Source organism: Pristiophorus japonicus, unplaced genomic scaffold, assembly GCF_044704955.1.
Source record: "Pristiophorus japonicus isolate sPriJap1 unplaced genomic scaffold, sPriJap1.hap1 HAP1_SCAFFOLD_231, whole genome shotgun sequence".
NCBI lineage: Eukaryota > Metazoa > Chordata > Chondrichthyes > Pristiophoridae > Pristiophorus > Pristiophorus japonicus.
The window spans coordinates 13,780-590,495 of record NW_027252026.1 but is presented as its reverse complement, the minus strand read 5'-3'; the positions used below and the strand labels follow the sequence as shown (position 1 = coordinate 590,495).

The 576,716-nt window shown below is 48.3% G+C and overlaps 1 protein-coding gene, 2 long non-coding RNA genes and 1 pseudogene across 7 annotated transcripts; 3 read left to right on the top strand and 1 right to left on the bottom strand.

Annotated features, from left to right (window-relative positions):
- The first annotated feature begins 123,651 nt into the window (after positions 1-123,651).
- Positions 123,652-291,596, top strand: LOC139245690 (uncharacterized). 4 transcript variants are annotated; one of them, XM_070871250.1, is made up of 10 exons: positions 123,652-123,715; positions 127,036-127,116; positions 130,808-130,961; positions 215,188-215,541; positions 243,511-243,855; positions 250,883-251,230; positions 252,931-253,075; positions 262,407-262,450; positions 282,515-282,558; positions 290,078-291,596. In XM_070871250.1, exons 3-10 carry the CDS (start codon positions 130,898-130,900, stop codon positions 290,192-290,194), a joined length of 1,461 nt encoding a protein of 486 aa, XP_070727351.1. In that variant the 5' UTR covers positions 123,652-123,715; positions 127,036-127,116; positions 130,808-130,897; the 3' UTR covers positions 290,195-291,596. The 4 variants fall into 4 exon arrangements, with proteins under 4 accessions (XP_070727351.1, XP_070727355.1, XP_070727354.1 ...); XM_070871254.1 differs by lacking the exons at positions 127,036-127,116; positions 130,808-130,961 and having other exon boundaries at positions 123,674-123,715; XM_070871253.1 differs by lacking the exons at positions 123,652-123,715; positions 127,036-127,116; positions 130,808-130,961 and adding an exon at positions 123,942-124,289.
- Positions 152,358-522,074, bottom strand: LOC139245695 (uncharacterized). The gene is made up of 3 exons (XR_011590067.1): positions 521,996-522,074; positions 509,073-509,147; positions 152,358-152,565 (listed from the first exon to the last, which is right to left on the bottom strand). It is a non-coding gene; the product is annotated as an uncharacterized lncRNA (long non-coding RNA).
- On the top strand, positions 368,788-511,321 carry LOC139245686 (cell adhesion molecule CEACAM2-like; annotated as a pseudogene).
- Positions 438,337-485,005, top strand: LOC139245693 (uncharacterized). 2 transcript variants are annotated; one of them, XR_011590064.1, is made up of 3 exons: positions 438,337-438,415; positions 451,271-451,345; positions 484,967-485,005. It is a non-coding gene; the product is annotated as an uncharacterized lncRNA (long non-coding RNA). The 2 variants fall into 2 exon arrangements; XR_011590063.1 differs by lacking the exon at positions 484,967-485,005 and adding an exon at positions 453,878-453,970.
- Positions 522,075-576,716: the final 54,642 nt, after the last annotated feature.

Below are 576,716 nucleotides of genomic sequence, written 5' to 3'. Positions count from 1 at the left end.
GGGAGGCAGTGACTGGTGGAGTGCCACAGGGCTCAGTGCTGGAACCCCAGCTCTTTACAATATACATCAATGATTTACATGAAGGAATTGAGTGTAAAATCTCTAAAGTTTGCAGATGACACTAAACTGGGTGGCGGTGTGAGCTGTGAGGGGGACTCTTAAGAGGCTGCAGGGTAACTTGGACAGGTTAGGTGAGTGGGCAAATGCATAGCAGATGCAGTATAATGTGGATAAATATGAGGTTATCTACTTTGGGGGCAAAAACGCGAAGACAGAATATTATCTGAATGGCGGCGGATTAGGAAAAGGGGAGGTACAACGAGACCTGGATGTCATGGTTCATCACTCAATGAAAGTTGGCATACAGGTATAGCAGGCAGTGAAGAAGGCAAATGGTATGTTGGCCTTCATTGCTGGGGGATTTGAGTATAGGAGCAGGGAGGTCTTTCTGCAGTTGTACAGGGCCTTGGTGAGGCCTCACCTGGAATATTGTGTTCAGTTTTGGTCTCCTAATCTGAAGAAGGACGTTCTTGCTATTGAGGGAGTGCAGCGAAGGTTCACCAGACTGATTCCAGGGATGGCTGGACTGACATATGAGGAGAGACTGGATCAATTGGGCCTTTATATACTGGAGTTTAGAAGGATGAGAGGGGATCTCATAGAAATGTATAAGATTCTGACAGGACGGGACAGGTTAGATGCGGGACGAATGTTCCCGATGTTGGGGAAGCCCAGAACCAGGGAACACAGTCTTAGGATAAGGGGTAGGCTATTTGGGACTGAGATGAGGAGAAACTTCTTCACTCAGAGAGTTGTTAACCTGTGGAATTCCCTGCCGCAGAGAGTTGTTGATGCCAGTTCATTGGATATATTCAAGAGGGAGTTAGATATGGCCCTTATGGCTAAGGGGATCAAGGGGTATGGAGAGAAAGCAGGAAAGGGGTACTGAGGGAATGATCAGCCATGATCTTATTGAATGGTGGTGCAGGCCCGAAGGGCCGAAAGGCCTACTCCTGCACCTATTTTCTATGTCTATGTTTCTATGCCTTAACTGTCCACCTGCCCAGTTTCACTGGGCGGGAAGGATTAAAATCAGCCTCAAAGCCTCATTCTTTGCTGTCAAATAATTCTATAACTATTGCTCTGTTTAGTATTCTGCTTGTGGGATTTTTCTTTTGTGAATAATTTTTAAATGTACAGAAATGTGATCAGTGGTTTAGCCTCTGCACGAGGCCTAGTGTGATATTTACACCCTAATGTAGTAGGCATCACGTGTTCTCCAGTAACCGACCGTGCTTGTGGTTAACTGGGCTGCCTGAGAGTAAGGGCTCAGGTCTCAGTTCGGAGGAGGGAGAGTCTGTTTAGACAAACCACTCCGAGCCTTTTACATTAAAAACCCACAACAACAGACACCCTCTCTCCCCAATCTACAGACGCATCAATAGAGTAAATATATCTGCAAAAGTGAGACTTCTGAGAAGTAAAATAATGAAGTGAAGAGACGTGACAATGTGACAGGAAACTGATAAAGTAGGGAACACGTTAAATCATCGAACCGTACGGCACAGAAGGAGGTCATTCGGCCCACCGTGCCTGTGCTGGCTCTTTGATAGAGCTATCCAATTAGTCCCCCTCTCCTGCTCTTTCCCCATAGCCCTGTATTTTCCCCATTAAGTATTTATCCAACTCCCTTCAGAAAGTTATTGAATCTGCTTCCACCTCCCTTTCAGGCCGTGCAGGTCAGGTCACAACTCCTGTGTAAAAATAATTCTCCTCATCTCACTTCTGGCTCTTTTACCAATTACTTCAAATCTATAATTCTAAATAGAATCCTGGAGTAGTACAGCCGAGAAAGAGGCCATTCGGGCTGTGCTGGTGCTTTCGAAGAGTAATCCAGTTAGTCCCACTCCCGCTCTTTCCCCATGTCCCTGAAATTTGTTCTCCAAGTATTTATCCAATTCCCTTTTGAAGGTTACTATTGAATCTGTATCCACCTCGCAATCAGTCTCCAAAGCCTTCACGTACTTCCTAAAGTCTGGTGCCCAGATTTGGACACAATACTCCAGCTGGGGCCGGACTAGTGATTTATATATGTTCAGCATAACTTCCTGGCTTTTGTACTCTATGCCTCTATTTATAAAGCCCAGGATCTCGTATGCTTTTTTAACCAAAGCAAAATATTGGATGCTGGAAATCTGAAATAAAACAGAAAACACTGGGAAATACTCAGCAGGTCGGGCAGGATCCGTGGAGAGAGAAACAGAGTTAATGTTTCAGCTTGTTGGCCTTTCATCTGAACTGGAAAAAGTTAGAGATGTAACAAGTTTTAGACAAGTCCAGAGGCAGGGAAAGAGGGAGTGGAGGAAAGAACAATAAGAAAGGTCTATGATAGGGTGGGAGGCAGGAGTGATTAAATGAAAAAAGGGATTATTTTTGTTCTGCGACGTGGGTGTCGCTGGCAAGGCCAGCATTTATTGCCCATCCCAAATTGCCCTGGAGATGGTGGTGGTGAGCTGCCTTCTTGCACCGCTGCAGTCCGTGTGGTGAAGGTTCTCCCACAGTGCTGTTCCCGAGGGAGTTCCAGGATTTTGACCCAGCGACGATGAAGGAACAGCGATATATTTCCAAGTCAGGATGGTGTGCAAATTGGAGGAGAACTTATCCTCCACACGAGCTGCATCGTAACCCCCTGACCCCATGTCAGTTTATCCTGAAGAGCGCAACTCCAAACCAACGTTGCTTCGTAGACTTGAGACCCTCCTTCCCACTCACATACACATTTCAGAATGTGTTTCTTCCCAAAGCTCCAGTGGCTCTTTGATGTGGCTTCACGTGAAAAGTGTCACACTTTGGATCCTTGCTCCATGTTGAATGAAGTGATCTCAGCCAGAGTACTTGTGGTAACTGCTTTAATTATCCTGGATTATCTTTAATTATCCTGTGCTATCCAGCGACACCTGCTGGAAAGTGCATGTTTGGTGAGGACAGAGGGACGTGTTCATGGAAAGTACTCAAGATAGTTTTCTAGATCAGTATGTCGAGGAACCAATGAGAGAACAGGCTATTTTAGATCTAGTACTGTGCAATGAGAGAGGGTTCATTAATAACCTTGTAGTAAAGGGGCCTTTTTCATCATAATGTCCATAGTGTCAGCTGTGGCTCAGTGGGTCAGAAAGTTCTGAGTTCAAGCCCTACTCCATGGCACTTGAGCACATAAATCTAGGCTGACACTCCAGTTCACTGCTGTCGGAGGTGCCATCTTTCGGATGAGACGTTAAACTGAGGCCCCATCTGCAATCAGGTGGATGTAAAAGATCCCATGGCACTATTTTGAAGAAGAGTAGGGAAGTTGTTCCTGGTGTCCTGCCCAATATTTATCCCTGAATCAACTGAACAAAAAACAGATTAGCTGGTCATTATCACATTGCTATTTGTGGGAGCTTGCTGTGTGCAAATTGGCTGCTGCATTTCCCACATTACAATAATGACTACACTTCAAAAAATACTTCATTGTCTGGTGGTCATGAAAGGCTATATAAATGCAAATCTTTATAGTATGACAGAATTTTATGTTAAGTTTGAGAGTGACTTAGTCACATCTAAAACCAGGATCTTCAATCTGAACAAAGCAAACTACGTGGGTATGAGAGGACCATTGGCTAAGGTAGGTTGGGAAACTGCATTAAAAGAAACTAGATTAAAAGATATCAATAGCTAAGCAACGGCAAACATTTAAAGAAAACTGTTATATTTCACAATAAATATACATTCGCTTAAGGAATAAAAACCCCACGGGAAAAATGATCCAATCGGTGCGAACAAAAGAAGATAAAGATAGTTGGGTGGCGGTGTGAGCTGCGAGAAGGATGCTATGAGGCTGCAGAGTGACTTGGATAGGTTAGGTGAGTGGGCAAATGCATGGCAGATGAAGTATAATGTGGATAAATGTGAGGTTATCCACTTTGGTGGTAAAAACAGAGAGACAGACTATTATCTGAATGGTGACAGATTAGGAAAAGGGAAGGTGCAACGAGACCTGGGTGTCATGGTACATCAGTCATTGAAGGTTGGCATGCAGGTACAGCAGGCGGTTAAGAAAGCAAATGGCATGTTGGCCTTCATAGCGAGGGGATTTGAGTACAAGGGCAGGGAGGTGTTGCTACAGTTGTACAGGGCCTTGGTGAGGCCACACCTGGAGTATTGTGTACAGTTTTGGTCTCCTAACTTGAGGAAGGACATTCTTGCTATTGAGGGAGTGCAGCGAAGATTCACCAGACTGATTCCCGGGATGGTGGGACTGACCTATCAAGAAAGAGTGGATCAACTGGGCTTGAATTCACTGGAGTTCAGAAGAATGAGAGGGGACTTCATAGAAACGTTTAAAATTCTGACGGGTTTAGACAGGTTAGATGCAGGAAGAATGTTCCCGATGTTGGGGAAGTCCAGAACCAGGGGTCACAGTCTAAGGATAAGGGGTAAGCCATTTAGGACTGAGATGAGGAGAGACTTCTTCACCCAGAGAGTGGTGAACCTGTGGAATTCTCTACCACAGAGAGTAGTTGAGGCCAATTCACTAAATATATTCAAAAGGGAGTTAGATGAAGTCCTTACTACTCGGGGGATCAAGGGGTATGGCGAGAAAGCAGGAATGGGGTACTGAAGTTTCATGTTCAGCCATGAACTCATTAAATGGCGGTGCAGGCTAGAAGGGCTGAATGGCCTGCTCTTGCACCTATTTTCTATGTTTCTATTTTCTATTAGGTTATTAGATTAAATGAAGAGGCTTATAATGTTGGCAAAAGGAGCAGTAAGACTGAGGATTGGGAAGATTTTAGAATTCAGCAAAGGATGACCAAGAAATTGATCAAGAGAGAGAAAAAGAATATGAGAGTAAAATAGCAAGAGATATAAAAACCGATTGTAAAAGTTTCTGTAGGATGTAAAAACCGATTGTAAAAGTTTCTGTAGGGATGTAAAAAGGAAGGGAGTAACAAAAGTAAACGTGGGTCCCTTAGAGGAGAACTTATAATGGGGAATAAGGACATGGCAGGGACATTAAACAAATACTTTGTCTCTGTCTTCACGGTAGAAGACACAAAAAACTTCTGGAAATATTGGGAAACCAAGGGGCCAAAATTTCCCTCCGCCCGAAACGGGTCACATGCACTGCATTTGAGTGTCCCTTACCTCGAAATGGATGGGGTGGTGTTAGGAGGGAAATTGGTCTTTTTCGGGCCCGAAACGGAGCGGAGTGGTAATGCCTGGTGGTAAGGGCTGCTTTCAGCGGTGTGGCAGCGGAGTGGTGTTTGGAGCACGACATTCCCCTCCCTGCCCTTTGATGCTAACCATAAAGGGCAGGTTTTGCAGCTGTGTCTTGAGTTCGTTCTGACTTACATCTGAGGCGATGGCTGCAAGGGGAGGTTTGAGGAGGGCCAGCCGCTTCAGCGACACAGAGCTGGAGACTCGAATGGAAGTTGTGGAGGGAAGGAGGCGGCTACTCTTCCCTGAAAGTGGTGGGAGACCAACTCGGAGCGTCTTCACCGAAGCCTGGAGGCAGATTGTGGAGGAGGTTTCAGGGACCTCCATTCACCAGCGGACCCCCAACCAATGCAGGAAAAGGCTAACCGACCTTACTCGAGTGATGAAATTGAGAACATGTTCCCCTAACTCCTCACATTACATCTGCCACACTCTCTTTCACCTTAACTTGTTTCTCACCAACACGATACAGGAGCTGAAGTGCCTGTTGATTGCTGGCCTGTATGTGTGCACACTCACAATGGATGATAGAAACACAGAAACATAGAAAATAAGTGCAGGAGTAGGCCATTCATCCCTTCGAGCCTGCACCGCCATTCAATATGATCATAGCTGAACATGCAACTTCAGTACCCCATTCCTGCTTTCTCTCCATACCCCTTGATCCCTTTAGCCGTAAGGGTCACATCTAACTCCCTTTTGAATATATTCAGTGAATTGGCCTCAACAACTTTCTGCGGTAGAGAATTTCACAGGTTCACCACTCTCTGGGTGAAGAAGTTTCTCCTCATCTCGGTCCTAAATGGCTTACCCCTTATCCTTAGACTCTGACCCCTGGTTCTGGACTTCCCCAACATCGGGAACATTCTTCCTGCATCTAACCTGTCCAGTCCTGTCAGAATTTTAAATGTTTTATGAGATCCCCTCTCATTCTTCTAAATTCCAGTGAATATAAGCCTAGTCGATTCAGTCTTTCATCATATGTCAGTCCTGCCATCCCGGGAATCAGTTTGGTGAACCTTTGCTGCACTCCCTCAATAGCAAGAATATCCTTCCTTAAATTAGGAGACCAAAACTGTACATAATACTCAAATCCTCTGGCTATGAAGGCCAACATGCCATTTGCCTTCTGTACCTGCATGCCAACTTTCAATGACTGATGTACCATGACACCCAGGTGTCGTTGCACCTCCCCTTTTCCTAATCTGTCACCATTCAGATAATATTCTGCTTTCCTGTTTTTGCCCCCAAAGTGGATAACCTCACATTTATCCACATTATACTGCATCTGCCATGTATTTGCCCACTCACCTAACCTGTCCATGTCACCCTGCAGCTTCTTAGAATCCTTCTCACAGCTCACACTGCCATCCAGCTTAGTGTCATCTGTAAATTTGGAGATATTACCTTCAATTCCTTCGTCTAAATCATTAATGTATATTGTAAATAGCTGGGGTCCCAGCACTGAACCCTGCAGTATCCCGCCTGCCATTCGGAAAAGGACCCGTTTATTCCTACTCTTTGCTTCCTGTCTGCCAACCAGTTCTCTATCCATGTCAATACATTACCCCCAATACCATGTGCTTTAATTTTGCGCACTAATCTCTTGTGTGGGACCTTGTCAAAGGCCTTTTGAAAGTCCAAATACACCACATCCACTGGTTTTCCTGTGTCCACTCTACTAGTTACATCCTCAAAAAATTCTAGAAGATTTGTCAAGCATGATTTCCCTTTCATAAATCCATGCTGAAATGGATCCTGTCACTGCTTTCCAGATGCGCTGCTATTCCATCTTTAATAATTAATTCCAACATTTTCCCCACTACTGATGTCAGGCTAACCGGTCTATAATTCCCTGTTTTCTCTCTCCCTCCTTTTTTAAAAAGTGGGGTTACATTAGCTACCCTCCAATCCATAGGAACTGATCCAGAGTCTATAGAATGTTGGAAAATGACCACCAATGCATCCACTATTTCTAGGGTCACTTCTTAAGTACTCTCGCATGCAGACTATCAGGCCCTAGGGATTTATCAGCCTTCAATCCCATCAATTTCCGTAACACAATTTCCTGACTAATAAAGATTTCCTTCAGTTCCTCCATCTCGCAAGACCCTCGGTCCCCCAGTATTTCCGGAAGGTTATTTGTATCTTCCTTAGTGAAGACAGAACCAAAGTATTTGTTCAATTGGTCTGCCATTTCTTTGTTCCCCATTATAAATTCACCTGATTCTGACTGCAAGGGATCTACATTTGTCTTCACTAATCTTTTTTTCTTCACCTATCTATAGAAGCGTTTGCTGTTATGTCTTGAATTAAGAGTCAGACTAGATACTGCAAACTCAAAGTAAGGTGTGACCATAGTCCTTTACTACAGATCTCAGAGTGCCTCTCCAGCCTGGGAGGTCTCCTTATATTGTGGGTTCCCTTGGAACTCCAGGGGATAAGCCCTCTGGTGGTTAGACATGGTATTTACAGTTTACATACATAGCAACACTCCGCCCCCACCCCCCGCCAAAGTCAATAGTGTAACTATTTACAATGTGAGTTGATCTGGGGCCCTCCTTTCCCTGGTTGATTGTTTCGGTGCAAATGCTGGTGTTGGTAGGTCATTTGCTGGGCCATCGCTGGGCTGTTGCACAGCTGGTCTTGCTGGGCCACTGGGGATGGTGAGTCCTGCTGGGCTACTGCGGGTGATGGGTTCTGGTTCGTGGTCAACCGCTGGGTTGGTTGCCACTTGTGTGTTGGAGAGGCGAAAAAAGTAGAGTCTATTGTGTGTTGTTCCGAATAGTCCGTAAATCTGAGTTTGGTTTGGTCCAAGTGTTTTCTGCAGGTGATTGCATTTGCGAGTTTGACCACAAACACCCTACTCCCCTCTTTAGCCAAAACAATGCCAGCAAGCCACTTGCGACCTTGTCCATAGTTCAACTCAAATACAGGATCATTTATTTCAATTTTGCGTGACACATTTGCGCGGTCATGATATGTATTCTGTTGAAGCCGCCTGCTCTCTACCTGTTTCTGCAGATCAGGGTGGACTAATGAGAGTCTTGTCTTAAGTGCCGTTTTCATGAGCAGTTCAGCGGGAGGAACCCCAGTGAGCAAATTGGGTCTTGTGCGGTAACTAAGCAGGACTCGGTCTGCAGTGAGCCTTCAGTTACCCTTTTCAAGCTCTGCTTGATTGTTTGAACTGCTCGTTCTGCCTGACCGTAGGACGCTGGTTTAAAGGGGAAGATGTGACATGTTTGATCCCATTGTGGGTCATGAACTCCTTGAATTCGGCACTTGTAAAGCATGGCCCATTGTCACACACAAGGACGTCAGGCAGGCCGGGCGTGGCAAACATGGCCCGTAGACTTTCAATGCTGGCAGCGGACGTGCTTGCCGACATTATCACACATTCAATCCATTTGGAGTATGCATCTGCAACCACTAAAAACATTCTCCCAAGGATGGGTCTCCCTAGCCGACATGGACCCTAGATCCTTGGAGGGCCAGGATCATAAACTTAGTGACGCCTCCCTGGATGCATTGCTTAACTGGGAACATGTATTACATTTGTGCACACAGGACTTTAAGTCTGCATCGATCCTGAGCCACCACACGTGGGATCTGGCTATCGCTTTCATCATTACGATGCCTGGGTGGGTGCTGTGGAGATCACTAATGAAAGTGTCCCTGCCCTTTTTTGGCACCATTACCCGATTACCCCATCGGAGGCAGTCTGCCTGTATATACATTTCATCTTTACACCGCTGGTACGGCTTTATTTCTTCCTGCATCTCTAACGGGACACTAGACCAACTCCCGTGGAGCACACAGTTTTTTACTAAGGACAGTAAGGGGTCCTGGCTCATCCAGGTTCTAATCTGTTGGGCGGTAACAGGTGATTGCTCACTCTCGAATGCTTCCATTACCATAACTAAATCTGCGGGCTGTGCCATCTCCATCCCTGTGGTGGGCAAAGGCAGCCTACTGAGAGCATCGGCACAGTTTTCTGTGCCTGGCCTGTGGTGGATGGCGTAGTTGTATGCGGACAACCTGTGAGTGCCCATCTCTGGATGCGGGCCGATGCATTCGTATTCATCCCTTTACTTTCAGAAAAGAGGGATATAAGCAGCTTATGGTCGTTTTCCATTTCGAATTTCAGCCCGAACAGATATTGATGCATTTTCTTTACCCCGTAAACACATGCTAACGCTTCTTTTTCGATCATACTGTAGGTCTCTCAGCCTTAGACAGACTTCAGGATGCATAAGCAACTGGTTGCAATTTCCCAAATTCATTTGCTTGTTGCAATACACACCCTACCCCGTACGACAACGCATCACATGCTAGTACAAACATGGATCGTACAACACAAGCAATTTGTTTGAACATAACAGCTTCCGAGCTTTCTCAAAGGCATTTTCTTGACTGTTACCCCATATCCATTCATCTCCTTTACGCAGTAACGAGTGCAGGGGTTCTAACAATGTGCTAAGGCCCGGTAAGAAGTTGCCAAATTAGTTCAGGAGTCCCGAAAACAACTGCAGCTCCGTCACGTTCTGTGGTCTTGTTGCGTTCTTGATTGCCTCCGTCTTCGAATCGGTGGGCCTGATGCCATCCGCCGCGATTCTTCTCTCCAGGAACTTCACTTCAGGCGCCAGGAAAACTCACTTTGAGCGTTTTAGCCTGAGTCCCACACAATTAAGCCAATTAACAACCTCCTCCAGGTTCTGCAGGTGCTCGATGGTGTCCCGACCTGCAACCAAGATGTCATCCTGGAAGACCACAGTGCATGGGACCGACTTCAGCAAGCTTTCCATGTTCCTCTGCAATATCGCTGCAGCTGATCGAATCCCAAACGGGCAACTGTTGTAAATAAGGAGACCTTTGTGGGTGTTGATACAGGTGAGGCCTTTCGATGATTCCTCCAGCTCCTGCATCATGTAGGCCGAGGTCAAGTCCAGCTTCATGAACGTTTTCCCACCCGCCAGCGTCGCAAATAGGTCGTCTGCCTTTGGTAGCGGGTATTGATCCTGCAGGGAGAAACAATTGATCGTTACTTTGTAATCACCACAGATTCTGACGGTGCTGTCTCCCTTGAGGACTGAAACAATCGGACTGGCCCACTCATTGAATTCGATCGGCGAAATGATGCCCTCTTGTTGCAGCCTGTCCAACTCGATCTCCACCTGCTCTCTCATCATGTAAGGTATCGCTCTCACCTTGTGATGGATGGGTCACGCCCCTGGAATCAAATGGATCTGCACTTTTGCTCCTTGGAACTTCCCGATGCCCGGTTCGAGCAGCGAGGGGAACTTGTTTAGGACCTGGGCACATGCGATGTCGTCGACGGACGAAAGTGCTTGGACGTCATCCCAGCGTATCTTACCCAGCCAGCTCCTGCCAAACAGCGTGGGGCCATCGCCCGGTACCACCCAGAGTGGTAACTCATGCACCGCTCCTTCATAGGAAACCTTTACGGTAGCACTGCCAATTACGGGAATCAGTTCCTTTGTGTACGTTCTCAGTTTAGTACGAATCAGGACTGGCCTTGAGGCCTTGCTGCACCACAATATATTGAAAGTCTTTTTGCTCATTATGGACTGGCTCGCGCCCGTGTCCAGCTCCATGGACACCGGGAGTCCATTTAATTCAACCTTCAGCATTATCGGGGGACACTTTGTGGTAAATGTGTGCACCCCATATACCTCTGCCTCCTCGGTCTGAGGCTCTGATTCGTCGTGATCCACCGTGGATCCGTCCTCCTCTGCTACATGGAGGTTTGCAGGATTAGCAGGGTTTGCAGCTCGCCTGCACATGCGTTGGAGGTGTCCCATTGTTCCACAGCCCTTGCAAACGTACCCTTTCAAGCGGCATGAATGGAAACGATGATCACCCCCGCAGCGCCAACAAGGTGTTAATAGCCTTGTATTCACCACCCTTGATGGTGGACTCTGAGTCATCTGTGGACGTGCAGCTGCAGGCGTGTAAGTCCTGCCCTGTACATTTCAATTGGAAAACAACGTTACTTTGTTCACATTACTTGCAGCAGCACTCGTGTGCTGAGAAATTTGTTTAGTATTGTCACTGGTGGCAATAAATGCCTGGGCTATCGCTATGGCTTTCTTCAAGCATGGCGTCTCTACAGTCAAAAATTTGCGAAGTATTACCTCATGGCCAATGCCAAATACAAAGAAGTCCCTGAGCATGTGCTCCAAGTGTCCTTCAAATTCGCAATGTCCTGCAAGACGTCTTAGCTCGGCGACATAGCTCGCCACTTCCTGGCCTTCAGACCTCTTGTACGTGTAGAACCGATACCTGGCCATCAGAATGCTTTCCTTCGGGTTTAGATGCTCCTGGACCAGTGTACACAACTCATCGTACGACTTGTCTGTGGGTTTCGCTGTAGCGAGCAGGTTTTTCATGAGGCCATACATTGATGCTCCCCAAACGGTGAGGAGGATCGTCCTTCTGTTTGGCAGCGTTCGCTTCTCCATCCAGCTCATTGCCACAAATTATTGGTCGAGTCGCTCCACGAAGGTTTCCCAATCATCTCCCTCCGAAAATTTCTCCAGGATGCCCACAGTTCTCTGCATTGTTGCAGTGGGGTTCGTCATCTGTATCTCGTCGCCAGTTGTTATGTGTTGAATAAAGAATCAGACTAGATACTGCAAGCTCAATGTAAGGTATGACCATAGTCCTTTATTACAGATCTCAAAGTGCCTCTCCAGACTGGGAGGCCTCCTTATATACAGCTGCTCCCAAGGGATTGTGGGATCCCTTGGAACTCCAGGGGATAACCCCTCTGGTGGTTAGACATGGTATTTACATTCATAACATTTGCAGTCAGTTTTTATGTTCCCTGCAAGTTTACTCTCATACTCTATTTTCCCCCTCCGAATTAAGCCCTTTGTCCTCCTCTGCTGAATTCTAAGTTTCTCCCAGTCCTCAGGTTTGCTGCTTTTTCTGGCCAATTTATATGCCTCTTCATTGGATTTAACACTATCCCTAATTTCCCTTGTTAGCCACGGTTGAGCCACCTTCCCCGTTTTATTTTTACCCCAGACAGAGATGTACAGTTGCTGAAGTTCATCAATGTGATCTTTAAATGTCTGCCATTGCCTATCCACCATCAACCCTTTCAGTATTATTCACCAGTCTGTCCTCGCTAATTCACGTCTCACACCATCAAAGTTACCTTTCTTTCATTTCAGGACCCTAGTCTCTGAATTAACTGTGTCACTCTCCACCTTGATGAAAAAATTGACCATATTATGGTCACTCTTCCCCAAGGGGCCTTGCACATCCCCAAGATGCCTTGCATCTAACAGTCACAGCTGCATGTAATGGACCCACACTTGCACTCATTGCTGAGGCCTCTGGAAACTTACCGACACTTCGTTGCTTTACAGGCCAAGGTGGTGCACAACCGTGCCGCCCAACAAGCCACTGGTGGGGGCGACTCGCAAAATGTGCAGCTCACAGATCCTGAGGAGAGGGTGCAAGGGCTAGTGGGTGCCTGGGTTTAAAGCAAAAGCTGCTGTACGGTATTGGACACCACCTTCCCGGTCCGTCTTCATACCGTTGGGCACTTGTGGTGACACAATATGTCCCACCGCCTACATATGCTGCCTGTGGAGGCATGTGGTTAGGGGCCATTACCTCCATTGTGCAATTGATGGGCTCTGCCCCAGCAGTGCTGAACCCACATTGTGGCCTTGCAAAAGCGTTCAAGTGCTGGGGGCACAGGATTACCTGTGTTCCCCTGCTCCGACAACCCGAGAGGTCTGTACCTGTCACAGTGTGCTCCCACATTGTGACATAAGGTGGGACCTCTTGGAATCGAACATGCACCCCTCCACGAATGACTCCCACATTCTCCACTCAGTACAGGGGTGCTGGTCGTGGGGACGCCCCCATCACGGGCATCCTGACCACCACACCCATGGTGGTATGGTTTGACTTTCCACAGTCCACCGGTACTGGGTAGGCTTCCGACGCTACACGAAGTTGGCAAGGACTCAAAACATTATCATAAGGGTGCAGTGCTGCTAAGTGCTGGTTGCTGATCCAGGAGGGGACCTGTCCCTGCCTCAGATCCTCGAGGTTACTCCGTCCCTCTCCCAGCAACCAGGCCCCATAGAGCACGCACACCTCATTTTGGGCGGCTTGATCGGAGGCGTTTCTATCCTCCCGAATCAAGGCGTTTACAGCCCTGGCCTGTGCCTCCAATTGAGAGATAATCTCCTTTAAGTGAACTGTCATTGCCACCTCTTCGTGGAGCGCGGATCCCACTACGGTATTCTCGTCCCCCAGGACTTTGCGCAGCTGATTCTTTAACCCATTTATCTGGAGGGCCAGCTGCACGTTATCCAAACTGTTTATGGCGGACGCCCCGATGTTAAACCCCGTGAAAATGTCATTTAAAGTGCTACACCTCTGCCTGCCCGGTTCGGCCTTATCCCACTGTTTATACAAGTCTGTCACTTTGACATCCCCGAAGCCCAGTTCATAGAACTTCTGGAACATCTCCCGCAGCAGAGCCTGGTATAACAGCTCGGTTTCCTGGGGACACCACGTAGGTAGACGGACTTCTGTCAGATTTAGCACCACTGATGTCACCGCGTAGTGTACCCCCTGATAAAGTAGTTTCTCGGTAGGGACCAACACTAAACCATTCCCCGGCCCCCTGGTTGTTGTCGGGCACCCGTATTATCATTATCCAGACGTTCCCAGTCCGAGTGTCGGTCTCCCATGTCCCTCTTGAGCTTTCTGAGCCACCACCACCGCCCCAGAGGTATGTCCCCTTGGCAAGTTTGGCATACCTTCCTGCCTTCTGTCACACTTACTCTGGAAGTGGCCACAGTGATCTCCGGGCAGGGGATGGAGGCCTCTCCGTAGGTAAAGTCCTTATGGTTGGAGTACTTGGTGGAGTTCGATCCCAACCACCCAGGCCATCTCCCCTCGTGGGAGTAGGTGACCCGGCCATCCGCCGCCGGAGTCCCTTCTCCTGTGGTCACTGTCGGCGCTCTGCCCCCGGAGCATCCGAAAACCAGGGAGTCCTCGGTGTCCCTTCGGTGCCCGGTGCAGATCCTTAGCGATACCAGCATCACTAACGTCCAGTAGGGAGGTGTTGACATCTGAAAGGCAAGAAGAACATGGCCTTGCCTTGAGAGACCTCTCCAGGCTCGGCCCACTTAACATGTTCCAAACACAAAAATGCTGTACCCAACCGTCACTGCCTTACCTAAACACATATACACACAACACAAAGTAACAAAACAGGAAGGGAAAATATACACACCGCCACCCGTCCCCGGGTGGCCAGGCTATATCCTGTCACTGTACAGGCGTCGTCGACCACTCGGCTGACCGTACCCTGGGGACCAGGATGTCCTCCGCTGAGGGGCTCGTATACTCCCCCTTAATGAGTCTTGTGCTGCCCTCCAAGGCCCTCCCGAGCCCCGGATAATCGGTGGGAGACCCTCGCTAGTGCAACAGAGCACCCTCCCTGTTGTCTTTCACCTTCTCGGTCTGGGGCGGGAGGCTAAGTAAACAGGGGACCACGGTGCCCTGGGCTGAGGCACTCTGTCACTCCTCCTTACTGTCGGTGCAGAGTCCCACGTTATGGGCTGCAATGCCATCTCCTCCACCTCTTGGGCTAGTCCCAGCTGATCCACCATGGGAGGTTCAGCTTCCCCTCTGACCTTGCTAATGGTAGAGCCTTTCTCCCTACTTCTGTTAGTGGGCTGGGAACCTCTACCCAGTGGTGGGATAGCCTTACTGGAGCAGTGAACCAGCCCCGGCTGTAGAGCTTCGGGGCCCGCTGCCTCCTCCGGAGCCTCCAAATCCACCGGGGCCTGTTCTTCCCCCAGTGCCTGATTCCCTTCCCTTGCTCGTCCCCTCTGTTTTTTACCTCTTTTGGGGTCAAACAATTGACACTGATTAATGTGATACCACTTCACCCGGCGAGGCAGTCGAACCACATAGACCACAGGGCTGGCCTTGTCGACGATGCTGTATGGTCCCATATACAGTGGTTCAAATACCCCGACCCGGGCGAAGCTGCTCACCATCACCTGGTCGCCCACCTCCCAATCATGGTGACTGCGGGGTTCCAGCAGCAGCCGATTGGCACGGTGCTGTTTACCCATGTTGTTGGCCGCCTGCCAGTGAATCTGGTGAAGCTGTTCGAACAGATTCCTGACGAAGCAGTCCCGGTTCACCTCTCGGAGCTGCCCTTCGGTGAGAACCGGCGCCAACACATGCACTGGGGTTCTCATGATCCGGCCCGTCATCAGCTCATGGGGTGAGTACCCTGTGCTCTTTGACTGACTGGCCCGGATTCCCATGAGGACCAACGGTAAGACCTCCACCCACTTGTTCGGTGAGTCTCCCGTCTCCTTGCGCAGCCTTTCCTTTAGGGTCCGGTTCAGGCGTTCTACGGGGCCTGAGGACTGAGGGTTGCAGGCGACATGACATTTGGCTCTTATCCCCAGCACCTTTAGGGTGGCCTGCATCACCTGGCCGGTGAAGTGGCTTCCCCGGACTGACTCCACGATTTGAGGTAGACCCCACCGAGGGAACACCTCCCTCACCAGGATTTTCGCAGTCCCCACCACGGTAGCTGTTCGGCAAGGGAAGGCTTCCACCCACTTGGAAAACACATCCACCAGGATGAGGCAGTATTTATAACCTCCCTGGGCGGCCGGTAGGGGTCCGATATAGTCGATCTGGATCGACTGCCATGGTCCCTCTACCCGCCTGACGTGTCCCATAGACACCTTCCTTTTCTGGGGGTCCGGGTTGTTTGAAGCACAAACCAGACAGCCCGCACAGAAGTCACGGACGTCTTCCCGGAGGTCTGGCCACCACCCTGCCTTTTCTACCCGTTGCCAGGTAGATTCCGGCCCAGGGTGTCCCGCACCTGAACCCTCATGGGCCAGCTGAAGGAATTCCCTCCGGTGTTGTGGCGGCACTACCCATTTGTCCCCTTTAAACAACATGCCTTCCCGCACAGCAATATGGGCCCTCAGCCTTTTCCCCCTTTCTGATAACAGCCAAGGCAGCCTTCAGGACCGGATCCTGCATCTGGACTACTTTAAGGTCCGGGGCCGCAGCCGCCCCTACGCCCCCTTGTGTCCCTGGCTTGCTTCTTGCTGCTGCTATCCTGCCTGCCTCGTATGGGTCCCATGGGCGACCTGTGCGAGTACCTTCCCTTGCCAGCAGGTCTGCCTGCTGGTTACCTTCCCCCCGTGGCTGTTTTGGAGTGGGCCTTTACCTTATGGATATATACATCCCCAGTTTCTCCCACTGCAGCCACGATCTTTTCTAGCAGGGGTTTGGTCACAAGGGGCTTCCCAGCCACAGAGGTGTACCCCCGGCGTGACCAAATCGCCAGATACTCTGTACACGAATTGCAAGTGAACATGCTGTCCGAGCAAATCGTGTATGGGGTAGGGAATTCCTCGGGGTGTGTGACCACATACATCACCGCCGAGAGTTCCGCCTGCTGGGCGCTCAGGGTGCATGGGAGTTTAAGAGCCAAGGCAATCCCTGCCTTGGGACCCCAAACTCCGCAGCCCGTGAGTCTTGTACCCACGGACACTGAACTGGAGCCATCAACGTAGATCTCGCGGCCTGTGGGGTGTATCCCTGCCCGAAATCCAAAGTTAATGTCCCATACCCCCTCTACAGAGCATCTATGCGGCTGCCCTGGATAGATTAAATTTGCTGCGAGCCTGGGCTCGCAGAGGCCCTTAACCTTTAAAGTCATTTGGGAGAGGAGGAGGGTCCAGCGAGTGATTCTAGCACTGCTCACTGTCCCGTCCTTAATCCTCCCGTCCAACAGCATCTGCGTCGGGGTATGATGGGTGAGGAGTGAAATGGGGGATATTCCGGTAAAGATCTGAGCTCTCTTTACTGCCCAGTGGGTGGCAAGCAAGTGCCTCTCACAATTGGAGTATCCCTTTTCTACCTCCGTGAGGACCCTGGAGGAGTACACCACTGGTCTCAACTGGCCGTTTCACTCCTGGAGCAACACTGCACTTAAGCTGTCACCACTGGCTGCCACCTCCTGGAAGAATTCCTCCCCCCCATCAATTGCCCCGAGGGCTGGTGCTACCTGCAGGTCTCTCTTAAGACGGACAAATGCTGCCTCACAGCCCCCTTGTCCCATTCCCACTCGACCCCCTTATGTAGGAGTCTGAGCAGAGGGGCGGCAGTGGTTGCATAGTCCTCGATGAAGTCCCGACAGTAGCCAGTGATTCCCAGGAAAGACCTTACCCCTGACACATCCCTAGGGACAGGGAGTTCCTGCACTGCCTTTCTTCTAGCCTCATCAATGGCCCTTTCTCCTGCCCTTATCGTCAGGCCCAGGAATTTTACTTCTCCTAGACCTATCTGGGCTTTCTTGGGGTTAACTTTAAAACCCCCTTCCTTCAGTAAAACCAGCAGTTCGGCCAGCAGTGGACCGTGTTCCTCACTGCTGTCTGTGAACAACAACAGGTCGTCCACATACTGGACCAGCTGGTGTGGCTGGCTGAAGCTTTTTAAGCAGTTCGCCATGCATTGGTGAAAGATGCTGGGACTATTATGAAAGCCCTGTGGGAGGCAGCTCCATGTACACTGCTGTTCCCGGAAGGTGAAGGCAAACTTGTACTGGTCTTCCCTCCGTACAGGGATAGACCAGAACCCGTTGGATATGTCCAACACTGTGAACATGGTTGCGGATGCAGGGATTTCCCCGATCAGATCCCTTTTCCCACCTGCTCCCAGTTCATCAGGACGCACTTCCATTGTGTTTGGAGTGCTCCTAAATGAACTGCGAGCGGGACTGAGAAAAACCCAGCCTTCTCATTACCTGTGAACCCAACTAGTTGATACGGCACCCCGTTTGATAGAGGTGAGGTTGCGGGGTCCTCCGAATGGACTATCGTGCTGGAAGTACCAGTGTCCAAAAGGTAAGTACCTAATAAACCCTCAACCTCCATCTTGACCCAGGGTCGTCCCCAGGGGTGTATTCTAGTGGGCACAGGTATACAGGCTGGGTCTGGGCTAGTCACGGCCTCTGTACTAGCAGAGTTGCTGGTGCTTCCCTGCCTGTTGCCGTGGCTACCTTCCCAGTCCCCTCCAGCACTGTCCTCACTGCAGCTACTATCTGGTCAAGGGATGGTGAGGAGCTCGCTCCACTTCCCCCACTCTGGGCGGCTCCTGAAGGACTTTTCCCCCCATATCTCTTTACTGGGCTCCTGCAATCCCTTTTAAAATGCCCAGCTTTCCCGCACCCGTAGCACACTCCCTCCTTATCAGACGAGCGGCCACCCTCCTGGTGCCATTCCCTTTTGGGAATCGAGTTGGGTTTTACTTCATTTACCCGACCTTTGGAGGTTTTCTCCTCCTCCCCTCCTCCATTCCGTTGGACCAGTGCCAGTTGCCTGACCACTGCTTCCTCGGTGAGGTTGGGGTCCCGGGAATCGAACCACAGTTCTGCCCTGGCCTTGAGCCGGGGCAAGCAGTTTGCCACCAACATCCTCAGCCAGAGGCCAGTCTGTACCGCGGAAAGATTCGCCCGGTCGAGGAGCTCCCCACAGGCTGCGTGGTATACCACCCACAGCCTGTCCGCAAACGCCTGCAGGGTTTCCCCTGCGAGCTGCCTTGTCCTTTCGACCCGTTCGAAAGGACTGCCGTCATCGAAGCCCATAGCCTCAAGGACGGCCCTCTGGACCTCAGTAAATGTACGCTGTCCCCTCCGGCATTCTGCCGGTAGGGCCTGGTACAATTTGCTGTCCAGAGAGAAGAGCAGCAGCTTGGCTGTCTCTTCCTCGTCACACCCATTAATTTTCCCTGCCTGCATCACCTCCATGAAGTGGATAGACGGGTCCCCGCTGCGAGTGAGTTTGGCCAAATGGGCCACCATGGCCCTGAGTGATTGAACTCCATGGGGAATAATAAAGTCGCTCTCCAGCGCTCCCTGACCTTGGCCACCTCCCTGTGGAGGACCGTATTTGCGCTGCCTGACCGGGCACATCCGCCCTGGTTCAGGATCTTTCTGCGCTGGTCCCTCTACCTCCGGCTGTCCCACCAAACCCGGTGCAGCAGACAGTGCCTGGTCGCCTGATCCAGCCTTTAACTGACCCTCGGCTGGAGCCTCACATCCCTGCTGCCGAGCGGGACTCATTGGTCCTGCCCCCAGCCCTGGGTATGCTACTACCTGCGTGCCCCGCCCCTCCTGGTACCCCACCGGACAAACCACCGGTGCCTCAGGAGGTGGTCGGGCGTCTCTTGCCTTTGCATTCTCCTCTACCCCCCAATACACTCCTTTCTCCCCTGTGGACCCTCCAGGTCCTATCAGGGCGACCATCCCCTTTGCCTGGGATAGAGCGTGGGTGAGAGTTTTAATCCTCTCCTGGCAGGGACCGTGATCTGCCTTTTGAAACTCACTGATACTGGCCACTTTATAAGCTGCCTGTACATTTTTTAATTTATTCTCCAGTTCCCTAATTTTCTGGGCGTACCGAGAGTTCTGTTCCCGGAGGGACCCCTCACTACCCTTGGCCTCAGTGACCTGACACTGAAGATAGTCCCGTTATTTCGGAAGGTCTCCTCCAACTGCCTCTTCCTTTACTGCTCCTCAGCTAATTCGGCCAGCAGGTTGTCCCCAACCACAGCCCGGATAGCAGATAGCTCCTCTGATTTCTGAAGACTCTGTTCCAAGTCCTTCACCCGCTGGTCGAGCTTTCGGACTTGGCGGGTGAAGCAGATAAGCCAGATGGCCTTTTCCACCCTGTGGTTGTGGTCCTTCCCTGCTGTCCACTGGGCAGCAGCATCCACTGGGCGCTCTGCCCGAGTGAGGGCTTGCACCCAAGGTTTGGTGAGGTTAACCTTGTCAAAAATGTATGAGGAAATTCTCTCCTCCATTTTAGTTTCCTCTCTTATCACCTCATCTGTTATATTAACATCTCCTGTTTGCTTATGTCCTGCCGCGGTCACCATGTTCTGTAAGGGGTTCTCGGGGAGTGTTGTTGTGCCTTGGGTGTCTCTCTCTGGCCTTCTGCCCTCACAGCTTATGCCTGGCCTGTGAGGTACCCTGAGTGCTGCAAGAGCACTCCCGGAGAGACTGTGTCCACAGCTTATGAAGGAGGTTTTGAGACTCGAGCGTCCCCACAGCTTATGACTAGCCTGTGAGGCACCTGTGAGTGTCAAACACTCCTAACCCCTTTCTTCCCTAGCCTGTGGCACAGAGTTGAGTGTTTTCGAGGCGCTCCTGTCTACCCTTACACTGTTCTGACACAAGACTCACAATCAGGAGATGTAATACAACAGAACTGAGACGAGGCGATTCCAAGAAGAACTTTAAGCTTCCAATTTATTTGACAAGGTGTATCTCAACAAACAGCAATACACCAACAAAACAATCCCCCTAAATCCCACTAAACGGACACAACGGAAATTTTTACACGAGTTTAACAGCAGTGCAATGCCCAACCTCCCACCTTCCTGACCTAACTGAGTTGGGAGTTCTGGGACCAGAGATTATACTCACCACAGCCTTTACAGTCTTTCCAGGTCAAAATGCGGTTTCGGGGTTCTCCTTTTGCTATCTTCAGGAGCTTGAAGTTACTTTTTCGGTTGTGATTTTCTTGGAAACTTGGTTGTTGTTGCGTCTTGTTGTTGCTGTGGATCTACCTGAGACCAGCTCGCAGAGGAAAATCCTTGTGGAAAAGAAAAGGTTCAGTCCCCAGTCGTGAAAGGAGGCTGAACTGATGCCGTCTCGGGATGGTGGTTTGCTTCTTCTGTCTTCAGTGTCTTCGGACACTGGTCTTCCTTCTGTGTCGAAAGGCTGCCTGCTTGCTGGAACACGAGAACGGAACAACTTGTCAGGGCAGAAACCCCTTCTTATGTCCAGACTTTCGTGCTGAAATAAATCCTTCCCATTGGTGGGCTTGTGATTTTTGAAAAATGCAGCAGTGTTGGATTTCTCGGGGGTTTTCCACTGGCCATCCCTGATGTTAACCTAATCAAGGGTTGAGTAGGTGTTAATTGGGTTGGCAGGGTGTGGGCCTCCTGTAGCCATTGTGTAGGCCCTCGGTTTGTTTTGGGTTCCCTAGTTTTCTTAAGGCCTGCATAATATCCCTGCATAGTGTAAACGTGGGGGAGACAATAGCCCGGTATCGGTGATGAGTCAGTCCCGAGTTTTCGAGCAAGGGCACTCCCATTGGCTTGGAGTCCCTTGCTTCGGGCTGACTCTGTCCCACCATTGGCCCTCCATTATCATCCCCCGTCCAATCACTGCCCTGCCAAGGCCAAACCGTATCGGTTTCAATCCACATCTGGTTCTGGGTTCCCTGTTCCTTCCAGGACACTGGCCTGCTGCAGCACAGACAGATCCCACAGCCCTTTTCCTTCTGGGTAAAATGAGGGGTTTTCATCCTCCCCTACAGTGTTAGGTATTGGGAGGTGGGGGGTGTATTATTCACTGTAACCCCTTTGAATGTGTGATGTACTGTTCTTTATTAGAGTAATTATAAGTTTGACATTGTATTTTCTTGTCTTTAATAAAATCAAAGTTATTTTGTACCAAGCCAGTTGTCTCTTGCACTTTATCACATTCCCCAAATAAATCCAGAGTCGAGAATCCAAGGGAGTGGGAGCGATTCGAAGCGCTCAGAAGGTCAGAGGTGAACCTGGCCCCCGAAACCAGCCCTTACAGTAATGAGTAGGGTGGATAAGGGGGAATCAGTGGATGTGGTGTATTTGGATTTCGGTAAAGTGCCACATAAAAGGTTACTGCACAAGATAAAAGTTCACGGGGTTGGGGGTAATATATTAGCATGGATAGATGAATGGCTAACTAACAGAAAACAAAGAGTCGCGATAGATGGGTCATTCTCTGGTTGGCAAATAGTGACTAGTGGGGTGCCGCAGGGATCGGTGCTGGGTCCTCAACTATTTACAATCTATATTAACGACTTGGATGAAGGGACCGAGTGTAATGTAGACAAGTTTGCTGATGATACAAAGATGGGTGGGAAAGCAAAGTGTGAGGAGGACAGAAAAAATCTGCAAAGGAATATAGACAGGCTAAGTGAGTGGACAAACATTTGGCAGATGGAGTATAATGTGAGAAACTGTGAGGTTATCCACTTTGGCAAAAAAAATAGAAAAGCAAATGATAATTTAAATGGAGAAGCATTGCAAAGTGCTGTAGTACAGAGGGACCTGGGGGTCCTTGTGCATGAAACACAAAAAGTTAGTATGTAGGTACAGCAAGTAATCAGGAAGGCAAATGGAACGTTGGCCTTTATTGCAAGGGGGATAGAGTATAAAAGCAGAGAAGTCCCGCTACAACTGTACAGGGTATTAGAGAGGCCACACCTGGAGTACTGCATGCAGTTTTGGTCTCCGTATTTAAGGAAGGATATACTTGCATTGGAGGCTGTTCAGAGAAGTTTCACTAGGTTGATTCCGGAGATGAAGGGGATTGACTTATGAGGCTAGGTTGAGTAGGTTGAGCCTATACACATTGGAGTTCAGAAGAATGAGAGGTGATCTTATTGAAACTTGGTGGATGCAGAGAGGATATTTACACTGATGGGGGAAACTAAAACTAGACGACATAATCTCAGAATAAGGGGCCGCCCATTTAAAACTGAAATGAGGAGTAATTTCTTCTCTCAGAGGGTTGTAAATCTGTGGAAATCTCTGCCACAGATTTTTGAGTGAATAAAGGTTTATGTGGAGGGGGCAGGGAATTGGAACTGATTCCATGATCATATCAGCATGATCTTATTAAATGGTGGAGCAGGCTCGAGGGTCCAGGTGGCCTACTCCTGCTCCGATTTATTATGTTCTTACATCACTGACAAGGTGTGCCAGTGCAGCCTCCTTTAGTTACCTGAGGAAGAGAGTGTTTGAAGACCATGACCTCAAACCCGGCACCAAGCGTATGGTCTACAGGGCTGTGGTGATACCCGCCCTCCTGTAGGGCTCAGAGACATGGACTATGTGCAGTAGGCACCTCAAAACACTGGAGAAGTACCACCAACGCTGCCTCCGCAAGATTCTGCAAATCCATTGGCAGGATAGACGCACCAATGTCAGTGTTCTCGCTCAGGCCAACATCCCAAGCATCGAAGCACTGACCACGCTCGATCAGCCCCATTGGGCGGGCCACATGGTCCGCATGCCCGACACGAGACTCCCAAAGCAAGCGCTCTATGCGGAGCTTCGACACGGCAAGCGAGCCTCAGGTGGGCAAAGGAAATACTTCAAGGACACCCTCAAAGCCTCCTTGATAAAGTGTAACATCCCCACCAACACCTGGGAATCCTTGGCCCAAGACTGCCCAAAGTGGAGGAAGAGCATCCGGGAAGGCACTCAGCACTTCGAATCTCTTCGCCGATATTATGTATGGATGTAAACCTTGTCAAAATGTAAGACTTGCCACTAGGGGGCACACCTGTGGGAGACCTAAGGATCACCTGTGCACCTGGGGCAAGCGGGTATAAAAGGTGACTCATCATGCTGCTTCCTCACTCTGGAGTCTGAATAAAGAAACCAAGGTCACAACAGTTTGCGCTTGCGATATAGTCCTGTGAATTTATTCTGAACATAACAAATTGGCGACGAGTAACGGATCACGAACTTTCACGCGGTAATGGCTGCCGTTGTTATTCTTGAGAGATTTGTTGAGGGTGATGATTGGGAAGCCTTCGTTGAGCACCTCGACCAGTACTTTGTGACCAACGAACTGGACAAGGCTGAGACAGCGACCAAGCTCAGGGCGATTCTCCTCACCATATGTGGGTCATCGGTATATCGCCTCCTCAAAGATTTGCTGGCACCGGTCAAACTAACGGACAAGACTTACACAGAGCTGTGTATGCTGGTTCAGGAACACCTCAAGCCAAAGGAGAGCATCCTGATGGCCAGGTACCGCTTTTACACGCACCGTCGCTCCGAGGGTCAGAATGTGGCGAGCTTTGTCGCTGACCTAAGACACCTTGTGGGGCAGTGAGACTTTGCAGGATCCTTGGGGGAAATGTTGCGGGACTTTTTTGTGCTTGGAATCGGCCACGAGGTGATTCTTCACAAACTGCTGTCTGCCGAATCCCGAGTTCTGAGCAAGGCCCTCACGATAGTCCAAGCTTTCATATCCACGAGCGATAACAGATAACACAAAACAGATATCTTCACAGAATCGAAACTCGCCGGCAAGCACTGTGCATAAAATAATGTTTTCAGCAGGCAGAGTGGCACAGGGCAGGGCCCACATGGTTGTAAAGGCCAGACCTAGGCCTCGAGTGAATCAGAGTCCGCCGTGGGGCGTGAATGTGTATCCATTAGCACCATGTTAGCGCTGCGGGGGTAGCCATTGAGCTCATCAATGTCGATTCAAGCCGTGTGTGTACAAGGGCTGTGGAACAATGGAGCACCTCCAGCGAATGTGTAAATGATCTCTGACTCACCACTTGGCAGAGTCAGGAGAGGACGACCGATCCAGCGAGGATCACACTGAACGAGCAGGAGAGGCAACTCAACCTGAGAATGAAGAGGAAGTATATGGGATACACACCTTCACCAGCAAAAGCCCTCCGATAATGTTAAAAGTTGAACTTAACGGCACTCCAGTCTCCATGGAACTAGACACGGGGGCGAGTCAATCAGTTATGAGCCAGAAGGCTTTCGAGAGGCTGTGGGGCGACAGAGCACAACGAGCCAAGCTGATCCTGGACCAACCAGGATCCCACGTTAATACCTGCCAAAGTTGTACTGCTAGACGGGATGTGGTAACCTATCTGTCGCAGACGAGAGACCCATCCCTACGTTGCAAAGTAAGGCAGGGCTGTAGGATTTCTGAATCTCTCTGGGCTTACATTTAACAGTGAGACGATTCTTTCAGAACAATTGGCACAGTTTATTGAAAACACACACATGCATTTAACAGCACTCGTCAAATGTCCTATAGATCTACCTTAGTTACAACAAAGATATAATGAGGTTATAATAAAAAGCGATATACGTTGCACCACTTTTGCTGGCTGGTTTGAACACATGGCATGCTGATTTGGTGGTCTTCAACAGGAGGTCTTTTGCCGTGTGTCCAGCAGGGAGAGAAGAGAAGAGAGAAAAGTTCCTGGCTTGCATTTTTATATTCCTCAAGGCCATTGTTCAGAAAATCTCCTGATTGGACGTTGGTTCCAGGGCAGCTTCTTATTGGCTCTCCTCACACATGTGGCTGTCTGGACTGACTCAGCCATCTCTGATTAGTTTAAATGGCTTTCCAATACACAAAACCCATGCGGCAGCTCTGGGGGCTTTCATTTTGTTTCGTACAAAACTTAGCCCACGATGGCAATCTGTGGGCTTCCATTTTATCTCAACACAAACAGGCCTTTCCGTTAATCTACACTTGTAACATTTATACATACATATAATCAATTTTAATCATTAGTAAAGACTTTTATTCTTACAAACTCCCCACCTTGAGGGGGAAATATCCTTATTGACCCCTTATATATCGTAAACATTGAGGGGGAGAGGAAGAAAAGTGGATGGCTTGTCTTGGTCCCCACCACGTAAGGTGTAGGGCATTTACTATAGTGCGATAACATCTCCAGCGGAGACTCTCCCCTTCCCGTACCTTCAGTGCTCCGTCGCTTCTCGAAGCACATCGATGATGTTCGTGAGTCATGCTGCAGCTCCCACTTCTCCATCTTCTCTCGGCTTCAGGCCTGACAATGGTGAGGATCCGTATCATGGTCCGTGGGAAACAAGATCAGTGCAGTAATTACTCTTTGGCAGCTTTTAACTGATTAATGTGAAACCACTTCTTGTACTTAACGCCCTTGCTCCCGGGTAACTGAATCAGATAAACCGCGGGGTTCGATCGGTCTATAATGTTATGTGGTCCCCACCACCTGGGCTCAAAGGCAGCTTCTTTTTCCCATCATTTGGAATCATTATTGAGTCTCCCACCTCGTAGTCAAAGGGACGTACTTTCTTGGCAAAGTACCTTTTAATTTGTCTTTTTCCCCAATTTGGTGGCCACAAATCGATCGATCTGATTGGTGTGATCTACCACTTGTTCCAGCCACTTGTAACTACATGTTTTCTTTGTCAGGGGACTCATCCCTGTTAGTGTTAGCTGGCCTGGTGTTCTCATGAGCCTCCCCATCATGGCCTGATATGGGAAGACCCCTGTTGTTCGATGAGATGTGGACCTCATTGCCATTAAGCACATTGACAGCATGTTAGCCCATTGAGTGGGGTGGTCCGTGCACAATGTTTTTAACATTAACTTGAGGGTCCTGTTCCCCCTTTCAACCCCTCTGGACGACTGGGGGTGGAGAGCAATATGTAATTTGTGTTTTGTACTGTATGTAGGCACCTTTAGTAATGACTCCACGAGGCAGGGTATGACACTTAAACTGTGTCGACCTGTAGTCCTTTATTTGCCCTGAGTGAGGGCAACAAGCTGTAAGTTCCTTTTCATACTGGGTTACCTGCAGTGTGCAGTGTGCAGGTAACCCTTAAGTCTCCAGCAGCAGCACCCTCTGGTGTACAGGTAAGGTGTGTACAGTATAAGGGTACATTCAGTGTGGCATAACAGTGTTACAGACATCACACAGTAAACAGGCATGCATACACAACAATACTCCCCCCTAAGCATTTTTCATATCCTTATTGTCATGACCAGGGGAGGTGATCAGCGGTGGGCTATGGGAGGTTGTGGTGAGGGTTGTGTGGTTACCAGGTGTGACCCCTGTGCTTGAGGCTGGCCTCGTACGTTTCCCCTCCCTCACACACAGACCAAGTGGGTGTCACTGTTGTGGGATCCCTCGGGGGGGTAGTCACGACAGCAGTGGGTGGTGTGTATACACTGTGATGTGGGTAGTTGTGGAGTGGTGGGCATGGCCACAAGACTGAGTAGGCTCCTTGTCCACCAATTGGGATGAGGGTCAGGTCATCCCAGGGTTTGCCAGGGAAGCTGGAGGGTTTTGGCCTCATGTCCTGGTGTTGGCCCTGGTGGCCAGGGGTTGTAGGGCTGGTCTGGTGCAGGTTGCCATTGGTGATGGCTGGGCTGCCCATTGACCACTGTCCCTGTAGTGGGTCTGCTCCCACTGACTGTGTGTGTGTCCTGCAAGGGGCATCACATTAATTCCAAAGGTCCAGGCTACATGGTCAGGTAGCCTGCTGGACCTGGGGGTCTCCCACAGGGGGATTCCATTGGCATCGGCATGGTCCCTGTAGGACCCAATGTCCTTTGGCAGTGTCCTACCGGTATACATGACACCTTGGCTCTGATCACACATAGTCGAGCCTGCATTATGCATTCTAACATTTGCATCACTTTTGGGAGTCCTGGTTTCAACAGACATGGTTACATTAGGCATTTCACATTCTCTATCATTATTGTTAAGCGTAATAAACTTGTTCTTAACCTTACTGACACCTGCATTCATCTCATTAGTCATATTAGTTAAACCAGCATCATAATTCATTGTTACATCACATACATTTTCATACTTGCACCCTTTAATCGCAACTTTAGCTTTAAAGTCCGTGTACTCAAATAGTTGAAACTTCCCCTTTAAATTTATTTGGTTACCGGTCTCCTTTAAGGGAGCCTTCAAATCCGATTGGCCGCTCGGTGTCACGTGATGCTCCTCCAATGCTCCTCGTGGCATGGCCGCGGCCATTTTGATGACAAGTTTTTCTCCTCGTGGTGCTGGTTTTGCAACCATTTCCTGGTTTTCCTGCAGGTGGGCTGTGGTGGTCTTTTCTTCCACAGGGCCACTTCGCCTGATGTGGACCGGTTCAACCAATTCCTGCCCAGCAGCATGGGACTATCGCCGGCTAAAATCCACAGGGGGAGTTTGTTCAACACGCCACCCTGGGAGACCTGGACGCTTACACTGCCAACGATTTGGATTTTACCTTTGGTATAAGTGAGCAGCTTCGCCTGGACAGGAGACAGTTTTGGTTGAGTGGTGGGATTCATCCAAATTTTTTCAAAGGTCATTTGGCTCATCACAGACTGGCTCGTCTCTGTGTTGATTTCGATGGAGACTGGGACCCCGTCGATGTCCACTTCCATTGTCCATGGAGAACTTTCAGTGGAGCAGGTAAAGATTCCATACTCTTCTTCCAGGGTTTGAGCAACTTCCTCTTCATCTGTGTTGGAGCCCGGTTGATCAACCAGCTCATCAGAGACGCGGTGAGTAAAGCCTTTTCTGCACATTCTCTGAAGATGCCCTTTCTCTTTGCATGCATAGTCTTTGTAGCGGCACTGGTGGGCCCTGTGGTTTCCACCACAACGCCAGCACGGGGCCATCTGGTTTGCCCCATGTGGTGGACTCAGGGTTGCGGGACTCAGGGCAGCATTTCTGCCTTTAGAAGTATCCATGTGGTGCACTGCACTCGTCGGTTTAGAGTCCTGGCTCAGTATTCGCCTGGAGTCGCTGGCCGAAACCATGTAGGCCTGGCTCACTTGGATTGCTTTCTGCAGGGTGACCGTGATGTCAGCCGAGAGCAATTTGTGTAGGAGGCCTTCGTGGCCGATTCCGATGACAAATATGTCCCTTAGTGCTTCTTTAAGGTGGTCGGCAAACTCACACGGTGCAGCTAGTCTCCTTAAGTGTGCAGCATATTTGGCAATTTCTTGGCCCTCAGGTCGCCGGTAAGTGTAGAACCGGTGCCTGGCTGTGAGGATGCTTTCTTTCGGTTTTAGTTGCTCCTGTATGATTGTTACAAGTTCCTCATAGCTCTTGGTGGTTGTCTTCTCCGGGGCTAGTAAGTCCCTGCTGAGACCGTAGATGGTGGGCCCACAATTGCTAAGCAGGATGGCCCTGCGTTTGTTCGGTAATGTAGTCGGTGTGTCCACGACCAGGTCGTTGGCTGTAAAGAAATGTTCCAAACTTTCTACAAAAGCATCCCAATCTTCCCCTCCGTAAATTGCTGGAAGTTGCTGAGGTTAGACATGTTGAGCGTGTAGTTCGTGATCCCGTATTCCCGTTGCCTGTTGTAGTGTATGTAGGCACCTTTAGTAATGACTCCACGAGGCAGGGTATGATACTTAAACTATGTAGACCTGTAGTCCTTTATTTGCAGCTCCTGAGTGAGGAAAACAAGCTGTGAGTTCCTTTTTATACTGGGTTACCTGCAGCGTGCAGGTAACCCTCAGGTCTCCAGCAGCAGCACCCTCTAGTGTACAGGTAAGGTGTGTACAGTATAAGGGTACATTCAGTGTGCCATAACAGTGTTACAGACATCACACAGTAAACAGGCATGCATACACAACATGTTTTATCCCCAACATTTCCTGCAGGTGGGTAAAGTGTGAACCTCGATCGCTGTCACTTGTACTGGTACTCCCCACCTACAAAACACATGATTCAATAGTGTTTAGGCTGCTGTGATTGTGGTGTTGGAGCAGCAGGGGAATGTTTTGATCTATTTAGTGAATTGATCCACCACCACTAGGGCATGCTGAAAATTGCCTTGTGCCTGTGGAAGTGGCCCAATGAAGTCTATCTGGAGGTGAGTCCATGGCCCTTGAGGTGGGGGTACACTTTGAAGCAAGGCTCAGTTAGTGTATGTGGGAGGATTGTGTTGTAGACACGGTAGGCATCATGCCACATATTGGTCGATTGTTTCCCTCATGGAAGGCCACCAAGCTGTGGGTGCTACCTCGTAGAAGGTTACCAGGGCCGAATAGTGCCCTGCTGTGGGGTGGGAGTGAAAGAGGGGGAGCAGTTCCTGACCCATCTCTGGTGGAACACACACCATGGGCAGGCGTTTGGCTTTCTTTGGAACATCAGCAACTGCTCATCTGAGTCAGGGGCAGTGGCTAGTCTGGTATTGGGGGCCCAGGCTGTTGGTTGAGGAAGGGGTCTGCCTTCCTCATGCCAAGTGTTACAACAGCATATGACCAGTATTGCTGCTGCAGGGATTTCAGATCTAGGTGATCTGTGGGGAGCCCTTGCTAACAGAATTGCAGGGCTCAATAATTATATCCTCTATCTCCCCATCAATCGCAGCGCCCTTGGGGGCTCTGTCTGCTCTGGAATTTGCCTCACTATGTAGACCCCATTTTCTATGGACTGCTACCTTTCCTATGAAGCAGGGCTGGGATCGCTGTTTAAGATATGACCAGAGCAGGCATAACCAGGGCCCATGGACCAGGACCTTACCGTCTATCGTACAATAGTCGTTTTTGTAGGAGAGGGGCAGGGAGAGCATGGTGTTTATAAATAGGCATATCAGACCAAATAGTCACGGGTCTATCTGTGGTTTCCTTCACAGCGGTTAGAAGTGCAGCGATTTCTGCATATTGTGAGGACTGTTTATTGCATCTTCGCTGGATGGTTCTTTCTGGCAATACCACAGCATACCCGGTGTGGGGGATCCTTCAATGTAATATGAGGACCCATCGATATAGACATCTGGGGCACCCTACATGGTCTCTTTCTGCACAGTATGTGATATGTCCTTACTATACAGTATAAATGCACACGAGGCCCATACTTGAGAGAAGGTCACTCTGTGACCAGTTACCTTTATTACCAAGACCTCGAGTGAGGAAGGTGGGTGGAGCTTCCCCTTTTATACCTGAAAGTCCAGGTTAGGAGTGTCTCCCATAAGTTCACCCCCTTGTGGCCAATGTTCTCAAGGTGTACAACTTAGGTCAACTTGTACATGGGTTACAATGATAGTTGAATACATGACATCACCTCCCCAGCAAAGTCTTATTGGGATCACAGGTTAAGTCTCTCTGGTGGTTTACATTCCCTTGTAGAGCGCCTGAGTTGGGGCTCCGGTTGTTGGGCGCTGGCTTGAGTGTCTGCTGTTTGTGGTGCCTCAGGCCTGTCCGGACTGCCCACAGTGACTGGGCTCTCCTCCACTTGGTTCCGGTGTTCGGTCACCTGTGGTGGAGTAAACTCTATGTCATGTAGAGCTCAGTAAGTTGATCAGGGAACACCTTAAACCGGCGAGCAGCATGCACATGGCGAGACACTGGTTTTACACACACCGGTGGCGAGAATGGCAAAACGTTCCAGACTTCGTGGCAGATCTCTGGCGACTGGCGAGCCTATGTAAGTTCCCAGATGTATGCAGAGCGGAGATGCTGCGAGACTTTTTTATTGAGGGCATCGGGCACGCTGGGATTTTCAGGAAACTGATTGACACCAAAGACTTGACCTTGGAAGCGGCAGCTCTGATAGCCCAGACAATTATCTCAGGGGAGGAAGAGACCAGAATGATTTATGGCAAAAATCTTGGCTCAATTGTGGCAAACGACCAGGGAGTCAACATTGTTAACGCGGCACACAGTTCTCCAGGCAGGCAGGGGCAATTGGACATGCCCCAGCATGTAGTCGAACTCAAAGGGGGAATTCAACAGAGACAATGACTAGCTGAACGGCGATTCCATCGCAATGGACAATGTGGCAGTAATGGGGCCATTAACACCTGTTAATGGTGCGCTTAAGGACATTTACAAAGACAGCCAGAGACGATCGACTGGTAATGGACCTTTTGTTTCCAACAACGGGGCCTCCAGCTCATGCTGGAGGTGTGGAGGCAAACACCCAGCCAGAGCTTGCAGGTATCAGCAATACACCTGCAGAAACTGCAACGTCAGCGGTCACTTGGTGCGTATGTGCAGGAAGCCTGCAGCCAGGTTGAAGTACGAGGAGGACGGGCCCGATGTAAGCCCTACGAGGCCAAATGAATACTGGGGTAAATCGCTGGAAGCTGAAGTACATGTGATGCCATTGAGGAGCACATATACAGTTCATATACCAGAATGCCATCGATAATGATGAAAGTGCTCCTCAATGGCATCCCATGTACTCTGTCCCATGAAACACTCCCAGGGCATGTACAGGGGTTTAGATACAGAGAAAAGCTACTTCGACACTGTCCCATCAAACAGACCCAGGGCAGGTACAGCACGGATTAGATACAGAGTAAAGCTCCCTCTACACTGTCCCATCAAACACTCCCAGGGCAGGTACAGCACGGGGTTAGATACAGAGTAAAGCTCCCTCTACACTGTCCCATCAAACACTCCCAGGGCAGGTACAGCACGGGTTAGATACAGAGTAAAGCTCCCTCTACACTGTCCCATTAAACACTCCCAGGGCAGGTACAGGGGGTTAGATACAGAGTAAAGCTCCCTCTACACTGTCCCATTAAACACTCCCAGGGCAGGTACAGGGGGTTAGATACAGAGTAAAGCTCCCTCTACACTGTCCCATCAAACACTCCCAGGGCAGGTACAGGGGGTTAGATACAGAGTAAAGCTCCCTCTACACTGTCCCATCAAACACTCCCAGGGCAGGTACAGCACAGGATTAGATACAGAGTAAAGCTCCCTCTACACTGTCCCATCAAACACTCCCAGGGCAGGTACCCCCGACTCAGACGTTATTAGATGGGAGGATAAAGGACGGCACGGTGAGCAGTGCTCACATTGCTCGCTGGATTTTATCGCTCTCACAAATGCATCTGAGAGTGTAAGGCCTGTGTGAGCCCAAGCTGGCAGCTAACATGATCGATGCAGGGGCGGCCCATAAGTGTATGGTAGAGGGAATATGGGACGTAGACATAGGATTTCAGGCCGGGTTACACCCCACGGGCCGTGAAATATATGTCGACAGATCCAGTTCGGTGGTAGCAGGGGAGTGTTTCACCGGGTGTGGGATTTATGACCTGACGGCAGGCATTGCAAGGGCCATTAAACTCCCGAGCACCCTGAGAGCCCAGCACGTCGAACTGTCGGCAGTGGTGTCTGTCGTTACCCACGCCGGCGAGTTCCCGACCCCATACACCATCTGCTCGGATTCCACGTTCACATGCAATTCGTGCACCGAACACTTGGCCATCTGGTCTCGTCGCGGTTTCACATCCGCAGACGGGAAGCTCTTAGCAACCAAACCACTGTTACAAAGGATCTTCGAGAACACTCATAAAGTAAAGGCCCATTCCAAGACAGAGCCCAGAGGGGAAGGCAAGCAAAAGGCTGACGGGTTAGCCAAGGAGGGAGCCAAAACAGGAGAGTTTTGGGACCCATATGGGTCCAGCCCAGTAGCAGCGATCCAGGACAAAGGGGGAACACAAGGGAGTGAAGGGGTAGCATTGGATCCGGACTTGAGGAAAGTCCAGACACAGGATCCCGTCCTCAAAGTTGTCCTGGAGCAGCTGGCTAGGGGAGAAAAGGTAGAAGGCCCGTTCGGGGTAGTGGCCATTACTTTAAAGGAGGGAATGCTTTTCAGGGGAGATCAGTGGGTGGTTCCAGAACAGCACCAGAGGGAATTCCTCCAGATAGCCCACGGGGGCCCAAGAGCGGGACACCCAGGGCTGGAGACTACCTGGCAGAGGGTAGAACAGGCAGGGTGGTGGCCACAACTGAGGGAGGATGTCAGCGATTTTTGCGCAGACTGGTGGTGTGCTCAGCAAACAACCTCGATCCCCAGAAAGGAAAGGTTCCCATGGGACACACGAGAAGGGCAGAGAGACCACGGCAGTCAGTACAGGTCGATTACATCGGACCATTGCCCACCACAAAGGGTGGTTACAAGTACTGTTTGGTCCTAGTGGAAGTTTTCTCGAAGTGGGTTGAAGTCTTCCCTAGCTGATCAGCCACGGCGTTGGCGCCGGCAAGGATCTTGGTGAGGGAAGTGTTCTCTAGGTGTGGACTGCCACAGATCGTGGAGTCCGACCAAGGGAGCCACTTCACAGGGCAGGTCATGCAGGCTATCTTGAAATGGCTCGGGATAGAAGGGAAATGGCATGTGGCTCACAACCCACAGTCATCGGGGGTTGTGGAGCGACTTAATCGGACCACCAAAGAAAGGCTGCAGAAGGAAACAGGACAGTCCCCGAAAAAGTGGTTTGAAGTCCTGCCGTTTGACCTGATGGGGGTCCGAGCCAGCCTCTCCAGAAGCACAGGGTATTCCCCATATGAGCTGATGACTGGTCGGGTCATGTGCCCCCCCACCCATGTTCTGGCGCTGGTTCTCACAGCGGGGCAGGTGAGAGAGCTAAACCGGGACAAGTTTGTCAAGGATCTGTTCGAACACTTGAAACAGATTCATTGTCAAGCTGCTAGCAACATGGGGAAGCAGCACTGGACAATCAGTTGGTGCTCGAGTCCCGGAGAACCCACGATGGAAGGTCGGGGATCAGGTCATGGTCCACAATTACGTTCAGGTGGACACGTGTGAGCCTTTGTACATGGGACCCTACAGCATCGTAGATAAGGCCAGTCCCATGGTGTACGCGGTTAAGCTTCCGAAGCGCACAAAGTGGTTCCATGTGAACCAGTGCAAGTTGTTTAACCCGGGGGAAAGAGCGAGAAACAGAAAGAAGCACCAAGGCGCTATAAACAGCATGGTGGACGCAGGCCTTCCTCCCATAGTTTGGGACAGTGAAGAGCCCGTGGTGGTGGTGGTTAGGAGGAATAGCAAGATCCCACGGCAGAGAACGCTGTGGTCGCCTCCTTACACACCACCAAGGAACCATAAAAGGCCCGGGTCGTAGAGACCTAGCGGGGCCACCCAGAGACGGGTGGCGGTGTATATAGTGTCCCTCTCAGTTTCCTGTTTTACAAAGTGTCTTTTGATGAAGCCAGACCTGTGGAGGTATACCCTCTCACAAAAAGGTTGTTGTTTCTTTGTATCTTCACAGGAAGCCGAGAGAAAGATGGAGACAACCCTGGTAATCGTTCTTTGGAGCTTGGCCGGAACAGGGTACAGCAGGAGGGGGGACACCGAGTTGTCCTTCCTCTACGGATGTACTGGGGGGAACAGACCCACCCTCACACAGGGGGGTCGGACAGGGGACACGGATGGGATGACAGCCTACTTCCACGAGGGAAGGAGGCCAGGGTGGCTGGGGTCGACTTCAACGAAATACTCTGATTCAAGGGGTGCCAGAGCAGGGGTGCACACGTCATATTGTGTCCCCAGCATTTGAACGCATTCGATCGGCCAGAGTGTGGGTTTGAATCCAAGAGGCACGAGCTCATCAATTGCCCCATGGAGGTGAGGGCCTAGAGCCACGTCCCACCTCAGGTAGCACATGTGGGCGACGGGACATACTGTGTAACCACGAGTGTGGACCGGTATCGAATGCACCGGGACACTTGGTGTCCGGCAATGACAGCACTTTCTGCTTCAAACCCCACGCCGAAGTTCAAGTGGCACAGGAAGGTATTATTCCGATCCCAGAACCATCCACGGTACACATTACGGTAAACAACACGATCCCGAACCTGCAACAGTACATTACCCAGTTCAGGTATCAGATTCCTTTTGAGCCGGGACACCTAACAACGTTATTAAAGGCCATCGAGCTAACCCCAAAAACATTATTTCACGCTGGAACAGACGAACCGGAACACAGGGGAAAGAATTAAAGGGATAAATGCCCCGTCCTGGTGGGACCTTGGTATAAGTGTGGAGGTTCCTCCGTGGATCCAGATATGCTCACATGCTCTCGTCATTGTACAGTGTTTGATTGTGATATACCTGTTGTGTATTTCTTGTAAAAAGAGAAGTCAGATGCTCCGGAGTCGATGGGAGGCTGCAGTTAACGAACCGTGAATGTAACGTTCTGTATCTCCATGGTAACAGTGCGATGCACGGTTGTATTTCAGGGATGTATATTCGGGGTGTTTTAAAAGTAAAAAGGGATAGGATTGGTTGGGAACCACGAGGCTTGGTCACCAGCGGACGTTGATATGTTCTCGAAGACTCTTGAAATATCATAGGGGAGACTGTAAGGACTGTAAGCAACGAATCCCCAAGGATCTGGACATTGCGTTTTAATCCCCAAGGATTTGCGTTTTAATGTTTTTCTCACCGCAGAAAAAGCTGGAAGGGGCCCAGGTGCGGCTATGATGGACTTAGAATGATGGGCAGGGGTTCTGGGAAGACAATGGCCACGCTAAGGCAATTTATTGCAGGTGATGAGCAAATGGACTGTGTTTTGTTCAGCAATGTGAACTGGTCAAGTGAACTGATCCGTGATGGAGCCATTACCTGGATGAGATACCAGAACAATAGAAAGCCATTAAGCCCCAGACTGCTCGGAAGCAAAACCCATCACTGGAAAAACAGGAAACCTCGAAACAAAGGGAGAAACTTTATTGAGCTAAAAGCAGAAGACACACCCACAGGAAGTCTTGCCTTGAAACAAACTTTATTCAGCCTGAAAGGACAGACAGTACTGGGATATAAAAGAGGCCGTGTGGTCACTCTCTCTCTCTCTTGCATCGCTGTTTCGCCTCGACAAGAATCCAACCCTCCATGTGGGATGGAGAGAAGAAACCAGAAGAGACACCTTTTCATCGGAAGAAGCAGTGAGGAAGCCAGCGAATCGGTGAGCATCATTTCTGCACACACATCTTTTAAGATCACAGTCACGGTGTGAGGGGGTATCGTGCGTTCTCCCAACCAATATCTTAGGGATTTTCAGGGGAGGTGTTTTAGACGTGGGTACTTCGCAGTAGGTTTAGACAGGCCAGACTGTGTGTTGTACTGCGTTTGTTTTTATTACACTACCAGGGTGTGTTTGTACTGGGTGCAAGTGTGTGTTTTAACTTTAATAAAAGCATTGCCAGTACTCGGACCAAGGTACCCATCCCTGACTCATCCATCTGTTCGGTACAGTAATAATTCCCAGCGTTAGAACTATTGTAAAGTGGGGATGCTTCGAAAACACCGAAGGGAAACCACTTCCAGCTGAGAGGGCAGGGGGTGTGGGAGACACTTACAGGGCTGTGGGAAGGGAACAAGGAGAGAATTAGATGTGTGCTGGGAGGGCAGCGGGTGGTTGGGAGCCATTTGTGGGACTGTGGGGAGGGAGCAGGGGAATGGGACTTTTGTGTGGCTCGTGCAAAGGTCCAGCATAGACATAATGGGCTGAATAGCCTCCTTCCGTGCTGTATGAGTCCATGGCTTGTCACAGAGTCATCACCCTCTGGAGCAAACGTGTGCAGCATGTGGTGAGTAACAGAGGGTGAGTGTTGGGGCACTACACTCATTTATTTTACAGGGGAAGTTGAAAAGTTTCTGAGCGGACACTGGCAGTTACGGGGAGTGAGAGGCCACTTTAGATTGTGATGTTACTGGAGCAGCAATGCTCTCCCTGGAGCCTCAGGGAGTTGTAGAGCAATTGCCCAGAGGTTTTTTTCCTGAATTGGCCACATTCCTTTGTTTGTTCCAAGAGATAGCGTTACTGGAGGTGGGACAGGAGCAGGCGAGGTTATGCTGTCTGAGAGTCTTTATCTACTGATGGTCCTTTTGTAGGTTTGTATGTGCAGACTGAGGATTGTCTCTGGGCCCTGCCTGGTGTGTGGCTCAGAGAGTTCACCCAGTCAGTAGCTCAGCCCAAGGACAATCCACAGTCTGCAAACTCCCCATCGAAGAACTCAACCCTCCCCCTTTGTTCCTTGCTATGATCTGTGCACAAAGGTGTAAAGAAAGGAAAGATAGATTACAAAAGTAAACTTGTGCAAAACATAAAAACAGATAGTAAAAGCTTTTACCGATATATAAAACGGAAAAGAGTGACTAAAGTAAATGTTAGTCCCTTAGAAGATGAGAAGGGGGATTTAATAATGGGAAATGTGGAAATGGCTGAGACCTTAAACAATTATTTTGCTTTGGTCTTCACAGTGGAAGACACAAAAACCATGCCAAAAATTGCTGGTCATGGGAATGTGGGAAGGGAGCACCTCGAGACAATCACTAACACTAGGGGTTAGTGCTGGACAGGCTAATGGGACTCAAGGTAGGCAAGTCCCCATGTCCTGATGAAATGCATCTCAGGGTATTAAAAGAGATGGCGGAAGTTATAGCAGATGCATTCGTTATAATCTCCCCAAATTCTCTGGACTCTGGGGAGGTACCAGCGGATTGGAGAGCAGCTAATGTAACGCCTCTTATTAAAAAAGGGGGCAGACAAAAGGCAGGTAACTATAGGCCAGTTAGTTTAACATCTGTAGTGGGGAAAATGCTTGAAGCTATCATTAAGAAAGAAATAGCGGGACATCTAGATAGAAATAGTGCAATCAAACAGACGCAACATGGATTCATGAAGGGGAAATCATGTTTAACTAATTTACTGGAATTCTTTGAGGATATAACGAGCATGGTGGATAAAGGTGTACCGATGGATGTGGTGTATTTAGATTTCCAAAAGGCATTTGATAAGTTGCCACACAAAAGCTTACTGGAGAAGATAAAGGTACGCGGAGTCAGAGGAAATGTATTAGCATGGAGAGAGAATTGGCTGGTTAACAGAAAGCAGAGAATCGGGATAAATGGGTCCTTTTTGGGTTGGAAATCGGTGGTTAGTGGTGTGCCACAGGGATCGGTGCTGGGACAACAACTGTTTACAATATACATAGATGACCTGGAAGAGGGGACAGAGTGCAGTGTAACAAAATTTGCAGATGACACAAAGATTAGTGGGAAAGTGGGTTGTGTAGAGGACACAGAGAGGCTGCAAAGAGATTTAGATAGGTTAAGCGAATGGGCTAAGGTTTGGCAGATGGAATACAATGTAGGAAAGTGTGAGGTCATCCACCTTGGAAAAAATTATTTGAATGGGGAGAAATTGCAACATGCTGCGGTGCAGAGGGACCTGGGGGTCCTTGTGCATGAATCCCAAAAAGTTAATTTGCAGGTGCAGCAGGTAATCAGGAAGGCGAATGGAATGTTGGCCTTCATTGCGAGAGGGATGGAGTACAAAAGCAGGGAGGTCCTGCTGCAACTCTATAGGGTATTGGTGAGGCCGCACCTGGAGTAATGTGTTCAGTTTTGGTCATCTTACTTAAGGAAGGATATACTAGCTTTGGAGTGGGTACAGAGACGATTCACTAGGCTGATTCCGGAGATGAGGGGGTTACCTTATGAAGATAGATTGAGTAGACTGGGTCTTTACTCGTTGGAGTTCAGAAGGACGAGGGGTGATCTTATGGAAACATTTAAAATAATGAAAGGGATAGATAAGATAGAGGCAGAGAGGTTGTTTCCACTGGTCGGGGAGACTAGAACTAGGGGGCACAGCCTCAAAATATTGGGGAGCCAATTTAAAACCGATTTGAGAAGGAATTTCTTCTCCCAGAGGGTTGTGAATCTTGGAATTCTCTGCCCAAGGAAGCAGTTGAGGCTAGCTCATTGAATGTATTCAAATCACAGAGAGATAGATTTTTAACCAATAAGGGAATTAAGGGTTACGGGGAGCGGGCGGGTAAGTGGAGCTGAGTCCACGGCCAGATCAGCCATGATCTTGTTGAATGGGGGAGCAGGCTCGAGGGGCTAGATGGCCTACTCCTGTTCCTAATTCTTATGTTCTTATGTTCTTATGTAAATCAGGAAACACAGAGTAAGTTCGTTAATCTTCATTGCACCTTTATTTCCCGATGTTAAACTTCTCACATTTTAGTTGTTGAAATAACGTGACTTGAAACATAAATGAGGACAGGAAAAGACCCGTTGCTCCATCCAGTCTGTCCCACACAACTGAGATGCTCTGTACCAGCAGACAACATTCGATGATGACTTGAAACCCGTCAGCGGCTTGTCCCGAGTTTTCACTTTGATGTCATTCCGGCTTGCACAAACACTGTCGCCAATCTGTTTTTGAAAGCGCTAACTGTGACCCCTTTCATTTGCCATTCCTTTGGGCCCTGCCATGCTCAGTGGATTGGAATTGAGTTACAGAGCCAGCAGCAATGAATGGATGAAACATCAGCTCCTAAACATTAATGGGCCAAATGGGAGGGTTCAAGGGGGGTGAGGCGGTTGGGGATGGGGACCTAATTATCGGGGTGCATCGGCACAATTTACGCGGCTCCCATGCTGTGTTAACTTTAGCACACTCCAGAACTCAGTTTGTTGACACCCAAAGACAACCCAGAATGAGGAGAATCCATTCACTTCCCTCCCCAAAAGACACAAGAGACAACCAGGTAGCTTGAAAATGCCGTCACTTGAAGAATGAAGAGGAGCTTACAAGGGAACAGCTTACAAAGGAGCTGATCTTCATTTGGGCATTCTCCACGCACTGCTGGCAACCATCCAAATAGACGAGGAGGATGAGAAAGGAGGCTTAAGTGACCAGACAGACGTGATAAAGTGATTATTACCCATGGGTACACCCTACTCTGATGGGCATGCCATCTCAACAGCCAGGCTACCAATCAGAAGCTGGCAAGATCCAAATCCAGATCCTGCTGATGCAGTTTGCTGTTTCGATCTGGCGCTGGTGTCCCTGAATAACACTGACTTTGATCAATTTGTCCTGGGAGTTGGAGAGTCTGTTCCCTTACAGGGCCCACCCTTCTCACCCTGACTACCAGTTGGTCAGTGTCCAACAGTATGTGGAGCATGTTGGAATGAAAAATAACGATTCCCTAAAAAAAAGTAGGCTTGTCTTTAATCTGTAAATGACTCCTGTGAGCTTCTGAAGTCAGACCGGCAATATTCAACACGCGGGTGTATGAGAAACACGGTTTGTGAGGCAAGGAAAGGGTTAACCAGAATCACCATCTGCTGCAATTTTCTGTAGCATCCTGGAGATCAGGCAACCCCTGAGCAACAGAATCTAGAAACTAAAGAACGAAAGACTGTCCAGCCTCCGCCTGACTGCCTGAGGTCCTCGAGCAGATTGCCGATTGTCCGGTGATACGAGCAAGTCCATCGATCTGGTAAGCCTCAAAGTGCTGAAGATATTCTGGACTATCTCAGTGTGGATCATCCACTTGTCAGGGTGAATCACAGAGCGGCTGACTGTGCTGACTGTAGTATTGTCGACCCCGACCGAAGGGACTCCAGGGCTGGAACTACCCAAAACTACTGCTCAATACACCCAGCTTGCGCTCGGGCCCCCAGTGGCATCCAGGCCTCTCCCCAGTGACGTCTGGGCCTGTCCCCGGTGGAGTCCGGGCATTCGGGCCCCCTTTGGGGACGACTGGGCCGCTACTTCCCCGCAGTACTCCGGGTGTGGTCTGCCCAGGGCTTTGTGCAGCTGCAGAGGGCTGGCAGTGCCCATGGAGCAGTGCCAAGGGAGTAACCTACTACTGACTTACATCTTAAACTTTTAAGAAGCTTTTAATAAACTTTTAAACTTTTAATCAACTTGAGAAACTTTTAAAACAATTTGGGAAAACTTTTAAACTTTTAAACAACTTGGAGAAATTAGTTTAAAACCTCTGGAGAAAGTGTTACATAATTTTGGAAAACTTATTTTTTAAACTTTGGAAGAAACTTTTTAAAACATCCCTCGGAACTCCAGCGGACAACTGACCTTCCTAATGCCTGCCCCAACCAAGCCTCGGGACACCTACAATCAAGGGCACTACTCAGCACCGAGCTTGCCGCCAACATCTCGCTGTCGGCAATTCGGCTCATACAGCAGTGCCTGGTCTCCAGTCGTCTTGGACCCCTTTGCCACTGGACCAAGACCTTGCTCAGCTAAGCCCGTGTGCAACGACCAACCCACATTAAAAGAACTCACACACAGCCATCTTTCACTTTGTTAACATGAAGTTCGGGACCTGAAACGTCAGGACCCTCATGGAGAACTCCAACAGCGACAGGCCAGAACGCCTCACCGCCATAGTCGCCCGGGAACTTAGGCGCTTTGACATCGACATAGCCATCCTAAGCGAGACCCGGCGGGCAGAGGAAGCCCAGCTCAAGGAACAAGGTGGAGGTTACACCTTTTTCTGGAACGGAAAGCCAGAGGAAGAACGCTGCCTTCACAGAGTCGGTTTCGCCATCAAAAGTGAGCTGGTCGGCCACCTCAAAGACTCCCCCTGTGGGGTTAACGGACGCCTCATGACTCTTCGACTCACCCTATCCCGGAACCGATGCACCACGGTCATCATTGCGCAGGCCCCTACACTCGATGCAACGGATGAGACCAAAGAGGGTTTTTATTCCAACCTCGAAACATCCCTGTCCCGTGTCCCCGCGGGCGACAAACTGATCCTCCGAGGTGACTTCACGCCAGGGTCAGCAAAGACACAGCCCTCTGGGATTGGCAGCGAGGGGATAGAGAAAGCCAGCGGTACCCTACTCCTGACAAAATGTCCAGAACATGAACTTCTCATCACCAACATCCTCTTCCGCCAGAGGGACAAATACAAGGTATCGTGGCAACACCCTCGCTCCAAACACTGGCACCTGCTCGACTGTCATCACCCGAGCCAGGGATTGCAAGTATGTGCACATCACCCGCGCCATGACAGGAGCTGACGACTGCTGGACGGACCAGCGCCTAATCCGATCCATCATCGACATTTAAAAGCCCCAAAGCGAAGGGGACAGCAGAAGCAGTGCCACAAAAAAGTCAATGCAGGGGCACTTGAAGACCCAGCAAAGATGGACCTATACAGCCAGCACCTCACAGCTAACCTGGCATGCCTTGATAACCCTGAGATACTGAATGCCCACAGTGCTTGGTCTGCCCTCCAGGCCTCCATAACCAGTGCCTGTGACCACTTGGTCACTCAACCAGAAAACACCAGGACTGGTTTGATGAGAATGATCAGGTGATCCAAGAACTAATAGATCGCAAGAGCAGAGCATTTCTGAGCCTCAAACAACAACCCAACATGGGAGCAGCAAAGTAACATTACAGACGGCTCAAGGCTGAGGTCCAACAAAAAACCCGGGACCTAACAAAAAGGTGGTGGATGGAGAAAGCACAGGAGATACAGCAGCTGGCCGATAGTCACGATATGCGAGGATTCTTCATCGCAGTCAAGACCAACTACATTCCAAACTTCCAAGGCCCCATAATCATCATCATAGGTAGTCCCTCGGAATCGAGGAAGACTTGCTTCCACGACTAAAGTGAGTTCTTTAGTGGCTGAACAGTCCAACACGAGAGCCACAGACCCTGTCACAGGTGGGACAGACATTCGTTGAGGGAAGGGGGGTGGCACTGATTTACCACACGCCCCTTCCGCTGCCTGCACCTGACCTCTTCACACTCGCAGCGTTGAGACTCGAAGAGCTCAACACCCACCCGAATGCACTTTCTCCACCTAAGGTGGCCTTCAGCCAGGATCTCCCAGGTGTCAGTGGTGATGTCACACTTCACCAGGGAGGCTTTGAGGGTGTCTTTGTAACGTTTCCGCTGCCCACCTTTGGCTCGTTTACCATGAAGGAGCGCCGCATAGAGCGCTTGCTTTGGGAGTCTCGTGTCTGCCATGCAAACTAAGTGGCCTGCCCAGCGAAGCTGATCGAGTGTGGTCAGTGCTTCAATGCTGGGGATGTTGGCCTGGGCAAGGACACTGATGTTGGTGCGTCTGTCCTCCCACGGGATATGAAGGATCTTGCGGAGACATTGTTGGTGATATATCTCCAGCGACTTGAGGTGTCTTCTGTACATCGTCCATGCCCCTGACCCATACAGGAGGGCGGGTATTACTACAGCCATGTAGACCATGAGCTTAGTGGTAGATTTCAAGGCCTGGACTTCGAACACTCTTTTCCTCAGGTGGCCGAAGGCTGCACTGGCGCACTGGAGGCGGTGTTGAATCTCCGCATCAACATCTGCTTTTGTTGATAAGAGGCTCCTGAGGTAAGGGAAATGGTCCAGGTTGTCGGGGGCCACGGCATGGAACTTGATGACTGGGGGACAGTGCTTTGCAGCAAGGACAGGCTGGTGGAGGACCTTTATCTACCACCAAGCTCATGCTCTATAGGGCTGTAGTGATACCCTCCTGTATGGCTCAGGGGCATGGACGATGTACAGAAAGCACTTCAATTCGCTGGAAATATAGCACCAACGATGTCTTCGCAAGATCCTACTAATCCCCTCGGAGGACAGGCGCACCAACATTAGCGACCACGTCCAGGCTATCATTCCCAGCACTGAAGCACTGACCACACTCGGTCAGCTTCGCTGGGCAGGCCACATAGTTCGTATGTCAGACACGAGATTCCTTCAGCAAGTGAACTATGCGGAGCTCCTTCACGACAAATGAGCCAAAGGTGAGCAGCGGAAACGGTGCAATGACACCCTCAAAGCCTCCCTGATAGAGTGCGACATCATCACTGACACCGAGAGTCCCTGGCCAAAGACCGCCCTAAGTGAAGAAAGTGCATCGGGAGGGTGATGAGCACCTCGAGTCTCAACGCCAAGAGCGTGCGGAAATCAAGCGCAGACAGCGGAAAGAGCATGTGGCAAACCAGTCCCACCCAGCCTTCCCCTCAACGACTATCTGTCCCACCTGTGACAGAGGCAGTGGCTCTCTTATTGGACTACTCAGCCAGCAAAGTACTCATTTCAGGAGTGGACGAACGTCTTCCTCTATTCCGAGGGACTGCCTATGATGATGATGTCCACCCTGGTCAAATGTGGCAGCAAGAGTGTCACCCCGTTGTTCAAGCACCAATGGGAAGTAACACGTCAACTTGACAGAGGGACCCAGGAGGGGGTCCCAGACTGTAGAAATACCGGACTACTGTCATACAGTCTGTCTGTAGACATGCTGACTTGCCCGGCACTGAGACTGAAAGTGTACACTGTCCTATTGGACCATTCACATCCCGAGGCTGCTGATCACTGTTTGGGGACGTGGAGCAGGAACGGGTTTCGAAGGTTACTGACCTGCATTCCAGGTCCTAATCGGGAATGATGGACTAGATGGTACAAAGGACATTACGGTCTGGATAAAGCATTGTAAAGTCTTATGGAGGTGAATGATTACATCGATTACAGCACAGAAACAGGCCATTCGGCTCAACCAGTCCATGCTAGCGTTTATGGTCCACTCGAGCCTCCCCCCTGTCTCCCCTCATTTAACTATCAGGATAACCCTCTGAGATAAGCATTTCAGGGAAAAGTGACCAATCAATCATCAGAGGCAGTCTCTCGGAATCGAGGAAGACTTGCTTCCACTACTAAAGTGAGTTCTTTAGTGGCTGAACAGTCCAACACGAGAACCACAGACCCTGTCACAGGTGGGACAGACATTCGTCGTGGAAAGGGTGGGGTGGCACTGATTTACCACACGTTCCTTCCGCTGCCTGCACCTGACCTCTTCACACTCGCAGCGTTGAGATTCGAAGAACTCAACACCCTCCCGAATGCACTTTCTCCACCTAAGGCGGTCTTCGGCCAGGGTCTCCCAGGTGTCGGTGGTGATGTCTCACTTCACCAGGGAGGCTTTGAGGGTGTCCTTGCAACGTCTCCACTGCCCACCTTTGGCTCGTTTGCCATGAAGGTGTGCTGCATAGAGCGCTTGCTTTGGGAGCATCGTGTCTGGCATGCGAACTAAGTGACCTGCCCAAGCTGGGGATGTTAGCCTAGGCAAGGACACTGATGTTGGTGCGTCTGTCCTTCCACGGGATACGAAGAATCTTGCGGAGACATCATTGATGATATATCTCCAGCGACTTGAGGTGTCTTCTCTACATCGTCGATGCCCCTGACCCATACAGGCGGGCGGGTATTACTACAGCCCTGTAGACCATGAGCTTAGTGGTAGATTTCAGGGCCTGGACTTCGAACACTCTTTTCCTCAGGTGGCCGAAGGCTGCACTGGCGCACTGGAGGCGGTGTTGAATCTCCGCATCAACATCTGCTTTTGTTGATAAGAGGCTCCTGAGGTAAGGGAAATGGTCCAGGTTGTCGGGGGCCACGCCATGGAACTTGATGACTGGGGGACAGTGCTTTGCGGCAAGGACAGGCTGGTGGAGGACCTTTATCTACCACCAAGCTCATGCTCTATAGGGCTGTAGTAATACCCTCCTGTATGGCTCAGGGGCATGGACGATGTACAGAAGACACCTCAATTCGCTGGAAATATAGCACCAACGATGTCTTCGCAAGATCCTACTAATCCCCTCGGAGGACAGGCGCACCAACATTAGCGACCACGTCCAGGCTATCATTCCCAGCACTGAAGCACTGACCACACACGGTCAGCTTCGCTGGGCAGGCCACATAGTTCGCATGTCAGACACGAGATTCCTACAGCAAGTGAACTATGCGGAGCTCCTTCACGGCAAATGAGCCAAAGGTGAGCAGCGGAAATGGTGCAATGACACCCTCAAAGCCTCCCTGATAGAGTGCGACACCATCACTGACACCGAGAGTCCCTGGCCAAAGACCGCCCTAAGTGAAGAAAGTGCATCGGGAGAGTGATGAGCACCTCGAGTCTCAACGCCAAGAGCGTGCGGAAATCAAGCGCAGACAGCAGAAAGAGCATGTGGCAAACCAGTCCCACCCAGCCTTCCCCTCAACGACTATCTGTCCCACCTGTGACAGAGTCAAAGGCTCTCTTATTGGACTACTCAGCCACCAAAGTACTCACTTCAGGAGTGGAAGCAAGTCTTCCTCTATTCCGAGGGACTGCCTATGATGATGATGTCCACCCCGGCCAAATGTGGCAGCAAGAATGTCACCCCGTCGTTCAAGCACCAATGGGAAGTAACACGTCAACTTGACAGAGGGACCCAGGAGGGGGTCCCAGACTGTAGAAATACCGGACCACTGTCATACAGTCTGTCTGTAGACATGCTGACTTGCCTGGCACTGAGACTGAAAGTCTACACTGTCCTATTGGACCATTCACATCCTGAGGCTGCTGATCACTGTTTGGGGACGTGGAGCTGGAACGGGTTTCGAAGGTTACTGCCCTGCATTCCAGGTCCTAATCGGGAATGATGGACTAGATGGTACAAAGGACGTTACGGTCTGGATAAAGCATTGTAAAGTCTTATGGAGGTGAATGATTACATCGATTACAGCACAGAAACAGGCCATTCGGCTCAACCAGTCCATGCTAGCGTTTATGGTCCACTCGAGCCTCCCCCCTGTCTCCCCTCATTTAACTATCAGGATAACTCTCTGGTCACTTCTCCCTGAAATGCTTATCTCAATCAATCATCAGAGGCAGTCTCTCGGAATCGAGGAAGACTTGCTTCCACTACTAAAGTGAGTTCTTTAGTGGCTGAACAGTCCAACACGAGAACCACAGACCCTGTCACAGGTGGGACAGACATTCGTCGTGGAAAGGGTGGGGTGGCACTGATTTACCACACGCCCCTTCCGCTGCCTGCACCTGACCTCTTCACACTCGCAGCGTTGAGATTCGAAGAACTCAACACCCTCCCGAATGCACTTTCTCCACCTAAGGCCGTCTTCGGCCAGGGTCTCCCAGGTGTCAGTGGTGATGATGTCACACTTCACCAGGGAGGCTTTGAGGGTGTCCTTGTAACGTCTCCACTGCCCACCTTTGGCTCGTTTGCCATGAAGGTGTGCCGCATAGAGCGCTTGCTTTGGGAGCATCGTGTCTGGCATGCGAACTAAGTGACCTGCCCAAGCTGGGGATGTTAGCCTAGGCAAGGACACTGATGTTGGTGCGTCTGTCCTCCCACAGGATATGAAGAATCTTGCGGAGACATCATTGATGATATATCTCCAGTGACTTGAGGTGTCTTCTCTACATCGTCGATGCCCCTGAGCCATACAGGAGGGCGGGTATTACTACAGCCATGTAGACCATGAGCTTAGTGGTAGATTTCAGGGCCTGGACTTCGAACACTCTTTTCCTCAGGTGGCCGAAGGCTGCACTGGCGCACTGGAGGCGGTGTTGAATCTCCGCATCAACGTCTGCTTTTGTTGATAAGAGGCTCCTGAGGTAAGGGAAATGGTCCAGGTTGTCGGGGGCCACGCCATGGAACTTGATGACTGGGGGACAGTGTTTTGCGGCAAGGACAGGCTGGTGGAGGACCTTTTTCTACCACCAAGCTCATGCTCTATAGGGCTGTAGTAATACCCTCCTGTATGGCTCAGGGGCATGGACGATGTACAGAAGGCACTTCAATTCGCTGGAAATATAGCACCAACGATGTCTTTGTAAGATCCTACAAATCCCCTCGGAGGACAGGCGCACCAACATTAGCGACCACGTCCAGGCTATCATTCCCAGCACTGAAGCACCGACCACACTCGGTCAGCTTCGCTGGGCAGGCCACATAGTTCGCATGTCAGACACGAGATTCCTTCAGCAAGTGAACTATGCGGAGCTCCTTCACGGCAAATGAGCCAAAGGTGAGCAGCGGAAACGGTGCAATGACACCCTCAAAGCCTCCCTGATAGAGTGCGACACCATCACTGACACCGAGAGTCCCTGGCCAAAGACCGCCCTAAGTGAAGAAAGTGCATCGGGAGGGTGATGAGCACCTCGAGTCTCAACGCCAAGAGCGTGCGGAAATCAAGCGCAGACAGCGGAAAGAGCATGTGGCAAACCAGTCCCACCCAGCCTTCCCCTCAACGACTATCTGTCCCACCTGTGACAGAGTCAAAGGCTCTCTTATTGGACTACTCAGCCACCAAAGTACTCACTTCAGGAGTGGAAGCAAGTCTTCCTCTATTCCGAGGGACTGCCTATGATGATGATGTCCACCCTGGCCAAATGTGGCAGCAAGAGTGTCACCCCGTTGTTCAAGCACCAATGGGAAGTAAGACGTCAACTTGACAGAGGGACCCAGAAGGGAGTCCCAGACTGTAGAAATACCAGACTATTGTCATACAGTCTGTCTGTAGACATGCTGACTTGCCCGGCACTGAGACTGAAAGTCTACACTGTCCTATTGGACCATTCACATCCCGAGGCTGCTGATCACTGTTTGGGGACGTGGAGCTGGAACGGGTTTCGAAGGTTACTGCCCTGCATTCCAGGTCCGAATCGGGAATGATGGACTAGATGGTACAAAGGACATTACGGTCTGGATAAAGCATTGTAAAGTCTTATGGAGGTGAATGATTACATCGATTACAGCACAGAAACAGGCCATTCGGCTCAACCAGTCCATGCTAGCGTTTATGGTCCACTCGAGCCTCCCCCCTGTCTCCCCTCATTTAACTATCAGGATAACCCTCTGAGATAAGCATTTCAGGGAAAAGTGACCAATCAATCATCAGAGGCAGTCTCTCGGAATCGAGGAAGACTTGCTTCCACTACTAAAGTGAGTTCTTTAGTGGCTGAACAGTCCAACACGAGAACCACAGACCCTGTCACAGGTGGGACAGACATTCGTCGTGGAAAGGGTGGGGTGGCACTGATTTACCACACGTTCCTTCCGCTGCCTGCACCTGACCTCTTCACACTCGCAGCGTTGAGATTCGAAGAACTCAACACCCTCCCGAATGCACTTTCTCCACCTAGGACGGTCTTCGGCCAGGGTCTCCCAGGTGTCGGTGATGATGTCACACTCACCAGGGAGGCTTTGAGGGTGTCCTTGTAACGTCTCCACTGCCCACCTTTGGCTCGTTTGCCATGAAGGTGTGCTGCATAGAGCGCTTGCTTTGGGAGCATCGTGTCTGGCATGCGAACTAAGTGACCTGCCCAAGCTGGGGATGTTAGCCTAGGCAAGGACACTGATGTTGGTGCGTCTGTCCTCCCACGGGATACGAAGAATCTTGCGGAGACATCATTGATGATATATCTCCAGCGACTTGAGGTGTCTTCTCTACATCGTCGATGCCCCTGACCCATACAGGAGGGCGGGTATTACTACAGCCCTGTAGACCATGAGCTTAGTGGTAGATTTCAAGGCCTGGACTTTGAACACTCTTTTCCTCAGGTGGCCGAAGGCTGCACTGGCGCACTGGAGGCGGTGTTGAATCTCCGCATCAACATCTGCTTTTGTTGATAAGAGGCTCCTGAGGTAAAGGAAATGGTCCAGGTTGTCGGGGGCCACGCCATGGAACTTGATGACTGGGGGACAGTGCTTTGCGGAAAGGACAGGCTTGTGGAGGACCTTTATCTACCACCAAGCTCATGCTCTATAGGGCTGTAGTAATACCCTCCTGTATGGCTCAGGGGCATGGACGATGTACAGAAGGCACTTCAATTCGCTGGAAATATAGCACCAACGATGTCTTTGTAAGATCCTACAAATCCCCTCGGAGGACAGGCGCACCAACATTAGCGACCACGTCCAGGCTATCATTCCCAGCACTGAAGCACTGACCACACTCGGTCAGCTTCGCTGGGCAGGCCACATAGTTCGCATGTCAGACACGAGATTCCTTCAGCAAGTGAACTATGCAGAGCTCCTTCACGGCAAATGAGCCAAAGGTGAGCAGCGGAAACAGTGCAATGACACCCTCAAAGCCTCCCTGATAGACTGCGACACCATCACTGACACCGAGAGTCCCTGGCCAAAGACCGCCCTAAGTGAAGAAAGTGCATCGGGAGAGTGATGAGCACCTCGAGTCTCAACGCCAAGAGCGTGCGGAAATCAAGCGCAGACAGCAGAAAGAGCATGTGGCAAACCAGTCCCACCCAGCCTTCCCCTCAACGACGATCTGTCCCACCTGTGACAGAGTCAAAGGCTCTCTTATTGGACTACTCAGCCACCAAAGTACTCATTTCAGGAGTGGAAGCAAGTCTTCCTCTATTCCGAGGGACTGCCTATGATGATGATGTCCAACCGGCCAAATGTGGCAGCAAGAATGTCACCCCGTCGTTCAAGCACCAATGGGAAGTAACACGTCAACTTGACAAAGGGACCCAGGAGGGGGTCCCAGACTGTAGAAATACCGGACTACTGTCATACAGTCTGTCCGCAGACATGCTGACTTGCCCGGCACTGAGACTGAAAGTCTACACTGTCCTATTGGACCATTCACATCCCGAGGCTGCTGATCACTGTTTGGGGACGTGGAGCTGGAACGGGTTTCGAAGGTTACTGCCCTGCATTCCAGGTCCGAATCGGGAATGATGGACTAGATGGTACAAAGGACATTACGGTCTGGATAAAGCATTGTAAAGTCTTATGGAGGTAAATGATTACATCGATTACAGCACAGAAACAGGCCATTCGGCTCAACCAGTCCATGCTAGCGTTTATGGTCCACTCGAGCCTCCCCACTGTCTCCCCTCATCTAACGATCAGGATAACTCTCTGTTCACTTCTCCCTGAAATGCTTATCTCAATCAATCATCAGAGGCAGTCTCTCGGAATTGAGGAAGACTTGCTTCCACTACTAAAGTGAGTTCTTTAGTGGCTGAACAGTCCAACACGAGAACCACAGACCCTGTCACAGGTGGGACAGACATTCGTCGTGGAAAGGGTGGGGTGGCACTGATTTACCACACGCCCCTTCCGCTGCCTGCACCTGACCTCTTCACACTCGCAGCGTTGAGATTCGAAGAACTCAACACCCTCCTGAATGCACTTTCGCCACCTAGGACGGTCTTCGGACAGGGTCTCCCAGGTGTCGGTGGTGATGTCACACTTCACCAGGGAGGCTTTGAGGGTGTCCTTGTAACGTCTCCACTGCCCACCTTTGGCTCGTTTGCCATGAAGGTGTGCCGCATAGAGCGCTTGCTTTGGGAGCATCGTGTCTGGCATGCGAACTAAGTGACCTGCCCAAGCTGGGGATGTTAACCTAGGCAAGGACACTGATGTTGGTGCGTCTGTCCTCCCACGGGATATGAAGGATCTTGCGGAGACATCATTGATGATATATCTCCAGCGAATTGAGGTCTCTTCTGTACATCGTCCATGCCCCTAAGCCATACAGGAGGGCGGGTATTACTACAGCCCTGTAGACCATGAGCTTACTGATAGATTTGAGGGCCTGGTCTTCAAACACTCTTTTCCTCAGGTGGCCGAAGGCTGCACTGGCGCATTGGAGGCGGTGTTGAATCTCCGCATCACTGTCTGCTTTTGTTGATAAGAGGTTCCTGAGGTAAGGGACATGGTCCACGTTGTTGAGGGCCGCGCCGTGGATCTTGATGACTCGGGGCAGTGCTTTGTGGCAAGGACAGGCTGGTGGAGGACCTTTGTCTTATGGATATTTAGCGTAGGGCCCATGCTTTCGTATGCCTCAGTAAATACATCGACTGTAACCTGAAGTTCAGCCTCAGAATGTGTGCAGATGCAGGCGGCATCCGCGTACTGTAGCTCAACGACAGAGGTTGGGTGAACTTGGTCCTGGCCTGGAGGCAGCGTGGGTTAAACAGCTTCCCACTGGTTCTGTAGTTTAGTTCCACTCCAGCGGGGAGCTTGTTGACTGTGAGGTGGAGCCTGGCCTCCTGTGTCTGCGCACATTCTGAGGCTGAACTCCAGAATAGAGTCGACGTATTTACTGAGGCATACGAAAGCATGGGCCTTACGCTAAACATCCGTAAGATAAAGTTCCTCCACCAGCCTGTCCTCACCGCACAGCACTGCCCCCCAGTCATCAAGATCCACAGCCCTCAACAACGTGCATCATTTCCCATACCTCGAGAGCCTCTTGTCAACAAAAGCAGACAGTGATGCAGAGATACAACACTCCCTCCAGTGAGCCAGTGCAACCCTCGGCTGCCTGAGAAAAAAACTGTTCAAAGACCAGGCCCTCAAATCTAGCACCAAGCTCAAGGTCTACAGGGCTGTAGTAATACCCAACCTCCTGTATGGCTTAGGGGCATGGACGATGTACAGAAGACACCTCAATTCGCTGGAGAAATATCACCAACGATGTCTCCGCAAGATCCTACAAATCCCCTCGGAGGACAGGCACACCAACATTAGCGTCCTCATCCAGGCTAACATCCCCAGCATTGAAGCACTGACCACACTCGGTCAGCTTGGCTGGGCAGGCCACAAAGTTCGCATGTCAGACACGAGACTCCCAAGGCAAGTGATCGATGCTGAGCTCCTTCACGGCAAATGAGCCAAAGGTGGGCAGCGGAACCATTGCAAGGACACCCTCATAGCCTCACTGATAAAGTGCGACATCATCACTGACACCTCGGAGTCCCTGGCCAAAGTCCGTCCTAAGTGGAGAAAGTGCATCGGGAGGGTGTTGAACACTTCGAGTCTCAACGCCGAGAGCGTGCGGAAATCAAGCACAGACGGCGGAAAGAGCATGCGGCAAACCAGTCCCACCCTCCCTTACCCTCAACGACTATCTGTCCCACCTGTGACAGAGTCTGTGGCTCTCGTATTGGACTATTCAGCCACCAAATAACTCACTTGAGGAGTGGAAGCAAGTCTTCCTCTATTCCGAGGGACTGCCTATGATGATGACCTCCACCCAGGACAAATGTGGCAGCAAGAGTGTCACCCCGTCATTCAAGCACCAATGGGAAGCAACACGTCAACTTGACAGAGGGACCCAGGAGTGGGTCCCAGATTGGAGAAATACCGGACTACTGTCATACAGTCTGAGTGTAGACATGCTGACTTGCCCCTCACCGAGTCTGAAAGTCTACAATGTCCTATTGTACCATTCACACCCGAGGCTGCTGATCACTGCTTGGGGAGGTGGAGCTGGAACGGGTATCCAAGGTTACCTCCCTGCATTCCAGGTCCTAATCTGGAATGATAGGCGATCATGGTGCAAAGGACATTGCGGTCCGGATAAAGCCTTGTAAAGGCTAATGGAGGTGAATGATTACATAGGAATACAGCACAGAAACAGGCCATTCGGCTAAACCAGTCCATGCTGGCGTTTATACTCCACTCGAGCCTCCCCCTGTCTCCACTCATCTAACTATCAGGATAACCCTCGATTCACTTCTCCCTTCTATACTTCTCAATCAATCATCATAGGCAGTCCCTCGAAATGAGGATGACTTGCTTCCATGCTAAAAAAGGATGAGTTCACAGGTGTTTCAATGAAGACCCCGAACTACATCCTCAAGGTTGGAAGATGCCTGTGCTTGGATGTTTTTAAAATCTGGTGGCCGTTGCACACCAGCCACCACATGGGCTTGACAGAGCGAGGTCTTGGTCCAATGGCAAGGGTTGACCAAGACGATTAGAAACCAGCTCTGCTGCATGGACCTAGTGTGTACACATATCTCATCTAGCCTCCCCTTAAACACATCGATACTATTTGCCTCAACTACTCCACATCTCACCATTCTCTGGGTAAAGAAGTTTCTTCTGAATTCCTAATTGATTTGTGGGTGACTATCTTATATTGATGTCCTCGAGTGAAAACATTCTCTCTGTAACTACTCGATCAAAACCTTTCATCATCTATTGGTTACCCCTCAGCCTTCTTTTATCAAGCAAAAAGAGACCCAGCCTGTTCATCACTTTCTGATAGGTTTACCCTCGCATTTCAATATCATCCTTGTAAGTCTTCTCTGCACCCGCTCCAGTGCCTCTATATCTTATCTGTAATATGGTGACCAGAATTGTACGCAGTGCTCCAAGTGTGGTCTAACCAAGGTTTGATACAAGTTTAGCATAGCTTCGCTACTTTTCAATTCTGTCCCTCTAGAAATAAACCCCAGTGCCTGGTTTGCTTATTTTATGGCCTTGTTAGTCTGTGTCACTACTTTCATCAATTGGTGTATTTGTACTCCGAGATCCCTTTGTTCCTCGACCCCACCCAGACTCGCACGATCCAAACAATAAGTGACCTCCTTATTCTTCCCACCTCACATTTTTCTGTTTGAAATTAATTTGCCAAGTAGATGCCCATTCTGCAAGTTTATTAATGTCCTCCTTTATAATTTGTTGCGGTCCTCCTCAGTATTGACTACCCTCCAATTTAGTGTCATCGGCAAATTTAGAAATTGTGTCTTTGATTCCAAAGTCTAAATCATTAATATAAATTGTGAACAACATTGGTCCCAGCACTGATCCTTGTAGAACACCACTCCCCACATTCTGCCACTGTCAATAGCTACCCTTTACCCCTCCTCTCTGCTTTCTGTCTTGAGGCCAGCTAGCTATCCATTCTGTTACTTGTCTCCTGACTCCACCTTCTCTGACCTTATATTTTAGTCTATTTTGTGGTACCTTATTGAAGGCTTTTTGAAAATCTAGATAAATGACATCGACTACATTGCCCTTATCTACTCTCTCTGTTACCTTTTCAATGAGGCTGGTCAAGCAAGACATTTCCTTTTGAAATCCAGGCTGCTATCCATTATTATATTTTTGGTTTCTAGATGTGCTTTTATTTTCTCCTTTAGTAGGGATTGCATTATTTTTCCTACGACCAATGTTAAGCTGACTGATCTATAGTTCCCTGGACATGTTTCATCTCCCTCCTTAAATATAAGAAAGGATTGGTGATGGTGAGTGGAAGGGGCCTATAGATGGGGTGGGCTACAACATCGAGAGGAGGAAGGTTTAGAAACAAGTATCTTTACATTTCCCGGGCTTACGTCACCCACATTCTGGCAGCTTCCATACAGCTGGAGCCATGCTCGGAGCACCACCTGGTGTGGGCAGAGCTCGCTCCGCTCCGTGAATGGGTGTGGGGTCTGCGCATTGGCATTTTTAAAACCTGCTGCTTGAGGGTGAGCAGTTTTGGGATTCGTTCCATCAATTCTGCGATTCATGCCATCAATTCTGGGAACGATGAAGGTTCTGCTGCAGCAGTCCACCCGAAGTGCCCTGGAAATTGGTCGGATGAATACAGCAACAGCCTGAGTAAACCCCAAGTAAAGACACAAACCCCCAAGTGAAGGGACTTCTGGAACCCACAGTTTCAGATTCGTCACCCTTGTGTTAAATACATGAAAAAGCCCAAAAGACTGGAGGTGCTGGTCCGACTCAGGCTCCCAGCTTGGCATCCGAAGGTGGGATGGCTCTGGGAAGCTGCCTCGGGCTGAAGAGACAGGGAAGGTTGATAGTGAGGCTCTGGGAACAGAGATGAGGGCCTCACGATCAGCCTTCCTGCCGGTTCAGCCCGAGGAAGCTACCTGGAGGCTTCCTGCCTTCGGAAGCGATTAGTTACAGGCTCATGAATACAAAGGCCGATTGAGTTAGACCCTGCAGACATGAGCCCCCGCCTCGTGGGGGAGGTACCACTGGGGCACACATATCCTCCCTTGGAGTGAGAGCCCTTGGAACCTCGATGCCCCATAGGAATTGGGAGAGATCCTGGTACCAGCAGTCACGGACTCCTCCGAGCCAGCTGGTGCCAGGGGAGGGCTCCCTCTGAATTCTGGGAAGTCTCGGGGCAACAACCAGAGCGTCCATGCTTGAGACTTTCCTGTTAAGTCCCGAGGTGGACCCCTGGATGGCACTGGTTGGAGATGATGGCACAGACTGGGCTTTACCCAGTGCCAGTGCAGTTCACCCCAAGCATTGCCGAACTGAGCCTGGAGTTGGAGCAGGGTTGGTGCTTGTTGCCGGTGCAGGGACATGAGGACTAGATGGGTCTCTGGGGAAGGGGGGATACTGGCCGTTAAATGAAACACAAATTGAAAGGTGTGGAGTTGGTACTGAGAAATGGATGGGACACAGAGGGAGGGCATCGGGATAATTTCAGTTACACCGCCCGCTCCTGTGGTTTCTCTGCTGGCATTGATTTGATTTCTGTCACGATGTGCTCTCTCTTGTGTGTCTGATCCACTTGTCTTTGTGGTTTTGTTACTCACAACTTTAGTCTGGAGGTACTTTGATGAAACCGCCCATTTTCTCTCTCTCATCCTGACGCCAACCGTGTACCTCTAGCAGAAGAACAAATGACAGATTTGTTTTTAAATCACTGGATCACAACAAGACAATGACAGGTACTTTAGAACGAGCATTGTACAGTAAACCATTGAAGCTGTAAATGTTTAATGCAGATTCTGGGGGCAAAACTATCAACGTGTTTCTTTCCATGTAATGTCACTGGCCACAGATTCTGCTGCCACCTGAGTATTAAAGGTTGTGGAGTTGGGGAATTTACACCTTCTTCAGAATCCGAGAGATGGTCCAGAATGGCGGCAATGCCATCAGGTGAACCAGGATCATTGGGACAAGGAACTTCTCTGACAATCGGAGGGCTATTGGTGGCAGTACCTGAGCCAACTGACCTGGGAGCAAGTCCTTGACAAGGACCCAGGGATTGACAAGGTCAGAGGGCACCAGTAACAGCTGGGACAAGAGTTTCCCATCGACTCCTTGTCCCACAGATTATCCCAGTTGATCAGAACAACGAGCGAGTACTGATCTGGTTTCAGTTCCCAGGGTTTGAACATTGATGTCTGCATGGTCACTGCAGTGGGTTATACTGTTACACACTCTGACTTTCACAGGGAATTATACAAGCTGGATTAAACAAACCTTCTACAGCAACACCCTTCTGACTGTCAGCTGGTTAGTGATGATTCCATTGTTCACACTCCCTTCACCAGGTCTTCTAGCCGGCCACATTCACTCCTAGAGAGATCAGCCAGTTAGTCACAGTCAGTACAGCTCCCTTTCCTTCACTGAAACTGCTTGTGCAACCTCTTCTGCCTCATGTTGCCCATGTTTACAAACCTATCGTGATGTCAGTGATCACGTGATGTACCGGGTAGAGTCAGGCTTGCCCTGTGATGTCACAGTTTGACCCGTCCAGTGAAAGGGCCTCACCTTGATGTAACTGTGTTTGGCCAGAATCCCCTGGGCTTTAGATTACAAGGACAAGATGCGCTAGAATGCAATAACAGCTTTACACTTGGTTATGTCCCAGAGAAGAGGGTGCTCGGGCGATGGACAATGATAAACTTGTTTGCCTTCTCCGTGCCCACATCTCTGGGTGGAGGATGACTCTAGCACTCCAATGTCCTTCTGAAACAGCTTTTGTGTTTCTTGGGTTTGGAGTGCTGGACGCTCAGATCAACGTTGGTGCAGCAGTCATAAGAACATAAGAAATAGGAGCAGGAGTAGGCCATTCGGCCCCTCGAGCCTGCTCCATTATTTAATATGATCATGGCTGATCCGATCATGGACTCAGGTCCACTTCCCTGCCCGCTCCCCATAACCCCTTAATCCCTTACCAGTTAAGAAATTCTCTATCTCTGCCTTAAATCCATTCAATGACCCAGTATCCAAAGCACTCTGAGGCAGTGAATTCCACAGGTTTACAACCCTCTGAGAGAAGAAATTCCTCCTCATCTCAGATTTAAATGGGCGGCCCCTTAATCTAAGATAATGCCTCCCAGTTCTAGCTGGAATAAACAAACCTTCTACAGCAACACCCTTCCGACTGTCAGCTGGTTAGTGATGATTCCATTGTTCACACTCCCTTCACCAGGTCTTCTAGCCGGCCACATTCACTCCTAGAGAGATCAGCCAGTTAGTCACAGTCAGTACAGCTCCCTTTCCTTCACTGAAACTGCTTGTGCAACCTCTTCTGCGTCATGTTGCTCCTGTTTACAAACCTATCGTGATGTCAGTGATCACGTGATGCACAGGGTAGGGTCAGGCTTGCCCTGTGATGTCACAGTTTGACCCATCCAGTCAAAGAACCTCACCTTGATGTAACTGCGTTTGGCCAGAATCCACTGGGCTTTAGATTACAAGGACTAGATGCGCTAGAATGCAATAACAGCTTTACACTTGGTTATGACCCGGAGAAGTGGGTGCTCGGGCGATGGACAATGATAAACTAGTTTGCCTTCTCCGTGCCCACATCTCTGGGTGGAGGATGACTCTAGCACTCCAATGTCCTTCTGAAACAGCTTTTGTGTTTCTTGGGTTTGGCGTGCTGGACGCTCAGATCAATGATGGTGCAGCAGTCATAAGAACATAAGAACATAGGAAATAGGAGCAGGAGTAGACCATTCAGCCCCTCGAGCCTGCTCTGCCATTTAATACGATCATGGACTCAGGTCCATTTCCCTGCCCGCTCCCCATAACCCCTTAATCCCTTATCAGTTAAGAAACAGTCTATCTCTGTCTTAAATCCATTCACTGTCCCAGCATCCAAAGCACTCTGAGTCTGTGAATTCCACAGATTTACAACCCTCTGAGAGAAGAAATTCCTTCTCATCTCAGTTTTAAGTGGGCGGCCCTTATTCTAAGATTATGCCTCCCAGTTCGAGCTGGAATAAACAAACCTTCCACAGCAACACCCTTCCGACTGTCAGCTGGTTAGTGATGATTCCATTGTTCACACTCCCTTCACCAGGTCTTCTAGCCGGCCACATTCACTCCTAGAGAAATCAGCCAGTTAGTCACAGTCAGTACAGCTCCCTTTCCTTCACTGAAACTGCTTGTGCAGCCTCTTCTGCCTCATGTTGCCCCTGTTTACAAACCTATCGTGATGTCAGTGATCACATGATGCACCGGGTAGAGTCAGGCTTGCCCTGTGATGTCACAGTTTGACCCGTCCAGTGAAAGGGCCTCACCTTGATGTAACTGCGTTTGGCCAGAATCCCCTGGGATTTAGATTACAAGGACAAGATGCGCTAGAATGCAATAACAGCTTTACACTTGGTTATGTCCCAGAGATAAGGGTGCTCGGGCGATGGACAATGATAAACTTGTTTGCCTTCTCCGTGCCCACATCTCTGGGTGGAGGATGACTCTAGCACTCCAATGTCCTTCTGAAACAGCGTTTGTGTTTCTTGGGTTTGGAGTGCTGGACGCTCAGATCAATGGTGGTGCAGCAGTCATAAGAACATAAGATCATAAGAACATAAGAAATAGGAGCAGGAGTAGGCCATTCGGCCCCTCGAGCCTGCTCCACTATTTAATACGATCATGGCTGATCCGATCATGGACTCAGGTCCACTTCCCTGCCCGCTCCCCATAACCCCTTAATCCCTTACCAGTTAAGAAATTCTCTATCTCTGCCTTAAATCCATTCAATGACCCAGCATCCAAAGCACTCTGAGGCAGTGAATTCCACAGGTTTACAACCCTCTGAGAGAAGAAATTCCTCCTCATCTCAGTTTTAAATGGGCGGCCCTTATTCTAAGATTATGCCTCCCAGTTCTAGCTGGAATAAACAAACCTTCCACAGCAACACCCTTCCGATTGTCAGCTGGTTAGTGATGATTCCATTGTTCACACTCCCTTCACCAGGTCTTCTAGCCGGCCACATTCACTCCTAGAGAGATCATCCAGTTAGTCACAGTCAGTACAGCTCCCTTTTCTTTCCTGAAACTGATTGTGCAGCCTCTTCTGCCGCATGTTGCCCCTGTTTACAAACCTATCGTGATGTCAGTGATCACGTGATGCACAGGGTAGGGTCAGGCTTGCCCTGTGATGTCACAGTTTGACCCGTCCAGTGAAAGGGCCTCACTTTGATACAACGGTGTTTGGCCAAAAAGCCTTGGGCCTTAGGTTGGATGTGCTGGAATACAATAACCGCTTTGCACTTGGTTATGACCCAGAGAGTCGGGTGTGCGGGCAATGGGCAGTGATGGGATTGTTTGCCTTCTCCGTGCCCCCTTCTCTCAGTGGGGCCCAGTTACATGTGTGACTGTTGCTCACCCTGCAGACCGTCCCGAGCAATGTCCCGGGAGGTCTACCAATGATAAGTAGTTGTCTACATTTACAGAACACGGAGTGAGCACCAAACGCAAGGGCTGGGAGGGGCTGGTCAGTGAGGGAGCTGAGAGTGGGACTCAGTAACCATCTGTGAGCAGGCTACAGGCCCCAGACTAACTATTAACAACCCCAAAGAAGATCGAATCACAACAAAATGAACTATTCCAACAAGCTACTGTGCACCAGTATTACTGTATCTATTAAACTCGTTATGTTGCTCATTCTGACTTTCACAAATGATAATACAAGATCAATAGGTTAATCCCAACCTTTCAAAGCTCACAACCTTCTCTCTAATCTGCTGGTTGATGATGTTTTCATCGTGTTCTCTTCATAAAATTAAAATGGTGAGATATTGTATCCGGCCACATTCACTGCTAGAGAGATCAGCCAGTTAGTCTCAGTCAGTGCTTTCCTTCACTGAAACTGCTTGTGTCTCAGGTAGCCCCAGGTGACAAACCTATTGTGATGCCTCATCTCACTGTGATGCACAGGGTAGGGTCAGGCTTGCCCTGTGATGTCACAGTTTGACCCGTCCAGTTACCTTGATGTAACTGTGTTGGTCAAAAACTCCTGGGCTTGAGATTAAAATGACTGGATGCACGAGAATTCAACAACAGCTTTACACCTGATTATGACCCAGCAAGCAAATGTATTGACGGAACTGTCGTCAGCATCCAAATGTATTGTATGGAATTGCTGACTGCATCCAAATGTACAGAAATGCCTTCCAATGTACCGTGCAAATTTTTATATGAATAAAGTATAGAAATATGAGGTTATCCACTTTGGTGGTAAAAACAGAGAGACAGACTATTATCTGAATGGTGACAGATTCGGAAAAGGGGAGGTGCAACGAGACCTGGGTGTCATGGTACATCAGTCATTGAAGGTTGGCATGCAGGTACAGCAGGCGGTTGAGAAAGCAAATGGCATGTTGGCCTTCATAGCGAGGGGATTTGAGTACATAAGAACATAAGAATTAGGAACAGGAGTAGGCCATCTAGCCCCTCGAGCCTGCTCCGCCATTAAACAAGATCATGGCTGATCTGGCCGTGGACTCAGCTCCACTTACCCGCCCGCTCCCCGTAACCCTTAATTCCCTTATTGGCTAAAAATCTATCTATCTGTGCTTTGAATACATTCAATGAGCTAGCCTCAATTGCTTCCTTGGGCAGAGAATTCCACAGATTCACAACCCTCTGGGAGAAGAAATTCCTTCTCAACTTGGTTTTAAATTGGCTCCCCTGTATTTTGAGGCTGTGCCCCCTAGTTCTAGTCTCCCCGACCAGTGGAAACAACCTCTCTGCCTCTATCTTGTCTATCCCTTTCATTATTTTAAATGTTTCCATAAGATCACCCCTCATCCTTCTGAACTCCAATGAGTAAAGACCCAGTTGACTCAATCTATCATCATCAGGTAACCCCCTCATCTCCGGAATCAGCCTAGTGAATCATCTCTGTACCCCCTCCAAAGCTAGTATATCCTTCCTTAAGTAAGGTGACCAAAACTGCACGCAGTACTCCAGGTGCGGCCTCACCAATACCCTGTACAGTTGCAGAAGGACCTCCCTGCTTTTGTACTCCATCCCTCTCGTGGCGCAATGGATAGCGCATTGGACTTCGAATCAGGATGTTTGTAAAACATTCAAAAGTTGAGAGTTCGAATGCCACCAAAGGCAGATTTAGGCCTACGACCACACTAGTCTGAAAATGCCTGCTCTCATCTGATCTTGAAAGCTAAGCAAAGTCAGGCCTTGTTAGTACTTGGATGGAAGACTGGAGGCTCTATCCCACCCCTGTATTCAGAGGGCACTTGAACTAATTGTTTACCCAAAGAGAGTTTCATGCACAAGGACCCTCAGGGTCCCTCTGCACCGCAGCATGTTGTAATTTCTCCCCATTCAAATAATATTCCCTTTTACTGTTTTTTATTCCAAGGTGGATGACCTCACATATTCCGACATTGTATTCCATCTGCCAAACCTTAGCCCATTCGCTTAACCTATCTAAATCTCTTTGCAGCCTCTCTGTGTCCTCTACACAACCCGCTTTCCCACTAGTCTTTGTGTCATCTGCAAATTTTGTTACACTACACTCTGTCCCCTCTTCTAGGTCATCTATGTATATTGTAAACAGTTGTGGTCCCAGCACCGATCCCTGTGGCACACCACTAACCACCGATTTCCAACCCGAAAAGGACCCATTTATCCCGACTCTCTGCTTTCTGTTAGCCAGCCAAATCTCTATCCATGCTAATACATTTCCTGTGACTCCGCGTACCTTTATCTTCTGCAGTAACCTTTTGTGTGGCACCTTATCGAATGCCATTTGGAAATCTAAATACACCACATCCATCGGTATACCTCTATCCACCATGCACGTTATATCCTCAAAGTACAGGGACAACGAGGTGTTACTACAGTTGTACAGGGCCTTGGTGAGGCCACACCTGGAGTATTGTGTATAGTTTTGGTCCCTAACTTGCGGAAGGACATTCCTGCTATTGAGGGAGTGCAGCGAAAGTTCACCAGACTGATTCCCGTGTTGGCGGGACTGACATTTCAAGAAAGACTGGATCAACTGGGCTTGTATTCACTGGAGTTCAGAAGAATGAGAGGGGTTCTCATCGAAACGTTTAAAATTCTGACGGATTTAGACAGGTTAGATGCAGGAAGAATGTTCCCAATGTTGGGGAAGTCCAGAACCAGGTGTCACAGTCTAAGGATAAGTGGTAAGCCATTTAGGACCGAGATGAGGAGAAACTTCTTCACTCAGAGAGTGGTGAACCTGTGGAATTCTCTATCACAGAAAGTTGTTGAGGCCAATTCACTAAATATTTTCAAAAAGGAGTTAGATGTAGTCCTTACTACTAGGGGGATCAAGGGGTATGGCAAGAAAGCAGGAATGGGGTACTGAAGTTGCATGTTCAGCCATGAACTCATTGAATGGCGGTGTAGGCTAGAAGGGCCGAATGGCCTACTCCTGCACCTATTTTCCATGTGTCTATGTTTCTATGTTTCTATTTTGAAATATTAAAAAAATGACCTCAAGAAGAGGGTGCTCGGGCGATAGGCAATGATAAACTAGTTTGCCTTCTCCGTGCCCACATCTCTGGGTGGAGGATGATTCTCGCACTCCTATGTCCTTCTGAAACAGCGTTTGTGTTTCTTGGAGTGCTGGACACTCAGATCAATGGTGGTGCAGCAGTCATAAGAACATAAGAACATAAGAAATAGGAGCAGGAGTAGGCCATTCGGCACCTCGAGCCTGCTCCGCTATTTAATACGATCATGGCTGATCCGATCAGGTCCACTTCCCTGCCCGCTCCCCATAACCCCTTATTCCCTTATCAGTTAAGAAACTCTCTATCTCTGCCTTAAATCCATCCAATGACCCAGCATCCAAAGCACTCTGAGTCTGTGAATTCCACAAGTTTACAACCCTCTGAAAGAAGAAATTCCTCCTCATCTCAGTTTTAAATGGGCGGCCCTTAATCTAAGATTATGCCTCCTAGTTCTAGCTGGAAGAAACAAACCTTCCACAGCAACACCCTTCCGATTGTCAGCTGGATAGCGATGATTCCTTTGTTCACACTCCCTTCACCAGGTCTTCTAGCCGGCCACATTCACTCCTAGAGAAATCAGCCAGTTAGTCACATTCAGTCCAGCTCCCTTTCCTTCACTGAAACTGCTTGTGCAGCCTCTCTGCCTCATGTTGCCCCTGTTTACAAACCTATTGTGATGTCAGTGATCACGTGATGCACAAGGTAGGGTCAGGCTTGCCCTGTGATGTCACAGTTTGACCCGTCCAGTGAAAGGTCTTCACCTTGATGTAACTGCGTTTGGCCAAAAAACCCTGGGCTTTAGATTACAAGGTCTAGATGCACTAGAATGCGATAATAGCTTTACACTTGGTTATGACCCAGAGATGTGGGTGCTCGGGCGATGGACAATGATAAACTTGTTTGCCTTCTCCGTGCCCACATCTCTGGGTGGAGGATGACTCTAGCACTCCAATGTCCTTCTGAAACAGCGTTTGTGTTTCTTGGGTTTGGAGTGCTGGACGCTCAGATCAATGGTGGTGCAGCAGTCATAAGAACATAAGAACATAAGAAATAGGAGCAGGAGCAGGCCATTCGGCCCCTCGAGCCTGCTCCACCATTTAATACGATCATGGACTCAGGTCCATTTCCCTGCCCGCTCCCCATAACCCCTTAACCCCTTATCAGTTAAGAAACAGTCGATCTCTGTCTTAAATCCATTCAATGGCCCAGCATCCAAAGCACTCTGAGTCTGTGAATTCTACAGGTTTACAACCCTTTGAGAGAAGTAATTCCTCCTCATCTCAGTTTTAAATGGGCGGCCCCTTATTCTAAGATTATGCCTCCTAGTTCGAGCTGGAATAAACAAACCTTCCATAGCAACACCCTTCCGACTGTCAGCTGGTTAGTGATGATTCCATTGTTCACGCTCCCTTCACCAGATCTTCTAGCCGGCCACATTCACTCCTCGAGAAATCAGCCAGTTAGTCAGTCAGTACAGCTCCCTTTCCTTCACTGAAACTGCTAGTGCAACCTCTTCTGCCTCATGTTGCCCCTGTTTACCTATCGTGATGTCAGTGATCACGTGATGCACAGGGTAGGGTCAGGCTTGCCCTGTGATGTCACAGTTTGACCCGTCCAGTGAAAGGGCCTCACTTTGATACAACGGTGTTTGGCCAAAAAGCCTTGGGCCTTAGGTTGGATGTGCTGGAATACAATAACCGCTTTGCACTTGGTTATGACCCAGAGAGTCGGGTGTGCGGGCAATGGGCAGTGATGGGATTGTTTGCCTTCTCCGTGCCCCCTTCTCTCAGTGGGGCCCAGTTACATGTGTGACTGTTGCTCACCCTGCAGACTGTCCCGAGCAATGCCCCAGGAGATCTATCAATGATAAGTAGTTGTCTACATTTACAGAACATGGAGTGAGCACCAAACGCAAGGGCTGGGAGAGTCTGGTTAGTGAGGGAGCTGAGAGTGGGACTCAGTAACCATCTGTGAGCAGGCAACAGGCTCCAGACTAACTATTAACAACCCCAAAGAAGATCGAATAACAACAAAATGTACTGTTCTAACAAGCTACTGTGCACCAGTATTACTGTATCTATTAAACTCGTTATGTTGCTCATTCTGACTTTCACAAATGATGATACAAGATCAATAGGTTAATCCCAACCTTTCAAAGCTCACAACCTTCTCTCTAATCTGCTGGTTGATGATGTTTTCATAGTGTTCTCTTCAAAAAGCAAAAATGGTGAGATATTGTATCCGGCCACATTCACTGCTAGAGATATCAGCCAGTTAGTCTCAGTCAGTGCTTTCCTTCACTGAAACTGCTTGTGTCTCAGGTAGCCCCAGGTTACAAACCTATTGTGATGCCTGATCTCACTGTGATGCACAGGGTAGGGTCAGGCTTGCCCTGTGATGTCACGGTTTGACCCGTCCAGTTACCTTGATGTAACTGTGTTGGTCAAAAACCCCTGGGCTTGAGATTAAAATGACTAGATGCACTAGAATACAATAACAGCTTTACACTTGGTTATAACCCAGCATCCAAATGTATTGTATGGAATTGCTGACCGCATCCAAATGTACTGCTCGGGCGATGGACAATGATAAACTTGTTTGCCTTCTCCATGCCCACATTTCTGGGTGGAGGATGACTCTAGCACTCCAATGTCCTTCTGAGACAGCTTTTGTGTTTCTTGGGTTTGGAGTGCTGGACGCTCAGAGCAACGGTGGTGCAGCAGTCATAAGAACATAAGAACATAAGAAATAGGAGCAGGAGTAGGCCATAAGCCCCCTCGAGTTGCTCCGCTATTTAATACGATCATGGCTGATCGGATCATGGACTCAGATCCACTTCCCTGCCCACTCCCCATAACCCCTTAACCCCTTATCAGTTAAAAACTGTCGCTTTCTGTCAAATCCATTAAATGATCCAGCATCCAAAAGCAGACTGAGGCAGTGAATTCCAAAGATTTACAACCCTCTGAGAGAAGAAATTCCTCCTCATCTCATTTTTAAATGGGCGGCCCCTTATTCTAAGATCATGCCCCCTAGTTCTAGTCTCCCCCATCAGCAGAAACATCCTCTCTGCATCCACCTTGTCAAGCCCCCTCATAATCTTAAACGCTTCGATAAGATCCCCTCTCATTCTTCTGAATTCCAATGAATAGAGGCCTAACCTCCTCAGCCTTTCCTCATAAGTCAGCCCCCTCATCTCCGGAATCAACCTAGTGATCCTTCTCTGAACTGCCTGCAAAGCAAGTACATCCTTTCGTAAATATGGAAAGCAAAACTGCACGCAGTACTCCAGGTGTGGCCTCACCAATACCCTGTATAACTGTAGCAAGACTTCCCTGCTTTTATACTCCATCCCCTTTGCAATAAAGGCCAAGATTCCATTGACCTTCCTGATCACTTGCTGTACCTGCATACTATCCTTTTGTATTTCATGCACCAGGACCCCCAGGTCTCACTGTACTGCGGCACTTTGCAATCTTTCTCCATTTAAATAATAACTTGCTCTTTGATTTTTTTTCTGCCAAAGTGCATGACCTCACACTTTCCAACATTATACTCCATCTGCCAAATGTTTGCCCACTCACTTAGCCTGTCTATGTCCTTTTGCAGATTTTTTTTGTCCTCCTCACTCATTGCTTTTCCTCCCATCTTTGTTTCGCTCGCAAACTTGGCTCCGTTACACTCGGTCCCTTCTTCCAATCATTAATATAGATTGTAAATAGGTGGGGTCCCAGCACTGATCCCTGCAGCACCCCACTAGTTACTGATTGCCAACCAGAGAATGAACCATTTATTCCGACTCTCTGTTTTCTGTTAGTTAGCCAATCCTCTATCCATGCTAATATATCACCCCCAACCCCGTTAACTTTTATCTTGTGCAGTAACCTTTTATGTGGCACCTTGTCAAATGTCTTCTCGAAATCCAAATACACCACATCCACAGGTTCCCCTTTATCCACCCTGTTCATTAGATCCTCAAAGAATTCCAGCAAATTTGTCAAACATGACTTCCCCTTCATAAATCCATGCTGACTCTGCCTGACTGCATTATGTTTTTCCAAATGTCCTGCTACTGATTCTTTAACAACATTTTCCCAACCCTTTAACCAATCCTCAATCCATGCTAGTATATTACCCCTAATCCCATCAACCCTCCTTTGTTTAATAATCTCTGGTGTGGCACCTTATCGAATGCCTTCTGAATATCCAAACTAGACCACATTCACTGATTCCCCCGATCTATTCTGCTAGTTACCACCTCAAAAAACTCAAAACAGATTTGTCAAACACGTTTTCCCTTTCATAAATCGATGTTGACTCTGCCCAATCCTATTATTATTTTCTCAGTGCCCTTAATAATAGATTCGAGCATTTTCCCTACGACTGATGTCAGGCAAACTGGTCTGTAGTTCCCCGTTTTCTCTCTCCTTCCTTTCGTAAATAGTGGCGTAACATTCGCAACATTCCAGTCCAAGGGAACCGTTCTAGAATCGATGGGACTAGACTTTCGGCACATCATCGCCCAATTTATCCCCCATTTATCGCCCACTTATAGCCCATTTACGCCTATCGATCGCCCATTTATCACCCATTTATCGCCCATTTATCACCCATTTATTGCCCATTTATCGCCCATTTATCGCCCATTTATCACCCATTTATCGCCCATTTATCACCCATTTATCGCCCATTTAATGCTGAGATACAGGCTATTGCCCATTTTTGCCAGAAAGTGGAAACTAGCACCCGATTATCGCCCATTTATCGCCGGCCAAACTTTTGGCACACATGAATGTGCTGCATCGCCCGGCTTAAGTTTAAAAAATATATGAAGTCATCTGCGTGCCAGGCCGAGAATAGTGCTGAAACTGGAAACTTGTGCCCGATTATCGCCCATTTATCGCCACCGCAACTTCCGGCATTTTGCCCACACTTCGCCGAAATGGTCGCTGGTCGAAAAAGTCGCTGAAAAAAAGCTGCACTCACCTGACCTTAAGTCGGTGCTACTCGGCAATACTCGGCAGTACTCGGCAATACTCGGCAATACTCGGCAGTACTCGGCAATACTCGGCAGTACTCGGAAATACTCGGCAGTACTCGGCAAGACTCGGCAGTACTCGGAAATACTCGGCAGTACTCGGCAGTACTCGGAAATACTCGGCAGTACTCGGCAGTAGTCGGCAGTACTCGGCAATACTCGGCAGTACTCGGCAATACTCGGCAGTACTCGGAAATACTCGGCAGTACTCGGCAATACTCGGCAGTACTCGGCAGTACTCGGCAGTACTCTGCAGTACTCGGCAATACTCGGCAATACTCGGCAGTACTCGGCAATACTCGGCAGTACTCGGAAATACTCGGCAGTACTCGGCAAGACTCGGCAGTACTCGGAAATACTCGGCAGTACTCGGCAGTACTCGGCAGTACTCGGAAATACTCGGCAGTACTCGGCAGTAGTCGGCAGTACTCGGCAATACTCGGCAGTACTCGGCAATACTCGGCAGTACTCGGAAATACTCGGCAGTACTCGGCAATACTCGGCAGTACTCGGCAGTACTCGGCAGTACTCTGCAGTACTCGGCAGTACTCGGCAATACTCGGCAGTACTCGGCAGTACTCTGCAATACTCGGCAGTACTCGGCAATACTCGGAAGTACTCGGCAGTACTCGGCAATACTCGGCAGTACTCTGCAATACTCGGCAGTACTCGGCAATACTCGGCAGTACTCGGCAATACTCGGCAGTACTCGGCAGTACTCGGCAATACTCGGCAGTACTCTGCAATACTCGGCAGTACTCGGCAATACTCGGCAGTACTCGGCAATACTCGGCAGTACTCGGCAGTACTCGGCAGTACTCGGCAATACTCGGCAATACTCGGCAGTACTCGGCAATACTCGGCAATACTCGGCAATACTCGGCAATACTCGGCAGTACTCGGCAATACTCGGCAATACTCGGCAGTACTCGGCAGTACTCGGCAATACTCGGCAGTACTCGGCAGTACTCGGCAGTACTCTGCAATACTCGGCAGTACTCGGCAATACTCGGCAGTACTCGGCAGTACTCTGCAATACTCGGCAGTACTCGGCAATACTCGGCAGTACTCGGCAGTACTCGGCAATACTCGGCAGTACTCGGCAATACTCGGCAGTACTCGGCAGTACTCGGCAATACTCGGCAGTACTCGGCAGTACTCGGCAATACTCGGCAGTACTCTGCAGTACTCGGCAGTACTCGGCAGTACTCGGCAGTACTCGGCAGTACTCGGCAATACTCGGCAGTACTCGGCAATACTCGGCAGTACTCGGCAATACTCGGCAATACTCGGCAGTACTCGGCAGTACTCGGCAATACTCGGCAATACTCGGCAGTACTCGGCAGTACTCGGCAATACTCGGCAATACTCGGCAATACTCGGCAATACTCGGCAATACTCGGCAGTACTCGGCAGTACTCTGCAGTACTCGGCAATACTCGGCAATACTCGGCAATACTCGGCAGTACTCGGCAGTACTCGGCAATACTCGGCAATACTCTGCAATACTCGGCAATACTCGGCAATACTCGGCAGTACTCGGCAGTACTCGGCAGTACTCGGCAATACTCGGCAGTACTCGGCAATACTCGGCAATACTCGGCAATACTCGGCAGTACTCGGCAGTACTCTGCAGTACTTGGCAATACTCGGCAGTACTCGGCAATACTCGGCAGTACTCGGCAATACTCGGCAGCACTCGGCAATACTCGGCAATACTCGGCAATACTCGGCAGTACTCGGCAGTACTCGGCAATACTCGGCAATACTCGGCAATACTCGGCAGTACTCGGAAATACTCGGCAATACTCGGCAATACTCGGCAATACTCGGCAATACTCGGCAGTACTCGGCAATACTCGGCAGTACTCGGCAATACTCGGCAATACTCGGCAATACTCGGCAGTACTCGGCAGTACTCGGCAATACTCGGCAATACTCGGCAGCACTCGGCAATACTCGGCAGTACTCGGCAATACTCGGCAGTACTCGGCAATACTCGGCAATACTCGGCAATACTCGGCAATACTCGGCAATACTCGGCAATACTCGGCAGTACTCGGCACTACCGACGCCTTTTCGACAGTCGGAGGATCTGTACTGAAAGGCTGCTTCAAGTGTTTGTGAGGAGAATCAATCTCTGAGTGATTTTAAGGGCCTTTTTGACCCTTGCCAATCATCTAATCACATTTGTATCTGTTGAGGACAAATGAAGGGCATTTCTAGTGATTGATAGTGATGGGCCTGTAATTTCTCAGCCAGTATTGGTCACTAATCACATGCTGCAGACTGACGATGGGAGAAGGTATATTGAAGAGCATTATGTGTCCAATCAAAGAGTTGGCAGACTGGTGCAGAGGAGGAGACCTTACATCCAACGCATTTACAGGGAAAAGTGATCATAGCTGAACGTGTCCGATAACATGTGCGTTAGGAGGCTGCGCTTCCGAAAGGAGGACATCAGTGAGATAGAAACATATAGAAACATAGAAACATAGAAAATAGGTGCAGGAGTAGGCCATTCGGCCCTTCTAGCCTGCACCGCCATTCAATGAGTTTATGGCTGAACATTCAACTTCAGTACCCACTTCCTGCTTTCTCGCCATACCCCTTGATCCCCCGAGTAGTAAGGACTTCATCTAACTCCTTTTTGAATATATTTAGTGAATTGGCCTCAACTACTTTCTGTGGTCGAGAATTCCACAGGTTCACCACTCTCTGGGTGAAGAAGTTCCTCCGCATCTCGGTCCTAAATGGCTTACCCCTTATCCTTAGACTGTGACCTCTGGTTCTGGACTTCCCCAACATTGGGAACATTCTTCCTGCATCTAACCTGTCTAACCCCGTCAGAATTTTAAATGTTTCTATGAGGTCCCCTCTCATTCTTCTGAACTCCAGTGAATACAAGCCCAGTTGATCCAGTCTTTCTTGATAGGTCAGTCCCGCCATCCCGGGAATCAGTCTGGTGAACCTCCGTAGCACTCCCTCAATAGCAAGAATGTCCTTCCTCAGGTTAGGAGACCAAAACTGTACACAATACTCCAGGTGTGGCCTCACCAATGCCCTGTACAACTGTAGCAACACCTCCCTGCCCCTGTACTCAAATCCCCTTGCTATGAAGGCCAACATGCCATTTGCTTTCTTAACCGCCTGCTGCACCTGCATGCCAACCTTCAATGACTGATGTACCATGACACCCAGGTCTCTTTGCACCTTCCCTTTTCCTAATCTGTCACCATTCAGATAATAGTCTGTCTCTCTGTTTTTACCACCAAAGTGGATAACCTCACATTTATCCACATTATACTTCATCTGCCATGCATTTGCCCACTCACCTAACCTATCCAAGTCACTCTGCAGCCTCACAGCATCCTCCTCGCAGCTCACACTGCCACCCAACTTATGCCAGCTCATCAAGGGAGATCTGCAGTCTACCAGCACCATCAGGACTGCACTGCCTGTTGAGGTTAAGGTTACTGCGGCACTTTCCTTCTACGCATCGGGCTCCTTTCAAACCTCAGCTGGCGACATTTGCGGAAGCTATCAGCACGCCCGACACACACTGCTCCATTCGACAGGTGACTGAAGCCCTTTACGCACTCAGGATGGACTTTATAAACTTCCCTATGGCCAGGAAGGCACAGATTGAGAGGGCTTTGGGTTTCTCGCAAATAGCAAACTTCCTCAAGGTGCAGGGAGCAATAGACTGTACGCACATCGCCCTGTGAGCACCTTTTCAGGATGTAGAGGTACTTTGGAAGCGAAAAGGATTCCACTCCCTGAACGTGCAGCTCGTTGTCAACCACAAGCAAATAATCCTGGCAATAAATGTAATTATCCAGGCAGCATCCATGATGCACACATCTTGCATGGGAGCACTGTCTCTGACCTGTTTAAGAGTCAGCCACAAGGTCACGGTTGGATGCTGGGGGATAAAGGATATGACCTTGCCAGCTGGCTCATGACCCCCCTGCGTAAGCCCCAGATGGAAGCCGAGAAGTGCTACAATGAAAGCCATATAGCGACATGCAATGTCGTTAGAAAGACAATTGGAGTGCTTAAACAGCGCTTCAGATGCCTGGACCACTCAGGAGGTAACCTACAATACCACCCTGAGCAGGTCGCGGAGCTTATTGTGGTGTGCTGCATGTTGTAGAACCTAGCTATCAGGAGAGGACAACAATTGCAGATGGGACCACCAAAACTATCCGCTCCATGCCCTCCGATATTCATGTGGACATTGCGGCAGTGTTTCCGGTCAACCCACCAATCGCCTGGAGCAGCTGTCGACCGATATGGACACTGTCCCTGGACAGTGTCACCAGGTCCTCAGTAGGATCTGCCTGTTGAGTGCATGCCTATCTCGCCGAATCAACCTCCGTGGGGTCAGCGTGGGCACTGTACACCTTGGAGTGGCCTGCTGCAAGCCGCTTGGCCCCGCTACTTCATCCACCCATGAAGACGTGGCCGCAGGTACAACAGATGACAATTGGTCATCTTCCTCCTCCTCAGTAGTCTCCTCTGGACCCGTGGTGATGACCACCTGCAATGGCACAGGCGTCCATGGAGGGGCCTCCCTTCGCACCTCGGGAGTCTCGGGACCTGCAAATCATCATTGAGGTTATTGGAACAGAAGGGTAGACAGGAGAATGCTTGCGCTGTACTGGCATATGTACGAGGAGCAACATTACTGCAATAAATGTGAACGAGAGACGTTACATATGATTACATCATTATGGTTGTACATCTATGCCCCAGAGAGCTGTGGAGGCTGGGTCATTGAATATATTTAAGGCAGAGATAGACAGACTTTTGAGCGATAAGGGAGTAAAGGTTTATGGGGAGCGAGAAGGGAAGTGGAGCTGAGTCCATGATCAGATCAGCCATGATCGTATTGAATGGCAGAGCAGGCTCGAGGGGCCGTATGGCCCACTCCTGCTCCTATTTCTTATGTTCTTATGTTCTTTAACTGAGAGTACTACAGAAGCTGCATGCACAACATGGCATTATTATTATATTATAATGAAATGCCATTAAATGACTTTAAATGACTCTGGTTTACCACTGCTTTACACATTAGTCACGCTGTACAACAACGGGACCTGCACCACCGCGGGTGGCAGAGCGACTGTGACTGCCCACTAGTGCTGCAGCACATTCTGCCAAGTCAGTCAGGGTCTGTATATCAGCAGGGCCTCCTCCGGTGTGCCTCTGGTCCGCCTGATTCGTGGATATCTTCCTCTGCATGGCATAAACTAATTGACTAGGTACTATTACGGAAAGACAACAAATTCTAATGTTACATGCTAATACGGTTTGTATCCACAATGGATGCATGGTTATAACATCTACGTTCAGAGAAAATATTTGGACTTGCAAAAGGCTTTTGACAAGGTCCCACACAAGAGATTGGTGTACAAAATTAAAGCACGTGGTATTGGGGGTAATGTATTGACGTGGATAGAGAACTGGTTGGCAGACAGGAAGCAGAGAGTCGGGATAAACGGGTGCTTTTTAGAATGGCAGGCAGTGACCAGTGGGGTGAAAGGTCAAAATTCACTGGAAACCGCCCCGCCCCACCACCCCCCCTCCCCCGACCCCCCCTCCCCCCAACTCCCCCCCCCTTCCCCCCCACCGGCCAGTGTTTGGGCTCATTGGAAAGGAAATTTAATTTGGGACTATCTACCGGAAAGTTGAAATCCTAAAGTGCTTATGGAAGAAACCACGAACTTTAATCGAATTTTGGACTTTTACAAGACAAATTCAAGTCTGTGGGCAGGCCTCAAAGAACTGAAGGAACCAACTTGATTATTGGAACTGTCTGGGTGTTGGGGCTAACGTAAAGTGTCTGGAGAAATAGATATTCGAAAACCCTTCTCCAGAAGAGAGATTAATATTACAACACTAACTCAGAGATGGCCAGCAATCCAACCGAATTGAGAAAAGCCATCTTCGGCACGCATAAAAACAAAAGGGCCCACTACAGCCTGTATGCAAAAACCAAGCACAAAAGGACATTTCGATTACCAAGCCAATATTTTCCATCAGGAAACAGATTTCGAACAGCAACCCACCCAAGACATGCAAACTTTTAACGAGCCCGCCAAAATATTACAAAGTAATGTCAAGCCTGCCAAATTCAAACAAAGAAATCTGAACTTATTTGGCATGAAGATTAGGACAGCTCAAACCATATAACTGGCCCCTGTTTTAACAGAGGCTAGGTTGCTACTACCTCAGGAGACACTGAGTATGCTATGCGTGTATACCATACTACGACTGTGCCATCAAGAAGGGAGAGAGAGCAACGCAACAGTTGAAAACTAACTTCTCCAGCCTCGAAGTCCTGAAGTCCAAAAGGGAAGGAAGAAGATCACCATCGTGGCAGCAACTGACCACAGCCAACGTGGTACCAATAAAAGCCACCGAGATCGACCAAACTCGAAACAAAACTCCAACGGAAAGAAACCGAAGAATCGAAAGTTTCCACTCTACAAGCTGTTCCTGAGCTACCAATGGATAAAACATTACCTAAAGTACTGTAAAAACCTACTTCTAATGATAGAAAATGGGTACTTACCCCACAAATCCAAAACGTGCCTTTCCACATCAGCGGACTCAGCCCAACTGAAGATTGTGCAGTAAGAAGTCCTCTCCGATGTTCGGGGTATGACAAGCAGAACCTACAGAACTCAACGAACACCAAAATCGTGAACTACCGCTAACTGACCAGAAAGGATTGGTAAGCATAGTCCCTGCCTGCCCTGGAGTCTAACCTAGCTAGGCTTAGGTACTAGGAGGTGGGAGGTGTAATTTTTACTGTAACCATCTTTGAATGGACATTCTGAAATGGGAGGGAGAACAGCCAGTTGTCGTGGTGCACATTGGTACCAACGACATAGGTAAAAAAAGGGATGAGGTCCTACGAAACGAATTTAAGGAGCTAGGAGCTAAATTAAAAAGTAGGACCTCAAAAGTAGTAATCTCGGGATTGCTACCAGTGCCACGTGCTAGTCAGAGTAGGAATCGCAGGATAGCGCCGATGAATACGTGGCTTGAGCAGTGGTGCAGCAGGGAGGGATTCAAATTCCTGGGGCATTAGAACCGGTTCTGGGGGAGGTGGGACCAGTACAAACCGGATGGTCTGCACCTGGGCAGGACCGGAACCAATGTCCTAGGGGGAGTGTTTGCTAGTGCTGTTGGAGAGGAGTTAAACTAATATGGCAGGGGGATGGGAACCAATGCAGGGAGACAGAGGGAGACAAAAAGGAGGCAAAAGCAAAAGACAGAAAGGAGATGAGGAAAAGTGGAGGGCAGAGAAACCCAAGGCAAAGAACAAAAAGGGCCACTGTACAGCAAAATTCTAAAAGGACAAAGGGTGTTAAAAAAACAAGCCTGAAGGCTTTGTGTCTTAATGCAAGGAGTATCCGCAATAAGTTGGATGAATTAACTGTGCAAATAGACGTTCACAAATATGATGTGATTGGGATTACGGAGACGTGGCTCCAGGATGATCAGGGCTGGGAACTCAACATCCAGGGGTATTCAACATTCAGGAAGGATAGAATAAAAGGAAAAGGAGGTGGGGTAGCATTGCTGGTTAAAGAGGAGATTAATGCAATAGTTAGGAAAGACATTAGCTTGGATGATGTGGAATCTATATGGGTAGAGCTGCAGAACACCAAAGGGCAAAAAACGTTAGTGGGAGCTGTGTACAGACCTCCAAACAGTAGTAGTGATGTTGGGGAGGGCATCAAACAGGAAATTAGGGGTGCGTGCAATAAAGGTGTAGCAGTTATAATAGTTGACTTTAATATGCACATAGATTGGGCGAGCCAAACTGGAAGCAATACGGTGGAGGAGGATTTCCTGGAGTGCATAAGGGATGGTTTTCTAGACCAATATGTCGAGGAACCAACTAGGGGAGAGGCCATCTTAGACTGGGTGTTGTGTAATGAGAGAGGATTAATTAGCAATCTCATTGTGCGAGGCCCCTTGGGGAAGAGTGACCATAATATGGTGGAATTCTGCATTAGGATGGAGAATGAAACAGTTAATTCAGAGACCATGGTCCAGAACTTAAAGAAGGGTAACTTTGAAGGTATGAGGCGTGAATTGGCTAGGATAGATTGGCGAATGATACTTAAGGGGTTGACTGTGGATGGGCAATGGCAGACATTTAGAGACCGCATGGATGAACTACAACAATTGTACATTCCTGTCTGGCGTAAAAATAAAAAAGGGAAGGTGGCTCAACCGTGGCTATCTAGGGAAATCAGGGATAGTATTAAAGCCAAGGAAGTGGCATACAAATTGGCCAGAAATAGCAGTGAACCCGGGGACTGGGAGAAATTTAGAACTCAGCAGAGGAGGACAAAGGGTTTGATTAGGGCAGGGAAAATTGAGTACGAGAAGAAACTTGCAGGGAACATTAAGGCGGATTGCAAAAGTTTCTATCGGTATGTAAAGAGAAAAGGTTAGTAAAGACAAACGTAGGTCCCCTGCAGTCAGAATCAGGGGAAGTCGGAACGGGGAACAAAGAAATGGCAGACCAATTGAACAAGTACTTTGGTTCGGTATTCACTAAGGAGGACACAAACAACCTTCCGGATATAAAAGGGATCAGAGGGTCTAGTAAGGAGGAGGACCTGAGGGAAATCTTTATTAGTCGGGAAATTGTGTTGGGGAAATTGATGGGATTGAAGGCCGATAAATCCCCAGGGCCTGATGGACTGCATCCCAGAGTACTTAAGGAGGTGGCCTTGGAAATAACGGATGCATTGACAGTCATTTTCCAACATTCCATTGACTCTGGATCAGTTCCTATCGAGTGGAGGGTAGCCAATGTAACCCCACCTTTTAAAAAAGGAGGGAGAGAGAAAACGGAATTATAGACCGGTCAGCCTGACCTCAGTAGTGGGTAAGATGATGGAATCAATTATTAAGGATGTCATAGCAGCGCATTTGGAAAATGGTGACATGATAGGTCCAAGTCAGCATGGATTTGTGAAAGGGAAATCATGCTTGACAAATCTTCTGGAATTTTTTGAGGATGTTTCCAGTAAAGTGGACAAAGGAGAACCAGTTGATGTGGTATATTTGGATTTTCAGAAGGCTTTCGACAAGGTCCCACACAAGAGATTAATGTGCAAAGTTAAAGCACATGGGATTGGGGGTAGTGTGCTGACATGGATTGAGAACTGGTTGTCAGACAGGAAGCAAAGAGTCGGAGTAAATGGGTATTTTTCAGAATGGCAGGCAGTGACTAGTGGGGTACCGCAAGATTCTGTGCTGGGGCCCCAGCTGTTTACATTGTACATTAATGATTTAGACGAGGGGATTAAATGTAGTATCTCCAAATTTGCGGATGACACTAAGTTGGGTGGCAGTGTGAGCTGCGAGGAGGATGCTATGAGGCTGCAGAGTGACTTGGATAGGTTAGGTGAGTGGGCAAATGCATGGCAGATGAAGTATAATGTGGATAAATGTGAGGTTATCCACTTTGGTGGTAAAAACAGAGAGACAGACTATTATCTGAATGGTGACAGATTAGGAAAAGGGAAGGTGCAACGAGACCTGGGTGTCATGGTACATCAGTCATTGAAGGTTAGCATGCAGGTACAGCAGGCGGTTAAGAAAGCAAATGGCATGTTGGCCTTCATAGCGAGGGGATTTGAGTACAGGGGCAGGGAGGTGTTGCTACAGTTGTACAGGGCCTTGGTGAGGCCACACCTGGAGTATTGTGTACAGTTTTGGTCTCCTAACTTGAGGAAGGACATTCTTGCTATTGAGGGAGTGCAGCGAAGATTCACCAGACTGATTCCCGGGATGGTGGGACTGACCTATCAAGAAAGACTGGATCAACTGGGCTTGTATTCACTGGAGTTCAGAAGAATGAGAGGGGACCTCATAGAAACGTTTAAAATTCTGACGGGTTTAGACAGGTTAGATGCAGGAAGAATGTTCCCAATGTTGGGGAAGTCCAGAACCAGGGGTCACAGTCTGAGGATAAGGGGTAAGCCATTTAGGACCGAGATGAGGAGAAACTTCTTCACCCAGAGAGTGGTGAACCTGTGGAATTCTCGACCACAGAAAGTAGTTGAGGCCAATTCACTAAATATATTCAAAAGGGAGTTAGATGAAGTCCTTACTACTTGGGGGATCAAGGGGTATGGCGAGAAAGCAGGAAGGGGGTACTGAAGTTTCATGTTCAGCCATGAACTCATTGAATGGCGGTGCAGGCTAGAAGGGCTGAATGGCCTGCTCCTGCACCTATTTTCTATGTTTCTATGTTTCTGAATGTGTAATATATTGTTCTTTATTACAGTGATTATAAGGCTGACCTTATACTTTCTTGTCTGTAATAAAGTCAAAGTTCTTTGCACCAAACCAGTTGTACTTTGCATTTTGTCACATTCCCCAAATAAACCCAGAGTGTAGAACCCAAGGGAGTGGGAGCCATTCGAACCACTCAAGTCGATCAGAGGTGAACCTGAAGCCCGGGACCACCCCTTACAAAATGGCGACCGCGGCAGGACTCTGGTACAAGGGCTGTGATGCGGAGAGTGCTGGTTTGGGGGAAAGAACCAAGATGGAAGAGAGGATTTCCTCCTATGTGTACAAGAAGGTGAATGTCACTAAGGAATGGGTGCTTGGTCTGTTGTGCGCTGAGCGTCCAGCCGACGCTGCAGCCCAGTGGACAGCAAGCAAGGATCACAAAGAATCAGTAGAGAAGGCAATCTGATTCGTCTGTCTGCAGCGACAGGTCCAACTCCTGGATAAAACCAATGAGACACTACAGGCAGAGTTATGGGAATGTGCAGAGAACTATCAGGAAAGGGCTATTGCAGAAGAACTCCGTAAGCTAAAACAGGAAAAGACCCAGCTAATGGAAAGGTTTAAGAACAGTCAGGACTATTTTCAATTTCAGGTTACCGAGGCCAAAAGTAATGAAAAGTCACTGAGGGAGGAAAGCACTCGCCTCACCCTACAAGTAAAAGAGCTCCAGGAAAATTTAAAAGATGTGCAAGCAGCGTATAAAGTAGCTAGCACTAATGGGTTTGAATCGGGAGACCACCGTCCCTGCCAGCAGCAAATCAAGAGTTTAACCCTTGCTCTGTCCAAAGCAAAAGGCACGGTATGTTTAATAAGCCCGGGTACGCCCCAGGTAAACCTGGAAGAGAAGGAAGAAACGACCTGGCCACTACCTGTAGCACCGGTGACTACACCGGTGAAGCAGCAGGAGGGGCGAACGAGTTGCAGGGTGAACAGGGATAGTGAACCACCAGCACCTGTGGCACCGAGTTTCAGCTCGGTCTGGCAGCAGGGAGGAGAGGGAGGCGAGCCAGAACAGGGAGAGCCAGAACCAGGGCCAATGTGCCTGGTCCGGCAACAGAGGTTTGGCCCGCCCACCCTTGCCGGGGGTCCAGGGCCCCTGGAAAGTCAGTTTGTGGTCCCCCACACTCCCCACCAGCTTAGGACTATGATAAGCCACCTGGGAAAGCTCACTCCAAAGGGAGACCCCTCAGTTCACTTTGTGGAGGTGGAACAGGCAGGGGATATTAATGGGTGCGATGAGGCCGAGATGGCAAAGATGCTTCTCCTATCTCTCGACAGCAAACTGTACCAGTCCCTCTCTACTGAGAGCAAAAGAGGACAGAAAACACTTGCTGCCATCCAGAAAGACATTTTAGAAGCTCTGGGCTGCATGAAGTGAGTCCCTTCTCCAGAGTAAACGGTGCAGCTCACAGGGGAAACCCCACAGGCTTTCGCAGACCGACTGTGGCCTGTGGAGGGGACCTCAACCCGGACAAGTTAGCCCACTGGCTCCGAAGCCTAGTATCTAACAGTTTACCCAGAATAAGAACCAAGGCTGAGGCCTGGTTCAACCCCAGAGACCCCCAAGCCACAGAATAGAGAGTGCTTAGGCAGCTGACCCTAGCTTACAGAAACGGCAGAGGGACAGAAGAGCCCCCACAAAAGGGAAAGGTTCACGAAATCTGACCTGACCAAGACAAGAGGGAATGGCACCACAAGGGGGCAACCCCTCCGATACAAAACGTACCTGCTTTGGGTGTGGAAAGAGTGGGCACTGGAGAAAGGATTGAAGAAATCCTTGGCAGAATAGCGCAGGAAAGAATTCTCCAGCCCCTGCCCAAAAGACCGGGACAGATAAGCCAGTCCCTCCCCACTCGTTTGAGACCTTTTTAACTGCGCTCCGAGCCATGTTAGATGGCCCTGGAAAGGAGCCACCGCCATTGGTACCGAAATCCCATCTGCCCCCTCCCAACCAAAACCCTGACTAGGACAGGCACAGCCTGTCCACCTGTGTGCCCTCGAGTATGATACGTGTGTTGATTTCTGGATTCTTTTCCCTCAATCTGGTTCAGTGAAATCACTGAGTCAAATACCGATTGTGCTTTAAACAGAGCAAGCTTTTATTTAAAAAGCAAATCCCGATCGGGGACCTTATCAGACAGAAGGAATGCAACTCTGATAGAACGCACTCACTTCCTACGGACAAAGTGACGTTACATTGTAAAGGGACGACGGTTATACATTTTCGGCAAAAGATAACAAGATAGGGCTAGAGTGACATCCTAGTTCAGCCTATCCCTTTTGATCCCTCTTTCCCTTTGTCCACTCATAAGCCGACCTAAGTATGGTCTGATTTTAAACAAAGACCTTCTGTTAATGTTTCAGGTTTCAGGTTAATAACATGATTTAATAAGACCTTGAGGTTTTTCTGCAAGCTGTGGGTTTTGTTTCAATATGTGTTAGTGTTGTAACATTTCGCAGTCTCGAGTCTGAGATGTCATGGCTATTCCTCCATGAATTCTTTGTTAGCTTATACTGTCCATATATAATTCCCACGTTATCAACTTCTCGACTTTATACATTTTTAAACATTCACATTTCCCCCTTTTATCATTCCATGCTAACACTTAGGATCATTCTAGGAGTATTGCATTCATCCGTTCACACTCTATTTCCTGAATCATATTGTTGTTAGTGTCGATTAGTTCTTTAGTTCGTTGGATCATAACTCGGGAGCCCTTGACCACAAGAGGGTTTACTAACCTTGCCATCATTACTTTACAACAAAGGTTAAGGCAACCAACAATCAAACAACAGGTAATTATTACTACGATGAGAATAATTGCCCCATGCATTAGATAGGATCTCCAAGATCCATCTGATAGCCCATCAAACCAGTTAGATCCTTCTGCTGGTGTGGATAACTTCTTCACCTCCCTTCTTATGTGATCAGCGAGATTGGTTATGTTTTCTGAACTATCGGGAATGTAAGTGCAACATTCAGATCCTATCAGGGCACACGTTCCCCCTTTCTCAGCTAACAGGTAATCGAGGGCCATTCGGTTTTGTAATGCTACGGTCCTTATTGCTACCATTTCAGCTATGATGCCCTCCAGAGCTTCAGCAGTATTGTTAGCTATCCGTTCCAATATCGTCTCTAGGTTCTGTACTTCATCCGTGAGACGTCCTATCCTGATTGGGAACATCATGACCCCAAAGAACTTGTCGACGGGGGTGATGGCTCGCTTGTATCGGCTGGAGGCATGTGCTTCCACCAGGGTACGTACTTGCCGCACAAATGGCACCACATATCCCAGATAACAGGACCCTGTCCATCGCCTGGGCAACCAAGGATATGCCTTATGACCGCACACGAAATACGTGCCGTTAAAAGCTGCTTTCTGATATATTGCTTCCGGGTCCCAGGACTGGGCCCACAAACCTCCACCTGTTTTACTCGGAAGGTGAGAGAGGATGGTGACTCGTGCACCTGTGGTGATGTTGAGATTGTGTGGGCATTTGCTGTACCCTATGATATGTCCCTTGTTACTGGTGTCATTTCGGGTTCGACATATGTCTCCGGTTGGCCTCCCAATCCCCGAGGTATTGGTCAGAGCTAAGAATGGGGGTTCCTTTCCACAGTCGTAGATTGGTTGGTACCATCCCTGGGACATCTGACTAATGGGGTCTCCAGCACTCTCCCACTTGGTGACCTCCCCGTGGTCGTTCATGTGGTAACGGTATAATACGCCTCCTGATCTCTGTGATCCCTCTTTTGACCCGCCTTTCCTCTCTCGTATTTGCATGGCCCCCCTCCGCTCATGCTAGTCTGGCTCAGAAGCCACTTGACAGTCTCAGTTAGGGTCAGTGGAACGGGGCGTAAAGTAATACCCCCTTTGGAATGTATAGGGATATGTGAGCACACCCAGCATCAAGAAAAGTTCCCATTTTGCGCATAAACATAAAACATGTACAAAAAGGTGTTTACATGGAGCTCTCTTCTCTGTCTCCCCTCCCATGCGCCGAAACTGTCATATTATACAGACTGTGGCATACAGACACAGTTTCATCTTATGGCTCAGGATTCAGATAAATAGTCCAATTATTTTGCTGATTAAAAGAGTTCGGTTCTCCCGTCTCTCTTCTTAGGTCACCGTCGGTGTAGCTGGCTGTCTATCACTACGGGTAAAAGTTCAAACTGGTCCACGTTACAATTAGGATGTCAACGGCCTTGTTCAGCTATGGAGAAGAGGAAGTCTGGAACAGAAACAGGAGTTAGAATAACCAGTAAAATAGGTTCGTTAGGGGGTGGTGAGCTTGCAGTGGTGCAGGTAAACCCAGGCACTTCTCCCCTCAACCTTGGCTGCAGTGGGGGTAGTGAATAACACCTGAAAAGGCCCCTCCCATTGTGGCTCCAATCCCTTCCGAATCCACCTCTTAATCAGGACATACTTCCCAGGTACCATGAGGGACGATTTGGGTAAAACTGGGAGATCGAGGTGAGCCTCTCGAACCTGGTTGTGAGCTAGTCGCAGAGCCTGAGTCAGAGAAAGAACATAGGTGGTCATCAGTCGAGCTGAGATACCATATCTAGGAACAATTTCCCTCATTAACACCTTAACAACAGTTTGAGCCTTATTGTCCAGGGTAGGGTAGGCTTCAATCCACCTGCTAAACACATCTACTATTACTAACACATATTTGTAACACTGAACTTTTTGCAACTCAATGTAGTCCAACTGAAATGTCTCAAAGGGACCTTCGGGTAGGGGCATTTTACCCCAATCACAGGGGACTCCCTTCCCTGGATTATGTTGCTGGCAAACCAGGCAACGACTACTGATGTTCTGGGCGAGCGCCTGGAGTCTAGGATGCCACCAAGTAGCCAAAAGTGTGTCACTCGTGGTCCTTGCTCCACAATGAGTAGCAAAAATGCATACATTCAATAACCCATAGAGCCAACTCATCAGACATGCAAGTCTGTTCCGCGGGAGTGGTCCAGAGTTTAGAAACATTGTCATAAGTACATCCATAATTTTTCCACAACAGTTTTTCTTTTTCAGGAGCGTCCTCCTGTGCTTTAATAACATCTTGGATGGTTGGCATTGGTTTTTCCGAGGCTAACTTATCCTTCGCAGGATTTTTTAGTCTGACTCATCATTTTGGACACTAGAGGCCTGTTTAGCTTCTTTGTCAGCACAGTGGTTCCCGATATCAACCGGGGATTTTCCGGTGGTGTGGGCGGTACATTTAACAACGGCAATGTGCTTGGTGAGCATGAGGGCTTGCAACAAATCAGATACTAGTTGCTTATGGAATATCTCATTCCCCTGTGAGGTTAGGAATCCCCTATTTTTCCATAATTGTCCGAAATCATGGGCCACCCCAAAGGCATACCTAGAGTCGGTATAGATATTGACTTTGAGGTCTTTGGCCAAGATACAGGCTCGGGTGAGGGTGAATAGTTCAGCTTGTTGGGCAGAATAGGCGGTTTCAAAGGCGGCAGATTCCAAGACCTGATTCTCCTGGTTTACTATGGCGTATCCTGAGATTCGTGTACCTTCTGGATTAATAGAAGAACTTCCGTCAACATACATAATACAGTCTGGATCTTCCATTGGTACATCAACTAAATCTCCCCTGACTGATGTGGCCTCTTGAATTAAAGATAAACAATCATGACTGGGTTCTTCCTCATCTTGGGGCGGCTCAGTAAGAAAACAGGCCGGATTAATTGCAGTACAGTGCCGAAAGGTCAGCTTGGGTTGTTTAGTAGGTAGATCTCATATCTGCTTTGCCTGGCCATGTTAAGGTGTTGAGTCTGCAGCTGGCCCAGGAGGGCAGCTACGGAGTGAGAGGTGTTAAGACAACGGTAGCACAGTCTTTCAGGATTGTACAATACAGTTGAAAGGTCATAGAGGGGCCAGACCAAAGCCGGAGCTTGCAGCAGGGCTGTCTTTAGTTCCTTAAAGGCTTGGACGTCTGCGGTTTCTATTTCAAAGCTGCCTTCCTTATTTGTATACGGGATGAGGTGCTTAGTCATCAGGGCAACATTAGGGATCCAGGATCTGCAGTAATTGATCATCCCCAACCACTGGCGCATTTGTTTAGCCGTGCTAGGGACTGGAAACTGGCAAATTGGTTCGACTCGGCTAGCCTCCAGAGCTCGGTGGATACTCGGTATTGCCTGTGATTTCAGTGGGTACTGTCGGATAGAGGGCCAGTCCACATTGCCCTGCACTGGGATCTCAATCGGATCAATGGGAGTATAACCCACTTGGGAGGGGTCCTCTGCCCACACATGAGGATCCACATAGTCAGGTATGTCAGAGCCAGTATGATGCTGCAGAGACGTTAAGACCTTCTCGGGGTCCCCGTGGAATTGGACTGTTTGGCCATGTTTTACAGTTTGCACATCCCGGCTGGTAGGGTCAGCCTCGTCTATAGCCTGGCGCACCATAACTCCCAAATCTTTCGCGTGGTGGGGAGGTAATACTTCACGAGTAATATGTGGTGCCACCGTTGGGGGCTGTCCATTTCCACAAAATCTGCCTTCCCTTCCGGTCCAGTCACTCTAGCCCTTAATAGAATTTCCTTCACTTCCCCTTCGTGATCCTGATAAAAGTTCTGCAGGTCCTGATTCTTTCCACTGGGATCGTATGCTAGGGTCACGTGATAGGGTGCCTGCGGCAGGTCCAGAGACCACCACTGAGGGGCTCTAGTGGTATAATACTGCCGCTTAAGGGTTCCTTGTTTTACAATAATCCCATCATCTCCACACTCCAAATGCAACTGGAATTTGCAGAGGAGGTCTCGAGCCATCAAGTTACAGTCCAGATTGGTTGTGATAACAAATCGATGTTCCACCGATTCTTCCTGGTAACCCATTTTAACCGGTTCTGACATCGGGAATGGAGAGACTTGTCCCAGGAATCCTGACAGTCCCTGTGTTTCAGTGAAGGCGGGGAGTTTCAGCTTTGATTGTACAGAAGAAATGAAGGCTCCCGTATCTATCAAGAAGGGTTGCCACTCATTCCGAATTTTTAACAATATCATCGGTTCATCATCCGGGGAGGGTCCCTGCACAACCAAGCTACGTAGTCAATACGAATAATCGGGGGATGGTTGGCCAAAGGGGTTGTTCTGGGAGAAGTTAGTGCAAGATCCCCGTCCTCTCCCCCCTTGCCCCACTCCTCTTCCTTTTTCGTGCTGACGGGAGGGACAATTTCTATTCCAATGTCCTTCTTGCCCACAAATAAAGCATCCATCTCCCAGCCCCAACCTCTTTCCATACCAGGCCCCGTAGGGCAGTCCGTAATTAGCAGGGCTCGGGCCATTTGGGTGTTTGATATAACCGTATCCCTGTTTATCCACCAACCCTGCACACAACACTGCGGTTCCATCTGGTATCCCCTTGGGTCGGGTTTTGGTCCTTCCACCCGAGGCGGCTCTTCCTTTCTAGTCACGTATTCAGTCTTGACCCGGGTTGGGGGCGCACCTCCCCCCTCTCCTTTCTTTTCCTGCCAATAATATTTAACCGCCCTCTCCATCTGGTCTTTACTGTTATCTGCCCAATTCATATTATTTGTCCGGAGAGCGTGAGCAACCGAATAGGGCAGGCACTGAAGTAGGATAGCGCAGAATTGAGGAGAATCCTCTCCTGCCCTGAAGTCATTATCTCCTGATTGACTTCCGTATATTTCAATAAATCTTTCCATGAATTCATCGGCAGTTTCTTCTCGTTTGGGTTTAGTTTCTAATACTGCGGCCATACTGATGGGCTTCTGAAGGGTCGTGGTGAGAGCATTAGTGTTTAGGCGATCCTGGACATCGTTAGGGTGAGCAACCAACAATGCATCATGAGTAGCACGTCCTCGGTGAGTTAGAAATCGGGCTTGCTCAGTTGGGCTCAGGGTTTGCTTTACCAGGGCCCACAGGTCCCTTGATTCTGCATTATATCCATGCATGTCGAGGTCACTCCGTGAAATCGGAGATCAGGGTTAAGTTGGGTTTGTGGATCCCTTTCAGCTTATTTATCTTAGCCTTTTAACTCTTCAATTTGTTTTGTTTGAGTATCTATTTCTTTATTGTATCAGGCAAGTATTATTACATAAGCTAGTTCTGTTTTTATTTTTATTCTGACTATTGCACCATTCCTCTGTTAGGTGAGTCTTTTTTCTATTCAGAAATCCAAATTGATAATGTTCAGTGTGAAACGGCTGTCAATGGAAAGGGTTAACTCCTTTACAGGTTTGTAAGAAGACCCGATGTCATTACGTGACTTCGCGTAACCATCTGAAAAAAAAATCTTTTCATCAGGAAAGGCAGCATTTGATTAAACTCCAATATTTTTTAACTTCTTATTCAAGTACTCACCAAAGATATTTTTAATTGATTTAAAACGAGACCACACATTTTTAATAGCTATTTGTTTACTGAAATTCAATTTCGTCATCAGCCTCAGTCAATGCAAAGCCAACCATTTTAACTACGTAGTCTATCGATACCTTTCTCAGAGGTCCCAGTGGAACTCTGAGTACATTTCTCGTGCGTGCACTCTATCTTTAAGACATCTACAGTTTTTAATATGTCCTCCTTCTGTCAATGAAAGCCCTAATTTAATGGAGTTTTTCTGCCAACTCGACAGGAGTGATGCATATTTTTTTAGACTGCAATGGAACTTTTCTCATAATTTAAAATCTCAGAACATTTTTTTTTTCAGCACCTATTTAGTACGTTACATCTTTTTTTTCGTCTTTTCCATAACTAGAGGGAAGTCTGGCACGTAGGCTGTGGACTGCTTTTCGTTATCTCAATTGTTCCAGCCTCAAGGTCGTGTTATACTATTTCTTCTAAACTGCAGATTTAATATAATATATTTTTTTTGAATCCTTTTGAATCCATCTCAGTTGTTTTGCTGTGCCTTCTCTGAATATCTCAAAATCCCGATTCAAAATTTGTAATGTAATCAATCATTGCATGTTTTCTTTCGACAAGTAAGTGAGCATGTCAAATCCTTTTTTAACCACCGGGACCATGTATTTTTTCTTTTTTTACTCAACAAACCTATCCTTTGTGCATTTCCTGGCTCTGTAACTTATCATCCGAATATACGTAATTCAATAAGGCTCACACTCTTAAACTTCCCACATACAGGACAACACTACGAAGGGTTAAACAACTTTCATTCTGTTTGAAAAAGTGGGTGGAGCTAAAACAAACCACAACTCCCCGGCTTTCTTTTCCACAGTAAAAATCACACAAGCATTTCTCATTTAAAACAGACGTTCACAAGAGTCTCTCTTCTTTCCTATTAATTGTTTTGGCCGGCTCTATTTTTGGATCCATGACCTTTCAGGGAATTCGTAGTTTTATCTAAATTACCCATTCTGGTCACCGCACGTTGGATCAGGGTCCTAATTAGTCCTGATTGTCTCCACGTCGCCCCGTGGTGGTTTCAGTTATCTTACCCAGAGTCTAGGTGGACCAAGTGATGTACAAGATTGACGCCGTACCTGGCGTAAGTACAATTTAAAATTTACACAGTCCCGCGCAGTCCCGCGGCTTAATTTTACGTAATTCCCTAACCTCCGCGTTTCCCTACGCGGTTCGCGCGATTCTCTCTCTCTCTCCGCGTTGCCGCGCGGTTTTACTTGGGCCTCGAACCCACACAGACACTGGGCCTCGAACCCAGGCAGGCTCTGAGCCTCGAACCCAGGCAGACTTACCTATTCTAACCTATCTTTCCGAGTCGCCGCTTGGTTTGCGTCACCGCGCAATTTCCCTATCTCTATCCCTATTCTAAGTTTGAAAGGTATTCACCAGATTGTCCTGGATCTCGTTCAGACACTACCTGAGAACCAGCGAGTGGCTAAACTTTCCTCAGACTTTTGAAACCGGGGGAAACTGGAGCAGTATTGAAAGTATACTTACTCCACTGGCCACTTTCCCCTCGTCTCGTCCAAGGCTAGTCTGGCTCTTAATTCGCAAGTTTTCAGCAGTCGTCCGTTGAGATCCCACTTCTGACACCAAATGTTGATTTTTGGATTCTTTTCCCTCAATCTGGTTCAGTGAAATCACTGAGTCGAATACCGATTGTGCTTTAAACAGAGCAAGCTTTTATTTAAAAAGCAAATCCCGATTGGGGACCTTATCAGACAGAAGGAATGCAACTCTGATAGAACGCACTCACTTCCTATGGACAAAGTGACGTTACATTGTAAAGGGACGACGGTTATACATTTTCGGTAAAAGATAACAAGATAGGGCTAGAGTGACATCCTAGTTCAGCCTATCCCTTTTGATCCCTCTTTCCCTTTGTCCACTCATAAGCCGACCTAAGTATGGTCTGATTTTAAACAAAGGCCTTCTGTAAATGTTTCAGGTTAATAACATGATTTAATAAGACCTTGAGGTTTTTCTGCAAGCTGTGGGTTTTGTTTCAATATGTGTTAGTGTTGTAACATTTCGCAGTCTCGAGTCTGAGATGTCATGGCTATTCCTCCATGAATTCTTTGTTAGCTTATACTGTCCATATATAATTCCCACGTTCTCAACTTCTCGACTTAAATGTCTGTATACATTTAATATCCATGTTCAGTATGCATTCTCACCACCACTCTGCTCATGTTGATTTGTGCAGTGAGAATCACCGAGGTGCTGGTATCTGCACTGGTGCCTGCAATGCATGTAACCTGTGATGGTACATCCTCCGCAGGTATAAAGTCCTCGAGGAATCTTCATCTTCCCTGGGCAGTGGCTCGGGTTCTTCATGTGATGGCACTGGGGCGAGAAGGAAGAGATAATATTTGGAGATGGTACTTTGTAATTGTTGATATGCCCATGAAGCACTTGATCAGGTGATGATGTTGTGAAGCCCACTGTGGGTGATGTTGCTTTGTGGGAGGTGCAGGTATGAAAGATTAAAGCAGTCGCCCTGCTCCGCCAACCTCTCCATCTCCAATGCTCACAGTGCTTGAGATGCCACGGATCACCAGCGCCTCCTCTTAACAATTTCCTGCAGCCCTCCTCTGGTCCTGGCCCTTTCCCTGGCATTCTGCGCTCTCTTCATCCTGCAGCCCTGTGAGTGGCATCCGATGGATGCACTGCATATGGTGAAGGTGAGAATCACGCAGATGCATAAGGAGTGGGAATGGCATGCCTTTGAGGAACATGGTCACGGTGCCACCTCAGGATGTGTAATGAGAGTGGGTGGAGGTGATTTAGGTCAGATGAGATGAGAATTGCGGTTACTGACAGTGGTGGAGTGAGGAAGAGGGTGATGAACTTGTGAAGGGAGTGAGGATGAGAGGAGGTGTGCGAGGGTGCATTGGAGGATTCGGGTGCAGATAGCCATCGACTGACCTTCCCTGACCTAGTCAAGTCATTGAACCGTTAACAGCACTGAATCCACAACCTCCTGGTCACACTCCTGCTCCTGACTTCTGCCGCCTCCACTCACACCTTGAGCTGTGACAGCAGCTTTCCTTTTCCTGCTGGTGGGAACTAGCCCATCCCTCCTGGCTCTGACAGCGCCCAGCAGAACATCAGGGGAAGCTTCTGTGAAACGGGGGCATAGCGGCAACCTTCCCACTTTCCGCAGCCTCTCACAGTTCCTCTTCTTCAGTCCTCTGTGTAGAAAGCGCGAACCTCTTCCTCCATTTCCGTGCTGAGCTGAACCTTGGAATTGGAGCCGGGAAATTGCATCACGCGGGTCTGCGTCACTTCCACCGATGCACAGAGAAGATGATGAACCCGAGAGCTATATTCAAATGAGGCCCGGCAGTTAAAATCAGCCAGATTTCCTGGTCTGGCGATGCTCCGGGACCGTCGCCCGTTATATCCCAGATACAAGCGTACTATGCTTCAACAAAGGGGACTACAGTGGGATGAGGGCAGAGTTGGCTAAAGTAGACTGGAAACACAGACTAAACGGTGGCACAATTGAGGAACAGTGGAGGACTTTTAAGGAGCTCTTTCATAGTGCGCAACAAAAATATATTCCAGTGAAAAAGAAGGGCGGTAAGAGAAGGGATAACAAGCCATGGATAACCGAAGAAATAAAGGAGAGTATCAAATCAAAGACCAATGCGTATAAGGTGGCCAAGGTTAGTGGGAAACTAGAAGATTGGGAAAATTTTTAACAACAGCAAAGCATGACTAAAAAACAATAAAGAAAGGAAAGATAGATTATGAAGGTAAACTTGTGCAAAACATAAAAACAGACAGTAAAAGCTTTTACAGATATATAAAACGGAAAAGAGTGACTAAAGTAAATGTTGGTCCCTTAGAAGATGAGAAGGGGGATTTAATAATGGGAAATGTGGAAATGGCTGAGACCTTAAACAATTATTTTGCTTCGGTCTTCACAGTGGAAGACACAAAAACAATGCCAAAAATTGCTGGTCACAGGAATGTGGGAAGGGAGGACCTTGAGACAATCATGATCACTAGGGGGGTAGTGCTGGACAGGCTAATGGGACTCAAGGTAGACAAGTCCCCTGGTCCTGATGAAATGCATCCCAGGGTATTAAAAGAGATGGCGGAATTATAGCAGATACATTCGTTATAATCTACCAAAATTCTCTGGACTCTGGGGAGGTACCAGCGAATTGGAAAGCAGCTAATGTAACGCCTCTGTTTAAAAAAGGGGGCAGACAAAAGGCAGGTAACTATAGGCCGGTTAGTTTAACATCTGTAGTGGGGAAAATGCTTGAAACTATCATTAAGGAAGAAATAGCGGGACATCTAGATAGGAATAGTGCAATCAAGCAGACACAACATGGATTCATGAAGGGGAAATCATGTTTAACTAATTTACTGGAATTCTTTGAGGATATAACGAGCATGTTGGATAGAGGTGTACCGATGGATGTGGTGTATTTAGATTTCCAAAAGGCATTCGATAAGGTGCCACACAAAAGGTTACTGCAGAAGATAGAGGAACGCGGAGTCAGAGGAAATGTATTAGCATGGATATAGAATTGGCTGGCTAACACAAAGCAGAGAGTCGGGATAAATGGGTCCTTTTTGGGTTGGAAATCGGTGGTTAGTGGTGTGCCACAGGGATCGGTGCTGGGACCACAACTGTTTACAATATACATAGATGACCTGGAAGAGGGGACAGAGTGTAGTGTAACAAAATTTGCAGATGACACAAAGATTAGTGGGAAAGTGGGTTGGGTGGAGGACACAGAGAGGCTGCAAAGAGATTTGGATAGGTTAAGCGAATGGGCGAAGGTTTGGCAGATGGAATACAATGTCGGAAAGTGTGAGGTCATCCACCTTGGGAAATAAAAACAGTAAAAGGGAATATTATTTGAATGGGGAGAAATTACAACACGCTGAGGTGCAGAGGGACCTGGGGGTCCTTGTGCATGAATCCCAAAAAGTTAGTTTGCATGTGCAGCAGGTAATCAGGAAGGTGAATGGAATGTTGGCCTTCATTGCGAGAGGGATGGAGTACAAAATCAGGGAGGTCCTGCTGCAACTGTATAGGGTATTGATAAGGCCACACCTGGAGTACTGCGTGCAGTTTTGGTCACTGGCTTTGGAGGGGGTACAGAGATGATTCACTTGGCTGATTTCGGAGATGAGGGAGTTACCTTATGATGATAGATTGAGTGGACTGGGTCTTTACTCCTTGGAGTTCAGAAGGATGATGGGTGATCTTATCGAAACATTTAAAATAATGAAAGGGATAGACAAGATAGAGGCAGAGAGGTTGTTTCCACTGGTGGGGGAGACTAGAACTAGGGGGCACAGCCTCAAAATACGGGGGAGCCAATTTAAAACCGAGTTGAGAAGGAATTTCTTCTCCCAGAGGGTTGTGAATCTGTGGAATTCTCTGCCCAAGGAAGCAGTTGAGGCTAGCTCACTGAATGTATTCAAGTCACAGATAGATAGATTTTTAACCAATAAGGGAATTAAGGGTTACGGGGAGCGGGCGGGTAAGTGGAGCTGAGTCCTGCTGCTATTCCTAATTCTTATGTTCTTATGTTCCCGCCCCACGCGCTCTGTTCCCGTCTCTGCGTTAATATCGGGGTCGGTGATTCAGGACATGACACAATCTGAAGCAATCAAATCACACCTCTTTTTAAAAATCCTTTCAGATACAACCAATCAGAACTTCATAACTACAGCACACAGGACACGAGATCCAGCAACAGAAAAGAACGGAAGGTCAACCAATCAAACCACTCAAAATACTTTTGCAAAACATGTTCCCCTGAGCCCTCTGGTTACACACAGGTAAACAACACAAGTTAAAACGTAACTGATAGAAAAATGCAGGAATATTTTAACCTCCCAATAAAATGGCCCACCCCCTGACTAAACTGCTCTGTGATGATTTTCTGCCTGGGGCTTTGTGGTCGGCCTCTAACTGGAGGAAGCTGCACTGCTCCTGGCCGAGCTCGCCCTGTCGCTCACGTGGAGCCCTGTTGATACCCACCCAACACCAGCACACCTTTTGCCCTTCAGGCCTGCCTCCAACCCAATGTTCCACCCCCTCGACCCCTCCCTGCTGTGTGTCAGCCATGGCTCAGGTCAAGTCCCTCTCCAGAGACTTGAGCACAAGAAGCTAGGCTGACACTGTTGGCAAGTACAGTGTGATGTTAAAGAGCTAAGCTCAGGATATGTTTAAAACAACTAGCTGAAATTCAGGGTCCGTATAAGGCCGGTTACCGCCGTTTTGCGACGGTCACATGGCGAAATCAAGTGGCCGCCATGTTGCAGTCCATTGGCCACCCCGACCCAAATTCAGCCACAAGCGCGTCATCAAAGCACGCACCGCCGCTATCCCGCACCTCCATTGCAATCTGCCCCAAAGTTACTTTAAAAAATCCACGAGCCGCTGCATGGTGCCCCCGACAGCTTTTTCTGTTGGTGCACCTTGTTCTGCCTGTGTGCAGCATGACAGCGTGGCGGCCCTTCAAGGGGAGGGCCCACTGCCGCGGCCACCATGTTTTTATTTTTGCCGGCCGACTTCCCGATCGGCCGGCCAATTATTGCCCCGGGTTCAGCCGGGCCGGCAACAGGGTCAGTGGCCTGGCCCCTCCCTGGTGGCCCAGTGGACCGATGTTTCTGAATGCTGAATGCTCTCACCTTAAGTGAAGGGTAGAGCGGGGTTACACACACGCGTCGTGACATCATCGCCACTTCCATTTCAAGTTATTACTTTTTGTTGTTCCTCATCAGTTCTGATCATCAGTTATTTACTATTCACAGGTCTAAAGACAAGTCCGGTTCTTATCCAGTCCCCAGAAGTTGTGACGGTGCCCGAGGGTGGGATGGTGAAGTTTCGGTGTACCCTGGAGAGCAGCAATGTGAATGTGGATAAATATACTGTACACTGGTACCTCTCACAGGATAGGAAACACAAAATATTTACTCATTATGTAGGTGGCAGGGTTGACCGATCACACAGTTTCTCTGAGCGGTTTCAGCTCTCCAGAGATGATGCCAGTAACAGCTACATTCTGACCATCAGAGGTATGCAGCGCAGAGACAGCGCGGTCTATATCTGTGGTATTTTGGGGAACAATCTATGGAAATGGAACCCGGCTGAAAGTAACCAGTAAGTGCCTTCTATGTTATATTGGTTTTATACCTAATAATGTTATGTACAAGCATCTTGTTTAAATGTTATACAAGCTGTTCCTTTTACAGTAACACTGAGTTTTAACTACAGAATGGAGGGTGAAATCTGGGCCAAACTCAATTTGTTTTTAACAGAACAAATAATTGTGAGCACATGGTGGGACAAAATCTCACACACAGGATTCAACGGTAAAATACATGTTGAGGGAAAAGTGCAGTAATAGGAATAATTTAGAGAGCTCTAAACCATGAAATCGACCCTGATATTAACCCCCTGCCACCCTCTGCCCCCCCATGCTGTGCGGGAGAGCATCGGAGGGGTGGGTGTTCGTGTTAATTATGGGAAAATTGTCCCCAACATGCCCAAGTCCTCCAGATAGCGCACTCTCTCCTTTCCCTTCCGCCTCCCCCAATCATGCCCTCTCTCTCCCTCCCCTCCCGCACCTCCCCCCACACGATCGTGGTCTCTCTCTCTCTCTCCCCCCTCCCCCTTGCCCAATCATGGCCTCTTTCTCTCCCTGCCCGATCGTAGCCTCTCTCTCTCCCTGCCCGATCATGGCCTCTCTCTCTCCCCTGCCCAATCGTGGCCTCTCTCTCTCTCCCCCTCGCCCGATCATGGCCTCTCTCTCTCTCTCCCCACCCAATCGAGCCCTCTCTCTCTCCCCACCTGTTCATGGTCTCTATCTCTCTCCCGCCCAATCATGGCCTTTCTCTCTCTCCCCCCCACCCGATCGTGGTCTCTCTCTCTCTTCCACCCAATCATGGCCTCTCTCTCTCCCTGCCCGATCGTGGCCTTTCTCTCTCACCTGCCCAATCGTGGCCTCTCTCTTTCTCCCCGCCTGTTCACTGTCTCTCTCTCTCTCTCTCTCCCCCTGCCCATTATACTGTTGTTTAAAAAATGAGAAAGGGATAGACCGAGAATTGCAGGCCTATCAGCCTAACGTCGGTGGTGGGAGGATTATGGGAAAACATTCTGAGGGACAGGATAAATCTTCATTTCGAAATACACAGATTAATCAAGGACAGTCAACATGGATTTTTTTAAGGGAAGATAGTGTCTGACTAACTTGACTGAATTTATGAGGAGGTAACAAGGAGGTTTGATGAGGGTAGTGCGTACGATGTAGTATATATGGGTTTTACCAAGGCTTTTGATAAGGTCCCACATGGTAGACTGGTCATGAAGGGTAAGCCCATGAGATACAGGGCAAAGTGACAAGTTGGATCCAAAATTGGCTTGGAGGAAGGAAGCAAAGGGTAATGGTCGATGGGTGCTTTTGTGTCTGCAAGGCTATTTCCAGTGGGGTTCCACAGGGCTCAGTACAAGTTCCCTTGCTTTTTGTGGTATATATCAATGATTTAGACTTGAATATAGGGGGTATGATTAAGAAGTTTGTCGATGATACTACCATTTTTTGTATGGTTGATAATGAAGAAGAAAGCTGTAGACTGTAGGAAAGATATCAATGTACTGGTCACGTGGGCAGAACAGTGGCAAATGGAATTCAATCCGGAGAAGTGTGAGGTAATGCATTTGGGAAGGGCTAACAAGGCAAGGGAATATACAATAAATGGTAGGACAATGAGAAGTGTAGAGGAACAGAGGGACCTTGGAGTGCAGGACAGAGTATAAATTAAGAAATAATGGGGCTTTTAAGAGAGGTACTGCAATAATCGTGGGCAATTTTAATCTTCATATAGATTCAACAAATCAAATTGGCAAAGGTAGCTGTGACAACTAGTTCATAGGGTGTATTCGTGACAGTTTCTTAGAACCATACATTGTAGAACCAACCAGGGTACAAGCTATTTTAGATCTGGTAAGGTGCAATGAGACAGGATTAATTGATTGCCTCATAGTAAAGGATCCTCTCGGGAAGAGTGAGCATAACATGATAAAATTTCACGTTCAGTTTGAGGGTGAGAAACCTGGATCTGAAACTATATCTTAAGCCTAAATAAAGGCAATTACAAAGTTATGAAGTCAGAATTGGTTAATGTGGAGTGAGAAATTAGATTAAAAGGTAAGACAATAGATAAGCAGTGGCACACATTTAAGGAGATATTTCATAATTCTCAACAAAGATATATTCCATTGAGAAAGACTCAAATTGAAAGAAAAGGCAGATATGTTGCAAAGATTAGTGGTAGGCTAGAAGATTGGCAAAATGTTAGAAACCACCAAAGGATAACTAAAAAATGAATAAAGAAGGAGAAAATAGATTATGAGAGTAAACTAGCAAATAATATAAAAACAGACGGTAAGAGCTTCTACAAGTATATCTCTCTTAGGCGGTCCCTCGTATCGAGGATGACCCACTTCCACACTAAAAAAGGATGAGTTCACAGGTGTTTCAATGAAAGACCTGATATTCCTGGTCCCGAACTACATGTTAAACGTAGAAACATAGAAACATAGAAATTAGGTGCAGGAGCAGGCCATTCGGCCCTTCGAGCCTGCACCGACATTCAACAAGATCATGGCTGATCATTCAACCTCAGTACCCCTTTCCTGCTTTCTCTCCACACCCCTTATTGACCTATGAGGAGAGACTGGATCAACTGCGCTTGTATCCATCGGAGTTTAGAAGAATGAGAGGGGATCTCATAGAAACATATAAAATTCTGACGGGATTGGACAGGTTAGAGGCAGAAAGAATGTTCCCATTGCTGGGGAGTTCCAGAACCAGTCACTCTCTAAGAATAAGGGGAAAGCCATTTCGGCCGTAAGGGCCATATCTAACTCCCTTTTGAATATATCTAATGAACTGGCCTCAACAGCTTTCTGCGGTCGAGGATTCCACAGGTTAACAATTCTCTGAGTGAAGAAGTTGCTGCTCCAGGGCCCTCGCCTCTGCTGGGCCCCGAACTCACGCCTCTCCTGGACCTCGATCACATCGCTCCACGATAACTCACCGCTCCTGTGTCCCAAACTCTCCGCTGCTGCTGTACCTGCCCACGTTCCAATCACCGACCTGGACCTTGGTGATGTCCAATCCAGTTGCCCGCTGCACTGCTGTTGCCCTCTTGCACCAGCTCGCACTGCTCCCTGAAGTGGCATGTCACCACGCTGCTCCCAGGGTCGCTCGCTGCTCGCCTTTTATGGCCCCGACCTGCTGCTGGTATTTCCTCGCTGGTCGGGGTCGCCACGCCACGTATATAAAAAGGAAGGGAGTAGCTAAAGTAAATATTGGTCCCTGAGAGGGTGAGACTGGGGAAATAATAATGGGAAACAAGGAAATGGCAGAGACTTTGAACAAATATTTGTATCTGTCTTTACGGTAGAAGACATGAAAAGCATCCTACTAATAGAAAATCAAGGGCAAAGGGTCGGGAGGAAATAAAAACAATTATCATCACTTCAGAAAAAGTAATCGGCAAACTAATGGGACTAAAGACTGACAAGTCCCCTGGACCTGATGGCCTGCATCCTTGGGTCTTAAAAGAAGTGGCTGCAGAGATAGTGGATGCATTGGTTGTAATGTTTCAAAATTCCCTAGATTCTGGAAAGGTCCCAAGGATTGGAAAACTGCAAATGGAACACCCCTCTTTAAGAAAGGAGGGAGACAGATAGCAGGAAATTATAGGTCAGTGAGCCTAACATCTGTCATTGAGAAAATGCTGGAATCTATTATTAAGGAAGTAGTAGCAGGACATTTAGAAAATTGTAATGACTCAAGTCTGTTTACTGTAAACTCACTCAGGTGCAACCTGATCCTTCTTTATTCCAGCCCAAGAGTGCCAGCGTGACAAAGATACCCAGCTTATATACAGGTGACCAAGCACACATGCCACATGTGTACAGCCCAATGACCTCTGACCGCGGCACCCTCTGGTGTCTGGTGACCCTCAAGTATTAATACATAACAACATTCCCCTTTTAAAATCTTAACGAGTTTTTTTTTTTACAAATTAAGATGGTCTGGGGCTTTCCTCTCACGAGTTGATCGTCTCAGTTCAACTTTGTCTCTGGGCGAGCGTTCTGAGTCCGTTGAGACTGAGGGCTGAGTAGCTGAGCTGATGGGAGTGGTCATGACCACATCAGAGACTGAAGGTCCAGAGTCAGTAATGTCAGCAGAGTCCTCTGATGGGTCAACAATGGCTGGTTGGTCACTGACTGCATCTTCCTCACTTGGTTCCAGTTCATCCGTGTGCCGCAGTTTAACCTGGTCAAGGTGTTTCCTGCATGTTTGCCCATTCTTGAGCATGACAATAAACACTCTGTTACCCTCCTTGGCTGTAACAGTGCCGGCGATCCACTTTGGACCTTGACCATAGTTCAGTACATAAACCGGATCGTTGACCGAGATGTCACGTGACATGGCAACACGATCATGACACCATTGCTGACTTTGACGTCTGTTTTCAACATGATCATTCAAATCAGGATGAAGAGAAAGCCTGGTCTTGAGATTTCTCTCCATCAGTAGTTCAGCAGGAGGAACCCCAGTAAGTGTATGTAGTCTTGACCTGTAACTGAGCAATATACATGGCAACCGTCTCTGCAGTGAGCCCTGAGTTACATGTTTCATACTTTGCTTGATCGTTTGAATGGCACGCTCTGCTAAACCATTAGAAGCAGGCTTGAAGGAGCTGATCTCACATGTCTGATGTCATTGAGTTTCATGAACTCCTGAAACTCAAGACTTGAGAAGCAAGATCCATTGTCGCTCACAACAATGTCAGGCAAACCATGAGTAGCAAACATGATACGAAGGCTCTCAATGTTAGCTGTAGACGTGCTGGATGACGAAATAACCACTTAGAATATGCATCTACTACGACAAAAAACATCTTTCCTAGGAACGGACTTCAGTAAACTCTCCACAGTCCTCTTAAATATGGCTGCAACTGAACAAATCCCAAAAGGACACCTGTTGTAGACGAACAGTCCTTTATGGGTGTTGATGCAGGTGAGTTTCTTCGAAGTTGTGACAAGTTCCTGGGTCATATAGGCCGACGTCAGATCCAGTTTCGTGAACGACTTTCCACCAGCTAGCATGGCGAACAGGTCATCGGCCCTCGGTAATGGATACTGATCCTGTTTTGAAAATCGGTTAATCATAACCTTGTTGTCTCCACAAATCCTGACAATGCCATCACTCTTCAACACAGGAACAATGGGACTGGCCCACTCATTAAACTTGACCGGTGATATGATCCCTTCATGCTGGAGTCTGTCAAGCTCGATTTCAACCTTGTCCTTCATCATGCACGGAACAGACCGAGCTTTGTGATAGGCAGGCCTTGCATTCGAGTCCAGGTGAATCTGCACCTTGGCTCCTGTAAAATTACCAATGCCCGGTTCAAACAAAGAAGGAAACTTTTTCAATACTTGAGCACACTAAGTATCATCTACCCAGGACAACATCTTGACATCATTCCAATTCAGCTTGATTTTCTCAAGTGAATTCCTGCCGAACAGCGTTGGATAATGACCTGGGATGATCCATAATGGTAGCTCGTGAACCACACCATCATATGACACCTCGATTGCTGCATTGCCGAGCACAGGTATGAGTTCCTTAGTGCAAGTACACAACCTGGCATTGACTGGACTCAGCTTTGGTTTCGCAGCCTTAGTGTCCCACAGCTTGTCGAATGTCCTTTGGCTCATTATCGACTGGCTCACATCCGTGTCCAGCTCCATTGATACACGCACGCCATGCAGCTTCACATTAACCACTATTCGGCTGGCTCTTGCTCAGGAACGAATACAGTCCATTCACTTCCTCCTCGGGTTGTGTATCCGGGCCATCACTGAACTGATCCTCATCCACCATGTGGTGAGCCGCACCATGCTTGCTCCGTTGTGGACACATCCTGTGAAGGTGCCCCACTTTTAAACATCCATTGCATAAACCGACACTGATGAGGCCGATAATTGTCCCCACATCACCAACAGGGTGAAATCTGGATCGAACCAGTTGGCGGACTCTGAGCAGCGGCAGGTTTCGCGGAAGCAATTCTGCCCGAAGACAACGCCATCTTGTGCACAGTACTTGCCATGGAACTCCAACTCGTCGATGATATCTGCCTCAAATTCTCATCTGTTGTCATGCATACCTGGGCAGTCGCGATGGCCTTTTTCAAATCCAGCGTATCTGCAGCCAACAGCTTCCTGAGCATCGCATCATGGCTGATGTCTATCACTGAGACATCACGCCGCATGTCTTAGAAACATAGAAAGTAGGTGCAGGAGTAGGCCATTCGGCCCTTCGAGCCTGCACCCCATTCAATATGATCATGGCTGATCATGCAACTTCAGTACCCCATTCCTGCTTTCTCTCCATACTCCTTGATTCCTTTAGTCGTAAGGGCCACATTTAACTCCCATTTGAATATATCTGACAAACTGGCCTCAACTACTACGGTAGAGAACTCCACAGGTTCACAATTCTCTGAGTGAAGAAGTTTCCTTCATGTTGGTCTTAAATGGCTTACCCCTCATCCTTAGACTGTGACCCTGGTTCTGGACTTCCCCAACATCGGGAACATTCTTCCAGCATCTAACCTGTCCAATCCCATCAGAGTTTTATCTGCTTCTCTGAGATCCCCACTCATTCTTCTAAATTCCAGTGAATATAAGCCTGGTTGATCCAGTCTTTCTTCATATGTCAGTCCTGCCATTCCGGGAATCAGTCTGGTGAACCTTCGCTGCATTCCCTCAGTGGCAAGGGTGTCCTTCCTCAGATTAGGAGACCAAAACTGCACACAATACTCAAGGTGTGGTCTGAAGTAAGACCTCCCTGCTCCTATACTCAAATACCCTCATTATGAAGGCCAGCATGCCATTTGATTTCTTTACTGCCTGCTGTACCTGCATGCCTACCTTCAATGACCGATGTACCACGACACCCAGGTCTCGATGCAACTCCCCTTTTACTAATCTGTCACCATTCAGATAATAATCTGCCTTCCTGTTTTTGCCACTAAAGTGGATAACCTCACACATATCCACATTATACTGCATTTGCCCATTCACCCAACCTGTCCAAGTCCCCCTGCGGCGTCTTAGCATCCTCCTCACAGCTCACACTGCCACCCAGCTTCCTGTCATCTGCAAACTTGGAGATATTACATTCAATTCCTTCGTCTAAATCATTAATGTATATTGAAAATAGCTGGGGCCATAGCACTGAACCCTGCGGCACCCACTAGTCACTACCTACCATTCTGAAAAGGACCCGTTTATTCCCACTCTTTGCTTCCTGTCTGCCAACCAGTTCGCTATCTATGTCAATACATTACCCCCGATAGCATGTGCCTCAATTTTGCACACTAATTTCGTGTCAAAAGCCTTTTGAAAATCCAAATACACCACATACACTGGTGTTCCCTTATCCAATCTACAAGTTACATCCTCAAAAAACTCTCAAAGATTTGTCAAGCTTGATTTCCCTTTCATAAATCCATGCTGACTTGGCCCGATCCTGTCACCTCTTTCCAAATGCGCTGCTATTTCATCTTTAATAATTGATTCCAGCATTTTCCCCACCACCAATGTCAGGCTAACCGGTCTATAATTCCCTGTTTTCTCTCTCCCTCCTTTTTTAAAAAGTGGCATTACATTCGCTACCCTCCAATCCATAGGAACTGAACCAGAGTGCAAGGAATGTTGGATAATGACCACCAATGCATCTACTATTTCTAGGGCCACTTCCTTAAGTACTCTGGGGTGCAGACTATCAGGCCCTTCAATTTCCCTAACACCATTTCCTGACTATTAAGGATTTCCCTCAGTTCCCCCTTCTCGCTAGACCCTCGGTCCCCTAGTATTTTCAGGAGGTTATTTGTGTCTTCCTTAGTGAAGACAGAACAAAAGTATTTGTTCAATTGGTCTGCCATTTCCTTGTTCCCCATTATGAATTCCCCTGATTCTGACTGCAAGGGAGCTACATTAGTCTTCATTAATATTTTTCTCTTCACATATCTGTAGAAGTTTTTGCAGGGTTTATGTTCCCTGCAAGCTTACTCTCATACTCTAGTTTCCCCCTCCTAATTAAACCCTTGGCCCTTCTCTGCTGAATTCTAAATTTCTCCCAGTCCTCAGGTTTGCTGCTTTTTCTGGCCAATTTATATAGCTCTTCCTTGAATTTAACATTTTCCCTAATTTCCCTTGTTAGCCACGGTTGAGCCACCTTCCCTTTTTTTATTATTACGCCACACAGGGATGTACAATTGTTGTAGTTCATCCATGTGATCTTTAAATGTATGCCATTGCCTATCCACCATCAACCCTTTAAGTATCAGTCGCCAGTCTATCCCAGCCAATTCACGTCTCATACCGTCGAAGTTTCCTTTCTTTAAGTTCAGAACCCTAGTCTCTGAATTAACTGTGTCACTCTCCATCTTAATGAAGAATTCTACCATATTATGGTCACTCTTCCCCAAGGGGCCTCACACGACTAGATTGCTAATTAATCCTCTCTCGTTACACAGTCTAGGATGGCCTGCTCTCTAGTTGGTTCCTCGACATATTGGTCTCGAAAACCATCCCTTATACACTCCAGGAAATCCTCCTCCACAGTATTGCTACCAGTTTGGTTAGCCCAATCAATATGCAGATTAAAGTCACCCATGATAACTGCTGTACCCTTATTGCACACATCCCTAATTTTCTGTTTGATGCCATCCCCAACCTTGTTACTACTGTTTGTTCCCGAACTTACACGGCTCAGCAAGACGTCACAGGTCGGCGACAAATCCCAACACGTCCTGGCTCTCAGCATGAACATGTGTGTAGAAACGGTAGTGTGATATGATGATCCCCTCTTTTGGTTTCAGATGGTTACCCACCAATGTACACAATTCCTCGTACCTTTTCCACCGGATGTACAGACGAGAGAAGATTCTTCATGAAGCCGTAAATTTTCAGACCACAAACGGTGAGGAGAACTGCCCTGCACTTAACTGCGTAGGCCTCTGCCTCCATGCCATTGGCCACAAAATATTGATCCAGGCGGTCGACAAAATCCACCCAATCCTCGCCCTCCACGAATCTCTCCAGGATTCCAACAGTGCTCATTGTGCATGCGAAGGTTCTTAAATTACCTCGTCGCCAATTGTAATGACGCAAGAGTCTGGTTACTGGAAACTCACTCAGGTGCAACTTGATCCATCTTTATTCCAGCCCAAGAGTGCCACCGTGACAAAGACACCCAGCTTATATACAGGTGACCAAGCACACATGCCACATGCATACAGCCTGATGACCTCCGACGTCTGGTGTCTAGTGACCCCCAAGAATTAATACAAAAGTAATAATACAATCAAGCAGATTCAACATGGTTTTATGAAAGGGAAATCATTTTTGACAAATTTATTATTGTTCTTTGAGGATGTAACAAGCAGGGTGCGTAATGGAGAACCAGTAGATATTGAGTACTTGGATTTCGAAAAGGCATTCGATAAGATGCGACATAAAAGGTTACTACACAAGATAAGAGCTCATGGTGTTGGGGGGTAATATATAAGCATGTAGAGGATTAGCTAACTAACAGAAAACAGAGAGTCGAGATAAATGGGCCATTTTCAGGTTGGCAAACTGTAACTAGTGGGGTGCCACAGCGATCAGTGCTGGGGCCTCAACTATTTACAATCTATTTTAATCTATCGTAGTGACTTGGGTGAAGGGACAGAGTATTACAGCCAAATTTGCCAACAATACAATGATAGGTGGGAAATCAAGTTGTGAGGAGGACTCAGAGTCTGCAAAGGGATATAGATAGGTTAACTGAGTGGGAAAACATTTGGCAGATGGAGTATAATGTGGGAAAATGTGAGGTTATCCAATTTGATAGGAAGAACAGAAAAGCAAAATATTATTTGAATGGAGAGAGACTACAGAATTCTGTGGTACGGGGGGATCTGGGGATCCTTGTACTTGTAACACAAAAAGTTAACATTCAAGTAGCAAGTAATTAGGAGGGCAAATGGAATGTTGGCCTTTATGGCAAAGGGGATGGAGTATAAATGTAGGGAAGTCTTGCAGCAACTGTATAGGGCATTGGTGAGACCAAACTTGGAGTACTGCATGCTATTTTGGTCTCCTTATTTAAGGAGGGATATAGTTGCATTGGAGGCAGTTCAGAGAAGGTTCACTTGGTTGATTACTGGGATGAAGGCATGTTATGAGGAAAGGTTGAGCAGGTTGGGCCTGTACTCTTTGGACTTTAGAAGAATGAGAGGTGATCTTATTGAAACATATAAGATTCTGAGGGGGCTTGACAGGGCAGATGCTGAGAGGATGTTTCTCCTCATGGGGGAATCTAGAACTAGGGCACATAGTTTCAGAATAAGGGATCGTCCATTTAAGACGGAGATGAGGAGTAATTTCTTCACTGAGGGTCATGAATCTTTGGAATTCTCTACCCCAGAGAGATGTGGAGGCTGTCAGTGAAGATATTCAAGGCTGAGATAGACAGATTCTTGAACTATAGGGGAGTCAAGGGTTATGGGGAACAGGAAGGAAAGTGGAGTGGAGGCCAAGATCAGATCAGCCATGATCTTATTGAATGGTGGAGCAGGCTCGAGGTGCCATATGGCCTACAACGGCTCAAATGTCTTATGTTCTTGTGTCTACAGATCCCTGAAGGTAGCAGGACAGGTAGATAAGGTGGATAAGAAGGCATACGGGATACTTGCCTTTATTAGCCAAGACATAGAATATAAGAGCCGGGAGGTTATGCTTGAATGGTATAAAACACTAGCTAAGCCACAGCTAGAGTACTGTCTGCAGTTCTGGTCACCACATTACAGGAAAAGATGTGATTGCACTAGAGAGGGTATAGAGGAGATTTACGAGGATTTTGCCTGGACTGGAGAATTTTAGCCATAATGAATGATTGGATAGGCTGGGGTTGTTTTCTTTGGAACATAGGAGGCTGAGGAGAGACCTAATTGAGGTGTATAAAATTATGTGGGGCTGAGATAGAGTGGATAGGAATGACCTATTTCCATCAGCAGAGGGGTCACCAACCAGGGGGCATAGATTTAAAGTAATTGGTACGAGGTTTAGAGGGGATTTGAGGAGAATTTCTTTCACCCAGAGAGTGGTGGGGGTCTATAAGAACATAAGAAATAGGAACAGGTGTAGGCCATATGGCCCCTCGAGCCTGCTCCGCCATTCAATAAGATCATGGCTGATCTGATTATGGACTCAGCTCCACTTCCCCACCCGCTCCCCATAACCCCTTATCCCCTCACTGCCTGACAGGGTGGTAGAGACAGAAACCTTCACCACATTTAAAAAGTACTTGGATATGCACTTGAAATGCCGTAACATACAAGGCTATGGACCAAGAGCTGGAAAGTGGGATTAGGCTGGATAGCTTTGTCGTCCGGCACGGACACGATGGGCCGAATAGGTCGCTTGTGTGCTGTAAACTTTCCAAGTCCTGTAAACCCATCTCCCCTGTGCTCGCTGACCTACATTGGCTCCCGGTTAAGCAACGCCTCGATTTTAAAAATGCTCATCCTGGTTTTCAAATCCCTCCATGGCCTCGACCTTCACACTCTCTGTAATCTCCTCCAGCCCCATGACCCCCTGCCAAAGAGATGTCTGCGCTCCACTAATTCTGGCCTGTTCAGCACCCCCGACTATAATTACTCAACCACTGGCGGCCGTGCCTCCAGCTCCCTATGCTCTGGAATTCCTTGCTAATCCTCTCGACTCTCTTTTCTCCTGTAAGACGCCCCTTAAAACCTACTTCTTTGACCATTTGTGTCATGTGTCTTGGTATCAAATTTTTTGTCTTATCTTCTCTTCGGCGGTCCCTTGTATCGAGTATGACTTGCTTCCACCAAAAAGGGATGAGTTCACATGTGTTTCAATGAAGGACTGGCTATTCCAAGTCCCGAACTGCAGATTGAAGGATGGATGATGCCAGAGTGTGGATTTTTTTAACGTGTGGTGACCGTTGCACACCAACCACCACACGGGCTTGACAGAGCTAGGTCTTGGTCCAGTGGCAAGGATTAACCTTGACGACTGGAAACCAGCTCTGCTGCACGGATCTACTGCACACACATATTGCAGTGTGGGCTGGCCCGTGTGCCCCTGGGCCCTCGCCTCTTCTGGTCCCCGAACTCATGCCTCTCCTGGGCCCCGATCACGTTGGTCTGCAATCCCTCGCCACTACTTCGCACCGACCTCATCGCTCCTGCTGTACCTGCCCACGCTCCAATCACCGACCTGCATTATGAGGATGTCCATTCCAGTCGCCCTCTTCACAGTCGTTGCCCTCCCTGACTGGCTCGCGCTGTACCTTGCAGTGGTATGCCGCCATGCTGCTCCTCCTTTTAAAGCCCCGACCTTCCGCTGATGGTTCCTCGCAGCTTGAAGGAACCATCTTTTGTCTAATAACACTCTTGTGAAGCACCTTGGGACCTTTTACTGCATTAAAGGCGCTATATCAATACCAGTTGTTGTTCCCTCCCCAGGTCTCCCTTTACCAGTTTCCATGATAGAATCAGACAGCACCGAAGGACACTGATTCGGCCCATTGTACCCGTGCCCACGCCAGCCGGTGAATGAAAAGAAAAAGAACCTTCTCTTCTATTGGTGAACTTGTTCAAATAAAAGACAGGGTTCACAACACAGGTTTTCCACATTTTGGATCGGAATCAGTAACTGACTAACCGCACTGCTCCAGGATTGCAATCTTTGATCTCCGTCTAACTTGTACTGCCTGGACTGGCCCTTTAAATACCGGGGACACTTTGTAACCTTCAGACCGGTTTTTAAGTGATTGATATTTTCCCATTAAAGGTGCAGTTGTCCCTGTCCTGACCCAGTCTCCGAGCCTGGAACGTGTCACAGAGGGTCACACGGCGCGGTTACAGTGCACCATGCGGAACGCCAGAGTGAGTGACACTGATGTCCACTGGTACCGGCAACTACCGGGGCAAGATACGGAGTGGGTTTTAACACATGAGGCAAGTGGCAGCACACGAGGGAGCCCAGGTTCCACTGACCGTCTCCAGCCTTCCAGAGACATCTCCAATAACAGCTTCATTCTGACAGTCACAGACGTGCAGCCCAGTGACACTGCCGCCTATTACTGTAAAGTGTGGGGCGATATCAGCGGGAGCGGAACCCAGCTCAATGTAACCAGTAAATACAGTTCACATTATATTAACCTGAATAGAAGGAATAACCTCTTACACATGGATTTATTGATCAGTATCTGATTAATATCACAAAAACCGCTGGTAAACTTAATGCAATAAGGTGGACGAATTAACTGCGCAGATAGATATTAATGGATATGATGTAATTGAGATTACGGAGACATACTCCAGGCTGACCAAGGCTGGGAACTCAATATCCAGGGGTATTCAATATTCAGGAAGGATAGACAGGAAGGAAAAGGAGGTGGGGTAGCGTTACTGGTTAAAGAGGAGATTAACGCAATCGTAAGGAAGAACATTAACGTGGATGATGTGGAATCTATATGGTAGAGCTGCGAAGAACCAAAGGGCAGAAAACGTTCGTGGGAGTTGTGTACAGGCCATCAAACAGTAGTATGGGGGTTGGGGATGGCATCAAACAGGAAATTAGGGACGCGTGCAATAAGGTTACAGCAGTTATCATGGGTGAATTTAATCTTCATATTGATTGGGCTAACCAAACTGGTAGCAATACTGTGGAGGAGGATTTCCTGGAGTGTATAAGGGATGGTTTTCGAGAACAATATGTCGAGGAACCAACGAGAGAGCAGGCCATCCTAGACTGGATTTTGTGTAATGAGAGAGGATTAATTAGCAATTTGGTCGTGCGAGGCCCCTTGGGGAAGAGTGACCATAATATGGTAGAATTCTTCATTAAGATGGAGAGTGACACAGTTAATTCAGAGACTAGGGTTCTTAACTTAAAGAAAGGAAACTTCGACGGTATGAGACGTGAATTGGCTGGGATAGACTGGCGACTGATACTTAAAGGGTTGACGGTGGATAGGCAATGGCAGACATTTAAAGATCACATGGATGAACTACAACAATTGTACATCCCAGTGTGGCGTAAAAATAAAGGGAAGGTGGCTCAGCCGTGGCTAACAAGGGAAATTAGTGAAAGTGTTAAATCCAAGGAAGAGGCATATAAATTGGCCAGAAAAAGCAGCAAACCTGAGGACTGGGAGAAATTTAATATTCAGCAGAGGAGGACTAAGGGTTTAATTAGGAGGGGGAAAATAGGGTATGAGAGTAAGCTTGCAGGGAACATAAAAACTGACTGCAAAAGCATCTACAGATACGTGAAGAGAAAAATATTAGTGAAGACTAATGTAGGTCTCTTGCAGTCAGAATCAGGGGAATCCATAATGGGGAACAAGGAAATGGCAGACCAATTGAAAAAATACTTTGTTTCTGTCTTCACTAAGGAAGACACAAATAACCTCCCGAAAATACTATGGGACCGAGGGTCAAGCGAGAAGGGGGAACTGAGGAAAATCCTTATTAGTCAGGAAATGGTGTTAGGGAAATTGAAGGGACTGAAGGCCAATAAATCCCCAGGTCCTGATAGTCTGCACTCCAGAGTACTTAAGGAAGTGGCTTTAGAAATAGAAGATGCATTGGTGGTCATTTTCCAACATTCCATGGACTCTGATTCAGTTGCTATGGATTGGAGGGTAGCTAATGTAACACCACTTTTTAAAGAAGGAGGGAGAGAAAACAGGGAATTTTTGACTAGTTAGCCTGACATCGGTGGTGGAGAAAATGTTGGAATCAATTATTAAAGATGAAATAGCAGCACATTTGGAAAGCAGTGACAGGATCGGTCTAAGTCAGCATGGATTTATGAACGGGAAATCAAGCTTGACAAATCTTCTAGAGCTTTTTGAGGATGTAACTAGTAGAGTGGATAAGGGAGAATAAGTGGATGTGATGTATTTGGACTTTCAAAAGGCTTTTGACAATGTCCCACACAATAGATTAGTGTGCAAAATTAAGGCACATGGTATTGGAGGTAATATATTGACGTGGATAGAGACGTTGACAGACAGGATGCAAAGAGTGGGAATAAACGGGTCCTTTTCAGAATGGCAGGCAGTGACTAGTGGGGTGCTGCAGGGTTCAATGCTGGGACCCCAGCTATTTACAATATACATTAATGATTTAGACGAAGGAATTGAATGTAATATCTCCAAGTTTGCAGATGACACTAAGATGGGTGGCAGAGCGAGCTGCGAAGAGGATGCTAAGAGGCTGCAGGGGACTTGGACAGGTTAGGTGAATGGGCAAATGCAGTATAATGTGGATAAATGTGAGGTTATCCACTTTGGTGGCAAAAACAGGAAGGTAGATTATTATCTGAATGGTGACAGATTAGTAAAAGAGGAGGTACAACGAGACCTGGGTCTCATGGTACATCAGTCTTTGAAGTTAGGCAAGCAGGTACAGCAGACAGCAAAGAAAGCAAATGGTATGCTGGCCTTCATAGCAAGGGGATTTGAGTATAGGAGCAGGGAGGTCTTGCTGCAGTTGTACAGGACCTTGGTGAGACCACACCTTGAGTATTGTGTGCTGTTTTGGTCTCCTAATTTAAGGAAGGACGTGCTTGCTATTGAGGGAGTGCAGCGAAGGGTCACCAGACTGATTCCCGGGATCCAGAAGAATGAAGGGAGAATCTCATAGAGACATATAAAATTCTGACGGGACTAGTCAGGTTAGATGCAGGAAGAATGTTCCCAATGTTGGGGAAGTCCAGAACCAGGGGTCACAGTCTAAGGATAAGGGGTAAGCCATTTAGGACCGAGATGAGGAGAAACTTCTTAACCTGTGGAATTCTCTACCAGAGAGAGTTGTTGATGCCAGTTTATTAGATATATTCAAGAGGGAGTTAGATATGGCCCTAACTGCTAAAGGGGTCAAGGAATATGGAGAGAAAGCAGGAAAGGGGCACTGAGGTGAATGATCAGCCAAGATCTTATTGAATGGTGGTGCAGGCTCGAAGGGCCGAATGGCCTACTCCTGCACCTGTTTTCTATGTTTCTATCATTGCTGTACCCTGTCAGGCAATGAAGGAATTGGATCAGTCCATATACAGTGAGCTTAAAGGTATGTTTCTCTCACACTTGGCAAGGGTAGAGACAATGCGTGTAATATCTGTCACTTTTTGTATAAATGGTGAAACTGTGGGAAACCTTCACCTAAAATGGATCCATAGCAGCAACACTGCCTGGAATAGACCGAGAGCAATGAGCCCAGTGTGGTAACGGGCCATCAGTAGCCCAGTACGGTGATGGATTGAATGTTGTGTGGTGATGAACAGCTTTTACTAAATCATTAACACCCACAGCCGCACACACACAAATCCTCTCCTTTGTTCACACTGAGTATTGTAACCAGGTTAAAAGTAGCCAGCACACTTCATTTTCTGATTCAACATTTTCCATTGGTTTCAAGGGTTAAGCAAATTATTGGCTCTGATGTTTTCCAACAAGAGCTATGTCACATTAATTCTGGGAAAACAGACCATAATAATCAAGGGAAAGCTACGTATAGAATCATAGAAATTTACAGCATGGAAGGAGGTTATTTTGGCCCATCGTGTCCGCACCGGCCGACCAAGAGCTATCCAGCCTAACCCCACTTTCCAGCTCTTGGAACGTAGCCCTGTAGGTTACGGCACTTTAAGTGCACATCCAAGTATTTTTAAATGTGGTGAGGGTTAATGCCTCTACCACCCTTTCAGGCAGAGAGTTTCAGATTCCCACTACCCTCTGGGTAAAGACATTTCCCCTAATATCTCCTCTAAACCTCCTCCCAATTACTTTAAATCTATGTCCCCTGGTTGTTAACCCCTCTGCAAAGGGAAACAGGTCCTTCCTATCTATTCTATCTCGGCCCCTCATAATTTTATACACCTCAATCAGGTCTCCCCTCAGCCTCCTCTGTTCCAAAGAAAACAGACCCAGCATCTCCAATTTTTCCTCAAAGCCAAAATTCTCCAGCCCAGGCAACATTCTTGTAAATCTTCTCTGCACCCTTTCCAGTGCAATCACATCTTTCATAGAAACATAGAAAATAGGTGCAGGAGTAGGCCACTTGGCCCTTCCAGCCTGCATCACCATTCAAAAAGATCATGGCTGATCATTCACCTCAGTACCCCTTTCCTGCTTTCTCTCCATATCCCTTGATCCCTTTAGCCGTAAGGGCCAACTCCCTCTTGAATATATCTAACGAACTGGCATCAACAATTCTGTGTGGTAGAGAATTCCACAGGTTAACAACTCTCTGAGTGAACAGATTTCTCCTCATCTCGGTCCGAAATGGCTTACCCCTTATCCTTACTGTGACCTCTGGTTCTGGACTCCCCCAGCATCGGGAACATTCTTCCTGCATCTAACCTGTCCAGTCCCGTCAGAATTTTATATGTTTCTATGAGATCTCCTCTCATCCTTCTAAACTCCAGTGAATAGAGGCCCAGTCGATCCAGTCTCTCCTCATGTCAGTCCTGCCATCCCAGGAATCAGTCTGGTGAACCTTCGCTGCACTCCCTCAATAGCAAGAACATCCTTCCTCAGATTAGGAGACCAAAACTGAACACAATATTCCAGGTGAGGCCTCACCAAGGCCCTGTACAACTGCAGTAAGACCTCCCTGCTCCTATACTCAAATCCCCTCGCTATGGAAGCCAACATGTCATTTGCCTTCTTCACCACCTGCTGTACCTGCATGCCAACTTTCAATGACTGATGTACCATGACACCCAAGTCTCGTTGCACCTTTTCCTAATCTGCCGCCATTCAGATAATATTCTGCCTTCATGTTTTTGCCACCAAAGTGGCTAACCTCACATTTATCCACATTATACTGCATCTACCATGCATTTTCCCACTCACCTAACCTGTCCAAGTCACCCTGCAGCCTCTTAGCATGCTCCTCACAGCTCACACCGCCACCCAGCTTAGTGTCATCTGCAAACTTGAAGATATTACTCTCAATTCCTTCATGTAAATCATTTATATATATTGTAAATAGCTGGGGTCCCAGCACTGAGCCCTGCGGCACCCCACTAGTCACTGCCTGCCATTCAGAAAAGGATCCGTTTAACCCGACTCTCTGCTTCATGTCTGCCAACCAGTTCTCTATCCACGTTAATACATTATCCCAATACCATTTGCTCTAATTTTGCACACCAATCTCTTGTATGGGACCTTGTCAAAAGCCTTTTGAAAGTCCAAATACACCACATCCACTGGTTCTCCCTTCTCCACTCTACTAGTTGCATCCTCAAAAAATTCCAGAAGATTTGTCAAGTATGATTTCCCTTTCATAAATCAATGCTGACTTGGCCCGATCCTGTCACTACTTTCCAAATGCGCTGCTATTTCATCTTTAATAATTGATTCAAAATTTTCCCCACTACTGATGTCAGGCTAACTGGTCTATAATTACCCGTTTTCTCTCTCTTTCTCCTTTTGTAAAAAGTGGTGTTACATTAGCTACCCTCCTTTCCTGTAATGGGGTGACAGAACTGCACACAGTACTCCAGCTGCGGCCTAACCAGTGCTTTTACAGTTCAAGCTTAACCTACTAGCTCTTGTATTCCATGCCTCGACTAACAAGGGCAAGTATTCTCTCTGCCTTCTTAACCACCTTATCTACCTGGCCTACTACCTTTAGGGATCTGTGGACCTGCATTCCAAGGTCCCTTTGTTCCTCTACACTTTTCAGTGTCGTACCAGTTACTGTGTGTTCCCTTGCCTTGTTAGACCTCCCCAAATGCATTACCTCACACTTATCCGGATTGAATCCATTTTCCACTGTTCCAACCGCCTGACCAGTACATTGATATCGCCTTGCAATCCGCAGCTTGCTTCTTCATTATCAACCACACAGCCTATTTTAGTGTCATCTACAAACCTCTTAATCATACCCCCAACATTCAAGACCAAGTCATTGATATATACCACAAAAAGCAAGGGATCCAGCACTGAGCCCTGCGGACCCCTACTGGATACAGCCTTCCAGGCACAAAAACACCCATCAACCATTACCCATTGCTTCCTGCCCATGAGCCAATTTTGGATCCAACTTGCCACTTTGCCCTGGATCCCATGGGCTTTTACTTTCGTGACCAGTCTGTCATGTGGGATCTTATCAAAAACTTTGCTAAAATCCATATACACTACATCATACACTCTGTCCTCTTTGACCCTCCTCGTTACCTCCTCAAAAAATTCAATCAAGTAAGTCAGACATGACCTTCCCTTAACCAATCCGTGCTGACTATCCTTGATTAATCCCTGTCTTTCCAAATGAAGATTTATCATGTCCCTCAGGATTTTTCCCAACACTGAGTTAAGACTGACTGGCCTGTAACTACTTGGTCTATCCATTTCTCCCTTTTTAAACAAAGGTACAACATCAGCAATCCTCCAGTCCTCTGGTACCACCTGTAGCCAGAGAGGATTGGAAAATGATGGTCAGAGCCTCTGCTATTTCTTCTTTTGCTTCTCTTAACAGGGATACATTTCATCCGGGCCTGGGGATTTATCCCCTTTCAAAGTTGTTAAGCCCCTTAATACTTCCTTTCTCACAATGTCTATCTCATCTAATATTTCACACTCCTCCTCCTTCATTGCAAAGTCTTCATCGCTCCTCTCTTTTGTGAAAACAGATGCAAAATATTCATTAAGAATCATACCCACATCTTCTGCCTCCACACACAGATTTACTTTATGGTATCTAATAGGCCCCACTCCTTTTCTAGTTATCCTCATGCTCTTAATGTATTTATAAAACATCTTTGGGTTGTCCCAATGAATGGCAGCAAAACATTCCTGGTTACAGGATTTTCAGACGAGATAGAGAGGGGGATAAAAAATGGAAGGGGTACTCGCAATATTGGAAACAATTACAGCTGTGAGGAGGGATAATACGTTAGAAAGATCATCAAATGAGGCCTTATGAGTTGAACTGAAGAACAAAAAAGGGGCAATCACACTGCTGGGAGTGTACTATAGACCCCCAAATCGTCAGAGGAAGATACAAGAGCAAATATAAGCACATTTCTGAGAAGTGCAAAAACAATAGGGGATTTCAACTACCCTAACATGAACTGAGATAGAATCAGTGTAAAACGTACAGAGGGTGCAGAATTCATAAAATGCATTCAGCAGAACGTTTTTAATCAGTCGTTGCAAGCCCAACAAGAGAGGGGCGGTTCTGGTCTTAGTTTTATGGAATGATGCTGGACAGATGGTAGGGGTATCAGTGGGAGAGCATTTTGGTGATAGTGATCATAATTCAGTTAGATTTAGTGTAGTTATGGAAAAGGGGAAAGTTAAACCAAGAGTAAAAGTTCTCAGTTGGGGAAAGGCCAATTTTACTAAGCCGAGATGTGACTTAGCAAAAGTGGACTTCAAACAGCAACGAAGGTAAATCAGTGTTGGAGCAGTGGTGGGACTCCCAAATCTAGAACTCCATGGATGTCAAGGGACATACAGTGGGATAAGGCAAAAAAGGGAAGTGTATGTTGGATACCAAGAGCTAAATACTGCAGAAAGCCTAGAGGAGTAAAGTGCAGGGGTAAAATTAAAAAATTAGGAATGCAAAGATATGAAAAAATATTGGCAAGTAAAATCAAGAATGTTTTATAACTATATAAAGAGCATGAGGATAACTAAAGAAAGAGTAGTCTGTGGGAGACCAAAAAAGGAAGATTGTGATGGAGGATATGGGTATGGTTCTTAATGAATACTTTGCATCTGTCTTCACAAAAAGGAGAGACAATGCAAACATTGTAGTTAAGGGGGAGGAGTGTGAAATATTAGATGAAATAACCGTAGTGAGAGAGGAAATATTAAGGGGTTTAATATCCTTGAAAGTAGATAAATCGCCAGACCCGGATGTAATGTATCCCAGACTGTTAGGAGAAGCAAGGAAGAAAATAGCAGAGGCTCTGACCATCATTTTCCAATCCTCTCAGGCTACAGGCTGGAGGACTGGAGGACTGCTAATGTTGTACTATTGTTTAAAAAAGGAGAAAGGGATAGAGCAAGTAATTACAGGCCAGTCAGCCTAACCTCGGTGGTGGGAAAATTGTTGGAAACATTTGTGAGACACAGTCTTAATCATCATTTAGAAAGGCTTGAATTAATCAAGGACAATCAGCATGGATTTGTTAAAGGAAGGTCATGTCTGACTAACTTGATTATTTTTTGAGGAGGTAACAAGGATGGTTGATGAGGGTAGTGCGTTTGTCTACATGGATTTTAACAAGGCATTTGACAAGGTCCAACATGGCAGACTGGTCAGGAAAGTAAAAGTCCATGTGATCCAAGGGGAAGTGGCAAGTTGGATCCAAAATTGGCTCAGTTGCAGGAAGCAAAAGGTAATGGTCGACGGGTGTTTTGGTGACTGGAAGGCTGTTTCCAATGGGGTTCCGCAGGGCTCAGTAGTAGGTCCCTTGCTTTTTGTGGTATGCGTCAATGATTTAGATTCCAATATAGGAGGTATGATTAAGAAGTTTGAAGATGATACAAAAATTGGCCATGTGGTTGGCACTGAGGCAGACTGCAGGAAGATGCCAATGGATTGGTCAAGTGGGCAGAAAGGTGGCAAATGGAATTCAATGAAGAAGTGTGAGATATTCCATTTGGGGAGGGTTAACAAGGCAAGGGAATACACAATAAATGGTAGGATACGGAGAAGTGTAGAGGAATAGAGGGTTCTTGAAATGCATGTCCACAGATCCCTGAAGGTAGCAGGACAGGAAGATACGGTGATTAAGAAGGCATGCGGGATACTTTCCTTTCTCAGCTGAGGCATAGAATAAACGAGCAGGGAGCTTATGCTAGAACTGCATTAAAACACTTGATAGGCCACAGCTAGAGCACAGCATACTGTTCTGGTCACCACATTACAGGAAAGATGTAATTGCACTAGAGATTGTGCAGAGGAAATTTACGAGAATTTTTCCATGACTGGTGAATTTTAGCTATGAAGAAAGATTGGATAGGCTGGTGTTGTTTTCTTTGGAACAGAGGTGGCTGAGGGGAGACTTATTGAGGTGTATAAAATGATGAGGGGCCAAGATAAGAGTGGATAGGAATGACCTACAGGCAACTCTCGATTATCCGTACACGGATCCAACGGGAAACCGTTGTATCGGGATTTAAAATTCTGTGGCTAACAAGTGAAAAGACAGCTCCAAATAATTTGGAAAAATCGCCTTCCAAACACTGTGCTCATTTATATTTGCTCATTCTCTCTCGCACACACAATCTCGCACAGTTTCTCTCTCACACACACTCTCTCACTCACCATAAAAATCACCCTCCTCTGCCTTTACTTTGCTGAGGTGTGTGCGCGCTGCTGCAGCCGCTGTCTCTCGCGGCCGCCGCTGACGTTGGGAACAGGGATGGTGCTGGCACCGGGTTCCAGGCACAGAACCTGTACATGCATGCTGGTAATGTCTATCTTTTGTTACTGTTTGTATTGATTCATTCAAGTTTTAACTTATAAATGTAAACTCGCCCTAACGGAAAAATCGTTTACCCGAAATAGCTCAATCCCCGTGGGACCCGGATAATCGAGAGTTGCCTGTATTTTCCTTAGCAGAGGGGTCAACAACCAGGGGGTATAGATTTAAGGTGATTGGTAGGACTAGAGGGGAGTTGAGAACTTTTTCCACTGAGAGAGCAGTGGGGCTCTGGAATTCACTGCCTAAAAGGCTGGGAGAGGCAAAAACCCTCATCACATTTAAAAAGTACTTGGATATGCACTTGAAGTGCCATACCCTACAAGGATACAGACCAAGAACTGGAAAGTGGGATTAGGCTGGATAGCTCTTAGTTCTCCGGCACAGACACGATGGGTTGAATTGCCTCCTGTGCCATGAATTTCCACGATTCTGATTCACACAATCCTAAGACCTACCAGTCTGTATGGCTCAGATATGCCCGGGATAAACTCAATGTCTGAATTGTCACATTTTACACGAGATTACTGCAGATAACTGTTTTTAATTTTGTTCAAAACAGGCAATATCATCATCATAGGCAGTCCCTCAAAATCGAGGAAGACTTGCTTCCACTCTAGAAGTGAGTTCTCAGGTGACTGAACAGTCCAATAGGGGAATTACAGTCTCTGTCACAGGTGGGGCAGACAGTCATTGAAGGAAAGAGTGGGTGGGACTGGTTTGCCGCACGCTCCTTCCGCTGCCTGCGCTTGTTTTCTGCATGCTCTCGGTGACGAGACTCGAGGTGCTCAACGCCCTTCCGGATGCTCTTCCCCCACTTAAGGCAATCTTTGCCCAGGGATTCCCAGGTGTCAGTGGGGATGTTGCACTTTATCAAGGAGGCTTTGAGGGTGCCCTTGAAATGTTTCCTCTGCCCACCTGGGGCTCGCTTGCTGTGTCGGAGTTCCGAGTACAGCGCTTGCTTTGGGAGTCTTGTGTCGGACATACGGACAATGTGGCCTGCCCAATGGAGCTGGTCGAATGTGGTCAGTGCTTCGAAGCTGGCCTGATTGACAACACTGATGTTGGTGCGTCTGTCCTCCCAGGGGTTGGAAGGATCTTGCGGAGACATCGTTGGTGGTATTTCTCCAGCGATTTGAGGTCTCTACTGTATATGGTCCACGTCTCCTGAGCATATAGGAGGGCGGGTATCACTACAGCCCTGTAGACCATTTGCCTTCCCAGAAGAAGGTGTAACCTCCACCTTGTTCTTTGATCTGGCCTTCCCCTACTCACCGGATCTGCTTCGGGCGGCACTGTCGATATCGAAGCCTCTAAGTTCCCGGGCATCGATGGCGGTGCGGCATTCCAGTCTGTCGCTGTTGGGGTTGTCCATGAGGGGCCGGACGTTCCAAGTCCCAAACTTCATTTGAAGGGTGGAAGATACATGTGCGTGAGTTTTTTTACGGTGGGGTGGCCACCGAACACCGGCTACCACACGGGCTTAGCAGAGCAAGGTCTTGGTCCAGTGGCAAGGTGGTCTGAGACGATTGGAGACCAGGCCTAATTGCCTATAGTGGGGTGTGAGCTGTAAGCTCGGCACTGAGCAGTGCCTTCAGGAGAGGTGGTGGGAGATCTGAGGTGTGATGAGGGAATGGGATGAAACACGCTGGGGCCCTGCTCCATTTTAGCTTCTCGAAGGATCGTGGGAGAAGTCAGAGTGGCCGCCACCATTACCCACGCCACATGCCGAACAGGTGCACCAGGCTTGCGCTGCCTCCGTTGTCCCGGAGACGCTGATGTTTAACTCTCCCTCAGCTGCTCCAGGCTCATGCTGCTGTCTTACGGAGCATCTTACTGCTGTAGTCTCTGGTGACATCGAGACTGTATCTGCTCTCATGCAGTCTCAGCTGGATGCCAAGCGAGATCTGACTGTTGCCATCGCGGCTGGGTCCACCACGGTCCACGGGGAACTTCCGGTGTCGTGCCACACCACTGACCTGTGCTCCAGCTGATTGGTGGGGGTGGTGAGGTGCTGCCCCGGGGGAGTGGAGCAGGCTCCTCGGACCAGGATTCTGATGTGCTTTCTCAGTAGTCCTGAGCTGAGACCTCTCAGTCCGCCATTGCCATCAAGCATGGAATCGCCCCAGCCAATCCCGACTGAATGCACCGAGGAGAGTGCGATGCAGTCTGCAGCTGGCACTTCCAGGGAAAGAGCTGGTCGAGGGCGTCCTAGAAGAACATCTGCAGCTTCTACACCTGAAACACAGCAGCCTTCCCAGACGCATGATGCAGCCACAGGCGAGACACTGGGGCATAGTTCAAGAATAGGTTTGCATAAGAATAAGCAAATGCACAAGGATGATAATTGATGGTGTATGGTTTTTTTGCACCATTCTTTCTTGTGCAATAAATCTTTATTTTGTGTTTCAATATCTGTGCAGGTGTCTCATTTCACTGTGGGCAATGATGTGTGAAAGGGCTCATTGGGTTGGCCATGGAGATGCACAGGTGAAGGGTGAAGTGCGCATGAACTCATCAGAAACGAGCAACAATGAGACGGTTTTGCACTTCTCTTGCAGGGTTTGAATGGCGACGCTGCCTCCAGCTTGGCCAGCGACCCACATCCTGGTCCTCCTCCTGCACCTCCTCCTCCTTCTGTGCATCGTGCTCCTGTGCCTCCTCCTCCTCCTGGTACTGGTCCTGGTCCTCCTCCTCCTCCTGCACCACCTCCTCCTCCTGGTACTGGTCCTGTGCCTCCTCCTCCTGGTCCTCCTCCTCAGCTGATACTGGTGCCTCGTCCTCCAATGGTTGTGCCCTCATGATTGCCAGGTTATGAAGCATGCATCAGACGACCACGAATAGGGAGACCCGCTCAGGCGAGTACTGGAAGAGTGATCCAGGCAATGGAACCTCTGTTTAAGGATTCTGATGCACTGCTCAATGAAGCAGCTGGTGGCTGAATGAGAGTCATTGCCGGCTTGCTGCGCAGCAGTCCTGGGGTTGTGAAGGGGAGTCAGCAGCCAAGTGCACAGTGGGTAGCCCTTGTCTCCAAGGACCCAGCCGCAACCTTGGTTTGGTCCAACAAACACATCAGGCGCACCGCTCTGGCGCTGGATGAAAGCAACGAGGCTGCTGCCAGGATACCAGGCATCAGCTGCCATGATTTTGTGGTGGGGTGTCACACACCAGCTGCACATTGAGGGAGTGGAATCCCTTGCAGTTTCTGAAGATCTCGGGATTGTTCTGTGGCGCCCTCATTGCGACGTGGGTGCAGTCAATGGCACCCTGAACCCTGGGGAAGCCCGCACACCTCCCGAATCTGGTCTCCACACCAACTGTTTGTCCCTGCTCATCGGGAAGGATAACTAGTCCCTCCTTCTCTTATAGAGAGCATCTGTCACTTAATGATGGAGCGACGCACGGTGAAATGTGAAATGTTCAAGATGTCTACTGTAGCAGCTTGGAATGATCAGTCGCATAGAAATGGAGTGCTATGGTCACCTTGGATGCAACGGTCAGCGCTGTCCTCAACTTTGTTCGAGGCTGGAGGTCTGGCTGCAGGAGATTGCACAGGAATCGAAGTCTCCGGAGACACTGGTCATCCGTCAGGTCCATGTATGAGAACTGCTGTCTGTACACCCTTGGACGATAGGGCCTTCTCCCCGCCATGTCTATGTTCACGTCTTCCGATGGCAGCTGCCTCATTGCCTTCTCCTTCATGCTCTTGCTGCTCCTCACCCTCTGCAGCCTGCTGCTGGCAAGCATCTGCCTCCTGTGCACCCTGCCTTCTCTCCATTTCGCCCAATATCTGGTGTGGGAGGGTCAGTGCAGAATGCTGCTACATGCAACACGCCTTTAAAGGCTGCTGGTGGTCTTGAGCTAGCACTGTGTACCGACCCAAAAAACTGTCGTTGGCATCGACAGGCGGCTGGAAGACTTTTTGAATGAATTTACCTTCCGGGGCGGGTCCGATGCGGTGCGCGCTCGGATGACATCGTTAACGACGCATCTGCTGGAGCGGGGCGGATCTTCACAATGCAGCAAAAACCTTTGAGGGCAATGCCACGAACATCGGCCAGTCCGCCGTGAGTCCGCGGCCATTCCGCGCCGCCCCATAGCTGTTGCTTTCAGGCAGCAAGAGGCTTTATCGGAAGGGGCAATTTCGGCCCCACCCAACGTTAATAAGTGACCTGTTTTAAAATGCCCATGTTCTGTCTCTTTCTACAATGAAGTAAGCTTCCTGTTGGTTACTGTGGCATCTCCCTGTACAATCTCTCAATGCTCAGCTCATGGATACTATTTAAAACTAGACTGAAATAAATGACCAGTAACCAGGGCATTTGCCATCTACATGGTCACCAGCTTGAAACTACCGTCAGTCGTAGGGAGAAGAGCCACTTTAAAATGAATCGCTATTTGAAGTTAACGAAAGGTTCATGTACATTGCTCCATAAAACAGAGCATTCTCTGACTTATTGTGAGTAACACAGGACATCCACTGGCAACCTATTAAAAATGGTGCACAGGATGCATTTCCTGTTTGCCTGTCACATTTCCTGTGTCACACTTTGGCTGTCACACCTTCTTATATGCAAATTTCTCCCAGCCGATAGGATTAAATTTCATATTCATATTCAACCACCAACAGATCACAACTGCACAGGTGGAGAACGTGAGAATCAGCAGGTAACAAGCAGGAATGAAAAACACCAAAACACGAAGCTCCAAAAACGACAAATTAAGATGTGCAATCAGCAGTAGCTATGATAGGCCCAGGCAAACCAATTCACATCTGGTTTCTTCATCTAACATCAACAGGTTAAAATATACATTGAATCAAATACGTAAGATTTTCAACTTGCGTAAAACTGCTGTTGTGAGCTGACACCCAGTGTAGAATCCACCCAATCCTCATTGCACAAGACAAGGTTCTTTTTTTAAAATTAGCCAATCTCCTGTGACGTTGTACATTGTAACCGTAATGTCTTTGTGTTGTTCTTCTTGACTTGTCTGCAGACTTTGACATGATTTACCAATCCATCCTCCAAACCCTCTCCACCGTTGACCAGCTGGGTGGGACTGCACTCACCTGGTTTCAGTCTTTTCTATCGAACCGTTGCCAGAGAATAGTTTCTCTTCCTACTCCTGCACCGTTAACTCTGGTTCCCCCCCACAAGGATCTATCCTTGGCCCCCTCCTATTTATCATCTACATTGGCAACATCATTCAAAAATACAGCGCCAGTTTCCACACATACGCTGACGACTCCCAGCTTCACCTCACTACCACTTCTCTCCACCCCGTCACGGTCTCTAAATTGTCAGACTGCCTATCCAACATATCGTACTGGATGAGCAGAAATGTTCTCCAATTAAATATTGGGACAACCAAAGCCATTGTTTTCAGTCCCCGTCACCAACTCCGTTCCCCAGCCACTTACTCCATCCCTGTCCTGTCTGAGGCTGAACCAAGCTGTTCACAACCTTGGTGCCATATTTGACCCAGAAATCAGCTTCCAACCATTTATCTGCAGCTTAACTAAGACCACCTAGTTCCAACTCTGTAACATCGATCGTCTCCGACCCTGCCTCAGCTCATCCGCTGCTGAAACCCTCATCCATGTCTTTTTACCTTTATTCTTGAATATTCAAACATTCTATCCTACACAAACTTGAGGTCATCCAAAACTCGGCAGCCCGTGTCCTAACTCGCACCAAGTCCCACTCACCCATCACCCCTGAGCTCACTGACCTACATTGGCTCCCAGTTAAGCAACGCCTCAATTTGAAAATTCTCATCCTTGTTTTCAAATCCCTCCACGGCCTCGCCCCTCCCTTTCTCTGTAATCTCCTCCAGCCCCACAACCCCTCGAGATGTCTGCGCTCCTCTAATTTTGCCCTCCTGAGCATCCCGGATTATAATCGCTCCACCATCGGTGGCCATGCCTTCTGTTGCCTGGCCCCAAGCTCTGGAACTCCCTGCCTAAACCTCTCCGCCTCTCTACCTCATTCCTCCTTCAAGATGCTCCTTAACAACAACAACTTGTATTTATATAGTGCCTTTAATGTAAAATGTCCCAAGGCGCTCCACAAGCTCGGTCAAAGAGGTAGGTTTTATGGAGAGTCTTAAAGGTGTAAAGAGTAGAGAGGTCCCCCGCAACTTTCCTTATATCTCGGTTCTTTTCTGCTGTTGTCTTTTTTTTGTCTGAACTTATTTTTTGTGCACATCAGCTCCCTGCAGAATCTATTCCCTCCTTCACCCTGTCTTGCACTCTTGCTCCTGTTCTGCCCCTCCTGAAAACATTGCAATCTGATGTGTTTATGTTGCACTCCTGCACAATTCCCAGCCAGGTTTGTCAGTGCTGTTAAATCCGTGCCACCATTGTTTCTCATTCCCTCAGTAAGCCCCACACTCCCAGCATTGACAGACTTTATCTTTTGGCCGTATTTAAAGCTGCTCCTTGCCCTTGTTTATCTGTCCAAGCTCACACTTCCTTTCAGGATTGTTGCTGCACACAACTCATTGATTTGATTTCCCGCTTCTATTCCTTCTCATGCTGTGATTGACCACAAATGGTTTGTTTGTATATTTGGGTCATCCGGTTCAAACTTCCCGCGCGCCCAACCGTCCCCGCCCCGCCCCGCGCGGGGGCCCCGCCCACCGGCCCCGCCCCGCCCCGCCCCGCCCCGCGCGGCGCTGGGGACCAATCAGAATGGCGAGTGGATGAGGCGGGAACAGCGGAGCGGCGCCGCGGTTGGAGGCGATGGCGGCCGGTGAGTGGAGGCTGAGCCCGGGCCCGGGCGGGCGGGGAGAGGCTGGGGGCCGGGGCCGGGGCCGGGGCCGGCCTGCAGTGAGCGGGGGGCGGACCCGGGCGGGGGATGGATGGATGGGGTTAGGGGGGAGTGGGCTCCAGGGGCCGAGGTGGTGCGGGGTGTGGCGGCAGTGGGCTGGAGGAGGCAGTGAGCGGGGCGGGGCGGGGATAAACTCCCTCCAACACTCCCCAGTCAGGGCAGTAACTGCGGCCAATGCCAATAGTTCCCGGGACAACTCCATCTTCCCTCCTGCAGCACACAGGCTCACAGTCCTGGCTGAGAACGTGGGGCCAATCCTTTCAACCCACATCCCAATATGATCGCTTGTATTCGAGCTGTGACAACAATGTGGGGAAGTGAAGTGACATTGAGCCACCTGTGGACCATGGACGGTAACAGGAGACAGCGCGTGTATACAACACATCATCACCATCACAGGCAGTCCCTCGGGATCGGGGGACACTTGCTTCCACTCTAACACTGAGTTGTCAGGTGACGGAACCGTCCAATTGGGGAATGACAGTCTGTGCCACAGGTGGGACACACAGTGGTTGGAGGAAAGGGTGGCTGGGACTGGTTTGCCGCACGCTCCTTCCGCTGCTTGCGCTTGGTTTCTGCACGCTCTCGGCGACGGGACTCGAGGTGCTCAGCGCCCTCCCGGATGCTCTTCCTCCACTTCGGCTGGTCTTTGGCCAGGGACTCCCAGGTGTCAGTGGGGATGGCGCACTTTATCAGGGAGGCTTTGAGGGTGTCCTGGAAACATTTCCTCTGCCCACCTGGGGCTCGCTTGCCGTGTAGGAATTCCGAGTAGAGCATTTGCTTTGGGAGTCTTGTGTCAGACGTGCGCACAGTGTGGCCCAGCCAACGGAGCTGGTCGAGTGTGGTCAGTGCTTCGATGTTGGCCTGATCGAGAACACTGACGGTGCCTCTGTCCTCCCAGGGGATTTGCAGGATCTTGCGGAGGCAGCACTGGTGGTATTTCTCCAGCGCTTTGAGGTGTCCGCTGTGTTATGTACGGCAAAAGAGTCAGACTGCGCTCAAAGTAAAGTGTGACTTTAATCTTTTATTGCCGGTTTCCAGAATGCCTCTCCAACTGTGAAGCCTCCTTAAATACCTGTGCTCCCAAGGGATTATGGGATCGCTTGGGACTCAAGGGGATGAGCCCTCTGGTGGCTGTACAGAGTAAATACAAGTCCACATATATAACAATATTCCACCCAAAGTCAATAGTGTAACTATTTACAATGCGAGTCGATCTGGGGCCCTTCTTGATCCCCTTGGCGTGAAAGCTGGTGTTGTTGAATCATTTGCTGGGCCCTCGCTGAGCTGCTGTGCAACTGGCCTTGCTGGACTGCCTGGTGTGTTGGGCCCTGCAGGGCTGCTGTGGATGATGGGTTCTGCTTCGTGGTCAACCGTGGTGTCGGTTGCCACTGGTGTGTATGTTGGGGGATCAAAAAAGGTAGGGTCCAAGGTGGGTTGTTCAAGGTATTCCGTGAATCTGAGTTTGATTTGGTCCAAGTGTTTCCGGTGAATGAGTCCATTTGAAAGTTTGACCTGAAACACCCTGCTCTCCTCTTTGGCCACGACAGTGCCGGGAAGCCACTTGGGACCTTGTCCATAATTTAATACAAATATAGGATCATTGATTTCAATCTAGCGCAAATGTGTAACGCTATCATGGTATGCACTTTGTTGAAGCCACCTGCTCTCTACCTGTTCATGTAGGTCAGGGTGAACTAACGAGAGACTTGTCTTAAGTGCTCTTTTCATGAGTAGTTCAGCAGGTGGGATCCCAGTGAGCGAGTAGGGTCTCGTGCGGTAGCTAAGCAGGATTCAGGATAGGCGAGTCTGCAGTGAGCCTTCAGTGACCCTCTTCAAATCCTGCTTGATGGTTTGCATTGCTTTCTCTGCCTGACCGTTGGACGCTGGTTTAAACGGGGCAGATGTGACATGTTTGATCCCGTTGCGGGTCATGAATTCTTTGAACTCAGCACTGGTAAAACATGGCCCGTTGTCGCTCATCAGGACATCGGGTAGGCCGTGTGTGGCAAACATGTTCCGCAAGCTTTCAGTAGTGGCAGCGAATGTGCTAGCCGACATTATCTCACATTCAATCCACTTGGAGTACGAGTCTACAACCACAAAGAACATTTTACTCGAATGGGCCTGCGTAGTCGACGTGTACCCTAGACCACGGTTTGGAGGGCCAAGACCATAAACTTAGCGGCCAATCCCAAGCTACATTGCTTAACTGCGAGAATGTATTACATCTGTGAACGCAGGACTCTTAAGTCCACATTGATACCGGGCCATCACACATGGGGTCTAGCTATCGCTTTCATCATTACGATGCCTGGGTGGGTACTGTGGAGTTCATTGATGAAGGTGTCTCTGTCCTTCTTGGGGACCACTACTCGATTGCCCCACAGAAAGCAGTCTGCTTGTATAGATATTCAAGGTTGGCGTCTCTACAGTCAAAAGTTTGCGAAGTATGGTTTCATGGCAATGCCAAGTACGAAAAAGTCTCGTGAGCATGTGCTCCAAATGTCCTTCAAATTCGCAATGTCCTGCAAGGCGTCTTAGCTCGGCAACATAACTCGCCACTTCCTGCCTTCAGACCTTCTGTCGGTGTAGAACCGGTACCTCGCCATCAGAACGCTTTCCTTCGGGTTCAAATGCTCTCGGACCAGTGTGCATAAATTGTCGTACGATTTCTCCGTGGGTTTTGCTGGAGTGAGCAGATTCTTCTTGTGGCCATGCGTTGGTGCCCCACAGACGGGGAGGAGGATCGCCCTTTGTTTGGCAGCATTCTCTTCCCCATCTAGCTCGTTGGCCACGAAGTATTGGTCGAGTCGCTCCACAAAAGTTTCCCAATCATCTCTCTCCGAGAATTTCTGCAGGATGCCCACTGTTCTCTGCATCTTTGGGTTCACTATCTGTATCTCGTCGCTAGTTGTTATGTATGGAGAAAGAGTCAGTCTGAACACTGAGCTCAAAGTAAAGTGTGACCTTAGTGTCTTATTGCAGGTCTCCAGAGTGCCTCTCCAACCTGTGAGGCCTCCTTAAATACCTGTGCTCCCAAGGGATTATGGGATCCTTGGGACTCCAGGCGATGAGCCCTCTGGTGGCTGTACAGAGTAAATACAAGTTTACATATATAACCAGCTGTATATGGTCCACGTCTCCGAGCCATGTAGGAGGGTGGGTATCACTACTACCCTATAGACCATAAGCTTGATAACAATTTTGAGGTCCTGGTCTTCAAACAATCTCTTCCGCAGACGACTGAAAGCTGCGCTCGTGCACTGGAGACGGAGCTGGACCTCGTCATCGATGTCTGCCCTTGCTGATAGGCTCCCGAGGTAAGGAAAATTGTCCACGTTATCCAAGGCTGCGCTGTGGATTTTGATGACCGGGGGGGGCAGTGCTATGTGACGGGGTCAGGTTGGTGGAGGACCTTTGTCTTACGGATGTTTAGTGTAAGGCCCATGCTGTCATACGCCTCTGTAAAGGTGTTGACCATGGCTTCGAGTTCAGCCTCTGACTGTGCACAGAAGCAAGTGCAGTACCGTATACTTCATGGTAGAAGACAAAAACAGCCCCTTGATTATCCACTGTTTTAAGTTCCTCCTGATATCCCAATAATCACTATCACTAACGAGGAAGTACTCAGTAAAATAATGGGACGAAAGGTGGACAAGTCCCCTGCACCCGATGACTTGCATCCTAGGGTCTCAAAATAAGTGACTGCAGAGATAGTGGATGCATTGGTTGTATTTTAACCAAAATTCCCTGGATTCTGGGGAGGTCCCAGAGGCTGGAAAACTGCAAATGTCACGCCCCTCTTTAAAAAAGGAGGCAGACAGAAAGCAGGAAACTATAGACCAGTTAGCCTAACATCTGTCGTTGGAAAAATGCTGTTGTCCATTCTTAAGGAAGCAGTAGCAGGACATTTTGAAAAGCATAATTCAATTAAGCAGAGTCAGTATGGTTTCATGAAAGGGAAATCATGTTTGACAAATTTGCTGGAGTTCTTTGAGGATGTAATGTGCAGGGTGGCTAAGGGGGAACCAGTGGATGTGGTGTATTTGGATTTCCAGAAGGCATTCGATAAGGTGCCACATAAAAGATTACTGCACAAGATAAAAGTTCACAGGGTTGGGGATAATATATTAGTATGGATAGAGAATTAGCTAACTAATAGAAAACAGAGAGTCGGGATTAATGGGTCATTTTCCGGTTGGTGAACAGTAACTAGTGGGGTGCCGCAGGGATTGATGCTGGGCCTCAACTATTTACAATCTATATTAATGATTTGGATGAAGGGACCAATCCAATGTAGCCAAGTTTGCTGATGATACAAAGATGGGTGGGAAAGCAAATTGTGAGGAGGACACAAAACATCTGCAAAGGGATGTAGACAGGCTGAGTGGGCAAAAATTTGGCAGATGGAGTATAATGTGGGAAAGTGTGAGGTTATTCACTTCGGCAGAATTTTTTTTTTAAAAAGCAAATTATAATTTAAATGGAGAAAAATTGGCAAGTGCTGCAGAAAGCAGATGGGCAATGGCAGACATTTAGAGACGGCATGGATGAATTGCAACAATTGTACATTCCTGACTGGCGTAAAAATAAAAAAGGGAAGGTGGCTCAACCGTGGCTATCAAGGGAAATCAAGGATAGTATTAAAGCCAAGGAAGTGGCATACAAATTGGCCAGAAATAGCAGTGAACCTGGGGACTGAGAGAAATTTAGAACTCAGCAGAGGAGGACAAAGGGTTTCATTGGGGCAGGGAAAATGGAGTACGAGAAGAAGCTTGCAGGGAACATTAAGACGGACTGCAAAAGTTTCAATAGATATGTAAAAAGAAAAAGGTTAGCAAAGACAAGCGTAGGTCTCCTGCAGTCAGAATCAGGGGAAGTCATGACGGGGAACAAAGAAATGGCAGACCAATTGAACAAGTACTTTGGTTCGGTATTCACTAAGGAGGACACAAACAACCTTCCGGATATAAAAGGGGTCAGAGGGTCTAGTAAGAAGGAGGAACTGAGGGAAATCCTTATTAGGTGGGAAATTGTGTTGGGGATATTGATGGGATTGAAGACCGATAAATCCCCAGGGCCTGATGGACTGCATCCCAGAGTACTAAAGGAGGTGGCCTCGGAAATAGCGGACGCATTGACAGTCATTTTCCAACATTCCATAGACTCTGGATCAGTTCCTATCGAGTGGAGGGTAGCCAATGTAACCCCACTTTTTAAAAAAGGAGGGAGAGAGAAAACAGGGAATTTTAGACCGGTCAGCCTGACTTCAGTAGTGGGTAAAATGATGGAATCAATTATTAAGGATGTCATAGCAGCGCATTTGGAAAGAGGTGACATGATAGGTCCAAGTCAGCATGGATTTGTGAAAGGGAAATCATGCTTGACAAATCTTCTGGAATTTTTTGAGGATGTTTCCAGTAGAGTGGACAAGGGAGAACCAGTTGATGTGGTATATTTGGACTTTCAGAAGGCTTTCGACAAGGTCCCACACAAGAGATTAATGTGCAAAGTTAAAGCACATGGGATTGGGGGTAGTGTGCTGACATGGATTGAGAACTGGTTGTCAGACAGGAAGCAAAGAGTAGGAGTAAATGGGGACTTTTCAGAATGGCAGGCAGTGACTAGTGGGGTACCGCAAGGTTCCGTGCTGGGGCCCCAGCTGTTTACATTGTACATTAATGATTTAGATGAGGGGATTAAATGTAGCATCTCCAAATTTGGGATGACACTAAGTTGGGTGGCAGTGTGAGCTGCGAGGAGGATGCTATGAGGCTGCAGAGTGACTTGGATAGGTTAGGTGAGTGGGCAAATGCATGGCAGATGAAGTATAATGTGGATAAATGTGAGGTTATCCACTTTGGTGGTAAAAACAGAGAGGCAGACTATTATCTGAATGGTGACAGATTAGGAAAAGGGGAGGTGCAACGAGACCTGGGTGTCATGGTACATCAGTCATTGAAGGTTGGCATGTAGGTACAGCAGGCGGTTAAGAAAGCAAATGGCATGTTGGCCTTCATAGCAAGAGGATTTTAGTCCAGGGGCAGGGAGGTGTTACTACAGTTGTACAGGGCCTTGGTGAGGCCACACCTGGAGTATTGTGTACAGTTTTGGTCTCCTAACTTGAAGGACATTCTTGCTATTGAGGGAGTGCAGCGAAGGTTCACCAGACTGATTCCCGGGATGGCGGGACTGACCTATCAAGAAAGACTGGATCAACTGGGCTTGTATTCACTGGAGTTCAGAAGAATGAGAGGGGATCTCATAGAAACGTTTAAAATCCTGATGGGTTTAGACAGGTTAGATGCAGGAAGAATGTTCCCAATGTTGGGGAAGTCCAGAACCAGGGGTCACAGTCTAAGGATAAGGGGTAAGCCATTTAGGACCGAGATGAGGAGAAACGTCTTCACCCAGAGAGTGGTGAACCTGTGGAATTGCCTTCCACAGAAAGTTGTTGAGGCCAATTTGCTGAATGTATTCAAAAAGGAGTTGGATGAAGTCCTTACTACTTGGGGGATCAAGGGGTATGGCGAGAAAGCAGGAAGGGGGTACTGAAGTTGCATGTTCAGCCATGAACTCATTGAATGGCGGTACAGGCTAGAAGGGCCGAATGGCCTTGTCCTGCACCTATTTTCTATGTTTTTTCTAGAACAGAGGGATAAAGACGGAGAAGATAGAATGAGAATAAACTAGCAAGAAATATAACCACATACTGTCAGAGTTTCTACAGTTATATCAAAAGGAAACGATTAGCTAAAGTAAATGTTGGTCCCTTAGAGAATGAGACTGGGGAATTAATAATGGGAAACGGAAATGGCAGAGTCTTTGGACAAATATTTTGTATCGGACTTCACGGTAGAGGACACTAAAAACATCCCAATAATTGATAATCGAGCTATTGTGGGGTGGGGGTGGGGTTGGGTGGGGGGAGACTTGTAATAATAACTATCACTCGACCATAAGCTTGGTGCCAGATTTGAGGGCCTGATCTTCGAACACTCTCTTCCGAAGGCTGCACTGGTGCACTGGAGGCGGTGTTGAACCTCCTCGTCGATATCTGCTGTTGCTGATAATAAGCTCCCGACGTATGGAAAGTGGTCCATGTTCTCCAGGGCTGCGCTGTGGATCTTGATGACTGGGGGCCAGTGCTGTGTGGCGGGGTCAGGTTGGTGGAAGACCTTTGTCTTACGGATGTTTAGTGTAAGGCCAATGCTTTTGTACTCCTTGTTGATGATGTTGACGATGACTTGGAGTTCAGCCTCTGAATGTGCACAGCACAAGCGTCATCCACGTACTGTAGTTCGACGACAAAGGATGCGATACCCACCCTCCTGTATGGCTCATATACCGTACACACCTCACTTTGCTGGAGAAATACCACCAGCGATGCCTCCGCAAGATCCTCAAATCTCCTGGGAGTACAGACGCACCAACATCAGTATCCTCAATCAGCCCAACATCCCCAGCATTGAAGCACTGACCACACTCGACCAACTCCGTTGGCCAGGCCACATTGTCCGCATGCCCGACAAAAGACTCTCAAATAGAGCGCTCTACTCTGAACTCCTACATGGCAAGCGAGCCCCAGGTGGGCAGAGCTTTCTCCTAGATCTTTCCTGGACACAGATGCATTTCTAAACAGCCAAACAAACCTGTTGACAAGCCATTGCTCTTTTACATAGAAACATAGAAATCTACAATGTAGAAGGAGGCCATTTCGACCTATCGTTCTCGTGCCGGCTGACAAGAGCTACATGGCCCTCGGTCAGCAGCCCTGAAGGTTCCAGATAAACCAATGAATATGGCGGAAAGGTAAAGAGCACCCAGCCCAACCAGTCCGCCCCCACACAATCGCAACACCCCTTGCACCAAAACATTCTACACACCACCCCAACCGGAGCCATGTGATCTCCTGGGAGAGGCAAAAACCAGATAACTCAGGCCAATTGGGGGAAAAAAATCTGGGAAAATTCCTCTCCGACCCATCTAGGCAATCAAAACTAGTCCAGGAGATCACCCTGGCCATATTCGATTCCCTGCAGCACTTGCCACCGTATCTGTTATCTCTTGAATAAAAAGTCAGACTAGATGCTGCAAGTTCAAAGTAAGTGTGACCGTAATCCTTTATTACAGATCTCGGAGTGCCTCTCCACCCTATGATGCCTCCTTATATACAGGTGCTCCCAAGGGATTGTGGTTATACAGTCCAGGCAACTCCTGTATCTCCTCTGAACCCTCTTTAGTGCAATCACACCTTCCCTGTAATATGGTGACCTGAACTGCATGCAGTACTCCAGCTATGGCCTAACTAGTGTTTTATATAGTTCAAGCATAGCCTCCCTGCTCTTATATTCTATGCCTTGGCTAATAAAGGCAAGTATTCCATGTGCCTTCATAACCACCTTATCCACCTGCCCTGCTACCTTCAGTGATCTGTGGACATGCATTCCAAGGCCCCTCTTCCTCGACACCTCTATGTCCTACCATTTATTGTGTATTCCATTGCCTTGTTAGCCATCCTCATGCATTACCTCACGCTTCTCCGGATTGAATTCCATTTGCCACTTTTCTGCCCACCTGACCAGTTAATTTATATCGTCCTGCAGTCTACAACTTTCTTCTTTATCAACCACAGTCAATTTTTGTATCATCTACAAACTTCTTAATCATACCCCCTACATTAAATTCCAAATCATTGACATATAGGCAAGGGACCTAGTACTGAGCCCTGCGCTGCTCCACTGGAAACAGCCTTCCCATCACAAAAACACCCATTGACCATTATTACACTTTGCTTCCTGCATCTGAGATTTTTTTGGATCCAATATTTCTTCCTTTTTCCTCAACCACAGATACCCCTCTACTATGGTTAACATGGCCCTCAGCTGTGTCCGGTCTATTTCCCTCATTTGTGCTCTCACCCCATCCCCACTCTCTCAGCCCAACCTGCTCAACCTTTCTTTATATGACAACTCCTTCATCTCAGGAATCAATCTCGTGAACCTTCTCTGAACTGCCTCCAATGCAAGTATATCCTTCCTTAAATAAGGAGAGCAAAACTGTAAGCAGTACTCCAGGTGTGGTTTTACCAACGCCTTGTACAGTTGTAGCAGGACTTCCTTACTGTTATAGTCCATTCCCTTTGCAATAAGGGCCAACATTCCATTTGCCTTCCTAATTATTTGCTGTACCTGCATGGTAACCTTTTGTGTTTCATGTACAAGGACCCGCAGATCCCTCTGTACCGCAGCATTTTGTAATCTCTCCCCATTTAAATAATTTAATATCCTTCAGGACTGGGACAGCTCGGTCAGTAGTGGTGCTACCGAGCCACTCTTGGTGATGGACATTGGAGTTCCCCACCCAGAGTACATTCTGTGCCCTTGCTGCTCTCAGTGCTTCTTCCAAATGGTGTTCAACATGGAGGAGTACTGATCATCAGCTGAGGGAGGGCAGTCGGTGATAATCAGCAGGAGGTTTCCTTGCCCATGCTTGACCTGAAGCCATGAGACTTCACGAGGTCCTTAGTTAATGTTGACGACTCCCAGGGCCACTCCCTCCCAACTGTATACCACTGTGCCATCACTTCAGGTGGGTCTATCCTGCCGGTGGGACACAGGACATACCCAGAGATGGTGATGGAGGAGTCTGGGACATTGGCTGGAAGATTTGATTCTGTAAGTAGGACTATGTGAGGTTGTTGCTTGACTAGTCTGTGGGACAGCTCTCCCAATTTTGGCACAAGTTCCCAGATGTTAGTGAGAGGGACTTTGCTGGTTGACTGGGCTGGGTAATCCTTTGTCGCGTCTGAAGCTGGTGCTGAGGTAGATGCTGCCGGTTTTATTATTATTATTGTTTTCTGAAGTGGTTTGTTACAACTGAGTGGCTTGCTGAGCCTTTTTTAAGAGGCCAGTTAAGAGTCAACCACATTGCTGTGGGACTGGAGTCACATATAGGCCAGACATATATAAGGGCGGCAGATTTCCTTCCCTAAAGGACATTAGTGAACCACATGGGTTTTTACGACAATCATGGAGTTTCATGGTGACCATTCCTGACATTAGCTTTTTATTCCAGATTTTATTTATTTATGTAATTACTGACCGAATGCGATCAAGCTTGACTCCTAAATAGGAGGGTTTTGGGCATGGTTTACTTCAGTGCCGCAAAATGAGACTTTCAAAGCTTGGTTTTCTTGATGGGTGTTGAGGTGGAATGTCGAGGTGTCAGTCTCTTGATTTGTCTGAAGTTGCCATCGGTGGAAGTAAGCCTCCATCCTCTGTAAATAACTGGTAAGGGTCACTTCGGTGATGGACAGCCTCTCCAGCACTTTATAACTAGTACAGAGGAAGGAGATCGGGCAGTAGCTGGAGGATTCACAAGTGTTCTTCCCCTGCTTCAGGAGGGCAATTAATTTAGTCTCCCTCCAAACTGGTGGAATTTTACCGGTTGCCAGTACCTCAGAGAAGGAGGTCAACTATATCTTTGCTTTGGGTCCCAGTGCTTTTAAGAATTTGGGGTAAACACCATTTGGACCAACAGCTTTTCCAGGTTTGATTGTTGACGGGGCTGTTTTGTGCACTGACTTAAGACTGGATCAAAATTCTGAAACAAAAGGTAGATGCAATCCATTAACATTTTATTCTGAAAGATTGTTTTGATTTGGCTTAACTCACTATATTGACATGAATTTCTATATTGGTATCAATCACTAACTTAGTTTGAATGACTATATTTGATAATATAGTTACCATGTATATCGAGTTGGAATCCGCTTGAAGATCACTTGATTTCTGTAATTTAAAACAAATGGTTGGAATCAGATGGAGGATGCAGACTGTATCCATTAAATATGAGTCCATGTAGCTTGTCGTAGAAACATGGAAAATAGATTTAGGAGTAGGCCATTCGGCCCTTCGAGCCTGCACCACCATTCAATATGATCATGGCTGATCATGCATTTCAGTACCCCATTCCTGCTTTCTCTCCATACCCCTTGATCCCTTTAGCCGAGAGGGCCACATCTAACTCCCTTTTGAATATATCTAACGAACTGGCCCCAACAACTTTCTGTGGCAGAGAATTCCACATGCCCACAACTCTCTGAGTGAAGAAGTTTCTCCTCATCTCGGTCCTAAATGGCTTACCCCTTATCTTTAGACTGTGTCCCCTGGTTCTGGACTTCCCTAACATCGAGAACATTCTTCTTGCATCTAACCTGTCCAATCCCGTCAGAATTTTATATGTTTCTAAGAGATCCCCTCTCATTCTTCTAAATTCCATTAATGAGATGTCTGTCTCATCGGAGAACTCTGCAATGGGTGGTGTGATCTAATCTGATACACATGCTTCTGAAATGAAGAGAGTAACTCTCTCTGATATTTGCCGTGCTACTTCTCCACATGGCTACAGATTGGTACAGGCAGCTTTCTCCGAGGGCCATAGGTGGGATGGCAATATCTGCTCCATCACTCCTCTGAAGCCTGAGGTGGCTCACATGCACCTGATCCTTGGATCTGAACGTCACTGCGAATATAGCAGATGCTGTAGAGCTTGGTGCCCGATGCAGGGTGTAATAAGCCTGCAGCTGAGCCCCAGTCTGTCAGGTGAGTGAGAGAGGCTTTTAAAATGGATCCTGCTTTTTCACCTACAAAACAAGTATATTCTGCTTGTTTCACTTAAAACAGCATGTGTTCTACCTGCTCAAAATAAACCCTGTCCAAGGGCAGTTGTGATAGCTGCTGATGTTGCCCCCATAAAGACATGACATAGGATTACATTGAATACATGGCACAGAAACAGACCATTTGGCCCAACCAGTCCATGCCAGCGTTTATGCTCCACTCGAGCTTCCTCCCGTCTTTCCTCATCTAAATTTATCAATATTACCCTCTATTCCCTTCTCCCTCATATGCTTGTCTCGCCTCCCCTTAAATGCATCGATACTATTCGTTTCAACCACTCCCTGTGGTAGCGAGTTCCACATTCTCACCATTCTCTCGGTAAAGAAGTTTCTTTTGAATTCCTTATTGGATTTCTTGATGACTATCTTATATTAATGGCCTCTAGTTATGTTCTTACCCACAAGTGGAAACATTTTCTATCCACTCTATCAAAACCGTTCATAAATTTAAAGCCCTCTATGAAACTACCCCTCAGCCGAAGTTTTTCAAGAGAAAAGAGACCCAGCCTGTTCATTCTTTCTTGATAGGTATACACTTGCATTTCTGGTATCATCCTTGTAAACCTTCTCTGCACCCCCTCCAGTGCTTCTTTATTTCCTTGTTATAATATGACGACCAGAACTGTATGCAATACCCTAAGGGCTGAAAATTCCATTTTTGGACATAGCGGTATTTTGTTTTAATGACTCCACTACTGCTACAAGGACAGTCATTTTCCAACATTCCATCGACTCTGGATCAGTTCCTATGGAGTGGAGGGTAGCCAATGTCACCCCACTTTTTAAAAAAGGAGGGAGAGAGAAAACAGCGAATTATAGACCGGTCAGCCTGACATCGGTAGTGGGTAAAATGATGGAATCCATTATTAAGGATGTCATAGCAGCACATTTGGAAAGAGGTGACATGATGGGTCCAAGTCAGCATGGATTTGTGAAAGGAAAATCATTCTTGACAAATCTTCTGGAATTTTTTGAGGATGTTTCCAGTAGAGTGGACAAGGGAGAACATAGAAACATAGAAAATAGGTGCAGGAGTAGGTCATTCAGCCCTTCTAGCCTGCCTACCTGTGTGAAAGTGATTCAGGCAGCTTCAGTCAGCTCAGCGGTGTGGCGTCGTTCCTGCGAATGGGAGGGAGGGAGGGTCAGTCGGGCAGTAAACAGGCAGCAAGCAGCCTTCCACTTGAGGTGGAAACCTTACAGTCAGCTCAGCGGTGTGGCGTCGTTCCCGCGAACGGGAGGCAGGGAGGAGGCAGCCGTTCCCGACGGCGGGCGGGAGGGAGGGAGTGAGGGCCCGACCGACCGACCGCAGCGGGGGCCGGAGGCAGCCGACGCCGGGCGGGGGGGGAAGGAGGCAGTGAGAAGGCTGCAGGAAGCCTTAGTGCTGATCATATAAGGGCGATGTGCTTTTATTAAAAAATGTTCAAAAATTAAACAGCTACAAAGAACTACAAAAATGGCCGAGTGCCAATGTTTCCTTCACACTGCGCGTGCGCGAACACTCCAATGCGCATGCGCAGGGTTGCCGGCGTGAAAAAAACTAATTTAAATGGTACCCGCCCCCTCCCACTTCAAAAATCGGCGCGAGTGGTAGGCTCCGCCCCCCTGGGCACCGCAACAAGCTGCCATGGCGCTGCAGGGCGCTCCAGAATCGCGCGTTTTTCTTCAGGCGCCATTTTTGGTGCAAAAAACGGGCGCCCAGCTCGGAGGGGGCGCCCGTTTTGTAGCGTGTGGAAACTTGGGGCCCTTATTACTAATCTCCTTATCCAATGTCATGTGCACCTGTTCCAGCTTCCTGGTAAATATTGAAGCAAAATAATGATTGAATATTTCTGCCATCTCTCTGTCATTACTGGTGGTATTATCTCATCCACCCCTTAATGGCTCTATTCCCATCCCAACCTTCCTTTTATTATTATATGTCAGATGCTGCCTGACCCGCTGAGATTTCCAGCATTTTCTGCTTTTATTCCAGATTCCAGCATCTGCAGTATTTTGCTTTTGTGTTTCCTTTTTTTGTTGATGTGCCTGTAAAATATTTTACTATGTTGTTTTATGTTCCTTGATCATTTAATTTCATAGTTCCTCTTTGCCTTTATTTGCCTTCTCACCTAATCTTTTCCTATTCTCCTTTATCATACACTCTCCTGCTGTCTATGTACTTAATGTACGCCTTTTTCTTTACCCTCAATTGTTACCTCATGGCTTTATTCATCCATGGAGTCCCATTAGTGTTTAGTTTGTTCTTTCCTTTTAGCGGAATATATTGTCCCTGCATTCTGTTGATCATTTTAAATGCTTCCCATTGTTTATCTACATCATTTTTTCCCCAATATTGTTGCCCATTTTATTCTCCCAAGTTCTATTCTCAGCCCTTCAAAATCAGCTTTTCTTCAGTCTATTACCCTGGTAGTCGTCATACTTATGTCCTTCTCAATTATCATAAAGCGTATTATATTATGGTCACTATTGCCTAGATGCTCCCTTACTTTTACTTCTCTTATCTGCTCTGGTTCATTACTAGATCCAATAGCGAATGCTCCCTTGTTGGGCTCTTTATATATTGGGTTAGAAAGGAGTCCTGTACACATTGTAGAAACTCCATTCCCTTATCCCCTTTACCTACCTCTTCTTAAACAGCGCCATTGCAGTCAATGGAGAAATACGCAGAAAACCATACTGTTGAGTCAAGGTCAAGGTCCACTACCTTCAGCTGCACGTGGCCACCTGGTTTTAATCTTTAATGCGGGCAGAAACGGACTTGCTAAAACTGTCCTGCTCTGTTTTAGCGACTGCCTTGAGCTTCCTGGCACTTTGATGAACAAAAGCTGTCAATGTTGCTGGTGACACGCCATCCTAACTTAAGTAGACTCTTGTGATAAATTCATTGGTGTAGTGTGCCTGTCTACCTGGTCTGAGGGGCCAGAGGCTTAGTTTTCTCACCTGCAGTGAATTTCTCTGCTGGGATCTGGATTTTATGCTTTAAGTCACACTAACTCCCAAGTGTAACTTGAATTGACTTAAACGTGGAAGTTTTCTGCCGGCTCCCATTTTATACCCATCACTGCCAAACATGCCCACCAGAGGTGTGGACACACACTATGTCCACCCATATCTGGGGCCATCTTATAATATGCAAATGACTCAATTACACCATCTGATCTATTTGTTTCTCACTTGCCCCATGGTGACACTAGGTGCCAGGGTTAACTACTTGCCCCGGTATGTGTAGGGTGGTGGAGAAGTCATTTCAATTACAAAAGCCCATCATTTGATTGTATTCGATTCTGTGCCTTGTTTTTAAAATGTACCTTTGTACAACTTTTAACAGGCAGCACAGAGGCTATTGATTGTGCGATGCTGGGCAGGTCCATCAGGAACTTCCACAGCCAATCTCTGCTCCTCCTCTGGGAGCACACACCTGGAAACTGCAAATAATCCTGTGACTAAAAAATGGGCGAGGGTCATGGGTGCCTTCTTGTCGTGGCACAGGTCCCGCTGTGCCGAAAACATGCCAACATTCCGCAAAAGTGGTGAATGGTTGTTTATCGGACTGGAGGAAGGTCTACGGTGGTGTTCCCCAGGGGTTGGTATTAGGACCACTGCTTTTCTTGATATATACTTATGACTTGGACTTGGGTGTACAAGGTACAATTTCACAATTTGCAGATGGCGTAAAACTAGGAAGTATAGTGAACTGCGAGGATGATAGAGATAGACTTCAAGAGGACATAGACAGGCTGGTGGAATGGGCGGACACGTGGCAAATGAAATTTAATGCAGAAAAGTGCAAAGTGATGCATTTTGGTAGGAAGAACGAGGAGAGGCGATATAAACTAAAGGGTACAATCCTAAAAGGAGTGTATGAACAAAGAGACCTGGAGGCATATGTGCACAAATTGTTGAAGGTGGTCGGGCAGGTTGACAAAGTGGTTAAAAGCATATGGCATCCTGGGCTTCATAAATAGAGGCATAGGGACTGAAATTGCCCCTTTAAGGCCCGTCACCACCGCAAATCGGTGGCCACGCTGCGGAGTGGAGTGGCCATTGACTTTTGGCAGCTAACCCAGTTGCCCTCCCAAGTTTTCCCGGTGGTGCCCCGATCCTGCCCTTACCGTTCCTCTGTTGCTGATCGGTGTTAAGCACATCATCACCGTGCGCACCGCCGATCTAACCCCACGACGGCGACATTCTCTTTGGCGCACCCGGCGGTGCCAAAACAACCTTTTTGCAGTGGTCCAGTGAGGCTGTGGCCTTCTGCAGTGCCGGTGTGGCTTCCCTTAAAGGGGAGGACGCACTGCCGCCATGTTTTTTTTTGTTGGCCGACCGCCAGGTTGACCCGACAATTATGCCCCTGGGTTCGGCCGGGCCGCCAACTCCCTCTTGGGTGGCAGGCCGCTGGCCTCGCCGAAACCCTCAACCAAAGTTTAAAAATGCAGAGGATCTCCCCTTTAAGTGAAGGGGAGAGCTGTGGTGATGTGGCGCTGCGATAACACCATCGCGGCGGTGAATACGCACCGCCCCCAACTTGCGCCCCTCAGTTGTTGTCACCGCCTCCATTATGTCTTTGCCCCTCAGGTGTAGTCACTGACCCCATTATGTCTTTGCCCCTCAGGTGTAGTCACTGACCCCATTATGTCTTTGCCCCTCAGGTGCAGTCACTGCCCCCATTATGTCTTTGCCCCTCAGGTGTAGTCACCGACCCCATTATGTCTTTATCCCTCAGGTGTTGTCACTGACCGCATTATGTCTTTGCCCCTCAGGTGTAGTCACTGACCCCATTATGTCTTTGCCCCTCAGGTGTAGTCACTGACCCCATTATGTCTTTGCCCCTCAGGTGTAGTCACTGACCCCATTATGTCTTTGCTCCTCAGGTGCAGTCACTGACCCCATTATGTCTTGACCCCATTATGTCTTTACCCCTCAGGTGTAGTCACTGACCCCATTATGTCTTTGCCCCTCAGGTGTAGTCACTGACCCCATTATGTCTTTGCCCCTCAGGTGTAGTCACTGACCCCATTATGTCTTTGCCCCTCAGGTGTAGTCACCGCCCCCATTATGTCTTTGCCCCTCAGTTGTTGTCACCGACCCCATTATGTCTTTGCCCCTCAGGTGTAGTCACCGCCCCCATTATGTCTTTATCCCTCAGGTGTAGTCACCGCCCCCATTATGGCCGACTTCTGGATGGAAACAAAAAAAAACTAAGAGCAGAATTTCCTGAACGAGTCGACCTCAACCGCAACTGCGGTAAAAAAACATCGAAACAGGCCAATTCTGGGCACCGCACTTTAGGAAGGATGTGAAGGCCTTAGAGAGGGTGCAGAAAAGATTTACCAGAAACATTCCAGGGATGAGAGACTTTAGTTACTTCGCTCGACTGGAGAAGCTGGGGTTGTTCTCCTTAGAGCAGAGAAGGTTGAGAGGACAGTTGATAGAGGTGTTCAAAATCATGGGGGTCCGGACAGAATAGATAGAGAGAAACTGTTCCCATTGGCGGGAGCGCTGAGAACCAGAGGACACAGATTTAAGGTGATTGGCAAAAGAACCAAAGGCGATATGAGGGAAAACTTTTTTACGCAGCGAGTGGTTGGGATATGGAATGCGCTGCCTGAAAGGGGGGTGGAGGCAGATTCAATTGTGGCTTTCAAAAGGGAATTGGATAAGTACCTGAAGGAAAATAAATTGCAGGGCTACAGGGAACGGGTGGCTGTGTGGGACGTGCTTAAGTGCTCTTCCAGAGAGCCAGCACAGGCTCAACAGGCCGAATGGCCTCCTTCTGCGCTTTAACCATTCTATGACTTTAATTGGAAAAACCCAGCGATTGAGTCTTCAACTAGCGTACTGTAGAAGGGCTTCATTGGGCCTCCTTTTAGGCTAAGGTGTTGATATTATGGTCCAAAGGGATGTGGACATGAGAAACCTCAAGCCAGCAGAAGTGTTCTATGCAGGATGAAGAGGAAGGGCTCTACTCAGGTCAGGATCTGCAGAGCTTGTATATTGAGATGTGGGCCACGTTCCCAACAAATGGTTCTGTGTATTTGGACCACTACAGTGGTGGGAATTGGGAGTTCTCTGTATGAAGGGAGTCCTATGTTACCGGCCTGATAGTTACCTTCTTGGAGAGATGAGGTTTAATCTGTCTTTGGTTTGCATAGAGTTCAGAACCAGTCGGTGCCAATAAAGTCTTGTTGCTGGTTGGTGGTGCTAAATTCTTAAAGGGTAAAAAGCGCCTCAGTGATGATTGGTGCTGGTGACCTCTTGGTGCCGACTGATGCTGGTGAGTCCATTGTGTTGGTTGAAGTTGCTGATCCTTCAGTTCTCGGCAATGCTGGTGTTTCTCAAGCACTTGTTCAGTCTTGCTTTGTCCTGAAATGAAGCGTCTAGTTTGGTATTTTCTGGAGGTACATGCTTCTCTGTTGGCAGATCTCAACTCCTTGGGCTTCTGGGAAAACTGAAAAAAGGAAAGCAAGAAATCCAGATAGGTCACTTTAGGCAACAGCATATTTGGTACTTTAGTGTCTCTCAACAATCTAAGGTGTCTCTGTCTTGGCTCAATTGGTAGCACTCTCATCTCTGAATCAGAAGGTTGTGTGTTCAACATAAGAACATAAGAATTAGGTACAGGAGTCGGCCATTTGGCCCCTCGAGCCTGCTCCGCCATTCAGTAAGATCATTGCTGATCTTGTACCTCGACTCCACTTTCCCGCACTATCCCCATATCCCTCGATTGCCTTAATATCCAAAAATCTATCGATCTCTGTCTTGAACATACTCAACGACTGAGCCTCCACATTCAAGTCTAGAGAACGATCTCTGTGCTGGAACGGACAGGCCCAAAGCTCACCCAATATCGGGCTTCTCATTTACACCAAACCGACGAGCTGCAGACACCTGCTCGGATCTCCCCAGGCAGCACGGCGTTGAAGAGTATTTGAATTTGTGGTTACTGCATCAGGTATAGGTCTCGGGAGAAGGGGATGTGCCCGGGAGAGGGGGGGAAATCTAGACAGGTGCGGGGGCACTCCTGCACCTGTCGGCTCCACATTCATGTAAGTATTTATTTTAAACTTCCCTTTTGCTGGTGGCCTCCAGCGGCTCCATTGAGGGGTGCTGGTTAGGCTGCAGGAAGACCTGGTTTTCTTGAATGCAGCCGGCCTGGTGCCAGCTGTGTTCAGGCAAACCAATTTGGTAAAGGAAGCATCAACCAGGCACTCGGCCCCTGATTTGCAAATGCAAAGGACTAATGGCTGTTTCAGACGTGGGCCTTGGACGCCTCTTTTGATGCCTATACCAATATGGCGGGTGGTGCACACCCAACATGCAATATACACGTGCTGCTTGACCACTGCACTGGACACTTAGGTGCCCGTTTTATGCCTGTAAAATGGACCCAACGTCATCGAATTTCTAGGCCATATTACTTTAAATACTCCAGGAACATTAACAAAAGACTGGCACTGGGCCAACCAACTCGACTCACTTGTGTGCGTCCGGGAAGAGAGATGTTTTCATAATTGGGTGCTGGCAATGTAGTGGCAGTGTGGACAGACGGGGCTGTAAAGGAAATCACAGAATGTCACCAACACCGAGTGTAGATAGGAACACGCAAACATGGAGGTTGGGGAAAGGCCATTGGGTGGTCCCAAAGTTCTCACAAACCCAAACTGTACTGTGTCGTCCGTAGCCCATAACACTTCTTTCACCAAAATAATCGACCCAACTCTCTCTTTAATTCGCTGACACTCTCGCCCTTCAATGACTCAAACAATAGAAAAATACTGCGGATACTGGAAATCTGAAATAAAAACAGAAAACGCTGGAAATACTCAGACAGCACCTATGAATGCCCATCTTTCCCTGGCTGTGTACTTGCTTAAAAGCTGTTCATCCCTAACCCCTTCCAGTTCTGACACAAGGTCATCACCCTGAAACGTTAACTCTGTTTCTCGCTCCACAGTTGCTGCCTGACCTGCTGAGTGTTTCCAGTATTTTCTGTTCTTATCCCTTCAATGACTATGGGCAGCTGATCCAGATGTGGTAGAGTTACCGTGAAATATTTATTTAAACATACAGGATTGCAGTCTCCCGAACCATGCCTGTCTGATACAGAAGACAAGAGCAGCTCCAGCAATGAGAGTAAGTCCCAGCACAGCCCCCATACCGATCCAGACAATCGTCAGGTCTTCATCCATTTGCACGTTAGGATCTGTGAAAGTGAGAGGGACATGTTAGGGACCGGACTTACAGAATAAGGTATTTGCCATCAAATATTGGACCTTTACCAGCCCTGAACCACAAGGTGATGTCAGACGCAGATATAATATTATTACAATGTGAACTGTACTTACTGGTTACATTGAGCTGGGTTCCGTTCCCGCTGATATCGCCCCACACTTTACAGTAATAGGCGGCAGTGTCACTGGGCTGCACGTCTGTGACTGTCAGAATGAAGCTGTTATTGGAGGTGTCTCTGGAAGGCTGGAGACGGTCAGTGGAACCTGGGCTCCCTCGTGTGCTGCCACTTGCCTCATGTGTTAAAACCCACTCCATATCTTGCCCCAGGAGTTGCCGGTACCAGTGGACATCGGTGTCGCTCACGCTGGTGTTCCACATGTTGCACTGTAACCGCGCCGTGTGACCCTCTGTGACACGTTCCAGGCTCGGAGACTGGGTCAGGACAGGGACAACTGCACCTTTAATGGGAAAAATATCAATCACTTAAAAACCGGTCTGAAGGTTACAAAATGTTCCCGATATTTAAAGGGACAGTCCAGGCAGTACAAGTTAGACAGAGATCAATCCTGGAGCAGTGCGGTTAGTCTGTTACTGATTCCGATCCAAATTGTGGAAAACCTGTGCTGTGAACCCTGCCTTTTATTTGAACAAGTTCACCAATAGAAGAGCAAGTTCTTTTTCTTTTCATCCACCGGCTGGCACGGTTACAATGGGCCGAATGGTGTCCTTCGGTGCTGTCTGATTCTACCATGGAAACTGGTAAAGGGAGACCTGGGGCGGGAACAACAACTGGTATTTATATAGCGCCTTTAATGCAGTAAAAGGTCCCAAGGCACTTCACAGGAATGTTATTAGACAAAAAAATTAACCGAGCCACAGAAGGAGAAACTAGGGCAGGTGGTTAAAGAGGTAGGTTTTAAGGAACATCTTAAAGGAAGAAGGAGAGGTGGAGAGGTTTAGGCAGGGAGTTCCAGAGCTTGGGGTCAGGCCACCAATGGTGGAGCGATTATAATCAGGGATGCTCAGGAGGACAGAATTAGAGGAGCGCAGACATCTCGAGGGTTTGTAGGGCTGGAGGAGATTACAGAGATAGAGAGGGCACGGCCATGGAGGGATTTGAAAACAAGGATGAGAATTGTAAAATCGAGGCGTTGCTTAACCGGGAGCCAATGTAGCTCAACGAGCACAGGGGTGATGGGTGGGTGGGACTTGGTGCGAGTTAGGACACCATCAGCCGAGTTTTGGATGACCTCAAGCTTACGAAGGACAGAATGTGTGAGGCGAGCCAGGAGATGGACATAGAAGGAAGGGCACTCATAGATCCAATATTTGAAAATGTTCCTTTAATACTTGCAATTTGAGTGAAATTTGCAAACCTGGAAACGTTCAGTTTGTGGTATTCCAGCAGTGCCAACACTGGGCCTGGAACTGGAGACCCCAACCCCCTCACATCACTCACCCTCCGGCTCGCTGTGGGAGGTGCTGTTGACTCGTGCTCGGTTGCACCGTAGCACCTCGCGGGTTTTAATGCTGCCAACTTTGTGGCTGTCTCGGCTGTTACTGTGACTGAGCTGTTGAGCCTGCCATCTTGGATTCGTTATTCTGAGTACAAACCGGTGAATCACTGCAAGTTGGGATAGCCTTCCTGGTGCTGGAGACTGTCAGGCTTGTGCTGAACTTGTAGGGGAGGGTTGTAATGCACTGTAAAAACATTGGGCTGGATTTTCGGCTTGTCGCCTCTGTTTTCGCCCTGGAGGTGCGGAATTGGTGACGGTAAGCTCTCCGGTTGGACAGCCAGGTTCCAGTGCCTCGCCGGGGGTTTCAGGGTGTGGAGCATTACCGCCTGGAAGAGGCGAGCCGGTGTGCAACGCCCCTGGTTGTTTATGGCTCCCGCCAGATCTGTAGCACTCCGGAGAGCGCCATGCTGGGACCGCCTGTGCAAGCGGGCAGTCCGACCTGTAGCGGCTGCAGTGAGGTAAGTCATGTCCACCTCGGGTAAGTGTGGTTGGTTTTTATTGAATTTGTTTTGTGATTTATGTTGTGGTGACGTGAGTTATTTATTGGCAATGTTTTGGTGGGGTTTTTTTCAGTATTTTTTCCCCCAGGCCTCTCTCACAGTGCTCCTAGGCCGGCTGTTCAGCTCGGGATTTTCGCATTCTCAGCCAGCCAAGTGCCCTACAAGAGGTGGGCAACGCCTCCATTAGCTCTCCGCCCCACACTCGGGGCCCAGCTGCTGAAATTTGCTGACTGAGATGCAAACTGTTCCTGGGCGCAAACTTTACTGCGCTGCTGCCAAGAGATGTACTTGTCCCTAAAGCGGGCTCCTGAGTTCACCAAGGGTTGGGTGGGTGTCGGCTTCACTAAAGATGGTGACCATCACTGTCTTATTTTGGAAATCACTTCAGTATAAATTCAGTGGAAGAGGTGTGGGTGGGAATTCCACAATAAATACCAGCGTAGGACAGAAATATAAACCGGTTCTGTTGCTCCTGCAGCCACACTGTGGATAATGGCTGGTCCAGTAGTGATCGTGGTCAGTAGTGAGCCCCGGGATGTTGATGGTGGGAGAATGAGGGATTTATTGGGAACAGGTTTTCACTACCAGGTTTTTTTTCTTTGTGTTTATTTTTAATATGATTTGAAATTCTCTCACTGCCAGGGTGAGATTTGAACCCACGTTCTCTGGATTATTAGTGCGGGACTCTCAATTACTCGTCTAGTAACATAACCACCACACTCCACTACTGTACCCGTATTGGGAGCAGAAAGAGGGCGCTGAGGGTTAGAGAGGGAGCGGAGGATAGAGTAGAGGAGGCAGTGCACAGAGAGAGTCGAGGAGACAGAGAGCAGAAAGGGAGGAGAGACTGAGAGTTGGGAGAGAGGGAGCGGGGGAGACGGTAAAGACCAGTGAGCCAGTAGAGGGTGGGTTTAAATAGGAGGCTGATCCACTCCCGTCTGATTTCCGCCCAGTCGGGAAACTTAAAATCTCCCTCCCCAAAAGTGTGACAAAAACATGAAAGTGAATTTGTGCAGCCAAGAAGTGCACACAGATTTATGATAGTTAATGGATTATGGATAGATGTTGTGAATAGTTGGGGTGGTTTTATCTCTCATTCACGTGTATTATAATATTACAGAAGGAATACAACAGGAGCAGCAGACAAAGGGTTAATTTGATGGAGAAAATCCTGAGAGTATTGTATGAAACATCTACATTTAGACGGTGCATTAACTGGAACTCTTTAATGACAACAAGTCCTGCTGCAGAAATATTGGTAAAGAAGGAAGTTCATTGAATATTTTGGCTTATTGATTTTAGTATAAAAATCACCCATTAATCCAATGAATCAATTTCTTAATGTGATGTTTGGAGTCTGAGCAACTGGATGACATCATTTCTGCAGCAACTAAAACTGGGAACTTGCTGTGCACAACTTGGCTGCTGTGTTTCCGACATTACAACAGTGACTACACGTCAAAAGTACTTCATTGGCTGTAAACCGCTTTGGGATATCCTGAGATCATGACAAGCACTATATAAATGCAAGCTGTTTACTTTATTTACTTGCTGGCCCTATGCCTAGATAGATTAGAGAGAGAGAGGCCACAATCTGGAGGGGTGGGGGAGAAAGTGACAGAGGGACAGGACACGATCGGCGGAGTGGGGGGGGTGGGGAGAAAGAGACAGAGGGACAGGACACGATTGGGGTGGGGGGGGTGGGGAGAAAGAGACAGAGGGACAGGATACGATCGGGCGGGGGGAGAGAGAGAGACCACGATCGGGGGGGTGCGGGGAAGAAAGAAACAGAGGGACAGGACACGATCGGGCGGGGGGAGAGAGAAAGGCCACGATCGGGGGGGTGGGGAGAAAGAGACAGAGGGACAGGATACGATCGGGCGGGGGGGGAGAAAGAGACAGAGGGACAGGATACGATCGGGCGGGGGGGGAGAAAGAGACAGAGGGACAGGATACGATCGGGCGGGGAGAGAGAGAAAGACCACAATCGGGGGGGTGCGGGGAAGAAAGAAACAGGGACAGGACACGATCGGGCGGCGGGGAGAGAGAGAGGCCACGATCGGACGGAGAGAGAGAGAGGGAGAGACCATGATCGGGCGGGGAGAGAGAGAGAGAGAGAGAGAGAGAGAGAGAGAGAGAAAGGCTACGATCGGGGGGGGGGGGGGGGGGGGGAGAGAGAGAGAGGCCATGATCGGGCGGGGAGAGAGAGAGAGAGAGAGGCCATGATCAGGCGGGGAGAGAGAGAGAGGCTACGATCGGGCGGGGAGAGAGAGAGAGAGAGAGGGGCCATGATCGGGCGGGGAGAGAGAGAGAGGCCATGATCGGGCGGGGAGAGAGGGAGAGAGGGAGAGAGAGAGAGAGAGAGGCCACGATCGGGTGGGGAGAGAGAAAGGCCACGATCGGGCGGGAAGAGAGAGAGAGGCCACGATCGGGTGGGGAGAGAGAGAGAGAGAGAGAGAGGGGCCAAGATCGGGCGGGGAGAGAGAGAGAGAGAGAGAGAGAGAGAGAGGCCATGATCAGGCGGGGAGAGAGAGAGAGAGAGGCCATGATCGGGCGGGGAGAGAGAGAGAGAGAGAGAGAGAGAGAGAGGCCACGATCGGGCGGGGAGAGAGAGATAGAGAGAGGCCATGATCAGGCGGAGAGAGAGAGAGGGGCCACGATCGGGTGGGGAGAGAGAAAGGCCACGATCGGCTGGGGAGAGAGAGAGAGAGAGAGAGAGAGAGAGAGACCACGATCGGGTGGGGAGAGAGAGAGAGAGACGGGCCATGATCGGGCGGGGAGAGAGAGAGAGGCCACGATCTGGCGGGGAGAGAGAGAGAGAGGCCACGATCGGGCGGGGAGAGAGAGAGAGAGGCCACGATCGGGCGGGGAGAGAGAGAGAGAGGCCACGATCAGGCGGGGAGAGAGAGAGAGGCCATGATCGGGCGGGGAGAGAGAGAGAAAGGCCACGATTGGGCGGGGAGAGAGAGAGAGAGAGAGGCCACGATCGGGCGGGGAGAGAGAGAGAGAGGCTACGATCGGGCAGGGAGAGAGAGAGAGAGAGACCACGATCGGGTGGGGAGAGAGAGAGAGAGAGAGAGAGAGAGAGAGAGAGAGAGAGGCCACGATCGGGTGGGGAGAGAGAGAGAGAGGCCACGATCGGGCGGGGAGAGAGAGAGAGGGGCCATGATCGGGCGGGGAGAGAGAGAGAGACCACGATCGGGCGGAGAGAGAGAGAGAGAGACCACGATCGGGCGGAGAGAGAGAGAGAGAGGCCACGATCGGGCGGGGAGAGAGAGAGAGAGAGAGAGAGAGAGAGGCCACGATCGGGTGGGGAGAGAGAGAGGGCCACGATCGGGTGGGGAGAGAGAGAGAGAGAGAGAGAGAGAGAGGGGCCATGATCGGGCGGGGAGAGAGAGAGAGGCCACGATCGGGCGGGGAGAGAGAGAGAGAGAGAGAGAGGCCACGATCGGGCGGGGAGAGAGAGAGAGGCCACGATCGGGCGGGGAGAGAGAGAGAGAGAGAGAGAGGCCACGATCGGGCGGGGAGAGAGAGAGAAAGAGAGAGGCCACAATCAGGCGGGGAGAGAGAGAGAGAGAGAGAGAGGCCACGATCGGGCGGGGAGAGAGAGAGAGAGAGAGAGAGAGAGGCCACGATCGGGCGGGGAGAGAGAGAGGCCACGATCTGGCGGGGAGAGAGAGAGAGAGAGAGAGAGAGAGGCCACGATCGGGCAGGGAGAGAGAGAGAGAGAGGCCACGATCGGGTGGGGAGAGAGAGAGAGAGAGGCCACGATCGGGCGGGGAGAGAGAGAGAGAGAGAGAGAGAGAGGCCACGATCAGGCGGGGAGAGAGAGAGAGAGAGAGGCCACGATCAGGCGGGGAGAGAGAGAGAGAGAGAGGCCACGATCAGGCGGGGAGAGCGAGAGAGAGAGAGAGAGAGAGGCCATGATCGGGGGGCGCGGGGGAGAAAGAGACAGAGGGACAGGCCATGATCGGGCGGGGGGAGAGAGAGAGAGAGGCCACGATCGGGCGGGGAGAGAGAGAGAGAGAGGCCACGATCGGGCGGGGAGAGAGAGAGAGACCACGATCGGGCGGGGAGAGAGAGAGAGACCACGATCGGGCGGGGAGAGAGAGAGAGAGAGAGAGAGAGACCACGATCGGGCAGGGAGAGAGAGAGAGAGGCCACGATCGGGCGGGGAGAGAGAGAGAGAGAGGCCACGATCGGGCGGGGAGAGAGAGAGGCCACGATCTGGCGGGGAGAGAGAGAGAGGCCACGATCGGGTGGGGAGAGAGAGAGAGAGAGGCCACGATTGGGCGGGGAGAGAGAGAGAGAGGCCACGATCTGGCGGGGAGAGAGAGAGAGAGAGGCCAAGATCGGGCGGGGAGAGAGAGAGAGAGAGAGGCCACGATCGGGCGGGGAGAGAGAGAGAGAGAGAGGCCAAGATCGGGCGGGGAGAGAGAGAGAGAGGCCACAATCGGGCGGGGAGAGAGAGAGAGGCCACAATCGGGCAGGGAGAGAGAGAGAGAGGCCACGATCGGGTGGGGAGAGAGAGAGAGAGAGGCCACGATTGGGCGGGGAGAGAGAGAGAGAGGCCACGATCTGGTGGGGAGAGAGAGAGAGAGAGGCCAAGATCGGGCGGGGAGAGAGAGAGAGAGAGAGAGAGAGAGACCACGATCGGGTGGGGAGAGAGAGAGAGAGACCACGATCGGGCGGGGAGAGAGAGAGAGAGGCCAAGATCGGGCGGGGAGAGAGAGAGAGAGGCCAAGATCGGGCGGGGAGAGAGAGAGAGAGAGAGGCCACGATCGGGCGGGGAGAGAGAGAGAGAGAGAGGCCACGATCGGGTGGGGAGAGAGAGAGAGAGAGACCACGATCGGGCGGGGAGAGAGAGAGAGAGGCCACGATCGGGTGGGGAGAGAGAGAGAGAGAGAGAGAGAGAGAGAGGCCACGATCGGGCGGGGAGAGAGAGAGAGAGAGAGGCCACGATCGGGCGGGGAGAGAGAGAGAGAGAGAGAGGCCACGATCGGGTGGGGAGAGAGAGAGAGAGAGACCACGATCGGGCGGGGAGAGAGAGAGAGGCCACGATCAGGCGGGGAGAGAGAGAGAGAGAGGCCACGATCGTGCGGGGAGAGAGAGAGAGGCCACGATCAGGCGGGGAGAGAGAGAGAGAGAGAGGCCACGATCTGGCAGGGAGAGAGAGAGAGAGAGAGAGAGAGAGGCCACGATCGGGCGGGGAGAGAGAGAGGCCACGATCGGGCGGGGAGAGAGAGAGGCCACGATCGGGCAGGGAGAGAGAAAGAGAGAGAGACCACGATCGGGCGGGGAGAGAGAGAGAGAGGGCCACGATCGGGCGGGGAGAGAGAGAGAGAGGCCACGATCGTGCGGGGAGAGAGAGAGAGAGAGAGAGAGAGGCCACGATCAGGCGGGGAGAGAGAGAGAGAGGCCACAATCTGGCAGGGAGAGGAAGAGAGAGAGGCCACGATCGGGCGGGGAGAGAGAGAGAGAGAGAGAGAGGCCACGATCGGGCGGGGAGAGAGAGAGAGAGGCCACGATCGGGCTGGGGAGAGAGAGAGAGAGAGAGAGGGCCACGATTGGGCAGGGGGAGAGAGAGGGACAGGCCACGATCGGGCGACGGAGGGAGAGAGAGAGGCCATGATCGGGTGGAGAGAGAGAGAGGCCATGATCGGACAGAGAGAGAGAGAGAGAGGGCCACGATTGGGCAGGGGGAGAGAGAGGGACAGGCCACGATCGGGCGGAGAGAGAGAGAGAGGGACAGGCCACGATCGGGCGACGGAGGGAGAGAGAGAGGCCATGATCGGGTGGAGAGAGAGAGAGGCCATGATCGGACAGAGAGAGAGAGAGAAGCCACAATCAGGTGGTGTGGTGGTGGGGGAAGAAGGAGAGAGGGGCACGATCAGGCAGGGGGGGAGAGAGAGGGACAGGCCACGATCGGGTGGGAGAGAGAGAGAGAGAGAGAGAGAGGTCACGATCGAGTGGGGGAGAGAGAGAGGTCACGATCGGGTGGGGGAGAGAGAGACAGAGAGGCCTGATTGGGTGAGGAAGGTGAGATAGGCCATGATCGGGAAGGGAAAGGAGAGCGTGCGCTATCTGGAGGACTTGGGCATGTTGGGGACAATTTTCCCATAATTAACACTAACACCCACCCCTCCGATGCTCTCCCGCACAGCGTGGGGGGGGCAGAGGGTGGCAGGGGGTTAATATCAGGGTCGATTTCATGGTTTAGAGGCTCTCTAAATTATTCCTATTACTGCACTTTTCCCTCAACATGTATTTTACCGTTGAATCCTGTGTGTGAGATTTTGTCCCACCATGTGCTCACAATTATTTGTTCTGTTAAAAACAAATTGAGTTTGACCCAGATTTCACCCTCCATTCTGTAGTTAAAACTCAGTGTTGTTACTGTAAAAGGAACAGTTTGTATAACATTTAAACAAGATATTTGTACGGTAACATTAGGTCGAAAAACAATATAATATAGAAAGTACTGACTGGTTACATTCAGCCGGGTTCCTTTTCCATAGCTTGTTCCTCAAATACCACAGATATAGACCGCGCTGTCTCTGCGCTCCACGCCTCTGATGGTCAGAATGTAGCTGTTACTGGCAACATCTCTGGAAAGCTGAAACCGCTCAGAGACACCGTTTGATCGGTCAACCCTGCCATCTACGTAATGAGTAAATATGTGTTTCCTATTTTGTGGGTGGTACCAATGTACAGTATATTTATCCACACGGTCATTCACATTGCTGCTCTCCAGGGAACACCGAAACTGCACCGTCCCACCCTCGGGCACCGTCACAACTTCTGGGGACTGGATAAGAACCGGACTTGCCTTTAGACCTGTGAATAATAAATAACTGATGATCAGAACTGATGAGGAACCACAAGATATAATCACTGTTATGTTCAGAATAAATCCAAGCTCAAACTGTTGTGACCTTGGTCTCTTGATTCAGACTCCAGAGTGGAGAAGCAGCATGGTGAGTCACCTTTTATACCTGCTTGCCCAGGGTGCACAGGTGACCCTTGGGTCTCCCACAGGTGTGCCCCCTAGTGGCAAGTGTTACATATCGGTGAGGTTTACATACATATATAACATCACTCCCCCGCCCCCCCCCCCCCGCCCCCTCCAAAGTCTTATGTACAAGTTGGGGCAATCTGGCGCCCTGCGTCCCCGGGTCGATTGCCTGAGTTGAAGTCCTGGCATGGTGGGTTCATTCTCGTGGTTGACGGTGAGGTCGATTGTGTTAGTGGATCGCTGGGGGCCAGGTCTTTCACAGTGGTTCCTGGTTATCTGTAGTTCGCAGTTTGGTCTGGTCCAAATGCTTTCTGCGTTTGCCCAGTACATGGTTTCACAATCAAATGCTCCATTTTCATCACACACACTCCATTCCCCTCTTTGGCTAATACAGTGCTAGCGGCCTATCTGGGGCTCTGAACATGGTCTACATCATTTATTCTGATCATGGTGCATTCTCTGCTGATACTATATGGAAGGCTCGGTTCTGAGTGCTTCTGTCTGGTGACTGCGTAGCACCCGGGATAGCCGGGTCTGTAGGGAGTCTACCGTGACACGTGTGGTGCTTGGCTTTGTGATTTGGGCTGCCTGCTCCGGACTATTTTCGCTGACCCTAAGGTCTGGCAAGCCCAGGATGGTCGATACGGACTTGAGACTTTCAGTAGTGGCGGGAGGCCGCGTGGTCCCTGTGGATCCTGGGCCATGATATGGAGGCCCCGGACCACCGACTGTGTGTAGCCTCCCTGCCTTTCTTTGCAATGTTGCAGGGTTGCCCCATAGGAGGCAATCTGATGGGATAAGCCTTTCGTCTTTGCGACGGATAAGCTGCAACATCCCATCTAGCGGTTCACCATTGGCGGGCGGTAATGTGGGATCCTGACTGGTCCAGGTCCTAAACTGGGTGGCCGTTACAGTTGACCCCTCACTTTCTAGCAATTCCACGACAATGAATGGGTCTGCAGACTGCGGTGTTTCCACTCCGATGTTGGGCAACTGTAGCTAACTGAGGGCATTGGCGCCGTTCTCAGTGCCTGGTCCGTGGCGGATCATGTTACAGTGTTAGACATTCTCGAAACAACACATCCTTAATGGTGCCTCTGCTCTCCCAAAACTGTGGGATAGGCAGCTTGTCTGACTCGAGCACATATTGGGACACTCTTTGGTACATCTCTTTTGTCCCGTGAGCCCAGGCTACAGCCTTGGTCAACTTATTGGATACATGTACAACAGGTTGGGGCTCGCCTGCTACTTTGGCTTGCTGCACCACACGCCCGACCCCGTGTGGTAACACCTCACTTGTTATAAATACTTTGTCAGATACATATATGACCGGTTGGTGTTCGCCCGCTACTTTGGCTTGTTGTAAAGTACCCCCGACCCCATATGATAGTACATCATTGGCCGCGAAAGAACGCTCACATGGGTTACACAGTGCAAACAACTTATTGGAGCATAGTGGGTTCCTGGCCTTCTCAGCAGCCACCCCTTTACCTTTGCCCCAAACCCAGTTGTCTTCCTTGCTGGGCAACACATGTCTCTGTTTCGTAGCGGCGACGTCCCGTGGTCTGGACGCTCTCCCGTCCCGTGGTCTGGACGCTCCCCCGTCCCGTGGTCTGGACATACTCTCGTCCGTGTCCGTGATGCCGACTGCCGTGATCTTCCTCCCCAGGGATTTTGCCTCTGGCGTCGGAAGGACGCTTTCGGATCGTTTCGGCCGGAGTCCCACTCTGCTGGTCGACCTGGAGCCTCTTCCATCGTCGCGAAAAGATCATCGGCTTCGGGTGGTGGGTATCGTGCCTGTACTGCTGCTCGGTTGATCTTCACCTCCTCATGGTCGTGATGAGCGTCCTGTGCCTCTGGGATCTGCAAATGGATCTGCACTTTGATGCCTGGTTCAGCTGAAGGTGGGGCTTTGGTCAGCCCTTGAGCAAGGGAGACATCGATCGCCGGAGAAAGTACGCAGAGGTCTTCCCAGTTCCATCGAATCTTCCCCATCCACCTACCAAGAGTTGGCCCATCACCTGGAACAATCCAAAGTGCTAAATCGTGCACCGCTCCCTCATGGGATAGTCTTATGTCCGCAATACCCATAACTGGTATCAGTTCCTTGGTGTAGGTGCACAGCTTTGCCTGAATCTGGATCAGCTTGGGTCGTTGTGTTTTGTTGCCCCAAGCCTCTCGAATGCTTTCTGGCTCGTAATTGATTGACTCGCCCCCCCATTCCATGGAGACTCGAGTGTCATTGAGTTCAACTTTTAACATTATCGGAGGGCTTTTGGTGTTGAAGGTGTGTATCCCGTATACTTCCTCTTCACCCTCAGGTTGCGTTTCCTCTCCTGCTCGTTCAGCGTGATCCTCACTGGATCGGTCGTCCTCTCCTGACTCTGCCACGTGGTGAGTCACAGGTCATTTGCACATTCACAGGAGATGCCCCGTTGTTCCACAGTCCTTGCACACATACGGCTTGAATTGCCATTGATGAGCTCTATGACTGCCCCCGCAGCGCCAACATGGTGTTAATGGATACACAGTAGAAGGGGGTGCCGTGGTCCAGGTGCCGAAGGAACTGGATCCGCGACCTCACTAACGTGCCTCGGGACCCGACGAGCTGCAGGTCCTTCAGCACGGCCTTCTTCACTTCGTACACCATCTGCAGGGTCGAGTCCTTGACAACTTGACCGAGACAGGACCCAGGTCGCGCACCTCCTTCTCCAGGTGCTCCATCCTGACCTCCTGCCTCTTGGTCGACTCCTTCGCGTACTCTTGACAGAAGAGACGGACGTCAGTCTTCTCCACGTCTCACCACAACCTCAAGAAGGGGAAGCCCCCCTGCTTCCTTCTCCTGTTGGACCAGAACCGACGGAACGAATCCTGGCACCGCTTGTCCTCCAGCAGCAGGTTGTTAAAATGCCAGTACGCGGACCCCACCCACGTGCAGAGCGAAGCAATCTCCACCCACACCAGGTGGTGGTCCGGGCACGGCACCGGCCGCATGGAAGCCGCTGGAACACAGGAAATGTACGCCTGGGAAATGTACAGAAGGTCGATTCTGGACCTTCCTCTTCCAGGCCTCACCCAAGTAAAGGCGCTGGAGTTGGGATGGAGATTTCGCCCGACGTTCACCAAGTCGAAGGACCCGATCAGGTCCCTCAACTTCTGCATCGCCGCCAAGCTCTGCAGGGCACCGGAGCGGTCCCTCACCTCGAGGATGCAATTAAAATCCTACCCGAGGACAATGCAGTCGGTGACGTCGATGGAGCCTAAAAGAGTCCACTTGCTGCACACCGGGCTGAGGGGAGTACACGTTCACTAAATGGAGCGGCACATCCCCCAGGCAAACAGTGACATGGAGCAAGCGGCCTGGCACAGGGTCCTTGACCCCCAAAATCTCCGGCTGAAAATGTGGAGCCAACAAGATAGCCACCCCACAAGAAGTGGCAGTGAGGTGGCTCATGTGGACCTCTCCTTGTCATTCCAGGAGTCACGTGGCTTCGTCTCCCGGAACGGTGTGGGTTTCTTGCAGGAAGCACACTGCATATTTCACCTCCTTTAGGAGCAAAAAGTTATGAACTCTGACGTGCCTCTCTGCTGCCGTTGATGTTGAGGCTGGCTGTGGTTATTTTAATGACAAGAATATAGTGCAACCTCTGCTTAACCTTCCTGTGGAGAGGGAGAGGAGTCATGTGTTGACCTCCACTCCCTCAGCAGTCCAATGAGGAACGTCTGAGACCGGCACAACTCCTCTCTGTCTATTTGGGTCGCGGCCTTGTCCACGGCAATGATTTTGATGGCGGCGCGGACGGACCTGATGAACAGCGCCGGCTCGGACCATTTGTCCACAGCCAGTTCGAACTTATTACAGTGACACTGGCATTCTGCCATAAAATCCTGGAGTTCCTCGACAGGAATGAGGGGGGACTCAGCGGAGGGCACAAGGACATCGAGCGCCTCACTGGCGATGGAATCGAAATCCTCTTCCGCGCCCACCAATGAGCACCCGTCCTCCTCCGGGAGGTCACCGCTAGCAGCCAGCCCGTCGACCACACGGTACGACGAATGGCCCGGCTGCACCAGCTGGCCCTCCCTTTGTCCCGATCCCACCCCCAGGATCGACGGAGGGAGGAGTCTTCCCGAGGCTCTTCTAGGGGTGCCAGGCCAGGAGGTGGATTGGGGTCCCCCTCCGCCCCAGGCACCGGGGTGTATGGGGAAACCGGGGAGAAAACCATCTCCAGTTTCTCCAACATCAGAGATGGAGATAGGGGGCCTTCCCCCTCCCCGCCACCAGCGGTCGGGGTTGCTTTATTAAAATTCTCTACCAGGTCGAGCAGATCCTGGGGGAGATTTGGCAGATGGAGTATGATGTTGGAAAGTGTGATGTTACATATGTTGGCAAAAAAAATTGAAGAGCAAGTTATTATTTAAATGGAGAAAAATTGCAAAGTACAGCGGGACCTGAGGGTCCTGGTGCATGAACCACAAAAGGTTAGTATGCTGGTACATCAAGTGATGAGGAAGGCCAATGGAATCTTGGCCTTTATTGTAAAGGGGATGGAGTATAAAAGCAGGGAAGTCGTGCTACAGTTATACAGGGTATTGGTGAGGCCACACCTAGAATACTGCGTGCAGTTTTGGTTTCCGTATTTAAGAAAGGATATACTTGCTTTGGAGGCAGTTTACACAAGGTTCACTTGGTTGATTCCGGAGATGAGGGGTATGACTTATGTCTAGACCAATATGTCGAGGAACCAACGAGAGAACAGGCCATCCTAGATTGGGTCTTGTGTAATGAGAGAGGATTAATTAGCACTCTTGTCATGTAAGGCCCCTTGGGGAAGAGTGACCATAATATGGTAGAATTATTCATTAAGATGGAGAGTTACAGAGTTAATTCAGAGACTCGAGTTCTGAAATTAAAGAAAGGTAACTTCGATGGTATGAGATGTGAATTGGCTAGGATAGACTGGCGAATGATACTTATAGGGTTGATGGTGGATAGGCAATGGCAAACAATTAAAGATCACATGGATGAACTACAACAATTGTACATCCCTGTGTGGCGTAAAAATAAAACGGGGAAGGTGGCTCAACCGTGGCTAATGAGGGAAATTAGAGATAGTGTTAAATCCAAGGAAGAGGCATATAAATTGGCCAGAAAAAGCAGCAAACCTGAGGACTGGGAGAAATTTAAAATTCAGCAGAGGAAGACTAAGGGTTTAATTAGGAGAGGGGAAAGAGAGTATAAGAGTAAGCTTGCAGGGAACATAAAAACTGACTGCAAAAGCTTCTATAGATATGTGAAGAGAAAAAGATTAGTGAAGACTAATGTACGTCCCTTGCATTCAGAATCAGGTGAATTCATAATAGGGAACAAGGAAATGGCAGACCAATTGAACAAAATACGTTGGTTCCGTCTTCACTAAGAAAGACACAAATAATCTCCCGAAAATACTAGGGGACCGAGGGTCTTGCGAGAAGGAGGAATTGGGGGAAATCTTTATTAGTCAGGAAATGGTATTGGGGAAATTGAAGGGACTAAAGGCTGATAAATCCCCAGGGCCTGATCGTCTTCATCCCAGAGTACTTAAGGAAGTGGCGCTAGAAATAGTAGATGCATTGGTGATCATTTTCCAACATTCCATGGACTCTGGATCAGTTCCTATGGATTGGAGCGTAGCTAATTTAACCCCACTTTTTAAGAAAAGAAATGAGGGAGAAAACAGGGAATTATAGACCAGTTAGCCTGACATCGGTAGTGGGGAAAATGCTGGAATCAATTATTAAAGATGTAATAGCAGCACATTTGGAAAGCAGTGACAGGATCGGTCCAAGTCAGCATGGATTTATGAAAGGGAAATCATGCTGAACAAATCTTTCTTCATTTTTTAAGGATGTAACTAGTAGAGTGGATAAGGGAGAACCAATGGATGTGGTGTATTTGGACTTTCAAAAGGCTTTTGACAAGGTCCCACACAAGAGATTAATGTGCAAAATTAAGGCACATGGGATTGGGGGTAATGTATTGATGTGGATAGAGAACTGGTTGGCAGACAGAAAGCAAAGAGAAGGAATAAACGGGTCCTTTTCAGAATGGCAGGCAGTAACTAGCGGGGTACCGCAAGGTTCTGTCCTGGGACACCGGCTATTTACAATATATATTAATAATTTAGATGATGGAATTGAATGTAATATCTCCACGTTTGCAGATGACACTAAGCTGGGTGGCAGTGTGAGCTGTGAGGAGGATGCTAAGAGGCTGCAGGGTGACTTGGATAGGTTAGTTGAGTGGGCAGATGCATGGCAGATGCAGTATAATGTGGATAAGTGTGAGGTTATCCACTTTGGTGGCAAAAACAGGAAGGCAGATTATTATCTGAATAGTGACCAATTAGTAAAATGGGAGATGCAACGAGATCTGGGTGTCATGGTACATCAGTCATTGAAAGTAGGCATGCACGTACAGCAGGCAGTTAAGAAAGCAAATGGCATGTTGGCCTCCATAGCGAGAGGATTTGATTATAGGGGCAGGGAGGTCTTGCTGCAGTTGTACAGGGCCTTGGTGAGACCACGCCTTGAGTATTGTGTGCAGATTTGGTCTCCTAATCTGAGGAAGGACATTCTTGCTATTGAGGGAGTGCAGCGAAGGTTCATCAGGCAGATCCCTGGGATGGCAGGACTGACATATGAAGAAAGACTGGATCGACAAGGCTTATATTCACTGGAATTTAGAAGAATGAAAGGGGATCTCATAGAAGCATATAAAATTCTGATGATGCAGGAAGAATGTTCCCGATGTTGGGGAAGTCCAGAACCAGGGCTCACAGTCGAAGGATAAGGGGTAAGCCATATAGGGCTGAGATGAGGAGAAACTTTTTCACCCAGAGAATTGTGAACCTATGGAATTCTCTACCACAGAAAGTTGTTGAGACCAGTTCATTAGATACATTCAAAAGGGAGTTAGATGTGGCCCTTATGGCTAAAGGGATTAGAGGTATGGAGAGAAAGCAGGATGTGGGTACTGAAGTTGCATGATCAGCTATGATCATATTGAATGGTGGTGCAGGCTCGAAGGGCCGAATGGCCTGCTCTTGCACCTATTATTTCTATGAAAGGTTGAGTAGATTGGGCCTCTACTCATTGTAATTCAGAAGAATGAGAGGTGATCTTATCGAAACATATAAGATTATGAGGCCCAGGTTTAAGCCCTTCCATATTTAAGAAAAGATATACTTGCTTTGCAGGCAGTTCACTAGGTTGATTCCGGAGATGAGCGGGTTGACTTATGAGGAAAGGTTGAGTAGATTGGGCCTCTACTCATTGGAATTCAGAAGAATGAGAGGTGATCTTATCGAAACGTGTAAGATTATGAGGGGGCTTGACAAGGTGGATGCAGAGAGGATGTTTCCACTGATAGGGGCGACTAGAACTAGGGGGTATAATCTTAGAATAAGGGGCCGCCCATGAGGAGGAATTTCTTCTCTGAGGGTAGTAAATCTGTGGAATTTGCTGCCTCAGAGAGCTGTGGGAGCTGATTAAATTTAAAACAGAGATAGACAGTTTCTTATGGGGAGTGGGCAGGGAAGTGGACCTGAGTCCATGATCGGATCAGCCATGATCGTATTAAATGGCAGAGCAGGCTCGAGGGGCCGTATGGCCTATTCCTGCTCCTATTTCTTATGTTCTTATGTTCTAACCTTCTGACTCAGGTGGGAGTGCTGCCCACTGAGCCACGACTGGCAGTCGATAAACCAAAAACAAAACACAATCTCAGCATTTGACGACATCTCCTGCATTTAATATAATTCTTTGCAAGAGAATTAATCATTCGATGTTTAATATTTAACTGCATGACCAAATAGTGCCGCACTGTAAATAGCCCATCCAAAGCAAATGCTTTCTCATCAAGAAGCACATTTCTCCCTTTCACACCCCCTGCATTGCTCAATAATCCCACAGTATAAAGTACTCAGTCTAAATGATGTCCTTCTCCGAGAGAACTCACTCTTGCTAAACGTCCAACCTCTCCTACTGCCTGATGTGAATTAATGACCAGCTTGCTTTTGCCCACCAGCTGCCTGGTTGCTCTGTATTTAATGACGTACACTGACAGTGTTGAACAGGAAAGGGGGAATTGTATGTGGGAGTGTTATAGCTGGAATATTCTGGCCGGTGATCTTGTACATTATTGCACGCTGGACAATTTTGCAGCTGCACATGCTGAGAATGCCATTGCCAGAATGTGGTTAGAAACTGTCGACCTGTTGGGGAGCAGCCCCAACTCTTGAGACAAGGCAAAGCTTTCAAGTATAGGCTTTAGGGAAGACAGTAAAAGACAATTCAATAGATACATTTAATCATGTTACTGTGAGAGGGTCTTCATATTTAGAATTTTATATTATGCTTTAAACTTTATTTCGGACATTCGAACTTTCAGTTACCGGGGAATGAGTTGCAATTATTATTGGTCAGTCAGTGGTCAGCGGAGAATGAACGGCGCTCACTGTTCATTACACTAACACTTTACACCACATTACACTTGGGGTGAAACAGTTGTTTGCTTAGCACCACCCGTTAGTGCCCAAGGGGGGGCGCTAGAATATAACATTAGGAGCAGGAGTAGGCCATTTGGCCCCTCGAGACTGCTCCATCAATTAATAAGATCATGGCTGATCTGATCTTGTGCTCAGCTCCACTTCTCCGCCCACTCCCCATAACCCGTATCATTGAAACATATACTTGCATTGGAGGTAGTTCAGAGAAGGTTCACTCGGTTGATTCCTGAGATGAAGGGGTTGATTTATAAGGAAAGGTTGAGTAGGTTGGGCCTATACACAGTGAAGTTCAGAAGAATGAGAGGGGATCTTATTGAGACATAGAAGATAATGAGTGGGCTCGACAAGGTAAATGCAGAGAGGATACTTCCACTTGTGAGGGAATCTAGAACTAGGGGGTATAGTTTTAGAATAAGGGATCGCCCATTCTAAACTGAGATGAGGAGGAATTTCTTCTCCCAGTTAGTTGTAAATCTGTGGAATTCTCTGCCCCAGAGAGCTGTGGAGACTGGGTCATTGAATATATTTAAGGCGGAGATCGACAGATTTTTCAGTGATAAGGGAGTAAAGGGGTTATGGGGAGCGGGCAGGAAAGTTGAGCTGAGCCAATAATCAGATCAGCCATGATCTTATTGAATGGCGGACCAGGCTCGAGGGGCCCTTTGGCCTACTCCTGCTCCTATTTCTTATGTTTCTTATGTTTACACAGTACCAGATCTAAGATAGCCTGCTCCCTGGTTGTTTCCACAATGTACTGTTCAAGGAAACCATTCCAGATACACTCGATGAATTCTTCCTCAAGACTATCTTGGCCAATTTGATTTGTCCAATCAATATATAGATTAAAATCGCCCATGATTATTGCCATAACTTTCTTACAAGATTCCAATACTGCTTGATTTATACTCTGTCCAACAGTGTAGCTTCTGTTAGGGGGTCTATAGACTATGCCCACCAGTGACTCTTCACATTATTTCTGATCTCCACCCAAACTGATTCCACATCTTGATCTTCTGAGCCAATATCATTTCTCATTACTGCACTGATCTCATCCTTTATTAACAGAGCTACCCCACCTCCTTTTCCATTCTGTCCATCCTTCCAAATTGTCAAAAATCCCTGAATTTTCAGTTCCCAGCCTTGGTCACCTTGCAACCATGGCTCTGTAATGGTTATCAGATCATACCCATTTCTATCTATTTGTGCCGTCAATTCATCTGTCTTGTTACAAATGCTGCGTGCATTCATATAAAGAGCTTTTGATTTTGTCTTTTACCATTTTCCCTGCTTTGACCTCACTTTCTGATACACTTATGTTTATAAATTCTGTCCCTTCCTGTCACACTCTGGTTATCATTTCCCCCATCGCTCCCCTGCTCTACTGCCTTCTAGCCGCTAAGCACTTGCTGCCCGAGTGCCGCGCTGTCGGTGCCTGCCGTGAACCTCAGTGGTGGTTTAGCAGCGGCGCTATCAGTTAACGCCGTGCACTCTAGCACCACCCACTTGGTGACGTCATGGGTGTACAACGCCACGTTAGTGCCGCGATCCTGAACTTCACTCCTTTCGCCTGCCGTAGCGCCTGGCACTGTCACCGACAGGGAGAGCGGGTGTTCCATGGAAGCTCCCGGGGCGATGTTATAGAGCAGGAGCCTGTGGCTGGTCAGTTGTAAAATCTTTTAACATTGCCGTGATTCTGTGAGGTCGCACATACTGCTGCCGATGTTTCCAACGCTCCCTTCACCTTTCTGTCATTTTTCAGGTTTCCGAGCACCAGACCTTCATTATCCATGCAGTGCTACCACCCCTAGAGCCCTAAAAGTAGCGTAGAACGCTTCCCTAAGTGCTCCGCTCCCCTGGGGCGCTACTAGTGAATATCCCGTTTGGACACGGTAAACATCGCCCGGCGCTAATATTAGAACAGATTTTTAGGCCTAAGACTCTCTATGGGCTTTTGCACTGTAACTTGCGATAATCAGAGAGTAAAAACAGCGCGGTGCCCTCGACAGGGGATCTAGGACCTGTTTGAACACACCGTGATTTCTCCCGCAAAATCTGCACCATTGTAAAAAAAAAAACTATTATGAGCAATTGGATTGGTTAACAAGCCATGACAGTGAAATGTTGGGTTTTTTCGACATAAAATGTTGACATGGGCCTTGAATTTTCTCGCAATCCTCAGCACTTGCACCATTATTGTGCTAAAAAAGAGCGAGGAAATTGGTTTTTTGACACATTTATGTACTGTGGGAAAACTCTCCATCCTCTCCAGAGGTTTTCGGGCCCGAGGACCATGGGAAGTGGATGGTGCCAATAAGTGTTCACCCATGTCCCTGATTACAGAAACAGGAAAGGGTTTATTTAAACTCAATATTGCAGATTTGTGACCAGTCTTGAGTTTCATCGAACAATAAAAGTGTGCCGGAGCTGAGCTACCTTCGGTGGACTGGATTGAATCGGTTTGGAGAATATAAAGGAGCAAAGCAAGTGCTGGTCATCCTGAGACAAGGGGCACTCCATCACACATGGTGCAGTGAGAGTTTCAGCCCCTATCGGCCACTGGAGAACCAGTTAAAATGGAAGAATAGAAATGTTGTCCTGAAGTGGTGAACTGGCTGTCAGAGTTACAGCAGCAGCAGTTATTTCTCCAGATGTTTGAACACTCAAAGGACTGACACCATCGACCACAACAGACCCAGAAGGTTTAGCAGGCTGCTCTAACACTATCCAGCAAGATGACCATTGAACACCACCTTCCTACAGTGCCTATACTTTATAAGCCGATTATAAAGTCCAGTCGTAGCCCGAGAATCACCTGCAACTGCTTCTCTTCCCTAACCACCGACTCCATCCCTCTCCTGGCAACTGTCTGAGGCTGGACCAGACCGCTCGCAACCTTGGTGTCGCACTTGACCCCGAGATGAGCTTCTGACCACATATCCGCACTATCACCAAGATCGTCAACTTCAACCTCTGTAACATGGTCAGACTCTGCCCCTGCCTCAGCTTATCTGTTGTTGAAACCTCCCATCCATGCCTTTGTTACCTCTAGACTTTACCCTTGTGCTCGTGACCTAAATTGGCTCCTGGTCTGTTAATGCCTCAAAAATTCTCATCCTTGTTTTCAAATCCCTCATCCCTCCCTGAATTCCACCAGCCCTACAACCCTCCGAGATCTCAGCGCTCCTCCAATTCTGGCCTCTTGTGCAACCTCGATTTCAATCGCTCCAACATTGGCGGCCATGCCTTCAGCTGCCTCGCCCCTAAGCACTAGAATTCCCTCCCTAAACCTCTCCGCCGCTCGACCTCTCTCTCCTCATTAAAACCTACTACTTTGACCAAGCGCAGTATCACATTTTGTTTGATAATGCTCCTGTGAAGTGTCTTGGGACGTTTTAGTATGTTACAGGTGCAAGTTGTTATTATGCATGTGATTGCTCTGAGGGCTACTGCCAGGAATAAAATCAGAAAATGCTGGAAACATTCAGCAGTTCAGAGCATCTACGGAGAGAGAAACAGAGTTAACGTTTCAGGTTGATGGTCCTTCGTCAGTTCTGACCTGCTGAGTATTTCCAGCATTTTCTGTTTTGATTTCAGATTTCCAGCATCCGCATTATTGTGCTTTTGAGTCGCTGACAGGGTTTTCTGTACATGTTGAACCTCCCTTATCCAGAACCCTGGAAACCTGGCCTGTTCTGCATAAGGGATTTTTCCGGATGAGGAGTGGTCATCTTAAATTGGATGGTACAGGTACTGAGCAAGGGGATATCAGGGCTGGCTGGCTTGGGGCTGGGAGTGCGGCAGAGAGATCATGGGGCGGGGGGGGGTGGATCGCGGGGTCAGGCCAACGATTGCTGGAGTCGGCAGCGAGGAAGGACTTCAATTTGTTCATGTAGGACTTCTGAGCATGTGCCACCGGTGGCCGGGAATGGTTCTGGACGAGGGGTGGCTCTGGATACGGGAGTTCTGGATAAGAACATAATAACATCATAAATAGGAGCAGGAGTAGGCCATACGGCACCTCAAGCCTGCTCTGCCATTTAATACGATCTTGGCTGATCCGATCATGGTCTCAGATCCACTTCCCTGCCCGTTCCCCATAACCCCTTATTCCCTTATCGGTTCAAAAACTATCTATCTCTATCGTAAATTTATTCAGTGTCCCAGCTTCAATAGCTCTCTGAGGCAGTGAATTCCACAGTTTTACAACCCTCTGAGAAAAGACATTTTTCCTCATCTCAGTTTTAAAACGGCCCCTTATTATCAGAGTATGCCCCCTAGTTCTAGTCTCCCCTATCAGTGGAAACATTCTCTCTGTATCCACCTTGTCAAGCCCCCTCATCATCTTATACATTTCGATAAGATCATCTCTCAATTCCAATGCTTAGAGACCCAACCTACTCAACCTTTCCACATAGGTTAACCCCCTCATCTCCGGAATCAACCTTGTGAACCTTCTCTGAACTGCCGCCAAAGCAAGTATATCCTTTCATAAATATTCGAGGTGTGGCCTCACCAATATCCTGTATAACTGTAGCAAGACTTCCCTACTTTTATACTCCATCCCCTTTGCAATAAAAACCAAGATTACATTGGCCTTCCTGATCACTTGCTGTACTGTAGCACTTTGCAATCTTTCTCCATTTAAATAATAACTTGCTCTTTGATTTTTTTCTGCCAAAGTACGTGACCTCACACTTTCCAACATTATACTCCATCTGCCAAATTTTTACCCACTCACTTAGCCTGTCTACGTTCTTTTGCAGATTTTTTGTGTCCTCCTCACCCATTGCTTTTCCTCCCATCTTTGTATCGTCAGCAAACTTGGCAATGTGACACTCAGTCCCTTCTTCCAAGTCGTTAATATAGATTGTAAATATTTGGGGTCCCGGCACTGATCCCTGTGGCACCCCACTAGTTACTGATTGCCAACCCGAGAATGAACCATTTATCCTGACTCTCTGTTTTCTGTTTGTTAGCCAATCCTCTACCCATGCTAATATATTACCCCCAAACCCGTAACTTTTATCTTGTGCAGTAACCTTTTATGTGGCACCTTGCCTTCTGGAAGTCCAAATACACCACATCCACTGGTTCCCCTTCATCCATCCTGTTCGCTGCATCCTCAAAGAATTCCAGCAAATTTGTCAAACATGACTTCCCCTTCATAAATCCATGCTGACTGCCTGACCGAATTATGCTTTTCCAAATGTCCGACTACTACTTCTTTAATAATGGACTCCAACATTTTCCCAACCACAGATGTTAGGCTAACTGGTCTCTCGTTTCCCGCTTTTTGTCTGCCTTTTTTTTTAAATAGGGGCGTTACATTTGCAGTTTTCCAATCTGCTGGGACCTCCCCAGAATCCAGGGAATGTTGCTATATTACAACCAGTGCATCTACTATCCCTGCCGCTACTTCTCTTAAGAGCTTAGGATGCAAGCCATCATGTCATGGGGATTTATCTGCCTTTAGACCCATTATCTTACTGAGTACCACCTCCATTGTGATTGTGTTAAGTTCTTCGCCCCCCCTCCATTGCCCCTTGACTATCCACTGTTGGGATATTGTTAGTGTCCTCTACTGTAAAGACTGATACAAAATATTTGTTCAGAGTTTCTGCCGTCTCCATGTTCCCCATTACTAATTCCCCGGTCGCGTCCTCTAAGGGACCAACATTTACTTTAGCCACTCTTCCTGTTTATATACCTATAGAAACTGTTGCTTTCTGTTTTTAAGGGAGGTTCAACCTGTACTTGAAATGAAGGCACAGGTTTCACCCACTCAGTGTTGAAGGGGAGAATGTGGGGCAGTAATAATGTCCAATGAAGCCTTTTTTCCACAGCCTCAGAGATGTGATCACACAGTCACGGCAATGTTTGCACCGCAAGTTTAACGTTGGTGCATAACTAAAGTTCCATTGCAAATCCAGTGTCAGGATTTAACTCCACTCTGGAGTGAGGTGCAGTGAGAGTCAAAGTCCGACATTAATCCAGAGCGCCATTTGGATATCCTGTTAAAGGTGCTATATAAATGCAAGTTATTTTTATGCAGACAGGTACAGTGCTCTTTCCTAAACAGGCAGCCAGGAGCCAAGTCATACTTAAAGCCAAACTCCAGCTCCCGTCTCACACCAGAAGTTGGTGTAAATGCACGCTGAATGGAATCTGCCAATATAATAATGCTGCTTCCTCTTCTGAGGCACACATGTTGAAATTGGATATTAATAAATTCAGCACATTGCTAGATCACTGCAGAATATGTATGTCTAACAGGACACGGTTTCGCAATCAGTAACAGAACCCATCAAAAGTCGAACATACTGAAGCAAACATTCACTACTTCCGAACCAAACTGGAACAAGTACCTACCCACAGAGTGAAAACCAGGAACATTTTACAGATCATTCCAACTGGAAAGCGTGCCCCTACAGCCACTAATCTATCAGACACTATAATCTATCAGATAAGCAGATGTTACTTGGTGACACCAGTTACTTGTGACAAATCATCAGGTGGTACGTAGAGGGAGGAGGGACAGATATCAAAGCAAACAGGCTGACAAGACTTCAGTGATACTAAATGAAAAGGATAATACAATAATTGGGTTGTGCGTAAGGCAGCTTGGAAGCAAATTCCGAATTCTGGTCTAACTCCTTAATTGCAGTTATTTTCCCAGCTCCTGCTCCCACCAGAGGAACTGAGTGTTTCTACCCATTGTCAACAGTACCTTTTACATCTTCCAATCTTCAAAATGTGGTTCCAGGGAAGCCAAGCTGATGAAAGAAAGTGATGCAAGGTTTACGAACCAATATAATGAATACAGGACAGCTACAAAAGGATAAATAAGAGAGTAACAGAGTTAACTAGCAATAAAAACATAAAGGAAATAAAAAGGCTTCTCCAAGCATATTGGGTAGTGAGCAGGTAGTCAGGGCTACTGAGAGATGGGGGAGACAAAGGTAGTCGTGGGAGGGTGGGAATGAAAGAGATATGACATAAGGCTTTTGTCTCAGCTTTCATAGAGGAGGTGGTTATTGAGATGTAGAACCAGCAGAGGTGGGGGTTATTATTCACACAGAGATTGGACACAACACACAACTTAAAATTAAGGTAGGTGGATGGTTTCCATCTCAGGATCTTGAGGGAAATGAGTGAAGAAATATTTCAAATGGGCACCCAGCACAAAGGGGCAGAAGGGGAAGCTCACATTAACGGTAACGATGGCACCTCTGCTTGGGCCCACATGCCACCTTTGCCCCTATGTCCAGCTGCCTCCATGTTGCATCCTCACTAATTCCATCCTGGCATCTTACCTGTCCGAGCATCAGCACTGAGACGCCCATTAGTGAGGCACTGGACAGTGAGAAGGGTTATCACCAGGCGAACCACTAGTGAGAATAAAGACCGAAGAGTGGAAGAGAGGATCAGTACCGTTCCACCATGGCAGGAGGAGAAACAACAGTCCTCCCAGGCCAATGATTTGGGAGCATCAGTCTCGTGAGCAGCTGGTGGAGACAGTTTCCACGCATGTGGTTGAGAGGATGGACAAGTGGGAGGAGTCCAGCACCAACATCTGCAACAATATTTATTCTTCCTGCACCTCCCAAAAGACTCCAAAAAGACTGATCAACCTACTCCTCCCCCTTAATACTTTTCTGCTAACTTGACTCCCCAGATTTCGAACCCCTCCCTCCCAAAATGGCGAGCTACCATATGATTAATTATAACGTGCCTTCAGCTTGGTGGTTCCATGCAAATGAGGCCTGACCCTGAAAATGAATCCGGCTTCTTACAGCCTACCTCAACAACAACAACAACTGGTATTTATATAGCACCTTTAACACAGTGAAACATCCCAAGGTGCTTCACAGGAGTATTATGAGACAATAAAAATTGACACCAAGCCACATAAGGAGAAATTAGCGCAGGTGATCAAAAGCTTGTTCAAAGAGGTAGGTTTTAAGGATTGTCTTGAAGGAGGAAAGAGAGGCAGAGAGGTTTAGACAGGGAGTTCTAGAGCTTAGGGCCCAGGCAACAGAAGGCATGGCCACCAATGGTTGAGTGATTATAATCGGGGATGCTCAAGAGGGCAGAATTAGAGGAACGCAGAGATCTCGAACAATGACCGACAGGAAAAGACCTACTGCTCCATCCAGCCTGTCCCACACAATTGTGATACCTTGTGTACCACAATATATACACTCCACCCCACTCAAAACCATGTGATTTCCTGGGAGAGATGAAAAAACAGAAAGAAACCCAGGCCAAATGAGGGAAAAATGCGGGAAATTCCTCTCCGCCCCCTGCCCCCAGGTGATCGGAACTAATCCGGGAGATCACGCTGGCCCTGATAATTTCTTGCAGTACCTACCTATTGTATGAGGTGATCTCCACCCCAACCAGAAACAGGTTCAGCGCTCGCTTGAAGAAATTCACTGAATCCGTGTCCATCGCATGAGCCAGCAGTCTGTTCCAGGGTAGAAACATAGAAAATAGGCGCAGGAGTAGGCCATTCGGCCCTTCGAGCCTGCATCACCATTCAATGGCTGATCATTCCCTCAGTACCCCTTTCCTGCTTTCTCTCCATATCCCTTGATCTTCTTAGCCATAAGGGCCATATCTAACTCCCTCTTGAATATATCCAATGAACGGGCATCAGTAACTCTCTACGGCAGGGAATTCCACAGGTTAACAATTCTGAGTGAAGAAGTTTCTCCTCATCTCAGTCCTAATTGGCCTACCCCTTATCCTAAAACTGTGTCCCCTGGTTCTGGACTTCTCCTACATCGGGAACATTCTACCTGCATCTAACCTGTCCCGTCCCGTCAGAATCTTGTCTGTTTCTATGAGATTCCCTCTCATCCTTCTAAACCCCAATGTATAAAGGCCCAGTTGATCCAGTCTTTTCTCATACGTCAGTCCTGCCATCCCATGAATTAGTCTGATGAACCTTCGCTAGACTCCCTAAATAGCAAGAACGCCCTTCCTCAGATTCGGAGACCAAAACTGAACACAATATTCCAGGTGAGGCCTCACCAAGGTCCTGTACAACTGCAGTAAGACCTCCCTGCTCAAATACTCAAATCCCCTAGCTATGAAGGCCAGGGTCCGCTGTTCCCTGGGCAAAGAACCACCTCCTAACATCTAACCTCGATCTGGCCTTACACAATTTCACATCGTGACCCCTGGTCCTCCCTAACCTTTGTAATTGGAACAAACTGTCAACTCGAACATAATCGCTTCCCTTCATTATCTTATAAACCTTGATTAGATCAGCCCTAAGTCTTCTCCAATGTGTAGAGTCCCAGCTCGTTTAGCCTACCTTGATAACTAGGAAACTTTAAACTGGGAACTAGTCAAGTGGCCCTCCTCTGCACCCTTTTCAAAGCCTCAAAATCACCCACCATGTGAGGAGACCAAAACTGGACACAGTGTTCCACGTGCAGCCTGAGGAAGGTCTCTTACAAGGGTAGAAAGTATACTCACTATTTTAGGATCTCTCCGCCCATCACCTGCCCGATGAATGCTCCACTTCAAGATTATCCCTGGGTCTCTAAGTGTAGTAGATCATTTACTATGAAGATAATTCTTCATGTGGGGAGAGGGGGTGAAAATGGGTATCTTTGAACTAGGCTGTGAGTGACAGTTTCATTCAATGGTCAGCGGCACCTTTATAATATTTGCTTAATATCAGTCTGGGCTTCAAAGCGAAGGATGGGTATAACTGTTCCTGAATTTGAAACTTTTGTTCATTGAAACTGATTATTTTTGTCAATTGCACCTCGCTCCTATTTTACTATCAGAATAACATGCCCATGGGAGACGTGCCAATCGCTGTCTCAGCCTTCACATTTTAACCTAATATGGTTTGCAGAATCAAACGTGGGCCTGAGTTGAGGAAATAGGCTGAGAAATGAGCAGGAGCCAAAGGAAACACTGTAAAGTCTGTGGTTTATGTGCTTAGCTCTCGAACTTGATCTTTATATCGTTGTGAACAAGTTTCTCACACATTATTCAGCAGAAGCTTTTTATTTTTCATTTCACTGATGCAAGTAAATGTCAGAAAAAATTTAACTTTACAGAAACCTCAATATTTGATGCAGCAAAACCACTTAATGTAAGTTAACAACAAGAACAACTGGTATCTATATAGCACCTTCAACAGGGTACAACGTTCCAAGATGTTTCACAGGAGCATTATAAAGCACAATTTCAACTGAACCACAGAAAAGCTTAGAAACAGAAATTTACAGCGCAGAAGGAGGACATTCCGTCCCATCGTGTCTGCAGCAGACGACAAAGAGCCGCACGGCCCTTCGTCAGCAGCCTAAAGGTTACATACAAACCCATGAACAATAACGGAAAGACAAAGAGCAACCAGTCCACCACACAGTACTGCAACACCCCTTATACTAAAAACATCGACACTCCACCCCAACTGGAGCCATGTGATCTCCTGGGAGAGGCAAAATCCAGATAAAAACCCAGGCCAATTAAGGGAGAAAAAATCTGGGAAAATTTCTCTCCGACCCATCCAGGCGATCGAAACTAGTCCAGGAGATCATCCTGGCCGTATTCTATTCCCTGTAGTACTGACCATTATATCTGTGCCGACCAACAAAAGGTCATCTAGTCTAATCCCAATTACCAGCTCTTGGTCCGTAACCCTGCAGGTTACAGCAATTTAAGTGCCCATCCAACCATCTCTTAAAAGTGGTGAGGGTTTCTGCATCCACCACTCTTCCAGGCATCGAGTTCCAGATCCCCACAACCCTCTGTGTAAAGAAGAACCCTCCCACAAATCCCCTCTAAATCTTCCACCAACCACCTTAAACCTCTGCCCCCTCGTATTAGCCCCCTCCATCAATGGAAATAGACCCTTACTATCCACTATCTCCAGCCCCTCAATATTTTGTACACCTCGATGAGGTCTCCCCTCAACCTCCTCTGTTCCAATTAGAACAAACCCAGCCTATCCAATCTGTTCTCATAACTGAGATTCTCCATTCCAGGCAGCATCCTAGTAAATCTCCTCTGCACCCTCTCGTACAATCACGTTCTTCTTATAATACGGCGACCAGAACTGCATGCAGTACTCCAGCTGTGGCCTAACCAAAGCATTATACAATTCAACATAACCTCCCTGCTCTTATATTCTATGCCTTGGCCAATAAAGGCAAGCATTCTGTATGCCTTCTTAACCACCTTATCCACCTGACCTACTTTCAGGGATCTGTGGACAAGCACTCCAAGATCCCTTTGCCCATCTACACTATTAAGTGGCCTACCGCTTAATGTGTATACCCTTTGCTTATTAGCCCTCCCAAAGTGCATCACCTCACACTTCTCTGAATTAAATTCCATTTGCCTACTGCTCTGCCTACCTGACCCGTAGATTGATATCCTCCTGCAGCCCATGACTTTCCTCTTCATCATCAACCACACAGCCAATTTTAGTGTTGTCTGCAAACTTCTTAATCATACTTCCAATATTCAGATCTAAATCGTTGATTTGTACCACAAAAAGCAAGGGACCCAGTACTGAGCCCTGCGGAACCCCACTACAAATATCCTTCCAGTCACAAGAACATCCATCAATCATTACCCTTTGCTTCCTACCTCCAAGCCAATTTTGGATCCAACTTGACACTTTGCCTTGGATCCCATGGCCTTTAACCTTCATGACCAGTCTACCATGCGGGACCTTATCAAAAGCCTTGCTAATCGTACGCACTACCCTCATCGACCCTCTTGGTTACCTCCTCAAAAAATTCAATCAGGTTAGTCAAACGCGATCTTCCCTTAACAAATCCGTGCTGACTGTCCCTAATTAATCCTTGCCTATCCAAATGCAGATTTATCCTGTCTTTCAGGATTTTTTCCAATCATTTTCCCACCACTGACGTTAGGCTGACTGGCCTGTAATTACTCGGCCTATCACTTTCTCCCTTCTTAAACAAGGGTACTACATTAGCAGTCCTCCAATCTTCTGGCCCATATCCAAAGAGGACTGGAAAATGATGGTCAAGGCCTCTGCTATTTCCTCTTTTACTTCACTCAACAACCTGAGATGCATTTCATTTGGGCCTGGGGACTTATCTACTTTCAAAGCTGCTAAACCCCTAAATACTTCCTCTTTCACTATATTCATCCAGAATATCACACTCCTCCTCGATAGCAGTATCTGCATTACCGCTTTCCTTTGAGGAAACAGATGGCAAGTATTCGTTAAGAACCCTACCAACATCTTCTGCCTCCTCACAGAGATTACCCTCATGGTCTCTAATACCCTTTCCTTAGTTACCCCTTACTCTTAATATATTTATAGAACATCTTAGGGTTTTCCTTAATTTTACTGGCCAAGAATTTCTCGTGCTCTCTCTTAGCATTCCTAATATCCTTTTTAATTTTACCTCTTATCTTTCTATATTCCTCTAAAGTATTTAGCCATTGATATGTGACATAAGTGTCCCTTTTTTTCTTAATCCTCCCCTGTAAGTCTCTAGACATCCAGGGGGCTCGAGAATTATTTTTCCCAGCATTTTCTTTAAGGGCACATGTTTAGCCTGAACCTTTCGGATCTCCTCCTTGAATGCCTCCCACTATTCCGGCACCGATTTACCCACAAGTAGCTGTTTCCAGTCCACTATAGACACATCACTCCTTAACTTAGCAAAATTAGCTTTTTCCCAATTAGTAACTTTTATTTCAGGCCTATTCTTGTCCTTATCCATAACCAACTTGAATCTGACTGAATTATGGTCACTAGCACTCAAATGCTCCCCCACTAATACCCCTTCATCTTGCCCAGCTTCATTCCCCAAAACCAAATCCAAGCCTGCCCCCTCTCGTGTTGGGCTTGTTACATACTGACTAAAACATTCTCTTCAATGCATTTCAAGAATTCCGCACCCTCTATACCCTTCACACTAAATTTGTCCCAATCATTATTTCCATCGTTAAAATCCCCTACTATTACTACCCTATGGTGTTTAGACTTCACAGCCTACATATTTGCTCCTCTATCTCCCCCCCACTGTTTGGAGGTCTATAATACACTCCCAGCTGTGTGATCGCCCCTTTTTTATTTTTCAATTCGACCCATATGGCCTCAGTTAATGATCACTCTAACATATCATTCCTCCTTACCGCTGTAATAGTTACTTTAATTTGTACTGCAACCCACCCCGCTCCCCCCCCCCCCTTTTTACCCCCCTCTCTATCTTGTCAAAATATCCTGTAGCCAGGATTATTAATCTTCCAAACCTGCCCCTCTTTCAGCAATGTTTCTGTAATGGCTATAATGTCATACTCCCAAGTGTCTATCTACGCTCTTATCTCATCCGCCTTATTCGCTATACTCCTTGCATTAAAGTATATACCATTCAGCACAGGAAGATCTCCTTGCTTACTACATACTAAGCCCTGTTTCCTCTGTTTTACAGATTCGCTTTGTAGGTTCTTGCTATCCAACTTCTGCTTTACTTCCTTCCCTATTGAATTTGTTCTCAGGTTCCCATCCCCCTGCCAAGCTAGTTTAAGCTCTCCCCAACTACACCAGCAAAACTCTCTGCGAGGTTATTGGTCCCGGCGCTGTTGAGGTGCAACCCGTCCGGTTTGTACAGGTCCCATCTCCCCAGAAGCAGTCCCAATGCCTCGACTTTAAAGCCCTCCCTCCTGCACCAATTTTCCAGCACGTGTTCATCCTCTCTATCCTTCTATTCTTGCACTCATTAGCACGTGGCACTGATAGTAACCCGGAGATAACTACCTTTGAGGCCCTACCCTTGACTCTGGCACCAGGGAGGCATAAAACCATTCGGGAGTCACGTGTACAGCCGCAGAAACGCCTGTCTGTTCCCCTAACTATAGAATACCCTATCACTAGGAGTTTTTTGTTCTTCGTCCCTCCCCCCTGTGCAGCTGAGCCAGCTTGGTGCCTTCGTCCTTACCGAAACTCAGAATTAAATATTGGTTTGAAAGTGAGATGGACTCACGGGGGGGACTCCTGCGCTACCTGCCTAGCACACTTACTACTTCTGGTGGTCACCCACTTCTCTGCCTGCACTCTTGGTCAAAGAGGTAGGATTTAAGGAGCGTTTTAAAGGAGGCAAGAGAGGCGGAGAGGCAGAGAGGTCGAGGGAGAGAATTCCAGAGCTTAGGGCCATGGAAGCTGAAGGCACGGCCGCCAGTGGTTCAGTAATTAAAATCAGGGAAGCTCAACAGGGCAGAATTAGAGGAGCGCAGACATCTCGGGTTGGGGGCGGGGCCGGGGGGAGGCTGCAGTGTGGGGGGGGGGCAGTTGTGAGGCTGAAGGAGATTACAGAGATAGGGAGGGACAAGGTCATGCAGGGATTTGATAAGAAGGATGAGAATTTTAAAATTGGGGTATTGCTTAAATGATAGCCAATATAGGTCAGAGAGCACAAGGGTGGTAGATTAACTAGATTGAGCGAGTTAGGACAGCAAAGTTTTGGATGACCTCAAATTCACATAGTGTTGAATATGGAAGGCCAGGCAGGAGTGCATTGGAATAGTCAAGTCTAGAGGTAACAAAGACATAGATGAGGGTTTCAGCAGCAAATGAGCTGAGTCTGGGGCAGAGACGGGCGATGTTACGATGTGGAAATAGGTGGTCTTAGTTTTGGCGCGGATATCTGGTCGGAAGCTCATTTCAGGGTCAAATACGACAGCAAGGTTGCGAACCGTCTGGTTCAACCTCAGACAGAGGTTGGGGAGAGGGATGGAGTTTGTGGCAGGGACCGAAGACAATGGCTTCGGGCTTCTCAATATTTAATTGGAGAAAATCTCTGTTCATCCAGTACAGGATCGGACAAGCAGTGTGATCATTTCGAGAGAGTGGAGGGGTCGAGATACATGTAGTGAGGTAGAGCTGGATGTTGTTAGCATACATGTGGAAACTGATGCTGTGTTTTCGCCAAAAGGCAGCATGTAGATGAAAAATAGAAGGGGGCCAAGGATAGATCATTAGGGGACACCAGAGGTAACATTGCAGGAGCAGGAAGAGAAGCCATTGCAGGTGATTCTCTGGCTACGATCAGATAGATAAGAATGGAACCAGGCGAGTGCAGTCCCACCCAGCTGGACGATGGTGGAGAGGCATTGGAGAAGGATGGAGTGGTGAACCATGTCAAAGGCTGCAGACAAGTCAAGGAGGACAAAGAGCGATAGGTTACCTTTGTCACAGTCACATAGGATTTCATTTGTGACTTTGATAGCCATTTTGGTTCTGTGGCAGGGGTGAAGACCTGATTGGAGGGATTCAGTATGGAGTTCCAGGAAAGATGGGCACTGATTTGGGAGGCGACAACATGTTCAAGGACTCTGGAGAGGAAATGGAGGTTGGAGATGGGCTGGCACTTTACAAGGACGGAGGGACAAGGATTTAATTTTTGAGAGGGGTGATGGTGACAGATTTGATGGAGAGGGTGACAGTACCCGAGGAGAGAGAACCATTAACAATGTTAGCTAACATGGGATCCAGAAAAGGAAGTTGTGTGGTCAGCAGTTTAGTGGGAATGGGTTTGATGGGGCAGCATGTGGCTTATGTGGACTAGATTGGGTCGGAGGGGGCACGAGGGAAGATCAGAGAACAATTAGAGGGCTGGGCCAGGGAGGATCCTGGTGGGCTAGGGGTAGGGAGGGAAGTGGCAGGGGCAGCTGAATGGATGGTCACAATCTTAGAGACAAAGACGTTCATGAGCTCCTCACACTTGTTGTTGAAGGTGAGGGTGGAGGAGACAGGAGAGAGGGGTTTAAGAAGACGGTTAACAGTAGAGAAAAGAAGCTGGAGGGTTTATCTTTACATTGCAAAATGATTCTGGAATAGTGAGTGATTTTGGCAGACCAGAGCAGGACCCGATAGTTCTTTATGTGGCCCAGCCAGATCTGGTGGTGAATGGTGAAACCAGTTGTCCGCTTTACCCGTTCAAGTCTGCGTACCTTGTACTTAAGGGAGTGAGGATGAGGGCTGTACCATGGGAACGGCCAGGGTGAGAGACAGTACTGGTTTTATTCGGGCCTCGGGTGCCAAAGGTTGTGGTGAGGTTGTTGTGGAGCAGATCGGTGACTGCAGGAATGTCGTGGTGAATGGAGGGCCAAAGGCTGGACTGTTGGGATTTTGGACTTGCAGTTGTGAAAGTTTTTTTTCTAAGGCAGACACAAAAGAAAGTAGGTTTGGGGGTGGGGAGGGAGCAGGATGTCGGGGGAGAGCGATGCAAAGAAGTGGTCAGAAATGGTCTTATCTGTGATTGAGACGATGGGAGTCGCAAGGCTACATGAGATGGCAAGGACACGTGTATTGCCTTGAAACTTCTTCAGCAGTCCCTCGGAGTCGAGAATGACTTGCTTCCACACTAATGAGTTCTCAAATGAATGATGAGTCCAATGCGGGTCCTACAGTCTCTGTCACAGGTGGGGCAGACGGTGGTTGGAGTGATGGCTGGGTACGGTGCTTGGATTGTCGTGCGCTCCTTCCGCTGTTTGCGCTTGGCTTCTGCGTGCTCCCGGCGAAGAGACTCGAGGTGTTCGGCACCTTCCCGGATGCTTCTCCATTTTGAGCTGTCTTGGGCCAGGGATTCCCAGGTGTCGGTGGGGATGTTGCACTTTTTCAAGGAGGCTTTGAGGGTGTCCTTGAAGAGTTTCCTCTGCCCATTTGGGACTCGCATGCCGTGTCGGAGCTCTGAGCAGAGCACTTGTTTTGAGAGTCTAGTGTCGGGCATGTGGACAATGTGGCCTGTCCATCGAAGCTGATCGAGTGTGGTCAATACTTCGATGCTGGGAATGTTGGCCTGAGCGAGAACACTGACGTTGGTGCACCTAGACTGCCAATGGATTTGCAGGATCTTGCGCAGGCAGTGTTGGTGTGGTACTTCTCCAGTGCTTTGAGGTGCCTGCTGTACATAGTCCATGTCTCTGAAGCATATAGGAGTGCGGGTAGACCACGAGCTTGGTGCCAGGTTTGAGGTCCTGGTCTTCAAACACTCTCTTCCTCAGGCGATCGAAGGCTGCACTGGCACACTGAAGGCGGTGTTGGACTTCATCATCGACGTCTGCCCTTGTTGACAGTGGCCTCCCGAGGTATGGAAAATGGTCCACGTTGTCCAAGGCCTTGTCATGGATCTTGATAATCGGGGGTTAGTACAGTGTGGCGGAGGCAGGTTGGTCGAGGACCTTTGTCTTACGGGTGTTTAGAGCAAGGCTCATACTCTCGTACACTTCGGTGAAGGTGTAGTCGATGGTTTGGATTTCGACCTCCGTGTATGCACAAATGCAAGCGTCGTCTACGTACTGTAATTCAATGACAGAGGTTGGATGAACATGGAGGTGACGGAGTTTGAACAGTTTCCCGTTTGTTCTGTAGATTAGTTTCACTCCAGCAGGGAGCTTATTGAGGGTGAGATGGAGCATTGCAGCAAGGAAGATGGAGAAGAGCGTTGGTGCAATGACACAGCCTTGCTTGACTCCGGTCCACACGTGCATTGGGTCTGTGGTGGATCCATTGGTCACGGCTTGCGTGTCATCGTGAAGCTGGCAGAGGATGGTGACAAACATTTGAGGGCTGACGAATTTGAGGAGGATACTCCATAATCTCTCACGGTTGACAGTGTTGAAGGCCTTTGTGAGGTCAAAGAAGGCCATGTACAGAGGTTGATGCTGCTCCCTGCATTTCTCTTGAACTTGACGCGTGGTGAAGATCATGTCTATGGTGCCCCTTAGTGGCCGGAATCGCATTGTGACTCTGGGAGAGGCTCTTCAGCCACTGGGAGAAAGCGATTGAAGAGGATACTTGCGATGACTTTCCCTGTGGCTCACAACAGGGAAACTCCTCTGTAATTACCACAATCGGACTTGTCACCTTTTTTGAAGATGGTCACGATTACAGCATCTGAGAGCCTCTGGCATGCTCTCCTCCTTCCAAATAAGAGAAATTAGTTCATGGATTCGTGCCAATAGTACTTTTCCACCATGCTTTAGTGCTTCAGCGGGGATTCCATCTGGTCCTGAGACCTTGTTGTTCTTCAGTTGTCGCATGGCCTTTTCAACCTCATGCCGGGCTGGGGTTGTGCTGAGGTGATGGTGGGTAGCATGCTGCAGAATGAAGTCGAGGACATTCATGTCAAAGACAGATTCTTGGTTAAGGAGATCTTCGAATTGTTCCTTCCAGCGGGCACTGACTGCCTCTCTGTCCTTAATGAATATGTCTCCGTTCTTGGCCCACAAGTGGGTTGTACCTTGGGTGCTTGGGCCATAGGTGGTCTTGACTGCGCTAAAGAATCCACGCATGTCGTGGTTGTGGGCTACTTGCTGGATCTCCTGCGCTTTTTCCACCCACCATTTGTTCATTCGGTCACGAGTTTTATTTTGGACATCAACCTTCAGACGTTGATAGAGCTGCTTTCTTGTTCTCGAGTTATGATGCTCTTTGCAGTTCAAGAATGCCTTGCGTTTGTGACTTATTAGCTCCTGGACCTCCTGGTCGTACTCATCGAACCAGTCTTGGTGTTTCCTGGTGGAGTGACCGAGTGTCTCTTCACAGGTGCTAATTATGGAGGCCTTGAGGCGGAGGGGTTTAGGGAGGATATTCCAGAGTTTAGGGCCTCGGCACACAGACTACAGTGGACACTGTGCGTCTCCGGTTCACTGGAAGCCGTCAGGTTGGTTGTGAGATGCTGGCTGAATGGAGCTTTCTTAGCAGGGTCTTTGAGTATTCCAGCATCAATTTCTGTTGCCACCATTGTTTTGGGGCTACATTGTCCATCCAGCAGTTGTCAGTCCTGTCACGGCGCGGGTGATGCACATGTCCTTGTGGTCCCTCACACAAACAATGATGTAGTCTCGCAGATACCAGTGCTTGGAGCCAGGGTGTTGCCATGAGGCCTTGTACTTTGGGTCGCTGGGTTCCCTGATGTAAGGAGAAAATCTATTAGTGGTGTTTGCAGGGCAGGCGTCCCCAGTGGCTGGCATCCTCACCTCATATTCCCTCTTTCTCCCCTGCTGTACCACCTGAAGCTTTTTTAAATCATTCTTTGCAATGTGTGTGTCGCGGCCAAGCCCTGCATTTACTGCCCATCCCCAGCTGCCCTTGAGAAGGTCGTGGTGGGCTGCCTTGTTGGACCGATGTAGTCTGTGTGCCTAGGCCCTAAACTCCGGAATATCCTCCCTAAACCCCTCCGCCTCACTATCTCTCTCTCCTCCTCTGAGACACTCATTGAAACCTACGTGTTTGACCAAGCTTTTGGTCACCTGTCCTAATATCTCCTTATATGGTTCGGTGTCAAATGTTGATAATGCTCCTGTGAAGCACCTTGGGACATTTTACTACATTAATGGTGCTATGTAAATGCAAGTTGTTGCTTTTCAAGGTACTCCCACCGTGCTTTTAGGGAGGGAGTTCCTGGATTGTGACCCAGCAACAATGAATATACATCGAAGTCAGGATGGTGTGTGACTGGAGAAATTGGAGGTGGTGGTGTTCCAATGTCCTTCTAGATGGTGGAGGTCGTGGGATTCGGAAATGCTGCCGAAGAAGCCTTGGTGAGTTGCTGCAGTCCTGCAGTAGTAAGTGTTCACTGCAGACACGGTGTGTCGGTGGTGGAGGGAGTCGTTGTTTAATCTGGGATAGTGAGTTAGTGCTCACTGCAGACACGGTGTGTCGGTGGTGGAGGGAGTCGTTGTTTAATCTGGGATAGTGAGTTAGTGCTCACTGCAGACACGGTGTGTCGGTGGTGGAGGGAGTCGTTGTTTAATCTGGGATAGTGAGTTAGTGCTCACTGCAGACACGGTGTGTCGGTGGTGGAGGGAGTCGTTGTTTAATCTGGGATAGTGAGTTAGTGCTCACTGCAGACACGGTGTGTCGGTGGTGGAGGGAGTCGTTGTTTAATCTGGGATAGTGAGTTAGTGCTCACTGCAGACACCGTGTGTCGGTGGTGGAGGGAGTCGTTGTTTAATCTGGGATAGTGAGTTAGTGCTCACTGCAGACACAGTGTGTCGGTGGTGGAGGGAGTCGTTGTTTAATCTGGGATAGTGAGTTAGTGCTCACTGCAGACACGGTGTGTCGGTGGTGGAGGGAGTCGTTGTTTAATCTGGGATAGTGAGTTAGTGCTCACTGCAGACACGGTGTGTCGGGGGTGGAGGGAGTCGTTGTTTAATCTGGGATAGTGAGTTAGTGCTCACTGCAGACACGGTGTGTCGGTGGTGGAGGGAGTCGTTGTTTAATCTGGGATAGTGAGTTAGTGCTCACTGCAGACACGGTGTGTCGGTGGTGGAGGGAGTCGTTGTTTAATCTGGGATAGTGAGTTAGTGCTCACTGCAGACACGGTGTGTCGGTGGTGGAGGGAGTCGTTGTTTAATCTGGGATAGTGAGTTAGTGCTCACTGCAGACACGGTGTGTCGGTGGTGGAGGGAGTCGTTGTTTAATCTGGGATAGTGAGTTAGTGCTCACTGCAGACACGGTGTGTCGGTGGTGGAGGGAGTCGTTGTTTAATCTGGGATAGTGAGTTAGTGCTCACTGCAGACACGGTGTGTCGGTGGTGGAGGGAGTCGTTGTTTAATCTGGGATAGTGAGTTAGTGCTCACTGCAGACACGGTGTGTCGGTGGTGGAGGGAGTCGTTGTTTAATCTGGGATAGTGAGTTAGTGCTCACTGCAGACACGGTGTGTCGGTGGTGGAGGGAGTCGTTGTTTAATCTGGGATAGTGAGTTAGTGCTCACTGCAGACACGGTGTGTCAGGGGTGGAGGGAGTCGTTGTTTAATCTGGGATAGTGAGTTAGTGCTCACTGCAGACACAGTGTGTCAGTGGTGGAGGGAGTCGTTGTTTAATCTGGGATAGTGAGTTAGTGCTCACTGCAGACACGGTGTGTCGGTGGTGGAGGGAGTCGTTGTTTAATCTGGGATAGTGAGTTAGTGCTCACTGCAGACACAGTGTGTCAGTGGTGGAGGGAGTCGTTGTTTAATCTGGGATAGTGAGTTAGTGCTCACTGCAGACACGGTGTGTCGGTGGTGGAGGGAGTCGTTGTTTAATCTGGGATAGTGAGTTAGTGCTCACTGCAGACACGGTGTGTCGGTGGTGGAGGGAGTCGTTGTTTAATCTGGGATAGTGAGTTAGTGCTCACTGCAGACACAGTGTGTCGGTGGTGGAGGGAGTCGTTGTTTAATCTGTGAAAGTGAGTTAGTGCTCACTGCAGACACGGTGTGTCAGGGGTGGAGGGAGTCGTTGTTTAATCTGGGATAGTGAGTTAGTGCTCACTGCAGACACGGTGTGTCGGTGGTGGAGGGAGTCGTTGTTTAATCTGGGATAGTGAGTTAGTGCTCACTGCAGACACGGTGTGTCGGGGGTGGAGGGAGTCGTTGTTTAATCTGGGATAGTGAGTTAGTGCTCACTGCAGACACGGTGTGTCGGTGGTGGAGGGAGTCGTTGTTTAATCTGGGATAGTGAGTTAGTGCTCACTGCAGACACAGTGTGTCGGTGGTGGAGGGAGTCGTTGTTTAATCTGGGATAGTGAGTTAGTGCTCACTGCAGACACGGTGTGTCGGTGGTGGAGGGAGTCGTTGTTTAATCTGGGATAGTGAGTTAGTGCTCACTGCAGACACGGTGTGTCGGTGGTGGAGGGAGTCGTTGTTTAATCTGGGATAGTGAGTTAGTGCTCACTGTAGACACGGTGTGTCGGTGGTGGAGGGAGTCGTTGTTTAATCTGGGATAGTGAGTTAGTGCTCACTGCAGACACAGTGTGTCGGTGGTGGAGGGAGTCGTTGTTTAATCTGGGATAGTGAGTTAGTGCTCACTGCAGACACGGTGTGTCGGTGGTGGAGGGAGTCGTTGTTTAATCTGGGATAGTGAGTTAGGGCTCACTGCAGACACGGTGTGTCGGTGGTGGAGGGAGTCGTTGTTTAATCTGGGATAGTGAGTTAGTGCTCACTGCAGACACGGTGTGTTGGTGGTGGAGGGAGTCGTTGTTTAATCTGGGATAGTGAGTTAGTGCTCACTGCAGACACGGTGTGTCGGTGGTGGAGGGAGTCGTTGTTTAATCTGGGATAGTGAGTTAGTGCTCACTGCAGACACGGTGTGTCGGAGGTGGAGGGAGTCGTTGTTTAATCTGGGATAGTGTCGAGCTTTGAGTGTTGTTGTAGCTGCACAACAGTGGAATTTTGAGTGATATGGCCGAGGCTGGTCCAGCCCATTCTTTATCTTTGTATCTGTCTCTCTCTCCCAAAAAATTGTGATTCTCTGTCAAAAATGTATATCTGGAATTTGGAAACTGAGATAACAACAACTTGCATTTATATCGCGCCTTCATGTAGAAAAATGTTCCAATGTGCTTCACAGGAGTGTAATCAGACAAGAGTTGACATCGAGCCACTAAAGAAGGCAGGTGATCAAACACTTGGTCAAAGAGGTCGGCTTTTAGCAGCATCTTGAGGAGAGAGAGGTGGAGAAGTGAAGAGATTTGGGAAGGAAAATTAGGGCCTAGACGGCTGAACCAATGTTTGGGGGAAGAGAATGAGGATGCACAAGAGGCCAAATTTGGAGGAACGTAGAGGCCTCGGAGGGTTATAGAGTTGTAGGAGGTTACAGAGGAAGGGATGGGCGAGGCCACGGAGAGATTTAAACACAAGGATGAGAATTTTAAATTTGAGGTGTTGGTGACTGGGAGCTAATGTTGGTCAGCGATGAATGGGACTAGTGCGAGTTTGGCTAAGGGCAGCAGAGTTTTGGATGAGTTCAAGTTTATGGAGGGTGGAAGATGTGAGGCAGGCCAGGAGAGTGTTGGAATAGTTGTGTCTGTAGGGAACAAGAGCATGGGTGAGGGTTTCAGTCGCAGATCGGCAGGGGCAGAGACGGGCGATATTACAGAAGTGAAAGAAGGCGGTCTAAGTGTTCCCAGATCACAAGCTCACAATTTCCTCTCCAGTAAAATTGTGAAAACACAGTAACAAGGAGGAACTCTCAAAATCATTTGTTCTTGTCCTCTCTTATTTGTGACATTTGTAACCAGACTGATTGTACTGGCTGCCTTAAATGTCACTGTGCACAGCCCAAGTGACCATCAGCAGGGGTGGGTGTTATCCCCAGTTTAAAGTGTATGTACACACGTCATCAAACCCACAAACAAAGCCGCTCTTTCAAAAATGGTCAATCCATAAATAATCTGCATCGGTTTTATTTACACTGCCTCCTTAATGACACTTCCGTAACAGGAATAGATTTTGGTCCTTCATACACGTGATTGGCATCCAAAACCGGGCCATGAACAACCTCTTCTGCTAAAACTGGTCGAATTATTTTTAGAAGCCGTACCACAACAGGAAAATGCCCAACCAGGGTATTTCCTGTAAATGCTGACCTGATCTCCTATAATAAGTGGTAATGTTAAGAATGTAGGAAGAATTAGGGATGAATTATACATAATCTACAACGCACACAGGCCCTGTGGCCCAATGGGTCCGCGCCGGTGTTGATACACCACACAAGCTCCTCCCACTCGAATTACCATCAGCCGTGGCTCAGTGGGTAGCACTCTCTCGGTGGGAGGGGCCAGGAGTGAGCAGGTACTGCTGGTTGTTTGATTAATGCTGGGGGTTGGAGTGAGTTTGTAAAAAGTTGCTGTTGAGTTTTGGGGATATTTTTTTCCGGTTTTGGGGCCTTTTTGGCCCATAAACAGCAGCCAGATGTGCTGGGCCCCTCAGAGAACAATGTTCCCAGGATGCATTTAATCAGGGGAGAAAATGTTGGGGGAAGGGAGAATAAAAGACCCAAAGATTTGGGCCGGAACCCCAGGAGATTTGGAAAAGAAAACACGGTGGTGGTTCAGTGCAAGGATAAGGAGATACGAGCTTGGGACATTATCCAGGCAGTACATGAGGACTGCGGTGAGAGAAGCTGCTTTGCCTGCTGACCAAAGCCCAATGTTGGGTTTGAGGTCTCGGTCAGTGGCTGAGAGGAGGTGGGAAGACTTTTACTGAGTTTGAAGGTTGGTGATAAGTTCTTGGATGTATCTCTGCTGTACTCTGAAGAGGTGATGGTCTCATTCTTAAACCTGACGGTTTATATTGCGGGCGATGTGCTAATAAAAAAGTTGGAGTCGTGGGACACTAAAATTTGCTCGGCAATAAAGAGGAGATACTCTCCAGGAACGCGGGAAGCAGGTGGAACCCGTTCTGTAAAGATGTGCTTCCCAGAGGGGATGATGTCATTACCCTGCAACATGAAATTTGAGACAATGGAAGGACTGCAGTACTTCCGGGTACTGCATGGTAACCAGGTGAAGATTTGCTATTATTGTCTCGGACACGACCAGCTTGGAAGAAGCTGTCCAGACCTGTACTGCTATAACTGCGGTGAATCTGGACACATTGCTTGGAGCTGCAAGCCAGAGAGCTGTGGGGTGTGTCACAAAGGCCCCACCCTCTGAATGTGAGGCAGAAGGAAGCCCCTTGAGTGACGAGGAGATGGGAGAATGAGCAGGAGGTGTGAGTGGAGTGGCTGGAGGAGCAGAGCAGGCGGAGGACACTGCCGGCGAACGGAATGAGAAAAGAGCACAAGAAGAGGCAGAAAATTGCGGAGCAGAGAACAGGACGGAGATGGTGGAAAACATACCAAGTGTGGTGGAAAAGGACAAAGACAGCGAGGGGCAGCATGGGTCAAGGGCAGAGTCGAGCCATAATACGGCTCAGCTCACCCTAAGGAATCGGGTGTCCGTGGGGGGAGCGGAGGTGGGAACGGGGTAAGTGTAAGTACTCCAAAGAAAGGCGGGGAGTCAGATATCCTGGGGAGCAGGAGGGGGCAAAACAAGGAGAGGGTGCAAGAGGCAGGAGTCTTAAAGGGGCAGCAGGACAACGAGTGGGGAGACAAAGAAGCCAAAAGGGAGCAAGATAGGTGAAGACGCACCATTGTCCCAGAGAGAGAAGAAACGGGGAGCAAGGGTCAGTGGTGGAGCTGAGGCCGAAGGGAGCGGCACTGTTGGAGAAACCACGATAGCAGGAAGACTGTCGAAGGGACATTATATAAGAACACAAGAAATAGGAGCAGGAGTCGGCCATACGGCCCCTCGAGCCTGCTCCGCCATTTAATACCATCATGGCTGAGATAAACCGAGACACTGTCTGCTCTCAGGTGGACGTAAAAGCTCCTCTGGCACCATTTCAAAGAAGAGCAGGGGAGTTATCCCCTGTCCTCGCCAATATTTATCCCTCAATCAACAACAAAAACAAATTATCTGGTCATTATTGGCTGCCCCGTTTCCCACATTACAACAGTGACTACACTCCAAAAGTACTACAGTGGTTGTAAAGCGCTTTGAGACGTCTGGTGCTCGTGAAAGGCGCTATATAAATGCAGGTCTTTCTTTGTGTGAATATGTTTTTTCCAGAGGACGGCCCACTTGCTCTTGTTATTCGTTCCTCTTTATGTGGTTTGTACTTGAGCTGTGAGAACCCTGTAAGGAAGTTCAGTGACAATCAGCTATCTCTGAAACATCGACGGTAGCATATTATACAGTGTGTGAATGAACAGGAATTTCATCTTTTAAAAATAATTAATTTGAAATGTTTGGCCCGAGGCTCACAGCCGTGACTCTGACCCTCTGTGTTGCAGTGGGTAAGTAAATGTCCAGAGTGGGGTCACCCAACCTGGGTTTGGTTTCATATGATCACATTTCTGAGTTTGATTTCGCGATTGTTGCCGGGTGGTGTGAGTCAGGTATTTTGCAGTCAGATATTTATGTTTAAGAATTGAGATATGTTGGGATTTCTCATGGTTCAGTGGACAAATACCCGGTAAGATGTGACACTGAGCCACACTGCCCAGTTATCCCACTCCTGGTCTGTGTGTGTGACTGCTGGGGTGTGGAGACCAATAGGATCAACTGCTCTTCCAGGCTGAGAAGCCATCCACGATGTATTGTTCAGATTCACTTGTGAAGAACAGGCGTTGGGTGAGCTATCAGTAGGCTGGCCCCTCCTGTGAGGTAAGAGACAGTATTATACTAAAAGCAAAGGCTGACACAAATGAAAAGCAATGTGGAAATAAAGCAACAAAGGGATACAAAGAAAGTAAGAGCTGCATAAAGGAATACAGAAAAAACTGGTGAAAATTATCAAAGCAAACAGCAGAAGTTATCAACAACAACAACTGGTATTTATATAGCACCTTTAATGTAGTGAAACTTCCCAAGGGGCTTCACAGGAGTATTATGAGAGATAAAATTTGACACCAAGCTGCATAAGCAGAAATTAGTGCAGGTGATCAAAAGCTTGGTCAAAGAGGTATGTTTTAAGGATTGTCTTGAAGGAGGAAAGAGAGGCGGAGAGGTTTAGGCAGGGAGTTCCAGAGCTTGGGGCCCAGGCAACAGAAGGCACGGCCACCAATGGTGGAGCGATTATAATCAGGGATGGGCAAGAGGGCAGAATTAGAGAAGCACAAACATCTCGGGGGACTGTATGGCAGGAGGAGATTACAGAGATAGGGAGGGGCGAGGCCATGGAAGGATTTGAAAACAAGGATGAGAACTTTGAAATCGAGGCATTGCTTCACCGGAAGCTAATGTAAGTCAGCGAGCTCAGGGGTGATGGGTGAGTGGGACTTGGTGCGAGTTAGGACACGGACAGCCGAGTTTTGGATCACCTCTAGTTTACGTAGGGCCGAATGTGGAGGCCGGCTAGGAGTGCTTTGGAATAGTCAAGTCACGAGGTGACAAAGGCACTGATGGGTGTTTCAGTTTATTTAGAGAAAGGGAGTGGTTGAAGGGGAATGTGGGCCCAATAAAGACAGATACAGGCGAGACTATAATAGATTATAAGGGCATGGCAGACTTGGGCAATGGAAACTGCATCCATTTAGAAGAATTTACTGGAGTTAATGCATGTAAAAAATGTCACTGTGTAAATATTGTGACTGAAGAGAGACAGATCTCCAGGACCTGCTGGTTACCACCCCGGATATTAAAAGAAACCAGTGAGGAAATTGTAGATGTGTTTGTCATTGTTTTCCAGAATCCTCTAGAATCAGGAATTATGTCCTTGGTCTGGAAAATTGCAAATGGTGCTCCATATTTGAAGAAGGGAGGAGGCAGAAAGCAAGTAACTACTGACCTGTCAGTTTAATGTCAGTTGTGGGGAAGTTGCTGGAATAGATCACCAGGGACAGAGTGACCGAGCACGTGGACAAGTCTGAGCTGATCAAAGAGAGCCAGCACGGATTGTGAAGACTAGGTCATGTCTGGTTCATCGAGCTGAATGTGTTTCGGAGCTCACTCACATGGTGGATAGGGGAGTGTCTACGGATGTGGCCTGCATGAACTTCCAGAAAGATCAGGTTCCTGACAGATTATCAAACATGAGAAGGCATGGAATTGAAGGGGACTCAGTGACATGTGTTGGTCATTGGTTGAGAGATAGGAGACAGTGACAGGTACTCTGATTAGCAGGATGTGACAAGTGGTGTTTCCCAGGGATCGGGACTGGGGCCTCAGCTCTTCACCATATTTATTAGTGATTTGGATGGAGGGACAGAGTTGTACATCCAAGATGGCACTGAGTTGGAGACACAGTAAGTTGTGCAGATGGGAACAGGAAGTTACAAAGGTACAGAGACAGACTCAGTGAGAGGGCAAAACTGGCAGGTGGGGTTTATTAGAGGGAAATGTGAGGTCATCCATTTTGGATCCAAGAAAGACAAATCGGAATATTTTTGAATGTGTTTTACTTGTATGGGGTGTTTGTGAACATCATTGAGTGGGATACACCTATTTATGTGTCTCTATCTATACAGCAATCTATATTAAAATTCAGGCACCAGTGGACTTTAAGCAGGAATTTTTAAAAGAACATAAACTGATTATATTATACAAATATATATTAATTAAGTGCCGTAGCAAATTAAGATCCTCTTTCTTAGCTGAAACCACCTTTAGTGTTTTGAACTTGCCTTGTAGTCAGCAAATACACGAGGATCGGTCACTGCTTTGAAATGTAAATCGCTGGTGAAACTAGTGAAAGTGGGTTACATAGAAACATAGAAAATATGTGCAGGATTAAGCCATACGGCCCTTCGAGCCTGCACCACCATTCAATAAGATCATGGCTGATCATTCACCCCAGTATCCCTTTCCTGATTTCTCTCCATACCACTTGATCCCTTTCGCCATAAGGGCCATATCCAACTCCCTCTTGAATATATCTAACGAACTGGTATCAACAACTCTCTGCAGAAGAGAATTCCACAGGTTAACAACTCTCTGAGAGAAGAAGTTTCTCCTCACCTCGGTTCTAAATGGCTTACCCCTTATCCTTAGACTATGACGCCTGGTTCTGGACTTTCCCAACATCGGGAACATTCTTCCTACATCTAACCTGTCCAGTCCCATCAGAATTTTATATGTTTCTATGAGATCCCCTCTCATTCTTCTAAACTCCAGTGAATACAGGTCCAGTTGATCCAGTCTCTCCTCATATGTCAGTCCTGCCATCCCGGGAATCAGTCTAGTGAACCTTCGCTGCACTCCCTCAATAGCAAGAATGTCCTTCCTCAGATTAGGAGACCAAAACTGAACACAATATTCCAGGTGAGGTCTCACCAAGGCCCTGCACAGCTGCAACAAGAACTCCCTGCTCCTATACTCAAATCCACTAGCTATGAAGGCCAACATACCATTTGTCCTCTTCACCACCTGCTGCACCTGCCGACTAACCTTCAATGACTGATGTACATGACACCCAGGTCTCGTTGCACCTCCCCTTTTCCTAATCTGCCGCCATTCAGATAATATTCTGCCTTCGTGTTTTTGGCACTAAAATGGACAACCCCACATTTATCCACATGATACTGCATCCATCATGTATTTGCCCACTCACCTAACCTGTCCAAATCACCCTGCAGCCTCTTAGCATCCTCCTCACAGCTCACACTGCCACCCAGCTTAGTGTCATCTGCAAACTTGGAGATATTACACTCAATTCCTTCATCTAAATCATTGATATATATATTGTAAATAGCTGGGGTCCCAGCACTGAGCCCTGCGGCACCCCACTAGTTACTGCCTGCCATTCTGAAAAGGACCCATTTATCCTGACTTTCTGCTTCCTGTCTGCCAACCAGTTCTCTATCCACATCAATACATTACCCCCAATACCATGTGCTTTAATTTTGCACACCAATCTCTTGTGTGGGACCTTGTCAAAAGCCTTTTGAAAGTCCAAATACACCACATCCACTGGTTCTCCCTTGTCCACTTTACTAGTTACACTTCTCAAAAAATTCTAAAAGATTTGTCAAGCATGATTTCCCTTTCATAAATCCATGCTGACTTGGACCAATCCTGTCACTGCTTTCCAAATGCACTGCTATTTGATCTTTAATAATTGATTCCAACATTTTCCCCATGACTGATGTCAGGCTAACTGGTCTATAATTACCTGTTTTCTCTCTCCCTCCTTTTTTAAAAAGTGGTGTTACATTAGCTACCCTCCAGTCCATAGGAATTGATCCAGAGTCGATAGACTGTTGGAAAATGATCACCAATGCATCCACTATTTCTAGGGCCACTTCCTTAAGTGCTCTGGGATGCAGGCCCCGGGTATTTATCGGCCTTCAATCCCATCAATTTCTAAAACACAATTTCCTGACTAATCAGGATTTCCTTCAGTTCCTCCTTCTCCCTAGACCCTCGGTCCCCTTGTATTTCCAGAAGGTTATTTGTGTCTTCCTTCGTGAAGACAGAACCAAAGTATTTGTTCAATTGGTCTGCCATTTCTGTGTTCCCCATTATAAATTCACCTGAATCCGACTGCAAGGGACCTACGTTTGTCTTCACAAACTTTTTTCTCTTCACTTGTCTATAGAAGCTTTTGCAGTCAATTTTTATGTGCCCAGCAAGCTTCCTCTCAATCTCTATTTTCCCCCTCCTTATTAAAACCTTTGTCCTTCTCTGCTGAATTCTAAATTTCTCCTGGTCCTCAGGTTTGCTGCTTTTTCTGGCCAATTTATATGCATCTTCCTTGGATTTAACACTGTCCTTAATTTCCCTTGTTAGCCACGGTTGAGCTCCCTTCCCCGTTTTATTTTTACCCCAGACAGGGATGTACAATTGTTGAAGTTCATCCATGTGATCTTTAAATGTTTGCCATTGCCTATCCACCATCAATCCTTTTAAGTATCATTCGCCAGTCTATTCTAGCCAATTCACGTCTCATACCATCGAAGTTACCTTTCCTTAAATTCAGAACCCTAGTCTCTGAATTAACTTTGTCACTTTCCATCTTAATAAAGAATTCAACATATTATGGCCACTCTTTCCCAAGGGGCCTCGAGCAACAAGATTGTTAATTAGTCCTTTCTCGTTACACATCACCCAGTCTAGGATGGCCAGCCCTCTAGTTGTTCTTCGACATATTGGTCTGGAAAACCATCCCTAATACACTCCAGGAAATCCTCCTCCACCGTACTGTACCTGTTTGGTTAGCCCAATCTATATGTAGATTAAAGTCGCCCATGATAACTGCTGAATCTTTATTGCATGCATCCCTAATTTCTTGTTGGTGTTGTCCCCAAACTCACTACTACTGTTTGGTGGTCTGTCCACAACTCCCACTAGCGTTTTCTGCCCTTTAGTATTCCGCAGCTCTACCCATACAGATTCCAGATCATCTAAGCCAATGTCCTTCCTTACTATTGCATTCACTCCTTCTCTAACCAGCAATGTTACCCTACCTCCTTTTCCTTTCTGTCTATCCTTCCTGAATGTTGAATACCCCTGAATGTTGAGTTCCCAGCCTTGGTCACTCTGGGGCCATGTCTCCATAATCCCAATTATATCATATTCGTTAATAGCTGCCTGAGCAGTTAATTCATCCACCTTATTACGAATACTCCTCGTATTGAGGCACAGAGCCTTCAGCCTTGTCTTTTTAACACTCTTTGTCCCTTTAGACTTTTGCTGTAATGTGGCCCTTTTTGATTTTTGCCTTTGGTTTCTCTGCCCTCCACTTTTATTTTTTCTTCTTTCTATTTTTTCCTTCTCCCACCATTTTATTTCCCTGTCTCCCTGCATAGGTTCCCATCCCCCTGCCATATTAGTTTAACCACTCCCAAACAGCACTAGCAAACACTCCCCCTCGGACATTGGTTCCTGTCCTGCCCAGGTGCAGACCGTCCGGTTTGTACTGGTCCCACCTCCCCCAGAACCGGTTCCAATGTCCCAGGAATTTGAATCCCTCCCTGCTGCACCACTCCTCAAGTCACGTATTCATCTGAGCTATCCTGTGATTACTACTCTGACTAGCATGTGGCACTGGTAGCAATCCTGAGATTACTACCTTTGAGGTCCTGCTTTTAATTTAACTCCTAGCTCCCTAAATTCAGCTTGTAGGACTTCATCCCATTTTTTACCTATATCGTTGGTAGCTATATGCACCACGACAACTGGCTGTTCACCCTCCCCCTCCAAAATGTCCTGCAGCCGCTCTGAGACATCCCTGACCCTTGCAAGGAGGCAACATACCATCCTGGAGTCTCGATTGCGGCCACAGAAACGTCTATCTATTCCCCTTACAATAGAATCCCCTACCACGATAGCTCCTGCACTCTTCTTCCTGCCCTCCTGTGCAGCAGAGCCATCCATCATGCCATGAACTTGACTGCTGCTGCCTTCCCCTGATGACTCATACCCCCCCAATAGTACCCAAAACGCTGTGTCTGTTTTGCAGGGAGATGACCACAGGGGAGCCCTGCACTATCTTCCTTCCACTGCTCTGCCTGATGGTCACCCATTCCTTATCTGCCTAAGTAACCTTTGCCTGCGCTGTGACCAACTCACTAAATATACTATTCATGACATCCTCAGCATCGCAGATGCTCCAGAGTGAATCCATGCGCAGCTCCAGTGCCGCAATGCGGTCTGTCAGGTGCTGCAGCAGGATATACTTCCTGCACATGTAGTCGTCAGGGACACTGGAAGCATCCCTGGCTTCCCACATAGCACAGGGGGAGCATGACATGTGTCTGAGCTTTCCTACCATGACTTAACCCTTAGATTAACTTAATTTGGCAACAATGTCAAAGGTAACCTACTGATAAGGAAATACAAGGAAGAAAAAAAGATTAAATACTCACCAATCCACCAGCCAATCACTTACCCGCTTGGCTGTGATGTCGCCCTTTGATTTCTTTCTACTTCTTTGTTTACCTTCTGCCTCTGCACCAGATAGTCTCCCGACTCACCGGTCCTCGAACTCCTGCTGCCTATCGAAATCTCGGGCCTTTTATAGGCCTCCCGACTCACCGCTCCTCGAACTCCTGCTGCCTATCGAAATCTCGGGCCTTTTATAGACCTCCCAACTCACCGCTCCTCGAAGTCTCGCTGTCTCTCGAACTCTCGGGCCTTTTATAGGCTCCTGACTCACCGCTCCTCGAACTCCCGCTGCCTCTCGAACTCTCGGGCCTTTTATAGGCTCCTGACTCACCGCTCCTCGAACTCCCGCTGCCTCTCGAACACTCGGGCCTTTTATAGGCCTCCCGACTCACCGCTCCTCGAACTCCCGTTGCCTGTTGAACTCTCGGGCCTTTTTCTAGTGTCGGGGGCAGGAAGCAGTGGCAGCAAAGGTAAGAAGGGATATTAGTTCACCAGTGCCAGCTGCTCCCTTCCTTTATTGATTTGTTGCTAGCCCATTCTCTCTCAATTCACCAATGTTGCTGTTAATCCATTCATCTGCTGATGTGCCTGCTGCTTCAGGAATTGATTTCCGTGTGTCCATGGCTCTGGAGTTGGTTCAGTTCTCACTGTCCCACTAACTTACTGATTTGTTGGTATTGCCACTGCTCCCATTTATTCACTGATGCTCACAACTCCATTCGTTTTCTAACCAGAATTTGGGGTTTGCAGTTCTCCGTGTGTTTAATCCGGTCCGCCAATACTTGGAGAAGCCGGGCTCCCCCTCGCTGTTTGCCGAGTGTGTTTGTGGCTGCCCAAATCCAATTGTGGGCTGCAGCCCGACCCATTCAATGAGAACAACTTGTATTTATAGTGCCTTTAACGTAATAAACCCTCACAAGGCGCTTCTCAGGAACGGTATCAGACACAATTTGACACCGAGCCACATAAACAGATATTAAGCCAGGTGAAGAGATCGGGTTTAAGGAGTGACCAAAAGGAAGTAGAGACGGAGAGGTTTAGGGAGGGAATGCCACAGCTTCGGGCCCAGACAGCTGAAGGCACGGCCACCAGAATGGTGGGGCGAAGGAAGTGGGGGATGCACAAGAGGCCAGAATTGGAGTGCAGAGTTCCCGGAGGGTTGAAGGGCTGGAGGAGGTTACAGAGATAGGGAAAGGGCAAGGCCGTGGAGAGATTGTAAACTCACTACCTGACTGATTTCATTTCCTCGAGTGGTTGAGTCTGAAGTGAGCACTCGTACCTACCCACCCAACACATTTACAATCACCCAATTGATATTTTTGGCCGAACCGACCCCCCAGACTCCTCGTTAGCTGTTGTTGGGCCTTGAGCCTACTTGAGGCTGATTGGCCTATGTTGCAATCCAGATGAACTCGAAGCACACCCCAGGACTCGCTTATCAGGCACTAAACGGCCACCTACGCTTATTTAACGGAACTGGCGCCAGCACCATTAGCATACTCGAGGGTCCTAGCGCCTGCTTTAGGCGGCCGTCCCGAATGCCTGAAAATCTTCTGGGGCCATTGGATGTTTTCAGGTGCTCTTGGGGTGAAGGGCAGACCCTGGGAAATTGGTCATTCTTGCTCCTGTTTTCCGTCTGGATAATGGGCGCAACGATGACCAATTTCTCACCCAATATTTCTCCAAAGCAAACAATCTCAGGCTGTTCAAACTCTCCTCATAGCCTCAGGTGCCTGAAGACAGAAACTTTTCTTTCACAGCCATAGTTCCCCAGCCTGTTTTGAAATAACGATGTTTTCAGTGATTGCCGTCCAAGATAACTATTAAGCAATTCATTAATAAGAGGAAGTTGAGTAACAGAAGCAAGGACATCCTTGGGGCTCAGTGCAATAAACCACATTGTGGAGTCTTGCTGGGACCCAAATTCCTCTTTATTTTTAAAGCTCAGATTTTAACCAACAGGCCATCTCTTGGAGCAGGGGGAGTCAGTTAGTAACTCTGCCCTCCCCATGTCTCCCAGGAGTTAATGCCCAGTTAATGGACATGTGAGAAACTGTGCAACACCACATATCCCATCCGGCATTGCAAACCCATTTAAAGTAGTTCCAAACTTCTGTGTTTTTAAAATATTTTTCTATTTGTGACATTCAGAGTGAAGCATTTTAGAGCCACCGGTTTCTTTCTCCTTTTCTCCCCCTTCACATTACTGTGGCCGCAACCGAGACTCCAGGATGGTATGTTGCCTCCCTGGTGCAAGGGTCAAGGATGTCTCGGAGCGGGTGCAGGACATTCTGAAAAGGGAGGGCGAACAGCCAGTTGTCGTGGTGCACATTGGTACCAACGATATAGGTAAAAAAAGGGATGAGGTCCTACAAGACGAATTTAAGGAGCTAGGAGCTAAATTAAATTAATAAAACGTAGGACCTCAAAAGTAGTAATCTCGGGATTGCTACCACTGCCATGTGCTAGTCAGAGTAGGAATCGCAGGATAGCTCAGATGAATACGTGGCTTGAGCAGTGGTGCAGCAGGGAGGGATTCAAATTCCTGGGGCATTGGAACCGGTTCTGGGGGAGGTGGGACCAGTACAAACCGGATGGTCTGCACCTGGGCAGGACCGGAACCAATGTCCTAGGGGGAGTGTTTGCTAGTGCTGTTGGGGAGGAGTTAAACTAATATGGCAGGGGGGTGGGAACCAATGCAGGGAGACAGAGGGAAACAAAATGGAGACAAAAGCAAAAGACAGAAAGGAGATGAGTAAAAGTGGAGGGCAGAGAAACCCAAGGCAAAAAACAAAAAGGGCCACTGTACAGCAAAATTCTAAAGGGTCAAAGTGTAATAAAAAGGCAAGCATGAAAGCTCGGTGCCTCAATGCAAGGAGTATTCGGGACCCAGGAGAGGGCTCTGAGCTAGTTAGAATGGGTGAGAGCTCAGATGAACAGGGCCCTAAGAAAGAATTCAAAAGGCAGGAGGCAACAGAGCAGAGTAGCACTGGGGTAAGTGTAAACCACAAGGTGATAGGAAGAGACAATATGTATGAATATAAAGGGGCTGCAGGAGGGGTCAAAACTACAAATCATGGTTTAAAAACTAGTATTAAAACACTCTACCTAAACGCACGCAGCATTCAAAATAAAGTAAATGAGTTGACGGCACAAATCATTACAAATGGGTATGATTTGGTGGCCATTACAGAAATGTAGTTGCAAGTTGGCCAAGACTGGGAATTAAACATACAGGGGTATCTAACAATTCGGAAAGATAGACAAGAAGGGAAAGGAGGTGGGGTAGCTCTGTTAATAAAGGATGATATCAGGGCAGTTGTGAGAGACGATATTGGCTCTAATAAACAAAATGTTGAATCATTGTGGGTGGAGATTAGAGATAGCAAGGGGAAAAAGTCACTGGTGGGGTTAGTTTATAGGCCCCCAAATAATAATTTCACGGTGGGGCGGGCAATAATCAAGGGAATAATGGAGGCATGTGAGAAAGGAACGGCAGTAATCATGGGGGATTTTAACCTACATATCGATTGGTCAAATCAAATCGCACGGGGTAGCCTTGAGGAGGAATTCATAGAATGCATACGGGATTGTTTCTTAGAACAGTATGTTACAGAACCTACAAGGGAGCAAGCGATCTTAGATCTGGTCCTGTGTAATGAGACAGGAATAATAAACGATCTCCTAGTAAAAGATCCTCTCGGAATGAGTGATCACAGTATGGTTGAATTTGTAATACAGATTGAGGATGAGGAAGTAGTGTCTCAAACGAGCGTACTATTCTTAAACAAAGGGGACTACAGTGGGATGAGGGCAGAGTTGGCTAAAGTAGACTGGAAACACAGACTAAACGGTGGCACAATTGAGGAACATTGAATGACTTTTAAGGAGCTCTTTCATAGTGCTCAACAAAAATATGTTCCAGTGAAAAAGAAGGGCGGTAAGAGAAGGGATAACCAGCCGTGGATAACCAAGGAAATAAAGGAGAGTATCAAATTAAAAACCAATGCATAGAAGGTGGCCAAGGTTAGTGGGAAACCAGAAGATTGGGAAAATTTTAAACGACAGCATAGAATGACTAAGAAAGCAATAAAGAAAGGAAAGATAGATTACGAAAGTAAACTTGCGCAAAACATAAAAACAGATAGTAAAAGCTTTTACCGATATATAAAAAGGAAAAGAGTGACTAAAGTAAATGTTGGTCCCTTAGAAGATGAGAAGGGGGATTTAATAATGGGAAATGTGGAAATGGCTGAGACCTTAAACAATTATTTTGCTTCGGTCTTCACAGTGGAAGACACAAAAACCATGCCAAAAATTGCTGGTCACGGGAATGTGGGAAGGGAGAACCTTGAGACAATCACTATCACTAGGGGAGTAGTGTTGGACAGGCTAATGGGACTCAAGGTAGACAACTTTGAAATGCATCCCAGGGTATTAAAAGAGATGGCGGAAGTTATAGCAGATGCATTCGTTATAGTCTACCAAAATTCTCTGGACTCTGGGGAGGTACCAGCGGATTGGAAAGCAGCTAATGTAACGCCTCTGTTTAAAAAGGGGGGCAGACAAAAGGCAGGTAACTATAGGCCGGTTAGTTTAACATCTGTAGTGGGGAAAATGCTTGAAGCTATCATTAAGGAAGAAATAGCAGGACATCTAGATAGGAATAGTGCAATCAAGCAGACGCAGCATGGATTCATGAAGGGGAAATCATGTTTAACTAATTTACTGGAATTCTTTGAGGAGATAACGAACATGGTGGATAGAGGTGTACTGATGTATGTGGTGTATTTAGATTTCCAAAAGGCATTCGATAAGGTGCCACACAAAAGGTTACTGCAGAAGATAAAGGTACGCGGAGTCAGAGAAATGTATTAGCATGGATAGAGAATTGGCTGGCTAACAGAAAGCAGAGAGTCGGGATAAATGGGTCCTTTTCGGGTTGGAAATCGGTGGTTAGTGGTGTGCCACAGGGATCTGTGCTGGGACCACAACTGTTTACAATATACATAGATGACCTGGAAGAGGGGACGGAGTGTAGTGTAACAAAATTTGCAGATGACACAAAGATTAATGAGAAAGCGGGTTGTGTAGAGGATACAGAGAGGCTGCAAAGAGATTCAGTTAGGTTAAGCGAATGGGCTAAGGTTTGGCAGATGGAATACAATGTCGGAAAATGTGAGGTCATCCACCTTGAAAAAAAACAGTAAAAGGGAATATTATTTGAATGAGGAGAAATTACAACATGCTGAGGTGCAGAGGGACCTGGGGGTCCTTGTGCATGAATCCCAAAAAGTTAGTTTGCAGGTGCAGCAGGTAATCAGGAAGGCGAATGGAATGTTGACCTTCATTGCGAGAGGGATGGAGTACAAAAGCAGGGAGGTCCTGCTGCAACTGTACAGGGTATTGGTGAGGCCGCACCTGGAGTACTGCGTGCAGTTTTGGTCACCTTACTTAAGGAAGGATATACTAGCTTTGGAGAGGGTACAGAGACGATTCACTAGACTGATTCCGGAGATGAGGGGGTTACCTTATGATGATAGATTGAGTAGACTGGGTCTTTAATCGTTGGAGTTCAGAAGGATGAGGGGTGATCTTACAGAAACATTTGAAATAATGAAAGGGATAGACAAGATAGAGGCAGAGAGGTTGGTTCCACTGGTCGGGGAGACTAGAACTAGGGGGCACAGCCTCAAAATACGGGGGAGCCAATTTAAAACCGAGTTGAGAAGGAATTTCTTCTCCCAGAGGGTTGTGAATCTGTGGAATTCTCTGCCCAAGGAAGCAGTTGAGGCTAGCTCATTGAATGTATTCAAATCACAGATAGATAGATTTTTAACCAATAAGGGAATTACGGGGAGTGGGCGGGTAAGTGGATCTGAGTCCACGGCCAGATCAGCCATGATCTTGTTGAATGGCGGAGCAGGCTCGAGGGGCTAGATGGCCGACTCCTGTTCCTAATTCTTATGATCTTATTATGATCTTATTTCCTCCCCAACCCCCTCCTTTCTAATGATGAAAGCAATGGCCAGATTGCACGTGTGGTGGCCCAGTATCGATGCGGACTTAGAGTCCTGTGTGCACAAATGTAATACATGTTCACAGTTAAGCAGTGCATCCAGGGAGGCGCCACTAAGTTTATGGTCCTGGCCCTCCAAACCGTAGTCTTGGGTCCACGTCGACTGTGCAGGACCATTCTTGGGAAAAATGTTTTTAGCGGTTGTAGATGCGTACTCCAAATGGATTGAATGTGTGATAATGTCGGCAAGCACGTCTGCAGCCAGCATTGAAAGCCTACGGGCAATGTTTGCCATGTACGGCCTGCCTGATGTCCTTGTAAGTGACAATGGGCCGTGCTTTACCAGTGCCGAATTCAAGGAATTCATGACCCGCAATGGGTTCAAACTGACAAGTCTGCCCCGTTTATGCCAGCGTCCAATGGTCAGGCAGAACGAGCAGTTCAAACAATCAAGCAGAGCTTGAAAAGGGTAACTGAAGGTTCACTGCAGACTCGTTTATCCCGAGTCCTGCTTAGTTAACACACAAGACCCCACTTGCTCACTAGGGTCCCTCCCACTGAACTGCTCACGAAAAGGGTCCTTAAGACAAGGCTCTCATTAGTCCACCCTGATCTACACGAACAGGTAGTGAGCAGGCGGCTTCAACAGAATACATATCATGATCGCGCAAATGTGTCATGCGACATTGAAGTAAATGACCCGGCATTTGTGTAACTATGGACAAGATCCCAAGTGGCTTGCTGGCACTGTTTTGGCCAAAGAGGGGAGTAGGGTGTTTGTGGTCAAACTTGCAAATGGAATCACCTGCAGAAAACACTTGGACCAAACCAAACTCAGATTTACGGTCTATCCAGAACAACCCAAAATAGACTCTACCTTTTTCGACCCTCCAACAAACACACAAGTGGCAACCGACCCAGCGGTTGACCACAAAGCAGAACCCATCACCCGCAGCAACCCAGCAAGGTTCACCACCCCCAGCAGCCCAGCAAGGCCAGCTGCGCAGCAACCCAGCGAGGGCCCAACAAACGACTCACCAAGACCAGCATTTACACCGAGACGATCAACCGGGGAAAGGAAGGCCCCAGATCGACTCACATTGTAAATAGTGACACTATTGACTTTTTGGTGTGGGGGGGGGGAAGTGTTGTTATGTATGTAAACCTGTAAATACCATGTCTAACCACCAGGGGGCTTATCCCCTGGAGTCCCAAGGGATCCCCTTGGGAGCACCTGTATATAAGGAGGTCTCACAGGCTGGAGAGGCACTCTGAGACCTGTAATAAAAGACTACAGTCACATTAACTTTGAGCTTGCAGTATCTAGTCTGACTCTTTATTCAAGACATAACAGATATAATTTCCAAACCTGCCACATTGCTGCCACAATTTCTGATCTATGAGGGGGACCCGCATGAATGTCCATTACCCCTGATTAACTTTGAGACCCATCCTGTGCAGAGAGAGCCCATACAGGGTGCGCCAGATGTCTACATCGATGGGGCCTCATATCACATTGAAGGATCCCCCACACCGGGTATGCTGTGGTATTGCCAGAAAGAACCATCCAGCGAAGATGCAACAGGCAATCCTCACAATATGCAGAAATCGCTGCACTTCTAATTGCTGTGAAGGAGACCTCAGATAGACCGGTGAATATTTGGTCTGATAATGCCTATGCATAAACACCATGTTCTCCTTGCCCCTATACCACAAAAATGACTATCGTACGATATATGGCAAGGCCCTGGTCCATGGGCCCTGGTTACGCCTGCTCTGGTCATACCTTGGATAGCGATCCCAGCCCTGCTTCATAGGAAAGGTAGCAGCCCATAGAAAAGGGGGTCCACATAGCGAGGCAAATTCCAGAGCAGACAGAGCCCCCAAGGATGCTGCAATTGATGGGGAGATAGAGGATATAGTTGTTGAGCCCTGCAATGCAGTTAGCAAGGGCTCCCCACAGATCACCTAGATTTAAAATCCCTGCAGCAGCAATACTGGTCATAAGCACCTGGCACGAGGAAGGCAGACCCCTTCCTCAACCAACAGCCTGGGCTCCCAATACCAGACTAGCCACTGACCCTGACTCAGATGAGAAGTTGCTGATGTTCCAAAGAAAGCCGAACGCCTGCCCATGGTGTGTGTTCCACCAGAGATGGGTCAGGAACTGCTCTCCCTCTTTCACTCCCACCCCACAGCAGAGCACTATTCGGCCCTGGTAACCTTCTATAAGGTAGCATCCAGAGCTTGGTGACCTTCCATGAGGGAAACAATCGACCAATATGTGGCACGATGCCTACCATGCCTGCAACACAATCTTCCCGCGTGTACTAACTGAACCTTGCTTCAAAGCGCGCCTCCACCTCAAGGGCCATGGACTCACCTCCAAGTAGACTTCATTGGGCCACTTGTACAGGTGCAAGGTAATTTCAGCATGCCCTAGTGGTGCTGGATCAATTCACTAAATGGATCGAAGCATTCCCCTGCCTCTCCAACACCACAATCACAGCAGCCAACACACGACTGAATCATGTGTTTTGTAGGTAGGGAGTACTGGTACAAGTGGACAGCGATCAAGGTTCACACTTTACCAGTAGGATTTTTACCCACCTGTTGGAAATGTTGGGGTAAAACACAAACTACATATTGCTCACCGCCCCCAGTCGCCCGGAGGGGTTAAAAGGGGGAACAGCGACAGTGCACTGGAAATACGGGAAGGGGAGGGTCTCTGCTGGAGATGTTATTGTACTGTAGTGAACCCCTGATGTGTGGCGTACACCTTACGAGGTGTACAATGTATCAGGCCCAGTATGTGTATACAAGTCATGGGGAACATTGTGTGACAACCAATGCCAAGACGACGAGGCATGGGACTTAGGAATAACCTATTAAGTCGTCCACCTTTTGTTTCACGCCAACCGCCCCAACTGTATTGGGTGACTATCGGCTGCTCCCGGTAAGCATTCATAACATCACCGACGTCAGGGTAGTGTTTCTAGAACAAGCAGAGGCCCCGAGAGTGGTGGATAACTTTGGCCGTCCACTTTCCCCTCTCTCTCTCCAAGCTTAAAATCCATTCTACAGCAGTCATCCACCTCACACAAACATTTAATACAATGAGACAGAACAATGCCATAAACAGCAGAGCTATACAAAAGCTAAGAGTCAGCCCATGGTGGAAAACAGTGTATGATGGAGGACAACACCCCTGGCTCACGACCCTCTCTCTCAATGTTTATGATATCATCATAAGGAAAATGAGGAAGAGGATGAGACAAATAAGGAGGATTTTAATTTGGAAATAAGACAATTTTTACGTGACATAATTGGTGACCATTAGGATCTGCTACGTGAGAAAACTCCTGAGAAAGCTGAACCACCATATGCGAGCCCTGTGGAGATAAACCAAATGAAGGGTCAATTAGGATATTTCTGCCTCGAGGCAGGACATTTGTAAGAATAAAGATATATATTAATGATAGAATTGATATGGAATGTATGTAATAACGGTGAATTGTGTGTGTGTGTATAACTGTCGAAAGTGCAGATTACAGACAGGTTGCAGTTCAAGAGACAAAATACATCCAGTTAAAGCCTCCTCTTCTGCGTGGAGCTTAAGGAACAAAAGGAATATGATTTTTGGGTGGGCAGGCCCATCAAAACTCACCAAACTAGAAAAGGTGTTAATGGGAAAACGATTAACCTAATCAAGGAGCAGTTCCAATTCCTGCAGACAGTCACATGGGTGAGGAGAGCCAATAAAGAACTGCCTTGGAACCAAGACCCAATTCTGGGGCTTTACCAACGAAACTCCAGTGAATACAGACCCAGTCGATCCAGTCTCTCCTCATATATCAGTCCCGCCATCCCGGGAATCAGTCTGGTGAACCTTCGCTGCACTCCCTCAATAGCAAGAACGTCCTTCCTCAGATTAGGAGACCAAAACTGAACACAATATTCCAGGTGGGGCCTCACCAAGGCCCTGTACAACTGCAGTAAGACTTCCCTGCTCCTATATTCAAATCCCCTAGCTATGAAGGCCAACATGCCATTTGCCTTCTTCACTGCCTGCTGTACCTGCATGCCAACCTTCAATGACTGATGTACCATGACACCCAAGTCTTGTTGCACCTCCCCTTTACCTAATCTGCCACAATTCAGATGATATTCTGCCTTCATATTTTTTCCACCAAAGTGGATAACTTCACATTTATCCACATTGTACTGCATCTGCCATGCATTTGCCCACTCACCTAACCTGTCCAAGTCACCCTGCAGCCTCTTAGCGTCCTCCTCACAGCTCACACCGCCACTCAGTTTAGTGTCATCTGCAAACTTGGAGTTATTACACTCAATTTCTTCATCTAAATCATTGGTGTATATTGTAAATATCTGGGGTCCCAGCACTGAGCCCTGCGCACCCCACTAGTCACTGCCTATCATTCTGAAAAGGACCCGTTTATCCCGACTCTCTGCTTCCTGTCTGCCAACTAGTTCTCTATCCATGTCAATACATTACCCCCAATACCATGTGCTTTAATTTTGCATACCAATCTCTTGTGTGGGACCTTGACAAAAGCCTTTTGAAGGTCCAAATACACCACATCCACTGGTTCTCCCTTGTCCACTCTACTAGTTACATCCCCAAAAATTTCTAGAAGATTTCTAAACTTGGTTGAAATACAGAAACTCCAACATGAAACATACCCAATCAAGGTTACCTTACAGAGAAATCTTCAACTGAAGAGGAGAGAGTAATAGAACATTGTACGAGGAACATGTGTTTGAAACACAGCTAATCTGTGTTTTCAGCATGAGTTGGCGGATCGTGTTTCGCAATGGTTGAGCGGTAAGTAGCTGAACCAGTGGTTCTGGGTCAGGTGACCACTCCCGGGGAGGTCAGGATAAACTCAGTCTGGATCGACAAGGTCCTGCAGCTGCCCTCAGTGTTCTGAGTTCGGTGAGAATGAGCAAGGCTCCCACTCCTTATCGTTATGTAGTGACCATACTAGAAATGCAAATGTGCAGCTAACGGAGAGGGCAGCTCTTTAACTCCTCCCACGGTCTAATCCTGCCAACACTCATCGTCAAGGCTCATGTGTGACTCATTTGGCCAAAACCCAACAGGCATCCGGCACTTGTGGAAGTGTATCCCACTCCTTTTATACTTCCCTCTGTGCTCTCTGGTCTCTCACTGTATCCCGCTCCTTTTGTACTTCACACTGTGCTCTGGTCTCTCACTGTATCCCGCTCCTTTTGTACTTCCCTCTGTGCTCTGGTCTCTCACTGTATCCCGCTCCTTTTGTACTTCCCTCTGTGCTCTCTGGTCTCTCACTGTATCTCGCTCCTTTTGTACTTCCCTCTGTGCTCTCTGGTCTCTCACTGCATCCCACTCCTTTTGTACTTCCCTCTGTGCTCTCTGGTCTCTCACTGTATCCCACTCCTTTTGTACTTCCCTCTGTGCTCTCTGGTCTCTCACTGTATCCCGCTCCTTTTGTACTTCCCTCTGTGCTCTCTGGTCTCTCACTGCATCCCACTCCTTTTGTACTTCTCTCTCTAATGTTGATATGTCCTTACTATTCAGTATAAATGCACACAAGGCCCATACTTGAGAGAAGGTCACTCTGTGACCAGTAATCTTTATTAGCCAGCACTCATGACGAAGGTGGGTGGAGCTTCCCTTTTTATTCCTGGAAGTCCAGGTTAGGAGTGTCTCCCACAAGTTCACCACCTAGTGGTCAGTGTTCACATGGTGTAGAACTTAGGTCAGTTTATACATGGGTTACAATGACAGTTGAATACATGACATCACCTCTCCCCCAAAGTCTTATTGGGATCACAGGTTAAGTCTCTCTGGTGGTTTATGCTCCCTTATAGAACGCCTGAGTTGGGGCTCCGGTTGTTGGGCGCTGGCCTGAGTGTCTGCTGTTTGCGGTGCCTCAGGCCTGTCCGGACTGCCCACAGTGACTGGGCTCTCCTCCACTTGGTTCCGATGTTCAGTCACCTGTGGTGGAGTGAACTCTACATCGTGTTCTTCCTCTGCTTCTTCTATGGGGTTGCTGAATCTCCTTTTTGTTTGATCCATGTGTTTGCAGCAGATTTGTCAATTGGTAAGTTTAACGAATAGAATCCTATTCCCCTCCTTGGCAACCACAGTGCCTGTTAGCCATTTAGGCCCTTCAGCGCAGTTGAGGACAAAGATAGTGTCATTGACATCAATACATCGTGCCCTCGCATTTCTGCCATGGTAGTCACATTGTGACTGGCGCCTGCTCTCACCAATTTCTTTCATGGTGGGGTGTATAAGGGATAACCTGGTTTTGAGCGTCCTTTTCATTAGCAGCTCTGTGGGTGGGACCCGTGTTAGTGAGTGTGTCGGGATCTATTGGCCAACAGGAGGCGTGATAAGCGGCTTTGTAGGGAACCCCCTTGCATTCTGAGCATCCCCTGTTTGATTATCTGCACTGCTCGTTCCGCCTGGCCATTTGAGGCCGGCTTGAACGGTGCCGTTCTGACATGGTTGATACCATTTCCTGCCATGAAGTCCTGGAATTCAATGCTTATAAAGCACGGGCCATTGTCGCTGACCAAGACGTCTGGTAGACCATGGGCGGCGAACATTGCCCGTAGACTTTCTACCGTGGCAGAGGATGTGCTTGAATTGAAAATGTCACACTCGATCCATTTGGAGTAGGCATCTACTACAACCAAAAACATTTTTCCCATGAAAGGACTTGCGTAGTCCACATGGATGCGTGACCTTGGCTTGGCGGGCCAGGGCCAGGAGCTAAGGGGGGCTTCCCTGGGTGCATTGCCCAGCTGGGCACACGTGTTGCACCTGCGAACACAAAGTTCCAGATCTGCATCTATCCCTGGCCACCAAACGTATGACCTGGCAATTGCCTTCATCATGACAATGCCCGGGTGCTCATTGTGGAGTTCTCTGATGAACATCTCTCTGCCCATCTGGGGCATGACTACTCGGTTACCCCATAGTAGGCAATCGGCCTGAATCGAGAGTTCATCCTTGCGCCTGTGAAATGGTTTGAATTCCTCAGGGCATGCCCCGTACATGGCTGCCCTGTCCCCATTCAGGACACATTTCTTAACTAAAGAAATGTAGCGGGTCTCTGTTTGTCCAGACTTTGATCTGACAGGCTGTCACGGGTGAGCCTTCGCTTTCGAAAGCTTCAACAGCCATGACCATCTCAGCAGCATGCTCGGTTTCCCCCTCAGTGGTGGCTAGTGGGAGCCTGCTGAGTGCACCGACGCAGTTTTCAGTGCCCGGTCTGTGCCGAATTGTGTAGTCATAGGCGGCTAACATGAGTGCCCACCTTCGTATGCAGGCCGACGCATTTGCATTTATGGCCTTGTTGTCAGCCAAAAGGGACATTGGGGTTTTGTGATCTGTTTCCAGCTCAAATTTCCTGCCAAACAAGTACTGGTGCATTTTTTTTACTGCATATACACATGCAAGGGCTTCCTTTTCTACCATCCCGTAGCCCCGTTCTGCCTGGGACAGACTTCTGGAGGTATAAGCTACCGGCTGTAACTGACCCTTGGCATTGACATGCTGCAACACACACCCGACCCCATAGGACGACGCATCACACGTTAAAACAAGTTTCTTACTTGGGTCATATAGCATGAGCACATTGTTGGAGCATAACAAATTGCGTGCTCTATCAAAAGCCCTTTCCTGGCTGTCCCCCCAGACCCATTCGCAACCTTTGCGTAGGAGCACATGTAGCGGCTCTAACAGCGTGCTCAATTTGTGAAGAAAGTTACCAAAATAGTTCAGGATCCCCAGGAACGAACGCAGCTCCATCGTGTTGCGCTGTCTAGGTGCTCTCTGGATCGCTTCCATTTTGGACGCAGTAGGTCTGATCCCGTCTGCTGCTACCCTCATCCCCAGGAATTCTACCTCTGGAGCTAGGAAGATGCACTTTGCCTTTTTCAGTCGCAGCCCTACCTGGTCCAGTCTGCATAGCATCTCCTCCAGGTTGTGGAGGTGCTCTTCAGTATCGTGACCCGTGATGAGGATGTCGTCTTGAAAAACCACCGTCCTTGGAATCGACTTGAGGAGGCTTTCCATATTCGGCGGCCGAGTGAATCCCGAACGGACATCTGTTGTACTCAAGCAATCCCTTGTGTGTCGTGATGGTGGTCAACTTCTTTGACTCACTTGCCAGCTCCTGGGTCATGTAAGATGAGGTCAGGTCCAATTTTGAAAAAAGTTTGCCACCTGATAGCGTCGCAAAGAGGTTCTCCGCTCTCGGTAGCGGGTACTGGTCTTGGAGTGACACCCGATTGATGGTGGCCTTGTAATCGCCACATATCCTGACCGACCCATCCGCCTTGAGCACTGGCATGATCGGGCTCGCCCAGTCACTGAATTCGACTGGCGAGATGATGCCTTCCCTCAGCAGGCGGTTCAATTCTCATTCTATCTTTTCCTGCATCACGTACGGCACCGCTTTGGACTTGTGGTGTACTGGCCTGGCGTCCGGATTTATGTGAATCACTACCTTGGCCCCCATGAAAGTGCCAATGCCGGGTTGAAATAATGAGTCAAATTTGTCCAGGACTTGTGAGCATGATACTCGCTCCACAGAAGAAATTGCATTGACATCGCCCCATTTCCAGTTCATGACAGCAAGCCAACTCCTCCCCAGTAGTGCTGGACCATCCCCCGGGACAATCCAGAGTGGCAATCTGTTCTCCGAATCTTTGTGGGTCACGACGACCGTGGCGCTGCCTAGCACCGGAATGATCTCCTTTGTATATGTCCGTAGCTGTGTGTCAATCGGCAATAATTTTGGCCTCCTGGCCTTCGACGCCCACAACTTGTTGAACTGTTTGATTCTCATCAGGGGCTGGCTGGCCCCCGTGCTTAGCTCCATTGATACTGGGATGTCATTGAGGAGCACTTTCATAATTATCGGTGGCGTCCTGGTGTATGAACTGTATATGTGCTCCACATGAACTCGCTGAACTTCAGCTTCCAGCGATTTCCCCCAGTGTTCATTTGGCCTCGTAGAGCTGACATCGGGCCCGTCCTTCTCGTACATCAACCTGGCTGCAGGCTTCCTGCACATACGTGCCAAGTGACCGCTCACGTTGCAATTTCTGCAGGTATATTGCTGATACCTGCAAGCTCTGGCTGGGTGTTTGCCTCCACACCTCCAACATGAGCTGTTGTTGGAAACAAAAGGTCCATTACCAGTCGATTGTCTCTGACTGTCTCTGTAACTGCTCTTAAGCGCACTATTGACAGGTGTTGATGGCCCCATTACTGGCCGCATTGTCCCTTGCGATGGCATGAATCGCCGTTCAGCTAGCCATTGTCTCTGTTGAATTCCCCCTTTGGGTTCGACTACCTGCTCGGGCATGTCCGATTGCCCCTGACTGCCTGGAGAACTGTGTGCCACGTTAACAATGTTGACTTCCTATCCATTTGCTGCATTTCAGCCAAGATTTTTCTAAATATCATTCTGATCTCTTCCTCTCCTGAGAGAAACGTCTGGGCCATCAAAGCCGCCTTTTCCAGGGTCAAGTCTTTGGTCTCAATCAGTTTCCTGAAAACCCCTGTGTGCCCAATGCCCTCAATAAAAAAGTCTCGCAGCATCTTTTGATGAAGAAGTAGTGTGAGGAAGTAGTGTCTCAAACGAGCGTACTATGCTTAAACAAAGGGGACGACAGTGGGATGAGGACAGAGTTGGCTAAAGTAGACTGGAAACACAGACTAAATGGTGGCACAATTGAGGAACAGTGGAGGACTTTTAAGGAGCTCTTTCATAGTGCTCAACAAAAATATATTCCAGTGAAAAAGAAGGATGATAAGAGAAGGGATAACCAGCCGTGGATAACCAAGGAAATAAAGGAGAGTATCAAATTAAAAACCAATGCGTATAAGGTGGCCAAGGTTAATGGGAAACTAGAAGATTGGGAACATTTTAAACGACAGCAAAGAATGACTAAGAAAGCAATAAAGAAAGGAAAGATAGATTACGAAAGTAAACTTGTGCAAAACATAAAAACAGATCGTAAAAGCTTTTACAGATATATAAAACGGAAAAGAGTGACTAAAGTAAATGTTGGTCCCTTAGAAGATGAGAAGGGGATTTAATAATGGGAAATGTGGAAATGGCTGAGACCTTAAACAATTATTTTGCTTCAGTCTTCACAGTGGAAGACACAAAAACCATGCCAAAAATTGCTGGTCATGGGAATGTGGGAAGGGAGGACCTTGAGACAATAACTGTCACTTGGGGGGTAGTGCTGAACAGGCTAATGGGACTCAAGGTAGACAAGTCCCCTGGTCCTGATGAAATGCATCCCAGGGTATTAAAAGAGATGGTGGAATTATAGCAGATGCATTCGTTATAATCTACCAAAATTCTCTGGACTCTGGGGAGGTACCAGCGGATTGGAAAGCAGCTAATGTAACGCCTCTGTTTAAAAAAGGGGGCAGACAAAAGGCAGGTAACTATAGGCCAGTTAGTTTAACATCTGTAGTGGAGAAAATGCTTGAAGCTATCATTAAAGAAGAAATAGCAGGACATCTAGATAGGAATAGTGCAATCAAGCAGACACAACATGGATTCATGAAGGGGAAATCATGTGTAACTAATTTACTAGAATTCTTTGAGGATGTAACGAGCATGGTGGATAGAGGTGTACCGATGGATGTGGTGTATTTAGATTTCCAAAAGGCATTCGATAAGGTGCCACACAAAAGGTTACTGCAGAAGATAAAGGTACGCGGAGTCAGAGGAAATGTATTAGCATGGATAGAGAATTGGCTGGCAAACAGAAAGCAGTGAGTTGGGATAAATGGGTCCTTTTTGGGTTGGAAATCGGTGGTTAGTGGTGTGCCACAGGGATCGGTGCTGGGACCACAACTGTTTATAATATACATAGATGACCTGGAAGAGGGGACAGAGTGTAGTGTAACAAAATTTGCAGATGACACAAAGATTAATGGGAAAGTGGGTTGTGTCGAGGATACAGAGAGGCTGCCAAGAGATTTAGATAAGTTAAGCGAATGGGCTAAAGTATGGCAGATGGAATACAATATCGGAAAATGTGAGGTCATCCACCTTGGGAAAAAAAACAGTAAAAGGGAATATTATTTGAATGGTGAGAAATTACAACATGCTGTGGTGCAGAGGGATCTGGGGGTCCTTGTGCAGGAATCCCAAAAAGTTAGTTTGCAGGTGCAGCAGGTAATCAGGAAGGCGAATGGAATGTTGGCCTTCATTGCGAGAGGGATGGAGTACAAAAGCAGGGAGGTCCTGCTGCAACTGTACAGGGTATTGGTAAGGCCGCACCTGGAGTACTGCGTGCAGTTTTGGTCACCTTACTTAAGGAAGGATATACTAGCTTTGGAAGGGGTACAGAGACGATTCACTAGACTGATTCCGGAGATGAGGGGGTTACCTTATGATAATAGATTGAGTAGACTGGGTCTTTACTCGTTGGAGCTCAGAAGGATGAGGGGTGATCTTTTCGAAACATTTAAAATAATGAAGCGGATAGACAGGATAGAGGCAGAGAGGTTGTTTCCACTGGTCGGGGAGACTAGAACTAGGAGGCACAGCCTCAAAATACGGGGTAGCCAATTTAAAACCGAGTTGAGAAGGAATTTCTTCTCCCAGAGGGTTGTGAATCTGTGGAATTCTCTGCCCAAGGAAGCAGTTGAGGCTAGCTCATTGAATGTATTCAAGTCACAGATAGATAGATTTTTAACCAATAAGGGAATTAAAGGTTATGGGGAGCGGGTGGATAAGTGGAGCTGAGTCCACGGCCAGATCAGCCATGATCTTGTTGGATGGCGGAGCAGGCTCGAGGGGCTAGATGGCCTACTCCTGTTCCTAATTCTTATGTTCTTATTAATATTGGGGAGGTCTGGAACCAGGGATCACAGTCTGGGGATAAGGGGTGGGCCATTTAGGACCGAGATGAGGAGAACCTTGTTCACCCGGAGAGTGGTGAACCTGTAGAATTCTCTACCACAGAGAGTTGTTGGGGCCAATTCACTGAATATATTCAAAAAGGAGTTAGATGTAGTCATTACTACTGGGGGGATCGGTGGATATGGGGAGAAAACAGGAATGGGGTACTGAAGTTGCATGTTCAGCCATGAACTCATTGAATGGCGGTGCAGGCTCGAAGGGTCGAATGGCCTACTCCTGCACCTATTTTCTATGTTTCTATGTTTCTATCTCCGCTCTGCATGCATTTGGGAACTTACTTCGGCTCGCCAGTCACCGGAGGTCTGCCACGAAGTCTGGAACACTATGCCCTTCTCGTTGCCGGTGCGTGTAAAACCGGTGTCTCGCCATGTGCATGCTGCTTGCCGACTTAAAGTGTTCCCTGATCAACTTACTGAGCTCTTGAAAAGTCTTGTCTGCCGGCTTCTCTGGCGCTAGGATGTACTTCATCAGGGAATACGTCCTGGATCCACAAACCGTCAGGAGATGAGCCCTGCGTTTGTCGGCCGACTCCTGTCCCAACCATTCCTTAGTGACGAAACTTTGCTGTAGTCTCTCAATAATGTCGTCCCAATCATCACCAACACAGTACCTCTCTTCTGTGCTGCTCGTGACCATGCTCGCGTGGTTTAAATCCCAGTTTCTCGTCGCCAATGATATGCCCTTATTATACAGTATAAATACACACGAGGCCCATACTTGAGAGAGGGTCACTCTGTGACCAGTAACCTTTATTAGCCAGCACTCAAGTGATGAAGGTGGGTGGAGTTTCCCCTTTTATACCTGGAAGTCCAGATTCGGAGTGTCTCCCACAAGTTCACCACCTAGTGGTCAATGTTCTCACGGTGTATACATGGGTTACAATGACAGTTGAACACATGACAAATGTAACGTGAAATTCTGTCGTATTATGATCACTCTGCCCCACAGGATCCTTTACGATGAGATTGCTAATTAACCCTGTCTCATTGCACAATACAAGATCTAAAGTAACCTGTTCCCTGGTTGGTTCCATGACGTATTGTTCTAGGAAAGTGTCCCGAATGCATTCCATGAACTCATCCTCCAGACTACCTTCACCAATTTGATTTATCCAGTCTATATGAAGATTAAAGTCCTCCACGATTATTGCATTACCTTTGTTACAAGTTCATACTATTCTTGATTAATATTCTGTCCAACAGTATAGCTAGTGTTAGGGGGCCTATATACTACTCCCACCAGTGTTTTCTGCCCCTTGTTATTCCTTACCTTCACCCAGACTGATTCTACTTCCTGATCGTCTGACCCAAAATCCTGTGGCATCGAAACTTCCCCTTCCCTTAAGGCCTGTTACCGCTGGAAATCAGCGGCCACACTGCGGTATCCCGGCGGTGACCCGCTCCCCACCCAGCGTTCTGCTGCTGCCGACCCGTCCTAAGCCCGATCTTCCCACCTCCCCGTGGGTGAAATTCAGCCGGAAATATCTTGCTCCCGCTGCGCGGTGCCAAAAGCTGCTTTTTTCTGCTGGTGCAGTGAGGCTGTAGTCCTTGTAAAATGGTGGTGTGTCTCCCATTAAAGGGGAGGACCCACTGCCGCTGCCACCATGCTTTTTTTCTGTCAGCCGACTGCCATGTCAGGCCGACAATTATGTCCCGGGTTCGGCCGGGCCACCAACAGGCAGCCTGGCACGCACTCCTTCTTGGGTGCCAGGCCGCTGGCCCGGCCGAAACCCTCCTGGTGGCCCAGTGGACTGAACTTAAAGAATCGCAGCGGCCCTCCCCTTTACCTGAAGGTGGGAGCCGAGGTGATGTGGCACCGTGATGACGTTATCTGCGTCACGCTGATGACTGACAGCGCCGGTTACTCTGCCCGCCCCCAACTTCCACTCCTCAAGTCCGAACTTCCGCTCATTGCCGCATAACCCTCATTATTACCGACTTCTTGTCCGCCGGAAAAACACAAAAACATTGAATTTTGCTCGAGGCCACCGCATTCACTTCGCCGGTAAATACAAGAGAAGCAGGGCAGGTGTGCCCCGTTTCCAGCAGTGGGTATTTTAGTCCCTTTCTCTCTTGTGTCCTTATATCATCCTTTATTATCAGGGTTACCCCCACTCCTTTACCATTCAGCCTGTCTTTTCAAAACGTCAAGTACCCTGGGTCATTTAGTTCCCAACCTCGGTCACCTTGCAACCATGTCTCTGTAATGGCTATTAGATCAAACCCATTTATCTCTATTTGTGCCACTCCTTCATTTATCTTATTATGAATGCTCCATGCATTCAGATAAAGAGCCTTTAATGTAATTTTTTACCGTTGTTCCCTGCTTTGACCTTATTCTCTGCTGCACTGCTACCATTCAACTCTGTCCTTTCCTGTCACACTCTGCTTATTTTTACCCAAATCGCTACACTGCTCTATTGCATCTTTCTCTTTAGATCTCTAAATTTCCCCTCACATGACTCCTGCCCCCACTCCCCGCCATTTTTTAGTTTAGTTTGAAGCCCTATTTACAGCCACTTGTGGAGGAAGTTAAAGCAAACCCGGAACAATAGTTTCAGATATAACCAGGGCAGGAGGGCACAGTCAGGATTGTAAAGGCCAAGTTCAGGACTCAGTTATTTGAAGACGGTGATCAAAAGCTGGAACAGGTTCCCAGGCGAGGCCAGAACACGGGACAGGTTTACAAACCGCTGGACGCTGCAATGGGACGATGGTAGTATTGGAATTCTGGAAGGATGAGATGAAGTGGACCGAGAGCCTTCTGTATCTGAACCTACATCAGAATCTTGTGTTGGGTATCGCACAATATTACTAAAACTGGCAGCTTTTTACCTGATTTTCTGATCCTTGTTGTACCAACCTCCGTGGTAAAGGCAGCAAAGAACATATCCACAGCAGGAGTTCTGAGTTCAGTTGCAGTGTGTGTGTTTTTGGGCTGCCTGTTCACAGTGGGATTGTTGGTCAGTACAGGGCAATGTGGGACAGCTAAGCTCAGGATATGTTTGAACAACTCGGCTACAAATTACTGATGATACACATTGGGGCAGATATCCCGGCCTCCCTGAGTCTGTACGGAGTGTGTACGGACCGGGGAAGGCATCACAAAAGCAGGTTTTCGGTGTGCAATGCGCATGTGCAGAAAACCAGCTTTGAAACATACAAAAACATGTAACAATAACATTTCAAAAGCACATTTTAATGTTAAAAACACTGTCCACTAAGGGAAGTTTATTTTAAACCATAATGAAAAATCTTTTAAAAAAAAGTTTGAAAAATAATATTTTTTTCGAAGACATTTATTAACTTTAATTTAAATTAATCTTAAATATGTGATGTGTTTTTTCTATTTTTTACTTGTGTTTGGATGTTGGGGGGGAGTGTTTCTCAATCATAATGAGAACTCCTACTGACCGAGTTCCCATTATTATGAATGAGAAAATACTTGACCTGGATTGGCTGCCCAGTGTCATGTCACTCCAGCTCCAACATACATCCGTCCTGACAGACACACGCTCCGATGTGCAGGGAGAGTAGGCCTCAGGACCGGGATCTCTGGTGGGCGCAGCAGGAAAAGGTCGGTGCACATCTTTTTTACCATTTTCTGTCGAGCGCCCGCAGGAAACAGAGGAGTGGGATTTCAGACCAATATCCATTCGCAAACACACAGGAGATTTTATAATCACTTCGGTTTCAACTTATTACTTCATGTTGTTCCTCATCTGTTCTGATCCTCAGTTATTTACTATTCACAGGTCGAAAGACAAGTCCGGTTCTTATCCAGTCCCCAGAAGTTGTGACAGTGCCCGAGGGTGGGACGGTGCAGTTTGGGTGTACCCTGGAGAGCAGCAATGTGAATGACCGTGTGGATAAATATGACGTACACTGGTACCTCTCACAGGATAGGAAACACAAAATATTTTCTCAGTATGTAGATGGCAGGATTTACCGATCACAAGGTGTCTCTGAGCGGTTTCAGCTTTCCAGAGATGATGCCAGTAACAGCTACATTCTGACCATCAGAGGCGTGGAGCGCAGAGACAGCGAGGTCTATATCTGTGGTATTTGGGGAAAAATCTATGGAAATGGAAACCGGCTGACTGTAACCAGTAAGTATATTCTACATTATATTGGTTTGATATCTAATAATGTTACAATACCAACATCTCATGTGTAAGTAAATGTTGTACAACGTTGTCACTTTTACAGTAACAACACTGAGTGGAAATTCTAAGTACAGAATGGAGGGTGAAATCTGGGACAAACTCCATTTGTTTTTAATTTGTTTAAGTGAGCACATGGTGGGACAAAACCTCACACACAGGATTCAACGGGAAAATACATGTTGAGGGAAAAGTGCAGTAATAGGAATAATGGTGACATACCTGGTTAAATCAGGATATTGACAGGGTATATATATAAAACAATGCATCTCTGAGTGACTAAATCTGCACTCATCAATGCAAACAAATGAGCCCTCGACCCTTTCCAAGCTGCAATAAACCATCCTTCAGCCTGTTAATGTAATTCAGGAATGTGCAATCCGCTTTCAGAATGGCTGGGCGGCAAAGTAATGCATCTCGTTTTGGAGTTGAAAGCCAGAAAATATTTAATAATAGAGTCCCATAGAAACATAGAAACATAGAAAATAGGTGCAGGAGCAGGCCATTCAGCCCTTCTAGCCTGCACCGCCATTCAATGAGTTCATGGCTGAACATGAAACTTCAGTACCCCCTTCCTGCTTTCTCGCCATAACCCTTGATCCCCCGAGTAGTAAGGACTTCATCTAACTCCCTTTTGAATATATTTAGTGAATTGGCCTCAACTACTTTCTGTGGTAGAGAATTCCACAGGTTCACCACTCTCTGGGTGAAGAAGTTTCTCCTCATCTCGGTCCTAAATGGCTTACCCCTTATCCTCAGACTGTGACCTCTGGTTCTGGACTTCCCCAACATTGGGAACATTCTTTCTGCATCTAACCTGTCTAAACCCGTCAGAATTTTAAACGTTTCTATGAGGTCCCCTCTCATTCTTCTGAACTCCAGTGAATACAATCCCAATTGATCCAATCTTTCTTGATAGGTCAGTCCCGCCATCCCGGGAATCAGTCTGGTGAACCTTCGCTGCACTCCCTCAATAGCAAGAATGTCCTTCCTCAAGTTAGGAGACCAAAACTGTACACAATACTCCAGGTGTGGCCTCACCAAGGCCCTGTACAACTGTAGCAACACCTCCCTGCCCCTGTATTCAAATCCCCTCGCTATGAAGGCCAACATGCCATTTGCTTTCTTAACCGCCTGCTGTACCTGCATGCCAACCTTCAATGACTGATGTACCATGACACCCAGGTCTCGTTGCACCTTCCCTTTTCCTAATCTGTCACCATTCAGATAATAGTCTGTCTCTCTGTTTTTACCACCAAAGTGGATAACCTCACATTTATCCACATTATACTTCATCTGCCATGCATTTGCCCACTCACCTAACCTATCCAAGTCACTCTGCAGCCTAATAGCATCCTCCTCGCAGCTCACACTGCCACCCAACTTAGTATCATCCGCAAATTTGGAGATACTGCATTTAACCCCCTCGTCTAAATCATTAATGTACAATGTAAACAGCTGGGGCCCCAGCACAGAACCTTGCGGCACTCCACTAGTCACTGCCTGCCATTCTGAAAAGTACCCGTTTACTCCTACTCTTTGCTTCCTGTCTGACAACCAGTTCTCAATCCACGTCAGCACACTACCCCCAATCCCATGTGCTTTAACTTTGCACATTAATCTCTTGTGTGGGACCTTGTCGAAAGCCTTCTGAAAGTCCAAATATACCACATCAACTGGTTCTCCCTTGTCCACTTTACTGGAAACATCCTCAAAAAATTCCAGAAGATTTGTCAAGCATGATTTCCCTTTCACAAATCCATGCTGACTTGGACCTATCATGTCACCATTTTCCAGATGCACTGCTATGACATCCTTAATAATTGATTCCATCACTTTACCCACTACTGAGGTCAGGCTGACCGGTCTATAATTCCCTGTTTTCTCTCTCCCTCCTTTTTTAAAAAGTGGGGTTACATTGGCTACCCTCCACTCCATAGGAACTGATCCAGAGTCAATGGAATGTTGGAAAATGACTGTCAATGCATCCGCTATTTCCAAGGCCACCTCCTTAAGTACTCTAGGATGCAGTCCATCAGGCCCTGGGGATTTATCGGCCTTCAATCCCATCAATTTCCCCAACACAATTTCCCGACTAATAAAGATTTCCCTCAGTTCCTCTTCCTTACTAGACCCTCTGACCCCTTTTATATCCGGAAGGTTGTTTGTATCCTCCTTAGTGAATACCGAACCAAAGTACTTGTTCAATTGATCCGCCATTTCTTTGCTCCCCGTTATGACTTCCCCTGATTCTGACTGCAGGGGACCTACGTTTGTCTTCACCAACCTTTTTCTCTTTACATACCTATAGAAACTTTTGCAATCCGCCTTAATGTTCCCTGCAAGCTTCTTCTCGTACTCCATTTTCCCTGTCCTAATCAAACCCTTTGTCCTCCTCTGCTGAGTTCTAAATTTCTCCCAGTCCCCAGGTTCGCTGCTATTTCTGGCCAATTTGTATGCCACTTCCTTGGCTTTAATACTATCCCTGATTTCCCTAGATAGCCACGGTTGAGCCACCTTCCCCTTTTTATTTTTACGCCAGACAGGAATGTACAATTGTTGTACTTCATCCATGCGGTCTCTAAATGTCTGCCATTGCCCATCCACAGTCAACCCCCTAAGTATCATTCGCCAATCTATCCTAGCCAATTCACGCCTCATACCTTCAAAGTTACCCTTCTTTAAGTTCTGGACCATGGTCTCTGAAATTACTGTTTCATTCTCCATCCTAATGCAGAATTCCACCATATTATGGTCACTCTTCCCCAAGGGGCCTCGCACAATGAGATTGCTAATTAATCCTCTCTCATTACACAACACCCAGTCTAAGATGGCCTCCCCCCTAGTTGGTTCCTCAACATATTGGTCTAGAAAACCATCCCTTATGCACTCCAGGAAATCCTCCTCCACCGTATTGCTTCCAGTTTGGCTAGCCCAATCTATGTGCATATTAAAGTCACCCATTATAACTGCTGCACCTTTATTGCATGCACCCCTAATTTCCTGTTTGATGCCCTCCCCAACATCCCTATTACTGTTTGGAGGTCTGTACACAACTCCTACTAACGTTTTTTGCCCTTTGGTGTTCTGCAGCTCTACCCATATAGATTCCACATCATCCAAGCTAATGTCTTTCCTAACTATTGCATTAATCTCCTCTTTAACCAGCAATGCTACCCCACCTCCTTTTCCTTTTATTCTATCCTTCCTGAATGTTGAATACCCCTGAATGTTGAGTTCCCAGCCCTGATCATCCTGGAGCCACGTCTCCGTAATCCCAATCACATCATATTTGTTAACATCTATTTGCACAATTAATTCATCCACCTTATTGCGGATACTCCTTGCATTAAGACACAAAGCCTTCAGGCTTGTTTTATTAACACCCTTTGTCCTTTTAGAATTTTGCTGTACAGTGGCCCTTTTTGTTCTTTGCCTTGGGTTTCTCTGCCCTCCACTTTTCCTCATCTCCTTTCTGTCTTTTGCTTTTGGCTCCTTTTTGTTTCCCTCTGTCTCCCTGCATTGGTTCCCATCCCCCTGCCATATTAGTTTAAATCCTCCCCAACAGCACTAGCAAACACTCCCCCTAGGACATTGGTTCCAGTCCTGCCCAGGTGCAGACCGTCCGGTTTGTACTGGTCCCACCTCCCCCAGAACCGGTCCCAATGCCCCAGGAATTTGAATCCCTCCCTGCTGCACCACTGCTCAAGCCACGTATTCATCTGCGCTATCCTGCGATTCCTACTCTGACTATCACGTGGCACTGGTAGCAATCCCGAGATTACTACTTTTGAGGTCCTACTTTTTAATTTAGCTCCTAGCTCCTTAAATTCGTTTCGTAGGACCTCATCCCTTTTTTTGCCTATGTCGTTGGTACCAATGTGCACCACGACAACTGGCTGTTCTCCCTCCCATTTCAGAATGTCCTGCACCCGCTCCGAGACATCCTTGACCCTTGCACCAGGGAGGCAACATACCATCCTGGAGTCTCGGTTGCGGCTGCAGAAACGCCTATCTATTCCCCTCACAATTGAATCCCCTATCACTATCGCTCTCCCACTCTTTTTCTTGCCCTCCTGTGCAGCAGAGCCAGCCACGGTGCCATGAACTTGGCTGCTGCTGCCCTCCCCTGATGAGTCATTCCCCTCAACAGTACCCAAAGCGGTGTATCTGTTTTGCAGGGGGATGACCGCAGGGGACCCCTGCACTACCTTCCTTGCTCTACTCTTCCTGCTGGTCTTCCATTCCCTATCTGGCTGTGGACCCTTTCCCTGCGGTAAGACCAACTCACTACACGTGATACTCACGTCATTCTCAGCATCGTGGATGCTCCAGAGTAAATCCACCCTCAGCTCCAATTCCGTAACGCGGACCGTCAGGAGCTGGAGGCGGATACACTTCCCGCACACGTAGTCGTCAGGGACACCGGAAGTGTCCCTGAGTTCCCACATGGTACAGGAGGAGCATAACACCCGACCGAGCTCTCCTGCCATGTCTTAACCCTTAGATACACTTAAACTGGTAATAACAATGTTAAAAGTTACTGACCAATATAAGAAGAAAAAGAAAAACTACTCACCAATCACCAGCCAATCACTTACCCCCTCGGCTGTGACGTCACCTTTGTTTTTTTTGCCTTCTCCCTGCAGCTGCCGTGAGAAACTCGTCCGTGGGCCCGGAATGTACCCAATACACACAGACTGTAGTGGGTCTGGAATGTGTCCAATACACACAGACTGTAGTGGGTCTGGAATGTACCCAATACACACAGACTGTAGTGGGTCTGGAATGTACCTAATACACACAGACTGTAGTGGGTCTGGAATGTACCCAATACACACAGACTGTAGTGGGTCTGGAATGTACAATATACACACAGACTGTAGTGGGTCTGGAATGTACCCAATACACACAGACTGTAGTGGGTCTGGAATGTACCCAATACACACAGACTGTAGTGGGTCTGGAATGTGTCCAATACACACAGACTGTAGTGGGTCTGGAATGTACCCAGTACACACCGACTGTAGTGGGTCTGGAATGTGTCCAACACACACAGACTGTAGTGGGTCTGCAATGAACCCAATACGCACAGACTGCAGTGGGTCTGGAATGTACCCAATACACACAGACTGTAGTGTGTCTGGAATGTACCCAATACACGCAGACTGTAGTGGGTCTGCAATGAACCCAATACGCACAGACTGCAGTGGGTCTGGAATGTACCCAATACACACAGACTGTAGTGTGTCTGGAATGTACCCAATAGACACAGACTGTAGTGGGTCTGGAATGTACCCAGTGCACACAGACTGTAGTGGGTCTGGAATGTACCCAATACACACAGACTGTTGTGGATCTGGAATGTACCCAATACACACAGACTGCAGTGGGTCTGGAATGTACCCAATACACACAGACTGTAGTGTGTCTGGAATGTGTCCAACACACACAGACTGTAGTGGGTCTGGAATGTACCCAATACACACAGACTGTTTTGGGTCTGGAATGTACCCAATACACACAGACTGCAGTGGGTCTGGAATGTACCCAATACAAACAGACTGTTGACGGTTTGGGAGGGTGTGACCCAGAGAGAGAACATGGCCAACCTGGTAGGAAGCCTGAGGTCTGTGAACTAACAATTTATGATTTAAACAAACACATCGATGTACGACTATAGTGTGACTGTAAAGGAGTAATGTTGGAAGCCTCGCCCACTGGGACAATATATGGAAGGTTCAGCAGATGCCGCCCACGATTTTCCGACTATCTGGCAGCGAGATTCCTGGCAGAGCTCTGGTCTCCTGAAATTATCTTTTTTGCCTTCTCAAAAAAGTCGATGCAAATAAATTGTTTCCTCGTGTCCAATGCCAGGTACCACTTCGAAAGGCAAGTGCACACTTTGTATAAGCACCACTTGGAGAAAGGACTGAGGGTAGCAAGGGCACAGAATGTACTCTGGCTAGGCAGCTTCAATGTCCATCACCAAGACTCGGGAGTACCAGCACTGACCGAGCTGGCCGAGTCCTGAGGGACATTGCTGCCAGACTGGGCTTGTGGCAACTGGTGAGAGGACCAACATGAGGGAATTACTGATCTGGCTCTGTCCTCCCCAAGCTACAACAACTTGTATTTATACAGCGCCTTTAACATAGTAAAATGTCTCAAGGAGCTTCACAGGAGCGTTATCAGACAACATTTGACACCGAGCCACATGAGGAGATATTAGGGCAGGTGACACATGTTGTAACTTCTATGTATATCAGAGCCATTGAAGATGTTGCTGGGGCCGAGGGGATTCGCCTATGAATCTAAAACTTTAGAAGCTGAAGGATCCAGAGCAAGAGACCCAAGAATATAACAGGTCCAACTGTGTCACAGACTTTCATGTGTGGCAGAAGGGGCAAATGCAGGTCTCCACGGACTTGGCCAACTAGGTGTGCCAGGGCCAATTCCAAGTGGCTGCCAGGCACCTGAGGTACAAGTCCATCACTCATTCTGCCCCCTCCCTGAACTCCTCTTCCACCTCCAAATCCACAGGAGCCACTGGCAAGGCCCAGTGAGCCTCCGTGCAGAGCAGTATGGTTAGAGAAGAGATTCACAGCTTGACAGCAACAATACAGTGGCAAAAAGGAAACATCAGAAAAGAACTATTGCACGGACAACGATGCAGAAACAGCGGTACAGGAGATGGAGGGGAAAAAAACAACTTTCCAAAATCGGTCCCTCTGTCCCAGCTTCGAGTGGACATTCTGCGGTGAGCAGCTGGGAAGACCACAAGTGTCCATTATAAACGGGCAAGCAAAAGGCACCAAGTGAGGACACGTGGGGATTCACCATGGGACTGAGTGACATCTATTTACATATTTCTCAGGGTATAATGAATCCACGCAGGCTTTCAACACAACCTGAAAATATTTCAGATGTCTTCTCCGGCTGCATCTGTTGCACCCAGACCGCCTGCCCCATCCCGCGCTGCTTGTGCACTTGCTGCGGAGCACCGCCCCTCCAGTCTGACATTGAGTCAGTGTGACAGTGATTTCAGTGGGAATTAGATCGACATAAAGGCAGCGCAGGTGGAAGACAACAAACACTTGCATTTACAAAGCTCCTTTCACATAATTGTCTCAAAGTGCTTCACAACAATGGAACTAGGGCGATAGGCACCAAGCCGTCAAGGAAGAAATTGGTACAAGTGTCGGAAATGCTGGTCAAAATGATGGGTTTTTGTAACGGTTTCTAAAGTTGGAGAGAGAAGTAGAGAGTTGGAGGGTTCATTGAGCAGTCTGCAATAGAAACATAGAAAATAGGTGCAGGAGTAGGCCATTCAGCCCTTCGAGCATGCACCGCCATTCAATGAGTTCATGGCTGAACATGCAACTTCAGTACCCCATTCCTGCTTTCTCGCCATACCCCTTGATCCCCCTAGTAGTAAGGACTACATCTAACTCCTTTTTGAATATATTCAGTGAATTGGCCTCAACAACTTCCTGTGGTAGAGAATTCCACAGGTTCACCACTCCCTGGGTGAAGAAGTTTCTCCTCATCTCGGTCCTAAATGGCTTACCCCTTATGCTTAGACTGTGACCCCTGGTTCTGGACTTCCCCAACATTCTTGGGAACATTCTTCCTGCATCTAACCTGTCTTAAACCCGTCAGAATTTTCAATATTTCTACGAGATCCTCTCTCATTATTCTGACCTCCAGTGAATACAAGCCCAGTTGATCCAGTCTTTCTTGATATGTCAGTCCCGCCATCCCAGGAATCAGTCTGGTGAATCTTCGCTGCACTCCCTCAATAGCAAGAATGTCCTTCCTCAAGTTAGGAGACCAAAACTGTGCACAATACTCCAGGTGTGGCCTCACCAAGGCCCTGTATAACTGTAGCAATACCTCCCTGCCCCTGTACTCAAATCCCCTCGCTATGAAGGCCAACATGCCATTTGCTTTCTTAACCGCCTGCTGTACCTGCATGCCAGCCTTTAATGACTGATGTACCATGACACCCAGGTCTCGTTGCACCTCCCCTTTTCCTAATCTGTCACCATTCAAATAATAGTCTGTCTCTCTGTTTTTACCACCAAAGTGGATAACCTCACATTTATCCACTTTATACTTCATCTGCCATGCATTTGCCCGCTTACCGAACCTATCCAAGTCACTCTGCAGTCTCATAGCATCCTCCTCGCAGCTCACACTGCCACCCAACTTAGTATCATCCGCAAATTTGGAGATACTACATTTAATCCCCTTGTCTAAATCATTAATGTACAATGTAAACAGCTGGGGCCCCAGCACAGAACCTTGCGGTACCCCACTAGTCACTGCCTGCCATTCTGAAAAGTACCCATTTACTCCTACTCTTTGCTTCCTGTCTGACAACCAGTTCTCAATCCATGTCAGCACACTACCCCCAATCCCATGTGCTTTAACTTTGCACACTAATCTCTTGTGTGGGACTTTCTCGAAAGCCTTCTGAAAGTCCAAATACACCACATTAACTAGTTGTCCACTCTACTGGAAACATCCTCAAAAAATTCCAGAAGATTTGTCAAGCATGATTTCCCTTTCACAAATCCATGCTGACTTGGACCTATCATGTCACCTCTTTCCAAATGCGCTGCTATGACATCCTTAATAATTGATTCCAACAAATTCCCCACTACCGATGTCAGGCTGACCAGTCTATAATTCCCTGTTTTCTCTCTTCCCTCCTTTTTTAAAAAGTGGGGTTACATTGGCTACCCTCCACTCCATAGGAACTGATCCAGAGTCTATAGAATGTTGGAAAATGACTGTCAATGCATTCACTATTTCCAAGGCCACCTCCTTAAGTATTCTGGGATGCAGATCATCAGACCCTGGGGATTTATCGGCCTTCAATCCCATCAGTTTCCCTAACACAATTTCCTGACTAATTAGGATTTCCCTCAGTTCCTCCTTCTTATGAGACTCTCTGACCTCTTTTATATCCGGAAGGTTGTTTGTGTCCTCCTTAGTGAATACCGAACCCAAGTACTTGTTCAATTGGTCCGCCATTTCTTTGTTCCCAGTTATGACTTCCCCTGATTCTGACTGCAGAGGACCTGCGTTTGTCTTTCCTAACCTTTTTCTCTTTACATATCTATAGAAGCTTTTGCAGTCCATTTTAATGTTCCCTGCAAGCTTCTTCTCGTACTCCATTTTCCCTGCCCTAATCAAACCCTTTGTCCTCCTCTGCTGAGTTCTAAATTTCTCCCAGTCCCCGGGGTCGCTGCTATTTCTGGTCAATTTGTATGCCACTTCCTTGGCTTTAATACTATCCCTGATTTCCCTTGATAGCCACGGTTGAGCCACCTTCCCTTTTTTATTTTTTCACCAGACAGGGATGTACAATTGTTGTAGTTCGTCCATGCGGTCTCTAAATGTCTGCCATTGCCCATCCACTGTCAACCCCTTCAGTATCATTCGCCAATCTATCCTAGCCAATTCACGCCTCATACCTTCAAAGTTACCCTTCTTTAAGTTCTGGACCATGGTCTCTGAATTAACTGTTTCATTCTCCATCCTAATGTAGAATTCCACCATGTTATGGTCACTCTTCCCCAAAGGGCCTCGCACAACGAGATTGATAATTAATCCTCTCTAATTACACAACACCCAGTCTAAGATGGCCTCCCCCCTAGTTGGTTCCTCGACATATTGGTCTAGAAAACCATTCCTTCTGCACTCCAGGAAATTCTCCTTCACTGTATTGTTTCCAGTTTGCTTAGCCCAATCTATATGCATATTGAAGTCACGCATGATAACTGCTGCACCTTTATTGCATGCACCCCTAATTTCCTGTTTGATGCCCTCCCCAACATCACTACTACTGTTTGGAGGTCTGTACACAACTCCCACTAGCGTTTTCTGCCCCTTGGTATTCCGTAGCTCCGCCCATACCGATTCCACATCATCCAAGCTAATGTCTTTCCTTACAATTGCAGTAATTTCCTCTTTAACCAGCAACGTTACCCCGCCTCCTTTTCCTTTCTGTCTATCCTTCCTAAATGTTGAATACCCTTGGATGTTGAGTTCCCAGCCTTGGTCATCCTGGAGCCAACCACATCGTATCCGTTAACTGCTATCTGCACAGTTAATTCGTCCACCTAATTCCGAATACTCCTCACATTGAGGCACAGATCCTTCAGGCTTGCCTTTTTAACCCACTTAGACTCTTTAGAATTTTGCTGTAAAGTGGTCCTTTTTGTTTTTTGCCTTGGGTTTCTCTGCCCTCCACTTTTACTCATCTCCTTTCTGTCTTTTGCTTCTGTCTCCATTTTGTTTCCCTTTGTCTCCCTGCATTGTTTCCCATCCCCCTGCCATATTAGTTTAACTCCTCCCCAACAGCACTCGCAAACACTCTTCCTGGGACATTGATTCCAGTCCTGCCTAGCTGCAGACCGTCCGGTTTGTACTGGTCCCACCTCCCCCAGAACCGGTTCCAATGCCCCAGGAATTTGAATCCCTCCCTGCTGCACCACTGCTCAAGCCACGTATTCATCTGAGCTATCCTGCGATTCCTACTCTGACTAGCACGTGGCACTGGTAGCAATCCCGCGATTACTACTTTTGAGGTCCTACTTTTTAATTTAGCTCCTAGCTCCTTAAATTCGTCTCGTCGGACCTCATCCCTATTTTTACCTATATCGTTGGTCCCAATGTGCACCACGACAACTGGCTGTTCGCCCTCCCTTTTCAGAATGTCCTGCACCCGCTCCGAGACATCCTTGACCCTTGCACCAGTGAGGCAACATATCATCCTGGAGTCTCGCTTGCAGCCGCAGAAACGCCTATCTATTCCCCTTACAATTGAATCCCCTATCACTATCGCTCTCCCAATCTTTTTCCTGCTCTTCTATGCAGCAGAGCCAGCCACGGTGCCATGAACTTGGCTGCTGCTGCCCTCCCCTGATAAGTCTTCCCCGTCAACAGTACTCAAAGCGATGTATCTGTTTTGCAGGGGGATGACCGCAGGGGATCCCTGCACTACCTTCCTTGCACTGCTCTTCCTGCTGGTCTTCCATTCCCTATATGTCTGTGGACCCTTTACCTGCGGTAAGACCAACTCACTAAATGTGCTATTCACGTCATTCTCAGCATCGTGGATGCTCCAGAGTGAATCCACCCTCAGCTCCAATTCTGCAACGCGGTCCGTCAGGAGCTGGAGGCGGATACACTTCCCGCACACGTAGTCGTCAGGGACACGGGAAGTGTTCCTGAGTTTCCACATAGTACAAGAGGAGCATATCACGTGTCCGAGCTCTCCTACCATGACTAAACCCTTAGATTAACTTAAATTGGCAACAACAATGCTAAAAGTTACTCACTGATCTCGAAGAGAAAAAAGAAAAACTACTTACCAGTCACCAGCCAATCACTTACCCCCTTGGCGGTGACGTCACCTTTCTATTTCTTACTTCTTTTTTGCTCTCTCCCTGTAGCTGCACAAGCCTCTCGCAGACACTGCCCGACTCCTTGTCTCATGGCCTTTTGTAGGTCTCTCCACATACCCCGGACTGTCTCCTCTCGCAGACACTGCCCGACTCCTTGTCTCGCGGCCTTTTGTAGGTCTCTCCACACACCCCGGACTGTCTCCTCTCGCAGACACTGTCTGACTCCTTGTCTCATGGCCTTTTGTAGGTCTCCACACACCCCGGACTGTCTCCTCTCGCAGACACTGCCCGACTCCTTGTCTCACAGCCTTTTGTAGGCCTCCACACACCTCGGACTGTCGCCTCTCGCAGACACTGTCCGACTCCTTGTCTCGCGGCCTTTTGTAGGTCTCTCCACACACCCCGGACTGTCTCCTCTCGCAGACACTGCCCGACTCCTTGTCTCATGGCCTTTTGTAGGCCTCCACACACCCCGGACTGTCTCCTCTCGCAGACACTGCCCGACTCCTTGTCTCATGGCCTTTTGTAGGTCTCTCCACACACCCCGGACTGTCTCCTCTCGCAGACACTGCCCGACTCCTTGTCTCATGGCCTTTTGTAGGCCTCCACACACCCCGGACTGTCTCCTCTCGCAGACACTGTCCGACTCCTTGTCTCATGGCCTTTTGTAGGTCTCTCCACACACCCCGGACTGTCTCCTCTCGCAGACTCAGTCCAACTCCTTGTCTCGCGGCCTTTTGTAGGCCTCCACACACCGCGGACTGTCTCCTCTCGCAGACACTGTCTGACTCCTTGTCTTGCGGCCTTTTGTAGGCCCCCACGCACCGCGGACTGTCTCCTCTCGCAGACACTGCCCGACTCCTTGTCTCATGGCCTTTTGTAGGCCTCCACGCACCCCGGACTGTCTCCTCTCGCAGACACTGTCTGACTCCTTGTCTTGCGGCCTTTTGTAGGTCTCTCCACACACCCCGGACTGTCGCCTCTCGCCGATGGAACCAATCAGGAGGCAGGCGATCTTAGATCTGGTCCTGTGTAATGAGACAGGATTAATAAACAATCTCCTAGTAAAGGATCCCCTTGGAATGAGTGATCATAACATGGTTGAATTTCAAATTCAGATGGAGGGTGAGAAAGTTGGATCTTAAACCAGCGTACTAAGCTTAATTAAAGGAGACGACAAAGGTATGAGGGCAGAGTTGGCTAAAGTGAATTGGGAAAATAGATTAAAGTGTAGAACGGTTGATGAACAGTGACGTACATTTAAGGAGATATTTCACAGCTCTCAAGAAAAATATATTCCAGTGAGGAGGAAAGGGTGTAAAAGAAAGGAAAAGCGTTTGATTAGGGCAGGGAAAATAGAGTACGAGAGGAAGCTTGCAGGGAACATTAAAATGGACTGCAAAAGCTTCTATAGATATGTAAAGAGAAAAAGGGTAGTAAAGACAAACTTAGGTCCCCTGCAGTCAGAATCAGGGGAAGTCATAACTGGGAACAAAGAAATGGCAGACCAATTGAACAAGTACTTTGGTTCGGTATTCACGAAGGAGGACACAAACAACCTTCCGGATATAAAAGGGGTCAGAGGGTCTAGTAAGAAGGAGGAACTGAGGAAAATCCTTATTAGTCGGGAAATTGTGTTAGGGAAATTGATGGGATTGAAGGCCAATAAATCCCCAGGGCCTGATGGTCTGCATTCCAGAGTACTTAAGGAGGTGGCCTTGGAAATAGCGGATGCATTGACAGTCATTTTCCAACATTCCATAGACTCTGGATCACTTCCTATGGAGTGGAGGGTAGCCAATGTAACCCCACTTTTTAAAAAAGGAGGGAGAGGGAAAACAGGGAATTATAGACCGGTCAGCCTGACATCGGTAGTGGGGAATTTGTTGGAATCAATTATTAAGGATGTCATAGCAGCGCATTTGGAAAGAGGTGACATGATAGGTCCAAGTCAGCATGGATTTGTGAAAGGGAAATCATGCTTGACAAATCTTCTAGAATTTTTTGAGGATGTTTCCAGTAGAGTGGACAAGGGAGAACCAGTTGATGTGGTGTGTTTGGACTTTCAGAAGGCTTTGGACAAGGTCCCACACAAGAGATTAATGTGCAAAGTTAAAGCACATGGAATTGGGGGTAGTGTGCTGACATGGATTGAGAACTGGTTGTCAGACAGGAAGCAAAGAGTAGGAGTAAATGGGTACTTTTCAGAATGGCAGGCAGTGACTAGTGGAGTACCGCAAGGTTCTGTGCTGGGGCCCCAGCTGTTTACACTGTACATTAATGATTTAGACGAGGTGATTAAATGTAGTATCTCCAAATTTGCGGATGACACTAAGTTGGGTGGCAGTGCGAGCTGCGAGGAGGATGCTGTGAGGCTGCAGAGCGACTTGGATAGGTTAGGTGAGTGGGCAAATGCATGGCAGATGAAGTATAATGTGGATAAATGTGAGGTTATCCACTTTGGTGGTAAAAACAGAGAGACAGACTATTATCTGAATGGTGACAGATTAGGAAAAGGGGAGGTGCAACGAGACCTGGGTGTCATGGTACATCAGTCATTGAAGGTTGGCATGCAGATACAGCAGGCGGTTAAGAAGGCAAATGGCATGTTGGCCTTCATAACGAGGGGATTTGAGTACAGGGGCAGGGAGGTGTTGCTACAGTTGTACGGGGCCTTGGTGAGGCCACACCTGGAGTATTGTGTACAGTTTTGATCTCCTAACTTGAGGAAGGACATTCTTGCTATTGAGGGAGTGCAGCGAAGATTCACCAGACTGATTCCCGGGATGGTGGGTCTGACCTATCAAGAAAGACTGGATCAACTGGTCTTGTATTCACTGGAGTTCAGAATAATGAGAGGGGACCTCATAGAAACGTTTAAAATTCTGACGGGTTTAGACAGGTTAGATGCAGGAAGAATGTTCCCAATGTTGGGGAAGTCCAGAACCAGGGGTCACAGTCTAAGGATAAGGGGTAAGCCATTTCGGACCGAGATGAGGAGAAACTTCTTCACCCAGAGAGTGGTGAACCTGTGGAATTCTCCACCACAGAAAGTTGTTGAGAGCAATTCATTAAATATATTCAAAAAGGAGTTAGATGAAGTCCTTACTACTTGGGGAATCAAGGGGTATGGCGAGAAAGCAGGAATGGGGTACTGAAGTTGCATGTTCAGCCATGAAATCATTGAATGGCGGTGCAGGCTCGAAGGGCCGAATGGCCTACTCCTGCACCTATTTTCTATGTTTCTATGTTTCTGCAGCCATCCGTGGCAAACTAAAAAAATAAAGGACGGTATCCAATTAAAAACAAGGGCATACAAAGTGGCCAAAACTAGTGTGAGGACAGATGATTGGGAAGCTTTTAAAAGCCAGCAAAGAATGACTAAAAAATGATTAAGAAAGGGAAGATAGACTATGAAAGTAAACAAGCACGAAATATAAAAACAGAAAACAAGAGTTTCTATAGGAATATAAAAAGGAAAAGAGTGGCTAAAGTAAATGTTGGTCCCTTAGAGGACGAGACCGGGGAATTAATAATGGGGAACATGGAGATGGCGAAAACTCTGAACAAATATTTTTAGTTAGTCTTTACGGTATTTTTATAGAACAAATATTTTTAGTCAGACTAACAATATCCCAATAGTGGATCGACAAGGGGCTATATGGGGAGAGAAACTTAACACAATCACAATCACGAAGGAGGTGGTACTCAGTAAGGTAATGGGACTAAAGGCAGATAAATCCCCTGGAACTGATGGCTTGCATCCTGGGGTCTTAAGAGAGGTAGCGCCAGGGATAGTGGATGCATTGGTTATAATTTACCAAAATTCCCTGGATTCTGGGGAGCTCCCAGCAGATTCGAAAACTGCAAATGTAATGCCCCCATTTAAAAAAGGAGGCAGACAAAAAGCAGGAAACTATAGACCAGTTATCCTAACATCTGTGGTTGGGAAAATGTTGGTGTCCATTATTAAAGAAGCAGTAGCAGGACATTTAGAAAAGCATAATTTGGTCAGGCAGAGTCAGCATGGATTTATGAAGGGCAAGTCATGTTTGACAAATTTGCTGGAATTCTTTGAGGATGCAACGAACAGGGTGGATAAAGGGGAACCAGTGGATGTGGTGTATTTGGACTTCCAGAAGGCATTTGACAAGGTGCCACGTAAAAGGATACTGTACAAGATCAAAGTTCACTGGGTTGGGGGTAATATATTAGCATGGATCGAGGATTGGCGAACTAACAGAAAACAGAGAGTCGGGATAAATGATTCATTCTCAGGTTGGCAATCAGTAACTAGTGGGGTTCCGCAGGGATCAGTGCTGGGACCCCAACTATTTATAATCTATATTAATGACTTGGAAGAAAGGACCGAGTGTAACGGAGCCAAGTTTGCTGATGATACAAAGATGGGAGGAAAAGCAATGTGTGAGGAGGACACAAAAATCTGCAAAAGGATGTCGACAGGCTAAGTGAGTGGGTAAAAATTTGGCAGATGGAGTATAATGTTAGAAAGCGTGAGGTCATGCACTTTGGCAGAAAGAAATCAAAGAGCAAGTTATTATTTAAATGGAGAAAAATTGCAAAGTGCTGCAGTACAGCGGGACCTGGGGGTACTTGTGCATGAAACACAAAAGGTAGAATGCAGGTACAGCAAGTGATCAGGAAGGCCAATGGAATCTTGGTCTTTATAGCAAAGGGGATGGAGTATAGAAGCAGGGACGTCTTGCTACAGTTATACAGGGTATTGCTGAAGCCACACCTGGAATACTGCGCACAGTTTTGGTTTCCATATTTACGAAAGGATATACTTGCTTTGGAGGCAGTTCAGAGAAGTTTCACTAGGTTGATTCCAGAGATGAGTAGGTTGACTTATGAGGAAAGGATGAGAAGGTTGGGTCGCTACTCATTGGAATTCAGAAGAATGAGAGGTGATCTTATCAAAACGTATAAGACTGTGAGAGGGCTTGACAAAGTGGATGCGGAGAGGATGTTTCCACTGATAAGTGAGAGTAGAACAAGGGGGCATAATCTTAGAATAAGGGGCCGCCATTTAAAACTGAGATGAGGAGGAATTTCTTTTCTCAGAGAGTTGTAAATCTGTGGAATTTGCTGCCTCAGAGAGCTGTGGAAGCCGGGACATTGAATAAATTTACGACAGAGATAGACAGTTTCTTTACCGATAAGGGAATAAGGGGTTATGGGGAGTGGACAGGGAAGTGGATCTGAGTCCATGATCGGATCAGTCATGATCGTATTAAATGGCGGAGCAGGCGCGAGGGGCCGTATGGCCTACTCCTGTTCCTATTTCTTATGTTGTTATGTAATGTATGAACCTGTGAGCAGGTTTGTATAGCTGTTGTCGATGGGTGCCGGAGGGACTGGAATGCATCATCACCCCCGGCAGCAAATTTTAATTTGATCTTAATGTCCAAAGTTTAATTTGTTTAAGTTTGTCGGTTTTAGTGCCCCCTCCCTTTTAGCCAGGGGGCAATTGTATAATTTGTGTTTTGGTGCCCTCAGGAAAAAAACCCACAGGGGGCACCATAAATGTTTTGGAGTGTTCCCCCCCCCCCTTTAATCAGGGGGCACTTGATTGTTTTCTATAAAATAGTTGCTAATATATTTAGCTGTTGTGGGAGTGTTTCAGCCACTTGTGAGTTGGGAGCCTGTGGAGAAGGAGCTGCTACAACTATCTGTCTGCCTGCCACCAGAGTCTCTCGGAGAGGAGGAAGAGGCCTGCTGGATTAACACCTTGAGAGGGAGGAGGACCAAGAGCTGCTAGCTTCAACACCCCTGCGACAGAGTTGGAGAGAGGGGAAGAGAACAAACTACAAACTGTCACACCATCATCTGTGTGAAAGGAGGCAGAGCCATTTACAACACCGACAGGTGGCTGCACTCTCCAAAAAATACTTTAGTTTGTAGGTGGGGGGAGGAGAGACCATTTAGGCCGGAACATTGTGGGGGTTTGTGTGTGTGTAAGGGTGTGGGGTTCTTGTGAATAACTAGGCCCCACACACCACTAAAACACCCCTCTCCCCATTGCCTGGCCCAGGACAGCTCGAGCTGCCTGGGTAATTAACTCCCTTAATTAACATCATTAAGACCTGGTGGAGGATGGTACCTGGGTAGTTCCAGCTATCCTGGGTGAAGACATCTTCCCCCACCTGAAGACCATCGATAAAGACTTTGTTTACCATCGAAGAGTGCACCCCTGCCAGCACCCACCCAACACTGAGGGGTGACCCTGCCCTCACAGCTTCCCTCTTTCCCACCCCTCACTCTCTCTCTCTCTCTCTCTCTCTCTCTCTCTCTCTCTCTCTCTCTCTCTCTCAGGCCCCTCTTTCCTACTCTCAATTGCAATTACTATTATTAATTAAAACTACCCAGCAGAGAGAAAGAGGCCCCTCCCCAATTGTTAAACACGCAGGGGAGAGGTGTGCCTAATTAAGAGCTCCCGCTGCTCAATTAAAGAGGCCCTGAAGGCCTGTGACATTGGGGTGGGTGTGGCCTTTAAAGGGACCCTGATATGGCGAGTCCACCTTCGCCGGGGGCGGGGCCAGCAAAAACATGCGCACGTGGTGGTCACTGCTGCCCTGCTGCCCTGCCACCTTTTACATTATTGACCAAAAAGAATGGGGTCAAGAGCTACACCCACCCCAACATGACGATTGTGGAGTGCGTGAGGGCAATGGCTGGGGTAGTCAGCCCCTTGGCCATTCTCGCCACCTCAAAAATGCACATGAAGGCTATGTTCTTCCTGGGGTCAGAGCAGGGAGTGTCCCTGGCCCTGAATAAGGGGCTCACGGTGGGTGGGACTCGAGACCACCGCACAGAGAATTGTCATCTCCAACGTTCCGCCCTATGTTCCCGGTGTGTTCCTCCTCCCCCACCTACGTCAACTGGTGGAGGTGAGGGCGGGGATAATGCCGATCCCGCTCGGATTCAGGGAGGCCAGCCTCCCTTGTGTTCTCCGTCCGGCGCCAGCTTTTTGTTCAGCTGGTCCGGGAGGAGGTAACAGAAGGTGCATTCAATGTGGTCCACGAGGGGACAGCCTACCGCTTCTTCTGGACAGCATGTGGTGCCATGCCTGTAGAGAGGTGGGGCATGTCCGCAGTGAACTGCCCCGCCTCCAAGGCCGCCAAAACACCTAAAGTGGCCTCGGCTGGTGCCGCCGCCAGTCCTCCCCCCGTTACCGTCCGCGTGTTAGGAACCAAAGATGCGCGGGCATCGTCGGGGGCCAATGCCATCTCGGCCTCTGGCAGGTTGGAGGGAGAGCGTCCGCGCGGAAGGAAGGCGCGGAAGAAAGACAAACACCTTCAGCCGAGTCCCCTCAGTGGGCTAAACAGCCCTATCACTGCGCTTAGCCCCAACTTACCACCGGCGAGCGTGGGGCATTCTGTGCCCAAGCCCTTGACCATACCCGCATCTGCGGAGAGTTTGCCACCTGCGGTCGGGCGCGGGCAAGAAACCCGGAAGGAAGGAGTGGGGGCAGAGGCCTCGGCAGATATGGAGGTCTCCCAGCTTCCGCGTCCCTCCAGACAGAAAAGGAGGCACCGCTCCACGGAAAGGGAGGAGGACCAAGATCCCTCCGTGGAGAAGTTGGTGCCTGGCGACGGTCCCGCGTCCCCCACCAGCGCTCCCAACGCGTGCCGAAGGCTGGGGGAGTCTGTCCCTCAGGGGGGTGAGACAGCCAAGGCTGTCTAGCCTGAGCCTCCTGGGGATGGGGAAGAAGACCTGTCTGTTGCGGAGGCCGCGGGGCAGCAAAAAGAAAGTATCGCCGCAGGATCGAGCGTCCTGGGGACTGAGGCGGGCAAGGCCGAAGAGTCCGAGCTCGCCCAGTCAAACATCAGCATCCCCCGGGATCTGCTCGACCCGGCAGAAGAGTATCACAAGAACCCCCGCCCGCTGGGTCAGAGGGTGGTGGTGGGGAGGGTGAGGAACACCAATCTCTGTCCTGATGTTGGAGCCGGGGTACTTGGAGAACCTGGAGCAGTTCTTCGGCCCGGTCTCTCCGTGCTCCCTGGTGCCTGGGGCGGAGGGGGACCCCCGTCCTCTGCCACTTCCCGACCCGGTATTCCAGGAAGAGCCCAGGGGGGACTGCTCTGCCAATGATCCTGGGGGTGGGATTGTGACAGAGGTAGGGCCGGATGGTGCGGCCGGGCCGTTCACCGTACCCTGTGCGGTCGACGGACTGGCCGCTGGTGGCAACCTCCCGGAGGAGGACGGGGACTCGGTGGTGGACGCGGGAGAGGATTTGGAGTCCATCGGCAGTGAGGCAATGGATCTCCTCGTGTAGCCGCTGAGTCCACCCTCATTCCTGCCAAGGAACTCCGGGATTTTTTGGTGCAATGCCAGGGTCACCGCAATAGAGCCCACCTGTCCCTGGACCAATGGTCCAAGTCGGTGCTGCTCATCAGGTCCGTCCGCCGTCAGAACCATGGGCGCGGACAGGACCTGACCAAAAAAAGTCATCTTCAGCTGCACCGGCTCAGAACGTTCCTCACTGGGTTGCTGAGGGAGTGGAGGTCATCTCATGACTCCGCTCCCTCCCCACAGTCGGTTATTTAGAGGTTGCACTATGCTCTTGGCTCTTGTCATGAAGATAACCGTAGCCAGCCTCAACATCAATGGCGGCAGAGAGGCACGCTGAGAATTTAATAATTTTTCGCTCCTTCGGGAGGGGAAATATCTGGTGTGCTTCCTGCAAGAAACCCACACCGTGCCGGGAGATGGGGCCACGTGACTCCTGGAATGGCAAGGAGAGGTTCGCATGAGCCACCTCACTGCCACTTCTTGTGGGGTGGCTATCTTGCTGGCCCCACATTTTCAGCCGGAGATCTTGTGGGTCGAGAAGCCTGTGCCAGGCCGCTTGCTCCATGTCACGGTTCGCCTGGGGGACGTGCCGCTCCATTTAGTGAGCAAGTGCGTTTGTTCGAAGAATTATCCACTCTTCTAGGCTCCGTCAACGTCGGCGACTGTATTGTCCTCGGGGCGGGATTTTAATTGCACCCTCGAGGCGAGGGACCACTCCGGTGCCTTGCAGAGCTTGGCGGTGATAGAAACGTTGAGGGATCTGGTCGGGGCCTTCGACTTGGTGGACGTCTGGCGAAATCTCCATCCCGACTCCAGCACCTTCACTTGGGTGAGGCCTGGAAGAGGAAGGTCCAGAATCGACTGCTTGTACATTTCCCGGGCGTACGTCTCCTGAGTTCCTTGTGGCCGGTGGCGTGCTCGGACCACCACCTGATGTGGGCGGAGCTTGCTTCGCTCCGTGTGCGGGTGGGGTCTGCGTACTGGCATTTTAACAACCTGCTGCTGGGGGACAAGCGGTTCCAGGATTTGTTCCGTCGGTTCTGGTCCGACTGGAGAAGGAAGCAGGGGGGCTTCCCCTCCTTGAGGTTATGGTGGGACGTGGGCAAGGCTCACTTCCGTCTCTTCTGTCAAGAGTACGCGAAGGGGTCGACCAAGAGACGGGAGGCCAGGGTGGGGCGCCTGGAGAAGGAGGTGCTCGACCTGGAGTCCCATCTCGGTCAAGTCGTGGAGGACCCGGCCCTGTGGACGGTGTACAAAGCGAAGAAGGCCACGCTGAAGGACCTGCAGCTCATCGGGTCCCGAGGCACATTCGTGAGGTCACGTATCTTGTTCCTCCGGGAGCTGGACCGCGGCTCCCCCTTCTACTCGCTGGAAAAAAGACGGGGTCCGTAAGCAGCTCTTCACGCTGCTGGCCGACGACGGATCTCTGGTCTCAGATCCGGAGGGCATCAGCCACAGGGCCTGAGACTATTACAGGGCTCTGTTCTCCCCGGATCCGTCCAGCGAAGAAGCGTGTAGAGTTTTGTGGGAGGACCTGCCGAAGGTCGGGCTGGATGGTGCCGAGAATCTGGATGATCTGCTGGGCCTGGCGGAGCTGACCGGTGCCCTCGACCAGCTCTTGAGGGGAAAGTCCCTGGGGCTGGATGGGCTGACCGTGGAATTCCACAGGGCATCCTTGGGGCCGACTACGTGCGGGTCCTGGGGGAAAGTCCGGCGACCGGGGAGATGCCCCTCTCTTGGCGCAGGGCAGTCATCGTCCTGCGGCCTATGAAGGGCGATCTCCGCCTACTTGAGAACTGGCGCCCGGTCTCCCTCCTCAGCACGGATTGCAAAATTTTTGCCAGGGCTGTGTCTGCTCGCCTTGGCGCCGTGCTAGACCACATGATCCACCCGACCAGTCCTACACGGTCCCGGGCCGGGCAATCCACGATAACATCTATCTGGTCCGGGACCTGGTCCACCATTCCCAGGAGGCTGGTCTGTCGATCGCCTTCCTTTCCCTCGACAGGAGAAGGCGTTCGACAGGATGGATCACGAGTATCTGTTCGGAACTATGCACACTGTCAGGTTCAGGACGCATTTCGTTGCCTGGATCTGACTTTTGTATGTGGCCGCGGAGTGTCTGATTAAGGTTAATGGATCTTTGACGGCACCCCTTCGCTTTGGGATAGGTGTGCGCCAGGGATGCCCCATGTCCAGCCAGTTATATGCCATATGAGTGGAGCCTTTCCTGCGCCTCTTGCGGAAGAGGTTGACGGGATTGGCTCTGCAAGGGTCGGACGTGGAGGTCGTCCTCTCGGCTTACGCCGATGATCTGCTCCTCATGGTCGAGGATCCCATTGAACTGCGGAGGATGCGTGAGTGCCAGGAGATTTACTCGGCCGCATCCTCCGCCAGGATCAACTGAGAGAAATGTTCCGGACTCCTGGTGGGTGAGTGGCAGGTGGACTCCCTGCCGGAGGAGCTCAGAGGAGCACGACCCATCTCCTCTATCTGGGAGTCTACCTTAGCCTTGCCGAGGAAGCCTGGCCGGCGAACTGGCAAGAGCTGGAGGCCAAATTGCCACTTGCCGAGGGCGCTGGACAGGACTGCTCCGAGTGCTGTCCTACAGGGGTCGAGCGCTAGTCATAAACCAGCTGGTGGCCGCTATGCTGTGGTACTGGCTGGTCACTTTGACCCCTCCCCCTGCATTTGTCACCAAGATGCAGAAAAAGCTGGTGGACTTCTTCTGGAACAACAGGAAGCACTGGTTCTCTGCTGCGGTTCTGAGTCTCCTGCTGAAGGAGGGCAGGCATTGGTGTGCATCAGCACCCAGCACGCGACTTTCCATCTTCAGACCCTGCAGAGATAGCTGTATGTTGAGCCCCCTCCTCGGTGGTGTGTGCTGGCGATGTATTTCTTCCGCCAGCAGTACAGCCTCAATTATGATACGCAGTTCCTGTTTGTGAGCCTGGGGGGTGTCAGGACCACCATGTGGGGGCTGCCCACCTTTTACCAGGAACTCATCAGGGTCTGGAACAGAGTCGCCACCAAGCGCAGCTCTCCCCCGTCTGGAGTGGCGGCTGTCCTTTGGGAGCCGCTGCTCAGGAATCTGTACCTCCACCACCGCGATTTTAGGTGGCAGGCGGACGAGAGGGTTGTGGCTGGCGAGGTGACCAGGGTCAGGGACCTGCTCGATGGCGAGGAGCGTGCTGGATGGTGCCTGAAGAGCTGGCATGGCACCTATCCTGGTCTGGCATGTGGCCAATGCCATCGAGTCGCTAAAAACAGCCCTGGGCCCTGACTCCGTTAGGTGTGTCGAGGATGCTCAAGCACGAGGGGCGATCCCGTCCAAACTGACCCCGTCCGGACGGAATTCCTCATCGGCACCAAGCCCCGAAACCTCTTTCAGGAGCCGGTGCCTCACAATTTGAGCCTCTTCCGGGAAATCCCCTCCGTGCCTTTCAGTTCTGCGCGGAGGGGTTTCCTGTACGGGCTGCTCCTGCACACTCTCTACCTTGCCATCCTCGTCTGCCGTCTGGACATGCAATGGTGCACCATCTTCCCGTCCGGATGAGGTGGGGGTCCCCAATGGAGTGCACTCTATGCAGGAGTCCTCCCTTTATTTATTGGGGATTTGGCCAGGAGGGTGTTGCACGGAGCAATCCCGTGCAATCGATTTTTAAGTCAGTTCACGGACTCCCAGGCCGCCTGTAATTTCTGCGGTCTGGAAGAGTCCGTGTTCCATATTTATATTGAGTGTGTGAGGTTGCAGGCCCTGTTCCAATATTTGAAGGGGCTGCTCCTCAAATTCTGGTTGCACTTCAGTCCTACACTCCTGATCTTTGGGCACCTTGTGCAGAGGGGAGCGGGCAGGTCGGAGGGCCTCCTCATAGGACTGCTCCTGGGCATGGCCAAGGAGTCCATCAGCATGTCCAGGCAGCGGGTGGTCGACGGGGTCGTTCAGCCTGACTGCCTGCCTCTCTTCCGCGGTTACATCCGAGCCAGGGTGTCCCTGGAGATGGAGCACGCAGTGTCCACCGGTACGCTCACGGCCTTCCACAAGAGGTGGACACCAGAGGAACTGGAGTGTATCATCACCCCGAGCAACCAAATTTTAATTTGATCATTAAAGTTTAAAAGTTAATTTGTTTAATTTGCCGCTTTTAGTATCCCCCGTTAACAAGGGTCACTTGATTTATAGGTTCACAAAAATAATTGTGGAGCTGTTCCAGGAACTTGATTTAAAGTTTCTACTTAAAATAGTGTAGAACTGTTGCATTGTGAGTGGCTTAGCCAGTCATGTGATGTTGACAAGACTCAATAAAACCCCAATCAGTTGGGCCCAGGTCATCCACGATGAGGTATGCAGTTGTGAGCCTCGTGGATGAACTGGTAATGTGTAGTGGGATTGTTAAACCTTTGTTAATAAACCAACTAGTTCTTGATAGCAATGTGTTGCTATGAATTCTTAAAGCAAAGAACCCAAGAAGTAAATGCATTACAGAGGGGTTTAGCGAGGGAGCTCGAGGGAGTCGGGCTGAGGCAATGAAAGGCTTTTCCACCAATGGGGGGAGGGGAAGGGGGAGTGAATGCACAGTTAAAGAAGCAAAGAGTGCCGGGGTTATCGGCCTGGAGGAGGTTACAGAAGGTTGGAGGTGGGACAAGGCCAGTCAGAGATTTGAAGCTGAGGACAAGAGTTTATATTTAGTGCATTGAGGGACAGGGAGCCTCTGTACGATGACAGTGAGGAGGATTTCCTGTGGGACAGGATATGAGCGACTGTATTTTGGACAAATCAGTCGAGTTCACTGAGGATGTGAGGCCAGCAATGAGAGCATTGGAGCCATCAAGGCCAGAGGTGACAGGAGCATGGATAAGGATGTCAGTGTTGTAGGGTATCAGGTGTGACCTTGGGCAGGGCCACTTCAATGCTGTGAGCTGGAATTGGACTGGACAGATTGGAACAGGCAGCATTGAGAGGGTTGGGCTTGGAGTTTAGGTGAAGATGGGTCAGCAGGCAGAGAGGACAGGCGGGTGGGTGGCTTGTTTGAGGAGGGGATTGATGACTGGTTTTGAATGTTTGAGGAAAGTCACTAGTAGTGTGAGCTACACAGTAAATGTTATGTCTTTTTCGATGCTCTGATAATGACTCCACGAGGCAGTGTGTTGTACTTGAACTGTAGTGACCTTAGTCCTTTATTGATAACTCCAGCGTGAGGATTACACCTGGTGGCCTGCCTTTTATACTGGGCCAGGCACACCTGTACAGGTAACCTACAAGTCTCCCACTGCAGTGCCCTCTGGTGGCACACCTTGTAATAGTGCAAGCAGTAACCATGTCGGGTACATGACATCGCTCTCCCCCAAGCCTTTAGTGCAAATCGCCTCTGCATTGACTGTGCTCTGGGCTTAGCTCTATCTGGTTGACCCTTGGCGGGTCGTTTCTATTTTGGGTGAGTGGTTGGTGTTTCGTTGGCAGTAGAGTGCTGGTGGTTACTGTTTGTGTGTGTGTCCATGACCACTCCATTCTCCCCCCCCCCCCACATATAGATTATGCCGGAGGTTCATTGCATTCATATACATTCAAGTCCAGAAAAACAAGTTTGCATTACATTTGAGGTGACACGCCATGGTGCACAACTCTGGCCCCAGGGACGCAGGCTACTACATTGGGTAGCTCACTGGACCTGTGTGCTCCCGATTGGTGTCTGCCCACTGCATTGGTTCAGTGCAGTTGAAATCCTACATCGCACAACGTTTCATTACTCATTATAAATAACTTGTAGCTCCGATCGTGATCACGCACCTTTTCTTTGTTTATTGCATGTACACAACGCTGATCATCAATTTCACATCTTACATCTGGCTCACCGTTGACTTTACATTGTTTGAAAATGTGGAACAGTCCCTTTAAGTGTGGTGGGTTGCAGGCCTCCTTTAAGAGAGCTTTGCCATCTTTACCCCAATCCTCTTCTCTGGTGCCACGTGTTGCTCCATCAGCGCAGCACCTCGTGGTCTGGCCGTCGCCATCTTTTTCTTCAGTGCATCACCTCGTGGTTTAGGCGCCATCTTCCCTCCATCCACGATGTCGACTGCGGTGATCCTCTTCTCCCCGGGATCTGCCACCGAAGCTGGGAAGTCGCCTTCGGATCCAATTTTCTTCCTCCGGAGTCCTGCCACTGGAGCCTGGAAGGTGTGTTCGGGTTGTCTCAGCTGGATCATCTCCACGTGCTGAGCGGTCTGTGCCTCGGGTGCTGTGCTGGTCTGCTTGCTGATGCCGGGTCCACCCTCAAGTGAGGGCTTGCTGTGCCTCCGAGCGCGGAGGATGTCGATTGCTGGAGGGATGGAGTCCTCCCACTTGCAATGGATCTTCTCCATCCACCTTCTTCCGAGTAGCATTGGTCCATCACCTGCAACAATCCACAGAGGTAACTTGTGCACTGCGCCATCATGGAGTACCTTTACATTCGCAGTACCAACAACTGGGATAAGTTCATCAGTGTAGGTGCACAGCTTTGCCTGAACCAGGACCAACTTGGTTCATTCAGCCTGATTGTCCCATAACCTCTCAAAGGTTTCTTGATTCATTACTGACTGGCTCGCCCCTGTGTCCACTTCCATGAAGACTGGAACACCATCTATCTCAACTTCCATCCTCAATGGGGAACCTTCGGTGATGTAGGTAAACGTGCTATACAGCTCATCATGGGGCTAAGCTGCCTCTCTGCCTATCGTTTCATAATCTACGCTGGATTCATGGCCATCTGCAGACTCTTCATCGACACAGTGAGTCATATTTCTCTTACACATTCGCTTGAGGTGGCCCTTTGTGCTGCAGCCTTTACACACAGTCTTTAAAACGGCACTGGTGAGCCCTGTGATTCCCTCCGCAATGCCAGAATGGAGCTACTCGGTTAGTGCCCCTCGGCGAACTCTGAGTTAAGGGCCTCAGGGGTCTGTTCTCTCTTCCCTGAGAAGGTTCACGTTCTACAGTCCAGCCTCTAAAAGACGCCACTCTGTGCATAGTACTTGCAGGGTTTGAGTCCTGAGGATGGGCCATCTGCCTAGAAACGCAGGTCGAGGTCATGAATGTCTGGCTCACAGAGATGGCCTTCTGCAGTGTGACTGTGGTATCCGCAGACAGTAGCTAATGAAGAAGGCTCTCATGGCCGATTCCAATGACAAAAATGTCTCGCAGCGCTTCAGTGATGTGGTCGCCAAAATCACACGGTGCCACCAGCCTCCTGAGGTCTGCAGCATATTTTGCAATTTCTTGGCCGTCGGTGGGTGCTGAACCAGTGTCTGGCTGTGAGGATGCTCTCCTTGGGCTTCAGTTGCTCTTGGATCAGCGTTACAAGCTCCTTGTACGTCTTGGTCGTTGTCTTCGCTGGTGCCAGCAAGTCCCTGACGAGGTCATAGATGATGGGCCCACAACTGGTTAGCAGGATAGCTCTGCACTTATCAGCCAGTGTGGCCGTGTTTTCTCCTGCCAGGCCTTTGCTGTGAAGAAATGATCGAGCCTCTCCACAAAGACATCCCAATCATCAGCATCGGCAAACTGCTGCAATGTACCAAGGGTAGCCATTTTCGCGTGAAGGTTCCTAATCTCGTCGCCAATTGTTGTCTTTAGATACGCTGACAATGATTGCATGAGGCAATGTGTTGTACTTGAACTGTAGTGACCTTAGACCTTTATTGGTAACTCCAGAGTGAGGATCACACCTGGTGATCTGCCTTTTATACTAGGTCAGGCACACCTGTACAGGGAACCTGCAAGTCTCCCACTGCGGTGACCTCTGGTGGCACACCTTGTAATAGTGTAAGCAGTAACATGTCAGACACATGACAGTAAGAGATAAAGAGGAGTCAGGAGGTGTATGGAGAAGAAATCACTTGGCCAGGGTGTGAGCATCATTTGGGAAATAAGTGAAGAGAAGGCATGGGAGGGAGATTGGGGAGAATCTGCAGTGATGGGGATCAGGGAGGAAGACTAGGGGAGGTTGGGGAGGAAGTGGCAGAGGCAGCTGTATGCATGAAGCAAAGAAATCCTGGAGCTTTTCATATCAGGCCATATAATGATCAGTTGTTTAGAATTTACTGAAACTCAGGTGAGCTGCCTGCAGTTTTCATTGAAACATTTCAGACATTTATCAACCTTCAGACCGGTTTTTAAGTGATTGATATTTTCCCATTAAAGGTGCAGTTGTCCCTGTCCTGACCCAGTCTCCGAGCCTGGAACGTGTCACAGAGGGTCACACGGCGAGGTTACAGTGCACCATGCGGAACGCCAGAGTGAGTGACACCGATGTCCACTGGTACCGGCAACTACCGGGGCAAGATACGGAGTGGGTTTTAACACATAAGGCAAGTGGCAGCACACGAGGGAGCCCAGGTTCCACTGACCGTCTCCAGCCTTCCAGAGACACCTCCAATAACAGCTTCATTCTGACAGTCACAGACGTGCAGCCCAGTGACACTGCCGCCTATTACTGTAAAGTGTGGGGCGATATCAGCGGGAGCGGAACCCAGCTCAATGTAACCAGTAAGTATAAGTTACATTTGGTTTTATTTATAATAGCATTACTACATAGAGGGTAATTTTACAACAATACACTCCCGGTCGAGAGGCACACACACACTGGGAGCATGGACTGGAGAATTGGGGCTGTGATGTTGTGGCCCTATATCTGACCCACATTCCATGGGACTGTGGCTTCTCACTGGGAGCACGGCATTGTGGGATCCCTCTTATACACACTTCACTTCTCAATAGAACACAGGAGCTTCCCAAACTTGATGCAAATATTTTGTTTCGCCTAAAGTGTGATTTCACTTACACTGACAGGGATTAGGAATTCTAAGGCGATTTGATTCTTTTAAAATTCAACATTACTAAACGTTAAAGTGCCAGTAATCCGTCACAGTGCAACTCAGCAGCAGATAGTTTTGCAATAATTTCTCACATTTATCTGCGCCTATTTTCTCCTCGCGATGGTCCAGTCCACAGGCCCTGACTCCTTGCCCAAGTTACCATTCACACCCACACATATCCCCATCAGTGTTACCCTGCATTTGCTTTTTGATGCGTGGTCCCTTTAACGGGCGGCGCGGCCCATTCAAAGTTTCACATCGGGAAAGCTGAACCCGGGCTGTGCTGATCTCCCCCTCCCCCACGTCCCCCACCCCCCCACTTCCCCTCCCCCCCCAAATCTCCCCTCCCCCTCCCCCACGCCCCCCCCACCCACAACACCCCTCCCCCTCCCCCACGCCCCACCCCACATCACCTCTCTCCCTCCCCCATGCCCCCCCACCACATCACCCCTCCCCCTCCCCCACGTCCCCCCCACCCGCATCACCCCTCCCCCACGTCCCCTCCCCCATCCAATCACCCCTCCCCCTCCCCCACGTCCCTTCCCCCTCCCCCACGTCCCCTCCCCACGTCCCCTCCCCCTCCCCCACGTCCCCTCCCCCTCCCTCACGTCCCCTCCCCCACCAACACCCCCTCTCCCCCACCCACATCCTGCTCCCCCACGTCCCCTCCCCAACCCACTTCCCCCCCTCCCCCACGTCCCCTCCCCCACCCACATCCCCCCTCCCCCACGTCTCCTCCCCCACCCACATCCCCCCTCCCCCACCCACATCCCCCTCCCCCACGTCTCCTCCCCCACCCACATCCCCCCTCCCCCACCCACATCCTCCTCCCTCACCCACATCGACCCTCTCCCACCCACATATCCCTCCCTTACCCTCGATTTAATTCCTAAGTTGATTTTTATGCTGCTCCTTTCCGCTCCCGACAGGATTTGTTCATTCTTTATAAATTCACCTGAAATAATGATTTGTGGTTTATTCTATAAAAATTGTTTGGCTGGATTTGCGATGTTCTGGGCAGAGGATGTGTTCCCCCTCGCACCAAGTGCAGTTATTGAAGTAGGGCAGGGATGACCATCACTGGTATAACATTGAGACAAACACCATGCGCTGTATATTTTAGGTACTTGCTGTCTCACAATACAAGCTGTTCTCGCTCCACAGTCCCATTGACCAGTTTTATGCTCCGACTTCCTTCTGTTTGAATCAAACTTTGATAAAGTTTACACTTGTATTATCCAAGCTTTTATATAATCTTACAGCACAGAAAGAGGCCATTCGGCCCATCATGCCCGTGCTGGCTCTTTGAAAGAACGATCCAATTATTCCCACTGCCCCTGCTCTTTCCCCACAGCCCTGCAATTTTATTCCTTTTCAAGTATTTATCCAATTCCATTTTGAAAGTTACCATTGAATCTTCCACCGCCCTTTCAGGCAGCGCATTCCAGATCACAGCAACTCGCTGCGTAAAAAGGAATTCTCATCTCTTTCCCCCCTCTCCCCCTGGTACTTTTGTTAATTATCTTCAATCTGTGTGCTCTGGTTACTGATCCTCCCCACACTGGAAACATTTCATCCTCATTTACTCCAGCGAAACCCCTCAGAATTTTAAACACCTCGATTAAATTCCCCTGTGACTTCACTGCTCTAAGGAGAACAATCCTAACTTCTTCAGTCTCTCCACATAACTGAAGTCCCTCATCTCTGGTCTCATTCTAGTAAATCTCCTCTGCACCCCTCCCCAAGGCCTTGACATCGTTCCTAAAGTGTGGTGCCCAGAATTGGACACAATAGTCCAGCTGAGGCCTAACCAGTGATGTATGGACGTTTAGCATCACTTCCTTGCTTTTGTACTCTACACCTCGATTTATAAACCCAGGGTTTTTTAGCTCTTTTAAAGCCTCATCAACTTGTCCTGCCACTATGAAGATTTGTGTATGTGAACCCCCAGGGCTCCCTGTTCCTGCACCCACTTTATAATTGCACCATTTAGTTCATATTACCATTCCTCATTTTTCCTTCCAAAATGCATCACTTCACACTTCTCTGCATTAAATTGCATCTGCCATGTATCTGCCCATTTCACCAGTCCTCCTGGAGGCTGCTGCTTTCCTCCTCATCTGCAAACTTTGAAATTATGCCCTCTATACCCCAGTCTATTTTCAGCATTTTAAAAACCTGCTTCATGTCCTCTCTCAATGAAATATCCCTGCTCCAGTGAGAACTAATCTAATTCTATCGTCACACTTCGACACAGGGTATGGTGAGGCCACACCTGGAGTACTGCGTGCAGTTTTAGTCTCCGTATTTACGGAAGGATAGACTTGCATTGGAGGCTGTTCAGAGAAGGTTCACCAGGTTGATTCCAGAGATGGGCAGAAAAGTGGAGCTGAGTCCATGATCAGATTAGCCATGATCTTATTGAATGACGGAGCAGGCTCGAGGAGCCAAATGGCCTACTCCTCCTCCTACATAAGAACAGAAGAACATAAGAATTAGGAACAGGAGTAGGCCATCTAGCCCCTTGAGCCTGCTCCGCCATTCAACAAGATCATGGCTGATCTGGCCGTGGACTCAGCTCCACTTACCCGCCCGCTCCCCATAACCCTTAATTCCCTTATTGGTTAAAAATCTATCCATCTGTGACTTGAATACATTCAATGAGCTAGCCTCAACTGCTTCCTTGGGCAGAGAATTCCACAGATTCACAACCCTCTTGGAGAAGAAATTCCTTCTCAACTCGGTTTTAAATTTGCTCCCCCATATTTTGAGGCTGTGCCCCCTAGTTCTAGTCTCCCCGAACCTCTCTGCCTCTATCTTGTCTATCCCTTTCATTATTTTAAATGTTTCTAATAAGATCACCCCTCATCCTTCTGAACTCCAACGAGTAAAGACCCACTCTACTCAATCTATCATCATCAGGTAACCCCCTCATCTCCGGAATCAGCCGAGTGAATCGTCTCTGTACCCGCTTCAAGCTAGTAAATCCTTCCTTTAGTAAGGTGACCAAAACTGCACGCAGTACTCCAGGTGCGGCCTCACCAATACCCTATACAGTTGCAAAAGGACCTCCCTGCTTTTGTACTCCATCCCTCTCGCAATGAAGGCCAACATTCCATTCGCCTTCCTGATTACCTGCTGCACCTGCAAACTAACTTTTTGGGATCCATGCACAAGGACCCCCAAGTCCCTCTGCCTAACAGCATGTTGTAATTTCTCCCCATTCAAATAATATTCCCTTTTACTGTTTTTGTTCCCAAGGTGGATGACCTCACACTTTCCGACATTGTATTCCATCTGCCAAAGCTTAGCCCATTTGCTTAACCTATCTAAATCTCTGCAGCCTCTCTGTGTCCTCGACACAACCCGCTTACCCACTAATCTTTGTGTCATCTGCAAATTTTGTTACACTACACTCTGTCCCCTCTTCCAGGTCATCTATATATATTGTAAACAGTTGTGGTCCCAGCACCGATCCCTGTGGCACACCACTAATACCGATTTCCAACCTGAAAAGGACCCATTTATCTCGACTCTCTGCTTTCTGTTAGCCAGCCAATTCTCGATCCATGCTCATACATTTCATCTCACTCCGCGTACTTTTATCTTCTACAGTAACCTTTTGTGTTGCACCTTATCGAATGCCTTTTGAAAATCTAAATACACCACATCCATCGGTGCACCTCTATCCACCATGCTCATTATATCCTCAAAGAATTCCAGTAAATTAGTTAAACATGATTTCCCCTTCATGAATCCATGCTGCATCTGCTTGATTGCACTATTCCTATCTAGATGTCCCGCTATTTCTTCCTGAATGATAGTTTCAAGCATTTTCCCACTACAGATGTTAAACTAACCAGCCTATAGTTACCTGCCTTTTGTCTGCCCCCTTTTTTAAACAGAGGCGTTACATTAGCTGCTTTCTAATCCGCTGGTACCTCCCCAGAGTCCAGAGAATTTTGGTAGATTATAACGAATGCATCTGCTATAACTTCCGACATCTCTTTTAATACCCTGGGATGCATTTCATCAGGACCAGGGGACTTGTTTACCTTGAGTCCCATTAGCCTGTCCAGCACTACCCCCCTAGTGATAGTGATTGTCTCAAGGCCTCCCTTCCCACATTCCCGTGACCAGCAATTTTTGGCATGGTTTTTGTGTCTTCCACTGTGAAGACCGAAGCAAAATAATTATTTAAAGTCTCAGCCATTTCCACATTTCCCATTATTAAATCCCCCTTCTCATCTTCTAAGGCACCAGCATTTACTTTTGTCACTCTTTTCCATTTTATATATCTGTAAAAGCTTTTACTATCCGTTTTTATGTTTTGCGCAAGTTTACCTTCGTAATCTATCTTTCCTTTCTTTATTGCTTTCTTAGTCATTCTTTGCTGTCGTTTAAAATTTTCCCAATCTTCTAGTTTCCCACTAACCTTGGCCACCTTATACGCATTGGTTTTTAATTTGATACTCTCCTTTATTTCCTTGGTTATCCACGGCTGGTTATCCCTTCTCTTACCGCCCTTCTTTTTCACTGGAATATATTTTTGTTGAGCACTATGAAAGAGCTCCTTAAAAGTCCTCCACTGTTCCTCAATTGTGCCACCATTTAGTCTGTGTTTCCAGTCTACTTTAGCCAACTCTGCCCTCATCCCACTGTAGTCCCCTTTGTTTAAGCATAGTACGCTCGTTTGAGACACTACTTCCTCACCCTCAATCTGTATTACAAATTCAATCATACTGTGATCACTCGTTCCGCGAGGATCTTTTATGAGGAGATCATTTATTATTCCTGTCTCATTACACAGGACCAGATCTAAGATAGCTTGCTCCCTTGTAGGTTCTGTATCATACTGTTCTCAGAAACAATCCCATATGCATTCTATGAATTCCTCCTCCAGGCTACCCCGTGCGATTTGATTTGACCAATCGATCAGTAGGTTAAAATCCCCCATGATTACTGCCATTCCTTTTTCACATGCCTCCATTATTCCCTTGATTATTGCCCGCCCCACCGTGAAGTTATTATTTGGGGGCCTATAAGTGACTTTTTCCCCTTACTATCTCTAATCTCCACCCACAATGATTCAACATTTTGTTCATTAGAGCCAATATCGTCTCTCACAACTGCCCTGATATCATCTTTTATTAACAGAGCTACCCCACCTCCTTTCCCTTCTTGTCTATCTTTCCGAATCGTCAGATACCCCTGTATGTTTAATTCCCAGTCTTGGTCTTGCAACCACATTTCTGTATTGGCCACCAAATCATACCCATTTGTAATGCTTTGTGCCGTCAACTCATTTACTTTATTTCGAATGCTGCGTGCTTTTAGGTAGACTGTTTTAAGACTAGTTTTTAAACCATGATTTTTAGTTTTGACCCTTCCTCCAGCCCCTTTATATTCAGTGGCCCTTTTTGTTTTTTGCCTTGGATTTCTCTGCCCTCCACTTTTACTCATCTCCTTTCTGTCTTTTGCTTTTGTCTCCTTTTTGTTTCCCTCTGTCTCCCTGCATTGGTTCCCATCCCCCGCCATATTAGTTTAACTCCTCCCCAACAGCAAGAGCAAACACTCCCCCCAGGACATTGGTTCCGGTCCTGCCTATGTGCAGACCGCCTGGTTTGTACTGGTCCCACCTCCCCCAGAACCTGTTCCAATGTCCCTAACTTCTTATGTTCTTATCCACAGCTCTCGGCCACTCTGCTGCTATAACTCTGCCTGGAGTGCATGGGAGGGCTGCAAATTATTCCTGGACCCGGATATGCCTGGTCCCAGCCTTCCATTGGCCTTTTGGAGGCACCAGGGATAGACACTAAGAGAAAGAACCTGCACTTCTATAGCGCCTTTCAGTCTCGGGATGTCCCAAAGCACTTTACATAAGCCAATGAAGTACATGTGAAGTGTAGTCTCTGTTGTAATTTAGGAAACACACAAGGTCCCACAAACAGCGATTAAATAAATAGCCAGATCATGTGTTTTAGGTATAAATGTTGGCCTGGACACTGGGCGAACTCCCCTGCTAATCTTCGAATAATGCCGTGAGATCTTTTACATCCAACTGAGATGCCAATCTTGGTTTGACATCTCATTTCAATAACAGCACCTCCGACAGTGCAGCACACCCTCCGTACTGCACTGGAGTGTCTAGATATGTGCTGGGATCTCTGGAGTGGGACTTGAACCCACGAATTTTGACTCTGAGAAAGAAAGATTTGAATTTCTACAGTGCTTTTCATGACCTCATGATGTCCCAAAGCACTTTACAGCCAATGAAGTACTTGTTGAAATGTAGACACTGTTGTAATGTAGGAAACACGGCAGCTACTTTGCACACAGCAAGCTCCCATAAACAGCAATGTGATAATGGCCAGGGCACTGGGGATAACTTCCCTGCTCTTCTTCAAAATAGTGCCGTGGGATCTTTTACATCCACTTGAGAGAGCAGACGGGGCCTCGGTTTAACAACTCATTCAAAAGCTGGCACCTCGGACAGTGCAGCACTCCCTCAGCACTGCACTGGGAGTGTCAGCCTACTGCACTCCATACTGCACTGGAATGTCTAGATATGTGCTGAAGTCTCTGGAGTGGGACATGAACCCATAACCTTCTAACTCCAAATGTTATAAATTGTTAAACTTTGAACGCTGGAGAAATATATTTCTTTGTGTCAGACTCCATATATTTCCCACGTACAGATCCATTGGCTGATCCGGTCCTTGTTCAGCATCCAACAGTCAGCAAGGTCCCAGAGGGTGAAACCGTGCAGTTACAATGTGCCATGTACAATGCCAGTGTGAGTGACGCTGATGTCCACTGGCACTGCCAGCGACCCGGGAACAACAGCGAGTGGGTGATGAGCCAGTTTGTGAATGGCACCATTACCAAGTCCTGGGGTTTCCACGACCGTTTTCTGCCTTCCAGGAACATCATCAGTAACAGTTACATTCTGACCATCGTGAATGTGTCCCTCAGTGATACTGCTGCCTACAGCTGCAGTGTGTGGAGCTACATCTATGGAGCAGGGACCCAGCTCAATGTAACCGGTAAGTCAATGTTAACTCACACTGGCAGGGTCACAGTAACAGCTCCTTACTGGGAACATGTGTAACCTTCACACAGTGGGGTGGACCAGTGGAAATATACCGTCAGACACAGTGGTTACTGTCGTGCTGTGGAACAGAGAGTGGGAATGTTGTTAGTGATGTGCGAAATGCCAGAGTTGAATAGTGGCGATGTAAGAATGGATCAAAACTCTGGAACAACAACAGAAAATACGGAATGTCTCGGCCAGTCTGTTTTTTGTGGAGAAAACGGAGGAGTTGACATTTTGGGTGTGGGCCACTCAGAACAAAAGAGAAGGGAGAGGGGAAAACAGACATGGGAAAAGAAATGGGCACACTTATTTGTACTGCAAAAATGGCCGCCATGCTCCACCCTTTGTCAATGATTGGTCCTTGCGGAGGATAAGCCACACCCTGAAGTTTCACTGGAATGTGTAACTGGAACCGCCCATCCCAAGGTCTCACTGACTTTGCAAATTGTAATTCGATCCACTTTGACTTCCTGAAGCGACAGAGGACAGAGCTCCCCAGAAGACAGCAAGGGCCTTACCCCAGTCCAGGTACATCCCTCCCCCAGCCAAAGTACCTTACCCCAGTCCAAGTATATCCCTCCCCCAGTCAAAGTACCTTACCCCAGACCAAGTATATCCCTCCCCCAGTCAAAGTACCTTACCCCAGACCAAGTATATCCCTCCCCCAGCCAAAGTACCTTACCCCAGTCCAGGTATATCCCTCCCCCAGCCAAAGTACCTTACCCCAGTCCAAGTATATCCCTCCCCCAGTCAAAGTACCTTACCCCAGACCAAGTACATCCCTCCCCCAGCCAAAGTACCTTACCCCAGTCCAAGTGCATAGCTAGAGGATTTGAGTATAGGAGCAGGGAGGTCTTACTGCAGTTGTACAAGGCCTTGGTGAGGCATCACCTGGAATATTGTGTTCAGTTTTGGTCTCCTAATCTGAGGAAGGACATTCTTGCTATTGAGGGAGTGCAGCGAAGGTTCACCAGACTGATTCCAGGGATGGCTGGACTGACATATGAGGAGAGACTGGATCAACTGGACCTTAATTCACTGGAGTTTAGAAGGATGAGAGGGGATCTCATAGAGACGTATAAGATTCTGACGGGACTGGACAGGTTAGATGTGGGAAGAATGTTCTCGATGTTGGGGAAGTCCAGAACCAGGGGACATAATCTTAGGATAAGGGGTAGGCCATTTAGGACTGAGATGAAGAGAAACTTCTTCACTCAGAGAGTAGTTAACCTGTGGAATTCCATGCCAAAGAGAGTTGTTGATGCCAGTTCATTGGATATATTCAAGAGGGAGTTAGATATGGCCTTTACGGCTAAAGAGATCAAGGGGTATGGAGAGAAAGCAGGAAAAGGTTACTGAGGGAACTTAACGGTTGTGCTTATATTAAACCTGGTTTTAATGTTATACCGAGGGGGAGCTGCCTGTCTCGGTTGTGCTTATATTAAACCTGGTTTTAATGTTATACCGAGGGGGAGTTGTCTGTCTCGGTTGTGCTTATATTAAACCTGGTTTTAATGTTATACCGAGGGAGAGTTGTCTGTCTCGGTTGTGCTTATATTAAACCTGGTTTTCTGAAGGACAGGAATCCGAGTCTTTACTCGATTCACCTTACTGCTATTGAACTATACGTCACCTTTTGATATTTTACAGAGTTATCTGAAAAGTGGTCTCAGAATATCATCATCAGCATTGCAGCCTGTGCCCTGGTATTGGCCGCCTTACTCTGCATCTTCATAGCCGCAGTATTCTACGTGAAAAAATGGGCATGTTTTCAAAGCAGATTAAAAGCGGAAGGGTAAATACAGTTTCATTTCCTGTCTCATTTCAGTCTGATATTGATTGGTGCAGGGGATGGAATCAGCCCAAGAATGGGGGCAGACCAGCTGGGGACTGAGGGTTTTCTCTTGCTGTACGGATAAATAAATGCAAACATAAACAGCATTAAATCACCCAGTTATAAAATACACTGCAACTTCTCAGGTGATTAAAGGAGTTTTGTGTATTACACCCTCTCTTTCAGTGTTTCTCTCCTTCTCCTTCTGCCTCTCTCTGTCCATCTGTATCGCCCGCTCTCCCTCTCTCTCTCTCTCTCTCGCTGCCACACACTCTCATTGTCCCACCTGTTTTCTCCATGTGACTGTATCTCAACCTTTGCCTCCCTTTCTCTTATTGTCCTTCTGTATCTCTGTCCCGTGCTCTTGTTGTGTTTTCTCTCTCTGCCCTTCCCTCCTTCTGCACCTTTGAAATTTTACGGCTGGAATTTTCCAGGGTGGGAGCGCTGCTTCAGGCTGTGCGCTCAGCCGGGGGTCCATGTGCTCACGGCCTTGTCTCTTCCATATAACTGCCAATGTAAAGCTTCTGTCTGTCTGTAACTCATCTACTCCTTTTATCACTTTGAACATCTCGATCAAATCCTCCCTCAATCTTCCTGTTTGAAGAAAATTCCATCCCAGTCGCTCTAGCCTATCCTTGTAACACAGACCCCCTCACAGAAACATAGAAACATAGAAAATAGGTGCAGGAGTAGGCCATTCGGCCCTTCTAGCCTGCACCGCCATTCAATGAGTTCATGGCTGAACATTCAACTTCAGTACCCCATTCCTGCTTTCTCGCCATACCCCTTGATCCCCCTAGTAGTAAGGACCTCATCTAACTCCTTTTTGAATATATTTAGTGAATTGGCCTCAACAACTTTCTGTGGTAGAGAATTCCACAGGTTCACCACTCTCTGGGTGAAGAAGTTCCTCCGCATCTCGGTCCTAAATGGCTTACCCCTTATCCTTAGACTGTGACCTCTGGTTCTGGACTTCCCCAACATTGGGAACATTCTTCCTGCATCTAACCTGTCTAACCCCGTCAGAATTTTATATGTTTCTATGAGGTCCCCTCTCATTCTTCTGAACTCCAGTGAATACAAGCCCAGTTGATCCAGTCTTTCTTGATAGGTCAGTCCCGCCATCCCGGGAATCAGTCTGGTGAACCTTCGCTGCACTCCCTCAATAGTATTAAAGCCAAGGAAGTGGCATACAAATTGGCCAGAAATAGCAGTGAACCTGGGGACTGGGAGAAATTTAGAACTCAGCAGAGGAGGACAAAGGGTTTGATTAGGGCAGGGAAAATGGAGTATGAGAAGAAGCTTGCAGGGAACATTAAGACGGATTGCAAAAGTTTCTATAGATATGTAAAGAGAAAAAGGTTAGTAAAGACAAACGTAGGTCCTCTGCAGTCAGAATCAGGGGAAGTCATAACGGGGAACAAAGAATTTTATATGTTTCTATGAGGTCCCCTCCTCAGGTTAGGAGACCAAAACTGTACACAATACTCCAGGTGTGGCCTCACCAATGCCCTGTACAACTGTAGCAACACCTCCCTGCCCCTGTACTCAAATCCCCTTGCTATGAAGGCCAACATGCCATTTGCTTTCTTAACCGCCTGCTGCACCTGCATGCCAACCTTCAATGACTGATGTACCATGACACCCAGGTCTCTTTGCACCTCCCCTTTTCCTAATCTGTCACCATTCAGATAATAGTCTGTCTCTCTGTTTTTACCACCAAAGTGGATAACCTCACATTTATCCACATTATACTTCATCTGCCATGCATTTGCCCACTCACCTAACCTATCCAAGTCGCTCTGCAGCCTCACAGCATCCTCCTCACAGCTCACACTGCCACCCAACTTAGTGTCATCCGCAAATTTGGAGATACTACATTTAATCCCCTCATCTAAATCATTAATGTACAGTGTAAACAGCTGGGGCCCCAGCACAGAACCTTGCGGTACCCCACTAGTCACTACCTGCCATTCTGAAAAGTACCCATTTACTCCTACTCTTTGCTTCCTGTCTGACAACCAGTTCTCAATCCATGTCAGTACACTACCCCCAATCCCATGTGCTCTAACTTTGCACATCAATCTCTTGTGTGGGACCTTGTCGAACGCCTTCTGAAAGTCCAAATATACCACATCAACTGGTTCTCCCTTATCCACTCTACTGGAAACATCCTCAAAAAATTCCAGAAGATTTGTCAAGCATGATTTCCCTTTCACAAATCCATGCTGACTTGGACCTATCATGTCACCTCTTTCCAAATGCACTGCTATGACATCCTTAATAATTGATTCCATCATTTTACCCACTACCGATGTCAGGCTGACCGGTGTATAATTCCCTGTTTTCTCTCTCCCTCCTTTTTTAAAAAGTGGGGTTACATTGGCTACCCTCCACTCCATAGGAACTGATCCAGAGTCAATGGAATGTTGGAAAATGACTGTCAACGCATCCACTATTTCCAAGGCCACCTCCTTAAGTACTCTGGGATGCAGTCCATCAGGCCCTGGGGATTTATCGGCCTTCAATCCCATCAATTTCCCCAACACAATTTCCCGGCTAATAAGGATTTCCCTCAGTTCCTCCTCCTTACTAGACCCCCCGACCCCTTTTATAACCGGAAGGTTGTTCGTGTCCTCCTTCGTGAATACCGAACCAAAGTACTTGTTCAATTGGTCCGCCATTTCTTTGTTCCCCGTTATGACTTCCCCTGATTCTGACTGCAGAGGACCTACGTTTGTCTTTACTAACCTTTTTCTCTTTACATATCTATAGAAACTTTTGCAATCCGTCTTAATGTTCCCTGCAAGCTTCTTCTCATACTCCATTTTCCCTGCCCTAATCAAACCCTTTGTCCTCCTCTGCTGAGTTCTAAATTTCTCCCAGTCCCCAGGTTCACTGCTATTTCTGGCCAATTTGTATGCCACTTCCTTGGCTTTAATACTATCCCTGATTTCCCTTGATAGCCACGGTTGAGCCACCTTCCCTTTTTTATTTTTATGCCAGACAGGAATGTACAATTGTTGTAGTTCATCCATGCGGTCTCTAAATGTCTGCCATTGCCCATCCACAGTCAACCCCTTAAGTATCATTCGCCAATCCATCCCAGCCAATTCACGCCTCATACCTTCAAAGTTAGCCTTCTTTAAGTTCTGGACCATGGTCTCTGAATTAACTGTTTCATTCTCCATCCCAATGCAGAATTCCACCATATTATGGTCACTCTTCCCCTGGTAAATCTGGGAATATCTGGTGCCATACTTCCCAGTCAGTGGGTCATAACGGAATGGCACCTGGGCCAGGAAATAGTGCGGGGAATCCTGTTAGACCGCTCTAACGCACGTGTAGAAAATGTGCAGGAGCCCATTTTACATCTTGTATTCTGTGGAAATGAATGCTAATGGTGGCTAGCAGCATTCCCCAGTTTTCCCAGGAGCAATGTCCATTGTGCTCTGTTCACCCACATAAAGTGAGCCAGTGCTTTCAGCAGGTCGGTACACAAAGGGCTTCTGGCTTTTCCACAGCAGCGTTTTTGATGATGGACGTGGGATTTGAGAGCTGCGGCTGGTGATTGTATTTTTTAAAGTGCAGTTTTGTTTTATTAGTTGTGATGCACTGCATTGGAATTATTCCACATCACAGGATTCGCCAAAGTCCAAGGCATTGTTGTTGGTATCCGTGCCCACCTTGGACCCTACACATTACACCACGGTCTTCCTGAACTCCGGGGGTTTCTAACCCCCTCAATGTGCAGTTCAGTGACCAGCTCATCATGCGGTGAATGTTCTGATCCCTCCATTTTAAGACCATCCACTGTGCCTAAACTCTTTCAAGGAGAAGGCAGACTGGGATCATGGCTCCTGAGAGACAAAGGCTATCCTCTGAGCTCTGGTTCCTGACATCATTGTGACAAGCGGGATCAAAGACACAACATGATGCACGCAGTCACCGGGATCATTCATCTCCAAGATGCACCAATGCTTTTCTAGTCCTGACCCCATCTACAAAATACACTGGCCCAATACACCCTTACCAACATAGACCTCTGCACTAACTCAACTACCACAGCGGCCCAGCCTATTGCCTGCTAATACCTAATTCTGCACTGTCAGATGGAAACTGTCTGCATCACAGGTTGGGCCTCTACTCATTGGCATTCAGAAGAATGAGAGGTGATCGTTTCGATACGTATAAGATTCTGAGATCCGTGACCGTCTCATCAGAGTCCCACTTCCCGGTTCCTTTGGACGTCCCCATGACCACATCCATTTTCCCTTCCATTCCAAAGCCCCAAAACTGAAATGAGAGACAACAGCAAAGATTAAAAATTCCAATCCAAATTTATATCAGAACAACATAATATATTTACTAATCACCCTTGTGCATTTCCTTCTATCCCCTTTTTGCTTTAACTAGTCTAGCGTTCCTCCGCTGAGGCACGGCTGGTGGAAGACTGCTGCGTGTCAGGGCCAGATACTACAGAAGGCCTTGCAGGACACCCTCGACCAGCTCTGGGCCTGGAAGGCTTGGCTGTAGACTCCACCACCTCAGGCTGGGCAGCAGCAGTCTGGGCTGGCTGGATGACGGCCAGCGACAAGTGCAATGGCGGAGTGGCAGTGGTGGGATCAGGATAGCTGTCATACTGAGAAAGGACAACAGGTTCCTGCTCCACTGACCCAGTGCCACTCCCCCGGGGCAGCACCTCAACATCCCCAACAATTTGCTGGAGCACAGTTTGGTGGGCTGCTGCGAACTTGGATAGGTTCGGTAAGTGGGCAAATGCATGGCAGATGAAATATAATGTGGATAAATGTGAGGTTATCCACTTTGGTGGTAAAAACAGAGAGACAGACTATTATCTGAATGGTGACAGATTAGGAAAAGGGGAGGTGCAACGAGACCTGGGTGTCGTGGGACATCGGTCACTGGGGGTTGGCATGCAGGTACGGCAGGCGGTTGGGAGGGCGGGTGGCGTGTTGGCCTTCATGGCGGGGGGATTTGAGTGCAGGGGTGGGGAGGTGTTACTGCGGTTGTGCAGGGCCCTGGTGAGGCTGTGCCTGGAGTGTTGTGTGCAGTTTTGGTCTCCTGACTTGAGGGGGGACACTCTTGCTGTTGAGAGGGTACAGCGAGGGTTCACCGGATTGATTCCCGGGATGGTGGGACTGACGTGTCTGGGTGAGGGGGGGGAGCTGGATCGACTGGGCTTGTATTCGCTGGAGTTCGGAGGAGTGAGAGGGGATCTCATGGAAATGTTTCGGGTTCTGGCGGGTTTGGACAGGTTGGATGCGGGAGGGATGTTCCTGGTGTTAGGGGGGTCCGGGACCGGTGGTCACGGTCTAGGGATGGGGGTGGGCCATTTGGGGCCGAGATGGGGGGGAAACTTCTTCGCCCGGGGGGTGGTGGACCTGTGGAATTCTCTACCACGGAAAGTTGTTGAGGCCAATTTACTAAATGTGTTCGGGAAGGAGTTAGATGTGGTCCTCGCTATTGGGGGGTGTGGCGGGGGAGCGGGAGTGGGGTGCTGGAGTTGCATGTTCGGCCATGAACTCGTTGAATGGTGGTGCAGGCTCGAAGGGCCGAATGGTCTACTCCTGCACCTATTTTCTATGTTTCTATGTTTCAATGGTAGCTGTGGATGTACTGGATGACATGATTATACACCATATCCACTTGGAATATGCATCCACCACAACTAAAAACATCTTTCCCAGGAAGAGACCTGCAAAGTCAATGTGGATCCTGGACCATGGTTTAGATGGCCACAACCACAGACTCAGCGGCGATTTCGCTGATGCTTTAATTAGCTGCATACAAGTGTTGCACTGATGCACACATGATTCCAGATCAGAGTCAATTCCAGGTCATCATACATGAGACCTGGCAATGGCTTTCATCATGACAATACCAGGATGAGTGCTATGTAGATCATGTACAAATTTCTCTCTGCCTTTCTTAGGCATAGTCTAAGGATAAGGGGTAAGCCACAGTCTAAGGATAAGGGGTAAGCCATTTAGGACCGAGATGAGGAGAAGTTTCTTCACCCAGAGAGTGGTGAACCTGTGGAATTCTCTACCACAGAAAGTTGTTGAGGCCAATTCACTAAATATATTCAAAAAGGAGTTAGATGTAGTCCTTCCTACTAGGGGGATCAAGGGGTATGGCGAGAAAGCAGGAATGGGGTACTGAAGTTGCATGTTCAGCCATGAACTCATTGAATGGTGGTGCAGGCTCGAAGGGCCGAATGGCCTACTCTTGCACCTATTTTCTATGTTTCTATGTTTTTCTATGACAAGGTGGATGCAGAGAGGATGTTTCCACTGATACGGGAGACGAGAACTAGAAGGCATAATCTTAGTATAAGGGACCGCCCATTTAAAACTGAGATGAGGAGGAATTTCTTCCCTCAGAGGGTTGTAAATCTGTGGACTTCGCTGCCTCAGAGAGCTGTGGAAGCTGGGGCATTGAATATATTTAAGACAGATATAGACAGTTTCTTAACTGATAAGGGCATAAGGGGTTATGGGGAACGGGCAGGGAAGTGGACCTGAGTCCATGATCGGATCAGCCATGATCATATTAAATGGCGGAGCAGGCTCGAGGGGTTGTATGGCCTACTCCTGCTCCTATTTCTTATGTTCTTATGTTCATTGTTTTCGGTCCCTGCCACAAACTCCGTTCCCGAGCCACTGACTCCATCCCTCTCTCCAACTTCTGCCTGAGGTTGAACCATACTGTTCGCAATCTTGGTGTCATATTTGACCCTGAAATGAGCTTTCGATCACATAGCCACAGCATAACTACAACCGCCTATTTCCACCTCCGTAACATCACCCATCTCCGCCCTTGCCTCAGCTCATCCGCTGCTGAAACCCTCATCCATGCCTTTGTTACCTCTAGACTTGACTATTCCAAAGCACTCTTGGCTGACCTCCCATATTATACCCTACGTAAACTAGAGGTGATCCAAAACTCGGCAGCCCGTGTCCGAACTCGCACCAAGTCCTGCTCACTCATCACCCCTGTGCTCGCTGACCTTCTGTTGCCTGGGCCCCAAGCTCTGGAACACCCTGCCTAGACCTCTCCGCCTCTCTTACCTCTCCTTCCTCCTTCAAGACGCTCCTTAAAACCTAACTCTTTGAACAAGCTTTTGGTCACCTGCATCAATTTCTACTTATGTGGCTCAGTGTCAAATTCTTTATCTCAAATAATACTCCTGTGAAGCACCTTGGGACATTCACTACGTTAAAGGCACTATATAATACAAGTTGTTGTTGTTATGTATAGGAGACAAACATAACCCACTTCAATCAGGAGTCGATCGAACATCAACCAAACGGTCATGACTTGTGCAGAATTTCATTTTAAGAGAGAGACGTTCTTTGAAGCTTCTGTGCTCTTTCCTGCTCACAGCAGTGCCAGTGTGAAGTTGTACAGAAACATTCACTGATATTTATGCTCACAGCAGTGCCAGTGTGAAGTTGTACAGAAACATTCACTGATATTTATGCTCACAGCAGTGCCAGTGTGAAGTTGATCTACAGAAACATTCACTGATATTTATGCTCACAGCAGTGCCAGTGTGAAGTTGTACAGAGACATTCACTGATATTTATGCTCACAGCAGTGCCAGTGTGAAGTTGTACAGAGACATTCACTGATATTTATGCTCACAGCAGTGCCAGTGTGAAGTTGTTGTACAGAAACATTCACTGATATTTATGCTCACAGCAGTCCCAGTGTGAAGTTGTACAGAAACATTCACTGATATTTATGCTCACAGCAGTGCCAGTGTGAAGTTGTACAGAAACATTCACTGATATTTATGCTCACAGCAGTGCCAGTGTGAAGTTGTACAGAAACATTCACTGATATTTATGCTCACAGCAGTGCCAGTGTGAAGTTGTACAGAGACATTCACTGATATTTATGCTCCCAGCAGTGCCAGTGTGAAGTTGTACAGAGACATTCACTGATATTTATGCTCACAGCAGTGCCAGTGTGAAGTTGTACAGAGACATTCACTGATATTTATGCTCACAGCAGTGCCAGTGTGAAGTTGTACAGAGACATTCACTGATATTTATGCTCACAGCAATGCCAGTGTGAAGTTGTACAGAGACATTCACTGATATTTATGCTCACAGCAGTGCCAGTGTGAAGTTGTTGTACAGAAACATTCACTGATATTTATGCTCACAGCAGTGTCAGTGTGAAGTTGTACAGAGACATTCACTGATATTTATGCTCACAGCAGTGCCAGTGTGAAGTTGTACAGAAACATTCACTGATATTTATGCTCACAGCAGTGCCAGTGTGAAGTTGTTGTACAGAAACATTCACTGATATTTATGCTCACAGCAGTGCCAGTGTGAAGTTGTACAGAGACATTCACTGATATTTATGCTCACAGCAGTGCCAGTGTGAAGTTGTTGTACAGAAACATTCACTGATATTTATGCTCACAGCAGTCCCAGTGTGAAGTTGTACAGAAACATTCACTGATATTTATGCTCACAGCAGTGCCAGTGTGAAGTTGTACAGAAACATTCACTGATATTTATGCTCACAGCAGTGCCAGTGTGAAGTTGTACAGAAACATTCACTGATATTTATGCTCACAGCAGTGCCAGTGTGAAGTTGTACAGAGACATTCACTGATATTTATGCTCACAGCAGTGCCAGTGTGAAGTTGTACAGAGACATTCACTGATATTTATGCTCACAGCAGTGCCAGTGTGAAGTTGTACAGAGACATTCACTGATATTTATGCTCACAGCAGTGCCAGTGTGAAGTTGTACAGAGACATTCACTGATATTTATGCTCACAGCAATGCCAGTGTGAAGTTGTACAGAGACATTCACTGATATTTATGCTCACAGCAGTGCCAGTGTGAAGTTGTTGTACAGAAACATTCACTGATATTTATGCTCACAGCAGTGTCAGTGTGAAGTTGTACAGAGACATTCACTGATATTTATGCTCACAGCAGTGCCAGTGTGAAGTTGTACAGAAACATTCACTGATATTTATGCTCACAGCAGTGCCAGTGTGAAGTTGTTGTACAGAAACATTCACTGATATTTATGCTCACAGCAGTGCCAGTGTGAAGTTGTACAGAGACATTCACTGATATTTATGCTCACAGCAGTGCCAGTGTGAAGTTGTTGTACAGAAACATTCACTGATATTTATGCTCACAGCAGTGCCAGTGTGAAGTTGTACAGAAACATTCACTGATATTTATGCTGTAAATGAATCATTGACTTTCTGTTTCTGCACCATCTCCCTAGGCCCCCCGCTGGAGAGTTTAACACGGTGTATGCAACAGTCAGTGGTAAGAAACCCAATTCATTACTCATTCCGCTGATTAGTCCGAATAATATTTATTGTTTTGTGATGTTTCTAAAAATCAATCGGATGAATCTTCTACTTATTGTTATCTCTGAAAAATGGAACACTTTCCCATTTCAAGCACTCAATAGCTGCATCAAGCTGGTGAAGATATAGGAGAGTCAGCTGTGGAGTAAAGCTCCCTCTGTCGGGCATCACTAATGTGCCTCACCCTCAGACTTGGAACAGAGCTCACCACTGGAACAATTTCTACTTCAATTCTTGCCACCTCTCTCAGCAATGTTGATGTTTAGTGTCCAGTGAGGGATGTGTTGTACTGAGATTTATACCACACAAACCGGACTCATGATGTAGTACACGTGGGGAGCGACGCAGTGTGTGTGGGGAGTGTGTGTGTGGGGGGTGACACAGTGTGTATGGGGAACGACACAGTGTGTGTGGGTGTGTGTGTGTGTGTGTGGGGGGAGGGGGGGAGTGTATGTTTGGGGAGTGTGCACGCGAGTGGGGAGTGTGTGTGTGTGGAGAGTGTGTGTGTGTGTATGGGGTGTGTGTGTGTATGGGGTGTGTGTGTGCGGGGAGTGTGTGTGTGTGCGGGGAGTGTGTGTGTGTGTGCGGGGAGTGTGAGTGTGTGTGTGGGGGGGGAATGTATGTTTGGGGAGTGTGCACGCGCGTGGGGAGTGTGTGTGTGTGGGGAGTGTGTGTATGTGTATGGGGTGTGTGTGTGTGGGGAGTGTGTGTGTGTGGGGAGTGTGTGTGTGTGGGGAGTGTGTGTGTGTGGGGAGTGTGTGTGTGTGGGGAGTGTGTGTGTGTGGGGAGTGTGTGTGTGTGGGGAGTGTGTGTGTGTGGGGAGTGTGTGTGTGTGGGGAGTGACGCAGTGTATGTGGGGAGTGACGCAGTGTAGGATAGGCAAGCAGAGTTATGGATGAGCTAAAGTTTATGTTGGATGGAGGATGTGAGGCCAACCAGGAAAGCACTGCAATAGTCGAGTCTTGAAGTGATAAAGTCAGGGTGAGAGTGTCTGCAGCAGGTGGCCAGAGATGGCCGATGGTTTTTTAATCATTCACAAAGAGCATTTATTGCCCTTGGGAAGGTGCAGCCCGTGAGGTGATGCTACTCCCACAGTGAGTATATTTCTTGGTCGCAGTTTGTTACAACTGTGTGTCTTGCTCGGTCATGTCAGAGGGCAGTTAGAACTCAACCACATTGCTGTGGTCTGGAGTCACATATTGGCCAGATTTCATTCCCTAAAGGACATTGGGGAACCAGAATCTGGTAGTTTCATGGTCACCATTACTGATACTAGATTTTTATTGCAGATTTATTTAATTAGAACCATAGAATAGAATCCTAGAATGGTTACAGCACAGAGGGAGGCCATTCGGCCCATCGAGCCCGTGCTGGCTCTCTGTAAGAGCACTTCAGTGAGTCCCTCTCTCCCGCCCTCTCCCCGTAGCCCTGTAAACCTGTTCCCTTCGGGGACTGACCTATTCCCTTCTGAAAGCTACGATTGAATCTGCCTCCACCAAGCTTTCAGGCACTGCATTCCAGATCATAACCACTCGCTGCGTCAATAGGTTTTACCTCATTGGTTCTTCTGACAATCATCTTAAATCTGTGACCTCTGGTTCCCGACCCTTCCACCAATGGGAACAGTTTCTCTCTATCTACTCTGTCTGGACCCCTCATGATTTTGATCACCTCTCTCAGATCTCCTCTCAATCCTCTCTGCTCCAAGGAGAACAACCCCAGTTTCTCCAGTCTGTCCATGTAACTGAAGTCCCTCATCCCTGGAACATTCTTGTAAATATTTTCTGCACCCTCTCGAAGGCCTTCACATCCTTCCTAAAGTGTGGTGCCCAGAATTGGACACAATACTCCAGTTGAGGCCGAACCAGTGTTTTATAAAGGTTCACCATAACTTCCCTGCTTTTGTACTCTATGCCTCTATTTATGAAGCCCAGGATGCCAAATACTTTTTTAACCACTTTCTCATCCTGCCACCTTCAACGATTTGTGCTCATGTACCCCCAGGTCTCTCTGTTCATGCACCCACTTCAGGATTGTACCCTTTAGTTTATATTTCCTCTCCTCATTCTTCTGATCAAAATGTATCACTTCACACTTTTCTGTGTTAATCAGCGACCTGTCCGCCCATTTCACCAGCCTGTCTATGTCTTCCTGGTCTGTCACTATCCTCCTCACTGTTCACTGTACTTCCAGATATTGTGTCATCTGTACATTTTGAAATTGTGCCCTGTGCACCCACGTCCAAGTCATTCTGTTTGTAGCCACCAGATGGCGTCATTGTTGGAGACCACTGAGCAGCACGCTCATGGTGCTGCTCAGGTATAAAAGGCCAGCCATTTTGAGAGTCAGGCACTTTGAGCCTAAATAAGACAGAGCCAAGGTTGTACCTTGCTTAGTTAAACAGTACTCAGCTTGAACCTTTATTCCATACATTACATTTGGCGACAAGAATACAAGAACCTTTGTTTGCAAAATGAACACGATTGGATTTTTAGAGCAAGTCGTGGAGGGAGAAGATTGGGCAGACTTTGTGAGCCATTTGAACCAGTACTTCATGGCCAACAAAATGAAGTGGGTCAACGATGCAGATCGGCGCCTAGCTGTGTTCCTCACTGTGTACGGTTCAAAGATCTGTGGTCTGATAAAGAATCTACTCATGCCTAGTGATCCAACAGAGAAAACGTACGAGTAGTTGCGTACATTGGTACGGGAGCACCTCAAGCCAGACGACAGCATCATCATCTCGAGATACAGGTTTTATACACACGTTCGATCGGAGGGCCAGAGCACGGCGGAATTCGTTGCTGACCTGAGACGTCTAGCGGGACCGTGTAAGTTCAGGAAGGTGTTGGCAGACATGCTGCGGGACTTCTTTGTTCTCAGTATCAACCACGAGGTGATCCTGCACAAACTTCTGGCAGTGGAGGAGTTGGATTTAAAAAGGGCCATCCAGATCGCTCAATCATGTATCATAGAAACATAGAAACATAGAAACATAGAAAATAGGTGCAGGAGTAGGCCATTTGGCCCTTCTAGCCTGCACCGCCATTCAATGAGTTCATGGCTGAACATGCAACTTCAGTACCCCATTCCTGCTTTCTCACCATACCCCTTGATTCCCCTAGTAGTAAGGATTTCATCTAACTCCTTTTTGAATATATTTAGTGAATTGGCCTCAACAACTTTCTGTGGTAGAGAATTCCACAGGTTCACCACTCTCTGGGTGAAGAAATTCCTCCTCATCTCGGTCCTAAATGGCTTCCCTCTTATCCTTAGACTGTGTCCCCTGGTTCTGGACTTCCCCAACATTGGGAACATTCTTCCTGCATCTAACCTGTCTAACCCCGTCAGAATTTTAAACGTTTCTATGAGGTCCCCTCTCATTCTTCTGAACTCCAGTGATTACAAGCTCAGTTGATACAGTCTTTCTTGATAGGTCAGTCCCGCCATCCCGGGAATCAGTCTGGTGAACCTTCGCTGCACTCCATAGCAAGAATGTCCTTCCTCAGGTTAGGAGACCAAAACTGTACACAATACTCCAGGTGTGGCCTCACCAAGGCCCTGTACAATTGTAGCAACACCTCCCTGCCCTTGTACTCAAATCCCCTCGCTATGAAGGCCAACATGCCATTTGCTTTCTTAACCGCCTGCTGTACCTGCATGCCAACCTTCCATGACTGATGTACCATGACACCCAGGTCTCTTTGCACCTCCCCTTTTCCTAATCTGTCACCATTCAGATAATAGTCTGTCTCTCTGTTTTTACCACCAAAGTGGATAACCTCACATTTATCCACATTATACTTCATCTGCCATGCATTTGCCCACTCACCTAACCTATCCAAGTCGCTCTGCAGCCTCATAGAATCCTCCTTGCAGCTCACACTGCCACCCAACTTAGTGTCATCTGCAAATTTGGAGATACTACATTTAATCCCCTCGTCTAAATCATTAATATACAGTGTAAACAGCTGGGGCCCCAGCACAGAACCTTGCGGTACCCCACTAGTCACTGCCTGCCATTCTGAAAAGTACCCATTTACTCCTACTCTTTGCTTCCTGTCTGACAACCAGTTCTCAATCCATGTCAGCACACTACCCCCAATCCCATGTTCTTTAACGTTGCACATTAATCTCTTGTGTGGGACCTTGTCGAAAGCCTTCTGAAAGTCCAAATATACCACATCAACTGGTTCTCCCTTGTCCACTCTACTGGAAACATCCTCAAAAAATTCCAGAAGATTTGTCAAGCATGATTTCCCTTTCCAAATCCATGCTGACTTGGACCTATCATATTACCTCTTTCCAAATGCACTGCTATGACATCCTTAATAATTGATTCCATCATTTTACCCACTACCGATGTCAGGCTGACCGGTCTGTAATTCCCTGTTTTCTCTTTCCCTCCTTTTTTAAAAAGTGGGGTTACATTGGCTACCCTCCACTCCATAGGAACTGATCCAGAGTCAATGGAATGTTGGAAAATGACTGTCAATGCATCCACTATTTCCAAGGCCACCTCCTTAAGTACTCTGGGATGCAGTCCATCAGGCACTGGGGATTTAATCCCATCAATTTCCCCAACACAATTTCCCGACTAATAAGGATTTCCCTCAGTTCCTCCTCCTTACTAGACCCTCCGACCCCTTTTATATCCGGAAGGTTGTTTGTGTCCTCCTCAGTGAATACCGAACCAAAGTACTTGTTCAATTGGTCCGCCATTTCTTTGTTCCCCGTATGACTTCCCCTGATTCTGACTGCAGGGGACCTACGTTTGTCTTTACTAACCTTTTTCTCTTTACATATCTATAGAAACTTTTGCAATCCGTCTTAATGTTCCCTGCAAGCTTCTTCTCGTACTCCATTTTCCCTGCCCTAATCAAACCCTTTGTCCTCCTCTGCTGAGTTCTAAATTTCTCCCAGTCCCCGGGTTCGCTGCTATTTCTGGCCAATTTGTATGCCACTTCCTTGGCTTTAATGCTATCCCTGATTTCCCTTGATAGCCACGGTTGAGCCACCTTCCCTTTTTTATTTTTACGACAGACAGGAATGTACAATTGTTGTAGTTCATCCATGCGGTCTCTAAATGTCTGCCATTGCCCATCCACAGTCAACCCCTTCAGTATCATTCGCCAATCTATCCTTGCCAATTCACGCCTCATACCTTCAAAGTTACCCTTCTTTAAGTTCTGGACCATGGTCTCTGAATTAACTGTTTCATTCTCCATCCTAATGCAGAATTCCACCATATTATGGTCACTCTTCCCCAAGGGGCCTCGCACAACGAGATTGCTAATTAATCCTCTCTCATTACACAACACCCAGTCTAAGATGGCCTCCCCCCTAGTTGGTTCCTCGACATATTGGTCTAAAAAACCATCCCTTATGCACTCCAGGAAATCCTCCTCTACCGTATTGCTTCCAGTTTGGTTAACCCAATCTATGTGCATATTAAAGTCACCCATTATAACTGCTGCACCTTTATTGCACGCACCCCTAATTTCATGTTTGATGCCCTCCCCAACATCACTACTACTGTTTGGAGGTCTGTACACAACTCCCACTAACGTTTTTTGTCCTTTGGTATTCTGCAGCTCTACCCATATAGATTCCACATCATCCAAGCTAATGTCCTTCCGAACTATTGCCTTAATTTGCTCCTTAACCAGCAATGCTACCCCACCTCCTTTTCCTTTTATTCTATCTTTCCTGAATGTTGAATACCCCTGGATGTTGAGTTCCCAGCCCTGATCATCCTGGAGCCACGTCTCCGTAATCCCAATCACATCATTTTTGTTAACATCTATTTGCACAGTTAATTCATCCACTTTATTGCGGATACTCCTTGCATTAAGACACAAAGCCTTCAGGCTTGTTCTTTTAACACCCTATGTCCTTTTAGAATTTTGCTGTACAGTGGCCCTTTTTGTTCTTTGCCTTGGGTTTCTCTGCCCTCCACTTTTCCTCATCTCCTTTCTGTCTTTTGCTGTTGCCTCCTTTTTGTTTCCCTCTGTCTCCCTGCATTGGTTCCCATCCTCCTGCCATATCAGTTTAAATCCTCCCCAACAGCACTAGCAAACACTCCCCCTAGGACATTGGTTCCGGTCCTGCCCAGGTGCAGACTGTCCGGTTTGTACTGGTCCCACCTCCACCAGAACCGGTTCCAATGCCCCAGGAATTTGAATCCCTCCCTGCTGCACCACTGCTCAAGCCACGTATTCATCTGCGCTATCCTGCGATTCCTACTCTGACTATCACGTGGCACTGGTAGCAATCCCGAGATTACTACTTTTGAGGTCCTACTTTTTAATTTAGCTCCTAGCTCCTTAAATTCGTTTCGTAGGACCTCATCCCTTTTTTTTACCTATGTCGTTGGTACCAATGTGCACCACGACAACTGGCTGTTCTCCCTCCCTTTTTAGAATGTCCTGCACCCGCTCCGAGACATCCTTGACCCTTGCACCAGGGAGGCAACATACCATCCTGAAGTCTCGGTTGCGGCCGCAGAAACGCCTATCTATTCCCCTCACCATTGAATCCCCAATCACTATAGCTCTCCCACTCTTTTTCCTGCCCTCCTGTGCAGCAGAGCCAGCCATGGTGCCATGAACTTGGCTGCTGCTGCCCTCCCCTGATGAGTCATCCCCCTCAACAGTACCCAAAGCAGTGTATCTGTTTTGCAGGGGGATGACCACAGGGGACTCCTGCACTACCTTCCTTGCACTGCTCTTCCTGTTGGTCTTCCATTCCCTATCTGGCTGTGGACCCTTTCCCTGCGGTACGACCAACTCGCTACACGTGATACTCACGTCAATCTCAGCATCGTGGATGCTCCAGAGTGAATCCACCCTCAGCTCCAACTCCGCAACGCGGACCGTCAGGAGCTTGAGGTGGACACACTTCCTGCACATATAGTCGTCAGGGACACTGGTGTCGTCCCTGAGTTCCCACATGGTACAGGAGGAGCATAACACCCGACCGAGCTCTCCTGCCATGACTTAACCCTTAGATACACTTAAATTGGCAACAACAATGTTAAAAGTTACTCACTGATATAGAAGAGAAAAAAGAAAAACTACTCACCAATCACCAGCCAATCACTTACCCTCTTGGCTGTGACGTCACCTTTTGATTTCTTTCTACTACTTTTTTGCCTTCACCCTGTAGCTGCACAAGTCCCGCCTTTTTTCGGCCTCTCCACGCACCTCCTCGACGCTGGGCCCCGGACTCCCTGCTGTGCCTTTTATAGGCCTCTCCATGCATCTCCTCGACGCTGGGCCCCGGACTCCCTGCTGTGCCTTTTATAGGCCTCTCCACGCACCTCCTCGACGCTGGGCCCCGGACTCCCTGCTGTGCCTTTTATAGGCCACTCCACGCACCTCCTCGACGCTGGGCCCCGGACTCCCTGCTGTGCCTTTTATAGGCCACTCCACGCACCTCCTCGACGCTGGGCCCCGGACTCCCTGCTGTGCCTTTTATAGGCCTCTCCACGCACCTCCTCGACGCTGGGCCCCGGACTCCCTGCTGTGCCTTTTATAGGCCTCTCCACGCACCTCCTCGACACTGGGCCCCGGACTCCCTGCTGTGCCTTTTATAGGCCTCTCCACGCACCTCCTCGACGCTGGCCCCGGACTCCCTGCTGTGCCTTTTATAGGCCTCTCCACACACCTCCTCGACGCTGGGCCCCGGACTCCCTGCTGTGCCTTTTATAGGCCTCTCCACGCACCTCCTCGACGCTGGCCCCGGACTCCCTGCTGTGCCTTTTATATCCTCTCCACGCACCTCCTCGACGCTGGGCCCCGGACTCCCTGCTGTGCCTTTTATAGGCCTCTCCACGCACCTCCTCGACACTGGGCCCCGGACTCCCTGCTGTGCCTTTTATAGGTCTCTCCACGCACCTCCTCGACGCTGGCCCCGGACTCCCTGCTGTGCCTTTTATAGGCCTCTCCACACACCTCCTCGACGCTGGGCCCCGGACTCCCTGCTGTGCCTTTTATAGGCCTCTCCACGCACCTCCTCGACGCTGGGCCCCGGACTCCCTGCTGTGCCTTTTATAGGCCTCTCCACGCACCTCCTCGACGCTGGGCCCCGGACTCCCTGCTGTGCCTTTTATAGGCCTCTCCACGCACCTCCGACGCAGTCGATGATGGACAGGAGTCTAAAGCAAATATCGGTGAAGAACGAAACCTCCTCAGGTACTGTAAATGCGATTGATTCGGTGTTCGGCAGAGCGGCACATGGCAGGGCCTATCTGGCTGCGTTCACGAAACCTGTGGCTGCCCAAAGTCCGCCAGCGGGAATTTATCCGACTTCTCCGTGTTAGCGTTGTGGGGGAAATCATCGGCACCAGCAGTGCCGATTTAAGCAATATAGTTGCAAAGGTTGTCTGAGAGTGGGGCATCTCCAGCGCAAGTGTCCGCAGATGAGCAAGTGAGCTGCGACACACCATGTGGAGGATGAGAGTCAGACTAGCGCTGATCCGGATACACAATCCAAGATGCCAGAGGAGGAAGTGTATGGACTGTACTCTTTCATAACCAAGAGTAAACCAATGTTGATTAATCTGAAGTTTAATGGGATACCGGTATCGATGGAACTGGACACGGGGGCGAGTCAATCGATCATGAACGAGAGGGCATGTAATAAGCTGTGAGATACTAAGACTGTGAGGCCCAAGCTGAGCCCTGTTAACACCAAGCTGCACACGTACACCAAAGAACTGATAAAGGTGATTGGCAATGCTCAAATTAATGTGTCATATAACGGTGCGGTTCACGAGATACCGCTGTGGATTGTTCCAGGCAATGGCCCAACGCTGCTCGGCAGGAGCTGGTTGGAGAAAATCAGATGCGACTGGAACGACATAAAGGCGTTGTCATCGGAGGAAGATACATGTGACCAAGTATTGAGCTAGTTCCCCTCGCTGTTTGAACCGGGTATCGGTAACTTCACAGGAGCCAAGGTGCAGATCCACCTGGACTCAGATGCAATACCTGTCCATCATAAAGCTCGGGCAGTGCCGTATCTGATGAGGGAGAAGGTCGAAATTGAACTGGACAGACTCCGGCGTGAAGGGATCATATCACCGGTCAAATTTAATGAATGAGCCAGCCCCATTGTTCCTGTGCTGAAAAGTGATGGCACAGTCAGAATCTGTGGAGACTACAAGGCTGCGATCAACAGGGTTTTGAAACAAGATCAGTACCCGTTACCAAAGGCTGATGACTTGTTTGCGATGCTAGCTGGAGGGAAGTCGTTCACAAAACTGGACTTGACGTCGGCCGATATGATGCAGGAGTTGGTCGAGACACCGAAGAGACTGATGTGCATTAACACGCACAAAGGACTGTTTATTTACCACAGGTGCCCGTTTGGAATTCACTCGGCTGCAGCAATATTCTAGAGGAATATGGAAAGTCTACTGAAGTCCGTTCCCAGAACCGTCGTGTTTCAAGATGACATCCTGATCACCGGTCGTGACTCCAAGGAACATCTGAACAACCTGGAAGAGGTTCTATTGCATTTGGATAGAGTGGTACTCAGACTGAAATGCTCGAAGTGCGTCTTCATGACACCGGAGGTCGAATTCCTCGGGAGGAAAATCGCTGTTGATGGCATCAGACCTACTGACGTGAAAACCAAGGCCATCAAGAATGTACCCAAGTCGCAGAATGTGATGGAGCTGCATTTGTTCCTGGGCCTACTCAACTACTTTGGTAACTTCCCACCTAAATTGAGCACAGTACTGGAACCACTGCACATGCTATTGAGAAAAGGCAACAACTGGGTGTGGGGCACATCGCAAGACAGAGCTTGTGAGAAAGCCACCAATCTGCTTTGCTCGAACAAGCTGCTGGTACATTATGACCCATGTAAGCGTTTAGTTTTGGCCTGTGACGCATCGTCATATGGAATTGGTTGCGTACTCCAACAAGCCAATGAGTCGGGGAAACTTCAACCTGTCGCATATGCATCCAAAAGTTTGTCCAAAGCAAAAAGAGCCTACGGCATGGGCGAAAAAGAAGCTTTAGCGTGTTGTACGGTGTTAAAAAGATGCATCAATACCTGTTTGGTCTGAGGTTCGAATTAGAGATCGATCACAAGCCGCCCATTTTGTTGTTTTCCGAGAGCAAAGGTATCAATGCTTCATCCTGCATCCAAAGGTGGGCGCTGACATTATCTGCCTATGATTAAATCATTCGCCCCAGACCTGGCACAGAGAATTGTGCCGATGCTTTGAGCCGGTTGCCGTTGCCCACACCGGAGGTGGAAACGCCACAACCAGCGGATTTAATGTTAATCATGGATGCTTTTGAGAGTGAAGGAACCCCTGTCACGGCTCAACAAGTTAAGACCTGGAACAGCCAGGACCTGATTTTATTGGTGGTAAAGGGTTGCATCCTCAAAGGGGATTGGTCTGCCATACCTAAGCAAATGTGCGAGGAGGCCAAACCGTACATTCATCGCAAGGACGAACTGTCTATTCAAGCAGATTGCATATTGTGAGGCAATCGCATTGTAATGCCCAAAAAAGGGAGCGAGAAGTTTGTGCGTGAGTTACACAGCACACATCCTGGTAGAGTGATGATGAAGGCCATCGCCAGGTCCCACGTATAGTGGCCAGGAATTGATTCTGAGCTGGAAGCATGCATGCATCAGTGCAACATCTGCATGCAGCTCAGCAAAGCACCAGCGGAATCGCCGCTGAGTCTGTGGTCATGGCCATCCAAACCTTGGTCCAGGATCCATGTAGATCTTGTAGGTCCCTTTGGGCAAGATGTTTTTAGTGGTGTTGGACACTTATTCGAAGTGGATAGAATGCATAATCATGTCATCCAGCACGTCCACGGAAACCATAGAGAATCTCAATGTCATGTTCGTGACACGTGGTCTGCCTGACATAGTGATGAGCGACAATGGGTCGTGTTTCACCAGTCAGGAGTTTCAGGAGTTTGTGAAACTTAACAGCATAAAACATGTAAAGTCAGCACCGTTCAAGCTTGTGTCCAACGGGCAAGCTGAACATGGAGTACAAATTATCAAGCAAAGCATGAGGAGAGTAACCTAAGGGTCACTGCAGACCCACTTGTCCTGCATACTGCTGGTTACAGGACAAGACCCCACACACTCACAGGGGTCTCGCCTGCTGAACTCATGATGAAAAGAGATCTTAAGACCAAGCTATCTCTGGTACACCTGGATTTAAATAATCATGTTGAATACAGAAGACAAAGTCAACAAGGTTACCACGATCGCGCAACTGTGTCACGCGAGATTTCTGTTAATGATCCTGTATATGTGTTGAACTATGGTCAGGGTCCCAAATGGATCGCTGGCACGCTCATGGCCAAGGAGGGCAACAGAGTATTTGTTATTAAGCTCAAGAATGGGCAAACTTGCAGGAACCACATGGATCAGACAAAGCTGAGGCACACAGACGAGCCAGAGCAGTCGGACGAAGAAACCATCGACGACCAACCAACCTACCAGCAGTCTTCAGTGGGTTCAAGGGTCATCAGTGAACCTGGAATTTCCATCACAGACATGTTCAATAAAAATGGACTTGCAATTCCTGACATGGCCACTGCCACCCCCAACAAGTCAGTCATCCAGCCATCAGCCACAACAGACCCCGCACACTCACCCAAGGCTGGAATTGAACTGAGACGGTCAACCTGGAAGCACAAAGCATCGGACCGTCTCAACCTGTGAAAGTCTGTGATAAGATCTCAGAGGTGGGTATTGTCATGTATGTACATTCTATTGTCACTATTGGAGGACACAGAGCAGCACGCTCATGGTGCTGCTCAGGTATAAAAGGCCAGCCATTTTGCGAGTCAGGCACTTTGGGCCTAAATAAAGCAGAGCCAAGGTTGGACCTTGCTTTGTTAAACAATACTCAGCTTGAACCTTTATTGCATACATAACAGGTCTGGAACTCACTGCCTGAAAGGGCGGGCGATGCAGAAACCCTCACCACATTTAAAAAGTACTTGGATGTACACTTGAAGTGCTGTAACCTACAGGGCTACGGACCTAGAGCTGGAAAGTGGGATTAGGCCGATAGCTCTTTGTCGGCCATCGCCAACACGATGGGCCGAATGGCCTCCTTCTGTGCTGTAAATTTTGATGATTCTATGGGGCTGAAATTCGCCCCTCTCCTGAAGGCCTGTTACCACCGTAAATCAGCGGCCCCACTGCGGAGTGGAGTGGCCGGGGACTTTTGCTGGAATGGCTGCTGCTAGCCCAATTGCTCTCCCGAGTTTTCCCGGCGGTGCCCCGATCCCACCCTTACCACCCCTCTGCTGCCGATCGGTGTTAAACACATCATCACCGTGCACACTGCCGATCCAACCCCCCGATAGCGACATTCCCCTGGGAAAATCTTCGGCCCACTCGGCGGTGCCAAAACAACCTTTTCCCGGTGGCCCGGTGAGGCTGTGGCCTTTTGCAGCGGCCGTGCAGCTTCCCTTAAAGGGGAGGACCCACTGCCGCTGCCGCCATGTTTTTCTTGTCGGCCGACTGCCAGGTCAGCCCGACAATTATACCGCGGGTTCGGCCGGGCCACCAACAGGCAGCATGGGGGCCGCTGGCCCGGTCGAGACCCTCCCTGGTGCCCCTGTGGACTGAAGTTGAAGGGGACAGTTGTGGTGACACGTGACATACCGATGGTAAAAAACGGGGTGCGTGCGGGGGGCATTGTGTACCCCTATGACTCTCTGATGCGCTCTTTTTCCTGTCACTTAACCAATTTCATATCCATGCAACCACGGGACGTTTGACAGATAGAGGGAGAGATGAGGCTATGGAGGGATTTGAAAATAAGGATTAGAATTTTGAAATCGGGGCCATGATTAACCAGAAGCCAATGTAGGTCAGTGAGCACAGGGGTGAGGGGAAGAGTGTGTGTGTGTGTGTGTGTGTGTGAGGGGGAGAGTGTGTGTGTGTGTGTGTGTGTGTGTGTGAGGGGGAGAGTGTGTGTGTGTGTGTGTGTGTGTGTGTGTGTGTGTGAGGGGGAGAGTGTGTGTGTGTGTGTGTGTGTGTGTGTGTGTGTGTGTGTGTGTGTGAGGGGGAGAGTGTGTGTGTGTGTGTGTGTGTGTGTGTGTGTGTGTGAGGGGGAGAGTGTGTGTGTGTGTGTGTGTGTGTGTGTGTGTGTGTGTGTGAGGGGGAGAGTGTGTGTGTGTGTGTGTGTGTGTGTGTGTGTGTGTGTGTGTGTGAGGGGGAGAGTGTGTGTGTGTGTGTGTGTGTGTGTGAGGGGGAGAGTGTGTGTGTGTGTGTGTGTGTGTGAGGGGGAGAGTGTGTGTGTGTGTGTGTGTGTGAGGGGGAGAGTGTGTGTGTGTGTGTGTGTGTGTGTGAGGGGGAGAGTGTGTGTGTGTGTGTGTGTGTGTGTGTGTGTGGGGGGAGAGTGTGTGTGTGTGTGTGTGTGTGTGTGTGAGGGGGAGAGTGTGTGTGTGTGTGTGTGTGTGTGTGTGGGGGGAGAGTGTGTGAGGGACTTGGTGCGAGTTAGGACACGGGCAGTCGAGTTTTGGATCACCTCTCGTTTACGTATGGTAGAATGTGGGAGGCCAGCCAGGAGTGCGTTGGAATAGTCAATCCTAGAGGTAACAAAGGCATGGATGAGGGCTTCAGCAGCAGATAAGCTGAGGCAAGAGTGGAGACGACCGATGTTACGGAGATGGAAATAGGCGGTGTTAGTTATCCTGTGGATATGTGGTCGAAAGCTCATTTCAGGGCCAAATATGACACCAAGGTTGCGAACAGTCTGTGATATGTCCTTACTATACAGTATAACTGCACACGAGGCCCATACTTGAGAGAAGGTCACTCTGTGACCAGTTACCTTTATTACCAAGCCTCAAGTGATGAAGGTGGGCGGAGCTTCCCCTTTTATACCTGAAAGTCCAGGTTAGGAACGACTCCCGTAATTTCACCCCCTTGTGGTCAATGTTCTCAAGGTGTACAACTTAGGTCAGCTTATACATGGGTTACAATGATAGTTGAATACATGACATCACCACCCCCTCACAGTCTTGTTGGGATCACAGATTAAGTCTCTCTGGTGGTTAACGCTCCCTTGTAGAGCACCTGAGTTGGGGCTCCGGTTGTTGGGCGCTGGCCTGAGTGTCTGCTGTTTGCGGTGCCTCAGGCCTGTCCGGACTGCCCACAGTGACTGGGCTCTCCTCCACTTGGTTCCGGTGTTCGGTCACCTGTGGTGGAGTAAACTCTACGTCATGTTCTTCCTCTGCTTCTTCTATGAGGTTGCTGAACCTCCTTTTAGTTTGATGCACGTGTTTGCGGCAGATTTGTCCATTGGTAAGTTTAACTACCAAAACCCTAATCCCCTCTTGGGCAATCACAGTGCCTGCAAGCCATTTGGGCCCTGCACCGTAATCAAGGACAAAAACAGGGTCATTGACATCAATACATCGCGCCCTCGCATTCCTGTCATGGTAGTCACATTGTAACTGACGCCTGCTCTCAACAATTTCTTTCATGGTGGGGTGTATAAGGGATAACCTGGTTTTGAGCGTCCTTTTCATTAGCAGCTCTGCGGGTGGAATCCCTGTGAGCGAGTGTGGTCGGGATCTATTGGCCAACAGGAGGCATGATAAGCGGCTTTGGAGGGAACCCCCTTGGATTCTGAGCATCCCCTGTTTGATTATCTGCACTGCTCGTTCCGCCTGGCTGTTTGAGGCCGGCTTGAATAGTGCCGTTCTGACATGGTTAATTCCATTGCCTGCCATGAAGTCCTGGAATTCAGTGCTTGTGAAGCACGGGCCATTGTCGCTGACCAAGACATCCGGTAGACCATGGGCGGCGAACATTGCCCGTAGACTTTCTACCGTGGCAGAGGATGTGCTTGAATTTAAAATGGCACACTCAATCCATTTGGAGTAGGCGTCAACGACAACCAAAAACATTTTTCCCATGAAAGGACCTGCGTAGTCCACATGGATGCATGACAATGGCTTGGTGGGCCAGGACCAGGGGCCAAGGGGGGCTTCCCTGGGTGCATTGCCCAGCTGAGCACACCTGTTTCACTTGCGAACACAAAGTTCCAGGTCTGCATCGATCCCTGGCCACCAAACGTGTGACCTGGCAATTGCCTTCATCATGACAATGCCCGGGTGCTCATTGTGAAGTTCTCTGATAAACACCTCTCTGCCCTTCTGGGGCATGACTACTCGGTTTCCCCACAGTAGGCAATCAGCCTGAATCGAGAGTTCATCCTTGCGCCTATCAAACGGTTTAAATTCCTCAGGGCATGCCCCGTACGTGGCTGCCCAGTCCCCATTCAGGACACATTTCTTAACTAAGGACAGTAGCGGGTCTTTATTTGTCCAGACTTTGATCGGACGGGCTGTCACAGGTGAGCCTTCGCTTTCGAAAGCTTCAACAGCCATGACCATCTCAGCATCATGCTCAGTTGTCCCCTCAGTGGTGGCTAGTGGGAGCCTGCTCAGTGTACCGGCGCAGTTTTCAGTGCCCGGTCTGTGCCGAATTGTGTAGTCATAGGTGACTAACGTGAGTGCCCACCTCTGCATGCGGGCCGATGCATTCGCATTTATGGCCTTGTTGTCGACCAAAAGGGACGTTGGTGGTTTGTGATCTGTCTCCAGCTCAAATTTGCTGCCAAACAGGTACTGGTGCATTTTTTTTACTGCATATACACATGCTAGCGCTTCCTTTTCTACCATCCCGTAGCCTCTTTCTGCCTGGGACAGACTTCTGGAGGCATAAGCTACCGGCTGTAACTGCCCATTGGCATTCACATGCTGCAACACACACCCGACACCATAGGACGACGCATCGCACGTTAAAACAAGTTTCTTACACGGGTCATATAACGTTAACAGTTTGTTAGAGCACGCAATTTGTTATGCTCCATCAAAAGCCCTTTCCTGGCTGTCCCCCCAGACCCAATCGCGACCTTTGCGTAGGAGCACATGTAGCGGCTCTAACAGCGTGCTCAATTTGGGAAGAAATTTACCAAAATAGTTCAGGAGCCCCAGGAACGAACGCAGCTCCGTCGTGTTACGGGGTCTGGGTGCTCTCTGGATTGCTTCTGTTTTGGACGCAGTAGGTCTGATCCCGTCTGCTGCTACCCTCATCCCCGGGAATTCTACTTCTGGAGCTAAGAAGGCGCACTTCGCCTTTTTCAGTCGCAGCCCTACCCGGTCCAGTCTGCGTAGCACCTCCTCCAGGTTGTGGAGGTGTTCTTCTGTATCGCGACCCGTGATGAGGATGTTGTCTTGAAAAACCACCATCCTTGGAATCGACTTGAGGAGACTTTCCATATTTCGCTGAAAGATCGCGGCGGCCGAATGAATCCCGAACGGACATCTGTTATGCTCAAACAACCCCTTGTGTGTCGTGATGGTGGTCAGCTTCTTCAACTCACTCGCCAGCTCCTGGGTCATGTAAGCTGAGGTTAGATCCAATTTTGAAAAAAGTTTGCCACCGGATAGCGTCGCAAAGAGGTCCTCCGCTCTCGGTAGCGGGTATTGGTCTTGGAGTGACACCCGATTGATGGTGGCCTTGTAATCGCCACATATCCTGACCGACTCATCCGCCTTGAGCACCGGCACGATCGGGCTCGCCCAGTCACTGAATTCAACTGGCGAGATGATGCCTTCCCTCAGCAGGCGGTCCAATTCGCATTCTATCTTTTCCCGCATCACGTACGGCACCGCTCTGGCCTTGTGGTGTACTGGCCTGGCATCCGGGTTTATGTGAATCACTACATTGGCCCCCATGAAAGTGTCGATTCCGGGTTGAAATAATGAGTCAAATTTGTCCAGGACCTGTGAGCATGATACTCGCTCCACAGAAGATATTGCATTGACATCGCCCCATTTCAAGTTCATGACAGCAAGCCAACTCCTCCCCAGCAGTGCGGGACCGTCCCCCGGGACAATCCAGAGTGGCAACCTGTTCTCCAAATCTTTGTGGGTCACAACTACCGTGGCGCTGCCTAGCACCAGAATGATCTCCTTTGTATATGTCCGTAGCTGTGCGTCAATCGGCAATAATTTTGGCCTCCTGCCCTTGGACACCCACAACCTTTCGAACTGTTTGATACTCATCAGGGATTGGCTGGCCCCCATGTCTAGCTCCATTAATACTGGGATGCCATTGAGGAGCACTTTCATCATTATTGGTGGCGTCCTGGTATATGAACTGTATATGTGCTCCACATAAACTCGCTGAACTTCAGCTTCCAGCGATTTACCCCAGTATTCATTTGGCCTCGTAGGGCTTACATCGGGCCCGTCCTCCTCGTACATCAACCTGGCTGCAGGCTTCCTGCACACATGCGCCAAGTGACCGCTGACGTTGCAGTTTCTGCAGGTATATTGCTGATACCTGCAAGCTCTGGCTGGGTGTTTGCCTCCACACCTCCAACATGAGCTGGAGACCCTGTTGTTGAAAACAAAAGGTCCATTACCAGTCGATCGTCTCTGACTGTCTCTGCAACTGTCCTTAAGCGTACCATTAACAGGTGTTAATGGTCCCATTACTGCCACATTGTCCATTGCGATGGAATCGCCGTTCAGCTAGCCATTGTCTCTGTTGAATGCCCCCTTTGGGTTCGACTACATGCTCGGGCATGTCCGATTGCTCCTGTCTGCCTGGAGAACTGTGTGCCGCGTTAACAATGTTGATTCCCTGGTCGTTTGCCGCATTTGAGCCAAGATTTTTGTCATACATCATTCCTGTCTCTTCCTCCCCTGAGATAAATGTCTGGGCTATCAGAGCCGCCGCTTCCAAGGTCAAGTCTTTGGTCTCAATCAGTTTCCTGAAAACCCCAGTGTGACCGATGCCCTCAATAAAAAAGTCTCGCAGCATCTCCGCTCTGCATGCATCTGGGAACTTACATAGGTTCGCCAGTCGCCGGAGGTCTGCCACGAAGTCTGGAACGCTTTGCCCTTCTCACCGCCGGTGCATGTAAAACCGGTGTCTCGCCATGTGCATGCTGCTCGCCGGTTTAAGGTGTTCCCCGATCAACTTACTGAGCTCTTCGAACGTCTTGTCCATCGGCTTCTCTGGTGCTAGAAGGTCCTTCATCAGGGAGTACGTTCTGGATCCACAAAGCGTCAGGAGATGAGCCCTGCGTTTGTCGACCGAATCCTGTCCCAGCCATTCCTTAGTGACAAAACTTTGCTGTAGTCTCTCAATAAAGTTGTCCCAATCATCACCAACACAGTACCTCTCTTCTGTGCTGCTAGTGGCCATGCTCGCGTGGTTTCAATCCCAGTTTCTCGTCGCCAATGATATATCTTTACTATACAGTATAAATGCACATAATTGAGAGAAGGTCATTCTGTGACCAGTTACCTTTATTACCAAGACCTCAAGTGATGAAGGTGGGTGGAGCTTCCCCTTTTATACCTGAAAGTCCAGGTTAGGAGTGTCTCCCACAAGTTCACCCCTTTGTGGTCAATGTTCTCAAGGTGTACAACTTAGGTCAGCTTATATATGGGTTACAATGATAGTTGAATACATGACAGTCTGGTTCAGCCTCAGACAGGAATTGTGGAGAGGGATGGAGGGGGGAAGAGGAGGGGGAGTGCGGGAGGGAGGAGAGGGATGGGGGAAGGGGAGCGAGAGAGGGGGGAGGGAGGGGGAGAGGGGGCAGGAAGGGGGTGAGAGGAGGGAGGGAGAGGAGGGGGAGAGGAGAGGGGGGAACGGAGTTTGTGGCGGGGACCGAAAACAATATTCAATTGGATAACATTTCTGCTCATCCAGAGCTGGATGTGGGACAAGCAGTCTGACAATTTAGAGACCAAGGAGGGCTCGAGCGAAGTGGTAGTGAGGTACAATGTCTGGGTAATGTTGCCGAGGAGTAACATGTAGATGTGAGAAAGGAGGGGGCCAAGGATCCAGCTTTGGGGGAGGTTTGAGAAGAGAAGCCATTGATGCAGATAAGTGGAAGCACTGAGCTGGAGGAGAGATGTTGGACGATGATTGTGTGGGTCGACTGTGTCAAAGGCTGCATAGAGGCCGAGGAGGGAGAATGCAGCATGGACACAGTCACACAGAATGCTGGTGATGACGTTGGCTCGGGCCATTTTGGTGATAAACATGGACGTTGCATTGGGTCTGTCAGCGGCTGGCCTGGAGATCGAGGAGGTGGAGGGTGTCACAGAGAGGAAAAGCACAGATGTGCTTATATCTCGAGTCTGGCACCCACTCTGACTCTGCCCAGCTACTACACTTTCACACCTACTTGGCCATACCTGAGGAGACCCGTCTTTTCTGTCTCCACTCACGAAGCAGTCTGTGACAGAGTTATGCCACGTACTGAAGCCAGGAATCCAGAGTGGGCCGAGCACAGGGACAGACATGGCCATTGTGGGTGAACATCACAACATTGAGCTTTTGTTCAATCAGATCCTTTCAAGCCACCACTGGAGACATTTGTAACATTAGTATTACTTCAGTCCGCTGATGCCGCAAGCAGGCCCCGGGAGCCGAGGTTTACAGGGGAAACATGTTCGTCACTTTGTCCATTGAAAGGAGGCAACAGCTCGAGTGGGCACAGCACTTTTACCTGTTGCAGCTTCTGTAAAGTGCAGGGTCTCATCGATGGCACATACACAGCCAACAAGACCCATAATGACTATCCCAAGGTGGGCATCTATAGCAAAGGCTTCTATCCATCATTGTACAGGTGGTGTCAGACCACAAGTACAGAATCATTCAGGGGAATGTGCACCAGTCCAGCCTGGAGTGACAGCCTGGATTATGGGCTCAAGTCCCTGGAGTGGGGCTTGAACCCACCATCTTCTGACCCCGAGGTGAGAGTGCTACCCACTGAGCCACACCTGACTCCCGTGGTGTACAGTGTAGAGCACTGACAGAGTGTGTGGCTTATCACCACATGTATGCTGCATGGTTTGCTGCAGGTTGCTGAGTGGGATACAGTCGAAGAGTATTTGACCACACTGGTTTCACTGTGATTATCAGTCATACATGTGGCAGCTATAATAAACTCACACAGGTTCTTATATTTCAGCTGCAACCCAGACTAATAAACAGGCAGCCGCAACCTCGACTGTGGTGAGTACTGAGCAACAGCTTTTATACCGATATCCTGCTGTTAAATACACCTCATCACTTCCTCTCCAGCCCTGGACGTTATAGAGTGTTTCTTTTACTTATGACCAATGTTCTTCTGAAGGAGCTGACTCTTGCTGGGAAACAGTTTACAAATGGCAACAGCCCCTCCCGATATCACACCAAGCAACTGTTTATCATGTGTAGCTTGGACAGTACCAGTAACCATGGCAGTGAGTGAGGGAACATAGGAACAGGAGCAGGCCATTCAGCCCCTCGAACTGTTCCGCCATTCAATTAGACCAGGGCTGATCTGTATCTCAACTCCAGCTACCCGCCTTGGTTCCGTAACCCTTAATACCCTTGCCCAACGAAAATCTATCCATCTCAGTTTTGAAATGTTTAATTGACCCCCCCAACCTCAGCTTTTTTGGGTAAGTTCCAGATTCCCACTGCCCTCTGTGTGAAGAAGTGTTTCCTGATTTCACCCTGAACGGCCGAGCTCTAATGTTAAGGTCATGTCCGGACTCCACCATCCAGAGGAAATAGTTTCCCACAGTACCTTCCCTATCAATTCCTCGGATCATCTTAAACACCTGAATTCCATCACCCCTTAATCTTCTATACTCGGGAATACAAGCCTGGTCAGTGCAACCTGTCCTCATAATCTAACCCTTTTAGTCCCCGAATCATTCTGGTGAATCTCCACTGCACCCCTCCGAGGCCAATATCCTTCCTGGGCTGCGGTGCCTAGAACTGAATGCAGTGCCCCTGATGTGTTGTATCCAAGTGTAGAATAACTTCCGCCCTTTGTATTCCAGCTCCCCTGAGATAAAGGCCAACATTCCATCAGCCTTTGTAATTATTGTTTGTACCAGTCCCCTGGGTTTTATGATTTCTGTGCATGGACCCTTAAATCTCTCGCTCCTCCACAGTTCCTAGCTTCTCGCCATTTAAAGATATTCTGATCTATCTCAGGTGGAGCTCGGGTGGAGCTGAGTAACACGTGGTGCATCCCTTTAAAGCCATAAGGTCGAATTGCCATACCTTGTTCACGGAAACAGAAATTCATCAGTGTGATCGTGTGACTCTGAACAAGCATTGAATTCGTTGTCATTTACAAAAACTAATATTGAACTTCCTGCTGTAACAAAGCCTGTCATCTGGGTCACTAGCCGACTCTGATAATGTCACTGACCAGCTCCAGCCGTTCGAAGGTGGAAGCTTTTTCAATGCCTGGGTCCATATAAACAACATCTACAGACTCTCCCTTATCTAGCACCTTAGTTACCTCCTCAAAAAATTCAACCAAGTTCGTTAGACATGAGTTCTGCTTTACAAATTCATGCTGGCTCTCTCTGACCAGCTCGTATTGTCCAAGTGCTCAGCGACCCTCCCTAATAATAGGCCCAGCCTGATCCTGAGCTCACGTGACTTTCACAGGTTGGGGTCTAGTTTGACTTCCATGCCGGGAGAGCGATGGTCAGGTGACTGACTGGGGGAGTGATGGTCAGGTGACTGACTGGGGGAGTGATGGTCAGGTGACTGACTGAGAGAGTGATGGTCAGGTGACCGTTCCAGTGGTGCCGAGCTCCCCCTCCTCCCTGCGATTGTGAGCCACCGGCCTCATTTAAATCTGTCGTTCCATGGCCCGTGGGTCGGGTCGGGTCGGTGTGAGCACAGCCCAGGCTCCTGCCCGCTCCCACCCGAAATGGCAATCGGGGTCCCAATGACATTGTGACTATTACTGCGGTGGGAATACTCTGAGCCCGCTGGGTGTGACTGGACCCTGGGTGATGGTGGGTCAGGATGTCAGTAGGGAGAGAAGGGATAACGTAAGGTGCTCCTGTCCCTGAGTGAGGGCGAAGCCTCCGGCTTCAGCCTGTCCCAATCCCTCTGCTCCCAGGCACAATCATTTCCAAGCGGCTCCCCTCCAAAGGCTCTCGGGGTTGTGTCTGTGGGCCCTCCTGTCCCGGCCTCCTCTCTCCTGTTAAGTCGCACCTTATTGTGCAGGCAGAGGGACGGTGAGCTGCTGGAAGGGTCAGGAGCAGGTGCCGCAGATTATCGGTGTGTGTGGGCACCCGACACGAGGCTGGGTTTTGTTCAAAGGGATTGTCTCTGTGAAACCCTTTGTGTGTTTCCCAATCTACTAGTTTCCCACTAACCTTGGCCACCAATGCGTATAAGGTGGCCAAGGTTAGTGGGAAACTAGAAGATTGGGAAAATATTAAACGACAGCAAAGAATAACGAAGAAAGCAATAAAGAAAGGAAAGATAGATTACGAAGGTAAACTTGTGCAAAACATAAAAACAGACAGTAAAAGCTTTGACAGATATATAAAACGGAAAAGAGTGACTAAAGTAAATGTTGGTCCCTTAGAAGATGAGAAGGGGGATTTAATAATGGGAAATGTGGAAATGGCTGAGACCTTAAACAATTATTTTGTTTCGGTCTTCACAGTGGAAGACACAAAAACTATGCCAAAAATTGCTGGTCACGGGAATGTGGGAAGGGAGGACCTTGAGACAATCACTATCACTAGGGGGGTAGTGCTGGACAGGCTAATGGGACTCAAGGTAGACAAGTCCCCTGGTCCTGATGAAATGCATCCCAGGGTATTAAAAGAGATGGCGGAAGTTAAAGCAGATGCATTCGTTATAATCTACCAAAATTCTCTGGACTCTGGGGAGGTACCAGCGGATTGGAAAGCAGCTAATGTAACGCCTCTGTTTAAAAAAGGGGGCAGACAAAAGACAGGTAACTATAGGCCGATTAGTTTAACATCTGTAGTGGGGAAAATGCTTGAAACTATCATTAAGGAAGAAACAGCGGGACATCTAGATAGGAATAGTGCAATCAAGCAGACGCAGCATGGATTCATGAAGGGGAAATCATGTTTAACTAATTTACTGGAATTCTTTGAGGATATAACGAGCATGGTGGATAGAGGTGTACCGATGGATGTGGTGTATTTAGATTTCCAAAAGGCATTCGATAAGGTGCCACACAAAAGGTGACTGCAGAAGATAAAGGTACGCGGAGTCAGAGGAAATGTATTAGCATGGAGATAGAACTGGCTCGATCTGGCTCAGCCATGATCTTGTTGAATGGCGGAGCAGGCTCGAGGGGCTAGATGGCCTACTCCTGTTCCTAATTCTTATGTTCTTATGTTCTTATGTGTGTGCGTGTGTGTGGGGAATGTGTGTGTGTGGGGGGAGTGTGTGTGTGTATGTGTGGGGGGGGGAGTGTGCGTGTGTGTGTGGGTGGGGAGTGTGTGTGTGGGTGGGGAAGGTGAGTGTGTGTGTGTGTGGGGAGTGTGTGTGTGTGTGTGTGGGTGGGGAGGGTGTTTGTGTGTGTGTGGGTGGGGAGTGTGTGTGTGTGTCGGTGGGGAGTGTGTGTGGGGAGTGTGTGTGTGTGTGTGTGGGTGGGGAGTGTGTGTGTGTGGGTGGGGAGTGTGTGTGTGTGTGTGTGTGTGTGTGTGGGTGGGGAGTGTGTGTGTGTGTGTGTGTGTGTGTGGGGAGTGTGTGTGTGGGTGGGGAGTGTGTGTGTGGGTGGGGAGTGTGTGTGTGGGTGGGGAGTGTGTGTGTGTATGTGGGTGGGGAGTGTGTGGGTGGGGAGTGTGTGTGTGTGTGTGTGTGGGGGGAGTGTGTGTGTGGGTGGGTGGGGGGGTGTATGTGTATGTGTTTGTGGAGAGTGTTTGTGTGTGTCTCAGTGCCAGTGACAGTCAGCAGCCAGAGTCTGTGCGTGTTGCAGTGAGGCCTCGGACAGGAAGCTTTAAAAGAGCAGGAACCGGTCTGAGTGCTTTGTCACAGTGCAATTATGAGGATATGTTGCATGAACTTGGCTTGTATTGTCTGGGGTTTCGAAGGTTGGGGGATGATTTAATCAAGGGTTTAAAGTGAGAAAGGGACTTGCTGGAAATTTGTCTTGTGGGGCCGGAGGAACAGGAAGTTCCCTCACCAGTAATCCCGCTCCCTCCCTCCCTCCCTCCGCCAGTAATCCCCCTCCGCCAGTAATCCCCTTCCCACCCTCTCTCCGCCAGTAATCCCCCTCCCCCTCCTTCCGCCAGTAATCCCCCTCTCTCCCTCCCTCCGCCAGTAATCCCCCTCCCTCCCTCCCTCCGCCAGTAATCCCCCTCTCTCCCTCCCTCCGCCAGTAATCCCCCTCTCTCCCTCCCTCCGCCAGTAATCCCCCTCCCTCCCTCCCTCCGCCAGTAATCCCCCTCTCTCCCTCCCTCCGCCAGTAATCCCCCTCTCTCCCTCCCTCTGCCAGTAATCCCCCTCCCTCCCTCCTTCCGCCAGTAATCCCCCTCCCTCCCTCCTTCCGCCAGTAATCCCCCTCTCTCCCTCCCTCCGCCAGTAATCCCCCTCCCTCCCGCCCTCCGCCAGTAATCCCCCTCTCTCCCTCCCTCCGCCAGTAATCCCCCTCTCTCCCTCCCTCCGCCAGTAATCCCCCTCCCTCCCTCCTTCCGCCAGTAATCCCCCTCTCTCCCTCCCTCCGCCAGTAATCCCCCTCCCCCTCCTTCCGCCAGTAATCCCCCTCTCTCCCTCCCTCCGCCAATAATCCCCCTCCCTCCGCCAGTAATCTCCCTCCCTCCCTCCCTCCGCCAGTAATCCCCCTCCCCCTCCTTCCGCCAGTAATCCCCCTCCCTCCCTCCCTCCGCCAGTAATCCCCCTCCCTCCCTCCTTCCGCCAGTAATCCCCCTCCCTCCCTCCACCAGTAATCTCCCTCCCCGCTCCCTCCCTCCGCCAGTAATCTCCCTACCTCCCTCCCTCCGCCAGTAATCCCCCCTCCCTCCCTCCCTCCCTCCATATACCCCCTCCCTCCCTCCCTCCATAAACCCCCTCCCTCCCTCCCTCCGTAAACCCCCTCCCTCCCTCTCTCCGCCAGTAATCCCCCTCCCTCCCTTCCTCCTGCAAGTATTCTCCCTCCCTCTGCCAGTAATCTCCCTCCCTCCCTCTGCCAGTAATCCCCCTCCCCTCCTCCCTCCACCAGTAATCCCCCTCCCTTCCTCTGCCAGTAAACCCACTCCCTCCATCCCTCCGCCAGTAATCCCCAACCCTCCCTCTGCCAGTAATCCCCCTCCCCCGCTCCGGCAGTAATCCCCCTCCCCTCCTCCCTCCACCAGTAATCCCCCTCCCTCCCTCCGCCAGTCATCCCCCTCCCTCCCTCCTTCCCTCCACCAGTAATCCCTCTCCCTCCCTCCCTCCGCCAATAATCCACCTCCCTCCCTCCCTCCACCAGTAATCTCCCTCCCCGCTCCCTCCCTCCGCCAGTAATCTCCCTACCTCCCTCCCTCCGCCAGTAATCCCCCCTCCCTCCCTCCCTCCCTCCCTCCGTATTCCCCTCCCTCCCTCCCTCCGTAAACCCCCTCCCTCCCTCCCTCCGTAAACCCCCTCTCTCCCTCTCTCCGCCAGTAATCCGACTCCCTCCCTTCCTCCTGCCAGTATTCTCCCTCCCTCCGCCAGTAATCACCCTCCCTCCCTCCCTCTGCCAGTAATCCCCCTCCCTCCCTCCCTCCGCCAGTAATCCCGCTCCCTCCCTCCTTCCCTCTTCCAGTAATCCCCCTCCCTCCCCTCCCTCTGTCAGTATTCCCCCTCCCTCCCTCCGCCAGTAATCCCCCTCCCCCCTCCCTCCCTCCGCCAGTAATCCCACTCCCTTCCTCCCTCCTGCCAGTAATCCCCCTCTCTCCCTCCCTCCCTCTGTCAGTAATTTCCCTCCCTCCCTCTGCCAGTAATCCCCCTCCCCCCTCCCTCCCTCCGCCAGTAATCCCCCTCCCCCCTTCCTCCCTCCGCCAGTAATCCCGCCCTCTCCCTCACTCCCTCCTGCCAGTAATCACCCTCCCTCCATCCCTCCGCCAGTAATCCCCCTCCCCCTCCCTCCCTCCACCAGTAATCACCCTCCCCCTCCCTCCGCCAATAATCCCCCTCCCCCTCCCTCCGCCAGTAATCCCCCTCCCTCCGCCAGTAATCTCCCTCCCTCCCTCCCTCTCTCCGCCAATAATCCCCCCCCTCCCTCCCTCTGCCAATAATCCCTCTCCTTCCCTCCACCAATAATCCCCCTCCCTCCCTCCACCAGTAATCCCGCTCCCTCCCTCTCTCCCTCCGCCAGTAATCCCCCTCCCTCCCTCTGCCAGTATTCCCCCTCCCTCCTCCCTCTGCCAGTAATCCCCCTCCCCCCCTCCCTCCCTCCGCCACTAATCCCGCTCCCTCCCTTGCACCGCCAGTAATCTCACTCCCTCCCTCCGCCAGTAATCCCACTCCCTCCCTCCCTCCCTCCTGTCAGTAATCACCCTCCCTCCATCCCTCCGCCAGTAATCCCGCTCCCCCCTCCCTCCCTCCGCCAGTAATCCCCCTCCCCCCTCCCTCCCTCCGCCAGTAATCCCCCTCCCCCTCCCTCCGCCAATAATCTCCCTCCCCCTCCCTCCCTCCGCCAGTAATCCCCCTGCCTACCTCCCTCCACCAGTAATCCCCCTCCCCCTCCCTCCGCCAGTAATCCCTCTCCCTCCTTCCGCCAGTAATCTCCCTCCCTCCCTCCGCCAGTGATTCCCCTCCCTCCCTCCACCAATAATCCCCCTCCCCCCTCCCTCCGCCAGTAATCCCATGCCTACCTCCCTCCACCAGTAATCCCCCTCCCCCTCCCTCCGCCAGTAATTCCTCTCCCTCCTTCCGCCAGTAATCTCCCTCCCTCCCTCCCTCCGCCAATAATCTACCTCCCTCCCTCCCTCCGCCAATAATCCCCCTCCCCCCTCCCTCCCTCCGCCAGTAATCCCCCTTCCTCCATCCCTCCACCAGTAATCCCTCTCCCTCCCTCCCTCCGCCAATAATCCCCCTCCCTCCCTCCCGCCAGTAATCCCGCTCCCTCCCTCCACTCCCGCCAGTAATCCACTTCCCTCCCTTCCTCCGCCAGTAATCCCCCTCCCCCCCTTTCCCCCCCCCACCCTCCGCCAGTAATCCCCCTCCCGCCAGTAATCCCCCTCCCCCCCCCACCTCCCGCCAGTAATTCCCCCCCCCTCCCCTCCCTCCCGCCAGTAATCCCCCTCCCCCCCCCACCTCCCGCCAGTAATTCCCCCCCCCTCCCCTCCCTCCCACCAGTAATCCCCTCCCCCCCTCCCGCCTGCCAGCTCACCCTCCTGCCGTGTTTGGGCAGGACAGCGATGGGGCCTGTGCAGAGCAGGCCTGAGAGTTAGAATCTCCCGGGCCTCACGGTGTGAAGGGCCTGATGGTCTGCCGTACGGCCCAGCCCCCAGCTCTCACTACTCCCGCCTCGAGTTAATGTCGAGGGTCAGACGTGAGCAAAGGCCACTGAGACCAGGTACCAGAGGCCCCAGGAACGTTACTGAGGGCCAGTGCCTTTAGCAGGACACTGACGGAACCTCAGCTTATGTATAAATGAGAGGGGATCCCGGCTCTGCCTCTGATGTGGGTTGATGGGTTTGTGCTTTAAGTAAGTGCGTGGGTTGGGGGAGAGGCCTGTTTCCGTGTGGTAATCTGTGTATTTATGTATGTCACTGTGTTTCAGTCGGAGGAAGGAGAGCTGTATTACGCCGATACTCAGTTCCTGCGACAGAAAACCGTGGGCCCGACATTAATAATCAGTGAGGAGACAACCGAATATGCTGCCATCAAACGCCCATAGTGACTGGGAATACATTCTTTAGCACCTACAAGTGGTTTGGTGAAGGACAGTGTTTGTGGCCGGTACCTCCGATCCCACAGGACCTCAACAACAACAACAGCTTTTATTTATATAGCACCTTTAACGTAGTAAAACGTCCCAGGCACTTCCCAGCGCGTGATAAGACAAAACAGATAAATTTGACACTGAGCCACATTCGAAGAAATTGCGGCAGATGACCAAAAGCTTGGTTAAAGAGGTAGGTTTTAAGGAGCGTCTTAAAGGAGGAAAGAGAGGTAGAGAGGTGTTCACTGGGGTTTATTGGTATTTCTGCTCAATAATTATTGTCGAATTTCCTCACCCAAAGGTGCAGAGCCCTGTCGGACTGAAGTCCCATAGGTCCCGGGGCCCATCCCTCCCTCGCCCCAAGTGACCATTCTTCACACGTGAGCCTTTGGGGCATCATTCTATCCTCACTCACTGCCCACACTTTCTGTCAGGGGTCACTAGGTTGTGGTTAGAAACAGGAATCCTCACCCGCTCCCTGACTCAGCTACACTGAGGTAAATGTATGTGTTTCCACTGGGACCCTGTCTCAGGATAGATAGTGAGACCCACATACACCACTGGGACCCTGTCTCAGGATAGATAGTGAGACCCTCATACACCACAGGGACCCTGTCTCAGGATAGATAGTGAGACCCACACACACCACTGGGACCCTGTCTCAGGATAGATAGAGAGACCCACACACACCACTGGGACCCTGTCTCAGGATAGATAGTGAGACCCACACACACCACTGGGACCCTGTCTCAGGATAGATAGTGGGACCCACACACACTCACTGGGACCCTGTCTCAGGATAGATAGTGGGACACACATACACCACTGGGACCCTGTCTCAGGATAGATAGTGAGACCCACATACACCACTGGGACCCTGTCTCAGGATAGATAGTGAGACCCACACACACCACTGGGACCCTGTCTCAGGATAGATAGTGGGACCCACACACACCACTGGGACCCTGTTTCAGGATAGATAGTGAGACCCACACACACTACTGGGACCCTGTCTCAGGATAGATAGTGAGACCCTGTCTCAGGATAGATAGTGAGACCCACACACACCACTGGGACCCTGTCTCAGGATAGAGAGACCCACACACACCACTGGGACCCTGTCTCAGGATAGATAGTGAGACCCACACACACCACTGGGACCCTGTCTCAGGATAGAGAGACCCACACACACCACTGGGACCCTGTCTCAGGATAGATAGTGAGACCCACATACACCACTGGGATCTCCCTGGTCTGTTTGCCTCAGTACCACACAGTGCACTTTCCCACCAAACCATCAGGGGTGATTCTCTGTTACTAAAATTGAATAAATAAAATTGAATGTTCTCTAACTGTGCCAGTGAGCAATAACATGCTTCTTGACTAGAATCTTGGAGCACGAGTCTGATTGTGATTCAATTGGCTTTACGGTAATGAATTGCTATATCCACATCGCCCAGGTCTTGTGTTAACGGAGAGAGAAATGACCTGAGTTTTGCCAAATAGCGATATCTGGTCACTTCAATGGGCTGATGTTTAGTGTCCGGAATAAATAAAACATTAATTTGATGCAGGATTTGAGCCAATCAGAGACTGGTTTAAAGCATCTGGGAGAAAGGTTATTTAAATTTACAATAAAAAGCTTAAAGCGATGCATTTATCAAATGGCAAATAAAAGTTAAAATAATGAGTGTAAGGATAGCTCAGCTCATCGGCTTCCAACGAGCGACCTCAAATCAGACACATTTCCAGTGTCAGCCGTGGATCAATGGGCAGCTCTCTCGCCTCTGTGTCAGCAGGTTGTGGGTTCAAGCCCCACTCCAGAGACTTGAGCACATAATGGAGGCTGGCACTCCCAGTACTGTGGGAGTGCTGCACTGTCAGAGGTGCTGTCTTTTGGATGAGATGTTAAACAGAGTCTGTCCTCTTAAGAACATAAGAAATAGGAGCAGGAGTAGGCCCCTCGAGCCTGCTCCGCCATTGAATAAGATCATGGCTGATCTGATCATGGACTCAGCTCCACTTCCCCGCCCGCTTCCCATAACCCCTTCTTCCCTTATCGGTGAAGAAACTGTCGATCTCTGTCTTAAATATATTCAATGACCCAACTTCCACACTCTCCAGCCACGGGAAACAACCTCTCAGCATCTGCCCTGTTAATCCCCTTCAAAGTCTTTTATGTTTCAATGAGATCATTTCTCATTGTTCTAAACTCCAGAGAGTATCGGCCCATTCTACACAATCTCTCACCATAAGGCCGTTGTATGTAAACAATCCCATGGCACTATTTCGAAGAGCAGGAGAGTTATCCACGGTATCCTGGCCAATATTTATCCCTCAACCAACATCACGAAAAAGATTATCTGGTCATTATCATATTATTGTGTGTGGGAGCTTCCTGTGTGTAAATTGGCTGCTATGTTTCCTACATTACAACAGTGACTACACTTCAAAACTACTTCATTGGCTGTAAAGCAGTTTGGAACATCCTGAGGCCATTAGAGGAGCTGTATAAACACCGGAACAACACTTTCAGATACAGCAGGAAAAGAGGGTAACCTTAGGACAGACATTGGGATCGGCTTCTTCACACAGAAGGTGATCTTCTCTCAGAGGGTTATAAATCTGTGGAATTCTCTGCCCCAGAGAGCTGTGGAGGCTGGGTTATTGAATATATTTAAGGTGGAGATAGACAGATTTTTGAGCGATAAAGGAATATAAAGGGTTATGGGGAACGGGCGGGGAAGTGGAGCTGAGCCCATGATCAGATCAGCCATGACATTAAATGGCGGAGCAGGCTCGAGGGGCCGAATGGCCGACTCCTGTACTATTTCTAATGTTCTTATGTAACAGCTGGAATGTTTTCCCAGGCCACTGGATTCATTTAAGGAACAGCTGGATGGGGCATGAGGGCTGGTGTTCCGGAGGGATGAGTCCAAGTGGGCCAAAGAGTTGTCTTCATCCAAACCCAATAAGCCTTTCTTTTCTTTCTTGTCCTGTTTTCAATGTGTTCTGGCTGCCCCAATGGACGGGGCGGGTAAACCGGAGAAATTCAGCACTTGGTGCCGTCTTTTGGAGTGGGGCTCAAGTGGCCTCATCATCGGGGCACAGTGGGCATCACTAGCGGGGTGGAGTGGGGGCAGGGTGGAGTGACCATCACTAGCGGGGCGGAGTGGGGGCAGGGAGGAGTGACCATCACTGGAGGGGCAGAGTGGGGGCAGGGGGGAGTGACCATCACTGGAGGGGTGGAGTGGGGGCAGGGAGGAGTGACCATCACTAGCGGGGCGGAGTGGGGGCAGGGAGGAGTGACCATCACTGGAGGGGCAGAGTGGGGGCAGGGGGGAGTGACCATCACTGGAGGGGTGGAGTGGGGGCAGGGAGGAGTGACCATCACTGGAGGGGCAGAGTGGGGGCAGGGGGGAGTGACCATCACTGGAGGGGTGGAGTGGGGGCAGGGAGGAGTGACCATCACTAGCGGGGCGGAGTGGGGGCAGGGAGGAGTGACCATCACTGGAGGGGTGGAGTGGGGGCAGGGAGGAGTGACCATCACTAGCGGGGCGGAGTGGGGGCAGGGAGGAGTGACCATCACTGGAGGGGCAGAGTGGGGGCAGGGGGGAGTGACCATCACTGGAGGGGTGGAGTGGGGGCAGGGAGGAGTGACCATCACTAGCGGGGCGGAGTGGGGGCAGGGGGGAGTGACCATCACTGGAGGGGCAGAGTGGGGGCAGGGAGGAATGACCATCACTGGAGGGGTGGAGTGGGGGCAGGGGGGAGTGACCATCACTGGAGGGGTGGAGTGGGGGCTGGGAGGAGTGACCATCATTGGAGGGGTGGAGTGGGGACGGGGAGGAGTGACCATCACTGGAAGGGCGGGGAGGAGTGACCATCACTGGAGGTTGGGAGTGGGGGCGGGGAGGAGGGACCATCACTAGCGGGGCGGAGTGGGGGCAGGGAAGAGTGACCATCACTGGAGGGGCGGAGTGGGGGCAGGGAGGAGTGACCATCACTAGCGGGGCGGAGTGGGGGCAGGGAAGAGTGACCATCACTGGAGGGGCGGAGTGGGGGCAGGGGAGAGTGACCATCACTGGAGGGGCGGGGAGGAGTGACCATCACTAGCGGGGCGGAGTGGGGGCAGGGAAGAGTGACCATCACTGGAGGGGCGGAGTGGGGGCAGGGAGGAGTGACCATCACTGGAGGGGTGGAGTGGGGGCAGGGAGGAGTGACCATCACTGGAGGGGTGGAGTGGGGACGGGGAGGAGTGACCATCACTGGAGGGGCGGGGAGGAGTGACCATCACTGGAGGGTGGGAGTGGGGGCGGGGAGGAGTGACCATCACTAGCGGGGCGGAGTGGGGGCAGGGAAGAGTGACCATCACTGGAGGGGCGGAGTGGGGGCAGGGAGGAGTGACCATCACTAGCGGGGCGGAGTGGGGGCAGGGAGGAGTGACCATCACTGGAGGGGCGGAGTGGGGGCAGGGAGGAGTGACCATCACTAGCGGGGTGGAGTGGGGGCAGGGAGGAGTGACCATCACTGAAGGGGCGGAATGGGGGCAGGGAGGAGTGACCATCACTAGCGGGGCGGAGTGGGGGCAGGGAGGAGTGACCATCACTAGAGGGATGGAGTGGGGGCAGGGAGGAGTGACCGTCATTGGAGGGGCTGAGTGGGGGCAGGGAGGAGTGACCATCACTGGAGGGGCTGAGTGGGGGCAGGGAGGAGTGACCATCACTGGAGGGGCTGAGTGGGGGCAGGGAGGAGTGACCATCACTGGAGGGGCGGAGTGGGGGCAGGGAGGAGTGACCATCACGAGCGGGGCGGAGTGGGGGCAGGGAACATAAGAAATAGGAGCAGGAGTTGGCCATACGGCCCCTCGAGCCTGCTCTGCCATTTAATACGATCATGGCTGATCCGATCATGGTCTTAAATTTATTCAATGTCCCAGCTTCCACAGCTCTCTGAGGCAGTGAATTCCACAGATTCACAACCCTCAGAGAAGAAATTTCTCATCTCAGTTTTAAATGCGCGGCCCCTTATTCTACTATCATGCCCTCTAGTTCTAGTCTCCCCTATCAGTAGAAACATCCACACTTTGTCAAGCCCCCTCATAATTTTATACGTTTCGATAAGATCGCCTCTGAATTCCAATGAGTAGAGGCCCAACCTACTCAACCTTTGCTCATAAGTCAACCCCCTCACCTCCGGAATCAACCGAGTGAACCTTCTCTAAATTTCCTCCAAAGCAAGTATAACCGTTCGTAAATATGGAAACCAAAACTGCACGCAGTATTCCAGGTGTGGCCTCACCAATACTCTGTATAACTGTTGCAAGACTTCCCTGCTTTTATGCTCCATCCCTTTTGCAATAAAGGCCAAGATTACATTGGAGTTCCTGATCACTTGCTGTACCTACATACTATCCTTTTGTATTTCATGCACAAGTTCCCCCAGGTCCCGCTGTACTGCAGCACTTCGCAATCTTACTCCATTTAAATAAGAACTTGCTCTTTGATTTTTTTTCTGCCAAAGTGCATGACCTCACACTTTCCAACATTATAATCCATCTGCCAAATGTTTGCCCACTCACTTAGCCTGTCTATGTCCTTTTGCAGATTTTTTGTGTCCTCCTCACACATTGCTTTTCCTCCCATCTTTGTATCATCAGCAAACTTGGCTACGTTACACTCAGTCCCTTCTTCCAAGTCGTTAAACTAGATTGTAAATAGTTGGGGTCCCAGCACTGAACCCGACAGCACCCCATTAATTACTGATTGCCAACCCGAGACTGAACCATTTATCCCAACTCTCTGTTTTCTGTTCATTAGCCAATCCTCTATCCATACTAATATATTACCCCCAAGGTAGGAGTGACCATCACTGGTGGGGAGGAGTGACCATCACTGGCGGGGAGGAGTGACCATCACTGGTGGAGAGGAGTGACCATCACTGGTGGGGCGGAGTGACCATCACTGGCGGGGAGGAGTGACCATCACTGGCGGGGAGGAGTGACCATCACTGGCAGGGCGGAGTGACCATCACTGGCGGGGAGGAGTGACCATCACTGGCGGGGAGGAGTGACCATCACTGGTGGGGAGGAGTGACCATCACTGGCGGGGCGGAGTGGGGGCAGGGCGGAGTGACCATCACTGGCGGGGAGCAGTGACCATCACTGGCGGGGCGGAGTGGGGGCAGGGCGGAGTGACCATCACTGGCGGGGAGGAGTGACCATCATTGGCGGGGAGGAGTGACCATCACTGGCGGGGAGGAGTGACCATCACTGGCGGGGAGGAGTGACCATCACTGGCAGGGCGGAGTGACCATCACTGGCGGGGAGGAGTGACCATCACTGGCGGGGAGGAGTGACCATCACTGGCGGGGCGGAGTGGGGGCAGGGCGGAGTGACCATCACTGGCGGGGAGCAGTGACCATCACTGGCGGGGCGGAGTGGGGGCAGGGCGGAGTGACCATCACTGGCGGGGAGGAGTGACCATCACTGGCGGGGAGGAGTGACCATCACTGGCGGGGAGGAGTGACCATCACTGGCGGGGAGGAGTGACCATCACTGGTGGGGTGGAGTGGGGGCGGAGCGAAGTGACCATCACTGGTGGGGCGGAGTGACCATCACTGGCGGGGAGGAGTGACCATCACTGGCGGGGCGGAGTGGGGGCAGGGCAGAGTGACAATCACTGGTGGGGCGGAGTGGGGGCAGGGAGGAGTGACCATCACTGGCGGGGAGGAGTGACCATCACTGGTGGGGAGGAGTGACCATCACTGGCGGGGTGGAGTGACCATCACTGGAGGGGGTGGAATGGGGGTGGGGCAGAGTGACCGACGCTACAAGCCTTCAGCGCCGTGCTGATGATGTCATCGCGCTGGCGTGTCACAATGTCCCTCCCCCATCAGTTAAAGGGGAGGGCCCGCGAACTCTGCAGCCACTTTAGTGCAAACACTGGGCCACCAGGGAGGGTTTCGGCCGGGCCAGCGGCTTGACACCCAATTGCCGGGTCGGGCTGACAAAAAAATAAGATTGCATCGCGGGCAGTGCCACCTCCCCTTTAAGGGCAGCTGTGTGGCCAAGTCACAGAGAATGTACCGACAGCAAAAGCTGTTGGGGCACCGATCGGCGGTGGGGCTGCTCCCGAGGGGTAATTCCGGGAAGGGGTCACTGCCGGTCGGTAAGGGGTCAGCGGGTGCACGCCGCGGCAGGAAAACAGGCGGAACCGTCCCCTACACCGCTCCAAACTCGAGGAAGAACAATTTTTAAAATGGTGGCCCCTCTGCAGAGACTCGGTGCCATTCCGCACCGACCCGTGGCCGACACTTTCACATGGCCAGAAGCCTTATAGAAAGGGCCAATTTCAGCCCCTTAGTGTTGTAGATAGTGTGGTCCACACCACAATGGGTGAGACCCCCTCACATCACTCACTGTGAAGCAGTGCCACAGTCTGCACCCTGACAATTGTGCTCGTCGCTGTTTGTATTCTGCTTTCCTCATTGTTTGTATTTTGTGTTAAAAATGCAAAATACTGATTGGCTGTGAATCTCTGCACCACATAAAGAGCACTGTCGAATTATTTTAGCAAAACACCTGAACATGCTGTAAGTGATTTCTGTAAATGCAATAAAATCGATGTGGCCTGACCAATGACATCAGCAACCCCAGGAACAGCTTCAGAAAAACAAGTGGCAGGGAAGGGCTGTCAGTGAAGCCCAGCAGCAGCAGGGAGTAGATACTGAGACAGGACAAGCAATGTCTTATTGATCAGGCTTTGGGGAAACGATTTCAACATCCAGCCCAATTAGCATGTTAGTCACTTTCCATCTCAGTCCATCGTTAACCGTCTGTCAACACACTTCATTTTTGTAAAATTCTAATATTTTAATGTAACTTTTCCAAATCCTCACTGTGGAAAAATGGCCAGTGTTACACTCATAATAAATGGTCAGACTGAGTACTGAGTGTAATGAGCAAGTGTGACCTTCGCTCCTTTATTAAGATTCCAGAGTACAGGTACCTCGTGGGAGGCCTGCTTATATACTGTGATCCCAAGGGATGCTGGGATCCCTTGGGACTCCAACAGGTGGGCCTCTGGTGGTCAGGTGTGATGCAGATTACAAAGGGTTAAATACATAACATCACTCCCCCATGAAGTCAACACTACACTTATTTACAAGGTGAGATTATCTGGGGCTTTACGCTCCCTTGTCGATCGTCTCGGTACCAATGCTGGTGTGGGTGGGTTGGTCAGTTCATCACTGGGCTGTTGGGCAGCCGGCCTTGCCGGGCGGCTGGGGATGATGAGTTCGGTTTTGTGGTCAACTGTGATGTCAGTTGCCACTTGTGTGTGTGTGTGTTGGAGGGTCACAGTTGGTGGTGTCCTCTTCAGGTTGTACGTAGCTGTTGGTGAACCGCAATTTGATTTGGTCCAAGTGTTTTCTGTGTGTTTGTCCATTGGTCAGTTTGACCTGAAACACCCTACTCCCCTCTTTGGCTGTGACCGTGCCAGTGAGCCATTTGGATGATCAGGGTGGACAAGAGAGAGGCTTATTTTAAGCACCCTTTTCATGAGCAGCTCAGCTGGGGGAATTCCGGTGAGTGAGTGGGGTCTGGTGCCATAGCTGAGCAGTACTCGGGATAACCGGGTCTGCAGGGAGCCTTCTGACACGTGTTTCAAGCTTTGCTTGATGGTCTGAACTGCCCGTTCTGCCTGGCCATTGGATGTGGGCGAGAACGGGGCAGGTGTGACATGTTTGATCCCATTACGGGTCATGAATTCCTTGAATTCAGCACTGGTGAAGCACGGCCCATTGTCGCTGACTAGGACATCAGGCAGGCCGTGCGTGGCAAACATAGCTCGTAGGCTTTCAATGGTGGCCGTGGATGTGCTTACAGACATTATTGCACAATCCATTTTGAGTAAGCGTCTACGACAACCAAAAACATTTTGCCTAGGAATGGGCCCGCATAGTCTACATGGATCCTCGACCACGGTTTGGAGGGCCATGACCACAAACTTAGCGGTGCCTCTCTGGGTGCATTGCTCAGCTGAGAGCAAGTGTTCCACTGGCGCACGCATACTCTAAATCTGAGTCGATACCGGGCCACCACACGTGGGATCTGTCTATGGCTTTCATCATTACGATGCCTGGGTGGGTGTTTAGCAGTTCGCAAATAAATGTGTCTCTGCCTTTCTTGGGCAAGACTACACAATTGCCCCTCAAAAGGCAGTCCGCCTACTGGACCAGCTCCCATGGAGGACACAGTTTTTTACCAAGGACAGTAAAGTATCCTGGATGTTCCAGGTCCTGATCTGGGGCGCCATAACGGGGGACTTCTCGTCATGACCATGAGCAAATCCGCTGGCTGTGCCATTTCCACCCCGGTGGTGGGCAATGGTAGCCGACTGAGAGCATCTGCGCAGTTCTCTGTGCCCGGTCTGTGGCAGATTACATAGTTGTATGCCGACAGCGTGAGCGCCCATCTTTGGATGCGGGCAGAGGCATTGATATTAATCCCTTTGCTGTCCGAGAATAGCGATATGAGCAGCTTGTGGTCAGTTTCAAGCTCGAACTTGAGGCCAATAAGTACTGGTGCATTTTTTTTTACCCCTTAAATGCACGCCAGAGCCGCTTTTTCAACCATGCTGTAGGCCCTTTCGGCCTTGGACAAACTCCTCGATGCATACGCAAATGGTTGCAAAATTCCCGATTCATGAGCTTGTTGTAACACACACCTGACCCTGTATGATGACACATCGCAAGCTAACACCAATCATTTACATGAGTTATACAGGACAAGCAGTTTGTTAGAACACAATAAGTTTCTGGCTTTCTTAAAGGCAGCCTCTTGTGAATTCCCCCATACCCAGTCGTCTCCCTTGCGCAGTAGCACATGTAGGAGGTATAAACCTGTAAATACCATGTCTAACCACCAGAGGGCTTATCCCCTGGTGTCCTAAGGGATCCCACAATCCCTTGGGAGCACCTGTATACAGATTGGAGAGGCACTCTGAGATCTGTAACAAAGGACTATGGTCACACCTTACTTTGAGCTTGCAGTATCGAGTCTGACTCTTTATTCAAGACGTAACAACTGGCGATGAGATACAAACGGCGAACCCCACCGCAACAATGCAGAGAACCGAGGGCATCCTGGAGAAATTTTCGGAGGGAGATGATTGGGAAATCTTCGTGGAGCGACTCGACCAATACTTCGTGGCCAACGAGCTGGAAGGAGAAGCGAACACTACCAAACGAAGGGCGATCCTCCTCACCGTTTGCGGGGCACCAACGTATGGCCTCATGAAAAATCTGCTCGCTCCAGCGAAACCCACAGAGAAGTCGTACGATGAGTTGTGCACACTGGTCCAGGAGCTTCTAAACCGGTAGGAAAGCGTTCTGATGGCGAGGTATCGGTTCTACACGTACAAGAGGTCTGAAGGCCAGGAAGTGGCGAGCTAAGTCGCCGAGCTAAGGCGCCTTGCAGGACATTCCAAATTTGAAGGACACTTGGAGCACATGTTCAGGGACTTCTTTGTACTTGGCATTGGCCATGAAGTAATACTTCACAAACTTTTAACTGTAGAGACCCCAACCTTGAGTAAAGCCATCGTGATAGCCCAGGCATTTATCGCCACCAGTGACAATACCAAACACATTTCTCAGCACACGAGTGCTGCTGCAAGTACTGTGAACAAGGTAACATCGAAATGTACAGGGCTGGACTTACGCGCCTGCAACTGCATGACCGCAGATGACTGAGTCCACCATCAAGGGTGATGAATGCAAGGCCATTAACACCTTGTTGGCGCTGCGAGGGTGATCATCGTTTCCATTCATGCTGCTTCAAAGGGTACGTTTCCAAGGGATGTGGAACAATGGGTACCTCCAACGCATGTGCAGGCAAGCTGCAAACCCTGCTAATCCTGCAAGCCACCATGTTGCAGAGGATGACAGATCCACGGTGGACCACGATGAACCAGAGCCTCAGAACGAGGAGGCAGAGGTATATGGGGTGTATACATTTACCATAAAGTGTCCCCCGATAATGCTGAAGGTTGAATTAAATGGACTCCCGGTGTCCATGGAACAAGCCAGTCCATAATGAGCAAAAAGACTTTCGATAAGTTGTGGTGCAGCAAGGCCTCAAGGCACTGATTCCTGTAATCGGCAGTGCTACCGGAAAGGTTTCCTACGATGGAGCGCTGCACGAGTTATCATTCTGGGTGGTACCGGGCGATGGCCCCACACTGTTCGGCAGGAGCTGGCTGGGGAAGATACGCTGGAACTGGGACGACGTCCGAGCGCTTTCATCCTTCGAGGACATCTCATGTGCCCAGGTCCTAAATAAGTTCCCCTCGCTGTTCGAACCAGGCATAGGGAAGTTCCAAGGAACAAAAGTGCAGATCCATTTGATTCCGGGGCACGACCCATCCATCACAAGGCGAGAGCGGTACCTTACGTGATAAGAGAGAGGTTGGAGATCGAACTGGACAGGCTGCAATGAGAGGGCATCATCTCGCCGATCGAATTCAATGAGTGGGCCAGTCCGAGTGTTCCTGTCCTCAAGGGAGATGGCACCGTCAGAATCTGTGGTGATTACAAAGTAACTATCAATCGTTTCTCACTGCAGGATCAATACTCACTACTGAAGGCAGACGACCAATTTGCGACGCTGGCGGGAGGAAAAACGTTCACGAAGCTGGACTTGACCTCGGCCTACATGATGCAGGAGCTGGAGGAAGCATCGAAAGGCCTCACCTGCATCAACACGCACAAAGGTCTCTTTAGTTACAACAGATGCTCATTTTGGATTCGATCGGCCGTGGCGATATTCCAGAGGAACATGGAAAGCTTGCTGAAGTCAGTCCTGCGCACCGTGGTCTTCCAGGACGACATCTTGGTTACAGGTCGGGACACCGTCGAGCACCTGCAGAACCTGGAGGAGGTTCTTAGTCGGCTTAATCGTGTGGGGCTCAGGCTAAAACGCTCGAAGTGCGTTTTCCTGGCGCCTGAAGTAGAGATCCTGAGGAGAAGAATCACGGCGGATGGCATCAGGCCCACCGATTCGAAGACGGAGGCAATCGAGAACGCAACAAGACCACAGAACGTGACGAAGCTGCGGTCATTTCTGGGACTCCTGAACTATTTTGGTAACTTCTTACTGGGTCTTTGCACATTGTTAGAACCCCTGCACTCTTTACTGCGTAAAGGAGATGAATGGGCATGGGGTAAAAGCCAAGAAAATGCCTTTTGATAAAGCTAGGAAGCTGTTATGTTCAAACAAATTGCTTGTGTTGTACGATCCATGTAAGCGTTTGGTACTAGCATGTGATGCGTCGTCGTACGGGGTAGGGTGTGTATTGCAACAAGCTAATGAATTTGGGAAATTGCAACCGGTTGCTTATGCATCCAGGAGTCTGTCGAAGGCCGAGAGGGCCTATAGTTTGATCGAAAAAGAAACGTTAGCGTGTGTTTAAGGGGTAAAGAAAATGCATCAATATCTGTTCGGGCTCAAATTTGAATCTGACACCGACCATAAGCTGCTTATATCCCTCTTTTCTAAAAGCAAGGGGATAAACACGAATGCATCGGCCCGCATCCAGAGATGGGCGCTCACGTTGTCCGCATACAACTACACCATCCGCCACAGGCCAGGCACAGAAAACTGTGCCGATGCTCTCAGTAGGCTGCCATTGCCCACCACAGGGGTGGAGATGGCACAGCCCGCAGATTTAGTCATGGTAATGGAAGCATTCGAGAGTGAGCAATCACTTGTTACCGCCCGACAGGTTAGAATCTCGATGAGCCAGGACCCCTTACTGTCCTTAGTAAAAAACTGTGTGCTCCACGAGAGTTGGTCTAGTGTCCCGTTAGAGATGCAGGAAGAAATAAAGCCGTACCAGCGGCGCAAAGATAAAATGTCTACACAGGCAGACTGCCTCCGATGGGGTAATCGGGTAGTGGTGACAAAAAAGGGCAGGGACACTTTCATTAGTGATCTCCACAGCACCCACCCAGGCATCGTAATGATGAAAGCGATAGCCAGATCCCACGTGTGGTGGCCTGGTATCGATGCGGACTTAGAGTCCTGTGTGCACAAATGTAATACATGTTCCCAGTTAAGCAATGCACCCAGGGAGGCGTCACTAAGTTTATGGTCCTGACCCTCCAAACCGTGGTCCAGAGTCCATGTCGACTATGCAGGCCCATTCTTGGGAAAAATGTTCTTAGTGGTTGTCAATGTGTACTCCAAATGGATTGAATGTGTGATAATGTCGGCAAGCACATCTGCTGCCACCATTGAAAGCCTATGGGCCATGTTTTCCACACACGGCCTGCCTGATGTCCTTGTAAGTGACAATGGGCCATGCTTTCCCAGTGCCGAGTTCAAGGAGTTCATGACCCGCAATGGGCTCAAACATGTCACATCTGCCCCGTTTAAACCAGCGTCCAACGGTCAGGCAGAACGAGCAGTTCAAACAATCAAGCTGAGCTTGAAAAGGGTAACTGGAGGCTCACTGCAGACTCGCTTATCCCGAGTCCTGCTGAGTTACCGCACAAGACCCCACTCACTCACTGGGTTCCCTCCCGCTGAACTGCTCATGAAAAGGGCACTTAAGACAAGGTTCTTGTTAGTACACCCTGATCTACATGAACAGGTAGAGAGCAGGCAGCTTCAACAGAATACATATCATGATCGCACAAATGTCTCCTGTGAAATTGAGATAAATGATCCTGTATTTGTGTTGAACTATGGACAAGGTCCCAAGTGGCTCCCTGGCATTGTTTTGGCCAAAGAGGGGAGTAGGGTGTTTGTGGTCAAACTCTCAAATGGACTCACCTGCAGGAAACACTTGGACCAAACCAAACTCAGATTCACGGACTATCCAGAACAACCCACAATAGACTCCACCTTTTTCGACCCTCCAACACACACACAAGTAGCAACCGACACAGCGGGTGACCACGATGCAGAACCCATCACCAGCAGCAGCCCAGCAGGACTCACCACCTCCAGCAGCCCAGCAAGGCCAGCGAGGGCCCAACAAAAGACTCACCAAAACCAGCATTTGCACCAAGACGATCAACCAGGGAAAGGAAGGCCCCAGATCGACTCAGATTGTAAATAGTTGCACGATTAACTTTTGGTGGGCGGGGGGGGGGGGGGCGGGCAGGGGGAGTGTTGTTATGTATGTAAACCTGTAAATACTATGTCTAACCACCAGAGGGCTTATCCCCTGGAGTCCCAAGGGATCCCACAATCCCTTGGGAGCAGCTGTATATAAGGGGGCCTCACAGGCTGGAGAGGCACTCTGAGACCTGTAATAAAGGACTATGGTCACACCTTACTTTTAGCTTGCTGTATCTAGTCTGGTGGAGGACCTTTGTCTTACGGATGTTTAGCGTAAGGCCCATGCTTTTGTACGCCTCAGTAAATACGTCGACTATGTTCTGGATTTCAGCCTCTGTATGTGCGCAGACGCAGGCGTCGGCCGCATACTGTAGCTCGACGACAGAGGTTGGGATGATCTTGGACCTGGCCTGGAGACAGCGAAAGTTGAACAGGTTCCCACTGGTTCTGTAGTTTAGTTCCACTCAGCGGGGAGCTTGTTGACTGTGAGGTGGAGCATGGCAGCGAGGAAGATTGAGAAAAGGGTTGGGGCGATGACGCAGCCCTGTTTGACCCCGGTCCGGACATGGATTGGGTCTGTAATGGATCCATTGGTAAGGATCACAGCCTGCATGTCTTTGTGGAGCCGGCGGAGGATGTTGATGAATTTTTGGGGGCATCTGAAACGGAGGAGGATGCTCCATAGACCCTCACGGCTGACAGTGCGAAAGGCCTTTGTAAGATTGAAGAAGGTCATGTATAAGGGCTGCTGCTGTTCCCTGCAACTGTCACACTGCAAAAATCATGTCCGTTGTGCCCCGCAGGTGAGGAAATCCGAACTGTGACTGCGGGAAGAGTTCTTCGACCACAGGGAGAAAGCGATTGAGGAGGACTCCAGTGACGACTTTCCCAGTGGCTGATAGCAGAGAGATTCCTCTGGTTGCCGCAGTCGGACTTGTCCTCTTTTTTAAAGATGGTCATGATCACTGCATCTCTGAGATCTCCCGGCATGTTCTCCTCCCTCCAGATGAGAGAGATGATGTCATGTATTCGCGCCGTTAGTACCTCTCCGCTATACTTCAGTGCTTCAGCAGGGATTCCATCCGATCCCGATGGTTTGAAGTGTGAATCGGCTAGAATAGACTGGCGAAGGATACTTAAAGGATTGACGGTGGATAGGCAATGGCAAACATTTAAAGATCACATGGATGAACTTCACCAATTGTACATCCCTGTCTGGAGTAAAAATAAAATGGGGAAGGTAGCTCAACCGTGGCTAACAAGGGAAATTAAGGATCGTGTTAAATCCAAGGAAGAGGCATATAAACTGGCCAGAAAAAGCAGCAAACCTGAGGACTGGGAGAAATTTAGAATTCAGCAGCGGAGGACAAAGGGTTTAAGTAAGAGGGGGAAAATAGAGTACGAGAGGAAGCTTGCCGGGAAGATAAAAACTGACTGCAAAAGCTTCTATAGATATGTGAAGAGAAAAAGATTAGTGAAGACAAACGTAGGTCCCTTGCAGTCGGATTCGAGTGAATTTATAATGGGGAACAAAGAAATGGCAGACCAATGAACAAATACTTTGGTTCTGTCTTCACGAAGGAAGACACAAATAACCTTCCAGAAGTACTCGGGGACCGAGGGTCTAGTGAGAAGGAGGAACTGAAGGATATCCTTATTAGGCTGGAAATTGTGTTAGGGAAATTGATGGGATTGAAGGCCGATAAATCCCCGGAGCCTGATAGTCTGCATCCCAGAGTACTTAAGGAAGTGGCCCTAGAAATAGTGGATGCATTGGTGATCATTTTCCAACAGTCTATCGACTCTGGATCAGTTCCTATGGACTGGAGGGTAGCAAATGTAACACCACTTTTTAAAAAGGGAGGGAGAGAGAAATGGGTAATTATAGACCGTTTAGCCTGACATCAGTAGTGGAATCAATTATTAAGGATGAAATAGCAACGCATTTGGAAAGCAGTGACAGGATCGGTCCAAGTCAGCATGGATTTATGAAGGGGAAATCTTGCTTGACAAATCTTCTGGAATTTTTTGAGGATGTAACTGGTAGAGTGGACAAGGGAGAACCAGTGGATGTGGTGTATTTGGACTTTCAAAAGGCTCTTGACAAGGTCCCACACAAGACATTGGTGTGCAAAATCAAAGATCATGGTACTGAGGGTAATATACTGACGTGGATAGAGACCTGGTTGGCAGACAGAAAGCAGAGAGTCGGGATAAATGGGTCCTTCTCAGAATGGGAGGCAGTGACTGGTGGAGTGCCACAGGGCTCAGTGCTGGAACCCCAGCTCTTTACAATATACATCAATGATTTACATGAAGGAATTGAGAGTAAAATCTCTAAGTTTGCAGATGACACTAAACTGGGTGGCGGTGTGAGCTGTGAGGGGGACTCTTAAGAGGCTGCAGGGTAACTTGGACAGGTTAGGTGAGTGGGCAAATGCATAGCAGATGCAGTATAATGTGGATAAATATGAGGTTATCTACTTTGGGGGCAAAAACGCGAAGACAGAATATTATCTGAATGGCGGCGGATTAGGAAAAGGGGAGGTACAACGAGACCTGGATGTCATGGTTCATCAATCAATGAAAGTTGGCATACAGGTATAGCAGGCAGTGAAGAAGGCAAATGGTATGTTGGCCTTCATTGCTGGGGGATTTGAGTATAGGAGCAGGGAGGTCTTTCTGCAGTTGTACAGGGCCTTGGTGAGGCCTCACCTGGAATATTGTGTTCAGTTTTGGTCTCCTAATCTGAAGAAGGACGTTCTTGCTATTGAGGGAGTGCAGCGAAGGTTCACCAGACTGATTCCAGGGATGGCTGGACTGACATATGAGGAGAGACTGGATCAACTGGGCCTTTATATACTGGAGTTTAGAAGGATGAGAGGGGATCTCATAGAAATGTATAAGATTCTGACAGGACGGGACAGGTTAGATGCGGGACGAATGTTCCCGATGTTGGGGAAGCCCAGAACCAGGGAACACAGTCTTAGGATAAGGGGTAGGCTATTTGGGACTGAGATGAGGAGAAACTTCTGCACTCAGAGAGTTGTTAACCTGTGGAATTCCCTGCCGCAGAGAGTTGTTGATGCCAGTTCATTGGATATATTCAAGAGGGAGTTAGATATGGCCTTACGGCTAAGGGGATCAAGGGGTATGGAGAGAAAGCAGGAAATGGGTACTGAGGGAATGATCAGCCATGATCTGATTGAATGGTGGTGCAGGCCCGAAGGGCCGAAAGGCCTACTCCTGCACCTATTTTTTATGTCTATGTTTCTATGCCTTAACTGTCCACCTGCCCAGTTTCACTGGGCGGGAAGGATTAAAATCAGCCTCAAAGCCTCATTCTTTGCTGTCAAATAATTCTATAACTATTGCTCTGTTTAGTATTCTGCTTGTGGGATTTTGCTTTTGTGAATAATTTTTAAATGTACAGAAATGTGATCAGTGGTTTAGCCTCTGCACGAGGCCTAGTGTGATATTTACACCCTAATGTAGTAGGCATCACGTGTTCTCCAGTAACCGACCGTGCTTGTGGTTAACTGGGCTGCCTGAGAGTAAGGGCTCAGGTCTCAGTTCAGAGGAGGGAGAGTCTGTTTAGACAAACCACTCCGAGCCTTTTACATTAAAAACCCACAACAACAGACACCCTCTCTCCCCAATCTACAGACGCATCAATAGAGTAAATATATCTGCAAAAGTGAGACTTCTGAGAAGTAAAATAATGAAGTGAAGAGACGTGACAATGTGACAGGAAACTGATAAAGTAGGGAACACGTTAAATCATCGAACCGTACGGCACAGAAGGAGGTCATTCAGCCCACCGTGCCTGTGCTGGCTCTTTGATAGAGCTATCCAATTAGTCCCCCTCTCCTGCTCTTTCCCCATAGCCCTGTATTTTCCCCATTAAGTATTTATCCAACTCCCTTCAGAAAGTTATTGAATCTGCTTCCACCTCCCTTTCAGGCCGTGCAGGTCAGGTCACAACTCCTGTGTAAAAATAATTCTCCTCATCTCACTTCTGGCTCTTTTACCAATTACTTCAAATCTATAATTCTAAATAGAATCCTGGAGTAGTACAGCCGAGAAAGAGGCCATTCGGGCTGTGCTGGTGCTTTCGAAGAGTAATCCAGTTAGTCCCACTCCCGCTCTTTCCCCATGTCCCTGAAATTTGTTCTCCAAGTATTTATCCAATTCCCTTTTGAAGGTTACTATTGAATCTGTATCCACCTTGCAATCAGTCTCCAAAGCCTTCACGTCCTTCCTAAAGTCTGGTGCCCAGATTTGGACACAGTACTCCAGCTGGGGCCGGACTAGTGATTTATATATGTTCAGCATAACTTCCTGGCTTTTGTACTCTCTGCCTCTATTTATAAAGCCCAGGATCTCGTATGCTTTTTTAACCAAAGCAAAATATTGGATGCTGGAAATCTGAAATAAAACAGAAAACACTGGGAAATACTCAGCAGGTCGGGCAGGATCCGTGGAGAGAGAAACAGAGTTAATGTTTCAGCTTGTTGGCCTTTCATCTGAACTGGAAAAAGTTAGAGATGTAACAAGTTTTAGACAAGTCCAGAGGCAGGGAAAGAGGGAGTGGAGGAAAGAACAAAAGGAGAGGTCTATGATAGGGTGGGAGGCAGGAGTGATTAAATGAAAAAAGGGATTATTTTTGTTCTGCGACGTGGGTGTCGCTGGCAAGGCCAGCATTTATTGCCCATCCCAAATTGCCCTGGAGATGGTGGTGGTGAGCTGCCTTCTTGCACCGCTGCAGTCCGTGTGGTGAAGGTTCTCCCACAGTGCTGTTCCCGAGGGAGTTCCAGGATTTTGACCCAGCGACGATGAAGGAACAGCGATATATTTCCAAGTCAGGATGGTGTGCAAATTGGAGGAGAACTTATCCTCCACACGAGCTGCATCGTAACCCCCTGACCCCATGTCAGTTTATCCTGAAGAGCGCAACTCCAAACCAACGTTGCTTCGTAGACTTGAGACCCTCCTTCCCACTCACATACACATTTCAGAATGTGTTTCTTCCCAAAGCTCCAGTGGCTCTTTGATGTGGCTTCACGTGAAAAGGGTCTCACTTTGGATCCTTGCTCCATGTTGAATGAAGTGATCTCAGCCAGAGTACTTGTGGTAACTGCTTTAATTATCCTGGATTATCTTTAATTATCCTGTGCTAACCAGCGACACCTGCTGGAAAGTGCATGTTTGGTGAGGACAGAGGTACGTGTTCATGGAAAGTACTCAAGATAGTTTTCTAGATCAGTATGTCGAGGAACCAATGAGAGAACAGGCTATTTTAGATCTAGTACTGTGCAATGAGAGAGGGTTCATTAATAACCTTGTAGTAAAGGGGCCTTTTTCATCATAATGTCCATAGTGTCAGCTGTGGCTCAGTGGGTCAGAAAGTTCTGAGTTCAAGCCCTACTCCATGGCACTTGAGCACATAAATCTAGGCTGACACTCCAGTTCACTGCTGTCGGAGGTGCCATCTTTCGGATGAGACGTTAAACTGAGGCCCCATCTGCAATCAGGTGGATGTAAAAGATCCCATGGCACTATTTTGAAGAAGAGTAGGGAAGTTGTTCCTGGTGTCCTGCCCAATATTTATCCCTGAATCAACTGAACAAAAAACAGATTAGCTGGTCATTATCACATTGCTATTTGTGGGAGCTTGCTGTGTGCAAATTGGCTGCTGCATTTCCCACATTACAATAATGACTACACTTCAAAAAATACTTCATTGTCTGGTGGTCATGAAAGGCTATATAAATGCAAATCTTTATAGTATGACAGAATTTTATGTTAAGTTTGAGAGTGACTTAGTCACATCTAAAACCAGGATCTTCAATCTGAACAAAGCAAACTACGTGGGTATGAGAGGACCATTGGCTAAGGTAGGTTGGGAAACTGCATTAAAAGAAACTAGATTAAAAGATATCAATAGCTAAGCAACGGCAAACATTTAAAGAAAACTGTTATATTTCACAATAAATATACATTCGCTTAAGGAATAAAAACCCCACGGGAAAAATGATCCAATCGGTGCGAACAAAAGAAGATAAAGATAGTTGGGTGGCGGTGTGAGCTGCGAGAAGGATGCTATGAGGCTGCAGAGTGACTTGGATAGGTTAGGTGAGTGGGCAAATGCATGGCAGATGAAGTATAATGTGGATAAATGTGAGGTTATCCACTTTGGTGGTAAAAACAGAGAGACAGACTATTATCTGAATGGTGACAGATTAGGAAAAGGGAAGGTGCAACGAGACCTGGGTGTCATGGTACATCAGTCATTGAAGGTTGGCATGCAGGTACAGCAGGCGGTTAAGAAAGCAAATGGCATGTTGGCCTTCATAGCGAGGGAATTTGAGTACAGGGGCAGGGAGGTGTTGCTGCAGTTGTACAGGGCCTTGGTGAGGCCACACCTGGAGTATTGTGTACAGTTTTGGTCTCCTAACTTGAGGAAGGACATTCTTGCTATTGAGGGAGTGCAGCGAAGATTCACCAGACTGATTCCCGGGATGGCAGGACTGACCTATCAAGAAAGACTGGATCAACTGGGCTTGTATTCACTGGAGTTCAGAAGAATGAGAGGGGACTTCATAGAAACGTTTAAAATTCTGACGGGTTTAGACAGGTTAGATGCAGGAAGAATGTTCCCGATGTTGGGGAAGTCCAGAACCAGGGGTCACAGTCTAAGGATAAGTGGTAAGCCATTTAGGACTGAGATGAGGAGAGACTTCTTCACCCAGAGAGTGGTGAACCTGTGGAATTCTCTACCACAGAGAGTAGTTGAGGCCAATTCACTAAATATATTCAAAAGGGAGTTAGATGAAGTCCTTACTACTCGGGGGATCAAGGGGTATGGCGAGAAAGCAGGAATGGGGTACTGAAGTTTCATGTTCAGCCATGAACTCATTAAATGGCGGTGCAGGCTAGAAGGGCTGAATGGCCTGCTCTTGCACCTATTTTCTATGTTTCTATTTTCTATTAGGTTATTAGATTAAATGAAGAGGCTTATAATGTTGGCAAAAGGAGCAGTAAGACTGAGGATTGGGAAGATTTTAGAATTCAGCAAAGGATGACCAAGAAATTGATCAAGAGAGAGAAAAAGAATATGAGAGTAAAATAGCAAGAGACATAAAAACCGATTGTAAAAGTTTCTGTAGGATGTAAAAACCGATTGTAAAAGTTTCTGTAGGGATGTAAAAAGGAAGGAGTAACAAAAGTAAACGTGGGTCCCTTAGAGGAGAACTTATAATGGGGAATAAGGACATGGCAGGGACATTAAACAAATACTTTGTCTCTGTCTTTACGGTAGAAGACACAAAAAACTTCTGGAAATATTGGGAAACCAAGGGGCCAAAATTTCCCTCCGCCCGAAACGGGTCACATGCACTGCATTTGAGTGTCCCTTACCTCGAGATGGATGGGGTGGTGTTAGCTGGGAAATTGGTCTTTTTCGGGCCCGAAACTGAGCGGAGTGGTAATGCCTGGTGGTAAGGGCTGCTTTCAGCGGTGTGGCAGCGGAGTGGTGTTTGGAGCGCGACATTCCCCTCCCTGCCCTTTGATGCTAACCATAAAGGGCAGGTTTTGCAGCTGTGTCTTGAGTTCGTTCTGACTTACATCTGAGGCGATGGCTGCAAGGGGAGGTTTGAGGAGGGCCAGCCGCTTCAGCGACACAGAGCTGGAGATTCGAATGGAAGTTGTGGAGGGAAGGAGGCGGCTACTCTTCCCTGAAACTGGTGGGAGAGCAACTCGGAGCGTCTTCACCGAAGCCTGGAGGGAGATTGTGGAGGAGGTTTCAGGGACCTCCCTTCACCAGCGGACCCCCAACCAATGAAGGAAAAGGCTAACCGACCTTACTCGAGTGATGAAATTGAGAACATGTTCTCCTAACTCCTCACATTACATCTGCCACACTCTCTTTCACCTTAACTTGTTTCTCACCAACACGATACAGGAGCTGAAGTGCCTGTTGATTGCTGGCCTGTATGTGTGCACCCTCACAATGGATGATAGAAACATAGAAACATAGAAAATAAGTGCAGGAGTAGGCCATTCACCCCTTCGAGCCTGCACCGCCATTCAATATGATCATAGCTGAACATGCAACTTCAGTACCCCATTCCTGCTTTCTCTCCATACCCCTTGATCCCTTTAGCCGTAAGGGTCACATCTAACTCCCTTTTGACTATATTCAGTGAATTGGCCTCAACAACTTTCTGTGGTAGAGAATTCCACAGGTTCACCACTCTCTGGGTGAAGAAGTTTCTCCTCATCTCGGTCCTAAATGGCTTACCCCTTATCCTTAGACTGTGACCCCTGGTTCTGGACTTTCCCAACATCGGGAACATTCTTCCTGCATCTAACCTGTCCAGTCCTGTCAGAATTTTAAATGTTTTATGAGATCCCCTCTCATTCTTCTAAATTCCAGTGAATATAAGCCTAGTCGATTCAGTCTTTCATCATATGTCAGTCCTGCCATCCCAGGAATCAGTTTGGTGAACCTTTGCTGCACTCCCTCAATAGCAAGAATATCCTTCCTTAAATTAGGAGACCAAAACTGTACATAATACTCAAATCCTCTGGCTATGAAGGCCAACATGCCATTTGCCTTCTGTACCTGCATGCCAACTTTCAATGACTGATGTACCATGACACCCAGGTGTCGTTGCACCTCCCCTTTTCCTAATCTGTCACCATTCAGATAATATTCTGCTTTCCTGTTTTTGCCCCCAAAGTGGATAACCTCACATTTATCCACATTATACTGCATCTGCCATGTATTTGCCCACTCACCTAACCTGTCCATGTCACCCTGCAGCTTCTTAGAATCCTTCTCACAGCTCACACTGCCATCCAGCTTAGTGTCATCTGTAAATTTGGAGATATTACCTTCAATTCCTTCGTCTAAATCATTAATGTATATTGTAAATAGCTGGGGTCCCAGCACTGAACCCTGCAGTATCCCGCCTGCCATTCGGAAAAGGACCCGTTTATTCCTACTCTTTGCTTCCTGTCTGCCAACCAGTTCTCTATCCACATCAATACATTACCCCCAATACCATGTGCTTTAATTTTGCGCACTAATCTCTTGTGTGGGACCTTGTCAAAGGCCTTTTGAAAGTCCAAATACACCACATCCACTGGTTTTCCTGTGTCCACTCTACTAGTTACATCCTCAAAAAATTCTAGAAGATTTGTCAAGCATGATTTCCCTTTCATAAATCCATGCTGAAATGGATCCTGTCACTGCTTTCCAGATGCGCTGCTATTCCATCTTTAATAATTAATTCCAACATTTTCCCCACTACTGATGTCAGGCTAACCGGTCTATAATTCCCTGTTTTCTCTCTCCCTCCTTTTTTAAAAAGTGGGGTTACATTAGTTACCCTCCAATCCATAGGAACTGATCCAGAGTCTATAGAATGTTGGAAAATGACCACCAATGCATCCACTATTTCTAGGGTCACTTCTTAAGTACTCTCGCATGCAGACTATCAGGCCCTAGGGATTTATCGGCCTGCAATCCCATCAATTTCCGTAACACAATTTCCTGACTAATAAAGATTTCCTTCAGTTCCTCCATCTCGCAAGACCCTCGGTCCCCCAGTATTTCCGGAAGGTTATTTGTATCTTCCTTAGTGAAGACAGAACCAAAGTATTTGTTCAATTGGTCTGCCATTTCTTTGTTCCCCATTATAAATTCACCTGATTCTGACTGCAAGGGATCCACATTTGTCTTCACTAATCTTTTTCTCTTCACCTATCTATAGAAGCGTTTGCTGTTATGTCTTGAATTAAGAGTCAGACTAGATACTGCAAACTCAAAGTAAGGTGTGACCATAGTCCTTTATTACAGATCTCAGAGTGCCTCTCCAGCCTGGGAGGTCTCCTTATATTGTGGGTTCCCTTGGGACTCCAGGGGATAAGCCCTCTGGTGGTTAGACATGGTATTTACAGTTTACATACATAGCAACACTCCCCCCCCCCCCCCCCGCCAAAGTCAATAGTGTAACTATTTACAATGTGAGTTGATCTGGGGCCCTCCTTTCCCTGGTTGATTGTTTCGGTGCAAATGCTGGTGTTGGTAGGTCATTTGCTGGGCCATCGCTGGGCTGTTGCACAGCTGGTCTTGCTGGGCCACTGAGGATGGTGAGTCCTGCTGGGCTACTGCGGGTGATGGTATCTGCTTCGTGGTCAACCGCTGGGTTGGTTGCCACTTGTGTGTTGGAGAGGCGAAAAAAGTAGAGTCTATTGTGTGTTGTTCCGAATAGTCCGTAAATCTGAGTTTGGTTTGGTCCAAGTGTTTTCTGCAGGTGATTGCATTTGCGAGTTTGACCACAAACACCCTACTCCCCTCTTTAGCCAAAACAATGCCAGCAAGCCACTTGCGACCTTGTCCATAGTTCAACTCAAATACAGGATCATTTATTTCAATTTTGCGTGACACATTTGCGCGATCATGATATGTATTCTGTTGAAGCCGCCTGCTCTCTACCTGTTTCTGCAGATCAGGGTGGACTAATGAGAGTCTTGTCTTAAGTGCCCTTTTCATGAGCAGTTCAGCGGGAGGAACCCCAGTGAGCAAATTGGGTCTTGTGCGGTAACTAAGCAGGACTCGGTCTGCAGTGAGCCTTCAGTTACCCTTTTCAAGCTCTGCTTGATTGTTTAAACTGCTCGTTCTGCCTGACCGTAGGACGCTGGTTTAAAGGGGAAGATGTGACATGTTTGATCCCATTGTGGGTCATGAACTCCTTGAATTCGGCACTGGTAAAGCATGGCCCATTGTCACACACAAGGACGTCAGGCAGGCCGGGCGTGGCAAACATGGCCCGTAGACTTTCAATGCTGGCAGCGGACGTGCTTGCCGACATTATCACACATTCAATCCATTTGGAGTATGCATCTGCAACCACTAAAAACATTCTCCCAAGGATGGGTCTCCCTAGCCGACATGGACCCTAGATCCTTGGAGGGCCAGGATCATAAACTTAGTGACGCCTCCCTGGATGCATTGCTTAACTGGGAACATGTATTACATTTGTGCACACAGGACTTTAAGTCTGCATCGATCCTGGGCCACCACACGTGGGATCTGGCTATCACTTTCATCATTACGATGCCTGGGTGGGTGCTGTGGAGATCACTAATGAAAGTGTCCCTGCCCTTTTTTGGCACCATTACCCGATTACCCCATAGGAGGCAGTCTGCCTGTATATACATTTCATCTCTGCACCGCTGGTACGGCTTTATTTCTTCCTGCATCTCTAACGGGACACTAGACCAACTCCCGTGGAGCACACAGTTTTTTACTAAGGACAGTAAGGGGTCCTGGCTCATCCAGGTTCTAATCTGTTGGGCGGTAACAGGTGATTGCTCACTCTCGAATGCTTCCATTACCATAACTAAATCTGCGGGCTGTGCCATCTCCATCCCTGTGGTGGACAATGGCAGCCTACTGAGAGCATCGGCACAGTTTTCTGTGCCTGGCCTGTGGTGGATGGCGTACTTGTATGCGAACAACCTGAGCGCCCATCTCTGGATGCGGGACGATGCATTCGTATTTATCCCTTTACTTTCAGAAAAGAGGTATATAAGCAGCTTATGGTCGTTTTCCATTTCGAATTTCAGCCCGAACAGATATTGATGCATTTTCTTTACCCCGTAAACACATGCTAACGCTTCTTTTTCGATCATACTGTAGGTCTCTCAGCCTTAGACAGACTTCAGAATGCATAAGCAACTGGTTGCAATTTCCCAAATTCATTAGCTTGTTGCAATACACACCCTACCCCGTACGGCGACGCATCACATGCTAGTAACAAACGCTAACATGGATCATACAACACAAGCAATTTGTTTGAACATAACAGCTTCCGAGCTTTCTCAAAGGCATTTTCTTGACTGTTACGCCATATCCATTCATCTTCTTTACACAGTAATGAGTGCAGGGGTTCTAACAATGTGCTAAGGCCCGGTAAGAAGTTACCAAATTAGTTCAGGAGTCCCGAAAACAACTGCAGCTCCGTCACGTTCTGTGGTCTTGTTGCGTTCTTGATTGCCTCCGTCTTCGAATCGGTGGGCCTGATGCCATCCGCCGCGATTCTTCTCCCCAGGAACTTCACTTCAGGCGCCAGGAAAACTCACTTTGAGCGTTTTAGCCTGAGTCCCACACAATTAAGCCGATTAACAACCTCCTCCAGGTTCTGCAGGTGCTCGACGGTGTCCCGACCTGTAACCAAGATGTCATCCTGGAAGACCACGGTGCATGGGACCGACTTCAGCAAGCTTTCCATGTTCCTCCGCAATATCGCTGCAGCTGATCGAATCCGAAACGGGCAACTGTTGTAAATAAGGAGACCTTTGTGGGTGTTGATACAGGTGAGGCCTTTCGATGATTCCTCCAGCTCCTGCATCATGTAGGCCGAGGTCAAGTCCAGCTTCATGAACGTTTTCCCACCCGCCAGCGTCGCAAATAGGTCATCTGCCTTTGGTAGCGGGTATTGATCCTGCAGGGAGAAACAATTGATCGTTACTTAGTAATCACCACAGATTCTGATGGTGCCGTCTCCCTTGAGGACTGGAACAATCGGACTGGCCCACTCATTGAATTCAATCGGCGAAATGATGCCCTCTTGTTGCAGCCTGTCCAACTCGATCTCCACCTGCTCTCTCATCATGTAAGGTATCGCTCTCACCTTGTGATGGATGGGTCACGCCCCTGGAATCAAATGGATCTGCACTTTTGCTCCTTGGAACTTCCCGATGCCCGGTTCGAGCAGCGAGGGGAACTTGTTTAGGACCTGGGCACATGCGATGTCGTCGACGGACGAAAGTGCTTGGACGTCATCCCAGTGTATCTTACCCAGCCAGCTCCTGCCAAACAGTGTGGGGCCATCGCCCGGTACCACCCAGAGTGGTAACTCATGCACCGCTCCTTCATAGGAAACCTTTACGGTAGCACTGCCAATTACGGGAATCAGTTCCTTTGTGTACGTTCTCAGTTTAGTACGAATGGGAGTCAGGACTGGCCTTGAGGCCTTGCTGCACCACAATATATCGAAAGTCTTTTTGCTCATTATGGACTGGCTCGCGCCCGTGTCCAGCTCCATTTAATTCAACCTTCAGCATTATCGGGTGATGCTTTGTGGTAAATGTGTGCACCCCATATACCTCTGCCTCCTCGGTCTGAGGCTCTGATTCATCGTGATCCACCGTGGATCCGTCCTCCTCTGCTACATGGAGGTTTGCAGGATTAGCAGGGTTTGCAGCTCGCCTGCACATGCGTTGGAGGTGTCCCATTGTTCCACAGCCCTTGCAAACGTACCCTTTCAAGCGGCATGAATGGAAACGATGATCACCCCCGCAGCGCCAACAAGGTGTTAATAGCCTTGTATTCACCACCCTTGATGGTGGACTCTGAGTCATCTGTGGACGTGCAGTTGCAGGCGTGTAAGTCCTGCCCTGTACATTTCGATTGGAAAACAACGTTACTTTGTTCACATTACTTGCAGCAGCACTCGTGTGCTGAGAAATTTGTTTAGTATTGTCACTGGTGGCGATAAATGCCTGGGCTATCGCTATGGCTTTCTTCAAGCATGGCGTCTCTACAGTCAAAAATTTGCGAAGTATTACCTCATGGCCAATGCCAAGTACAAAGAAGTCCCTGAGCATGTGCTCCAAGTGTCCTTCAAATTCGCAATGTCCTGCAAGGCGTCTTAGCTCGGCGACATAGCTCGCCACTTCCTGGCCTTCAGACCTCTTGTACGTGTAGAACCGATACCTGGCCATCAGAACGCTTTCCTTCGGGTTTAGATGCTCCCGGACCAGTGTGCACAACTCATCGTACGACTTGTCTGTGGGTTTCGCTGTAGCGAGCAGGTTTTTCATGAGGCCATACATTGATGCTCCCCAAACGGTGAGGAGGATCGTCCTTCTGTTTGGCAGCGTTCGCTTCTCCATCCAGCTCATTGCCACAAATTATTGGTTGAGTCGCTCCACGAAGGTTTCCCAATCATCTCCCTCCGAAAATTTCTCCAGGATGCCCACAGTTCTCTGCATTGTTGCAGTGGGGTTCGTCATCTGTATCTCGTCGCCAGTTGTTATGTGTTGAATAAAGAATCAGACTAGATACTGCAAGCTCAATGTAAGGTATGACCATAGTCCTTTATTACAGATCTCAAAGTGCCTCTCCAGACTGGGAGGCCTCCTTATATACAGCTGCTCCCAAGGGATTGTGGTATCCCTTGGAACTCCAGGGGATAAAGCCTCTGGTGGTTAGACATGGTATTTACATTCATAACATTTGCAGTCAGTTTTTATGTTCCCTGCAAGCTTACTCTCATACTCTATTTTCCCCCTCCGAATTAAGCCCTTTGTCCTCCTCTGCTGAATTCTAAATTTCTCCCAGTCCTCAGGTTTGCTGCTTTTTCTGGCCAATTTATATGCCTCTTCATTGGATTTAACACTATCCCTAATTTCCCTTGTTAGCCACCGTTGAGCCACCTTCCCCGTTTTATTTTTACCCCAGACAGAGATGTACAGTTGCTGAAGTTCATCAATGTGATCTTTAAATGTCTGCCATTGCCTATCCACCATCAACCCTTTAAGTATTATTTACCAGTCTGTCCTCGCTAATTCACGTCTCATACCATCAAAGTTACCTTTCTTTCATTTCAGGACCCTAGTCTCTGAATTAACTGTGTGACTCTCCACCTTAATGAAAAAATTGACCATATTATGGTCACTCTTCCCCAAGGGGCCTTGCACATCCCCAAGATGCCTTGCATCTAACAGTCACAGCTGCATGTAATGGACCCACACTTGGACTCATTGCCGAGGCCTCTGGAAACTTACCGACCCTTCGTTGCTTTACAGGCCAAGGTGTTCATACCGTTGGGCACTTGTGGTGACACAATATGTCCCACCGCCTACATATGCTACCTGTGGAGGCATGTGGTTAGGGGCCATTACCTCCATTGTGCAATTGATAGGCTCTGCCCCAGCAGTGCTGAACCCACATTGTGGCCTTGCAAAAGCGTTCAAGTGCTGGGGGCACAGGATTACCTGTGTTCCCCTGCTCCGACAACCCGAGAGGTCTGTACCTGTCACAGTGTGCTCCCACATTGTGACATAAGGTGGGACCTCTTGGAATCGAACATGCACCCCTCCACGAATGACTCCCACATTCTCCACTCGGTACAGGGGTGCTGGTCGTGGGGACGCCCCCCATCACGGGCATCCTGACCACCACACCCATGGTGGTATGGTTTGACTTTCCACAGTCCACCGGTATCGGGTAGGCTTCCGACGCTACACGAAGTTGGCAAGGACTCAAAACATTATCATAAGAGTGCAGTGCTGCTAAGTGCTGGTTGCTGATCCAGGAGGGGACCTATCCCTGTCTCAGATCCTCGAGGTTACTCCGTCCCTCTCCCAGCAACCAGGCCCCATAGAGCACGCACACCTCATTTTGGGCGGCTTGATCGGAGGCGTTTCTATCCTCCCGAATCAAGGCGTTTACAGCCCTGGCCTGTGCCTCCAATTGAGAGATAATCTCCTTTAAGTGAACTGTCATTGCCACCTCTTCGTGGAGCGCGGATCCCACGACGGTATTCTCGTCCCCCAGGACTTTGCGTAGCTGATTCTTTAACCCATTTGTCTGGAGGGCCAGCTGCATGTTATCCAAACTGTTTATGGCGGACGCCCCGATGTTAAACCCTGTGAAAATGTCATTTAAAGTGCCACGCTTCTGCCTGCCCGGTTCGGCCCTATCCCACTGTTTATACAAGTCTGTCACACTGACATTCCCGAAGCCCAGTTCATAGAACTTCTGGAACATCTCCCGCAGCAGAGCCTGGTATAACAGCTCGGTTTCCTGGGGACACCACGTAGGTAGACGGACTTCTGTCAGATTTAGCACCACTGATGCCACCGCGTAGTGTACCCCCTGATAAAGTAGTTTCTCGGTAGGGACCAACACTAACCATTCCCCGGCCCCCTGGTTGTTGTCGGTAACCCGTGTGGGACGGTGGGCTTGGCCGTGGGTGGGGGTTTCCTTTCCCGAACTACAAGTTCGGTGGCGTTTACTGGTACCTGGGGATTGGGGGTCACACACGCCTCCCCACTGCGATCCCATACCACCCCATCCCCGACATCCTGGCCCCACCTATAGAAAGCAATGGAGACCCCCTCTGAACACACGCGAGTGGATCCACACATACACAAATAAATTCCTTGGTCGTACGCCCACCATTTCTCCCAGCACACCGTGACCCCGCCAGATGACCCCATGATGGTTCGGTAGGTATCATTATCCAGACGTTCCCAGTCCGAGTGTCGGTCTCCCATGTCCCTCTTGAGCTTTCTGAGCCACCACCATCGCCCCAGAGGTATGTCCCCTTGGCAAGTTAGGCATACCTTCCTGCCTTCTGTCACTCTCACTCTGGAAGTGGCCACAGTGATCTCCGGGCAGGGGATGGAGGCCTCTCCGTAGGTAAAGTCCTTATGGTTGGAGTACTTGGTGGAGTTCGATCCCAACCACCCAGGCCATCTCCCCTCGTGGGAGTAGGTGACCCGGCCATCCGCCGCCGGAGTCCCTTCTCCTGTGGTCACTGTCGGCGCTCTGCCCCCGGAGCATCCGAAAACCAGGGAGTCCTCGGTGTCCCCTCGGTGCCCGGTGCAGATCCTTAGCGATACCAGCATCACTAACGTCCAGTAGGGAGATGTTGACATCTGAAAGGCAAGAAGAACATGGCCTTGCCTTGAGAGACCTCTCCAGGCTCGGCCCACTTAACATGTTCCAAACATAAAATGCTGTACCCAACCGTCACTGCCTTACCGAAACACATATACTCACAACACAAAGTAACAAAACAGGAAGGGAAAATATATACACCGCCACCCGTCCCAGGGTGGCCAGGCTACATCCTGTCACTGTACAGGCGTCGTCGACCACTCGGCTGACCGTACCCTGGGGACCAGGATGCCCTCCGCTGAGGGGCTCGTATACTCCCCCTTAATGAGTCTTGTGCTGCCCTCCAAGGCCCTCCCGAGCCCCGGATAATCGGTGGGAGACCCTTGCTAATGCAACAGAGCACCCTCCCTGTTATCTTTCGCCTTCTCGGTCTGGGGCGGGAGGCTAAGTAAACAGGGGACCACGGTGCCCTGGGCTGAGGCACTCTGTCACTCCTCCTTACTGTCGGTGCAGAGTCCCACGTTATGGGCTGCAATGCCATCTCCTCCACCTCTTGGGCTAGCCCCAGCTGATCCACCATGGGAGGTTCAGCTTCCCCTCTGACCTTGCTAATGGTAGAGCCTTTCTCCCTACTTCTGTTAGTGGGCTGGGAACCTCTACCCAGTGGTGGGATAGCCTTACTGGAGCAGTGAACCAGCCCCGGCTGTAGAGCTTCGGGGCCCGCTGCCTCCTCCGGAGCCTCCAAATCCACCGGGGCCTGTTCTTCCCCCAGTGCCTGATTCCCTTCCCTTGCTCGTCCCCTCTGTTTTTTACCTCTTTTGGGGTCAAACAATTGACACTGATTAATGTGATACCACTTCACCCGGCGAGGCATTCGAACCACATAGACCACAGGGCTGGCCTTGTCGACGATGCTGTATGGTCCCATATACAGTGGTTCAAATACCCCGACCCGGGCGAAGCTGCTCACCATCACCTGGTCGCCCACCTCCCAATCATGGTGACTGCGGGGTTCCAGCAGCAGCCGATTGGCACGGTGCTGTTTACCCATGTTGTTGGCCGCCTGCCAGTGAATCTGGTGAAGCTGTTCGAACAGATTCCTGACGAAGCGGTCCCGGTTCACCTCTCGGAGCTGCCCTTCGGTGAGAACCGGCGCCAACACATGCACTGGGGTTCTCATGATCCGGCCCGTCATCAGCTCATGGGGTGAGTACCCTGTGCTCTTTGACTGACTGGCCCGGATTCCCATGAGGACCAACGGTAAGACCTCCACCCACGTGTTCGGTGAGTCTCCCGTCTCCTTGCGCAGCCTTTCCTTTAGGGTCCGGTTCAGGCGTTCTACGGGGCCTGAGGACTGAGGGTTGTAGGCGACATGACATTTGGCTCTTATCTCCAGCACCTTTAGGGTGGCCTGCATCACCTGGCCGGTGAAGTGGCTTCCTCGGTCGGACTCCACGATTTGAGGTAGACCCCACCGAGAGAACACCTCCCTCACCAGGATTTTCGCAGTCCCCACCGCGGTAGCTGTTCGGCAAGGGAAGGCTTCCACCCACTTGGAAAACAAATCCACCAGGACGAGGCAGTATTTATAACCTCCCTGGGCGGCCGGTAGGGTTCCGATATAGTCGATCTGGATCGACTGCCATGGTCCCTCTACCTGCCTGACGTGTCCCATAGACACCTTCCTTTTCTGGGGGTCCGGGTTGTTTGCAGCACAAACCAGACAGCCCGCACAGAAGTCACGGACGTCTTCCCGGAGGTCTGGCCACCACCCTGCCTTTTCTACCCGTTGCCAGGTAGATTCCGGCCCAGGGTGTCCCGCACCTGGACCCTCATGGGCCAGCTGAAGGAATTCCCTCCGGTGTTGTGGCGGCACTACCCATTTGTCCCCTTTAAACAACATGCCTTCCCGCACAGCAATAACTACAGCACTGTATGGGCCCTCAGCCTTTTCCCCCTTTCTGATAGCAGCCAAGGCAGCCTTCAGGACCGGATCCAGCATCTGGACTACTTTAAGGTCCGGGGCCGCAGCCGCCCCTACGCCCCCTTGTGTCCCTGGCTTGCTTCTTGCTGCTGCTATCCTGCCTGCCTCGTATGGGTCCCATGGACGACCTGTGCGAGCACCTTCCCTTGCCAGCAGGTCTGCCTGCTGGTTACCTTCCCCCCGTGGCTCAGTTTTGGAGTGGGCCTTTACCTTATGAATATATACATCCCCGGTTTCTCCCACTGCAGCCACGATCTTTTCCAGCAGGGGTTTGGTCACAAGGGGCTTCCCAGCCACAGAGGTGTACCCCCGGCGTGACCAAATCGCCAGATACTCTGTACACGAATTGCAAGTGAACATGCTGTCCGAGCAAATCGTGTATGGGGTAGGGAATTCCTCGGGGTGTGTGACCACATACATCACCGCCGAGAGTTCCGCCTGCTGGGCGCTCAGGGTGCATGGGAGTTTAAGAGCCAAGGCAATCCCTGCCTTGGGACCCCAAACTCCGCAGCCCGTGAGTCTTGTACCCGCGGACACTGAACTGGAGCCATCAACGTAGATCTCGCGGCCTGTGGGGTGTATCCCTGCCCGAAATCCAAAGTTAATGTCCCATACTCCCTCCACAGAGCATCTATGCGGCTGCCCTGGATAGATTAAATTTGCTGCGAGCCTGGGCTCGCAGAGGCCCTTGACCTTTAAAGTCATTTGGGAGAGGAGGAGGGTCCAGCGAGTGATTCTAGCACTGCTCACTGTCCCGTCCAACAGCATCTGCGTCGGGGTATGATGGGTGAGGAGTGTAATGGGGGATATTCCGGTAAAGATCTGAGCTCTCTTTACTGCCCAGTGGGTGGCAAGCAAGTGCCTCTCACAATTGGAGTATCCCTTTTCTACCTCCGTGAGGACCCTGGAGGAGTACACCACTGGTCTCAGCTGACCGTTTCACTCCTGGAGCAACACTGCACTTAAGCTGTCACCACTGGCTGCCACCTCCAGGAAGAATTCCTCCCCCCCATCAATTGCCCCGAGGGCTGGTGCTACCTGCAGGTCTCTCTTAAGACGGACAAATGCTGCCTCACAGCCCTTGTCCCATTCCCACTCGACCCCCTTGTGTAGGAGTCTGAGCAGAGTGGCGGCAGTGGCTGCATAGTCCTCGATGAAGTCCCTACAGTAGCCAGTGATTCCCAGGAAAGACCTTACCCCCGACACATCCCTAGGGACAGGGAGTTCCTGCACTGCCTTTCTTCTAGCCTCATCAATGGCCCTTTCTCCTGCCCTTATCGTCAGGCCCAGGAATTTTACTTCTCCTAGACCTATCTGGGCTTTCTTGGGGTTAACTTTAAAACCCCCTTCCTTCAGTAAGACCAGCAGTTCGGCCAGCAGTGGACCGTGTTCCTCACTGCTGTCTGTGAACAACAACAGGTCGTCCACATACTGGACCAGCTGGTGTGGCTGGCTGAAGCCTTTTAAGCAGTTCGCCATGCATTGGTGAAAGATGCTGGGACTATTATGAAAGCCCTGTGGGAGGCAGCTCCATGTATACTGCTGTTCCCGGAAGGTGAAGGCAAACTTGTACTGGTCTTCCCTCCGTACAGGGATAGACCAGAACCCGTTGGATATGTACAACACTGTGAACGTGGTTGCGGATGCAGGGATTTCCCCGATCAGATCCCTTTTCCCACCTGCTCCCAGTTCATCAGGACGCACTTCCATTGTGTTTGGAGTGCTCCTAAATGAACTGCGAGTGGGACTGAGAAAAACCCAGCCTTCTCATTACCTGTGAACCCAACTAGTTGATACGGCACCCCGTTTGATAGAGGTGAGGTTGCGGGGTCCTCCGAATGGACTATCGTGCTGGAAGTACCAGTGTCCAAAAGGTAAGTACCTAATACACCCTCAACCTCCATCTTGACCCAGGGTCGTCCCCAGGAGTGTATTCTAGTGGGCACAGGTATACAGGCTGGGTCTGGGCTAGTCACGGCCTCTGTACTGGCAGAGTTGCTGGTGCTTCCCTGCCTGTTGCCGCGGCTACCTTCCCAGTCCCCTCCAGCGCTGTCCTCACTGCAGCTACTATCTGGTCAAGGGATGGTGAGGAGCTCGCTCCACTTCCCCCACTCTGGGCGGCTCCTGAAGGACTTCTCCCCCCATATCTCTTTACTGGGCTCCTGCAATCCCTTTTAAAATGCCCAGCTTTCCCGCACCCGTAGCACACTCCCTCCGTATCAGACGAGCGGCCACCCTCCTGGTCCCATTCCCTTTTGGGAATCGAGTTGGGTTTTACTTCATTTACCCGACCTTTGGAGGTTTTCTCCTCCTCCCCTCCTCCATTCCGTTGGACCAGTGCCAGTTGCCTGACCACTGCTTCCTCGGTGAGGTTGGGGTCCCGGGAATCGAACCACAGTTCTGCCCTGGCCTTGAGCCGGGGCAAGCAGTTTGCCACCAACATCCTCAGCCAGAGGCCAGTCTGTACCGCGGAAAGATTCGCCCGGTCGAGGAGCTCCCCACAGGCTGCGTGGTATACCACCCACAGCCTGTCCGCAAACGCCTGCGGGGTTTCCCCTGCGAGCTGCCTTGTCCTTTCGACCCATTCGAAAGGACTGCCGTCATCGAAGCCCATAGCCTCAAGGACGGCCCTCTGGACCTCAGTAAATGTACGCTGTCCCCTCCGGCATTCTGCCGGTAGGGCCTGGTATAATTTGCTGTCCAGAGAGAAGAGCAGCAGCTTGGCTGTCTCTCCCTCGTCACACCCATTAATTTCCCCTGCCTGCATCACCTCCATGAAGTGGATAGACGGGTCCCCGCTGCGAGTGAGTTTGGCCAAATGGGCCACCATGGCCCTGAGTGATTGAACTCCATGGGGAATAATAAAGTCGCTCTCCAGCGCTCCCTGACCTTGGCCACCTCCCTGTGGAGGACCGTACTTGCGCTGCCTGACCGGGCACATCTGCCCTGGTTCAGGATCTTTCTGCGCTGGTCCCTCTACCTCCGGCTGTCCCACCAAACCCGGTGCAGCAGACAGTGCCTGGTCGCCTGATCCAGCCCTTAACTGACCCTCGGCTGGAGCCTCATATCCCTGCTGCCGAGCGGGACACATTGGTCCTGCCCCCAGCCCTGGTTATGCTACTACCTGCGTGCCCCGCCCCTCCTGGTACCCCACCGGACAAACCACCGGTGCCTCAGGAGGTGGTCGGGCGTCTCTTGCCTTTGCATTCTCCTCTACCCCCCAATACTCTCCTTTGTCCCCTGTGGACCCTCCGGGTCCTATCAGGGCGACCATCCCCTTTGCCTGGGATAGAGCGTGGGTGAGAGTTTTAATCCTCTCCTGGCAGGGACCGTGATCTGCCTTTTGAAACTCACTGCTACTGGCCACTTTATAAGCTGCCTGTACATCTTTTAATTTATTCTCTAGTTCCCAAATTTTCTGGCTGTACCGAGAGTTCTGTTCCCGGAGGGACCCCTCACTACCCGTGGCCTCAGTGACCTGACACTGAAGATAGTCCCGTTATTTCGGAAGGTCTCCTCCAACTGCCTCTTCCTCTGCTGCTCCTCAGCTAATTCGGCCAGCAGGTTGTCCCCAACCACAGCCCGGATAGCAGATAGCTCCTCTGATTTCTGAAGACTCTGTTCCAAGTCCTTCACCCGCTGGTCGAGCTTTCGAACTTGGCGGGTGAAGCAGATAAGCCAGATGGCCTTTTCCACCCTGTGGTTTTGGTCCTTCCCTGCTGTCCACTGGGCAGCAGCATCCACTGGGCGCTCTGCCCGAGTGAGGGCTTGCACCCAAGGTTTGGTGAGGTTCACCTTGCCAAAAATGTATGAGGAAATTCTCTCCTCCATTTTAGTTTCCTCTCTTATCACCTCATCTGTTATATTAACATCTCCTGTTTGCGTGTGTCCTGCCGCGGTCACCATGTTCTGTAAGGGGTTCTCGGGGAGTGTTGTTGTGCCTTGGGTGTCTCTCTCTGGCCTTCTGTCCTCACAGCTTATGCCTGGCCTGTGAGGTACCCTGGGTGCTGCAAGAGCACCCCCGGAGAGACTGTGTCCACAGCTTATGAAGGGGGTTTTGAGACCCGAGCGTCCCCACAGCTTATGACTAGCCTGTGAGGCACCTGTGAGTGTCAAACACTCCTAACCCCTTTCTTCCCTAGCCTGTGGCAGAGAGTTGAGTGTTTTCGAGGCGCTCCTGTCTACCCTTACACTGTTCTGACACAAGACTGATGATCAGGAGATGTAATACAACAGAACTGAGACGAGGCGATTCCAAGAGGAACTTCAAGCTTCCAATTTATTTGACAAGGTGTATCTCAACAAACAGCAATACACCAACAAAACAATCCCCCTAAATCCCACTAAACGGACACAACGAAAATTTTTACACGAATTTAACAGCAGTGCAATGCCCAACCTCCCACCTTCCTGACCTAACTGAGTTGGGAGTTCTGGGACCAGAGATTATACTCACCACAGCCTTTACAGTCTTTCCAGGTCAAAACGCGGTTTCGGGGTTCTCCTTTTGCTATCTTCAGGAGCTTGAAGTTACTTTTTCGGTTGTGATTTTCTTGGAAACTTGGTTGTTGTTGCGTCTTGTTGTTGCTGTGGATCTACCTGAGACCAGCTCTCAGGGGAAAATCCTTGTGGAAAAGAAAAGGTTCAGTCTCCAGTAGCGAAAGGAGGCTGAACTGATGCCGTCTCGGGATGGTGGTTTGCTTCTTCTGTCTTCAGTGTCTTCGGACACTGGTCTTCCTTCTGTGTCGAAAGGCTGACTGCTTGCTGGAACACGAGAACGGAACAACTTGTCAGGGCAGAAACCCCTTCTTATGTCCAGACTTTCGTGCTGAAATAAATCCTTCCCATTGGTGGGCTTGTGATTTTTGAAAAATGCAGCAGTGTTGGATTTCTCGGGGGTTTTCCACTGGCCATCCCTGATGTTAACCTAATCAAGGGTTGAGTAGGTGTTAATTGGGTTGGCAGGGTGTGGGCCTCCTGTAGCCATTGTGTCGGCCCTCGGTTTGTTTTGGGTTCCCTAGTGTTCTTAAGGCCTGCATAATATCCCTGCATAGTGTAAACGTGGGGGAGACAATAGCCCGGTATCGGTGATGAGTCAGTCCTGAGTTTTCGAGCAAGGGCACTCCCATTGGCTTGGAGTCCCTTGCTTCGGGCTGACTCTGTCCCACCATTGGCCCTCCATTATCATCCCCCGTCCAATCACTGCCCTGCCAAGGCCAAACCGTATCGGTTTCAATCCACATCTGGTTCTGGGTTCCCTGTTCCTTCCAGGACACTGGCCTGCTGCAGCACAGACAGATCCCATAGCCCTTTTCCTTCTGGGTAAAATGAGGGGTTTTCATCCTCCCCTACAGTGTTAGGTATTGGGAGGTGGGAGGTGTATTATTCATTGTAACCCCTTTGAATGTGTGATGTACTGTTCTTTATTAGAGTAATTATAAGTTTGACATTGTATTTTCTTGTCTTTAATAAAATCAAAGTTATTTTGCACCAAGCCAGTTGTCTCTTGCACTTTATCATATTCCCCAAATAAATCCAGAGTCGAGAACCCAAGGGAGTGGGAGCGATTCGAAGCGCTCAGAAGGTCAGAGGTGAACCTGGCCCCCGAGACCAGCCCTTACAGTAATGAATAGGGTGGATAAGGGGGAATCAGTGGATGTGGTGTATTTTATAATGTGAGAAACTGTGAGGTTATCCACTTTGGCAAAAAAAATAGAAAAGCAAATTATAATTTAGATGGAGAAGCATTGCAAAGTGCTGTAGTACAGAGGGACCTGGGGGTCCTTGTGCATGAAACACAAAAAGTTAGTATGCAGGTACAGCAAGTAATCAGGAAGGCAAATGGAATGTTGGCCTTTATTGCAAGGGAGATAGAGTATAAAAGCAGAGAAGTCCTGCTACAACTGTACAGGATATTAGAGAGGCCACACCTGGAGTACTGCGTGCAGTTTTGGTCTCCGTATTTAAGGAAGGATATACTTGCATTGGAGGCTGTTCAGAGAAGTTTCACTAGGTTGATTCCGGAGATGAAGGGGATTGACTTATGAGGCTAGGTTGAGTAGGTTGAGCCTATACACATTGGAGTTCAGAAGAATGAGAGGTGATCTTATTGAAACTTATAAGATAATGAGGGGGTTTGACAAGGTGGATGCAGAGAGGATATTTACACTGATGGGGGAAACTAAAACTAGGGGACATAATCTCAGAATTAGGGGCCACCCATTTAAAACTGAAATGAGGAGTAATTTCTTCTCTCAGAGGGTTGTAAATCTGTGGAAATCTCTGCCACAGATTTTTGAGCGAATAAAGGTTTATGTGGAGGGGGCAGGGAAGTGGAACTGATTCCATGATCATATCAGCATGATCTTATTAAATGGCGGAGCAGGCTCGAGGGTCCAGGTGGCCTACTCCTGCTCTGATTTATTATGTTCTTACATCACTGACAAGGTGTGCCAGTGCAGCCTCCTTTAGTTACCTGAGGAAGAGAGTGTTTGAAGACCATGACCTCAAACCCGGCACCAAGCGTATGGTCTACAGGGCAGTGGTGATACCCGCCCTCCTGTAGGGCTCAGAGACATGGACTATGTGCAGCAGGCACCTCAAAACACTGGAGAAGTACCACCAACGCTGCCTCCGCAAGATTCTGCAAATCCATTGGCAGGATAGACGCACCAATGTCAGTGTTCTCGCTCAGGCCAACATCCCAAGCATCGAAGCACTGACCACGCTCGATCAGCCCCATTGGGCGGGCCACATGGTCCGCATGCCCGACACGAGACTCCCAAAGCAAGCGCTCTATGTGGAGCTTCGACACGGCAAGCGAGCCCCAGGTGGGCAAAGGAAATACTTCAAGGACACCCTCAAAGCCTCCTTGATAAAGTGTAACATCCCCACCAACACCTGGGAATCCTTGGCCCAAGACTGCCCAAAGTGGAGGAAGAGCATCCGGGAAGGCACTCAGCACTTCGAATCTCTTCGCCGATATTATGTATGGATGTAAACCTTGTCAAAATGTAAGACTTGCCACTAGGGGGCACACCTGTGGGAGACCTAAGGATCACCTGTGCACCTGGGGCAAGCGGGTATAAAAGGTGACTCACTATGCTGCTTCCTCACTCTGGAGTCTGAATAAAGAGACCAAGGTCACAACAGTTTGCGCTTGCGATATAGTCCTGTGAATTTATTCTGAACATAACAAATTGGCGACGACTAACGGATCACGAACTTTCACGCGGTAATGACAGAAGTTAGGTGTCCCATCACCACACCAGGCCCAGGGAATGGTTTAGTTTTAGTCCTGACCAGAAAGGTTTTATTCCAGGGGCCGCATTACACAGTGGCATCGGTCATGTTAAACCTAACCGCGGTACATCTGCCTGAGTGGTGTCTAAAAGAAACTGAGCAGCTGTATGAGGTGCTCATTGGAGAAATGTTCCGCCAGTTCTTTGAACTCAGTTACGGGGATGTGAGTCGGGATAGATTGTACGCTATGGGAGTGAGGGATAACGTTAGTCCGGGGAGGCAGAGGCGAGGGGTGCTCAATGAGGTCACTACTGCGTTTAGCGCGGGTACATCTCTGGTCAACAGCATGGACACCGTGCAGCTGCAGATCAGTGGTTTCAAGGACCAGCTGTGGAAAATCCTGGGGAAGGGAACGCGGTGGGAGGGTCAGAGTTAGAGGAGGACCAGGCAATGACTGTCCATTTAAAGGTTATCGCAGAGCTGGAGACACATGCAAAGACTGTAAATGTATTAATACTGGAGGACAGGAATACCTCGGTGCAGGCAGCACGAAACGAAGTGTGCATGTTGTACGGTGCCTGGTTGCTGAGCGAGGGGTGCAGTAATTTAGAGGACCTCCAGCAAGGTCACGTCCCGCCATGGATCAGCAACCAGCACCTCGCAGCACTCAGCCCGTACAGTAATTCGATGAGCCCGTGTCAGCTGTGTCTAGCCTCTGAAGCCTATCAGTCCCAGTGGATTGTGGTCGGTCCAACCACTCAATCATGGGGATAGTGTTGTGTACGCTGGTAATGGGTGGGACATCACAACCAGCGCCGGTATACAGGGTGGAGTACATTGGGGGCGTACGGGATGGGGTGCACGTGCGGTATCATGCGGTCCCACCATTTGTTATAAAGTGGGAGCACGCCATGACTGACACTGACCACAAGGGGTGCCAGAGCAGGGGTGCACACGTCATATTGTGTCCCCAGCATTTGAACGCATTCGATCGGCCAGAGTGTGGGTTTGAATCCAAGAGGCACGAGCTCATCAATTGCCCCATGGAGGTGAGGCCCTAGAGCCACGTCCCACCTCAGGTAGCACATGTGGGCGACGGGACATACTGTGTAACCACGAGTGTGGACCGGTATCGAATGCACCGGGACACTTGGTGTCCGGCAATGACAGCACTTTCTGCTTCAAACCCCACACCGAAGTTCAAGTGTCACAGGAAGGTATTATTCCGATCCCAGAACCATCCACGGTACACATTACGGTAAACAACACGATCCCGAACCTGCAACAGTACATTACCCAGTTCAGGTATCAGATTCCTTTTGAGCCGGGACACCTAACAACGTTATTAAAGGTCATCGAGCTAACCCCAAAAACATTATTTCACGCTGGAACCGACGAACCGGGACACAGGGGAAAGAATTAAAGGGATAAATGCCCCGTCCTGGTGGGACCTTGGTATAAGTGTGGAGGTTCCTCCGTGGATCCAGATATGCTCACATGCTCTCGTCATTGTACAGTGTTTGATTGTGATATACCTGTTGTGTATTTCTTGTAAAAAGAGAAGTCAGATGCTCCGGAGTCGATGGGAGGCTGCAGTTAACAAACCTTGAATGTAACGTTCTGTATCTCCATGGTAACAGTGCGATGCACGGTTGTATTTCAGGGATGTATATTCGGGGTGTTTTAAAAGTAAAAAGGGATAGGATTGGTTGGGAACCACGAGGCTTGCTCACCAGCGGACGTTGATATGTTCTCGAAGACTCTTGAAATATCATAGGGGAGACTGTAAGGACTGTAAGCAACGAATCCCCAAGGATCTGGACATTGCGTTTTAATCCCCAAGGATTTGCGTTTTAATGTTTTTCTCACCGCAGAAAAAGCTGGAAGGGGCCCAGGTGCGGCTATGATGGACTTAGAATGATGGGCAGGGGTTCTGGGAAGACAATGGCCACGCTAAGGCAATTTATTGCAGATGATGAGCAAATGGACTGTGTTTTGTTCAGCAATGTGAACTGGTCAAGTGAACTGATCAGTGATGGAGCCATTACCTGGATGAGAGACCAGAACAATAGAAAGCCATTAAGCCCCACACTGCTCGGAAGCAAAACCCATCACTGGAAAAACAGGAAACCTCGAAACAAAGGGAGAAACTTTATTGAGCTAAAAGCAGAAGACACACCCACAGGAAGTCTTGCCTCGAAACAAACTTTATTCAGCCTGAAAGGACAGACAGTACTGGGATATAAAAGAGGCCGTGTGGTCACTCTCTCTCTCTTGCATCGCTGTTTCGCCTCGACAAGAATCCAACCCTCCATGTGGGATGGAGAGAAGAAACCAGAAGAGACACCTTTTCATCGGAAGAAGCAGTGAGTAAGCCAGCGAATCGGTGAGCATCATTTCTGCACACACATCTTTTAAGATCACAGTCACGGTGTGAGGGGGTATCGTGCGTTCTCCCAACCAATATCTTAGGGATTTTCAGGGGAGGTGTTTTAGACGTGGGTACTTCGCAGTAGGTTTAGACAGGCCAGACTGTGTGTTGTACTGCGTTTGTTTTTATTACACTACCAGGGTGTGTTTGTACTGGGTACAAGTGTGTGTTTTAACTTTAATAAAAGCATTGCCAGTACTCGGACCAAGGTACCCATCCCTGACTCATCCATCTGTTCGGTACAGTAATAATTCCCAGCGTTAGAACTATTGTAAGGTGGGGATGCTTCGAAAACACCGAAGGGAAACCACTTCCAGCTGAGAGGGCAGGGGGTGTGGGAGACACTTACAGGGCTGTGGGAAGGGAACAAGGAGAGAATTAGATGTGTGCTGGGAGGGCAGCGGGTGGTTAGGAGCCATTTGTGGGACTGTGGGGAGGGAGCAGGGGAATGGGACTTTTGTGTGGCTCGTGCAAAGGTCCAGCATAGACATAATGGGCTGAATGGCCTCCTTCCGTGCTGTATGAGTCCATGGCTTGTCACAGAGTCATCACCCTCTGGAGCAAACGTGTGCAACATGTGGTGAGTAACAGAGGGTGAGTGTTGGGGCACTACACTCATTTATTTTACAGGGGAAGTTGAAAAGTTTCTGAGCGGACATTGGCAGTTACGGGGAGTGAGAGGCCACTTTAGATTGTGATGTTATGGAGCAGCAATGCTCTCCCTGGAGCCTCAGGGAGTTGTAGAGCAATTGCCCAGAGGTTTTTTTCCTGAATTGGCTACATTCCTTTGTTTGTTCCAAGAGATAGCGTTACTGGAGGTGGGACAGGAGCAAGGCGAGGTTATGCTGTCTGAGAGTCTTTATCTACTGATGGTCCTTTTGTAGGTTTGTATGTGCAGACTGAGGATTGTCTCTGGGCCCTGCCTGGTGTGTGGCTCAGAGAGTTCACCCAGTCAGTAGCTCAGCCCAAGGACAATCCACAGTCTGCAAAAACTCCCCATCGAAGAACTCAACCCTCCCCCTTTGTTCCTTGCTATGATCTGTGCACAAAGGTGTAAAGAAAGGAAAGATAGATTACGAAAGTAAACTTGCGCAAAACATAAAAACAGATAGTAAAAGCTTTTACCGATATATAAAACGGAAAAGAGTGACTAAAGTAAATGTTGGTCCCTTAGAAGATGAGAAGGGGGATTTAATAATGGGAAATGTGGAAATGGCTGAGACCTTAAACAATTATTTTGCTTCGGTCTTCACAGCGGAAGACACAAAAACCATGCCAAAAATTGCTGGTCATGGGAATGTGGGAAGGGAGCACCTCGCGACAATCACTAACACTAGGGGGTTAGTGCTGGACAGGCTAATGGGACTCAAGGTAGACAAGTCCCCATGTCCTGATGAAATGCATCTCAGGGTATTAAAAGAGATGGCGGAAGTTATAGCAGATGCATTCGTTATAATCTCCCCAAATTCTCTGGACTCTGGGGAGGTACCAGCGGATTGGAGAGCAGCTAATGTAACGCCTCTTATTAAAAAAGGGGGCAGACAAAAGGCAGGTAACTATAGGCCAGCTAGTTTAACATCTGTAGTGGGGAAAATGGTTGAAGCTATCATTAAGAAAGAAATAGCGGGAAATCTAGATAGGAATAGTGCAATCAAGCAGACGCAGCATGGATTCATGAAGGGGAAATCATGTTTAACTAATTTACTGGAATTCTTTGAGGATATAACGAGCATGGTGGATAAAGGTGTACTGATGGATGTGGTGTATTTAGATTTCCAAAAGGCATTTGATAAGTTGCCACACAAAAGCTTACTGCAGAAGATAAAGGTACGCGGAGTCAGAGGAAATGTATTAGCATGGAGAGAGAATTGGCTGGTTAACAGAAAGCAGAGAATCGGGATAAATGGGTCCATTTTGGGTTGGAAATCGGTGGTTAGTGGTGTGCCACAGGGATCGGTGCTGGGACCACAACTGTTTACAATATACACAGATGACCTGGAAGAGGGGACAGAGTGCAGTGTAACAAAATTTGCAGATGACACAAAGATTAGTGGGAAAGTGGGTTGTGTAGAGGACACAGAGAGGCTGCAAAGAGATTTAGATAGGTTAAGCGAATGGGCTAAGGTTTGGCAGATGGAATACAATGTAGGAAAGTGTGAGGTCATCCACCTTGGAAAAAATTATTTGAATGGGGAGAAATTGCAACATGCTGCAGTGCAGAGGGACCTGGGGGTCCTTGTGCATGAAACTCTTTTGAGTTCACCTGTGAAAACATAAAAACAATAAACGGTGCCACCCGACCTGGGTGACACTCCAGACATTTTCAAGGCCCTTTTTTTCCCCCCTTTTTTTTTTTTTTTTGGTTTTTTTTTTGTGTTTTTCTTTTTTTTTTTGGTTTTTTTTTGGGCACTAAAATCACAATTTTCCCCAGTGCCCCCTATAAAAGGGAAGGGGGACACTAAAAGCACCGGCAATTAAAACAAATTAAACTTTAAAACGTAAAATCAAATTAAAATTTGGTTGCCGGGCGTGATGATGCACTCCAGTCCCTCCGGTGCCCACCTCTCGCGGAAGGCCGCGAGCGTACCGGTGGACACCGCGTGCTCCATCTCCAAGGACACCCTGGACCGGATGTAAGAGCGGAAGAGAGGCAGGCAGTCAGGTTGAACGACCCCCTCGACCGCCCGCTGCCTGGACCGGCTGATGGCACCCTTGGCCGTGCCCAGGAGCAGTCCTACGAGGAGGCCTTCGGACCTACCCGCTCCCCTCCGCACAGGGTGCCCAAAGATCAGGAGAGTGGGACTGAAGTGCAGCCAGAATTTCAGGAGCAGCCCCTTCAAATAGTGGAACAGGGGCTGCAACCTCGTGCATTCAATAAAAACATGGAACACGGACTCCTCCAGACCGCAGAAATTGCAGGCGGCCTGGGAGTCCGTGAACCGGCTTAAAAATTTATTGCACGGCACTGCTCCGTGCACCACCCTCCAGGCCAAGTCCCCGATGAATAGTGGGAGGACCCCTGCGTAGAGTGCCCTCCATCGGGGACCCCCGCCTCCTCCGGACGGCAAGATGGTACGCCATGGCGTGTCTGGACGGCAGGCGAGGATGGCAAAGTTGAGGGTGTGCAGGAGCAGCCCGTACAGGAAACCCCTCCGCGCGGAACTGAAAGGCACGGAGGGGATTTCCCCGAGGCGGCTCAAGTTGTGAGGCGCCGGCCCCCGAGGGAGGTTCCGGGGTTTGGCGCCGATGAGGAATTCCGTCCGGACGGGGGTCAGTTCGGACGGGATCTCCCCACGTGCTTGAGCCTCCTCGATACACCTAACGGAGTCAGGGCCCAGAGCTGTTTTTAGCGACTTCCTTGTGCATGAATCCCAAAAAGTTAGTTTGCAGGTGCAGCAGGTAATCAGGAAGGCGAATGGAATGTTGGCCTTCATTGCGAGAGGGATGGAGTACAAAAGCAGGGAGGTCCTGCTGCAACTCTATAGGGTATTGGTGAGGCCGCACCTGGAGTAATGTGTGCAGTTTTGGTCATCTTACTTGAGGAAGGATATACTAGCTTTGGAGTGGGTACAGAGCCGATTCACTAGGCTGATTCCGGAGATGAGGGGGTTACCTTATGAAGATAGATTGAGTAGACTGGGTCTTTACTCGTTGGAGTTCAGAAGGACGAGGGGTGATCTTATGGAAACATTTAAAATAATGAAAGGGATAGATAAAATAGAGGCAGAGAGATTGTTTCCACTGGTCGGGGAGACTAGAACTAGGGGGCACAGCCTCAAAATATGGGGGAGCCAATTTAAAACCGATTTGCGAGGGAATTTCTTCTCCCAGAGGGTTGTGAATCTTGGAATTCTCTGCCCAAGGAAGCAGTTGAGGCTAGCTCATTGAATGTATTCAAATCACAGATAGATAGATTTTTAACCAATAAGGGAATTAAGGGTTACGGGGAGCGGGCGGGTAAGTGGAGCTGAGTCCACGGCCAGATCAGTCATGATCTTGTTGAATGGCGGAGCAGGCTCGAGGGCCTACTCCTGTTCCTAATTCTTATGTTCTTATGTTCTTATGTAAATCAGGAAACACAGAGTAAGTTCGTTAATCTTCATTGCACCTTTATTTCCAGATGTTAAACTTCTCACATTTAAGTTGTTGAAATAACGTGACTTGAAACATAAATGAGGACAGGAAATGACCCGCTGCTCCATCCAGCCTGTCCCACACAACTGAGATGCTCTGTACCAGCAGACAACATTCGATGATGACTTGAAACCCGTCAGCGGCTTGTCCCGAGCTTTCACTTTTATGTCATTCCGGCTTGCACAAACACTGTCGCCAATCTGTTTTTGAAAGCGCTAACTGTGACCCCTTTCATTTGCCATTCCTTTGGGCCCTGCGATGCTCAGTGGATTGGAATTGAGTTACAGAGCCAGCAGCAATGAATGGATGAAACATCAGCTCCTAAACATTAATGGGCCAAATGGGAGGGTTCAAGGGGGGTGAGGCGGTTGGGGATGGGGACCTAATTATCGGGGTGCATCGGCACAATTTACGCGGCTCCCATGCTGTGTTAACTTTTAGCACACTCCAGAACTCAGTTTGTTGACACCCAAAGACAACCCAGAATGAGGAGAATCCATTCACTTCCCTCCCCAAAAGACACAAGAGACAACCAGATAGCTTGAAAATGCCGTCACTTGAAGAATGAAGAGGAGCTTACAAGGGAACAGCTTACAAAGGAGCTGATCTTCATTTGGGCATTCTCGACGCACTGCTGGCAACCATCCAAGTAGACGAGGAGGATGAGAAAGGAGGCTTAAGTGACCAGACAGACGTGATAAAGTGATTATTACCCATGTGTACACCCTACTCTAATGGGCATGCCATCTCAACAGCCAGGCTACCAATCAGAAGCTGGCAAGATCCAAATCCAGATCCTGCTGATGCAGTTTGCTGTTTCGATCTGGCACTGGTGTCCGTGAATAACACTGACTTTGATCAATTTGTCCTGGGAGTTGGAGAGTCTGTTCCCTTGCAGGGCCCACCCTTCTCACCCTGATTACCAGTTGGTCAGTGTCCAACAGTATGTGGAGCATGTTGGAATGAACAATAACGATTCCCTAAAAAAAAGTAGGCTTGTCTTTAATCTGGAAATGACTCCTGTGAGCTTCTGAAGTCAGACCGGCAATATTCAACACGCGGGTGTATGAGAAACACGGTTTGTGAGGCAAGGAAAGGGTTAACTAGAACCACCATCTGCTGCAATTTTCTGTAGCATCCTGGAGATCAGGCAACCCATGAGCAACAGAATCTAAAAACTAAAGAACGAAAGACTGTCCAGCCTCCGCCTGACTGCCTGAGGTCCTCGAGCAGATTGGCGATTGTCCGGTGATACGAGCAAGTCCATCGATCTGGTAAGCCTCAAAGTGCTGAAGATATTCTGGACGATCTCAGTGTGGATCATCCACTTGTCAGGGTGAACCACAGAGCGGCTGACTGTGCTGACTGTAGTATTGTCCACCCCGACCGAAGGGACTCCAGGGCCGGAACTACCCAAAACTACTGCTCAATACACCCAGCTTGCGCTCGGGCCCCCAGTGGCATCCAGGCCTCTCCCCAGTGACGTCTGGGCCTCTCCCCGGCGGAGTCCGGGCATTCGGGCCCCCTTTGGGGATGACTGGGCTGCTACTTCCCCGCAGTACTCCGGGTGTGGTCTGCCCAGGGCTTTGTGCAGCTGCAGAGGGCTGGCACTGCCCATGGAGCAGTGCCAAGGGAGTAACCTACTACTGACTTACATCTTAAACTTTTAAGAAGCTTTTAATAAACTTTTAAACTTTTAATCAACTTGAGAAACTTTTAAAACAATTTGGGAAAACTTTTAAACTTTTAAACAACTTAGAGAAATTAGTTTAAAACCTCTGGAGAAAGTTTTACATAATTTTGGAAAACTTATTTTTTAAACTTTGGAAGAAACTTTTTAAAACATCCCTCGGAACTCCAGCGGACAACTGACCTTCCTAATGCCTGCCCCCAACCAAGCCTCGGGACACCTACAATCAAGGGCACTACTCAGCACCGAGCTTGCCGCCAACATCTCGCTGTAGGCAATTCGGCTCATACAGCAGTGCCTGGTCTCCAGTCGTCTTGGACCTCTTTGCCACTGGACCAAGACCTTGCTCAGCTAAGCCCGTGTGCAGCGGCCACCCCACATTAAAAGAACTCACACACAGGCATCTTTCACTTTGTTAACATGAAGTTCGGGACCTGAAACGTCAGGACCCTCATGGAGAACTCCAACAGCGACAGGCCAGAACGCCTCACCGCCATAGTCGCCCGGGAACTTAGGCGCTTTGACATCGACATAGCCATCCTAAGTGAGACCCGGCGGGCAGAGGAAGCCCAGCTCAAGGAACAAGGTGGAGGTTACACCTTTTTCTGGAATGGAAAACCAGAGGAAGAACGCTGCCTTCACAGAGTCGGTTTCGCCATCAAAAGTGAGCTGGTCGGCCGCCTCAAAGACTCCCCCTGTGGGGTTAATGAACGCCTCATGACTCTTCGACTCACCCTATCCCGGAACCGATACACCACGGTCATCATTGCATAGGCCCCTACACTCGATGCAACGGATGAGACCAAAGAGGGTTTTTATTCCAACCTCGAAATATTCCTGTCCCGTGTCCCCACGGGCGACAAACTGATCCTCCGAGGTGACTTCACGCCAGGGTCAGCAAAGACACAGCCCTCTGGGATTGGCAGCGAGGGGATAGAGAAAGCCAGCGATACCCTACTCCTGACAAAATGTCCAGAACATGAACTTCTCATCATCAACATCCTGTTCCGCCAGAGGGACAAATACAAGGCATCGTGGCAACACCCTCGCTCCAAACACTGGCACCTTCTCGACTGTCATCATCCGAGCCAGGGATTGCAAGTATGTGCACATCACCCGCGCCATGACAGGAGCTGACGACTGCTGGACGGACCAGCGCCTAATCCGATCCATCATTGACATTTAAAAGCCCCAAAGCGAAGGAGACAGCAGAAGCAGTGCCACAAAAAAGTCAATGCAGGGGCACTTAAAGACCCAGCAAAGATGGACCTATACAGCCAACACCTCACAGCTAACCTGGCATGCCTTGATAACCCTGAGATACTGAATGCCCACAGCACTTGGTCTGCCCTCCAGGCCTCCATAACCAGTGCCTGTGAAGAGACACTTGGTCACTCAACTAGAAAACACCAGGACTGGTTTGATGAGAATGATCAGGTGATCCAAGAACTAATGGATCGCAAGAGCAGAGCATTTCTGAACCTCAAACAACAACCCAACATGGGAGCAGCAAAGTAACATTACAGACGGCTCAAGGCTGAGGTCCAACAAAAAACCCGGGACCTAACAAAAAGGTGGTGGATGGAGAAAGCACAGGAGATACAGCAGCTGGCCGATAGTCACGATATGCGAGGATTCTTCATCGCAGTCAAGACCAACTACGGTCCAAACTTCCAAGGCCCCATAATCATCATCATAGGTAGTCCCTCGGAATCGAGGAAGACTTGCTTCCACTACTAAAGTGAGTTCTTTAGTGGCTGAACAGTCCAACACGAGAGCCACAGACCCTGTCACAGGTGGGACAGACATTCGTCGTGGAAAGGGTGGGGTGGCACTGATTTACCACACGCCCCTTCCGCTGCCTGCACCTGACCTCTTCACACTCGCAGCGTTGAGATTCGAAGAACTCAACACCCACCCGAATGCACTTTCTCCACCTAAGGTGGCCTTCAGCCAGGATCTCCCAGGTGTCAGTGGTGATGTCACACTTCACCAGGGCGGCTTTGAGGGTGTCTTTGTACATTTCCGCTGCCCACCTTTGGCTCGTTTACCATGAAGTAGCGCCGCATAGAGCGCTTGCTTTGGGAGTCTCGTGTCTGCCATGCAAACTAAGTGGCCTGCCCAGCGAAGCTGATCGAGTGTGGTCAGTGCTTCAATGCTGGGGATGTTGGCCTGGGCAAGGACACTGATGTTGGTGCGTCTGTCCTCCCACGGGATATGAATGATCTTGCGGTGACATTGTTGGTGATATATCTCCAGCGACTTGAGGTGTCTTCTGTACATCGTCCATGCCCCTGACCCATACAGGAGGGCAGGTATTACTACAGCCATGTAGACCATGAGCTTAGTGGTAGATTTCAGGGCCTGGACTTCGAACACTCTTTTCCTCAGGTGGCCGAAGGCTGCACTGGCGCACTGGAGGCGGTGTTGAATCTCCGCATCAACATCTGCTTTTGTTGATAAGAGGCTCCTGAGGTAAGGGAAATGGTCCAGGTTGTCGGGGGCCACGCCATGGAACTTGATTACTGGGGGACAGTGCTTTGTGGCAAGGACAGGCTGGTGGAGGACCTTTATCTACCACCAAGCTCATGCTCTATAGGGCTGTAGTAATACCCTCCTGTATGGCTCAGGGGCATGGACGATGTACAGAAGGCACTTCAATTCGCTGGAAATATAGCACCAACGATGTCTTCGCAAGATCCTACTAATCCCCTCGGAGGACAGGCGCACCAACATAAGCGACCACGTCCAGGCTATCATTCCCAGCACTGAAGCACTGACCACACTCGGTCAGCTTCGCTGGGCAGGCCACATAGTTCGCATGTCAGACACGAGATTCCTGAAGCAAGTGAACTATGCGGAGCTCCTTCACGGCAAATGAGCCAAAGGTGAGCAGCGGAAATGGTGCAATGACACCCTCAAAGCCTCCCTGATAGAGAGCGACACCATCACTGACACCGAGAGTCCCTGGCCAAAGACCGCCTAAGTGAAGAAAGTGCATCGGGAGGGTGATGAGCACCTCGAGTCTCAACGCCAAGAGCGTGCGGAAATCAAGCACAGGCAGCGGAAAGAGCATGTGGCAAACCAGTCCCACCCTCCCTTACCCTCAACGACTATCTGTCCCACCTGTGACAGAGTCTGTGGCTCTCGTATTGGACTATTCAGCCACCAAATAACTCACTTGAGGAGTGGAAGCAAGTCTTCCTCTATTCCGAGGGACTGCCTATGATGATGACCTCCACCTAGGACAAATGTGGCAGCAAGAGTGTCATCCCGTCATTCAAGCACCAATGGGAAGCAACACGTCAACTTGACAGAGGGACCCAGGAGGGGGTCCCAGACTGTAGAAATACCAGACCACTGTCATACAGTCTGTATGTAGACATGCTGACTTGCCCGGCACTGAGACTGAAAGTGTACACTGTCCTATTGGACCATTCACATCCCGAGGCTGCTGATCACTGTTTGGGGACGTGGAGCTGGAACGGGTTTCGAAGGTTACTGCCCTGCATTCCAGGTCCTAATCGGGAATGATGGACTAGATGGTACAAAGGACATTACGGTCTGGATAAAGCATTGTAAAGTCTTATGGAGGTGAATGATTACATCGATTACAGCACAGAAACAGGCCATTCGGCTCAACCAGTCCATGCTAGCGTTTATGGTCCAGTCGAGCCTCCCCCCTGTCTCCCCTCATTTAACTATCAGGATAACTCTCTGAGATAAGCATTTCAGGGAAAAGTGACCAATCAATCATCATAGGCAGTCTCTCGGAATCGAGGAAGACTTGCTTCCACTACTAAAGTGAGTTCTTTAGTGGCTGAACAGTCCAACACGAGAACCACAGACCCTGTCACAGGTGGGACAGACATTCGTCGTGGAAAGGGTGGGGTGGCACTGATTTACCACACGCCCCTTCCGCTGCCTGCACCTGACCTCTTCACACTCGCAGCGTTGAGATTCGAATAACTCAACACCCTCCCGAATGCACTTTCTCCACCTAGGACGGTCTTCAGCCAGGGTCTCCCAGGTGTCGGTGGTGATGTCACACTTCACCAGGGAGGCTTTGAGGGTGTCCTTGTAACGTCTCCACTGCCCACCTTTGGCTCGTTTGCCATGAAGGTGCGCCACATAGAGCGCTTGCTTTGGGAGCATCGTGTCTGGCATGCGAACTAAGTGACCTGCCCAAGCTGGGGATGTTGGCCTGGGCAAGGACACTGATGTTGGTGCATCTGTCCTTCCACGGGATATGAAGGATCTTGCGGAGACATCATTGATGATATATCTCCAGTGACTTGAGGTGTCTTCTGTACATCGTCCATGCCCCTGAGCCATACAGGAGGGCGGGTATTACTACAGCCCTGTAGACCATGAGCTCAGTGGTAGATTTCAGGGCCTGGACTTCGAACACTCTTTTCCTCAGGTGGCCGAAGGCTGCACTGGCGCACTGGAGGCGGTGTTGAATCTCCGGATCAACATCTGCTTTTGTTGATAAGAGGCTCCTGAGGTAAGGGAAATGGTCCAGGTTGTCGGGGGCCACGCCATGGAACTTGATGACTGGGGGACAGTGCTTTGCGGCAAGGACAGGCTGGTGGAGGACCTTTATCTACCACCAAGCTCATGCTCTATAGGGCTGTAGTAATACCCTCCTGTATGGCTCAGGGGCATGGACGATGGACAGAAGACACCTCAATTCGCTTGAGATATAGCACCAACGATGTCTTTGTAAGATCCTACAAATCCCCTCGGAGGACAGACGCACCAACATTAGCGTCCACGTCCAGGCTATCATTTCCAGCACTGAAGCACTGACCACACTCGGTCAGCTTCGCTGGGCAGGCCACATAGTTCGCATGTCAGACACGAGATTCCTTCAGCAAGTGAACTATGCACAGCTCCTTCACGGCAAATGAGCCAAAGGTGAGCAGCGGAAATGGTGCAATGACACCCTCAAAGCCTCCCTGATAGAGTGCGACATCATCACTGACACCGAGAGTCCCTGGCCAAAGACCGCCCTAAGTGAAGAAAGTGCATCGGGAGGGTGATGAGCACCTCGAGTCTCAACGCCAAGAGCGTGCGGAAATCAAGCGCAGACAGCGGAAAGAGCATGTGGCAAACCAGTCCCACCCAGCCTTCCCCTCAACGACTATCTGTCCCACCTGTGACAGAGGCAGTGGCTCTCTTATTGGACTACTCAGCCACAAAAGTACTCATTTCAGGAGTGGAAGCAAGTCTTCCTCTATTCCGAGGGACTGCCTATGATGATGATGTCCACCCCGGCCAAATGTGGTAGCAAGAGTGTCACCCCGTCGTTCAAGCACCAATGGGAAGTAACACGTCAACTTGACAGAGGGACCCAGGAGGGGTTCCCAGACTGTAGAAATACCGGACCACTGTTATACTGTCTGTCTGCAGACATGCTGACTTGCCCGGCACTGAGACTGAAAGTGTACACTGTCCTATTGGACCATTCACATCCTGAGGCTGCTGATCACTGTTTGGGGACGTGGAGCTGGAACGGGTTTCGAAGGTTACTGCCCTGCATTCCAGGTCCTAATCGGGAATGATGGATTAGATGGTACAAAGGACATTACGGTCTGGATAAAGCATTGTAAAGTCTTATGGAGGTGAATGATTACATCGATTACAGCACAGAAACAGGCCATTCGGCTCAACCAGTCCATGCTAGCGTTTATGGTCCACTCGAGCCTCCCCCCTGTCTCCCCTCATCTAACTATCAGGATAACTCTCTGGTCACTTCTCCCTGAAATGCTTATCTCAATCAATCATCAGAGGCAGTCTCTCGGAATCGAGGAAGACTTGCTTCCACTACTAAAGTGAGTTCTTTAGTGGCTGAACAGTCCAATACGAGAACCACAGACCCTGTCACAGGTGGGACAGACATTCGTCGTGGAAAGGGTGGGGTGGCACTGATTTACCACACGCCCCTTCCGCTGCCTGCACCTGACCTCTTCACACTCGCAGTGTTGAGATTCGAAGAACTCAACACCCTCCCGAATGCACTTTCTCCACCTAAGGCGGTCTTCAGCCAGGGTCTCCCAGGTGTCGGTGATGATGTCACACTTCACCAGGGAGGCTTTGAGGGTGGCCTTGTAACGTCTCCACTGCCCACCTTTGGCTCGTTGCCATGAAGGTGCGCCGCATAGAGCGCTTGCTTTGGGAGCATCGTGTCTGGCATGCGAACTAAGTGACCTGCTCAAGCTGGGGATGTTAGCCTAGGCAAGGACACTGATGTTGGTGCGTCTGTCCTCCCACGGGATATGAAGGATCTTGCAGAGACATCATTAATGATATATCTCCAGTGACTTGAGGTATTTTCTGTACATCGTCCATGCCCCTGAGCCATACAGGAGGGCGGGTATTACTACAGCCATGTAGACCATGAGCTTAGTGGTAAATTTCAGGGCCTGGACTTCGAACACTCTTTTCCTCAGGTGGCCGAAGGCTGCACTGGCGCACTGGAGGCGGTGTTGAATCTCCGCATCAACATCTGCTTTTGTTGATAAGAGGCTCCTGAGGTAAGGGAAATGGTCCAGGTTGTCGGGGGCCACGCCATGGAACTTGATGACTGGGGGACAGTGCTTTGCGGCAAGGACAGGCTGGTGGAGGACCTTTATCTACCACCAAGCTCATGCTCTATAGGGCTGTAGTAATACCCTCCTGTATGGCTCAGGGGCATGGACGATGGACAGAAGACACCTCAATTCGCTTGAGATATAGCACCAACGATGTCTTTGTAAGATCCTACAAATCCCCTCGGAGGACAGACGCACCAACATTAGCGACCACGTCCAGGCTATCATTTCCAGCACTGAAGCACTGACCACACTCGGTCAGCTTCGCTGGGCAGGCCACATAGTTCGCATGTCAGACACGAGATTCCTTCAGCAAGTGAACTATGCGGAGCTCCTTCACTGCAAATGAGCCAAAGGTGAGCAGCGGAAACGGTGCAATGACACCCTCAAAGCCTCCCTGATAGAGTGCGACATCATCACTGACACCGAGAGTCCCTGGCCAAAGACCACCCTAAGTGAGGAAAGTGCATCGGGAGGGTGATGAGCACCTCGAGTCTCAACGCCAAGAGCGTGCGGAAATCAAGCGCAGACAGCGGAAAGAGCATGTGGCAAACCAGTCCCACCCAGCCTTCTCCTCAACGACTATCTGTCCCACCTGTGACAGAGTCAAAGGCTCTCTTATTGGACTACTCAGCCACCAAAGTACTCACTTCAGGAGTGGAAGCAAGTCTTCCTCTATTCCGAGGGACTGCCTATGATGATGATGTCCACCCTGGCCAAATGTGGCAGCAAGAGTGTCACCCCGTCGTTCAAGCACCAATGGGAAGTAACACGTCAACTTGACAGAGGGACCCAGGAGGGGGTCCCAGACTGTAGAAATACCGGACCACTGTCATACTGTCTGTCTGCAGACATGCTGACTTGCCCGGCACTGAGACTGAAAGTGTACACTGTCCTATTGGACCATTCACATCCCGAGGCTGCTGATCACTGTTTGGGGACGTGGAGCTGGAACGGGTTTCGAAGGTTACTGCCCTGCATTCCAGGTCCTAATCGGGAATGATGGATTAGATGGTACAAAGGACATTACGGTCTGGATAAAGCATTGTAAAGTCTTATGGAGGTGAATGATTACATCGATTACAGCACAGAAACAGGCCATTCGGCTCAACCAGTCCATGCTAGCGTTTATGCTCCACTCGAGCCTCCCCACTGTCTCCCCTCATCTAACTATCAGGATAATCCTCTATTTACTTCTCCCTGAAATGCTTATCTCAATCAATCATCAGAGGCAGTCTCTCGGAATCGAGGAAGACTTGCTTCCACTACTAAAGTGAGTTCTTTAGTGGCTGAACAGTCCAACACGAGAACCACAGACCCTGTCACAGGTGGGACAGACATTCGTCGTGGAAAGGGTGGGGTGGCACTGATTTACCACACGCCCCTTCCGCTGCCTGCACCTGACCTCTTCACACTCGCAGCGTTGAGATTCGAAGAACTCAACACCCTCCCGAATGCACTTTCTCCACCTAGGACGGTCTTCGGACAGGGTCTCCCAGGTGTCGGTGATGATGTCTCACTTCACCAGGGAGGCTTTGAGGGTGTCCTTGTAACGTCTCCACTGCCCACCTTTGGCTCGTTTGCCATGAAGGTGCGCCGCATAGAGCGCTTGCTTTGGGAGCATCGTGTCTGGCATGCGAACTAAGTGACCTGCCCAAGCTGGGGATGTTAGCCTAGGCAAGGACACTAATGTTGGTGCGTCTGTCCTCCCACGGGATATGAAGAATCTTGCGGAGACATCATTGATGATATATCTCCAGCGACTTGAGGTGTCTTCTCTACATCGTCCATGCCCCTGACCCATACAGGAGGACGGGTATCACTACAGCCCTGTGGACCATGAGCTTAGTGGTAGATTTCAGAGCCTGGACTTCGAACACTCTTTTCCTCAGGTGGCCAAAGGCTGCACTGGCGCACTGGAGGCGGTGTTGAATCTCCGCATCAACATCTGCTTTTGTTGATAAGAGGCTCCTGAGGTAAGGGAAATGGTCCAGGTTGTCGGGGGCCACGCCATGGAACTTGATGACTGGGGGACAGTGCTTTGCGGCAAGGACAGGCTGGTGGAGGACCTTTATCTACCACCAAGCTCATGCTCTATAGGGCTGTAGTAATACCCTCCTGTATGGCTCAGGGGCATGGACGATGTACAGAAGACACCTCAATTCGCTGGAGATATAGCACCAACGATGTCTTCGCAAGATCCTACAAATCCCCTCGGAGGACAGACGCACCAACATTTGCGACCACGCCCAGGCTATCATTTCCAGCACTGAAGCACCGACCACACTCGGTCAGCTTCGCTGGGCAGGCCACATAGTTCGCATGTCAGACACGAGATTCCTTCAGCAAGTGAACTATGCACAGCTCCTTCACGGCAAATGAGCCAAAGGTGAGCAGCGGAAATGGTGCAATGACACCCTCAAAGCCTCCCTGATAGAGTGCGACACCATCACTGACACCGAGAGTCCCTGGCCAAAGACCGCCCTAAGTGAAGAAAGTGCATCGGGAGGGTGATGAGCACCTCGAGTCTCAACGCCAAGAGCGTGCGGAAATCAAGCGCAGACAGCGGAAAGAGCATGTGGCAAACCAGTCCCACCCAGCCTTCCCCTCAACGACTATCTGTCCCACCTGTGACAGAGGCAGTGGCTCTCTTATTGGACTACTCAGCCACAAAAGTACTCATTTCAGGAGTGGAAGCAAGTCTTCCTCTATTCCGAGGGACTGCCTATGATGATGATGTCCACCCCGGCCAAATGTGGTAGCAAGAGTGTCACCCCGTCGTTCAAGCACCAATGGGAAGTAACACGTCAACTTGACAGAGGGACCCAGGAGGGGGTCCCACACTGTAGAAATACCAGACTACTGTCATACAGTCTGTCTGTAGACATGCTGACTTGCCCGGCACTGAGACTGAAAGTGTACACTGTCCTATTGGACCATTCACATCCTGAGGCTGCTGATCACTGTTTGGGGACGTGGAGCTGGAACGGGTTTCGAAGGTTACTGCCCTGCATTCCAGGTCCTAATCGGGAATGATGGACTAGATGGTACAAAGGACATTACGGTCTGGATAAAGCATTGTAAAGTCTAATGGAGGTGAATGATTACATCGATTACAGCACAGAAACAGGCCATTCGGCTCAACCAGTCCATGCTAGCGTTTATGGTCCACTCGAGCCTCCCCCCTGTCTCCCCTCATTTAACTATCAGGATAACTCTCTGGTCACTTCTCCCTGAAATGCTTATCTCAATCAATCATCAGAGGCAGTCTCTCGGAATCGAGGAAGACTTGCTTCCACTACTAAAGTGAGTTCTTTAGTGGCTGAACAGTCCAACACGAGAACCACAGACCCTGTCACAGGTGGGACAGACATTCGTCGTGGAAAGGGTGGGGTGGCACTGATTTACCACACGCCCCTTCCGCTGCCTGCACCTGACCTCTTCACACTCGCAGCGTTGAGATTCGAAGAACTCAACACCCTCCCGAATGCACTTTCTCCACCTAGGACGGTCTTCGGCCAGGGTCTCCCAGGTGTCGGTGGTGATGTCACACTTCACCAGGGAGGCTTTGAGGGTGTCCTTGTAACGTTTCCACTGCCCACCTTTGGCTCGTTGCCATGAAGGTGCGCCACATAGAGCGCTTGCTTTGGGAGCATCCTGTCTGGCATGCGAACTAAGTGACCTGCCCAAGCTGGGGATGTTAACCTAGGCAAGGACACTGATGTTGGTGCGTCTGTCCTCCCACGGGATATGAAGGATCTTGCGGAGACATCATTGATGATATATCTCCAGCGAATTGAGGTCTCTTCTGTACATCGTCGATGCCCCTAAGCCATACAGGAGGGCGGGTATTACTACAGCCCTGTAGACCATGAGCTTAGTGGTAGATTTGAGGGCCTGGTCTTCAAACACTCTTTTCCTCAGGTGGCCGAAGGCTGCACTGGCGCACTGGAGGCGGTGTTGAATCTCCGCATCACTGTCTGCTTTTGTTGATAAGAGGTTCCTGAGGTAAGGGACATGGTCCACGTTGTTGAGGGCCGCGCCGTGGATCTTGATGACTCGGGGCAGTGCTTTGTGGCAAGGACAGGCTGGTGGAGGACCTTTGTCTTATGGATATTTAGCGTAGGGCCCATGCTTTCGTATGCCTCAGTAAATACGTCGACTGTAACCTGAAGTTCAGCCTCAGAATGTGTGCAGATGCAGGCGGCATCCGCGTACTGTAGCTCAGCGACAGAGGTTGGGGTGATCTTGGTCCTGGCCTGGAGGCAGCGTGGGTTAAACAGCTTCCCACTGGTTCTGTAGTTTAGTTCCACTCCAGCGGGGAGCTTGTTGACTGTGAGGTGGAGCCTGGCCTCCTGTGTCTGCGCACATTCTGAGGCTGAACTCCAGAATAGAGTCGACGTATTTACTGAGGCATACGAAAGCATGGGCCTTACGCTAAACATCCGTAAGATAAAGTTCCTCCACCAGCCTGTCCTCACCGCACAGCACTGCCCCCAGTCATCAAGATCCACGGCCCTCAACAACGTGCATCATTTCCCATACCTCGAGAGCCTCTTGTCAACAAAAGCAGACAGTGATGCAGAGATACAACACTCCCTCCAGTGAGCCAGTGCAACCCTCGGCTGCCTGAGAAAAAAACTGTTCAAAGACCAGGCCCTCAAATCTAGCACCAAGCTCAAGGTCTACAGGGCTGTAGTAATACCCAACCTCCTGTATGGCTTAGGGGCATGGACGATGTACAGAAGACACCTCAATTCGCTGGAGATATATCACCAACGATGTCTCCGCAAGATCCTACAAATCCCCTCGGAGGACAGGCACACCAACATTAGCGTCCTCATCCAGGCTAACATCCCCCCAGCATTGAAGCACTGACCACACTCGGTCAGCTTGGCTGGGCAGGCCACAAAGTTCGCATGTCAGACACGAGACTCCCAAGGCAAGTGATCGATGCTGAGCTCCTTCACGGCAAATGAGCCAAAGGTGGGCAGCGGAACCATTGCAAGGACACCCTCATAGCCTCACTGATAAAGTGCGACATCATCACTGACACCTCGGAGTCCCTGGCCAAAGTCCGTCCTAAGTGGAGAAAGTGCATCGGGAGGGTGTTGAACACTTCGAGTCTCAACGCCGAGAGCGTGCGGAAATCAAGCACAGACGGCGGAAAGAGCATGCGGCAAACCAGTCCCACACTCCCTTACCCTCAACGACTATCTGTCCCACCTGTGACAGAGTCTGTGGCTCTCGTATTGGACTATTCAGCCACCAAATAACTCACTTGAGGAGTGGAAGCAAGTCTTCCTCTATTCCGAGGGACTGCCTATGATGATGACCTCCACCCAGGACAAATGTGGCAGCAAGAGTGTCACCCCGTCATTCAAGCACCAATGGGAAGCAACACGTCAACTTGACAGAGGGACCCAGGAGTGGGTCCCAGACTGTAGAAATACCGGACTACTGTCATACAGTCTGAGTGTAGACATGCTGACTTGCCCCTCACCGAGTCTGAAAGTCTACAATGTCCTATTGTACCATTCACACCCGAGGCTGCTGATCACTGCTTGGGGAGGTGGAGCTGGAACGGGTATCGAAGGTTACCTCCCTGCATTCCAGGTCCTAATCTGGAATGATAGGCGATCATGGTGCAAAGGACATTGCGGTCCGGATAAAGCCTTGTAAAGGCTAATGGAGGTGAATGATTACATAGGAATACAGCACAGAAACAGGCCATTCGGCTAAACCAGTCCATGCTGGCGTTTATACTCCACTCGAGCCTCCCCCTGTCTCCACTCATCTAACTATCAGGATAACCCTCGATTCACTTCTCCCTTCTATACTTCTCAATCAATCATCATAGGCAGTCCCTCGAAATGAGGATGACTTGCTTCCACGCCAAAAAAGGATGAGTTCACAGGTGTTTCAATGAAGACCCCGAACTACATCCTCAAGGTTGGAAGATGCCTGTGCTTGGATGTTTTTAAAATCTGGTGGCCGTTGCACACCAGCCACCACATGGGCTTGACAGAGCGAGGTCTTGGTCCAATGGCAAGGGTTGACCAAGACGATTAGAAACCAGCTCTGCTGCACGGACCTAGTGTGTACACATATCTCATCTAGCCTCCCCTTAAATACATCGATACTATTTGCCTCAACTACTCCACATCTCACTATTCTCTGGGTAAAGAAGTTTCTTCTGAATTCCTAATTGATTTGTGGGTGACTATCTTATATTGATGTCCTCGAGTGAAAACATTCTCTCTGTAACTACTCGATCAAAACCTTTCATCATTTTAAAGATCTCTATTGGTTACCCCTCAGCCTTCTTTTATCAAGCAAAAAGAGACCCAGCCTGTTCATCACTTTCTGATAGGTTTACCCTCGCATTTCAATATCATCCTTGTAAGTCTTCTCTGCACCCGCTCCAGTGCCTCTATATCCTATCTGTAATATGGTGACCAGAATTGTACGCAGTGCTCCAAGTGTGGTCTAACCAAGGTTTGATACAAGTTTAGCATAGCTTCGCTACTTTTCAATTCTGTCCCTCTAGAAATAAACCCCAGTGCCTGGTTTGCTTATTTTATGGCCTTGTTAGTCTGTGTCACAACTTTCATCAATTGGTGTATTTGTACTCCGAGATCCCTTTGTTCCTCGACCCCACCCAGACTCGCACGATCCAAACAATAAGTGACCTCCTTATTCTTCCCACCAAAATGTAACACCTCACATTTTTCTGTTTGAAATTAATTTGCCAAGTAGATGCCCATTCTGCAAGTTTATTAATGTCCTCCTTTATAATTTGTTGCGGTCCTCCTCAGTATTGACTACCCTCCAATTTAGTGTCATCGGCAAATTTAGAAATTGTGTCTTTGATTCCAAAGTCTAAATCGTTAATATAAATTGTGAACAACATTGGTCCCAGCACTGATCCTTGTAGAACACCACTCCCCACATTCTGCCACTGTCAATAGCTACCCTTTACCCCTCCTCTCTGCTTTCTGTCTTGAGGCCAGCTAGCTATCCATTCTGTTACTTGTCTCCTGACTCCACCTTCTCTGACCTTATATTTTAGTCTATTTTGTGGTACCTTATTGAAGGCTTTTTGAAAATCTAGATAAATGACATCTACTGCATTGCCCTTATCTACTCTCTCTGTTACCTTTTCAATGAGGCTGGTCAAGCAAGACATTTCCTTTTGAAATCCAGGCTGCTATCCATTATTATATTTTTGGTTTCTAGATGTGCTTCTATTTTCTCCTTTAGTAGGGATTGCATTATTTTTCCTACGACTAATGTTAAGCTGACTGATCTATAGTTCCCTGGACATGTTTCATCTCCCTCCTTAAATATAAGAAAGGATTGGTGATGGTGAGTGGAAGGGGCCTATAGATGGGGTGGGCTACAACATCGAGAGGAGGAAGGTTTAGAAACAAGTATCTTTACATTTCCCGGGCTTACGTCACCCACATTCTGGCGGCTTCCATACAGCTGGAGCCATGCTCGGAGCACCACCTGGTGTGGGCAGAGCTCGCTCCGCTCCGTGAATGGGTGTGGGGTCTGCGCATTGGCATTTTTAAAACCTGCTGCTTGAGGGTGAGCGGTTTTGGGATTCGTTCCATCAATTCTGCGATTCATGCCATCAATTCTGGGAACGATGAAGGTTCTGCTACAGCAGTCCACCCGAAGTGCCCTGGAAATTGGTCGGATGAATACAGAAACAGCCTGAGTAAACCCCAAGTAAAGACACAAACCCCCAAGTGAAGGGACTTCTGGAACCCACAGTTTCAGATTCGTCACCCTTGTGTTAAATATATGAAAAAGCCCAAAAGACTGGAGGTGCTGGTCCGACTCAGGCTCCCAGCTTGGCATCCGAAGGTGGGATGGCTCTGGGAAGCTGCCTCGGGCTGAAGAGACAGGGAAGGTTGATAGTGAGGCTCTGGGAACAGAGATGAGGGCCTCACGATCAGCCTTCCTGCCGGTTCAGCCCGAGAAAGCTACCTGGAGGCTTCCTGCCTTCGGAAGCGATTAGTTACAGGCTCATGAATACAAAGGCCGATTGAGTTAGACCCTGCAGACATGAGCCCCCGCCTCGTGGGGGAGGTACCACTGAGGCACACATATCCTCCCTTGGAGTGAGAGCCCTTGGAACCTCGATGCCCCATAGGAATTGGGAGAGATCCTGGTACCAGCAGTCACGGACTCCTCCGAGCCAGCTGGTGCCAGGGGAGGGCTCCCTCTGAATTCTGGGAAGTCTCGGGGCAACAACCAGAGCGTCCATGCTTGAGACTTTCCTGTTAAGTCCCGAGGTGGACCCCTGGATGGCACTGGTTGGAGATGATGGCACAGACTGGGCTTTACCCAGTGCCAGTGCAGTTCACCCCAAGCATTGCCAAACTGAGCCTGGAGTTGGAGCAGGGTTGGTGCTTGTTGCCGGTGCAGGGACATGAGGACTAGATGGGTCTCTGGGGAAGGGGGGATACTGGCCGTTAAATGAAACACAAATTGAAAGGTGTGGAGTTGGTACTGAGAAATGGATGGGACACAGAGGGAGGGCATCGGGATAATTTCAGTTACACCGCCCGCTCCTGTGGTTTCTCTGCTGGCATTGATTTGATTTCTGTCACGATGTGCTCTCTCTTGTGTGTCTGATCCACTTGTCTTTGTGGTTTTGTTACTCACAACTTTAGTCTGGAGGTACTTTGATGAAACCGCCCATTTTCTCTCTCTCATCCTGACGCCAACCGTGTACCTCTAGCAGAAGAACAAATGACAGATTTGTTTTTAAATCACTGGATCACAACAAGACAACGACAGGTACTTTAGAACGAGCATTGTACAGTAAACCATTGAAGCTGTAAATGTTTAATGCAGATTCTGGGGGCAAAACTATCAACGTGTTTCTTTCCATGTAATGTCACTGGCCACAGATTCTGCTGCCACCTGAGTATTAAAGGTTGTGGAGTTGGGGAATTTACACCTTCTTCAGAATCCGAGAGATGGTCCAGAATGGCGGCAATGCCATCAGGTGAACCAGGATCATTGGGACAAGGAATTTCTCTGACAATCGGAGGGCTATTGGTGGCAGTACCTGAGCCAGCTGACCTGGGAGCAAGTCCTTGACAAGGACCCAGGGATTGACAAGGTCAGAGGGCACCAGTAACAGCTGGGACAAGAGTTTCCCATCGACTCCTTGTCCCACAGATTATCCCAGTTGATCAGAACAACGAGCGAGTACTGATCTGGTTTCAGTTCCCAGGGTTTGAACATTGATGTCTGCATGGTCACTGCAGTGGGTTATATTGTTACACACTCTGACTTTCACAGGGAATTATACAAGCTGGATTAAACAAACCTTCTACAGCAACACCCTTCTGACTGTCAGCTGGTTAGTGATGATTCCATTGTTCACGCTCCCTTCACCAGGTCTTCTAGCCGGCCACATTCACTCCTAGAGAGATCAGCCAGTTAGTCACAGTCAGTACAGCTCCCTTTCCTTCACTGAAACTGCTTGTGCAGCCTCTTCTGCCTCATGTTGCCCCTGTTTACAAACCTATCGTGATGTCAGTGATCACGTGATGCATCGGGTAGAGTCAGGCTTGCCCTGTGATGTCACAGTTTGACCCGTCCAGTGAAAGGGCCTCACCTTGATGTAACTGTGTTTGGCCAGAATCCCCTGGGCTTTAGATTACAAGGACAAGATGCGCTAGAATGCAATAACAGCTTTACACTTGGTTATGTCCCAGAGAAGAGGGTGCTCGGGCGATGGACAATGATAAACTTGTTTGCCTTCTCCGTGCCCACATCTCTGGGTGGAGGATGACTCTAGCACTCCAATGTCCTTCTGAAACAGCGTTTGTGTATCTTGGGTTTGGAGTGCTGGACGCTCAGATCAATGGTGGTGCAGCAGTCATAAGAACATAAGAAATAGGAGCAGGAGTAGGCCATTCGGCCCCTCGAGCCTGCTCCACTATTTAATATGATCATGGACTCAGGTCCATTTCCCTGCCCGCTCCCCATAACCCCTTAATCCCTTATCAGTTAAGAAACAGTCTATCTCTGTCTTAAATCCATTCAATGTCCCAGCATCCAAAGCACTCTGAGTCTGTGAATTCCACAGATTTACAACCCTCTGAGAGAAGAAATTCCTTCTCATCTCAGTTTTAAGTGGGCGGCCCTTATTCTAAGATTATGCCTCCCAGTTCTAGCTGGAATAAACAAACCTTCCACAGCAACACCCTTCCGACTGTCAGCTGGTTAGTGATGATTCCATTGTTCACACTCCCTTCACCAGGTCTTCTAGCCGGCCACATTCACTCCTAGAGAAATCAGCCAGTTAGTCACAGTCAGTACAGCTCCCTTTCCTTCACTGAAACTGCTTGTGCAGCCTCTTCTGCCTCATGTTGCCCCAGTTTACAAACCTATCGTGATGTCAGTGATCACGTGATGCACAGGGTAGGGTCAGGCTTGCCCTGTGATGTCACAGTTTGACCCGTCCAGTGAAAGGGCCTCACCTTGATGTAACTGTGTTTGGCCAGAATCCCCTGGGCTTCAGATTACAAGGACAAGATGCGCTAGAATGCAATAACAGCTTTACACTTGGTTATGTCCCAGAGATAAGGGTGCTCGGGCGATGGACAATGATAAACTTGTTTGCCTTCTCCGTGCCCACATCTCTGGGTGGAGGATGACTCTCGCACTCCAATGTCCTTCTGAAACAGCGTTTGTGTTTCTTGGGTTTGGAGTGCTGGACGCTCAGATCAATGGTGGTGCAGCAGTCATAAGAACATAAGAACATAAGAACATAAGAAATAGGAGCAGGAGTAGGCCATTCGGCCCCTCGAGCCTGCTCCACTATTTAATATGATCATGGCTGATCCGATCATGGACTCAGGTCCATTTCCCTGCCCGCTCCCCATAACCCCTTAATCCCTTATCAGTTAAGAAATTCTCTATCTCTGCCTTAAATCCATTCAATGACCCAGCATCCAAAGCAATCTGAGGCAGTGAATTCCACAGATTTACAACCCTCTGAGAGAAGAAATTCCTCCTCATCTCAGTTTTAAATGGGCGGCCCTTATTCTAAGATTATGCCTCCCAGTTCTAGCTGGAATAAACAAACCTTCCACAGCAACACCCTTCCGACTGTCAGCTGGTTAGTGATGATTCCATTGTTCACGCTCCCTTCACCAGGTCTTCTAGCCGGCCACATTCACTCCTAGAGAGATCATCCAGTTAGTCACAGTCAGTACAGCTCCCTTTCCTTCACTGAAACTGCTTGTGCAGCCTCTTCTGCCGCATGTTGCCCCTGTTTACAAACCTATCATGATGTCAGTGATCACGTGATGCACAGGGTAGGGTCAAGCTTGCCCTGTGATGTCACAGTTTGACCCGTCCAGTGAAAGGGCCTCACTTTGATGCAACGGTGTTTGGCCAAAAAGCCTTGAGCCTTAGGTTGGATGTGCTGGAATACAATAACCGCTTTGCACTTGGTTATGACCCAGAGAGTCGGGTGTGCGGGCAATGGGCAATGATGGGATTGTTTGCCTTCTCCGTGCCCCCTTCTCTCAGTGGGGCCCAGTTACATGTGTGACTGTTGCTCACCCTGCAGACTGTCCTGAGCAATGCGTCGGGAGGTCTATCAATGATAAGTAGTTGTCTACATTTACAGAACATGGAGTGAGCACCAAACGCAAGGGCTGGGAGAGTCTGGTTAGTGAGGGAGCTGAGAGTGGGACTCAGTAACCATCTGTGAGCAGGCAACAGGCTCCAGACTAACTATTAACAACCCCAAAGAAGATCAAATAACAACAAAATGAACTGTTCCAACAAGCTACTGTGCACCAGTATTACTGTATCTATTAAACTCGTTATGTTGCTCATTCTGACTTTCACAAATGATAATACAAGATCAATAGGTTAATCCCAACCTTTCAAAGCTCACAACCTTCTCTCTAATCTGCTGGTTGATGATGTTTTCATCGTGTTCTCTTCATAAAATTAAAATGGTGAGATATTGTATCCGGCCACATTCACTGCTAGAGAGATCAGCCAGTTAGTCTCAGTCAGTGCTTTCCTTCACTGAAACTGCTTGTGTCTCAGGTAGCCCCAGGTTACAAACCTATTGTGATGCCTGATCTCACTGTGATGCATAGGGTAGGGTCAGGCTTGCCCTGTGATGTCACAGTTTGACCCGTCCAGTTACCTTGATGTAACTGTGTTGGTCAAAAACCCCTGGGCTTGAGATTAAAATGACTGGATGCACTAGAATTCAACAACAGCTTTACACCTGATTATGACCCAGCAAGCAAATGTATTGACGGAACTGTCGTCAGCATCCAAATGTATTGTATGGAATTGCTGACTGCATCCAAATGTACAGAAATGCCTTCCAATGTACCGTGCAAATTGTTATATGAATAAAGTATAGAAATATGAGGTTATCCACTTTGGTGGTAAAAACAGAGAGACAGACTATTATCTGAATGGTGACAGATTCGGAAAAGGGGAGGTGCAACGAGACCTGGGTGTCATGGTACATCAGTCATTGAAGATTGGCATGCAGGTACAGCAGGCGGTTGAGAAAGCAAATGGCATGTTGGCCTTCATAGCGAGGGGATTTGAGTACATAAGAACATAAGAATTAGGAACAGGAGTAGGCCATCTAGCCCCTCGAGCCTGCTCCGCCGTTAAACAAGATCATGGCTGATCTGGCCGTGGACTCAGCTCCACTTACCCGCCCGCTCCCCGTAACCCTTAATTCCCTTATTGGCTAAAAATCTATCTATCTGTGATTTGAATACATTCAATGAGCTAGCCTCAATTGCTTCCTTGGGCAGAGAATTCCACAGATTCACAACCCTCTGGGAGAAGAAATTCCTTCTCAACTCGGTTTTAAATTGGCTCCCCTGTATTTTGAGGCTGTGCCCCCTAGTTCTAGTCTCCCCGACCAGTGGAAACAACCTCTCTGCCTCTATCTTGTCTATCCCTTTCATTATTTTAAATGTTTCCATAAGATCACCCCTCATCCTTCTGAACTCCAATGAGTAAAGACCCAGTTGACTCAATCTATCATCATCAGGTAACCCCCTCATCTCCGGAATCAGCCTAGTGAATCATCTCTGTACCCCCTCCAAAGCTAGTATATCCTTCCTTAAGTAAGGTGACCAAAACTGCACGCAGTACTCCAGGTGCGGCCTCACCAATACCCTGTACAGTTGCAGAAGGACCTCCCTGCTTTTGTACTCCATCCCTCTCGTGGCGCAATGGATAGCGCATTGGACTTCGAATCAGGATGTTTGTAAAGCATTCAAAAGTTGAGAGTTCGAGTGCCACCAAAGGCAGATTTAGGCCTACGACCACACTAGTCTGAAAATGCCTGCTCTCATCTGATCTTGAAAGCTAAGCAAAGTCAGGCCTTGTTAGTACTTGGATGGAAGACTGGAGGCTCTATCCCACCCCTGTATTCAGGGGGCACTTGAACTAATTGTTTACCCAAAGAGAGTTTCATGCACAAGGACCCTCAGGGTCCCTCTGCACCGCAGCATGTTGTAATTTCTCCCCATTCAAATAATATTCCCTTTTACTGTTTTTTATTCCAAGGTGGATGACCTCACATATTCCGACATTGTATTCCATCTGCCAAACCTTAGCCCATTCGCTTAACCTATCTAAATCTCTTTGCAGCCTCTCTGTGTCCTCTACACAACCCGCTTTCCCACTAGTCTTTGTGTCATCTGCAAATTTTGTTACACTACACTCTGTCCCCTCTTCTAGGTCATCTATGTATATTGTAAACAGTTGTGGTCCCAGCACCGATCCCTGTGGCACACCACTAACCACCGATTTCCAACCCGAAAAGGACCCATTTATCCCGACTCTCTGCTTTCTGTTAGCCAGCCAAATCTCTATCCATGCTAATACATTTCCTGTGACTCCGCGTACCTTTATCTTCTGCAGTAACCTTTTGTGTGGCACCTTATCGAATGCCATTTGGAAATCTAAATACACCACATCCATCGGTATACCTCTATCCACCATGCACGTTATATCCTCAAAGTACAGGGACAACGAGGTGTTACTACAGTTGTACAGGGCCTTGGTGAGGCCACATCTGGAGTATTGTGTATAGTTTTGGTCCCTAACTTGCGGAAGGACATTCCTGCTATTGAGGGAGTGCAGCGAAAGTTCACCAGACTGATTCCCGTGTTGGCGGGACTGACATTTCAAGAAAGACTGGATCAACTGGGCTTGTATTCACTGGAGTTCAGAAGAATGAGAGGGGTTCTCATCGAAACGTTTAAAATTCTGACGGATTTAGACAGGTTAGATGCAGGAAGAATGTTCCCAATGTTGGGGAAGTCCAGAACCAGGTGTCACAGTCTAAGGATAAGTGGTAAGCCATTTAGGACCGAGATGAGGAGAAACTTCTTCACTCAGAGAGTGGTGAACCTGTGGAATTCTCTATCACAGAAAGTTGTTGAGGCCAATTCACTAAATATTTTCAAAAAGGAGTTAGATGTAGTCCTTACTACTCGGGGGATCAAGGGGTATGGCAAGAAAGCAGGAATGGGGCACTGAAGTTGCATGTTCAGCCATGAACTCATTGAATGGCGGTGTAGGCTAGAAGGGCCGAATGGCCTACTCCTGCACCTATTTTCATGTGTCTATATTTCTATGTTTCTATTTTGAAATATTAAAAAAATTACCTCAAGAAGAGGGTGCTCGGGCGATGGGCAATGATAAACTAGTTTGCCTTCTCCGTGCCCACATCTCTGGGTGGAGGATGATTCTCGCACTCCTATGTCCTTCTGAAACAGCGTTTGTGTTTCTTGGAGTGCTGGACACTCAGATCAATGGTGGTGCAGCAGTCATAAGAACATAAGAACATAAGAAATAGGAGCAGGAGTAGGCCATTCGGCACCTCGAGCCTGCTCCGCTATTTAATACGATCATGGCTGATCCGATCAGGTCCACTTCCCTGCCCGCTCCCCATAACCCCTTATTCCCTTATCAGTTAAGAAACTCTCTATCTCTGCCTTAAATCCATCCAATGACCCAGCATCCAAAGCACTCTGAGTCTGTGAATTCCACAGGTTTACAACCCTCTGAAAGAAGAAATTCCTCCTCATCTCAGTTTTAAATGGGCGGCCCTTAATCTAAGATTATGCCTCCTAGTTCTAGCTGGAAGAAACAAACCTTCCACAGCAACACCCTTCCGATTGTCAGCTGGTTAGCGATGATTCCATTATTCACACTCCCTTCACCAGGTCTTCTAGCCGGCCACATTCACTCCTAGAGAGATCAGCCAGTTAGTCACATTCAGTACAGCTCCCTTTCCTTCACTGAAACTGCTTGTGCAGCCTCTCTGCCTCATGTTGCCCCTGTTTACAAACCTATTGTGATGTCAGTGATCACGTGATGCACAGGGTAGGGTCAGGCTTGCCCTGTGATGTCACAGTTTGACCCGTCCAGTGAAAGGTCTTCACCTTGATGTAACTGCGTTTGGCTAAAAAACCCTGGGCTTTAGATTACAAGGTCTAGATGCACTAGAATGCGATAATAGCTTTACACTTGGTTATGACCCAGAGATGTGGGTGCTCGGGCGATGGACAATGATAAACTTGTTTGCCTTCTCCGTGCCCACATCTCTGGGTGGAGGATGACTCTAGCACTCCAATGTCCTTCTGAAACAGCGTTTGTGTTTCTTGGGTTTGGAGTGCTGGACGCTCAGATCAATGGTGGTGCAGCAGTCATAAGAACATAAGAACATAAGAAATAGGAGCAGGAGCAGGCCATTCGGCCCCTCGAGCCTGCTCCACCATTTAATACGATCATGGACTCAGGTCCATTTCCCTGCCCGCTCCCCATAACCCCTTAACCCCTTATCATTTAAGAAACAGTCGATCTCTGTCTTAAATCCATTCAATGGCCCAGCATCCAAAGCACTCTGAGTCTGTGAATTCTACAGGTTTACAACCCTCTGAGAGAAGTAATTCCTCCTCATCTCAGTTTTAAATGGGCGGCCCCTTATTCTAAGATTATGCCTCCTAGTTCGAGCTGGAATAAACAAACCTTCCATAGCAACACCCTTCCGACTGTCAGCTGGTTAGTGATGATTCCATTGTTCACGCTCCCTTCACCAGATCTTCTAGCCGGCCACATTCACTCCTAGAGAAATCAGCCAGTTAGTCAGTCAAAACAGCTCCCTTTCCTTCACTGAAACTGCTAGTGCAACCTCTTCTGCCTCATGTTGCCCCTGTTTACAAACCTATCGTGATGTCAGTGATCACGTGATGCACAGGGTAGGGTCAGGCTTGCCCTGTGATGTCACAGTTTGACCCGTCCAGTGAAAGGGCCTCACTTTGATACAACGGTGTTTGGCCAAAAAGCCTTGGGCCTTAGGTTGGATGTGCTGGAATACAATAACCGCTTTGCACTTGGTTATGACCCAGAGAGTCGGGTGTGCGGGCAATGGGCAGTGATGGGATTGTTTGCCTTCTCCGTGCCCCCTTCTCTCAGTGAGGCCCAGTTACATGTGTGACTGTTGCTCACCCTGCAGACTGTCCCGAGCAATGCCCCAGGAGATCTATCAATGATAAGTAGTTGTCTACATTTACAGAACATGGAGTGAGCACCAAACGCAAGGGCTGGGAGAGTCTGGTTAGTGAGGGAGCTGAGAGTGGGACTCAGTAACCATCTGTGAGCAGGCAACAGGCTCCAGACTAACTATTAACAACCCCAAAGAAGATCGAATAACAACAAAATGTACTGTTCTAACAAGCTACTGTGCACCAGTATTACTGTATCTATTAAACTCGTTATGTTGCTCATTCTGACTTTCACAAATGATACAAGATCAATAGGTTAATCCCAACCTTTCAAAGCTCACAACCTTCTCTCTAATCTGCTGGTTGATGATGTTTTCATAGTGTTCTCTTCAAAAAGCAAAAATGGTGAGATATTGTATCCGGCCACATTCACTGCTAGAGATATCAGCCAGTTAGTCTCAGTCTGTGCTTTCCTTCACTGAAGCTGCTTGTGTCTCAGGTAGCCCCAGGTTACAAACCTATTGTGATGCTTGATCTCACTGTGATGCACAGGGTAGGGTCAGGCTTGCCCTGTGATGTCACGGTTTGACCCGTCGAGTTACCTTGATGTAACTGTGTTGGTCAAAAACCCCTGGGCTTGAGATTAAAATGACTAGATGCACTAGAATACAATAACAGCTTTACACTTGGTTATAACCCAGCATCCAAATGTATTGTATGGAATTGCTGACCGCATCCAAATGTACTGCTCGGGCGATGGACAATGATAAACTTGTTTGCCTTCTCCATGCCCACATTTCTGGGTGGAGGATGACTCTAGCACTCCAATGTCCTTCTGAGACAGCTTTTGTGTTTCTTGGGTTTGGAGTGCTGGACGCTCAGAGCAACGGTGGTGCAGCAGTCATAAGAACATAAGAACATAAGAACATAAGAAATAGGAGCAGGAGTAGGCCATAAGGCCCCTCGAGTTGCTCCGCTATTTAATACGATCATGGCTGTTCGGATCATGGACTCAGATCCACTTCCCTGCCCACTCCCCATAACCCCTTAACCCCTTATCAGTTAAAAACTGTCTCTTTCTGTCAAATCCATTAAATGATCCAGCATCCAAAAGCAGACTGAGGCAGTGAATTCCAAAGATTTACAACCCTCTGAGAGAAGAAATTCCTCCTCATCTCATTTTTAAATGGGCGGCCCCTTATTCTAAGATCATGCCCCCTAGTTCTAGTCTCCCCCATCAGCAGAAACATCCTCTCTGCATCCACCTTGTCAAGCCCCCTCATAATCTTAAACGCTTCGATAAGATCCCCTCTCATTCTTCTGAATTCCAATGAATAGAGGCCTAACCTCCTCAGCCTTTCCTCATAAGTCAGCCCCCTCATCTCCGGAATCAACCTAGTGATCCTTCTCTGAACTGCCTCCAAAGCAAGTACATCCTTTCGTAAATATGGAAAGCAAAACTGCACGCAGTATTCCAGGTGTGGCCTCACCAATACCCTGTATAACTGTAGCAAGACTTCCCTGCTTTTATACTCCATCCCCTTTGCAATAAAGGCCAAGATTCCATTGACCTTCCTGATCACTTGCTGTACCTGCATACTATCCTTTTGTATTTCATGCACCAGGACCCCCAGATCTCACTGTACTGCGGCACTTTGCAATCTTTCTCCATTTAAATAATAACTTGCTCTTTGATTTTTTTTCTGCCAAAGTGCATGACCTCACACTTTCCAACATTATACTCCATCTGCCAAATGTTTGCCCACTCACTTAGCCTGTCTATGTCCTTTTGCAGATTTTTTTTGTCCTCCTCACTCATTGCTTTTCCTCCCATCTTTGTTTCGCTCGCAAACTTGGCTCCGTTACACTCGGTCTCTTCTTCCAATCATTAATATAGATTGTAAATAGGTGGGGTCCCAGCACTGATCCCTGCAGCACCCCACTAGTTACTGATTGCCAACCAGAGAATGAACCATTTATTCCGACTCTCTGTTTTCTGTTAGTTAGCCAATCCTCTATCCATGCTAATATATCACCCCCAACCCCGTTAACTTTTATCTTGTGCAGTAACCTTTTATGTGGCACCTTGTCAAATGTCTTCTGGAAATCCAAATACACCACATCCACAGGTTCCCCTTTATCCACCCTGTTCATTAGATCCTCAAAGAATTCCAGCAAGTTTGTCAAACATGACTTCCCCTTCATAAATCCATGCTGACTCTGCCTGACTGCATTATGTTTTTCCAAATGTCCTGCTACTGATTCTTTAACAACATTTTCCCAACCCTTTAACCAATCCTCAATCCATGCTAGTATATTACCCCTAATCCCATCAACCCTCCTTTGTTTAATAATCTCTGGTGTGGCACCTTATCGAATGCCTTCTGAATATCCAAACTAGACCACATTCACTGATTCCCCCGATCTATTCTTCTAGTTACCACCTCAAAAAACTCAAAACAGATTTGTCAAACACGTTTTCCCTTTCATAAATCGATGTTGACTCTGCCCAATCCTATTATTATTTTCTCAGTGCCCTTAATAATAGATTCGAGCATTTTCCCTATTACTGATGTCAGGCAAACTGGTCTGTAGTTCCCCGTTTTCTCTCTCCCTCCTTTCGTAAATAGTGGCGTAACATTAGCAACATTCCAGTCCAAGGGAACCATTCTAGAATCTATGGGACTAGACTTTCGGCACATCATCGCTCAATTTATCCCCCATTTATCGCCCACTTATAGCCCATTTACGCCTATTGATCGCCCATTTATCACCCATTTATCGCCCATTTATCACCCATTTATTGCCCATTTATCGCCCACTTATCGCCCATTTATCACCCATTTATCGCCCATTTATCACCCATTTATCGCCCATTTAATGCTGAGATACAGGCTATTGCCCATTTTTGCCAGAAAGTGGAAACTAGCACCCGGCCAAACTTTTGGCACACATCAATGTGCTGCATCGCCCGGCTTAAGTTTAAAAAATATATGACGTCATCTGCGTGCCAGGCCGAGAATAGTGCTGAAACTGGAAACTTGTGCCCGATTATCGCCCATTTATCGCCACCGCAACTTCCGGCATTTTGCCCACACTTCGCCGAAATGGTCGCTGGTCGAAAAAGTCGCTGAAAAAAAGCTGCACTCACCTGACCTTAAGTCGGTGCTACTCGGCAGTACTCGGCAGTACTCGGCAGTACTCGCCAGTACTCGGCAGTACTCGGCAATACTCGGCAGTACTCGGCAGTACTCGGCAATACTCGGCAGTACTCGGCAATACTCGGCAGTACTCGCCAATACTCGGCAGTACTCGGAAATACTCGGCAGTACTCGGCAGTACTCGGCAATACTCGGCAGTACTCGGCAATACTCGGCAATACTCGGCAGTACTCGGCAATACTCGGCAGTACTCGGCAATACTCGGCAATACTCGGCAGTACTCGGCAATACTCGGCAGTACTCGGCAGTACTCGGCAATACTCGGCAGTACTCGGCAATACTCGGCAGTACTCGGAAATACTCGGCAGTACTCGGCAAGACTCGGCAGTACTCGGAAATACTCGGCAGTACTCGGCAGTACTCGGCAATACTCGGCAGTACTCGGCAGTACTCGGAAATACTCGGCAATACTCGGCAGTACTCGGCAGTACTCGGCAGTAGTCGGCAGTACTCGGCAATACTCGGCAGTACTCGGCAATACTCGGCAGTACTCGGAAATACTCGGCAGTACTCGGCAGTACTCGGCAATACTCGGCAGTACTCGGCAATACTCGGCAGTACTCGGCAATACTCGGCAGTACTCGGAAATACTCGGCAATACTCGGCAGTAGTCGGCAGTACTCGGCAATACTCGGCAGTCATCGGCAGTACTTGGCAATACTCGGCAGTACTCGGCAATACTCGGCAGTACTCTGCAATACTCGGCAGTACTCGGCAATACTCGGCAGTACTCGGCAATACTCGGCAATACTCTGCAATACTCGGCAGTACTCGGCAATACTCGGCAGTACTCTGCAATACTCGGCAGTACTCTGCAATACTCGGCAGTACTCGGCAATACTCGGCAATACTCGGCAGTACTCAGCAATACTCGGCAGTACTCGGCAATACTCAGCAGTACTCGGCAATACTCGGCAATACTCGGCAGTACTCGGCAGTACTCGGCAGTACTCGGAAATACTCGGCAGTACTCGGCAGTACTCGGAAATACTCGGCAGTACTCGGAAATACTCGGCAGTACTCGGAAATACTCGGCAATACTCGGCAGGACTCAGCAATACTCGGCAATACTCGGCAGTACTCGGCAGTACTCGGCAATACTCGGCAATACTCGGCAGTACTCGGCAATACTCGGAAATACTCGGAAATACTCGGCAGTACTCGGCAGTACTCGGCAATACTCGGCAGTACTCGGCAGTACTCGGCAATACTCGGCAGTACTCGGCAATACTCGGCAGTACTCGGCAGTACTCGGCAATACTCGGCAGTACTCGGAAATACTCGGCAATACTCGGCAGTAGTCGGCAGTACTCGGCAATACTTGGCAGTACTCGGCAGTACTCGACAATACTCGGCAGTACTCGGAAATACTCGGCAGTACTCGGCAGTACTCGGCAATACTCGGCAGTACTCGGCAGTACTCGGCAATACTCGGCAGTACTCGGCAGTACTCGGCAATACTCGGCAGTACTCGGAAATACTCGGCAGTACTCGGCAGTACTCGGCAATACTCGGCAGTACTCGGCAGTAGTCGGCAGTACTCGGCAATACTCGGCAGTACTTGGCAGTACTTGGCAGTACTCGGCAGGACTCGGCAGGACTCAGCAGTAGTCGGCAGTACTCGGCAGTACTCGGCAGTACTCTGCAATACTCTGCAATACTCGGCAATACTCGGCAGTACTCGGCAGTACTCGGTAATACTCGGCAGTACTCTGCAATACTCGGCAATACTCGGCAGTACTCGGTAATACTCGGCAGTACTCTGCAATACTCGGCAGCACTCGGCAATACTCGGCAGAACTCTGCAATACTCGGCAATACTCGGCAATACTCGGCAGTACTCTGCAATACTCGGCAATACTCGGCAGTACTCGGTAATACTCGGCAGTACTCTGCAATACTCGGCAGCACTCGGCAATACTCGGCAGCACTCGGCAATACTCGGCAGCACTCGGCAATACTCGGCAATACTCGGCACTACCGACGCCTTTTCGACAGTCGGAGGATCTGTACTGAAAAGCTGCTTCAAGTGTTTGTGAGGAGAATCAATCTCTGAGTGAGTTTAAGGGCCTTTTTGACCCTTGCCAATCATCTAATCACATTTGTATCTGTTGAGGACAAATGAAGGGCATTTCTAGTGATTGATAGTGATGGGCCTGTAATTTCTCAGCCAGTATTGGTCACTAATCACATGCTGCAGACTGACGATGGGAGAAGGTATATTGAAGAGCATTATGTGTCCAATCAAATAGTTGGCAGAATGGTGCAGAGGAGGAGACCTTACACCCAACGCATTTACAGGGAAAAGTGATCATAGCTGAACTTGTCCGATAACATGTGCGTTAGGAGGCTGCGCTTCCGAAAGGAGGACATCAGTGAGATAGAAACATATAGAAACATAGAAACATAGAAAATAGGTGCAGGAGTAGGCCATTCGGCCCTTCTAGCCTGCACCGCCATTCAATGAGTTTATGGCTGAACATTCAACTTCAGTACCCCATTCCTGCTTTCTCGCCATACCCCTTGATTCCCCTAGTAGTAAGGACTTCATCTAACTCCTTTTTGAATATATTTAGTGAATTGGCCTCAACTACTTTCTGTGGTAGAGAATTCCACAGGTTCACCACTCTCTGGGTGAAGAAGTTCCTCCGCATCTCGGTCCTAAATGGCTTACCCCTTATCCTTAGACTGTGACCTCTGGTTCTGGACTTCCCCAACATTGGGAACATTCTTCCTGCATCTAACCTGTCTAACCCCGTCAGAATTTTAAATGTTTCTATGAGGTCCCCTCTCATTCTTCTGAACTCCAGTGAATACAAGCCCAGTTGATCCAGTCTTTCTTGATAGGTCAGTCCCGCCATCCCGGGAATCAGTCTGGTGAACCTCCGCTGCACTCCCTCAATAGCAAGAATGTCCTTCCTCAGGTTAGGAGACCAAAACTGTACACAATACTCCAGGTGTGGCCTCACCAATGCCCTGTACAACTGTAGCAACACCTCCCTGCCCCTGTACTCAAATCCCCTTGCTATGAAGGCCAACATGCCATTTGCTTTCTTAACCGCCTGCTGCACCTGCATGCCAACCTTCAATGACTGATGTACCATGACACCCAGGTCTCTTTGCACCTCCCCTTTTCCTAATCTGTCACCATTCAGATAATAGTCTGTCTCTCTGTTTTTACCACCAAAGTGGATAACCTCACATTTATCCACATTATACTTCATCTGCCATGCATTTGCCCACTCACCTAACCTATCCAAGTCGCTCTGCAGCCTCACAGCATCCTCCTCGCAGCTCACACTGCCACCCAACTTATGCCAGCTCATCAAGGGAGATCTGCAGTCTACCAGCACCATCAGGACTGCACTGCCTGTTGAGGTTAAGGTTACTGCGGCACTTTCCTTCTACGCATCGGGCTCCTTTCAAACCTCAGCTGGCGACATTTGCGGAAGCTATCAGCACGCCCGACACACACTGCTCCATTCGACAGGTGACTGAAGCCCTTTACGCACTCAGGATGGACTTTATAAACTTCCCTATGACCAGGAAGGCACAGATTGAGAGGGCTTTGGGTTTCTCGCAAATAGCAAACTTCCTCAAGGTGCAGGGAGCAATAGACTGTACGCACATCGCCCTGTGAGCACCTTTTCAGGATGTAGAGATACTTTGGAAGCGAAAAGGATTCCACTCCCTGAACGTGCAGCTCGTTGTCAACCACAAGCAAATAATCCTGGCAATAAATGCAATTATCCAGGCAGCATCCATGATGCACACATCTTGCATGGGATCACTGTCTCTGACCTGTTTAAGAGTCAGCCACAAGGTCACGGTTGGATGCTGGGGGATAAAGGATATGACCTTGCCAGCTGGCTCATGACCCCCCTGCGTAAGGCCCAGATGGAAGCCGAGAAGTGCTACAATGAAAGCCATATAGCGACATGCAATGTCGTTAGAAAGTCAATTGGAGTGCTTAAACAGCGCTTCAGATGCCTGGACCACTCAGGAGGTAACCTGCAATACCACCCTGAGCAGGTCGCGGAGCTTATTGTGGTGTGCTGCATGTTGTAGAACCTAGCTATCAGGAGAGGACAACAATTGCAGATGGGACCACCAAAACTATCCGCTCCATGCCCTCCGATATTCATGTGGACATTGCGGCAGTGTTTCCGGTCAACCCACCAATCGCCTGGAGCAGCTGTCGACCGATATGGACACTGTCCCTGGACAGTGCCACCAGGTCCTCAGTAGGATCTGCCTGTCGCAGTGCATGCCTATCTCGCCGAATCAACCTCCGTGGGGTCAGCGTGGGCACTGTGCACCTTGGAGTGGCCTGCTGCAAGCCGCTTGGCCCCGCTACTTCATCCGCCCATGAAGACGTGGCCGCAGGTACAACAGATGACAATTGGTCATCTTCCTCCTCCTCAGTAGTCTCCTCTGGACCCGTGGTGATGACCACCTGCAATGGCACAGGCGTCCGTGGAGGGGCCTCCCTTCGCACCTCGAGAGTCTCGGGACCTGCAAATCATCATTGAGGTTATTGGAACAGAAGGGTAGACAGGAGAATGCTTGCGCTGTGCTGGCATATGTACGAGGAGCAACATTACTGCAATAAATGTGAACAAGAGACGTTACATATGATTACATCATTATGGTTGTACATCTATGCCCCAGAGAGCTGTGGAGGCTGGGTCATTGAATATATTTAAGGCAGAGATAGACAGACTTTTGAGCGATAAGGGAGTAAAGGTTTATGGGGAGCGAGAAGGGAAGTGGAGCTGAGTCCATGATCAGATCAGCCATGATCGTATTGAATGGCAGAGCAGGCTCGAGGGGCCGTATGGCCCACTCCTGCTCCTATTTCTTATGTTCTTATGTTCTTTAACTGAGAGTACTACAGAAGCTGCATGCACAACATGGCATTATTATTATATTATAATGAAATGCCATTAAATGACTTTAAATGACTCTGGTTTACCACTGCTTTACACATTAGTCACGCTGCACAACAACGGGACCTGCACCACCGCGGGTGGCAGAGCGACTGTGACTGCCCACTAGTGCTGCAGCACATTCTGCCAAGTCAGTCAGGGTCTGTATATCAGCAGGGCCTCCTCCGGTGTGCCTCTGGTCCGCCTGATTCGTGGATATCTTCCTCTGCATGGCATAAACTAATTGACTAGGTACTATTACGGAAAGACAATAAATTCTAATGTTACATGCTAATACGGTTTGTATCCACAATGGATGCATGGTTATAACATCTACGTTCAGAGAAAATATTTGGACTTGCAAAAGGCTTTTGACAAGGTCCCACACAAGAGATTGGTGTACAAAATTAAAGCACGTGGTATTGGGGGTAATGTATTGACGTGGATAGAGAACTGGTTGGCAGACAGGAAGCAGAGAGTCGGGATAAACGGGTCCTTTTTAGAATGGCAGGCAGTGACCAGTGGGGTGAAAGGTCAAAATTCACTGGAAACCGCCCCCCCCTCCCCCGCCCCACCACCCCCCCTCCCCCGGCCAGTGTTTGGGCTCACTGGAAAGGAAATTTAATTTGGGACTATCTACCAGAAAGTTGAAATCCTAAAGTGCTTATGGAAGAAACCACGAACTTTAATCGAATTTTGGACTTTTACAAGACAAATTCAAGTCTGTGGGCAGGCCTCAAAGAACTGAAGGAGCCAACTTGATTATTGGAACTGTCTGGGTGTTGGGGCTAACGTAAAGTGTCTGGAGAAATAGATATTCGAAAACCCTTCTCCAGAAGAGACATTAATATTACAACACTAACTCAGAGATGGCCAGCAATCCAACCGCATTGAGAAAAGCCATCTTCGGCACGCATAAAAACAAAAGGGCCCACTACAGCCTGTATGCAAAAACCAAGCACAAAAGGACATTTCGATTACCAAGCCAATATTTTCCATCAGGAAACAGATTTCGAAGAGCAACCCACCCAAGACATGCAAACTTTTAACGAGCCCGCCAAAATATTACAAAGTAATGTCAAGCCTGCCAAATTCAAACAAAGCATTCTGGACTTATTTGGCATGCAGATTAGGACAGCTCAAACCATATAACTGGCCCCTGTTTTAACAGAGGCTAGGTTGCTACTACCTCAGGAGACACTGAGTATGCTATGCGTGTATACCATACTACGACTGTGCCATCAAGAAGGGAGAGAAAGCAACGCAACAGTTGAAAACTAACTTCTCCAGCCTCGAAGTCCTGAAGTCCAAAAGGGAAGGAAGAAGATCACCATCGTGGCAGCAACTGACCACAGCCAACGTGGTACCAATAAAAGCCACCGAGATCGAACAAACTCGAAACAAAACTCCAACGGAAAGAAACCGAAGAATCGAAAGTTTCCACTCTACAAGCTGTTCCTGAGCTACCAATGGATAAAACATTACCTAAAGTACTGTAAAAACCTACTTCTAATGATAGAAAATGGGTACTTACCCCACAAATCCAAAACGTGCCTTTCCACATCAGCGGACTCAGCCCAACTGAAGATTGTGCAGTAAGAAGTCCTCTCCGATGTTCGGGGTATGACAAGCAGAACCTACAGAACTCAACGAACACCAAAATCGTGAACTACCGCTAACTGACCAGAAAGGATTGGTAAGCATAGTCCCTGCCTGCCCTGGAGTCTAACCTAGCTAGGCTTAGGTACTAGGAGGTGGGAGGTGTAATTTTTACTGTAACCATCTTTGAATGGAGATTCTGAAATGGGAGGGAGAACAGCCAGTTGTCGTGGTGCACATTGGTACCAACGACATAGGTAAAAAAAGGGATGAGGTCCTACGAAACGAATTTAAGGAGCTAGGAGCTAAATTAAAAAGTAGGACCTCAAAAGTAGTAATCTCGGGATTGCTACCAGTGCCACGTGCTAGTCAGAGTAGGAATCGCAGGATAGCGCAGATGAATACGTGGCTTGAGCAGTGGTGCAGCAGGGAGGGATTCAAATTCCTGGGGCATTAGAACCGGTTCTGGGGGAGGTGGGACCAGTACAAACCGGATGGTCTGCACCTGGGCAGGACCGGAACCAATGTCCTAGGGGGAGTGTTTGCTAGTGCTGTTGGAGAGGAGTTAAACTAATATGGCAGGGGGATGGGAACCAATGCAGAGAGACAGAGGGAGACAAAAAGGAGGCAAAAGCAAAAGACAGAAAGGAGATGAGGAAAAGTGGAGGGCAGAGAAACCCAAGGCAAAGAACAAAAAGGGCCACTGTACAGCAAAATTCTAAAAGGACAAAGGGTGTTAAAAAAACAAGCCTGAAGGCTTTGTGTCTTAATGCAAGGAGTATCCGCAATAAATTGGATGAATTAACTGTGCAAATAGACGTTCACAAATATGATGTGATTGGGATTACGGAGACGTGGCTCCAGGATGATCAGGGCTGGGAACTCAACATCCAGGGGTATTCAACATTCAGGAAGGATAGAATAAAAGGAAAAGGAGGTGGGGTAGCATTGCTGGTTAAAGAGGAGATTAATGCAATAGTTAGGAAAGACATTAGCTTGGATGATGTGGAATCTTTATGGGTAGAGCTGCAGAACACCAAAGGGCAAAAAACGTTAGTGGGAGTTGTGTACAGACCTCCAAACAGTAGTAGTGATGTTGGGGAGGGCATCAAACAGGAAATTAGGGGTGCGTGCAATAAAGGTGTAGCAGTTATAATAGTTGACTTTAATATGCACATAGATTGGGCGAGCCAAACTGGAAGCAATACGGTGGAGGAGGATTTCCTGGAGTGCATAAGGGATGGTTTTTTAGACCAATATGTCGAGGAACCAACTAGGGGGGAGGCCATCTTAGACTGGGTGTTATGTAATGAGAAAGGATTAATTAGCAATCTCGTTGTGCGAGGCCCCTTGGGGAAGAGTGACCATAATATGGTGGAATTCTGCATTAGGATGGAGAATGAAACAGTTAATTCAGAGACCATGGTCCAGAACTTAAAGAAGGCTAACTTTGAAGGTATGAGGCGTGAATTGGCTGAGATGGATTGGCGAATGATACTTAAGGGGTTGACTGTGGATGGGCAATGGCAGACATTTAGAGACCGCATGGATGAACTACAACAATTGTACATTCCTGTCTGGCATAGAAATAAAAAAGGGAAGGTGGCTCAACCGTGGCTATCAAGGGAAATCAGGGATAGTATTAAAGCCAAGGAAGTGGCATACAAATTGGCCAGAAATAGCAGCGAACCTGGGGACTGGGAGAAATTTAGAACTCAGCAGAGGAGGACAAAGGGTTTGATTAGGGCAGGGAAAATGGAATATGAGAAGAAGCTTGCAGGGAACATTAAGACGGATTGCAAAAGTTTCTATAGATATGTAAAGAGAAAAAGGTTAGTAAAGACAAATGTAGGTCCCCTGCAGTCAGAATCAGGGGAAGTCATAACGGGGAACAAAGAAATGGCGGACCAATTGAACAAGTACTTTGGTTCGGTATTCACGAAGGAGGACACGAACAACCTTCCGGTTATAAAAGGGGTCGGGGGGTCTAGTAAGGAGGAGGAACTGAGGGAAATCCTTATTAGCCGGGAAATTGTGTTGGGGAAATTGATGGGATTGAAGGCCGATAAATCCCCAGGGCCTGATGGACTGCATCCCAGAGTACTTAAGGAGGTGGCCTTGGAAATAGTGGATGCGTTGACAGTCATTTTCCAACATTCCATTGACTCTGGATCAGTTCCTATGGAGTGGAGGGTAGCCAATGTAACCCCACTTTTTAAAAAAGGAGGGAGAGAGAAAACAGGGAATTATAGACCGGTCAGCCTGACATCGGTAGTGGGTAAAATGATGGAATCAATTATTAAGGATGTCATAGCAGTGCATTTGGAAAGAGGTGACATGATAGGTCCAAGTCAGCATGGATTTGTGAAAGGGAAATCATGCTTGACAAATCTTCTGGAATTTTTTGAGGATGTTTCCAGTAGAGTGGATAAGGGAGAACCAGTTGATGTGGTATATTTGGACTTTCAGAAGGCGTTCGACAAGGTCCCACACAAGAGATTGATGTGCAAAGTTAGAGCACATGGGATTGGGGGTAGTGTACTGACATGGATTGAGAACTGGTTGTCAGACAGGAAGCAAAGAGTAGGAGTAAATGGGTACTTTTCAGAATGGCAGGCAGTGACTAGTGGGGTACCGCAAGGTTCTGTGCTGGGGCCCCAGCTGTTTACACTGTACATTAATGATTTAGATGAGGGGATTAAATGTAGTATCTCCAAATTTGCGGATGACACTAAGTTGGGTGGCAGTGTGAGCTGCGAGGAGGATGCTGTGAGGCTGCAGAGCGACTTGGATAGGTTAGGTGAGTGGGCAAATGCATGGCAGATGAAGTATAATGTGGATAAATGTGAGGTTATCCACTTTGGTGGTAAAAACAGAGAGACAGACTATTATCTGAATGGTGACAGATTAGGAAAAGGGGAGGTGCAAAGAGACCTGGGTGTCATGGTACATCAGTCATTGAAGGTTGGCATGCAGGTGCAGCAGGCGGTTAAGAAAGCAAATGGCATGTTGGCCTTCATAGCAAGGGGATTTGAGTACAGGGGCAGGGAGGTGTTGCTACAGTTGTACAGGGCATTGGTGAGGCCACACCTGGAGTATTGTGTACAGTTTTGGTCTCCTAACCTGAGGAAGGACATTCTTGCTATTGAGGGAGTGCAGCGAAGGTTCACCAGACTGATTCCCGGGATGGCGGGACTGACCTATCAAGAAAGACTGGATCAACTGGGCTTGTATTCACTGGAGTTCAGAAGAATGAGAGGGGACCTCATAGAAACATATAAAATTCTGACGGGGTTAGACAGGTTAGATGCAGGAAGAATGTTCCCAATGTTGGGGAAGTCCAGAACCAGGGGTCACAGTCTAAGGATAAGGGGTAAGCCATTTAGGACCGAGATGCGGAGGAACTTCTTCACCCAGAGAGTGGTGAACCTGTGGAATTCTCTACCACAGAAAGTTGTTGAGGCCAATTCACTAAATATATTCAAAAAGGAGTTCGATGAGGTCCTTACTGCTAGGGGGATCAAGGGGTATGGCGAGAAAGCAGGAATGGGGTACTGAAGTTGAATGTTCAGCCATGAACTCATTGAATGGCGGTGCAGGCTAGAAGGGCCGAATGGCCTACTCCTGCACCTATTTTCAATGTTTCTGTGTTTCTATGTTTCTATGAACTCATTGAATGGCGGTGCAGGCTAGAAGGGCTGAATGGCCTGCCCCTGCACCTATTTTCTATGTTTCTATGTTTCTATGAATGTGTAATATATTGTTCTTTATTACAGTGATTATAAGGCTGACCTTGTACTTTCTTGTCTGTAATAAAGTCAAAGTTCTTTGCACCAAACCAGTTGTACTTTGCATTTTGTCACATTCCCCAAATAAACCCAGAGTGTAGAACCCAAGGGAGTGGGAGCCATTCGAACCACTCAAGTCGGTCAGAGGTGAACCTGAAGCCCGGGACCACCCCTTACAAAATGGCGACCGCGGCAGGACTCTGGTACAAGGGCTGTGATGCGGAGCGTGCTGGTTTGGGGGAAAGAACCAAGATGGAAGAGAGGATTTCCTCCTATGTGTACAAGAAAGTGAATGTCACTAAGGAATGGGTGCTTGGTCTGTTGTGCGCTGAGCGTCCAGCCGACGCTGCAGCCCAGTGGACAGCAAGCAAGGATCACAAAGAATCAGTAGAGAAGGCAATCTGATTGGTCTGTCTGCAGCGACAGGTCCAACTCCTGGATAAAACCAATGAGACACTACAGGCAGAGTTATGGGAATGTGCAGAGAACTATCAGGAAAGGGCTATTGCAGAAGAACTCCGTAAGCTAAAACAGGAAAAGACCCAGCTAATGGAAAGGTTGAAGAACAGTCAGGACTATTTTCAATTTCAGGTTACCGAGGCCAAAAGTAATGAAAAGTCACTGAGGGAGGAAAGCACTCGCCTCACCCTACAAGTAAAAGAGCTCCAGGAAAATTTAAAAGATGTGCAAGCAGCGTATAAAGTAGCTAGCACTAATGGGTTTGAATCGGGAGACCACGGTCCCTGCCAGCAGCAAATCAAGAGTTTAACCCTTGCTCTGTCCAAAGCAAAAGGCATGGTATGTTTAATAAGCCCGGGTACGCCCCAGGTAAACCTGGAAGAGAAGGAAGAAACGACCTGGCCACTACCTGTAGCACCGGTGACTACACCGGTGAAGCAGCAGGAGGGGCGAACGAGTTGCAGGGTGAACAGGGATAGTGAACCACCAGCACCTGTGGCACCGAGTTTCAGCTCGGTCTGGCAGCAGGGAGGAGAGGGAGGCGAGCCAGAACAGGAAGAGCCAGAACCAGGGCCAATGTGCCCGGTCCGGCAACAGAGGTTTGGCCCGCCCACCCTTGCCGGGGGTCCAGGACCGTGGAAAGTCAGTTTGTGGTCCCCCACACAGCCCACCAGCTTAGGGCTATGATAAGCCACCTGGGAAAGCTCACTCCAAAGGGAGACCCCTCAGTTCACTTTGTGGAGGTGGAACAGGCAGGGGATATTAATGGGTGCAATGAGGCCGAGATGGCAAAGATGCTTCTCCTATCTCTCGACAGCAAACTGTACCAGTCCCTCTCTACTGAGAGCAAAAGAGGACAGAAAACACTTGCTGCCATCCAGAAAGACATTTTAGAAGCTCTGGGCTGCATGAAGTGAGTCCCTTCTCCAGAGTAAACGGTGCAGCTCACAGGGGAAACCCCACAGGCTTTCGCAGACCGACTGTGGCCTGTGGAGGAGACCTCAACCCGGACAAGTTAGCCCACTGGCTCCGAAGCCTAGTATCTAACAGTTTACCCAGAATAAGAACCAAGGCTGAGGCCTGGTTCGACCCCAGAGACCCCCAAGCCACAGAATAGAGAGTGCTTAGGCAGCTGACCCTAGCTTACAGAAACGGCAGAGGGACAGAAGAGCCCCCACAAAAGGGAAAGGTTCACGAAATCTGACCTAACCAAGACAAGAGGGAATGGCACCACAAGGGGGCAACCCCTCCGATACAAAACGTACCTGCTTTGGGTGTGGAAAGAGTGGGCACTGGAGAAAGGATTGAAGAAATCCTTGGAAGAATAGCGCAGGAAAGAATTCTCCAGCCCCTGCCCAAAAGACCGGGACAGATAAGCCAGTCCCTCCCCACTCGTTTGAGACCTTTTTAACTGCGCTCCGAGCCATGTTAGATGGCCCTGGAAAGGAGCCACCGCCATTGGTACCGAAATCCCATCTGCCCCCTCCCAACCAAAACCGTGACTAGGACAGGCACAGCCTGTCCACCTGTGTGCCCTCGAGTATGATACGTGTGTTGATTTCTGGATTCTTTTCCCTCAATCTGGTTCAGTGAAATCACTGAGTCAAATACCGATTGTGCTTTAAACAGAGCAAGCTTTTATTTAAAAAGCAAATCCCGATCGGGGACCTTATCAGACAGAAGGAATGCAACTCTGATAGAACGCACTCACTTCCTACGGACAAAGTGACGTTACATTGTAAAGGGACGACGGTTATACATTTTCGGCAAAAGATAACAAGATAGGGCTAGAGTGACATCCTAGTTCAGCCTATCCCTTTTGATCCCTCTTTCCCTTTGTCCACTCATAAGCCGACCTAAGTATGGTCTGATTTTAAACAAAGACCTTCTGTTAATGTTTCAGGTTTCAGGTTAATAACATGATTTAATAAGACCTTGAGGTTTTTCTGCAAGCTGTGGGTTTTGTTTCAATATGTGTTAGTGTTGTAACATTTCGCAGTCTCGAGTCTGAGATGTCATGGCTATTCCTCCATGAATTCTTTGTTAGCTTATACTGTCCATATATAATTCCCACTTTCTCAACTTCTCGACTTTATACATTTTTAAACATTCACATTTCCCCCTTTTATCATTCCATGCTAACACTTAGGATCATTCTAGGAGTATTGCATTCATCCGTTCACACTCTATTTCCTGAATCATATTGTTGTTAGTGTCGATTAGTTCTTTAGTTCGTTGGATCATAACTCGGGAGCCCTTGACCACAAGAGGATTTGCTAACCTTGCCATCATTACTTTACAACAAAGGTTAAGGCAACCAACAATCAAACAACAGGCAATTATTACTACGATGAGAATAATTGCCCCATGCATTAGATAGGATCTCCAAGATCCATCTGATAGCCCATCAAACCAGTTAGATCCTTCTGCTGGTGTGGATAACTTCTTCACCTCCCTTCTTATGTGACCAGCGAGATTGGTTATGTTTTCTGAACTATCGGGAATGTAAGTGCAACATTCAGATCCTATCAGGGCACACGTTCCCCCTTTCTCAGCTAACAGGTAATCGAGGGCCATTCGGTTTTGTAATGCTACGGTCCTTATTGCTACCATTTCAGCTATGATGCCCTCCAGAGCTTCAGCAGTATTGTTAGCTATCTGTTCCAATATCGTCTCTAGGTTCTGTACTTCATCCGTGAGACGTCTTATCCTGATTGGGAACATCATGACCCCAAAGAACTTGTCGACGGGGGTGATGGCTCGCTTGTATCGGCTGGAGGCATGTGCTTCCGCCAGGGTACGTACTTGCCGCACAAATGGCACCACATATCCCAGATAACAGGACCCTGTCCATCGCCTGGGCAACCAAGGATATGCCTTATGACCGTACACGAAATACGTGCCGTTAAAAGCTGCTTTCTGATATATTGCTTCCGGGTCCCAGGACTGGGCCCACAAACCTCCACCTGTTTTACTCGGAAGGTGAGAGAGGATGGTGACTCGTGCACCTGTGGTGATGTTGAGATTGTGTGGGCATTTGCTGTACCCTATGATATGTCCCTTGTTACTGGTGTCATTTCGGGTTCGACATATGTCCCCGGTTGGCCTCCCAATCCCCGAGGTATTGGTCAGAGCTAAGAATGGGGGTTCCTTTCCACAGTCGTAGATTGGTTGGTACCATCCCTGGGACATCTGACTAATGGGGTCTCCAGCACTCTCCCACTTGGTGACCTCCCCGTGGTCATTCATGTGGTAACGGTATAATACGCCTCCTGATCTCTGTGACCCCTCTTTTGACCCGCCTTTCCTCTCTCGTATTTGCATTGGCCCCCCTCCGCTCATGCTAGTCTGGCTCAGAAGCCACTTGACAGTCTCAGTTAGGGTCAGTGGAACGGGGCGTAAAGGAATACCCCCTTTGGAATGTATAGGGATATGTGAGCACACCCAGCATCAAGAAAAGTTCCCATATTGCGCATAAACATAAGACATGTACAAAAAGGTGTTTACATGGAGCTCTCTTCTCTGTCTCCCCTCCCATGCGCCGAAACTGTCATATTATACAGACTGTGGCATACAGACACAGTTTCATCTTATGGCTCAGGATTCAGATAAATAGTCCAATTATTTTGCTGATTAAAAGAGTTCGGTTCTCCCGTCTCTCTTCTTAGGTCACCGTCGGTGTAGCTGGCTGTCTATCACTACGGGTAAAAGTTCAAACTGGTCCACGTTACAATTAGGATGTCAACGGCCTTGTTCAGCTATGGAGAAGAGGAAGTCTGGAACAGAAACAGGAGTTAGAATAACCAGTAAAATAGGTTTGTTAGGGGGTGGTGAGCTTGCAGTGGTGCAGGTGAACCCAGGCACTTCTCCCCTCAACCTTGGCTGCAGTGGGGGTAGTGAATAACACCTGAAAAGGACCCTCCCATTGTGGCTCCAATCCCTTCCGAATCCACCTCTTAATCAGGACATACTTCCCAGGTACCATGAGGGACGATTTGGGTAAAACTGGGAGATCGAGGTGAGCCTCTCGAACCTGGTTGTGAGCTAGTCGCAGAGCCTGAGTCAGAGAAAGAACATAGGTGGTCATCAGTCGAGCTGAGATACCATATCTAGGAACAATTTCCCTCATTAACACCTTAACAACAGTTTGAGCCTTATTGTCCAGGGTAGGGTAGGCTTCAATCCACCTGCTAAACACATCTACTATTACTAACACATATTTGTAACACTGAACTTTTTGCAACTCAATGTAGTCCAACTGAAATGTCTCAAAGGGACCTTCGGGTAGGGGCATTTTACCCCAATCACAGGGGACTTCCTTCCCTGGATTATGTTGCTGGCAAACCAGGCAACGACTACTGATGTTCTGGGCGAGCGCCTGGAGTCTAGGATGCCACCAAGTAGCCAAAAGTGTGTCACTCGTGGTCCTTGCTCCACAATGAGTAGCAAAAATGCATACATTCAATAACCCATAGAGCCAACTCATCAGACATGCAAGTCTGTTCCGCGGGAGTGGTCCAGAGTTTAGAAACATTGTCATAAGTACATCCATAATTTTTCCACAACAGTTTTTCTTTTTCAGGAGCGTCCTCCTGTGCTTTAATAACATCTTGGATGGTTGGCATTGGTTTTTCCGAGGCTAACTTATCCTTCGCAGGATTTTTTAGTCTGACTCATCATTTTGGACACTACCATCTGTTGGTCACGAGAGGCCTGTTTAGCTTCTTTGTCAGCACAGTGGTTCCCGATATCAACCGGGGATTTTCCGGTGGTGTGGGCGGTACATTTAACAACGGCAATGTGCTTGGGGAGCATGAGGGCTTGCAACAAATCAGATACTAGTTGCTTATGGAATATCTCATTCCCCTGTGAGGTTAGGAATCCCCTATTTTTCCATAATTGTCCGAAATCATGGGCCACCCCAAAGGCATACCTAGAGTCGGTATAGATATTGACTTTGAGGTCTTTGGCCAAGAGACAGGCTCGGGTGAGGGTGAATAGTTCAGCTTGTTGGGCAGAATAGGCGGTTTCAAAGGCGGCAGATTTCAAGACCTGATTCTCCTGGTTTACTATGGCGTATCCTGAGATTCGTGTACCTTCTGGATTAATAGAAGAACTTCCGTCAACATACATAATACAGTCTGGATCTTCCATTGGTACATCAACTAAATCTCCCCTGACTGATGTGGCCTCTTGAATTAAAGATAAACAGTCATGACTGGGTTCTTCCTCATCTTGGGGCGGCTCAGTAAGAAAACAGGCCGGATTAATTGCAGTACAGTGCCGAAAGGTCAGCTAAGGATTGTTTAGTAGGTAGATCTCATATCTGCTTTGCCTGGCCATGGTAAGGTGTTGAGTCTGCAGCTGGCCCAGGAGGGCAGCTACGGAGTGAGAGGTGTTAAGACAACGGTAGCACAGTCTTTCAGGATTGTACAATACAGTTGAAAGGTCATAGAGGGGCCGGACCAAAGCTGGAGCTTGCAGCAGGGCTGTCTTTAGTTCCTTAAAGGCTTGGACGTCTGCGGTTTCTATTTCAAAGCTGCCTTCCTTATTTGTATACGGGGTGAGGTGCTTAGTCATCAGGGCAACATTAGGGATCCAGGATCTGCAGTAATTGATCATCCCCAACCACTGGCGCATTTGTTTAGCCATGCTAGGGACTGGAAACTGGCAAATTGGTTCAACTCGGCTAGCCTCCAGAGCTCGGTGAATACTCGGTATTGCCTGTGTTTTCAGTGGGTACTGTCGGATAGAGGGCCAGTCCACATTGCCCTGCACTGGGATCTCAATCGGATCAATGGGAGTATAACCCACTTGGGAGGGGTCCTCTTCCCACAATGAGGATCCACATAGTCAGGTATGTCAGAGCCAGTATGATGCTGCAGAGTCGTTAAGACCATCTCGGGGTCCCCGTGGAATTGGACTGTTCGGCCATGTTTTACAATTTGCACATCCCGGCTGGTAGGGTCAGCCTCGTCTATAGCCTAGCGCACCATAACTCCCAAATCTTTAGCGTGGTGGGGAGGTAATACTTCACGAGTAATATGTGGTGCCACCGTTGGGGGCTGTCCATTTCCACAAAATCTGCCTTCCCTTCCGGTCCAGTCACTCTAGCCCTTAATAGAATTTCCTTCACTTCCCCTTCGTGATCCTGATAAAAGTTCTGCAGGTCCTGATTCTTTCCACTGGGATCGTGTGCTAGGGTCACGTGATAGGGTGCCTGCGGCAGGTCCAGAGACCACCACTGAGGGGTTCTAGTGGTATAATACTGCCGCTTAAGGGTTCCTTGTTTTACAATAATCCCATCATCTCCACACTCCAAATGCAACTGGAATTTGCAGAGGAGGTCTCTAGCCATCAAGTTACAGTCCAGATTGGTTGTGATAACAAATCGATGTTCCACCGATTCTTCCTGGTAACCCATTTTAACCGGTTCTGACATCGGGAATGGAGAGACTTGTCCCAGGAATCCTGACAGTCCCTGTGTTTCAGTGAAGGCGGGGAGTTTCAGCTTTGATTGTACAGAAGAAATGAAGGCTCCCGTATCTATCAAGAAGGGTTGCCACTCATTCTGAATTTTTAACAATATCATCGGTTCATCATCCGGGGAGGGTCCCTGCACAACCAAGCTACATAGTCAATACGAATAATCGGGGGACGGTTGGCCAAAGGGGTTGTTCTGGGAGAAGTTAGTGCAAGATCCCCGTCCTCTCCCCCCTTGCCCCCCTCCTCTTCCTCCTCTTCCTTTTTCGTGCTGACGGGAGGGACAATTTCTATTCCAATGTCCTTCTTGCCCACAAATAAAGCATCCATCTCCCAGCCCCAACCTCTTTCCATACCAGGCCCCGTAGGGCAGTCCGTAATTAGCAGGGCTCGGGCCATTTGGGTGTTTGATATAACCGTATCCCTGTTTATCCACCAACCCTGCACACAACACTGCGGTTCCATCTGGTATCCCCTTGGGTCGGGTTTTGGTCCTTCCACCCGAGGCGGCTCTTCCTTTCTCGTCACGTATTCAGTCTTGACCCGGGTTGGGGGCGCACCTCCCCCCTCTCCTTTCTTTTCCTGCCAATAATATTTAACCGCCCTCTCCATCTGGTCTTTACTGTTATCTGCCCAATTCATATTATTTGTCCGGAGAGCGTGAGCAACCGAATAGGGCAGGCACTGAAGTAGGATAGCGCAGAATTGAGGAGAATCCTCTCCTGCCCTGAAGGCATTATCTCCTGATTGACTTCCGTATATTTCAATAAAACTTTCCATGAATTCATCGGCAGTTTCTTCTCGTTTGGGTTTAGTTTCTAATACTGCGGCCATACTGATGGGCTTCTGAAGGGTCGTGGTGAGAGCATTAGTGTTTAGGCGATCCTGGACATCGTTAGGGTGAGCAACCAACAATGCATCATGAGTAGCACATCCTAGGTGAGTTAGAAATCGGGCTTGCTCAGTTGGGCTCAGGGTTTGCTTTACCAGGGCCCACAGGTCCCTTGATTCTGCATTATATCCATGCATGTCGAGGTCACTCCGTGAAATCGGAGGTCAGGGTTAAGTTGGGTTTGTGGATCCCTTTCAGCTTATTTATCTTAGCCTTTTAACTCTTCAATTTGTTTTGTTTGAGTATCTATTTCTTTATTGTATCAGGCAAGTATTATTACATAAGCTAGTTCTGTTTTTATTTTTATTCTGACTATCGCACCATTCCTCTGTTAGGTGAGTCTTTTTTCTATTAAGAAATCCAAATTGATAATGTTCAGTATGAAACAGCTGTCAATGGAAAGGGTTAACTCCTTTACAGGTTTGTAAGAAGACCTGATGTCATTACGTGACTTCGCGTAACCATCTGAAAAAAAAATCTTTTCATCAGGAAAGGCAGCATTTGATTAAACTCCAATATTTTTTAACTTCTTATTCAAGTACTCACCAAAGATATTTTTTTAATTGATTTAAAACGAGACCACACATTTTTAATAACTATTTGTTTACTGAAATTCAATTTCGTCATCAGCCTCAGTGAATGCAAAGCCAACCATTTTAACTACGTAGTCTATCGATACCTTTCTCAGAGGTCCCAGTGGAATTCTGAGTGCATTTCTTGTGCGTGCACTCTTTCTTTAAGACGTCGACAGTTTTTAATATGTCCTCCTTCTGTCAATGAAAGCCCTAATTTAATGGAGTTTTTCTGCCAACTCGACAGGAGTGATGCATTTTTTTTTAGACTGCAATGGAACTTTTCTCATAATTTAAAATCTCAGAACATTTTTTTTTCAGCACCTATTTAGTACATTACGTCTTTTTTTTCATCTTTTCCATAACTAGAGGGAAGTCTGGCACGTAGGCTGTGGACTGCTTTTCGTTATCTCAATTGTTCCAGCCTCAAGGTCGTGTTATACTATTTCTTCTAAACTGCAGATTTAATATCATATATTTTTTTTGAATCCTTTTGAATCCATCTCAGTTGTTTTGCTGTGCCTTCTCTGAATATCTCAAAATCCCGATTCAAACTTTGTAATGTAATCAATCATTGCATGTTTTCTTTCGACAAGTAAGTGAGCATGTCAAATCCTTTTTTAACCACCGGGACCATGTATTTTTTCTTTTTTTACTCAACAAACCTATCCTTTGTGCATTTCCTGGCTTCATAACTTATCATCCGAATATACGTAATTCAATAAGGCTCACACTCTTAAACTTCCCACATACAGGACAACACTACGAAGGGTTAAAAAAACTTTCATTCTGTTTGAAAAAGTGGGTGGAGCTAAAACAAACCACAACTCCCCGGCTTTCTTTTCCACAGTAAAAATCACACAAGCATTTCTCATTTAAAACAGACGTTCACAAGAGTCTTTCTTCTTTCCTATTAATTGTTTTGGCCGGCTCTATTTTTGGATCCATGACCTTTCAGGGAATTCGTAGTTTTATCTAAATTACCCATCCTGGTCACCGCACGTTGGATCAGGGTCCTAATTAGTCCTGATTGTCTCCACGTCGCCCCGTGGTGGTTTCAGTTATCTTACCCAGAGTCTAGGTGGACCAAGTGATGTACAAGATTGACGCCGTACCTGGCGTAAATACAATTTAAAATTTACACAGTCCCGCGCAGTCCCGCGGCTTAATTTTACGTAATTCCCTAACCTCCGCGTTTCCCTACGCGGTTCGCGCGATTCTCTCTCTCTCTCCGCGTTGCCGCGCGGTTTTACTTGGGCCTCGAACCCACACAGACACTGGGCCTCGAACCCAGGCAGGCTCTGGGCCTTGAACCCAGGCAGACTTACCTCTTCTAACCTATCTTTCCGAGTCGCCGCTTGGTTTGCGTCACCGCGCAATTTCCCTATCTCTATCCCTATTCTAAGTTTGAAAGGTATTCACCAGATTGTCCTGGATCTCGTTCAGACACTACCTGAGAACCAGCGAGTGGCTAAACTTTCCTCAGACTTTTGAAACCGGGGGAAACTGGAGCAGTATTGAAAGTATACTTACTCCAGTGGCCACTTTCCCCTCGTCTCGTCCAAGGCTAGTCTGGCTCTTAATTCGCAAGTTTTCAGCAGTCGTCCATTGAGATCCCACTTCTGACACCAAATGTTGATTTTTGGATTATTTTCCCTCAATCTGGTTCAATGAAATCACTGAGTCGAATACCGATTGTGCTTTAAACAAAGCAAGCTTTTATTTAAAAAGCAAATCCCGATCAGGGACCTTATCAGACAGAAGGAATGCAACTCTGATAGAACGCACTCACTTCCTACGGACAAAGTGACGTGACATTGTAAAGGGACAACGGTTATACATTTTCGGTAAAAGATAACAAGATAGGGCTAGAGTGACATCCTAGTTCAGCCTATCCCTTTTGATCCCTCTTTCCCTTTGTCCACTCATAAGCCGACCTAAGTATGGTCTGATTTTAAACAAAGACCTTCTGTTAATGTTTCAGGTTAATAACATGATTTAATAAGACCTTGAGGTTTTTCTGCAAGCTGTGTGTTTTGTTTCAATATGTGTTAGTGTTGTAACATTTCGCAGTCTCGAGTCTGAGATGTCATGGCTATTCCTCCATGAATTCTTTGTTAGCTTATACTGTCCATATATAATTCCCACGTTCTCAACTTCTCGACTTAAATGTCTGTATACATTTAATATCCATGTTCAGTATGCATTCTCACCACCACTCTGCTCATGTTGATTTGTGCAGTGAGAATCACCGAGGTGCTGGTATCTGCACTGGTGCCTGCAATGCATGTAACCTGTGATGGTACATCCTCCGCAGGTATAAAGTCCTCGAGGAATCTTCATCCTCCCTGGGCAGTGGCTCGGGTTCTTCATGTGATGGCACTGGGGCGAGAAGGAAGAGATAATATTTGGAGATGGTACTTTGTAATTGTTGATATGCCCATGAAGCACTTGATCAGGTGATGATGTTGTGAAGCCCACTGTGGGTGATGTTGCTTTGTGGGAGGTGCAGGTATGAAAGATTAAAGCAGTCGCCCTGCTCCGCCAACCTCTCCATCTCCAATGCTCACAGTGCTTGAGATGCCACGGATCACCAGCGCCTCCTCTTAACAATTTCCTGCAGCCCTCCTCTGGTCCTGGCCCTTTCCCTGGCATTCTGCGCTCTCTTCATCCTGCAGCCCTGTGAGTGGCATCCGATGGATGCACTGCATATGGTGAAGGTGAGAATCACGCAGATGCATAAGGAGTGGGAATGGCATGCCTTTGAGGAACATGGTCACGGTGCCACCTCAGGATGTGTAATGAGAGTGGGTGGAGGTGATTTAGGTCAGATGAGATGAGAATTGCGGTTACTGACAGTGGTGGAGTGAGGAAGAGGGTGATGAACTTGTGAAGGGAGTGAGGATGAGAGGAGGTGTGCGAGGGTGCATTGGAGGATTCGGGTGCAGATAGCCATCGACTGACCTTCCCTGACCTAGTCAAGTCATTGAACCGTTAACAGCACTGAATCCACAACCTCCTGGTCACACTCCTGCTCCTGACTTCTGCTGCCTCCACTCACACCTTGAGCTGTGACAGCAGCTTTCCTTTTCCTGCTGGTGGGAACTAGCCCGTCCCTCCTGGCTCTGACAGCGCCCAGCAGAACATCAGGGGAAGCTTCTGTGAAATGGGGGCATAGCGGCAACCTTCCCACTTTCCGCAGCCTCTCACAGTTCCTCTTCTTCAGTCCTCTGTGTAGAAAGCGCGAACCTCTTCCTCCATTTCCGTGCTGAGCTGAACCTTGGAATTGGCGCCGGGAAATTGCATCACGCGGGTCTGTGTCACTTCCACCGATGCACAGAGAAGATGATGAACCCGGGAGCTATATTCAAATGAGGCCCGGCAGTTAAAATCAGCCAGATTTCCTGGTCTGGCGATGCTGCGGGACAGTCGCTCGTTATATCCCAGATACAAGCGTACTATGCTTCAACAAAGGGGACTACAGTGGGATGAGGGCAGAGTTGGCTAAAGTAGACTGGAAACACAGACTAAACGGTGGCACAATTGAGGAACAGTGGAGGACTTTTAAGGAGCTCTTTCATAGTGCTCAACAAAAATATATTCCAGTGAAAAAGAAGGGCGGTAAGAGAAGGGATAACAAGCCATGGATAACCGAAGAAATAAAGGAGAGTATCAAATCAAAGACCAATGCGTATAAGGTGGCCAAGGTTAGTGGGAAACTAGAAGATTGGGAAAATTTTTAACAACAGCAAAGCATGACTAAAAAACAATAAAGAAAGTAAAGATAGATTATGAAGGTAAACTTGTGCAAAACATAAAAACAGACAGTAAAAGCTTTTACAGATATATAAAACGGAAAAGAGTGACTAAAGTAAATGTTGGTCCCTTAGAAGATGAGAAGGGGGATTTAATAATGGGAAATGTGGAAATGGCTGAGACCTTAAACAATTATTTTGCTTCGGTCTTCACAGTGGAAGACACAAAAACAATGCCAAAAATTGCTGGTCACGGGAATGTGGGAAGGGAGGACCTTGAGACAATCATGATCACTAGGGGGTTAGTGCTGGACAGGCTAATGGGACTCAAGGTAGACAAGTCCCCTGGTCCTGATGAAATGCATCCCAGGGTATTAAAAGAGATGGCGGAATTATAGCAGATACATTCGTTATAATCTACCAAAATTCTCTGGACTCTGGGGAGGTACCAGCGAATTGGAAAGCAGCTAATGTAACGCCTCTGTTTAAAAAAGGGGGCAGACAAAAGCCAGGTAACTATAGGCCGGTTAGTTTAACATCTGTAGTGGGGAAAATGCTTGAAACTATCATTAAGGAAGAAATAGCGGGACATCTAGATAGGAATAGTGCAATCAAGCAGACACAACATGGATTCATGAAGGGGAAATCATGTTTAACTAATTTACTGGAATTCTTTGAGGATATAACGAGCATGTTGGATAGAGGTGTACCGATGGATGTGGTGTATTTAGATTTCCAAAAGGCATTCGATAAGGTGCCACACAAAAGGTTACTGCAGAAGATAGAGGGACGCGGAGTCAGAGGAAATGTATGAGCATGGATATAGAATTGGCTGGCTAACACAAAGCAGAGAGTCGGGATAAATGGGTCTTTTGGGGTTGGAAATCGGTGGTTAGTGGTGTGCCACAGGGATCGGTGCTGGGACCACAACTGTTTACAATATACATAGATGACCTGGAAGAGGGGACAGAGTGTAGTGTAACAAAATTTGCAGATGACACAAAGATTAGTGGGAAAGTGGGTTGGGTGGAGGACACAGAGAGGCTGCAAAGAGATTTGGATAGGTTAAGCGAATGGGCTAAGGTTTGGCAGATGGAATACAATGTCGGAAAGTGTGAGGTCATCCACCTTGGGAAAAAAAAACAGTAAAAGGGAGTATTATTTGAATGGGGAGAAATTACAACATGCTGAGGTGCAGAGGGACCTGGGGGTCCTTGTGCATGAATCCCAAAAAGTTAGTTTGCAGGTGCAGCAGGTAATCAGGAAGGTGAATGGAATGTTGGCCTTCATTGCGAGAGGGATGGAGTACAAAATCAGGGAGGTCCTGCTGCAACTGTATAGGGTATTGGTAAGGCCACACCTGGAGTACTGCGTGCAGTTTTGGGCACTGGCTTTGGAGGGGGTACAGAGATGATTCACTTGGCTGATTCCGGAGATGAGAGAGTTACCTTATGATGATAGATTGAGTAGACTGGGTCTTTACTCCTTGGAGTTCAGAAGGATGATGGGTGATCTTATCGAAACATTTAAAATAATGAAAGGGATAGACAAGATAGAGGCAGAGCGGTTGTTTCCACTGGTGGGGGAGACTAGAACTAGGGGGCACAGCCTCAAAATACGGGGGAGCCAATTTAAAACTGAGTTGAGAAGGAATTTCTTCTCCCAGAGGGTTGTGAATCTGTGGAATTCTCTGCCCAAGGAAGCAGTTGAGGCTAGCTCACTGAATGTATTCAAGTCACAGATAGATAGATTTTTAACCAATAAGGGAATTAAGGGTTACGGGGAGCGGGCGGGTAAGTGGAGCTGAGTCCACGGCCAGATCAGCCATGATCTTATTGAATGGCGGAGCAGGCTCAAGGGGCTAGATGGCCTACTGCTATTCCTAATTCTTATGTTCTTATGTTCTTATGTTCCCGCCCCACGCGCTCTGTTCCCGTCTCTGCGTTAATATCGGGGTCGGTGATTCAGGACATGACACAATCTGAAGCAATCAAATCACAACTCTTTTTAAAAATCCTTTCAGATACAACCAATCAGAACTTCATAACTACAGCACACAGGACACTAGATCCAGCAACAGAAAAGAACGGTAGGTGAACCAATCAAACCACTCAAAATACTTTTGCAAAACATGTTCCCCTGAGCCCTCTGGTTACACACAGGTAAACAACACAAGTTAAAACGTAACTGATAGAAAAATGCAGGAATATTTTAACCTCCCAATAAAATGGCCCACCCCCTGACTAAACTGCTCTGTGATGATTTTCTGCCTGGGGCTTTGTGGTCGGCCTCTAACTGGAGGAAGCTGCACTGCTCCTGGCCGAGCTCGCCCTGTCGCTCACGTGGAGCCCTGTTGATACCCACCCAACACCAGCACACCTTTTGCCCTTCAGGCCTGCCTCCAACCCAATGTTCCACCCCCTCGACCCCTCCCTGCTGTGTGTCAGCCATGGCTCAGGTCAAGTCCCTCTCCAGAGACTTGAGCACAAGAAGCTAGGCTGACACTGTTGGCCAGTACAGTGTGATGTTAAAGAGCTAAGCTCAGGTTATGTTTAAAACAACGAGCTGAAATTCAGGGTCCGTATAAGGCCAGTTACCGCCGTTTTGCGACGGCCACGTGGTGAAATCGAGTGGCCGCCATGTTGCAGTCCATTGGCCACCCCGACCCAAATTCAGCCACAAGCGCGTCATCAAAGCACGCACCGCAGCTATCCCGCACCTCCATTGCAATCTGCCCCAAAGTTACTTTAAAAAATCCACGAGCCGCTGCATGGTGCCCCCGACAGCTTTTTCTGTTGGTGCACCTTGTTCTGCCTGTGTGCAGCACGACAGCGTGGCGGCCCTTCAAGGGGAGGGCCCACTGCCGCGGCCACCATGTTTTTATTTTTGCCGGCCGACTTCCCGATCGGCCGGCCAATTATTGCCCCGGGTTCAGCCGGGCCGGCAACAGGGTCAGTGGCCTGGCCCCTCCCTGGTGGCCCAGTGGACCGATGTTTCTGAATGCTGAATACTCTCACCTTAAGTGAAGGGTAGAGCGGGGTTACACACACGCGTCGTGACCTCATCGCCACTTCCATTTCAAGTTATTACTTTTTGTTGTTCCTCATCTGTTCTGATCATCAGTTATTTACTATTCACAGGTCTAAAGACAAGTCCGGTTCTTATCCAGTCCCCAGAAGTTGTGACGGTGCCCGAGGGTGGGATGGTGAAGTTTCGGTGTACCCTGGAGAGCAGCAATGTGAATGTGGATAAATATACTGTACACTGGTACCTCTCACAGGATAGGAAACACAAAATATTTACTCATTGTGCAGATGGCAGGGTTGACCAATCACACGGTTTCTCTGAGCGGTTCCAGCTCTCCAGAGATGATGCCAGTAACAGCTACATTCTGACCATCAGAGGTATGCAGCGCAGAGACAGCGCTGTCTATATCTGTGGTATTTTGGGGAACAATCTATGGAAATGGAACCCGGCTGAAAGTAACCAGTAAGTACCTTCTATGTTATATTGGTTTTATACCTAATAATGTTATGTACAAGCATCTTGTTTAAATGTTATACAAGCTGTTCCTTTTACAGTAACACTGAGTTTTAACTACAGAATGGAGGGTGAAATCTGGGCCAAACTCAATTTGTTTTTAACAGAACAAATAATTGTGAGCACATGGTGGGACAAAATCTCACACACAGGATTCAACGGTAAAATACATGTTGAGGGAAAAGTGCAGTAATAGGAATAATTTAGAGAGCTCTAAACCATGAAATCGACCCTGATATTAACCCCCTGCCACCCTCTGCCCCCCCCACGCTGTGCGGGAGAGCATCGGAGGGGTGGGTGTTAGTGTTAATTATGGGAAAATTGTCCCCAACATGCCCAAGTCCTCCAGATAGCGCACTCTCTCCTTTCCCTTCCCCCTCCCCCAATCATGCCCTCTCTCTCCCTCCCCTCCCGCACCTCCCCCCACCCGATCATGGTCTCTCTCTCTCTCTCTCCCCCCTCTCCCTCGCCCAATCATGGCCTCTTTCTCTCCCTGCCCGATCGTAGCCTCTCTCTCTCCCCCACCCGATCGTGGCCTCTCTCTCTCCCTGCCCGATCGTAGCCTCTCTCTCTCCCCTGCCCGATTGTAGCCTCTCTCTCTCCCTGCCCGATCGTAGCCTCTCTCTCTCCCTGCCCAATCGTGGCCTCTCTCTCTCCCCTGCCCGATTGTAGCCTCTCTCTCTCCCTGCCCGATCGTAGCCTCTCTCTCTCCCTGCCCAATCGAGGCCTCTCTCTCTCTCCCTGCCCGATTGTAGCCTCTCTCTCTCCCTGCCCGATCGTGGCCTCTCTCTCTCCCCTGCCCAATCGTGGCCTCTCTCTCTCTCCCCCTCGCCCGATCGTGGCCTCTCTCTCTCCCCTGCCCAATCGTGGCCTCTCTCTCTCTCCCCCTCGCCCGATCATGGCCTCTCTCTCTCTCTCCCCACCCAATCGAGCCCTCTCTCTCTCCCCACCTGTTCATGGTCTCTATCTCTCTCCCGCCCAATCATGGCCTTTCTCTCTCTCCCCCCCACCCGATCGTGGTCTCTCTCTCTCTTCCACCCAATCATGGCCTCTCTCTCTCCCTGCCCGATCATGGCCTTTCTCTCTCACCTGCCCAATCGTGGCCTCTCTCTTTCTCCCCGCCTGTTCACTGTCTCTCTCTCTCTCTCTCTCTCCCCCTGCCCATTATACTGTTGTTTAAAAAATGAGAAAGGGATAGACCGAGAATTGCAGGCCTATCAGCCTAAAGTCGGTGGTGGGAGAATTATGGGAAAACATTCTGAGGGCTAGGATAAATCTTCATTTCGAAATTCACAGATTAATCAAGGACAGTCAACATGGATTTTTTGAGGGAAGATAGTGTCTGACTAACTTGACTGAATTTATGTGGAGGTAACAAGGAGGTTTGATGAGGGTAGTGCGTACGATGTAGTATATATGGGTTTTACCAAGGCTTTTGATAAGGTCCCACATGGTAGACTGGTCATGAAGGGTAAAGCCCATGAGATACAGGGCAAAGTGACAAGTTGGATCCAAAATTGGCTTGGAGGAAGGAAGCAAAGGGTAATGGTCGATGGGTGCTTTTGTGTCTGCAAGGCTATTTCCAGTGGGGTTCCACAGGGCTCAGTACAAGTTCCCTTGCTTTTTGTGGTATATATCAATGATTTAGACTTGAATATAGAGGGTATGATTAAGAAGTTTGTAGATGATACTACCATTTTTTGTAAGGTTGATAATGAAGAAGAAAGCTGTAGACTGTAGGAAAGATATCAATGTACTGGTCGCGTGGGCAGAACAGTGGCAAATGGAATTCAATCCGGAGAAGTGTGAGGTAATGCATTTGGGAAGGGCTAACAAGGCAAGGGAATATACAATAAATGGTAGGACAATGAGAAGTGTAGAGGAACAGAGGGACCTTGGAGTGCAGGACAGAGTATAAATTAAGAAATAATGGGGCTTTTAAGAGAGGTACTGCAATAATCGTGGGCAATTTTAATCTTCATATAGATTCAACAAATCAAATTGGCAAAGGTAGCTGTGACAACTAGTTCATAGGGTGTATTCGTGACAGTTTCTTAGAACCATACATTGTAGAACCAACCAGGGAACAAGCTATTTTAGATCTGGTAAGGTGCAATGAGACAGGATTAATTGATTGCCTCACAGTAAAGGATCCTCTCGGGAAGAGTGAGCATAACATGATAAAATTTCACATTCAGTTTGAAACTTGGATCTGAAACTATATCTTAAGCCTAAATAAAGGCAATTACAAAGGTATGAAGTCAGAATTGGTTAATGTGGAGTGGGAAATTAGATTAAAAGGTATGACAGTAGATAAGCAGTGGCACACATTTAAGGAGATATTTCATAATTCTCGACAAAGATATATTCCATTGAGAAAGACTCAATGAGAAGGATGAACCATCCGTGGCTAACTAAGGAAGTTAAGGATGGTTTCAATTTGAAAGAAAAGGCAAATATGTTGCAAAGATTAGTGGTAGGCTAGAAGATTGGCAAAATGTTAGAAACCACCAAAGGATAACTAAAAAATGAATAAAGAAGGAGAAAATAGATTATGAGAGTAAACTAGCAAATAATATAAAAACAGACGGTAAGAGCTTCTACAAGTATATCTCTCTTAGGCGGTCCCTCGTATCGAGGATGACCCACTTCCACACTAAAAAAGGATGAGTTCACAGGTGTTTCAATGAAAGACCTGATATTCCTGGTCCCGAACTACATGTTAAACGTAGAAACATAGAAACATAGAAATTAGGTGCAGGAGCAGGCCATTCGGCCCTTCGAGCCTGCACCGACATTCAACAAGATCATGGCTGATCATTCAACCTCAGTACCCCTTTCCTGCTTTCTCTCCATACCCCTTATTGACCTATGAGGAGAGACTGGATCAACTGGGCTTGTATCCACTGGAGTTTAGAAGAATGAGAGGGGATCTCATAGAAACATATAAAATTCTGACGGGATTGGACAGGTTAGAGGCAGAAAGAATGTTCCCATTGCTGGGGAGTTCCAGAACCAGTCACTCTCTAAGAAGAAGGGGAAAGCCATTTCGGCCGTAAGGGCCATATCTAACTCCCTTTTGAATATATCTAATGAACTGGCCTCAACAGCTTTCTGCGGTCGAGGATTCCACAGGTTAACAATTCTCTGAGTGAAGAAGTTGCTGCCCCAGGGCCCTCGCCTCTGCTGGGCCCCGAACTCATGCCTCTCCTGGGCCTCGATCACATCGCTCCACGATAACTCACCGCTCCTGTGTCCCAAACTCGCCGCTGCTGCTGTACCTGCCCACGTTCCAATCACCGACCTGGACCTTGGTGATGTCCAATCCAGTTGCCCGCTGCACTGCTGTTGCCCTCTTGCACCAGCTCGCACTGCTCCCTGAAGTGGCATGTCACCACGCTGCTCCCAGGGTCGCTCGCTGCTCGCCTTTTATGGCCCCGACCTGCTGCTGGTATTTCCTCGCTGGTCGGGGTCACCACGCCACGTATATAAAAAGGAAGGGAGTAGCTGAAGTAAATATTGGTCCCTTAGAGGGTGATACTGGGGAAATAATAATGGGAAACAAGGAAATGGCAGAGACTTTGAACAAATATTTGTATCTGTCTTTACGGTAGAAGACATGAAAAGCATCCTACTAATAGAAAATCAAGGGCAAAGGGTCGGGAGGAAATAAAAACAATTATCATCACTACAGAAAAAGTAATAGGCAAACTAATGGGACTAAAGACTGACAAGTCCCCTGGACCTGATAGCCTGCATCCTTGGGTCTTAAAAGAAGTGGCTGCAGAGATAGTGGATGCATTGGTTGTAATGTTTCAAAATTCCCTAGATTCTGGAAAGGTCCCAAGGATTGGAAAACTGCAAATGGAACACCCCTCTTCAAGAAAGGAGGGAGACAGATAGCAGGAAATTATAGGTCAGTAAGCCTAACATCTGTCATTGAGAAAATGCTGGAATCTATTATTAAGGAAGTAGTAGCAGGACATTTAGAAAATTGTAATGACTCAAGTCTGTTTACTGTAAACTCACTCAGGTGCAACCTGATCCTTCTTTATTCCAGCCCAAGAGTGCCAGCGTGACAAAGACACCCAGCTTATATACAGGTGACCAAGCACACATGCCACATGTGTACAGCCCAATGACCTCTGACCGCGGCGCCCTCTGGTGTCTGGTGACCCTCAAGTATTAATACATAACAACATTTCCCTTTTAAAATCTTAACAAGTTTTTTTTTTACAAATTAAGATGGTCTGGGGCTTTCCTCTCAAGAGTTGATCGTCTCAGTTCAACTTTGTCTCTGGGCGAGTGTTCTGAGTCCGTTGAGACTGAGGGCTAAGTAGCCGAGCTGATGGGAGTGGTCATGACCACATCAGAGACTGAAGGTTCAGAGTCAGTAATGTCAGCAGAGTCCTCTGATGAGTGAACAATGGTTGGTTGGTCACTGACTGCATCTTCCTCACTCGCTTCCAGTTCATAGCAACATAGAAACATAGAAAATAAGTGCAGGAGTAGGCCATTCGGCCCTTCAAGCCTGCACCGCCATTCAATGAGTTCATGGCTGAACATGAAACTTCAGTACCCCATTCCTGCTTTCTCACCATACCCCTTGATTCCCCTAGTAGTAAGGACTTCATCTAACTCCTTTTTGAATATATTTAGTGAATTGGCCTCAACAACTTTCTGTGGTAGAGAATTCCACAGGTTCACCACTCTCTGGGAGAAGAAATTCCTCCTCGTCTCGGTCCTAAATGGCTTCCCCCTTATCCTTAGACTGTGTCCCCTGGTTCTGGACTTCCCCAACATTGGGAACATTCTTCCTGCATCTAACCTGTCTAACCCCGTCAGAATTTTAAACGTTTCTATGAGGTCCCCTCTCATTCTTCTGAACTCCAGTGAATACAAGCCCAGTTGATCCAGTCTTTCTTGATAGGTCAGTCCCGCCATCCCGGGAATCAGTCTGGTGAACCTTCGCTGCACTCCCTCAATAGCAAGAATGTTCTTCCTCAGGTTAGGAGACCAAAACTGTACACAATACTCCAGGTGTGGCCTCACCAAGGCCCTGTACAATTGTAGCAACACCTCCCTGCCCCTGTACTCAAATCCCCTCGCTATGAAGGCCAACATGCCATTTGCTTTCTTAACAGCCTGCTGTACCTGCATGCCAACCTTCAATGACTGATGTACCATGACACCCAGGTCTCTTTGCACCTCCCCTTTTCCTAATCTGTCACCATTCAGATAATAGTCTGTCTCTCTGTTTTTACCACCAAAGTGGATAACCTCACATTTATCAACATCATATTTCATCTGCCATGCATTTGCCCACTCACCTAACCTATCCAAGTCGCTCTGCAGCCTCATAGCATCCTCCTCGCAGCTCACACTGCCACCCAACTTAGTGTCATCCGCAAATTTGGAGATACTACATTTAATCCCCTCGTCTAAATCATTAATGTACAATGTAAACAGCTGGGGCCCAAGCACAGAACCTTGTGGTACCTCACTAGTCACTGCCTGCCATTCTGAACAGTCCCCATTTACTCCTACTCTTTGCTTCCTGTCTGACAACCAGTTCTCAATCCATGTCAGCACACTACCCCGAATCCCATGTGCTTTAACTTTGCACATTAATCTCTTGTGTGGGACCTTGTCGAACGCCTTCTGAAAGTCCAAATATACCACATCAACTGGTTCTCCCTTGTCCACTCTACTGGAAACATCCTCAAAAAATTCCAGAAGATTTGTCAAGCATGATTTCCCTTTCACAAATCCATGCTGACTTGGACCTATCATATTACCTCTTTCCAAATGCACTGCTATGACATCCTTAATAATTGATTCCATCATTTTACCCACTACCGATGTCAGGCTGACCGGTCTATAATTCTCTGTTTTCTCTCTCCCTCCTTTTTTAAAAAGTGGGGTGACATTGGCTACCCTCCACTCCATAGTAACTGATCCAGAGTCAATGGAATGTTGGAAAATGACTGTCAATGCATCCACTATTTCCAAGGCCACCTCCTTAAGTACTCTGGGATGCAGTCCATCAGGCCCTGGGGATTTATCGGCCTTCAATCCCATCAATATCCCCAACACAGTTTCCCGACTAATAAGGATTTCCATCAGTTCTTCCTCCTTACTAGACCCTCCGACCCCTTTTATATCCGGAAGGTTGTTTGTGTCCTCCTCAGTGAATACCGAACCAAAGTACTTGTTCAATTGGTCCGCCATTTCTTTGTTCCCCGTTATGACTTCCCCTGATTCTGACTGCAGGGGACCTACGTTTGTCTTTACTAACCTTTTTCTCTTTGCATATCTATAGAAACTTTTGCAATCCGTCTTAATGTTCCCTGCAAGCTTCTTCTCGTACTCCATTTTCCCTGCCCTAATCAAACCCTTTGTCCTCCTCTGCTGAGTTCTAAATTTCTCCCAGTCCCCGGGTTCAGTGCTATTTCTGGCCAATTTGTATGCCACTTCCTTGGCTTTAATGCTATCCCTGATTTCCCTTGATAGCCACGGTTGAGCCACCTTCCCTTTTTTATTTTTACGCCAGACAGGAATGTACAATTGTTGTAGTTCATCCATGCGGTCTCTAAATGTCTGCCATTGCCCATCCACAGTCAACCCCTTCAGTATCATTCGCCAATCTATCCTAGCCAACTCACGCCTCATACCTTCAAAGTTACCCTTCTTTAAGTTCTGGACCATGGTCTCTGAATTAACTCTTTCATTCGCCATCCTAATGCAGAATACCACCATATTATGGTCACTCTTCCCCAAGGGGCCTCGCACAACGAGATTGCTAATTAATCCTCTCTCATTACACAACACCCAGTCTAAGATGGCCTCCCCCCTAGTTGGTTCCTCGACATATTGGTCTAGAAAACCATCCCTTATGCACTCCAGGAAATCCTCCTCCACCGTATTGCTTCCAGTTTGGTTAGCCCAATCTATGTGCATATTACAGTCACCCATTATAACTGCTGCACCTTTATTGCACGCACCCCTAATTTCATGTTTGATGCCCTCCCCAACATCACTACTACTGTTTGGAGGTCTGTACACAACTCCCACTAACGTTTTTTGCCCTTTGGTATTCTGCAGCTCTACCCATATAGATTCCACATCATCCAAGCTAATGTCCTTCCGAACTATTGCCTTAATTTGCTCCTTAACCATCAATGCTACCCCACCTCCTTTTCCTTTTATTCTATCTTTCCTGAATGTTGAATACCCCTGGATGTTGAGTTCCCAGCCCTGATCATCCTGGAGCCACGTCTCCGTAATCCCAATCACATCATATTTGTTAACATCTATTTGCACAGTTAATTCATCCACCTTATTGCGGATACTCCTTGCATTAAGACACAAAGCCTTCAGGCTTGTTTTTTTTAACACCCTTTGTCCTTTTAGAATTTTGCTGTACAGTGGCCCTTTTTGTTCTTTGCCTTGGGTTTCTCTGCCCTCCACTTTTCCTTTCTGTCTTTTGCTTTTGCCTCCTTTTTGTTTCCCTCTGTCTCCCTGCATTGGTTCCCATCCCCCTGCCATATTAGTTTAAATCCTCCCCAACAGCACTAGCAAACACTCCCCCTAGGACATTGGTTCCGGTCCTGCCCAGGTGCAGACCGTCCGGTTTGTACTGGTCCCACCTCCCCCAGAACCGGTTCCAATGCCCCAGGAATTTGAATCCCTCCCTGCTGCACCACTGCTCAAGCCACGTATTCATCTGCGCTATCCTGCGATTCCTACTCTGACTATCACGTGGCACTGGTAGCAATCCCGAGATTACTACTTTTGAGGTCCTACTTTTTAATTTAGCTCCGAGCTCCTTAACTTCGTTTCGTAGGACCTCATCCGTGTGCCGCAGTTTAACCTGGTCAAGGTGTTTCCTGCATGTTTGCCCATTCTTGAGCATGACAATAAACACTCTGTTATCCTCCTTGGCTGTAACAGTGCTGGCGATCCACTTTGGACCTTGACCATAGTTCAGTACATAAACCGGATCGTTGACCGAGATGTCACGTGACATGGCAACACGATCATGACACCATTGCTGACTTTGACGTCTGTTTTCAACATGATCATTCAAATCAGGATGAAGAAAAAGCCTGGTCTTGAGATTTCTCTTCATCAGTAGTTCAGCAGGAGGAACCCCAGTAAGTGTATGAAGTCTTGACCTGTAACTGAGCAATATACATGGCAACCATCTCTGCAGTGAGCCCTGAGTTACATGTTTCATACTTTGCTTGATCATTTGAATGGCACGCTCTGCTTGACCATTAGAAGCAGGCTTGAAGGAGCTGATCTCACATGTCTGATGTCATTGAGTTTCATGAACTCCTGGAACTCAAGACTTGAGAAGCAAGATCCATTGTCGCTCACAACAATGTCAGGCAAACCATGAGTAGCAAACATGATACGAAGGCTCTCAATGTTAGCTGTAGACGTGCTGGAAGACGAAATAACAACTTAGAATATGCATCTACTACGACAAGAAATATCTTTCCTAGGAACGGACTTCAGTAAACTCTCCACAGTCCTCTGAAATATGGCTGCAACTGAACAAATCCCAAAAGGACACCTGTTGTAGACGAACAGTCCTTTATGGGTGTTGATGCAGGTGAGTTTCTTCGAAGTGGTGACAAGTTCCTGGGTCATATAGGCCGATGTCAGATCCAGTTTCGTGGACGACTTTCCACCAGCTAGCATGGCGAACAGGTCATCAGCCCTCGGTAATGGATACTGATCCTGTTTTGAAAATCGGTTAATCGTAACCTTGTTGTCTCCACAAATCCTGACAATGCCATCACTCTTCAACACAGGAACAATGGGACTGGCCCACTCGTTAAACTTGACCGGTGATATGATCCCTTCATGCTGGAGTCTGTCAAGCTCGATTTCAACCTTCTCCCTCATCATGTACGGAACAGACCGAGCTTTGTGATAGGCAGGCCTTGCATTCGAGTCCAGGTGAATCTGTAAAATTACCAATGCCCGGTTCAAACAAAGAAGGAAACTTTTTCAATTCTTGAGCACACTAAGTATCATCTACCCAGGACAACATCTTGACATCATTCCAATTCAGCTTGATTTTCTCGAGTGAATTCCTGCCGAACAGCGTTGGATAATGACCTGGGATGATCCATAATGGTAGCTCGTGAACCACACCATCATATGACACCTCGATTGCTGCATTGCCGAGCACAGGTATGAGTTCCTTAGTGCAAGTACACAACCTGGCATTGACTGGACTCAGCTTTGGTTTCGCAGCCTTAGTGTCCCACAGCTTGTCGAATGTCCTTTGGCTCATTATCGACTGGCTCACACCCGTGTCCAGCTCCATTGATACACGCACGCCATGCAGCTTCACATTAACCACTATTCGGCTGGCTCTTGCTCAGGAACGAATACAGTCCATTCACTTCCTCCTCGGGTTGTGTATCCGGGCCATCACTGAACTGATCCTCATCCACCACGTGGTGAGCCGCACCATGCTTGCTCCGTTGTGGACACATCCTGTGAAGGTGCCCCACTTTTAAACATCCATTGCATAAACCGACACTGATGAGGCCGATAATTGTCCCCACATCACCAACAGGGTGAAATCTGGATCGAACCAGTTGGCGGACTCTGAGCAGCGGCAGGTTTCGGGGAAGCAATTCTGCCTGAAGACAACGCCCTCTTGTGTACAGTACTTGCCATGGAACTCCAACTCGTCGATATCTGCCTCAAATTCTCATCTGTTGTCATGCATACCTGGGCAGTCGCGATGGCCTTTTTCAAATCCAGCGTATCTGCAGGCAACAGCTTCCTGAGCATCGCATCATGGCTGATGCCTATCACTGAGACATCACGCCGCATGTCTTAGAAACATAGAAAGTAGGTGCAGGAGTAGGCCATTCGGCCCTTCGAGCCTGCACCCCCATTCAATATGATCATGGCTGATCATGCAACTTCAGTACCCCATTCCTGCTTTCTCTCCATACTCCTTGATTCCTTTAGTCGTAAGGGCCACATTTAACTCCCATTTGAATATATCTGACGAACTGGCCTCAACTACTGCGGTAGAGAATTCCACAGGTTCACAATTCTCTGAGTGAAGAAGTTTCCTTCATGTTCGTCCAAAATGGCTTACCCCTCATCCTTAGACTGTGACCCTGGTTCTGGACTTCCCCAACATCGGGAACATTCTTCCAGCATCTAACCTGTCCAATCCCATCAGAGTTTTATCTGCTTCTCTGAGATCCCCACTCATTCTTCTAAATTCCAGTGAATATAAGCCTAGTTGATCCAGTCTTTCTTCATATGTCAGTCCTGCCATTCCGGGAATCAGTCTGGTGAACCTTCGCTGCATTCCCTCAGTGGCAAGGGTGCCCTTCCTCATATTAGGAGACCAAAACTGCACACAATACTCAAGGTGTGGTCTGAAGTAAGACTTCCCTGCTCCTATACTCAAATACCCTCATTATGAAGGCCAGCATGCCATTTGATTTCTTTACTGCCTGCTGTACCTGCATGCCTACCTTCAATGACTGATGTACCACGACACCCAGGTCTCGATGCAACTCCCCTTTTACTAATCTGTCACCATTCAGATAATAATCTACCTTCCTGTTTTTGCCACTAAAGTGGATAACCTCACACATATCCACATTATACTGCATTTGCCCATTCACCCAACCTGTCCAAGTCCCCCTGCAGCGTCTTAGCATCCTCCTCGCAGCTCGCACTGCCACCCAGCTTCCTGTCATCTGCAAACTTGGAGATATTACATTCAATTCCTTTGTCTAAATCATTAATGTATATTGAAAATAGCTGGGGCCATAGCACTGAACCCTGCGGCACCCACTAGTCACTAACGACCATTCTGAAAAGGACCCATTTATTCCCACTCTTTGCTTCCTGTCTGCCAACCAGTTCGCTATCTATGTCAATACATTACCCCCGATAGCATGTGCCTTAATTTTGCACACTAATTTCGTGTCAAAAGCCTTTTGAAAATCCAAATACACCACATACACTGGTGTTCCCTTATCCAATCTACAAGTTACATCCTCAAAAAACTCTCAAAGATTTGTCAAGCTTGATTTCCCTTTCATAAATCCATGCTGACTTGGACCGATCCTGTCACCTCTTTCCAAATGCGCTGCTATTTCATCTTTAATAATTGATTCCAGCATTTTCCCCACTACCGATGTCAGGCTAACCGGTCTATAATTCCCTGTTTTCTCTCTCCCTCCTTTTTAAAAAAGTGGCATTACATTCGCTACCCTCCAATCCATAGGAACTGAACCAGAGTGCAAGGAATGTTGGATAATGACCACCAATGCATCTACTATTTCTAGGGCCACTTCCTTAAGTACTCTGGGGTGCAGACTATCAGGCCCTTCAATTTCCCTAACACCATTTCCTGACTATTAAGGATTTCCCTCAGTTCCCCTTCTCGCTAGACCCTCGGTCCCCTAGTATTTTCGGGAGGTTATTTGTGTCTTCCTCAGTGAAGACAGAACCAAAGTATTTTTTCAATTGGTCTGCCATTTCCTTGTTCCCCATTATGAATTCCCCTGATTCTGACTGCAAGGGAGCTACATTAGTCTGCATTAATATTTTTCTCTTCACATATCTGTAGAAGTTTTTGCAGGGTTTATGTTCCCTGCAAGCTTACTCTCATACTCTAGTTTCCCCCTCCTAATTAAACCCTTGGCCCTTCTCTGCTGAATTCTAAATTTCTCCCAGTCCTCAGGTTTGCTGCTTTTTCTGGCCAATTTATATAGCTCTTCCTTGAATTTAACATTTTCCCTAATTTCCCTTGTTAGCCACGGTTGAGCCACCTTCCCTTTTTTTATTATTATGCCACACAGGGATGTACAATTGTTGTAGTTCATCCATGTGATCTTTAAATGTATGCCATTGCCTATCCACCATCAACCCTTTAAGTATCAGTCGCCAGTCTATCCCAGCCAATTCACGTCTCATACCGTCGAAGTTTCCTTTCTTTAAGTTCAGGACCCTAGTCTCTGAATTAACTGTGTCACTCTCCATCTTAATGAAAAATTCTACCATATTATGGTCACTCTTCCCCAAGGGGCCTCACACGACTAGATTGCTAATTAATCCTCTCTCGTTACACAGTCTAGGATGGCCTGCTCTCTAGTTGGTTCCTCGATATATTGGTCTAGAAAACCATCCCTTATACACTCCAGGAAATCCTCCTCCACAGTATTGCTACCAGTTTGGTTCGCCCAATCAATATGCAGATTAAAGTCACCCATGATAACTGCTGTACCCTTATTGCACGTGTCTCTAATTTTCTGTTTGATGCCATCCCCAACCTTGTTACTACTGTTTGTTCCTGAACTTACACGGCTCAGCAAGACGTCGCAGGTCAGCGACAAATCCCAACACGTCCTGGCTCTCAGCATGAACATGTGTGTAGAAACGGTAGTGTGATATGATGATCCCCTCTTTTGGTTTCAGATGGTTACCCACCAATGTACACAATTCCGCGTACCTTTTCCACCGGATGTACAGACGAGAGAAGATTCTTCATGAAGCCGTAAATTTTCAGACCACAAACGGTGAGGAGAACTGCCCTGCACTTAACTGCGTAGGCCTCTGCCTCCATGCCATTGGCCACAAAATATTGATCCAGGCGGTCGACAAAATCCACCCAATCCTCGCCCTCCACAGATCTCTCAAACAGTGCTCATTGTGCATGCGAAGGTTCTTAAATTACCTCGTCGCCAATTGTAATGACGCAAGAGTCTGGTTACTGGAAACTCACTCAGGTGCAACTTGATCCATCTTTATTCCAGCCCAAGACTGTCACCGTGACAAAGACACCCAGCTTATATACAGGTGACCAAGCACACATGCCACATGCATACAGCCTGATGACCTCCGACGACGGTGCCCTCTGGTGTCTAGTGACCCCAAAGAATTAATACAAAAGTAATAATACAATCAAGCAGATTCAACATGGTTTTATGAAAGGGAAATCATTTTTGGCAAATTTATTATTGTTCTTTGAGGATGTAACAAGCAGGGTGCGTAATGGAGAACCAGTAGATATTGTGTACTTTGATTTCGAAAAGGCATTCGATAAGATGCGTCATAAAAGGTTACTACACAAGATAAGAGCTCATGGTGTTGGGGGGTAATATATAAGCATGTAGAGGATTAGCTAACTAACAGAAAACAGAGAGTCGAGATAAATGGGCCATTTTCAGGTTGGCAAACTGTAACTAGTGGGGTGCCACAGCGATCAGTGCTGGAGCCTCACCTATTTACAATCTATTTTAATCAATAGGAGTGACTTGGGTGAAGGGACAGAGTATTACAGCCAAATTTGCCGACAATACAATGATAGGTGGGAAATCAAGTTGTGAGGAGGACTCAGAGTCTGCAAAGGGATATAGATAGGTTAACTGAGTGGGAAAACATTTGGCAGATGGAGTATAATGTGGGAAAATGCGAGGTTATCCAATTTGATAGGAAGAACAGAAAAGCAAAATATTATTTGAATGGAGAGAGACTACAGAATTCTGTGGTACGGGGGGATCTGGGGGTCCTTGTACTAGTAACACAAAAAGTTAACATTCAAGTAGCAAGTAATTAAGAGGGCAAATAGAATGTTGGCCTTTATGGCAAGGGGGATGGAGTATAAATGTAGGGAAGTCTTGCAGCAACTGTACAGGGCATTGGTGAGACCAAACTTGGAGTACTGCGTGCTATTTTGGTCTCCTTATTTAAGGAGGGATATAGTTGCATTGGAGGCTGTTCAGAGAAGGCTCACTTGGTTGATTACTGGGATGAAGGCATGTTATGAGGAAAGGTTGAGCAGGTTGGGCCTGTACTCTTTGGACTTTAGAAGAATGAGAGGTGATCTTATTGAAACATATAAGATTCTGAGGGGGCTTGACAGGGCAGATGCTGAGAGGATGTTTCTCCTTATGGGGGAATCTAGAACTAGGGCACATAGTTTCAGAATAAGGGATCGTCCATTTAAGACGGAGATGAGGAGTAATTTCTTCACTGAGGGTCATGAATCTTTGGAATTCTCTACCCCAGAGAGATGTGGAGGCTGTCATTGAAGATATTCAAGGCTGAGATAGACATATTCTTGAACTATATGGGAGTCAAGGGTTATGGGGAACAGGAAGGAAAGTGGAGTGGAGGCCAAGATCAGATCAGCCATGATCTTATTGAATGGTGGAGCAGGCTCGAGGTGCCATATGGCCTACAACGGCTCAAATGTCTTATGTTCTTGTGTCTACAGATCCCTGAAGGTAGCAGGACAGGTAGATAAGGTGGATAAGAAAGCATACGGGATACTTGCCTTTATTAGCCAAGGCATAGAATATAAGAGCCGGGAGGTTATGCTTGAATGGTATAAAACACTAGCTAAGCCACAGCTAGAGTACTGTCTACAGTTCTGGTCACCACATTACAGGAAAAGATGTGATTGCACTAGAGAGGGTATAGAGGAGATTTACGAGGATTTTGCCTGGACTGGAGAATTTTAGCCATAATGAATGATTGGATAGGCTGGGGTTTTCTTTGGAACATAGGAGGCTGAGGAGAGACCTAATTGAGGTGTATAAAATTATGTGGGGCCTAGATAGAGTGGAGGAATGACCTATTTCCATCAGCAGAGGGGTCACCAAAGTAATTGGTACGAGGTTTAGAGGGGATTTGAGGAGAATTCTTTTCACCCAGAGGGTGGTGGGGGTCTATAAGAACATAAGAAATAGGAACAGGTGTAGGCCATATGGCCCCTCGAGCCTGCTCCGCCATTCAATAAGATCATGGCTGATCTGATTATGGACTCAGCTCCACTTCCCCACCCGCTCCCCATAACCCCTTATCCCCTCACTGCCTGACAGGGTGGTAGAGACAGAAACCTTCACCACATTTAAAAAGTACTTGGATATGCACTTGAAATGCCGTAACATACAAGGCTATGGACCAAGAGCTGGAAAGTGGGATTAGGCTGGATAGCTTTGTCGTCCGGCACGGACACGATGGACCGAATAGGTCGCTTGTGTGCTGTAAACTTTCCAAGTCCTGTAAACCCATCTCCCCTGTGATCGCTGACCTACATTGGCTCCCGGTTAAGCAACGCCTCGATTTTAAAAATGCTCATCCTGGTTTTCAAATCCCTCCATGGCCTCGACCTTCACACTCTCTGTAATCTCCTCCAGCCCCATGACCCCCCGCCAAAGAGATGTCTGCGCTCCACTAATTCTGGCCTGTTCAGCACCCCCGACTATAATTACTCAACCATTGGCGGCCGTGCCTCCAGCTCCCTATGCTCTGGAATTCCTTGCTAATCCTCTCGACCCTCTTTTCTCCTGTAAGACGCCCCTTAAAACCTACTTCTTTGACCATTTGTGTCATGTGTCTTGGTATCAAATTTTTTGTCTTATCTTCTCTTCGGCGGTCCCTTGTATCGAGTATGACTTGCTTCCACCAAAAAGGGATGAGTTCACATGTGTTTCAATGAAGGACTGGCTATTCCAAGTCCCGAACTGCAGATTGAAGGATGGATGATGCCAGAGTGTGGATTTTTTTAACGTGTGGTGACCGTTGCACACCAACCACCACACGGGCTTGACAGAGCTAGGTCTTGGTCCAGTGGCAAGGATTAACCTTGACGACTGGAAACCAGCTCTGCTGCACGGATCTACTGCACACACATATTGCAGTGTGGGCTGGCCCGTGTGCCCCTGGGCCCTCGCCTCTTCTGGTCCCCGAACTCATGCCTCTCCTGGGCCCCGATCACGTTGGTCTGCAATCCCTCGCCACTACTTCGCACCGACCTCATCGCTCCTGCTGTACCTGCCCACGCTCCAATCACCGACCTGCATTATGAGGATGTCCATTCCAGTCGCCCTCTTCACAGTCGTTGCCCTCCCTGACTGGCTCGCGCTGTACCTTGCAGTGGTATGCCGCCATGCTGCTCCTCCTTTTAAAGCCCCGACCTTCCGCTGATGGTTCCTCGCAGCTTGAAGGAACCATCTTTTGTCTAATAACACTCTTGTGAAGCACCTTGGGACCTTTTACTGCATTAAAGGCGCTATATCAATACCAGTTGTTGTTCCCTCCCCAGGTCTCCCTTTACCAGTTTCCATGATAGAATCAGACAGCACCGAAGGACACTGATTCGGCCCATTGTACCCGTGCCAACGCCAGCTGGTGAATGAAAAGAAAAAGAACCTTCTCTTCTATTGGTGAACTTGTTCAAATAAAAGACAGGGTTCACAACACAGGTTTTCCACATTTTGGATCGGAATCAGTAACTGACTAACCGCACTGCTCCAGGATTGCAATCTTTGATCTTCGTCTAACTTGTACTGCCTGGACTGTCCCTTTAAATACCGGGGACACTTTGTAACCTTCAGACCAGTTTTTAAGCTATTGATATGTTCCCATTAAAGGTGCAGTTGTCCCTGTCCTGACCCAGTCTCCGAGCCTGGAACGTGTCACAGAGGGTCACACGGCACGGTTACAGTGCACCATGCGGAACGCCAGAGTGAGTGACACCGATGTCCACTGGTACCGGCAACTACCGGGGCCAGATACGGAGTGGGTTTTAACACGAGGCAAGTGGCAGCACACGAGGGAGCCAGGTTCCACTGACCATCTCCAGCCTTCCAGACTCACCTCCAATAACAGCTTCATTCTGACAGTCACAGACGTGCAGCCCAGTGACACTGCCACCTATTACTGTAAAGTGTGGGGCGATATCAGCGGGAGCGGAACCCAGCTCAATGTAACCAGTAAATACAGTTTACATTATATTAACCTGAATAGAAGGAATAACCTCTTACACATAGATTTATTGATCAGTATCTGATTAATATCACAAAAACCGCTGGTAAACTTAATGCAATAAGGTGGACGAATTAACTGCGCAGATAGATGTTAATGGATATGATGTAATTGGGATTACGGAGACATACTCCAGGCTGACCAAGGCTGGGAACTCAATATCCAGGGGTATTCAATATTCAGGAAGGATAGACAGGAAGGAAAAGGAGGTGGGGTAGCGTTACTGGTTAAAGAGGAGATTAACGCAATCGTAAGGAAGGACATTAACGTGGATGATGTGGAATCTATATGGTAGAGCTGCGAAGAACCAAAGGGCAGAAAACTTTCGTGGAAGTTGTGTACAGACCATCAAACAGTAAAATGGGGGTTGGGGATGGCATCAAACAGGAAATTAGAGATGCGTGCAATAAGGGTACAGCAGTTATCATGGGTGAATTTAATCTACATATTGATTGAGCTAACCAAACTGGTAGCAATACTGTGGAGGAGGATTTCCTGGAGTGTACAAGGGACGGTTTTCGAGAACAATATGTCAAGGAACCAACGAGAGAGCAGGCCATCCTAGACTGGGTTTTGTGTAATGAGAGAGGATTAATTAGCAATCTGGTCGTGCGAGGCCCCTTGGGGAAGAGTGACCATAATATGGTAGAATTCTTCATTAAGATGGAGAGTGACACAGTTAATTCAGAGACTAGGGTTCTGAACTTAAAGAAAGGAAACTTCGACGGTATGAGACATGAATTGACTAGGATAGACTGGCGACTGATACTTAAAGGGTTGACGGTGGATAGGCAATGGCAGACATTTAAAGATCACATGGATGAACTACAACAATTGTACATCCCAGTGTGGCGTAAAAATAAAGGGAAGGTGGCTCAGCCGTGGCTAACAAGGGAAATTAGGGAAAGTGTTAAATCCAAGGAAGAGGCATATAAATTGGCCAGAAAAAGCAGCAAACCTGAGGACTGGGAGAAATTTAGTATTCAGCAGAGGAGGACTAAGGGTTTAATTAGGAGAGGAGAAAATAGGATATGAGAGTAAGCTTGCAGGGAACATAAAAACTGACTGCAAAAGCATCTACAGATATGTGAAGAGAAACATATTAGTGAAGACTAATGTAGGTCTCTTGCAGTCAGAATCAGGGGAATCCATAATGGGGAACAAGGAAATGGCAGACCAATTGAAAAAATACTTTGGTTCTGTCTTCACTGAGGAAGACACAAATAACCTCCCGAAAATACTATGGGACCGAGGGTCTAGCGAGAAGGGGGAACTGAGGGAAATCCTTATTAGTCAGGAAATGGTGTTAGGGAAATTGAAGGGACTGAAGGCCGATAAATCCCCGGGGCCTGATAGCTGCACTCCAGAGTACTTAAGGAAGTGGTGTAAATGTGGATTCTTTTCCCTCAATCTGGTTCAGCGAATTCACTGAGTCGAACACCGTTGCCGCTTATAACAAAGCAGACTTTCTTTTGTTTAGCGGCCGGGACTTATCAGAAAGAAGGAATGCTCTCCCTATAGAGTGCACCCACTTCCTACGGACAAGTGCCGTTACAATGTAAGGGCGCAACGGTTATACATTTTCAGTACAAGATACAATTAGAGTGACATACAGTTCAGCCTATTCCCTTTGATCCCTCCTTCCCTTTGTCCACTCATGAGCAGACATCTGTATGGGCTGTTTTTACACAAAGGAGCCTTTCAGAGTCTTTCTCACCCTTTATTGTTTCAAGTTTACTGGTGTGACTTAGCAAGACCTTGGAGCCAGTCTGTTATTTGTGTCAATGTTGTAACATTTGCAGCCTGACATTCTTAAGGCTATTCATCCATGAATCCTTTGTTCAATTTCACTGTCTCTATACATTTTCCCACATTCTCAACTTCAATGTCTCATTCCCCCCTTTTATCATTCCATGATAACCCTTAGGATTATTCTAGGAGTATCGCATTCAGCCGTTCACACTCTCTTTCCTGATCCTCCTTGTCGAGTAGGTCTTTAGCTTGCTGGATCATAATCCGGGAGCCCGTGACCACAAGAGGGTTTGCTAACCTTGCCATCATGACTTTACAACAAAGGTTAAAGCAACCAACAATCAAGCAACAGGTAATTATTACTCCGATGAGAATAATTGCCCCATGCATTAGATAGGATCCCCAGGATCCACCTAATAGCCAATCAAACCAGCTAGATCCTCCTGCTGGCATGGATAACTTTGTTACCTCCCTTCTTATGTGATCCGCGAGATTGGTTATGTTTTCTGAACTATCGGGAATGTAAGTACAACATTCAGATCCTATCAGGGCACACGTTCCCCCTTTCTCAGCTAACAGATAATCGAGGGCCATTCGGTTTTGTAACGCTACGGTCCGCATTGCTACCACTTCGGCCGTGATGTCCTCCAGAGCTTCAGCAGTATAGTTAGCTATCTGTTCCAATACCCTCTCTAGGTTCTGTACTTCATCCATGGTGCGTCCTATCCCGAATGGGAACATCATGACCCCAAAGAACCTTTCGGCGGGGGTGAGGGCTCACCTGTGTCGGCTGGAGGCATGTGCTTCCGCCAGGGTACGTGTTTGCCGCACAAATGGCACCACATATCCCAGATAGCAGGACCCTGTCCATCGCCTAGGCAACCAGGGATATGCCCTATGCCCGCACACAAAATACGTGCCATTATACGCTGCCTTCTGATATATTGTGTCGGGGTCCCAAGACTGGGCCCACAGACCTCCACCTGTTTTATTCGGAAGGTGAGAGAGGATAGTGACTCGTGCATCTGTTGTGATGTTGAGACTGTGTGGGCAATCGCTGTACCCTATGATATGTCCCTTGCTACTGGTGTCATTTCGGGTTAAACATATGTTCCCGGTTGACCTCCCAATCCCCGAGGTATTGGTCAGAGCTAAGAATGGGGGTTCCTTTCCACAGTCGTAGGTTGGTTGGTACCATCCCTGGGACATCTGACTAATGGGGTCTCCAGCACTCTCCCACTTGGTGACCTCCCCGTGGTCGTTCATGTGGTAACGGTATAATACGCCTCCTGATCTCTGTGATCCCTCTTTTGACCCGCCTTTCCTCTCTCGTATTTGCATTGGCCCCCCTCCGCTCATGCTAGTCTGGCTCAGAAGCCACTTGACAGTCTCAGTTAGGGTCAGTGGAACGGGGCGCAAAGGAATTCCCCCTTTGGAATGTATAGGGATATGTGAGCACACCCAGCATCTAGAAAAGTTCCCATTTCGCGCATAAACATAAGACATGTACAAAAAGGTGTTTGCATGGAGCTCTCGCTTCAGTCTCCCCTCCCATGTGCCGCACCTGACGTACACAAACGCTACTATACAGACTGTGGCACACAGACACAGTTTCATCTTATCGCTCTAGGTTAACAATTACTCGGGAACAAAATGTTTCTTGTAGCGTCTCTATGGACAAGGATAAATAGTCCGAATATTTTGCTGATTCAAAGAGTTCGGTTTTCTCGCCTCTCTTCTCAGGTCACCGTCGGTGTAGCTGGTTGTCTATCACTACGAGTAGGAGTTCAAACTGCTCTCCTCGGAGAATCACTCGGTTAGTCAGGACGCTCCTAGGAAGGATCTTGTTCAGCTATGGAGAAGAGGAAGTCTGGAACAGAAACAGGAGTTAGAATAACCAGTAAAATAGGTTCGTTAGAGGGTGATGAGCTTGCAATGGTGCAGGTGAACCCAGGCACTTCTCCCCTCAACCTTAGCTGCAGTGGGGGTAGTAAGTAACACCTGAAAAGGCTCCTCCCCATCGTGGTTCTAATCCCTTCCGAATCCATTTCTTAATCAGGACATACTTCCCTGGTGCCACGAGGGACAATTCGGGTAAAACTGGGAGGTCGAGGTGAGCATCTCAAACCTGATTGTGGGCTATTCGCAGAGCCTGAGTCAGAGAAAGAACATAGGTGGTCAGTTCCTCAGTCATGTGGTGGAATTGGACAGTGGAGGGGACATTCTGATTCCAGGGAGTCCTAAGGGGCCTACCATAAATGATCTCAGCGGGGGTCACTCTAGCCTTACCGGTGGGAGTAGTTCGGATCTGGAATAGGGCTATGGGAAGGAGTTTGAGCCAATTGAATCCGGTTGATGCTACCAGTTTTGCAAGCTTGGTTTTAAGAGTTTGATTAGCACGTTCAACTAATCCCGCAGCTTGGGGTCGGTAGGCACAATGCAGCTGCTGGTTAATGCGCATCTGGGAACAGAATTCTTTGTTAACTTGGCCAATAAAGTGAGGGCCATTATCGGAACTCAGTCGAGCTGGGATACCATATCTAGGAACAATTTCCTCATTAACACTTTAACAACAGTTTGAGCCTTATTGTCCAGGGTAGGGTAGGCTTCGATCCATTTGCTAAACACATCTACTATTACTAACACATATTTGTAACACTGAACTCTTTGCAACTCAATGTAGTCCAACTGCAATGTCTCAAAGGGACCTTCAGGTAGGGGCGTCTTACCCCAATCACAGGGGACTCCCTTCCCCAGATTATACTGTTGGCAAACAAGGCAGCGACTACTGAAGTTCTGGGCCAGCTCCTGGAGTCTAGGGTGCCACCAAGTGGCCAAAAGTGTGTCACTTGTTGTCCTTGCTCCACAATGAGTAGCAAAATGCATACATTCAGTAACCCATAGGGTCCAACTCGTCAGACATGCAAGTCTGTTCCGTGGGAGTGGTCCAGAGTTTAGAAACATTGTCATAAGTACATCCATCATTTTTCCACAACAGTTTATCTTTTTCAGGAGCGTCCTCCTGTGCTTTAATGACATCTTAGGTGGTTGGCATTGGTTTTTCCGAGGCTAACTTATCCTTTGCAGGATTTTTAGCCTGACTCATCTTTTATCCATGCATTTCGAGGTCACTCCGTGAAATCGGAGATCAGGGTTAGGTTGTGTTTGTGGATTCCCCACCGTGGGGTACATTGGCTCTTTTGCCACAGGTGATGGTGCTATGGCTGTGCACTGCACTATCTATATCTGTCTGGTCCCGTTTTTTAAATCTCTTTCAGCTTATTTATCTTAGCCTTTTAACTCTTCAATTTGTTTTGTTTGAGTATCTATTTCTTTGTTGTATCAGGCAAGTATTATTACATAAGCTAGTTCTGTTTTTATTTTCATTCTGACTATCGCACCATTTCCTCTGTTAGGTGAGTCTTTTTTCTATTTAGAAATCCAAATTAATAATGTTTAGTATAAAACGGCTGTCAATGGAAAGGGTTAACTCCTTTACAGGTTTGTAAGAAGACCTCATGTCATTACGTAACTTCACGTAATCATCTGAAAAAAAAGTCTTTGTGCCTTCAAAACTTGCTTAGAAATTAGGAATCCGTTAAACAGCAGAAATCATTAGTAAAGCCGTCATAATAAAAGTATTCTCATCAGGAAAGGCAGCATTTAGATTAAACTCCAATTTTTTTTAACTTCTAATTCAAGTACTTGCCAAAGATTTTTTTTTAAATGATTTAAAATGAGACCACACAGTTTTAATAGCTATTTGTTTACTGAAATTCAATTTTGCCATCAGCCTCGGTCAATGCAAAGCCAACCATTTGACTATGTAGTCTATTGATACCTTTCTCAGAAGTCCCAGTGGAACTCTTAGTACGTTTCTCGTGCGCGCACTCTTTCTTTAAGACGTCTACGGTTTTAACATGTCCTCCTTCCATTAATGAGAGTCCTAATTTAGTGGCGTTCTGCCAACTCGACAGAATTGACGCATCTTTTCAAACTGCAGTGGAACTTTCTCATAATTTAAAATCTCAGAACATTTTTTTTTTCCTTTCAGCACCTATTTAGTATGTTACGTCTTTTTTAAGATCTCCTTTCTTCAAATTAGGTTTTGTATTTTACACAGAGGGCTCGGGTCTCGGTAAATTTGTTAATTTAAAATCTCAGGCAATCGAAGACACTTTTTCTTTCAAATTCGTTCAATTTGTTTTCTTTTAAGGTTGCATCTTTCTTTTCCCGTCTTTTACATAGAAACATAGAAACATAGAAAATAGGTGCAGGAGTAGGCCATTTGGCCCTTCTAGCCTGCACCGCCATTCAATGAGTTCATGGCTGAACATTCAACTTCAGTACCCCATTCCTGCTTTCTCGCCATACCCCTTGATCCCCCTAGTAGTAAGGACCTCATCTAACTCCTTTTTGAATATATTTAGTGAATTGGCCTCAACAACTTTCTGTGGTAGAGAATTCCACAGGTTCACCACTCTCTGGGTGAAGAAGTTCCTCCGCATCTCGGTCCTAAATGGCTTACCCCTTATCCTTAGACTGTGACCTCTGGTTCTGGACTTCCCCAACATTGGGAACATTCTTCCTGCATCTAACCTGTCTAACCCCGTCAAAATTTTAAATGTTTCTATGAGGACCCCTCTCATTCTTCTGAACTCCAGTGACTACAAGCCCAGTTGATCCAGTCTTTCTTGATAGGTCAGTCCCGCCATCCCGGGAATCAGTCTGGTGAACCTTCGCTGCACTCCCTCAATAGCAAGAATGTCCTTCCTCAGGTTAGGAGACCAAAACTGTACACAATACTCCAGGTGTGGCCTCACCAATGCCCTGTACAACTGTAGCAACACCTCCCTGCCCCTGTACTCAAATCCCCTTGCTATGAAGGCCAACATGCCATTTGCTTTCTTAACCGCCTGCTGTACCTGCATGCCAACCTTCAATGACTGATGTACCATGACACCCAGGTCTCTTTGCACCTCCCCTTTTCCTAATCTGTCACCATTCAGATAATAGTCTGTCTCTCTGTTTTTACCACCAAAGTAGATAACCTCACATTTATCCACATTATACTTCATCTGCCATGCATTTGCCCACTCACCTAACCTATCCAAGTCGTCTGCAGCCTCACAGCATCCTCCTCGCAGCTCACACTGCCACCCAACTTAGTGTCATCCGCAAATTTGGAGATACTACATTTAATCCCCTCATCTAAATCATTAATGTACAGTGTAAACAGCTGGGGCCCCAGCACAGAACCTTGCGGTACCCCACTAGTCACTGCCTGCCATTCTGAAAAGTACCCATTTACTCCTACTCTTTGCTTCCTGTCTGACAACCAGTTCTCAATCCATGTCAGTACACTACCCCCAATCCCATGTGCTCTAACTTTGCGCATCAATCTCTTGTGTGGGACCTTGTCGAACGCCTTCTGAAAGTCCAAATATACCACATCAACTGGTTCTCCCTTGTCCACTCTACTGGAAACATCCTCAAAAAATTCCAGAAGATTTGTCAAGCATGATTTCCCTTTCACAAATCCATGCTGACTTGGACCTATCATGTCACCTCTTTCCAAATGCACTGCTATGACATCCTTAATAATTGATTCCATCATTTTACCCACTACCGATGTCAGGCTGACCGGTCTATAATTCCCTGTTTTCTCTCTCCCTCCTTTTTTAAAAAGTGGGGTTACATTGGCTACCCTCCACTCCATAGGAACTGATCCAGAGTCAATGGAATGTTGGAAAATGACTGTCAACGCATCCACTATTTCCAAGGCCACCTCCTTAAGTACTCTGGGATGCAGTCCATCAGGCCCTGGGGATTTATCGGCCTTCAATCCCATCAATTTCCCCAACACAATTTCCCAGCTAATAAGGATTTCCCTCAGTTCCTCCTCCTTACTAGACCCCCCGACCCCTTTTATAACCGGAAGGTTGTTCGTGTCCTCCTTCGTGAATACCGAACCAAAGTACTTGTTCAATTGGTCCGCCATTTCTTTGTTCCCCGTTATGACTTCCCCTGATTCTGACTGCAGGGGGCCTACGTTTGTCTTTACTAACCTTTTTCTCTTTACATATCTATAGAAACTTTTGCAATCCGTCTTAATGTTCCCTGCAAGCTTCTTCTCATACTCCATTTTCCCTGCCCTAATCAAACCCTTTGTCCTCCTCTGCTGAGTTCTAAATTTCTCCCAGTCCCCAGATTCGCTGCTATTTCTGGCCAATTTGTATGCCACTTCCTTGGCTTTAATACTATCCCTGATTTCCCTTGATAGCCACGGTTGAGCCACCTTCCCTTTTTTATTTTTATGCCAGACAGGAATGTACAATTGTTGTAGTTCATCCATGCGGTCTCGAAATGTCTGCCATTGCCCATCCACAGTCAACCCCTTAAGTATCATTTGCCAATCCATCCCAGCCAATTCACGCCTCATACCTTCAAAGTTTTCCATAACTAGAGGGGAGCCGAGCACGTAGGCTGAGGGCTGCTTTTCATTATCTCAATTGTTCCAACCTCAAGGTTGTGTTATACTGTCTCTTCTAAACTGCAGATTTAATATAATAATAATTTTTTTTGAATCCACCTCAGTATTTTGCTGTGCCTTCTCTGAATATCTCAAAATCCCAATTCAAACTTTGTAATTTCAATCTTTATTTAAAACTTTTTTTGAGCTTAGAAGCCTTTTTTTAAAAGGCATTCTTTATCTCATTCCGAGACTAAATTTATGTCTTTCAACCCAATGTAATCAATCATTGCATGTTTTCTTTCGACAAGTAAGTGAGCGTGTCAAATAAATTATTTTTTTTAACCACCGGAACCATGTATTTTTTATCTTTTCCTCAACAAACCTATCTTTTGTGCATTTCCTAGCTCCGTAACTTATCATCCGAATATATGTAATTCAATAAGGATCACACTCTTAAACTTCCCACATACAGGACAACACTACGAAGAGTTATAAAAACTTTCACTCTGTTTGAAAAAGTGGGTGGAGCTAAAACAAACCACAACTCCCCGGTTTCCCAAACAGGGTTTCTTATCCACAGTCAAAATCACACAAGCACTTCTCATTTAAAACAGACGTTTACAAAAGTCTCTCTTCTTTCCTATTAATTGTTTTGGCCGGCTCTATTTTTGGATCCATGACCTTTCAGGGAATTCGTAGTTTTATCTAAATTACTCATCCTCGCGTCGCCCCGCATAGGATCAGGGTCCTAATTAGTCCCGATTGTCCCCGCGTCGCCCCGCGGTGGTTTAAGTTATCTTATCCAGAGCCTCGGCGGACCAAGTGATATACAAGATCGACGCCGTACCTGAAATAAGTACGATTTAAAATTTACACAGTCCCGCATCGCCCCGCGGCTTAATTTTACGTAATTCCCTAACATCCGCGTCCCCCACGCGGTTCGCGCGATTGTCTATCCCTCCGCGTCACCCCGCGGTTTTCCTGTCCGTGTCGCCGCGCGATAAGCCTTACTTAATTTGTTCTAGGTTCCAGATTTACCTATTCTTACCTATCCTTCTGAGTCGCCGCCCGGTTTGCGTTGCCGCGCGAATTCCCTATCCTTCCCTATTCTAAGTTTAGAAGGTATTCGCCAGATTGTCCTGGATCTCGTTCAGACGCTACCTGAGAACCAGCGAGTGGCAAAACTTTCCTCAGACTTTTGAAACCAAAGGAAACTGGAGCGGTATTTAAATTATACTCACTCCAGTGGCCACTTTCCTCCCGTCTCGTCCAAGGCTAGTCTGGCTCTTAATTCGCAAGTTTTCGGCAGTCGTTTGTTGAGATCCCACTTCTGACACCAAATGTAAATGTGGATTCTTTTCCCTCAATCTGGTTCAGCGAATTCACTGAGTCGAACACCGTTGCTAATAACAAAGCAGACTTTCTTCTTTTGTTTCACCGGCCGGGACTTATCAGAAAGAAGGAATGCTCTCCCTATAGAGTGCACCCACTTCCTACGGACAAGTGCCGTTACAATGTAAGGGCGCAACGGTTATACATTTTCAGTACAAGATACAATTAGAGTGACATTCAGTTCAGCCTATCCCCTTTGATCCCTCCTTCCCTTTGTCCACTCATGAGCAGACATCTGTATGTGCTCTTTTCACACAAAGGAGCCTTTCAGAGTCTTTCTCACCCTATATTGTTTCAAGTTTACTGGTGTGACGTAGCAAGATCTTGGAGCCAGTCTGTTATTTGTGTCAATGTTGTAACATTTGCAGCCTGACATTCTTAAGGCTATTCATCCATGAATCCTTTGTTCAATTTCACTGTCTCTATACATTTTTCCCACATTCTCAATTTCACTGTCTCTGTACATTTTTCCCACATTCTCAACTTCAATGTCAATATACATTTTCCCACATTCTCAACTTCAATGTCTCGATACATTTTTCCCACATTCTCAACTTCAATGTCTGTATACATTTTCCCACATTCTCAACTTCAATGTCTCTATACATTCTCAGTGGCTCTAGAAATAGAAGATGCATTGGTGGTCATTTTCCAACATTCCATGGACTCTGATTCAGTTCCTATGGATTGGAGGGTAGCTAATGTAACACCACTTTTTAAAGAAGGAGGGAGAGAAAACAGGGAATTATAGACTGGTTAGCCTGACATCGGTGGTGGGGAAAATGCTGGAATCAATTATTAAAGATGAAGTAGTAGCGCATTTGGAAAGCAGTGACAGGATCGAACCAAGTCAGCATGAACAGGAAATCAAGCTTGACAAATCTTCTAGAGCTTCTTGAGGATGTAACTAGTAGAGTGGATAAGGGAGAATAAGTGGATGTGATGTATTTGGACTTTCAAAAGGCTTTTGACAATGTCCCACACAATAAATTAGTGTACAAAATTAAGGCACATGGTATTGGGGGTAATGTATTGACGTGGATAGAGAAATGGTTGGCAGACAGGATGCAAAGAGTGGGAATAAACGGGTCCTTTTCAGAATGGCAGGCAGTGACTAGTGGGTGCCGCAGGGTTCAATGCTGGGACCCCAGCTATTTACAATATACATTAATGATTTAGACGAAGGAATTGAATGTAATATCTCCAAGTTTGCAGATGACACTAAGATGGGTGACAGAGCGAGCTGCGAGGAGGATGCTAAGAGGCTGCAGGGGGACTTGGACAGGTTAGGTGAATGGGCAAATGCAGTATAATGTGGATAAATGTGAGGTGATCCACTTTGGTGGCAAAAACAGGAAGGTAGATTATTATCTGAGTGGTGACAGATTAGTAAAAGGGGAGGTACAACGAGACCTGGGTATTATGGTACATCAGTCTTTGAAGTTAGGCATGCAGGTACAGCAGACAGCAAAGAAAGCAAATGGCATGCTGGCCTTCATAGCAAGGGGATCTGAGTATAGGAGCAGGGAGATCTTGCTGCAGTTCTACAGGACCTTGGTGAGACCACACCTTGAGTATTGTGTGCAGTTTTGGTCTCCTAATTTGAGGAAGGACGTGCTTGTTATTGAGGGAGTGCAGCAAAGGGTCACCAGACTGATTCTCGGGATCCAGAAGAATGAAGGGAGAATCTCATAGAGACATATAAAATTCTGACTGGAATGTGAATGTTTAAAAATGTATAGAGACATTGAAGTTGAGAAGAGGGAACGAGGGATCAAAAGGGATAGGCTGAACTAGGATGTCACTCTAGCCCTATCTTGTTATCTTTTGCCGAAAATGTATAACCGTCGTCCCTTTACAATGTAACGTCACTTTGTCCGTAGGAAGTGAGTGCGTTCTATCAGAGTTGCATTCCTTCTGTCTGATAAGGTTCCCGATCGGCATTTGCATTTTAAATAAAAGCTTGCTTTGTTTAAAGCACAAACGGTATTCGTTTCAGTAATTTCACTGAACCAGATTGAGGTAAAAGAATCCACATTTACATTTGGTGTCAGAAGTGGGATCTCAACGGACGACTGCCGAAAACTTGCGAATTAAGAGCCAGACTAGCCTTGGACTAGACGAGGGGAAAGTGGCCACTGGAGTAAGTATACTTTCAATACTGCTCCAGTTTCCCCCGGTTTCAAAAGTCTGAGGAAAGTTTAGCCACTCGCTGGTTCTCAGGTAGTGTCTGAACGAGATCCAGGACAATCTGGTGAATACCTTTCAAACTTAGAATAGGGATAGAGATAGGGAAATTGCGTGGTGACGCAAACCAAGCGGCGACTTGGAAAGATAGGTAAGTCTGCCTGGGTTCGAGGCCCAGAGCCTGCCTGGGTTCGAGGCCCAGGTTCTGTGTGGGTTCGAGGCCCAAGTAGATCCGTGCGGCGACACGGAAAGTAGGGATAGTTAGAGCTAGATAGGGATAGATGATCAATCATGGATCCAAAAATTAATAGGAAAGAAGAGAGACTCTTGTGAACGTCTGTTTTAAATGAGAAATGCTTGTGTGATTTTTACTGTAAAAAAAAAGCCGGGGAGTTGTGGTTTGTTTTAGCTCCACCCACTTTTTCAAACAGATGAAAGTTTTTTTAACCCTTCGTAGTGTTGTCCTGTATGTGGGCAGTTTAAGAGTGTGAACCTTATTGAATTACGTATATTCGGATGATAAGTTACAGAGCCAGGAAATGCACAAAGGATAGGTTTGTTGAGTAAAAAAAAAAGAAAAAAATACATGGTCCCGGTGGTTAAAAAAGGATTTGACATGCTCACTTACTTGTCGAAAGAAAATATTCAGAGAAGGCACAGCAAAACAACTGAGATGGATTCAAAAGGATTCAAAAAAAATATTAGATTAAATAACACGACCTTGAGGCTGGAACAATTGAGATAACGAAAAGCAGTCCACAGCCTACGTGCCAGACTTCCCTCTAGTTATGGAAAAGACAAAAAAAAGACGTAACGTACTAAATAGGTGCTGAAAGATAAAAAAATGTTCTGAGATTTTAAATTATGAGAAAAATTCTGCAGTCTAAAAAAAATCACTCCTGTCGAGTTGGCAGAAAAACTCCATTAAATTAGGGCTTTCATTGACAGAAGGAGGACATATTAAAAACCGTGGACATCTTAAAGAAAGAGTGCATGCACGAGAAATGTACTCAGAGTTCCACTGGGACCTCTGAGAAAGGTATCGATAGACTACGTAGTTAAAATGGTTGGCTTTGCATTGACTGAGGCTGATGACGAAATTGAATTTCAGTAAACAAATAGTTATTAAAAATGTGTGGTCTCGTTTTAAATCAATTAAAAAAATATCTTTGGCAAGTACTTGAATAAGAAGTTAAAAAATATTGGAGTTTAATCAAATGCTGCCTTTCCTGATGAAAAGATTTTTTTTTCAGATGGTTACGTGAAGTCACGTAATGACATCAGCTCTTCTTACAAACCTGTAAAGGAGTTAACCCTTTCCATTGACAGCCGTTTCATACTGAACATTATCAATTTGGATTTCTTAATAGAAAAAAGACTCACCTAACAGAGGAATGGTGCGATAGTCAGAATAAAAATAAAAACAGAACTAGCTTATGTAATAATACTTGCCTGATACAATAAAGAAATAGATACTCAAACAAAACAAATTGAAGAGTTAAAAGGCTAAGATAAATAAGCTGAAAGGGATCCACAAACCCAACTTAACCCTGACCTCCGATTTCACGGAGTGACCTGACATGCATGGATATAATGCAGAATCAAGGGACCTGTGGCCCTGGTAAAGCAAACCCTGAGCCCAACTGAGCAAGCCCGATTTCTAACTCACCGAGGACGTGCTACTCATGATGCATTGTTGGTTGCTCACCCTAACGATGTCCAGGATCGCCTAAACACTAATGCTCTCACCACGACCCTTCAGAAGCCCATCAGTATGGCCGCAGTATTAGAAACTAAACCCAAACGAGAAGAAACTGCCGATGAATTCATGGAAAGATTTATTGAAATATACGGAAGTCAATCAGGAGATAATGCCTTCAGGGCAGGAGAGGATTCTCCTCAATTCTGCGCTATCCTACTTCAGTGCCTACCCTATTCGATTGCTCACGCTATCCGGACAAATAATATGAATTGGGCAGATAACAGTAAAGCCCAGATGGAAAGGGCGGTTAAATATTATTGGTAAGAAAAGAAAGGAGAGGGGGGAGGTGCGCCCCCAACCTGGGTCAAGACTGAATACGTGACTAGAAAGGAAGAGCCGCCTCGGGTGGAAGGACCAAAACCCGACCCAAGGGGATACCAGATGGAACCGCAGTGTTGCGTGCAGGGTTGGTGGATAAACAGGGATACGGTTATATCAAACACCCAAATGGCCCGGGCCCTGCTAATTACGGACCGCCCTACTGTCCCCGGCCTGGTATGGGAAGAGGTTGGGCTGGGAAAGACGAGATGGATGCTTTAATTGTGGGCAAGAAGGACATTGGAGTAGAGAGTGTCCCTCCCGTGTCGGCACAAAGGAGGAAGAGGAGGGGGGCAAGGGGGGAGAGGACGGGGATCTTACACTAACTTCTCCCAGAACAACCCCTTTGGCCAACCGTCCCCCGATTATTCGTATTGACTACGTAGCTTGATTGTGCAGGGACCCTCCCCGGATGACGAACCGATGATATTGTTAAAAATTCGGAATGAGTGGCAACCCTTCTTGATAGATACGGGAGCCTTCATGTCTTCTGTACAATCAAAGCTGAAACTCCCCGCCTTCACTGAAACACAGGGACTGTCAGGATTCCTGGGACAAGTCTCTACATTCCTGGTGTCAGAACCGGTTAAAATGGGTTACCAGGAAGAATCGGTGGAACATCGATTTGTTATCACAACCAATCTGGACTGTAACTTGATGGCTAGAGACCTCCTCTGCAAATTCCAGTTGCATTTGGAGTGTGGAGATGATGGGATTATTGTAAAACAAGAAACCCTTAAGCGGCAGTATTATACCACTAGAACCCCTCAGTGGTGGTCTCTGGACCTGCCGCAGGCACCCTATCACGTGACCCTAGCATACGATCTCAGTGGAAAGAATCAGGACCTGCAGAACTTTTATCAGGATCACGAAGGGGAAGTGAAGGAAATTCTATTAAGGGCTAGAGTGACTGGACCGGAAGGGAAGGCAGATTTTGTGGAAATGGACAGCCCCCAACGGTGGCACCACATATTACTCGTGAAGTATTACCTCCCCACCACGCTAAAGATTTGGGAGTTATGGTGTGCCAGGCTATAGACGAGGCTGACCCTACCAGCCGGGATGTGCAAATTGTAAAACATGGCCGAACAGTCCAATTCCACGGGGACCCCGAGAAGGTCTTAACGACTCTGCAGCATCATACTGGCTCTGACATACCTGACTATGTGGATTCTCATGTGTGGGAAGAGGACCCCTCCCAAGTGGGTTATACTCCCATTGATCCAATTGAGATCCCAGTGCAGGGCAATGTGGACTGGCCCTCTATCCGACAGTACCCACTGAAATCACAGGCAATCCTAAACTGACCTTTCGGCACTGTACTGCAATTAATCCGGCCTGTTTTCTTACTGAGCCACCCCAAGATGAGGAATGATTGTTTATCTTTAATTCAAGAGGCCACATCAGTCAGGGAAGATTTAGTTGATGTACCAATTTAAGATCCAGACTGTATTATGTATGTTGACGGAAGTTCTTCTATTAATCCAGAAGGTACACGAATCTCAGGATACGCTATAGTAAACCAGGAGAATCAGGTCTTGGAATCTGCCGTTTTTGAAACCGCCTATTCTGCCCAACAAGCTGAACTATTCACCCTCACCCGAGCCTGTATCTTGGCCAAAGACCTCGAAGTCAATATCTATACCGATTCTAGGTATGCCTTTGGGGTGGCCCATGATTTCGGACAATTATGGAAAAATAAGCAACTAGTATCTGATTTGTTGCAAGCCCTCATGCTCCCCAAGCACATTGCCATTGTCAAATGTACCGCCCACACCACCGGAAAATCCCCGGTTGATATAGGGAACCACTGTGCTGACAAAGAGGCTAAACAGGCCTCTCGTGACCAACAGATGGTAGTGCCCAGAATGATGAGTCAGACTAAAAATCCTGCGAAGGATAAGTTAGCCTCGGAAAAATCAATGCCAACCATCCAAGATGTTATAAAAGCACAGGAGGACGCTCCTGAAAAAGATAAACTGTTGTGGAAATATTATGCATGTACTTATGACAATGTTTCTAAACTCTGGACCACTCCCGCGGAACAGACTTGCATGTCTGACGAGTTGGCTCTATGGGTTATTGAATGTATGCATTTTGCTACTCATTGTGGAGCAAGGACCACGAGTGATACACTTTTGGCTACTTGGTGGCACCCTAGACTCCAGGCGCTCACCCAGAACATCAGTAGTCATTGCCTGGTTTGCCAGCATCATAATCCAGGGAAGGGAGTTCCCTGTGATTGGGGTAAAACGCCCCTACCCGAAGGTCCCTTTGAGACATTTCAGTTGGACTACATTGAGTTGCAAAAAGTTCAGTGTTACAAATATGTGTTAGTAATAGTAGATGTGTTTAGCAGATGGATTGAAGCCTACCCTACCCTGGACAATAAGACTCAAACTGTTGTTAAGGTGTTAATGAGGGAAATTGTTCCTATATATGGTATCTCAGCTCAACTGATGACCACCTATGTTCTTTCTCTGACTCAGGCTCTGCGACTAGCTCACAACCAGGTTCAAGATGCTCACCTCGACCTCCCAGTTTTACCCGAATTGTCCCTCGTGGCACCAGGGAAGTATGGATTCGGAAGGGATTAGAGCCACAATGGGAGGGGCCTTTTCAGGTGTTACTCACTACCCCCACTGCAGCCAAGGTTGAGGGAAAAAGTGCCTGGGTTCACCTGCACCACTGCAAGCTCACCACCCTCTAACGAACCTATTTTACTGGTTATTCTAACTCCTGTTTCTGTTCCAGACTTACTCTTCTCCATAGCTGAACAAGGCCATTGGCATCCTAATTGGAACGTGGACCAGTTTGAACTTTTACCCACAGTGATAGACAGCCAGCTACACCGACGGTGACCTAAGAAGAGAGACGGGAGAACCAAACTCTTTTAATTAGCAAAATAATTGGACTATTTATCTGAATCCTGAGCCATAAGATGAAACTGTATCTCTTTGCCACAGTCTGCATAATAGTGTTGATATATGACAGTTTCGGCGCATGGGAGGGGAGACAGAGACGAGAGCTCCATGTAGACACCTTTTTGTACATGTCTTATGTTTATGCGCAAAATGGGAACTTTTCTAGATGTTGGGTGTGTTCACATATCCCTATACATTCCAAAGGGGGAATTCCTTTGCACCCCGTTCCACTGACCCTAACTGAGACTGTCAGATGGATTCAGAGCCAGACTATCACGAGAGGAGGGGGGCCAATACAATACTGCTGAAGCTCTGGAGGGCATCACAGCTGAAATGGTAGCAATAAGGACCGTAGCATTACAAAACCGAATGGCCCTCGATTACCTGTTAGCTGAGAAAGGGGGAACGTGTGCCCTGATAGGGTCTGAATGTTGCATTTACATTCTTGATAGTTCAGAAAACATAACCAATCTCGCTGATCACATAAGAAGGAAGGTGAAGAAGTTATCCACACCAGCAGAAGGATCTAGCTGGTTTGATTGGCTATCAGATGGATCTTGGAGATCCTATCTAATTGTTGGTTGCCTTAACCTTTATTGTAAAGTAATGATGGCAAGGTTAGCAAACCCTCTTGTGGTCAAGGGCTCCCGAGTTATGATCCAACGAAGTAAAGAACTACTCGACAATAACAACAATATGGATCAGGAAAGAGAGTGCGAACGGCTGAATGCGATACTCCTTGAATAGTCACCAGGGTTATCATGGAATGATAAAAGGGGGAATGTGAATGTTTAAAAATGTATAGAGACATTGAAGTTGAGAACGTGGGAATTGTATAGGGACAGTATAAGCTAACAAAGAATTCATGGAGGAATAGCCATGACATCTCAGACTCGAGACTGCGAAATGTTACAACACTAACACATACTGAAACAAAACCCACAGCTTGCAGAAAAACCTCAAGGTCTTATTAAATCATGTTATTAACCTGAAACATTAACAGAAGGTCTTTGTTTAAAATCAGACCATACTTAGGTCGGCTTATGAGTGGACAAAGGGAAAGAGGGATCAAAAGGGATAGGCTGAACTAGGATGTCACTCTAGCCCTATCTTGTTATCTTTTGCCGAAAATGTATAACCGTCGTCCCTTTACAATGTCACGTCACTTTGTCCGTAGGAAGTGAGTGCGTTCTATCAGAGTTGCAATCCTTCTGTCTGATAAGGTCCCCGATCGGGATTTGCTTTTTAAATAAAAGCTTGCTTTGTTTAAAGCACAAACAGTATTCGTTTCAGTAATTTTGCTGAACCAGATTGAGGGAAAAGAATCCACATTTACAGGACTAGTCAGGTTAGATGCAGGAAGAATGTTCCCAATGTTGGGGAAGTCCAGAACCAGGGGTCACAGTCTAAGGATAAGGGGTAAGCCATTTAGGACCGAGATGAGGAGAAACTTCTTCACTCAGAAAGTTGTTAACCTGTGGAATTCTCTACCACACAGAGTTGTTGATGCCAGTTCGTTAGATATATTCAGAAGGGAGTTAGATATGGCCCTAACTGCTAAAGGGGTCAAGGGATATGGAGAGAAAGCAGGAAAGGGGCACTGAGGTGAATGATCAGCCAAGATCTTATTGAATGGCGGTGCAGGCTCGAAGGGCCGAATGGCCTACTCCTGCACCTGTTTTCTATGTTTCTATCATTGCTCTGTTCCCTGTTAGGCATTGAAGGAATCGGATCAGTCCATATACAGTGAGCTTAAAGGTATGTTTCTCTCACACTTGGCAAGGGTAGAGGCAAAGCGTGTGATATCTGTCACTTTTTGTATAAATGGTGAAACTGTGGGAAACCTTCACCTAAAATGGATCCATAGCAGCAACACTGCCTGGAATAGACTGAGAGCAATGGGCCCAGTGTGGTAACGGGCCATCAGTAGCCCAGTACGGTGATGGATTGAATGTTGTGTGGTGATGAACAGCTTTTACTAAATCATCAACACCCACAGCCGCACACACACAAATCCTCTCCTTTGTTCACACTGAGTATTGTAACCAGGTTCAAAGTAGCCAGCACACTTCATTTTCTAATTCAACATTTTCCATTGGTTTCAAGGGTTAAGCAAATTATTGGCTCTGATGTTTTCCAACAAGAGCTATGTCACATTAATTCTGGGAAAACAGACCATAATAATCAAGGGAAAGCTACGTATAGCATCATAGAAATTTACAGCACGGAAGGAGGTTATTTTTCTCCATATCGCTTGATCCCTTAAGGGCCAACTCCCTCTTGAATATATCTAACAAACTGGCATCAATAACTCTGTGTGGTAGAGAATTCCACAGGTTAACAACTCTCTGAGTGAAGAGATTTCTCCTCATCTCGGTCCTAAATGGCTTACCCCTTATCCTTACTGTGACCCCTGGTTCTGGACTCCCCCAGCATCAGGAACATTCTTCCTGCATCTAACCTGTCCAGTCTCATCAGAATTTTAGATGTTTCTCTGAGATCTCCTCTCATCCTTCTAAACTCCAGTGAATATAGGCCCAGTCGATCCAGTCTCTCCTCATGTCAGTCCTGCCATCCCAGGAATCAGTCTGGTGAACCTTCGCTCCACTCCCTCAATAGCAAGAACATCCTTCCTCAGATTAGGAGACCAAAACTGAACACAATATTCCAGGTGAGGCCTCACCAAGGCCCTGCACAGCTGCAGCAATTACCTCCCTGCTCCTATACTCAAATCCCCTAGCTATGAAGGCCAACATGCCATTTGCCTTCTTCACCACCTGCTGTACCTGCATGCCAACTTTCAATGACTGATGTACCATGACACCCAAGTCTCGTTGCACCTTTTCCTAATCTGCCGCCATTCAGATAATATTCTGCTTTCATGTTTTTGCCACCAAAGTGGCTAACCTCACATTTATCCACATTATACTGCATCTGCCATGCATTTGCCCACTCACCTAACCTGTTCAAGTTACCCTGCAGCCTCTTAGCATCCTCCTCACAGCTCACACCGCCACCCAGCTTAGTGTCATCTGCAAACTTGAAGATATTACTCTCAATTCCTTCATTTAAATCATTTATGTATATTGTAAATAGCTGGGGTCCCAGCACTGAGCCCTGCGGCACTCCACTAGTCACTGCCTGCCATTCAGAAAAGGATCCGTTTATCCCGACTCTCTGCTTCCTGTCTGCCAACCAGTTCTCTATCCACGTTAATACATTACCCCAATACCATTTGCTCTAATTTTGCACACCAATCTCTTGTGTGGGACCTTGTCAAAAGCCTTTTGAAAGTCCAAATACACCACATCCACTGGTTCTCCCTTCTCCACTCTATTAGTTACATTCTCAAAAAATTCCAGAAGATTTGTCAAGCATGATTTCTCTTTCATAAATCCATGCTGACTTGGCCCGATCCTGTCACTGCTTTCCAAATGCGCTGCTATTTCATCTTTAATAATTGATTCCAACATTTTCCCCACTACTGATGTCAGGCTAACCGGTCTATAATTACCCGTTTTCTCTCTCTCTCTCCTTTTTTAAAAAGTGGTGTAACATTAGCTACCCTCCTTTCCTGTAATGGGGTGACAGAACTACACACAGTACTCCAGCTGCGGCCTAACCTGTGCTTTTACAGTTCAAGCTTAACCTCCTAGCTCTTGTATTCCATGCCTCGACTAACAAAGGCAAGTATTCTCTCTGCCTTCTTAACCACCTTATCTACCTGGCCTACTACCTTTAGGGATCTGTGGACCTGCATTCCAAGGTCCCTTTGTTCCTCTACACTTTTCAGTGTCGTACCAGTTACTGTGTATTCCCTTGCCTTGTTAGACCTCCCCAAATGCATTACCTCACACTTATCCGGATTGAATCCATTTTCCACTGTTCCAACCGCCTGACCAGTACACTGATATCGCCTTGCAATCCGCAGCTTGCTTCTTCATTATCAACCACACAGCCTATTTTAGTGTCATCTACAAACCTCTTAATCATACCCCCAACATTCAAGACCAAGTCATTGATATATACCACAAAAAGCAAGGGACCCAGCACTGAGCCCTGCGGACCCCTACTGGAAACAGCCTTCCAGGCACAAAAACACCCATCAACCATTACCCATTGCTTCCTGCCCATGAGCCAATTTTGGATCCAACTTGCCACTTTGCCCTGGATCCCATGGGCTTTTACTTTCGTGACCAGTCTGTCATGTGGGATCTTATCAAAAACTTTGCTAAAATCCATATACACTACATCATACACTCTGTCCTCTTTGACCCTCCTCGTTACCTCCTCAAAAAATTCAATCAAGTTAGTCAGACAGGACCTTTCCTTCACCAATCTGTGCTGACTATCCTTGATTAATCCATGTCTTTCCAAATGAAGATTTATCCTGTCCCTCAGGATTTTTCCCACCACTGAGGTAAGACTGACTGGCCTGTAATTATTTGGTCTATCCATTTCTCCCTTTTTAAACAAAGGTACAACATCAGCAATCCTCCAGTCCTCTGGTACCACACCTGTAGCCAGAGAGGATTGGAAAATGATGGTCAGAGCCTCTGCTATTTCTTCTTTTGCTTCTCTTAATAGGGATACATTTCTTCCGGGCCTGGGGATTTATCCCCTTTCAAAGTTGTTAAGCCCCTTAATACTTCCTTTCTCACTATGTTTATCTCATAGAATATTTCACATTCCTCCTCCCTCATTGCAAAGTCTTCATCGCTCCTCTCTTTTGTCAAAACAGATGCAAAATGTTCATTAAGAATCATACCCACATCTTCTGCCTCCACACACAGATTTACTTTATGGTATCTAATAGGCCCCACTCCTTTTCTAGTTATCCTCATGCTCTTAATGTATTTATAAAACATCTTTGGGTTGTCCCTGATTCTACTTGCCACGAATGGCAGCAAAACATTCCTGGTTACAGGGTTTTCAGACGAGATAGAAGGGAGGATAAAAAATGGAAGGGGCAGTCGCAATATTGGAAACAATTACAGCTGTGAGGAGGATAATACATTAGAAAGATCATCAAATGAGGCCTTATGGGTTGAACTGAAGAACAAAAAAGGGGCAATCACACTGCTGGGAGTGTACTATAGACCCCCAAATCGTCAGAGGAAGATAGAAGAGCAAATATAAGCACATTTCTGAGAAGTGCAAAAACAATAGGGCGGTAATAGTAGGGGATTTCAACTACCCTAACATTAACTGGGATAGAATCAGTGTAAAACGTACAAAGGGTACAGAATTCATAAAATGCATTCAGCAGAATGTTTTTAATCAGTCGTAGCAAGCCCAACAAGAGAGGGGCGGTTCTGGACTTAGTTTTATGGAATGATGCTGGACAGATGGTAGGGGTATCAGTGGGAGAGCATTTTGGTGTTAGTGATCATAATTCAGTTAGATTTAGTGTAGTTATGGAAAGGGGGAAAGTTAAACCAAGAGTAAAAGTTCTCAGTTGGGGAAAGGCCAATTTTACTAACTCGAGATGTGACTTAGCAAAAGTGGACTTCAAACAGCAACGAAGGTAAATCAGTGTTGGAGCAGTGGTGGGACTCCCAAATCTAGAACTCCATGGATGTCCAAGGGACATACAGTGGGATAAGGCAAAAAAGGGAAGTGTATGTTGGATACCAAGAGCTAAATACTGCAGAAAGCCTAGAGGAGGAGAGAAAGTGCAGAGGTAAAATTAAAAAATTAGGAATGCAAAGATGTGAAAAATTATTGGCAAGTAAAATCAAGAATGTTTTATAACTACATAAAGAGCATGAGGATAACTAAAGAAAGAGTAGAGTCTGTGGGAGACCAAAAAGGAAGATTGTGATGGAGGATATGGGTATGGTTCTTAATGAATACTTTGCATCTGTCTTCACAAGGAGAGACAAAGCAAACATTGTAGTTAAAGGGGAGGAGTGTGAAATATTAGATGAAATAACCGTAGTGAGAGAGGAAATATTAAGGGGTTTAACATCCTTGAAAGTAGATAAATCGCCAGACCCGGATGTAATGTATCCCAGACTGTTAGGAGAAGCAAGGAAGAAAATAGCAGAGGCTCTGACCATCATTTTCCAATCCTCTCAGGCTACAGGCGTGATGCTGGAGGACTGGAGGACTGCTAATGTTGTACTATTGTTTAAAAAAGGAGAACGGGATAGAGCAAGTAATTACAGGCCAGTCAGCCTAACCTCGGTGGTGGGAAAATTGTTGGAAACATTTGTGAGACACAGTCTTAATCATCATTTAGAAAGGCATGAATTAATCGAGGACAATCAGCATGGATTTGTTAAAGGAAGGTCATGTCTGACTAACTTGATTATTTTTTGAGGAGGTAACAAGGATGGTTGATGAGGGTAGTGCGTTTGTCTACATGGATTTTAACAAGGCATTTGACAAGGTTCAACATGGCAGACTGGTCAGGAAAGTAAAAGTCCATGTGATCCAAGGGGAAGTGGCAAGTTGGATCCAAAATTGTCTCAGTTGCAGGAAGCAAAAGGTAATGGTCGACGGGTGTTTTGGTGACTGGAAGGCTGTTTCCAATGGGGTTCCGCAGGGCTCAGTAGTAGGTCCCTTGCTTTTTGTGGTATGCGTCAATGATTTAGATTCCAATATAGGAGGTATGATTAAGAAGTTTGAAGATGATACAAAAATTGGCCGTGTGGTTGGCACTGAGGCAGACTGCAGGAAGATGCCAATGGACTGGTCAAGTGGGCAGAAAGGTGGCAAATGGAATTCAATCCGAAGAAGTGTGAGGTATTCCATTTGGGGAGGGTTAACAAGGCAAGGGAATACACAATAAATGGTAGGATACGGAGAAGCGTAGAGGAATAGAGGGTTCTTGGAGTGCATGTGCACAGATCCCTGAAGGTAACAGGACAGGCAGATACGGTGATTAAGAAGGCATACGGGATACTTTCCTTTCTCAGCTGAGGCATAGAGCAGGGAGCTTATGCTAGAACTGCATTAAAACACTTGATAGGCCACAGCTAGAGCACAGCATACAGCTCTGGTCACCACATTACAGGAAAGATGTAATTGCACTTGAGAGTGTAAAGAGGAAATTTACGAGAATTTTTCCATGGCTGGTGAATTTTAGCTATGAAGAAAGATTGGATAGGCTGGTGTTGTTTTCTTTGGAACAGAGGTGGCTGAGGGGAGACTTATTGAGGTGTATAAAATTATGAGGGGCCAAGATAAGAGTGGATAGGAATGACCTACAGGCAACTCTCGATTATCCGTACACGGATCCAATGGGAAACCGTTGTATCGGGATTTAAAATTCTGTTGCTAACAAGTGAAAAGACAGCTCCAAATAATTTGGAAAAATCGCCTTCCAAACACTGTGCTCATTTATATTTGCTCATTCTCTCTCGCACACACAATCTCGCACAGTTTCTCTCTCACACACACTCTCTCACTCACCATAAAAATCACCCTCCTCTGCCTTTACTTTGCTGAGGTGTGTGCGCGCTGCTGCAGCCGCTGTCTCTCGCGGCCGCCGCTGACGTTGGGAACAGGGATGGTGCTGGCACCGGGTTCCAGGCACAGAACCTGTACATGCACGCTGGTAATGTCTATCTTTTGTTACTGTTTGTATTGATTCATTCAAGTTTTAACTTATAAATGTAAACTCGCCCTAACGGAAAAATCGTTTACCCGAAATAGCTCAATCCCCGTGGGACCCGGATAATCGAGAGTTGCCTGTATTTTCCTTAGCAGAGGGGTCAACAACCAGGGGGTATAGATTTAAGGTGATTGGTAGGACTAGAGGGGAGTTGAGAACTTTTTCCACTGAGAGAGCAGTGGGGCTCTGGAATCCACTGCCTAAAAGGCTGGGAGAGGCAAAAACCCTCATCACATTTAAAAAGTACTTGGATATGCACTTGAAGTGCCATACCCTACAAGGACACAGACCAAGAACTGGAAAGTGGGATTAGGCTGGATAGCTCTTAGTCCTCCGGTACAGACACGATGGGTCGAATAGCCTCCTGTGCCATGAATTTCCACGATTCTGATTCACACAATCCTGAGACCTACCAGTCTGTATGGCTCAGATATGCCCGGGATAAACTCAATGTCTGAATTGTCACATTTTACACGAGATTACTGCAGATAACTGTTTTTAATTTTGTTCAAAACAGGCAATATCATCATCATAGGCAGTCCCTCAAAATCGAGGAAGACTTGCTTCCACTCTAGAAGTGAGTTCTCAGGTGACTGAACAGTCCAATAGGGGAATTACAGTCTCTGTCACAGGTGGGACAGACAGACATTGAAGGAAAGGGTGGGTGGGACTGGTTTGCCGCACGCTCCTTCCGCTGCCTGCGCTTGTTTTCTGCATGCTCTCGGTGACGAGACTCGAGGTGCTCAGCGCCCTTCCGGATGCTCTTCCTCCACTTAAGGCAATCTTTGCCCAGGGATTCCCAGGTGTCAGTGGGGATGTTGCACTTTATCAAGGAGGCTTTGAGGGTGCCCTTGAAATGTTTCCTCTGTCCACCTGGGGCTCGCTTGCTGTGTCGGAGTTCCGAGTACAGCGCTTGCTTTGGGAGTCTTGTGTCGGACATACGGACAATGTGGCCTGCCCAATGGAGCTGGTCGAATGTGGTCAGTGCTTCGAAGCTGGCCTGATTGACAACACTGATGTTGGTGCGTCTGTCCTCCCAGGGGATTTGCAGGATCTTGCGGAGACATCGTTGGTGGTATTTCTCCAGCGATTTGAGGTCTCTACTGTATATGGTCCACGTCTCCTGAGCATATAGGAGGGCGGGTATCACTACAGCCCTGTACCATTTGCCTTCCCAGAAGAAGGTGTAACCTCCACCTTGTTCTTTGATCTGGCCTTCCCCTACTCACTGGATCTGCTTCGGGCGGCACTGTCGATATCGAAGCCTCTAAGTTCCCGGGCATCGATGGCGGTGCGGCATTCCAGTCTGTCGCTGTTGGGGTTGTCCATGAGGGGCCGGACGTTCCAAGTCCCAAACTTCATTTTGAAGGGTGGAAGATACATGTGCGTGAGTTTTTTTACGGTGGGGTGGCCACCGAACACCGGCTACCACACGGGCTTAGCAGAGCAAGGTCTTGGTCCAGTGGCAAGGTGGTCTGAGACGATTGGAGACCAGGCACTACTGTATGGGCCTAATTGCCTATAGTGGGGTGTGAGCTGTAAGCTCGGCACTGAGCAGTGCCTTCAGGAGAGGTGGTGGGAGATCTGAGGTGTGATGAGGGAATGGGATGAAACACGCTGGGGTCCTGCTCCATTTTAGCTTCTCAAAGGATCGTGGGAGAAGTCAGAGTGGCCGCCACCATTACCCACGCCACATGCCGAACAGGTGCACCAGGCTCGCGCTGCCTCCGTTGTCCCGGAGACGCTGATGTTTAAATCTCCCTCAGCTGCTCCAGGCTCATGCTGCTGTCTTACGGAGCATCTTACTGCTGTAGTCTCTGGTGGCATCGAGACTGTATCTGCTCTCATGCAGTCTCAGCTGGATGCCAAGCGAGATCTGACTGTTGCCATCGCGGCTGGGTCCACCACGGTCCACGGGGAACTTCCGGTGTCGTGCCACACCACTGACCTGTGCTCCAGCTGATTGGTGGGGGTGGTGAGGTGCTGCCCCGGGGGAGTGGAGCAGGCTCCTCGGACCAGGATTCTGATGTGCTTTCTCAGTAGTCCTGAGCTGAGACCTCTCAGTCCGCCATTGCCATCAAGCATGGAATCGCCCCAGCCAATCCTGACTGAATGCACCGAGGAGGATGCGGTGCAGTCTGCAGCTGGCACTTCCAGGGAAAGAGCTGGTCGAGGGCGTCCTAGAAGGACATCTGCAGCTTCTACACCTGAAACACAGCAGCCTTCCCAGACGCATGATGCAGCCACAGGCGAGACACTGGGGCATAGTTCAAGAATAGGTTTGTGTAAGAATAAGCAAATGCACAAGGATGATAATTGATGGTGTATGTTTTTTTGCACCATTCTTTCTTGTGTAATAAATCTTTATTTTGTGTTTCAATATCTGTGCAGGTGTCTCATTTCACTGTGGGCAATGATGTGTGAAAGGGCTCATTGGGTTGGCCATGGAGATGCACAGGTGAAGGGTGAAGTGCGCATGAACTCATCAGAAACGAGCAACAATGAGATGGTTTTGCACTTCCCTTGCAGGGTTTGGATGGCGACGCTGCCTCCAGCTTGGCCAGCGACCCGCATCCTGGTCCTCCTCCTGCGCCTCCTCCTCCTTCTGTGCATCGTGCTCCTGTGCCTCCTCCTCACCCTGGACCTCCTACTCCTCCTGGTACTGGTCCTGTGCCTCCTCCTCCTGGTCCTCCTCCTCCTGGTCCTCCTCCTCAGCTGATACTGGTGCCTCGTCCTCCAATGGTTGTGCCCTCATGATTGCCATGTTATGAAGCATGCATCAGACGACCACGAATAGGGAGACCCGCTCAGGCGAGTACTGGAAGAGTGATCCAGGCAACGGAACCTCTGTTTAAGGATTCTGATGCACTGCTCAATGAAGCAGCTGGTGGCTGAATGAGAGTCATTGCCGGCTTGCTGCACAGCAGTCCTGGGGTTGTGAAGGGGAGTCAGCAGCCAAGTGCACAGTGGGTAGCCCTTGTCTCCAAGGACCCAGCCGCAACCTTGGCTTGGTCCAACAAACACGTCAGGCGCACCGCTCTGGCGCTGGATGAAAGCAACGAGGCTGCTGCCAGGATACCGGGCATCAGCTGCCATGATTTTGTGGTGGGGTGTCACACACCAGCTGCACATTGAGGGAGTGGAATCCCTTGCAGTTTCTGAAGATCTCGGGATTGTTCTGTGTCGCCCTCATTGCGACGTGGGTGCAGTCAATGTCACCCTGAACCCTGGGGAAGCCCACACACCTCCCGAATCCGGTCTCCACACCAACTGTTTGTCCCTGCTCATCGGGAAGGATAACTAGTCCCTCCTTCTCTTATAGAGAGCATCTGTCACTTAATGATGGAGCCACGCGCGGTGAAATGTGAAATGTTCGAGATGTCTACTGTAGCAGCTTGGAATGATCAAGTCGCATAGAAATGGAGTGCTATGGTCACCTTGGATGCAACGGTCAGCACTGTCCTCAACTTTGTTCGAGGCTGGAGGTCTGGCTGCAGGAGATTGCACAGGAATCGAAGTCTCCGGAGACACTGGTCATCCGTCAGGTCCATGTATGAGAACTGCTGTCTGTACACCCTTGGACGATAGGGCCTTCTCCCCGCCATGTCTATGTTCACGTCTTCCGATGGCAGCTGCCTCATTGCCTTCTCCTTCATGCTCTTGCTGCTCCTCACCCTCTGCAGCCTGCTGCTGGCAAGCATCTGCCTCCTGTGCACCCTGCCTTCTCTCCATTTCGCCCAATATCTGGAGTGGGAGGGTCAGTGCAGAATGCTGCTACATGCAACACGCTTTTAAAGGCTGCTGGTGGTCTTGAGCTAGCACTGTGTACCGACCCAAAAAACTGTCGTTGGCATCGACAGGCGGCTGGAAGACTTTTTGAATGAATTTACCTTCCGGGGCGGGTCCGATGCGGTGCGCGCTCGGATGACATCGTTAACGACGCATCTGCTGGAGCGGGGCGGATCTTCACAATGCAGCAAAAACCTTTGAGGGCAATGCCACGAACATCGGCCAGTCCGCCGTGAGTCCCCGGCCATTCCGCGCCGCCCCATAGCCGCTGCTTTCAGGCAGCAAGAGGCTTTATCGGAAGGGGCAATTTCGGCCCCACCCAACGTTAATAAGTGACCTGTTTTAAAATGCCCATGTTCTGTCTCTTTCTACAATGAAGTAAGCTTCCTGTTGGTTACTGTGGCACCTCCCTGTACAATCTCTCAATGCTCAGCTCATGGATACTATTTAAAACTAGACTGAAATAAATGACCAGTAACCAGCTTGAAACTACCGTCAGTCGTAGGGAGAAAAGCCACTTTAAAATGAATCGCTATTTGAAGTTAACGAAAGGTTCATGTATATTGCTCCATAAAACAGAGCATTCTCTGACTTATTGTGAGTAACACAGGACATCCACTGGCAACCTATTAAAAATGGTGCACAGGATGCATTTCCTGTTTGACTGTCACATTTCCTGTGTCACACTTTGGCTGTCACACCTTCTCATATGCAAAGTTCTCCCAGCCAATAGGATTAAATTTCATATTCATCAACCACCAACAGATCACAACTGCACAGGTGGAGAACGTGAGAATCAGCAGGTAACAAGCAGGAATGAAAAACACCAAAACACGAAGCTCCAAAAACTACAAATTAAGATGTGCAATCAGCAGTCGCTATGATAGGCCCAGGCAAACCAATTCACATCTGGTTTCTTCATCTAACATCAACAGGTTAAAATATACATTGAATCAAATACGTAAGATTTTCAACTTGTGTAAAACTGCTGTTGTGAGCTGACACCCAGTGTACAATCCGCCCAATCCTCATTGCACAAGACAAGGTTCTTTTTAAAAATTAGCCAATCTCCTGTGACGTTGTACATTGTAACCGTAATGTCTTTATGTTGTTCTTCTTGACTTGTCTGCAGACTTTGACATGATTTACCAATCCATCCTCCAAACCCTCTCCACCGTTGACCAGCTGGGTGGGACTGCATTCACCTGGTTTCAATCTTATCTATCTAACCGTTGCCAGAGAATAGTTTCTCTTCCTACTCCTGCATGTTAACTCTGGTTCCCCCCCCAAGAATCTATCCTTGGCCCCCTCCTATTTATCATCTATATTGGCAACGTAAACTTGAGGTCAACCAAAACTCAGCAGCCCGTGTCCTAACTCGCACCAAGTCCCACTCACCCATCACTCCTGTGCTCGCTGACCTACATTGGCTCCCAGTTGAGCAATGCCTCAATTTCAAACTTCTCATCCTTGTTTTCAAATCTCTCCATGGCCTCGCCCCTCCCTATCTCTGTAATCTCCTCCAGCCCCACAACCCCTCGAGATGTCTGCGCTCCTCTAATTCTGCCCTCCTGAGCATCCCGGATTATAATCGCTCCACCATTGGTGGCCGTGCCTTCTGTTGCCTGGCCCCAAGCTCTGGAACTCCCTGCCTAAACCTCTCCGCCTCTCTACCTCGTTCCTCCTTCAAGATGCTCCTTAACAACAACAACTTGTATTTATATAGTGCCTTTAATGTAAAACGTCCCAAGGCGCTCCACAAGCTCGGTCAAAGAGGTAGATTTTAGGGAGAGCCTAAAAGGTGTAAAGAGTAGAGAGGTCCCCCGCAACTTTCCTTGTATCTCGGTTCTTTTCTGCTGTTGTCTTTTTTTGTCTGAACTTATTTTTTGTGCACATCAGCTCCCTGCAGAATCTATTCCCTCCTTCACCCTGTCTTGCACTCTTGCTCCTGTTCTGCCCCTCCTGAAAACATTGCAATCTGATGTGTTTATGTTGCACTCCTGCACAATTCCCAGCCAGGTTTGTCAGTGCTGTTAAATCCGTGCCACCATTGTTTCTCATTCCCTCAGTAAGCCCCACACTCCCAGCATTGACAGACTTTATCTTTTGGCCGTATTTAAAGCTGCTCCTTGCCCTTGTTTATCTGTCCAAGCTCACACTTCCTTTCAGGATTGTTGCTGCACACAACTCATTGATTTGATTTCCCGCTTCTATTCCTTCTCATGCTGTGATTGACCACAAATGGTTTGTTTGTATATTTGGGTCATCCGGTTCAAACTTCCCGCGCGCCCAACCGTCCCCGCCCCGCGCGGGGGCCCCGCCCACCGGCCCCGCCCCGCCCCGCCCCGCGCGGCGCTGGGGACCAATCAGAATGGCGAGTGGATGAGGCGGGAACAGCGGAGCGGCGCCGCGGTTGGAGGCGATGGCGGCCGGTGAGCGGAGGCTGAGCCCGGGCCCGGGCGGGCGGGGAGAGGCTGGGGGCCGGGGCCGGGGCCGGGGCCGGCCTCGGCCTGCAGTGAGCGGGGGGCGGACCCGGGCGGGGGATGGATGGATGGGGTTAGGGGGGAGTGGGCTCCAGGGGCCGAGGTGGTGCGGGGTGTGGCGGCAGTGGGCTGGAGGAGGCAGTGAGCGGGGCGGGGCGGGGCGGGGCGGGGATAAACTCCCTCCAACACTCCCCAGTCAGGGCAGTAACTGCGGCCAATGCCAATAGTTCCCGGGACAACTCCATCTTCCCTCCTGCAGCACACAGGCTCACAGTCCTGGCTGAGAACGTGGGGCCAATCCTTTCAACCCACATCCCAATATGATCGCTTGTATTCGAGCTGTGACAACAATGTGGGGAAGTGAAGTGACATTGAGCCACCTGTGGACCATGGACGGTAACAGGAGACAGCGCGTGTATACAACACATCATCACCATCACAGGCAGTCCCTCGGGATCGGGGGACACTTGCTTCCACTCTAACACTGAGTTGTCAGGTGACGGAACCGTCCAATTGGGGAATGACAGTCTGTGCCACAGGTGGGACACACAGTGGTTGGAGGAAAGGGTGGCTGGGACTGGTTTGCCGCACGCTCCTTCCGCTGCTTGCGCTTGGTTTCTGCACGCTCTCGGCGACGGGACTCGAGGTGCTCAGCGCCCTCCCGGATGCTCTTCCTCCACTTCGGCTGGTCTTTGGCCAGGGACTCCCAGGTGTCAGTGGGGATGTCGCACTTTATCAGGGAGGCTTTGAGGGTGTCCTGGAAACATTTCCTCTGCCCACCTGGGGCTCGCTTCCCGTGTACGACTTCCGAGTAGAGCGCTTGCTTTGGGAATCTTGTGTCAGACGTGCGGACAGTGTGGCCCGCCCAACGGAGCTGGTCGAGTGTGGTCAGTGCTTCGATGTTGGCCTGATCGAGAACACTGACGGTGCCTCTGTCCTCCCAGGGGATTTGCAGGATCTTGCGGAGATATCGTTGGTGGTATTTCTCCAGCGCTTTGCGGTGTTTACTGTACATAGCCCACGTCTCTGAGCCATACAGGAAGGCGGGTATCGCTACCTCACTGTAGACTATAAGCTTGGTGCCAGATTTGAGGTCCTGGTCTTCAAACAATTTCTTCTTCAGATGACTGAAGGCTGCACTGGAGGCGGTGTTGAACCTCGTCGTCGATGTCTGCCCTTGCTGATAATAGGCTCCCGAGGTATGGAAAATGGTCCACGTTGTCCAGGGCCGTGCCGTGGACTTTGATGACCGGGACACAGTGCTATGTGGCGGGGTCAGGTTGGTGGAGGACCTTTGTCTTACGGATGTTTAGTGCAAGGCTATGCTTTCGTAGCCTCAATGATGGTGTTGACCATGGCTTGTAGTTCGGCCTCTGAGTGTGCGCAGAAGCAAGCGCAGTACAGTATACTTCATGGTAGAAGACAAAAACATCCCAATAATGGATAATCAAGGGGCTATCAGGAGGAACTGAAAACAATCACTGCCACTAAAGAAGAAGTACTCAGTAAAATAATGGGACTAAAGGTGGATAAGTTCCCTGGACCTGATGACTTGCATCCTAGGGTCTTAAAAAAAGTGACTGCAGAGATAGTGGATGCATTGGTTGTAATTTAACCAAAATTCCCTGGATTGTGGGAAGGTCCCAGAGGCTGGAAAACTGCAAATGTAATGCCCCTATCTAAAAAAGGAGGCAGACAGAAAGCAGGAAATTATAGACCAGTTAGCCTTACATCTGTCGTTGGCCAAATGCTGGAATCCATTATTAAGTAAGCAGTAGCAGGACATTTGGAAAAGCATAATTCAATTAAGCAGAGTTAGCATGGTTTCATGAAAGGAAAAACATGTTTGACAAATTTGCTGGAATTCTTTGAGGATGTAACGTGCAGGGTGGTTAAGGGGGAACCAGTGGATGTGTATTTGGATTTCCAGAAGGCATTCGATAAGATGCCACATAAAAGATTACTGCACAAGATAAAAGTTCATGGGGTTGGGGATAATATATTAGCACGGATAGAGAATTAGCTAACTAACAGAAAACAGAGAGATGGGATAAATGGGTCATTTTCCATTTGGTAAACAATAACTAGTGGGGTGCTGCAGGGATCGGTGCTGGGGCCTCAACTATTTACAATCTATAATAATGATTTGGATGAAGGGATTGAGTGCAATTAAGCCAAGTTTGCTGATGATACAAAGATGGGTGGGAAAGCAAGTTGTGAGGAGGGCACAAAACATCTGCAAAGGGATATAGACAGGCTGAGTGGGCAAAAATTTGTCAGGTGGAGTATAATGTGGGAAAGTGTGAGGTTATCCACTGGCAGAATTTTTTTTTAAAAGCAAATTATAATTTAAATGGAGAAAAATTGCAAAGTGTTGCAGGGATAAAGATGGAGAAGGTAGAATATGAGAATAAATTAGCAAGAAATATAACAACATACAGTAAGAGCTTCTACAGGTATGTCAAAAGGAAACGAGTAGCTAAAGTAAACGTTGGTCCCTTAGAGGATGAGACTCGGGAATTAATAATGGAAAAACAGGAAAATGGCAGAGACTTTGAACAAATATTTTGTATCGGACTTTACAGTAGAGGACACTAAAAACATCCCAATAATTGATAATTGAGCTATTGTGGGGTGGGAGGCGGGGGTAGACTTGAAACAATCACTATCACTAGACCATAAGTTTGGTGCCAGATTTGAGGGCCTAATCTTCGAACACTCTCTTCCTCAGGCGGCCGACGGTTGCACTGGAGGCGGTGTTGAACCTCGTCGTCGATGTCTGCCCTTGCTGATAATAGGCTCCCGAGGTATGGAAAGTGATCCACGTTGTCCAGGGCCGGGCCGTGGATCTTGATAACTGGGGGGCAGTGCTGTGTTGCGGGGTCAGGTTGGTGTAAGGCCAATGCTTTTCGGTGAAGATGTCGACGATGACTTGGAGTTCAGCCTCTGAATGTGCGCAGACACAAGCGTTGTCCACGTACTGTAGTTTGATGAGAGGGTGCGAGACCCGCCCTCCTGTATGGTTCATATACAGTACACACCTCACATCGCTGGAGAAGTAACTCCAGCGATGCCTCTGCAAGATCCTGCAAATCCCCTGAGAGGACAGACGCACCAATGTCAGTGTTCTCGATCAGGCCAACATCCCCAGCATCAAAGCACTGACCACACTCGACCAGCTCCGTTGGCCGGGCCACATTGTTCGCATACCCGACACAAGACTCCCAAATCAAACGCTCTACTTGGAACTCCTACACGGCAAGCGAGCCCCAGGTGGGCAGAGCTTTCTCCTAGAGCTTTACTGGACACTGATGCATTTCTAAACAGCCAAACAAACCTGTTGACAAGCCATTGCTCTTTTACATAGAAACATAGAAACCTACAGCACAGAAGGAGGCCATTCCGACCCATCGTGTCCGTGCCGGCCGACAAAGATCCACACGGCCCTCGGTCAGCAGCCCTGAAGGTTACAGATAAACCTATGAACAATGTGGAAAATCTAAAAAGCCTAACCAGTCCACCCCCACACAACCGCAACACCCCTTTCACCGAAACATTCTATATCCCACCCCAACCGGAGACAGGTGATCTCCTGAGCGAGGCAAAAACCAGATTTTAAAATCCAGGCCAATTGTGGAAAAACAAATCTGGGAAAATTCTTCTCCGACCCATCCAGGCGATCGAAACTTGTCCCGGAGATCACCCTGGCCATATTCGATTCCCTGCAGTACTTGCCATCTTATCTGCGCCATCCAACAAGAGGTTATCCAGTCTAATCCCACTTAGCAGCTGTAGTTCCGTAACCCTGCAGATTACGGCACTTTTAAGTGCCCATCCAAGCACCTTTTAAATGTGGTGAAGGTTTCTGTATCTGTTACGCTCATAAGAAAGTGATACAATTGAGTACTGTATGCAATGAGTAAGTGTGACCCTAGCTCCTTTAATTAAACTCCAGAGTGTCGGTACAGCATGGGAGGCCTGCTTATATACAGTGCTCCCAAGGGATGCTGGGATTCCTTGGGACTCCGAACAGGTAGGCCCTCTGCTGGTGGTATGATACAGGTTGCCAAGAGTTACATACATAACAGTATCCACCACCCTTCGGGCATTGGGTTCCAGACCCCCATAACCCTCTGAGTGAAGAAGCCTCCCCTCAAATCCCCTCAGAACCTTCCACCAACCACCTTAAAACTATGCCCGCTCGTAATTGACTCCTCAACAAAGGGAAATAGTTCCTTGGTCTCCACTATATCCAGGCCCCTCAAAATGTTATACAACTCAATGAGGTCTCCTCTCGACCTCCTCTGTTCCAAATGAGAACAAAGCTAGCCTATCCAATCATTTCTCATAGCTAAAATTCTCCAGTCCAGGCAACATCCTCATAAATCTCCTCTGAAGCCTCTAGTGCAATCATATCTTTCCTGTAATGTGGTGACCAGAACTGCACGCAGTACTCCAGCTGTGGCCTAACTAGTGTTTTATACAGTTCAAGCATAGCCTTCCTGCTCTTGTATTCTATGCCTCGGCTAACAAAGGCAAGTATTCCGTGTGCCTTCTTAACCACCTTGCCTGCTATCTTCAGTGATCTGTGGACATGCACTCCTAGGTCCCTCTGTTCCTCTACACCTTTGTGTCCTACCATTTATTGTGTATTCCCTTGCCTTGTTGGCCATCCTCAAATGCATTACTTCACACTTCTCCGGAATGAATTCCATTTGCCACTTTTCTGCCCACCTGACCAGTTTATTGATATCTTCCTGAAGTCTACAACTTCCTTCTTCATTATCAACTATGTTATATATGTAAACTTGTATTTACTCTACAGCCACCAGAGGGCTTATCCCCTGGAGTCCCAAGGGATCCCTTAATCCCTTCGGAGCACAGGTATTTAAGGAGGCCTCACAGGTTGGAGAGGCACTCGGGAGACTTGCAATAAAAGACTAAGGTCACACTTTACTTTGAGCTCACAGTGTTCAATCTGACTCTTTCTCCATACATAACTACTGGCGACGAGATACAGATAGCGAACCCAAAGATGCAGAGAACTGGGCATCCTGGAGAAATTCTCGGAGGGAGATGATTGGGAAACTTTTGTGGAGTGACTCGACAAATACTTCGTGGCCAACGAGCTAGATGGGGAAGAGAACGCTGCCAAATGAAGGGCAATCCTCCTCACCGTCTGGGGCACCAACGTATGACCTCGTGAAGAATCTGCTCACCCCAGCGAAACCCACGGAGAAATCATACGATGATTTGTGCACACTGGTCCGAGAGCATTTGAACCCGAAGGAAGACGTTCCGATGGCGAGGTACCGGTTCTACAGCGACAAAAGGTCTGAAGGCCAGGAAGTGGCAAAATATGTCTCCGAGCTAAGACGCCTTGCAGGACATTGCGAATTTGAAGGACATTTGGAGCACATGCTCTGAGACTTTTTCATATTTGGCATTGGCCACGAAAACCATACTTCGCAAACTTTTGACTGTAGAGACCCCAACCTTGAGTAAGGCCATAGCGATAGCCCAGGAGTTCATTGCCACCAGTGACAATATGAAGCAAATCTCTCAGCACACAAGTGCTGCTACAAGTACAAGCAAATCTCTCAGCACACAAGTGCTGCTACAAGTACTGTAAACAAAGCAATGTTGTTTCTGAATCGTAATGTACAGGGCAGGTCACACACACCTGCACGTCCACAGATGTCTGAATCCACCATCGAGGGTGATGAATGCAAGGCCATTAACACCTTGTTGGCACTGCGGGGGTAATCATCTTTTCCATTCATGCCGATTCAAAAAGTACGTTTGCAAGGGCTGTGGAACATTGGGACACCTCCAACGAGTGTGCAGGTGAGCTGCAAATCCTGTCAAACTACCATGTTGCAGAGGAGGACGGATCAACGGAGGATCACGACGAACCAGAGTCTCAGACCGAAGACTCAGAGGTATATGGGGTGCACACATTTACCATGAAGTGTCCCCCGATAATGCTGAATGTTGAACTAAATGAACTCCCGGTGTCAATGGAGCTGGACACGGGCGTGAGCCAGTCCATCATGGGCAAAAAGACTTTCGAAAGATTGTGGTGCAACAAGGCCTCATGGCCAGTTTTAACTCAAGTTTGCATGAAACTAAGAACTTAAACAAAATAACTTATTCCTGTAATCGGCAGTGCTACCGTAAAGGTCTCCTATGATGGAGCAGTGCGCAAGCTACCACTCTGGGTGGTACCAGGCAATGGTCCCACCCTGCTTAGCAGAAGCTGGCTGGGAACGACATGCTGGAACTTGGACAACGTCCGAGCGCTATCGCCTGCTGACGACACTTCGTGTGCCCAGGTATTAAACAAGTTTCCTTTGCTGTTCGAACCAGGCATCGGGAAATTCCAAGGAGCAAAAGTGCAGATCCACCTAATTCCGGGGGCTCAACCCATCCATCACAAGGCGAGAGCAGTACCGTACATGATGAGAGAAAGGGTAGAGATCGAGCTAGACCAGCTGCAAAGAGAGGGCATCATTTCACCGATCGACTTCAACGAGAGGGCCACTCCTATCGTCCCAGTCCTCAAAGGAGACAGCACCGTCAGAATCTGGCAATTACAAAGTAACTATCAATCGTTGATCCCTGCAGGACCAATACCCACTACCAACGGCCGACGACCTCTTTGCAATGCTGGCGAGAGGAAAGACGTTCACGAAGCTGGATCTGATTTCAGCCTACATGACGTCTGATCTGGAGGAATCATCGAAGGCCCTCACCTGCATCAACACGCACATGGGTCTTTTTGTTTATAACACATGCCCGTTTGGAATCCGATCAGCGGTGCCGATATTCCAGAGAAACATGGAAAGCTTACTGAAGTCGGTCCCACACACTGTGGTCTTCCAAGATGACATCTTGGTCACAGGTCGGAACACAGACGAGCATCTGTAGAACCTGGAGGAGGTTCTTAGTCGACTCAACCGCGTGGGGCTCAGGTTAAAATGCTTGAAGTGCATTTTCCTGGTGCCTGAAGTGGAGTTCTTGGGAAGGAGAATCACGGCAGGCGGCATCAGGCCCACCAACGCGAAGACGGAGGCAATCGAGAACGCACCGAAGCTACAGAACGTGACGGAGCTGCGGTCGTTTCTGGGACTCCTGAACTACTTTGGTAACTTCTTACCGGGTCTCAGCACACTGTTCGAACCATTGCATGTCTTACTACGAAAAGGGGACGAATGTGTTTGGGGCAAAAGCCAAGAAAATGCTTTTGTATAAGCGAGAAAATTGTTATGCTCAAACAAATTGCTTGTGTTGTATGATCCATGTAAGCGTTTGGTACTGGCATGTGATGCGTCGCCATATGGCGTCGGTTGGGTACTGCAGAAGCCAATGATTTCGGGAAACTGCAACCGGTTGCTTATGCATCCAGGAGTCTGTCTAAGGCTGAGAGAGCAGACAGCATGATTGAAAAAGAAGCGTTGCGTGTGTCTATGGGGTAAAGAAAATGCATCAATACCTGTTTGGGCTAAAATTCTAATTGGAAACTGACCATAAGCCACTTACATCCCTGTATTCCGAGAGTAAAGGGATAAATACCAACGCATCGGCCCGCATCCAGAGATGGACTATCACGTTGTCCGCATACAACTACGCCATCCGCCACAAGCCAGGCACAGAAACTGCGCCGATGCTCTCAGTAGGCTGTCATTGCCCACCACGGGGGTGGAAATGGCGCAGCCCACAGATCTAGCCGTGGTTATGGAAGCATTTGAGAGTGAGCAATCACCTGTCACTGCCCGGCAGATCAAAACCTGGACAAGCCAGGACTCCTTATTATCTCGAGTCAAAAGCTGTGTGCTTCATGGGAGCTGGTCCAGTGTCCCAGTGGAAATGCAGGAAATGATTAAGCCATGGCAGAGGCGCAAGGATGAAATGTCTATACAGGCAGACTGCTTTCTGTGGGGCAATCGAGTAGTGGTCCCCAAGAAGGGCAGAGACCTCCACTGACCTCCACAGTACCCACCCAGGCATCGTAATGATGAAAGCGATAGCCAGATCCCACGTGTGGTGGCCCGGTATTGATGCGGACTTAGAGTTCTGAATTCACAGATTCAATATATGCTCGCAGTTAAGCAATGTACCCAGGGAGGCGCCGCTAAGTTTATGATCTTGACCCTCCAAACTGTGGTCTAGGGTACACGTCAACTATGCAGGTCCATTCTTGGGTAAAATGTTCCTTCTGGTTGTAGACGCGGATTCCAAGTGGATTGAATGTGAGATAATATCGGCGAGCATGTCTGCTGCCACCACTGAAAGTCTGCGGGCCATGTTTGCCACTCACGGCTTACCCGATGTCCTGGTGAGCAACAATGGTACCCATGTTTTACCAGTGCTGAGTTCAAAGAATTCATGACCCGTAACGGGATCAAACATGTCACATCTGCCCCGTTTAAACCAGCATCCAATGGTCAGGCAGAGAGAGCAGTGCAAACCATCAAGCAAGGCTTGAAGAGGGTAACTGCAGACTTGCCTACCCTGCGTCCTGCTTAGCTACCGCACGAGATCCCACTCGCTCACTGGGATCCTACCTGCTGAACTGCTCATGAAAAGAGCACTTAAGACAAGGCTCTCATTAGTTCACCCTGATCTACATGAACAGGTAGAGAGCAGGCGGCTTCAACAAAGTGCATACCATGATAGGGCAAATGTGTCATGCGAGATTGAAATCAATGATCCTGTTTTTGTATTGAATTATGGACAAGGTCCCAAGTGGCTTCCCGGAACTGTCGTGGCCAAAGAGGGGAGTAGGGTGTTTCGGGTCAAACTTTCAAATGAATTCATTCACCGGAAACGCTTGGACCAAATCAAACTCAGATTCACGGACTATCCAGAGCAACCCACCTTGGACCCTACCTTTTTTGACCCCCCAGCATACACATCAGTGGCAACCGGCACCACGGTTGAGCACGATGCAGAACCCAACACATCAGGCAGCTCAGCAAGGCCAGCTGCACAGCAGCCCTGCGAGGGCCCAACAAATGATTTAACAATATCAGCTTTTACACCGAGACGATCAACCAGGGCAAGAAGGGCCCCAGATCGACTCACGTCGTGAATAGTTACACTATTGACTTTGGGAAGGAGTGTTATTTTTGTAAACTTGTAATTACTCTGTACAGCCACCAGCGGGCTCATCCCCTGGAGTCCCAAGGGATCCCATAAACCCTTGGGAGCACAGGTATTTAAGGAGGCCTCACGGGTTGGAGAGGTACTCTGGAGACCTGCAATAAAAGACTACGGGTCACACTTTACTTTGAGCTCACAGTGATCAGCCTGACTCTTTCTCCATACATAACAAACCACACTGCCAATTTTTGTATCATCTGCAAACTTCTTAATCATACCCCCTACATTAAAGTCCAAATCATTGACATATACCACAAAAAGCAAGGGACTGAGTACTGAGCCTTGCGGTGCTCCACTGGAAACAGCCTTCCAGTCACAAAAACACCCATTGGTCATTAATACACTTTGCTTCCTACATCTGAGATTTCTTGGATCCTTTATTTCTTCCTTTTTCCTCAACCATGGATGCCCCTCTATCATGGTTAACATGGCCCTCAACTGTGTCCATTCTATTTCCCTCATTATTCCCCAACCTGCTCGACCTTTCTTCATGTGACAATCCCTTCATCTCAGGAATCAACCTCGTGAACCTTCTTTGAACTGCCTCCAATGCAAGTATGTCCTTTCTTAAATAAGGAGAGCAAATCTGTACGCAGTACTCCAGGCGTGGTCTTACCAACACCCTGTACAGTTGTAGCAGGACTTCCTTACTGTTATAGTCCATCCATTTTGCAATAAAGGCCAACATTCCATTTGCCTTCTTAATTATTTGCTGTATCTGCATGCTATAACCTTTTGTGTTTCATGTACAAGGACCCACAGATCCCTCTGTACCGCAGCATTTTGTAATCTCTCCCCATTTAAATAATAATTTAATATCCTTCAGGACTGGGGCAGCTTGGTCAGTAGTGGTGCTACCGAGCCACTCTTGGTGATGGACATTGGAGTTCCCCACCCAGAGTACATTCTCTGCCCTTGCTGCTCTCAGTGCTTATTCCAAATGGTGTTCAATATTCAAGAGTACTGATTCATCAGCTGAGGGAGGGCAGTCGGTGGTAATCAGCAGGAGGTTTCCTTGCCCATGCTTGACCTGAAACCATGAGACTTCATGAGGTCCTTAGTCAATGTTGAGGACTCCCAGGGCCACTCCCTCCCAACTGTATACCACTATGCCATCACCACAAGTGGTTCTATCCTGCCGGTGGGACAAGACATACCCAGAGGTGGTGATGGAGGAGCCTGGGACATTGGCTGATAGATTTGATTCCGTGAGTATAACTGTCAGGTTGTTGCTTGACTAGTATGTGGGACAGCTCTCCCAATTTTGGCACAAGTTCCCAGATGTTAGTGAGAAGGACTTTGCAGAGTTGGCTGGGCTGGGTATTCCTTTGTCGTGTCTGAAGCTGGTGCTGAGGTAGATGCTGGGTGGTCTGTCCGGTTTTATTATTATTACTGTTTTTAGAGCCTAGTTAAGAGTTAACCATATTGCTGTGGGACTGGAGTCACATATAGGCTAGACCGGGTAAGGGCGGCAGATTTCCTTCCCGAAAGGACATTAGTTTAGGTTTTTACGACAATCATGGAGTTTCATGGTGACCATTACTGACATTAGCTTTTTATTCCAGATTTTATTTATTTATGTAATTACTGACCGAATGCGATCAAGCTTGACTCCTAAATAGGAGGGTTTTGGGCATGGTTTACCTCAGTGCTGCAAAAGGAGACTTGATGGGTGTTGAGGTGGAATGTCGAGATGTCAGTCTCTTGATTTGTCCGAAGTTGCCATCGGTGGAAGTAAGCCTCCATTCTCTGTAAACAACTGGTAAGGGTCACTTCGGTGATAGACAGCCTCTCCAGCACTTTATAACTAGTACAGAGGAAGGAGATTGGGCAGTAGCTGGAGGCTTCACAAGTGTTCTTCCCCTGCTTCAGGAGGGCAATTAATTTAGTCTCCCTCCAAACCGGTGGAATTTTACCGGTTGCCAGTATCTCAGAGAAGAAGGAGATCAACCATCTCTTCGCTTTGGGTCCCAGTGCTTTTAAGAATTCGGGATAAACACCATCTGGACCAACAGCTTTTCCAGGTTTGATTGTCGACGGGGTTATTTTTGTACTGACTTAAGACTGGATCAAAATTCTGAAACAAAAGGTAGATGCAATCCATTAACATTTTATTCTGAAGGGTTGGTTTGATTTGGCTTAACTCATTATATTGACATGAATTGCTATATTGGCATCAATCACTAACTTAGTTTGAATTACTATATTTGATATAGTTACCATGTATGTCGAGTTGGAATCCGCTTGAAGATCACTTGATTTCTGTAATTTAAAACAAATGTTTGGAATCAGACTGAATCCATTAACTGAGTCCATGTAGCTTGTCTGTCTCATCTGAGAACTCTGCAATGGGTGGTGTGATCTAATCTGTGAGACAGGCTTCTGAAATGAAGAGAGTAACTCTCTCTGATATTTGCCGTGCTACTTCTCCACATGGCTACAGATTGGTACAGGCAGCTTTCTCCGAGGGCCATAGGTGGGATGGCAATATCTGCTCCATCACTCCTCTGAAGCCTGAGGTGGCTCACATGCACCTGATCCTTGGACCTGAACGTCACTGCGAATATAGCAGATGCTGTAGAGCTTGGTGCCCGATGCAGGGTGTAATAAGCCTGCAGCTGAGCCCCAGTCTGTCAGGTGAGTGAGAGAGGCTTTTAAAATGGATTCTGCTTTTTCACCTACAAAGCACATATATTCTGCTTGTTTCACTTAAAACAGCATGTGTTCTACCTGTTCAAAATAAACCCTGTCCAAGGGCAGTTGTGATAGCTGCTGATGTTGCCCCCATAAAGACATGACATAGGATTACATCGGATATATGGCACAGAAACAGGCCATTTGGCCCAACCAGTCCATGCCAGCGTTTATGCTCCACTCGAGCTTCCTCCCATCCTTCCTCATCTAAATTTATCAATATTACCCTCTATTCCCTTCTCCCTCATATGATTGTCTGGCCTCCCCTTAAATGCATCTATACTATTCGTTTCAACCACTCCCTGTGGTAGCGAGTTCCACATTCTCACCATTCTCTCGGTAAATAAATTTCTTTTGAATTCCCTATTGGATTTCTTGATGGCTATCTTATAATGATGGCCTCTAGTTATGCTCTTGCCCACAAGTGGAAACATTCTCTATCCACTCTGTCAAAACCGTTCATAAATTTAAAGCCCTCTGAGACTACCCCTCAGCCGAAGTTTTTCAAGAGAAAAGAGACCTAATCTGTTCATTCATTCTTGATAGGTATACCTTGCATTTCTGGTATCATCCTTGTAAATCTTCTCTGCACCCTCTCCAGTGCCTCTTTATTTCCTTGTTATGATATGACGACCAGAACTGTACGCAATACTCTAAGGGTTAGAAATTCAATTTTGTTTTAATACCGCTATGACTCTGCTACTGCTACGAGGCCTAACATTCAGGATAAAATGCGCCCAGGGGTAAAAATCGGCGTTGCACAAGGATTCGTGGCGCAAATCGCAAATTTGCTGCAACTTTTCTCCGAGGCCGATACCGCTACGAGTTGGGCCTAGGGAGGGTGGAAAACACCCCCAAAAATTGCAAAAGAATAAAAAAAATCACAAGACACTTAGCTATCGAAAATAATTTAAAAATAAAAACTGTAACTTACCTTTTTTGCAGGTCTTCATACCTACCGCTGTTCCAAGGGCTGCAACGCAGACGGGAGCGCTGAGAATCAGAGGACACAGATTTAAGGTGATTGGCAAAAGAACCAAAGGCAACATGAGGGAAAGCTTTTTTACGCAGCGAGTGGTTGGGATATGGAATGCGCTGCCTGAAAGGGGGGTGGAGGCAGATTCAGTTATGGCTTTCAAAAGGGAATTGGATAAGGACCTGAAGGAAAAAAAAATTGCAGGGCTACAGGGAACGGGCGGCTGTGTGGGATGAGCTTAAGTGCTCTTCCAGAGAGCCAGCACAGGCTCAATGGGCCGAATGGCCTCCTGCGCTTTAACTATTCTATGACTCAAATTGGAAAAACTCAGTGTTTCAACTAGTGTACTGTATAAGGGCTTCATTGGGCTTCCTTTTAAGGTAAGATGTTGACACTATGGTCTAAAGGGATGTGGGCATGAAAAACCTCAAACCAGCAGAAGTGTTGTATGCAGGATGCAGAGTAAGGGCTCTACTCTGGTCAGGATCTGCAGAGCTTGTATATTGAGACCACGTTCCCAACAAATAGTTCTGTGTATTTGGACCAATGCAGTGGTGGGAATTGGGAGTTCTCTGTATGAAGGGAGTCCTATGTTACCGGCCTGATAGTTACCTCCTTGGAGAGATGAGGTTTAATCTGTCTTTGGTTTGCATAGAGTTCAGAACGAGTCGGTGCCAATAAAGTCTTGTTGCTGGTTGGTGGTGCTAAATTCTTAAAGGGTAAAAAGCGCCTCAGTGATGATTGGTGCTGGTGACCTCTTGGTGCCGACTGATGCTGGTGAGTCCATTGTGTTGGTTGAAGTTGCTGATCCTTCAGTTCTCGGCAATGCTGGTGTTTCTCTAGCACTTGTTCAGTCTTGCTTTGTCCTGAAATGAAGCGTCTAGTTTGGTATTTTCTGGAGGTACATGCTTCTCTGTTGGCAGATCTCAACTCCTTGGGCTTCTGGGAAAACTGAAAAAAGGAAAGCAAGAAATCCAGATAGGTCACTTTAGGCAACAGCATATTTGGTACTTTAGTATCTCTCAACAATCTAAGGTGTCTGTCTTGGCTCAGTTGGTAGCACTCTCATCTCTGAATCAGAAGGTCGTGTGTTCAACATAAGAACATAAGAATTAGGTACAGGAGTTGGCCATTTGACCCCTCGAGCCTGCTCCGCCATTCAGTAAGATCATTGCTGATCTTCGACCTCGACTCCACTTTCCCGCACTATCCCCATATCCCTCGATTGCCTTAATATCCAAAAATCTATCGATCTCTGTCTTGAACATACTCAACGACTGAGCCTCCACATTCAAGTCTAGAGAACGATCTCTGTGCTGGAACGGACAGGCCCAAAGCTCACCCAATATCGGGCTTCTCATTTACACCAAACCGACGAGCTGCAGACACCTGCTCGGATCTCCCCAGGCAGCACGGCGTTGAAGAGTATTTGAATTTGTGGTTACTGCATCAGGTATAGGTCTCGGGAGAAGGGAATGTGCCCGGGAGAGGGGGGAATCTGGACAGGTGGGTGGGGGGGCACTCCTGCACCTGTCGGCTCCACATTCATGTAAGTATTTATTTTAAACTTGCCCTTTTGCTGGTGGCCTCCAGCGGCTCCATTGAGGGGCGCTGGTTAGGCTGCAGGAAGACCTGGTTTTCTTGAATGCAGCCGGCCTGGTGCCAGCTGTGTTCAGGCAAACCAGTTTGGTAAAGGAAGCATCAACCAGGCACTCGACCCCTGATTTGCAAATGCAAAGGACTAATGGCTGTTTCAGACGTGGGCCTTGGATGCCTCTTTTGATGCCTATACCAATATGGTGGGCGGCGCACACCCAACGTGGAATGTACACGTGCTGCTTGACCACTACACTGGACATTTTGGCGCCCGTTTTATGCCTGTAAAATGGATTCAAAGTCATCGAATTTCTAGGCCCTAATGCTTTAAATACTCCAGAACATTAACAAAAGGCTGGCACTGGGCCAACCAACTCGACTCACTTGTGAGCGTCCGGGAAGAGAGGTATTTTTATAATCGCGTGCTGGCAATGTAGTAGCAGTGTGGACAGACGGGGCTGTAAAGGAAATCACAGAATGTCACCAACACCGAGTGTAGATAGGAACACGCAAACATGGAGGTTGGGGAAAGGCCATTGCAGTCCATTGGGTGGTCCCAAAGTTCACAAAAACCCAAACTGTACTGTCGTCCATAGCCCAAAACACTTCTTTCACCAAAAGAATCTACTCAGCTCCCTCTTGAATTCACTAATACTCTCACCTTTCAATGACTCAAACAATAGAAAAATACTAAGCATGCTGGAAATCTGAAATAAAAACAGAAAACGCTGGAAATACTCACAGCACCTATGAATGCCCATCTTTCCCTGGCTGTGTATTTGCTTAAAAACTGTCCATCTCTAACCCCTTCCAGTTCTGACAAAAGGTCATCATCCTGAAACGTTAACTCTGTTTCTCGCTGCACAGTTGCTGCTGATCTGCAGAGTATTTCCAGTATTTTCTGTTCTTATCCCTTCAATGACTATGGGCAGCTGATCCAGATGTGGTAGTTACCGTGAAATATTTATTTAAACGTACAGGATTGCAGTTTCCCGAACCATGCCTGTCTGATACAGAAGACAAGAGCAACTCCAGCAATGAGAGTAAGTGCCAGCACAGCCCCCACACTGATCCAGACAATCCTCAGGTCTTCATCCATTTGCACGTTAGGATCTGTGAAAGTGAGAGGGACATGTAAGGGACTGGACTAACAGAATAAGGTATTTGCCATCAAATATTGGACCTTTACCAGCCCTGATCCACAAGGTGATGTCAGACGCAGATATAATATTATTACAATGTGAACTGTACTTACTGGTTACATTGAGCTGCTCCCACTGATATCTCCCCACACTTTACAGTAATAGGCGGCAGTGTCACTGGGCTGCACATTTGTGACTGTCAGAATGAAGCTGTTATTGGAGGTGTCTCTGGAAGGCTGGAGACGGTCAGTGGAACCTGGGCTCCCTCGTGTGCTGCCACTTGCCTCATGTGTTAAAACCCACTCCATATCTTGCCCCGGTAGTTGCCGGTACCAGTGGACTTCGGTGTCACTCACTCTGGAGTGCCGCATGGTGCACTGTAACCGCGCCGTGTGACCCTCTGTGACACGTTCCAGGCCCGGAGACTGGATAACTACTCCTTTAAGGGGAAATGAAAGATAGAAATAGCTTGAAGACCATCGACAGATGGGGAGGTGTCCTTCGTGCTTAAATGCAAAGCACAATATTGCATTGTTCAGCAAAATCAATTCCAATAATTAACTCGTAGAGTTAGTTAATTACTAATTCATGAGAAGAGAAACCTTTTAATGCAGAGCTTGTATTGAACTGTTGGCACCATTGGGAGATTTGAACTCATGACGGGTTGCTAGTCCAGTCCCATAACCATTAGCCTAGCGGTTACTGTACTGGACAGTCTCCTTCCAATCAGTAGTGATAGAAGGATTCATCTGTAGTGCCATCAAGCGACACCTACTCATTAATAGCCACCTCTCTTTCCGTTGAGTTTCCACTTCAGCCATTCAGCTCCAGATGTCATAACAGCCTTGATGCAAACATGGACACAAGGCAGCTTTCCAATCTGTATGGCACCAAAGAGCCTCAACAAAATTAGGTAAATGGCCTGTAGCTGAGGCCATACCTAACACACAGGAAGATGTTTTGGTTGTCAGAGGACAATCATTTCAGCCCTGGGACATTATGCTTCGTTCCTTTGTCCCAACCATCTGCAGCTGCTTCATCAATGAATTTCCCTCCATCATAATGTCAGAAGTGGGGCTGTTCACTTGTGATTTCCACAGCAGACCCTGGACTACATCTAGGCTTGGGTTGACATTTGGCAGGTAACATTTGTGGCCTATCAATTGGCGCATTGAATTTACAATCCTCTTCCTCGCTGGAAGAGGAACCAGTGCTGTGGTGTAGGATTTAAATTCACATCATGTGGGGGGGCGGGCAATGAAAGAACAAGATAAGGAAACAGAAAGGAAAAAAAATGGACAAGGAATGTAGGAATAAGGAGTGGCCGTAGGTTCTATTAAGTCGGCCTGAGATGGCAGGCGGGGCCTCAGTTTAATGTTCATCTGAAAGACGGCACCTCCGACAGTGCAGCACTCCTTCAGTACTGCCCCTCCAACAGTGCCATACTCCCTCAGTACTGCCCCTCCGACATTGCAGCACTCGCTCAGTACTGCCCCTCTGACAGTGCCATACTCCCTCAGTATTGCCCCTCCGACAGTGCAGCGCTCCCTCAGTACTGCACCTCCGACTATGCAGCACTCTCTCAGTACTGCCCATCCGACAGTGTAGCACTCCCTCAGTGCTGCCCTTCCAACAGTACAGTGCTCCCTCAGTACTGCCCCTCCGACAGTGCCATACTCCCTCAGTAGCTCCCCTCTGAGAGTGCAGCGTTCCCTCAGTATTTCCCCTCTGACAGTGCCATACTCCCTCAGTACTGCCCTCCCAACAGTGCAGCGCTCCCTCACTACTGCCCCTCCGACAGTGTAGCGCTCCCACAGTACTGCCCTTCCAACAATGCAGCGTCCCTCAGTACTGACCCTCGGACAGTGCCTTTCTCCCTCAGCTGCTCCCCCGACAGTGCCGTACTCCCTCAGAACTGCCCCTCCGACAGTGCAGCGCTCCCTCGGTATTGCCCCTCTGACAGTGCGGTGCTCCCTCGGTACTGCCCCTCCGACAGTGCAGCATTCCCTCAATACTGCCCCTCCGATAATGCGGCGCTCCCTCAGTGCTGCCCCTCCGACAGTGCGGCGCTCACACAGTGCTGCCCCTCCGACAGTGCAGCGCTCCCTCAGTACTGTCCCTCCGACAGTGCAGCACTCCCTCAGTACTGCCCCTCCGACAGTATAGCGCTCCCTCAGTACTGCCCCTCTGATAGTGCAGCACTCCCTCAGGAAGGAAGGATGTAATCGGAGATTGATAGTGGGGGAGAGAGAGAGGGAAGCCACGATTGTGTGGCTGGGGGAGAGAGAGAGGCCACGATTGTGTGGGTGGGGGAGAGAGAGGCCATGATTGGGCAGGTGGGGGAGAGAGGGAGGCCATGAATGGGCGGGTGGGGGAGAGAGAGGCCATGATTGGGCGGGTGGGGGAAGAGAGAGGGAGGCTATGATTGGGCAGCTGCGGGAGAGAGAGGGAGGCCACGATTGGGCGGCTGGGGGAGAGAGAGGGAGGCCATAATTGGGAGGGTGGGGGGGAGAGAGAGAGAGAGACCAAGATTGGGTAGGTGGACGGGGAGAGAGGGCACGATTGGTCGGGCAGGAGAGAGTGAGAGAGAGAGAGAGAGAGGCTACGATTGGGCGGGTGGGGGAGAGAGCGGCCATGACTGGGCGGGCGGCGGGGAGAGAGAGAGAGAGAGAGAGGCCATGATTGGGCGGGTGTGGGGTGTTATATTTGTAACCTTGTATATATCTTGTACCGCCACCAGAGGGCTCATTCCCTGGAGTCCCAAGGGATCCCACAATCCCTTGGGAGCACAGGTACTTAAGGAGGCCTCCCAGGCTGGAGAGGCACTCTGGAGACCTGCAATAAAAGACTAAAGTCACACTTTACTTTTAGCTCACAGTATCCAGTCAGACTCTTTATTCATACATAACAACTGGCGACGAGATGCAGATGACAAACCCAACGATGCAGAGAACAGTGGCAATCCTGGAGAAATTTTTGGAGGGAAATGATTGGGAAGTCTTCCAGGAGCGACTCGACCAATACTTCGTGGCCAACGAGCTGGAAGGATAAGCGAACACTGCCAAACGAAGGGCAATTCTCCTCACCGTCTGCGGGGCACCAACATATGGCCTCATGAAAAATCTGCTTGCTCCAGCGAAACCCAGAGAGAAATCGTACAATGATTTATGCACACTTGGCTGGGAGCATCTGAACCCAAAGGAAAGCGTTTTGATGGCGAGGTACCGGTTCTACACCTACAAAAGTTCTGAAGGCAGGAAGTGGTGAGTTATATCGCTGAGCTAAGACGCCCTTGCAGGACATTGCGAATTTGAAGGACATTTGGAGCACATGCTCAGAGACTTTTTCGTACTTGGCATTGGCCATGAAATGATACTTCACAAACTTTTGACTGTGTAGACCCCAACCTTGAGTAAGGCCATAGCAATAGCCCCGGCGTTCATTGCCACCAGTGACAATACTGAGCAAATCTCTCAGCACACAAGTGCTGCTACAAGTACTGTGAACAAAGTGATGTTGTTTTCACATCGCAACGTACAGGGCAGGCTCCACACGCCTGCAGCTGCACGTCCGCAGATGTCTCAGAGTCCACCATCAAGGGTGATGAATGTAAGGCCATTAACACCTTGTTGGCGCTGCATCATTTCCATTCATGCTGCTTCAAAGGGTACGTTTGCAAGGGCTGTGGAACAATGGGACACCTCCAATGTATGTGCAGGCGAGTTGCAAATCCTGTTAATCCTGCAAACCACCATGTAGCAGAGGATGAACAGATCCACGGCAAATCATCACGAACCAGAGCCTCAGACTGAGGAGGCAGAGGTATATGGGGTGAACACATTTAGCACAAAGTGTCCCCCGATAATGCTGAAGGTTGAACTAAATGAACTCCCGGTGTCAATGGAGCTGGACACGGGTGCGAGCCAGCCCATTATGAGCAAAAACACTTTTGATAAATTATGGTGCAGCAAGGCCTCAAGGCCAGTCTTGACTCCAATCCTCACAAAACTGAGACCTTACACAAAGGAAATGATTCCCATAGTCGGCAGTGTTACTGTAAAAGTCTCCTACGATGGAGCGGTGCACAAGCTACTACTCTGGGTGGTACCGGGCGATGGTCCCACGCTGCTTGGCAGGAGCTGGCTGGGAAAGATACGCTGGAACTGGGACGACGTCCGCGTGCTCTTGCCCGCTGACGACACTTCGTGTGTCCAGGTCTTAAACAAGTTCCCTTCACTGTTCAAACCAAGCATCGGGAAGTTCCAAGGAGCAGAAATGCAGATCCATCTAATTCCAGGGGTGTGACCCATCCATTACAAGGGAAGAGCAGTACCGTACATGATGAGAAAAAGGGTAGAGATCGAGCTAGGCCAGCAGCATCATATCGCTGATCGAATTCAATGAGTGGGCCAGTCCGATCGTTCCAATCCTCAAGTGAGATGGCACAGTCAGAATCTGTGGTGATTACAAAGTAACTATCAATCGTTTCTCCCTGCAGAATCAATACCCACTACCAAAGTCCGACGGCTTTTTGCCACGCAGGTGGGAGGAAAGATGTTCACGAATCTGGACTTGACCTTGGCCTACATGACGCAGGAGCTGGAGGAATCATCGAAGGGCCTCACCTGCATTAACACACACAAAGGTCTCTTCATTTATAACAGATGCCATCCGCCACAGACCAGGCACAGAAAACTCTGCCCATGCTCTCAGTAGGCTGCCATTGCCCACCACGGGGGTGGAAATGGCACAACCCGCAGATTTAGTCATCGTAATGGAAGCATTTGAGAGTGAGCAATCACCTGTCACAGCCCAACAGATTAGAACTTGGACAAGCCAGGAACCCTTACTTGCCCTAGTTAAAAACTGTGTGCTGCACGGGAGCTGGTCCAGTATCCCAGTGGAAATGCAGGAACAGATAAAGCTGTACCAGTAGCACAAATATGAAATGTCTATACAGGCAGGCTGCCTTCTGTGGGGCAATCGAGTAGTGGTCCCCAAGAAGGGCAGAGATACCTTCATTAGTGACCTCCACAGCATCCACCCAGGCATCGCAATGATGAAAGTGATATCCAGATCCCACGTGTGGTGGCCCGGTATCGATGCGGACTTAGAGTCCTGCATGCACAGATGTAACACATGCTTGCAGTTGAACAATGCACCCAGGGAGGCGTCACTAAGTTTATGGTCTTAGCCCTCCAAACCGTGGTCTAGGATCTATGTCAACTATGCAGGCCCGTTCTTGGGTAAAATGTTTCTTGTGGTTGCAGATGCGTTCTCCAAATGGATTGAATGTGAGATAATGTTGGCAAGCACGTCCGCTGCCACCACTGAAAGCCTGCGGGCCATGTTTGCCACGCACGGACTACCCAATGTCCGTGTGAGCGACAATGGGCCATGTTTTACCAGTGCCGAATTCAAAGAATTCATGACCCGCAACGGGATCAAACATGTCACATCTGCCCCGTTCAAATTAGCATCCAATGGTCAGGCAGAAAGAGCAGTGCAAACTATCAATCAGGGCTTGAAGAGGGTAACTGAAGGCTCACTGCAGACTCGCCTATCCTGAGTCCTGCTTAGCTACCGCCCGAGACCCCACTCGCTCACTGGGATTCCACCTGCTGAACTGCTCATGAAAAGGGCACTTAAGACAAGGCTCTTGTTAGTTCACCCTGATTTACATGAAGCCGCCTGCTCTCTTCCTGTTCAACAAAGCACATATTATGATAGCTCAAATGTGTCACGCGAAATTGAAATCAATGATCCTACATTTGTATTAAATTATGGACAAGGTCCCAAGTAGATTCCTGGCACTGTTGTGGCCAAAGAGAGCAGGGTGTTTCGGGTCAAACTTTCAAATGGACTCATTCACTGGAAACACTTGGACCAAATCAAACTCAGATTCACTGAGCAACCCACTTTGTACCCTACTTTCTTTGACCCCCCCCCCCCCCAACATACACACCAGTGCCAACCGACACCGCGGTTGGCCACGAAGCAGAACCCATCATCCACAGCAGCCCAGCAGGACTCACCATACTAGGCAGCTCAGCAAGGCCAGCTGCACAGTAGCCCAGTGACGGCCCAACAGATAATTCACCAATACCAGCGTCATTTGTACCGAGACGATCAATCACGGCAAGAAGGCCCCCAGATCGACTCACCTTGTAAATAGTTACACTGTTGACTTTGTGGGGAGTGTTGTTATATATGTAACCTTGTATATACCTTGTACAGCCACCATATGGCTCATCCTCTGGAGTCTCAAGGGATCCCACAATCCCTTGGGAGCACAGGTACTTAAGGAGGCCTCCCAGGCTGGAGAGGCACTCTGGACACCTGCAATAAAAGTCTAAGGTCACACTTTACTTTGAGTTCACAGTATCCAGTCAGACTCTTTATTCATTCATAACAGGGGGAGAGAGAGTGAGAGAGAGACCACGATTGGACGGGTGGGGGAGAGAGAGGCCATGATTGGGCGGGCGTGTGAGAGAGAGAGAGAGAGAGAGAGAGAGAGGCCACGATTGGGCGGGTGGGGAGAGAGAGAGAGAGAGAGAGAGAGAGGGGCCATGATTGGGCGGTGTGAGAGAGAGAGAGAGGGGCCACGAGTGGGGGAGAGAGAGAGGCCATGATCGGGCAGTGGTGGGGAAGTGAGAGAAGCCACGATTGGGTGGGGGAGAGAGAGAGAGGCCGCGATCGATGGGGGGATAAGAGAGAGAGGCCACGATTGGGTGGGGGGGGGAGAGTGAAAGAGAGAGAGGGAGGCCACGATCGGGTGGGGGGCAGAAAGAGAGAGGCCACCATTGGGCGGGGGATGGGGGGGAGAGAGGACACGATTGGGCGGGGGTGGAGAGGCTACAATCGATGTAGGTGATGGCGGGGGGTGCAGTCCTGCCCCTCTTGCCCCAGAAGCAGTGCTGGAACATGCACTTACCTTGTGGATTGGGCCGCTCCCGCCTCCCTTTCACTGCCGGATTACCCGACTCCCGGGAAACCTGCGCAGGAGCTGCCTTGCTTCATTTTCAGTTCTGATCCTGAGCGCCGCACTTTCCAGAACCTCTCCCCGTTATTCACCTAATCCCAGACACTGGGTGTTGTCAGGCTCTTGACTCTATAGGCCTTGTCGCCAAGCCTGATCCTGGTCCTCTGCCAGTGTCCACACACACACACACTTTCCGGCAGGGACCATGGGTTAGTCATTTAGTGTGGGAACCATGGCTGCCTTGTCCTTCCCCACTGCAGAGTTGCTAAAGTCAACGTTAACGTGCCAACTGCTGGCCTCATTAGCAGATCCTCAGGACAGCCCAACCCTGGCATTTCCCCTTGTGATGAACACATGATTCACATTTGGAGCCACTGCTGGCTCCTATTTAAATGCCACATTAACACACACACCCTTTCAGTTGGGTCGCTTTTGAATTCAGGCAGGAGCTGACTTTGGCTGTCTTTGGAATTTTAATTTCTTATGTTATATATGTAAACCTGTAAATACCTTGTTTAATTATTAGAGGGCCCATCCCCTGGAGTCCCAAGGGATCCCACAAGCCCTTGGGAGCAGCTGTACTTAAGGAGGCCTCACAGGCTGGGGAGGCACTCTGGAGGCCTGTAATAAAAGACTACGGTCACACTTTACTTTGAGCTCTCAGTATCTGGTCAGACTCTTTATTCATACACAACATTATTGTTCTATTAAACCAACAACTTCTTTGTGAAAGTAAAACCCTTCCCATCTTGGACAATCCATCCTTTCCCCCTGCCCTGCTGTGGGTCGGATACAGGTCCCAGTGCGGTCTGTTCCTGTGAACCTGCGAGTGATAGCTAACATTTACATACCGATGACATTCAGCTGGGTTCCTGCTCCATCGATACGGCTCCACACACTGCAGATATAGGCAGCGGTGTTTCTGTGCTGCACGCCTGTGATGGTCAGAATGAAGCTAATACTGGTGACATCCCTGGAAGACTGAAAATGGTCAGCAAAACCCCGCTACTTTTTTAATGTATTATTTGTGTAATGAAGTATCATCTCCTTGTGTGTACCAGGGAGCTGTTGGGACCAGTGAACATCCACTTGCCTGACGTTGTCTTTCTTCATGGTGCAGCGTAAGCTCACAGTCTGACGCTCTCTCACGCTATAGACTGTCGGAGACTGAACCAGTACTAGTTCCGCCACTGCACCTGGGAATGTGATTGGTAAGTAAATAAATATAACTTAACGTAAGAATGACTTGCATTTCTATAGTGCCTTTCACAACCTCAGGACGTCCCAAAACGCTTTTCAGCCTGGTGTGTAGTCACTGTTGTAATGTAGGAAAGGCGGCAGCCAATTGCAAGCTCCCACAAACGGCTTTGTGATAAAGACCAGATAATCTGTTTTACAACAACAACTTGTATCTATATAGCGCCTTTTAATGTAGTAAAATGTCCCAAGGCACTTCACAGGAGTGTTATAAGACAAAAATGTGACATCGAGCCACGTAAGATGGGGCAGATGACCAAAAACTTGGCCAAAGAGGTAGGTTTTAAGGAGCATCTCAAAGGAGGAAAGAGAAGCAGAGAGGTTTAGGGAGAAATTCCAGAGCTTAGGGCCGAGGCAGCTGAAGGCATGGCCACTGATGGTTGAACGATTATAATCAGGGATGCTCAAGAGGGCAGAATATGAGGAGCACAGACATTCTCGAGGGGGGGGGGGGCGGTTGTGGCATTGGAGGAGATTACAGAGATAGGGAGAGGCGAGGCTATGGAGGAATTTGTAAACAAGGATGAGAATTTTGAAATCGAGGCAAATGTTGATTGAGGAATAAATATCGGCCCAGGACACGGGCGCTAACCCTTCTTCTTCGAACTCTTCTACGAAATAGTGCCAAGGGATCTTTTACATCCATCTGCGAGAGCAGACGGGACCTCGGATTAATGTCTCCCCCGAAAGACGGCACTTCCGACACTGCAGCACTCCCTCAGCACTGCAATGGAGTGCCAGCCTAGATTTATGAGCTCAAGTCTCTGGAGTGGGACTTGAACCCACAGCCCAACAGTACAATATATCCCAACAGTGGATAGTCAAGGGGCTATAATGGAGGAGGAACACAATCACAATCACTAATGAGGTGGTACTCATTAAATAATGGGACAAAAGGTGTAGAAATCCCCTGGACCTGATGGCTTGCATCCTAGGGTCTGATTAGTGGATTAGTGGATGCATTGGTTGTAATTTACCAAAATTCCTTGGATTCTAGGGAGGTCCCAGCAGATTGAAAAACTGCAATTGTAACACCCCTATTTAAAAAAGGAGGCAGAAAAAAAGCAGGAAACTATAGACTAGTTAGCCTGACATCTGTGGTTGGGAAAATGTTGGATTCCATTATTAAAGAAGCAGTAGCAGAACATTTAAAAAAGCAGAATTCAGTCAGGCAGAGTCAGCATGGATTTATGAAAGGAAAGTTGTTATATATGTGGACTTGTATTTACTCTGTACAGCCACCAGAGGGCTCATCCCCGGGAGTCCCAAGGGATTGCATAATCCCTTGGGAGGACAGGTATTTAAGGAGGTTTCACAGGTTGGAGAGGCACTCTGGAGACCTGCAATAAAAGACTAAGGTTACACTTTACTTTGAGCTCACAGTGTTCAGTCTGACTCTTTCTCCATACACAATAACTGGCAACGAGATACAGATAACAAATCCAAAGATGCAGAGAACAGTGGGCATCCTGAAGACATTTTCGGAGGGAGATGATTGGGAAACTTTTGTGGAGCAACTCGACCAATACTTCGTGGCTAACGAGCTGGATGGGAAAGAGAGCACTGCCAAATGAAGGGCAATCCTCCTCACCGTCTGTGGGGCACCAACGTATAGCCTCATGAAGAATCTGCTCACTCCAGCGAAACCCACGGAGAAATTGTACGACGATTTGTGCACACTGGTCCGAGAGCATTTTAACCTGATGGAAGGCATTCTGATGGCGAGGTACCGGTTCTACACCTACAAAAGGTCTGAAGGCCAGGAAATGGCAAGTTATGTCGCCGAGCTAAGTGCATTGCAAATTTGAAGGACATTTGGAGCACATACTCCGAGACTTTTTCGTACTTGGCATTGTCCACAAAACCATACTTCTCAAATTTTTGACTGTAGAGACACCAACCTTGACCAAGGCCATAGCGATAACCCAGGCATTCATTGCCACAAGTGACGATACGATGCAAATCTCTCAGCACACAAGTGCTGCTACAATTACTGTGAACAAAGTGATTGGCTAACTAACAGAGAACACAGAGTCGGGATAAATGGTTCATTCTCAAGTTGGCAATCAATAACTAGTGGGGTGCTGTGGGGATTAGTGCTGGAACCTAACTATTTACAATCTACATTAACGACTTGGATGAAGGGACCGAGTGTAACGTAGCCAAGTTTGCTGATGATACAAAGATGGGAGGAAAAGCAACGTGTGAGGAGGGACAAAAAACTTGCAAAAGGACATAGATAGGCTAAGTGAGTGGGCAAAGATTTGACAGATGGAGTATAAAATGTAAGGTTATGCACGTTGGCAGAAAAAATCGAAGAGCAAGTTATTATTTAAATGGAGAAAAATTACAAAGTGCTGCAGTACAGCGAGACCTGGGGGTCTTGGTGCATGAAACACAAAAGGTTAGTATGCAGATACAGCAAGTGATCAGGAAGGCCAATGGAATTTTAGCCTTTATTGCAAAGGGGATGGAGTATAAAAGCAGGGAAGTCTTGCTACAGTTATGCAGGGTATTGGTGAGGCCACATCTAGAATATTGTGTAAAATGTTGGTTTCCATATTTAAGAAAGGATATACTTGCTTTGGAGGTAGTTCAGAGAAGGTTCACTAGGTTGATTCCAGAGATGAGGGAGTTAACTTATGACGAAAGGTTGGGTAGTTTGGGTCTCTACTCATTGGAATTCAGAAGAATGAGAGGTGATCTTATCGAAACGTATAAGATTATGAGGGGGCTTGACAATGTGGATACAGAGAGGATGTTTCCACTAATAGGTGAGACTAGAACTAGGGGGCATAATCTTAGAATAAGGGGCCGTCAATTTAAAACTGAGATGAGGAGGAATTTCTTTTCTCAGAGGGTTGTAAATTTGTGGAAATCGCTGCCTCAGAGAGCTGTGGAAGCTGGGACATTGAATAAATTTAAAACAGAGACAGTTTCTCAACCGATAAGGGAATAAAGGGTTATGGAGAGCGGGCAGGTAAGTGGACCCGAGTCCATGATTGGATCAGCCATGATCATATTAAATGGCGGAGCAGGCTCGAGGGGCCGTATGGCATGCTCCTGCTCCTATTTCTTGTTATGTTCTAGCCTTCCGACTCAGGTGGGAGTGCTGCCCACTTCTCCGAGAGAACTCACTCTTGCTGAACTTACAACCAGGGTCCTGAACTTAAGGAAAGGTAACTTCGATGGTTTGAAGCATGAATTGGCTAGAGTAGACTTGCAAATGATATTTAAAGGGTTGACAGTGGATATGCAATGGCAAACATTTAAAGATCACATGGATGAACTTCAGCAATTGTACATCCCTGTCTGGAGTAAGAATAAAATGGGGAAGGTGGCTCAACCCTGGCTAACAAGGGAAATTAAGGATAGTGTTAAATCCAAGGAAGAGGCATATAAATTGGCCAGAAAAAGCAGCAAACCTGAGGACTGGGAGAAATTTAGAATTTAGCAGAGGAGGACAAAGGGTTTAATTAAGAGGGAGAAAATAGAGTATGAGAAGAAGCTTGCCGGGAACATAAAAACTGACTGCAAAAGCTTCTATAAATATGTGAAGTGAAAAAGATTAGTGAAGACAAACGTAGCTCCCTTGCAGTCGGATTCAGGTGAATTTATAATGGGGAACAAACAAATGGCAGACCAATTGAACAAATACTTTGGTTCAGTCTTCACGAAGGAAGATACAAATAACCTTCCAAAAGTACTAGGGGACCGAGGGTCAAGTGAGAGGAGGAACTGAAGGATATCCTTATTAGGTGGGAAATTGTGTTAGGGAAATTGATGGGATTGAAGGCCGATAAATCCCCGGGGCCAGATAGTCTGCATCCCAGAGTACTTAAGGAAGTGGCCCTAGAAATAGTGGATGCATTGGTAATCATTTTCCAACAGTCTATCAACTCTGGATAAGTTCCTGTGGACTGGAGGGTAGCTAATGTAACACCACTTTTTAAAAATGGAGGGCGAGAGAAAATGGGTAATTATAGACCGGTTAGCCTGACATCAGTCGTGGGGAAAATGTTGGAATCAATTATTAAGGATGAAATAGCAGCACATTTGGAAAGCAGTGACAGGATCGGTCCAAGTCAGCTTGGATTTATGAAGGGGAAATCATGCTTGACAAATCTTCTGGAATTTTTTGAGGATGTAGTTAGTAGAGTGGACAAGGGAGAATCAGTGGATGTGGTGTATTTGGATTTTCAAAAGGCTTTTGACAAGGTCCCACACAAGAGATTGGTATGTAAAATCAAAGCACATGGTATTGGGGGTAATATACTGATGTGGATCGAGAACTGGTTGGCAGACAGGAAGCAGAGAGTTGGGATAAATGGGTCCTTTTCAGAATGGCAGGCAGTGACTCGTGGAGTGCCGCAGGGCTCAGTGCTGGGACCCCAGCTCGTTACAATATACAACAATGATTTGGATGAAGGAATTGAGTGTAATATCTCCAAATTTGCAGATGACACTAAACTGGGTGGCGGTGTGAGCTGTGAGGGGTCGCTAAGAGGCTGCAGGGTGACTTGGACAGGTTAGGTGAGTGAGCAGATGCATGGCAGATGCAGTACAATGTGGATAAATGTGAGGTTATCCACTTTGGGGGCAAAAACGCAAAGACAGAATATTATCTGAATGGTGGCAGATTAGGAAAAGAGGAGGTGCAACGAGACCTGGGTGTCATGGTTCATCAGTCATTGAAAGCTGGCCAGGTGCAGCAGGTGGTAAAGAAGGCAAATGGTATGTTGGCCTTCATAGCAATGGAATTTGAGTATAGGAACAGGGAGGTCTTACTGCAGTTGTACAGCACCTTGGTGAGGCCTCACTTGGAATATTGTGTTCAATTTTGGTCTCTTAATCTGAGGAAGGACGTTCTTGCTATTGAGGAAGTGCAGCAAAGGTTCACCAGACTGATTCCCGGGATGGTCGGACTGACATATGAGGAGAGACTGGATCAGCTGGGCCTTTATACATTGGAGTTTAGAAGGATGAGAGGGGATCTCATAGAAACATACAAAATTCTGACGGGACGGGACAGGTTAGATGCGGGTAGATTGTTCCCAATATTGGGGAAGTCCAGAACCAGGGAACACAGTCTTAGGATAAGGGGTAGGCCTATTAGGACTGAGATGAGGACAAACTTCTTCACTCAGAGTTGTTAACCTGTGGAATTCCCTGCCGCAGAGAGTTGTTGATGCCAGTTCATTGGATATATTCAAGAGGGAGTTAGATATGGCCTTTACGGCTAAAGGGATTAAGGGGTATGGAGAGAAAGCAGGAAAGGGGTACTGAGGGAATGATCAGCCATGACCTTATTGAATGGTGGTGCAGGCTCGAAGGGCCGAATGGCCTACTCCTGCACCTATTTTCTATGTTTCTGTGTCTCTACTGCCTGATGTGAATTACTGACCGGCTTGCTTTTTGCCCACCAGATGCCAGGTTGCTCTGTATTTAATGACGTACACTAACAGTGTTGAACAGGAAGGGAGGAATTGTATGTGGGAGTGTTATAGCTGGAATATTCTGGCCGGTGATCTTGTACATTATTGCACGCTGCACATGCTGAGAATGCCATTGCCAGAATGTGGTTTGAAACTGTAGACCTGTTGGAGAGAAGCCCCAACTCTTGAGACAAGGCGAGGCTTTCAAGTATAGGCTTTAGGGAAGACAGTAAAAGACAATTCAATAGATACATTTAATCATGTTATTGTGAGAGGGTCTTCATATTTAGAATTTTATATTATGTTTAAACTTTATTTCTGACATTAGAAAATTAATTTATGGCGAATAAATTGCAATTATTATTGGTCAGTCAGTGGTCAGCGGAAAATGAACGGCGCTCACCGTTCATTACACTTAAGGTTAAACATTTGTTTGCTTAGCACCACCCGTTAGTGCCCAAGAGGCAGGGGGTGGGGGGGCACTAGAACATAAGAATATAGAAATAGAAGCAGGAGTCGGCCATTTGTCCCCGCAAGCCTGCTCCGCCATTTAATCAGATCATGGCTGATTTGATCTTGGGCTCAGCTACACTTCTCCGCCCACTCCCCATAATCCTTATCATTGAAACATATACTTGCATTGGAGGTAGTTCAGAGAAGATTCACTCATTTGATTCCTGAGGTGAAGGGATTGACTTATGAAGAAAGGTTGAGCAGGTTGGGCCTATACACGTTGAAGTTCAGAAGAATGAGAGATGATCTTATTAAGACATATAAAATAATGAGGGGGCTGGACAAGGTAAATGCAGAGAGGATGTTTCCACTCATGGAGTTATCTAGAACTAGGGTACATAGTTTTCGAATAAGGGGTCGCCCATTTAAAACTGAGATGAGGAGGAATTTCTTCTCTCGGTTGTACATCTGTGGAATTCTCTGTGCCAGAGAGCTGAGGAGGCTGGGTCATTGAATATATTTAAAGCGGAGATAGCAGAATTTTGAGCGATAAGGGAGTAAATGCATATGGGGAGCGGGCTGAAAAGTTGAGCTGAGCCAATAATCAGATCAGCCATGATCTTATTGAATGGCGGACCAGGTTCGAGAGGCCCTTTGGCCTACTCCTGTTCCTATTTCCTATGTCTCTTATATTTACACAGTACCAGATCTAAGATAGCCTGCTCCCTGGTTGTTTCCACAATGTACTGTCCAAGGAAACCATCCCAGATACACTCTATGAATTCTTCCTCAAGGCTATCGTGCCCAATTTGATTTGTCCAATCAATATATAGAGTAAAATCACCCATGATTATTGCCGGAACTTTCTTACAAGATTCCAATACTGCTTTATTTATGCTCTGCCCAACAGTGTAGTTTCTGTTAGGGGGCCTATAGACTATGCCCACCAATAACTTCTTCCCCTTATTGTTTCTTATCTCCACCCAAATTGATTCTACATCTTGATCTTCTGAGCCAATATCATTTCTCATTACTGCACTGATCCCATCCTTTATTAACAGAGCTACCCCACCTCCTTTTCCATTCTGTCCATCCTTCCGAATTGTCAAAAATCCCTGAATTTTCAGTTCCCAGCCTTGGTCACCTTGCAACCATGGCTCTGTAATGGTTATCAGATCGTACCCATTTATATCTATTTGTGCCGTCAATTCATCTGTCTTGTTACAAATGCTGCGTGCATTCATATAAAGTGCTTTTGATTTTGTCTTTTACCATTTTCCCTGCTTTGACCTCACTTTCTGATACATTTATGTTTATAAATTCTGTCCCTTCCTGTCACACTCTGGTTATCATTTCCCCCATCGCTCCCCTGCTCTACTGCCTTCTAGCCGCTAAGCACTTGCTGCCCGAGTGCCGCGCTGTCGGTGCCTGCCGTGAACCTCAGTGGTGGTTTAGCAGCGGCGCTATCAGTTAACGCCGTGCACTCTAGCACCACCCACTTGGTGACGTCATGGGTGTACAACGCCACGTTAGTGCCGCGATCCTGAACTTCACTCCTTTCGCCTGCCGTAGCGCCTGGCACTGTCACCGACAGGGAGAGCGGGTGTTCCATGGAAGCTCCTGGGGCGATGTTATAGAGCAGGAGCCTGTGGCTGGTCAGTTGTAAAATCTTTTAACATTGCCGTGATTCTGTGAGGTCGCACATACTGCTGCCGATGTTTCCAACGCTCCCTTCACCTTTCTGTCATTTTTCAGGTTTCCGAGCACCAGACCTTCATTATCCATGCAGTGCTACCACCCCTAGAGCCCTCAAAGTAGCGTAGAACGCTTCCCTAAGTGCTCCGCTCCCCTCTTGGGGCGCTACTAGTGAATATCCCGTTTGGACATGGTAAACATCGCCCGGCACTAATATTAGAACAGATTTTTAGGCCCAAGACTCTCTGTGGGCTTTTGCACTGTAACTTGCGGTAATCAGAGAGTAAAAACAGCGCGGTGCCCTCGACAGGGGATCTAGGACCTGTTTGAACACACCGTGATTCCTCCCGCAAAATCTGCACCATTATAAAAAAAAGTATTATGAGTAATTGGATTGGTTAACAAATCATGACAGTGAAATGTTGGGTTTTTTCGATATAAAATGTTGACATGGGCCTTGAATTTTCTCGCAATCCTCAGCACTTGCACCATTATTGTGCTAAAAAAGAGCGAGGAAATTGTTTTTTTGACACATTTATGTACTGTGGGAAAACTCTCCATCCTCTCCAGAGGTTTTCGGGCCCGAGGACCATGGGAAGTAGATGGTGCCAATAAGTGTTCACCCATGTCCCTGATTACAGAAACAGGAAGGGTTTATTTAAACTCAATATTGCAGATTTGTGACCAGTCTTGAGTTTCATCGAACAATAAAAGTGTGCCGGAGCTGAGCTACCTTCGGTGGACTGGATTGAATCGGTTTGGAGAATATAAAGGAGCAAAGCAAGTGCTGGTCATCCTGAGACAAGGGGCACTCCATCACACATGGTGCAGTGAGAGTTTCAGCCCCTATCGGCCACTGGAGAACCAGTTAAAATGGAAGAATAGAAATGTTGTCCTGAAGTTGTGAACTGGCTGTCAGAGTTACAGCAGCAGCAGTTATTTCTCCAGATGTTTGAACACTCAAAGGACTGACACCATCGACCACAACAGACCCAGAAGGTTTAGCAGGCTGCTCTAACACTATCTAGCAAGATGCCCATTGAACACCACCTTCCTACAGTGCCTATACTTTATAAGCCTATTATAAAGTCCAGTCGTAGCCCGAGAATCACCTGCAACTACTTCTTTTCCCTAACCACCGACTCCATCCCTCTCCTGGCAACTGTCTGAGGCTGGACCAGACCGCTCGCAACCTTGGTGTCGCACTTGACCCCGAGATGAGCTTCTGACCACATATCCGCACCATCACCAAGATCGTCAACTTCAACCTCTGTAGCATCGTCAGACTCTGCCCCTGCCTCAGCTTATCTGTTGTTGAAACCTCCCATCCATGCCTTTGTTACCTCTAGACTTTACCCTTGTGCTCGTGACCTAAATTGGCTCCTGGTCTGTTAATGCCTCAAAAATTCTCATCCTTGTTTTCAAATCCCTCATCCCTCCCTGAATTCCACCAGCCCTACAACCCTCCGAGATCTCAGCGCTCCTCCAATTCTGGCCTCTTGTGCAACCTCGATTTCAATCGCTCCAACATTGGCGGCCATGCCTTCAGCTGCCTTGGCCCTAAGCACTAGAATTCCCTCCCTAAACCTCTCCGCCGCTCGACCTCTCTCTCCTCCTTAAAACCTACTACTTTGACCAAGCGCAGTGTCACATTTTGTTTGATAATGCTCCTGTGAAGTGTCTTGGGACGTTTTACTATGTTACAGGTGCAAGTTGTTATTATGCATGTGATTCCTCTGAGGGCTACTGCCAGGAATAAAATCAGAAAATGCTGGAAACATTCAGCAGGTCAGAGCATCTACGGAGAGAGAAACAGAGTTAACGTTTCAGGTTGATGGTCCTTCGTCAGTTCTGACCTGCTGAGTATTTCCAGCATTTTCTGTTTTGATTTCAGATTTCCAGCATCCGCAGTGTTGTGCTTTTGAGTCGCTGACAGGGTTTTCTGTACATGTTGAACCTCCCTTATCCAGAACCCTGGAAACCTGGCCTGTTCTGCATAAGGGATTTTTCCGGATGAGGGGTGGTCATGTTAAATTGGATGGTACAGGTACTGAGCAAGGGGATATCAGGGCTGGCTGGCTTGGGGCTGGGAGTGCGGCAGAGAGATCATGGGGCGGGGGGGGTGGATCGCGGAGTCAGGCCAACGATTGCTGGAGTCGGCAGCGAGGAAGGACTTCAATTTGTTCATGTAGGACTTCTGAGCATGTGCCACCGGTGGCCGGGAATGGTTCTGGACGAGGGGTGGCTCTGGATACGGGAGTTCTGGATAAGAACATAATAACATCATAAATAGGAGCAGGAGTAGGCCATACGGCACCTCAAGCCTGCTCTGCCATTTAATACGATCTTGGCTGATCCGATCATGGTCTCAGATCCACTTCCCTGCCCGTTCCCCATAACCCCTTATTCCCTTATCGGTTCACAAACTGTCTATCTCTATCGTAAATTTATTCAGTGTCCCAGCTTCAATAGCTCTCTGAGGCAGTGAATTCCACAGTTTTACAACCCTCTGAGGAAATAAATTTTTCCTCATCTCAGTTTTAAAACGGCCCCTTATTTTAAGATTATGCCCCCTAGTTCTAGTCTCCCCTATCAGTGGAAACATTCTCTCTGTATCTACCTTGTCAAGCCCCCTCATCATCTTATACATTTCGATAAGATCACCTCTCAATTCCAATGATTAGAGACCCAACCTACTCAACCTTTCCACATAGGTTAACCCTCTCATCTCCGGAATCAACCTTGTGAACCTTCTCTGAACTGCCGCCAAAGCAAGTATATCCTTTCATAAATATTCCAGGTGTGGCCTCACCAATTCCTGTATAACTGTAGCAAGACTTCCCTACTTTTATACTCCATCCCCTTTGCAATAAAAACCAAGATTACATTGGCCTTCCTGATCACTTGCTGTACTGTAGCACTTTGCAATCTTTCTCCATTTAAATAATAACTTGCTCTTTGATTTTTTTCTGCCAAAGTACGTGACCTCACACTTTCCAACATTATACTCCATCTGCCAAATTTTTACCCACTCACTTAGCCTGTCTACATTCTTTTGCAGATTTTTTGTGTCCTCCTCACCCATTGCTTTTCCTCCCATCTTTGTATCGTCAGCAAACTTGGCAACGTGACACTCAGTCCCTTCTTCCAAGTCGGTCCCAGTGGTGTGTGTGGGTCTCACTATCTATCCTGAGACAGGGTCCCAGTGGTATGTGTGGGTCTCACTATCTATCCTGAGACAGGGTCCCAGTGGTGTGTGTGGGTCTCACTATCTATCCTGAGACAGGGTCCCAGTGGTGTGTGTGGGTCTCACTATCTATCCTGAGACAGGGTCCCAGTGGTGTATGTGGGTCTCACTATCTATCCTGAGACAGGGTCCCAGTGGTGTGTGTGGGTCCCACTATCTATCCTGAGACAGGGTCCCAGTGGTGTATGTGGGTCTCACTATCTATCCTGAGACAGGGTCCCAGTGGTGTATGTGGGTCTCACTATCTATCCTGAGACAGGGTCCCAGTGGTGTGTGGGGGAGGGGACGTGGGGGAGGGGGGATGTGGGTGGGGGAGGGGACATGGGGGAAGGGGGGGGAAGAGGGTTGGGGAGGGGACGTGGGGGAGCAGGATGTGGGTGGGGGAGAGGGGGCGTTGGTGGGGGAGGGGACGTGGGGGAGGGGGAGGGGACGTGGGGGAGGGGGAAGGGACGTGGGGGAGGGGGAAGGGTGATGTGGTTGGGGGGGGACGTGGGGGAGGGGTGATGTGGATGGGGGACGACGTGGGGGAGGGGTGATGTGGGTGGGGGAGAGGACGTGGGGGAGGGGGAGGGGTGATGTGTGTGGGGGAGGGGGAGGGGTGATTGGATGGGGGAGGGGACATGGGGGAGCATTTCTGAATCCCACGAGCTCCACCATCTGGAAGATGGGAACACCACCACATCCAATTTCTCCAGTCACACACCATCCTGACTTCGATGTATATTCATTGTTGCTGGGTCACAATCCAGGAACTCCCTCCCTAAAAGCACGGTGGGAGTACCTTGAAAAGCAACAACTTGCATTTACATAGCACCATTAATGTAGTAAAATGTCCCAAGGTGCTTCACAGGAGCATTATCAACATTTGACACCGAACCACATGAGGAGATATTAGGACAGGTGACCAAAAGCTTGGTCAAACAGGTAGGTTTCAATGAGTGTCTCAGAGGAGGAGAGAGAGGTAGTGAGGTGGAGGGGTTTAGGGAGGATATTCCGGAGTTTAGGGCCTAGGCACACAGACTACTTCGGTCCAACAAGGCAGCCCACCACGACCTTCTCAAGGGCAGCTGGGGATGGGCAATAAATGCAGGGCTTGGCCGCGACACACACATTGCAAAGAATGATTTAAAAAAGCTTCAGATAGTACAGCAGTGGAGAAAGAGGGAATATGAGGTGAGGATGCCAGCCACTGGGGACGCCTGCCCTGCAAACACCACGAATAGATTTTCTCCTTACATCAGGGAACCCAGCGACCCAAAGTACAAGGCCTCATGTCAACACCCTGGCTCCAAGCACTGGTATCTGCGAGACTACATCATTGTTTGTGTGAGGGACCACAAGGACGTGTGCATCACCCGCGCCATGACAGGACTGACAACTGCTGGACGGACAATGTAGCCCCAAAACAATGGTGGCAACAGAAATCGATGCTGGAGTACTCAAAGACCCTGCTAAGAAAGCTCCATTCAGCCAGCATCTCACAACCAACCTGACGACTTCCAGTGAACCGGAGACGCACAGTGTCCACTGTAGTCTGTGTGCCGAGGCCCTAAACTCTGGAATATCCTCCCTAAACCCCTCCGCCTCAAGGCCTCCATAATTAGCACCTGTGAAGAGACACTCGGTCACTCCACCAGGAAACACCAAGACTGGTTCGATGAGTACGACCAGGAGGTCCAGGAGCTAATAAGTCGCAAACACAAGGCATCCTTGAACTGCAAAGAGCATCATAACTCGAGAACAAGAAAGCAGCTCTATCAACGTCTGAAGGTTGACGTCCAAAATAAAACTCGTGACCGAATGAACAAATGGTGGGTGGAAAAAGCACAGGAGATCCAGCAAGTAGCCCACAACCACGACATGCGTGGAATCTTTAGCGCAGTCAAGACCACCTATGGCCCAAGCACCCAAGGTCCTCCCCCACTGTGGGCCAAGAACGGAGACATATTCATTAAGGACAGAGAGGCAGTCAGTGCCCGCTGGAAGGAACACTTCGAAGATCTCCTTAACCAAGAGTCTGTCTTTGACATGAATGTCCTCGACTTCATTCTGCAGCATGCAACCCACCATCACCTCAGCACAACCCCAGCCCGGCATGAGGTTGAAAAGGCCATCCGACAACTGAAGAACAACAAGGTCTCAGGACCAGATGGAATCCCCACCTAAGCACTAAAGCATGGTGGAAAAGTACAATTTGCACAAATCCATGAACTCATTTCTCTTATTTGGAAGGAGGAGAGCATGCCTGGAGCTCTCAGATGCTGTAATCGTGACCATCTTCAAAAAAGGTGACAAGTCCGATATTTAATTCTGAGTATCGGTAAGGGCGATGGTGACTCTGGGCAGTGCAGCCAGAGCCAATTCCAAGGCACCACGGCTGGTTCAGCTGCACAGGGGAGAGAGACGAAGAACAAAAAACTCCGAGTGATAGGGTATTCTATAGTTAGGGGAACAGACAGGCGTTTCTGCGGCTGTACACGTGACTCCCGAATGGTTTTATGCCTCCCTGGTGCCAGGGTCAAGGGTAGGGCCTCAAAGGTAGTCATCTCCGGGTTACTATCAGTGCCACGTGCTAATGAGTGCAAGTATAGAAGGATAGAGAGGATGAACACATGCTGGAAAATTGGTGCAGGAGGGAGGGCTTTAAAGTCGAGGCATTGGGACTGCTTCTGGGGAGATGGGACCTGTACAAACCGCACGGGTTGAACCTCAACAGCGCCGGGACCAATAACCTCGCAGAGAGTTTTGCTGGTGTAGTTGGGGAGAGCTGAAGCTCGCTTGGCAGGGGGATGGGAACCTGAGAACAAATTCAAAAGGGAAGGAAGTAAAGCAGAAGTTGGATAGCAAGAACCTAGAAAGCGAATCTGTAAAACAGAGGAAACAGGGCTTAGTATGTAGTAAGCAAGGAGATCTTCCTGTGCTGAATGGTATATACTTTAATGCAAGGAGTATAGCAAATAAGGCGGATGAGATAAGAGCGTAGATAGACACTTGGGAGTATGACATTATAGCCATGACAGAAACATGGCTGAAAGAGGGGCAGGTTTGGAAGATTAATAATCCTGGCTACAGGATATTTAGACAAGATACAGAAGGGGGTAAAAAGGGGGGGGGGGCGGGGTGGGTTGCAGTATAAATTAAAGTAACTATTACAGCGGTAAGGAGGGATGATATGTTAGAGGGATCATTAACTGAGGCCGTATGGGTGGAATTGAAAAATAAAAAAGGGGCAATCACACAGCTGGGAGTGTATTATAGACCCCCAAACAGTGGGGGGGGGGGAAGATAGAGGAGCAAATATGTAGGCTGTGAAGTCTAAAAACCATAGGGTAGTAATAGTAGGAGATTTTAACTCTGCAAATATTGATTGGGACAAATTTAGTGTGAAGGGTATAGAGGGTGGGGAATTCTTGAAATGCATTGAAGAGAATGTTTTAGTCAGTATGTAACAAGCCCAACACGAGAGGGGGCAGGCTTGGATTTAGTTTTGGGGAATGAAGCTGGGCAAGATGAAGGGGTATTAGTGGGGGAGCATTTGGGTGCTAGTGACCATAATTCAGTCAGATTCAAGTTGGTTATGGATAAGGACAAGAATAGGCCTGAAATAAAAGTTACTAATTGGGAAAAAGCTAATTTTGCTAAGTTAAGGAGTGATTTGTCTATAGTGGACTGGAAACAGCTACTTGTGGGTAAATCGGTGCCAGAATAGTGGGAGGCATTCAAGGAGGAGATCCGAAAGGTTCAGGCCAAACATGTGCCCTAACAGAAAAATGCTGGGAAAAATAATTCTCGAGCCCCCTGGATGTCTAGGGACTTACAGGGGAGGATTAAGAAAAAAAGGGACACTTATGTCACATATCAATGGCTAAATACTTTAGAGGAATATAGAAAGATAAGAGGTAAAATTAAAAAGGATATTAGGAATGCTAAGAGAGAGCACGAGAAATTCTTGGCCAGTAAAATTAAGGAAAACCCTAAGATGTTCTATAAATATATTAAGAGTAAGAGGGTAACTAAGGAAAGGGTATTAGAGACCATGAGGGTAATCTCTGTGAGGAGGCAGAAGATGTTGATAGGATTCTTAATGAATACTTGCCATCTGTTTCCTCAAAGGAAAGCGGTAATGCAGATACTGCTATCGAGGAGGAGTGTGATATTCTGGATGAATATAGTGAGAGAGGAAGTATTTAGGGGTTTAGCAGCTTTGAAAGTAGATAAGTCCCCAGGCCCAAATGAAATGCATCTCAGGTTGTTGAGTGAAGTAAAAGAGGAAATAGCAGAGGCCTTGACCATCATTTTCCAGTCCTCTTTGGATATGGGCCAGAGGATTGGAGGACTGCTAATGTAGTACCCTTGTTTAAGAAGGGAGAAAGTGATAGACCGAGTAATTACAGGCCAGTCAGCCTAACGTCAGTGGTGGGAAAATTATTGGAAAAATTCCTGAAAGACAGGATAAATCTGCATTTGGATAGGCAAGGATTAATTAGGGACAGTCAGCACGGATTTGTTAAGGGAAGATCGTGTTTGACTAACCTGATTGAATTTTTTGAGGAGGTAACCAAGAGGGTCGATGAGGGTAGTGCGTACGATTAGCAAGGCTTTTGATAAGGTCCCGCATGGTAGACTGGTCATGAAGGTTAAAGGCCATGGGATCCAAGGCAAAGTGTCAAGTTGGATCCAAAATTGGCTTGGAGGTAGGAAGCAAAGGGTAATGATTGATGGATGTTCTTGTGACTGGAAGGATATTTGTAGTGGGGTTCCGCAGGGCTCAGTACTGGGTCCCTTGCTTTTTGTGGTACAAATCAACGATTTAGATTTGAATATTGGAAGTATGATTAAGAAGTTTGCAGACAACACTAAAATTGGCTGTGTGGTTGATAATGAAGAGGAAAGTCATGGGCTGCAGGAGGATATCAATCTACGGGTCAGGTAGGCAGAGCAGTGGCAAATGGAATTTAATTCAGAGAAGTGTGAGGTGATGCACTTTGGGAGGGCTAATAAGCAAAGGGTATACACATTAAGCGGTAGGCCACTTAATAGTGTAGATGGGCAAAGGGACCTTGGAGTACTTGTCCACAGATCCCTGAAAGTAGCAGGCCAGGTGGATAAGGTAGTTAAGAAGGCATACGGAATGCTTGCCTTTATTGGCCGAGGCATAGAATATAAGAGCAGGGAGGTTATGTTTAATTGTATAATGCTTTGGTTAGGCCACAGCTGGAGTACTGCATGCAGTTCTGGTCGCCGTATTATAAGAAGAACGTGATTGTACGAGAGAGGGTGCAGAGGAGATTTACTAGGATGCTGCCTGGAATGGAGAATCTCAGTTATGAGAACAGATTGGATAGGCTGGGTTTGTTCTAATTGGAACAGAGGAAGTTGAGGGGAGACCTCATCGAGGTGTACAAAATATTGAGGGGCTGGAGATAGTAGATAGTAAGGGTCTATTTCCATTGATGGAGGGGGCTAATACGAGGGGGCAGAGGTTTAAGGTGGTTGGTGGAAGATTTAGAGGGGATTTGTGGGAGGGTTCTTCTTTACACAGAGGGTTGTGGGGATCTGGAACTCGATGCCTGGAAGAGTGGTGGATGCAGAAACCCTCACCACTTTTAAGAGATGGTTGGATGGGCACTTAAATATAAGAGCAGGGAGGACCAAGAGCTGGTAATTGGGATTAGACTTGATGACCTTTTGTTGGTCGGCGCAGATATAATGGTAAGTACTGCAGGGAATAGAATACGGCCAGGGTGATCTCCTGGACTCGTTTCGATCGCCTGGATGGGTCGGAGAGGAATTTTCCCAGATATTTTCTCCCTAAATTGGCCTGGGTTTTTATCTGGATTTTGCCTCTCCCAGGAGATCACATGGCTCCAGTTGGGGTGGAGTGTCGATGTTTTTAGTATAAGGGGTGTTGCAGTACTGTGTGGTGGACTGGTTGGACTGGGTGCTCTTTGTCTTTCCGTTATTGTTCATGGGTTTGTATGTAACCTTTAGGCTGCTGACGAAGGGCCGTGCGGCTCTTTGTCGTCTGCTGCAGACACGATGGGACGGAATGTCCTCCTTCTGCGCTGTAAATTTCTGTTTCTAAGCTTTTCTGTGGTTCAGTTGAAATTGTGCTTTATAATGCTCCTGTGAAGCATCTTGGAACGTTGTACCCTGTTGAAGGTGCTATATAGATACCAGTTGTTCTTGTTGTTAACTTACATTAAGTGGTTTTGCTGCATCAAATATTGAGGTTTTTGTAAAGTTTAATTTTTTCTGACATTTACTTGCATCAGTGAAATGAAAAATAAAAAGCTTCTGCTGAATAATGTGTGAGAAACTTGTTCACAACGATATAAAGATCAAGCTCGAGAGCTAAGCACATAAACCACAGACTTTACACAGTATTTCCTTTGGCCCCTGCCCATTTCTCAGCCTATTTCCTCAACTCAGGCCCACGTTTGATTCTGCAAACCATATTAGGTTAAAATGTGAAGGCTGAGACTGCGATTGGCACGTCTCCCATGGGCATGTTATTCCGATCGTAAAATAGGAGCGAGGTGCAATTAGAAACATAGAAACATAGAAAATAGGTGCAGGAGTAGGCCATTCGGCCCTTCTAGCCTGCACCGCCATTCAATGAGTTCATGGCTGAACATGCAACTTCAGTACCCCATTCCTGCTTTCTCGCCATACCCCTTGATCCCCCTACTAGTAAGGACTACATCTAACTCCTTTTTGAATATATTTAGTGAATTGGCCTCAACAACTTTCTGTGGCAGAGAATTCCACAGGTTCACCACTCTCTGGGTGAAGAAGTTCCTCCTCATCTCGGTCCTAAATGGCTTACCCCTTATCCTTAGACTGTGTCCCCTGGTTCTGGACTTCCCCAACATTGGGAACATTCTTCCTGCATCCAACCTGTCTAACCCCTTCAGAATCTTAAACGTTTCTATGAGGTCCCCTCTCATTCTTCTGAACTCCAGTGAATACAAGCCCAGTTGATCCAGTCTTTCTTGATAGGTCAGTCCCGCCATCCCGGGAATCAGTCTGGTGAACCTACGCTGCACTCCCTCAATAGCAAGAATGTCCTTCCTCAGGTTAGGAGACCAAAACTGTACACAATACTCCAGGTGTGGCCTCACCAAGGCCCTGTACAACTGTAGCAACACGTCCCTGCCTCTGTACTCAAATCCCCTCGCTATGAAGGCCAACATGCCATTTGCTTTCTTAACCGCCTGCTGTACCTGCATGCCAACCTTCAATGACTGATGTACCATGACACCCAGGTGTCTTTGCACCTCCCCTTTTCCTAATCTGTCACCATTCAGATAATAGTCTGTCTCTCTGTTTTTACCACCAAAGTGGATAACCTCACATTTATCCACATTATACTTCATCTGCCATGCCTTTGCCCACTCACCTAACCTATCCAAGTCGTTCTGCAGCCTCATAGCATCCTCCTCGCAGCTCACACTGCCACCCAACTTAGTGTCATCCGCAAATTTGGAGATACTACATTTAATCCCCTCGTCTAAATCATTAATGTACAGTGTAAACAGCTGGGGCCCCAGCACAGAGCCTTGCGGTACCCCACTAGTCACTGCCTGCCATTCTGAAAAGTCCCCATTTACTCCTACTCTTTGTTTCCTGTCTGACAACCAGTTCTCAATCCATGTCAGCACACTACCCCCAATCCCATGTGCTTTAACTTTGCACATCAATCTCTTGTGTGGGACCTTGTCGAAAGCCTTCTGAAAGTCCAAATATACCACATCAACTGGTTCTCCCTTGTCCACTCTACTGGAAACATCCTCAAAAAATTCCAAAAGATTTGTCAAGCATGATTTCCCTTTCACAAATCCATGCTGACTTGGACCTATCATGTCACCTCTTTCCAAATGCACTGCTATGACATCCTTAATAATTGATTCCATCATTTTACCCACTACCGATGTCAGGCTGACCGGTCTATAATTCCCTGTTTTCTCTCTCCCTCCTTTTTTAAAAAGTGAGGTTACATTGGCTACCCTCCACTCCATAGGAACTGATCCAGAGTCAATGGAATGTTGGAAAATGACTGTCAATGCATCCACTATTTCCAAGGCCACCTCCTTAAGTACTCTGGGATGCAGTCCATCAGGCCCTGGGGACTTATCGGCCTTCAATCCCATCAATTTCCCCAACACAATTTCCCGACTAATAAGGATTTCCCTCAGTTCCTCCTCCTTACTAGACCCTCTGACTTCTTTTATATCCGGAAGGTTGTTTGTGTCCTCCTTAGTGAATACCGAACCAAAGTACTTGTTCAATTGGTCCGCCATTTCTTTGTTCCCCGTTATGACTTCCCCCGATTCTGACTGCAGGGGACCTACGTTTGTCTTTACTAACCTTTTTCCCTTTACATATCTATAGAAACTTTTGCAATCCGTCTTAATGTTCCCTGCAAGCTTCTTCTCGTACTCCATTTTCCCTGCCCTAATCAAACCCTTTGTCCTCCTCTGCTGAGTTCTAAATTTCTCCCAGTCCCCGGGTTCGCTGCTATTTCTGGCCAATTTGTATGCCACTTCCTTGGCTTTAATACTATCCCTGATTTCCCTTGATAGCCACGGTTGAGCCACCTTCCCTTTTTTATTTTTACGGCAGACAGGAATGTACAATTGTTGTAGTTCATCCATGCGGTCTCTAAATGTCTGCCATTGCCCATCCACAGTCAACCCCTTAAGTATCATTCGCCAATCTATCCTAGCCAATTCACGCCTCATACCTTCAAAGTTACCCTTCTTTAAGTTCTGCACCATGGTCTCTGAATTAACTGTTTCATTCTCCATCCTAATGCAGAATTCCACCATATTATGGTCACTCTTCCCCAAGGGGCCTCGCACAACGAGATTGCTAATTAATCGACAAAAATAATCAGTTTCAATGAACAAAAGTTTCAAATTCAGGAACAGTCATACCCATCCTTCGCTTTGAAGCCCAGACTGATATTAAGCAAATATTATAAAGGTGCCGCTGACCATTGAATGAAACTGTCACTCACAGCCTAGTTCAAAGATACCCATTTTCACCCCCTCCCCCCACATGAGGAATTATCTTCATAGTAAATGATCTACTACACTTACAGACCCAGGGATAATCTTGAAGTGGAGCATTCATCGGGCAGGTGATGGGCGGAGAGATCCTAAAATAGTGAGTATACTTTCTCCCCTTGTAAGAGACCTTCCTCAGGCTGCACGTGGAACACTGTGTCAGTTTTGGTATCCTCACATGGTGGGTGATTTTGAGGCTTTGCAAAGGGTGCAGAGGAGGGCCACTTGACTAGTTCCCAGTTTAAAGTTTCCTAGTTATCAAGGTAGGCTCAACGAGCTGGGACTCTACATATTGGAGAAGACTTAGGGCTGATCTAATCAAGGTTTATAAGATAATGAAGGGAAGCGATTATGTTCGAGTTGACAGTTTGTTCCAATTACAAAGGTTAGGGAGGACCAGGGGTCACGATGTGAAATTTTGTAAGGCCAGATCGAGGTTAGATGTTAGGAGGTGGTTCTTTGCCCAGGGAACAGTGGACCCTGGCCTTCATAGCTAGGGGATTTGAGTACTTGAGCAGGGAGGTCTTACTGCAGTTGTACAGGACCTTGGTGAGGCCTCACCTGGAATATTGTGTTCAGTTTTGGTCTCCGAATCTGAGGAAGGGCGTTCTTGCTATTTAGGGAGTTTAGCGAAGGTTCATCAGACTAATTCCTGGGATGGCAGGACTGACGCATGAGAAAAGACTGGATCAACTGGGCCTTTATACATTGGGGTTTAGAAGGATGAGAGGGAATCTCATAGAAACAGACAAGATTCTGACGGGACGGGACAGGTTAGATGCAGGTAGAATGTTCCCGATGTAGGAGAAATCCAGAACCAGGGGACACAGTTTTAGGATAAGGGGTAGGCCAATTAGGACTGAGATGAGGAGAAACTTCTTCACTCAGAGTTGTTAACCTGTGGAATTCCCTGCCGTAGAGAGTTGTTGATGCCCGTTCATTGGATATATTCAAGAAGGAGTTAGATATGGCCCTTAGGGCTAAGGAGATCAAGGGATATGGAGAGAAAGCAGGAAAGGGGTACTGAGGGAATGATCAGCCATTGAATGGTGGTGCAGGCTCGAAGGGCCGAATGGCCTACTCCTGCGCCTATTTTCTATGTTTCTACCCTGGAACAGACTGCTGGCTCATGCGATGGACACGGATTCACTGAATTTCTTCAAGCGAGAGCTGAACCTGTTTCTGGTTGGGGTGGAGATCACCTCATACAATAGGTAGGTACTGCAAGAAATTATCAGGGCCAACGTGATCTCCCGGATTAGTTTCGATCACCTGGGGGCAGGGGGCGGAGAGGAATTTCCCGCATTTTTCCCTCATTTGGCCTGGGTTTCTTTCTGTTTTTTCACCTCTCCCAGGAGATGACATGGTTTTGAGTGGGGTGGAGTGTATATATTGTGGTACACAAGGTATCACAATTGTGTGGGACAGGCTGGATGGAGCAGTAGGTCTTTTCCTGTCCGTCATTGTTCGAGATCTCTGCGTTCCTCTAATTCTGCCCTCTTGAGCATCCCCGATTATAATCACTCAACCATTGGTGGCCATACCTTCTGTTGCCTGGGCCCTAAGCTCTAGAACTCCCTGTCTAAACCTCTCTGCCTCTCTTTCCTCCTTCAAGACAATCCTTAAAACCTACCTCTTTGAACAAGCTTTTGATCACCTGCGCTAATTTCTCCTTATGTGGCTTGGTGTCAATTTTTATTGTCTCATAATACTCCTGTGAAGCACCTTGGGATGTTTCACTGTGTTAAAGGTGCTATATAAATACCAGTTGTTGTTGTTGTTGAGGTAGGCTGTAAGAAGCCGGATTCATTTTCAGGGTCAGGCCTCATTTGCATGGAACCACCAAGCTGAAGGCACGTTATAATTAATCATATGGTAGCTCGCCATTTTGGGAGGGAGGGGTTCGAAATCTGGGGAGTCAAGTTGGCAGAAAAGTATTCAGGGGGAGGAGTAGGTTGATCAGTCTGGCAGCAGCTAAGTCGAAGTTCAGGAGGCTTTTTGGGAGGTGCAGGAAGAATAAATATTGTTGCAGATGTTGGTGCTGGACTCCTCCCACTTGTTCATCCTCTCAACCACATGCGTGGAAAGTGTCTCCACCAGCTGCTCACGAGACTGATGCTCCCAAATCATTGGCCTGGGCCGTTCGTGGAGGACTGTTGTTTCTCCTCCTGCCATGGTGGAACGGTACTGATCCTCTCTTCCACTCCTCGGTCTTCATTCTCACTAGTGGTTCGCCTGGTGATAACCCTTCTCACTGTCCAGTGCCTCACTAATGGGCGTATCAGTGCTGATGCTCGGACAGGTAAGATGCCAGGATGGAATTAGTGAGGATGCAACATGGAAGCAGCTGGACATAGGGGCAAAGGTGGCATGTGGGCCCAAGCAGAGGTGCCATCGTTACCGTTAATGTGAGCTTCCCCTTCTGCCCCTTTGTGCTGGGTGCCCATTTGAAGTATTTCTTCACTCATTTCCCTCAAGATCCTGAGATGGAAACCATCCACCTACCTTAAGTTTAAGTTGTGTGTTGTGTCCAATCTGTGTGTGAATAATAACCCCCACCTCTGCTGGTTCTACATCTCAATAACCACCTCCTCTATGAAAGCTGAGACAAAGGCCTTATGTCATATCGCTTTCATTCCCACCCTCCCACGACGACCTTTGCCTCCCCCATCTCTCAGTAGCCCTGACTACCTGCTCACTACCCAATATGCTTGTTGAAGCCTTTTTATTTCCTTTATGTTTTTATTGCTAGTTAACTCTGTTACTCTCTTATTTATCCTTTTGTAGCTGTCCTGTATTCATTATATTGGTTCGTAAACCTTGCATCACTTTCTTTCATCAGCTTGGCTTCCCTGGAACCACATTTTGAAGATTGGAAGATGTAAAAGGTACTGTTGACAATGGGTAGAAACACTCAGTTCCTCTGGTGGGAGCAGGAGCTGGGAAAATAACTGCAGTTAAGGAGTTAGACCAGAATTCGGAATTTGCTTCCAAGCTGCCTTACGCACAACCCAATTATTGTATTATCCTTTTCATTTAGTATCACTGAAGTCTTGTCAGCCTGTTTGCTTTGATATCTGTCCCTCCTCCCTCTACGTACCACCTGATGATTTGTCACAAGTAACTGGTGTCACCAAGTAACATCTGCTTATCTGATAGATTATAGTGTCTGATAGATTAGTGGCTGTAGGGGCACGCTTTCCAGTTGGAATGATCTGTAAAATATTCCTGGTTTTCACTCTGACCCTCTGCTCTTCTGTGGGTAGGTACTTGTTCCAGTTTGGTTTGGAAGTAGTGAATGTTTGGTTCAGTATGTTCGACTTTTGATGGGTTCTGTTCCTGATTGCGAAACCGTGTCCTGTTAGACATACATATTCTGCAGTGATCTAGCAATGTGCTGAATTTATTAATATCCAATTTCAACATGTGTGCCTCAGAAGAGGAAGCAGCATTATTATATTGGCAGATTCCATTCAGCGTGCATTTACACCAACTTCTGGTGTGAGACGGGAGCTGGAGTTTGGCTTTAAGTATGACTTGGCTCCTGGCTGCCTGTTTAGGAAAGATCACTGTATCTGTCTGCATAAAAATAACTTGCATTTATATAGCACCTTTAACAGGATATCCAAATGGCGCTCTGGATTAATGTCGGACTTTGACTCTCACTGCACCTCACTCCAGAGTGGAGTTAAATCCTGACACTGGATTTGCAATGGAACTTTAGTTATGCACCAACGTTAAACTTGCGGTGCAAACATTGCCGTGACTGTGTGATCACATCTCTGAGGCTGTGGAAAAAAGGCTTCATTGGACATTATTACTGCCCCACATTCTCCCCTTCAACACTGAGTGGGTGAAACCTGTGCCTTCATTTCAAGTACAGGTTGAACCTCCCTTAAAAACAGATAGCAAGAGTTTCTATAGGTATATAAACAGGAAGAGTGGCTAAAGTAAATGTTGGTCCCTTAGCGGACGCGACCGGGGAATTAGTAATGGGGAACATGGAGATGGCAGAAACTCTGAACAAATATTTTGTATCAGTCTTTACAGTAGAGGACACTAACAATATCCCAACAGTGGATAGTCAAGGGGCAATGGAGGGGGGGAGGGGGCGAAGAACTTAACACAATCACAATGGAGGTGGTACTCAGTAAGATAATGGGTCTAAAGGCAGATAAATCCCCATGACATGATGGCTTGCATCCTAAGCTCTTAAGAGAAGTAGCGGCAGGGATAGTAGATGCACTGGTTGTAATATACCAACATTCCCTGGATTCTGGGGAAGTCCCAGCAGATTGGAAAACTGCAAATGTAACGACCCTATTTTTAAAAAAAAAAGGCAGACAAAAAGCGGGAAACGAGAGACCAGTTAGCCTAACATCTGTGGTTGGGAAAATGTTGGAGTCCATTATTAAAGAAGCAGTAGCAGGACATTTAGAAAAGCATAATTCGGTCAGGCAGAGTCAGCATGGATTTATGAAGGGGAAGTCATGTTTGACAAATTTGCTGGAATTCTTTGAGGATGCAACGAACAGGATGGATGAAGGGGAACCAGTGGATGTGGTGTATTTGGACTTCCAGAAGGCAAGGTGCCACATAAAAGGTTACTGCACAAGATAAAAGTTCACGGGGTTGGGGGTAATATATTAGCATGGATAGAGGATTGGCTAACGAACAGAAAACAGAGAGTCAGGATAAATGGTTCATTCTCGGGTTGACAATCAGTAACTAGTGGGGTGCCACAGGGATCAGTGCCGGGACCACAACTATTTACAATCTATATTAACGACTTGGAAGAAGGGACTGAGTGTCACGTTGCCAAGTTTGCTGACGATACAAAGATGGGAGGAAAAGCAATGGGTGAGGAGGACACAAAAAATCTGCAAAAGAACGTAGACAGGCTAAGTGAGTGGGTAAAAATTTGGCAGATGGAGTATAATGTTGGAAAGTGTGAGGTCACGTACTTTGGCAGAAAAATTCAAAGAGCAAGTTATTATTTAAATGGAGAAAGATTGCAAAGTGCTACAGTACAGCAAGTGATCAGGAAGGCCAATGTAATCTTGTTTTTTATTGCAAAGGGGATGGAGTATAAAAGTAGGGAAGTCTTGCTACAGTTATACAGGATATTGGTGAGGCCACACCTCGAATATTTATGAAAGGATATACTTGCTTTGGCGGCAGTTCAGAGAAGGTTCACAAGGTTGATTCCGGAGATGAGGGGGTTAACCTATGTGGAAAGGTTGAGTAGGTTGGGTCTCTAATCATTGGAATTGAGAGGTGATCTTATCGAAATGTATAAGATGATGAGGGGGCTTGACAAGGTGGATACAGAGAGAATGTTTCCACTGATAGGGGAGACTAGAACTAGGGGGCATAATCTTAGAATAAGGGGCCGTTTTAAAACTGAGATGAGGAAAAATTTATTTCCTCAGAGGGTTGTAAAACTGTGGAATTCACTGCCTCAGAGAGCTATTGAAGCTGGGACACTGAATAAATTTACGATAGAGATAGACAGTTTTTGAACCGATAAGGGAATAAGGGGTTATGGGGAACGGGCAGGGAAGTGGATCTGAGACCATGATCGGATCAGCCAAGATCGTATTAAATGGCAGAGCAGGCTTGAGGTGCCGTATGGCCTACTCCTGCTCCTATTTATGATGTTATTATGTTCTTATCCAGAACTCCCGTATCCAGAGCCACCCCTCGTCCAGAACCATTCCCGGCCACCGGTGGCACATGCTCAGAAGTCCTACATGAACAAATTGAAGTCCTTCCTCGCTGCCGACTCCAGCAATCGTTGGCCTGACCCTGCGATCCAACCCCCGCCCCATGATCTCTCTGCCGCACTCCCAGCCCCAAGCCAGCCAGCCCTGATATCCCCTTGCTCAGTACCTGTACCATCCAATTTAACATGACCACCCCTCATCCGGAAAAATCCCTTATGCAGAACAGGCCAGGTTTCCAGGGTTCTGGATAAGGGAGGTTCAACATGTACAGAAAACCCTGTCAGCGACTCAAAAGCACAACACTGCGGATGCTGGAAATCTGAAATCAAAACAGAAAATGCTGGAAATACTCAGCAGGTCAGAACTGACGAAGGACCATCAACCTGAAACGTTAACTCTGTTTCTCTCTCCGTAGATGCTCTGAACTGCTGAATGTTTCCAGCATTTTCTGATTTTATTCCTGGCAGTAGCCCTCAGAGGATTCACATGCATAACAACAACTTGCACCTGTAACATAGTAAAACATCCCAAGACACTTCACAGGAGCATTATCAAACAAAATGTGATACTGCGCTTGGTCAAAGTAGTAGGTTTTAATGAGGAGAGAGAGGTCGAGCGGCGGAGAGGTTTAGGGAGGGAATTCTAGTGCTTAGGGCCGAGGCAGCTGAAGGCATGGCCGCCAATGTTGGAGCGATTGAAATCGAGGTTGCACAAGAGGCCAGAATTGGAGGAGCGCTGAGATCTCGGAGGGTTGTAGGGCTGGTGGAATTCAGGGAGGGATGAGGGATTTGAAAACAAGGATGAGAATTTTTGAGGCATTAACAGACCAGGAGCCAATTTAGGTCACGAGCACAAGGGTAAAGTCTAGAGGTAACAAAGGCATGGATGGGAGGTTTCAACAACAGATAAGCTGAGGCAGGGGCAGAGTCTGACGATGCTACAGAGGTTGAAGTTGACGATCTTGGTGATGGTGCGGATATGTGGTCAGAAGCTCATCTCGGGGTCAAGTGCGACACCAAGGTTGCGAGCGGTCTGGTCCAGCCTCAGACAGTTGCCAGGAGAGGGATGGAGTCGGTGGTTAGGGAAGAGAAGTAGTTGCAGGTGATTCTCGGGCTACGACTGGACTTTATAATCGGCTTATAAAGTATAGGCACTGTAGGAAGGTGGTGTTCAATGGGCATCTTGCTGGATAGTGTTAGAGCAGCCTGCTAAACCTTCTGGGTCTGTTGTGGTCGATGGTGTCAGTCCTTTGAGTGTTCAAACATCTGGAGAAATAACTGCTGCTGCTGTAACTCTGACAGCCAGTTCACCACTTCAGGACAACATTTCTATTCTTCCATTTTAACTGGTTCTCCAGTGGCCGATAGGGGCTGAAACTCTCACTGCACCATGTGTGATGGAGTGCCCCTTGTCTCAGGATGACCAGCACTTGCTTTGCTCCTTTATATTCTCCAAACCGATTCAATCCAGTCCACCGAAGGTAGCTCAGCTCTGGCGCACTTTTATTGTTCGATGAAACTCAAGACTGGTCACAAATCTGCAATATTGAGTTTAAATAAACCCTTTCCTGTTTCTGTAATCAGGGACATGGGTGAACACTTATTGGCACCATCCACTTCCCATGGTCCTCGGGCCCGAAAACCTCTGGAGAGGATGGAGAGTTTTCCCACAGTACATAAATGTGTCAAAAAACCAATTTCCTCGCTCTTTTTTAGCACAATAATGGTGCAAGTGCTGAGGATTGCGAGAAAATTCAAGGCCCATGTCAACATTTTATGTCGAAAAAACCCAACATTTCACTGTCATGATTTGTTAACCAATCCAATTACTCATAATACTTTTTTTTTTACAATGGTGCAGATTTTGCGGGAGGAATCACGGTGTGTTCAAACAGGTCCTAGATCCCCTGTCGAGGGCACCGCGCTGTTTTTACTCTCTGATTATCGCAAGTTACAGTGCAAAAGCCCACAGAGAGTCTTAGGCCTAAAAATCTGTTCTAATATTAGCACCGGGCGATGTTTACCGTGTCCAAACGGGATATTCACTAGTAGCGCCCCAAGAGGGGAGTGGAGCACTTAGGGAAGCGTTCTACGCTACTTTGAGGGCTCTAGGGGTGGTAGCACTGCATGGATAATGAAGGTCTGGTGCTCGGAAACCTGAAAAATTACAGAAAGGTGAAGGGAGCGTTGGAAACACCGGCAGCAGTATGTGCGACCTCACAGAATCACGGCAATGTTAAAAGATTTTACAACTGACCAGCCACAGGCTCCTGCTCTATAACATCGCCCCAGGAGCTTCCATGGAACACCCGCTCTCCCTGTCGGTGACAGTGCCAGGCGCTACGGCAGGCGAAAGGAGTGAAGTTCAGGATCGCGGCACTAACGTGGCGTTGTACACCCATGACGTCACCAAGTGGGTGGTGCTAGAGTGCACGGCGTTAACTGATAGCGCCGCTGCTAAACCACCACTGAGGTTCACGGCAGGCACCGACAGCGTGGCACTCGGGCAGCAAGTGCTTAGCGGCTAGAAGGCAGTAGAGCAGGGGAGCGATGGGGGAAATGATAACCAGAGTGTGACAGGAAGGGACAGAATTTATAAACATAAGTGTATCAGAAAGTGAGGTCAAAGCAGGGAAAATAGTAAAAGACAAAATCAAAAGCACTTTATATGAATGCACGCAGCATTTGTAACAAGACAGATGAATTGACGGCACAAATAGATATAAATGGGTACGATCTGATAACCATTACAGAGCCATGGTTGCAAGGTGACCAAGGCTGGGAACTGAAAATTCAGGGATTTTTGACAATTCGGAAGGATGGACAAAATGGAAAAGGAGGTGGGGTAGCTCTGTTAATAAAGGATGAGATCAGTGCAGTAATGAGAAATGATATTGGCTCAGAAGATCAAGATGTAGAATCAATTTGGGTGGAGATAAGAAACAATAAGGGGAAGAAGTTATTGGTGGGCATAGTCTATAGGCCCCCTAACAGAAACTACACTGTTGGGCAGAGCATAAATAAAGCAGTATTGGAATCTTGTAAGAAAGTTCCGGCAATAATCATGGGTGATTTTACTCTATATATTGATTGGACAAATCAAATTGGGCACGATAGCCTTGAGGAAGAATTCATAGAGTGTATCTGGGATGGTTTCCTTGGACAGTACATTGTGGAAACAACCAGGGAGCAGGGTATCTTAGATCTGGTACTGTGTAAATATAAGAGACATAGGAAATAGGAACAGGAGTAGGCCAAAGGGCCTCTCGAACCTGGTCCGCCATTCAATAAGATCATGGCTGATCTGATTATTGGCTCAGCTCAACTTTCCAGCCCGCTCCCCATATGCATTTACTCCCTTATCGCTCAAAATTCTGCTATCTCCGCTTTAAATATATTCAATGACCCAGCCTCCTTAGCTCTCTGGCACAGAGAATGTACAACCGAGAGAAGAAATTCCTCCTCATCTCAGTTTTAAATGGGCGACCCCTTATTCGAAAACTATGCACCCTAGTTCTAGATAACTCCATGAGTGGAAACATCCTCTCTGCATTTACTTTGTCCAGCCCCCTCATTATTTTATATGTCTTAATAAGATCATCTCTCATTCTTCTGAACTTCAACGTGTATAGGCCCAACCTGCTCAACCTTTCTTCATAAGTCAATCCCTTCACCTCAGGAATCAAATGAGTGAATCTTCTCTGAACTACCTCCAATGCAAGTATATGTTTCAATGATAAGGATTATGGGGAGTGGACGGAGAAGTGTAGCTGAGCCCAAGATCAAATCAGCCATGATCTGATTAAATGGCGGAGCAGGCTTGCGGGGACAAATGGCCGACTCCTGCTTCTATTTCTATATTCTTATGTTCTAGTGCCCCCCCACCCCCCGCCTCTTGGGCACTAACGGGTGGTGCTAAGCAAACAAATGTTTAACCTTAAGTGTAATGAACGGTGAGCGCCGTTCATTTTCCGCTGACCACTGACTGACCAATAATAATTGCAATTTATTCGCCATAAATTAATTTTCTAATGTCAGAAATAAAGTTTAAACATAATATAAAATTCTAAATATGAAGACCCTCTCACAATAACATGATTAAATGTATCTATTGAATTGTCTTTTACTGTCTTCCCTAAAGCCTATACTTGAAAGCCTCGCCTTGTCTCAAGAGTTGGGGCTTCTCTCCAACAGGTCTACAGTTTCAAACCACATTCTGGCAATGGCATTCTCAGCATGTGCAGCGTGCAATAATGTACAAGATCACCGGCCAGAATATTCTAGCTATAACACTCCCAGATACAATTCCTCCCTTCCTGTTCAACACTGTTAGTGTACGTCATTAAATACAGAGCAACCTGGCATCTGGTGGGCAAAAAGCAAGCTGGTCAGTAATTCACATCAGGCAGTAGAGACACAGAAACATAGAAAATAGGTGCAGGAGTAGGCCATTCGGCCCTTCGAGCCTGCACCACCATTCAATAAGGTCATGGCTGATCATTCCCTCAGTACCCCTTTCCTGCTTTCTCTCCATACCCCTTAATCCCTTTAGCCGTAAAGGCCATATCTAACTCCCTCTTGAATATATCCAATGAACTGGCAACAACAACTCTCTGCGGCAGGGAATTCCACAGGTTAACAACTCTGAGTGAAGAAGTTTGTCCTCATCTCAGTCCTAATAGGCCTACCCCTTATCCTAAGACTGTGTTCCCTGGTTCTAGACTTCCCCAATATTGGGAACAATCTACCCGCATCTAACCTGTCCCGTCCCGTCAGAATTTTGTATGTTTCTATGAGATCCCCTCTCATCCTTCTAAACTCCAATGTATAAAGGCCCAGCTGATCCAGTCTCTCCTCATATGTCAGTCCGACCATCCCGGGAATCAGTCTGGTGAACCTTTGCTGCACTTCCTCAATAGCAAGAACGTCCTTCCTCAGATTAAGAGACCAGAATTGAACACAATATTCCAAGTGAGGCCTCACCAAGGCGCTGTACAACTGCAGTAAGACCTCCCTGTTCCTATACTCAAATTCCATTGCTATGAAGGCCAACATACCATTTGCCTTCTTTACCGCCTGCTGCATCTGGCCAGCTTTCAATGACTGATGAACCATGACACCCAGGTCTCGTTGCACCTCCTCTTTTCCTAATCTGCCACCATTCAGATAATATTCTGTCTTTGCGTTTTTGCCCCCAAAGTGGATAACCTCACAGTTATCCACATTATACTGCATCTGCCATGCATTTGCTCACTCACCTAACCTGTCCAAGTCACCCTGCAGCCTCTTAGCGTCCCCCTCACAGCTCACACCGCCACCCAGTTTAGTGTCATCTGCAAATTTGGAGATATTACACTCAATTCCTTCATCCAAATCATTGTTGTATATTGTAACGAGCTGGGGTCCCAGCACTGAGCCCTGCGGCACTCCACGAGTCACTGCCTGCCATTCTGAAAAGGACCCATTTATCCCAACTCTCTGCTTCCTGTCTGCCAACCAGTTCTCGATCCACATCAGTATATTACCCCCAATACCATGTGCTTTGATTTTACATACCAATCTCTTGTGTGGGACCTTGTCAAAAGCCTTTTGAAAATCCAAATACACCACATCCACTGATTCTCCCTTGTCCACTCTACTAACTACATCCTCAAAAAATTCCAGAAGATTTGTCAAGCATGATTTCTCCTTCATAAATCCAAGCTGACTTGGACCGATCCTGTCACTGCTTTCCAAATGTGCTGCTATTTCATCCTTAATAATTGATTCCAACATTTTCCCCACGACTGATGTCAGGCTAACCGGTCTATAATTACCCATTTTCTCTCGCCCTCCATTTTTAAAAAGTGGTGTTACATTAGCTACCCTCCAGTCCACAGGAACTTATCCAGAGTTGATAGACTGTTGGAAAATGATTACCAATGCATCCACTATTTCTAGGGCCACTTCCTTAAGTACTCTGGGATGCAGACTATCTGGCCCCGGGGATTTATCGGCCTTCAATCCCATCAATTTCCCTAACACAATTTCCCACCTAATAAGGATATCCTTCAGTTCCTCCTCTCACTTGACCCTCGGTCCCCTAGTACTTTTGGAAGGTTATTTGTATCTTCCTTCGTGAAGACTGAACCAAAGTATTTGTTCAATTGGTCTGCCATTTGTTTGTTCCCCATTATAAATTCACCTGAATCCGACTGCAAGGGAGCTACGTTTGTCTTCACTAATCTTTTTCACTTCACATATTTATAGAAGCTTTTGCAGTCAGTTTTTATGTTCCCGGCAAGCTTCTTCTCATACTCTATTTTCTCCCTCTTAATTAAACCCTTTGTCCTCCTCTGCTAAATTCTAAATTTCTCCCAGTCCTCAGGTTTGCTGCTTTTTCTGGCCAATTTATATGCCTCTTCCTTGGATTTAACACTATCCTTAATTTCCCTTGTTAGCCAGGGTTGAGCCACCTTCCCCATTTTATTCTTACTCCAGACAGGGATGTACAATTGCTGAAGTTCATCCATGTGATCTTTAAATGTTTGCCATTGCATATCCACTGTCAACCCTTTAAATATCATTTGCAAGTCTACTCTAGCCAATTCATGCTTCAAACCATCGAAGTTACCTTTCCTTAAGTTCAGGACCCTGGTTGTAAGTTCAGCAAGAGTGAGTTCTCTCGGAGAAGTGGGCAGCACTCCCACCTGAGTCGGAAGGCTAGAACATAACAAGAAATAGGAGCAGGAGCATGCCATACGGCCCCTCGAGCCTGCTCCGCCATTTAATATGATCATGGCTGATCCAATCATGGACTCAGGTCCACTTACCTGCCCGCTCTCCATAACCCTTTATTCCCTTATCGGTTGAGAAACTGTCTCTGTTTTAAATTTATTCAATGTCCCAGCTTCCACAGCTCTCTGAGGCAGCGATTTCCACAAATTTACAACCCTCTGAGAAAAGAAATTCCTCCTCATCTCAGTTTTAAATTGACGGCCCCTTATTCTAAGATTATGCCCCCTAGTTCTAGTCTCACCTATTAGTGGAAACATCCTCTCTGTATCCACATTGTCAAGCCCCCTCATAATCTTATACGTTTCGATAAGATCACCTCTCATTCTTCTGAATTCCAATGAGTAGAGACCCAAACTACCCAACCTTTCGTCATAAGTTAACTCCCTCATCTCTGGAATCAACCTAGTGAACCTTCTCTGAACTACCTCCAAAGCAAGTATATCCTTTCTTAAATATGGAAACCAAAATTTTACGCAATATTCTAGATGTGGCCTCACCAATACCCTGCATAACTGTAGCAAGACTTCCCTGCTTTTATACTCCATCCCCTTTGCAATAAAGGCTAAAATTCCATTGGCCTTCCTGATCACTTGCTGTATCTGCATACTAACCTTTTGTGTTTCATGCACCAAGACCCCCAGGTCTCGCTGTACTGCAGCACTTTGTAATTTTTCTCCATTTAAATAATAACTTGCTCTTCGATTTTTTCTGCCAACGTGCATAACCTTACACTTTATACTCCATCTGCCAAATCTTTGCCCACTCACTTAGCCTGTCTATGTCCTTTTGCAAGTTTTTTGTCCCTCCTCACACGTTGCTTTTCCTCCCATCTTTGTATCATCAGCAAACTTGGCTACGTTACACTCGGTCCCTTCATCCAAGTCGTTAATGTAGATTGTAAATAGTTAGGTTCCAGCACTAATCCCCACAGCACCCCACTAGTTATTGATTGCCAACTCGAGAATGAACCATTTATCCCGACTCTGTGTTCTCTGTTAGTTAGCCAATCACTTTGTTCACAGTAATTGTAGCAGCACTTGTGTGCTGAGAGATTTGCATCGTATTGTCACTTGTGGCAATGAATGCCTGGGTTATCGCTATGGCCTTGGTCAAGGTTGGTGTCTCTACAGTCAAAAATTTGAGAAGTATGGTTTTGTGGACAATGCCAAGTACGAAAAAGTCTCGGAGTATGTGCTCCAAATGTCCTTCAAATTTGCAATGCACTTAGCTCGGCGACATAACTTGCCATTTCCTGGCCTTCAGACCTTTTGTAGGTGTAGAACCGGTACCTCGCCATCAGAACGCCTTCCATCAGGTTAAAATGCTCTCGGATCAGTGTGCACAAATCGTCGTACAATTTCTCCGTGGGTTTCGCTGGAGTGAGCAGATTCTTCATGAGGCTATACGTTGGTGCCCCACAGACGGTGAGGAGGATTGCCCTTCATTTGGCAGTGCTCTCTTTCCCATCCAGCTCGTTAGCCACGAAGTATTGGTCGAGTCGCTCCACAAAAGTTTCCCAATCATCTCCCTCCGAAAATTTCTTCAGGATGCCCACTGTTCTCTGCATCTTTGGATTTGTTATCTGTATCTCGTTGCCAGTTATTGTGTATGGAGAAAGAGTCAGACTGAACACTGTGAGCTCAAAGTAAAGTGTAACCTTAGTCTTTTATTGCAGGTCTCCAGAGTGCCTCTCCAACCTGTGAAACCTCCTTAAATACCTGTCCTCCCAAGGGATTATGCAATCCCTTGGGACTCCCGGGGATGAGCCCTCTGGTGGCTGTACAGAGTAAATACAAGTCCACATATATAACAACTTCCCTTTCATAAATCCATGCTGACTCTGCCTGACTGAATTCTGCTTTTTTAAATGTTCTGCTACTGCTTCTTTAATAATGGAATCCAACATTTTCCCAACCACAGATGTCAGGCTAACTAGTCTATAGTTTCCTGCTTTTTTTCTGCCTCCTTTTTTAAATAGGGGTGTTACAATTGCAGTTTTTCAATCTGCTGGGACCTCCCTAGAATCCAAGGAATTTTGGTAAATTACAACCAATGCATCCACTAATCCACTAATCAGACCCTAGGATGCAAGCCATCAGGTCCAGGGGATTTCTACACCTTTAGTCCCATTATTTAATGAGTACCACCTCATTAGTGATTGTGATTGTGTTCCTCCTCCATTATAGCCCCTTGACTATCCACTGTTGGGATATATTGCACTGTTGGGTTGTGGGTTCAAGTCCCACTCCAGAGACTTGAGCTCATAAATCCACTGCAGTGCTGAGGGAGTGCTGCAGTGTCGGAAGTGCCGTCTTTCGGGGGAGACATTAATCCGAGGTCCCGTCTGCTCTCGCAGATGGATGTAAAAGATCCCTTGGCACTATTTCGTAGAAGAGTTCGAAGAAGAAGGGTTATCGCCCGTGTCCTGGGCCGATATTTATTCCTCAATCAACATTTGCCTCAATTTCAAAATTCTCATCCTTGTTTACAAATTCCTCCATAGCCTCGCCTCTCCCTATCTCTGTAATCTCCTCCAATGCCACAACTCCCCCCCTCGAGAATGTCTGTGCTCCTCATATTCTGCCCTCTTGAGCATCCCTGATTATAATCGTTCAACCATCAGTGGCCGTGCCTTCAGCTGCCTCGGCCCTAAGCTCTGGAATTTCTCCCTAAACCTCTCTGCTTCTCTTTCCTCCTTTGAGATGCTCCTTAAAACCTACCTCTTTGGCCAAGTTTTTGGTCATCTGCCCCATCTTACGTGGCTCGGTGTCACATTTTTGTCTTACAACACTCCTGTGAAGTGCCTTGGGACATTTTACTACATTAAAGGCGCTATATAGATACAAGTTGTTGTTGTAAAACAGACTATCTGGTCTTTATCACATAGCTGTTTGTGGGAGCTTGCAATTGGCTGCCGCCTTTCCTACATTACAACAGTGACTACACACCAGGCTGTAAAGCGTTTTGGGACGTCCTGAGGTTGTGAAAGGCACTATAGAAATGCAAGTCATTCTTACGTTAAGTTATATTTATTTACTTACCAATCACATTCCCAGGTGCAGTGGCGGAACCAGTACTGGTTCAGTCTCCGACAGTCTATAGCGTGAGAGAGCGTCAGACTGTGAGCTTACGCTGCACCATGAAGAAAGACAACGTCAGGCAAGTGGATGTTCACTGGTCCCAACAGCTCCCTGGTACACACAAGGAGATGATACTTCATTACACAAATAATACATTAAAAAAGTAGCGGGGTTTTGCTGACCATTTTCAGTCTTCCAGGGATGTCACCAGTATTAGCTTCATTCTGACCATCACAGGCGTGCAGCACAGAAACACCGCTGCCTATATCTGCAGTGTGTGGAGCCGTATCGATGGAGCAGGAACCCAGCTGAATGTCATCGGTATGTAAATGTTAGCTATCACTCGCAGGTTCACAGGAACAGACCGCACTGGTGTTAATTCCTGGATTCTTTTATTCAATCTGGTTCAGTAAAATTACTGAGTCGAATACCTCTTGTGCTTTGAACAAAGCAGTCTTTATTACCGGCCAGTAAGACCTATCAGACAGAAGATATACTCTCTGGATAGAGCGTACACACTCCCTACGGATAGGTGAAGTTACATCGTAAAGCGTTAACAGTTATACAGTTTTGAAATCAGATAACAAAATACAAATGGATTGACAGTCTAACTCAGACACTCATTAGTCAATCTATATGAGATGTTCTTCTTGAAAGCTCAAGTATTGCCTCCAAATGTTTCAATCTAATGGTGTGACTATTTACTGAGACCTTGCAATTCTGCAGATGTATTTCATGTTACAATTATATATTATTGGCAGGATTAGTGACTTGAAACCTTGAGACAGATTGTTAGCTATGCTGATGTTGCACTATTTGCAATCTGACATTCTCCCAGCTATTCTTCCATGGCGTATACATTTTCATATATCCCGTTTACTTTACTATCCTTAATTCCATATATTCCGTTCAGATATCCACACTGGGACCTGTATCCGACCCACAGCAGGGCAGGGGGAAAGGATGGATTGTCCAAGATGGGAAGGGTTTTATTTTCACAAAGAAGTTGTTGGTTTAATAGAACAATAATGTTGTGTATGAATAAAGAGTCTGACCAGATACTGAGAGCTCAAAGTAAAGTGTGACCGTAGTCTTTTATTACAGGCCTCCAGAGTACCTCCCCAGCCTGTGAGGCCTCCTTAAGTACAGCTGCTCCCAAGGGCTTGTGGGATCCCTTGGGACTCCAGGGGATGGGCCCTCTAATAATTAAACAAGGTATTTACAGGTTTACATATATAACATAAGAAATTAAAATTCCAAAGACAGCTCCTGCCTGAATTCAAAAGCGACCCAACTGAAATGGTGTGTGTGTTAATGTGGCATTTAAATAGGAGCCAGCAGTGGCTCCAAATGTGAATCATGTGTTCATCACAAGGGGAAATGCCAGGGTTGGGCTGTCCTGAGGATCTGCTAATGAGGCCAGCAGTTGGCACGTTAACGTTGACTTTAGCAACTCTGCAGTGGGGAAGGACAAGGCAGCCATGGTTCCCACACTAAATGACTAACCCATGGTCCCTGCCGGAAAGTGTGTGTGTGTGTGGACACTGGCAGAGGACCAGGATCAGGCTTGGCGACAAGGCCTATAGAGTCAAGAGCCTGACAACACCCAGTGTCTGGGATTAGGTGAATAATGGGGAGAGGTTCTGGAAAGTGCGGCGCTCGGGATCAGAACTGAAAATGAAGCAAGGCAGCTCCTGCGCAGGTTTCCCGGGAGTCGGGTAATCCGGCAGTGAAAGGGAGGCGGGAGCGGCCCAATCCACAAGGTAAGTGCATGTTCCAGCACTGCTTCTGGGGCAAGAGGGGCAGGACTGCACCCCCCGCCATCACCTACATCGATTGTAGCCTCTCCCCCCCCGCCCAATCGTGTCCTCTCTCCCCCCCCCTCCCCCGCCCAATGGTGGCCTCTCTCTTTCTGCCCCCCGCCCGATCATGGCCTCCCTCTCTCTCTTTCACTCTCCCCCCCCCCCCACCCAATCGTGGCCTCTCTCTCTCTCTCTTATCCCCCCATCGATCGCGGCCTCTCTCTCTCTCCCCCACCCAATCGTGGCTTCTCTCACTTCCCCACCACTGCCCGATCATGGCCTCTCTCTCTCCCCCACTCGTGGCCTCTCTCTCTCTCTCACACCGCCCAATCATGGCCCCTCTCTCTCTCTCTCTCTCTCTCTCTCTCCCCACCCGCCCAATCGTGGCCTCTCTCTCTCTCACACGCCCGCCCGATCATGGCCTCTCTCTCCCCCACCCGTCCAATCGTGGTCTCTCTCTCCCCCTGTTATGAATGAATAAAGAGTCTGACTGGATACTGTGAACTCAAAGTAAAGTGTGACCTTAGACTTTTATTGCAAGTGTCCAGAGTGCCTCTCCAGCCTGGGAGGCCTCCTTAAGTACCTGTGCTCCCAAGGGATTGTGGGATCCCTTGAGACTCCAGAGGATGAGCCATATGGTGGCTGTACAAGGTATATACAAGGTTACATATATAACAACACTCCCCACAAAGTCAACAGTGTAACTATTTACAAGGTGAGTCGATCTGGGGGCCTTCTTGCCGTGATTGATCGTCTCGGTACAAATGACGCTGGTATTGGTGAATTATCTGTTGGGCCGTCACTGGGCTACTGTGCAGCTGGCCTTGCTGAGCTGCCTAGTATGGTGAGTCCTGCTGGGCTGCTGCGGATGGTGGGTTCTGCTGCGTGGCCAACCGCGGTGTCGGTTGGCACTGGTGTGTATGTTGGGGGGGGGTCAAAGAAAGTAGGGTACAAAGTGGGTTGCTCAGTGAATCTGAGTTTGATTTGGTCCAAGTGTTTCCAGTGAATGAGTCCATTTGAAAGTTTGACCCGAAACACCCTGCTCTCTTTGGCCACAACAGTGCCAGGAATCTACTTGGGACCTTGTCCATAATTTAATACAAATGTAGGATCATTGATTTCAATTTCGCGTGACACATTTGAGCTATCATAATATGTGCTTTGTTGAACAGGAAGAGAGCAGGCAGCTTCATGTAAATCAGGGTGAACTAACAAGAGCCTTGTCTTAAGTGCCCTTTTCATGAGCAGTTCAGCAGGTGGAATCCCAGTGAGCGAGTGGGGTCTCGGGCGGTAGCTAAGCAGGACTCAGGATAGGCGAGTCTGCAGTGAGCCTTCAGTTACCCTCTTCAAGCCCTGATTGATAGTTTGCACTGCTCTTTCTGCCTGACCATTGGATGCTGATTTGAACGGGGCAGATGTGACATGTTTGATCCCGTTGCGGGTCATGAATTCTTTGAATTCGGCACTGGTAAAACATGGCCCATTGTCGCTCACACGGACATTGGGTAGTCCGTGCGTGGCAAACATGGCCCGCAGGCTTTCAGTGGTGGCAGCGGACGTGCTTGCCAACATTATCTCACATTCAATCCATTTGGAGAACGCATCTGCAACCACAATAAACATTTTACCCAAGAACGGGCCTGCATAGTTGACATAGATCCTAGACCACGGTTTGGAGGGCTAAGACCATAAACTTAGTGACGCCTCCCTGGGTGCATTGTTCAACTGCAAGCATGTGTTACATCTGTGCATGCAGGACTCTAAGTCCGCATCGATACCGGGCCACCACACGTGGGATCTGGATATCACTTTCATCATTGCGATGCCTGGGTGGATGCTGTGGAGGTCACTAATGAAGGTATCTCTGCCCTTCTTGGGGACCACTACTCGATTGCCCCACAGAAGGCAGCCTGCCTGTATAGACATTTCATATCTGTGCTACTGGTACAGCTTTATCTGTTCCTGCATTTCCACTGGGATACTGGACCAGCTCCCGTGCAGCACACAGTTTTTAACTAGGGCAAGTTTAACTAGGGTTCCTGGCTTGTCCAAGTTCTAATCTGTTGGGCTGTGACAGGTGATTGCTCACTCTCAAATGCTTCCATTACCATGACTAAATCTGCGGGTTGTGCCATTTCCACCCCCGTGGTGGGCAATGACAGCCTACTGAGAGCATGGGCAGAGTTTTCTGTGCCTGGTCTGTGGCGGATGGCATCTGTTATAAATGAAGAGACCTTTGTGTGTGTTAATGCAGGTGAGGCCCTTCGATGATTCCTCCAGCTCCTGCGTCATGTAGGCCAAGGTCAAGTCCAGATTCGTGAACATCTTTCCTCCCACCTGCGTGGCAAAAAGCCGTCGGACTTTGGTAGTGGGTATTGATTCTGCAGGGAGAAACGATTGATAGTTACTTTGTAATCACCACAGATTCTGACTGTGCCATCTCACTTGAGGATTGGAACGATCGGACTGGCCCACTCATTGAATTCGATCAGCGATATGATGCTGCTGGCCTAGCTCGATCTCTACCCTTTTTCTCATCATGTACGGTACTGCTCTTCCCTTGTAATGGATGGGTCACACCCCTGGAATTAGATGGATCTGCATTTCTGCTCCTTGGAACTTCCCGATGCTTGGTTTGAACAGTGAAGGGAACTTGTTTAAGACCTGGGCACACGAAGTGTCGTCAGCGGGCAAGAGCACGTGGACGTCGTCCCAGTTCCAGCGTATCTTTCCCAGCCAGCTCCTGCCAAGCAGCGTGGGACCATCGCCCGGTACCACCCAGAGTAGTAGCTTGTGCACCGCTCCATCGTAGGAGACTTTTACAGTAACACTGCCGACTATGGGAATCATTTCCTTTGTGTAAGGTCTCAGTTTTGTGAGGATTGGAGTCAAGACTGGCCTTGAGGCCTTGCTGCACCATAATTTATCAAAAGTGTTTTTGCTCATAATGGGCTGGCTCGCACCCGTGTCCAGCTCCATTGACACCGGGAGTTCATTTAGTTCAACCTTCAGCATTATCGGGGGACACTTTGTGCTAAATGTGTTCACCCCATATACCTCTGCCTCCTCAGTCTGAGGCTCTGGTTCGTGATGATCTGCCGTGGATCTGTTCATCCTCTGCTACATGGTGGTTTGCAGGATTAACAGGATTTGCAACTCGCCTGCACATACATTGGAGGTGTCCCATTGTTCCACAGCCCTTGCAAACGTACCCTTTGAAGCAGCATGAATGGAAATGATGCAGCGCCAACAAGGTGTTAATGGCCTTACATTCATCACCCTTGATGGTGGACTCAGACATCTGCGGACGTGCAGCTGCAGGCATGTGGAGCCTGCCCTGTACGTTGCGATGTGAAAACAACATCACTTTGTTCACAGTACTTGTAGCAGCACTTGTGTGCTGAGAGATTTGCTCAGTATTGTCACTGGTGGCAATGAACGCCGGGGCTATTGCTATGGCCTTACTCAAGGTTGGGGTCTACACAGTCAAAAGTTTGTGAAGTATCATTTCATGGCCAATGCCAAGTACGAAAAAGTCTCTGAGCATGTGCTCCAAATGTCCTTCAAATTCGCAATGTCCTGCAAGGGCGTCTTAGCTCAGCGATATAACTCACCACTTCCTGCCTTCAGAACTTTTGTAGGTGTAGAACCGGTACCTTGCCATCAAAACGCTTTCCTTTGGGTTCAGATGCTCCCAGCCAAGTGTGCATAAATCATTGTACGATTTCTCTCTGGGTTTCGCTGGAGCAAGCAGATTTTTCATGAGGCCATATGTTGGTGCCCCGCAGACGGTGAGGAGAATTGCCCTTCGTTTGGCAGTGTTCGCTTATCCTTCCAGCTCGTTGGCCACGAAGTATTGGTCGAGTCGCTCCTGGAAGACTTCCCAATCATTTCCCTCCAAAAATTTCTCCAGGATTGCCACTGTTCTCTGCATCGTTGGGTTTGTCATCTGTATCTCGTCGCCAGTTGTTATGTATGAATAAAGAGTCTGACTGGATACTGTGAGCTAAAAGTAAAGTGTGACTTTTGTCTTTTATTGCAGGTCTCCAGAGTGCCTCTCCAGCCTGGGAGGCCTCCTTAAGTACCTGTGCTCCCAAGGGATTGTGGGATCCCTTGGGACTCCAGGGGATGAGCCCTCTTGTGGCGGTACAATATATATACAAGGTTACAAATATAACACCCCACACCCACCCAATCATGGCCTCTCTCTCTCTCTCTCTCTCTCTCCCCGCCGCCCGCCCAGTCATGGCCGCTCTCTCCCCCACCCGCCCAATCGTAGCCTCTCTCTCTCTCTCTCACTCTCTCCTGCCCGACCAATCGTGCCCTCTCTCCCCGTCCACCCACCCAATCTTGGTCTCTCTCTCTCTCTCCCCCCCCCCACCCGCCCAATCATGGCCTCCCTCTCTCTCCCCCAGCCGCCCAATCGTGGCCTCCCTCTCTCTCCCGCAGCTGCCCAATCATAGCCTCCCTCTCTCTTCCCCCACCCACCCAATCATGGCCTCTCTCTCCCCCACCCGCCCATTCATGGCCTCCCTCTCTCCCCCACCTGCCCAATCATGACCTCTCTCTCCCCCACCCACACAATCGTGGCCTCTCTCTCTCCCCCATCCACATAATCGTGGCTTCCCTCTCTCTCTCCCCCACTATCAATCTCCGATTACATCCTTCCTTCCTGAGGGAGTGCTGCACTATCAGAGGGGCAGTACTGAGGGAGCGCTATACTGTCGGAGGGGCAGTACTGAGGGAGTGCTGCACTGTCGGAGGGACAGTACTGAGGGAGCGCTGCACTGTCGGAGGGGCAGCACTGTGTGAGCGCCGCACTGTCGGAGGGGCAGCACTGAGGGAGCGCCGCATTATCGGAGGGGCAGTATTGAGGGAATGCTGCACTGTCGGAGGGGCAGTACCGAGGGAGCACCGCACTGTCAGAGGGGCAATACCGAGAGAGCGCTGCAGTCGGAGGGCCAGTTCTGAGGGAGTACGGCACTGTCGGGGGAGCAGCTGAGGGAGAAAGGCACTGTCCGAGGGGCAGTACTGAGGGGCGCTGCATTGTTGGAAGGGCAGTACTGTGGGAGCGCTACACTGTCGGAGGGGCAGTAGTGAGGGAGCGCTGCACTGTTGGGAGGGCAGTACTGAGGGGAGTATGGCACTGTCGGAGGGGCAGTACTGAGGGAGCACTGTACTGTTGGAAGGGCAGCACTGAGGGAGTGCTACACTGTCGGATGGGCAGTACTGAGAGAGTGCTGCATGGTCGGAGGTGCAGTACTGAGGGAGCGCTGCACTGTCGGAGGGGCAATACTGAGGGAGTATGGCACTGTCAGAGGGGCAGTACTGAGCGAGTGCTGCAATGTCGGAGGGGCAGTACTGAGGGAGTATGGCACTGTTGGAGGGGCAGTACTGAAGGAGTGCTGCACTGTCGGAGGTGCCGTCTTTCAGATGAACATTAAACTGAGGCCCCGCCTGCCATCTCAGGCCGACTTAATAGAACCTACGGCCACTCCTTATTCCTACATTCCTTGTCCATTTTTTTTCCTTTCTGTTTCCTTATCTTGTTCTTTCATTGCCCGCCCCCCCACATGATGTGAATTTAAATCCTACACCACAGCACTGGTTCCTCTTCCAGCGAGGAAGAGGATTGTAAATTCAATGCGCCAATTGATAGGCCACAAATGTTACCTGCCAAATGTCAACCCAAGCCTAGATGTAGTCCAGGGTCTGCTGTGGAAATCACAAGTGAACAGCCCCACTTCTGACATTATGATGGAGGGAAATTCATTGATGAAGCAGCTGCAGATGGTTGGGACAAAGGAACGAAGCATAATGTCCCAGGGCTGAAATGATTGTCCTCTGACAACCAAAACATCTTCCTGTGTGTTAGGTATGGCCTCAGCTACAGGCCATTTACCTAATTTTGTTGAGGCTCTTTGGTGCCATACAGATTGGAAAGCTGCCTTGTGTCCATGTTTGCATCAAGGCTGTTATGACATCTGGAGCTGAATGGCTGAAGTGGAAACTCAACGGAAAGAGAGGTGGCTATTAATGAGTAGGTGTCGCTTGATGGCACTACAGATGAATCCTTCTATCATTACTGATTGGAAGGAGACTGTCCAGTACAGTAACCGCTAGGCTAATGGTTATGGGACTGGACTAGCAACCCGTCATGAGTTCAAATCTCCCAATGGTGCCAATAGTTCAATACAAGCTCTGCATTAAAAGGTTTCTCTTCTCATGAATTAGTAATGAACTAACTCTACGAGTTAATTATTGGAATTGATTTTGCTGAACAATGCAATATTGTGCTTTGCATTTAAGCACGTAGGACACCTCCCCATCTGTCGATGGTCTTCAAGCTATTTCTATCTTTCCTTTCCCCTTAAAGGAGTAGTTATCCAGTCTCCGGGCCTGGAACGTGTCACAGAGGGTCACACGGCGCGGTTACAGTGCACCATGCGGCACTCCAGAGTGAGTGACACCGATGTGCACTGGTACCGGCAACTACCGGGGCAAGATATGGAGTGGGTTTTAACACAGAAGGCAAGTGGCAGCACACGAGGGAGCCCAGGTTCCACTGACCGTCTCCAGCCTTCCAGAGACACCTCCAATAACAGCTTCATTCTGACAGTCACAAATGTGCAGCCCAGTGACACTGCCGCCTATTACTGTAATGTGTGGGGAGATATCAGTGGGAGCAGCTCAATGTAACCAGTAAGTACAGTTCACATTGTAATAATATTATATCTGCGTCTGACATCACCTTGTGGATCAGGGCTGGTAAAGGTCCAATATTTGATGGCAAATACCTTATTCTGTTAGTCCAGTCCCTTACATGTCCCTCTCACTTTCACAGATCCTAACGTGCAAATGGATGAAGACCTGAGGATTGTCTGGATCAGTGTGGGGGCTGTGCTGGGACTTACTCTCATTGCTGGAGTTGCTCTTGTCTTCTGTATCAGACAGGCATGGTTCGGGAAACTGCAATCCTGTACGTTTAAATAAATATTTCACGGTAACTACCACATCTGGATCAGCTGCCCATAGTCATTGAAGGGATAAGAACAGAAAATACTGGAAATACTCTGCAGATCAGCAGCAACTGTGCAGCGAGAAACAGAGTTAACGTTTCAGGATGATGACCTTTTGTCAGAACTGGAAGGGGTTAGAGATGGACAGTTTTTAAGCAAATACACAGCCAGGGAAAGATGGGCATTCATAGGTGCTGTGAGTATTTCCAGCGTTTTCTGTTTTTATTTCAGATTTCCAGCATGCTTAGTATTTTTCTATTGTTTGAGTCATTGAAAGGTGAGAGTATTAGTGAATTCAAGAGGGAGCTGAGTAGATTCTTTTGGTGAAAGAAGTGTTTTGGGCTATGGACGACAGTACAGTTTGGGTTTTTGTGAACTTTGGGACCACCCAATGGACTGCAATGGCCTTTCCCCAACCTCCATGTTTGCGTGTTCCTATCTACACTCGGTGTTGGTGACATTCTGTGATTTCCTTTACAGCCCCGTCTGTCCACACTGCTACTACATTGCCAGCACGCGATTATAAAAATACCTCCCTTCCCGGACGCTCACAAGTGAGTCGAGTTGGTTGGCCCAGTGCCAGCCTTTTGTTAATGTTCTGGAGTATTTAAAGCATTAGGGCCAAGAAATTCGATGACTTTGAATCCATTTTACAGGCATAAAACGGGCGCCAAAATGTCCAGTGTAGTGGTCAAGCAGCACGTGTACATTCCACGTTGGGTGTGCGCCGCCCACCATATTGGTATAGGCATCAAAAGAGGCATCCAAGGCCCACGTCTGAAACAGCCATTAGTCCTTTGCGTTTGCAAATCAGGGGCCGAGTGCCTGGTTGATGCTTCCTTTACCAAACTGGTTTGCCTGAACACAGCTGGCACCAGGCCGGCTGCATTCAAGAAAACCAGGTCTTCCTGCGGCCTAACCAGCGCCCCTCAATGGAGCCGCTGGAGGCCACCAGCAAAAGGGCAAGTTTAAAATAAATGCTTTCATGAATGTGGAGCCGACAGGTGCAGGAGTGCCCACCCACCTACCTGTCCAGATTCCCCCCTCTCCCGGGCACATCCCCTTCTCCCGAGACCTATACCTGATGCAGTAACCACAAATTCAAATACTCTTCAACGCCGTGCTGCCTGGGGAGATCCGAGCAGGTGTCTGCAGCTCGTCGGTTTGGTGTAAATGAGAAGCCCGATATTGGGTGAGCTTTGGGCCTGTCCGTTCCAGCACAGAGATCGTTCTCTAGACTTGAATGTGGAGGCTCAGTCGTTGAGTATGTTCAAGACAGAGATCGATAGATTTTTGGATATTAAGGCAATCGAGGGATATGGGGATAGTGCGGGAAAGTGGAGTCGAGGTCGAAGATCAGCAATGATCTTACTGAATGGCGGAGCAGGCTCGAGGGGTCAAATGGCCAACTCCTGTACCTAATTCTTATGTTCTTATGTTGAACACACAACCTTCTGATTCAGAGATGAGAATGCTACCAACTGAGCCAAGACAGACACCTTAGATTGTTGAGAGACACTAAAGTACCAAATATGCTGTTGCCTAAAGTGACCTATCTGGATTTCTTGCTTTCCTTTTTTCAGTTTTCCCAGAAGCCCAAGGAGTTGAGATCTGCCAACAGAGAAGCATGTACCTCCAGAAAATACCAAACTAGACGCTTCATTTCAGGACAAAGCAAGACTGAACAAGTGCTAGAGAAACACCAGCATTGCCGAGAACTGAAGGATCAGCAACTTCAACCAACACAATGGACTCACCAGCATCAGTCGGCACCAAGAGGTCACCAGCCCCAATCATCACTGAGGTGCTTTTTACCCTTTAAGAATTTAGCACCACCAACCAGCAACAAGACTTTATTGGCACCGACTGGTTCTGAACTCTATGCAAACCAAAGACAGATTAAACCTCATCTCTCCAAGGAGGTAACTATCAGGCCGGTAACATAGGACTCCCTTCATACAGAGAACTCCCAATTCCCACCACTGCATTGGTCCAAATACACAGAACTATTTGTTGGGAACGTGGTCTCAATATACAAGCTCTGCAGATCCTGACCAGAGTAGAGCCCTTACTCTGCATCCTGCATACAACACTTCTGCTGGTTTGAGGTTTTTCATGCCCACATCCCTTTAGACCATAGTGTCAACATCTTACCTTAAAAGGAAGCCCAATGAAGCCCTTATACAGTACACTAGTTGAAACACTGAGTTTTTCCAATTCGAGTCATAGAATAGTTAAAGCGCAGGAGGCCATTCGGCCCATTGAGCCTGTGCTGGCTCTCTGGAAGAGCACTTAAGCTCGTCCCACACAGCCGCCCGTTCCCTGTAGCCCTGCAATTTTTTTTTCCTTCAGGTACTTATCCAATTCCCTTTTGAAAGCCATAACTGAATCTGCCTCCACCCCACTTTCAGGCAGCGCATTCCATATCCCAACCACTCGCTGCGTAAAAAAGTTTTCCCTCATGTTGCCTTTGGTTCTTTTGCCAATCACCTTAAATCTGTGTCCTCTGGTTCTCAGCGCTCCCGTCTGCGTTGCAGCCCTTGGAACAGCGGTAGGTATGAAGACCTGCAAAAAAGGTAAGTTACAGTTTTTATTTTTAAATTATTTTCGATAGCTAAGTGTCTTGTGATTTTTTTTATTCTTTTGCAATTTTTGGGGGTGTTTTCCACCCTCCCTAGGCCCAACTCGTAGCGGTATCGGCCTCGGAGAAAAGTTGCAGCAAATTTGCGATTTGCGCCACGAATCCTTGTGCAACGCCGATTTTTACCCCTGGGCGCATTTTATCCTGAATGTTAGGCCTCGTAGCAGTAGCAGAGTCATAGCGGTATTAAAACAAAATTGAATTTCTAACCCTTAGAGTATTGCGTACAGTTCTGGTCGTCATATAACAAGGAAATAAAGAGGCACTGGAGAGGGTGCAGAGAAGATTTACAAGGATGATACCAGAAATGCAAGGTATACCTATCAAGAATGAATGAACAGATTAGGTCTCTTTTCTCTTGAAAAACTTCGGCTGAGGGGTAGTCTCAGAGGGCTTTAAATTTATGAACGGTTTTGATAGAGTGGATAGAGAATGTTTCCACTTGTGGGTAAGAGCATAACTTGAGGCCATCAATATAAGATAGCCATCAAGAAATCCAATAGGGAATTCAAAAGAAATTTATTTACCGAGAGAATGGTGAGAATGTGGAACTCGCTACCACAGGGAGTGGTTGAAACGAATACTATCGATGTATTTAAGGGGAGGCCAGACAAGCATATGAGGGAGAAGGGAATAGAGGGCAATATTGATAAATTTAGATGAGGAAGGATGGAAGGAAGCTCGAGTGGAGCATAAACGCTGGCATGCACTGGTTGGGCCAAATGGCCTGTTTCTGTGCCATATATCCGATGTAATCCTATGTCATGTCTTTATGGGGGCAACATCAGTAGCTATCACAACTGCCCTTGGACAGGGTTTATTTTGAACAGGTAGAACACATGCTGTTTTAAATGAAACAAGCAGAATATATGTGCTTTGTAGGTGAAAAAGCAGAATCCATTTTAAAAGCCTCTCTCACTCACCTGACAGACTGGGGCTCAGCTGCAGGCTTATTACACCCTGCATCGGGCACCAAGCTCTACAGCATCTGCTATATTCGCAGTGACGTTCAGGCCCAAGGATCAGGTGCATGTGAGCCACCTCAGGCTTCAGAGGAGTGATGGAGCAGATATTGCCATTCCACCTATGGCCCTCGGAGAAAGCTGCCTGTACCAATCTGTAGCCATGTGGAGAAGTATCACGGCAAATATCAGAGAGAGTTACTCTCCTCATTTCAGAAGCCTGTCTCACAGATTAGATCACACCACCCATTGCAGAGTTCTCCGATGAGACAGACAAGCTACATGGACTCAGTTAATGGATTCAGTCTGATTCCAAACATTTGTTTTAAATTACAGAAATCAAGTGATCTTCAAGCGGATTCCAACTCGACATACATGGTAACTATATCAAATATAGTAATTCAAACTAAGTTAGTGATTGATGCCAATATAGCAATTCATGTCAATATAATGAGTTAAGCCAAATCAAACCAACCCTTCAGAATAAAATGTTAATGGATTGCATCTACCTTTTGTTTCAGAATTTTGATCCAGTCTTAAGTCAGTACAAAAATAACCCCGTCGACAATCAAACCTGGAAAAGCTGTTGGTCCAGATGGTGTTTATCCCGAATTCTTAAAAGCACTGGGACCCAAAGCGAAGAGATGGTTGATCTCCTTCTTCTCTGAGGTACTGGCAACCGGTAAAATTCCACTGGTTTGGAGGGAGACTAAATTAATTGCCCTCCTGAAGCAGGGGAAGAACACTTGTGAAGCCTCCAGCTACTGCCCAATCTCCTTCCTCTGTACTAGTTATAAAGTGCTGGAGAGGCTGTCCATCACCGAAGTGACCCTTACCAGTTGTTTACAGAGAATGGAGGCTTACTTCCACCGATGGCAACTTCGGACAAATCAAGAGACTGACACCTCCTCATTCCACCTCAACACCCATCAAGTCTCCTTTTGCAGCACTGAGGTAAACCATGCCCAAAACCCTCCTATTTAGGAGTCAAGCTTGATCGCATTCGGTCAGTAATTACATAAATAAATAAAATCTGGAATAAAAAGCTAATGTCAGTAATGGTCACCATGAAACTCCATGATTGTCGTAAAAACCTAAACTAATGTCCTTTCGGGAAGGAAATCTGCCGCCCTTACCCGGTCTAGCCTATATGTGACTCCAGTCCCACAGCAATATGGTTAACTCTTAACTAGGCTCTAAAAACAGTAATAATAATAAAACCGGACAGACCACCCAGCATCTACCTCAGCACCAGCTTCAGACACGACAAAGGAATACCCAGCCCAGCCAACCCTGCAAAGTCCTTCTCACTAACATCTGGGAACTTGTGCCAAAATTGGGAGAGCTGTCCCACATACTAGTCAAGCAACAACCTGACAGTTATACTCACGGAATCAAATCTATCAGCCAATGTCCCAGGCTCCTCCATCACCACCTCTGGGTATGTCTTCTCCCACCGGCAGGATAGAACCACTTGTGGTGATGGCATAGTGGTATACAGTTGGGAGGGAGTGGCCCTGGGAGTCCTCAACATTGACTAAGGACCTCATGAAGTCTCATGGTTTCAGGTCAAGCATGGGCAAGGAAACCTCCTGCTGATTACCACCGACTGCCCTCCCTCAGCTGATGAATCAGTACTCTTGAATATTGAACACCATTTGGAATAAGCACTGAGAGCAGCAAGGGCAGAGAATGTACTCTGGGTGGGGAACTCCAATGTCCATCACCAAGAGTGGCTCGGTAGCACCACTACTGACCAAGCTGCCCCAGTCCTGAAGGATATTAAATTATTATTTAAATGGGGAGAGATTACAAAATGCTGCGGTACAGAGGGATCTGTGGGTCCTTGTACATGAAACACAAAAGGTTATAGCATGCAGGTACAGCAAATAATTAGGAAGGCAAATGGAATGTTGGCCTTTATTGCAAAATGGATGGACTATAACAGTAAGGAAGTCCTGCTACAACTGTACAGGGTGTTGGTAAGACCACGCCTGGAGTACTGCGTACAGATTTGCTCTCCTTATTTAAGAAAGGACATACTTGCATTGTAGGCAGTTCAAAGAAGGTTCACGAGGTTGATTCCTGAGATGAAGGGATTGTCACATGAAGAAAGGTCGAGCAGGTTGGGGAATAATGAGGGAAATAGAATGGACACAGTTGAGGGCCATGTTAACCATGATAGAGGGGCATCCATGGTTGAGGAAAAAGGAAGAAATAAAGGATCCAAAAAATCTCAGATGTAGGAAGCAAAGTGTATTAATGGCCAATGGGTGTTTTTGTGACTGGAAGGCTGTTTCCAGTGGAGCACCGCAAGGCTCAGTACTCAGTCCCTTGCTTTTTGTGGTATATGTCAATGATTTGGACTTTAATGTAGGGGGTATGATTAAGAAGTTTGCAGATGATACAAAAATTGGCAGTGTGGTTTGTTATGTATGGAGAAAGAGTCAGGCTGATCACTGTGAGCTCAAAGTAAAGTGTGACCGTAGTCTTTTATTGCAGGTCTCCAGAGTACCTCTCCAACCCGTGAGGCCTCCTTAAATACCTGTGCTCCCAAGGGTTTATGGGATCCCTTGGGACTCCAGGGGATGAGCCCGCTGGTGGCTGTACAGAGTAATTACAAGTTTACAAAAATAACACTCCTTCCCAAAGTCAATAGTGTAACTATTCACGACGTGAGTCGATCTGGGGCCCTTCTTGCCCTGGTTGATCGTCTCGGTGTAAAAGCTGATATTGTTAAATCATTTGTTGGGCCCTCGCAGGGCTGCTGTGCAGCTGGCCTTGCTGAGCTGCCTGATGTGTTGGGTTCTGCATCGTGCTCAACCGTGGTGCCGGTTGCCGCTGGTGTGTATGCTGGGGGGGTCAAAAAAGGTAGGGTCCAAGGTGGGTTGCTCTGGATAGTCCGTGAATCTGAGTTTGATTTGGTCCAAGCGTTTCCGGTGAATGAATTCATTTGAAAGTTTGACCCGAAACACCCTACTCCCCTCTTTGGCCACGACAGTTCCGGGAAGCCACTTGGGACCTTGTCCATAATTCAATACAAAAACAGGATCATTGATTTCAATCTCGCATGACACATTTGCCCTATCATGGTATGCACTTTGTTGAAGCCGCCTGCTCTCTACCTGTTCATGTAGATCAGGGTGAACTAATGAGAGCCTTGTCTTAAGTGCTCTTTTCATGAGCAGTTCAGCAGGTAGGATCCCAGTGAGCGAGTGGGATCTCGTGCGGTAGCTAAGCAGGACGCAGGGTAGGCAAGTCTGCAGTTACCCTCTTCAAGCCTTGCTTGATGGTTTGCACTGCTCTCTCTGCCTGACCATTGGATGCTGGTTTAAACGGGGCAGATGTGACATGTTTGATCCCGTTACGGGTCATGAATTCTTTGAACTCAGCACTGGTAAAACACGGGTACCATTGTTGCTCACCAGGACATCGGGTAAGCCGTGAGTGGCAAACATGGCCCGCAGACTTTCAGTGGTGGCAGCAGACATGCTCGCCGATATTATCTCACATTCAATCCACTTGGAATCCGCGTCTACAACCAGAAGGAACATTTTACCCAAGAATGGACCTGCATAGTTGACGTGTACCCTAGACCACAGTTTGGAGGGTCAAGATCATAAACTTAGCGGCGCCTCCCTGGGTACATTGCTTAACTGCGAGCATATATTGAATCTGTGAATGCAGAACTTTAAGTCCGCATCAATACCGGGCCACCACACGTGGGATCTGGCTATCACTTTCATCATTACGATGCCTGGGTGGGTACTGTGGAGGTCAGTGGAGGTCTCTGCCCTTCTTGGGGACCACTACTCGATTGCCCCACAGAAAGCAGTCTGCCTGTATAGACATTTCATCCTTGCGCCTCTGCCATGGCTTAATCATTTCCTGCATTTCCACTGGGACACTGGACCAGCTCCCATGAAGCACACAGCTTTTGACTCGAGATAATAAGGAGTCCTGGCTTGTCTAGGTTTTGATCTGCCGGGCAGTGACAGGTGATTGCTCACTCTCAAATGCTTCCATAACCACGGCTAGATCTGTGGGCTGCGCCATTTCCACCCCCGTGGTGGGAAATGACAGCCTACTGAGAGCATCGGCGCAGTTTCTGTGCCTGGCTTGTGGCGGATGGCGTAGTTGTATGCGGACAACGTGATAGTCCGATGCGTTGGTATTTATCCCTTTACTCTCGGAATACAGGGATGTAAGTGGCTTATGGTCAGTTTCCAATTAGAATTTTAGCCCAAACAGGTATTGATGCATTTTCTTTACCCAATAGACACACGCAACGCTTCTTTTTCAATCATGCTGTCGGCTCTCTCAGCCTTAGACAGACTCCTGGATGCATAAGCAACCGGTTGCAGTTTCCCGAAATCATTGGCTTCTGCAGTACCCAACCGACGCCATATGGCGACGCATCACATGCCAGTACCAAACGCTTACATAGATCATGCAACACAAGCAATTTGTTTGAGCATAACAATTTTCTCGCTTATACAAAAGCATTTTCTTGGCTTTTGCCCCAAACACATTCGTCCCCTTTTCGTAGTAAGACATGCAATGGTTCGAACAGTGTGCTGAGACCCGGTAAGAAGTTACCAAAGTAGTTCAGGAGTCCCAGAAACGACCGCAGCTCCGTCATGTTCTGTAGCTTCGGTGCGTTCTCGATTGCCTCCGTCTTCGCGTTGGTGGGCCTGATGCCGCCTGCCGTGATTCTCCTTCCCAAGAACTCCACTTCAGGCACCAGGAAAATGCACTTCAAGCATTTTAACCTGAGCCCCACGCGGTTGAGTCGACTAAGAACCTCCTCCAGGTTCTACAGATGCTCGTCTGTGTTCCGACCTGTGACCAAGATGTCATCTTGGAAGACCACAGTGTGTGGGACCGACTTCAGTAAGCTTTCCATGTTTCTCTGGAATATCGGCACCGCTGATCGAATTCCAAACGGGCATGTGTTATAAACAAAAAGACCTTTGTGCGTGTTGATGCAGGTGAGGGCCTTCGATGATTCCTCCAGATCCGACGTCATGTAGGCTGAAATCAGATCCAGCTTCGTGAACGTCTTTCCTCTCGCCAGCATTGCAAAGAGGTCGTCGGCCGTTGGTAGTGGGTATTGGTCCTGCAGGGATCAACGATTGATAGTTACTTTGTAATCGCCAGATTCTGACGGTGCTGTCTCCTTTGAGGACTGGGACGATAGGAGTAGCCCTCTCGTTGAAGTCGATCGGTGAAATGATGCCCTCTCTTTGCAGCTGGTCTAGCTCGATCTCTACCCTTTCTCTCATCATGTACGGTACTGCTCTCGCCTTGTGATGGATGGGTTGAGCCCCCGGAATTAGGTGGATCTGCACTTTTGCTCCTTGGAATTTCCCGATGCCTGGTTTGAACAGCAAAGGAAACTTGTTTAATACCTGGGCACATGAAGTGTCGTCAGCAGGCGATAGCGCTCGGATGTTGTCCAAGTTCCAGCATGTCGTTCCCAGCCAGCTTCTGCTAAGCAGGGTGGGACCATTGCCTGGTAACACCCAGAGTGGTAGCTTGCACACTGCTCCATCATAGGAGACCTTTACGGTAGCACTGCCGATTACAGGAATAAGTTATTTTGTTTAAGTTCTTAGTTTCATGCAAACTTGAGTTAAAACTGGCCATGAGGCCTTGTTGCACCACAATCTTTCGAAAGTCTTTTTGCCCATGATGGACTGGCTCACGCCCGTGTCCAGCTCCATTGACACCGGGAGTTCATTTAGTTCAACATTCAGCATTATCAGGGGACACTTCATGGTAAATGTGTGCACCCCATATACCTCTGAGTCTTCGGTCTGAGACTCTGGTTCGTCGTGATCCTCCGTTGATCCGTCCTCCTCTGCAACATGGTAGTTTGCAAGTTTGACAGGATTTGCAGCTCACCTGCACACTCGTTGGAGGTGTCCCATTGTTCCACAGCCCTTGCAAACGTACTTTTTGAATCGGCATGAATGGAAAAGATGATTACCCCCGCAGTGCCAACAAGGTGTTAATGGCCTTGCATTCATCACCCTCGATGGTGAACTCAGACATCTGTGGACGTGCAGCTGCAGGTGTGTGTGACCTGCCCTGTACATTACGATTCAAAAACAACATTGCTTTGTTTACAGTACTTGTAGCAGCACTTGTGTGCTGAGAGATTTGCGTACTTGTAGCAGCACTTGTGTGCTGAGAGATTTGCTTCGTATTGTCACTGGTGGCAATGAACTCCTGGGCTATCGCTATGGCCTTACTCAAGGTTGGGGTCTCTACAGTCAAAAGTTTGCGAAGTATGGTTTTCGTGGCCAATGCCAAATATGAAAAAGTCTCAGAGCATGTGCTCCAAATGTCCTTCAAATTCGCAATGTCCTGCAAGGCGTCTTAGCTCGGAGACATATTTTGCCACTTCCTGGCCTTCAGACCTTTTGTCGCTGTAGAACCGGTACCTCGCCATCGGAACGTCTTCCTTCGGGTTCAAATGCTCTTGGACCAGTGTGCACAAATCATCGTATGATTTCTCCGTGGGTTTCGCTGGGGTGAGCAGATTCTTCACGTGGTCATACGTTGGTGCCCCAGACGGTGAGGAGGGTTGCCCTTCATTTGGCAGCGTTCTCTTCCCCATCTAGCTCGTTGGCCACGAAGTATTGGTCGAGTCACTCCACAAAAGTTTCCCAATCATCTCCCTCCGAGAATTACTCCAGGATGCCCAGTTCTCTGCATCTTTGGGTTCGCTATCTGTATCTCGTCGCCAGTAGTTATGTATGGAGAAAGAGTCAGATTGAACACTGTGAGCTCAAAGTAAAGTGTGACCTTAGTCTTTTATTGCAAGTCTCCCGAGTGCCTCTCCAACCTGTGAGGCCTCCTTAAATACCTGTGCTCCGAAGGGATTAAGGGATCCCTTGGGACTCCAGGGGATAAGCCCTCTGGTGGCTGTAGAGTAAATACAAGTTTACATATATAACATAGTTGATAATGAAGAAGGAAGTTGTAGACTTCAGGAAGATATCAATAAACTGGTCAGGTGGGCAGAAAAGTGGCAAATGGAATTCATTCCGGAGAAGTGTGAAGTAATGCATTTGAGGATGGCCAACAAGGCAAGGGAATACACAATAAATGGTAGGACACAAGGGTGTAGAGGAACAGAGGGACCTAGGAGTGCATGTCCACAGATCACTGAAGATAGCAGGCCAGGTGGTTAAGAAGGCACACGGAATACTTGCCTTTGTTAGCCGAGGCATAGAATACAAGAGCAGGAAGGCTATGCTTGAACTGTATAAAACACTAGTTAGGCCACAGCTGGAGTACTGCGTGCAGTTCTGGTCACCACATTACAGGAAAGATATGATTGCACTAGAGGCTTCAGAGGAGATTTATGAGGATGTTGCCTGGACTGGAGAATTTTAGCTATGAGAAATGATTGGATAGGCTAGCTTTGTTCTCATTTGGAACAGAGGAGGTCGAGAGGAGACCTCATTGAGGTGTATAACATTTTGAGGGGCCTGGATATAGTGGAGACCAAGGAACTATTTCCCTTGGTTGAGGAGTCAATTACGAGCGGGCATAGTTTTAAGGTGGTTGGTGGAAGGTTCTGAGGGGATTTGAGGGGAGGCTTCTTCACTCAGAGGGTTATGGGGGTCTGGAACTCAATGCCCGAAGGGTGGTGGATACTGTTATGTATGTAACTCTTGGCAACCTGTATCATACCACCAGCAGAGGGCCTACCTGTTCGGAGTCCCAAGGAATCCCAGCATCCCTTGGGAGCACTGTATATAAGCAGGCCTCCCATGCTGTACCGACACTCTGGAGTTTAATTAAAGGAGCTAGGGTCACACTTACTCATTGCATACAGTACTCAATTGTATCACTTTCTTATGAGCGTAACAGATACAGAAACCTTCACCATATTTAAAAGGTGCTTGGATGGGCACTTAAAAGTGCCGTAATCTGCAGGGTTACGGAACTACAGCTGCTAAGTGGGATTAGACTGGATAACCTCTTGTTGGATGGCGCAGATAAGATGGCAAATACTGCAGGGAATCGAATATGGCCAGGGTGATCTCCGGGACAAGTTTCGATTGCCTGGATGGGTCAGAGAAGAATTTTCCCAGATTTGTTTTTCCACAATTGGCCTGGATTTTAAAATCTGGTTTTTGCCTCGCTCAGGAGATCACCTGTCTCCGGTTGGGGTGGGATATAGAATGTTTCGGTGAAAGGGGTGTCGCGGTTGTGTGGGGGTGGACTGGTTAGGCTTTTTAGATTTTCCACATTGTTCATAGGTTTATCTGTAACCTTCAGGGCTGCTGACCGAGGGCCGTGTGGATCTTTGTCGGCCGGCACGGACACGATGGGTCGGAATGGCCTCCTTCTGTGCTGTAGGTTTCTATGTTTCTATGTAAAAGAGCAATGGCTTGTCAACAGGTTTGTTTGGCTGTTTAGAAATGCATCAGTGTCCAGTAAAGCTCTAGGAGAAAGCTCTGCCCACCTGGGGCTCGCTTGCCGTGTAGGAGTTCCAAGTAGAGCGTTTGATTTGGGAGTCTTGTGTCGGGTATGCGAACAATGTGGCCCGGCCAACGGAGCTGGTCGAGTGTGGTCAGTGCTTTGATGCTGGGGATGTTGGCCTGATCGAGAACACTGACATTGGTGCGTCTGTCCTCTCAGGGGATTTGCAGGATCTTGCGGAGGCATCGCTGGAGTTACTTCTCCAGCGATGTGAGGTGTGTACTGTATATGAACCATACAGGAGGGCGGGTCTCGCACCCTCTCATCAAACTACAGTACGTGGACAACGCTTGTGTCTGCGCACATTCAGAGGCTGAACTCCAAGTCATCGTCGACATCTTCACCGAAAAGCATTGGCCTTACACCAACCTGACCCCGCAACACAGCACTGCCCCCCAGTTATCAAGATCCACGGCCCGGCCCTGGACAACGTGGATCACTTTCCATACCTCGGGAGCCTATTATCAGCAAGGGCAGACATCGACGACGAGGTTCAACACCGCCTCCAGTGCAACCGTCGGCCGCCTGAGGAAGAGAGTGTTCGAAGATTAGGCCCTCAAATCTGGCACCAAACTTATGGTCTAGTGATAGTGATTGTTTCAAGTCTACCCCCGCCTCCCACCCCACAATAGCTCAATTATCAATTATTGGGATGTTTTTAGTGTCCTCTACTGTAAAGTCCGATACAAAATATTTGTTCAAAGTCTCTGCCATTTCCCTGTTTTTCCATTATTAATTCCCGAGTCTCATCCTCTAAGGGACCAACGTTTACTTTAGCTACTCGTTTCCTTTTGACATACCTGTAGAAGCTCTTACTGTATGTTGTTATATTTCTTGCTAATTTATTCTCATATTCTACCTTCTCCATCTTTATCCCTGCAGCACTTTGCAATTTTTCTCCATTTAAATTATAATTTGCTTTTAAAAAAAAATTCTGCCAGTGGATAACCTCACACTTTCCCACATTATACTCCACCTGACAAATTTTTGCCCACTCAGCCTGTCTATATCCCTTTGCAGATGTTTTGTGCCCTCCTCACAACTTGCTTTCCCACCCATCTTTGTATCATCAGCAAACTTGGCTTAATTGCACTCAATCCCTTCATCCAAATCATTATTATAGATTGTAAATAGTTGAGGCCCCAGCACCGATCCCTGCAGCACCCCACTAGTTATTGTTTACCAAACGGAAAATGACCCATTTATCCCATCTCTCTGTTTTCTGTTAGTTAGCTAATTCTCAATCCGTGCTAATATATTATCCCCAACCCCATGAACTTTTATCTTGTGCAGTAATCTTTTATGTGGCATCTTATCGAATGCCTTCTGGAAATCCAAATACACATCCACTGGTTCCCCCTTAACCACCCTGCACGTTACATCCTCAAAGAATTCCAGCAAATTTGTCAAACATGTTTTTCCTTTCATGAAACCATGCTAACTCTGCTTAATTGAATTATGCTTTTCCAAATGTCCTGCTACTGCTTACTTAATAATGGACTCCAGCATTTGGCCAACGACAGATGTAAGGCTAACTAGTCTATAATTTCCTGCTTTCTGTCTGCCTCCTTTTTTAGATAGGGGCATTACATTTGCAGTTTTCCAGCCTCTGGGACCTTCCCACAATCCAGGGAATTTTGGTTAAATTACAACCAATGCATCCACTATCTCTGCAGTCACTTTTTTTAAGACCCTAGGATGCAAGTCATCAGGTCCAGGGAACTTATCCACCTTTAGTCCCATTATTTTACTGAGTACTTCTTCTTTAGTGACAGTGATTGTTTTCAGTTCCTCCTGATAGCCCCTTGATTATCCATTATTGGGATGTTTTTGTCTTCTACCATGAAGTATACTGTACTGCGCTTGCTTCTGCGCACACTCAGAGGCCGAACTACAAGCCATGGTCAACACCATCATTGAGGCTACGAAAGCATAGCCTTGCACTAAACATCCGTAAGACAAAGGTCCTCCACCAACCTGACCCCGCCACATAGCACTGTGTCCCGGTCATCAAAGTCCACGGCACGGCCCTGGACAACGTGGACCATTTTCCATACCTCGGGAGCCTATTATCAGCAAGGGCAGACATCGATGACGAGGTCCAACACCGTCTCTAGTGCAGCCTTCAGTCATCTGAAGAAGAAATTGTTTGAAGACCAGGACCTCAAATCTGGCACCAAGCTTATAGTCTACAGTGAGGTAGCGATACCCGCCTTCCTGTATGGCTCAGAGACGTGGGCTATGTACAGTAAACACCGCAAAGCGCTGGAGAAATACCACCAACGATATCTCCGCAAGATCCTGCAAATCCCCTGGGAGGACAGAGGCACCGTCAGTGTTCTCGATCAGGCCAACATCGAAGCACTGACCACACTCGACCAACTCCGTTGAGCGGGCCACATTGTCCGCACGCCAGACACAGGATTCCCAAAGCAAGCGCTCTACTCGGAAGTCGTACACGGGAAGCGAGCCCCAGGTGGGCAGAGGAAATGTTTCCAGGACACCCTCAAAGCCTCCCTGATAAAGTGCGACATCCCCACTGACACCTGGGAGTCCCTGGCCAAAGACCAGCCGAAGTGGAGGAGGAGCATCCGGGAGGGCGCTGAGCACCTCGAGTCCCGTCGCCGAGAGCGTGCAGAAACCAAGCGCAAGCAGCGGAAGGAGCGTGCGGCAAACCAGTCCCAGCCACCCTTTCCTCCAACCACTGTGTGTCCCACCTGTGGCACAGACTGTCATTCCCCAATTGGACGGTTCCGTCACCTGACAACTCAGTGTTAGAGTGGAAGCAAGTGTCCCCCGATCCCGAGGGACTGCCTGTGATGGTGATGATGTGTTGTATACACGCGCTGTCTCCTGTTACCGTCCATGGTCCACAGGTGGCTCAATGTCACTTCACTTCCCCACATTGTTGTCACAGCTCGAATACAAGCGATCATATTGGGATGTGGGTTGAAAGGATTGGCCCCACGTTCTCAGCCAGGACTGTGAGCCTGTGTGCTGCAGGAGGGAAGATGGAGTTGTCCCGGGAACTATTGGCATTGGCCGCAGTTACTGCCCTGACTGGGGAGTGTTGGAGGGAGTTTATCCCCGCCCCGCCCCGCCCCGCTCACTGCCTCCTCCAGCCCACTGCCGCCACACACTCCCCCCCCCCCCGCACCACCTCGGCCCCTGGAGCCCACTCCCCCCTAACCCCATCCATCCATCCCCCGCCCGGGTCCGCCCCCCGCTCACTGCAGGCCGGCCCCGGCCCCGGCCCCGGCCCCCAGCCTCTCCCCGCCCGCCCGGGCCCGGGCTCAGCCTCCGCTCACCGGCCGCCATCGCCTCCAACCGCGGCGCCGCTCCGCTGTTCCCGCCTCATCCACTCGCCATTCTGATTGGTCCCCAGCGCCGCGCGGGGCGGGGCGGGGCGGGGACGGTTGGGCGCGCGGGAAGTTTGAACCGGATGACCCAAATATACAAACAAACCATTTGTGGTCAATCACAGCATGAGAAGGAATAGAAGCGGGAAATCAAATCAATGAGTTGTGTGCAGCAACAATCCTGAAAGGAAGTGTGAGCTTGGACAGATAAACAAGGGCAAGGAGCAGCTTTAAATACGGCCAAAAGATAAAGTCTGTCAATGCTGGGAGTGTGGGGCTTACTGAGGGAATGAGAAACAATGGTGGCACGGATTTAACAGCACTGACAAACCTGGCTGGGAATTGTGCAGGAGTGCAACATAAACATCAGATTGCAATGTTTTCAGGAGGGGCAGAACAGGAGCAAGAGTGCAAGACAGGGTGAAGGAGGGAATAGATTCTGCAGGGAGCTGATGTGCACAAAAAATAAGTTCAGACAAAAAAAGACAACAGCAGAAAAGAACCGAGATACAAGGAAAGTTGCGGGGGACCTCTCTACTCTTTACACCTTTTAGGCTCTCCCTAAAACCTACCTCTTTGACCGAGCTTGTGGAGCGCCTTGGGACGTTTTACATTAAAGGCACTATATAAATACAAGTTGTTGTTGTTAAGGAGCATCTTGAAGGAGGAACGAGGTAGAGAGGCGGAGAGGTTTAGGCAGGGAGTTCCAGAGCTTGGGGCCAGGCAACAGAAGGCACGGCCACCAATGGTGGAGCGATTATAATCCAGGATGTTCAGGAGGACAGAATTAGAGGAGCGCAGACATCTCGAGGGGTTGTGGGGCTGGAGGAGATTACAGAGAAAGGGAGGGCGAGGCCGTGGAGGGATTTGAAAACAAGGATGAGAATTTTCAAATTGAGGCGTTGCTTAACTGGGAGCCAATGTAGGTCAGCGAGCTCAGGAGTGATGGGTGAGTGGGACTTAGTGCGAGTTAGGACACGGGCTGCCGAGTTTTGGATGACCTCAAGTTTGTAGGATAGAATGTTTGAATATTCAAAAATAAAGGTAAAAAGAGATGGATGAGGGTTTCAGCAGCGGATGAGCTGAGGCAGGGTCGGAGACGATCGATGTTACAGAGTTGGAACTAGGTGGTCTTAGTTAAGCTGCAGATAAATGTTTGGAAGCTGATTTCCGGGTCAAATATGGCACCAAGGTTGTGAACAGCTTGGTTCAGCCTCAGACAGGACAGGGATGGAGTAAGTGGCTGGGGAACGGAGTTGGTGACGGGGACTGAAAACAATGGCTTTGGTTGTCCCAATATTTAATTGGAGAACATTTCTGCTCATCCAGTACGATATGTTGGATAGGCAGTCTGACAATTTAGAGACCGTGACGGGGTGGAGAGAAGTGGTAGTGAGGTGAAGCTGGGAGTCGTCAGCGTATGTGTGGAAACTGGCGCTGTATTTTTGAATGATGTTGCCAATGTAGATGATAAATAGGAGGGGGCCAAGGATAGATCCTTGTGGGGGGGAACCAGAGTTAACGGTGCAGGAGTAGGAAGAGAAACTATTCTCTGGCAACGGTTCGATAGATAAGATTGAAACCAGGTGAGTGCAGTCCCACCCAGCTGGTCAACGGTGGAGAGGGTTTGGAGGAGGATGGAATGGTAAATCATGTCAAAGTCTGTAGACAAGTCAAGAAGAACAACATAAAGACATTCCGGTTACAATGTACAACGTCACAGGAGATTGACTAATTTAAAAAAAAAGAACCTTGTCTTGTGCAATGAGGATTTGGTGGATTCTACACTGGGTGTCAGCTCACAACAGCAGTTTTACGCAAGTTGAAAATCTTACGTATTTGATTCAATGTATTTTTTAACCTGTTGATGTTAGATGAAGAAACCAGATGTGAATTGGTTTGCCTGGGCCTATCATAGCTACTGCTGACTGCACATCTTAATTTGTAGTTTTTGGAGCTTTGTGTTTTGGTGTTTTTCATTCCTGCTTGTTACCTGCTGATTCTCACGTTCTCCACCTGTGCAGTTATGATCTGTTGGTGGTTGATGAATGTGAAATTTGATCCTATCGGCTGGGAGAAATTTGCATATGAGAAGGTGTGACACCCAAAGTGTGACACAGGAAATGTGACAGTCACACAGGAAATGTGACAGTCAAACAGGAAATGCATCCTGTGCACCATTTTTAATAGGTTGCCAGTGGATGTCGTGTGTTACTCAAAATAAGTCTGAGAACGCTCTGTTTTATGGAGCAATATACATGAACCTTTCGTTAACTTCAAATAGCGATTCATTTTAAGGTGGCTCTTCTCCCTACGACTGACGGTAGTTTCAAGCTGATAGGTGGCAAATGCCCTGGTTACTGGTCATTTGTTTCAGTCCAGTTTTAAATAATATCCATGATCTGAGCATTTAGAGATTGTACAAGGAAGTACCACAGTAACCAACAGGAAGCTTACTTCAGTGTAGAAAAAGACAGAACATCGGCATTTTAAAATATGTCACTGATTAAAGTTGGGTGTGTTTGAGTCTTTCTCGATCTCTCTCGTCCTCTTGTATAAGCCTCTCCTCCCTTCTCTTTGTCCTGACATAGGGTTCAAAATTGTTCCACCTCTTTTTTCGGCGCATTCACCGGAGATGCGCCGCTTTTTTGCGTTGAAAAGTGCTCCGAAAAAATGCGTCCCCACTTTGGCTGCTGTCCGGCCTCTCCCGGGTCTTCGTACAGCGTGGCTAGTCGAGTCGGGGGCGGAGCCAGCGTCCTGCGCTGAAAACAGTGCCGGGACATCTGCACATGCGCGTTGGGGTGTGTGCGCATGCGCAGTAGCTCCTCGCCCCCAGCCTCTCAGTGTGCGTGCTGCAGCATGGGACCTGATCATCATCATCATACCGGCTGCTGGTACGTTCCGCCCCTATCCCAAGCCGAGTGGCTTACCGCACATGCTGGCCCGCTGCCTTTCTGTGCTGAAGATGAAGGTAGGGTAGGACTTACTTCTATTTTTTATTTGGATATTTTGAAAAAAATTATGCAAATATATTTTGTCTCTTGTGAATAGTGGTGACCATTTGTCAAGCCTATTTACCTGGTGCTATTGTGAAAGAAGAACATAAGTGATGGAGGAACACTGAGAGAATATCTTATTTATTGAAGTAGACTTTATTTAGATAATATGGGCTCAATTTTGGCCCAGTATAATCATTGCAAACAAATAGTTGTTTAAATTAGTTGAAAGATTAGGGCAATTTAATTCAACTATCTTTTACTTTTATTTTTGTAGTTTAAGCTTCCATGAATGCTTCTGTTTGTATAGTAAATTAACTTTGCGAAGTTTGTCATATGATGTCCTGTATAGCTGTTTGATCCTATTCACATTCTTTAATCAAGTCATTAAGTTCTGCTGGCCTCCGATGTACCTACCTGCGCTGATTTCTTAACTCTCCAAGGGTTTTCACAAATGGCCACAAGTGGTCACATACGCTGGCCTAAGTAGATTTGGAGTAACTATTAGCTGGCCAAAGTGGCCTAAATGGCCAAAACTGGCTTAGATGGCTGTAACGCCCACTTTTGAGAAGGACCCCATGTTCCAGATCCTGAACACCAATTGAGGGGGTGGAAGATGCCTGTGCGTGGATTTTTTTAACGTGTGGTGACCGTTGCACACGGGCTTGACAGAGCTAGGCCTTTATCCAGTGGCAAGGGTTAACCAGGACGACTGGAGATCTGCTCTGCTGCATGGACCTAGTGCGCACACATATCGCAGTGTGGGCTGGTTCCCCTATCCCCCTATCCCCCATTTACTGGTGCCCCTCCCCCTATCCCCCATTTACTGGTGCCCCTCTCCCCCTATCCCCCATTTACTGGTGCCTTTCCCTATCCCCCATTTACTGGTGTCCCTCCCCTATCTGCCCCCATTTACTGGTGCCTTTCCCTATCCCCCATTTACTGGTGCCCCTCCCCTATCTGCCCCCATATACTGGTGCCTTTCCCTATCCCCCATTTACTGGTGCCCCTCCCCTATCCCCCATTTACTGGTGCCCCTCCCTGTCATAGGAACACAGCAAAGGAGGCCATTCAGCCCCTTGAGCCTGTTCCGCCATTCACTGAGATTATATATGTGTGTGTGTGTGTGTATATGTATGTGTGTATATTTTTTAAAAGTTTTTGTTTATATATATATATATATATAAAAGGAATACTTGCCTTTATACAACACTTTTCATGACCACCTCGCATCTCAAAGCGCTTTACATCCATCACTGTTGTAATGTGGGAAATGAGGCGGCCAACCTGCGCATAAGCAACTCCCACAAACAGCAATGCGACAATGACCAGACAAACTGCTTTGCAATGTTGATTGAGGGATAAATATCTGCCAGAACCCTGGGGACAACTCTTTCGGATGAGACATAGAAACATAGAAACATAGAAAATAGGTGCAGGAGTCGGCCATTCGGCCCTTCGAGCCTGCACCACCATTCAATAAGATCATGGCTGATCATTCACCTCAGTACCCCTTTCCTGCTTTCTCTCCAAACCCCTTGAGCCCTTTAGCCATAAGGGCCATATCTAACTCCCTCTTGAATATATCCAATGAACTGGCATCAACAACTCTCTGCGGCAAGGAATTCCACAGGTTAACAATTCTCTGAGTGAAGAAGTTTCTCCTCATCTCAGTCCTAAATGGCCTACCCCTTTTAAACTCTTCTTAGAAATTGGGCCATGGGATCCCCCACATCCACCCGAGGGCTTTGGGGAGACCACACCTGGAGTACTGTGCACAGTTTTGGTCTCCTTATCTGAGGAAGGATATACTTGCCTTCGAGGCGGTGGAACAAAGGTTCACTAGATTGATTCTTGGGTTGAGAGGGCTGTCTTTATGAGCAGAGATTGTGTAGAGTGGGCCTATCCTCTCTGGAGTTTAGAAGAATGGGAGGTGATCTCATTGAAAAATATAAAATACTGAGGGGGATTGACAGGGTAGATGCTGAGAGGTTGTTTACGCTGGTTGGAGAATCTAGAACGATAGGGTCACAGTCTCAGGAGAAGGGGTAGGCCATTTAAGTCCGAGATGAGGAGACATTTCTTCACTTCACTCAGAGGGTTGTGAATATTTGGAATTCTCTACTCCAGAGGGCTGTAGATGCTAGGTCGATGAAAGAAAGACTTGGATTTATATAGCGCCTTTCACGACCACCGAATGTCTCAAAGCACTTTACAGCCACTGTCGGAGAGCCAGTACTGACGGAGCGCTGCATTGTCGGAGGGTCAGTTCTGAGGGAGCGCTGCATTGTCGGAGGGCCAGTACTGAGGGAGCGCTGCATTGTCGGAGGGTCAGTACTGAGGGAGCGCTGCATTATCAGAGGTGCCGTCTTTCGGATGTGACATTAAACGTCTGCCCTCTCGGGTGGATGCAAAGATCCCCTGGCACTACCTTGAAGAGAGCAGGGGAGTTATCCCCGGTGTCCCGGGCCAATATCTATCCCTCAATCAACGCAACAAAAAAACAGATTACTCGATCACCACCACATTGCTGCCTGTGGGAGCTCGCTGTGCGCAAATTGTCTGCCGCGCCTCCCACACTACAACAGTGACTACACTCCCTCAGTACTACCCCTCCGACAGTGCGGCACTCCCTCAGTACTGCCCTCCGACAGTACGGCACTCCCTCAGTACTGCCCCTCCGACAGTGCGGCACTCCCTCAGTACTGCCCCTCCGACAGTGCGGCACTCCCTCAGTACTGCCCCTCCGACAGTGCAGCGCTCCCTCAGTACTGCCCCTCCGACAGTGCAGCGCTCCCTCAGTACTGCCCCTGACAGACGGGTGGATGTGGATATTGGCGGGGGGGAGGGGGATATTGGAGGGTGGAGGGGATATTTGGGGGTATATGGGGATTTTGGGGTGGGGTTATTGGTGGGGCTATTTTTGGGGGGAATATGGGGGAGGTGGGGATATTGATGGGGATATTGGAGGGATGGGAATATTAGAGGTGTGGGGATTTTAGGGGGATGGTGGGGGAATATTGGGGGGGGGAGGATATTGCGAAGGGGGCGTGGGGATATTGGGGCCAGGAGGCTATTGGGGGGGCTATTGTGGGGGGTGCAGATATTGGGGGGGGATGGGCTGGACTTTAACCACAGGAGGCAATTCATAAGAAATAGGAGGAGGCCATTCAGCCCTTTAAGCCAGCTCCAACATCAGTAAGATCATGGCTGATCTTCTACCTGACCTCCACCTTCCTGCACTATCTCCATATCCCTTAACTCTATTAATATCCCAAAAATCTATCCATCTGTCTTGAATACACTCACTGAGCATCCACGGCCCTCTGGTTTTGTAGAATTGTTGCTTAGTGTCTGGTGGGTTCGAAGGTTAGTGAGTGTCATGTATACTCTGTGAGTATGCTCACAGGTTTGTGGAGCTGTTGAGCCGGCGCCTCACAACTTGAGTCGCCTCGGGGAAATCCCCTCCGTGCCTTTCAGTTCTGCGCGGAGGGGTTTCCTGTACGGACTGCTCCTGCACACTCTCAACCTTACCATCCTCGCCTGCCGTCCGAACACACCATGGTGCACATCTTGCCGTCCGGAGGAGGCGGGGGTCCCTGATGGAGTTCACTCTACACGGGAGTCCTCCCACTATTTATCGGGGACTTGGCCTGGAGGGTGGTGCACGGAGCAGTCCCGTGCAATAAATCTTTAGGCCGGTTCACGGGCTCCCAGGCCGCCTGCAATTTCTGCGGTCTGGAGGAGTCCGTGTTCCATGTTTTTATCGAGTGTGCGAGGTTGCAGCCCCTGTTTCATTATTTAAAGGGGCTGCTCCTCAATTTATGGTTGCACTTCAGTCCCACACTTCTGATCTTTGGGCACCCTGTGCGGAGGGGAGCGGGTAGGTCCGAGAGCCTCCTCGTAGGACTGCTCCTGGGCACGGCCAAGGGTGCCATCAGCCAGTCCAGGCAACGGGCGGTCGAGGGGGTCGTTCAGCCTGACTGCCTGCCTCTCTTCCGCGCTTAGATCCAAGCCAGGGTGTCCCTGGAGATGGAGCACGCGGTGTCCACCGGTACGCTCGCGGCCTTCCACGAGAGATGGGCGCCGGAGGGACTGGAGTGCATCGTTACCCCCGGCAACCAAATTTTAATTTGATTTTATATGTTTTAAAGTTTAATTTGTTTTAATTGCCGGGTTTTAGTGTTCCCCTCTCCTTTTATAGGGGTCACTTGTAAATTTCCGGTTCTAGGGCCCCAAAAAAACCAAAAGAAAACCACAAAAAACACAAAAAAAAATTTTTTAAAGGGCCTGGAAAAATGTTTGGAGTGTCCCCCAGATCGGGGGGAACTTGATCTAACTGTTTATTTTGTTTCAACTAAAAGAGTTGCAGAGCTGTTGAGCCGACGCCTCACAACTTGAGCCGCCTCGGGGAAATCCCCTCCGTGCCTTTCAGTTCCGCGCGGAGGGATTTCCTGTACGGACTGCTCCTGCACACTCTCCACATTGCCATCCTCGCCTGCCGTCCGGACATGCCATGGCTTGCACGCTACACGGGAGTCCTCCCACTATTTATCGGGAACATGGCCTGGAGGGTGGTGCATGGAGCAGTCGTGTGTAATAAATTTTTAAGCCGGTACCACGGGCTCCCAGGCTGCCTGCAATTTCTGCGGTCTGGAAGAGTCCGTGTTCCATGTTTTTATCGAGTGTGGGAGGTTGCAGTCCCTGTTCCATTATTTAAAGGGGCTGCTCCTCAATTTCTGGTTGCACTTCAGTCCCACACTCCTGATCTTTGGGCACCCTGTGCGGAGGGGAGCGGGTAGGTCCGAGGGCCTCCTCGTAGGACTGCTCCTGGGCACGGCCAAGGGTGCCATCAGCCAGTCCAGGCAGCGTGCGGTCGAGGGGGTCGTTCAGCCCGACTGCCTGCCTCTCTTCTGCGGTTACAACTGAGCTAGGGTGTCCCTGGAGATGGAGCACGCGGTGTCCACCGGTACGCTCGTGGCCTTCTGCGAGAGGTGGGCGCCGGAGGGACTGGAGTGCATCATCACCTCCGGCAACCAAATTTGAATTTGATTTTATATCTTTTAAAGTTTAATTTGTTTTATTGCCAGGTTTTAGTGTTTAGCCAGGGGGCACTTGTAGAATTTGTGTTTTTAACTGCCCTAAAAAAAAACAATGGCACTTGAAAAGTCTTGAATGTTGCCCCCTCCCGTAGTGTCCCTGCACCTTACTACAAACTCACATGAGGCATAGATATATCAGACACGGTCACTCTGTTACCTTCACCTTTATTACCAGGACCAAGGAGTGCTGACCCTGGGTGGGACCTCCCCTTTTATACCTGGAAACCCAGGTGAGGAGTGTCTCCCGCAAGTTCACCCCCTGTGGTCAGGGTGTGCATTTCTAGGGTACAGGTACAGTGTACATGAGTTACAGTTACATGACTATGTCATTGCAAGATGGTTGAATACATGACATCACCTCCCCCCTTAAGTCTTTTTGTTTCAGAGGTTAAGTTTGTCGGGTGGTCGACGCTCTCTCGTGGAGTGCCGCAGTTGTGGCTCTGGTGGCTGAGCCTCAGCACGTGTCTCTGTTACTTGAGGTGATTCTGGCCTGTCCGGGCTGGCCGCAGGGACTGTGCATGCTGAGGGCTGTCTTTGTTGCTCGTCTACTGGCAGTGGTGTGGGTGCCATCTCGTGCTCTTCTTCAGGTTCCTCCGTGTCCCTTTTCCAAGTGAACCTTTTCTTCACTTGGTCCAAGTGTTTGCGGCATATCTGCCCGTTGTTTAGTCGGACCACCATGACTCTATTTCCTTCTTTGCCAGTTACGGTGCCCTTTAGCCACCTGGGTCCCAAAGCATGGTTAAGAACAAATACTGGGTCATCTATTTCTATACACCTCCCCCTTGAGCCTCGATCATGGAGCTCGGTTTGGGACTGGCGCTTGCCCTCAACAATGTCTGCCAGGGCTGGGTGAATGAGGGACAGCTGCGACTTGAGCGTGTGTTTCATGAGGAGTTCCGCTGGCGGGACTCCTGTGAGCGAGTGTGGGCGGGACCTGTAGGCCAGCAGGAGGCGCGATAGGCGGTACTGAAGGGAGGGTCCTTGGATACGTAGCATGCCCTGTTTTATGACTTGGACTGCCTGTTCCGCCTGGCCATTGGAAACCGACTTTAACGGCGCTGTCCGGACGTGCTTGATCCCATTGCCCGACATAAACTCCTGGAATTCATGGCTGGTGAAACACGGGCCATTGTCGCTGACCAGGATGTCCGGCAAGCCATGTGTCTCGAAAACCGTACGCAGATTCTCCATGGTGATGGATGTCGTGCACGAGTTCAATATGATGCACTCGATCCACTTCGAGTATGCATCGACAACGATCAGGAACATTTTACCCATGAACGGGCCCGCATAGTCTACGTGAATACGTGACCATGTTCTGGTGGCCAGGGCCACGGGCTGAGTGGGGTCTCTCTGGGGACATTGCCCAGCTGGGCACACGTCGTGCACCTGCGAACCCAGTGTTCCAGGTCTGAGTCAATCTCCGGCCACCATACATGTGACCGGGCAATGGCGTTCATTAACACGATGCCAGGGTGCTCGCTGTGGAGTTCCCTGATGAACGCTTCCCCTCCTTTCTGGGGCATGACGACCCGGCTGCCCCATAGCAGGCAGTCGGCTTGGATGGAGAGCTCATCCAGCCGTCTCTGAAACGGTCTGACTTCCTCGGGGCATGCCCTGTGTGCGGGCGCCCAATCCCCAGTCAGGCCACATTTCTTTATCATGGATAGGAGGGGGTCCCTGTTGGTCCAGAGTTTGATCTGGTGGGCTGTGATGGGGGAGCCCACAGTGTCAAAAGCCTCAACGGCCATGACCATCTCAGCGCTCTGCTCCGACGCCCCCTCGATGGTGGCCAGTGGAAGCCTGCTGAGCGCGCCAGCGCAATTTTCGGTGCCTGGCCAGTGCCGTATGGTGTAGTCATACGCAACCAGCGTGAGAGCCCAGCGCTGTATGCGAGCTGATGCATCGGCATTGACAGCCTTGCTGTCCGACAACAAGGATGTTAAGGGCTTGTGGTCCGTCTCTAGCTAGAACTGTCTACCAAAAAGGTACTGGTGCATCTTTTTCACACCATAAACACACGGGAGTGCTTCCTTCTCGACTATGCCGTATCCACGCTCTACCTGGGAGGGCGACCTGGAGGCGTAAGCCACCGGTTGGAGTCGGCCGTCATCGTTACCCTGCTGCAACACACACCCAGCCCTGTCGGATGACGCATCGCATGTTAAGACCAGGTTTTTACAGGGGTCATACAAAGTCAACAGTTTGTTGGAACACAGCATGTTCCTCGCCTTATTGAAAGCCCGTTCTTGACAGTCCCCCCCCAAAACCATTCACAACCTTTACGCAGGAGCATGTGTAACAGTTCCAACAATGTGCTAAAGTTCCCAAAATAGTTCAAGAGTCCCAGGAATGATCGCAACTCCGACGTGTTGCTGGGCCTGGGCGCCCGGCGGATCGCCTCCGTTTTTGATTCAGTGGGCCGGATCCCGTCTGCGGCAACCCTCCTGTCCAAAAACTCGACCTCTGGGGCCAAAAACACACACTTGGCCTTTTTCAGCCGTAAGCCTACCCGATCCAATCGGCGTAACACCTCCTCCCCGTTGTGAGAATGTGGTCTTGGAACACGATCGTTCCAGGAATGGATTTGAGCAAGCTTTCCATGTTTCTCTGAAAGATGGCTGCTGCCGAACGAATGCCAAACGGACACCTGTTGTAGACAAATAATCCCTTGTGTGTCGTGATGGTGGTCAAAAGCTTGGATTCTTCAGCCAGTTCCTGAGTCAAGTGAGGTCCAACTTCGTGAACAGCTTGTCACCTGCCAGTGTGGCAAAAAGGTCCCCCGCTCTCGGAAGCAGGTATTGGTCTTGCAGTGACACTCGGTTGATGGTGGCTTTGTAGTCGCCACAAATCCTAACCGAGCCATCTGCTTTGAGGACGGGAATGATGGGACTTGCCCAGTCACTGAATTCAATGGTTGAAATTACGCCCTCTCTGAGCAGCCTGTCTAGTTCACATTCAATTTTTTTCACGCATCACATACGACACTGCTCTGGCTTTGTGGTGCACTGGTCTGGCGTCCGGAGTGATGTGTATCACTACTTTAGTGCCCTTGAACATTCCGACACCAGGTTGAAACAGTGACCCGAATTTTTGCAGGACCTGTGAGCATGGACTTCGCTCCACAGATGAAATGGCGTGCACATCCCACCTATTTCCAATTCATCTCAGCTAGCCAACTCCTCCCCAAAAACGCGAGGCCATTTCCCGGAACGATCCAGAGTGACAGCCGGTTCTGTAATCCATTATGTGTTCACACCAAGTTTGCACTGCCCAGCACTGGGATGATCTCTTTGGTGTACGTCCGTAGCTGCGTCTCAATGCGTTCCAGTTTGGGCCTGCTAGCTCTGTGTGGCCATAGTCTCTCAAATTGTTGGGCGCTCATGAGTGACTGGCTAGCTCCGGTATCCAGCTCCATTTGCACCGGGATGCCATTCAGTAAGACTTTCATCATCATGGGTGGCGTTTTAGTGTGTGAGCTGTGGACGTCAGCCACATGAACCCGCTGAACTTCACCATCTATGGCTTTACCCCAGGCCTCATTCTGCATTGCAGACCCCTCGTCTGGTTCCTCTGTCTCGCAGATTAGCCTCGCTACTGCCTTTTTGCACATCCTGGCCAAGTGTCCACTGACATTACAAATCCTACAGGTATATTGCTGGAACCTGCAGCTTTTCGCAGTGTGTCTACCCCCGCACCTCCAGCATGAGCTGAAATTGAGATTGCTGTTAACAAAAGGACTATTTCCAGGCATTCCTCTCTGATTGCCCATTTGGTTGTTTCTAAGCACTCTGATGGTGGGTGTTAATGGTCCCATCGCGGGACGCATTGTTCATCGAGATGGCGTGAATTGCCGATCCCTTGTTGTGGGCCCACCTTGTAGCCTGTTGCTGCCTGGGCGATTTCGAAATGCCCTTGCCTGCCTGTGGGGTCCCTAACCGCATTCACAATGTTAACTCCCTGGTCCATCGCCACGTTGGGACCAGGGCTGCACGCGTAAATTAGCTTGGTCTCCTCTTCCCCTGCCATAAAGGTCTGAGCTATCAACGCCGCCCCTTCTAAAGTCAAGTCCTTAGTCTTTATGAGCTTCCTGAAAATGCCGGCATGATTAATGCCCTCGATGAAACAGTCCCTTAACATCTCCCCCCTGCAGGCATTGGAGAACTTACAGAGACTGGCCAAGCGCCGCAGTTCCGCCACGAAGTCTGAGACGTTTTGTCCCTCCCGACGCTAGTGAGAGTAGAACCGGTGCTGGGCCATGTGTATACTACTCACCGGCTTGTGATGCTCACTGATCAGCTGGCTGAGCTCTTCAAAAGACTTGTCTGCCAGCTTTTGGGGTGCGAGCAGGTCTTTCATCAGCGCATATGTCTGTGGTCCGCAGTTGGTCAGTAGATGCGCCCTCCACTTGTCAGCTGCTGTCTCTTCCAGCCAGTCCTTTGTGACAAAGCTCTGCTGGAGTCTTTCCATGAAGTCGTCCCAGTCCTCACCCACACAGTAACATTCCTCTGTGCCACCGGTGGCCATCCTCGTGGTTCGATGATTCCCGTTTCTCGTCGCCAGATGTAGTGTCTCTGCACCTTGTTACAAACTCACACGAGGCATAAATATATCAGACACGGTCACTCTGTGACCTTCACCTTTATTGCCAGGACCAAGAAGTGTTGACCCTGGGTGGGACCTCCCGTTTTATACCTGGAAACCCAGGTGAGGAGTGTCTCCCGCAAGTTCACACCCTGTGGTCAGGGTGTGCATTTCTAGGGTACAGGTACAGTGTACATGAGTTATAGTTACATGACTATGTCATTGCAAGATGGTTGAATACATGACACCCACCGCCTCTTTAATCAGGGGGCACTTGATTAATGTTTGTTTTGTTTGTAACAAAATAGTTGTAGAGCTGTTGATATTTGAAGAGGCTGCTCCTCGATTTTTGGCAGCGTTCAGTCCCACACTCCTGATCTTTGGGCACCCTGTGCAAAGGGAAGCAGGTAGGTCGGAGGGCCTCCTCGTAGGACTTCTCCTGGGCACGGCTAAGGGGATCATCAGCCGGTCCAGGCAGCGGGTGGTCGAGGGGGTCGTTCTGCACGACTGCCTGCCTCTCGTCCACGGCTACATTTGCGCCAGGGTGTCCCTGGAGATGGAGCATGCGGTGTTCACCGGGGGCTCATGGCTTTCTGCGAGAGGTGGGCGCCAGAGGGACTGGAGTGCATCATCACCCCCGGCAACCACATTTTAATTTGATTCTTAATGTTTAAAGTTTCATTTGTCGGTTTTAGTGACGCCCCACCCCCACTTTTAGCCAGGGGGCACTTGTATAATTTGTGGGATTTTTGGTGTCCTCGGGGGGGGGAAAAAAACAAAAAAAAGGGGCACTGGAAAAAAAATAATTTTTGAGTGTGACCCTCCCCTTGCAGGGGACATTTGTTTAAAGTGCACAACTAAAATAGTTGAACTGGTAATGTGTAGTGGGATTGTTAAACCTTTTGCTCATAAACTAACTAGTTCTTAATAGCAATGATTTGCTATCCTTTCCTAAGTAAAGAACCCATGAAGCAAATACATTGTCGTGAGAAGTTTAAAACTCCAGTATGGTGTGGATGTTGAATAGAAGTGAGGGAGCAGAAAGTGATTTCTTCAACCTCAAAACAACAACTACAACAACTTATATTTATATAGAGCCTTTAACATAGTGAAACGTCCCACAGCGCTTCACAGGAGTACTATGAGACAAACATTCGACACCGAACCACATCAGGAGAAATTAGGGCTGGCTTGATCAAAGACGTAGGTTTTAAAGAGCGTCCTGAAGGAGGAAAACGAGGTAGAGAGGCGGAGAGGTTTAGGCAGGGAATTAGGGCCTCGGCAATAGCAGGCTCGGCCACCAATGGTGGAGCGATTATAATCAGGGATGCTCAGGAGGGCAGAATTAGAAGAGCGCAGACATCTCGGCGTGGGTTGTGGGGCTGGAGGAGATTACAGAGATAGGGAGGGGCAAGGCCTTGGAGGGATTTGAAAACAAGGATGAGAATTTTGAAATTGAGGCGTTGCTTAACTGGGAGCCAATGTAGGTCAGCGAGCTCAGGGGTGATGAGTGAGCGGGACTTGTTGCGAGTTAGGACACGGAAACCGAGTTTTGGATCACCTTTAGTTTACGTAGGGTAGAATGTGGGAGGCCAGCCAGGAGTGCGCTGGAATTGTTAAGTCTAAAGGTAACAAAGGCATGGATGAGGGCTTCAGCAGCGGATGATCTGAGACAAGGGTTGTTATGGATGTGGAAATTGGCAGTCTTACTTGTGCTGTGGATATGTGGTCGAAAGCTCATTTCAGCATCAAATATGACACCAAGGTTACGAATAGTATGGTTCAGCCTCAGACACAAGTTGGAGAGAGGGATAGAGTCGGTGTCTGGGGAACGAAGTTAGTGGTCGGGACAGAAAACAATGGCTTCAGTCTTCTCAGTATTCAATTGGAGAAAGTTTCTGCTCATCCAGAACTGGATGTCGGACAAGCAGACATCTGAGGAGGGGTCGAGAGAAGTGGTAATGAGGTAGAGCTTTGTGTCATCAGTGTACATGTGGAAATTGACGGAAATAGGTGGGGGCCGAGGATAGATCCTTGAGGGGATCCCAGAGGTAACGATGCTGGGGCTTGAAGAGAAGCCTTTGAAGGTGATTCTCTGGCTACGATTAGATAGATAAAAGTGGAACCAGGCGAGAGCAGTTTCATCCAACTGGACAATGGTGGAAAGGCATTGGAGAAGGATAGAGTGGTCAACCGTGTCAAAGGCTGCAGACAAGTCAAGAAAGACAAGGAGGGATAGTTTGCCTTTGTCACAGTCACAGAAGGATGTCATTTGTGACTTTGATGAGAGCCATTTCAGTACTGAGGCAGGCGTGGAAACTGGATTGGAGGGATTCAAACATGGAATTGCGGGAAAGATGGGCACAGACTTAGGAGGCAGCAACACATTCAGGGTCTTTGGAGAGGAGCGGCTGCAGGGCATTCTGGATGGGGAGGGTGAACAGCCAGTTGTCATGGTGCATATAGGTACCAACGATATCGGTAAAAAAAAACGGGATGAGGTTCTACAAGCTGAATTTAGGGAGCTAGGAGTTAAATTAAAAAGTAGTAATCTCAGGATTGCAACACTGCCACGTGCTAGTCAGAGTAGAAATAGCAGGATAGTTAAGATGAATATGTGGCTTGAGGAATGGTGCAAGAGGGAGGGATTCAAATTCCTGGGACATTGGAGCCGGTTCTGGGGGAGGTGGGACAGTACAAACTGGATGGTCTGCACCTGGGCAAGACCGGAACCAATGTCCTCGGGGGAGTGTTTGCTAGTGCTGTTGGGGAGGGTTTAAACTAATATGGCAGGGGGATGGGAATCTAGGCATGGAGACAGAAGGAAGTAAAATGGGGGCAGAAGCAAAAGGTAGAAAGAGACAAGTAAATGCATGGCAGAGAAATCAAAGGCAAAAATCAAAAAGGGCCACATTACAACATAATTCTAAAAGGACAAAGAGTGTTAAAAAAGCAAGCCTGAAGGCTCTGTGTCTCAATGCGGGAGCATTCGTAATAAGGTCGAAGTATTAATTACTCAGATAGCTGTTAACGGATATGATGTAATTGGGATTACGGAGACATGGCTCCAGGGTGACCAAGGCTGGGAACTCAACATCCAGGGCAAAAGCCTCTCTAGATATTGGAACAGAAAAAGATTAGTGAAGAGAAATGTAGGTCCCTTGCAGTCAGAATCAGGTGAATTTATAATGGGGAACAAAGAAATGGCAGACCAATTGAACAAATACTTTGGTTCTATCTTCACTAAGGAAGACACAAATAACCTTCCGGACTTACCTTAGGGGATTGAGGGTCTAGCGAGAAGGAGGAACTGAAGGAAATCCTTATTAGTCAGGAAATTGTGTTCGGGAAATTGATGGGATTGAAGGCCGAGAAATCCCCGGGGCCTGATAGTCTGTATCCCAGAGTAAATAAGGAAGTGTCCCTCGAAATAGTGGCTGCATTGGTGGTCAGTTTCCAACATTCTATAGACTCTGATCAGTTCCGATGGATTGGAGGGTAGCTAATGTAACCCCACTTTTAAAAAAAGGAGGGAGAGAAAACAGGGAATTATAGACCAGTTAGCCTGACATCGGTAGTGGGGAAAATGTTGGAATCAATTATTAAAGATGTAAAAGCAGCGCATTTGGAAAGCAGTGACAGGATCGGTCCAAGTCAGCATGGATTTATGAAAGGGAAATCATGCTTGACAAATCTTCTGGAACTTCTTGAGAATGTAACTAGTAGGGTGGGCAAGGGAGAACCAGTGGATGTGGTGTATTTGGACTTTCAAAAGGCTTTTGACAAGGTCCCACACAAGAGATTAGTGTGCAAAATTAAAGCACATGGTATTGGGGGTAATGTATTGACGTGGATAGAGAACTGGTTGGCAGACAGGAAGCAAAGAGTAGGAATAAACGGGTCCTTTTCAGAATGGCAGGCAGTGACTAGTGGGGTACCGCAAGGTTCAGTGCTGGGACCCCAGCTATTTACAATATACATTAATGATTTAGACGAAGGAATTAAATGTAATATCTCCAAGTTTGCAGATGACACTAAGCTGGGTGGCAGTGTGCGTTGTGAGGAGGATGCTAAGAGGCTGCAGGGTGACTTGGACTAGGTGAGTGGGCAAATGCATGGCAGATACAATATAATGTAGATAAATATGAGCTTATCCACTTTGGTGGCAAAAACAGGAAGACAGGACATTATCTGAATGGTGACAGATTAGGAAAATGGAAGGTGCAACGAGACCTGGTGTCATGGTACATCAGTCATTGAAAGTTGGCATGCAGGTACAGCAGGTGGTGAAGAAGGCAAATGGCATATTGGCCTTCATAGCTAGGGGATTTGAGTATAGGAGCAGGGAGATCTTGGTGAGGCCTCACCTGGAATATTGTGTTCAGTTTTGGTCTCCTAATCTGAGGAAGGACGTTCTTGCTATTGAGGGAGTACAGCGAAGGTTCACCAGACTGATTCCAGGATGGCAGGACTGACATATGAGGCGAGACTGGATCAACTGGGCTTGTATCCACTGTAGTTTAGAAGAATGAGAGGGGATCTCATAGAAACATATAAAATTCTGATGGGATTGGACAGGTTAGAGGCAGGAAGAATGTTCCCGTTGCTGGGGAGTTCCAGAACCAGGGGTTACAGTTTAAGAATAAGGGGTAAGCCATTTAGGACCGAGATGAGGAGAAACTTCTTCACTCAGAGAGTGGTTAACCTGTGGAATTCTCTACCGCAGAAAGTTGTTGAAGCCAGTTCGTTAGATATATTGAAAAGGGAGTTAGATATGGCCCTTACGGCCAAAGGGATCAAGGTGTGTGGAGAGAAAGCAGGAAAGGGGTACCGAGGTTGAATGATCAGCCATGATCTTATTGAATGGCGCTGCAGGTTGGAAGGGTCGAATGGCCTGCTCCTGCACCTAATTTCTATGTTTCTAAGAACAGAGAGACCTGGGGGTCTATGTATACAAATCTTTCAAGGTGGCAGCACAAGGTGAAAAGGCTGTTAAAAAGGCTTGCAGGATCCTTTGCTATATTAATAGAGGCATAGTGTGCCAAAGCAAGGACATGATGTTAAACCTTTATAAGACACTGGTTAAGCCCTAGCTGGAGTATTGTGGCCAATTCTGGGCACTGTACTTTAGGAAGGATGTCAAGGCCTTGAAGAGGGCACAGACGAGATTTACCAGAATGGTAACAGGGATGAAAAACTTCAGTGACATGGGAAGACTAGAGAAACTGGGTTGTTCTCCTTAGAGCAGAGAAGGTTAAGGCAGTATTTGATGGAGCTGTTCAAAATCTTGATAGAGGAAATAAGGAGAAATTGTTTCTTGTGGCAGAAGGGTCGGTAATGAGAGGACACAGATTGAAGGTGATTGGCAAAAGAACCAGAGGCGACATGTGGAAACATTTTTTTACGCAGCGAGTGATTGAGATCTGGAATGCACTGCCTGAAAGAGTGGTGGGAACAGGTTACTTGAATTATTTGAACAGAATTTGTGGAATCCTGTGAGAAAGACTGCTGAGGGAGTAAAATGCGACCTCGAGACAAAGCTGTACTGGTAAGTCCAAGACCAGGACCAAACTGCAGGGTTGGACAAGTAAGAAATGTTGTGTATGCCATAACTCAATGGGCTTAGTACCGTGAGCTCAATCACATGCGACCTGACTACTTTATTAGCTCTCGAATATCGGATTAAACATGGAGGCTTTCTTTATGTACAAGGGCTGCACGTGTGTGTCTGTGGCCCAATGGTCTCTGACGATCGCTCCCCCTGGTGGCAGGTAAACCCGGGCATACATACATTGCATCACCCCCCCTCCAAGATCTTGGTATAAGTCCTATTTACAAATTGAGACGGTCCAGGGCTTTCCGCTCCCTAGTTGATCGTCTCAGTTCAATTCCAGATCTGGGTGAGCTCTCTGAGTCATTCATGACTTAACATAGAAACATAGAAAATAGGTGCAGGAGTAGACCATTCGGTCCTTCTTGCCTACACCGCCATTCAATGAGTTCATGGCTGAACATGCAACTTCAGTACCCCATTCCTGCTTTCTCGCCATACCCCTTGATCCCCCTAGTAGTAAGGACTTCATCTAACTCCTTTTTGAATATATTTAGTGAATTGGCCTCAACAACTTTCTGTGGTAGAGAATTCCACAGGTTCACCACTCTCTGGGTGAAGAAGTTTCTCCTCATTTCGGTCCTGAATGGCTTACCCCTTATCCTCAGACTGTGACCCCTGGTTCTGGACTTCCCCAACATTGGGAACATTTTTCCTGCATCTAACCTGTCTAAACCCATCAGAATTTTAAACGTTTCTATAAGGTCCCCTCTCTTTCTTCTGAACTCCAGTGAATACAAGCCCAGTTGATCCAGTCTTTCTTGATAGGTCAGTCCCGCCATCCCGGGAATCAGTCTGGTGAACCTTCGCTGCACTCCCTCAATAGCAAGAATGTCCTTCCTCAAGTTAGGAGACCAAAACTGTACACAATACTCCAGGTCTGGCCTCACCAAGGCCCTGTACAACTGTAGTAACATCTCCCTGCCCCTGTACTTAAATCCCCTCGCTATGAAGGCCAACATGCCATTTGCTTTCTTAACCGCCTGCTGTACCTGCATGCCAACCTTCAATGACTGATGTACCATGACACCCAGGTCTCGTTGCACCTCCCCTTTTCCTAATCTGTCACCATTCAGATAATAGTCTGTCTCTCTGTTTTTACCACCAAAGTGGATAACCTCACATTTATCCACATTATACTTCATCTGCCATTCATTTGCCCACTCACCTAACCTATCCAAGTCACTCTGCAGCCTCATGGCATCCTCCTCGCAGCTCACACTGCCACCCTTGAGGCAGGGTAGCCGATCTAATGGGAATGGCAGTGTCCATGTCGGGGATTGAAGATCCAGATTCATTGACAACAGCAGGGTCTTCTGATGGCTGAATATGAATCGGTTGGTCATTGATGGTATCTTCTTCAAGCTGTTCCGGTTCGTCTGTGTGCCGCAATTTTGTCTCATCAATGTGCCCCCTCCATGGTTTACCATTAGTCAGCCTGACAATAAGCACCCTGTTACCCTCCTTGGCTGTAACAGTGCCAGTGACCCACTTGGGGCCTTGACCATAATTTAGCATATACACAGGATCATTAATCGAGATGTCACGTGACACGGCAGTGCGATCATGATACCACTTCTAATGTTGACGTCTGTTTTCGACGTGATCGTTAAGATCAGGGTGGACAAGCGAGAGCCTGGTCTTGAGACTCTCCAACAGTTCAGCAGGGGGGACCCTGGTAAGCGTGTGGGGTCTCGTCCTGTAACTAAGCAGCGTGCGTGACAAGCGAGTCTGCAAAGAACCGTGAGTTACGCGTTTCAGGCTCTGCTTGATGGTTAGAAACATAGAAAACAGGTGCAGGAGTAGGCCATTCGGCCCTTCGAGCCTGCATCACCATTCAATAAGATCATGGCTGATCATTCACCTCAGTACCCCTTTCCTGCTTTCTCTCCATACCCCTTGATCCCTTTAGCCGTAAGGGCCATATCTAACTCACTCTTGAAAATATCTAACTAACTGGCCTCAACAACTTTCTGCGGTAGAGAATTCCACAGGTTAACAACTCTCTGAGTGAAGAAGTTTCTCTTCATCTCAGTCCTAAATGGTTTATCCCTTATCCTTAGACTGTGACCCCTGGTTCTGGACTTCCCCAGTATCGGGAACATTCTTCCTGCCTCTAACCTGTCCAATCCCGTCAGAATTTTATATGTTTCTATGAGATCCCCTCTCATTCTTCTCAACTCCAGTGAATACAGGCCCAGTCGATCTAGTCTTTCTTCATATGACAGTCCTGTCATGCCGGGAATCAGTCTGGTGAACCTTTGCTGCACTCCCTCAATAGCAAGAATGTCCTTCCTCAGATTAGGAGACCAAAACGGAACACAATATTCCAGATGAGGCCTCACTAAGGCCCTGTACAACTGCAGTAAGACCTCCCTGCTCCTGTACTCAAATCCTCCAGCTATGAAGGCCAACATGCCATTTGCCTTCTTCACCGCCTGCTGTACCTGCATGCCAACTTTCAATGACTGATGTACCATGACACCCAGGTCTCGTTGCACCTCCCCTTTTCCTAATCTGTCACCATTCAGATAATATTCTGCCACCAAAGTGGATAACCTCACACTTATCTACATTATATTGCATCTGCCATGCATTTGCCCACTCACCTAACCTGTCCAAGTCACCCTGCAGCCTCTTAGCATCCTCCTCACAGCTCACACTGCCACCCAGCTTAGTGTCATCTGCAAACTTGGAGATATTACATTCAATTCCTTCGTCTAAATCATTAATGTATATTGTAAATAGCTGGTGTCGCAGCACTGAACCTTGCGGTACCCCACTAGTCACTGCCTGTCATTCTGAAAAGGACCCCTTTATCCCGACTCTCTGCTTCCTGTCTGCCAACCAGTTCTCTATCCACGTCAATACATTACCCCCAATACCATGTGCTTTAATTTTGCACAATAATCTCTTGTGTGGGACCTTGTAAAAAGCCTTTTGAAAGTCCAAATACACCACATCCACTGGTTCTCCCTTGTCCACTCTACTAGTTACATCCTCAAACAATTCTAGAAGATTTGTCAAGCATGATTTCCCTTTCATAAATCCATACTGACTTGGACAGATTCTGTCACTGCTTTCCAAATGCGCTGCTATTACATCTTTAATAATTGACTCCAACATTTTCCCCACTACCGATGTCAGGCTAACCGGTCGATAATTCCCTGTTTTCTCTCTCTCTCCTTTTTTAAAAAGTGGGTTTACCTTAGCTACTCTCCAATCCATAGGAACTGATCCAGAGTCTGTAGAATGTTGTAAAATGACCACCAATGCATCCACTATTTCTAGGGCTGCTTCCTTAAGTACTCTGGGATGCAGACTATCAGGCCCTGGGGATTTATCAGCCTTCAGTCCCATCAATTTCCCTAACACAATTTCCTGACTAATAAGGATTTCCTTCAGTTCCTCCTTCTCGCTGGACCCTCGGTCCCCAGTATTTCCGGAAAGTTAATTGTGTCTTCCTTAATGAAGACAGAACCAAAGTATTTGCTCAATTGGTCTGCCATTTCTTTGTTCTCCATTATCAATTCACCTGATTCTGACTGCAAGGGACCTAAATTTCTCTTCACTAATCTTTTTCTCTTCACGCATCTATAGAGGCTTTTGCACTCAGTTTTTATGTTCCCTGCAGGCTTCCTCTCATTCTCTATTTTTCCTCCTCCTAATTAAACCCTTTGTCTTCCTCTGCTGAATTCTAAATTTCTCCCAGTCCTCAGGTTTGCTGCTTTTTCTGGTCAATTTATATGGCTCTTACTTAGATTTAACACTATCCCTAATTTCCTTTGTTAGCCATGGTTGAGCCACCTTCCCTGTTTTATTTTTACTCCAGACAGGGATGTACAATTGTTGAAGTTCATCCATGTGATCTTTAAATGTCTGCCATTGCCTATCCACTGTCAACCCTTTAAGTATCATTCTCTAGTCTATTCTAGCCAATTCACGTCTCATACCATTGAAGTTACCTTTCCTTAAGTTCAGGACCCAAGTCTCTGAATTAACTGTGTCAATCTCCATCTTAATCAAGAATTCTACCATATTATGGTCACTCTTCCCCAAGGGGCCTCGCACAACAAGATTGCTAATTAGCCCTTTCTCATTATACATTATCCAGTCTAGGATGGCCAGCTCTCTAGTTGGTTCCTCGACATATTTGTCTAGAAAACCATCCCTAATGCACTCCAGGAAATCCTCCTCCACTGTATTGCTACCAGTTTGGTTAGCCCAATCTATATGTAGATTAAAGTCACCCATGATAACTGCTGTACCTTTTTTGCACGCATCCCTAATTTGGACGTCCGCTTGACCATTGGATGTGGGTTTGAATGGTGCTGACCTTGCGTTCTCGATACCATTGAGTCTCAGAAACTCTTGAAGCTCGAAACTCATGAAGCACGATCCGTTGTTGCTCATAACGATGTCTGGCAGACCATGAGTGCCGAACATGGGACGAAGGCTCTCAATAGTGGCTGTGGATGTACTGGATGACTTGATTACACATTCTATCCATTTGAAATACACATCCACCACCACTAAAAACACGTTGCCCAGGAAAGGACCCGCATAGTCTGTGGATCCTCGACCATGGTTTAGATGGCCACGACCACAGACTAAGCGGAGATACCACTGGCGCATTGCTTAACTACATGCAAGTGTTGTACAAATGACTCCAAATCAGATTCTATGCCAGGTGACCAAATGTGAGCCTTCATCATCACAATACCGGGATGGGTACTGTGTAAATCACAAACAAATCTCACCCTGATCTTCTTGGGCATAACATGATTACCCCATAGCAAACAATCAGATTGGGTGGATAGTTCATCTTTGCGACGGTTGTAAGGTTTGGTCTCATCATACACTTCCCTGGGAAAGGCAGACCAATCACCACTAAGGACACAACATTTTATAACTGATAAGATCGGATCCTGGCTGGTCCAAGTCCTAACTTGTTGAGCAGTGACAGGCGACACTTCACTCTCAAAGGCATCCATGACCAACAGTAGGTCTGCGGGCTGTGGCGTTTCCACCTCCGGCATGGGCAACGGTAAACGGCTCAATGCATCGGCACAATTCTCAGTGCCAGGTCTATGGCGAATGACATAATCATAGGCAGATAATGTCAGCGCCCATCTCTGGATGCGGGACGACACGTTGGTATCGATACTTCTATGCTCTGAAAACAAAGATATGAGCGGCTTGTGATCGGTTTCAAGCTCGAAACGAAGCCCAAACAGATACTGGTGCATCTTTTTAACCCCATATGCGCAGGCTAAAGCTTCTTTCTCTACCATGTCGTAGGCTCTTTCCGCTTTAGACATGCTTCTCGATGCGTACGCTACGGGTTGTAGTTTGCCCGACTCATTGGATTGTTGGAGCACGCAACCCACCCCATGTGATGAAGCGTTACAGGCCAATACTAAACTCTTGCATGGGTCATAACATACCAGCAATTTGTTGGAACAAAGCAGATTTCTAGCCTTCTCGATGGCCCTGTCTTGAGATACACCCTAAACTCAGTTGTCGCCTTTTCTGAGCAGCATGTGCAGTGGCTCTAATAATGTACTCAAATTAGGTAAGAAATTACTGAAGTAGTTGAGAAGACCAAGGAACGTCCCCAGCTCCGTCACATTCTGGGGTCTCAGTGCATTTTTGATGGCCTCTGTTTTCGAGTCCGTAGGAGAGAGTGAGAGAGAACGAGAGAGTGAGAGAGTGAGTGTAGGGGAGAACATTTCAGCCTGAGCCGCACTTTGTCCAGACGACGTAGAACCTCTTCCAGGTTGTGCAGGGTTTGGCAGTGTCACGACCTGTGACCAGAATGTCGTCTTGGAACACCACGGTTCGAGGGACAGACTTCAGTAAACTCTCCATGTTTTTCTGAAATATAGCTGCAGCCGAGCGAATTCCGAAAGGACACCTGTTGTAAATGAACAGCCCTTTATGCATATTGATGCACGTAAGTTTCTTCGACGATTTGACAAGCTCCTGTGTCATATAGGCTGACGTCAGATCCAGTTTGGTGAATGACTTTCCCTCGGCTAGTGTTGCAAACAGGTCATCAGACTTTGGTAACGGGTACTGATCCTGTTTTGAAACTCTGTTGATCGCAATCTTGTAGTCTCCACAAATCCTGACAGTGCCATCACTCTTCAGCACAGGAACAATGGGACGAGCCCATTCATTAAATTCGACAGGTGAAATGGCCCCTTCACGTTGGAATCTGTCCAGTTCGATTTCGACCTTCTCCCCCATCATATACGGGACCGCCCGGGCTTTGTGATGGATGGGTCTTGCATCCAAGTCCAGGTGGATCTGCACGTTGGCTCCCGTGAAGTTTCCGATGCCTGGTGCAAACAGCGAGGGAAATTTGCTCAGCACTTGAGCACATGAAGTGTCATCCACCGATGACAAAGCTTTAATATCGTTCCAGTTCCACCTTCTTTTTTTGAGCCAACTCCTGCCGAACAGCATTGGACCATTGCCTGGAACTATCCACAGCGATAGATCATGAACCGCCCCATCGTACGACACCTTGACTGCTGCACTGCCAATCATTGGTATGAGCTCTTTGGTATAGATACGCAATTTTGCATTTACTGGACTAAGCTTGGGTTTCACGGCCTTTGTGTCCCACAGCTTTTTGAAAGTCCTGACTCATAATTGACTGACTCGACCCGTGTCTAATTCCATAGATACGGGCACGCCGTTCAATTTTACTTCAGTCATTATCGGTTGGCTCTTTGTCAGGAACGAATGTACACTGTACACTTCCTCCTCGGGTATCTCGGGTTGCATTGGTCATCATCATCCACGTGGTACGTCGCAGCACACTTGCTGAGCTGCGGACACATCCGCTGAAGGTGCTCCATTTTCGCCTCTACAAATATACTGTCTGAAACGGCACTGATGAGGCCGATGATTGACCCCACAACGCTAACAGGGTGAAATCAGATTCGTGCCCAATGGCGGACTTCGAGCAGCTACAGGTTTCACAAACACAGTCGGGTCGGCCCTGCCAGGTGTAGTTCTGCCAACCGACGACACAATCTAGTGCACAGTACTTGCCGTGGCCTTCCGACTCTGCGAGGATATCTGCTTTGTACTATCGACCGTGGTCAGGCAAGCCTGGCCGATCGTGATGGCCCTGCTCAGATCCAGCGTCTCCGCAGCCAGCAGCTTCTGCAGGATCACCTCGTGGTTTATGCCTATTACAAAGACGTCATGCAGCTTGTCTTCCAATGCAGTTCCAGACTTACACGGCCCAGCGAGACGTCTCATTGCGGCAACAAATTCTGCCACATCCTGGCCCTCAGAACAAACATGCTTGTAAAAGCGATATCTCAAGATAATTATGTCTTTTTTAGGTTTGAGATGGTCCCGAATCAGAGCACACAATTCCTCATAGGCCTTTTCCGTTGGACATGCAGGTGAGAGCAGATTCTTTGAGGCCATAGATTTTTGGACCACAAACCATGAGGAAAACCGCCCTGCACCTAACTGCGTCAGCGTATTCATCCATCTTGTTGGCCACGTAGTACTGGTCGAGGCAATCTGTAAGATCCTCCCAGTCTTCTCCCTCCACGAATTGCTCCAAGATTCCAACGCTGCTCATTTTTTTTTGTGTGCGTGTGAAAGTTCGTATTGTGTCTCGTCACCAAATGTTGCGTATGCAATAACTCAATGGGCTTAGTACCGTGAACTCAATCAGGTGTGACCTGACTACTTTATAAGCTCTCGAATAACAGATTAAACATGGAGGCTATCTTTATATACAAGGGCTGCACGTGTGTGTCTGTGGCCCAATGACCTCAGACGGTTGCTCTCCTTGGTGGCAGGTAAACCCAGGCATACGTATATTACAGGAAAGCAGAACTATTCAGGCAGGTTTGGAAAGGGATAAGCAATAATCAGATGACAGGTCAGAAATCTAGCCATCGAAACCAGAGGAAATGGAGGGAGGAGAGAACGTTGTGTGGATGGTATGAAGCACTGATCACACATTTTTTACGAAAAAAAATGTCAAAAATAATTGCTGAATAAGATCTTGCAAATGTGAAATAGACAAAATCAAATGTACACTGGGGGCGAAACCACATTTTAAAATTCATTCCTGGGATGTGGGTATCGCTGGTAAGACTGGCATTTATTGCCCATCCCTAATCACCCTGAGAAGGTGGTGATGGTGAGCCGCCATGAGCTGCTGGAGTCTATGTGGCGAAGGTGCTCCCATAGTACTGTTAGGTCGGGAGTTATTCTTTGTCATTTTTTTATACAATCGCGTGGTTTGCTCGGTCACTTCAGAGGGCAGTTACGATTATCCCTGTTGGTGTGGGACTGGAATCACATACAGGTCTGACTGAGTAAGGATGGCAATTTTCTTCCCTAAAGGACATTAGTGAATCAGAGGTTTTTACAATTCCACAGCGTCGTCACTTTTTCTGATTCTGAAGACCATTGCATCTTTTAAAGAAGTGTATCTTTGAAACAGAGGACGATACAGGGTTATGGGGAGAGAGAAGGGTATTTGGACCTCTCTGGTAAAGAGCTGATACAGACACAATGGCTGAATGACCACCTCTGCACTATAAATATTCACGAGATTATAATCATTGGCTGTGCAACTGAGGGAAGATGTGAGCTGTCCCTCCATCCAGCAAATTCCTGCATTTTCACTCTCATCTCCACTTGTTCCTCCTCATTTGTGCTCAGTGGTTCCTCTCGCTCACTACCTAAATCTCCTGGCCCAGATGTACCTGTGACAGGTGGGGGCCCTGTGGCCCTGGTGCAGCCTTCGTCACAGGAACTCTCAGCTGAGACTGGTTCCTGGGGAACACGTACAGAAACAGAAAAGATGCTATTGGTGATTCCTGCCCAACACCCTTTGACAGGTTACCAACCTGCCAACATACTTGTGCCATGGACTTGTGTCTGAACAAATACCTGTGTGACAGTATGAGTGACTGGAACGAGGAAGTAGGAATCGCCAGAGACTACGTAGCATTGAAGAGAAGCAACAGGATGAGCAGGTTCTGGAGATGCATGTCATCAGGACCACAAAGGTATCTAACAGCAATTCGCAAAATATCGTCATCCAAGTAGACGTTGCAGGAACCAGGATACCAATGGAAATCGACACTGGAGCATCAGTGAGCGTAATACCGGAATCGCTATATGTCGACAAGTTCAGTGATTTTCCATTGGAGAAGTTGAAGATAGAGTGGTGAGGCTACTCAGGAGAGCAAACCCTTGTGGTAGGACGTATCACCATACTGGTGAAATACAAGGATCAGTTTCAGAGCTTGTAGTGGCAGGAGATAAGCCTGCCTTAATTGGTAGAAATTGGTTCAGATCACTGAAGCTGGATTGGAATGAGATTTTTCGTTTGAAACAAGATTTGCATCGAAGGATAATGTCATCAAGCAGTATCCAAAGGTGTTACATAAAATAGGCAGTCCAATTCAAGGTTTCAAGTGTCAGGGTATAGAAGGACGCTAGACCAAGTTTACTGCAAGCCACGTCCCGTACCATACGCACTCAAGGAGAAAGTTGAGCAAGAACTCGAGACTAGAAACTGAAAATATTATCTCGAAGGTAGATCTAAGTAATGTTGATCACAGTAATGCTGATGTTATTTCCAGATTGCCATCCCCATCACAAGTTATGCCCAATAGGGAAGAAGTGTTCTTTTTTTTTATACATTGATGAACTGCCAGTCACAGCTGAAGAGATTGGAAGAGTAACCAAATGTGACCAAGTTATGTCAAAGGTGTATGATCACATAGCAAATGGATGGCCAAAGCAGGTATCAGAGAAATATATTCATCCATACTTCATTTGTAGGAATAAATTATCAGTGGATAAAGATTGTGGGATGCAAGACCAGTTATTCCAAATAAGTTCAGTCCAAATTGTTGGGAGATCGTAATGACCGGCACCTGGGAATGTGCTTGACCAAGAGTTTTGTACACAGTTACTTATGGTGGCCAGGTTTAGATAAAGATATAGGGCTAGATTTTCCACTTTTGTGCTTATCACCCAAAAATGGACATTATTTCCGGCGTGGACGGTAAAAAAGGGTTTCAGATCACCGGCTTCTCGCCCATTCTCAAAGCACCTTGTCCCCATTTTTTAAAATGGCCGTTACCGCGAGCGATATGAAATGGGCGGAAGTGTTAAATCTCGCTGACCTTCTGCCGTAAAGTGTCGCCGTCCTTAGCAAATACATGGCAATGCTTGATTCCCCCGATTCAGGACGTCAAGGGTCATCATGACATGCGCAGAAGAGGAGACAGAGAGAGGGGGCTGAGAGGGACTGAAGGCGTGTCTGGGTGTGGTGTGGCTGCTTTGGGAGGAAGGAGGGAGACTTTAGAGCTTTACAGCAAATAGGGAAACAAAAATTAGCTGTTACAAGCCACATATTTGCCCAAATTTGGCCTATAATGGAGGGAGAGGAGGAGGCATCACAGCACACTGTGGAGACTGATGCTGGAGAGAGCAGTGAGGTGGGAGAGGAGCACATTGGAGGGAGCAAAAGAGCCAGGAGGTTCTCGAACAAGGCAAATGCCTCCCTCCTGCAGGAGGTCGAGTTACACTGGGATGATTTGACACAGGAAGGGCGTGGGAAGCCTGCCCCAAAGGCCTACCAGAAGATATGGACCAAGATTGCAGAGGTGGTTTTGTCGGCGACCAACAAGGTTCGTGAGGGCAACCAATGCCGCAAATGATGGAACGACCTTGTGGGATCCGCAAGAGTAAGTATTACATTGATTTACATGCACTTATGTATTTATATAATTTGATTTGTAACAGTCATGAGTGACTATCATTATCATAACCAACAGATGTAATCATGATTATTATGTGTTGTATCAGTCTCTGACAGTACCTAGCAATAATATCAAGCAATGATCTCATGCCATGTCATCCTGTCACCTTTTACAGAAGAAGCTATTGAGGTCTGTGCAGAGGCGAATGGGTGGGGGGCCACCAGTCAGTCCCCAGCAACATCACTAAGACGGAGGAGCGATTGCTTGCACTCGTGGGGAAGTATCTGCAGACCCTGAAGTGATGCCACGTGAGTAAAGCTTACACCATTGCATGATGTAAAGTCAATAGGTGCCACACCCACTCATATCTGAACAATCATATATGATAGATGATTTCTAAAATTGTCCTAGAAATAATGCTGGCCTAATGAAAATCATTGCAATGCACAATGTGTTGATGGTCATGAAATGTGATGTCTGTGATGATTTTGAGAGAGGTGGTGCTTTTGTTGTGCATATGCTGTGTGTAGCGCTGGACCCGTCTTGTGACCCTAGCACCCCCTTCTCTAATAACCTCATTTGTGCTTTTCAGCTCAGCCAGCAGCGCGGCCCCAGGCAAGACCACAGAGGCCAGAGGTGGGGGCGCAGGGCCCGACTCTCCGGACGATCCTACATCTGCTGCTGAAGAGCTCCGATTCTCGCCCGTCAATCCGCTGGGTCTGTTCTCCGCGGACTTCGAGAAACCTGCACTGCCACGCTCCAGAAGCCATTCCACCCCAAGGCCATCTAGTGGTCTTCCGGTCATTCCTGCCTGGAGGTGCCAGCCCCAAGCACCTCGCCACAAGGCATCCCATTTGTCCCCAGAACAGCGCCGACCCCGCGGAGGCCTCGTTGACGCGGCATGTCTGTTCGACGAGCGCCACATGAGAGCGGAGAAATGGTACAGTTGTCCAGGAGGATTGTAGACGTTGGGGACCAGCTCATCGAAGCATTAGGGGGCATATCCCGACAGCTGACAACCATGACTGAGTACATTCCACGGATGGCGGAGGCCTTGGATACGATAGCCAGGAACACTGCTGGCACAGGCCTCCCAGTGGCCCCAGAGCGTGGCAGTCCACCCCTAGGTTCCGCACCACCACTGCAAACGACAGATGAGGGCAAGGACCAAGATCCTGCTTCTGCATCAGAGAATGTTGCACCCTTGGCAACCCCTCCCCCCCCCGCTCCCGTACCTGTGCAACCACCGCATCTGCCTTCATCTCCCCCCAATGAGGCACCGCCTGAGCAGCTCCTCAGCCAGGCACTGTGGAGCGAGAAGGGAAAGGGGTAGAGGTGGGGAGAAGAAGAGGGGAAGGAAGGGGAAGGGTGCATGTCCGCGGGTGATGGCTGTGTTATATCTCCATCTGGGTGTATGCAATTTGTTGTAATGTATGGGGGCTGGGAACCACCCTCTTGCTTTGCCTTTGTATTCTGTGTTGCTGGACATGTTGAACATTTGATTGTTGTCAATGGTGGAAAAAATGGTGTGTGGGCGGGAGTTGGGTGTTTATTGCCTGTGATACTTACGATTTCAGACCAATGTTGGTATAATTTTTTTTTATTGAACATAACTTGTTGCGCATTGTTTCAGACAGCTGGACCGTTATGCACTGGTGATTCCTTAACATGAAAGGATTAAATACAACTTAACTTCAATCAACGTAAACTTTAACTGGCGCCAATGTGATGGGCACCATTGATATCTGAACTGCACAAACATAGCAGTGTGTCAGCGTTGTCACTCACATCAATGTTCTTTCAGGCAAATCGTTCAGATATCAGCTCCTCACGTAAGAGTCCTGTAGTTATGTAGCCACCACGGGCCCTTTCCTGCGGTCTGGAGTGGGTCGTGGGCATGGTTGCATAGCCAACCTGATTGTCTGGCCCTAGGTCAGCGTCCAGCCCCTCATCATCCTCTTCCTCTCTCTCCTGAGGTGGAGCATCAGTCCCTTCACGCAATTCTTGGCCCCACCTGATAGCCAGGTTGTGCAGCATGGAGCACATGACCACAAGTTTACCTACTTGCTCAGGGTTGTATTGTAGCTCCCTTCCTGAGTGGTCCAGACATCTGAAGCACTACTTAAGCACAGTTATTGTTTTCTGGACCACATTGCGTGTGTCTCTGTGGCTCCGGTTGTATCGCTTCTCGACCTCGGTGTGGGTGTAAGGAAGGGGCTCATTAACCAGGTGGCTTGGCCATATCTGTTACAACCAAGCATCCAGCACTGTCTTGTAGCTGACTCTTAAAGATGTCAGAGACAGCGCTCTCACGCAGGATGTGAGTCTGATCGAAGGTGCCCGGACATTTGGCATTCACTGGTTAAGGTCGACAACTAGTTGGACCTTCCGGGAGTGAAATCCTTTTCTGTTACGAAAACGCTCTGGGTCCTGAGAAGGTGGCCGCATGGTGATGTGAGTGCATTGTATAGCTCCCTGCACCCTGAGTAACTTAGCAATGCGGTAGAATGCTCCAGCCCTGTCAGTCTGAGCCTCCTTGGTCATGGGGAAGCTGATAAAGTCTATCCTTCTCGCGTACAGGGCCTCCGTGACCTGTTTAATGCAGCGATGGGTTGCATGGTGAGATAGAAGGCAAATCTCAACCGTGGAGGCCCGAAAGGAACCAGACAGGTAGAAAGACCTTGGCCTCTGATAAGTATGTGGACCATGTATAGTAACTGTATAGTCACATAAGGTGCGCCACCAGAGGGCACTGCGGTGAGAGACCTGAGGGTCACCTACATAGGTGTGCAGGGCCCAGTATAAAAGCCTGCCCACCACGCTTGTGCCTCACTCTGGAGTTACAATAAATGGGACTAAAGTCACAACAGCTCAGGTACAATACTAGACCTCGTGGAGTCATTCATAAGAGTATTAAAGACATAACAACTGGCGACGAGATTACGAACTTTGACGCAAAAATGACTAACGGTGCATTAGAAACGTTCTCAGAGGGTGAAATTGGGAAGCCTTTACGGAGCGGCTCGACCAATATTTCATAGCAAACGGCCTGGTAGGCGATGATCTGGCCACGCTGGCAGATAAGCGCAGAGCTATCCTGTTGACCAGTTGTGGGCCCGCGGTCTATGGCCTCATCAGGGACTTGCTTGCACCAGAGAAATCAACGACCAAGTCATACGAGGAGCTGAAAGTGCTAATTCTGGACCAACTCAAACCGAAGGAGAGCATCCTCAGGGCCAGGCATCGACTTTATTCACACCGCCACCCCGAGGGCCAGGAAATTGTGAAGTACACTGTCGACCTCAGGAGGCTGGCAGGACCGTATGAATTTGGCGCATCCCTCGCCGATGCCTTGCGGGACGTCTTCATAATTGGCAAAGGTCATGAGGCCCTTCTTCACAGGATACTGTCTGCCGAAACCACCATCACCCTGCAGAAGGCCATCAGCATCAGCCAGGTGCTCATGGCCGCAAGCTGCAGCTCCAAGCAGATGATGATTCACTCTCAGGGCTTAAACCCAGCAAGTACTGGAAATAGAATGGCGCCTTTCACAGGCAGAACTGTTGAATGTGAATCTGCCCAGGGCAGAGCGTACAGGCCCCCCGAGTCCTTTAACTTAGAGCCGCCGAGGGGTGCAAGCATAAGTCGAGAAGCGCCATACTGGCGTTGCGGAGGTAATCACAGGGCTCATCAGTGTCGATTCAGAGACTATGTGTGAAAAGGCTGCAGCACAAAGGGCCACCTCCAGCGAATGTGCAAAAGAGCTGTGACTCACCACATGGAAGAGGAGCCAGCAGATGGCTGTGAATCCAGCACGGATTACGAGGAGTTGGCTAGAGAGGCAGCTCAGTCCCAGGACGAAGTGTACAGAGTATATACCTGCACCACAGATTGTCCTCCAGTGATAATGGAAGTCGAGCTAAATGGCGTTCCAGTCTTCATGGAAGTGGACACAGGGGCAAGTCAGTCAGTAATGAGCCAGGAAGCCTTTGAGAGGCTATGGAACGATCAAGCTGGTCCCGGTTCAGGCAAAGCTGCACACCTACACCAAGGAACTGATATCAGTTGTTGGTAGTGCAGATGTAAGTGTATCCCATGATGGCCCAATGCACAATTTACCATTGTGGATTGTTTCAGGTGATGGACCAACGCTACTTGGAAGAAGATGGATGGGGAAGATTCATTGGAACTGGGAAGACTTCATCCCTCCAGCGATCGACATCCCCCGTGCTCAGAGGCAGAGCAAGTCCCCACCTTCGGTTGGACCAGGCACCAGAGAGCAGATCCGCGCAGCCCCCGAGGCACAGACCGCTCAACACGACTGTGTGGCGATGATCCGCCGAAACAACCCGAACGCACCTTCCCAGTTTCAGTGGCAGGACTCCTGGGGAGGAAGATTGGATCCGAGGGCGTCTTCCCAGCTTCAGTGGCAGAATCCCTGGGAAAGAAGATCGCGGCAGTCGACATCATGGACAGGGAAAAGATGGCGTCCAAACCACGAGGTGCAGCGCTAGTGGAGCAACGACACGTGGTTCCACGCAAGGAAGACGATTGGGGTAAAAGTAGTAAGGCCATTTTAAAGGAGGCAAGCAACGTGCCATTTTTGAATGAACTGCTTGAAATTGGTAACCAATGTAAAAGTCCAGCTGTAACAAGCAAAACGTTGTTGAGCGATGTCGGGTGCAAATTGCAATCAGCCAATGTAGCAGGTGAACACCTAATGGTCGTATACAGGTCCAGCGGGCTACCCAATGCTGTAGCCTGCGTCCTCGGGACCAGAACGATGTATCATAAAGTGTCCCCACAGCTGACACAAGTAGACAAGTAGACAAAAGTAAATGATCCCCGGAGAGCAGAGGCACCGGTAGCGATACCCTGCCTCAGATCGGTTTTACATTGCAGGCACCCGATGGCATGAACCGCCACGGGCCAGAAACAATAAACTGTGTCTATGCTCGCAGTCGGCTACCGTCGCCCACCACCCGGGTGGAAAAGGCGCAGCCCACAAACCCACTCGCCACCATGGCAATGCCCAAGAGTGAAGGGTCACCTGCCAACGGCTCCTCCAAATGGGACCTGGACCAGCCACGATCCCAAACTAGAGAGTGCTCACAACGATGCTCTCAAGGAAAGCAAGTCAGCAGTTCCCTGCGAACTGCTAGACAAGATGAGGCAGCCCCACCGTCACTTAGACAAAACACTCACTCGCTCAGACCGCTTCCCAGGGAGCAGCAGCGACACTGTGCAAACGAAAAGGACAGGGAGGCCACAGACACACATCAGCTGTCTTTGGGCCTGCCCGACACTAGGAGTAACGGCAAGAGCCCTGAGCTCCGGCAACTCGAGCAAAATTAGCTCACCTCACCCACAGACCCACTAGCATGGGACGCTGCGCCAATACCAGATGACCCGGATCTTATCTGGCCGTGCTGGAACTAGACTGTCCTTGTGTACCTGTACTGATATACTTGTACTGATCATGTAAATGTACCACACTAAAAGAAATGCAACTGTAATCCACCCAGCAAATGTACCAAGATGTAAATGTAAAACCCATGTGATGAACTTGAATACAACTTGCATGTAATGGGCCATTAGCATGATCTCTGTGTGGTGGGGGGGTAGAGAATGGAGTAGTCATGGACTCACAACCAGAAACCACGGGCACCTCCACTGGTAATAAATCTCATTACCAATCCACCCAAGCTCGAAGCAACCCTCCAACGGTCAACCAGGAAGAGCAAAGCCCAGGTCACCATTAATGTATGAGCCAATTTGCATTAAAGACTTGGGGGGGGGGGGGGGGTGGGGGGAAATGATGTCATGTATGTAGACCATGTATACTAACTGTATAGTCACAAGGTGTGCCACCAGAGGGCACTGCTGTGGGAGAGCTGAGGGTCACCTGCATAGGTGTGCAGGGCCCATCGGTGTGAGGCTTGTGCCTCACTCTGGAGTTACAATAAATGGGACTAAGGTCACAACAGCTCAAGTACAATACTAGACCACATGGAGTGATTCATAAGAGTATTAAAGACATAACCACCTCGATCGACACCGATGCCCTGATGGCAGGCTGCATATGTGGCCTGATGAGCTCACATATTTCACTGATCACCACCTTGTGGAAGCACAGCCTCCGAAGGCAGGTGTGGTCGGAGACATTGAGGTAAGACTCTTTTCCTTGTACGTGCGGGGTGTGTATGGTCTGGACCCCCTCCACGTCATTCTTGCACGTCATAAATTGGGGACATAATGATGTGCATCACACATTGAGCCATCTGCACTCTGCAGCATCTGCGTGTTAATCGATGCAGGCTGAGAAATGGCTGGCCCCATTGCAATGAAAGTATAATGGCGATTGATCAGAAGCAATAATTTCCTCACTAAAATACACCTAGAGTCCAGAGTCTGAAAACATGTCTGTTGAGATGGTCACTTCAGCTGAGAAGAACTCCAGAGCCAATGCAAACTCCCCCGAAGTTGAAGCAGACTTTTGAATGAAGCGACCTGCGATTTAAAAAAATGGCAGCCACACCGCTGGCGTTAGTTGAGAACAGTTCCACTTTCTTTGGCCGATATGTGCGCGAGATGGTGAAAGTGACGGTGAGCGATCTCCTGGGCGTTAGTTTTGTCAAATGTGCTCCTGACGACAAAAAAACGTGGGTGGGCGGTATTATTGAATCTCGGCATTAATTCCGAGTGGAAAGTAACGCTGGGCGATACGGCCGTTGATTTCGCCCATTCTGATGATTCCACCCCAAAAACGTGGGCGGGCGGTATTATTTTTTCCCGGCGTTAAGCACATGGGGAAAGTAATGCTTGGCAATAAGTTCTCAAAAAATGCCCGGCAGTTTCCATTTTGTGGCTAAATGGGCGATATATGAGCATTACGTAATTTCAGCAGTAAAGTGGGCGTTAAGCATGCAAAAAAAGTGAAAAATCTCGCCTATAGAGTACATCATTAGTCAGTGTACGACATGTCAATCGGTAAGCAAGAAACCACCATCAGTATCATTACAGCCATGGAAATGGGCTCCGAGGGTGTGACAAAGGTTACATGTAGATTTTGCTGAGCTAGAAGGACATAAAATTGTTCATTGTGATTGATAGCCATTTGAAGGGGGTAGAGGTGTTTCCGATGCAGAAAATTACAAGTAAAACACTAGGGGCGAGACTTTCCTCTTCATTTTCGGCGGTTATCTTGGAGGTACAGTTCTTTTTCGGCAGAAAACCACCCAACGAAAGTTCCCTCTTCTTTTTTTTTTTAAAGAGAGTTTCAAAATACTGCTGGGGAGCAGACCGCCCACATGTATTTGCATGCACCACTGAGAAAACCACCACGGTCCAAGTTTTGCCTCACCGGTGACCCATACGTAAGATCAAAAAAAACATAGAAAATAGGTGTAGGAGTAGGCCATTCGGCCCTTCAATATGATCATGGCTGATCATGCAACTTCCGTACCCCATTCCTGCTTTCTCTCCATACCCCTTGATCCCTTTATCCGTAAGGGCTACATCTAACTACCTTTTGAATATATCTAACGAACTGGCCTCAACAACTTTCTGTGGTAGAGAATTCCACAGTTTAACAATTCTCGTGAGTGAAAAAGTTTCTCCTCATCTCGGTCCTAAATGGCTTACCTCTTATCCTTAGACTGTGTACCCTGGTTCTGGACTTCTCCAACATCAGGAACATTCTTCCTGCATCTAACCTGTCCAATCCCGTCAGAATGTTATATGTTTCTATGAGATCCCCTCTCATTCTTCTAAATTTCAGTGAATATAAGCCTAGTCAATCCAGTCTTTCTTCATATGTCAGTCCTGCCATCCCGGGAATCAGTCTGGTGAACCTTCACTGCATTCCCTCAATAGCAAGAATGTCCTTCCTCAGATTAGGAGACCAAAACTGTACACAATACTCAAGGTGTGGTCTTACCAAGACCCTGTACAACTGCAGTAAGACCTCCCTGCTCCTATATTCAAATCCTCTCGCTACGAAGGCCAACATGCCATTTGCCGCCTTCACCGCCTGCTGTACCTGCATGCCAACTTTCAATGACTGATGTCATCCAGGTCTCATTGCACCGTCCCTTTTCCTAATCTGTCACCATTCAGATAATATTCTGCCTTCCTGTTTTTGCCACCAAAGTGGATAACGTCACGTTTATCTACATTTATACTGCATCTGCCATGCATTTGCCCACTCACCCAACCTATCCAGGTTACCCTGCAGCCTCTTAGCATCCTCCTCACAGCTCATACTGCCACCCAGCTTAGTGTCATCTGCAAACTTGGAGATATTACATTCAATTCCTTCGTCTAAATCATGAATGCATATTGTAAATATCTGGGGTCCCAGCACTGAACCTTGCGGTACCCCACTAGCCTGCCATTCTGAAAAGGACCCGTTTGTTCCTATTCTTTGCTTCCTGTCTGCCAACCAGTTCTCTATCCAGATCAATACATTACCCCTAATACCATGTGCTTTAATTTTGCACACCAATCTCTTGTGTGGGACCTTGTCAAAAGCCTTTTGAAAGTCCAAATACACCACATCCACTGATTCTCCCTTGTCCATTCTACCAGTTACATCCTCAAACAATTCTAGAAGATTTTTCAAGCATGATTTCCTTTTCATAAATCCATACTGACTTGGACGGATCCTGTCACTGCTTTTCAAATGCGCTGCTATTACGTTTTTAATAATTGATTCCAACATTTTCCCCACTACCGATGTCAGGCTAACCGGTCTATAATTCCCTGTTTTCTCTCTCCCTCCTTTTTTAAAAAAGTGGGGTTACGTTAGCTACTCTCCAATCCATAGGAACTAATCCAGAGTCTATAGAATGTTGTAAAATGACCACCAATGCATCCACTATTTCTAGGGCTGCTTCCTTAAGTACTCTGGGATGCAGACTATCAGGCCCTGTGGATTTATCGGCCTTCAGTCCCATCAATTTCCCGAACACAATTTCCTGACTAATAAGGATTTCCTTCAGTTCCTCCTTCTCGCTGGACCCTCAGTCCCCTAGTATTTCCGGAAGGTTATTTGTGTCTTCCTTAATGAAGACAGAACCAAAGTATTTGTTCAATTGGTCTGCCATTTCTTTGTTCTCCATTATAACTTCACCGATTCTAACTGCAAGGTTTCTTGTCACTTAGCGTTTTCTCTTCACATATCTATAGAGGCTTTTGCAGTAAGTTTTTATGTTCCCTGCAAGCTTACTCTCATACTCTCTTTTCCTCCTCCTAATGAAACCCTTTGTCCTTCTCTGCTGAATTCTAAATTTCTCCCAGTCCTCAGGTTTGCTGCTTTTCCTGGCTAATTTATATGCCTCTTCCTTGGATTTAATGCTATCCCTAACTTCCCTTGATAGCCACTGTTGAGCCACCTTCCCCATTTTATTTTTATGCCAGACAGGGATGTACAATTGTTGAAGTTCATCCATGTGATCTTGAAATGTCTGCCATTGCCTATCCACCGTCAACCCTTTAAGTATCATTCGCCAGTCTATTCTAGCCAATTCATGTCTCATACCATCGAAGTTACCTTTCTTTAAGTTCAGGACCCTAGTCTCTGAATTAACTGTGTCACTCTCCACCTTAATCAAGAATTCTACCATAGTATGGTCACTCTTCCCCAAGGGGCCTCGTACAACAAGATTGCTAATTTCTCATTACACAACACCCAGTCTAGGATGGCCAACTCTCTCGTTGGTTCCTCGACATATTGGACTAGACAACCATCCCTTATACACTCCAGGAAATCCTCCTCCACTGTATTGCTAGCAGTTTGGTTAGCCCAATCTATATAGATTAAAGTCTCGCATGATAACTGCTGTACCTCTTATTGCACGCATCCCTAATTTCATGTTTGATGCCATCCCCAATCTCACAACTACTGTTTGGTGACCTGTACACAACTCCCACTAGCGTTTTCTGCCCTTTGGTGTTCCGCAGCTCGACCCATACAAATTCCATATCATCCAAGCTAATGTTCTTCCTTACTATTGCGTTAATCTCTTTAACCAGCAACGCTACCCCACCTCCTTTTTCTTTCTGTCTATCCTTCCTGAATATTGAATACCCCTGGATGTTGAGTTCCCAGCCTTCGTCACCCTGGATCCATGTCTCTGTAATCCCAATTACATCATATCCGTTCACAGCTATCTGTGCAGTTAATTCATCCACCTTATGAATGCTCCTCAAATTGAGACAGAGTCTTCAGGCTTGTTTTTTTTAACACTTTGTCCTTTTAGAATTATGTTGTAATGTGGCCCTTTTTGATTTTTGCCTTTGATTTCTCTGCCCTCCACTTTTCCTTATCTCCTTTCTATCTTTTGCTTCTGCCCCCATTTTACTTCCTCTGTCTCCCTGCATAGATTCCCATCCCCCTACCATATTAGTTTAAACCCTCCCCAATAACACTAGCAAACACCCCCCCAGGACATTGGTTCCGATTCTGCTCAGGTGCAGACCGTCCGGTTTGTCCTGAGATTACTACCTTTGAGGTCCTACTTTTTAATTTAACTCCTAGTTCCCTAAATTCAGCTTGTAGGACCTCATCCCGTTTTTTAACCTATGTCGTTGATACCCATATGCAACACGACAACGGGCTGTTCACCATCTCCCTCCAGAATGCCCCGCAGCTGCTCCAAGACATCCTTGACCCTTGCACCAGGGAGGCAACATACCATCCTGGAGTCTCGATTGCAGCCGCAGAAACGCTTATCTATTCCCCTTACAATAGAATCTCCTACCACTATAGCTCTCCCACTCTTTTTCCTGCCCTATGCGGCAGAGTCACCCATGGTGCCATGAACTTGGCTGCTGCTGCCTTTCCCTGATGAGCCATCTCCCCTAACAGTATCCAAAGCGGTATATCTGTTTTGGAGGGAAATGACCGCAGGGCACCCCTGCACTACCTTCCTACTCCTGCTCTGCCTGATGGTCACCCATTCCCCATCTGCCTTTGTAACTTTTACCTGCGGTGTGACCAACTCAGTAAATGTGCTAGTCACAACATCCTCAGCATTGCGGATGCTCCAGAGTGAATCCATGCACTGCTCCAGTTTCACAATGCAGTCTGTCAGGAGCTGCAGCTGGATACACTTCCCGCACACATAGCACAGGAGGAGCACGAAAACACCAGAGCAGAGAGGTAGGTAAGTACCCTGAAAAGAAAGCTAAGTTAAAGGTTTTTTATTAATTATTTTTAAGTTAAAAAGGGTCTTGAGAATGCTTTTTAAATTTTTATTTTTCGTTTGATTGAAAAAATATTTTTTGAGTTTGCCCCTCCCCCTCCCCCCAAGGCCCAACCACAGCCTTGGTCTAAAGTTTGATTACTTACTGCCCATTCTGGTTATGAACCGCCCATTGTGCCAGGTTGTTGAGAATCTACGTGTAAGATCCATTTTTTCGCTGGGTGGTATTTTTTCCGTTTTATGGAATTTTTCGCCAGTGTTATTTGAAGAATCTTAGCAGTCTTTTTGGGCGGCAATCTAGTGGTGGGGGTTTAGGGAAAGTCTAGCCCTAGACAATTTGCAAAGATTGTTTTCTTCATTCGACCTCCAGAAGAAATTGTGTCTGATAATGAGCCACAATTTTGTTCAGAAGAATTTGCACTATTCATGAGCAGAAACTATGTGAAACATACTAAAGTTCCACTAGACCACCCTATTTTAAATGGTGCAGCAGAGCGCACAGTACAAATTGTAAAATGTGTCCTCATCAAGCAAATGTTGGATCCAAATCCAAAGAAACGACAGTTGTCATTGAACCACAAAGTAGCAAATTTTCTAATTAATTATCGTAATACTCCTCATACACCATCAGAGTTGTTTCTCAAACGACAGCCACAAACCAGGTTCTCATTGTGCCAAGTTTGAAACATAGAACCATAGAAAATAGGTGCAGGAGTAGGCCATTCGGCCCTTCTAGCCTGCACCGCCATTCAATGAGTTCATGGCTGAACATGCAACTTCAGTACCCCATTCCTGCTTTCTCACCATACCCCTTGATTCCCCTAGTAGTAAGGACTTCATCTAACTCCTTTTTGAATATATTTAGTGAATTGGCCTCAACAACTTTCTGTGGTAGAGAATTCCACAGGTTCACCACTCTCTGGGTGAAGAAATTCCTCCTCATCTCGGTCCTAAATGGCTTCCCCCTTATCCTTAGACTGTGTCCCCTGGTTCTGGACTTCCCCAACATTGGGAACATTCTTCCTGCATCTAACCTGTCTAACCCCGTCAGAATTTTAAACGTTTCTATGAGGTCCCCTCTCATTCTTCTGAACTCCAGTGAATACAAGCCCAGTTGATCCAGTCTTTCTTGATAGGTCAGTCCCGCCATCCCGGGAATCAGTCTGGTGAACCTTCGCTGCACTCCCTCAATAGCAAGAATGTCCTTCCTCAGGTTAGGAGACCAAAACTGTACACAATACTCCAGGTGTGGCCTCACCAAGGCCCTGTACAATTGTAGCAACACCTCCCTGCCCTTGTACTCAAATCCCCTCGCTATGAAGGCCAACGTGCCATTTGCTTTCTTAACCGCCTGCTGTACCTGCATGCCAACCTTCAATGACTGATGTACCATGACACCCAGGCTTTAACAATCAGGACAGAAAGAGAATCATGATGGAGGTAGCGTAAGAGAGAGAAGTGTGAAATTGAATCAGAAGGTGAGAGTGAAGAACCATCACCATGAATGGTTAAAGTGGTTACCAGGAAGAATAGTGAAGATATGTGATCCTCGCACATATTTGGTCAAGATGTTTGATCATGGAAAGGTTAGGTTTGTTCACATTTTACTGACAGATGTGGAAGGAGTTGAAAGTTGGAATGATTCGATTATTTCTAAGGAGCCACAACTAGAGTACTAGTAGCAAACCCTACATCAGATGTACGAGAAACAAGTACAAGACAAAGTAAGAATTTAAGTCTGAGTCCGAGTCAGGCAGACAAAAGTCTGAAGTTGTAGAGAGTCAAAATGTAGATCAAAGGTTGCCCTGTAGATACGGATTCTTTTACCTCAATCTGTTTCAGCGAATACACCGACTCGAATACTTTAAAGTTTAGTTCAGACTAACTTTATTCAAACTTCATCGATGAAGGGTCTTGCTCTGATAAAGGGGCACCGACTTCATGAGTCTGTCGAATCCACCAGAGCAAGCAAAAATCATTACAAAAGAAAAACAGTTTATACAGTTGAAGATCGGTACACCCCTTTTCATTGTCCTATCACATCAATTACCGTGGCATAGATACAAGCTAAGTTAGTCATTTACACAGTGAAGTAAGCAAGTCCCTAATCATGAGTGAAGATTAAGTCATCTCCAGCTTATCTTTGTTTTGCAGGCAAGGAAGGCACGCACAGTTCTGCTTCTCTAGGTATTTCTTCAGTTTAGCCCCTACATCTGTTGCTACATTCACTTTATGATACGGTCCCTCAAGGCCGTTCCACAAAGACAAGTTACTCATTGTTTTCCCCTACAGTGATGTGTCAGCAATAACCATGAGCGGCCATTTTATATTGAGTTACTACATTTGAAATTAGTACGGATAATACATATAAAGTTGGTAGCTACATTGATACAGATTCTCAGCCCTTGGAGAAAATTTCTCCTCATGCTCAGCCTAGAATGAGTCTAAGTTCGACACCAAGTTTAGAAGGTTCTGTTTAAGGGAGCGAAGATAAGCTCTTCGAAACAGAAAAACTGTGGTTACGTTTCATTTGTAAATATGGCAAATTAAATCCATATCTTTTGTTGTGTATAATCATGCAAGTTATGTATGATGATTATTTTGTTATGATTACTTCTTCATTAAGGAGGGAGAAGGGTAATATAGAGCTCCCTGTAGTGGACTAATGGTCCACCTAGTGGACTACTGTGGTAATGCAACTAATGATGTAAATAATAAAAAGGATCATGAGCCAAGGCCACATGACAAGTTTTCTGTGGAGCCATCTTGTAGTCTGTGGGCCCGAAATTCACCGTCCCCGAAGGGACGGCTACTGCGGAGTTTGGACGGTCGATCGCCAAAATCGATCGGCCACCATGGTCGGGTACTTTTCTCTCCCGAGCCATATTCAGCTCAGGGAGGATTTCAGTGGTGTTCACTTCCGCCGGAAACGATGCGGTGAAGCCGCCCTAAAGGAGGATTTCCAGCGGTGAGCTCTGCAGTGTGCGGGCAGCTTGGAATGGAGTACCACAGCGAAATTCACCGAGGAAAAGGTAGTACTTTTCCCAGCAGTGCCCCCGCGAGGTTTTCGATGCGATGCTCGAATGCGACACCGCTGGGGCCCTTTGGTAGGTAAAAAGTTTCATTGCTTAGTACTGTTTTTATTTCATTTTCCAGCATCCGCAGTGTTTATCTTTTGATATAGTTTTATTAATTATTAGTGTTTTTAGTTCATTTTTCATGGTCCGCAGTATTTAGTTTTTGATATAGTTTTCTTAATTGTTTTGGCTCCATTAAACTCGCTGAGTGCTGCTCAGATGTTTGCACATACCCCTGTACTTTTGTCTAACTTTCTGGTCTAACTCTTTAGTGGAGTCCTGTGGGCTGCAGAGACCTGCTTGGCAGGGTTCACCCTGAGGATGGGAGACCTGATATACCTGGTCAGAAGCAGGGCGACATGCAGGAGAAGGCATCACTGTCAGCACCGTGCAGACAGGCAGTGAGCAAGGGAGGCAGCAGCCACGATTCATTCATTCTGTGTCAGACCAATGTGCCCGCCATCTTCCCTGGCCCGAATCAGGATTGCGGTTGGCTGCTTGGGGACAAGGGATATCCCCTGTCCACTTGGCTGCTCACTCCTCTGCAGATCCCAGGACAGTGCCAAAGCATGCATACAGTGACATTCATTGTGGCACCAGGTGCATCATTGAGCAGTGTATAGGTATCCTTAAGCAGAGGTTCCGTTGCCTGGACTGCTCTGGTGGCACCTTGCACTACTCTCCTCAATGGGTCTCCATAACCGTCGTGGTCTGTTGCATGCTGCACAACCTGGCCATCATGAGAGGACAGATACTGGAGGTTGAGCCAGCAATTCCACATGAGGAGGAGGAGGATTCCTGTCACCCCAGAGCTAGGAGGCGTCGACCCATCATCACCCTGGAAGGGCCTGGTGCAGACTGGCCAACACCCACCTGGGAGGGTACGTCCTCACGTATATGGAGGTGCCTGACACCTCCCCTGCAATCTCCCTCCATGCATTATGTACTGCCAGGTCGCCCCACGTCAGGAAACCATATTCTTCTGTCCTCCACACCATCCATCAATGCCTCCAGCTCCATATCAGTGAACCTGTTGGCTCTCCTTACACCTCTTATGCCAGCCATCCTTCCAACCTCCTTCCTCCCTCAGAGCCTTGCTGCAAACTCTGGCCTTTAAAAAGGCCAGGGAGCAGCTGGTTCATTCGAAACCCTTGCCTGCATGCTGAATTTCTCAGTGGTGACAACGCTCAAATTAAGACAGCCACACCGCTGAAAAATCCACTTTGGAAGGGTTGATTAGCGCTGGAAACCATTTGTTCACTTTTGGAGCTGAATATGGCGTGGCCGAGCCATGAAAGAAATGCTGGCACTAATGGCCACAAAAAGGTGGGGGGAGCACCAGCTCTCCAGCGATACTGAATTTCTGGCCTCGTGTGTTTGTGATGTTGTGAAGAATATATCACACTTGGGGCAGTGGTCAATGTGTGATGGTGCAAGCAAACACTTTGCCCATCTATCTGGTGCAAGTTATTGGTGGGTCACCGCAGGGCTATAAAAACATTTGGGGAATTTACAAGTGTCTTTGGGTGACGAGGATGGAATTGGCACATTGTGCAAACCCTGTCAGGCATGTGGAGTGGGGAGGATGCCCTGGAGTGCCAAATTGGGCAATTGTCCTTGCTCCCTCTTCCCGAAGCGCAGGTTCTATTTCTCCACCTGATGATCTGGTGATTCTGTTTTGCAACACTTCATCAGCATTCTCCAGACTTTAAACACGACAGAAAAAAATCATGTGTGTAAATGCTGGTGAGTAAATACGGATTCTTAAATAGTTGTGCAGTCTGTTAAATAGATAAATAAAACAGAATATACTGGAAATACTCAGCAGGTCAGGCAGCATCTGTGGAGAGAGAAACAGCGTTAACGTTTCAGGTCAATGACCTTTCGTCAAAACTGTCGTGCTATGTTACAATCTTCCCATTATTGCAATCATCAAACTGCTGTGTCAGTCTGGTTTTATATTGTGTGTTATTGAAATTATCAAGTTCAAGCCATGGTTAAAGTGGGAAGATTATTTAGAATATCCGGATACGTGAAGATGATTCATCAACAAATAGACACATCACGATGGGTTTCACTGCGATAAAATACTTTATGAAACTGCTGTACATTCAAAAATAATACAGAATCATCAAAAACAGAAGAATACATTTCATTTCACCATCTCAGTTGGGTTCAGCCGAACACAGCACAATTATAAAACTCAATGAGCAAGATTACGGCACAATTTTCCCCAAAGTGTTTTTTTGGCGTACTTGAAGAGTTACGCTATTTTTTGGGGCCTGAAGTACGCCAAAAAAAAAATCTAAGTTTCCCTGTTGGATTTCTTCATTTTGGCGTGACCTAACCCGACCTTTAGTTTTAGGGGTGGAGCCTTGATCTGTGCCAAAAAGATCGGGATACCATGGTAACCAGGGACACAATGTGAGCTGAGGCTGGAAAGTGAAGCATACAGACAGCTCCCAACACATTAAAAGAATTGAAAAACACTCTCTCTCGCACTCTCTCTCTCTCTCTCTCTCTCTCTCTCTCCCCTCTCTCCTCTCCTCACTCTCCTGTGTGTGAACCTGGAACCGGACAGCCTTCAGGCGGGGTTGGCGGTAAGTTGCTGCTATGTTTTTCAATTCTTTCAGTGTGTCCGGGCACTTGCTGCGCCGATTTCCTTGCCTGCACCATTTCCTTAACTCGAGGGAAGGTTTTTCAGCAGAGGCCACATACACTGGCCTAAGCACAACTGGAGTAACTCTCAGCTGGCCAAACTTCCCTAATTGGCGTAGGTGACTGGTTACGCCCCCTTTGGCTGAAAAAAAACTGACCTAAAAAAATCATAACTAACTGAGTTACACTGCTGCAGATTGATTGGGGAAACTGGTTTTTCAACTTGGCCCAAAAAGAACTGCTCCAAAAAACCGGCGCAAATCACTGGGGAAAATTGAGCCCTACATTATGTGATCAGAAAAGTTGCACTTTATACAGCTCACAACAAGTAGCAATCGTACTTCAGGTCTGTGCCTCGGGGGATATTAGTACATCTGAGAGAGAGAGAGCCCTGAGAGCATTGTGAGAGAGAGAGCCAAGATTATCAAAAGGAGAACGGAGCGAGCGAGTGAATATGGGTGAGAGGAGCGAGGGAGGGAGGGGGAGAGGAGATGAGCGAGGGATGGGGGAGCAGCGCGGGAGGGAGGGGGAAAGCAGTGAGGGAGTGAACATGGGAAGGAGGGGGCAGCGAGCGAGGGAAGGAATGTGGGGGGGGAGAGGGAGGGAGGGAGGGGGAGAGGGAGGGAATGTGGGAAGGAGGGAGCAGAGAGTGAGGGAGGAAATGTGGGAAGGAGGGGGCAGAGAGTGAGGGAGGGAATGTGGGAAGGAGGGGGCAGCGAGTGAGGGAGGGAATGTGGGAAGGAGGGGGCAGAGAGTGAGGGAGGGAATGTGGGAAGGAGGGGGCAGCGAGTGAGGGAGGGAATGTGGGAAGGAGGGGGCAGCGAGTGAGGGAGGGAATGTGGGAAGGAGGGGGCGGCGAGTGAGGGAGGGAATGTGGGAAGGAGGGGGCGGCGAGTGAGGGAGGGAATGTGGGAAGGAGGGGGCAGCGAGTGAGGGAGGGAATGTGGGAAGGAGGGGGCGGCGAGTGAGGGAGGGAATGTGGGAAGGAGGGGGCGGCGAGTGAGGGAGAGAATGTGAGAAGGAGGGGGCAGAGATGAGGGAGGGAATGTGGGAAGGAGGGGGCGGCGAGTGAGGGAGGGAATGTGGGAAGGAGGGGGCAGCGAGTGAGGGAGGGAATGTGGGAAGGAGGGGGCAGCGAGTGAGGGAGGGAATGTGGGAAGGAGGGGGCAGAGAGTGAGGGAGGAAACGTGGGAAGGAGGGCGCGGCGAGTGAGGGAGGGAATGTGGGAAGGAGGGGGCAGAGAGTGAGGGAGGGGGAGAGGGAATGTGGCAAGGAAGGGAGGGTGAGAGCAAGTAAGGGAGGGTGAGAGCGAGGGTGGGAGTGGGAGACTGAGGGAGGGGGGAGTGGGAGCAGAGAGGGAGGGGAAGAGCAGTGAGGGAGGGAGGTATGGGAAGCAATGAGGGAGGGAGTGGGAGCAGTGATAGGGGAGTAGCGAGAGAGGGGGAGCAGCGAGTAAGGTGGAGGAGCAGTGAGGGAGAGAGCATGGGAGGGGGAGAGCAGTGAGTGAGGCGGGGGAGAGTGAGGGGGAGACTGGGAGCGGGGGGAGGGAGAGGGAGAAGAGCGAGGGAGGAAGGGGAGCACGGAGGAAGGGGGAGTGGGAACAGCGATGGGGGAGTAAGGAGGGAGAACAGCGAGTGAGGTGGGGGAGCAGTGAGGAAGGGAAGGGAAGAGTGAGGGGGAGACTGGGAGGGAGGAGAGTGAAGGTGGCAGGGAGGGAGGGGGAGCAGTGATGGGGGAGTAGCGAGGGAGGGGGAGCAGAGAGGGAGCGATGGGGGAGTAGGGAGGGAGGGGGAGAGAAGCGAGTGAGGGAAAGGGCGTGGGTGGAGAACGAAGGTGGGAGGGAGTGGGAGCAGGGGAGGAGGGAGGGAGGGAAGGGGAGAGTAGGGAAGGGGAGTAGGGAGGGAGGGGTGTCGCGAGGGGGAGAGTAGCTAGGGAGGGGGAGAGCAGCGAGAGAGGGGAGAGCAGCAGAGTGAAGGACGGGGGTAGCGAGCTCATTCAAGACTTTCAGATGGAAGGGGAGACAATAGTTTAACCTGGAAATCAGGATGCCTGCATGTTATTCAAGATGCCAGGATATTTAAATTATGAAAAGTTAAGGAAGCTTTGATTGTTTCCTTTGCAAAACAGAAAACTTCAGCTTGATTTGTTGAACTTTATAAGATTCTGAAGTAATGTGCTAAAGCAAATTGTTCAAATACCAGGAGAAACAAGTTAGGAACATTGTTATATATACAAACCTCACCAATGAGTAAGACTTGCCACCAGGGGGCACACCTGTGGGAGACCTAAGGGTCACCTGTTCACCCTGGGCAAGCAGGTATAAAAGGTAATCCACCATGCTGCTTCCTCACTTTGGAGTTCCATTAAAGAGACCAAGGTCACAATGGTTTGAGCTTACAACACAGTTTTGTGGAGTTATTCTGAACATAAAACTGGCGCGAGTTACAGATCACGAACTTTCACGCGGTAATGGCTGCCGTTGGTATTCTTGAGAGATTTGTTGAGGGTGATGATTGGGAAGCTTTCGTTGAGCGTCTTGACCAGTACTTCGTGGCCAACAAGCTGGACATGGCTGAGACAGCGGTCAAATGCAACGCGATTCTCCTCACTGTATGTGGGTCTTCGATATATGGTCGTGTCAAAAATCTGCTGGCAGCGGTCAAACCAACAGACAAGACTTACACCGAGCTGTGCACTCTGGTTCGGGAACACCTCAAGCCGAAGGAGAGCATCCTAATGGCCAGGTATCGCTTTTACACGCACCATCGCTCCGAGGGCCAGAACGTGACGAGTTCTGTCGCCGACCTAAGTGTCATGTATGTAACCACAATGTACACCACTGTATTACTGTATACTCTCAACCTAGATGTGCACCTTGACCACAAGGGGTGAACTTGTGGGAGGCACTGCTTACCTGATCACACAGGTATAAAAAGGGAGGTCCCACGCAGGGTCATCGTCTTTGGAGTGCTGTGAATAAAGGGCTAAGATCACAGAGCAACCTTGTCCCCAGAATATGCCTCGTATGGTTTCATGCTGTTGAGTAAGGACTTTACATTGGTGACGAGAATGGCCACCAATAGCACAGAGGAATGGTGCTGTGTTGGGGAAGACTGGGACGATTTTGTCGAGAGGCATCAGCAAAGCTTCGTTACGAAAGAATGGCTGGGGGATGCAGCGGCTGACAAGCGAAGGGCTCATCTCCTGACCAGCTGTGGACCAAAGACTTACGCACTCATGAAGGACTTACTAGCACCCGAAAAGCCAGTGGACAAAACCTTTGAAGAACTTTGCAAATTGATCAGGGAGCACCTCAAACCGGCGAGTAGCATACACATGGCCCGACACAGATTCTACACCCACCGACGTCGTGAAGGATAGAGCATACCGGACTTCGTAGCGGACCGCCGCTGTTTGGCCAGCCTCAGTAAGTTCACAGACGCCTGCAGGTGGGAGATGCTAAGGGACTTCTTTATTGAGGGCATCGGTCATGCGGGAATTTTCCGCAAATTAATTGAGATCAAGGATTTGACCTTGGAAGCGGCGGCGTTGATGGCTCAAACTTTCATGGTGGGGGAAGAAGAGACGAAAATAATATACGCGCGCAATTCTTCCTCTAACGCGGCGATGGATCAGGGAGTCAACATCATCAATGCGCCTCAGAGCCCCACAGACAGGCAGGGGCAGTCACCAGGCAGCAATAGACCCCAGAGTAGGACTTCAACAGAGGCAATGGCAGGCTGAATGGACATTCATGCCATCACAGTGGACAATGCGGCCCGGGATGGGGCCATTGACACCCACTAATAGGGTACTTAAGAGCAGTCAAAGGGACAGTCAGTGCGGACTTCCTGGCCATAGTCCCTTTGTTCCCAACAACGGAAACTTTAACTCATGCTGGAGGTGTGGGAGAAAACACTCAGCTAGATCTTGCAGATTTCAACAGTTTGTCTGCAGGAACTGCAATCTCAGAGGCCACTTAGCTCAAATGTGCAGGAAGTCTGCTTCCAGACTAAGATGAGGCAGATGGACCAGAAGAGGGTTCTTTGAGGCAGGATGACTTTTGGGGCAAATCGATGGACGCCGAGGTTCAGCGGGTCCATGTGGCGAATATTCACAGTTCATACACCAGAACACCACCAATGATGATGAGGGTTTTATTAAACGGTATCCCTGTACGCATGGAGCTGGACACTGGGGCCAGCCAGTCACTCATGGGTGTTCAGCAATTTGAGAAGCCAAGGCCACTTATACACAGTAGACACAAATTAGCACGTATTGAGACACAGTTATGGACTTACACTTAAAGAAATCATTCCGGTGCCAAATAGAAACATACAAAATAGGTGCAGGAGTAGGCCATTCGGCCCTTCGAGCCTGCTCCACCATTCAATAAGATCATGGCTGATCATTCACCTCAGTACCCCTTTCCTGCTTTCTCTCCATACCCCTTGATCCCTTTAGCTGTAAGGGCCATATCTAACTCCCTCTTGAATATATCCAATGAACTGGCATCAACAACTCTCTGCGGTAGGGAATTCCACAGGTTAACAACTCTCTGAGTGAAGAAGTTTCTCCTCATCTCAGTCCTAAATGGCTTATCCCTTTTTATAAAGCAATATACATGAACCTTTCATTAACTTCAAATAGCGATTCATTTTAAAGTGGCTCTTCTCCCTTCGACTGAAGATAGTTTCAAGCTGGTGACCATGTCGATGGCAAATGCCCTGGTTACTGGTCATTTATTTCAGTCTAGTTTTAAATAATATCCATGAGCTGAGCATTTGGAGAATTGTACAGGGAGGTGTCACAGTAACCAACAGGAAGCTTACTGCATTGTAGAAAGAAAAAGAAAAAGAAAAACTCCTTTTATATAGCGCCTTTCAGGACCACCAGATGTCTCAAAGCGCTTTACAGCCAATGAAGTACTTTTGGAGTGTAGTCACTGTTGTAATGTGGGAAACGCGGCAGCCAATTTGCACACAGCAAGCTCCCACAAACAGCAATGTGCTAATGACCAGATAATCTGTTTTTGTTATGTTGATTGAGGGATAAATATTGGCCAGGACTCCGGGGATAACACCACTGCTCTTCTTCAAAATAGTGCCATGGGATCTTTTACGTTCACCTGAGAGAGCAGACGGGACCTCGGTTTAACATCTCATCCGAAAGACAGTACCTCCAACAGTGCAGCACTCCCTTAGCCCTGCAGTGGAGTGTCAGCCTAGATTTACGTGCTCAATTCCCTGGAGTGGGACTTAAACCCTCAAACCTCGAACTCAGAAGTGAGTGTAGTACCCACTGAGCCGTAGCTGTCACTAAAGGGACAGAACATGGGCATTTTAAAACAGGTGACTGATTAAAGTTGGGTGTGATTGAGTCTTTCTCGATCTGTCGCTTCCTTTTGTATAAGCCTCTCCTCCCTTCTCAATATCCTGACTATGGGCTCAATTTTGGCCAGGAGTTGCTCCGTTTCTTTTGGAGCAACTTGATTTTTCTGGAGTATCTTAAAAATCCCCATTTTCCACATTCAATTTGCGCCAGTGTAAGTGAATTAGTTAGGATTTTTTTAGTTTAGTATTTTTTCCTCAAAAGGGGGCTACCTACGCCAGTTTTGGCCATTTAGGTCACTTTGGCCAGCTAATAGTTACTCCAAATCTACTTAGGCCAGCGTATGTGACCACTTCAGAAAACACTTGTGGAGAGTTAAGAAATCAGCGCAGGTAGGTACATCGGAGGCCAACAGAACTTAATGACATGACTAAAAACTGTGAATAGGATCAAACAGCTATACAGGACATCATATGACAAACTTCACAAAGTTAATTTACTACACAACAGAAGCATTCATGGAAGCTTAAACTACAAAAATAAAAGAAGTAAAAGATAGTTGAATTAAATTGCCCGAATCTCACAACTAATTCAAACAACTATTTGTTTGCAATGGTTATACTGGGCCAAAATTGAGCCCATGTTAGCTAAATAAAGTCAACTTCAATAAATAAGATATTCTCTCGGTGTTCCTCTGTCACTTATGTTCTTCTTTCACAATAGCACCAGGTAAATAGGCTTGACAAATGGCCACCACTATTCACAAGAGACAAAACATATTTACATAATTTTTTCAAAATATCCAAAAGTCCAGGAAAATGGCAAGCCATTAAGAAAGTTCAAAAATAACAACAGTGCATAAAATTTCAAACCTGAGGTCGATCGCACCGGGAGACCACTCAGCCACGGCTAGGGGTCCCACACACACAGCGGCTGCAGCATGAACACCGAGAGGCTGGGGGCGAGGAGCTACTGCACATGCACGGATACTCCACTGCGCATGTGCAGACGTCCTGGCCTGTTTCCAGTGCAGGACGCTGGCTCCGCCCCCGACTCAACTGCCCATGCTGTGTGATGATTTTTAAATCATTCTTTGCAATGTGTGTGTCGCGGCCAAGCCCTGCATTTATTGCCCATCCCCAGTTGCCCTTGAGAAGGTCGTGGTGAGCTGCCTTGTTGGACCGATGTAGTCTGTGTGCCTCAGCCCTAAACTCCAGAATATCCTCCCTAAACCCCTCCGCCTCACTACCTCTCTCTCCTCTGAGACACTCCTTGAAACCTACCTGTTTGACCAAGCTTTTGGTCACCTGTCCTAATATCTCCTTATGTGGTTCGGTGTCAAATGTTGATAATGCTCCTGTGAAGCACCTTGGGACATTTTACTACATTAATGGTGCTATGTAAATGCAAGTTGTTGCTTTTCAAGGTACTCCCACCGTGCTTTTAGGGAGGGAGTTCCTGGATTGTGACCCAGCAACAATGAATATACATCGAAGTCAGGATGGTGTGTGACTGGAGAAATTGGAGGTGGTGGTGTTCCCATGTCCTTCTAGATGGTGGAGCTCGTGGGATTCGGAAATACTGCCGAAGAAGCCTTGGTGAGTTGCTGCAGTCCATGCAGTTGTAAGTGTTCACTGCAGACACGGTGTGTCGGTGGTGGAGGGAGTCGTTGTTTAATCTGGGATAGTGAGTTAGTGCTCACTGCAGACACGGTGTGTCGGTGGTGGAGGGAGTCGTTGTTTAATCTGGGATAGTGAGTTAGTGCTCACTGCAGACACGGTGTGTCGGTGGTGGAGGGAGTCGTTGTTTAATCTGGGATAGTGAGTTAGTGCTCACTGCAGACACGGTGTGTCGGTGGTGGAGGGAGTCGGTGTTTAATCTGGGATAGTGAGTTAGTGCTCACTGCAGACACGGGGTGTCAGTGGTGGAGGGAGTCGTTGTTTAATCTGGGATAGTGAGTTAGTGCTCACTGCAGACACAGTGTGTCGGTGGTGGAGGGAGACGTTGTTTAATCTGGGATAGTGAGTTAGTGTTCACTGCAGACACAGTGTGTCGGTGGTGGAGGGAGTCGTTGTTTAATCTGGGATAGTGAGTTAGTGCTCACTGCAGACACGGTGTGTCGGTGGTGGAGGGAGTCGTTGTTTAATCTGGGATAGTGAGTTAGTGCTCACTGCAGACACGGTGTGTCGGTGGTGGAGGGAGTCGTTGTTTAATCTGGGATAGTGAGTTAGTGCTCACTGCAGACACGGTGTGTCGGTGGTGGAGGGAGTCGTTGTTTAATCTGGGATAGTGAGTTAGTGCTCACTGCAGACACGGTGTGTCGGTGGTGGAGGGAGTCGGTGTTTAATCTGGGATAGTGAGTTAGTGCTCACTGCAGACACGGTGTGTCGGTGGTGGAGGGAGTCGGTGTTTAATCTGGGATAGTGAGTTCGTGCTCACTGCAGACACGGTGTGTCGGTGGTGGAGGGAGACGTTGTTTAATCTGGGATAGTGAGTTAGTGCTCACTGCAGACACGGTGTGTCGGTGGTGGAGGGAGTCGTTGTTTAATCTGGGATAGTGAGTTAGTGCTCACTGCAGACACGATGTGCTGGTGGAGGGAGTCGTTGTTTAATCTGGGATAGTGAGTTAGTGCTCACTGCAGACACGGTGTGCTGGTGGTGGAGGGAGTCGTTGTTTAATCTGGGATAGTGAGTTAGTGCTCACTGCAGACACGGTGTGTCGGTGGTGGAGGGAGTCGGTGTTTAATCTGGGATAGTGAGTTAGTGCTCACTGCAGACACGGTGTGTCGGTGGTGGAGGGAGTCGTTGTTTAATCTGGGATAGTGAGTTAGTGCTCACTGCAGACACAGTGTGTCGGTGGTGGAGGGAGTCGTTGTTTAATCTGGGATAGTGAGTTAGTGCTCACTGCAGACACGGTGTGTCGGTGGTGGAGGGAGTCGTTGTTTAATCTGGGATAGTGAGTTAGTGCTCACTGCAGACACGGTGTGTCGGTGGTGGAGGGAGTCGTTGTTTAATCTGGGATAGTGAGTTAGTGCTCACTGCAGACACGGTGTGTCGGTGGTGGAGGGAGTCGTTGTTTAATCTGGGATAGTGAGTTAGTGCTCACTGCAGACACGGTGTGTCGGTGGTGGAGGGAGTCGTTGTTTAATCTGGGATAGTGAGTTAGTGCTCACTGCAGACACGGTGTGTCGGTGGTGGAGGGAGTCGTTGTTTAATCTGGGATAGTGAGTTAGTGCTCACTGCAGACACGGTGTGTCGGGGGTGGAGGGAGTTGTTGTTTAATCTGGGATAGTGAGTTAGTGCTCACTGCAGACACGGTGTGTCGGGGGTGGAGGGAG

Coding starts and splice junctions, on each gene's coding strand:
- LOC139245690 (XM_070871250.1), top strand. CDS start 130,898: ATGTTCTCCAGGGCTGCGCTGTGGATCTTGATGACTGGGGGCCAGTGC. Junction 243,856..250,882: donor AACCCAGCTCAATGTAACCA/GTAAGTATAAGT, acceptor TCCCACGTACAG/ATCCATTGGCTGATCCGGTC. Junction 282,559..290,077: donor CAGCCGCAACCTCGACTGTG/GTGAGTACTGAG, acceptor ACTGTGTTTCAG/TCGGAGGAAGGAGAGCTGTA.